The sequence below is a fragment of the Megalobrama amblycephala genome, linkage group LG1 (assembly GCF_018812025.1).
Source record: "Megalobrama amblycephala isolate DHTTF-2021 linkage group LG1, ASM1881202v1, whole genome shotgun sequence".
Taxonomy (NCBI): domain Eukaryota; kingdom Metazoa; phylum Chordata; class Actinopteri; order Cypriniformes; family Xenocyprididae; genus Megalobrama; species Megalobrama amblycephala.
In genome coordinates this window covers 33642377-34110881 of record NC_063044.1, presented here as the reverse complement: position 1 = coordinate 34110881, position 468505 = coordinate 33642377, and the positions used below count along the sequence as shown (strand labels likewise).

At 37.5% G+C, this 468505-nt stretch overlaps 11 protein-coding genes, 1 long non-coding RNA gene and 1 other non-coding gene across 28 annotated transcripts; 5 read left to right on the top strand and 8 right to left on the bottom strand.

The window, feature by feature from the left end:
- The first annotated feature begins 7067 nt into the window (after positions 1-7067).
- On the top strand, positions 7068-209005 carry prkcab (protein kinase C, alpha, b). Of its 3 annotated transcripts, XM_048190634.1 has the most exons (18): positions 7071-7317; positions 8270-8301; positions 80224-80306; positions 143150-143261; positions 144341-144469; positions 163668-163824; positions 163907-164041; positions 166516-166609; positions 168854-168883; positions 174040-174180; positions 176010-176183; positions 180404-180495; positions 182103-182165; positions 185981-186119; positions 192667-192747; positions 197589-197696; positions 198439-198579; positions 204793-209005. In XM_048190634.1, exons 1-18 carry the CDS (start codon positions 7154-7156, stop codon positions 204958-204960), a joined length of 2043 nt encoding a protein of 680 aa, XP_048046591.1. In that variant the 5' UTR covers positions 7071-7153; the 3' UTR covers positions 204961-209005. The 3 variants fall into 3 exon arrangements, 2 of the variants coding, with proteins under 2 accessions (XP_048046591.1, XP_048046598.1); XR_007184891.1 differs by lacking the exon at positions 204793-209005 and having other exon boundaries at positions 7068-7317; positions 197549-197696; positions 198439-198479; XM_048190641.1 differs by lacking the exon at positions 168854-168883.
- A 4105-nt stretch (positions 209006-213110) lies between these two features.
- On the top strand, positions 213111-235206 carry cacng5b (calcium channel, voltage-dependent, gamma subunit 5b). 2 transcript variants are annotated; one of them, XM_048190623.1, is made up of 7 exons: positions 213111-213263; positions 216505-216551; positions 217010-217253; positions 225057-225143; positions 230539-230679; positions 230752-230897; positions 234097-235206. In XM_048190623.1, the coding sequence occupies exons 3-7, from the start codon at positions 217058-217060 to the stop codon at positions 234352-234354; spliced, it is 828 nt and encodes a 275-aa protein (XP_048046580.1). In that variant the 5' UTR covers positions 213111-213263; positions 216505-216551; positions 217010-217057; the 3' UTR covers positions 234355-235206. The 2 variants fall into 2 exon arrangements, with proteins under 2 accessions (XP_048046580.1, XP_048046581.1); XM_048190624.1 differs by having other exon boundaries at positions 216941-217253.
- Positions 235207-237232: 2026 nt separating this feature from the next.
- Positions 237233-285834, bottom strand: cyth3b (cytohesin 3b). 2 transcript variants are annotated; one of them, XM_048190617.1, is made up of 13 exons: positions 285506-285834; positions 256021-256103; positions 255400-255464; positions 253538-253604; positions 253205-253323; positions 252770-252850; positions 251178-251290; positions 248798-248946; positions 248388-248499; positions 241620-241696; positions 241424-241495; positions 241191-241345; positions 237233-238416 (listed from the first exon to the last, which is right to left on the bottom strand). In XM_048190617.1, the coding sequence occupies exons 1-13, from the start codon at positions 285522-285524 to the stop codon at positions 238344-238346; spliced, it is 1185 nt and encodes a 394-aa protein (XP_048046574.1). In that variant the 5' UTR covers positions 285525-285834; the 3' UTR covers positions 237233-238343. The 2 variants fall into 2 exon arrangements, with proteins under 2 accessions (XP_048046574.1, XP_048046567.1); XM_048190610.1 differs by lacking the exon at positions 285506-285834 and adding an exon at positions 263244-264864.
- A 13865-nt stretch (positions 285835-299699) lies between these two features.
- Positions 299700-303484, bottom strand: LOC125268411 (small integral membrane protein 10-like protein 2A). Its single transcript, XM_048190597.1, has 2 exons — positions 303139-303484; positions 299700-300421 (listed from the first exon to the last, which is right to left on the bottom strand). The coding sequence occupies exons 1-2, from the start codon at positions 303304-303306 to the stop codon at positions 300401-300403; spliced, it is 189 nt and encodes a 62-aa protein (XP_048046554.1). The 5' UTR covers positions 303307-303484; the 3' UTR covers positions 299700-300400.
- Positions 303485-304018: 534 nt separating this feature from the next.
- rac1b (Rac family small GTPase 1b) lies at positions 304019-314952 on the top strand. The gene is made up of 6 exons (XM_048190584.1): positions 304019-304286; positions 305584-305655; positions 308886-309003; positions 309955-310017; positions 310198-310357; positions 313275-314952. The coding sequence occupies exons 1-6, from the start codon at positions 304252-304254 to the stop codon at positions 313403-313405; spliced, it is 579 nt and encodes a 192-aa protein (XP_048046541.1). The 5' UTR covers positions 304019-304251; the 3' UTR covers positions 313406-314952.
- A 1664-nt stretch (positions 314953-316616) lies between these two features.
- On the bottom strand, positions 316617-320188 carry stk19 (serine/threonine kinase 19). 4 transcript variants are annotated; one of them, XM_048190574.1, is made up of 6 exons: positions 319853-320188; positions 317797-317939; positions 317293-317528; positions 317117-317214; positions 316888-317035; positions 316617-316802 (listed from the first exon to the last, which is right to left on the bottom strand). In XM_048190574.1, the coding sequence occupies exons 1-6, from the start codon at positions 319938-319940 to the stop codon at positions 316748-316750; spliced, it is 768 nt and encodes a 255-aa protein (XP_048046531.1). In that variant the 5' UTR covers positions 319941-320188; the 3' UTR covers positions 316617-316747. The 4 variants fall into 4 exon arrangements, with proteins under 4 accessions (XP_048046531.1, XP_048046514.1, XP_048046521.1 ...); XM_048190557.1 differs by having other exon boundaries at positions 317794-317939; positions 319853-320187; XM_048190564.1 differs by having other exon boundaries at positions 317797-317942; positions 319853-320170.
- Positions 320189-321681: 1493 nt separating this feature from the next.
- On the top strand, positions 321682-321847 carry LOC125250614. Its single transcript, XR_007180818.1, has one exon. It is a non-coding gene; the product is annotated as a U1 spliceosomal RNA (small nuclear RNA).
- A 2983-nt stretch (positions 321848-324830) lies between these two features.
- Positions 324831-333137, bottom strand: LOC125266356. Its single transcript, XM_048186958.1, has 4 exons — positions 328116-333137; positions 327953-328043; positions 326188-327766; positions 324831-324986 (listed from the first exon to the last, which is right to left on the bottom strand). The coding sequence occupies exons 3-4, from the start codon at positions 327493-327495 to the stop codon at positions 324831-324833; spliced, it is 1464 nt and encodes a 487-aa protein (XP_048042915.1). The 5' UTR covers positions 327496-327766; positions 327953-328043; positions 328116-333137.
- Positions 333138-341501: 8364 nt separating this feature from the next.
- On the bottom strand, positions 341502-357095 carry LOC125268380 (zinc-alpha-2-glycoprotein-like). Its single transcript, XM_048190540.1, has 7 exons — positions 356936-357095; positions 356321-356593; positions 355945-356220; positions 348704-348991; positions 347432-347554; positions 347053-347130; positions 341502-343047 (listed from the first exon to the last, which is right to left on the bottom strand). Exons 1-7 carry the CDS (start codon positions 357015-357017, stop codon positions 343028-343030), a joined length of 1140 nt encoding a protein of 379 aa, XP_048046497.1. The 5' UTR covers positions 357018-357095; the 3' UTR covers positions 341502-343027.
- Positions 357096-363362: 6267 nt separating this feature from the next.
- LOC125268358 (zinc-alpha-2-glycoprotein-like) lies at positions 363363-394725 on the bottom strand. Of its 5 annotated transcripts, none has more exons than XM_048190499.1 (9): positions 394556-394725; positions 393734-394009; positions 393344-393634; positions 392980-393258; positions 386914-387036; positions 381494-381568; positions 377430-377474; positions 374511-374564; positions 363363-363657 (listed from the first exon to the last, which is right to left on the bottom strand). In XM_048190499.1, exons 1-8 carry the CDS (start codon positions 394635-394637, stop codon positions 374545-374547), a joined length of 1191 nt encoding a protein of 396 aa, XP_048046456.1. In that variant the 5' UTR covers positions 394638-394725; the 3' UTR covers positions 363363-363657; positions 374511-374544. The 5 variants fall into 5 exon arrangements, with proteins under 5 accessions (XP_048046456.1, XP_048046477.1, XP_048046448.1 ...); XM_048190491.1 differs by lacking the exon at positions 363363-363657 and adding an exon at positions 373776-374425; XM_048190520.1 differs by lacking the exon at positions 377430-377474 and having other exon boundaries at positions 394556-394724.
- Positions 394726-415480: 20755 nt separating this feature from the next.
- On the bottom strand, positions 415481-418620 carry LOC125268354. The gene is made up of 2 exons (XR_007184870.1): positions 416153-418620; positions 415481-415790 (listed from the first exon to the last, which is right to left on the bottom strand). It is a non-coding gene; the product is annotated as an uncharacterized LOC125268354 (long non-coding RNA).
- Positions 418621-419262: 642 nt separating this feature from the next.
- On the bottom strand, positions 419263-441018 carry LOC125268338 (zinc-alpha-2-glycoprotein-like). 4 transcript variants are annotated; one of them, XM_048190456.1, is made up of 10 exons: positions 440872-441018; positions 426882-427154; positions 424805-425101; positions 424441-424719; positions 423381-423503; positions 422982-423053; positions 422339-422407; positions 420735-420767; positions 419644-419697; positions 419263-419558 (listed from the first exon to the last, which is right to left on the bottom strand). In XM_048190456.1, the coding sequence occupies exons 1-9, from the start codon at positions 440951-440953 to the stop codon at positions 419678-419680; spliced, it is 1248 nt and encodes a 415-aa protein (XP_048046413.1). In that variant the 5' UTR covers positions 440954-441018; the 3' UTR covers positions 419263-419558; positions 419644-419677. The 4 variants fall into 4 exon arrangements, with proteins under 4 accessions (XP_048046413.1, XP_048046423.1, XP_048046429.1 ...); XM_048190466.1 differs by lacking the exon at positions 440872-441018 and adding an exon at positions 432837-433013; XM_048190472.1 differs by lacking the exon at positions 440872-441018 and adding an exon at positions 431320-431515.
- A 17143-nt stretch (positions 441019-458161) lies between these two features.
- Positions 458162-466789, top strand: LOC125268330. 2 transcript variants are annotated; one of them, XM_048190433.1, is made up of 14 exons: positions 458162-459364; positions 460399-460479; positions 460606-460998; positions 461262-461363; positions 461511-461743; positions 461867-462045; positions 462419-462512; positions 462620-462964; positions 463060-463177; positions 463272-463363; positions 463482-463596; positions 464316-464585; positions 464748-464924; positions 465524-466789. In XM_048190433.1, the coding sequence occupies exons 1-14, from the start codon at positions 459115-459117 to the stop codon at positions 465727-465729; spliced, it is 2655 nt and encodes an 884-aa protein (XP_048046390.1). In that variant the 5' UTR covers positions 458162-459114; the 3' UTR covers positions 465730-466789. The 2 variants fall into 2 exon arrangements, with proteins under 2 accessions (XP_048046390.1, XP_048046381.1); XM_048190424.1 differs by having other exon boundaries at positions 458163-459364; positions 464313-464585; positions 465524-466788.
- Positions 466790-468505: the final 1716 nt, after the last annotated feature.

The window sequence follows — 468505 nt, the reverse complement described above, 5'->3', positions numbered from 1 at the left end:
AGAAACAAATAAAAACTATAATATATACTAAACCACATTCTTAACTGCATAAAAAACTCTGAGCTTGTGAGCTTGCAGTTGAAGCTATCTATCAATCAGTCTATCAATCTATCTACCTATCTGTCTGTCTATCTATCTATCTATCTATCTATCTATCTATCTATCTATCTATCTATCTATCCATCTGTCTGTCTGTCTGTCTGTCTATCTGTCTATCTGTCTGTCTATCTATCTATCTATCTATCTATCTATCTATCTATCTGTCTGTCTGTCTGTCTGTCTATCTGTCTGTCTGTCTGTCTGTCTGTCTATCTATCTATCTATCTATTTGTCTGTTTGTCTATCTATCTGAATATCTATCTGTCTATCTATCTGTCTATCTATCTATCTATCTGCCTATCTATCTATCTATCTATCTATCTATCAAATTCAAATTCAAAATTGCTTTATTGGCATGACTGTAAATCATACAATATTGCCAAAGCATTAAACATTTACATTTGCACAGCAGTTAATGCAGTTCTCAAAACAATTAGTACAAATTGCAAAACCTAGTTGATAACCTGCAAAAGCGTGTCACTTGCTCAAAATGGATAGGTCATTCCTCAAAAGCAAGTATTTGTGTCAATGAAAGTGTCAGTGTCATCAAGATGAAAAGTCCCGACACCATTGTTTATGAACAAGATAGTCAAATGGCTTTGTCATGTTTTCATTATGACAGTTTACTCTGTCAATGTTTTCCAATGCAAAAAAGTCAGATCTTGGTGACACTACCTGAAAATGCTCAAGACAGCACTATATACTATTTGCACAGCCATTTGAAAAATACAGTAAAGTTACACATTACTGTATTTAGTGAGGTAACTGAGTACAAGACACTGAATATGTATGTTTCACATTTTATATGCTCTTTTCAATTCTACTGTATAACACTATCAAATATTATAACATAACTTAAACTTAAATTAACAGTGTAACACATTAGAACATGTCAGAACATTTGGTACTACAGTGTTTAAACAAATATATACACACACACACATACTGGTCACAATGGTGGACGGTAGGGAAACACAGATCAGGTCAGACACACACATTACACACATTCACCTGCTGTCTCTCAGGCTGTGGCACGTCCACACGTATCTCGCAGCTAGTGCTGCTGCCGGTCCCTCTCCTAATATTAACTTTATTTGCTTTACTTCAGTCATGGCTGTAAAGTTCTTTATTGAGTTACTGGATTTTGTGAAGTAGAGATCTCTAATTGATATGTATTTTTGACAGTGAAGGAGGTGCATCTCTGTCTCGATCTCTCCTGTCCTACAGTGAACACACACCCTTTGTTCTCTGGGTAACCAGCTCTTTCTGTGTCTGCCGGTCTCGATGGCTAGACTGCTCACTGAGCCTGTACTTGGTCAGGATCCATCTCTGTTTTGTGTCTTTGACACTTTCCTCATCCCAATGTTCCACATATGTGTTTTTAGATTGTTTGAAAATTTGGCTTATTTTGATGTTCGGATGAGAAGCAGTGCTGGTCTGAGACTGGTTAGTGTTAGTAGAGTTAGTCAGGTTAGTAAGTCTCAGAATCAGCTGACTGAGGGGACTCTTTTCGGGGTTCAGTTCTTGGGTTTGTAATGCTTTAAAATGTAGCGATTCTGTGGGACTTGATTTTAGATGCATCCAGAATTTGAGAGATCTTTTTTGCATATTAATAATTAATGGGAATCGGCCTAATTCTGCCCTACATGCATTATTGGGTGTTCTTCTTTGTAGTTTTAGGATCATTTTGCAGAATTCTGTGTGTAGGGCTTCTGTTGGATGCCTGTCCCATCTAGTGTAGCTCTGATGAGTGGACCCCAAACCTCACTTCCATACCGCGCAATGGGCAGAATCACACTATCGAAGATTTTACACCAGATTGGAATTGGTAAATCAATGTTTTGGAATCTTTTCTTGATGGCATATAGAGCTCTTCACGCTTTATCTTTGAGAGCATTCACTGCCATACTGAAACTCCCCGATGCAGTGATGATCAGACCGAGGTAAGTATGCATCGTGTGTTCTAGGGCGGTGCTGCCTAAACTGAACTGGTATTTGTGTTCCTGACATCTGGGCTTTTTCTGGAAGACCATAACGTTGGTCTTCTTGAGGTCCAGGTTCTGCTGTAGTCCCTGTGCAGTGGGTGACAGCAGCACCAGATCATCTGCATACAGCAAGAGCTTGATGTTCTTGTCTTGTAGAGTGAGTTCGGGAGCTGTAGAACATTCCAACTGCACCGCTAGTTGATTACAGCTTTTTACAATCGTTAGGACACATTTCTCAATACTTAGGCTACTTTTTCAAAACTCTTCACACAGTTCTCCTAACCAACTTTCATATTGGCACAGCAGTTAACTTCACATTCAAAATGCACTAAATCTACCAAAACACTTCATTCATGTCTCAAATCAACTCATTCTTCCAGAACACTAGCAAAGGTTTTCACCCAGCAAACACACTTTGTCAGTCATAAAATACTGACCTAAAAACACTAACATCAGGTACTGTATCATTATACAATGTTTTCTTTTGTAAAATTTCTTAACAAAATAAGAATAACACTGTCTATTGTTTATAATTCACTGCAGTTTGTTACATGAACCTTGTTTACATAACAGCACAAAATTATTCCGAGGTTTTCCTTGAATGGATGATACAGTATTTCACAATTGCTAAAACACATTTCTTGAAACCATCACTCATTTTCTCAAAACATTACAGTTTTTTACGATTGCTTACACACTAAAATTAAAAGTAGTACACTATTAGCAAAGCCCATATTTGCACAACTATAAGCACATTGTCAACCTCACTGGAAAAATAGGTATTTTAAAAATATCATCATATCAAAAACATCTGCACGGTTTCAGTAACTGCTTACAGTACTGTATTCTATGCACTATCAGCACTTCTGTTACCTTTTCCTGTGAAATTACTGTACTATTGTATACTGTTTTTGTTTTTTTCTACATAGGATTGAGGGTCGGGAACGACAAGGGGGAAGGCCTCCTATGTTCACAGAACAGCAAGAGAGGGAGATAGTAAACATGGTTTTGGCCAACAATGCTATAACACTCAATCAGCTCCAAGTTAACATTGTCAATAACCACGCCACTTTCAACGATATCCATCAGGTCTCAACATCAACACTGGCACGCATCCTAAAAAAAAAACATATTCAAATGAAGCAAATTTATCGAGTGCCTTTCAAGCGCAATTCCGAAAGGGTGAAACGACTGCGGCATGATTATGCAGAGGTATGTATTCACTTTAGCAGTGTGATCTTGCATACTGTCTCATAATCTTTTACTGTACTGTAATATGTATACTAGATCTACACTGAACTACACAATTTTGCCTGACACTGTTCTTCAGAGAGTTTTACGAATGGATGGAGAGGAGATCCAGCATGAGTTCATTTACGTAGATGAGGCTGGGCTCAACCTGACGAGAACACGAAGGAGTGGAAGAAACATCATTGGCCACAGGGCAATAGTCAATGTCCCAGGGCAACATGGGGGTAATATAACACTCTGTGCAGCCATTACACAGAATGGGGTCCTCCACCGCCATGCCCATATGGGCCCTTACAACACAGCACTCATACTTACATTCTTGGACCAATTGCACAACATAACAGCAGCAAATCAAATCGATCATATGCAATACATTGTTGTCTGGGACAATGTGTCTTTCCACCGCTCTGCTCTGGTTCAGAACTGGTTTCAGCGACATCCACATTTCACCGTCCTATATCTTCCACCATACTCTCCATTCCTCAACCCTATAGAAGAGTTTTTCTCTGCATGGCGGTGGAAGGTATATAATCTCCGTCTCCAGGCTGAGGTACCCCTCATCCAAGCCATGGAGGAGGCCTGTGACCAGATGGAGGTAGCAGCAATGCAAGGATGGATTCAAGACATTTCTTTCCAAGGTGTCTTGCTAATGACAACATTGCCTGCGATGTTGATGAAATTCTCTGGCCAGATCCAGCTAGGCGAAGAGACAATGTCTATTTTTTTTTTTTTTTTTTACAGTAAACTTACAGTACAATATGTAAAGTGACATTTTGTTACAGTATTACAGTATTTCACAATTGCTAAAACACATTTCTTGAAACCATCACTCATTTTCTCAAAACATTAAACACAAATCCAATCTTCAAACTAATTTCACAAAACCTTGAGCTTTCAGCTTCATACACACATTAAACAATATATAAACACTACAGTTCATTCATTAGACACTACATTAAAAAATGGAAAACACAACATCCAGAACATGAGGTTACAGGAAAAAAAGTATATTGTAATACAGTAAACACATTTTGCCATTACATAAAATGTATAGAAATCACAAGTAATGTGAATTTAAAGTATACTGTATGTACTGCAAGTACAGTATTATATTCAATATTATATAGTATTGAATGTCTGTATATACAGTACTTACATACTGCAAACATACAGCAGTCTAAATGCAAATGACTAAAAGGTCAAAGAAAACTCTAAATGAAAAGCATGATACAGTACACACACACACACACACACAAAAAACAAAGTTCAGAGTCAGTGAGAGATTCATTCTGCTTCAGCATCACGTCTTCATGTTGGGTCCGGCCTAAATCAAGTCAAGTCACCTTTATTTCAATTGCAATTTATAATACACAGATACTAGTCTAGTATAGTATAGTATATTATAGTCTAGTATAGTATAGTATAGTATAGTATAGTATAGTCTAGTCTAGTCTAGTCTAGTCTAGTCTAGTTTAGTCAAAGCAGCTTTACAGTGATAACAGGTACATGATGATCAGTAATGCAAAGAGGGTTCATTTTGGCTGTGAACCCTTTTAAAAGAAAATAGTGTCATTGTTCAGCTTAAGTCAGTTCAGTGTTGATTCACTTACATTGTAAAGATCATCAATTATTATGTAAATTACTGTAATTATTTTCCTCTATAAAGCAGTTCTGCAGAAAACAGTGATGTCATCATCTAGGCTAGCTTAGTTCAGTTCTCATCCTATAATGTCAGTACTGTCAGATCAATAATATTGTTGAATATTATTGAATATTGTTGAGGACATTTTCCACATCACAGGCAATGTCGTCTCTTGCCAGGCAAAGGGAAAAACCTGTGCCGGATCCAGCCTTGACAGCCTTGTCTCCACACCCCTTGCTCTTTCTCCTCATCCTCCTCTTACACATACTCTTCCTCCTCTACTTTTCAGATTGTTTCCATCTATTGTTGGTATCATCATTCAGCACCTGTGTCACCTGTGCACTCTGAACTGACCTATATTTTATACAGTTGATTTGATCACATCATTAGAAATAAGTGTGAATAATTTTGAGTCATTGTGTTTAAAGGATGACAACTGTGTTGTAGTTGTGTTTAACTTTTGCCACATGTATTTACCATTTTGCAACACAGTGCAAAATGTGTTTTAGTAAGTAAGAATGTGTTTAGAGTTTTGCAAAAAGAGTGGATGAGATTAGCAAACAGTGTCTTAACTACCTGAACTTGTTTAAGGTTTTGCCTACAAAGTGACTGATTCGACAAATGGGTTTAGGCCACTGAGCATTGGGTTCAGAGAATGGGGTTTAGTGTTTTAGCAATTGTGAAATACTGTAATGAAATTGAAAAACAATTGTGTAGGTGTTCAGTTTCATCTAATTGCTTTGATAGTATTTGATTTTTTTTAGATTCAGCATATATTTCATTACAGTATTACTGTAGAAATGTAGCAAATTGCTGTCTTATTCAGTTTTGTATTATGTTATTGTTTTGAACAGTTTTGAAAACAGTATGTAAGCATGTGCAAATTGGCCTGTACCTACAAAGAGTTTTGGCAGTTTTTGTGTCTGAGTGAGAAAAGAGTTCATGAAATTTGAGAGATGTAGTCATTGAATGCATTTTGTGCCAAAGCAATGATAATTGATCCTCAGTTTAGCCCACATAGACTTCTGTTGTGCTCACTGTGTGAAGAGTTCTGCTAAAGTGACCTAAGTATTGAGAAATGTGTCCTAGTGTCTGTAAAAAACTGTAACTGCAAAAGCCTGGAACCTGCTCAGAATCCTTAGTTCATCTCTCAAAAGCAAGTATTTATTTCAGTGAATATATTAGTGCCATCAGAATGACAAGTCCTTGTGTCATTGTCAAAATGCTTAGCCATGTTGTCAATATAACGGTTATGAATATTTCAGATGTAAACTATGGCTGCGGTTTTTATGACAGTGAACAAATTACTGTAAAATGTACTTAAATGAAACATATATATATATATATATATATATATATATATATATATATATATATATATATATATATATATATATATATATATTCTTATCTTTTTCATTTAAGGACATTTTATATATATATAGGCTACATATATATATACATACACATATATATACATACATATATATATATAATTTATATTAATTCATCCTGGAGCCTTGGTTGAAATTGCAATTTTCTCATGATTTACAAACAGTTGGAAACATTTGGGATATTGTATGTACTCAAGTGAACAAAATATATAACACTGGCCTAGTGGTTTTTGGATATTTTACTGCAAAATTCTTACATATTGCACCTTTAATGACTTGTGTGATGAACTAATGACTAGATGTTTTGAGGGGTAAGATTATTCAACAGAGAACCATATAATACATTTTGAGCAACATGACATTAGCAATTAATAATGTAGGAAATATCAGACAATTGTAGGCTACATAATTTAGCACTGCTTTTATGATGTTGACAAGAGACTGGATGATGTGGAAGTTGAACAAGTAGGCTACCTAGTTCTGAGAATTTCAGTTCTGGTCTGAGAAATGTGCCAAAGCGACTGAGAAAAACTGTAATGAACGTCGTCACGCAGCTCTCGACTTCGTAGCGTCGCGTTTTGAAACGTACAGAGATGGCGTGTTCTTGTTTTCTTCCACGCGATGGCGCTGCACACCCTTGTATTGAGTGACAGGCATAACGGAGAATGCTGACGTCAGTGTAAGTGAGAGAGGCGCGCTTGTAACAGGAGAGACGCCGCTGAACGCGTACAGTAGACGCGTCGCGCAGTGGAGGAGACACACACCTGAGGAATAGCGGCGCGATGGCTGATCATCTGATACAGATCAATGACTCCACCATAGTCAATCGATTCGCGCGGAAAGGAGCTCTGCGACAGAAGAACGTGCACGAAGTTAAAAACCACAAATTTATCGCTCGATTCTTCAAGCAGCCCACATTCTGCAGCCACTGCACCGACTTTATCTGGTAACAGACTCATGCAGTTCACATCAAACTTTCAGAAATTGCACTTTTGAATGTATGGCTTGACAGCTGTCAATGATTTCTTACTTTTATTTTGGCTTTCTTAATAATACATTAGAAACTGTTTTTACTTTGATAGGAAATTGAGGTGCATACATAAATAAATTAGCATAATAATGTGTTTGCATGTCTGAGCTTGAACTCTGAAAAAAAAAATGGTTATATATATATTTAACATTATTTACTGTTTAAATTCATTACATTTGCTAAATTAGCAATAGGATTTGTTTGCATGTGGCAAAAACTGCTTAAAGTGACCTAAATATTAAAAACAAAAGGAGATATTTTGTAGTTCCACTGCATAAAGTCATTTTATTTGATTTGTTTTGTATAATTTTATAGTTTTAGGTATTTCAACAGACTTACGTGTGTTGTTATAATCATACTTTGGCAATAATAATAATATTAAATAATAAATTAATCATTTATATGTGTATTATTATATGTGCAGATGATAATTAGTCTTTGGCTGAATCCGGTATAATGCATTGAATGGCAACATATTGGTCCCTTTTCAAATAAATAAAACTAAACCAAACATGTTTCATTTAGACTAAAGACAAATAATGGTTAGAGATAATGATAATGAGCTATTAATGTGCAATCAGAAAACCATCAGCTGATGTCATCATCAAACTGGATTTGCTGAACAGATGTTTCAATCATTTTAATATCTAAATCCTGCTTTAATACTATTCAACCTTTCATAATCATTAAGGTTAAAGTGTTTACTTCACACATTTCATCTCTAAAAAATCTGAAAAATTCTATCTTTAATAAGGATTGTAAGAATACAAATTTCAGGTTGTTTTAAAACAGTGAAAGTTATCAAGTTATGTGTTGCGACTAACACAATTTTTTTTCTGTCTTTCTCTTATCAAATGCAACTCTACAGGGGATTTGGAAAACAAGGCTTCCAGTGCCAAGGTACTGTATGTGTGTGTGTCTGTCTGCTAAACCTTAGTGAGGAGTAATACCACTAATTTTTGACCTTGTGGGGACATTTTTTTGTTCCCCAAGTGCAGAAAGTTTTCTGTGATGGATAGGGTTAGAGGAGAGAATATACAGTTTAAAGATCATTATGTCTATGGAAAGTCCTCATAATGATAGGAATTCCAGTGTGTGTGTGCTGTAGTGAGAGGATGTGGTTCAGTGTGACTGAATCTGTGCTCTGATGAATGTGTTCAGGGTTTACTACTCTAATACATACAGTGCCTCATGGGATATGAGGATGTTCAGTTTATGTCATCATTGTGTCATTAAAGGAACACATCACACCTCGATAATGTGGAAAGTGCTGGCCTTGCCAGGGTTCTGGTGCTTTTGTAAGGGTCTTGGGCAAATCTGTTTAAATCTTCGCTCCGCCATGTTAACGTTGGCTTTTGATAAATGGCAGGTCCCAAATCAGAAAGGGTTTTAATGAACACTTTGCAGCTGACTAAATATTCAGTGACATTCTGGAGAATTCTGCGCTTCCAACTTTGTGGCAACATGTTGAGGAGGGCCCTCTTTGTTTCTGCTCCGAAATTACTGTAAAGAACTTGACTGGCCTGCACAAAGCCCAGACCTAAACATCTTTGGGATGAATTGGAACAGGAAGCCAGACCCAAGTGCTTAACCTCACTGTTGGTCAGGCTATATGGTTGTTGTTTGCAGGCTGGTTCTTTAAAGGATCAGTCCACTTTCAAATTAAATTTTCCTGATAATTTACTGTCATCCAAGATGTTCATGTCTTTCTTTAGTCGAAAAGAAATAAGGTTTTTGATGAAAACATTCCAGGATTATTCTCCTTATAATGGACTTCAATGGCCTCCAAACGGTTTCAGTGCAGCTTCAAAGGGCTTTAAACGATACCAGATGAGGAATAATGGTCTAATCTAGGAAAAAACGGACTTACGGAACTGGCGCCGCGTTCGTTCCATAAGTAGAATAGGACATACAGTGTAAGCTTTTTGAAGAATACGGAAAGCGGAAGCACGTGCAAGGCAATAATTTGTAAAAAAGCATATGCAGTTGTATTTTTTTTTCAAAAATGACCGATCGTTTCGCTAGATAAGACCCTTATTCCTCGTCTGGTAACATTTAAAGCCCTTTGAAGCTGAAATGAGTAAATGATCAGGAAAATTTTATTTAAGTGGACTAATCCTTTAAAGGCCCATTCACACCAAGAATGGTAACTATAACGATATCCATGATGATATTGTTCTAAAAATTATTCTAAATATAAAAGAATAGCAGAGTTAACACCACGACTAAAATGATAACAGCACAGAGGAACAATACAGCTGGAATCACTTTCAGAATGATTTTTTCTAGCTGATGAACGATAAAAACATTGACAGCCAATCAGAATCCATCCTGCTTTAAAGTGCTTGAGCATTTAAAGTGGCAGACGACAAAACTGCAGTGCGTGCTTAGAATAAACAGAACGATATCTGGACACTAATGTAGTTATTGTTATAGTTATCTTTATAGTTATCATTCTTGTTGTAAACGTGCCCTTAACACTGTGCCCCAAAAGCCTACCGGTTCTGTAGGCGACCTGTTCCATTTGCGATTATTCGTTTAAAAGTATTGGTTTGAAATTTTCCCCCTCATTTTCAGAATAAAGAAAACTAATTTAGGTAATGAAATTCGAGGTGCGTTCCAATTTGTATACTTAAGCACTGTTTTACGCATAGTGTATGAGCAGTGTTGGGGAAAATTGCTTTTAAAAGTAACAATATTGCGTTACTGTACACACCTGTACACTAGAGGGCGCAGCTTAAACAAATCTTTCAGCTGTGCTGCCATTCTGGACCGCAGAAGAATAAGATCCAGGTCAAGAAAGTTCAGAACTCTCCCTGCATTCCATTCGGAAGGGCTCATCCCTATGCCCTAATCCCTTCAAAGGGTTTACCCTCCGGAGTGAGAGCTTCGAAGGGATGAAGGGTGTAGGGGTAAAAAAACCCTCTTTTTTTGGGACTTCTGTGTCATCTTAACGAGACAATCAAGAAGGATAGATTGTGCAAGCTGCACCCTTTATTTAATGTTAGTTTATTTATTTATTTATTTTTGGTTTATCGCACCATAGCCTATGTATTTTAAACATTTGAATGGACTGATAAAGGGAGCTGTAAAGTATTTTTGTTGAAGTACAATGTCGTTTTGACCATAATAATGTATCAAATCTAAGTCGTATAAATATTACAGTAGTATAGAAAAATACTATACATACATTTATAGGTAAAATCGAACTCCGAGCCTCCTGTACCTATTCTGTGACGTCAAACAACTTCCCTGTGCAAAGGATCATGGAGGCCCGGAGTGTGCATCAGTTGTACCCTTTGAAATCCTTCATTCCGAAGGGCCATTTAAAGTGGCCAGTTTTGAGCACTTCGGTTTGGAACGACCCTTTAATATGGCGGCCATAATAATTTCACTCCGAAGTGCCCTTCGGAGGGCGATATATCCCTTTTGGAACGCACCGTCTTATTTCAGCGATAGCCAAAAAAAAGAAGAAAAAAAAAGAAACACAATCGGCAGCAGCAAAGACAATGGTTAATAAAGTGAGATTAAATACATAAAGTATAATTGTGTAACATATTTAATTACTGCAGGTTTGCATAATATTGTGAGTTTGCATTTCACTGTTTTTTATTCATTTTGAGGAATAGTGACTCTGTCTTTGTATAAGTGAGATGAGTAAATGCCTGCTCACATTTATTCTAGAAATACAATTCCTATCATGTACACACACAACGCATACAATGCCTCTGCACTTAATCACAATTTCTCTGTTAACAGTCAATGAAAAAATTAAACAGTAAATGGGAAAATTAAGTAACTTGCAAAATGTAACTTTGAAAAAGTAATGCATTACTTTACTTGTTACTTAACTCTCATTAATTGTATCGCATTAATGTGTTACCCCAAACACTGTGGATGATACAAAGTGTATAACTGCAATGTGTCATTTGGGACACAATTTTTTTTTTATATATATATTAAAATTGATTTTAAAATTGATCACCCCTCCAGACCCCACTAAAAAGCTGCAATTACAGATAGTAGGCACTTAGTATAAGAAAAATTGTCTTTTAGACCATTTTTAATGATATTACCAATTAAATGTGTTTTTGCATACAAGAAGTGCAGAAAGTCTGTAGCTTCAGACAGCTGTAGCTTCAAATAAACTGCTTGAAAAATGTATTGGCACAAATCCATTCCAAGTAGGTCAAAAGTAAAAGATGCCAGGTAAGCAGTCTTAATTCTCAAGTTCCCTGAACTATTAGACCGTGTCCTAACCAGGTGTGACGACTCAAGTAATTTGTCTCTGCACACTGAAAGTGAAGTGCTGTGTAATGTGACAGCTAATCAAAACATATTTGATGTTTAATATACAGTTGTGTGCAGTGAAATGGACATCTCATTTGGACCAATGAGATTCATTGTGGGTGGGGCTTATCAGTGCAGTGCTCCAGAAATAGAAGTGGCCGACAAAACGTCTTAGATTAAAACTAACATCACTGACAATTCTGTTAAACTTCTTCAATCCCCAAACACTATTTTAGAAATATTACAGGGGTTACAGTCTTAACTTGCTAGAAAAGATGACTTGTCAGAGCTGTGGTGCAGCAATTACATGGTCAAAAAAAGAAAAAAATCCTCTATATTGGAGATACTGACCAATTATTTTCCCAAAATCCATCCATGTTTGTTTGTTAATTGACAGCATCAGTACTTAAAAGTGTATCTTTTCCTCATGGCTCGTGGGAATCATTGAGCAGAAATACAAAAGTTGGCAGACTCAGATGGTCACAGATGGCAAAGGTATCTCATGTATCATGTTTGTGTATCTTCCTGTCAACTGGACATTAGCCATGGAAGATGGTCAAGTTTTTGAGGATGTGTGTGTGTACATCAGCTAATATATTTCCAAAGCCCTCTGCTGTGTTGGACCAGAGACATACTTTACACTAGTGCACAAGTGTGAATACTTGGTCAACACATTGCAAGCGTGCAGTCATGTTGTACAGCCCAAAATGATGGAATTTGCTGCAGTTTTTTGAACTTGATAATAATTTTGATTGGGCTTGGAATTATGGATCTTGATTAGCTAATATTGCATTCTCCCCTCAAATGATTTTTGTTTGTTTTTTTGTGGAAAAGTTGTAATAAAAAAAACAGGCAGCCACAAATAATGCAGTGATTGGTTGAATTAGCATTCATTTTTGCTATCGCAAGACTGCAAAACCCTGGAGGGTCTGTACATTTTGCTTTAGTGTGGTAATATCAAACTTCAGTACTCTAGGGGGCTCTTGTCACGGATGAATGAAGTAACTCAGTATACTTCATTAATCACAGAGAACAAACACAGCTAACATAACTTTAAGGCGGAACAAAGAACTGAGCAAACTGAAGTCTTAAATACATAGAAACAGGGAAATCAAAATTGACACTGTTCCAGTTATATGTCCACTTGAGCCTGGTACGGCACCGCACAATTACAAAACGTTCTCGGCCCTGAATTCTCATGATGGTTGGCCAGCCTTGCTGAATCGTGCTGGTAGAATGTGTGTAGTGACGTCGGTCACTCAGGATTGGTCCCTTTTTTGTTGCCAGGCTACCAGTTTCTCTGTAGCTGGTCAAGCGTGCTATTTTAGTGATGTAAGCAGAAGTTAATAATAAAATCAAAACACTATGATCATATTCTATAACGAGGTTGCTGTTTACATCTCATATCAACTCTTGCGTTACGACTGACACATTTGTAATACATTCCAAAGAACGGCCGTTATCAGCCCTACAGTGGAAAATAAAACCATATCCGTACCGGCTGGACTGGATTGGATTGGCATGGAATGAAGCGGTTAAGCTATTTGGCCCGATGGTGGAACAATTGGCTAAAGAAACAAGGAACAGGTGTGAGCTAATTAGCAACCATAGTAACAAATGAATGAAGAGAAAACTGACTGTAAAAAAGAAAAAAGAGATATTTAAATTAATGCATGTTATAAAGGCTTTTGCAGAGACCTACAGTACTTCACCCAATTTTGCAAAGCAAATCCCATTTTGTGCATCAGTGTGTCATGAGTGTGTTCCATCACACAATTAAGAATCCACGTATGCACTGCATTCTCTGAAACTGCGGCTATAGTAGACATTAGCAAAAACTTTTGCTTTACCCTTACAGTAATAACACTTATTAAGTATGTGCTATAGCAGGGTTTCCCAAACTGGAATTCGCAACCCTCTGTTAGTTTGTGGGGGAACTGCAAGAGATTCAAGAGTTTATTAAAAATTAAATAATAACATGGAAAATTAGAATAAGTAAATTGGGCTGCATATAATTCAAATAAAAGTAAAATCACTATATGGCTTAAGGTGCGGTCCAAAATTTTGCAACTCGAAAAAGACCTATTGTCTATTGCCAATAGTGTATGAAGCACAGCTCACACAGAACTCATTTTTAATCTAAGCAGCTTTATGTTGATCAGCACAGTAAATTTGTGTGACCAACTTGAACATGAGCAAAATCTGTGGGGGAACATTTCAAATGACAAAAATGTGACTTATATTCTGGAAAATATGATATATGTGTAAAAGTTTATGGTAACACTTTATTTCGATAGTCGACTTTAGACATTCTACCAACTGTGTTGCATGTGTACATACTAGGGCTGGGTCGATATATCGCATGCGATTGTCATGCGCATTTCGTCAGTAAAGCCGGTTCCTGATTGCCGCTAAATCGCCATCACCCGCTTTCAAATGGAGCAGCATTTAATAGACAGAGCCATAGTTCACTGACAAGCCACGCAATATCGCGTTCATAACGCGTGACAATCGCATGCGATATATCGGTCAGCCCTAGTACATACATACATACGTTGCAACTACATGTCAAATAACTCTCTTTAGAGTATTAGTAGACTGTCTGTTTAATGTCTGCTAACACTTTATTTTGATGCTACTCAACAGACATTCTACTGTCTATAAGTAACTTTGTCAACTTATTCTACTAACCTGAACCCTAACCCTAACCTAACAGTCTACTAAAACTCTAATAAGAGTTAGTTGGCATGTAGTTGCAGAGTTATTTATACTTAGTAGAATGTAAGGGTGTAACGGTACACATATTCATACCAAACCGTTTCGGTACAGGGCTTTCGGTATGGTGCACGTACCGAAAGCATTACATTGCAACATTAAGGTCTCCTGTTGGGGAACACTTCGGTTTCCCGGTGAATTACGACAACGGACAAAGACAGGTGGATAAGACGAAAGCAGTACAGGACGAATACAGCGTTGTAGCCTAACCACCAATAATCACTATAAGCTCTGCGTTTTGATGTGTCATCAAAGTGTCATCCTTCATATTCTGTCCACGAAATCATGAAATTCAAACAGAAAATGCAGTTTTGACGCGCTTTAATGTGGCGTGACAGATAACTGTATAGGCGCCAGCACGAGCGAACGCGATCATCTCTTCCTCTTTAATACTAGTTACAGAATAAACATGAATGAACATCTGAAGGTATGTTGAAAGATACAGTACAACTTACTGAAACGGTCTTATGTAATCACTCAATCATTGTTTCAACGGCGGAAAGACATCACAATAAAACAGCTTGTAAACAATCGCATAGCATTTACCTCAGAAAAGCCATTTAGTGTACACAGCTTGTTAGTTTGCTAGAGAAATGAACTCTTTTGCTTAATATATGCACTGTATTAGCCTTTGTATTCATTATATTTTACTTAACCTGTTAGTGATGTCTTGATTATTTAATGTATGTTTAAATAAATCTGTCATGAAAATGACAACCATTGTGTAGAAATGATTACATTTCAACAACGAATTGGAGTAAAACATAATTTTATAGTTAGATTTAAAAGTTAATGCAAAAACTGCCTTATGTGCAGCTTACATGTTTGCATACAATTTGTTATTTGAGTATTGACTATTATTTCTAAAAATAAATAGCGATTGAATTTAGGCTAATAGTGTGGGCTGTTAACCTTTAATATTATAGTAGCATAATGTTCAAATAAGGGCTCTCTACATAGTTTATAGCATTAGCAGAGAATCTTTTTTTTTTAAGAAACTTTTAGTTATCATTTAATTTAATATATTAAAGACAGAGTCACAGTTTGTTCAGTATGATAAACAGTACTTTTCTCCCCACTTGCTGTACCGAACCCGTACCGAACCGTGAGTTTTGTGTACCGTTACACCCCTAGTAGAATGTCTAAAGTGGACCATCAAAATAAAGTGTAACCAAGTTTATTTCTGACCTAACAATGCAACAGAGTTTTCTGAATTGTACATTTGAAACTCACTGTCATGTTAAATCAGTCTGGCATAGCTAGAAGCTCTTGTGTTCTTGTGTAGACTGTTTTGGGTCTGACATATCACATTCATAATGACAGTCAGCCTATAAGCAGTCATCATGGTGAAGGTTATTGAAGAGACTTTGATGGCCCTTGTGTCAGAGCTTTTTTGTGAGGACATTTCTTCCTAATGCAACCCTGTCATAACTGCTTCTTGCTTTCAAGCACATACCACATGGTTCCATAGTCTGGGTCCTTAATTAAGTGTCATTGCGGTCAGCATGTGTTGCTCCAGACGGTTCTAACCTCCATCCATGCACTAACCTGCCTGCCCACATCTAATTCTTCACTGGAGAATGTGTTGCATGCAGAGAAGTGAGGACAGCATGAGAACACTGGCTAACCATGGTCTGAACAGGCTGGCTGTTGGTGAGCTCACAGATGGCTTCACTGATGGACGGTTGGCTGTGGGAGCTGGTTGGTGTACAGTGGAGTGGGAAGCGAACATGAGGGCCAGGCCAGAGAGTGCATGTTCTTTGAAGCATTTGGGAGATGTGTAATGGTGTGTAACAATGAAAAGGCTGTGATGAGAGGCATCAGACCTGCAGTCACCTGCGTTTTCAGCATATTACTCCAAAACTGCAACTGAGAGATGATGAGATACATGAGGTATCCGGAACAAGAAGTTCATATCTTCTTATATATTAAGTTCTTAAATATTATAAGAACATTTTTTTTCTTAAAGGGGTCCTTGATTATGATTTCACTTTTTTTTAAACTTTAGTTAGTGTGTAATTAAAAAGTTACGACGCTCAAAGTTCAATGCAAAGAAAGATATTTTCTTTTACAGAAATCACTTTTTAAAGGTCCCGTTCTTCGTGATCCCATGTTTCAAACTTTAGTTAGTGTGTAATGTTGTTGTTAGAGTATAAATAAATTCTGTAAAATTTTAAAGCTCAAAGTTCAATGCCAAGCGAGATATTTTATTTAACAGAAGTCGCCTACATCGAACGGCCAGTTTGGACTACATCCCTCTACTTCCTTCTTTAATGACGTCACTAAAACAGTTTTTTGACTAACCTCCGCCCACAGGAATACACAAGAGTTGCGTTTGTAGAGTGTGTTTGTCGCCATGTCGTCGAAACGCTGTTATTTTCATCCCGCAGTCCAATCACCGGGTCTGATTCTGGCTCAAATTGATAGGGTAAAATTAAAGACATGTTTACAATAACACTGAGCGTGTGCATCTCCACGTTATGGTAAGAGGCGTGACTTTTCCGGGCACGGTGCGCTCAGAGCTGTCGAATCACAACACAGGAACCGCTGGCACAATCAGAACTCGTTACGTATTTCTGAAGGAGGGACTTCATAGAACAAGGAAGTCATCAGCCCGTTTTTATGACAGTGGAAACAGCGGTATACAGATAAGTAAATTATGTGAAAAATACTGTGTTTTTTTACACGCGAAACATGAACACATGTTATATTGCACACTATAAACACAATCAAAGCTTCAAAAAAACACGAAAAACGGGACCTTTAAGGACTACAACAAATGGCTGGTAGGGACTACAACAAGCTTCTTCCTGGGTTGGTGACATCACTAACCCTAAAATGTACATAAACCCCGCCCCCGAGAAAACACAACAAAGGGGGTGAGGCCATGTTAACATGCTGTTGTTAACAAGTGTTGTTAACATGCCGTCATTTTACTCCGGACTGCTTCACAAACGAGGATTAATTCAACGCTGGATTTGCACAAAAGATTAACATGACGGCACATGCTAGGTGATAAGTTGAATCAACTCCACAGCAACTGCATAAATTTACAGACTAACCATTCAGAAACGTCTTCTTGAGCAACTTCTTCCTGAGTCTCTCCATCAGTGTCTGACTCCGGTTTGAACAATGTAAGGCTGAACACCATTACTGACAATCGTCATTTTGGCTGCCTGAGATTCTCCGGCTTTGTTGTTGTTGAGCAGCCGAAGCACCAACTGTTAAAGCTCCGCCTTCTTCTGAAAAATGGGCCGGGAGTAGCAGCTCATTTGCACTCAAAGGGACACACACAAAAATGACGTGTTTTTGCTTACATCCAAATAGGGATGTAGAATTAGCAAAGAGTCACATCATGCATAATTATTATCTATTGTAAACATTGTTTACATTATTTAAAATTGGTGTCACTTCAGAGAATTGGTGAACATCCATTAATATGTATTATATATAGCTAGTGTTATGTTGTAATGCTTAATTATAACAATTAATTAGAAACCACCCAATAAAGTAATTTAACATCTTAATTTTGATTACTTTAAGAGGTTATTTCACAAGTTCGCCTGCCCATTCAGTCTGAATGGTTAATGGTAAAACAAACTTGGCTTGCTGTCCTCGAAGAAGGCTAGAACCCGAGGCTCGGCTCGAGGTCCGAGTTAAACCCCCCATAACAGTACTGCGCAGAGGGAGAATAAGAGAAATAGAGGAGGAGATGGGGAGGAGGAGGGATGCTGGAAGAATTGTTGCTGGGGCGACGCAGTGACTGCTGCTTATATACGCTCATAATGATGATTGACAGGACTGAATGTTTAGGATCCTCCTGAACCTACGTTTGGAACTACATTTGTGATTGATTTTAAGAATATGAATTCTTCTTAAGTTTTGTCTTAGGAAACAAGTTAAATATTGTGTGGGGGAATACAAAATATTCATACGTATAAGAAAATAAGAAGAAAATAGCAGTCAGGAAGAGTTTTATTCTTAAGAATTATTCCACGTTTGCTTTGAGAAGCATGCAAAACTGCTAAAATGCTTTCTAGAATGAAGAATGAATTACTGTAGAAATTATGTCATCACTGCTGACAAAACCATGCAGCATAAACTGGTTTGCTAGTTTCAGCTGGTTTAAGCTGGTCTAACTGCTTTCCCAGAGTAGCTGGTGTTTGATCTTGATTTAAGGTGGTCTTTCCACCTGACCTGCTAAAAAGTGCCCAAAACCCCTTTTAAGACCAGCAAGGGCCAGCTAAGACCACCAAAATAGTTTAGGCTGGTTAAAGCTGTTTGTTTCTGCAGAAATGACAAACAGACATCAGCTGCTCTACACCCTCACTCTACCTACAATGAGCTCTTGAGAGAGATCTCTACCTAGTGCTCATGGGCAATATGCTGTATCCTGTTACAGATCATTAGGAATATGATGAGAATCCCCGTTTAGCCTCAGTACTCCCTGCAAATAAAAAATGTCAATGATAATTTTCTATGGGCTCTTCTATGTAGAGATTATTTGATTTTGCCCAATTTTCTCTCTCACTCTCTTCCTCTTTCCTCTTTTACTAGCCTCTGTGGAGTCAATTTTAGCTATCATTATAGTATCATTATTTTAATAGTAATATGTCTGTCTAAAGAAAATGTGGGTGCTGCTCTTAACTCGAATTAGATGACTTCACTAGAAAATTGTGCAAACCCATTGCCTTACGGGTGAAACTATACATGTGATGTTGTATTACCAACAGCAGATAAATCAATTTTACATTAGTAGTCTGTCATCAAAATCATTTGTTCATTTATTTTCTAGTCTAAGTTAATGTCACAATTCCCCCTGTTTTGTGTGTTTTGTGTTCAAGGACTCCTGTTTTGCAATTCTGTTTTCTTGCTGGTTCTGGTTTTCCCTTCCCTTGTTTCGTTTCTATTTTCCTTCATTTCCATATTAGTTTCCATAGCGATTGATTACTGTCACCTGTTCCTTGTTAGCCCTTTGTTATGTGTATAAATACCCATGTGTTTCAGTTTCAGTCTTTTGTTGGACGTTGTCTTTACATGTCTTTGAAAAAGCTGTTGCGTTTCTGTTCTCTGTTTAGATTACTGTCATCATCTTCCCTGTTTGGATTATCTTTGTTTGTTTAATAAACTGCTGCAACTAGATCCTCGCCTCTTCTCTTCCTGCTCAACCATAACAGTTAACTATTTTAAGTGAACCATGCAAAAAATACATTAATAAATAACCAATACAGTATGATTGCTACTTTAAATCATTTGTTAATTTAAATGATGCCTTTTCTTGCAATTTAATTATACTATTTTGATTTTGAGATTTTTGTATTAAATACATTCTGTTTAAACAAAATTGCAAAGGAAGAAATGAAACAATACAATTAAAAAATGTATGAGATAAACCCATATCGGTCGACCTCTACATCTAATGACCACATCCTTTGAAAAGGTACAATATGTAACTTTTGGCCCTCTATGGTAGTTAAATACACGTAATGTAAACTTTTCACCATCTAATCAGTCCCATATGGTTAAAATCAAGCCCTGCTTACTTTTCTCATTGAATACACTGTTTCACTCAGAAATACCTCACAGAAGTAGAGTGAGTTGCAAGGAGCTTTTTGAGAAAGAGGCTGTTTTGGAGCACACAACCTTGTCCTTGTTCCCTGTCCAAATTTGGCTCTGTTTTGTCTGGGTTTCTCTTCAAGGGTCAGTGCTAACAGGTCTGTCATCACCACAGCGCTCTAACTGCTCTCTGTTAATAGTGTGAGTCTGCCTACCCTCTTCAGCACTGGCATAGAATATATCAGCTGAATAAGGCAAATGTTCTGCCCGTCTCTTCGGACCTTTGAAGTCAGGTGCCACTTTATCTGGAGAGTCTTGCCATGTCCAGAAATGAAGTGAGAGGCACTGTGACTGAAGGATGAGCTTGAGCGAGCCGCTGGAGTTAGCGAGCCGCTGGCAAGGGGAACGTAAACAGTCTGACAGCTGCGGTTTGAGTTGACAGGCGAGAGCAATGGAAACAGAAGTGGATGTTTTCGTCACAGAGTGAGCAGTAGCAGAACGCGAGCAGTCCTTTAGTGGCCCGCAGTGTGTGCTGACAGGGTAACGGTTGCTGTTTCTAAGGTCTGGAAGATTTCCCTCACTATCTGTTTTAGTTGGCCTTTCGAAGAACTGTTGAAAAAAGGATTAGACCTCAGATAAGAGCACATGTGCCCAAATGTCAGACACATGGAACAACTCGTACCCTCATTCATGTGCCTGAGAGTGACTCACTTCAAATGTTCTACACTGTTATTTTCTTGTTATTTTAGTGTTTGTGAACTTCACCTTTATCATCTACTTTTGTTCCTAGGTAGGGTTAGTAAAGGTAAATCGACCTGCATGTTTTTTACTGCGTTACCCCCAACACAGCTGGAGACTGGAGTAATGATGCTGAAAATTCAGCTTTGCATCACATGAATAAATTACATTTTAAAATATATTTACATAGAAAACAGTTATTTTAAATCGTAATAATATTTCTTTATTTGATCAAATAAATGCTGCCTTGGTGAGCATAAGAGAATTATTTCAAAAACATAAAAAATTGTACTGACCCCTACCTTTTGTATGATAGTGTATCTACATGTACACTGCCCTCCAAAAGTTTGGAAACACCCCTGGCAAAGTGTGGGTTTTGGTCGATATTAGCATAAATCCTTATCATTTTTTGGTGCAAATACATTAAAGTAACTTGACATTATCATTGAAGACCAGCAATAAAAATTTTCATTTTGATTACATAATAATGGCAATATATACATGTCAAAGCCAGACATGCCCCTTTGCCAGCTGTAATGCCTGGTTACTAGTTTAAACTTGGCCCTGGTTTTTAAAAGATTTTTGGGTCAGCACACCTTAATAGCTTCAACAATTGATTGCCAATTAAGTTTAGAATACAATGAACCAATTAGAACCCAGTTTAGGTCAGAAAGCTGCTAATGGTGGATATTTTGATGAATCGAAAATTGAAGTTTTTTTCTATGTATAAATTGTTTATGTAATAAAATATGTTTCCGTAGTTTGTGTTATCCCTTATCAGTGCAAAATTATCACAAATTAAAAAGGATTCATGCCAATATTGTCCAAAACCCCACTTTTCTAGGGCGTTTCCAAACTTTTGGAGGGCAGTGTAATGTTTTATTTTAAAAAGGCAAGAAAATTATGTTTTCCATGAATGAATGAGCAGTGAATTTTGGTGTGCTTCATCGTAACATTATTCAAATTGCACTTTAAACTATACTGCAAATGAAAACACTTGCATCTGAGCTATTTGTTTCATTTGAAGTGACAGAACTGTGTTTTAGTGCAGCTGAGGTGTTTATGTGTCTGGTTGTTCCTGCCGTCTCTCCTCAGCACTATGCTAATGAGTTTCAACTGAACATCTATCTTCAGAGGCCTCTGCCAAATTAAGTGCCCTTGCACTGCTCTGCTACACTTCCTGTTTGCTTTGATGTCTCTCAAAGCTGTACCCTCCATTACCACATCCCTCTGTCAGATATCCCAAATGCTATGTGCCACAGAAGATGAGGCTTGTGGGAAGGATTTTGAAGACATGGCTGACACCTTACAGCGATGTTGGCCTCGTTACGAGAGCAGGCCTAAATTTGTTCTGTTGTTTCATGCACTTGTATAATGACTTGAAGTTGTCATGAGGTTTTCTTTGTAGTGACAGCGAAATATAATTTCCATATGTGTTTCAGACCAGTGACCATATGACACAGAGGAAAATGTTACTGCTCAAAAATTGTCTTTCATAGATTTAGAAACCTAACTGAGGACATCTTAGGGTTACATATATAACCCCAGTTCCCTGAGAAGGGAATGAGATGCCGCGTCAGATGTTGATGCTCTAAGGGAACCTGGGTTACATATGTTACCATAAGACATTCTCTTACAATTAAAAATTACTCAAAATTCTGATGTAGGAAGTTGCCTTGAGTCAAGGTATGTTAGTTTTTAGAGAAAAGCTAACATTAAAAGTCAAGGGTCAAGAGCCCAGCTAAAGCAAACACTGATCACAATAATGGTGACTGTTTTCAAACAACACAGTCTATCATTGTCCCAACACTCCGAAATCTAAGTAGTTTCCACACACTGTAAAAATATTGCCTTGATTTAACTAAAATATAATTGAGGCAAATATTTGCATCAGATTTTTGAGTATTTTTAACTAATTTGTGTTTTTCAACTTGCACCCTTAAGTAATACCAACACAACTTTCTGAGTCAAAAGTAACCCGCATGAATACACATTAGTGTAACATAGTAAATATATTGTCACATATTTTTCATAATATGAAAAGCAGCCATTCCTTATGTATTATTTAATGTATTGTAATATATTAACGCAATATATTATTCTGTATATTTTTCAGTAAATTAAACAATTTAATATGTTGATCATAAATATATGGAAATATATTTTCTTTGCCTAAGGGTGACCAAACTGTGAAAGCCACCAAGCACAAGCACTGAAGAACTCAATGGGCCTTGACCCAGAGTTGGATATAAGCATCAACACACAATTAGGATGCATCCTGTAACACTGTACATAGCCTTGCTCCCTAGAAAAGCTAATGCATAGAGGTGCTAGGGAAAACGCCTTGAAGCTTCAAAGCTCAACTGCAAAATTTACCTCATAAGGGAACTCCTGGCTCTGACCTGTCCGAGTCACCTGCTGCAGGACAGGCAACAGCCAAGGGCCCCTAAGAGTAGAACTATCAAGGGGAGACTACAGACATAGCCTCAGCTAAGTCCAAAGTACTATGTCCAGCGTAATAAGCTGAGCCAGGCAACAGATGAGCTATGGAGTCGCTCGCAGCAACTCTACTCATCATCATACTGGCTCACTAACACCCCAGCCTGAGCCAAAAGCTTTAAAATCCTGTCCACTCATGTCATGGTCATATCAGTAGCCTAATAAATATGCTTATTCTCCATGGGGGCTGACATGTTTAGACCTCTTAACCAGATGAAAACTACTCACTGTATCTCAGGAACCCATTTAATTTGATAGTTCGGCTTGTGAAATAAATGAATAATGTCTAACTGAAAAGTGATGAGTTTGTACAACAGCATTTTCTAAAATTGCATCGGTAACAAATAACTTTTGTCACACTGCATCCACAACACTAGGGGTGCAAGACAACTGCCAGTGTGATCAACCAGTGTGCCATAAAAAAATCAACTAAAATAATAGAAGTTTGTGTAAATAATTGATATCAGCTGTCATTCTCACTGCTGTCTAGATATCGGCTGTCTAGATTTGAGCACAATTTGAGTCACTGTTGAGATCTCTTCACTTCTGGTCTTTTTCTCAGGAGAACTGAGTGTCTTACTGTAGTCTAGGAGAACAGTTGAGATATTAAATTGATATCACATGTAAATTGATAGCACAGCTGATTATCTGTATGTTAATACATCATATTGGCATCTTGATGAATGGTGATAGAGTTTGGCTGTTGTTGTGTTGAGCTCTCCATTGTAGTGTGGGAGGGGAGCACTTCACCTCCTCTTAGAGTACAGCTGAGCTCATTAACCAATCAGCCAGCAGAAGTGAGTGGGCGGCAGGCACGAGCTGTGATGAGAACATGAAACAATAAACACGTTACGCAACGGCCTGTACTCCTTCTCAGAAATCCAACTCTCAAGATCTTTTGCTCTGTTATTACTTATAGTTAATAGTAGCGTTTTCTGTGCTGCTGTTATGTAGAATAATGTTAGTTTAGCACAATGCCTCCTGCTGGGAGAGCACACACTTCACATCGCTTACTGTAAATGACACAAGCTGTACTGTATGTTAAACTGAGCAGCTGCTGCAGTAGCTGATGTGGAAATGAGGCTGCAATTATTTTAGACAATTCAAAATGAGTTTGCTGACAGAACAGTGCTAAAGTGTCATTTTTCTTTCATGCTGTTAATATAATGTTATTTTATATCATCAACTCACTCATGAGACTCCTTGGTAATCCTCTGCAAACTTCGACAGCTGGTAAAGTTCGATTCAGTTCGATTAGAGAACCAGCTCGACTGGTTACTTTCTATGAACCGGTTTCAACCGGCTCAAAAGAACGATTTGTTCAAGAACCGAACATCACTAGTGACTAGAACACACCAGATCCATGTCAGAATACAGGACCTAAAAACAAAGACTGAAGAATTGGACTTACCAGCGGTGCGCATGCTCTGTCTGGAGCAACAGGGAAGAACCCTTGAGGACCATGGGATTTTCTACAACTGGCGTGCCTGACTCCATTTCCTGACCTCTCAATTAAAGGTATTTCACCATGCCAGCCTTAATGAGCAGACCAAGGCATGCTTGCCCATCGATAGTCCTTGGGGGACTATTTTGGACTATGTAAAGTGGGGGCTGGCCACCTATGGATCTTTGTGTCCTGAATCCGCTCCAGAAGGTTCTCCAGAGTCCACTTCAGAAAATTCTCCTGAGTCTGCTCCAGTGTTGGCTCCAGCCTCTGACCAGAGTCCAGCGATGGCTCCAGCCCCCGAGTTCAGACCTGAGTCCAATCCAGAGTCTGCTCCAACCCCAGAATTAAGTACAGAGACTGCAGCCCTGTCTGTAATGGCTTTATCTATTATGTGTGTTTGGGCAGCTGACATGCCTGCTACTTTTGGCTCCAGAGCTCAGCCCTGAATCCACTCCAGTGTCGGCTCCAGCCCCTGAGTCCGTACCAGTGTCCGCTCCACCTCCTAAGTCCGTTCCAGTGTTGGCTCCAGCCCCTCAGTCTGTTCCAGTGTTGGCTCCAGCCCCTGAGTCCGCTCCAGTGTCGGCTCCTCCCCTTAAATCCGTTCCAGTGTCAGCTCCAGCCCCTGAGTCCGCTCCAGTGTTGGCTCCAGCCCCTGAGTCCGCTCCAGTGTCAGCTCCAGCCCCTGAGTTCGCTCCAGTTTCGGCTCCACCCCCTAAGTCCGTTCAAGTGTCGGTTCCAGCCCCTCAGTCTGTTCCACTGTTGGCTCCAGCCCCTGAGTCCGCTCCAGTGTCGGCTCCACCCCCTAAGTACGTTCCAGTATCCATTCTGGTTCACAAACCCATAGCTTCTCCCAAAAAAATGGCAAGGCCAAGAAAGACGATCTTCCCTCGGCCCCTGAATAGCCGGCTCCTCCCTGGGCCCCTGAACTGCCGCCGCTGCCCTGGGCCCCTGAACTACCGGCACTGCCCTGGATTCCTGCACTGCTGGCACCTCCCTGGCTTCCTGTATTGCCGGTACCACTCACAAGGCTCCCTGTCCTGCCTAAGCCACCCTGGCCACCCCCTTCTCCAGCCTATTCTCAGTCTTCTGGGGAGGGTGGTGTACTGTCACTTGTTTATTCTGTTTTAGTGTTCCTGGCCTGTTCCATTTTGTCTTTTGATTCTAGCATGTTAATTAGTTCAGCTCATCTTTTCCCTACCGGTTTGTCTCCTAGGTTACTAATTAATTAGAGTCCTGAGTTCAGGTGTGCCTTGTTAATTAACTCCTAAGTTTTCTGTGTATACAAGCCCTCAGTTTGAGTTTGATCTTGGTCCTGTATTTTCTTTATGTAGTGTGTTCATGCTAGTTTGATTCTCCTGTTATCTCATGCGTTTTGATTCTCCTGTTATCTCAAGCATTTTGATTCTTTTATCTTCTGCGTTTTTGAAAGACTTTGTATCAGCACTATCTTGTTTGTTGTGAACACACCAGATCCATGACAACAAGCTTATCTTAACAATTAAAAATCTATTTCTTGAACCCATATGCAAAATAACAAATTTTTTAAAGAGTTGTACCTTAACAAAGGCTTGTTGCCGAACTGTTGGTTCATTAAACTTTAAAGTGAGTGTTCAGTTATATTCTTTTATATACTATTTCTTGAAGTACCATGTAAATTCCATGGAACATGAATTTTGATATTTTGAGCTTTTTGTCGCTGTTAACCTAAGGTCGTTTTGATCCCTGTGACCTACATTTGTAAACCCAGGTTTAATGTTCTGGTTTGAAAACAAAATTATATTGTGAAAACAAACTTTCTTTAGATACATGGCATTTATTTTGTGTTTAGTTTTAAGGCCTGTTCATATCATTGACAATAACTATAAAGATAATTGTGGCTAAAAAAGTTGGCTATTCAATGAGAATAGGAAAGTCCACACTACAACTATAACAAAAATGACACCAAAGAACGATATCATTGGAATCACTCTCAGAATGTTTTTTTCCAGAAGAAAAAAAAAAAACATTGACAGCCAATCCACCTACTAAAAGTAAATTGTCCATCACAGGCCCAAAAATCCTAATTGTGGATTGGATGTTTTTAAGATCTCTTGTTTTTTTTTTTTTGTTTAAAGGTGCCCTAGATTCAAAAATTGAATTTACGTCGGCATAGTTGAATAACGTAACAGTCGGGGTGTACGCCCCCAATATTTGCATATGCCAGACCATGTTCAATGCATTACATAAGGGCAGTCTGGATCTGTGCACAGCTGAATCATCAGACTAGGTAAGCAAGCAAGGACAATAGCGAAAAATGGCAGATGGAGCAATAATAACTGACATGATCATTGATAACATGATATTTTTAGTGATATTTGTAAATTGTCTTTCTAAATGTTTTGTTAGCATGTTGCTAATGTATTGTTAAATGTGGTTAAAGTTACCATCGTTTATTACTGTATTCATGGAGACAAGAGAGCCGTCGCTTTCATTTTTAAACACTTGCAGTCTGTATAATTCATAAACACAACTTCATTCTTTATAAATCTCTCCAACAGTGTAGCATTAGCCCGTTAGCTACGGAGCACAGCCTCAAACTCATTCATAAACAAATGTAAACATCCAAATAAATACTATACTCACAGGAATCGATGTATGCATGATGAACACTTTGTAAAGATCCATTTTGAGGGTTATATTAGCTGTGTGAACTTTGTGTTTGCTGTTTAAGGCAGTTGAGAGCTTGCGGGGGAGCGGGAGATTTAAAGGGGCCGCACGCTTAATCGGTGCATATGTAATAATGGCTCAAAATAGGCAGTTAAAATCTATGGGGTATTTTGAGCTGAAACTTCACAGACACATTCAGGGGACACCTTAGACTTATATTACATCTTTTGAAAAGGCACCTCTAGGGCACCTTTAAAGCTACAGAATTTGGATTTGGATGTTAGTATCATTATACAGGGAACTAATTCCAAGTGTTTTTAACATCAGATATTTTGGCTCATCTATCTTCTGCTCATTTATAGTTGCCATTCTTTCCTTCTATCTAAGTACTGGTCTGCCTGTCCTCATGTTTGTGTTTTATTTCACATTTGTTTTGGGCAATCTAATCTAATCAAGTGTACAGCACACAATAAATGTATAAAGTGTTTTGTGATTAAATGTGATGAATATCAAACCACGGTTGAAGCTGGTAAAAACATGTGTCCCGGACAACATTGAAGTACCGCCTACTCACCTAAAACACAATTATTGCACCGAAACAAGGGTTTTAGACTTTGCTGATGGTTCTGTGCAGCTTTAACACAAAATAGCTATCAAGTTGAAAATTTTGGAAGAATCACACAAAATCTTTGTTATATGTAGTTATGGCAACACTTTATAATAAGGTCTATTAGTTAATGTCAATTAATGCATTAACTAGCATTAACTAATAATGAGCAATACATTTGTTACAGTATTTAATAAAAATACAACTGTTCATTTTTAGTTCATGTCAGCTCAGGTCTATTGAATAATATGAACAGATTCCCCTTTTATTTTTTTATAATGTATAAGTTAGAAATTAACATTAACTAAGCTGTAAATGATGTATCTTTCATTGTTAGTTCATGTTAATTCATGTAATAAAACATAATTGTAAAGTGTTACTGAAGTTAAATAATGCTTGACTATATACTTGTAATAGTTTTGTCATGCGTTACTGTTGGTTATGTACTGCATACCTGTTTCTCACTTTAATCAACATTTCAAAATTTCTTTGGTTCCAGTTTGATTGACGGCTGTCACACAGGTCTTCAATCAGTCTGAGCCACCCGTTATTTTCCATTTGCATCATTCATCTAAACAGACACATGCTTATTCAAGCTAAGTCCTTCAAAACATCCTCTGAGTGACATCAATGACATTAATTACAGTGAGAGTAATGGCGCGCTCCGTTAGCTCTAATTACGTGTAATGCGACTCATGCCTCTTCCAGAGCATCAACAGCTCGTCACATGAATGAAGCGCTGTGTTGCCAGGGTAACGGCTCATCTGGGCGCGTGAGTCCAAACGATGGTGGCGATGAGGGGAAACGCTGGTATGTCACACCGTTCCCCCGCACAGCCTGGCGTGTCCAGATGCCCTGAGTCACCACATATGACAGCGCGGATTCATTACAATGTTTGCAAGACTCTATTGATTTGTTCCAAGCCTAACATAAATACTAAACATTCACAGTTACAGCCAAACCTCCTAACATACAGTACCTCCGTTCAAACGTTGTTGCGTCAAATTTTTGCCATTACAGTCTTAAAAGAAATTCAGCTAAGCTAGCTGTTAATTTGAACTGAAAGCGATAGATTTAATCAGTTCCAGGACCACCACTCAATTATGTTGAAATTAGTTGGAACATTTTTTTTTTTTTTAAATAATCAACTAATTTGTTTATGCTATAAAGTAAGTTTGTTGGCACAAAATTATTTCATTAGAAGTTGTCATAACACAAAAAATTTATGCAAACTGTCCTGTTATTTGTTTATTTGTGAGCAAAAACAGTTTTTAGAGTATAACTGCTTATAAAATGGTTAGTTCCTGTCCTTGATTCTGATTGGTCAATAGCTTTGTTTTATTCACAATAAAACACGGCTATGACCGCTTCAAACGGTTCTGTGTATCACTACACAACTTAAAGTTCTCAATATATATTGTTCATTGAAGCTTACTGTATTATGTAGAAGAGTTTTGTGAGAAATAGATCGAGTGAGCGAGTTTATTACCTGCAGTCCTATGTTCATAATAAAAAATCTGTTTAAATGTCCGCTGCAATATCTTGTCCTTTTAACAGTTAAGGGGTTTTCCCGTGACTGACAGCGCTAGTCAAAGCATTTGTCAGTTGCGTCTTGTTCCGTGTTCACAACAATTCAGTCTTTTCAATGTAAAAGTCTTCACTACACTCATAAAGACAGTCTTTGTCACCATCTAATGGCATAATAATGTAACTTCTGTTGCTATTCATGGTCAGGGACTATTTTTTCTGTCTGAAGGAAGGCTTTTAACGATTTTAGTGCTTTATCGTGAATAAGTCATGGCTGAAGGAGTTATTCACAATAGAGCACAGCCTCTCGTACCTTTTTGCTTAGTTGTACAATGTTTAGCATTTCAAATGTAACCAACAGTGGTATTTGCATAATGACATTAGTTTTGGTTCATTTCTACAGATCTTTTTTTTTACATCTCTTTGCGCACTGAATTGCATTAGCTCTTTCTTGCATCTGTTTAAATACTGAATTCTGTAATTGCTCAACTGTTTTGCTTCTATTTGCATACTGAATTGCATTTGTGTGCTTACACTCCACTGAACTGCTTGTAATGTAAACATATACTAGATTTGACCATTGCACCACATGTCACTGCTTTTCAGGTGTCTTGTGCATCATTGATGCATTTTAAGATGACGGGACAAGGTAAAAGAACTTCACATGCTGACATGCAGTGAATCACATCAGTTTGAAAACACTAGGCCAATTAGAAGCCAGGGGGCTTCTGAACCCCTCCAAGTTCCAGTAGCTGATGATATTCCTGTATTTATGACTGCTTTAGAGGATTGAGACCCAAACAGATCCAGTGAACAATAACACATTTTTATTTCAATGGCTGAAAGCAATGGCCATCCATCCATCCATCCATCCATTCATTTATTATTATTATTATTATTATCATTTTCAAAAACAGAAGCTTTCAGTTCTGCACTCAGAAATAATTTGTAAAAATTGTACTTTAACAACTTGTCACTGGGACAGTACCCTTAAAAGGACATTTTTGTACCTTTTTACCCCTAAAAGGTGCACATTAGTACCTTAGAGTAGCAATACGTACCATAAGGTACTACTATGAACCTTTTAGGGGTACAACAATGTCCTTTTAAGGGTACTGCCCCAGTGACAAGCTGTTGTACCCCTAAAGGTTTGTTTTAACACATTTTCTTTGACAGTGTGCTGGTCAGCTATTTCTCTTATTTCCAGTTGTTCCTGGAGCAAAAAAGCATGTCTGGAGACGGCAGCTTTCTGCAGTGGACTTTTTTTCTACTATTCCTCAATGCCTTGTGTTTTTAAGAACGTCCGTTGACAGTATTTAGTACACTAGTTTGCTTTTAATGCCACATTCTGTGTGGCACGGCTCGTGTCCAGTGTAGAAGACATCATTCCTTTTTCTTTTGGAAATGCAAAATTAGTTATTTCTTATTTGAATGGGTGCATATGCATTAGTATCCTTCAAATATATTTATTGATCATGTCCAGCCATTTGAAATGTGCACACAATGTTTCCCCTTTAGGAGTTTATTTGAAGAGTTTGACATGGATTGTTTTCAATATAGCTTGCAATGTAATACGTGGGAAAATCACACTGGGACCAACGCTCCATTGCTGGCTGTCCAATTTTTCTCTCATCTATAGAAACTACTTTTTTTGTCAGATATTCATGGAAAAGCATTTTTGAGGCTGTTTGTTGGTAATATTGGGTGTTACACAATTAGATGCTTGGAAAAACTGTAGCTTGTTTTTGAATCTGTTGTAAGGAAATGGTACCTGTATCATCTGAATCAGCTGTTAGTTATGCTTCGCAGAGGTTTACACTGGTGCTAATCATAATATGAGTTTGTCACAGGTTTTGTGACTGTTAGAAATACTATGTTCTCAGCAGTCATTTTTAGGTTGCTGACTGCTTGAGCAAAGGCTTAGCTAATGAGAAGCATCAGAGAGGCGGGGGTAATTAGTGGCTGTTCTGCAGATTCATTTAGGCAGAGCTGTGAGAAATGCACGCACACACACACACACACACACACACACACACACACACACACACACGGCCATGTCAACACAGTCATCTATCAGCTCAGAGCTGGTAATGATGCTGATGTCATGATGTGACCTTTGCTAAAGGCATTACTGTTTGCTAATGAAAATAATAGAGCATAGAACAACATGAACTAGAACTCTGAATCACATTATTCCCATTATTGTTTTTATTATTTTTTTATTATTATTATTATTTTTTTTTTTTTTACATTCCCTTCTTTCTCAGTACTTTCCTCTCTCATACAAAGCTAAAATATATTTGGATGACTTTTTTGCCCAATACATTTTCTTTTGACTTGTGTTATTGTGTTAATTTTATTTATTATTTTTTTTTTATTATTATGAAAAAACAAGAAAATCCCGCACACTATCAACTTGCAAAACAATAAAAAAGGTACGATCGAAACGTTGCTAATAAAGTATTTTTTTTTTTGTTTTGCAAGTTGATAGTGTGCAGGATTTTCTTGTTTTTTCATATTTTGACTATACCAGTCTATTTTCCTACACACCTATCTATTACCTACAGGTGTGCGACGCTAATTGTTCATTATTTTTATTATTATAAAACGCATACCTTGTGTGTTAATCGACCCCAGGACATCATTCACTACCCTCCCCCTCGTTCATTTTACAATGTCAGACATCATCCTTCTTGAGTATTCCTCAATCTATTCATTTTAAACAATATAAATAAACTAAAATAAAATGATAAAATAATGTCTGTTTAGTGTTTACTAATTAATTTTCTATAGGGTCGCTAGTGACCCGAACTATGTAATAGTGTAAGTATATTTTTTCGTCAGCAAAACTTGGTGGCGGATCTGGAGCTTTTATGGTGGATCTGGTGAAGAAGCTGATCAAAATATTGATTTTGAATATGTTGAAAACAATAGTTTTGAGAATATGGTGGAGATGGCGAATATGAACCAGAAGCTGAATGTACTGTGATGTGAGTTCTGAGACAGTGATGAAGGTATAAACATCTGCTCAAATTAAAACATTCCAAGTTCCAATAGGTAATGAAATTTGCTTTTATTTAATTATTTTATGATTGTTATTAAAATATCAAGAGAGTTTTATAATAGTGCGGCAGTTAGAGAGCCATCCGTGTTAGATATAGATGTGGGTCGCTAAAAACGCAAATATGTAATAACAATTGGCGAAACATTCATGCATTTAAGGGTTAAAGTGTTGGTTTGCGCCCATCAAGTTCCAAAGACAAATAATCAATAAATGAAATACAGGTATTTATTTTACAGTATTATCCAACAATAGGCATTGTAATGTGGTTATTTAATATAAACCATTTCTCTGATGAGTTTTCAGCAACAAAATGTTATATTGTGGTAATATATATGCTTTTGACTCTATCACCCACCCCTAGACTTTAGACTTTTTTAGAATACATACGCAGAACAGGTGGAAATGTGCTGGTATAAGTTTGTTCTGCATATGTTTCCTTTTCATGCTCATACTCTCATACTGACCCAAAGTACCTTGACAGGGTGATTAATGAGGCTCTAAAGTAAGATTCACAGGCATCAGCTGTTCTTATTCCACACACACACAAACACACTGGCCTTTTATGCATCAGAAAAAGTTGTACTTTATTTCTGGAACTTCCTGTGAAACCATTAGGCCTATATTTCTGTCAGCACGTTTTTTTTTTCTTTTTTTCTTTTTTTTTTTTTTTGTTTTTTTTCCGGCACATAATAAATGACAGCTTATTCAATTAGCATTTGAATAATGTGTGATTGGACATACAGTCAGCATTTGCATTACTGTGCATAATTTGTCATTTTTATGTATATTTACACTTATATTCAGTTACAGCACTTCTGTACATGTTTGACATATCAGAGCGTTGGTGCACTCTTTTTAATTTTAATTAAGAGATTATAATATCTTAAAACTTTTTATTATGACTCTTTAATTACTTCTTTGCATCATAATCTGAAAGTAGCTTTAAGTGTCATTACTAAACCACTTTATTTAATTAGATTTAAATTTCCATTTGTTCCATGTGCTATTTCCTTGATACATTTTTAGGTTATTGTATATTATTTAAAATTATTTATGTTTAATGTATTATAAGGTTTGTATTTATTTTTTTGTATGCACTTGTACTGATGTTTTACATCCTGATGTTTTATATCCACTGATGTAAAACAAATTGCTCCCAATGATGACAGCAAATGGTAAAAGTCAAATAAACCAATTAGTAGTTAAGAATTTTAAATCAGAAACATCTTTTTATATAGGTTAGTTATAAGTTCATTTGTTCAGTTACAAGTAAACTGACTGCTGTAGCTACAATAACTTGTTGTGTTAGCAAGTCCAAAGAATATCCAAATACTTCAACAAAATATCCTATTAGAGTTGGGCAAAATACTGAAAATCACCTATTACAGCAATATCCATTTGACACCGTATGAAGGCCATGGTCTTTATTATTTGCCATGTTTCATTATGAATGACAATTAGACATGAAAAATTAAATGTCATAAACATTTCAAGTAGTCAAATGTTTATCAAAAATACCCTTATTATATGAATTTTATGTTGAGTGAACAAGCACCCAGACTTGCCACCAGACAATGCATGTTTGAATGCATCACCAGTGAATCCATGTGTACGTGCGTCACCAGTGTGTGTGTGTGTGTGAGAACAGTTATATTGTGTTATAATGCAGTAATCAGACACACCCTGCATCATTGATTCATTTCTGCTGTCGTCATGATCTTTACTCGTCTGTGCAGGAGTGTCTCAGTCATTATCCTACATACATAGACCTACAGTAAACACACATCAGGCTGTCTTACCACCTCTGCTGCCACTCGTCTGGTTTGTTCTCACCTCTCTCTCTCTGCTGGGAGGCAGTTGAACTCTGGCTGGGATCTGGCAGTGTGAACATACTAATTGAAGGCATCTCTGCCCTCCAGCTGTGAGCATCCCTACAGCCTCACTGTGTCCTGTGAAAGCAGACAACGATATAATCAATCTGCTATACATACATGTATCCGCTTCCATTTCCATCCACACAAGTCTTAACCACTGAAAAAAAAAAAAAAACAACAACCCTAAAACAAAACAAGCATCTCTTCTGAATCAGTTTATTAGTTGATACCAATACCAGTGAAATTGTATTAATACTAACCAACTTTGATTCCACAACCAGTGTTGCCAAGTCTGTGGTTTTCCCATGAAATTGAGCTACTTTAACACGGTTGCCCCAAATAACATGATATTTAGCCCCTGGAATGCATTTTTTTTCCTAGGGGAACCCCACCAAAAATGTGGATTTTACCCCCGGAATGCAATTCCCCCCCAAAATACGATTGGGCTAGTTTTGATTAGCAATTGGGTGGGTTTTGTTGTGAAAACCTGGCAACTCTGGGCACAACAGTGCCTAATTGTGCTATTGAAAACTCCTATATTTAAAAGGAAGAGCTAAATATTAAGATATTTTAATGAATTAAAACCATGGACTGTAGCTTTCAAGTTATGTAGACTTAGTTAAGTAAACATTTCTTCAGGTTTAACAAGCAAAACACAACAGAATAAAGAAATATTTCAAGAAATACAGTGCCAGGAACAAGGATACAAATGAAGAACACAGTATTTGTGCAGGATAAAATTCTGCAGAATTTGTGACAGACTTTGCTACCGTATAGAGCCGCGTTTGTGAAATGGCTATCGAACAAGAAAAAACATAGGAAAATAATTTTTATCCACTGGTTGTTAATTGTATTGTAAAATAAGAGCATTGAATACTGGAATGAAGGCAGATCCGAATGCAATTGGCTTAACTGAAGCGAGGCCTTGCGTACATCACAGCAAATCTGATTCAAACGTTCAGAAATTGAAACAAAAGCAAAATTTAAAAAATAGGACATTATTATTGATTTTGAAATCCGTCTTTTCACACTGAGGACAACTGAGGGACTCAAACACAACTATTAAAAAAGGTTCAAACATTCACTGATGCTCCAGAAGGAAACATGATGCATTAATAGACGGGGGGTGAAAACATTTGGAATTTGAAGATCAAGGTAAATTGTATTTGATTTGTCTTCCAGGAAACATGCAAGTATCTTCTGTTACTTCTGAAGGGCAGTACTAAATGAAAAAAATGTATATTTAAACAAAATAAGAAAAATTTGGACATCCTGTTCAAAAGTTTTCACCCCCTGACTTTCAATGCATCGTGTTTTCTTCTGGAGCATCAGTGAATGTTTGAACCTTTTTAAATAGTTGTTTTGAGTCCCTCAATTGTCCTCAGTGTGAAAAGACGGATCTCAAAATCATTCAGTCACTGCTGTAAAGGGTTCAAATATGCAAAAGATGATGGAAAACTGATGAATCTTCAGGAGCTGGAGGATTTTTCTGAAGAACAGAGCACAGTTTAACTGCTCATGACAAACAAGAGACTCATGAAGAACCATCACAAAACAAACAAACAGCCGTAGATCATCCAGGTAACCACACACAGTATTAAGAATCAGTGGTTCACATACTTATGAATGGGGTTATTTTAATAAATTCCGTTTTTTTTTTTTTGTCTTGTGGATTATATGTAAACATCTTTTATGTAAAATATCTTACTAAATAAAAAATAACATGCATTTTGTATTATCTCCTTTATTTTGTTAAAATTATTCACATTTTCACAGATTCTGCAAGTGGTTCACATACTTTTTCTTGCAACCGTACTTGCTGCGATTTTGTTGCTCTTTAAATGAAGACAGAAAAATTGCATGTGTATGTAAAATATGCCATTTCATGACTAGTTTAGATGCATTGTAAATGTTGTGTCCTGCTGAAGGCTGGATAAGTTGTTGTGAGCTGCTCAGAGGAATATTTGATACGGTTTTGACGTTAACCGAGTGACTCTGAGCCCTAAAGCTGTCTTAATGAAGTGTGAACTTGTCAGTGGAACGAAATCCCGGCATGTCTTTATCCAGCTGCAGATCTATCAGATTAGAGCAACGACTGATGTAAAAACTGAACACATGGACTTTAGCAGCTTTCTCACTGATAGATATGATAGCAGGCTCATATCAACACTTCTGGTCTGAAGTACAATCCTCTTTGGACTAGAGAAGTGCATTTTGTTCATATCGACTACTTTACATTTCACTCAATGACTGACTCAGTGAGATGGGGTGGAGTAAGTTCTTTTGTTGTATCCACTTAGAATACCTCTGCAATGAATCACAAACTTAAAATTAGGGACCTTTATAACACAAGTTGCATAAACCAGAGATGAAATCTCAAGTGTGTGACTTGGACTTGAGTCTTACAAATGTACAGCAAATGTAGAACTGAAAAAAATGTACAACTGTAAAATTACAAAACTAATATTTACGTCTTAATCATTTTCAGATGTTAAACCATCAAGCTTTTATTTTAGCGGAAAACCACAAGGAGTCCTTCTCCTTTATTTGCAGCAAGTTTATAAACGCTTCAAATTCCAAACCTGGTGAAAGGGTGGTGTACAATACATTCCCAAATATAAGTGACCCAAACTTAGAGCAAAAGTAGAGACTGAGTTTGTGTGAATTAGCATTTACTGTGAATCAAGCCGCTTTGAGCTGCTGAAACATGATCTGCACGTGTGTAAATGAACACAGTGCTGCGCTTTACTCTGAAACACAGAACATATGTATATATATTTAATAGCACTAATCCGTATCGCGATTTAGATTTTATTCCGATGAATCAATTAGCCCTGTTATTAAGGTATATTCTGGCATGAAGACTATGTGATTTGTAAGGGTTAAAGGGGCTCAATGTAGGAATGACCGTTCAAAGACGCGGGTGGCCAGCTTGAGGACACGCAACAAGAAGGAGCGCAATTGATAATGAAAGCTGAGGAGATTTATACACTGTAAGCTGATGAGTTGATTTATCTGTGTTTTAATATACTGTCATTCATATAGATTTTTAGTTAGATTCAGTGGCTTTTTAGGTCAGATAGAATATGATTCTCTGACTGAGTTTGTTTGCTGGTTTCCATGGCTGCAATACGCGGTGTTTTCCGCCAACTGGCAACCTGTGATGTCGAAATACTACTGGATAACACACGGCACACGGTTTCGCACAGACCAAAACAAAGACAGACATTCCGACACGGAACTCACATTTCAAAGTAGAATATCTGGCTGTAGCAATGTTTTTCTGAGAAACAAGTATGTGAACTTAACATGTTTCCTAAATATCTGCAAACATATTGGGCTATTTTTATGCTTTATTAAAGTAAAAATCTTACATGTAGCCCCTTTAAGATGAAGATATCGTTATGTAGAATGTAGCTGGAAAACAAGTTTTGGTAACAGTGCTGCAGTATTTAGACAAACCCCTGGAGCAGTCATCTAGCAAATATTACTGCAAGTTCATGCAGCATATGTTTTGAAGTCTGACACTTATGTTTTAGCCGTAGTGTTTTTGCACATTTCAGAGTTGTGACACCGTGATTCTGCACTCTGCTGTGTTATATTCTCACATACTGAGAATAATCTCTGGACCAGGGATCTTTTCTTTTCTTTCTGGAAACGAGATCTTTAGATGCTTACACAAGGTGGGGCTTTGCTGCTGTTTATGTGGCTTCACATGTGTCCACCCGCTCTTCCCACAATCCTCCTTTAATTAAATTCACTCTCCCACAGCTCAGATAAACACAGTGTTCTGAGAAAGCTCTGTCCATATGCCTCTTCCTCTGCCATTGCACGCATGCTGAAGAATTCATCAGAGGGAAATGGGCACACTGTGTGCTTCCAGACCAAAGTCTGTTCCAATCTTCATGTTTTGGCTTTCTTTCTTCATTGTCTTCATTAGCTTCCTTTAGATTCTGCCTAATATTCAGTTAATAATCCAGCTCAATCAGATTGTAAACCCTAACGCTCAAAATAATTAATTGGTTTGAGTACACTGTAAACCCGGATAGTACTACTAACTTATAAAGATTGAGTACGCTGCAATTAAAGTCTGTTAAATCATTGATGCAACTGAAAGTGGATTAGTCCACTTTCAAATAAAATTTTCCTGATAATTTACTCACCCCCATTTCATCCAAGATGTTCATGTCTTTCTTTCTTCAGTCGAAAAGAAATTCCAGGAATATTCTCCTTATAGGGGACTTTAATGGCCTCCAAACGGTTGAAGGTCATTTCAGTGCAGCTTCAAAGGGCTTTAAACAATACCAGACGAGGATTAAGGGTCTTATCTAGCGAAGCGATCGGTCATTTTTGAAAAAAATGTAAATGTATATGCTTTATATAAACAAATGATTGCCTTTGTAAGTGCTTCCGCCAAAACCGCATTTCCGTATTCAAAAAGTTTACGCTGTATGTCCTACGCCTTCCCTATTCTACGAACGCAGCGCCAGTTACATTTTTTCTGTAAGTAGAATAGGGAAGGTATAGGACATACAGTGTAAGATGCCGATGTTACCGACATTATCAGAAGAGTCTATTCAACATTAAACTGAGTTGCAGCAAATTTCAAGTTCCCAGCATGCTTTGCGTCACACTCTGTAAGGGGGAATAAATGTTGGAATTGAGTGTTATTTTGTGTGTTTTTGCACAAGATTAATACAGGGGATGTTGTCTTATTGTTTAGTGTTCTGTTATTTTGATATGTAAAGGTGTTTCTGTGATGTTTAAATTTTTAGGGTTACCATCATGGTGAAGAGTAGTGCCTGTGGTTAGTGCGAGAATGGGCTCTGAAATGTCAAGACTACATATAATGTATGTTGTTTGACAGTTCATGTAAGTAAATAATGATAGTTTCTTTGATGGTTACATTAGCGTATGCTAGTGTGATCTTGTGAACTAACACTTATCAGTAAAGATTGTGTTAGTTTATTCTATATTTCAATTAAATTGTAATTACTGAATTTGTGTGGTATAAAATAATTGTTGAGTTGTTTATTTAAATGTTTGAATATTATCAGGTTTTACAACCAGTGCATCAAAATAATTGAAAAATAAGAAAGTACAGTGAACTTAAACATTAAATAAAACTAAAATAAAAAAAATCAGTTTTATTAATTGTTATTTATAATTATTCTTTACTTAAAAGTTTTAAGTTGCTTTACTTACATTTTTTGAGGTAATCGGTGTCTACAATAATTTTGAGTACTCTTAACTTATCGGGTTTTACAGTGTAGGACTACGGAGCCCCGGACATGACATGAAGGAAAAAAATAGTAGGCTAAATCATGCGCACGATTTATAAATCGATGGAATGAAATAGTAAATCATGCGCACGATTTAGTAAATTGAGGGAACGAATTAGTAAATTGTGCGCACAATTTAATTTTTTTTCTTGCATGTCATGTGCGGCGCTCTGTATAGGACAAACTTAAATTAAGCAAATTACTTCAGTCAAATCAACTTTTATGAGTATTTAGCACTTTCTTTTTCTTTCAAGTTCACAGACCTGATATATTTTAAGTAAACAGAACTGTTTCATTGTTTTTAGTTTTATGAACTTATTTCTTTTAATTTAGACAAACTTAAGTTTAACTGAAACTGGGCTGGGATTTCTATTTCCCAGCATGCTTTGGCCATGGCACTTGAAAGGGAGAGTACATGCTAAATTAAGTGTTATATAATGTTTTTTTGTGCAAGATTAATGTTAAGTGGGAGATTTAGTAGTGATTAAAGTTTTGTTATGCTAATGTAGAAGAGTTTCTGTTAATGGAGAGTTACCATCATGGTGACAAGTGGTGCATATGCGACTTGGTTTGAGAGCAGGTATGATAAATGTTTTATATTGCTTTACTCATTCAGTACGTGTTATACCATGCTACTGTTAACCTGTTTTTAGCTTTTTCTGAATTAGCTTGTTATAGCTAGCTAAGTTTACACTAATAAATGTTCATATTGAGGTTACATGATCATTTTAAGTGAAATGTATGAATTAGTGTACTCAAACATTTCAAGTTAAGAACAATGAAAAGTCCAAAATAAAAATCTGCCAGTTCTGCTTACTTAAACTTTGAATTTCTTAACTTAAACATTTTGAGGCAACTAATTGCCTCAATTATTTTTGAGTTTTGCCAACTTATTCGGGTTTACAGTGCTTGTAAACACCTCAATCAAAGCTGAAAACAATTGAACTTCATATAATGATGGCAATCATGAGGAATTTAATTTTGCTTTCAAATCCTTGAACAATTCTTGTTAATTGTTTTGTCCCTCTGGTGTCAGTTAGTCATGAGTTCATGTATTGTTGCATACTTTCAGAGTTGCCTACTATTTCACTCATTGTCTAAAAATGTAGTAAAATATTTTAATCAGGAAGCTAGATTTCATTCCAAACACAACCATGTTAATGTTTAGTCTGTTCTTTTGTGGTTATTTCCTCTGTGTTTATTATGTGAATTGCTTTGCAGCTGGTAATGCATTTCATGTGCTTTGATATTTGGTTGAAGCAAAGTTTGTTTTCCTCCTTGGAGGAATAGAAGTCTATCCATCATCTGTTGAAGGTGTGCCCCAGCATTCCTCGCAGCTAGTTCACACAGGCTGTTCGCCGCTTGGTTAATAGGATAGCACAACAAATGGGCCTCCGCAAATACCAATTAGAGCTCTGGGTGCTGCCGTGAGACCCTGCAATGTGTGGGTGGCACCATATGGACTGCTTCAGCCGCACTCATGATATATTATATTACAGGAGTCTCCTGTAATACTAACAAATGTGTCATGGGGTTTCTCTCTGGTCTGCGGCCAGTTATTATATTAAGCCCATAATTATAATGTTCGGTGTGAAGAGCTAATCTGTAACCAGCCAGTGGAATCATAGGACCCAATTATTAGAGCACAATAACATGGAAAATAATGTGTTGGCAACATTGTACCCAGCTGCAGGTTTAGCACTGATGGAGATAAATGTGGTTTCATTGCAGAGTTCCAGGTTTTGGCAATAGGCAAGAGTGGCTATGTAAATCATGGTGTTACTTGTTGGCATGAAGGTAGTCTCAACCTAATGCCTAAATTTATGTATTTGAATTGGATATAAATTTCCATCAACTTTAATTAAACCGTTTTAGCATGAACAAACTAAATGAAAATGAAAATCTTCTGAGTATTTACTCACCTCAAGGCCATCCAAGATGTGTATGACTTTGTTTCTTCAGTCGAAGAGAAATTAAGGTTTTTAAGAAAAAAATAAACTAAGAAACAAAGAGATCGATAGAACACTACACAGCTATCATAAATTTTATTTAACAATAAACTAAAACAAAAAGCACAGCAAATAACTGGAACGCAGAATAATAACAACCAACTAAACATAAGCTGCGTCTCATTTCAGAGGCTGCGTCCTCCGGTGGTCACATTTGAAGGCTGTATACATCATCAAGGATGTCTTATTTAGGAAAAGTAACCGTAAAAAATATGACTGTTATTCCTTGTGAGGTGTAAAATACTGTAATTTCTTTCTTACGTTGCAATCTAATGGTTACTTTTCTTAAATGAGACCACCTCGATGACATATGCAGCCTTCAAATGCGACTTCCGGAGGATAACAGAAAAATAACAACTTAAACTGACGGCTATATATACACAGATTAACTAAAGAGCTAAACAAGAAGCAGGTGGATGAAATAAATCAAACAATAAGTTGCCATGACAACCAAAGAGAACCTTCTAGAAACCATAGAAACAAAAAGGGAAACACAGGAAACACTGATCTACAAACTTACACCATGTCTACACCAGACCCGAGCGGCGCAACGCGTCAAAAGACAATAGAACCCATTATAATCCATGATATTGTCTACACTGGATGCGGTGCGACAAATTCCCGACAGTAAACAGATTCCCTATTCTATTTCTGACGTTGTGCAAGTGCTTTCCAACGGTCTTCTTGTCGCTTTCTGTTTAGACAGCTTTTAGCTGTTGCGGCGCAATGCGACACGATACAAGTCGTGTCTGGTGTGTTTTCGTGGACTTGTGTGGACATGTGTGTTCAACAAAAATGCACTAGTGTAAACGGAGCCTAAAAGTCCAGAAAAGTGAAACAGAAACCAAAACTTACCTGTTTCATTAATGTTTGACAAATATGCAGCACATTCAATTTGTAACTTAATTCAAATATTTGTAGAGCTTGGTGCCACGGGTTTCACGTGTTCGTCTGGAGCCTTGCAGTTGCCTTGTTTCTTATTTCTCTCCACAGTGAAATCTCATTGGCTCAAAGTTCCACTAGCTGTATACAAATATCAAAAAATTAATTGAACAATATTAAATCAGCTCATCAAATGTGTTCTGACTACTCAAGTCACATCATGCGTCATTTTGAGGACAGAAAATTTGTCTCCTCTTGCCTGGTTATATCCAATTTCAGATTCACACACCCCTAAATGCCATGTACACAAAACAAATGGCAGTTGCTTCATTACAAATTGACCACATGGTCTCTTACAGTGATATTTGTAAGCACTATTGGGTCATTTTGAGATTCTTTGGCCAGTAACTGTGCTTAAAGGATTAATTCACTTTAAAATGAAAATTACCCCAAGCTTACTTTATCTATCTTCCGCCAGACCGCCTTTTGTATTCAACTTATGAAAAAAACTTAACTGACGGCAGTTACACTTTTTCCGTAAGTTGAATAGGGAAGGCGTAGGACGTAGCGGAAGCATTTTGAACAGTAAAGTTTGGGGTAATTTTCATTTTAAAGTGAACTAATCCTTTAATGGACAATTAACAAACAAGGTTATTCTGCTTAACTCAAAAATTTACTGATAGTCGTATCAATGAATATCTTTTTTCTAAATAGTTTGCAAAATAAATATTAGATTATATTTTGTACATTTTGTTATTCTGTATAATTGAATTATGTTATATTATTCATTTCAATATTATATCAAACATTAGCCACCTTGCTCTGTAGCTGTCGGTATTCACATTGGGCAAAAATAAAAATACCATATCACTAGTATCTTTCTGTCCAAGTGGGCAGTTTTTGGATGAAATAAGTGGACGAAGTAGACCAGACATTATGGCAGTAGTCAAAAGTCTGGTTAAATGAGACCAAATTAGTTGTCCCCATTATTATTTCATAAAAGTAACTGTTTTTGAGTGAAAGAGAGAATGAGACAGAGAACATGGGTAGCGAAAGAAAAGGTGTGGGTGGATGTAGAAAATATCAAATAGGAAAATTTGAGACTGCAATTTGCAAGAGAGGAAGAATGGGTGGAAAGAAGACAGACCACACACAGACAAACAATACAGCCAAAAAAAAAAAAAGAAGAAAAGAAAAAAAGACAATGTAAATCACCACAAATGTGTTATTGGCTGTGTAGGATTGCAAATTGTAGCATGCTTAAATGAAAATAAAAAGCAGGAATGTAGAAGAAAAGAAACCAAAATAAAATAATATCAATACAAGCAGAGCGAGAAGTAAATCTGGCAGGCGAAATTAAATGTGCAGCTCTACCTCAAGACACAGATTGTGTAGAACTTGGCATTATTTTGTCATTGTGAGAAGCACTGGGTGTGCCAGAGGAAACATGTCTTATTAGCAGCATTGCTTTGGGCGTTGGGTTCACAGACACCAATTAGCCGGGCCAGAGGTGGGTCCTGCCTGGGGCCAGACACCCACGTACAGCCAAGACTGATCAGCTCTCTGTCACACTGACGTAAGCCCAGTTAGGAATCAGTGGTATGATGAGAATTTTATATCGCATATAGATTAATTACATAGTAATTATGTGTAAATAGATAGAATCTGCAGGGCTTATTCACTCAGAGACATGCAGAACAAGCAGACTTCAGATTCAATAGCAGTCTTTTTGCTAGTCCATATGGCGATTTGATTAAGTGCACAGCCCTACTTTTAATTTATTCTTCCAAAATTTTGCATAAATAAAGTTATACTTTAAATAATATTACATAGTACTTATTTGTGTAATTACACTGTAACAACGTCACCTTAAAGTAAAGTGTAGCCACAATCTCATGTCACTGCGTGGTTTATACTGTCATAACATACAGCCACATGTAACAGCCCCAAGTCATGCTGAAAAATGATTGAACATGGTTAACTTCATCCTTATGAGTCTGCACTTTTTTTATACTTTTGGGGTTTTGTTGGTAGCTCAATGGGAGTTGTTGAGAATGTGTGTTATAAATGTGTGCATTTTTGATTGTGCATCATAGTATCATGCAGCCTTCAGCGACTGCAGATGAGCCTCTTATCTGTCTAACCGCTGTGTCCCGTGCTGACCCCTCACTGAGAGTCATCACAGACAGGACAGTAGAACAAACACAAGCTAATCATTAACAATCTTTTGGTTAAGGAATTTCCTGGATTTTACATCAGCCTATAAGCTGTGTTCACACTAACTGTTTTTTTAAAAAGTTGCCAGCCAGTGCCAGCATTTTTCATTTTCATTTCACAAAACTTTCATAGCCCCCAAAATATTTTGTTGTAGGAATATCTGAACATGCAGTATATCAAAAGAAAGAACAGACACTCTGCTTTTAGACAACAATAACAAAAATTTTATTCTAGCTTCATGTATTCTTTTTTTTTTTTTTTTTTTTATCAAATCGTGAATGTGGGTTTCATGAAAAAAAGCAATATTTTGAACAAAAAGCTGAGAAAATCATACTTGTCTGGATCGGATTCAGAAAGTCAGAAAACACAGATGGAGTAGATCGAGTCCATCAACACCCCCAAACCTTCACAGTCTTTCCTCCTCATGGTTCGACATTTCATTCAGTAACGTTTGGCAGTTTTGATTTATTTGTTGTTGAATGTTTGATTATAGCATTATTTTACATGAGCAATGTTTTTATCACTTGTTTCTCTTTCTTCTTTGTTTGTGTTTTGATTCGAAGATTATGTACAGAAGATACGTAATAGCGCCACCTATAACACTGGAAACATGGATTGCTGGAAAATTCTGTCAGTGGCAGGGAAAGAGTTAAGGCCAATTCATGCTGCGCTGACAGACACCCACCAATGTGGACAATCGCCAGATTATATGCTGTAAAGAAATTGTAATTTTACACTATAATTTTACTGTTTATTTTACAGATTTTTCCTGTATTTTTGAAAGACAGAAAATATTAAGAAAAAAATTACAGAAACAGAATTTGCATTTTACAATGCGACAAAGCATGTTCAGTCGGGTAAAACAAGCTCCGACAGACACTGACAGAAATAATACACTTATCTGACAAAACCCGATGAAGTGTCTGTAAACTGGCCTCTATAGGTAGCTGTTTTGCTGCTCATTTGCAAGTTCTGCTCAACTTTGTGGCATTGTTAATGGTTGCCGGCACTTGTGTCGCCTGAAATCTCTGAGCCCTTCTTAACTCTAAAACAAACATGCGCATAAGCTATTCCCTTATGGAAAAAAAAGTATTGCCTAATTGTATTGAATTGTATTAAAATCTTTAAATATATATATTTTTAAAAAAACTGTACTTGCAGATATTATAATTTAATTAAAAAATACTCAATGAAAGTAGACTGTCATGACTGTTCTTAACACTTAAATACAGTTTTAAAAAGTAATAATTAAAAAAAGTCAACTGTAGTGTTATTTCATACATTTAAAGGTGCCCTAGAATCAAAAATTGAATTTACCTCGGCATAGTTGAATAACAAGAGTTTAGTACATGGAAAAGACATGAGTTTCAAACTCCATTGCTTCCTCCTTCTTATGTAAATCTCATTTGTTTAAAAGACCTCAGAAAAACAGGCGAATCTCAACATAACACCGACTGTTACGTAACAGTCGGGATCATTAATATGTATGCCCCCAATATTTGCATATGCCAGCCCATGTTCAAGGCATTAGACAAGCCAGTATTAACGTCTGGATCCGTGCACAGCTGAATCATCAGACTAGGTAAGCAAGCAAGAACAATAGCGAAAAATGGCAGAAGGAGCAATAATAACTGACATGATCCATGATTACATGATATTTTTAGTGATATTTGTGAATTGTCTTTTAAATGTTTCGTTAGCATGTTGCTAATGTACTGTTAAATGTGGTTAAAGTTACCATCGTTTCTTACTGTATTCACGGAGACAAGAGCCGTCGCTATTTTCATTTTTAAACACGTGCAGTCTGTATAATGCACAAACACAACTTCATTCTTTATAAATCTCTATAACAGTGTGTAATGTTAGCTTTAGCCACGGAGCACCATCAAACTCATTCAGAATCAAATGTAAACATCCAAATAAAAACTATACTCACAAGATCCGACGCATGCATGCAGTATGCATGACGAACATCTTGTAAAGATTCATTTGAGGGTTATATTAGCTGTGTGAACTTTGTAAATGCACTGTATTATAGTCGAGAGCTTGGGGGGGCAGGGAGCGCAATTTAAAGGGGCTGCAGCCTGAATTGGTGCATAGTTAATGATGCCCCAAAATAGGCAGTTAAAAAATTAATTTAAAAAAATCTAGGGGGTATTTTGAGTTGAAACTTCACAGACACATTCAGGGGACACTTTAGACTTATATTACATCTTGTAAACTGGTTCTAGGGCACCTTTAAAGTTAATATATTTTAAATGTGCTAAATTACAACTTCACTACAAATGTGTAATTAAAGCATTTGACATTAAAGGCACAATATGTAAACATTTTTGGATAAAAATATCCAAAAACCACTAGAACAGTGTTATATATTTTATTGACTTGTGCACTTACATTATACCAAATGCTTCCAAGAAAGTTCAAATCCAGAGAAATAAGCAATTTTAACCAGGACTCGGGTAGAAACCATGGAAACACCAAAGATGCTTTAATATATTACAGTGGTGCTCAGAATTATTGGCACCCTTGGTAAATATGATCAAAGATGACTGTAAAAATAAATCTGCATTGTTTATCCTTTTGATCTTTAATTCATAAAATGAGTAAAAATCTAACCTTTCATTGAAGGAAAAGAATTGAAAGTGGGGGGGAAATCACATTACGAAATAAATGTTTTTCTCCAAAACTTGTTGGCCATAATTATTGGCACCCCTAGAATTTTATATGAGTAAAATATCTCTGAAGTATATTCCCATTCATATTTACACTTTTTTAGCACACCAGGGTGATCATAAACATGAAATTGTCCAGCCATGACTTCCTGTTCCACAGGAGTACAAACATGAGGAAACACAAAGGCCAAATTCCCTTAATCATTCATCACAATGAGTAAAACCAAAGAATATAGTTCTGATGTGCAGCAAAAGATTGCTGAGCTTCCCAATGTAGAAAGTAGCTTTAAGAAAATAGCTAAAGCATTGAAAATCCCCATTTTCACCATCAGGGCAATAATTAAGAAGTTTCAATTAACTAAAGATGTTACAATTCTGCCTGGAAGAGGACGTGTGTCTAAATCGTCCTAATGCACGGTGAGGAGGAGAGTTTGAGTGGACAAAGACTCTCCAAGGATCACAGCTGGAGAATTGCAGAGATTAGTTGAGTCTTGAGTCTCAGAAAGCGATAAAAAAAATATCAAACAGCACATCCCCACAAGTTGTTCAGGAGGTTTTCAAGAAAAATCCTCTGCTCTCATCCAGAAACAATCTCCAGCATATTCAGCTGTCAGACACGACTGGAACTTCAAACGGGACCGGCTTCTATGGTCAGATGAAACTAAAAAAAGAGCTTTTTGGCAGCAAACCCACCAGATGGGTTTGGTGCACACATGGATAAAAAGTACCCCATGCCCACGGTTAAATATACTGCTGGATCTTTAATGTTGTGGGCCTATTTTTCTGCTGCAAGTCCTGGACATCTTGTTTAGATACATGGTATCATGGATTCTACCAAATATCAATAGATAAAAAATCAAAACCTGACCGCTTCTGCTAGAAATCCTATAATGAGCCATGGTTGGATCTTCCATCAGGACAATGATCCAAAACAAACATCAAAACCAACACAAAAATGTGTCACTGAGCACAAAATGAAGCTTCTGCCATGGTCTTCCCAGTTCCCTGACCTGAACCCTAAAGAAAATGAGTGGAGTGAACTGAAGAGAAGAAGCACCAACATGGAGCTGGGAATCTGAAGGATCTGGAGAGATTCTGCATGAAGGAATGGTCTCTGATCTCTTGTCAGGTGTTCTCCAAACTCATCAGGCATTATAGAAGAAGACTCAGAGCTGTTATCTTGGCAAAAGCAGGTTGCAAAAACTATTGAATAAAAGGGTGCCAATAATTGTGGCCAACGTGTTTTGGATATAAACATTTATTTCATAATGTGACATTCCCCCCATTTTCAATTCTTTTTCTTCAATGGAAGGTTAGATTTTTGCTAAGTTTATGAATTAAAGCTCAAAAGGATAAACAATGCAGATTTATTCTTACAGCCATCTTTGATCATATTTACCAAGGGTGCCAATAATTCTGAGCACCACTGTATGTGTTTTATTAGACAGGTGAGCAACTGTTTAGATGGATATATTCATCGACAGAAAACTAATCATGTTATATAGCTCAACACAGTAAGTCTTATTGTTTAAATCTTTTTCTTGATTTACAGCGAGTACCATGTTTTACCATGCCTGATATTGATCTAGCTTACTGCAGTGTGCAAAAAGTGTCTCATAGCAGCTTCCAAGTGAACGCAGAGTAGCACAAATGTGTCTAATATGATAAAACAGTGCTGCTTTACCCCACATACACATGACCGGAAGAAGCGGAAGTGGCGACTGCAGCATAATAAAAGTTACGCTGCTCGCAAGACGTGTGTTGCGCTCATCTTTCATTATCAATCACACCAGTGGCCTCGGCACTCGGTCCTGCTCTGCTTCATACTGCAGTAACATTAATAATCTCATCCCGTCCCAATTCTTTTCCACCGGCTGTAGACGTGAAGACAACACATACCATGATTCTGTGAAATCAAGGCATCATCAAGCTACGCCTCTGTTTTGAATGAGCGACCTCTAGCGGTGAAAAATTTACATATTGTAGCTTTAAAGCAGTGGTCTCAAACTGCTGGCCCACAGGCCATTTACAACCCGCCTTCCCCCTCCACCTGGCCCGCAACTGATCTCAAAAATAAAACATAATCCCGTCCGCTAAATTATTATTATTTTATTATTGTTCTCTAGTCGTCTCATACCATATTCCATATGCAAAGGAAAGTCGCCGTTCTAAGGGGCCATTCACAGATATGGCGTCACATAAGCGGCCGCGCCACTTTCTCCATCTTTCCAAAGTGCTTACGCTCCCGTGACTGTGGCGTCTGTGCTTGCTATGGAACCATGAACTGCGCTCTCCACGATAACGAAGTTTCAGCAAAAGAAAAATTGATTTCTAGTCCTTGCATTAGCTCTACTACTATATATATTTAGGGAGAAATAAAATATTAAAATAAAATATTAAATGAGAAATAAAAACCCGCCCTGTACAGCTATGATCAGCTGTTCGGCTGAGCTATCGGTGTTGTTAAGGAAAGGCCGAAGCTTATAGGTTGGTCCTTGTCACATGAAAAGTTGAGATGTTTTCATCTCGCCGCGGCATAGGTGCGCCTGGAAAAACGAGAGCGCCGCACCACATAAACGTCGCGACCGCGCCGCTTCTGTTATGAGCGCGTTTGCCTAAATTACAGTAAAAGCACTCGCGCAAGTCACGAGCGTCGATTTTAAACCACCGAAACACGTCCGATGCGCGTCAAACGGCATCTTGGACAAATGTGGCTCAGCGCTGTGAGCAGAAGCGTTGCTAGGTTTCTGGAAAGAAAAATAATAGTGTACAAATGTATTCAGGGATTGCATTTGTTCAGTGTGGTTCAGTGCAAGATTTTGATGCTCTTTAAGCTAAAATAAAGTAAGGGAAAATATTTGCACTAACTGTTAAAACTATATGTAACAATGATAGAGACACTGCTGTTTACATTTTTTAAGTATGGCAAAAATATTTTAGGCAAGGCAATTTTATTTGTATAGCACATTTCATACACAATGGTAATTCAAAGTGCTTTACATAAAGAAGAACCAAATACATGATAATAAAAATGGAACGCATAAGAAATAGAAATATCAGTAAAAACAGGGAATTCCGCTATCTGGCTGGAAGAGCTAGGAAGTTTCAGGTTAAGAGTTTTTTGTTGTCTGTCAGAGCAGATCTAAACGGATCTATCCATCAGAGCGGATCTAAATTTTAGAAATTAAATTTGAAGTAAATGAAAAAAAAATTTGCGCTTTCTTGTGCTTGAATATTAAAATGGCCCTCCTATGAGGTGTCAATCACAGAAACGGCCCCCAGCCAATTTGAGTTTGAGACCCCTGCTTTAAAGTATATGTAGTTTACTGTAAATGCACTTTATTTCAAAGACAATTCAAGTTATTATGAAATTTCATATAAAGGTGTACTTTAGTCCTACTGAAGTGGGTAAACACACTCTTAAATTCCATTTAATATACATTTTGATTGTAACATTTTTTCATTTAATTGTAAATAATATGCAGTTATGTGTCAGAATACATTACATTAATTTGAAACTTAAATATATTCATAATAAGTACTCTTTTTAAAAGCATGCAAAAGTCTACATCTTTTTCACATGGTTTGTCCTTTTAGGAGACTGATAGATGGTCACTATGAATTTGAATGGAAAAGATTGTAGTCTGTCCCCATTCAGATTGGAAATAAGGAAGCATTTGAATAATTTCCAACATGGCCACCATGCTTTTAAAGGGAGTTTGGTCACTTTGCCTCTTTTCTCCTCTCACTGTCCAATGTCCACCCATCACACTAAGCTAACAGCTGTTTTCTGCCCATAAGAACCAGTTCCAGTCAGTTGAGAGTGTTGGCAGGGCCTTATTGTCACAGATTGTTATTTGCCTGGTCAAAAAAAAGTTGTTATTTTTGTGTAGGAGAGGCGAGAGTGATTGAATGTGTAATGCAGTGTTTCTGTGTAGTACGGCAGGTGTGGGACAGCGTCTCTAATAGCGTGTGTTTAAGGTTAATGTGTCTGGATAACTCAAGCTCTATTATGCTGCGGAGTTCCTCTCAGCGCTCGCACTCATGGGCTCATAGAAAGTGCTAGTTGACCTGTGTGTGCCACATCTCTGATTCACTTAACAAAACAAGCTCAACTATAATGGCCCGTTGAAAAAAACACTGCACATGGCTTATCATTGTCTAGTGGAGTTTAATCACAAGGGAGGCAGTACTCATAGCAATCACGACTGCCATGATGTCACAGTGTGTGCTGAGGTTAAATGTATTCATAAATGTACAGTATGAGGAAAGAAAGTGGTCTAATTACTTATGGTGCTTAAATGTGTTTTTATGACTCTGAACTGCATGGATGATTGACAGACCTAACAAACAGCAGCTTGATCTAATCACTCAGCCAATATACCAATAAATAAATATTTGATATTTGTATTGCATTCAACTTTGGGTCATGGGGATGCTGGAACTTATCCCAGTATTTTGGGTTGTTGACAGGGAAACACCCTAGACACACACACATAAACACATAAACACACTCAACACAGAAAGAACTTGCAAACACCACAGAGAAACACCTTGCGGCTCAGCCAGGACTCGAACCAAGGCAGTAAAACACCAAAAACCTTTATTATTGTTCCTTTATTAATTATCGATTAACAGAGATTTATGTTTGCATGTTTTTTTGCACAATACTATGTTATGATCTCAAAACATAGTGCATGATTTGTAAACTAATTAGTGTTGTCAATCGATTAAAAAATTAATCACAATTATTTTCTGTAAATAGTGATTAAAAACATTTTAACATTTAAGTTTTTAATATTTTGTTTATCATAATAATTTCACAGTTACTCTCCAAATTAATGTTCAAACAACTTAAAGACAGTATAGTTTAAATATTTGTTTAATGGCATCTTTTTATGAACGAAGGCCAGCATTACTAAAACTGGTACTGATGTCTCTATGAAATTGATTTAAAACAAAACAAAAAACAAAACATTAATTACAGACATTCAGCATTACATTGTAACTGAAAGCTACCAATTTCAACATTTATTAGGCTTTAAAAAAATAACTTTTCATTTAAGTGAACTTAAAACAATCTTCACATAAACCCATTATAATAAATGTCATACTTACCTTTGGCATTATTACCTGTCTAACAGGAAATATACAGAAATTGAATAATGTTTTCAAACACTTTACAGTCTTCGCTGTATAAATTATTAATTAAATATAGATTAGTCCTTATTAAAGCTACAATTTTCTCTGTTGCCTTTGTTCTTTGATGAACATTAATAAAAAACATAACAGCAGCTGGTTTATAAGGCTGCTGTGACTTTAAGAGCTGCCGCTGCCGAACATGACACAGATCTGATGCGCATCTCATTTTCTCAATCTTTAAGTTCATTTAAGATGTTATTTATCTCATTTAAAGGTTCTCTAAGCGATCCTGGGTGGAGTAACTTCCTGTTGACGTTCGAAGTGTTGTCAAACAAAACAGAGGCTAGCTATCTTTTAAACATATTTTATTTTCCCCTCAAGTGCTTATATACATGTGCCACAAAGTCAATGCATAAACTCGAAAGCAAGCTTTGTCTCTTTTAAATGAGTCAATGAGATGAAGTAATCTTAGGGTTTGAATGCCCAGTCTTTTGGTGAGTTGAAGTGATGATAAGGATGAAATGAGCTTTAAATCCACAAGGTTATTTGAGTGCGATGCAATGTTTGAAATCCTATAATCCACAATGAGAGAAATAATCACAGTCATCGCCGTTTGTTGAGACGTCCACAGCGCCGTGTGGGTTAAGGCCATGTGCTGTAGCCTTGCTACCAGCTTGAGTTAAACTGGGATTCGTGGTTTCTAATAACCATCAAGTGCTCTCGCAAGGAACACCATGATAAGGCACACGTGACATAAAAAAGTTCTTTCTAGAAAGAAAGCAAATAGCTAACATTAATGACCTTATTTGACAAACACAACATCAGGAATAAAGTCAATCCATACTCACAGTTGAGCAAAAACTCAGAGTTCTCAACAAAGGACTTTAGGTGAGCAAGAAGGTAGCGCGAGTTCAAACCATCGGTGCGTTCCATATGGGATATATCGCCCTCCGAAGGGCACTTCGGAGTGAAAACAATAATGGTCGTTTTTGTTAATTTGGTCGTTCCAAACCGAAGCGCTCAAAACTGGCCACTTCAAAGGGCCCTTCGGAATGAAGGACTTCGAAGGGTACAACTGATGGACACTTCGGGCCCCCATGATCCTTTGCACAGGGAAGTTGTTTGACGTCACAGAATAGGTACAGGAGGTAAGGAGTTTGATTTTACCTATAAATGTATATATAACATTTTTCTACACTACTGCAATATTTATACGACTTTGATTTGGTACATTATTATGGTCAAAATTACATTGTACTTCAACGAAAATACTTTACAACTCCCTTTATCAGTCCATTCAAATGTTTCAAATACATAGACAAAATATTTAACGTAAAGGACCGGCAGTAGTTCATAATGTCACTACAATAAATTAATGCGTATTAATACAAAGAGTAAACCAGGAGAAAAAAAGACAAATGCATTTGTGTGAATAAGAGCGTGAATGTATCATGTAATGCTATCCAAATATGACAGACCAAAACGGATGCTGTGCTAATTTTGACAGCACTGCATTTTGACTTTTGCATCACATATCCAGCTCCATATATAAGTTAGTAAACTTGATCAGTAGCTCACCTGGTACAACACTGCAATTGTGATGTGGAGCGCTTGGGTATGAGTCCTGTGAAAAACAAATTATGAACACTTGTAGAAACAAGCTAAAATGGCATGGTTGAATCAACAAATGCATTTTTATCTCAATCTTTCTTTTTGCTAACACTATCGGTTAGGTCAGGTTTAGTGAAGGTGGTTGGCTATTTTCAAATGCGATAAAGTGTTAAACTTTTAGCACCACTTACTGGACATTTCATTTCTTAAGTGCCATAATACAGACAACAACCAACAAAATAAAATGTTTCCAGATTTATGTATATCTGTTCTGGATAAAATTGACATTGATAGAATAATATTAAGTATATTATATTATAATATACATATATTATGGACATGCTCATATGCTCTTTGAAATGGTTGTCCTGGCTGTTTAACAATAATAGTGGAGACTAATGCACTGTATCGCTGTACTACACTGTTAATGAAGTGGTGGCTGGTTATGAGCAGGTTAATACTCCTTTTACATTTAAATGATGTCCTGCTCTATGTGTTGACGGCCTTTAGTTGGTGAAATCTTGCGGTTTGACCAGGCTCAGGAGAAGCAGCCAGTAGAGGAAGTGGTCTGTGGTGGTTCAGGTGGTTTGTGGTGGTTTGTCTGTAAGTGGGTCAGAAGTAAAGGTGTTAATCCCCTAGTGTGGTAAGATCAGGTTGGAGAAGGAGGAGTCAGTGACAGCACTGTTCATCTTTGTTCCAGACGAACCCTCAGGATTTCCAGCAGGCCTGTGAGCAGAGTTATAGTGATTGTAGTGAATCTCCATGTTTGAGATGAATATTTAGGAAGGCTTTATTGCATGCACCACTTTGTGTTCAGAATTTACAAGCTTACTGAGATATCCTAGTAGCCTTTTGCTTCTTTCCTGTGCAGATTTGTCTTGCATTATGCTTACAAAGAAGTAATATCCACACTGAAAAAATGGGAAAACACATATTGTCTAATTTACTCAATCATATTATCTGCAATCTACATGATAAAATTGTGTTTCTCTTCTAAACTTGGTTTCTTTGCTTTCGATTAACGTAATTCTCTAAAATCTCGACTAGATTAAATTATTTAGGGCGAATGTGAACCAAACAAGTACTCGAAAATGAGTTTTGCTGAAACTGTAGTTCCCAGCATGCTGTTCTTAGGACTTAATGAGGAGAATAAAAATGTTGAAATTAAGTGTTGTTTTATGTGTTTTTGAGCAAGACTAGAAAAGGGGGAGACTTGATAATGTTTAATAGAGTTTAATGTCGGAATTATTAGATCCATTTAAATCACGCTGGGTTACCATTGTGGAGAAGAGTGGAGCATTTGGCTGTGGTCTGATACATTATTTTGAATAGCTAGCTAATACAATCTTGTAATTTAGTCATGAAACACAGTAATATAAGAAATTGAATTGATTAATCCAGTTAGGAAACCATATTAAAATCCTTTTAGGGAATCGTACTAATATAATCTTATAATTCAGTCATCTGACACAAATTAAGATCACTTCGAGACCACTTAATTTGGTTATTTAAAAATGAATTATGTGAAAGAATTATGTTTGTGAGCAAGACTAGAAAAGGGTTTAATTGGGTTTAATTGATTTATGTGGAACTGATGTACACAGGGCTTGACATTAACTTTTTTGCACACCAGCCACTGTGGCTAGTGGTTTTTCCAAAGTGCTAGCCACTCAGCATTTTCACTGGCCACAATTTTGCTGTTGGGAAATTACATTTTATATGATTAAAGTTGACTTTGGCATGCTAAAAATTACTTGATTATGACTCATTTTACTTGATTAGCTAGATTTAAAACACTTTCAAACTTTCAAATGCAGATTGACCACCTAAATCAAGACTAGGCCAACATTGTATATCAGCTGGTATGTATGGGTGGGCAATGAGTGGGTAATATGTCCATAATATGATAAATTTTATAATTTTATACATTATTTTTGTTAAGCTATATAAACAATAACAAAGAAGCAAATCAGCAAATTACAAATACAATAGTAAATTAAATAGCCTAAACTTTTGTTTTCAGATACAGGAGGTTTATTTAACATTTATTAATGACAGACAGGTATTTAATTGGGCTGCTGAATGCATGTATGTAATATGCTGACACAGATCCAGTTTTTACCCACCTGTTTACATCCACTTAAGCCATAACCGACTGTATTCACGCAAGATACTCTACACGATGGGCATTGACATCTGTGTGTGCGTGTATTTGACTATTCAGGCGCAAGGAGAACTGATCGCGCGTTACAGAGAGCGCATCTCTTGTGTGTCAATCAGCGTGATTCCACAATTCCAGCCTTCACTAACTGCAAGTTAATCGATAACGAATTGTGATCGGATTGTAATTTTGTGACACGTCGAGCTTGGTTACCTTTGATTAGGCTGTAGGCTGAAATTATATTCAACCCGCCAAAGTGGCTAGTAGGAGTGGCTGTCTTAGCCGCCAAAGCTGAAATCTACCTGCATTTGGTGGGTTGGCGGGTGTCAATGTCAAGCCCTGGATGTACATGATCAAATCATGTAAATCCAACACACCGTTTTTTTTTTCTTTTTCTTTCAGTGCACTTTATGGCGTTCAGGCTCTGGCACTTAAACTGTGTTTTCACTTGATTCATATATTCATCTTTACCAAATTGCATTTCAACAAACATATTCTGTTAAGTGTTCTTAAAAATCTGTAGATGGAAAATCTTAGTTGATTGCTAGAAGTTGTAATATGCAGTTAGACTGTGCCAACATAGCAATTTGCTATGAGGCCAGATAACTCAATTTTGCTTTTATCAGACCACATCATTTCTTCCAGAAGTTTTCAGGTTTGTCAGATGGCTTTTAGTATACTCCTGGCTTGACTTAATGTTGGCCTTACTTATGGGCGGTGTAATAAACAATGTTTTAATGAGCCAGAATCTGTAGTGAATGCAGATACACACAACTCATTTGTTTTTCTAATGGTTACAGCTCACTTTCGCTGGAAAATGACAACAATGCCAAACATTACTGATTGGTTTGTAGTTATCAACACATTCTTATTGATGCTTCCAAAACTATTTTAACAGTCTTAATAAAACACTCTTATATGCTAGCCAGCTAGATAACATTATCTTGTTGAGAGATTGTCAGAATTTATGACAATGTTTAAATTCACCAGGCATATGAACTGTACTGTCAGATTCTGAGTGGCAGCACAGCACTGACCTAAAAAGGGCAAGTGACAGTTCTGTCGACTGACTCTAAACTCTCTCACACTGGCCCAGGGTCAGCAGGCCATCCCTTTTGCATTGGTCCAATTGGTACTCATACTCTTAAACATGCACATACCAGCATCACGTAGCATTCAATATATCTCAAAGATCATTGGCTAAATGCTACTACAAAATGAGAGACTAGCCACAGAACACAATATCAGGTTTGGTGACACTTAACAATGCAAGTCAAGTGACATTATTTGTGTGGCCTACGTGTAGAACTGCTGTTCACAAAGCAGAGAACAAAACACAAGCCCTCACTGAGTACACTGTGCAAGCACTGGAGCTGATGTTGAGATTCATCAGGCTCAATCTCCTTTTGTAGTGTAGGGATTTTTTTAGAAGTTTAGTGCATTCTTTCGTTTTCCTACAATGGATGTCTGTTGTCATTAAAATTAATGGTCATTTAATTGATTAATCATTGATGTTAAGGCCACAAACACTACAGCATTAATTACATTGTGCACATTGTATTCAGTTAAAAAAACAGAGATGGTAATGCAATTTCTTTCCAGCGAGATTGCTGAAGTCTGGACAGTGGTCTCTTGGTCTTTTTTCCCCCCTGACATCTGTGTTCTTGTTCGTTTTGGACAGCCTGATCCTATCAGTGGCTCGGTCATGTTTTGCTGTTTTTGTTACCCTTGACGTTGTGGAGCTCCAGAGCTCTTGCATTTGCAAGATTGCAAGATTCAGAGCTTTTGCATTTCTGTATAACGTCTCCAGCTTTTGCCTTCCTAACAACTTCCTGTCAAAGTACCACAAGATGATTCTTCATCACACAGGATAGATCGTATCTGTTGTTATTGTTGTAGCAGTGAGGCCTCACATAGTCACTGATATTTATTGTACAGTGGTGAAATTGAGCACAGATGGGTTTTAAATGAACGGGTGTACCTTCTTAATGTAAAAGTGTGATCTCTTGCACAATGGTTGCATTTGAAATAACAGTCCATGTACAGTACAGTTTTGTGGCCATTATACAAAAATATTTGGTCACAGAATTCAGCCAATCAGGGTCAAGTGTTCCAGAGAGCTATAAGCTTTAAAAAGTACTGTATCACTTATGGACATTTAGGAATTTGTGATTATTCTTCTGACAATAGAGGAAATGAAGGGAAGAATAGGAAGGGTTTTTTACTCTTCTAACAGTGGACCGTGGTTAAAATCGTGTCCACCGTACGCTGGTCTCTCTCCTAATAGCATGCTAAGAACAGTAAATGTGGGACCTTGCTGAAGAATGTTGAGTGAACAGATGGTTTTAGATACTTTATAAGCCTTTCTAACCCCTCACACACACGCGCACACACACACACACACACACACACACACACACACACACACACACACACAATGTTTGCCTTCAACTATCTACTAATTTGTCTCCCTTCAGCTCAGCATATGTGGTTATTGTTAGTGATGATGGCTAAGGGATGCATCAATATTACGATTGCTGATAGAGCTATAACTTATACCAATAACCAATAACTGCCAATAGCTTGTCCTGCACCATCTGTGCTACAACTTCACTGTGCTATAACTTAACTTCACTAAGTTATCAGACTTTCTTGAATAAAATTCAAAATTTGGTGAAAAAATCCCACATATTTAAATTAAAGGACAGACCGAAGCCATATCCATAGAATAAAATATCATTGCAGATTTGGGGGTGGGCTATTTTAACTGATGGTCCTGTGCACAACCACTAAAAACACCCTAGCAACCACCCAGAACAGTCTAGGCACTGCATAGCAACACCCTGGCAACCTCCCATAAAACCCAAACAAACACATAGCAACATGCTTAAAACACTTACGCTAAAGAAACTAAAACAGAACATCTTACAAATTCTTTAGCAACTACCCAGAACATCTAGAAACCACCCAGAATACCTTAGAAACTGCATAGGAACACCCTGACAACCACCCAGAAACCCTAAAAAAACACATAACAACATGCTTAAAACACTTATGCTAAAGAAACTAAAACATAATATCTTACAAATTCCCTAGCAACTACCCAGAACATCTAGCAACCACCCAGAATACCTTAGAAACTGCATAGCAACACCCTGGCAACCACCCAGAAAACCCAAACAAACACATAGCAACATGCTTAAAACACTTACGCTAAAGAAACTAAAACATAATATCTTACACATTCCCTAGCAACTACCCAGAACATCTAGCAACCACCCAGAATACCTTAGAAACTGCATAGCAACACCCTGGCAACCACCCAGAAAACCCAAACAAACACATAACAACATGCTTAAAACACTTATGCTAAAGAAACTAAAACATAATATCTTACAAATTCCCTAGCAACTACCCAGAACATCTAGCAACCACCCAGAATACCTTAGAAACTGCATAGCAACACCCTGGCAACCACCCAGAAAACCCAAACAAACACATAGCAACATGCTTAAAACACTTACGCTAAAGAAACTAAAATATAATATGTTACAAATTCCTTAGCAACTACCCAGAACACCTAGCAACCACCCAGAATACCTTAGAAACTGCATAGCAATACCCTAGCAATCACCCAGAAAATCTTAGCAAGCATCAACCACAGAAAAAAAAAAAAACACATAGTAACATGCTTAGAAGACTTACACTAAAGACACTAAAACAGATTATCATTATACATGCTTTAGCAGCCACCCAGAATACCTTAGCAACTACATAACAACGTACTGGTAACCGCCCAGAAAACCTTAGCAAGTAACAACCATAGAAAACCCAAACAAACACATAATAACATGTAAAAACACTTATGCCATAGCAGTAGGTTTATATGGTATATGAAACTGTCATCTCCTGTGGTGAAGTGTGTGCGTATTGCTGTAATCTGACTGTGTGTGTGTGTGTGTGTGTGTGTCTGTTTATGTTAGTGTTCTTTAATAAAGCTTCAGTGTGTATTAAGCATGCCCTCAGCATAAGACTGATCCTCTATCCCAGCAGCCATCATCTGGATATGTTACGAGAGATTTTAGCAGCTAAGCTCAGAGATTGGTACGGGTGGCTCAGACACATAATGATGTAGTGCGCTGTGCCACCTGGTGGGTATTCACTGGGGCAGAGCCATGGAGGAATGGAAGGCGTGGGCATCTTATGTAAGAGGAAGAATACACTCCCTATGAGAAATCCCTTCTGTTACGCCTGTCAACTTTTATACAGTTTTGCTGGCAATTAATTGTCATAAAATACTTGAGATTTCTTTCATGTCATCAATTTATATTGTTGTGTTCGTGTCACGTACAGATGTTTTACGGGGTAGAATAAGATTATAAGTCATATTATAATTAATAAATACCATACACTCTATAGCCAGAGTTATGTGGACTCCCGAACACCACACTAGTCAAGGTCAAGTTCTTCCACTTCAGACTCATATCCTACACTCATAGACTACACGACTCATGCGTCTTATCTTCTTATGGAGATTTTTGGATATACATGAAATAAAGTGAACACAGAGTGCCTTCTATGTATGCACAATTTGCAAACTGCACCAGTGAACTGTCTTCAGTCGCTGTCTGAGATGGACAAGAGTGCTGCATAAAAATTAGCAATTTGTGGAAATTTTATATTTGATTAAATGAAGGGTTCACTGTTACTGGCATCGTATTGGGCCCGAATGTGCTCATGTGCCCGTTCTCAATAAAAAGCTCTGATGTCAAAAAATGATACCACACAGCATGTGTACAGTGTTTCTGTCCACACAAAGGAACACTGAATAAACAACAGAACAAACAGAGAGCAGAATGGAGATGTCAAAGATTAAGGATGTCTGCAAATGTATTGAATTAATAGAATATTAAACACATAAATTCAGTATTCACATCTGTATAACTGCTGTGTGGGAGGTGTTAAAACAAAGCACGCTGATTTAGCACACAACGGCGCAGAAGCACAAGCAAAGCACTTTCTCAAAAAAAAAAAGTCCTTGAAGGTAGCAAAGAAAGTAAAACAATTCACATACTTTCTAATGTTACATGAGAAAGAGAGAGTGCTTCTGCTGCATGCAACTTTATTAACGGTATTAACTTTTTTACCGTTTGCTTACTCAGCATATGCTTCATTTGGATTAAAGCTAAATCTTATAGAAGTTAAACATTAATTGTTGCATGATTACTGTATAACAAGTAGTTCCCTGTACTATTACAGGAAATAACATGTGATTACTGTTCTGGAGAAGCTCTAGACATGCACTTTGCCATTAAACAAAAGATAAAATAAAATGGAATAATGAACAGTGAAAGTAACAGAAACTCATACAATACATTTTAACAGGCATAATTAAGTATCGTCAATACAAATTCAGTGAAAATAGCTATTGGTATCCATATCAACTATACAAATTCAATAAAAAACGGTATTGTATCGGTATCGACAATACAAATTCAATGAAAATAGCTGTTGTTATTGGTATTGACAATACAAATTTAATAAAAAACAGTATTGTATTGGTATCGACAATACAAATTCAATGAAAATAGCTATTGTTATTGGTATTGACAATACAAATTTAATAAAAAACAGTATTGTATTGGTATCGACAATACAAATTCAATGAAAATAGCGATTGGTATCGGTATCGACAATGCAAATTCAATGAAAAATGGTATTGTATTGGTATCGAGAATACAAATTCAATGAAAATAGCTATTGGTATCGACTATATAAATACAATGAAAATAGCTATTGTATCCTTATCGACAACAAATTCAATGAAAATAGCTATTGTTATTGGTACTGACAATACAAATTTAACCCTCTGGAGTCTGAGGCTGATTTGGGGCCTGGAGAAGTTTTGACATGTCCTGACATTTGTGCTTTTTTCAGTTGTTCATAAACATATTAATGGAAAAAGTGTCATTACACTGTATTCAGCACAAAATAGGCTACAATAATATGTGAGGAACATGTATGTACATGTTTGTGTTTTTGAAGGAATAACATTTATGCGTGGTTATTGAAAAAACAAAAAACTTAAGTCACTGAAATAAGGCCAAAAAAAGTATAGTAAATCTGTGTTTACAATACTTTAGGGTATTGGAGGTTGTAAACTAGAGTTTTTGCTTCAAAATTATGTAAAAATTATGCTGCCTACTCCTTCATATAAAACAATACATTGATTTAGTTTTTGTAAGACACTTTTTGCCAAGAAACACAGTATGCGTGGAGGCGTGAATCACCACTGAATAATGGGCCATTCTCACCTGAGAAGACAAAAGAATTGCATAGTAATGAGCTGAAATTACTTGCATATTAATGAGGCATTTCAGTCAGGTAGGCTGTGAAAAAAACCTTCTGTGATGTCTCAAGCTCATCATGATATATGAAACATACAGAAAAATATTATTACAATATAAAGTAATGGTTTTATATTATACTTGAAAATATAATGTATTTCTGTGATATACATCCAGATAAACACTTTTCAAGACAATAAATACACGATTGAGACGATGAATGCATGTATTGCCTCTGAATTTGCGTCTGAATAGCGCTGGCTCCGTGGGCGTGGCCGCATTAGCAGATAATGAGCTGAATCACGGACTTCTGACATGGCTCTCTTTTCATACAGATTACATAAACAGACGGTTTGTTTTCGATTTGACTTACATGATTTAAAACCTGACATCTTAACGTTTTTTTAGACATAAGTGTAATTTTTCTGTGATTAGTATTCACTAAGTTACAGTTCATTTTCTGAGAACTATCAGATTGGACTTCGTTCAGAGGGAGAGGAGAAATCACGCATCATGTTAGTTTTCTTTATTTTACAAAAAGCACAACATTTTGTTTTTACTCTGAGTGTACACAAATAAAAGAAGATATTCTATAGTTTCAATTGATATATTACTTATGTCTCTATGACAAAAAATGACGGAGTATTTTAAGTCTGTTTTGCTGCAATGTGAAAAAAAACCCCTGCAAAACGCGTCGGCGCGTTTTCAGACCTCAGAGTGTTAATAAAAAACAGTATTGTATTGGTATTGACAATACAAATTCAATGAAAATAGCTATTGGTATCGGTATCGACAATGCAAATTCAATGAAAAACGGTATTGTATTGGTATCGACAATACAAATTCAATGAAAAACGGTATTGTATTGGTATCGACAATACAAATTCAATGAAAATAGCTATTGGTATCGGTATCGACTATATAAATTCAATGAAAATAGGTATTGTATCCATATCGACAACAAATTCAATGAAAATAGCTATTGGTATCAGTATCGACTATACAAATTCAATAAAAAACGGTATTGTATCGGTATCGTCAATACAAATTCAATGAAAATAGCTATTGGTATTGGTATCGACTATACAAATTCAATAAAAAATGGTATTGTATCGGTATCGTCAACACAAATTCAATGAAAATAGCTATTGGAATCGGTATCGACTACACAAATTCAATAAAAAACGGTATTGTATCGGTATCGACAATACAAATTAAATGAAAATAGCTATTGTTATCGGTATCGACTTATAAAAATAGATATTGTATCCTTATCAACAACAAATTCAGTGAAAATAGCTATTGGTATCGGTATTAATAAAAAAAAATCAATGAAAATGTAAATTATACAGTAATTGCAATAATCACATAATCGTGATCCGATTATGAAAGTGGCAGGTTATGTAGTATTATGTAGAAGGAAGCAGGTCTGCTTCTGTTTAGGAGTCACATCAGTGTGTGTTTGTGTGTGTGAGGAGACCCTCTAGCTCTGGCTGTGGACAGAAAATAGGTCAGGGAAAGGTTTACTCACAATGCATTAAAATGTTTAATGTTTGTTGCCCACAAGAGAGAGGGAAAGAGCACTCACAGCTGGAAATACAGCCCACCCACTCCATCCTAATGTGACACGACAGAATGAGTCAATTAGAGAGGGAATGACCATACAGATGAGTAATGAAATGAAAAGAGAACACTAGAGGATTTATTCAGTCTAATCTTTTTAAACATTCTGTTGTCACGATTAATGTGTTCATCTGGGACATGCTCTCACCCACATGCATTTCACTTTAAGTTTGCTCTCTATAAAGAGTTTCTCTTTGTATATTCAGATCTGTGATATGCAATGTTTTCTGTGAATTACATAATTAGATGTGGGATTTTCTTGGCCTATTCTCAAGAAAAAAAATACTTTTATGATGTAGGAAAAACTTAGTGAACTTTTAAAGAAATAATTTTCCCACCTCATGCCTACCATCGCTTGATGGTATAAGATAAAAATATCTCAAGTCTATAATGTTAATATGTTTTCCCCCATAACTGTGTTGAACTAGTAAGTATTATAAGGCTAATGTAAGTGTAATAAATAAAGATTGTAGAGAAACTTACCTTTGTTTGAACCATGTGGTCAGAAATGTTTTGAAAAAGTCATCCCTCAAAAATGATGTCTGAAATTTAAAACCAGTAAGAGAATTGTCACAGTGTAACAGGGTTGAAACAGAAAGTCATTCTGCATTTTCACAGACAAACACACAAACACAAAATAAACAAAATTTCAGTAGAATATAACTCATTGAAATTTTGTAATGAACAAAGTCATACAAATCAAGTGCTGTTTTAATGATAAAACAATAATTCAAGTGGAAAATAAAAAATAAAAAAAATTAATGTTTGAATTAATGTGACAAAGTTTCCCAGGGTTTTATCATCATGAAATTTTGTAACTTCTATTCATTGATGCTTTTTATTTGCTTAAAGATTTTCCAAGTAGGAGTCTATAAATTCTGACTTTCAGTTGAATGGGCTGCAGTATTAAATGTAGGTGAGGGAAGCTGGACATAAACGGCAGTAAACGGCAGCATCTTCAACTGTCCCAATGAATCAGAGCCTGGCAGGCAGGTGCGACTGTGATGTTTGTGTGATGATACACGTCTGTGCCTCTGACGTGTCAGATTATCGAACATCCAGATGCAGTGCACATGACGGAAGGACATCACTCCACTCTCATCGATTATCCCGCCCTGTCAACTTCCTGTCACACTCAATCCCACGCCACCACTCATTTCAGCTTACTTCCATCCTCCAACCGCTCTGACCAATCCAAGCACACCTGCGCCGATGGAGGAGGAGATTAAGAAATTACAGTCGATTCCACAGGTTCTCCATTACGACTAGGGCTGCACGATTAATCGCATGCTATTCTCACGCGCATTTCGTCAGTAAAGCCGGTTCCCTGATTACCGCTAAATCGCCATCACCTGTTTTTAAACGGAGCGCCTTTTAATAGACGGAGCCGTAGTTCACGGACAAGCCACGCAATATCGCGTTCATTATCGCAGGCGATTCATCTGCGATATGAACGCGATATTGCGTGGCTTTTCAGTGACCTACGGCTCTGTCTATTAAATGCCGCTTCATTTGAAAGCAGGTGATGGCGATTTAGCGGTAATCAGGGAACCGGCTTTACTGACGAAATGCGCGTGAGAATAGCATGCGATTAATCGTGCAGCCCTAATTACGACACACTGTGGCTGTGCCAACTGGATGTGCCAGTTTTTTAAAGTAAACTTGGGGCAATATGTCTGCTCAGCCACAAGAGTTAAAGCACTACAAGTGATGTCATTCTTGAGTTTGGGACAGTTCGCTCTACAAGGATCTGCGCTGAATGGCTGCTTTCTGAAACTTTGAGCACATTTAGAGTCAGAGAAGACTATCACAAATTATGTTACAAGCATCATGTTTTCAGCTAAAGTGAAATGGTCTGTTGCAGCCCATCACTTGTTCATGAATTCACACTTACAAATAATCAGATAGAGTAAGAGAGTATGCACATTTGGCTTGTTGTCCGGGGGAGGGCTCTGAATTCGTGAAGTGAAGCTAACTTTGGATTCAGACTTACTTTGATGCCTTCCTACCTTGGAATATGTCCTCTGAAGGCAGCATTTTTCAGTTTTCGGATGCAGCCCCTGTATCTCCATATATATATTTTTTTTTTCCCCCATAAATCATTACTATTACACTCTTCACATCTGTCTGTGGGTTTTGCAAATATTTAACCAATTAAAAGTATTAAAAAGAGCTTGTGCCTAAACATCATAACTCCAATAGATCCTCAAACTGTCAATCAAACCTCATAACTCCACCCCGACTCTATCGCGAATGAAGTGCCAAGCACAGTTTGGAGCATCTCAGCTTCTTTGCAATGCAAAGGTAAATGAAGAACTGGTTCTTTGAATAAGTAAAGCATTTTCTTTACTGTACAAACACTATATATAAGGGCTAACGTTTTATGTACTTGAGTCGTTGAGTCATAGCCAATACTGTAAATACTTAAAGAGCCTTTAATAATATGAGATTTTGGCCAAATGACAGAAACACATAGTGCCCACATAGCTATAGTAAACTTCATAACCTGTTAGTTGATGAAAACGTAACATAAGGCACTTATTACCTCAGTTGTGACCATTCTAATGATGGACAAAACACGTATGTTGAAATTCTCCGACATTTGGTCAAAAACCTTACAACTCCATTTGAGCTTGATTTTGGTAAAATGTTAATAATATAATGCCACATCCAAGTGTCTGACCACATATAAAGCCACAATATCAAATTTGACAACACTGTGATAAATAATTAAAAATACTTGGTAACACTTTACAATAAGGTTCAATAGTTAACATTAGTTGACTACATTAGTTAACATGAACTAATAATGAACTGCACCTATACAGCATTTATTAATCTTTTTCAATGTTAATTTCAACATTTACTAATACATTATTAAAATCCTGTTAACATTAGTTAATGCACTGTGAACTAGCATGAACAAACAATGAACAAATGTTTTTTCATTAACTAACGTTAAAAAATATTAACAAATACTGTAACACATGTATTGCATAGTGTTAGTTCATGTTAGTTAATATATTAACTAATGTTTAATTAATGAACCTTATTTTAAAGTGTTACCACTTTTTTTTTTTTAAGTAGAGTTTTTGGAGATACAAGGTTTCTGCCCGACAGCGAAGTTATACTTTCTTTCCTCTTTTTTTTTTTTTTTTTCTCAAAAAAAAAAAAAAAAAAAAAAAAAAAAAAAAAAATATATATATATATATATATATATATATATATATATATATATATATATATATTTTTTTTTTTTTTTTTTTTTTCAGAAGTTAAAAGCAAAAGTTAGGCTATAAATGTAGTTAGGCTACAGCATGGTTGGATGACTTCAACGTCATCACCACTAAGCTTTCGACAACTCTTTCAATCTTTATTTAAAATCTACAATTTGGTTTATTTGCAAGAACATGATTATAAACACAACAAGGCTGTAAAAATGGACTAGTGAGTGGATGAGTTTTTGTGTTTGCCATTTATTAACTAGCTGGCTCTATGGTCAAACAGATTTTTTGATACAAACAAATATTTTATAAACAAACAATCTTTTGATAGTACCACAGAGACACAGTGTTGATACTTTTTTGGGTGAACAATCCAGGAATTGCTTACTTATGGTTGTCTGAGCATATTAAACTGGGGGAAAAAAATCACACAGCAGCTTTAAAGCAAAGTTTCAAGTTAATATTAAGTAGAGTCATTTTGGAGTAGTGCCTTAGAGAACACATTTAGTATAAATGCTTACAAGTGCCTGTCTGTGTGTCGTACTTGCATTTTCCAAAGTTCTTTGAAGTACCATGGATTAAATCAGATGCCATCATGTCATATTACCACTATAGTACTTTTTCTCAAGGGTGAGTTTTGTCGCGTCAAAGAGAGTTTTGTAACTGCAACTAAATAAAGTTAATATCTTGACACCCTGAATGCATCCGTCCGGTGAAGGTGAACTGAATCTCCGAACACAGCTCCCCACCCCGTTCCTCAAAAAACACAGCGGCTAGCAATTTCCCCCCACTGGGATGTGACTCACTTGTTCTGTTCTGGAATTACGGCCCAGAAACAGCACTGCCGTTTACCGTCAAATTACCCTCCGGAGTGTGTCCTCCTCTCTTCTGTAGTGTCAGCACATGGTCATTACATGCCCAGGAGGAGCTGTTCACTCCAGAGCAGCCACATCTATGTTTAGCTCTTCACTGGGTTTCATTCACAGCTCTTCCTGAGCACATGACTCGTCTGTCTTATCCAGGCATGTTTGATCATGATTCAGCACAAAATATGACAGTTGTTGTAAAAGAGATTGTCAGTACATCAAGAAATGAATGAAATGAAAACTTCATCTACACACCCCCATGTCATCCTAAACCAGAACAAAAAAGATCTTTATTAGAATCTTCATGCTACTCTTTTCTGTACAGTGAAAACATACATTGACCAGGGGCTCCAAGAAGCTCCATCCATAAGACATTTGCACCATATTTCAAATCTTCTGATACTCTGTATGAGGAATGACAGAATTTTCACTTTTTCCTGCGCATGCAGCCGTGGTAATGTAAGCAGATAACTTCCACACTGACAATTTTTACTGTAAACATCAAAATCCACTCCAAACTATGATCCAAAATGACACATCTCAGTGATATTGACATGCTTGAAGGAGATACACAGTGATCTGTATGATCTGCTTGGTTGCCTAGGTGACAGAAGGGTACCACTGGGTTGCCTTGAGAAAGGCAGTGGCAAATACACCCACGCATGGAGCAGGACACTCTCTCTCTCACACACACACACACACACACACACACACACACACACACACACACACACACACACACACACACACACACACACACACACACACACACAGAGAGAGAGAGGGAGAGAGAAAGGCCAGCAAGCACTGTGAGTAAATGAATAGAGGCAGAGGGTCCACAGAGACAGGGGAAACTGTCTTTTCTGACATCACACACATCATTTCCTGCTGAGCAGCACACTTCTGTGGGCTTCGTTGCATTGTTCCTGCTGGGGTTATTTGCCACCCTTCAACAGGCTTGTCGTGTTTCCAGTTTGCTTGCCTTGCTGCGAGACAGTTTCAGAGTTTCTGAAATGATTGATGTACTAACCTAGTGAAGCCTGCTGCAGTGAGCAACCTACCTAGACAGAATTTTTAGTCACCATAGACACTTCCAAAGTTAGTCAGCAAAACTGTGCTGCCTTAAAAGTATGCAATCAAGGAATGCAGCTTCACTGTAATGAACAGGGAAATAAAAATTATGAAGCAAGTTCATTTCTCTACACAAGACAATAGTGTCATTGTTCTGCTCAAGTCAGTTCAGTTCACAGGAAATCATGATAAATAATGATATTTCCTGAAAAGTGTCAATAAGGCATATCCAACATGTTCTCCAACCAACACGCCTATATAGGTCATTTGTCACTTCCGTGAAATACGACCCATAGGAGCGTTTACTAAAGTTGCACCCCTATCGACAACAGGACACTTTCATTTTAATTCATGAAATACGACCCATAGGAGCGTTTACTAAAGTTGCGCCCAAATCGACAACAGGACACTTTCATTTTAATGCATTTTTCTCTTTTATCTGCATCATATTTCATATTTCAGCATTGCCATATATAACAATATGCAGTCATGTGATCATACATCATACATGTGTTCATAAAGTGTATATGCATTGTAAATCACTAAAGATAGGTTTAGGGGTGGGGTGGGTGTAGTCGTTAATAAAACAATGAATTTTGCTAAATGGAAATAGGACAAATAGTGTGAAAAGTCCACACATTGCATTTAAATGAACGTGCATTTTGATTGGTAACGACAGTCATACGTCATTTCATTATGACAGACGTAACACAACACTGTCATTCTTTTTACGCCAGCTAGAGGGCGCATGACTTTAAAACGTAACAAGGTGCTTGAAAAAATAAGGTCGTTTTTTTTTGGAGGACAGTCTGGGCATATCTTAGTGTTTTATAACATTAGAACCCTTGTGAAAAGAAGTAATCACAAAAAAATTTCTCCTGGGGATGATGCCTCCAGGCAGCGGTGGAAACATGTCATCATATTCGTTTGGAGTTCTGACTATTTCACCCTGTATTTTTCCGACATGTTGTTTGTACTCATAATGTATGTAGAGTATGTAGCTTTGCAACATATACTACAGAAACATACTACTTTATGCAAACACATGCTTAGCAAACGCATTACAAGTGTACATTTCAATGTTCTTAACAAGCTTTCTTGTGTTATTGTAGAGGTAATAAACCGGCAGTGACATTAACTTCAAATGTCTTTTATAATGTTATCATTCAGGTGTTGTAGTTAGCAGTGTTGACACTCTGTTGACACTAACTTTAAGTAACTTGTTCAACAAAATTATTTCATACTGTTGGTCCACCATGATAGTAGTTCACTAAATACTTTATGCTACGCTATGCTTTAGCACCCCTTGTGGTAATGCTGAGAATATGTTGTGTAGTTGTGTAATGACGATATGAATTGCAGTCTTATATTCTGAGACACAACATTGCTTGAAATAGAGCTTATCTAGAAATGAAACAAATTCATCATTAGCTAGAAATTAAACAAATCATAATGTATTCATGACTGTTCACGTAATGGTGTAAAGCATATTCTTAATCACACTTCACATGAGGAGCACTGTTTGTTTACTTAGGCCTAAAAAATACCTTAAACCAGCCCAACCAGCTTGTTTAACTGTTCTCCCAGGTGGTTTGCTGATTTTAGAGGTGTTTGGGCACATTAGCTGGTCAGACTGGGAGACCCGTTAAACCAGCTAAGACCAGCAAACAATCCTAGATTGTTTAACTTTTTTCCCTTTTGCAGGGCATATACTGTAGAGCTTTTCAGATTGGTCACTTTATAAGGCCGTGTGTGTGTAAGTGTGTACGTTCATGACTGTATCATCTGTATAATACTATCAGTTCTCTCTGATAGCTTTCACTGCTTATTTTAGCTCAGGTGTGGCGTCTCCTTCCGTCTCATGCCAAATAATCAGTCTGTTAAGAACAAAGGAGATCAGCAGCCCGGCGGTAAAAAGTCCACTCGTGTTATAGGTGCGCTGGTAACCTGTCAGTCTGTTGCCATGGCGGTGTAGTTACACGGGGATAGAGTGACTGCGGGATGTGTAAACAACAGAGCGTGTCAGTTTCTCACTGCCAGACTATAACAGGATTGTTCTTCAGCCCCATGAAAGTTTGAGGAGAATTTGACACACAGAAATGGAGTAGGACTCGTGTGCCTGTTGATGTCGGACAGCCTGTGATATGTGTACATGTGTGTTGTATGAGAGAAAGCAGTAACCCTACCCTCTCTCTCTCTCTGTGTGTGTGTGTGTGTGTGTGTGTGTGTGTGTACTCAGTTGAGAGTAGTGTTCTTATCATGTGGCGGTCAAGTGGCCACATAGACAATAAAGTCTAAATTATTGAAAAGAAAACTGCATTACAATTCACTGCTTATTAATATTTAAAAATGTTCACCAAATCAAAGTTGTGGTGCGACGGGACAGGAAATTATATCATAGTGAGAACTTATTTAATTATTTATTTTGAAATGATATTTAAGATGTGTACAGTTACATGCATTCAGGGTGTAAGGGAAATATGCTTTTCCTTTTTGATTGATGGTTATGGATGGTTGATGGTTGGGATTCCCCGTCCTATTTCTGACGTAGTCCAAGTGCTTTCCAACGGTCGTCTTGTCGCGTTCAGTGTAGACAGCTTTTAGCTGTTGTGGCGTGATGCAATAAAAGTTGCATCTGGTGTAGACACAGTGTAAGGCAGGGGTTGGCAATTTTAAAAAAAATTGCCACTAGATGGCGGGCCAGAACATAAAGGATCATATAAGAAATTAATTGAAAAATGCAACTAGAATTGCCTGTAACAGACTATTCCAGTGTCTTTTGTAACTGGTATTGAGCTGTTACTCTGTGTTAAATCCTGTAGGACAGTCATTAACAAAAAGCCACATTTGTGTGGCTGTGTCCGGGTTTTACACTGGTTAAATTAATAAAGCAGAGTAGTGACACGTAACCTGGCAAGTATCTTGCAACACAGACCGCCTTTTTAAAGGATTAGTTCACTTTCAAATAAAATTTTCCTGATAATTTACTCAACCCCATGTCATCCAAGATGTCCATGTCATTCTTTCTTCAGTCGAAAAGAAAATTAAGGTTTTTGATGAAAACATTCCAGGATTATTCTCCTTATAGTGGACTTCAATGGCCTCCAAACGGTTGAAGGTCAAAATTACAGTTTCAGTGCAGCTTTAAATGATACCAGACAAGGAATAAGGGTCTTATCTAGAGAAACCATCGGTCATTATCGAAAAAAAAATGTAAATGTATATAAAATAAATGAATTTCAAATAAAATTTTATTTGAAAGTGAACTAATCCTTTAAAACACATATGTGGGAGATGTGGAATGGATAAAAATAACTTGAATAATGGCATGTTTGAGTCATGCTCTTAACAAACTAGGCTACGTTTTATTTCCTCTTTCCATATTGTGCGATTCGACGCTACAAAAGGTAATAGGACCCTATAATGATATTGTCTACACTGGATGCGGCGTGGCGCGACAACACATTCCTGACAGTAAACAGATTCCCCGTTCTATTTCTGATGTAGTAGGCTACAAGTGCTTTGCAACGGTCAGTTTGTCGCATTCAATGTAGATAGCTTTTAGCTGTTGCGGCGCGTCTGGTGTGAGTTAGCCACGGTGATAATACAGCACCACGAGACGAAGATCTATTTCAGAATCCGGCTGCGGGCACGGGCCAGTTTTGACCCGCGGGCCACCTATTGCCGACCACTGGTGTTCTTAGAATGTTAGTTGGATTTTTACATGAACAACATGAACAATTTAGAGATAATTGTCCACCCTATTTTTGGCCCTCTGATTTAAGTAAAGGTCCATTTTTAGAAAGGTTCTGATTCTGTCCATTTAAAGGTTGTGTCTCCTTTAAAACTTCAGTATAAGTTCCCACTGCTATGATTGGGTAACATGTTTGCATATGAAATCAGCCTTACGTGTGGAATTATTTTGATATATTTTCATAAAGCAAAGGAAGTACTAAATGAGCCATTTTGGCAGTTTGGTTTCAATAAATGTTGCTTTTGGATTAACAATAATTTTTTGAATTCTGAAAATGTGTTCCGTTTATTCCCATTTGACATTCATCAATCCCTTTATGAACAGGTGATTATTAAAATTGTGCTATTCTTTAGTATTTCTTTCTCTTTCTCTCTTATCATTCCTGCCTTTGTACTTTATTGTCATTTTTAGTAACAGATACAACATTAGTAATTTGTGTGTATATGTATATGGATGGACTGTGTAATCCCATTAAAGTAAACTGAGGGTTTTTTACCTGAATGAGATTAACCCTGGCTCATCCAACCATTAAAGCCTCTGACAGACTGAGCTGAGTGAGTGATAGATGGACATTGTTGCAGTGCTCTCTAAGCCGCTTTGTGTAATGGGTTTGTTTATCTGCTGGTTTTTACCTGGTTGAGAGGAGAAAACAAAGCTTGTTTTGATTAATTAGAAGACACCTGATGAAGCACCATCTGCCAAGCTAACTAAAGCCCCTAACTAAAGCTAGTGATAAATCTATCATCCTTGCTGAAAAGACCATGCATTTCCATCTTGAATGGTTCAGTACATGCCCAGCATGGTTTTTCTGGTGTTCATCTTGCTAGCTACACAATTTAAGAAGACTGGTGGGGACAGCAGCAGGAATTAGCTAGATTTTATCATGACGTAATTAACATACCAGTGTGTTTGGACTCTTCCATCCAATACAAACACAGTCTTTAATGATGTTTTATTAAAAAAATTCGGGAGGAGCAGGTTCAGATAATTAACCTAATTAGCACAGGTGAGAGCATTCAGTTAATCAACTCAACCAATGACTAGAGGTATAAATACAGCAGACTTACCTCTATTCATCTGAGAGTTTATCAGCATCCCTCCTCCACTCCATCTCCTCACTTCTAGTTCTATCTATTTTTACCACACCAGGGGGAGTACTCTGGGTTCAGGCCAATATTCTGAGCTCGGAGCCCTCTCCCCGGACAGCACGCCAAATACGCATAACTTTTATTCTATTGAATTATATGTACATGTGAACTCGTGAATTGTCCATTATCACAGCAAGATGGAATCTAGGACAACTTTTCTCCATTGCTCAGCTCCCAGATTGGTGTGGTTATTGTCAATGTAATGTACAGTTATATTCCAGTTTGGTCTGTCCTCTTTGTTGCTACTTGAAATTGCTAACAGAATGCTGAAAATGATTCTCCACATAAATGTTTAATGTAAAATGTATTATCTGCATAAATCCTCCATCCTGCTTGGAGATTTGCTGCAACAGTAAGACAGTGTTGATTTATCACTCACTCACTTCTTATGCCATAGAAAGCTCAAATGTAGGATTTGACATATAGGAATGCAGAAGATGTATGGAAATCAGTTAATTGGATTAACAAAAGTATAACTGGACAACATGAAGTCAAGTCAATTTACTGTATTTGTCTAGTGCTGGAAATCCTCCTGAAATCAATGGAATTGCAGCATTGCTACGGCTTGAACTCTGGTGTGTAGGCGTCTTTACTCCATTATAAGATCAGAGTCTGATTCATATAAAGTACATGTTGTCTTCCCAGCAGAAATGATTTCTTAGTGAAATTGACAACAGCCCATTTTACCTTTCTACATCGGTTGACCTACGAAATTCTACTGTGGGCTGATACACATCAAGCTTGTCCGTGGAAATGATATAGGTATGATTTGGCAGAATTGTTGTATTTCTGTTCACATTGCAACCTGTTGTTCTTGATTCTCATCCAAGGATCACCCTTACGTTTACTGTCATGCCAGGTGTATATCATTCATCTAGTTCACCTCATCCCTTGAGCAATATTGATATCAAAGCTGATATTGATTATCCTTGTTGGCACAGCCACCTTTGCTTGGCCGAGACATTCAGTCTAATAGAGGCAATGTATTGGCATCTCTTGGTGCACCGAGATCACATCTCACGTGTAGGCGGAATAAAATTACACCAAAACCAGACATGTGAAACATATGGGACATTCCCCTGAAAGGAACAAATAGTCTGAAGGAGGACTGTTCCAGAATTGATTGCAACTATTCAAAGTGCAAAGATCAAATCATTTGTCCTCCACCATTTTACATCAACAAAAGATCACCATACTTCTCCAGTACCTGCTTTGTTGGTCTGCTGAAGAGTTAGGCTTTTATTTAGACAAAGGTTTTCACACAGGATTGTCGAGGCATATCATAGCCTAGACAAAGTGCCATCTAACTCTGTCTGGGCTCATTATGTGTGTCATAGCTTCACCTGGTGTCTTGTTTAAGGTTATTCCCATTGAGCAAATCTGTGCAGCTGCCAGCTGGGCCAGGTTCAAGTGTTACAACCTGCATGATATTGCATCCTATGCAGCACATTCATTGTTAGTGACACTCCAGCTGTAGCGAATCTGGCAGAAATTTTGCCTAAGCACCTAAGTAAGAACACTGGATCATAGTGAATGAGACTTTTTGTGCTGCTGATATAATTTATTCAGCAGGTTGGGGCAGACAACCAGACGATTAACCCTCTGCCAGAGGGACGTTTAACAAGACTTCAAGAGCAATTACGAGAGGGTGCTATTTCAGCCATCTCTATCTCATTGCTTTCCATCAGCAGAGTTGTTACCAGAGAATACAAAGTGAGGGGGCATTTTTGGATCGTCCCCCTGTGGTCCCCCTTATTTGAAAGACTGAATTTGATGGTGCTGCTCCAAGAACAGATGTTGTATTTAGTAAATAGACTATTCCTAAGATAATAACCACCAAATAACCAAAAAAATACAGCCACTCTCCCTCTCTCTGGTTTATCAGGCATTGGCTCTGAATTATGCTCAAGTTGCTTTTAAGCTTCCACAGCTTCACTTCTCCACATATTGTACACCCACACACAGATACGGAATGTCGTTATGTGTTCTATAAGAGAGGGACGATTATCATGCAGCTGTGTGTCATCTCCATCCCTCAGTGACACAAATGCAGCTGAAAACGTGCTGTGAAGATGATAGATTCACACCTGCGTATATCTGCTGAGCTCCACATATCTGTACCTGTGACATCTGGTATGCAGGACTAATGAATTCCCCATGTGGTCTTGACAACAAACACACTAGTCTCCTGCTTTTATTTGCCTCATCGTCCCCAAGATGGTATTTAAATGTTACCATGGCCAACGGATGGTTTCCAGCTGGTTTTTGGTACTATGACCTAATATGTTGTGTTTACATGTTGCAGAAGGATAATTGGAAAGCATTTGCATGTGTGTTGAATTGCAACAGCATCTGCAGAGTTAAAACACTTCCATATTGCAGTTTTATTGAATAAACAAGATAATCGTAGTGCCTCTAAATTAAGATCCAATCCTGAGACTTCCTAAAGATGTCTCTGTGATTGCCTTCCTGTGTGTGGACAGTGTCAGTGGAGTGTCAGGAAGAGGAAGCCAACTGTGGTTGTGTTTCGGAGGATGCAAGTTGATGGCAGTAATGAACTCATGGGGAAATGAGAGAAACACACAGCAGGACCCAAACTGTGCTGTCTCAAATAAACACATTTTCTCCATGTAATCGATCAATGTTGTCTCTCCAGTTCCTGCATATCTGACTGTGGGCATTGGGCAATAGATCTGTTCCAAACGCTAGTGATCTGCCTACCTATTCAGCATTTATAGGCATCATAGGCATTCTCCTGGCGTGAAGATTGATTCAGAAGGCAGAAGCAAGATTATCCAGACTAATATTATTCTTTCTATTGGCCTAAAGGCAACCGCAGAACTTATAGATAACTGCATTGCTACGCATGATTTTTCCCACCCAAATCTCACCTTGCATCCAGTTTCATTGGTTAAGGATAGGGTGTAGGGTACGGTTCAGGGTTATTATCTGTTGTAGCATTGTGTAGACAATCAGCACTGTGGTTGACATGAGTAATGAAATCTTTAAAATTGGCTGTGGGCCGGAGTTTGCACTAAACTGGTTTGGGAAAAAAAATCATGCGATTGCTACATGCTAAGAGAAAAACTAATTCCAAGATGGCTGACGAGTTGAGCCAAATGTAAATTACAAAAAAGCAACAAATAAAATAGTCTATTGGAATCTATTGTTAGTTGAGTTCCTCTGCAAAATTTGCATTCATCTTAGACTGCATCATTCACCCACTGTGATGCAAATGTTTTATTAGTTCATCACGATAAGTGATGTGGCATGTTTTCATATCATCCGATCACTCATATTCGTTAATGCATGTCTCATCGTTGTCATCATTCACACAGTCTGTCATGTGTCAGGATGATGTAACTGGATGAGACGCCAGACTCGACACTATAAATCTAAATGACTGTAGCCCAATATAAATTGAAGAGTGGTGTTTGTATGGAGCTGTTGACAGAGGCTTGATGGATTGGAGTCATTCCCAGCTCTTGGCTGTTTGTGGGAGGAATTTGTGCCGATAATGTAGCTGATGCTGGTGACATTTAAACAGATCTCCCCTCTCAGCTGTGTGTAATACAAGAGACCAGCACAAGAGCACCTTCCAGCAACCTGTGAGGACTTTTACTCCATTTACACTGCCTGGCCAAAAAAAAAAAAAAAAAGTCGCTGTTTGGATTTAAAGGGTTAGTTCACCCAAAAATGGAAATTCTGTCATTAATTACTCACCCTCATGTCGTCCCACACCCAAAAGACCTTTGTTCATCTTCGGAACACAAATTAAGATATTTTTGATGAAATCCAATGGCTCAGTGAGGCCTGCATTGAGAGCAAGATAATTAACACTTTCAGATGCCCAGAAAGCTACTAAAGACATATTTAAAACAGTTCATGTGACTACAGTGGTTCAATCTTAATATTATAAACCAAAGAGAATACTTTTTGTGCGCCAAAAATAAACAAACAAAATAACGACTTTTCAACAATATCTATTGATGGCCAATTTCAAAACACTGTTTCATGAAGCTTCAAAGCCTTATGAATCTTTTGTTTCGAATCAGTGGTTCGGAGCACCAAAGTCACGTGATTTCAGTAAACAAGGCTTAGTTACGTCATAAGTGTTTCGAAGTTTCAATGGTTCGCGTGACTTTGGCAGTTTCATACGCGATACGAACCACTGATTCGAAACAAAAGATTCGTAAAGCTTCATGAAGCAGTGTTTTGACATTGCTCATCACTAGATATTGTTGAATGAAGTCGTTATTTTGTTGTTTTTGCTCACAAAAAAAGTATTTTTGTTGCTTTATAATATTAAGGTTGAACCACTGTAGTCACATGAACTGTTTTAAATATGTTTTTAGTACCTTTCTGGGCATCTGAAAGTGTTAATTGTCCTCACTGAGCCATCGGATTTTATCAAAAATATCTTAATTTGTGTTCCAAAGATGAAAAAAGGTCTTACGGGTGTGGAATGTGACAGTGTCAAGATCCATCAAGCTCAAACTGTGAAATAGAAGACCTGACCAAAAATTGATCCACCTCTTGATGGAAAAAACCACTTTGACGTGTCCATTGTGGAAAGCCTCAAACAGTTGCCATGTCATGTCAAAAAAAATGTGCCCAGTGCAGATACGTTGGATTGGTTTATTATAAGCGAGAGTGTTAGGCTACTCAGTTGCTTACTCATGACACATAACAACACCACTAAAAGTATTCCTAATATGTAGACCTTTTATCGAAAGTAGCCCTCTTTTTCCTGTTGAGACATGCCTTTGCAAAATATGCTTTATTTTTGTAATTCTGCTAGGTGCCACTAGTGTTGCAGAAACTACTTTACTACTTTACCTTTAAAGATTGTTTTGATTGTTTCTTTTAAAGAACAAAATCTCAAAAGAGTCAGTCTGACTATTCTGGCTGTGCTTCTGCTGGTTGGAGCAGAAGAATAAACACATCCAAGAACTGTTATCAGAACCAAAACCGATTAAAATCTTTCAGTTCCACTATTTTAGATAATAAAACTGATTGATTGTGAATATGAACCGTTTTTTGGTTCCCCCAGAATCATTGGCACCTGTGTAAATGTAATGCTGCATCAAAGACACCTTAAACTTTGTTGTTGTCAGAGCATGTCTTTTGTTTTGAGCTGTAATAATCATGAGCTATTTATGATAATGTGATACATCACAGTGTATGGAATTCAGTTGTGGCATATAATGCTTTTTTTTGATGCACAGCATTGTAAGTTGGTGCTGGAATAAAACGCTATTGATTAAAAATGGCTCAGGTACAGAAACCTTGGAATTGATTTGCCCAAAGCAGCAGTAGGCAGCATTTTACAGACTGATGGGAAAATGTGCGCTTTGGGAAAGTGTTTGCTCATGGGAGCAGTTCTGCAAATACAATGCAGCATGTGCGTCTCCTTCAGGAGCAATGTTTCATCTGAGAGGGAGTCAGAATCAATATGGCTGTAAATCCATTATTAAAGTGTAAAGGATGTTTTTAAATTTTATGTCTGAATTGTTGATAAGGAGAGAGAGCCGCTGACTGCTGTAGCAATTCACAGATCTATCAGAATAGATATTCCATATAACCATCAATCCATGTAGGGTTGTTGGACATAAAAACATAATGCAACAATTATTTATCTATTAATATTTAAATAAATTAGTATGTTTAATTAATAATGAAACTGGTATCTAGAAAAAAAATTTCAGTAGTATTTATAGGTTTGATGTAAATGTGAAACAAATGTGTTTGTTTTTGATCTAATGTCCCCTTTCTTCTCATTCACAGTGTGCTGTTTTGTGGTCCACAAAAGGTGCCATGAGTTTGTTTCATTCTCCTGTCCAGGGGCTGACAAGGGCCCTGACACAGATGTGAGTAAATGCTTGTATTTCTCTCTCTTCACACACACACACTTGCTCGCACTGCCATCGGCACTGTGTTAAAGAGCTGTGTTTGTTAAGATCCACGTCCATTTAGCATCATAGTCATCATGTAAAGTGTGCTTGCTGTGAAACTATTGTGTTTACTAAGACTTCAGCGTTATGCCTCGCAGATAGAGTCCTCCTCCTCTCTCTCTTCCCCCTGCTCTGTGTGTTTGTGTGTGTGTGTGTGTGTGTGTGCTTCTCATCTTTGCTCTGAGGGGAGGCTCATTATAGTGGTCAGATATGACCTGCTGGCCCTCGCGTGTCCCCTAAGTGCTGCTTACTCAGACATCCAACCACACAAGGCCAGTTATGTGTGTTTTCTTCACTAGATTAGCCTCACATTAGCGTCTAAACCACATTAAGGAGAGGCTTATGAGAGATTTAAATGCTTGTTGTGGTTGTTTTAATGGGTCTAAATTGCTGTAGACTGTAAGTTCAGAATGAGTTTATGCAGTATGTTCATAATGACTTTTACTTACATTAAGAGTACATTTTTATATATCTTGTATATCATTTATTTCTTCAATCATTTTTAAAGTTTCCTTATTTTTCTCTTAGATTGTTGTGTAACTTAAAGGAATAATTTATATTTTCTGATTTTCTTTCTGTGAAACACAAAAGGAGAAATTCAGCAAAATGTTCATGCTGCCCTTTTCCATACAGTGTAAGCAGACTGTTTCAGTAGTTAAAAAAACCCTAAAAAAATACAGCAAAATAATAATAATACACGTATTCTGAGGTCATATGTTGGCTTTGTGTAAGGAACAAACTAAAACATCTTACCCTCTTATACATAGAAAATTGGAAATCACTGTTCAGTTTAATTGTAGAAAAAACAGCAAATACACTGACATTTAATTAACTAATTTTATTAAAGTCAAAAAGATTATAGGTCATCATTTACTCACCCTCAAGTTGTTCCAAACCTGTATAAATTCCTTTGTTCTGTTGAACACAAAAGAAGATATTTTGAAGAAAGTTCGGGAACTGAACAGTTCTGGGGCACCACTGACTTCCATAGTATTTGTTTTCCTACTATAGAAGTCAATGGTGCCCCAAAGCAGCCTGGTTACGAACTTTCTTCAAAAGATCTTCCTTTGTGTTCAACAGAACAAAGAAATGTATACAAGTTTGAAACAATATGAGGGTGAGTAAATGATGACAGAATTTCATTTTTGGGTGAACTATCCCTTTAATTTATGTCACTAAAAGTACATTATATGGGTTAAATTAGGAATATGAAATTCCTAATAGATCTTTAAAATAACAAATTACAGGTTACCACCTTTTTCAGTGTAGATTTGGCACGACATTTATGACATCATTTATGAGTGACCTAACCCTTAACCCTTAAAGACCTAGAGCATTTTTGGGGCTCCTGACTCTTTTCTTTGGTTTTCTTACCCATTCTAGCAGTCAGCATCAAGTGCCATATATCATTTTGAACAGTCTAGCTCATTTAAATTCCCAATTTTACATTTATTTTGTCTTAGAATGGATCAAATTTCCAGAATTTTAAGAAACATGCCAGCAAAAAAATGGCTGCTTTTCACTGTAAACTCACACAAAACCTCCTGAAGGTTGGATTTTTTTCCTTTAAAAAGTTTTATTTGGATGTTTTAGACTTTCAGATGAAATTTTGTCTACATGTAACAATCTCTAAGCAAGTTATAGCCATTTGTAACAATATTACTCTAGATAAAACGACAATATTACTCTTTAGTGAAAATCAGGTATATTTTATTTACTGACAATATGTCAAAAAAAGGGAGTACAATAAATACAAAAATTGTTATACAACACTAAAGCAAAAGTGACTTATTAGAGAAATATATTTTTATTATTGTAGAAATATATTGTAGAACTAGTGGCGCAGAATATGAAAAAACAGCACAAGCGTATTAATTATTTTCGATCCGTGACCACGTTGTTTGATATTCTGATAATTTTGCATTAGTTTTTCAGTTTTGTGCAATATATTTTTACATGTGTTTTCATATTTTTGATTCACGCTTATTATTTTTTGATCCGTGGCCGCAATACTTGTAACGAGAAACTAATCCCATACCATAGAGAGAGTGTGTGTGTGTGTGTTTGTGGTTGTGTGTGAGTCAGAGGGTCAGGGCTGCTGATCTCATAAGCTCTTCTCCTCCTGGTGTGAGCATGTGCTTCGACCGCAGGCTCGTCTCGACCCCAAAGCTGCATCCATCCAGCCCTGCCATCATGGGCTTTCATATGAACATTGCTCATTTCACATCTCTTTTCTCTCTTGCCCTCGTGCTTCATCTTTCTTTAGCTGATGCCCGAACCCTCAAGACACATGGATAAACCATCTTCACTATTATTTAAAGCTGCAGTGTGCAATTTCTGAAGAAAATGTGAGTGAGTTGCGTGTATAGAAACCTGCCGGCTAGGCCAGGGTATTGTGGGTGGTTGCCAGGGTGTTAAGAGTGTTTTTTTATTCCATTGTGTTGAATTTGTAAGCAAGTATATACTAGGTCTTACGTAGGAACTTGGTAGGCATAATAACAATTTTATTTTATTTGGCCATGACCAACTTTCACTTTTCTCTTCTGTCGTCCTTTTTTAATTGAACTTTCACTTTTAAAAGTAAGCACCCCCTATGCAAATTGGTATGCAGTTGCTATGCTGTGGTTGCTAGGTAGATCAAAACATGCCACCCTCATCTCTACACTGTTTTTGTGTAAAATTATATTATGTTCCATGTTCATAATTGCAGTTCTTTCACAGTAAGACTTCTCTTGTATCAAACTGCACTGTCAGACTCTAAAACCATTTTAATCAGTTTTTTACAATTGTACTGTAAACAAAGCTTGGTTTTACTGTGAGTTTACAGTATTGGAAAACACAAAAATGTGCACATGTATTATGAAGGTACCCAGCATGCAATGAGGCATGAACAGATTATGCTGTGGAGTTTTGTTGATGCTTATCTGTGCAGATTAACTTATATTTGGTTCACTTTTAGCAGTTTGTGTTGCTGGTTTATTTTGTAATCTTCAGAGTTTATCATTTTTATTATTTTATTTGTTGAGTGTCACCATTGTTGTGTGTTTTGTATATCGAGTATTGATGTCACATCTTTCAACGATGAATCTCAGCAGTTGCTTCACTATTGTGAAAGATCCATTTACAAGCAGTTATGAATTTGAAATAAGTTATTGGTAAATCTTAAAATAAGCTTATTGTTTTAACAAATGTTTTCATGTCACACTTCTGACTTGGCTAGATCACAGAAATTTGAATATGAATACACAAGGTTTAAGATCACCATTACTATAATTAATTCCCTTACTTGTCCAAAAAAATTAAATACTCATAATTTTCTCCATCATCAAATCTTTCCACCTTGTGTACAGCATACCAATGATTACACTTGTTTTTTGTCTTTGTCGATCTTTCTGTCTTCTTGCTTCAGAACTTTTTCTGCTTTTTAGGCCGTACAAGTACTGATTCTCCCGTTGTCTCAGAGAACACGATATGACCTGGACCATGTAGAATTAAAAATATTTTTTTATAAAGAACTCTCTTCATCTCATACAGTCTTCATCTCATGTGAGTGGACACTTTTTTTCTTAACGTGTAAAAAAAAACAAAAAAAACACTAAAGTACTGAATGCAAGGGATGCACAATAAAACAATTGGATTTTTGCCGATATCTGATATACCAATAATTTTCAACTCATTTTGACCAAGAGCCAATGCAGATAATGATATACAGTTGTGGCCAGAATTATTAGACCCCTTCATAAATATGATCAAAGATGACTCTAAAAATAAATCTGCATTGTTTATCCTTTTGATCTTTAATTTATAAAATTAGCAAAAATCTAACCTTTCATTGAAGGAAAAGAATTGAAAGTGGGGGTGAAATAACATTATGAAATAAATGTTTTTCTCCAAAACACGTTGCCCACAATTATTAGCACCCTTTTATTCAATTCTTTTTGCAACCTCCTTTTGCCAAGATAACAGCTCTGAGTCTTCTTCTATAATGCCTGATGAGTTTGGAGAACACCTGAGAAGAGATCAGAGACCATTCCTCCATACAGAATCTCTCCAGAACCTTCAGATTCCCAGCTCCATGCTGGTGCTTCTTCTCTTCAGTTCACTCCACTCATTTCTTTAGGGTTCAGGTCAGGGAACTGGGAAGACCATGGCAGAAGCTTCATTTTGTGCTCAGTGACCCATTTTTGTGCTGGTTTTGATGTTTGTTTTGGATCATTGTCCTGATGGAAGATCCAACCACAGCCCATTATAAGATTTCTAGCAGAAGTGGTCAGGTTTTGATTTTTTATCTGTTGGTATTTGATAGAATCCATGATACGATATATCTGAACAAGTTGTCCAGGACCTCCAGCACAAAAATAGGCCCACAACATTAAAGATCCAGCAGTATATTTAACCGTGGACATGGGGCACTTTTTATCCCTGTGTGCACCAAAACCATCTGGTGGGTTTGCTGCCAAGAAGCTCTTGTTTTAGTTTCATCTGACCATAGAAGCTTGTTCCATTTGAAGTTCCAGTCGTGTCTGACAACTGAATAATGCTGGAGATTGTTTCTGGATGAGAGCAGAGGATTTTTCTTGAAACCCTCCCGAACAACTTGTGGGGATGTAGGTGCTTTTGATACATTTTTTTTAGGCTTTCTGAGACTCAAGACTCAACTAATCTCTGCAATTCTCCAGCTGTGATCCTTGGAGAGTCTTTGGCCACTCAAACTTTCCTCCTCACCGCACATTAGGACGATTTAGACACACGTCCTCTTTCAGTCAGATTTGTAACATCTTTAGTTGATTGGAACTTCTCAATTATTGACCTGATGGTGGAAATGGGGATTTTCAATGCTTCAGCTATTTTCTTACAGCCACTTTCTATTTTGTGAAGCTCGACAATCATTTGCTACACATCAGAACTATATTCTTTGTTTTTTCTCATTGTGATGAATGATTAAGGGAATTTGGCCTTTGTGTTTCCTCATGTTTATACTCCTGTGGAACAGGAAGTCATGGCTGGCCAATTTCATGTTCATGATCACCCCGGTGAGCTAAAAAAATTTAAATATGAATGGGAATATACTTCAGAGATATTTTACTCATAAAAAATTCTAGGGGTGCTAATAATTGTGGGCAATGTGTTTTGGAGAAAAACATTTATTTCTTAATGTTATTTCCCCCCCACTTTCAATTCTTTTCCTTCAATGAAAGGTTAGATTTTTGCAAATTTTATGAATTAAAGATCAAAAGGATAAACAATGCAGATTTATTTTTAGAGTCATCTTTGATCATATTTATGAAGGGGTCTAATAATTCTGGCCACAACTGTACATATTTTTTTTCCTTTGTTTGGAAACAACACAAAGTCTCTCCTGTGTGGGAATAATAAATGAATTATTTCAGTTAATATTGAGAAAAAAATGTATTTTTTTCATTCTAAGGTCTCCTTACCAAAAGGTTTCTTGTTAGAGAAAAATAAATAAATGAGAATAGCTAAATAAATGTTAGTAAAGTTCTAGAGCGTTAGACCAGGAGGGCCCAATCCTGTTTCTGGAGATCTACCTTCCTGCAAAGTTCAGCTTCAGCCCTAATCAACACACCTGTCCATAATTATCAAGTGATCCTGAAGATCTCAATTAGCTGATTCAGGTGTGTTTGATCAGGGTTGGAGCTGAACTTTGCTGGAAGGTTGATCTCAAGGAACAGGATTGGGCACCCCTGGGTAGAGAGTAGAGAGTAACTGTTGACGTGCATCACACACCGGACATGTCCTTTTGTTCTTGCATTCACAAGTTCAAGGCGGCAATCTAGAACTTTGAATCCAAGGCTCCAGACTAACATTGGAGAACAGAGGCACCGGTGCCACTAAGTTCTACAGATGGTGGCACCAGCACCTGATTTGGTTGCATAGGGGCTGGGGAAATGCACATTTGACAGTAAAGCTTGAGTTGCAGATAAAATGGGCTTTATTAACAACAGTAACATGTAAAAACCACATTTTTATAGGGAATGTTTAAAAATGTATTATTATTTTTGGTCATCACATTAAAAATAACATTTAAATTTGGATAATATTTAGAGCTTTGAAGCGCTGGAAAAAGTGTGAAGCACTTGAAAGTCCTTGAAAATCTCTCAAAAGGCTGTACAACCCCTGAAATAAAAGCATTTGACTGTTTCTGCCACAATACCATGGTTACAGTTAGCATTACTTCATTAAATCCATGGTGAATGTTGGTGATTCGTGGACTGAAAAGCCTTCTATAACTTGTTTGTTCATGGCACAGTGTTTCTCCTGGTTTCCCCGTCAGATCTGTTTGATCTGATATGGTTTATAACAAAGAATTCTGTGCTGAATTTGAATACTTCTCACTAGATCTCGCAGTGATGTTATTAATAATGTGGCGAATTAAAACGCTTTCTCACTGGATCTCCCAGCGCTGTGTGGTAACAGTGTCTTATGATCGAGACTGGCTCGCGAGTAAAGGCCAGAACACACCAAGCCGTCACCGACGAACTAGTGGCAACGAAAGCAGACTGCGGGGTTGGCTCACTTCGGCAGCGTCTGTGTCCAAAGTTGCCCTGACACACCAAACCGACGTTAAACAGCCGACGGCCAAGTAGCACGTCCGTTCTGCGCCTGCGTGAGATGAAATGCCTTACCGTACCAGCAGGCGGCAGTATCTGAACAGCCAATCAGAATGATCAGATGGCCCGACGGACCGACGAGCTCCAACGCCGATTCAACATTTCGAATCGGCCGGAAAAAAGACGACGAGGACCAATTTCAACTGATGGTGCAGAACACACTGAGAAAACTTAGTCGACCGATGAAGAAAAACTGCCCGACGGCCGACTGTCGGCATGGTGTGTTCCTGCCTTAAACCTGTTCTGAGCTCGTGCTGTGCTTTCTGATATTGGTCCGAGCCGATAAACTGTTTTGTTCCTCTTTTGTTTAGTTTGCCGTTTGATTTTATTCATATGCAACAGAAATGACAGCTCTTATCAGTTGGGCAACATGGTGGTCGCACCAGTGGGACCTCTAACAAAATGTAGTCATGCCGGCAAGAAAAAAATCATAAAATGTCTGGGAATGTAATCACCATAGAGGCGAAAGTTGCACACGTGAGTTATTGCAGATGCATAATCAACACATTATCTTGTCAGCAAGGCATACTGGCATAATTTTTTTCATTTTGGGCCATTGCTGATTATTACATTTTAAGCCTTTATCTGCCGATTCTGATGTTGTGCTGATAATATTGTGCATCCCTAAATGTTACCATCCAAAAAAAAAAAAAATACACACTTGACCTTTAAACTATACAGTACTATATCTTGTATGCTGTTCATGCTGTAGGCTAAAAAGATTTATTAAATGTTCTTTAATTTTGTGATTATGTACAGAAGCATCTGTCTGAGGTGGGCTTCAAACAGATCTACAGTGTTGTGCGTCACAATCAGATCAATGTGTTTCTGCATCTGATGTTTTCAGCATTTCATATGCAGCTTTGATTTTTACATGTGGATTAAATTGGAACAAATGATCTGTCAAGTCCCCAGAGATTCTCAGTGTTTTTCTGTCTCCAGAGCCTCTGAACATATTGATATCTTCATTACTGGCCTCCACTGGGGCTGGACATGGAGTATCTTTCAAGCCATTAGTGAGGACTGTTTATAATGAGCACTTTAAACTCTCACTCTTGGTTAAACAGTGTTCTTTTATAGGCTGCTTAAAATAACAAGATGCATCACATGGTACTGTAAATTATCATTCTTAAAGGTGCCCTTGAGTGATTTGAAAAAACATTTTAAATTGTTCCCTGATATCTACATAGAGGGTATGTGGCTTTTTTATGGCCGAAAATTGTCCAGATATGGTTTTACAGCTCCATTTATAACCCCACAAATAGCCCCTAGAATGAAAAGGTCTGTTTTTGCCTTATTTGGAAGGCTCATGAATAGTAATATGGTGCTCCGCTCTGATTGGCTGTTTCACTGTTCGGCTCCTTCCAGTAGCTCACACTGATAGCGAACAAATCTGTACTGTACGGCGTGAACGATGGAGAGTTTTGGTATTCAACCTTATATGTTTGAGCCTGTTTCTGACGAAGATGCAGATGTAGAGGAACAACCAATTTTGTTGCGATTGGCCATAGACGTTTCTGAGTGGTAAGTTAGTCTTTATTTTCAGTATGCACCTGCAAAACGTAACTGTTACGTCAATGGAACTAGCATATAGCGTTAACTTTACACTATAACTCATAACGTCAGTAATTACAACTTTGTTTTTAGCATTGTAAAAAAAAATAATTGTAATAATGTGTCGCTGTATGGTTTTACAATGATAGCTTCTTCACTTTGCAATAACAACTCTAAACAACGAACGAAAATTTGTTTCTAATATATTGACATTACCGATATGATTTTAAATTTGATTTATTTAGCCAACCAAAGTAAAGCATAGAAGACATTCCAAAAAAGCAGTGTCATGTTTACTATTCAGCTGCCGTAGTGTGATTACGATTTAGCTATTAGTAACAAAAACTTACATCGTCTATAAATATCTTTTTCCACAGGTGTACGCATACAAGTCATACAAGTTCTCAAAAATAAAAATATTTGAAAAAAAGTGACTAAATGTCTTGTCAAATGACTATCGTTTCAGTTTGAACGGTGTAGAAAGTTAGCTAGAAGGATCGAGTATCTGTAGCTATCTGTAAGCAAATAAACTAACATAGTTAGCTTCGGTGTAATGTGTTGTTGGTTAAATATAGGTCAAATTATAATTATATCCGACAAAAGAGAATTGGCATATGTATCTACGGTTATGTTATAGATTTATATAACAAAGACAGTAATAAATTTTAACCTCACCGTTAATAGTAGTTACGTAAACTTTGCTATTTGTTACTGTACTAGCATCTTGCATTAGATCTAGACAACACTGGGTACATGGTCGTTAATGTTGTTAGCTCACTAAGAAACTTTACATTTAATCAGAAATAGTTTCTACAGCCAAGATGTGGATAAAAGCACTACTTACTGCTTGCGGGAATATAGTTGGAATTACCCCTTTCTTCAGTGTCAAACGCTGAGCGAAGCCTGCTTGATATTGTCCCAGGTTAGAAAAGCTGTCCGTGGTGAAATGGGCAGAGCAAACTAACAACTTTGAGTTAAATTGTTCCGGTATCCGGTTATAGATAAACATCAGCCATGCCTTTTGACAGTTTTTTTCTGGAGGAAGACTATGAAAAGTTTTCACATCCCCTTCACAGCCTGGAACATAACATTTATTTCCATGATCTGCCATTTTCGCTGTTATCCTCGCTTGGCTTGTTTCTTCACTCTGCTTGCAGAACTTCCGATGATTCCGCTGGGCGGTTCCGCCTGGCCTGGATCATGAGCATATGCAAATATTGGGGGCGGAGTCCCCGACTGTTACGTAACAGTCGGTGTTATGTTGAGATTCGCCTGTTCTCCGGATGTATTTTAAACAAATGAGGTTTATATAAGAAGGAGGAAACAATGGGGTTTGAAACTCAGTGCATGTCTTTTCCATGTACTGAACTCTTGTTATTCAACTATGCTAAGGAAAATTCAATTTTTGATTTGAGGGCACCTTTAATAAAATGATGCTGTCTTTCGCTAAACAAATAATCCTTTAATCTAATTATTACAATCGGAAATACTGCTCTTTTCCCAGCGTGTCATTAACTGTGAAGTTTTGCTCTTTCTCAGCTGTGAGTGTGAAGTCACAGTTATGTGATTTTTCTCCTCACTGAGGGAGAGCGGTCTAACTGACATGACAAAAGAAAGAAGTGATTTCACAAGTACAGTTCCACCTCACTGCTCACATACATATGGAGCTCTGACCTCTCAATTTAAAGAAGATTTTACACAGATCTAAGGCCAGCTCCATTTAGTCAGCTCTCATGTAGTTCACTGAGATCACAGTCTGATGGATCCACTCACATAACTGGAAAGCATTTGCCTCATCTAACAAGCTCAAATCCGACTGGCTGCCTTTATACAACTTATAGGACTATGCATGCACCAGTGTTATAGTAGATGTTTTACCAGTGCCTCGTTGTTCCTTTGGAGGAATCATGCGTAGCAGTATGATATGCAGAAGTGTAATTGTGTGGGTTATGGATGGTCCTCATTAAGGGTGCTGATGATTTGTGGGAGGATAGTGTGTGCTTTTATTTCTCTTGGTCTCGTCGTGTATAAAGCCTGTAGCGTTAACTGCAGTCTAAAGGTCAAACTAATGCATTATCTCAGCTGGCTGAATGAATGCTGACCCCAGTGTGTTGTTCAACATGTAATGAGCCTATCAGACAAATATCAGTGGTCTGAAATCACCAGCCCCTCCACCTCAGTCCAGAGACACCCTGCAGACATGATTGATCAATGTGTCTTCAGTAATAACAGCTTCCCTTGTTCATATAAACACAGTAACGCTACAATTCTCTGCTGATGCTTTCTGAGGAGCTGCAGTAAATTCACATCTCATTACTGTCATCAACAAATTATTACTAGTTATGGGGAAAAATAACACATTAAAATTATTAACGCATTTAATTTCACACAGTTGATTGGTGACGAATATGATGCAGGGCAATAACTCACTGCGTGATGTAAGATATCAGGGCAAAAGTGCCCCTTTATGAGTTTTTGTCTCATATTTATATCATAATATAGTTAAGCAATATAACATGTGTACAGTTTTTGTTCCAAATAGCACAAGCAAATGTGATATTGATTTTATACAACAGATCAATAAAAAAAAGTTAATATTGTGTTGTATTTTAAAGAGGTGGTTCAATGGTTTTTTCTAGACTTGATTGTGTTTTTGGGGCGCAGTTTAACATGTCTTAATGCTTTGTTTTTTTGAAAACAATTTTTCATATATTTTAGCTTTATTCTACACCTCTGTTTCCACTGTCATATGAACGGCTCGTTTGACTTCCTGCTTCTATAAAGCCACTCCCTCCAAATTACGCAATGTGCTCAGATTGGTTAGCGGGCCCAGTCTAATCCAGAGCCATCGTGATTCGCTGAAGCGTCCGGAAACACCATGCCTGTTACCATTTGTTACCGGTTACGTGGGCTTCGGTTATATTGTATGCTCAGACCCAGATGAACAGCAATCGCGGCTTTTAAAGGACGTTTACGAAAGGTATTTCATTTAGTATTTGTGTCAAAGTGTTTAGATGCTGTCACTGCTGTTTGTTAGCTTTCAATATACAGTTTTATCCTGATTAAAGCTAATTTACTGTAGCCGAATACATGACTGAGTAGTCACATTTTTGTAAAGGTAGCATTTAATTTACGGCATGAACAACTGTTTGTTGGTGTTTGTTGGAGAAGTATGCACTATAATACAGCTAACTGGCTAGCGAAGCAAAAACGAGTTGCTCTTTGTATATGTCCTTGATGCAACCAAAAAATAACAACAGGACTATACGTTTAAAAGACATGTACAAACAATAAAACGTACTTACAGTTTGAAGCCAACAAACAGCAGCTTCTGCTTTTAAAGTGGGAACTGCTCCATCTTTCAGTAAAAGCCTTTGTGCAAATCCAGCATTGAACTTGTGTAGATTCCAGTGTAGAAAATATCAAAGATTACAATGGGTTCTATTATCTTTTGACGCACCGCGTCGCTCACGTCCGGTGTACACAACTCTTCCCCTTTCATTATGCTGCGTGTCATGGCCTCGGCCACTTTGTTGCGTGTTCCCGGGTGCATGTTTTGCAGGGTTTATGATGTCACCAACCCGGGAAGAAGCTCGTTGTAGTCCAAACCCGTTGTTTTTGTAGGCAATAAACTGCCATAACTTTAAAAGACAATATCTCCGTTTGCATTGAACTTTCAGCGCTGTAACTTTGCAGATACTGTTTATGCTCAAGCAGCAACATTACACACTAACTAAAGTTAAAAAAGTGAAATCGCATTGAACCACCCCATGGTTAGTCAATATATTAGCTAATGTCTAACTAATGAACCTTATTGTAAAGTGTTACCTGATAAATAATAAGTTAGCATGAGGAAAGTAAGCTGACTATATCTGCTCTCTAATGCATGAAGAGTCTTTGTTTCTGCATCTGCAACTTTATGGACCAAACCAGACTCAATAGAAAACGTGCCTGTGGCGATATTTCTGCAGAATGATATTACGTTGCTTCCTGCACGTCGTGACAATTTCAAAGTGAAATGTGCAGTGAGTAGTGCTAAATGCACATTCAGTTTGGTCCAAAACAGATGAATGTGAATCTGTCAATGTTTTATTAAGCATTTGTTGTCTATATCACGGCAATTCAGAAATGAAATATCTGGTGAGTGGCTTTAAAGGTTAATGCTCTAAAGGTAAACACATTTGAAAATAATGTACCACCTACACTAAACCCAACTGATAGTGTTAACAAAAACAAACTTGAGAAAAAAAAAATGACTCAACCATGCCATTTCATCTCTTTTATGGAGACTCTTCTTTCACAGTTCTCATATCCAGGCTCTCCACATTGCGAAGTGTAGTGTTGTACCAGGTGAGCTACTGAGCAAGTTTACTATGTCAAAAAACACATATATGTATGTATTAGTTCACAAATTATGCACTATGGCATAAGGGGGCAGTTGTGGCCTAATGGTTAGAGTGTCGGACTTAGACTCGAACCTTTGGGTCACAAGTACTGGCAGGAAATGTAGGAGGGGGGAGTGAATGAGCAACGCTCTCTTCCACTCTCAATACCCATAACTGAGGTAACTGAGCAAGGTACCTACCTAACCCCCAGTCACTCCCTGGGAGCTGCAGAAAAAAATAGCTTCTTCACTGCTGTGTGTGCGCATGTGGATGGGTGAAATGCAGAGCACAAATTATAAGTATGGGACACCATAATTGGCCACACGTCACTTCACTTTTTGGTGTCTTTTGAGGTCATAACATAATATTGTGCAATGAACTGTGCAAAAATATATTTTTGCTATTCAATAATCTGCCCCTGTTATCATATCCATTTTTGGATTGGATGATGAAGGAAAACTAATCAACAAGTTACTACTTCTTTACTGTATTATATAAACACTGTTTTGTGTGCAACTCAATGGCTTAGTTGAAAGGTTAGCAACCCATCTGCTGCCTGTATGTAGTGCTGGAGGTTTCGGTCTCAGCATCCACACACTGACAGATGGAGGTCAGGAGCACTGTGATTTCCTCATCTTCAAGGTCGGCGTACACTCTCTGAGTGTTATCTCATAGTCACAGCTCATTGACATCATCAGAAACACATTGACGCACTGATGACCAAATCTACTTACACAAACCCACCAGCTGAGAACAGAGCAAGAGTTGTAGGAAAATGAGTCAAAAAGACCTGTTAATGTTTGACTCATTCAAACTTACAGTATCAGCAACATGAGTTCAGAACATCACTATTGTCAAGGCACATTGCAGATGCACTGTAAACCTATTTATCAACACAATCTTTTGCAACATAAGCGTTATTGAAGCAGCATCAAATACTGTAGTGAACTCCTCAACCATTGCACAGAGTGACATGCACACAAACACTTTCTATTTGGTAAATCTGACTGAATCCAGTTGATTTCAGCAAACGTTTAGCCTATGTTCCGAATATATTACCATTACCTGTTGAATGTATATGTGGTCCTGCTCCTCATTTTCATTTCACTACAAAGTTTGTCTTATGTAAAGTTTTCAATAGCACTCCAATTTTTTTGTTCATTCGCTTACACAACCAAACAGAAAATAATGTGCACTTGTTGATAACAGCAAAATGAATAGCACTGATGCAGCTTTTATTTTACACAGAACCAAATTCTAAACATAACAGTGTTAACACTGCTCTTTTTCTGCCTTGCAGGCACTGCTATTTCCTTTAGGAAATGCAAATCTATCTAGTGTACTGCCTACTGTTCCTGTTTACTGGCGTACATTATGGCAAAAGAAGATAAATAAATGATTCTTCCTGGAATAAAGTAAAGCTTGATTTGATTTGGTGTGCTGCTGTGGACAGGATGTTATAATGAGAGGTTTGGTTTTTTTGTGTTTGTGTTGTATTGTGGGAATAGTGTATTTGGAGGTGTTTTAGAGGGGGAGGTGAAACTCAGAGGAGTTACATAAACAGAAGTGCCACCCTCACACTGCAACGACAATAACAGAGACCCAGAGGATGAACTGTGTGTGTTCAGTGTATGACAGATCCTGCTGTGCTGTACTGTAGTGTGGCTTCATTTACATTACAATTGTCAATGTTACATTACAATTGTCAAGATTTTTTTTTCCTCCCATATGGCACAGATCGGATATGACCCATGAACGTGTTAGCAGGAAAAAAGCACATGGATTCCAGTATTCTCCAATCAGTTTCAGGCCTCATTCATATGTGGAAATAAATCTGATATAAATCAGATGTGCGTGGGTAAGACAAGACCCACCCACATTTTAAGACCAATGATATCGGACCCACTCACTTTTACCATCTCTAATTCACCGCATATGTCTGTTCACTTGAGGAATGCCTTAATAAATTAAATCCTTGTTTTAGCTACAGCATTGACTTCCACACTGTTGCTTCCTCAAATCCATTCCACTTGGCTCATTCAGAGTCCATATAAATTAAACTCCATTCCGTGTTTTCACTACGCGCGCTTACTGCACTCCCATGACACAGCAAGGTAAACAAAGCATTTTAGCATATCTGCTGCTCACATGTCAGTAAACATGCTGGTGAATATTCATCATTTGTTTGCCTGTTTTTTAAAGGCATCATGTAGTCTTTGTTGCAGCATTGAATTATTATTATTATTATTATACAGTTAGACTTACACTATGTTGTTATAATGCTAACAGCTACAGTACATCAATCAACCATTGTTAGCTGCTCTTTGAATCCTGGTCAATGAGAGAAGCTATTTGTTGCACTATTGCTATGTGTTGATATTAAAGCCAAGGTGCTACTATATGGTTATCCTCACTGACTAGCAATATTGAAACCCATTATAGAAATATAGATCCATCTAATACTGTAAATTACCTGTGTGTGTACATTTTTGGGAAACCTTGCCAGGTATGTCATAACCATTTTAGGATATAAGCAGCAAGTCACTGTCTTAATGAGTCAGACAATTAATTTATCTGATTCATTCAAAAGACTGATTCATGTAGGAATGGAGCAAGTGACTAACTTTATGAATGGGTCATTGAATCATTCGCTCAACTGTTTTGTTCAAAACGCAGGTTCATTCTGGAACAAAACACCACTGTGTGTCTGAGACACACAATGGTTCATCTGTGTATTTGTTTGGAACCATTTTTGTTGGCAAAATAAAGCAAAAACTGACAAAATGTGTTTAAAATGTAAGTCACTTAATAATATGAACAATAATAAAAACAATATTGCATTTGCAATCATGTTGATATTCCTGAAAAACTTTTTTTGCCCTGGTAAACTTCTGTTAAACTTCATACTGTGAAAATGAGCAAAGTTGCTGTTTGTAAATTCTATTTATTGTAATTCTCAAAATCTAAACCAGACTTTATTTAAATTTGAGTACTAGATTGTATTAACTCATTCCCTGCCAAAGGCTAGATTTTCTGGCTTTACGTGTTTTGACTGTTATACGGAAGGGGGGCGCTATTACGCATCTTCTGAAGGAGTACTGAATCTCCTGATCAAAACACAGGTGAAGAAGATGCAGAAACAAGTGATAGCATATGTAAAATAACAAGATCATCAACATTAAACAGCAAATAATTCAAAACTGCCTAACGTTACTGAATGAAATGTCGACCCATGAATAAGAAACAAGCTTTGGTGTTGTTGATGTACTCGATCTACTCCATCTGTGTTTTGATCATTGTTCTGAATCTGATACAGATGTAGTCTTTGACAAAAAAGCAGTTTTCTCAGCTTTTTGCTTTTTTTTTTTTTTTTTTTTTTATGAAACTTACATTCAACTGTTGATAAAAAAGAATGCATGAAGCTAGAAGGTTGAGGTTACTGTGATAAAAGATATCAACAATAAAGTGACTGGTAAATAACAATGAAATAAAATAAAGGTAACATTTTATTTTTGTGTGCAAAACTGTTTGCACATGAGTATGTTCTATATTTTCTTATGGTCTTGAGTGGGTCTATCGAGTGGGCTGACTAGAGGAGACACAAACAGCTCACAAACACTGTCCGTTTTTAACACAGAGCTCAGCATGTGTTAAACATAACACTTCTTATGCCTGGATGCCGTAGGAATCTCTGCTCAGTGATCCTGAGATTTGCGAGCTCTCCCAAGGCAGCTGAAAAACACACTTACATCTAGAAGATTCTGATGTGTTCCTTCCTGTTCAGCCACATTTGCTAATAAGTGTGAGCTCAGAAATAATGCACACATTCCCTCAGGGTCACGAGAAGCGATACAGAACATTACTAACAAATCATGGACCAAAGTGTACTGTGGTATTACCATGATTTTATAGACCATAACTTACTTTCTGCTGGAAATGTAATATGAGGTTCATATATACAGTAAAAGTCCTTGAGATGAGTGTGTCCACAGGCATTCGTCAATAACCACAGGGTGATTTAAAATAGAGCACATTTAACAAACCAGACAAAACTATATTCCTCTTTTGAATTATTAATATTATTAGAGCATGTGCTTACAGTACATCATTAGTCAAGCTAAAGAAAGCAACGCTGAGGAAACAGACGGCAGCCGCCCATGGGGCATGTTAAGAACAACCTGCTCGTGGCAGAGGTGGGGCGTGAGCCCAGAGCATCATGGGTGGAGAAGAGCTAAATAAAACCGCTCTAATGCTGTGAGTGTGCTTAATATCTCAGATTTTCTCTCATTATCCTTCATCGCTCCTCTGCGAGTTCATCATCATGACTTTCATACATGATTACAGTGAATAAGTTGAAGCGCCTCATGCAGATTCTCAGGCAATGTTTGTCTCGTCAGTTACTGTAATTATCAAGCTGCGCATTGATTAATCAATTACTCCACTTCTAAACACTGCTGTAGTGTATGAACAGGTTTTGTTGTTGTGGTTCATTTGTTTGTCATATCTTTGTGTTTGTTGGTGTCCCTTGTGAAAGAGAAGTACATTTTATGTATACAATTTATTCTTAGTTTGAATCAAGAACATTCATTTTAAATATATTTTTTCCATAAACCAAATAGTATATTTTAAATGAATTTATTTGATTCAAACTGGGAATAAATTTTATACATAAAGCAAGCAAATAATGTTCCCCATCACTAAAGCACTCCATGACTTCTGTCTAACACGAGCTCTGCTCTCTCGCAAAAATGCTGCCTGTACTGTGAACTAAGTCTCTTATTTACATCGTATCTGTGCTTTATTGTTTATTATGAGAGGATTGAGAGTGCAGAATTCAGTCAGTGAGCACACTGAAGAAATCTCTGGCATTTTCAGCAATGACTAATTTAACGGAGTGCCTATTTACACTAACTCCGCCAACCATTGACTGATTGAGGCTGACAAAATTATCTAAAAAAAAAAAAATCCTGCTGTTTTTATATATGAATGCGAAAGGAGACGACAGAAAATCATACAGAGAGCAGTTTCTGCTCTGACAGCCGCAAGACCGACCGAATGCTGTGAGTGTGTGTTAGAATTCGGGAATGGTGAGAGAACATTGTGCTTGGTACATTTTTTGTCTTCAAACCAAACTTGGGTCTTCAGTCAACAAAGTTTAAATCCCGTCTTGTTTACACATTAGGTCAGTAAACGAAGAGTAGGTGGTCTTTAGTGGCTGTTTGAACACATTTGACCTCATGAGTGTTTACACAACGAAAGCAATCCGGTCAAATGCGTTTTTGACTCCCTCTGGAAGTGGTCAAAAGTGGACAAGCTCAAAATGTTTTAGACCCGATTTACACCTGTGTTTACCGTCGTCTACTTGTGATCTGATCAACCAAAACGCATCTTAATACCAGGTGGAAACAGGGCCTTAGTGCAAATAGCATTTAGCTAACTAGTATTTTAACCAAAGTCCCTTTAAGACAAGTCATTTCACTCTGCGGCCATCTTTGAAACGCCTCTCCGGCATTCAAGTGCAGCTCCTATCTCTTTGAATGGGAAAACATCAAATTCTCCAAAGCTGTTTGCCAAGCTTTCGATTAAATTTCATATTTGAAATCACCAATGAAATCTGACAACACCTGTCTCATAAATTTTGTTTCTAAATGCTCGAATAATGACAAAAAATTGTATTTTTCAGGCTGGATCAAGCTAATGCGCATGGGCAGTCCTAAATGCGCGTCTCTTGTGTCTCATTTCGGAGGCGCGGGTCTGACTGTTTCTATAGGAACCAGAGGTTCTAACGGCTGCTGTAGTAATGCAATGACTTTACTAATCGCCGATTGGCTCTTATTTAGAAGGTAGGACTTATTCCTCCATATTGCGCGTTGCACTTTCTCCCATTCAAAACAGTACGAGTGATGCGTCTTGTGTTATTCTATAGTCTTTGTTTTCACTAGTGCAAAGTCTCTGATTGGCCATTGAATTCATAAACTCAACAGAAATGTGTGTGATGTTTATAATGTTCAATGCTGCAAAAAAATAGTACAAAGAAATCTGGTGCAACATGAGCAGATCTAAATTTAATGCTGCAATTGACACTTTTCATTCATTTTCACATTTTAGTTTAGTTGCAACATCTGTAATAGATTTTGTTTAAATGTGTTGGAGCAAATTTTGCCTCCTTGTCTTGAATTTGGGGGGCTCTTTGTTCATTTTGGTGGTATTTTTGCCCCAACCCCCAATTCTTTTCTGACCCTGGTTTGTACTTTACTTTACACCACAACAGATTGCATGTCCTACTATAATGACAGTTTCATTTTATTTCATTTGCAAAGAACAAGAAAAAAAAGAAAACAAAGAACCAAAAAATACGGATGAGACAGTGCCTAGGGAGATGTATGGTTTGATGTTTTTTTTTTTTTTTTTTTTTTCATATTTTGGCTCCTGTTTCCCATGGTTTGCTCTCCTAACTCTCTTACAATTTCATTAACTGTTTCTCAGACAACTTGCAACATGTCTCAGTGTGCATACCAGAAGAACGACTGTCGTGACTGCGAGTTTGCTTCAGTCTGGGGCTTTTTGTCACCGACTTGCATGAAAGAGCATCAGTGCATCAAGTTGACTGCATATAAATATGACTAAGATATAGAGGATCTCTGCTATACAGAGTCCATTTATAAAGTCAAGGTCAATGACATGTTTTTGACACACAGTTGAAATCAGTTGTATCTCTACTGCACACACTAGCTTGTGATATGACACTACCCACATCAGTTCAATAAACATTCCCATGTCTTGATTCACTTTTTGTAGCACTTAGAGACTGTTAAATTGCAGCTCTCATTAAATGAATGTCCAGAGAGGCTTATTATTTGAATGTGAGATGTGACTTAGAGGACGGTTGAGTCATGAAACTGTTGCAGCACAGGTTTAGCAATGCAGAGTAGAATTTCACTGACATTTAAATGCCACAATCAGCATCTACCTCTGTGTTCTTTTTAAATCACATGAAACAAACTTCATGTGTTATTTTCCAGCTTTTTTGTTGTTGTTAAAGTCCCCATAAGATTTTTTTTAGTTAGTTTTTTTGTTTTTTTTTTGTTTTTTAGTTTATGTCTACAAACCCGATTCCAAAAAAGTAGGGACACTGTACAAATTGTGAATAAAAAAGGAATACAATAATTTACAAATCTCATAAACTTAGATTTTATTCACAATAGAATATAGATAACATATCAAATGTTGAAGGTGAGACATTTTAAAATTTCATGCCAAATATTAGCTCATTTTGGATTTCATGAGAGCTACACATTCCAAAAAAGTTGGGACAGGTAGCAATAAGAGGCCGGAAAAGTTAAATGTACATATAAGGAACAGCTGGAGGACCAATTTGCAACTTATTAGGTCAATTGGCAACATGATTGGGTATAAAAAGAGTCTCTCAGAGTGGCAGTGTCTCTCAGAAGTCAAGATGGGCAGAGGATCATCAATTCCCCCAATACTGCAGCGAAAAATAGTGGAGCAATAACAGAAAGGAGTTTCTCAGAGAAAAATTGCAGAGAGTTTGAAGTTATCATCATCTACAGTGCATAATATCATCCAAAGATTCTGAGAATCTGGAACAATCTCTGTGCGTAAGGGTCAAGGCCGGAAAACCATACTGGATGCCCGTGATCTTCAGGCCCTTAGACGGCACTGCATCACTACTGTATTGGAAATCACAACATGGGCTCAGGAATACTTCCAGAAAACTTGTCGGTGAACACAATCCACCGTGCCATTCGCCATTGCCGCCTAAAACTCTATAGGTCAAAAAAGAAGCCATATATAAACATGATCCAGAAGCGCAGGCGTTTTCTCTGGGCCAAGGCTCATTTAAAATGGACTGTGGCAAAGTGGAAAACTGTTCTGTGGTCAGACGAATCAAAATTTGAAGTTCTTTTTGGAAAACTGGGACGCCATGTCATCCGGACTAAAGAGGACAAGGACAACCCAAGTTGTTATCAGCGCTCAGTTCAGAAGCCTGCATCTCTGATGGTATGGGGTTGCATGAGTGCATGTGTCATGGACAGCTTACACATCTGGAAAGGCACCATCAATGCTGAAAGGTATATCCAAGTTCTAGAACAACATATGCTCCCATCCAGACGTCGTCTCTTTCAGGGAAGACCTTGCATTTTCCAACATGACAATGCCAGACCACATACTGCATCAATTACAACATCATGGCTGCGTAGAAGAAGGATCCGGGTACTGAAATGGCCAGCCTTCAGTCCAGATCTTTCACCCATAGAAAACATTTGGCACATCATAAAGAGGAAGATGCAACAAAGAAGACCTAAGACAGTTGAGCAACTAGAAGCCTGTATTAGACAAGAATGGGACAACATTCCTATTCCTAAACTTGTCTCCTCAGTCCCCAGACATTTGCAGACTGTTATAAAAAGAAGAGGGCATGCCACACAGTGGTAAACATGGCCTTGTCCCACCTTTTTTGAGATGTGGTGATGCCATGAAATTTAAAATCAACTTATTTTTCCCTTAAAATGATACATTTTCTCAGTTTAAACAGTTGACATGTCATCTATGTTGTATTCTGAATAAAATATTGAAATTTGAAACTTCCACATCATTGCATTCTGTTTTTATTCACAATTTGTACAGTGTCCCAACTTTTTTGGAATCGGGTTTGTATTAGCTTTGATATCATAAACATAATTTGCTCTTTCTCCCTTTAAGAACCTTAATTATGAAGTTACATAAGATGTACTTAAGTCCTACTTAAGAGTGATTCTTTTGACAGTTCATCTAACTGCAAATAACCATCTTTTTTTCTATTGATAAGATGGCTATTCAAAAGTAGCTGTGTATTCAAGTTGAGTCAAATCAGGTCAAGTTTTATATTTACCTTGGAAAAAATTGGTTTACAGAGTTTGAAAGGGACATCATGAATAAATGACATTATGACATTAACGCAAAGAGACAAGATAGACACAGTCTCTTGTCTTTCCTCTCCAGATTCAGCATTCTAATTGCTTTGGGAATAAAAGAGTTGCCTGAGTTGCTTCAGTGCTTTAAAACAGCAACCTGAGGGCATTAGTTCAAACATGGTTTAAACAGGATGTGATATAATATAAAGGCTTTTAGTTTTTTAACTTTGATAAATTCTGTCCCAACTTCCTGTTTCAGAAGAAATATGTCAACAAAAGAAAGAAAACTCATTGTCAATCCATGGAGTCTTTAAAACTTGACAGCAGGAAAAGCAGCATTTCTTACAATGCTTGTGTAGACAGGTTCAAGAGCATATGTTACGTAATGTGTTTGTTCATGCGCCACAATTATCTTATTGTTGATAAGCAGAGAGACTCATTAGCTGCTCAACTAGAGGGTTTCAGGAACAGATATGCATTCAGTCCTGCATGATGAAAGCGTATTCTCACAGTGTGGCAGATGCATTCGTCATGGATGATTATTAGAGGCAGATTAGCATTATTCAGTGGGAAGAGTCATTATTATCATTGCTCTATATTGTCAGATGTCTATGGCTATCTAGTCATGCCGTGTATGGTGGAAAGAGAGTAATAATCAAGGAGTGTACTGTCCATTAGCATAGAACATGCTAGACAGTCTGGTCTGGACACAAAATATTTTGAGCCAATCACCTGAGCTGTAAATATCATGTGAGGAAAATATGGAAGTTATGGAAGTTATGACGTCGATGGCAGGGAAGTGTTGTTTCATAAATGATGGAAAATTCCTCCAACTGCAGAGAAAGAGTTAATTGGAACAATTGTTATGCTTGTGATATTTACTATCCTTAAATTAAATAGTATAATATTATCTGTCGGCTTTATGTTGGCCATTGGCCACCTTGCTATATCGGAACCGGCATCAGTCGGCCACTAGAAAAATACAACCCGAATTCCAGACGTTTTTTAAATTTGGAGACTTAATAAAAGACTTTCAAATCACATGAGCCAATATTTTATTCACAATAGAACATACTGTAGATAACATAAATGTTTAAACTGAGAAATTTTACAATTTCATGCACAAAATAAAGCCAATTTCAAATTTGATGCCTGCTACAGGTCTCAAAATAGTTGGGATGGGGCATCTCCTCTTCTTTTCAAAACAGTTTGAAGATGTCTGGGCATCTTCTGAGTTTCTGGAGTTTTGGTGTTGGAATTTGGTCCCATTCTTGCCTGATATAGTTTTCCAGCTGCTGAAGAATTTGTGGTCATCTTTGACATATTTTTCTCTATAAGTGAAAAATCTGGACTGCAGGCAGGCCAATTCAGCACCCAGAATCTTCTACGACAAAGCCATGCTGTTGTAATAGCTGCAGTATGTGGTTTTGCATTGTCCTGCTGAAATACACAAGGCCTTCCCTGAAATAGACGTCATCTGGAGCGGAGCATATGTTGCACTAAAACCTTTATATACCTTTCAGCATTCATAGTGCCTTCCAAAAAATGCAAGCTGCCCATACCGTATACACTTATGCACCCCATACCATCAGAGATGCTGGCTTTTGAACTGAACGCTGATAACACGCTGGAAGGTCTCCCTCCTCTTTAGCCCGGAGGACACGGCGTCCGTGATTTCCAACAAGAATGTCAAATTTGGACTCATCTGACCATAGAACACTTTTCCATTTTAAAACAGTCCATTTTAAATGAGCCTTGGCCAACAGGACACAACGGCGCTTCTGCACATATGGCTTCCTTTTTGCATGATAGAGCTTTATTTGGTATCTGCAGATGGCACGGCGGATTGTGTTTACCAACAGTGGTTTCTGGAAGTATTCCTGGGCCCCTTTAGTAATGTCATTGACACAATCATGCCGATGAGTGATGCAGTCTCGTCTGAGGGCCCGAAGACCACGGGCATCCAATAAAGGTCTTCGGCCTTGTCCCTTACGCACAGAGATTTCTCCAGTTTCTCTGAATCTTTTGATGATGTTATGCACTGTAGATGATAAGATTTGCAAAGCCTTTTGACGTTGAGGAACATTGTTTTTAAAGTATTCCACAATATTTTTATGCACTCTTTCACAGATTGCCCATCTTTACTTCTGAGAGCCTCTGCCTCTCTAAGACATCCCTTTTATAACTAATCATGTTACAGACCTGATATCAATTACTGTATCAACTTATGTTCTCCCAGCTGAATCTTTTCAAAATTTCTTGCTTTTTCAGCCATTTGTTGCCCCTGTGCCAACTTTTTTGAGACCTGTAGCAGGCATCAAATTTAAAAATAGCTCATTTAGTGGATAAAAGTGTAAAATTTCTCCCTTTAAACCTTTATGTTATCTATGTTCTATTGTGAATAAAATATTGGCTCATGTGATTTGAAAGTCTTTTAGTTGTCCCAACGTTTCTGGAATTCGGTTTGTATAAGTCTGCTTCAAACTATTCAATGCAGAAAGGTGCTTTCCCCCATAATGGCAGAGTTACATCATGTATCAGCGGAGGATAACTGGACTTCTTCTCTAATGATAAACAGAATAATGTAAGGAGGAACAGGTAGTGGTTAAACCATGCAGTCTTTGAGTCATTATGAGTGTGTAGGATGTTGGAAACATAATGAAGTACGTAAGGTGTAGGTAGTTGATAGGGTGCGTAGGTTGTAAAATGAACAATATATGTGTGAAGCATGGGCACCTTGTAGTACTTTTAACCACAATTTCGAATAAATATCTTAAAGACAGTTTAATTAGAAGCCAGTGTCTAAGGATGTATACTCGTAAAACACTCATGAGTCATTCATTTCAATCAATCTAACGATTCACTCATTGATTGCTCTGGACTAATTACTTTACCAAAAGTCATTCCTTTCATTATTCCTTACTAAATGAACTGTTACATATACTCAGGGCCCATGAGACTTTGCAGGTAATCACTGATGAATTGGTCATATGAAATACACATTAAAACGTGCACACTTTTATGAGAGGGTCGAGTTTGTTATAATCATGGATTGAATCTTGGCTGGGTATATTCAACATTGAGGAGTCAGAAACACTTAAGGATTGCGCAGCATCTGTGAAGTCATAGGTTGTGTGAATAATAATTCAGTTCAAGTGTCATCTCATGTTCACTTCACTTTTGACAAGCAGTTTTATCACTTCCTGACAAATGTCCAACAATTGTTGTTATGAATCCAGCAGGCAGTATGTTAGTGCTTCACAGTGAGTGACATTTTTAATTAAGATTGATGGAACATGTAAATGATGCCTGTGAAATCTCAGCTGTAATACTAGATTTCAAGCAGCCCAATAAATTTATGACCTCTGACCACTTTGAAGTTCTTTTAAAACAAATTTTTAAAACATGTAACTAAGCAGAGTGTGTCTTTCCTATTTTCTTCTCCTCAGTCAGTTTTTTTTTTTTTTCTTGGCCTACTTGAAAATGACATTTTGAGATGATTAATAAAAATTGAAATGGCATTTTTAATCCTCAGTAGAGGATTTCTGTTCAATAAAAAAGTGTAGAAGATAACTAAAAAAAGAAAATGTAAATTAACAGTTCATGGTTCGCCTGTTTCTAGCTTCTGAGAAATTCAGTTTTAACACCTAAAGATAAAGAGTGTTTTTGCAAATTCTGCAGTTAATGATCTTATTAAAATTGATGTAGTGATATATGATATGTGCAAATGTAATTAACTGTGAATAATTAAATAATTAATCAGTATATCATGTAATTAGTTTAAATACATTTTAACTGATTCCCAGCTCAATCTGCTTTCTTCTAATACTCTTTCTGTCCATCTCTCCTTCATGAAAACCATCCGTTTGTGGTTTGGTGTTTTGATGCATAAAATGTAAAACACTCTGTGGGAGCGATTGTGCTGAAACAGCTGCTGTTTCATTGATTATTTCAAGAAACAGTGAATCTTCTAACTGAACTCTTGATTTGGTTGAAATGCAATCAGCTCTTCTGATGATCACTGGTGCATTCATCAAAGAAACGAGGCTTCAGAATTTTAATGACTTTTCAGCTATGCACACTGGATAACGAAATAGAGTTATGGCACATGCAAAGTGCTGTGTGTGTGTGCTTGTTTTCATGATTTATGAGGACACAAATTTGTATAATCACATGGGTATTACACGAGTATTAGGACGTAAACAAGTTTTATGAGGCCTTTTTATGAGACCTCATATTTAAAATAGCTTTAAAAACATACTAAACAATGTTTTATTAAAAATGTTTCCTGTGATGCAGGTTTAGGGGTAGGGGTAGTGTAGGGGGATAGAATGTACAGTTTGTACAGAATAAAAACCATTACGCATATGGAATGTCCTCACTAAGATAGCAAAACAAACCTGTTTGTGTGTGTGTGTGTGTTTGTGTGTGTGTGTGTGTCATGACAAAAAATTTTAGTTAGAAACGTAATCCATTACAATACACATTTAAGGAAATGTAATCTGACTACTTTTAGATTACTTTTAATTACTTTTTTAGATTACTAACTTGTTCATCACATTCAATTGAATAGGATAAACCTGTACCATATTGATATAAAAATGCAAAGAGAAAGGAAATATGTGCTCCATGTTCTTACTATATCATACTATAAAAGCCTGATGTAACAAATTTGATACTCAACAAAACACATATGCAAACTTTTTTATTAGGGTCAATAACTTTTTTTTTCTGAATATTATTTCATTTGTCAGGCTTTACAGGGTTAAGACACATACAGTATCACTACTCTAAGGTACTAGTACACAACCTTTAGAGGTAGGCCTAAAGCACAAAATTTCAAGGGTACTGCCCCAGTGACAAGCTGTTGTAATGTGTTTGCACATTTTTCTGACATTGTAAACTTCACACACCACAAACATAAAAATAAAACTTAGTGTTTATTTCACAGTCTGATAATCCTCCCCTGCGATCCCTGTCTGGGACATTAGCACCTTGAAGATTGGTTCTTGTTTCTTCCATTACCTTAAAACACCCCCCAAAAAACAACCCCAGAGTGAAAATCGAAAGAGATTGTTTTGCAGTGTGAAGTGGTTTGTAGCTATATTTAGCTAGTAGATGAATGTCTTCCGTGATCTTCTTGCTCAAGGCCTCTTCCTGTTGTGGCCTCTGACTCTCTTTACCTGCAGCCAGAAATAGAAGAGCCCCAGACACCTTCACCTGGATGATCGGACCGTCTGACAGGCGTAGAGACAGCAGGAGACAGGCTCAAAGCTTTGGGGAGCATCAAAGCACACATGGAACACCGACAAGAGCAAACAGACGCACAAACTCTCTTTGTGCACTATTGTCAGTTTATTGGGATGTTTCTCCTCAAATCAATGAGATTTCTTCAGAATATGCACATCATGTGCAGGTGTATGAATTTGGGCCTAGTTATAAGAAATAGAGGATGACTGGTATATTGTTTTTGCTGATTAATCAGCACCAAAAACAGGTTTTGTTATTTTTAGATATCTTCAAAAATGAATGCTGATATATATTTTTTAGTTTCTTCCATGTGCGGAGCTAGAGAGTTCTAGTGACTACAAAATTAAAAACAATTTTTGAATCCTCATGAAGATTTCCTGTGTCCAAATCAGAGCTTGACTTTTTTTAGCTAGAAATTAGGTTAATATATTAAATTTAGTTGAGAACTACATTAAAAGAATAGATTTTAAGACTTATTGAGGTCACTAGTTGAGAACCATTGATCTAATCCATTAATTATATCATATTTATTCTCACTTTTAATGAATAATTTATTTTAGATAATCATCGAGTGTTCTGAACTGAGGAGTGAGCATACATAACCCAAATAGGGTTGGGAATCGTAAGAAATTTTCCGGTTCCGATTCCGATTCCGATTCCGGTTCTGCCTAATGATTCCGGTTCCGGTTCCGGTTCCATTAAAATAATTAAACAACTAATAAAAAATGGTAGCAAGGGAAAAATGCACAATACTCGACTCAAACAGTCCTTTTTGTGTTTATTATTCTTTTAAAATGAATTGAACAGACTGCTAATCTCATATTCGCTAACACTTTACAAGAAGGTTCATTAGTTAACATAAGTTAACTACATTAACATGAACTAATAATGAACTGCATTTCTACAGCATTTATTAATTTTTATTAATGTTAATTTCAACTTTTACTAATACATTATTAAAATCAAGAGTTGAATTAGTTAGCATTAGTTAATGCACTGTGAAGTAACATGAACAAACTATTGTTGTGGGATGTGTCTTCAACGTGTTTAGTTTAGGACAGCTCAGTGTGTTTGTGTGAATGAGAGTGAGTGAGAGCGCGTGTCCAAGGCGCGCCCCTCCCCTCCTGTCTGATCCCCGCGAGCAGCGGAAGAGTGTGTGTGAGAGGGAGACGGTGACCGGTGCAGGTAGTTAGCTGTGTGCAGCGTATTTCAGTGCAGCCAGCAAAATAAAGCACCTAAATTCTTCGGCAAGACGGCCTCCTTGGTTTTTTTTTATGCTACCATCGCACTAAGCAGCGTGAAGTTTAGGGAGTTAACCCCGGGAGGAGAACTTCCGGCCCTGGAGAAGACGGATCTCCCCTGTGTCTCCCAACCACGGTTAGGAAACAGAAACAGGAAAGGCTAACACTATGAATGGCTGTATTTTCATTAACTAACATTAAAGATTAACAAATACATTAACAAATGTATTGCTCATGGTTAGTTCATAAATGAACCTTATTGTAAAGTTTTACACATGTAAGATCCAGACAGGTGAAAACAATATTTTTGTAAGTTGGATTCAGAAAGACTTGTTTCTGAAAGAATGATTCGGTGATTTTTGTTGCCACCTAGTGGCGTAACAATGCAATCAATACAGTCGTCATTTGAATATGCAAATCAAAATATAAAATATACAAAATATGCAATCACCACTTCTGTGGGGTGTAACGGAAAAGTAAGATAACGAGTAGTGTAATGAATTACTGTTGCCAGGAAGTAATAAGTAAATAAATTAATAATATTACTTTTGAAAACAGTAATGAGTAATAAATTACATTTTTTGATTGAAGCCCTGGGTAGGCTATACTTCGTTTTTATGTGCACAGTCTACTTCAATTGACTTGTACACGTACGGGCGTTCAACGCATGTGCAGTGTTGAGTAATCTCTCACCACGAGTTACAACCCATGTAAATATCTTTGTATTCATTCTTACTAGATTCTTTCTTGCATTTGTACAAATGAGGGTACTTTCTAACCTCTTCACACAATCTCTCATCTATATAGGCCTCCATTGTCACTGTAGCTTGCATGCATGCCGGTCTGTTCTGTTTATGCAGGTTGTCTTCAACTACCTTGTGAATCGACGCCCCAGGGCACGGTTGCCACCTTTTGGATAAACTTATTACCGCAAAATTAAATGCGCATGTGCGACCTGCATGTACTCTTCTGATAATGAAATTCACATCTCACGCACTGTACGCTGATCCTCGCGTACTTGTAAAAAGTGAAGTATACTTTGGGCTTAAAGGTGCAGTGTGTAAAGTTTAGCGCCATCTATCAGTGAGGTTGCGAATTGCAATATAGAGAAGCTACAGAGGCCAACACAGGACAAATATGTCATCGTCTGAGACAGCAGAGAGTAGCTAGTCAAGCAAACGCGCTCTGTAGAGCAGTTTGTCCGTTTAGGGCTGCTGTAGAAACATGCCACCGCAAAATGGCGACTTAACGTAATGGTACCTGTGGTGTATGTAGATAGAAATGGCTCATTCTAAGGTAATAAAAACATAACGGTTCATTATGTAAGGTCTTTATACCAACATGTTTTCCAACCAATACACCTATATAGGTCATTTGTCACTTCCCTGAAATACGACCCATAGGAGCGTTTGCTAAAGTTGCACCCCTATCGACAACAGGACACTTCATTTTAATGCACTGTTCCCTTTTATCTGAGTCATATTTCGGGTTTCGCGTAGCTCAATTGGCAGAGCATTGCAATATATAACAATATGCAATCATGTGATCATCAGGGTTTGTGCAGGCAGTGTGCTCATGAAGTGTATATAGACTGTAAATCACTAAGTGTAGGTTTAGGGGTGGGGTGGGTATAGTCGCTAAATGGATATTGGACAAATGGTGTTAAAAGTCCACACATTGCATTTAAATTAACTCACATTTTGATTGGTAATGACAGTCATGCGTCATTTCATGACGACAGACGTAACACGACACTGTCATTATTTTTATGCCAGCTAGAGGGCGCATGACTTTAAAACGTAAATATAGGTCGTAATAAGGTGCTTGAAAAACGACCTTTAGGGTCGTTTTTTTTTTTGGAGGACAGTCTGCTTTTTACATCACAGAAAACATAGTTATGTATATTAAATTGCATTTCTGTCAATAGATCCTTCTAAAATTTACACATTGCACCTTTAAGGAGCCTAACACTGGTAGCCAATCATAGATATGTCTCATGAATGCGAATGTCTTTGCAATATATTTGTCTATAGGCCCATCATTAATAATGACCGGTCCTAAGAGAGATTCTGAAGCAGTCTGATCCACAGGAGTGATGGGGAATCTCTTCTTTTTTTTATTTGCTAAATGTCAAGGCACCCGTGTGTAATGTAGATGGTATAATGCCCATCACCAGGTCATTTATTGTGGCCGGCATTAAAGCTCAATTGATTATAATGGAATCATTCCCAAGAGTCCAGAATATTTTTAGCACAACAAAACCACAGGCTTTTATGTCACATTGTATTGAGCTTGCAGTCTTTCAACCGAGTGGAACAATAATAATAATAATGTCCCCTCTTTCCTAAGTCTGATTTATTTTAGCAAATCAATCCATTCAGATTAATTTAGGTGATCTAGTTCAAACGAAAGATTCAATGATCATCATTAAGTGAAGTTCCTAAACGTAATTTAGGGAGGAGCGAGCCCATCTAATCTTCCAATCAACAGCCAGAGTATATAAGCAGCTGCTTACCTCTCTTCAGTCTCAGCTGTTTCAGCATCCCTCCACCTCCCCAAACTCCACCTTCATTTCAGGTACCTTGCACTATATAATCATATCCTATATTTATTCACTGGGGGGGTGTATCAGAGCTCGAGTTGAAGATGCTTCATCGAGCCCCTCCTCAGTGGACAGCAAGCCAAATTAGCTAACCTAATACCCTAAAGATTATATGGGCAAACGAACTCGTTAAATCATTAATTATATGGAAATAAGTTATTTTTTATTTGTTTTATTACTTGTGTAGTTGTAATTAAGATGTGTTTAAGTCTGAAACGTCACAGTAATTGAAACCCTTATTGATTTTATGCCAGATAAAGACTGCTCAGTTTGACTGTAGTTTAACCACAGAGTAGCTTATCTTCCCCAACACTCTTATCATACGATTATTTGTAATGAGAAGTGTCTGAAGTTAAATGAAAAAAACTGAACACAGATCAATCACATATACCCAGTGTAACTGGTGTTCACAACAAATACTCATAAACACCATGGAAAACACTTGCACAGATCGCCCAAGCGAACTGCACACAAACTGTTCTCGGAATCTTGTTCCGCTGCCTTCTGTGTTTTCAGACTCGTTTTCTTTGCATTTTTGCAGTTTCTGTCCCTCCCCTTGAGAAACACTTAATGGAAATCAAACCGCAGATGCTTAGAAGTGCATTGTTGTATGGAAAAAAAAAAGCACAAGAGAATTGCTCTACAGCAGCATTGTGTAACCACACATCCCAGCCAAAGGAAATGAGAGAGAACATTCTGGTTTTCTTTTCTTACTTTCAAAATGAGCCATCGGTGGCGTATTGATATGTATAGCTCGGGGACGCCCCCACTCCCGATGTACACACTGAGAGTTTCCCTCTGCTGCAAGCGCTTGAGGGAGTCTAGACGTGAAGTTAATCACATCAAACGTGAAGTCGTTCGGCTGGGAGCTCAGAGACCTGAAAGGTTTCCCTCGGCCTGTGATTCAGCCTGGAGTGGGAGTTATAGAGAGTCTGTCTCTATCTGTCTCTCTGCGCTCGGTTATTAAACTGTCATGGATAGTCTACCTGTGCTGTATACAGAGCATTAGTCATTCTATCAGCTGTGGCTTTTGCAACCAAGATAATACACTTAAAGACAACATGGAATCAATATTGGAGTTTTGTGGCTTTTAGGTCATGCAGTTTCTCTTTGCATTCACTTTGTCCTTGTTCTGGTGAAAGTCAGTTGTGAAACACACTTTTCATTCACACTGTTGGTTTCTAGAATCCTGCTTGTTTCAAAGTTTGTTTAATCCAAAACACATGAAATATACAGAAATATAGCTTGAACCAATATAGTTTAGGACAGTTTAGGTTTCTCAACTGGTGGGTCGTGACCCAAAAGTGGGTCACAAGACCATTTTGAGTGGGTTGTGGAGTGTGTAGTCAAAGAAACAACAAAAACAAAAACTTATTTCTAAATGTTTTTCTGATGCAAGACTTTTATTTTGAAAGACATGTTAACTCTTCTGCAAAGATGTTGCTCTTCTGACTGTCAGAATGTTTTTCCATTCCACTGCGCTACTTTTCCATTGTTTTTCTATGTAAACATGCTAGATGGACATATTTGTTCCAGCGTCTCGTGCATGACATGATGTTCACGTAAGTTAAACTTTTAAAAAATCTCTTGACCTTGGTGGGGGTTTTTTTCCCTGTTCTACTGACCTGCATCTCGTGTTGTCCTGATTCAGGCTATGTGTCAGTGTGATTATTATTATAACATTATTTTCATAACTTGTTAGGGCCGGTTCACTATGGAAGCTTGTTTCCGCCACTGCATAAAAAATAAAAAAGGCATAATTGTGATTTTTTTTTTATCTCACAATTCTGACTTTTTTTTCTCAGAATTGCATGATATAAAGTTGTAGTTGCAGTTGTAAGGTCAGAATTGTGTGATATAAAGTGTGAGTTATAATGTCAGAATTGATATAAGCTATAAGATATAAACTCACAATTCTGAGGAAAAAAAACATTATTTTTCCTCAGAATTGGACTTTATAACTCGCAATTCTGACTATTTCTCGTTTTTGTGAGTTTATGGGCCGGATTTACTAAACGGGGCAAAGAGCGCAATCCCACAAATGTGCCGGTGGGAGTGGCAAGTTTTGCGTGCGATCTACTGCTGATGCGCAAATTAAAGAACACAAACGCAGTCAAATCATTTACATAATGACAAACGCAATCTAACAAGAGCAGCGCAAATTAGCGTTGGGACGCAAATAAGCAGAGCTGATGCTCATCAGTTGTGGGTCGACACAGGCGCAACTTGTTACATGTAATCTGACAAACACGTACACATTTAATATCGTCTGCCAAGCCATGTTGCCCTAATATATATATATATATATAACATGGCTCTCTGTTCTCTGCGGTGTCTCCTCCTAGCAGCAACAACTGTCGCAAAGTAGGTTAAGACATGCTTTTTTGGGGGCATTAAATAATGCCGCAAATACCAGTAAATTGACGAGCGCAAATATTAGTAAATCGCAGATTCATTTAAATACTCTCCTCCCATAAATTGTGCGTCTGAAAGGAAACCTCCTACAAATACATATGCAATAAGGTCAGCCGCAAAAACAACTCAGTCCACATCTTTTCAGCGCTAATTTTGCACTGTGTGTCTTTAGTAAATCCCAACAGTAGTTTTTTAACGCCTAAAGAGGGTTTGCGCTGGCTCAAGCGGTTAGTTAATCTGGCCCCTTATCTCGCAATTCTGATTTTATAATCGCAAGTTTATTTCTAGCAATTCTAAAAAAAGAAGTCAGAATTGTGAGTTTATATCTCACAATTCTGACTTTATAACTCGCAATTCTGACTATATCTTGCATGCAATTGTGAGTTTATATCTTTAAATTCTGAGAAAAGAAGTCAGAATTGAGAGTTTATATCTCGCAATTGCAAGAAAAAATGTGGAAACTTTCTGTACTGAATTTTAAATCCCTTTCAAAATGTATTTATTAAAGTGTACACTATTTGTGGAAAGTGCCCAATGCATTGCCCCAAAAACATAATGAAATGGGTGTGTTTTATATTGAATTAGTCTCAAATCCCATCATATCAGATAGCATAACAGGATAAATTTAATTGCTACTTTCCAAGGCAGTGTTCTTAGAAAGTAGTCAACTACTTTACAATCATCTAATAATAGCTGTGTTGTCATCTCCACAGAGAAAAACACATATTTTTCTTCAGCAATCTTTGCAATTAAAACTGTGCCAGCTTAGAAATTTTGAAGATAGCCCATCTACTGGCAAATAGATTAGTTGTACGGTTCTTTGTTGTCTTTTTAATTGCACAGCAGCTCTGTAGTGAACACAGGCATGTGTGTGTATGTATGTTTCCTATAAGCCTGCACACTGTGCACTGTACCTAGGAAAACGGCAATGAATCGCTTCCCAGAGACAGTAAGAGGGGCGTATCCTGAACGTTATAAATAACTCTGGCAGTCATCTGAACATAGCCCAATTAAGTTCTTGGCCACCAACAATTTCCTCTTGCATGTGCACACAGGAAGCTCAGGTCTCTCTTGAGCTTGTCATGGTTATTAATTGGTGGACGGGTTTAGGCTGGCCGATAATGAACGCTTGAGGGAGTTTGAGGGGGAGAGGTATGCCATAAGGGGAATACATGGAATATCATGGGGTTGCCAAATATTATCTTCATCTCTGCACACTCACATAGACTCTTGTTCCCATTTCTGTTGCATATTGCTTCCAGTAGGTTTGTGAGGTTTCCTCTGGAGGCAGAGAATGCTTTGAGAGAGCAGTCAGCCCGTGTTTCCTAAAAGTACGAGTGTAACTTCGCAATTATTACTGTCTGCTGGTGTGTTATTATGTGCTGCTGAGTGCTGGATCCCTCACAGTAAAAAGAAGCGAGTGGGAGGACGTGACTCGTAGGGCTTTAAAGAGCAGTTCTTCTGTGGTCTATTAGCTGTGGACGTGTATCAGAGAGTCATGGCTCTCATTAGATTGGGCAGGGTGATTGATTCAATGCTCATAGATTCACAAATGAATAAAACAAGACAGAGAGCAGAATATGGCACTGCAGTAGAAGACAGATGCCTTGAATAGAGTGACCCATCAGAAGATTGTGTCTTTCATCACAGAAATGTCATCCTGAGACCTAAGTGGATGTGTGTGTGTGCAGTTTCCAGCTGAAATGAACACTAGTGGCAGTAAAACACCTGCAACTTTTATTCCTGTTCAAATTATCGATTAATAAAGATTTTATTTTTATTATTTTTATTTATTTATTTATTTTGCGTGGTTCCTTGCACAGTACTATATTATAACCTCAAAACACTTTTACCATAATGCATGATTTGTAAACTAATATACATTATATTGCCAAAAGTTTTGGGACGCCTGCCTTTATGTGCACATGAACTTTAATGGCATCCCATTCTTAATCTGTAGGGTTTAATATGGAGTTGGCCCACCCTTTGCAGCTATAACAGCCTCAGCTCTACTGGGAAGGCTTTCCACAAGGTTTAGGAGTGTGTTTATGGGAATATTTGACCATTCTTCTAGAAGCGCATTTGTGAGGTTAGGGAGTGATGTTGGCAAGAAGGCCTGGCTCACAGTCTCCGGTCTAATTCATCCTAAAGGTGTTTTATCAGGTTGAGGTCAGGACTCTGTGCAGGCTAGTCAAGTTTCTCCACACCAAACTCGCTCATCCATGTCTTTATGGACCTTGCTTTGTGCACTGGTGCGCAGTCATGTTGGAACATGAAGGGGCCATCCCCAAACTGTTCCCACAAAGTTGGGAGCATGAAATTGTCCAAAATGTCTTGGTATGCTGAAGCATTAAGATTTCCTTTCTCTGGAACTAAAGGGCCTGGAACTAACTAAACCCCACACCATAAATCCTCCCTCCACCAAACTTTACACTTGGCACAAAGCAGTCAGGTAAGTACTGTTCTCCTGGCAACCACCAAACCCAGACTCGTCCATCAGATTGCCAGACAGAGAAGCGTGATTCATCACTCCAGAGAACACGTCTCCACTGCTCTAGAGTCCAGGGGCGGTATGCTTTATACCACTGCATCCGACACTTTGCATTGCACTTGGTGATGTAAGGCTTGGATGCAGCTGCTCGACCATGGAAACCCATTCCATGAAGCTCTCTACACACTGTTCTTGAGCTTATCTGAAAGCCACACAAAGTTTGGAGGTCTGTAGCTATTGACTCTGCAGAAACTTGGTAACTTCTGTGCACTGTGCGCCTCAGCATGCGCTAACTCCACTCTGTGATTTTATGTGGCCTACCACTTCATGGCTGAGTTGCTGTTGTTCCCAATTGCTTCCACTTTGTTATGATACCATTAACAGTTGACCGTAGAATATTTAGTAGTGAGGAAATTTCACAAATGGACTTATTGGACAGGTGGCAACCTATCACGGTACCACGCTTGAATTCACTGAGCTCCTGAGAGTGACCCATTCTTTCACAAATGTTTGTAGAAGCAGTCTGCATGCCTAGGTGCTTGATTTTATACACCTGTGGCCATGGAAGTGATTGGAACACCTGAATTCAATGATTTGGAGGGGTGTCCCAATACTTTTGCCAATATAGTGTATTTTGATGTTTGCATCACATAACCAACTCCATATGTATGGCTTTTCTGATGTAGTAAACTTGCTTGTTAGCTCACCCACGATAAAAGTGCTCAAAGAAGTGAGCTAAAATAACGTGGTTGCTTCAGCAAATGTGTTTTTATCTCATGTTTGTTTTTGTTAAAGTCCTTTTGTGGTCAATAATTTCATCTCTTAAAACTCATCTTTGATCACCAAAATGACATATTTAAATGTTTTTTATCCCTTGAAAAAAAATTCTTAATACCTGAAAATAGCTTGAATGTAACTCTACACCCTTGCCTCATTTAGTATACGGGGATCTACTGTATGAATATGCACATTAGCCCCGCCTCACTCACCCACACCCGCTCAGAGATTCACTCGTTGACGATCAAACATTGACATGATTGATTACAAGGTATTGTAATGGTTTGTGATGTCTGAAACACCAGCTATTTCATACCGCATTTTTGAAACTGTCTTTGGTTCACTGCAGTTTTAAGAAGAAAATACTTAGTGATGGTGTTGACTGTTGATGAAATTGCACATGGTTTGTCTTAAAGCATATTAAAAACACCACATAGACATATAAACAACATTAAAAACTTGATTTTCACCACAGGGGGACTTTAATATTATCGGCAATAGTTAGAGCAGTAAACTTTAACCTCCACTCACCCAAATTTGCTACACCCCACTTCTCTAACTAAATAGTATTTAGTGTACTAAATAGTAAATAGTATTTGGCATTTGGAGTTTGTCTTTTAGCACAAATCCTCACACAGTTAACATTTGAGATTTCCAAGTATATGTGTCAAGATCAACTGATATATTCCTGTTTAATGAAACACCTTTCACATAAAATGAGAGTTAACAGCAAATGCACATTTCATTTAATGCTAATGTCCACTACAGTTTCAAGTACACCTGAAAGTGGACATGATGCGCGTGTCTGGATTCATCCCCTGATGAGCTTTGATAAGTCTATGCTGCAGTTTAATGAATATGTGATAATGTGTTTTTATCTCTCAGCGGGATTGTTTTGAGATGCGCCTCATTTGTCTTTGAGGAAATTTGTGTGCTGCATTTAAATATGCTCAGGACAATGCTTTTCATGAAAAATGACCCAACAGGAGTAATTCAGCAGGGTCAGTTTAATTCAAATGCAGAGTGCTTGTGCTGTGACATTCAGGTTTGCGGTGAGCTGTTTTACGAGAACAAGGGAATATTTTGTCAATAACACATGATCAATTACATCCACGGCTGTCTGCTAATTGATACTTCCTGACATGTCTCATGCAGAATAAAATTAGCATGATTTACCCAACAGCCTGTTTGATTTGCTAATGATTTCTGATTGTGTTTATTGTTGGAGCAAGAACAAAATAAAGCTGGAAACATAAAACAAACAGGCTGATACAATGGTGCATTATGGATAATTATCGATTTTGTATGGCCTATGATGATTTTGACATGCAAACAATGCTTTTCTTGACATGTACAATAATATGTTTGTATTCTAATATGTTGTTTTTGGAAATATGCTATAGTACATACTATGATTTAAAAGAAAACATAATATTTGATAGTACCTTGATATTAACCCCTTAACTGGTATGTTATAACCATGTAATATCATTGTAATAACAATTTTTTGTACCGTTACAGTACAGTACTGTACTTTCCAGCTATCCTAACCCAAACACAAACCATTTGATCAGAGCAGACCAACACCCACAAAGACCTCCAGAGCAAGGTGCAATCCATTCCTCGGATATTCACCATGTCAATGAAATCAGTGCTGTCAACCCAATCACCTGCTCAACCACAGGCGCCGCGAGTCTCATTCAGTGTGTTGTGTGCAGATGACAGATTATGGATCGAGCTATTCAGCCGTCGGCTGTCTAGATCAAATGAGGCGGCACACACGGATTAATTATTCAAATTCCCATTATGATCTTAATGATTTCACAGCACAGCTACAAGCTTAACAGCTCAATGTTTGGGGTGTTATTTCAACTAGGGCTGATGGGTCCGATGGCCCACTAGAGTTTGTCTCTTTCTGTCTCCTGTGTTTCAGATTGTATAAATCCTTTGCAGAAAGGCAGATAAAGTGATGGAAATATGATGGCATTTTGATCCTCTCACTACAGTACTTTAAGATTATATTCTTATAATCTCCACATACATTCAGAGAGATTATATTGAGATTATACTGCATTATTATGAATGTTTGATAACATACATGCACATGGAATGCACAATTTAATCAACATTTCGGCCAATTACACTATATCAATGCTGATCTTATGAACATTTTTATCACATTTCCTCATTTACAGTATATAATAATATCACTGTGAGCTTACATGAGTTTTTTTTCTCACAGATAGAGAGAATGTTTCTTCCTACTTCATCTGTCTTAGAATTAAATGATGTTTTTGGTGTATACATTTTCTTTTAATACAACATTATAAAATATTGCTTTTTGATTTCCCTGCTGTAAAATCCATATAAAACCAGCTTCAGATAGTAGCTGAATTTACATGGTGCTTGACAAGTCAGTGGACTACCAGCTGGTGGAAATGAGCTAAACCTGGTTGATTATCTTTGTCAAACTAGTTAGAGCTGGTGATATTAAAGTTTTTATATTATAGTTACTGTAGTTACTATGGTTCTTATTAATATTAACATTTTTGTGTTTTCTCAGTTAAAATGTTTTGTTGTGTTTTTGTCATATATATATATATATATATATATATATATATATATATATATTTAGTTCCCTTTTGAAGAAATCTAACAGTGCGTCAACTGAAGCTATGGTGATCCGCGGCCACCGTGATTTTGCATGGTGAACATATTTTGTTGATCCTGGAACAATGTTTCTGTCCGAAAATCCTAATCCTATCCCTACCCCTAAACCTAAACCTGCCCATAACTTATCCCTAAAATCAGAGGGAAATGATAGGTGAATAACACTAATGTAGAAGTAACTAACCCTGGATGTAAGCCTAAACTTGACATAAACTGTGAACTTGTCCCTCAATCTGATTGGTTGATTGGAATTTTGTTCCAGGATCAACAAAGAGGTTGATCCAAGAACATGCTGTACTTGGTGAAATCCGTTCACTGGTGATCGTGGAACCAGGTATCTGAGCCACGTGTAACATCATGTCATTCATTGGCCGACGCAGTGAGATGATGTTGCAAGGTGCATAAGTGTATAAGAAGGGCGCCTGAAAACACATAATCAGCTTCTTTTTCATCAGGAAGCTGCTTGTTTGTGTGCTGTGTGAAGATAGCAGTGTATGCAAAAGAAAGGAAGAGGGTAAGCAGAATAATGGTGAGCAGACAGTTTAAACAGTGTGTCCCTCCATGCCCTTGTTTTATAATGCCTGGCGATGGTCACGAGCTGTGTTATCTGTCTGGGAGCGGAGCATGGATGTTCAGTCCTCTAGAGATTTGGATGCAATAATTGTGCTGAATTCTCACTGAGAAAGCTCCACTCCCAGCTGGCTTTCTTCACGATAGTCAAGCCGCTGAGCTCTGCGGCTCTAGCCCCGTGTTGGCCGAGGTAGCAAACACAAAACAAAAGATTGTGGGGGATCTCAGACTAAGTTGGTAGAGGAGCGTGGGGGAGTTCCCCTCACCTCTCCTGCTGTCTCCATTGTCCTTATGCCAGAAGTGGAAGGCTCATCGGTTTCTTCTTCGGAAAACAAGGACTGATAATTCTGACGAAATTAGCGTGCTGTCAGAAGAGACAAATATATCCTTCTCCACACAGCAAAGCGCTGAAGACAATAACCTAGTGGAGCTTATGACTCGTGCCACAGCCCGACTAAGCCTGAACTGGTCTGGCTCGAAACACGAGACTGCAGACGGAAGCTTAGACGATCGATATCTGCGGAGTCATAAGTGTACAGCTCCAGTGAGCCTTCCTTTTCTCCCAGACCTGTACACTGAGGTTTCCAGGTTGGTGGAGACATCTATACTCTGCTCGAGTGGTCCATTCGGCTTTGAGCTACTCGAATGTAGAGGGGCTGGGCGAGCAGGGTTATGGGAGGATGCCTAATGCGGAAAGGAATTTAGTGAATTACCTTTCCTCTGGGACATCTTCATCACTGAAGGCTCCCATTTTGCCCTCTAAACCATGTCAGGCATCATCAAGGTAGGTGGGCAGAGTGTATGAGATGGCTGGTCAAACTGGTGGAGCTTTGCACACTTTGGCAGTACCGCAAGCTTACCAGGCAGACCCTCTCAAAGAGCTGGATCAAGGGGAAGATTAATCCCTGAGGCGGTCTGTGAACCGCGTATGATCTAGCTATGATCTGGCTGGTCTATGGCTGCTATGGTGGCGATGGAAAGGCATCTGTGGCTTAATTTGTCAGGCATCAAGGAGTGTAGTAAAGCTGTCCTCCTGTCTCACCCTCTGGACTGCTGTTGAGACTGAAGTTCAGAGAGGTGAGAACACAGTCAGGCGCCTTTGGGAAATATATCCTCCACCGGGTTCAGTCTCCTCTTTAATCGTCTGTGCACTTACCAGGAACGAGTTCCTGGAGGGAAGAGCAGGATGCCAGTGTGGCTGCCCGAGCTCCCTCTCTGAGGTGTGGGGAACAAATGCACCGTAATAGGAATAAGTCACACACAGATCTGAGGGCTGTGAGTATGGCGAAAAAAAGAGGAGAGTGATTGAGCAGTGCCGTTGCCCAAGCTCTCTCCCCCTATTCCATTCTTTTTTCTTCCTTTCTTCTAGTCCCACCCTTTGAGGAGGGTGTTGGGACACAAAAAGCATAAAACTAGGGGATGGCTGGCATCAGGTTGAGCCTGGCACTTGTGGTTATTATTTTAGGACTGGGGCAGTCTAAACTGAGGTTGGGCCCACTCCTTACCCTAAAAAAATAAAAAAAAGTAAGCTAGCTTGTTTTACTAAGGCATGAATAGCCTGCTGTTCGGTTCCCTGAAAAAAATATTCTTAGAAGTAGAGCTGGACAGAAGGCTGTATAATAGTTGTTATACTCTCTTCTCTGTCACCTTCTCTAGGTCTGGACGTTAAGTAAGGTTATGCTTCTTCTCATTGCCCCAGCCCATGGTTTCTGTTAGATGTGGGCCAACATGTACTTAGCCGAGGCTATGTCAGTTTACTGATAGCTCTGCTCTAAGGGATCTAGACTCTCTTGGACCATGGGTCGGACTAGTTTGAGATTCTCATTTGAGCATAGAAGCTTCAGGGCCTTTCCTAACATCATTATACTAGTTACTGGGAGCAATGTTGCAAGGTGTGTACCGCTCACCCGCTGAGGCCTTTGAGTTTTTACTGCATAGCTTGTCAGATTTGTTCTAACCCATCACCCATCATAGCATCAGTTGACACAGTGTTTAGTTCCCTCAAAATGTTTAGGTTACGAATGTAACCCGGTTCTCTGAGAAGGGAATGAAACGCTGTGTCATGTCACCATGCTTCAGGCACACATCTTCCTTCAGACAATATGAATATGATGTTCTCAGGTGCCCTTTTTATATGCTAGGGCGCACCTTGCAACATCAATGTGCTGCGTCAGTCAGTGAATGGCATGATGTTACATGTGCCTCAGACATCAGGTTCCGCGAGGGCGCGTCCCCACAGCGTCAGTCAAGACAGTGTCTGACCAGGTTACAGTGAACAGTGTTGCATACCTAACTTAGACGTTTTTATCAATTTATCAAATATTTTTATTCATTTTTATTTCAGCTTTAGTTTTGGTTATTTTAGTACGTCAAATTAAACTAAATGAAAATTAGAAATGTTGCCTTGATAACTAGTTGAAATAAAATAAGTTAAAAGTTTTTTATATTTTATTTTCTTTCAAGTATCAGAAGTTTTTATATGGTTTTCATTTATTAGTGAGTAAACTATAAAAACCCTTACACAGTAAAAGCATAGTATTGTCATGGTACCATGTCCATTGCAAGATCATGTTACCTTTTTGAAAACACTACTTTTACCTCACTAATTGATTTTTACCATCTTTCTGAGGCTGCAATCTTACCTTCAGAAACACAATGCTGTCAAGGACATTGAACCAATTAAAGATATTTTCTGAATGTTTTCACACATTCTTTCAGTGCACCATCTGTTAATAATAATAATGAAAATGAATAAATTAATGATTTATTTCAGAACAGATCGGCTTGTAAAGTTTGTAAAATACTATCATGATTGTATACCCGCAACATTTGTACCGTAATCAATCATAGTAGGCTTTTTTGGATGTTTGTGTTCCAGATGGAAATACTATGGGATATCAGCAGGGAGAGAGATCCAGAAAGGCCTCTTAGGGACCGGCAGCTGCTTAGGCAATAAACTTCCTAGAAATGCTATATTGTGTCTGACATGCCTTTTACATACTAAAAAAATTACTGTGAGGTCAATAGGTCAAAACATGAATACATTTATCATATTTAAAAAAAAAAATTTTTGTATTACACTGTCATTTTATTCTTAAGAAAAATTATGATGTTCTTAAGAACATATTTGAGCACTTAGGAACATTGTACAAATGTTTTTCTTAAGAAGACCTTCATAGAACATCTTACCATTGGCTTTGAAAGACTTCTTGGCTATTCAGGCACTCATCAAACATTTCAGTTCCAAAGTGAGTTGCCTACCTAGAAAGCATTTTTAAGCATCATAGTCCTGACTTAAATGCTGTGACTTGAAGCAATATTATGATGCTTTCTCTTTTTGTCCAAATTATAAGGGATGAATGAGGCATATTGAAATGAAATCACAAAATGCTTTGTGAGAAGCTTGAAAAAAAAATAAATAAATAATAATAATAATAATAATATTTTTATTTTATTTTATTTTATTTTATTTTATTTTATTTTATTTTATTTTATTTTATTTTATTTTTTTATTTTATTTTATTTTATTTTATTTTATTTTATTTTATTTTATTTTATTTTATTTTATTTTATTTTATTTTATTTTATTTTATTTTATTTTATTTTATTTTATTTTATTTTATTTTATTTTATTCCTGTAATGCAAAGCTGAATTTTCATCAGCCATTACTCCAGTCTTTTGTGTCACATAATCCTTCAGAAATCATTCTAATATGCTGATTTGATACTCAGTTATTATCAAAGTTGGAAACAGTTGTGTTGCTCAATATTATTTTTTGATACTTTTTTTTTCAGGATTCATTGATGAAAAATAGTCAAAAAGAACAGCATTTATTCAAAATAGAAATATTTTTAAATTTATCAATTTAACGCATCCTTGCTGAAAAAAAGTATTAATTTCTTCCAAAAAAAAAGAAAGAAAGAAAAAAATACTGACCCCAAACTTTTGAACAGTAGTGTATATTGTTACAAAAGATTTCATTTAAATAAATGCTGCTCTTTTTTTAACTTCTTATTCATCGAAGAATCCTGAAAAAAGTATCACGTTATAAAAAAATATTAAGCAGCACAACATTTGTAATAAATCAGCATATTAGAATGGTTTCTGAAGGATCATGTGACACTGAAGACTGGATTTAGTGATGATCAAATAAATCCAGGCTTGATGAGTAGAAGAGAGAGACTACTTTCAAAAACGTTAAAAATAGTAATGTTTCCAAACTTTTGAATGGTAGTGTGTATATATATATAATAGGCAATATATATATATATATATATATATATATATATATATATATATATATACACACTGTATATATTTCATTTAATACCAAAAAGTGTCTATAAAAATAATCTAATACAACACTATACTATACAGTATTTGACTGTTCTAGTGTTTGTGCTTATTGCTGTTATTTTCAGACTCATCTGAAATCAAATATCAGTTTGGCAGTTCACTTGTCCAGCTGGAGTCAAGCACCATTTGTGTGAAGAATTCCCTATGTAGTGTTTCAAATCAACCTCTTGAGAGATTCCATGTGTTTATGATGCTGCATTAATGGATCTGATGTGGGCAGCAAGACAGCTCACTAGCTTCGGGAAACAATATTGCTGTTGAATATCACAGTGTGTCTTCTCATTATATTTCCCGTGAATCCAGTGATACAGCACCAGTGAAGCTGTCTTCAGCTCATCACTATAGCAACATCTCCATTGTCCAAGCCATGTCTGTCCTGCACACTCAGTTATCATGTGTCCTACGCTCCATTCGCTGCAATTCTGGTGTCATTACATGATCCTCACATACACGCATACCTTTATATATATCTCTTTTTCCCCAGTACTGTCACATCTTTTTGTGTCGTGTACTTCCTGAATGCCATCTTGCGTCTATTAGTTTAGCATGAAATCATATGCAAATGTTGACCTCAGGGTGGCATGGGGGATAACAGCTCAAATGATTGTGTCAGTGAGAGATAAGCATCAGCCAGTGATCTTCAGAACAGCTCCAGGCTTCACACGTCCTCATCTCACGCAGGAAACACAGCCATCACATCATCATCCCATCTGCCTTCTGCATTACAGTACAGCAAGCAGTCTACAAACACAATGATAATGCTTGTGATGTGTGATAGAGAGTCATTTGTCATTGATTTACATCTGGATTAATAAGTCTGAGCAACAATGACCACATTTACATGCATCACAAGCCTGTGTTTTATTTGGACATGTGCAGGCATAGTAGCCGATTTTAAAGGGTTTGTTCACCCAAAAATGAAAATTCAGTCATTAATTACTCACCCTCATGTCGTTCCACACCCGTAAGACCTTTGTTCATCTTTGGACCACAAATTGAGATATTTTTGATAAAATCCGATGGCTCAGTGAGGCCTGCATTGACAGCAAGATGATTCAATCTTTCAGATGCCCAGAAAGCTACTAAAGACGTATTTAAAACAGTTCATGTGACTACAGTGGTTCGACCTTAATGTTATGAAGCGACGAGAATACTTTATGTGCACCAAAAAAAATCAAAATAACAACTTTATTCAACAATATCTAGTGATGGGAGATTTCAAAACACTGCTTCATGAAGCTTCGAAGCTTTACGAATCTTTTGTTTCGAATCAGTGGTTTGAAGCGTGTATCAAACTGCCAAAGTCACGCCTCCCAGTGGTGAACCATTGAACTTTCGAAACACTTATGACGTAATAAAGCCTTATTTACTGAAATCACGTGACTTTGGCAGTTTGATACACGCTCCAAACAGCTTTTATGACATATATTTTGTGATGGAACATCCAAAACAATGTTGTTTGTTGGGTTAAATACACTTGGTGTGTGTGTACGTACATATGATGATATTTTTATGGTAACACTTTTGTATGAGGAACAATTCTCACTTTAAACCAGCTTCTTATTAGCTTGCATATTGGCTGTTTATTAGTACTTATAAAGCACATATTAATGCCTTATTCTGCATGACCATATTCCACATCCCTAAATCCTACCCAATACCTAAACTTAAATGCTACAACAACTACTTTACTAACAATTAATAAGCAGAAATTTAAGAGTTTATTGAGGCAAAATTCGTAGTTACTGTAAGAGTGTTACGGTATGGTGGTGTAGAGATGAGGCAGATACGGATTTCCACAGTTATAGACAATACTTTAATCAACACGGGCAAGGAGTAACCAAACATACACTTAACATAAACAGAGAACGGACGAGGAGTGAAGGGAGTGAGTGCAATATATGGGAGTGCAGACAATAGAGTCCAGGTGCAGGTGATGAGTGCTGATGAGGAACTGACGAGGGAAGTGAGTGCAGGTGTGGAGAACAGGAGGAACATGGGAATTGAAGTCCAGGGAAACAAGGGTTCTGTGACATTACCCCCCCCTCCCGGTAGGCGCGTCCTCGCGCCGTAGATGAAACAACCGGGAGGGGGGCGGGCGCCCTGGAGACCTCAAGCTGGTGCAGGGGGAGGAGCAAACTGGAGTGGAGGTCTCCAGGGCAGGTTCAAAAGCCATGGCAGGTCAGGGGCTGAAGGCAGCCATGGCGGGTCAGGGGCTGAAGGCAGCCATGGCGGGTCAGGTGCAGCGGGCAGCCATGGCGGGTCAGGTGCAGCGGGCAGCCATGCAGCGGGCATACATGGCGGGTCAGGTGCAGCGGGCAGCCATGGCGGGTCAGGTGCAGCGGGCAGCCATGGCGGGTCAGGAGCCGAAGCCTTCGAGGCGTTGAGCCCAGGCGTCGCTGAAGGACTGGCGGGTGATGGCGGAACCGAAGGCTCCGCCGACCGAAGCGCAGCCGGGGCTCCAGAAGGCCGCAGTAGAACAAGGATGACAGACAACAAAGTGAACACCGGGGGGAGTGAGGAGGCCAACTGGAACTGAGGGACGGAGGGACGGAGCGGAGATGGAGGAGTGCAGTCCAGAGGGGAAGGCAGGCAGACGAGGGACCAAGGTGTGAGCGGAGGCAGGATGGAGACTGGTGAGACTAGTGGCCTGATGGACAACGGTGGAGCAGAGGGAGGTTGGAGCCGGGGTGACGGTAATCGCCCAGAGGTCCGAGGTGGAGATCTGGGCGAGGGGGCTAGAGGTGAAGGTTCAGTGTATACATAAATGGGAGGAGGCGGGAGAGGGAGGCAGGGAGGGAAAACAGTCTTTACAAAGTTCATAATGAAGGGCTCGGTGGCGGAGACTGGCGCTGCTTGCTCGGCGGCGAAGACTGGTGCTGCTTGCCCGGCGGCGGAGACTGGCGCGGCTTGCTCGGCGGCGGCTGGAGCGGCTTGCTCGGCGGAGATCGGTCGGAACTGCGGCTTGCTCGGCGGAGACTGGAGCGGCTTGCTCGGCGGAGACTGGAGCGGCTTGCTCGGCGGAGACTGGAGCGGCTTGCTCGGCGGAGACTGGAGCGGCTTGCTCGGCGGAGACTGGAGCGGCTTGCTCGGCGGAGACTGGAGCGGCTTGCTCGGCGGAGACTGGAGCGGCTAGCTCGGCGGAGACTGGAGCGCTTGGCTCGGCGGAGACTGGAGAGCTTGGCTGGCGGAGACTAGAGCTTGGCTCGGCGGAGACTGGAGAGCTTGGCTCGGCGGAGACTGGAGAACTTGGCTCGGCGGAGACTGGAGAACTTGGCTCGGCGGAGACTGGAGAACTTGGCTCTGTCCAAAAGTCTATAAGCCAGGCCACCTCACTTGGTGGCTCGCACAGGGTTGGAGCTGCAGGCTCGGAAAGGGCTGGAGCGGGCTCGTTCATCCCCTCAAATACAATTAAAACCCCCACAGGCACTGGAGCTGGCTCTGTGGGGACTGGAGCGGGCTCTGGAGAGACTGGAGCGGGCTCTGGAGAGACTGGAGCGGGCTGGAGAGACTATTGGAGAGACTATTGGAGAGACTGGAGCGGGCTCTGGAGAGACTGGAGCGGGCTCTGGAGAGACTGGAGCGGGCTCTGGAGAGACTGGAGCGGGCTCTGGAGAGACTGGAGCGGGCTCTGGAGAGACTGGAGCGGGCTCTGGAGAGACTGGAGCGGGCTTGGAGATACTGGAGCTTTTTATTGCCCCTTTCCCTATGTATGTCTGTACTTCCTTTTTCTGCACTTCATCAAAACGGAAGTTTCTGTCTCCAAAACAAATTGCTTGTTTGTGTAAACATACTTGGCATTAAAGCTCATTCTGATTCTGATTCTGGATTTGGCATTACAATAGAAATTAGTGCATAATTTCCAGGGAAACAAGGGTAAAAGAGTGAATATGTGTTCTGGAGGACGACACAAATGAAAGCCTAAAATGGGCAACATTATTCCTATAAAGAGAATTCCAAATGACTAACCTGTTTTTGGTTCGTTTAATGTCTTTGGTCCGTATTGCCTTCATAAATCGTCGAACTCAACAGAGTCATTTTCAGAACACCTCTGCTTAATTAACTGTATTTTGTTTGTTTATATGAATACAGGTATATATTTTTTGCAATATATACACTGCCGACCCCCCCCCGAAAAAAGAGTTGCTGTGGATTTTAATAGGCAAATACTTAAGAGTCTATGACTGGATCATTATTGCTGGGATTATTATTTCTATTATTTCTAGCATGTTTTATGTTTGGCAACGGTTCTTTTAACCCTAATTGATGGAGTGTGTAGCTTTTCATTTCTTAAACAACCATGTCGGAAGACCATATTCCAGGATGACAATGTCAAGATTCATCAGGGTTAAAATTGTGAAAGAATGGTTGGAAGGGAACATGAAGAATAATTTTCCTCATTAACCTCAGTTTAAGTATTTGGGATGTGCTGGAGTAGACTTTACAGAGTGCTCACCTCTTGCATTGTCAATACAAGATCTTGACCAAAAATTGATGCACCTCTTGATGGAAATAACATCACAACATTTATTTCCATCAAGAGGTGCATCAATTTTTGGTCAAGATCTTGCATTGTCAATCTTGACCAAAAATTGACTTCAATGAAATTAAGGTCTGGACCAAAAATCGTTGAATTTAATACCCTATGTGAAACACAACCTACTCTCAAAATAACAATAGTGTTTATAAAAGTATATGTGTGTGTGTGTGTGTGTATATATATATATATATATATATATATATATATATATATATATATATATATATATATATATATATATACATGTGGATTATCCTAAGATATACAAACAGCATTTTTTAGAAATGACTGTGAATTCAGAGAGACAGTGAAACAAAACACGCGTCTAGAATAATCCACATCACCTCACGCCGCAGGCAGCAGTACATCCTCAAATAATATCGCACACCATTAGAGAAGCACATTTCAGCCTCATTAAATTCATGCCTCTTTAACCAGATAAAACAGACGCATCTAATATACGCATGTTATTATTTTTGTAACAGGATTCCCTAAAGGTTTTCTAGATCAATTAGTGCTGTGAATGACAAATAAAACAGCTAAGAATATTATAAAATGCCATAATTCAGGAGCTGCTTACTGTTAACTGTGCTTCAATGAATCAAGCTTTGCTTAAAATGCTCATCATGTGATACAGACTGAAAACAATGTTCTTCCACTCATTTGCAGTTAATGAGTCCGCTAATTAATGACATGAAGTGATGCTGTCGATTCATGAGGGAGTGATGTTTTCATATCTTTAATCACATTCATTTGTGAATTCACAAATTCATTAAACCAAACAGATTAGATTCTACAGTTACATTTTAATGAACAATTATGATTTGTTGTTTAAAATGATAAAACTGTCCCCATCCTGAATGCTGATTGGTTCATGAAACAGTAACAGCTGTTGTCCTGTAGCAGATTGTTATTCTTGTTGTATAAATACTATCTTCCAGTGGAAAGATACAGCACATTTGATGAATTTGCTTGATAAAATGTAGCAATATTTTATAAAAGCAATAAGGCACCGGAGGTAGTGCTGTATTGTGAATAATGTCACTACTCATGTGGACATTATTCAGCAATGACTTTTTAGTCGTGACTAGATTTATAGTATAGCACAGTCACTCATACTGTATTGTTTAATTGGTATGAATCATGATTCTTTAACACTGCAACAAAAATCGTCACCAGAAAAACATAATGGGAAAAAAAAAAAACATTATGCCTAAAACAAGGGGGAAAAAGTTTTGGATGGCATGTTCCCATTTGAGGTAAAGACACAATATGTAAATATTCGGCGCTAGAGGGCACTTATTCAAAACAAAGGCATAGCTTGATAATGCCTTGATTTTGTGGAATCATGGGAGGTGTTGTCTTCATGTCCACAGCCGGTGGAAAAGAATCGGGACGGGACTCGGGCAGAAATCATACTCCTGGATGATATCATTAAAATTACTGTAGTATAAAGCAGAGCAGTACCGAGTGGTGTGGGAGCTTGCCTTCTAGTTCCTTGCCTCCCACTATCTTCTTGTGCTGCAAAGTTAGATACATTTTAAAATAGCAAGTTTAACATTAGATGAAGCTGTCAAACTAGGTCAAGACATAGCAAATGTGAATATCTGTCACAGCATTTACAGCTGCATCAGAACACTATAATAAATGTTTAGCATCAATAATACAGACACAAAAAGTCTCCCAGGCTGTTGTCAGGACAGCCCCACTGAAACAAGCAAGCAGCTTAACTGACACTCACTTCCAAATCTAGTATGAGGTATATTATGGGCATTTTCATGCTAGCTTTGACTGGTCACACATCATGGATACTCTGGTTAACATGTATTGATTGTTAGTTTGGTTATTTTTTGGAAGTTGAAGTCATCTATTCCAGAATAATGATCTATTCCAAATAATTTTTGCCTTTAGTGTAAGAGAGTGTTGGCAATCTGTACAGAAATGATCCTTAACTTCAGAGACTGAATCTTCCCCTGATGTAAGTGCCAACATTATTAAAAACATATCTGCCAACAGTCTGTTTCTTCAGTCTGATTGAAGCACACCGTATGTTCTCCTCCGTGTCTCCTCATAGCAGCCAAACCTGATGAGATAACTGATCTGGATTTGAGGAGGTTGTGTTGTGTGTGAAAGGCACAGGTTGCTTATAAGCTGCCCACACAGAATCTGCTGCTGCCGCACAACTCCTAGAAATTGCTGCAGATTTCTGCTAAATTGGAACACCTGTCATTCACAGTTCCCTTGTGTAAAAACTGCTTAAAAGAATGTGATTTGCGTTTCTTGACTGGTGTTGTCTGCTGGTTTTACAGCAGTTTTTGGGCTCTTGTCAGCCACTCAGGCTCAGTTTTTCTACAGTCATTTTTACAAAGCAAAGGCAGCAAAAAGTGGAAAGTATGGTGATGGCACAAATGTATGTACTCTGGGGTTGTGCATTATTGACAAAAAATGACATCTCGATATTTTCTGGGATTTTGTTGATATCAGTAATCAGACAATATTTTGCTGAATGTGTTTTTGTGTATTTTGACTGGCTTAGGCCTGTCATGGACAGCTGATTCTGGAGGATTTTCATTTCAGGGATTATATTTGCCATCTTAAATTGATTTTGAGGGGCATTTTTTACCTTTACTTGGACTTTGTTTGTTTTTTTACTTTTTACAGCAGTGTCATCTTTTATGTCAAATTCTTACAATTAACCCTTAAATGCATGAATGTTTGCCAATCATTATTACATTTATATCTAACACGGATGGCTCTCTAACTACCGACTGAGGAATGCTAAGGAGGTTGATGTTTAACATTTAAAAAATGAACGAGGGGGAGAGTAGTGAATGACGTCCCGTGTCAAAAAAGGCCTGAGGTATGCGTTTAAGTGTTAATCAATAAATTAACTTAAAATAATAATAAATCACTCGGTTGTCAATCAATCAAATCAATCATCAATCATCAATCAAATGAAACAAAGTCAATTTTTGCGCTCCAGAAATGGCATCTAAAGCAGCATTTAGGTGTATTTACACTGCAAGTACAATTGTGTAAATAATAAAATACTATGATAAAATATTGTGAATATTTTGAAACTAAAACCACCAGTAGGTGGTGGCAAGACACTGTAATGGAGTAAGTTATGTTGTTCAAATGGCTGATTCTTTCAGGAACGAAGAATGTGATTGTCATTATGAATGGATCACTGAATCGTTGATTCATTCAAAAACACTGATTCATTAAGTAATGAAACATCACTGTGTGAACAGTTTTGTTGCAACTTTGTTTGGAACTATTTCTGCAGAAATATAGCAAAACAGACAATATTGACAATAAAACACAATATCAATTTCTTGTTTACTGAACTGTTGCATATAGTTAAACGTAATGCATTACAATGTTGCGTTAAGGCCCCTTTACACCAAGAACGATAACTATAACGATAAATATATTTGCGTCCACAACGAACGACAACAGTCTGTTTATTCTAAGCTCACGCACTACGGACCTCGGCGATTAACTTCTGTGTCTGCCATTTTAAATGCACGAGCCCTTAAATTAGAATGGATTCTGATTGGCTGTCAGTGTTTTATCGTTCAGAATCATTCTAAAAAGTGATCCCAGCTATATAGTTTCTCTATTTCGTTATAGTTATAACTGTGGTTTGGACATTGCAATTCTTTTATACCTAGAACGATTTTTAGAACTTTATCGTTATCATTATAGTTCTTGGTCTGAACGGGCCTTTAATCCATAAAAAAAGTAACTATTTGCGTTAATTTTTAATGTAAAGTAATGTTACATTACTTTAGCATTACTTTTGCATTACTTTTTTTCTCACCTGGGCAGGGCTTGCTTGTTTTTTTAATAACAACAACAACAAAAAGTTATATTTTTGGCAAATGTAAAAGCCCTTCCACACCAAAGGTGAAATAAGCCTCAGGCTGAAGGAAATGCAAATTCATGTCTGTACAGTACATTTACATTTATGCATTTGGCAGACACTTTTATCCAAAGCAACTTACATTGCATTATACTATACATTTGTATCTGAGTATGTGCAATCCCTGGGATCGAACCCATGACCTTGGCATTGCTAGTGCCATGCTCTAACCACTGAGCTACAGGAAAGCTACAGTAGAGGGTGCAGCTCAAATAAACCTTTCAGCTGTGCTGCCGTTCTGAATTACAGAAGAATAGGATGCGGGAGAAGAAAGTTCAACACTCATACTTCAGCAAAAATGTAATTTTTGCTTATTAGTATGGTTAAATTGGATCATCGAAGGTCAGCAGCAAAGAAATTGGTTAATAAAGTGAGAATAAATACACGTATATTTTTGTAATTTCAAATATATAATTAATCCAGGTTAATTCATGTTCTGAGTTTGCATTTCACTGATTTTATTCCTCTTGGGAAATACTGAATCTGTTCTTGTGCAAGTGAGATGAGTAAATGCTTATATTTAGTCTTGAACTACAATAACCATCATGTTTACACAGCCCACACTACATCTCTGCTCTTGCTTAACATGGGAACAGGAGAGCTGTCAGTCTATAAATGAGAAAGCAAAGTAATTTGCATTACTTATTTGAAAAAGTAACTTATTTTGTTGTAAATTTAAAAGTAATGCGTTACTTTACTAGTTACTTGAAAAAAGTATTCTGATTACGTAACTCGCGTTAATTGTAATGCGTTACCACCAACACTGGTTGTATAACATCAATATCTTATTTGCAGTCATGCTGATATTCTGTAAAAATAGTGTACTATTGAGACTCTTTAACTATTTCATATATATTACAAAAATATAAGACAACCCTGTTGAAAAAAAACTGCATATGCTGGTTAGGTATGTTTTGAAGCATGGCAGCTGGTTTGAGCTGGTTTATGCTAGTCCTTAGTTGGTCATGAGCTGGTTTAATCTGGTCCTGAGCTGGACATTTTCATTTTTTTTTAACTGGGAAAACCTCATAGAGGGACATTTTTTCCCCCATATCTTGAAATTTAGGGTCATTCTAATTGCAATCTAGCAATCTACATCACACAGTGAAAGTGTGCAACTCTGAAGGCATGTTTTTGTTTGTTTTTTGCAAAATGAGTGACATACTCGATAATGTCAACTTCCACATCATTAAAACAACCATTACAATATTTCCATAGATGGTCATGTACATCAGAATCATCATGGTAGGTTCACGGTATCACTCAGTCAGATGCTTATAATGGGCCACGGCTCATAAGGAAGCGTGAATATTCTCTGAAAATCTCCTGCTGGAGTTTCTGTTACAGCTTTGACTTTCCTCATCTCTCAGGTCATGTTTCAGAGGTGTTTGATGAGGTAGTGAGCCGTCTTGTGTGCTGTTCTGTATCTTTGGCTCTCACACTGAGCTGTGGACACCAGCCATGGAAAAAATGGCAAGCGTGGAAGTGTGGAGCAGCTCTGCCCAAGAATAAAAGGTCATATGCACCGTTGGCTACGTGCACACACACAGGCACCTGCAGTGAGAACACACACACACACACTGACCTGTCCTTCAATTCTCGGTTCATCCCAGGAGGAAAAAGACAGAGGCAGAAGATGAGCTTTTATTTTCATCCGTGACTGATTCACTCGACAGCGGTAAAGCTGATTATATCACAAATGGCATGAACAGAGACAGAACACACAGGCCGAGTGAATGTAGGGAAAATGAGGATAAACATGAGAGGAACAGACCGCAGAGATGAAAGAGAGGTGCAGGCCTCTAATACCCTCGAAGATACAGAGTTCGAAAGTGCACTGGCTGCTTCCTCGTGATGGACTGTCTAATGACATTTTTAACTCGATTGGCTGGATGCATTAAGAAAAGCAATTGGCAGCTGCTTTATTTTGAATGCCGGTTAAAGGCTCCTTAAAAAAGATGTATTCATTTTTTAATTCACTTTGTGCGAAGTCAATTGAAGAGCGCAGTTTTCCTCAATGTGTTGACATATTTCATATTGATGCAAGTTGAGGCAGGACATATTAAAGATATTTAAAATAGCAAATGGTGATTAGTTTCTCTTTCTCTGCCTCTATGTCATGTGACATCATGATTTTACCTGTAAAAAGGGATAGCTGTGCTAACTATGCCATAGCTATGCTGCCTTCTAAGAGTTTTTTTTAAAGGGTTAGTTCACCCAAAAATTAAAAAATAATGTCATTTATTACTCACCCTCATGTCATTCCACACCCATAAGACCTTTGTTCATCTTTGGAATACAAAAAACAAAAAAAGATATTTTTCATAAAATCCGATGGCTCAGTGAGGACTCTATTGCCAGCAAGGTAATTAACACTTTCAGATGCCCAGAACGGCACTAAAAACATATTTAAATAAGTTCATGTGACTACAGTGGTTCAACCTTAATGTTATGAAGCGACCAGAATACTTTTTGTGTGCCCAAAATACAAAATAACAACTTTATTCAACAATATCTAGTGATGAGCGATTTCAAAACACTGCTTCATGAAGCTTCGAAGCTTTACGAATCTTTTGTTTCAAATCAGTGGTTCGAAGCGTGTATCAAACTGCCAAAGTCACATGATTTCAGTAAACGAGGCTTTGTTATGTCATAAGTGTTTCACCACTGGGGGGTGTGACTTTGGCAGTTTGATACACACTCCGAACCACTGATTCGAAACAAATGATTCATTAAGCTTCGAAGCTTCATGGATCAGTTTTGAAATCACCCATCACAAGATATTGTTGATTAAAAACATTATTTTGTCGCTTAATAATATTAAGGTTGAACCACTGTAGTCACATGAACTGTTTTAAATATGTTTTTAGTATCTATCTGGGCATTAAAAGTGTTAATTGTCTTGCTGACGATGCAGGCCTCACTGAGCCATCGGATTTTATCAAATATCTTTATATCTTAATTTGTGGAACGACATGAGGGTGAGTAATTAATGACAGAATTTGTGACTTTTTTGAGTGAACTAACCCTTTAACTGTTTCCAGTGGATTTTCAGTGTAAATCCATGTATGCGGCTAATATTGCCAACAACCCATCCCTACAGCTTTGGCTACTCTTCAACCCTTTACGAAGATGCAAAGAATGTGAGGCCAAAGTTTTTTTTTTTTTTTTTTAACATCAATGTGCAAACATTACTACACATCCCTGTTCTTATTTGGAATGAATCATGCACTTTATTCTAAAAGGATAAAAACCTTTTAAATCTAATTGAAATAAGTTCACTGCCTCTGAAACAACTTTACTTTTCAACTGACATTCCGAATGCTGTTACATGTTAACTTGTTGAAATGTTTGAGCCTAAAAGTGAAATGATAATGAATTTTAAAGTAATGCACTTACGTAGATGCTAACAATGGCGAAAACAAACATGACAAAGAGGTCTGTGGTATCATAGTAGTGTGTCCCAATACCGGTGTACTGTTTTACCATCTGCTCAAATCTATGTCCTTTCCCATGACCAGCAAAGTGAATATGTTTAGTACATAGTGGAAGTATGGAAATTGGGATGCAGCCATCGAGAGTTAATACTGTGCCATAATTCTGTCGCAGCAGCTTGAGACTTGCCAGCAACAGAGAAAAAAATAGCCCAAATGCTATTTAAGATGCCAAGGTAGTAATTACAGTGCTTCAGTGATTCATTCTGTGCCAATCACTGGGTTCCTGGGGTCTGTCCACTGTTTGTTTTCATCACACGCTCCTCCATTGGCCAGCAGGCCGGCGCACAGACTGCATCTGCTTTGCTTTGCTTGCACTCTGGCCTTTTCAATTAGTATTTAGACAGGGTGACAAAAGCTGTCTGGAGGAAATAGCACACTACATGAGGTGGATCTGAACAAAGCTACTAATTTTCTGCCCTACGGAAACAGCAATACCTGGACTGTTAATTATTATACTGCACTTCAGCATTAATTCTAGTGTGTTTGACATAGTACACTTTAAATTTACCAAACCCATTTCATTTAAAGTGAACCAGCTGCAAGTGAACCTGTTGCAATGTAAGTGGACTTAAACGGGAAATTAATCAAACCACAGAAGGACCCAAAATGAACCGTACTCAGACCACCTCCTGAGGTTCATTTGTGGGTCCTTTTAGGAGGCTCTGTGAGATCATTTGGGGTGTTCCTATACGCATGGTATTTTGGCCTAAGTTTGCTTGGAGTTCTCAATCAAACTTGGTGTATATTAAAGGGATAATTCACCCAAAAATTAAAAAGATCCCATAATTTAATCACCCTCAAGGCGCCCTGGGTTTATATGACTATCTTCTTTCAGACGAACACAATCTGAGTTATATTAAATAATATCCTGGCTCTTCCAAGCTTCATAATGGGAGTGAATGGTAACTGATATTTTGAAGCCCAAAAAAGCACATCCACCCATCATAAAAGTAATCCATACGGCTCCAGGGGGTTAAAAAAAGGCCTTCTGAAGCGAAGCAATGCTTTTTTTGTACAAAAATATCCATATTTAAAACTTTATAAACTATAATCACTGGCTTCCGGTAATGGCCGTACGCAAGTCTTGTTCTGTCAGAAGAGTGACCTCTGACCCAACTTATGACATATTGACAATGTCAAGTCAAGTCATCTTCATTTCATTTATATAGTTCATTTATATATTTCACAGTACGTATTGTTTCATAGCAGCTTCACAGTGACAATTAATTGGCAGAGATTGTTTTGGATTTACAACAGCACTAAGAACAAAAAATGTATTATCGCGCTAAAGTTGATTTTTGATTGAATCACTTCCGTTATACCTTCCAAATACCTTTAATGCAATCTTGCCATTCATTTACGTGTTTAGTCTATAGGTTTGCTTGTTTTAGTGTGTATGTGCGCAGAAGCTTGGTCTTTTTTTAAAAAGTCTTATTGCCAAATTACTTGTCTTGAAATGTCAGGGTTGCGTTATCGTCATGTCTAGATGTAGGTCCTTCATCCCATCTGGATACGGCCTAGATCTGGCAGGATGTGGCAAACCTCTGGATAAACAGAGAGAGACTAATATTAGCGTAGACGCCATTCTTCTTCTGATGTAGCGAGTACATCAGGTGTTATGGGAAGTGTTCCTGGTTCCGGCTGACCTAATATATACAGCCTAACAATTTACATGAAGTGAATTATAGAAGTAGATAATGTGTTATGTGTATGCAAGTTTAAACAGATGTTTTTAGTCTAGATTAAAACTGACAGAGTGTGTCTGCTTCCCGAACAGCGATAGGAAGACTGTTCCAAAGTTTAGGTGCTAAATAGGAAAAGGATCTACCGCCTGTGGTTGATTTTGATATTCTAGGTATTATCAACTGTCCAGAATTCTGAGATCGCAATAGACGTGAAGGACTATAATGCATTAAGAGCTCGCTCATGTACTGGGGAGCTAAACCATTTAGTGCTTTGTAAGTAAGTAGTAAGATTTTAAAATCTATACAGTGTTTAATAGGGAGCCAATGCAGTGTTGACAGAACCGGGCTAATATGGTCATACTTCCTGGTTCTAGTAAGAACTCTAGCTGCAGCGTTTTGGACCCGCTGTAGTTTGTTTAATAGGGGAGCAGAACAACCACCCAGTAGAGTAATCTAGCCTTGAGGTCATGAACGCATGAACTAACTGTTCCGCATTTGTCATTGAGAGCATATGTCGTAGTTTAGATATATTTTTAAGATGGAAGAATGCGGTTTTACAGAAACATGGCTTTCAAATGAAAGATTGGTATCAAAGAGCACACCCAGGTTCCTAACTGACGACAAAGACTTAACAGAGCAGCCACCAAGTGTTAGACAGTAATCTAGGTTATTACATGAAGAAGTTTTTGGTCCAAAAATTAGAATCTGTTTTTTTCTGAATTCAGTAGTAAGAAATTACTGGTCATCCAATTTTTTATATCAGCTATCCATTCCGTTAATTTTGTGAATTGGTAAGTTTCGTCAGGGCTCGAAGAAATATATAGCTGAGTATCTTCAGCGTAACAGTGAAAACTAACGCCATGCTTCCTAATGATATCTCCCAAGGGTAGCATGTGGAGAGTGAAAAGCAACGGTCCTAGTACTGAGCCTTGCGGTACTCCATATTGAACTTGTGACCATATGACATCTCTTTGTTTACTACTACAAACTGATAACGGTCAGATAAGTATGATTTGAACCATGCCAATGAAATTCCACTAATGCCAACATAATTTTCAAGTCTGTTCAAAAGAATGCCTTTTCTAGTATTTTTGACAGAAAAGGTAGATTCGAGATCGGCCTGTAATTGACTAATTCTCTAGGATCAAGTTGTGTTTTTTTAATAAGAGGTTTAATAATAGCCAGCTTAGAAGTTTTCGGCACGTATCCTAGTGATAAAGATGAATTAACAATATTAAGAAGCATCTCTTTCAATAGCTTAGTCGGTATAGGGTCTAACATACATGTTGTTGATTTTGATGATTTAACAAGTTTAGACAATTCTTTCTGTCCTAAAGCAACAAATGAATGGAATTTTTCCTCAGGGACACTACAGTGCACTCTCTGATGCAATACTGTAGTAAACAGTTGCATGGTTATAATTTTCTCTCTAATATTGTCAATCTTGCAAGTAAAGAAGTTTTTAAGGCCTTTCTGTACTCAATCATTCTCTCTTTCCGCGAAATGCGAAAAACCTCTAGTTTTGTTTTCTTCCAGCTGCGCTCCATTTTTCTGGCAGCTCTCTTAAGAGCCCGAGTGTGCTCGTTGTTCCACGGCGTTGGATTAGTTTCCTTAATATTTTTTAAGCGCAGAGGAGTAACTGAGTCTAATGTGCTGGAAAAGACAGAGTCAATAGTTTCTGTTGCAACATCGAGGTCTTCTAAGCTGTCTGGTATGCTAAGGCGATAAAACTGATCAGGAAGATTATTTATAAAGCAATCTTTAGTGGTAGAAGTGATGGTTCTACTATATTTATGGCAGGGTGGCAGTTTTGCAGCCTTGGCTAAATGTAGTATACACAAGACTAAATAATGATCTGAGATGTCATCGCTCTGTTGCAGAATTTCAATTGCATCAATATCAATTCCATGTGACAATATTAGATCTAAAGTATGATTACGACAATGAGTGGGTCCTGACACGTGTTGTCTAACTCCAATGGAGTTTAGAATGTTTGTAAATGCCAATCCCAATTCGTCTATATCATTATCTACATGGATATTAAAATCACCAACAACAAGGACTTTAATCATGGGATGATTTTCATTTTGGGGTGAACAATCCCTTTAAGCCTAGTCTTACATAGCCAGGCCTTTGGCTCTTTTACACTTTGCAGGTCATCCTGGCAGGATTTCGACAGAAAGAGACTGTCTGACTGACATGCAAAATTACCACACAGTGTATACTATAAATAATAACACAGTCAACAAACTGTTTGATAGAAGCAAACCCAGCAGTGATCATGGTTACACTTTATTTTAAGGTGATGTTGTTACAGTGTAGTTACACAAATAAGTACTGGGTAATATTAATTAACAGCATGGACTTACTTAAAGTTAAGGTTTGGTTTAGAGTCAAATCATAAATACCAGAAATAAGAGACATGCAGCAAAGGACATGGCAACTACTTAATAATAGTGCAGAACTACTAAATAATAGTGGAGTAGTCTGTACAATCATTTTTGCATGTGTCTGTTTCTGTCTGTCCATGGGTAATAATTCTCCTCCTCGGATAGAGCTCGGAAAACAAAGCAGAAAACTGTTGGACTCAAAGATATCCCATTTATCCCAAGGCAAATAAATACCTCAAAGAAAACTGTGAAATATTTCAAATATTCAATGCCTTTGAAATTGAATGCCATGAACTATTTTTAGTTCTTCCTCAGAAATGCTCATTAGCAACCTGGGAACTTGTAAACATGACTTTGTTTCCCAGTAGACTGATATAAACCTCTGCAGCCTCACTTAAAGCCAATCAGACTGGAGCCTCATTTTTGTGCAACAAACAACATTTTGTCTGGGGTTTTTTTTTTTCTTTCTTTTTTTTCGTGAGCGTACCTACCATGGCTGATTTGTGACGCTTGAACTTTCAAGGGTCAAAGGAAAGCCTTAACCACAGCGTTTTTCATTTTTTATATTTATTGCTGAATTGGATGTGGAATGATCTAGTTCCTGTTATAGAAATGATATATAGAAACTCTTCCTAATAGTCATACTTGACTCAGCATTCCCTTGCAGTTCTGATGTGCAGTTAAACCAGAGGCTGACAGCTCTTTATTAATGTCAGATTAATGGTTCAGTTATGGGAAAACTCGAGACCCCTCAACTACAGTCAAATTCTCATTAATTTCAGAGCACTCAGAGACAGATTAATTGGTTGCCCTATTTGCATGGCCCAGTGAAATAACCCTGCAGACTTATGATTAACTTCCTGCTTCTGGACAGAAACCACAGCAAAGCATTTGACCTGCTGTTGCAGTCAGCCTCTGTTAGGTAACTGTTTTCATTTTTTTTTTTTTTTTTTTGGTTAGCAGTTGACGGTCACCTTGGAATTCTTCTCCCAGTTTCAATGATGCATATGGAACATTTTGATTATTAGTGCTGTTTGCTAAGTCAAGCATCACTATTGCTATTTCTCATACTAATGATTTTAACCTAGCAGGTGATAAAATCAGTGAAAAAGCAAACACCCACAACTGTGTGGTAGCAAGTTTTGTACCATCAAGCAGCACTCTCACTTTCCACAGGAAATATAAAAATCTATTTTTTTTAAATTTACATAATCAAAAACAGGTTTAATGTAGTCAGTCTTTGACTTTCACCATAAAATCTAGTAAACTGTAAAGTGTCCCACCACAGTTTGCTTTGTTTATTCAAAACATGAATATCTTTCAGATGTCATAAGCAGTCATTAGTTTCTTGAAATGGTGTTTTTTAGAAGCATGGAAACTTGTTCAGAGTTGAGGGTAATGCATTACAAGTAACGGCACTTATGTAATCAGATTACTTTTTTCAAGTAGCGAGTAAAGTAATGCATTTTTAAATTTACAACAAAATATCCGAGTTACTTTTTCAAATAAATAACACAGAGGTGTTGTGTGAACATGATGGTTATTGTAGTTCTACAATAACAACAGGCATTTACTCATCTCACAAAAACAGACAATAATTATGTTAATGTACTTTATGTATTTAATCTCTTTAATCTCAATTTATTAACCAATGTCTTTGCTGCTGACCTTCATTTAAAAAACATACAAGCAAGCCCAGGCCAGGTTAGAAAAAGTAACACGAAAGTAATGTAAAGCATTACTTTCCATAAAAAGTAGCTAATTAACGGAATTAGTTTCTTTTTTATGGAGTAACGCACTATTATAATACATTACTTTTAAAAGTAACTTTCCCCAACACTGCCTGTCAATAAATCTTTGTTTCTTGGTGGACTGAAAAGCCACATTGACTCCTGGAAGTTGCTTAAAGTCAGTCAGTCAGATTGGATTTGGCAGTTTCACTCAGACATTGCCATAAAGTGCTGCAGTAATGACGTATTTTTGTAGGTCAACCCGTAAGTCAGCATCACTCTGGTTCCCTTGACAAAAACCAAAATGGATTTTCCATTGGCTTTTGGATTATGAGCACTGTGACCAAACAAGTTTAAGATTCTTACAGTTTTGACTTTTGAGTTGATTAGTTTACTTGTTTGCCGCAATGATGTTTAATGTTCCCTGTATTTAGCCACTTGTTAGGAACCCCCTTTTTTCAAGACAAGCTTTTAAAAAAAATCACAAGTTGATATTACTGATGTACTTTATGTCATAGAATAAAATGTGAACATATCTTGAGTTTGTGTTCGCCACAGAGTCAGACCTTATTTAACCCTTATGTTGCGTTTGCACCTTATGTAGGGGATGTTCTTTTTTTGTGAAAATGTTAGTTAATGTTATCGCATTACTGACTATGCTCACACAGGGTATAACTACTTCCCAAAAAAAGTACAAATATTATCCCCAAAATTTTGGGAAGTAGTTATACCCTGTGTATACAAACACACGTTCATGTACACAAACAAACAAACAAACAAACAATTTTGAGTATTACAAGCCTTCTTTTTTCAAAGACATGAAATTTAACCTCAGATCAATTACGCCTACGATCAATTAGTTCCAAAAAGGAAATAAAAAACTTGTCCTAATCGAAAGAAAACAAGTTGACAAAAAGATTGAATCCAATATTTGGTGATAATATAGCATAACGAGCGAATTACAATATATTTTTAAAAGACTGGTCAAAGGCCTTTTCAACACAGTGTAAGGGTTAAGGCCTTTAACCCCCCCAAAAAGTTTTGGCCTGCGGTTTTGGCTTGCATACATCCCTGCAGCATTTATAGTAGTGCTGTTGTAAATGATTCCTCTCTTTTCCATGTTTGTGCAGGATCCCAGAAGCAAGCACAAGTTTAAGATTCACAGCTACGGCAGTCCCACCTTCTGCGACCATTGCGGATCGCTGCTGTACGGTCTCATCCACCAGGGGATGAAATGTGACAGTGAGTAACAACCTCCCATCATGCCCTGGGTGGCTCATTTGCACTCATGCAAGACCATCTTCTCTTAACCAAATCTAGAAGAAACCTGTAATTTAAAAAAAGAACTGGCCTCAGATCAGTGTGAAAGGGCAGCCCCTGCCCCAGGCCTACAAAATTAATCTGTTTCTGCTTTTCTTGTCCATGATGAAGTCAAATGTGGTTAGATCTGTAGATCTAGAGATGCCTCCTTCATTTCAACCAGAACATTCCAGTTCCTCTCAAGCACTCTGGCTCTCATGGGAATGCTATTACAAATCTTAATATAAACGTATTTAAGTGAGATTTATGTGGGAATAGAAGCATGTTTCTAATGACATTTATGCAATCTGCTCATCCACACCTCTCTGAGACGTCACACCACAGTGAATTTCTGTTTCCACAAATCAACAACAGCTTCAGCATGGGTCACACATACTTTCTCTGCCAAAAAATCTTCACCTTTAAAATGGATGGTGAGAATGCACATATGATATTGCAGGACTGGGCTACTTTTACACTGTTGCCTTAGGTTGATTTTTTTAGTCCACAGGGTGAATTTACCCCCGATTTTACCCCTCGGAACATGATTTTTACCCCAGGAACACACTTTTACCCCCCAAAACATGATTTTTACCCCTCGGAACATGATTTTACCCCTCAGAACATGATTTTTTTACCACTCAGAACACAATTTTTACCCCGGAATACGATTTTACCCCTCAGGAATATGATTTTTAGTGGTGATCCCCCGCCCGGGCGATTGGGGTAGTTTTGGCCGTGATTGGGCAGGTTTTGAATAGCAATTGAGCTGGTTTTGTTATGCAAACCTAAGCAATCCTGATGTACAGCTTCTATGGTAATTTTTATCAAGATAAAAAATTACACATAATTAAATCAATTCTTATTAGATAAAGTTAAGCCTGACATACACTGACTGTCCTGATCTGTTGAATAGATGTCAGACTGTGGCAGTAAAAGAGGTTGTGAACGTTATTTCATGTTGTCTTTAAACTGTTAAATCCTGAAGCAAGTTTACAGGCGTTTCTCTCTCTTATTCTCAGCCTGTGACATGAACGTTCATAAGCAGTGTGTGATGAACGTGCCAAGTCTTTGCGGGACCGACCACACCGAGCGCAGAGGAAGAATCTTCCTCAAGATCGAGGTCAGCGGAGACAGACTCCACGTCACAGGTCAGCACCCCACATGCACTGGGAATATCCTAGAATAGCAATAATTTTTAAAGGATTAGTTCACTTTCAAATTAAAATTTCCTGATAATTTACTCACCCCCATGTCATCCAAGATGTTCATGTTTTTCTTTCTTCAGTCGAAAAGAAATTAAGGTTTTTGATGAAAACATTCCAGGATTTTTTTTTGACTTCAATGGAGCCCAAATGGTTGAAGGTCAAAAATTACAGTTTATAGCGATCCCAGACGAGAAATAAGGGTCTTATCTAGAGAAACCATCGCTCATTTTCTAATTTTTTTTTTACAATTTTATAAGTTTTAACCATAAATGCTCATCTTGAACTAGCTGTCTTCTTCTTCTCTATTAGAATTCCAGCAGTGTAGACACTGCTAAGTGTATTACTGCCCTCCACAGGTCAAAGTTTGAACTAAATTGTCATATACAATATGCTAGTGCAAGTAAATAACAATTAATTCAAAATGTAACCTGTGGAGGGCAGTAATACACTTAGCAGTGTCTACACTGCTGGAATTCAAATAGAGAAGAAGAAGAGAGCTAGTTCAAGATGAGCATTTATTGTTAAAACGTGTAGAAGTTTGTTTTTGTTTTTTCTAGAAAATGAGCAATGGTTTCTGTAGATAAGACCCTTATTCCTCGTCTGGGATTGTGTAGAACGTTTTGAAGCTGAACTGAAACTGTAATTTTGATCTTAACCGTTTGGGCTCCATTGAAGTCAACTATATGGAGAAAAATCCTGGAATGTTTTCATCAAAAACCTTAATTTCTTTTCGACTGAAGAAAGAAGGGCATGAACATCTTGGATGACATGGGGGTGAGTAAATTATCAGGAAATTTTAATTTGAAAGTGAACTAATCCTTTAAGGATTGAAAAACGTCTCGGGTTACGTCTGTAACCCTGGTTCCCTGAATAAGGGAACGAGACGCTGCGTAGTCGCTTTGGGAACGCCTCTGCGTGATTACGTCTTGAAGCACTCGTGAAATCAAACCAATAGTGTAGCGGGACGTCAGAGCGGGTGACGTCACTGACCAGGAAACTATAAAGCACCCCTGAGAACAAAGAACGCCAGCTTCTGATATGGATGAAGCAGACGCTCACAGGCGTGCAGGGAGTATGGCTAAGCTACGCAGCGTCTCGTTCCCTTATTCAGGGAACCAGGGTTACAGACGTAACCCGAGACGTTCCCTTTCATGGGAACATCGACGCTGCGTAGTCGCTTTGGGAACGCTATTCCAACTTGGCCATAAGACCAAATGCCTGTAGTGTTTTTATTTCAGGACGACAGGACTGAGGACCCTGGAGTGGAGCCCACATCAAGGTTATAAAACCTAACAAAAGTAAGCTGAGAAGACCACCCAGCAGCATCACATATGTCTTGGAGGGGAACCCCCGACATCAAAGCCTTTGAGGCAGCCATGCCCCTGGTAGAATGCGCCCGGACAGCTAAAGGAGGGGCCTGTCCGGCCGATTTGTAAGCAAGAGAGATGGCCTCGACCACCCACTTACTCATTCTCTGCTTAGACGCAGGACCTCCCTTATTAGGAGAACCGTAACACACAAACAGTTGTTCAGTCTTTCGCCACAGGGCAGCTCTGTGGACATACGCGTCTAAAGCCCTCACCGGGCAGAGCAGATTCAGTTTCTCCTGATCCGGATTTGTAAAAGGTGGAGGACAGAAGGCCTGCAGCACAATAGGCCCTGGGACATTAGTAGGGACCTTAGGAACATATCCAGGTCTAGGATATAGAAAGGCTTTGACCATACCAGGTGCAAAGTCTAAACATGAAGGAGCAACCGATAGTGCTTGTAAGTCCCCGATTCTTTTGAGGGATGTTATGGCCAGAAGAAATACGGTTTTGAGAGTAAGGATCTTCTCAGATGCTTCCTCTAGAGGTTCAAAGGGAGCCGCAGCTAACCCTTCCAACACAATGGCTAAGTCCCAGGAAGGCATTTTTGTGCGTACAACAGGCCTCAGCCTCTGAGTGCCACGGAGAAAACGTACAACTAAAGGGTTTCTACCAACAGAAAGACCTTCTATTTTTGCGTGATAAGCGGAAATAGCGGCAATATAAACCTTCAATGTAGAAGGAGTTAAACCCTCCGAGAACTTCTCTTAGAGAAATTGCAGTACTTGACTGATAGAAGAGTGGACCGGATCCACCTGAGAGTGGCTACACCAAGTAGCAAACAATTTCCACTTATACGCGTACAGTTTTCTCGTGGTTGGAGCTCTGGAGTGGAGAATGGTCTCTACAACCTCAGTTGAGAGACCAGATTCTACGAGCTCTGCCCCCTCAGGGGCCAGGCCCACAGTTTCCATATTTCTGGGTGCGGGTGAACTATTGCGCCACCCAACTGAGACAAGAGGCCTTGTCTGACAGGAATCTCCATGGGGGAGTCTTCTAAGAGGGATACTAGATCCGTGAACCATACTCGGGCCGGCCAGAACGGGGCTACCAATATTAGACGGACCCCGTCCCGGCGAACCCTCTCCAGAACTCCGGGGAGCAGAGCGATCGGGGGAAATGCATACAGACGCAGCCTTGGCCACGTCTGTACCATAGCATCCAACCCCAGAGGGCTGGATGGGTCAGAGAAAACCACAACGGGCAGTGAGACGTCTCTTTCGAGGCAAATAGGTCGACTTGTGCACGACCGAACTTTTTCCAAATCAGTTCCACCACTTCGGGGTGGAGCCTCCATTCCCCGGGCCTCGGCCCCTGCCTCGACAGGATGTCTGCTCCCACATTTTGACGTCCCGGGATATAAGCTGCTCTCAGCGAGAGAAGCTTGCCATGGGACCACAGGAGGATCTGATGAGCTAACTTGCACAATTGGCGAGACTTCAGACCCCCCTGATGGTTGATATAAGAGACCACCGACATGTTGTCTGACTGAACTAACACGTGATGGCCCCTCAGGTCTGGGAGGAAGTATTTGAGTGCTCGAAATACCGCCATCATCTCCAGCTGATTTATATGCCGAGATCGATGATGGTCCTCCCAAAGACCCTGAGCTGAGCGACCACTCATGATCGCTCCCCACCCCGTGAAAGAAGCATCCGTCGTTAGCATTTTGCGACGACAAGGAGCTCCTAGCACAAGACCTTGGGATAGAAACCAGGGCTTCTTCCACACCGCCAGAGCACGAAGGCATCGCCGCGTGACCTTGATTGTGCGAAAAGGGTTTCCCCTCGGAGAAAACCCCCTGGTTCTGAGCCACCACTGTAGGGGTCTCATGTGCAGCAGGCCAAAAGGTATCACGTTGGACGCCGCTGCCATCAGACCCAACATTCTCTGAATTTCCTTAACAGTGAGTGACTGGCCTAATTTCACCCCTTTCACGGTTGAGAGAATGGAATTCACCCGAGCAGGGGACAAATGTGCCTGCATCGAAGTGGAATCCCAAACTACCCCTAGGTAATTGGTAGTCTGAGCCGGTAAAAGCACACTTTTCTTGGCATTGAGTCTCAACCCTAACTTCTTCATGTGGGACAGAACTACATCTCGATGTTGAACTGCCTGTTGCTCTGATTGAGCTAGAATCAACCAATCGTCGATATAATTCAGTACGCGGATGCCCTGGAGTCTCAGAGGAGCCAGCGCTGCATCCACGCACTTCGTGAAGGTGCGGGGTGAAAGGGATAGGCCAAACGGAAGAACCTTGTATTGGTAAGCTTCGCCCCCGAAAGCAAACCTGAGGAACTTCCAATGTGAAGGATGGATTGATACATGGAAGTACGCGTCTTTCAGATCTATTGTCACAAACCAGTCCTCGGACCTGATCTGTGTAGTGATCTGTTTGAGTGTTAGCATCTTGAACTTGAGCCTTTGCACTGAACGATTTAACATGCGTAAATCTAGAATAGGACGCAACCCTCCATCCTTCTTCGGAACTATGAAGTATCGGCTGTAAAACCCTGACTGTATGCTGGTGGGAGGAACCCTCTCTATAGCCCCCTTTTGCAAAAGTGTCATCACTTCTTGTTCCATAACCAGAGACTGCTGGGGGTCCACTACTGTAGCGAGGACCCCGTTGAACTGGGGCGGGCGAAACCCGAATTGTATTTTGTACCCCCTTTCTATCATTTGCCGCACCCATTGAGAAATATTGGGAAGACTTTTCCATTCTTCTGAATATTCTACTAAGGGGACCAGTCTCTCTGGTGTTTTTTGAGCACTTGGCTCGATGCCCTGAAGCGGCGCGCCGGCAGGGAACAGTCGAATCAGGTGCTGGCCGACCCTCCTCAGAGGATCGGAGGGGGCTGCCGTGCCCCGAGACACACGAGGTGGCGGGGTTGACAGAACGGCCCCCTGAGGGCACCGAAGATGGGTCAACTTTATGGATTTTAATTTTTCTGGACCCACTCCGGTGGGGGCTGCCCTCGGAAGTCCTGGACCCCATGTGTCAGGACTTTTTCGCAGCCTTCCTGGCAATAATAACAGCCCGCAGATCTGTTTTACCCCGGGAAGGCTTCACTTGTGCTGTCTTACCCGGTCCCCAAGATCTTTTCGGGGGAGCACGGGTGGCAACACTTTGTTTTTGCTGCGCTCTATGCGCAGATGAGGAGCTTGTAGATGGCTGAGGCTGCTCCCGCTCAGCAGCCTCAGCAGAGCGGCGAGGGAAGAACTTCTGAAAGGCTGCAGACTGACGTTTTGCCTCCTGGAACCTCTCGACGACCGATACGGAGTCGCCGAAGAGGCCCTGAACAGACACTGGTGCATCAAGAAGGACTGCCTTATCGCGTTCTTTGATATCTGACAAGTTCAGCCATAAATGCCTCTCCGTGGCCACCAGGGCTGCCATAGACCGGCCGATTGCTTTTGCCGTCTCCTTGGTGGCCCGGAGAGTCAGTCGCCTTTCTCAATTCTTGAATGCATTCAAAAGACGCCTCGCCACTCTGATCTATTTCCCCCATCAGGTCAGCTTGGTATGCCTGGAGGATCGACATAGTATGGAGTCATGAAGCCGCCTGACCCGCTGAGGTGTAAGCCCTGCCCACCAACGCTGATGTTGTACGCAGGGGTCTGGTGGGCAAAGTCGGGGATTTTAATGACGATGCTGACTCAGGCGAGAGATAGCTCGCGAGCGTCTCTTCGACCTGAGGCATCGCCGTATAACCGTGTTCTTTCCCTCCCATGATGTTACTATACAGAGATGTCGTTGGGTTATGAACACGGAAATGCGCCGGACTCTGCCACGATCTCGACACCTTGGTGTGGAGATCCGGAAAGAACGGCAATCCCCGGGGTTGAGGTTGTGCTCGGGCAGGGAGAAAGCGCTCATCTAGTTTGCTTTTAACTCGCGCTTCAGGTCTTTCTTCTGGCCATTCAATGTTTAATTTAGCCACTGCCCGAGTCAGCACCTCAAAAAGCTCCTCATATGCTGGAGATGCGGGTGGGCGGAGCCTCATCTCCAGCGCCGGCGCACGCTATATCCATCTCCTCGGAGACAGATAAGCGAAGCTCTGGTGCCTCCACTCTGGGGGAAGAAACTGCTACGCGTGCTTCCGCGGCCAGAGAAGAGGCAGCAGACCTGGCAGGTGAGGGTCGAGATAGGGCAGAACCCGTCTCTAACCCCTCCACCAGATTCATTTGTGAACCCCAGGAACGAAGTCTACGCTGTGCCTCGGCAGCAGCGGGACCCGTGCCCTGGGGAACACTCGCCGCGGCGTCCTCCTTTTTATCAAAGAACGCGCGGCGTGATCGGAGTACACGGAGCGTTAACTTCTCACAATGCACACAGACAGCTCCCTCGAGAGCTGCCTGTGCATGCTCCACTCCCATACAAGCAACGCACATATCGTGTGTATCCCCGCCCGTGATGAAACGAGGGCAGGGAGGAGCACATCTAGTGAACTGTTGTTTGTCTTTTTCCGCCATAATCGTGTCTTTGCAATATGTATGGAACTAATATATATGCTTGGTGACTAAAATACTCTTGTCCTCGGACGAAGAGATATTTTGTTTGCTGTGAGTAATGACAGACAACACCAAATAAGACACACAATACACAGAGCGCTTGCTGAAGACACAGAAGCTGGCGTTCTTTGTTCTCAGGGGTGCTTTATAGTTTCCTGGTCCGTGACGTCACCCGCTCTGACGTCCCGCTACACTATTGGTTTGATTTCACGAGTGCTTCAAGACGTAATCACGCAGAGGCGTTCCCAAAGCGACTACGCAGCGTCGATGTTCCCATGAAAGGGAACATGGTCTTGCATCATCTTGAAAGGTTTTATTTAGTCATATATATAGTCATATAATAAAAGATGATATTAAAATGATTAGTTTTATGATTATTCTTTTGAACTTTTTTGATCTTTTGACCATTTATTTGCTAAAAAAGTATCAATCAGATGACAGAAGGCATGGAGTAGATTGTGTTCATGTTTTTCAGCAACGTTTTGATCATGTTGATCATTTAGAGGCCTTAGACATTTGCATATAAAAAATGATACAGTAAGCTTTATAGCAGGGGTGTCAAGCTCAGCTCCTGGAGCGCCAATGCCCTGCAGAGTTCAGTTCCATCATTAATTAAACACACCTGAACAAGCTAATCAAGGTTCTCCGGATTGCTAGAAACTTCCAGGCAGGTGTTTTGGAGTTGGTTGGAGCTAAACTTGTCAGGATAGTGAGCTGAGTTTGATATCACTGCTGTATAGGGTTAAAGGGTTAGTTCACCCAAAAATGAAAATAATGTCATTAATTACTCACCCTCATGTCGTTCTACAACCATAAGACCTTTGTTCATCTTCGGAACACAAATTAAGATATTTTTGTTGAAATCCGATGGCTCAGTGAGGCCTGCATTGACAGCAATGACAGCTTTATAATATTAATATTGAACCACTGTACTCACATGAACTGATTTAAATATGTTTTTAGTATGTTTTTAATGGATCTTGAGAGAGGAAATGTCATTGCTGGCTATGCAGGCCTCACTGAGCCATTGGATTTCAACAAAAATATCTTAATTTGTGTTCCGAAGATGACCGAAAGTCTTATGGGTGTGGAACAACATAAGGGTGAGTAATAAATGACATTATTTTCATTTCTGGGTGAACTAACCCTTTAAGTAGCATCACAAAATTATATTTATTCGAGTAGTTCTTGTCATTTTAATGTGTCTATATTTCACATAATATGTTGTTATTTTTATCTGTTTGTGTGATCCTTGCAAATTCACATTAGTCTTATTACTTAGATTTCATAATGCGTTGATGCTGTTTTTCCACAAAATGCCAGTTAGCATTAAGCTATCATGGCAGGTCATGTGTTGAGGGTTGAGTGGGTTTAGAGATTGAGCGTGTGTGTGTGTGTGCGTGTGTGTGTGTGTGTGTGTGGAGGGCTCTGGGTCACAGCAGGACACAGGCAGGCAGCAGGTATGAGGGGGCTTAAGTGCCAGATGACTGGACAGATGCCCAGCTGTTGTGATGATGGGGGCTTTATGTGGGGGGAGGGACATATATGCCAGCCTGTGGCCGCTCAGAAACTCTTGCTCCAGTGAACACATTCCTGTGAGCTGGCATCTCTTCCCTGCTGCGTGAATATCATCTCTGCTTATCTCTGCCCTTACACACAGACATGCTGAAGTCAAGCAGGGGCTGCACACTGGTCTGCTGATTATTATACATGTGGAGCATAAGTCATCATGATTCCTGTTTAGGAAATTTTACAGTTATTGATATCAAGAGAAAGAGTCATATTCTTCACTGTTGCATTTTGTTATGATGTTAGTCAAGGTTTCTTTCACCACAATAAAACATAGTTTATTTTTTGTAATTTTTCACCTGCTCTGGCCCTTAAAAGTTAGTTCACCCAAAAAAGAAAATTCAAGTCATCTTTTACTCACCTTCATGTTGTTCCAAAACCATAAAACTTTTCTTCATCTTCAGAACACAAATGAAGATATTTTATTGATACCTGGGAGATTTCTAAAGGTCTAGGTAATCAAAACTTTCAAGCTCCAAAAAGGTCATAAAGGCATCTTCCTACTTTCAATAGAGGGACAGAAATCTCTCAGGTTTTATTAAAAATATCTTCATTTGTGGTCCAAAGATGAACGAAAATCTTATGGGTTTGAAACCAAATAAAGGTGAGTAATTAATGACAGAATTTTATGCTTTTGGTGAAGTATGCCGATTAGACAGTGTAATGTGTATGGTGCAATCCAAACACAAATGACTCAGGAATACTATCAATAGACTTTAATCCACAATTAGAAATGCACAGGAGAATATAAACACAAACCATACTAACAACAATGATAACTGACAGAGGACTGAACTGAACAGGGAATATATATGTACTGAAAACTAAACAAGACACAGGTGCAAATTATAAGTAACCACAGAAACATACAAGGGCATAATCAGAAACCAAGGATGCCGGAGGGAGGATCAAGGTGGAGACGGAGGGAAGAAGGAGCCTGGTGAAGCAGAAGGGGTGTAGGGCTGTGGCGGAAGGGCAGGAAGTCTGTGGCCAAACCAGAGTGACAAGGGACCAAGGCGGAGCCGGAGGGACAAGGGAGCCTGGTGGAGCCAGAGGGCTGATGGACCATGGTGAGAATGCACAGAGCTGGGGCGGAGCAGACAGGCTGACACCAGAGGAGATGGTGGATCCAGGGGACTGGACGGAGCCAGCGGAGAGGACGGGAACAATGAAAGGACTCTGAACTTAAGTGAAACATCTAAACAACAAAAGAGTGAGTTTGAGGGTGGGATCTGGACCACAGATCTATCAGGCAATGGTCCTCTCCGGGATGGACTGGGCAGCATATGCGAGCTCCAGGAAGGTCCTTGTGGCAGGCTTTGGCTCCGGGACAGACATGGTGGTCGGCTTTGGCTCTGGGACGGATGTGTTGGCTGACTCTGGTTTCATAGCAGTAGTGGGCTCTAGTGCTGGATCCATGGCATGCGTGGGTCTGACGGGATCCTCTTCCTCTGCCTCGCAGATGGTGAAGTGGGATCCACAGTTCAGGAGCACCCACTCCATACACTGGGCAAATGACCCTTGAGGACCATCTCTGGGCAGGCGTGCCTTGGACCGCTCATTAAGGCTGGTATTGTAGAACACACAGAGTAAGCGATCACTGAGAACTAAATGAGACACAGGTGCAAATTCTAAGTAATCACAGAAACAAACAAGGACATACAATCAAAAACCAAGGAAACCAAAACTAAACAGAGTAGGGAAACAGGAACTAGCTACAATGGAACAGAATGTCAAAATAAGAGACAACAGAACATAACCATGACATATAGACTAATTCAGTTTAACTGTAGGAAAAACAGATGTACACAAATTTGTACTCAAATATGCTGAAATTTAAGTAACTTAATTTTCCACATTATTATTTAACGGTGCAATCCGTAAGTTTTGCCTCTTTGTCATCATCTGCAATTGCAGTTATTTGCAGAATTTTCATCTTTACATGGGTTGTGCTTCGGCACGGCTCCTCAGTGCGGATGAATCTAATTTTTGCTGTCAGTCACCACTCCAGTGTGGATACTGTACTTTACTGATTTTAGTCTTAAAAAGTATGACCAAAATAAGAATTTTCATCGGAGAAGTCTGGAGAAGTCATTTGCCCGTAGTTGTGAGGAATATGATTGCATTCTTCATAGGGTTTGTGAGTTCACTGCTCCGGTGAACTTGTTTCAATTTGTCCAGCCAAGAACACAGCAGCCTCCATGTGCTCATGTACTGCACACAACAAATACACACAGAACAAACAAACGAACAACCCTCAGGCAGGCTGGATTTCCTCTTTTTCCTCAGACTCTAAGATGCGTTTACAGGATGCTTTTGGTGCAGAGTCCACTGGATTTCACAGTTTTGTCCACATGGTTGGTGGGAAAGTAGTTTTATGATCTCGGGTGTGCACAAGTGAACCAATCCATCATCCCCATTTGCACTGTAGTCATTAAGACATTAGTCATCATCTCATTGGTCATGCTTTTCAGTGCTGAATATTAGCCTGCTGGTTGAATGTTGATCATCATTTGAACAGGTTTTTAATAGCGACACACTCTTATTATTAGATATTAAGAATACCAAATTTATCAAATGGATTTTTTTGTTGTTGTTGTTGTTGTTGTTGTTGTTGTTGTTGTTGTTGTTGTTGTTGTTGTTGTTGTTGTTGTTGTTGTGTTGTGATGAACAGCAAGACTATTCTGGTACTAGCACTAAACCAGTCTGGAGCAGCATGGGAATTCATGTTGATTTTGTCAGCAGGTCATTCTCCTCTTGCTTGTGATGTGGAGCACCAGATACCTGCTGTAAATCAGAGGTATCAGTGTCCCAGGGCGTCTGGCACAGAGGAGAATTTCCCATGGGACTGACAACTTCCTGCCTGTATAGTGTCTCAAACTCTCGATCAATACAGCAGGACTAACACAAAGTGTCGTCTGTGAAGGTGTCTTACCAGTGTCATACTGGTGATCGTTTTACTGTTCTTTTACTGTAGATACTGCGTTTCACTGGAAAGCGACTGGTGAATGTTTTTTTTTTCTGCTGCCAGCAAAGAAAGCTGACTGACCAATGGTATATGATCTGCTGCTCTTACATATAAATTTAAATATATGGGAACTTTTAAGTTGTTTTCCAGACCTAGAAAAGTTGTGGAAAATAATAAACATTTTCTGTAGAGAACATACACTGTTTAAAAGTTTGAGGTCAGTGGGATTTTTTTATTTAATACTTTTATTTAGCAAGGACACATTAATGGATAAATAAGACATTTATAATGTTACAAAGCATTTCTATTTTCTATTTGTTCTTTCTATTCATTGAAGAATCCTGAAATGTATCACGGTTTCCACAAAAATATGAAGGAGCACAACTGTTTTCAACATTCAACATTCAGCTTTGTCATCACAGGAATAAATTACATTTTAAATTGTATTGAAATAGAAAACAGATATTTTAAATAATATTTCACAATAAGAGACTTCTTTCAAAAACATTAAAAAATCTTACTGACACACAGTATGTCTAAATGAATTATTAGCAAATCATCTAAATTATTTGGAAAGGTCATATAAAAGTCATGGAAATTCATTGACCGAAAAGTGTGTGGACCCTAAATTCAGAAAAATTACATATTTAAAGGGACAGTTCACCCATAAATGAAAATGATCCCATAATTTACTCACCCTCAAACCATATGCCTATCTTCTATCAGCAATTTTGAAGCTTGCATCCATTTGCATCTCTTTTGAAAATGCATCCATCCCTAATAAAAGTAATCCATACTGCTCCGGGGGTTTAATAAAGGCCTTCTGAAGTGAAAGGATGGGTTTTTGTAAGAAAAATATCCATATTTAAAACTAAAATAACTAGCTTCCGCCAGATTACTGTACACATACTGTGCAAGTCAACTTGCGTCAAATAAGTAATCCCCTAAAACGATGTATCATTTTAGACTTCTAATTTGTGGTGTTTTGTTTTGCTCTATCCTCTGCACTTCTGTGTTCGTTGTCGCATCATTGGGTCATAGGTCACTTTTTCTTGGCAAATTGATGCATACGGTAGCAATTTATTATAGTTAATAAAGTTTTAAAGGTCCCGTTCTTCGTGATCCCATGTTTCAAACTTTAGTTAGTGTGTAATGTTGTTGTTAGAGTATAAATAAAATCTGTAAAATTTTAAAGCTCAAAGTTCAATGCCAAGCGAGATATTTTATTTAACAGAAGTCGCCTACATCGAACGGCCAGTTTGGACTACATCCCTCTACTTCCTTCTTTAATGACGTCACTAAAACAGTTTTTTGACTAACCTCCGCCCACAGGAATACACAAGAGTTGCGTTTGTAGAGTGTGTTTGTCGCCATGTCGTCGAAACGCTGTTATTTTCATCCCGCAGTCCAATCACCGGGTCTGATTCCGGCTCAAATTGATAGGGTAAAATTAAAGACATGTTTACAATAACACTGAGCGCCTGCATCTCCACGTTATGGTAAGAGGCGTGACCTTTCCGGGCAAGGAGCACTAAGCTGCTGTCGAATCACAACACAGGAACCGCTGGCACAATCAGAACTCGTTACGTATTTCTGAAGGAGGGACTTCATAGAACAAGGAAGTCATCAGCCTGTTTTTATGACAGTGGAAACAACGATATACAGATAAGTAAATTATGTGAAAAATACTGTGTTTTTTTACACGCAAAACATGAACACATATTATATTGCACACTATAAACACAATCAAAGCTTCAAAAAAACACACAAAAAACGGGACCTTTAAATATGGATATTTTTCTTACAAAAACCCATCGCTTCGCTTCAGAAGGCCAAAAGAAAGTGAACTAATTAAAAGAAAGTGAACTAACAAAAAGAAATTAAGGTTTTTGATGAAAACATTCCAGGATTTTTCTCCTTATAATGGACTTCAATGGCGTCCAAACGGTTGAAGGTCAAAATTACAGTTTCAGTGCAGCTTCAAAGGGCTTTAAACGATACCAGACGAGGAATAAGGGTCTTATCTAGCAAAACGAGTGGCCATTTTTAAAAAAAAAAATGTAAATGCTTTATATAAACAAATGATCGCCTTCCAAGTGGTTTCGCCAAAACCGCACTTTCGTATTCTTTAAAAGCTTACGCTGCATGTCCTACGCCTTCCCTATTCTACTTACGTAACGAACGCAGCACCAGTTCTGTTTTTTCCGTAAGTAGAATAGGGAAGGTGTAGGACATACAGAGTAAGCTTTTTGAAGAATACGGAAATGCAGTTTTGACGTAAGCACGTGTTTGTAAAGCATATACAGTTGTATTTTTTTCGAAAATGACTGATTGTTTCGCTAGATAAGACCCTTATTCCTCGTCTGGTATTGTTTAAAGCCCTTTGAAGCTGCACTGAAACTGTAATTTTGACCTTCAACCTTTTGGAGGCCATTGAAGTCCACTATAAGGAGAATAATCCTGGAATCTTTTCATCAAAAACCTTAATTTCTTTTTGACTGAAGAAAGAAAGACATCTTGGATGACATGGGGGTGAGTAAATTATCAGGAAAATTTGTTTTGAAAGTGAACTAATCCTTTAAAGGAGTCATGAAACCCCCGGTTTTACCCTGGTTGTTCACACCTCAAAGCTCAAAAAAGTCTGATAAAATGGGCGTGTATAAAGCACAGACATACAACACACTCATTATACAGAATAATGAATATTAATATATGAGCACAGAGAAAATGACAACAAACTCCTAAGCACAAGGGAGAAATGCAAACGGATATTTAATAGGGCTAATAATAGGCTACTTTGATTACGTTTACGAGCACTGCAGTCTCAAAATCAGTCTTTTGTCTATTAGAATAATCGTGTCGTCGCGTTCAGATAGGCTAGACCACTGTATCAGTGTCCAGTTTGCACATATAATTAATTTGAAGAAGACTTGCTGAAATATGTGTGCATAACTACACCGTGCTGGTTAAAGTTTGGTGCAGGAGAATGTGTGAAATAAAAACTTTAAACATAATAATACCGCAATTATAATCTTATGCATACTACAGCACGGTGATTGGATTAAATGAGCTTTATGTCATGAATATATATGTCGAGAATCGCTCGAAACGGTCTACGTCAGCATATTCGACCATGCCCATACTTAGGCCGAAAGTACACGATTACGTCAGATTTTGTGACGTTGCTCAGACTCAGCTTTTCAAACCGGAAGACAGAAATCGCTCTGAAAAATGCAAAAATAACTATTTTTCACTTATGAATAACATTAATGAGTACCTTTAGTGTTTTCAATGATTTGCAGCCTATACATATCTGTTTACATCTCAAAAAAAGTGTTTTGGGGTTTTATGACCCTTTAACCCACTGAAGCCATATGGGTTATTTTTATGATGGATGGATGCATTTTTTGGCCTTCAAAAGAAAACATAAGAAGTCATATACACCTAGGATGGCTTGAGGGTGAGTAAATTATGGGATAATTTTCATTTTTGTGTTAACTAACCAGTTGAACTCTTTCTACTACAGTGGATGATTAACTCTGCTCTCTTTTGAAAGTGCATATATAATAAACATTTTTAAAGGTTCCTTCTTGGTTTCATTTCATAATTAAGCAAATTTTCTGAGAAACTTATAACTGATAAATAGGAGTATGGCAGGCGTGCACAATCAGCAACACTTATTGTACAGGAGTGTATTTCTCATATTAGCCACTTTTTATTTTACTTTGCTTCTGGTCTGAATCTCTGTTTCAAAGTTGGCTGTTTCCATATGAGACCTGGAAACACTGCTTCTGAGTGCTCTCTGTAGGCCTGAACTTCTGGAGTCTGTTTGTCTTCTTTGAGGGTTTTGTTATATAACCCCCCCCCCCCAGGCGTTGGCTCAGCTAAACGCTTTGGTGGTCCCTATCAGCACTTCCCTCATGAATCCCATTTGTAACGGAGGGCTCAAGTGTTGTTGTAAGTCCTACTGTGGGTCCTGCCTGAGGTGCGGCTCAGTCTCATCAGCGTCTGTCTCTCTGGATTCTGAAAACTGTATAACAGTTAAGAGTCGTCACTGCCCAAAGTCCACACGGAGGATGGAAATGTCTTGGTTATTATTTAAAGCGATGACTGTGGGTGATATTTGGCTGCCAGTTGGGATTCGCTTCATACTTTTGTGTGGTTTTAAATGTGACTCATTTTGTTCTCGCTCCCAGGCATTAGATCAAACTGGAGGATAAAGTTATGGGTATTGTTGGCTCTGTGGGCATTAAAAGTGTCTTCAGTGTCATGTCTTGTACATGTGTTATAGGTGTAATTTAATGTATATGACTGACCACGGAAATCACCCATACTGAAGCTTTCTGAGGAATTTTCTTCCATGTTAAGGATCTAGTACAGACTCCCGGTGGACACAGTAGATGAATGTGATTGAGTGTTTTGATTGAGATTTAATGCTGTTATTATATGTGAGTTTGTTTATTCTGGGCTGAAGTCAGACGGAGGAATCTTGGCTGACCCTTCGTGTTTTGTGGATAAACAATGGGAAGAACCAAGCTCATTTGACTGCATTATCAGATTACCCAGCATGCAGCGCACTGGACATTTGGCAGTTATATAACAGCACATCTGAATTTCTCAGGCTATTTGTGCGATTTGAACATCCATGGAAAACCACATGTAAAAATAGCCTTTGAAGATTACATCAGGAATTCATGCTGCCATCCATCAAGATCAGTAAGATATGATTTACTGAAGTTTATGATGACATAATGTGGGCAATGTGGTAAAACATTGATAGTAATGTAATAGTAACATAGTAATCAGAAAATCTCTGAAAGTTTTATCAGCTTTCATCCAAACGTTCTTAATGAGCTAATGCAAAATACCAATCTGGCCTTCATCAGACCTCAATTATACTCACTAGATAAATGACTGTAAGAGGAAAGAGTCAAATGACCTTATCACTAAGGTTGTGCAAAATGTGCCGCCACAAGTTAGGGTGTAGTTGTAGATTTGAAACATTCTTAATTTTGATGAACTGGTATTCATTTTTCAGTAATTTAGTCTATACTGTTTTCTGTTGATGCGTGAACAAATCTTCACTGAACATTGTTTGTAGCGTACCTCCCATCCAGTAATTGCAATAAGCTTTGCGCTTACTTTTCAGATGAAACCAAATCCCAGCTTTCAAATTTTGTCCATTTTATCAAGAAATTCAAACAATAAATGCAATTTTGTCACTCTTTAATGTGGCATGACAGTTTGCAGTAGCTCCTCAGTTCAAGCAGCACACGAACCAGTCATCTCCAGCTCTTTACTAGTTATAGCACTAAATAAACATGAATTGAATGAACATCAGAAGGTATGTAGAAAAATACAGAATGACATACTGAAATGTATCATGTCTTGTGTAATCGATCAATCAGTGTTTCAACCACGTAAAGACATCAATAAAACAGCTTGTAAAGAATATCATGTAATGTTACAGCTCCGGAAAGCCATTTAGTGCATAACACATTAGATAACTAACTCAGTAACACTTTATAATAAGATAACAATTGTTAATGCAACATTAACTAACATTAACATTATTATGTCTTTTTGAAAGTAACATGATTAATCAATGCTTTAGAAGTATTTTTCATTGTTAGTTCATGTTAACTAATGTACTTAACTAATGTTAACAAATGGAACCTTATTGTAAACTGTACCTAATATATATCCAAACAAATAGATTCATGAAATCTGTCAATACCCAATCCTAGTGGTTGCTAAAGCGCTATGAGTGTTTGTGTGTCACTACAGTATGTATGCAATTTCCGTGGTTGCTATAACATTGTCAGATGTTTGCAAGATGGACGTTTTCTTGTCTGTCAGATGAAAATTGTAAGTAATTGTAAATTTGCTTGGTAAAGTGACAGCACACCTCTCCTCGACAAGCCACAGGATTTGAAGAATCATTTATGTCAAACAGAGTGAGATTACATACTGAAGGGTTTGTTCAAATCATTAACCCTAACTTTACGGTATAAAACACAGTTTAATACATTAAATGCAGTTGTTTTATATGATTAATTAATTGTTTTCATAATCAGGCTGTGTCATTACATGTACATCATGTTCTTTTTTTCTGGATAACTTTTGGTATAAATATAATTTCCAGAAGACTATGTTTAAAGTCACATGAACATATTCAGATGGAATCATAAGCAATGGATCTTATTCCATGTAAAAAAAAAAAATTCCCTAAGAAGAGCAAGAGAAAGTGAACGGATGAGCGTGGCGCTCCTCATAGATGTTGTATCTAAGCAACAGCCGCTGAAAAAGCCTTGATTTTTGTTGACGTCTCTTTGTCAGCTACCAAGTGTAGGCGAAGTGAAGAGTCAAATTAATGGCCACTATCAATTTCACTGTCAGACCTGTGTGAGTTTTCTTTGCATTGTAGCTTCTTAAGAGTTTCAAGCGATGATTTGAACACACTCAGATTTGAAAAAAAAGTCAGCTCTGTTTAAGTTGCTTGCCTGTTTCTGTGAGAAAGACTGAAAGAGGCATGTCTCCCCCTTTTGGCTGTTAATATCAGTGCAGTGTGTCCGTTTTTAAAGAGGTTTGTAATTTTTGTGTTATATTTTTACTTATTTTTGACAGTGTGATTTGAAGCCAGTGAATCATTTAGCAGAAAATTTGCTAATATATTTATAAAAACTTGCTTAAAATATTCACTTCAATAAAATGTGTGAAAACTAGCCCCCGCTTTCCTTTGACTGTTTTAGTTGGTGACTGTAATCTCTTAAATAATTCAAATGCAATATGTGTTTAGAATGATCCCTTTCTATAATTTGTCTGTGTCATGCACAAAGGATCCCTGCTGCTGTTTGACTGTATTAAATGCAGTGTTGTCTGTGGTGCTGCGGCCAAACATGACATGACATCAAAAGAACCCTGCAGTTCCTAGTGCTGCTGGATGTGTGTGTGTGTGTGTGTGTGTACCTGGTAAACCCTACGTTATGAGGACAAAATATTCCCACAAGGATGTCAATTTTTAAAATCTTTGACCTTTTTGGTCCCCGTGCAGAAGTGCAGAAAGTTGGTGATGTGTATGTTTAGGGGTAGGGGAGAGAATATACAGTTTGTACAGTATTAAACTTATTATATGGACAGTTCTCATAACACATAAAAATATGTCCAGCTGTGGATATATTTGGATATATCCAAAATATATCCAGGAATATCCAGCTGTTCTTGTGTCTATGTTCCTCAAAACCTGCATTCACTGTCCCAAAATTTAACTGAAGGCTGACATTTACTTTATCACAGTCTATACACACACACACAAAAACACACACACATTATTAAAGGATTAGTTCACTTTCAAATAGAATTTTCCTAATAATTTACTCAGCCCCATGTCATCCAAGATGTTCATGCCTTTCTTTCGTCAGTCGAAAAGAAATGAAGGTTTTTGATGAAAACATTCCAGGATTATTCTCCTTATAGTGGACTTCAATAGACCCCGAACGGTTGAAAGTCAAAATTACAGTTTCAGTGCAGCTTCAAAGGGCTTTAAACGATACCAGACTTGGAAAAAGGGTCTTATCTAGCAAAACGATCGGTCATTTTAGAAAAAAATGTAAATGTATATGCTTTATATAAAGAAATGATTGCCTTCCAAGTGCTTCCGCCAGAACTGCACTTTCGTATTCTTCAAAACGCTTACGCTGCATATATCCTACACCTTCCCTATTCTACTTACGGAAAAAATAAACTGGCACTGCGTTCGGTCCATAATTAAATATTCTACTCGTATTAAATGTACCATTGTTCTTCTATAGTATCATGCTTCTTCTATAGTATCATGGGCTCTTTAATTGCTTTGAAAATTACTTTGCATTTTTGTCTGTTTTCTGAGACTTTGACTTCCTATTTTTATTTCCATTTATTAGGGAGTGGAAATGGCTAATAAGTCAATAAGTGCTCCTCTGTTGCCCTCTACTGGTTGTAGTGGTAATTTCGTGTCTTTTATTAAAATAAAAGTTGTAGGAACCCTGAGATGAGTAATGTAAAAACATTATATTATTTCCGCCACAATACCATGGTTACAGTTAGCATTGCTACATTAAATCCATGGTAAATATTGGTGATTTGTGGATTGAAAAGCCTTCTATAACTTGAATGCTTCTCACTAGATTTCACTGCGATGCTATTAATAATGCGGCAAATTCAAACACTTCCTTAGTGGATCTCCCAGCGCTGTGAAACATTGCATGATCGAGATCGGCCTGGGAGTGAACCTGTTCAGAGCTTGCACTGCGCTTTCTGATATTGATGTTGAGCTGATAAACAATCAAACAAGTAGCGCGGTTTCATTCCAGTTTCTTTTCATTTGCCAGTTGATGTTTCTCATATGCAACAGAGATGGCAGCTCAATGTGGTGGTGGCACCAGTGCAACCTCTAACCGTGGGCCCCACTGCACCGCCCTAAGGATGGCTCTGGTTGCACCTAAATGTCAACTAACTCCTACTGAAGTATTAGTAGAGTTTTTTTTTTTTTTTTATAACATACACTGTTTACACAGTATTTGTTTTTATTATTATTATTTTTATTTATTTTTTTATGAAAATGGTGCATAGTTTCAATAATAACTAATAATTTTATTTTTAATATTCCATGTCAACACTTTGACTTTTTTTTTTGTTGTTGCAAGAAATCAATTCAAACTTTGATTTCTTTCTTATTAATCAGTTGGTGAGGCCAGAAATCTGATTCCCATGGACCCCAATGGGCTCTCAGACCCATATGTGAAGCTCAAACTCATCCCAGACCCCAAGAATGAGACCAAACAGAAGACCCGGACCATCCGCTCCTCGCTCAACCCCACCTGGAATGAGTCCTTCATGTTGTGAGTCTGTCAGCAGTAAACACACACACACACACACTCTGTAGATGTGTTTTCTCAGGTTAATATGTGTGTGTTTGTGCAGTAAGTTAAAGGCGTCGGATAAAGAGCGGCGTCTGTCCGTGGAGGTGTGGGATTGGGACAGGACCACCCGTAATGACTTTATGGGCTCCATGTCCTTTGGTGTGTCTGAACTTATCAAAGCTCCTGTATGCGGCTGGTGAGTTAAATACACTGACACCATAAACACAACAAACTAAACATGTTACTATTATACTTGAATTAGGTCTATTTTTCTTACCCTACTAACAGATCATTGCTGCTTGTTTTAAGCATAAACTTGCTTAATTCTGATAATTTCTTCATAAAACAAGACTTAATATCTTTAGGCATTTTACTTAAGAATGTTTGGATATTTGTAATGGAAAAACGCAAAGAAATCCTGAGTAAGAAAATAATTTTTTGCAGTGTGTAGTGCCACTGAGAAACCCTTCACAACAGACGAGTGTATGTGAGAAAAACTTCACAGGGACCAAACACACACACACACTGTCATGGACAGACAGAGACCAGATCTGCTGCCTCAGCTTTATGATGTCATGTTTATGACAACAGGAAGTTCGGTCTCTGTTACTAAAGTCATAAAACAACAGATGACAATGTACAGTGATTTGGTCATTCATTCAGGGGCAGCAGTCAAGCATTTTAATGCATATTGGTTTGGTTTATTCCTTACAGAGTTGTTTTTACAGCCATGCTGTAAATAAAGGTATATATCTTCTGTAAAGGGATTTTTTCTTCAAGTTTTTTTTCTCCATTTCTGTCACCTGATTGAGTTCTTGATACTGTTGCCTTTGACTTGCTCAGTCGGGCTTTAAACGGCTCTTAATATTCAATAATATTATCGATCTGACATTTGGATGAAAACCAAACTTGAACTGAATTGAGCTGGACATTACTTTTCTGCAGAGCTGCTTTACAGCTGATTCGAATTGTGTAAAATCAACACTGTTTTTGAACTGAATTGAATCAACACTGGTCTTTTTAGAGCAGAATTTGAATTGGACTCATATTTGATGAAGTTTACACAACTGATTCTGTTATTTCCCTGTTTATCACTGTGAAGCTGCTTTGAAACAATTTGTATGCTATAAAGCGCAATATAAAATAAACGTGACTTGACTAAAAAAGTGCCATGGTAATTCCACGGTATGCTACTACTATACCATACTTTTTTAGATTGTACCATGGTAATACAGTCATGTAGAAAAGAAAGGACAACCTATTGAATACAATAGTTTTACATATCAGGACATAATAAAAAATGTTCTGGTCCTTGGCAGGTCTTAAAATTATGTAAATACAACCTCAATGAACAACAGCACATGACATATTACACCGTGTCATGGTTTATTTAACAAAAACCTAAGCCAAAAATGGAGAAGCCATGTGTGAAAAACTAAGTACACCTTTACTGCTTCCATGGGAATTAAGAGGGTAAGTAGCAGTCAGGCATTGCTAATCAAATGCCCTTGATTAATCGATCATCAGCAAATGTGATCACCTCTATAAAAGTTTTGGCAGTTTTCTGGTCTGGAGACTTCAGTCATGTGTTAACACAATGCCAAGGAGGAAAGACGTCATCAGCAATGATCTTAGAGAAGCAATTGTTGCTGCCATCAATCTGAGAATGGTTATACTGCCATTTCAAGTCCATCATTCTAAAATGAGGAAGATTATTCACAAATGGAAAACATTCAAGACAGTGGCCAGTCCCAAGACACCCAAGAGCTACACCTCGGACTCTACATGCCTCAGTTAACATGTTAAATGTTAAAGTTACATGACAATACAATTAGAAAAAGACGGGTCAAGTATGGCATGTTTGGAAGGGTTGCCAGGAGGAAGCTTCTTCTCTCTAAAAAAGAACATGGCAGCATGGCTTAGGTTTGCAAAGTTGCATCTGAACAAACCACAAGACTTCTGGAATAAAGTCCTTTGGACAGACAAGACCAAACTGGAGATGTTCAACCATAATGTACAGCACCACGTTTGGCGAAAACCAAAAAACCCAGCATATCAGCACAAACACCTCATACCAACTGATTTGGGCTTGTTTTGCAGCCACAGCACCTGGGCACCTCACAGTCATTGAGTCGACCATGAACTCCTCTGTATTCTAGAGTCAAATGTGAGGCCATTCGTCCGACAGCTCAAGCTTGGTTGAAATTGGGTCATGCAACAGGACAATGATCCCAAGCACTCCAGCAAATCTATTACAGAATGGGTGAAAAAGAAAAGAATGGAGGTGTTGCAATGGCCCAGTCAAAGTCCAGACCTCAACCAGCTGTGGCGAGAGCTGTGAACTGGAGCAACATTGTAAAAATGAGCAGGCCAAAATTCCTCCAGAACAATGTGAGAAACTGATAAAGTCACTGCTAAAGTTGGCTCTACAATATTGAATCATAGTATGTACTTAGTTTGTCACCCATGGCTTCTCATTTTTGGTTTTATTTGATCTGAGGTTGTATTTATCTAATTTTAAGACCTGCTAAAGACCAGATGATTTTATTATGCCCTGATACTTAAAACCAGAGAATTAAAAAGGATGTTGTTTCTTTTTCACATGACTGTACAGTATATGGGTATTTTTTGATGTTCCATATGTATGTGACAGTCTCTGGTGTCTGACAGGTATAAGATGTTAAACCAGGAGGAGGGTGAGTACTACAACGTGCCCATCCCAGAGGAGAACGACATTAACCTGGAGCTGCGGCACAAGTTTGAGGTGAGCGTGAGTGTTTCTCTTCAAACACACTCATTCAGGACCCTGCACAGTTTAAGAGTCCTGCACAGCTGTTATTCTCAAGTCAAGTGATTAAATCACACTCTACTCTGTAGTGAATGATAAAGCCAAATAACAACAGTGCTGCATCACAGTTTGAATACGGTTTAGACTAGATCGTGATTCTCAAAGACCAAAGCCACTGTCAGGGTCACCATAGCAACCATTTCCATGGTGATTGGTGTGTTGGTGGGATGCTGAGGGACACGACGGGCACTGAGATCCCATCGTCAAGTGTTTACTAATTATGCAACGAGTGTTTGGCTTTATAATGCCGTAACTGTTTGTTTTTGTGTGTCTGTGTCTCTCTTACTGGAAACTTTTTGTTTCATTTTTCACCTGGAACAGTCTTTGTGTGTCTTCACTTCTCTCTCTGGGTATCAGGGGTAACAGCCCCACTGCAAGTGCACTACTGTTACCTTGGAAACCAGGCCTGGCATGTGAAGTCGTCATGGTTTTGACAGTGTTGATGAATCACGATTCTCTCAGTTTTCTATCTCAAGACAGGCCACAGAATGTACTTAGATACAGTGTCCCCAAAAAGTATTCGGAAACTTCAGCCACACCAAAGTCCCTTTTGGGGGAAACCAAATCAAATTCTCCAAACCTGTTCACTAAACTTACAATTAAATTTCATAATTGAAATCACCAATGAAATCTGACAACAAACATCTTATATATATTTGTTTCTAAATGCTCAAATCATGACAAAAAAACACAGCCAATGCACTAGGGTTATGTGGTATACCAGTCCTGAGAAAATATCAGTATATTTATTTATTTAAAATGGTACTATATCATGATTTTGCTCATTCAGTACTTGACATGGTGCTGTTCCGAAATTCACCGCTATGTGGCATTGTGCTACCTAAACTGACGCGAAACCGACTGTCAAATGTGAAAGTCTAAAGCTTTATTTTTATATGCACACTGTAAAAAATGTATGTGATTTTAACAGTAAAATATTGTAAAAACGCTTCAGAAAAAAAATTGTAAATAGGTTAACAGTAAGTTCCCGTACTATATACAGGGAAAAACTGTAACTCTTACCAGAAATTTTATGTAATTTTCACAGTAAAATGCTACAATTTTTAGAAGTAAAAAAAAACAAATCAATGTATAATTTACAGTCAAAAACTGTAAACTGATATTCTGTGTGATACACCACATTTGAAAGTATTTTGTTTAAATAATCATGTTTCTTAATAGTTTTTGTTGTCAGTTATGTACATTAGGGTTTTATGTTACATCTTCTATTGTTTAATGAATGTTTATTGCATTATGCAAGTGTTGTGGGTTACCATGATGGTGTTTTGCGTTTGCGTGAATGACTCTTTGCACCTTCTTTATATACTTCAGCTCGTGGAAAAGCTACTTGTGGTGAACTCTGATTCATTTACAAGCTGCTATTCCATGAACTACATGAAATAATTCACTTAATAACATAAAATATATAACTCTAACCTGGTTTATAACCTGAATATAACCATTCAGGTACAATGCGGTAATCGGCCAAACAAACTGACTAAAACATATTGCATCTTACAGAAGAATATAAACATCAAAACTATCAGGGCTAAAACTATCATTAAGTTTCTTTCTTTCTTTCTTTCTTTCTTTCTTTGGACTACCTATGCAAAAACTTTATTCACAGCAAACTTGCAATGGATCTACAGCAAACAAAATAGTTGAAATGATTTGCAGTGAGGCTTTACACTTTATATATGCAAGACTAAATGAAAAAAAGTGAAGTGACAAGCATCCAAGTACCCATCTTTGAACTGTCTCCTTTTGCTGATGCATTATGGGAAAACAAATATGTATTTCACAGAATCTGTTTTGACAAAGCAAGGACTATAGGTATTGCTGTAGTAGGCCCTAGATTTGAAATGCGAATAAAAAATCGTCCATCCTTTTGTTTCAAATACTGCTTTAGCAACAGTGAGCAGAAATCATGAAAAAATATCAAACAAATTCTTTCTGCATGCCGTCTTCTGCCATTTTGTTAATGCTTGTGTCATTTGTCTGAGAGTAAGGGATTTGTTTGGTTTGACTGATCCTCTCTCCCTGTTTAGTGACGTTTGTCTCCTGCCTTTCCTCGTCTACAGCAGTCTGAAGAGAAAAGAGCTGCTCTGTCTTTCAGTCCTCAGTTAGCCGACTAACATCCCAGTTTCTTCCCTCTTATAGGCCTGTCAGTTCAATATCCACCTGCTGAAGGTAGCCTCCTCTCTCTCTGGCCTGCTTGCCTCTCATCTGTCTCTATCTGTTCGTCATAGAATATTACAATTCACTCTCTGATTATTTGTGTGGCTCAGGCTGCAACAAAGTAATCAGATTTACTAACAAAGATGCAATCCAACTTCTTTCAGGTTTCTATTTACTTTCATTTACTCTTGCTTTCTTACTTTGTTCAAATGAACATCCCCTGATATCTGACCTCTAATCAGCCCCACTGATTTCAAAACTGTGATAGAATGGTAATGATCAGCAGTTTTTTCATTAATTTTATTATGTAAGCTCTACTATGACCTATTATATACCCATTATATGGCATTGTATAACAGTGATGAATGCCAATTGGATGATATATTCTATTTAACAAGTTATTTTACATTATATTACACATGAAATTGATCAAATATTAGTTAGATCTATCAAATAATCATGCTCCCTTCACACTCAGACACACACTCATTATTTATTCCATTTATCAATCCATCAGCACTGCAGTTGTTAGTAAATAGGCAGAGCACAGGAGCTAAAGGAAAGGCACTGATCTTTTGGCTTTTTGTGATCTGCATTGGCCTTCTATAGATTATAGAAGGTTTCCTGAGCATGTTTCATGTGCATCCTGAACGAATGTCACACTAGATCACGCCACAGAATAATGCTGCTCCAGTCACTCTCTGAAATAGTCTGTTAACACTGTTCTTGTTTCACTGCACTGCTGACGTCCTGAAGTGCACTAGTGTTTGGGTTTGCATGCAGGGGTAGAGCTCACTTACATGAGATCTCCAGTAGGGGGCAGCACATGATAACTCTTCTGTGTTTGAATGTTTAATATTTCCCAAAGAGAAACATGCTAATGAAATGTCAATGTTCAATCCTTAAATGTATGCATGTGAGAATATATTCGTAATAATACATTATTGCTTCATTGTCTGGACATTATTTGTTATATGTATGGTCAAGGAATACTGAAAGTACATTATATGTGTACAAAATATGGTCCCACTTTATATTAGGTGTCTTTGACTATTGTGTGTTTAACTTAAAAATGTATTACAATGTATGTTTTGTGTAGATACATGTTATTACATTTTTTCTACATACTATTGAAAATAGTACAATACGCATACCATTATAATTTACATATACTATTATAATAGTATAATAGAGACACAGGAAACACAAGAAAGAGTGGTGTGGCTAAATGGTAACTCTTCCTCTGTGAACATGGGATATTTTTACATGGGATGTGTTTATTGATTCCTACCCAAGCCAGTCTTCACCTTAACCTTTGTAGCCACAAATATGAATGCTGAGATAATGTAGTTTTATACTGTAGATCAATATATACGTACAACAGAAGTACATTGTATCTCTTTGCTTTAATGAAAGTACATTGAAGTGACAAATATGTACTTTATGCATAATTTAATGTTATTACTATAGTAAGTACATGTATGATGTATAACAGAAACACTAAAAAAGTGGTACCCTTTATTTTAAGGTGTCCATGTTACAATGTATTTACACAGTAAGTACTGAGTAATATTACTTAACGTATAGGTTAGGGTTGGTTTGGTTTAGGGTTTGGTTTAGGTTCAGTTTAGTTGCTTGTAATTATATAGTAAAATGTATTTCTATATTAAGTACACTCAAATAACCATTTAGGCATAAATGTAAGATTATTTATTTGAATATAAAATTTTCATCCATTTGGATTACACTGTTTTAACATAAACAAACTAATACATATAATGTGATACATTACTATCAGTTATACATGCAATCCAACGTTGAATTTAGTCATGTTTTATATGTGAGCCTGGTAAATCAACCACACGATGGCTCTCTTCATAAGTTTATCACCAACAGCTGTATATTTAACAGACGGTTTTGCAAATGAGGAATACAACATAAAAGACTGATGCTAAGGAGTCAGTGACATGAGAATAGCAACATATGCTGCCTTCACATGCTCTCGGAATGATCGTAAATACGAGTTTCCTAGGTAAAAATTACACATGAACACCCTTCCATTTCGAAACTTGAATACAATGAGCTCGTAATTCAGAAGTGGGAATTCTCAAATTTCTGATAGCACGTGAAGGCAGCAATACTTCGAGCCTGCATTCAAATATTGGAGTGTGATGATAATACCTGCTCATAAAGAGTTGAAAACAGCATTCCACCTCTTTGTGTTGGTACCAGAACCAAACTGTTCTGTGCAAGTATCTTTGCCTTGAATGTGATGCAAGCAGACGCTGACAACAGCTACAGTATATCCGTTAGGGATGTTTAATTGAAAAACAGAGTGAGAAACTCAGAAAAAAATCATACGTCACAGCACTGATTCATTTATTAATGCAGCTGCAAATTAGTCACAATCTTGTGTATCATCTCATAATTGTGCAGGAAATTAACCATGCTGCACACCTGCATATTACATGTTAGTTATTTCATTAGGATGGACATTAAGATGACACTTCACTAACTATCCTGGGAAATCATTAACAACGTGAAAGGATTTATGACCGCAGCTTCAAATTAAATTGGCACCTGAAACCTTTGATTATTCTCATTATTCTTATGATTATGGAATTTCTCCGTCATGGTCTCAGTCAGAGGACACACAGGTCTGAATGAGGGTGGTGGTGTTCCTCTTACCTCAGACACATTAGCTACATTTCCATTATGAAAAGGTGATATTTAAAGTCAATCTCATTAGGATTTTAAACATTCTGTGATGACACATTGAGTGTTTTAGTGTTAAAGGGTTAGTTCAGCCAAAAATTAAAATTCAGTCATTAATTACTGACCCTCATTTCATTCCACGTAAGACCTTTGTTCATCTTCGGAATACAAATTATGATATTTTTGATAAAATCTGTTGGCTCAGTGAGGCCTGCATTGCCAGCAAGATAATTAACACTTTCAAATGCCTAGAAAGCTACTAAAGACCTATTTAAAACAGTTCATGTGACTACAGTGGTTCTACCTTAAAATTATGAAGTGACGAGAATACTTTTTGTGCGCCAAAAAACAAAATAACGACTTTATTCAACAATATCTAGTGATGGGAGATTTCAAAACACTGCTTCATGAAGCTTCGAAGCTTTACAAATCTTTTGTTTCTAATCAGTGGTTCGGGCTGTGAAAGTCACGTGATTTCAGTAAACGAGGCTTTGTTATGTCACAAGTGTTTCGAAATTTTAATGGTTTACCACTGGGGGGGGCGTGACTTTGGCAGTTTGACTCATGTTCTGAACCACTGATTCGAAACAAAAGATTTGTAAAGCTTCATGAAGCAGTGTTTTGAAATTGCCCATCACGTTATTTTGTTTTTTGGCGCACAAAAAGTATTCTCGTCGCGTCATAACATTAAGGTTGAACCACTGTAGTCACATGAACTGTTTTAAATACGTCTTTAGTAGTTTTCTGGGCATCTGAAAGTGGTAATTATCTTGCTGTGAATGCAGGCCTCACTGAGCCATCGGATTTTATCAAAAATATCTTAGTTTGTGTTCCAAAGATGAACGAACATCTTACGGGTGTGGAACGACATGAGGGTGAGTAATGAATGACATAATCTTCATTTGTGGGTGAACTAACCCTTTAATAAATGTCATTGTGCCAATTCAAGCTAAAAGTATACAAAAAAAAAGAATAGACAAAAAAAAAGATACAAAAAAAACATTTCTCAAACTTTTTTGAGAAAAAAAAAATAGAAAAATACCTATAATGACAGAAAAAAAGTGTCAACTGTTTTCTGTTAAAGTCATTGTTTAGACATATGTTAATGAGGAACACAAAAGGCACCCGTTTTGTAGACTGACCCTTGCACACTGGGAATAGTGTGGTGTAGTCTAACACAACTGACCATAGTGGAGAGCTATAATTAGCAGATAGGGGAAAAAATGTGCATTAGTGCTCTAGATGCTGTCTGTGGGTTTTTACACCTAAAAACCCACAGTTATAGTAGAAAGCAAAAGAAAGTGCAGTGTAGAGTGAGAGTGTGTGAAAAACGCTGGAGGTATAATTGCAGGTTTTGAAGGAGGGTGACGGCCCCTTGTTATCACTGTCGACTGTTGAGCCATGAAGAGTCTCACTCGGCTCCAATAGATACGGATGCCACATACAGAGCAACATCACGCTTCAGTGAAAGCATCCATACTGTTCACTTCATGCTTACAGTTAACAGACCTTCTCAAACATCTGACAGTCAACACAGGAGACTTGCCATGATGAAAAGGCTATAGGAAAATGTGTACATGTTTCGACCTCTCATTGAGCAGACTTTTTCATTATTTAAAAGATGGCCCTTTGAGTCAGGTTAATTTAGCATGCTAAAGGGGTGTTCAAACTGACAGCGATTTGGAGCGATCAGTCTCATAAATTTCATTGAGCCATTTGAGGTGTCAGGAATGACAGCAACTATAGGCAGAGCAACAAAATGGAGCAGAGGTTAACTATAGGGCAGCCAAGTCTGTTTGAAATCAAGCATGTAAATACAGTGAATTGGATTTTTGAACAACTGGGCCTGCTGTTCTAGAAAAATATGTTGTTACAAAAGTATGTTAAAGATGTTTTTCCTCTACATCCTTGTAGCACACCATCACAATTAAAATCAATGGATTAAACCCTAGTGAACAGGCTATGTGGTCTGATGTGTGGAAGCTCATGTGATTCGCCACCTGATCCAGTTGGACACAGCAATCAACTAGCAATGCCATTGCAACTACCAGGGACTGGGTGACCTTTTGAATCACAGTTAGTGTGAATGGCCTTTAATTCAACCAAGATACAATCAGGCAAGCTCAAGTTCACCATGATACACTTTACAATACACAGAACCATTTTTGAAAAGGGTATGGATCACAGACTGGATATTTCCAGTAGTTGTGATTTGTCAGATTGGCTGTACAGCTCAGGCCTGAAGATCTCCACAGCGTGTTCCTGTCTCTCCCCAGCAGCTTTGGATGTCTCTCAAGCCCAGCACACTTTATTCTGCATGTCCTGTCATTTTCACAGGCCTGACCATGTTACAGCACGTGTCTGAGAAGTGCCATATTGTCTAGTTGAGCACGCAACAGAATTGTCAGTGCCAGACGTGTTTGGTTTCTGATCACTCTCCATCACTCTTGTAGAAAGCCAAGTTTGGTCCTGGGAAGAAAGTCATCACTCCCACTGATCACCGACGCTTCAGTTTTCCATCCGGAAACATGGACAGAGTTCGACTCAATGACTTTCATTTCCTGGCTCTTCTTGGCAAAGGCAGTTTTGGGAAGGTCAGTCACATCCCAAATGTTCCTGACATGTACAAGCACTCATTATTAACCCAAAACACAGAACAGTTTTTATGGAACTGCCACTGAAAAAGGTAATTGCGACTTTTTATCTCACAATTCTGACTTTTTTTCTCGCAATTGAGTTTACATCTCGCAATTTGGACTTTTTTTCTCAGAATTGCAAGATATAAAGTCGCAATTATGAGTTATAAAGTCAGAAATAAGATATAAAGTCAGAATTGAGAGATAAAGTCGCAATTGCGTGTTATAAAGTCAGAATTGCAAGATATAAAGTTGCAATTTTGAGTTTTAAAGTCAGAATTGCAAGGTATAAAGTCGCAGTTGAGAGTTACAAAGTCAGAATTGCAAGATATAAAGTTGCTTTTCCGAGTTATAAAGTCAGAAATAAGATATAAAGTCAGAATTGAGATATAAAGTCGCAGTTGCGTTTTATAAAGTCAGAATTGCGAGATATAAAGTCGCAATTTTGAGTTTTAAAGTTAAAAAAGCAAGATATAAAGTCGCAATTGCGAGTTATAAAGTCAGAAATAAGATATAAAGTCAGAATTGAGAGATAAAGTCACAATTGCGTGTTATAAAGTCAGAATTGTGAGATATAAAGTTTCGATTCTGAATTTTAAAGTCAGAATTGCAAGATAAAAAGTTGCTTTTCCGAGTTATAAAGTCAGAAATAAGATATAAAGTCAGAATTGAGATATAAAGTCGCAATTGTGTTTTGTAAAGTCAGAATTGCGAGATATAAAGTCGCAATTTTGAGTTTTAAAGTTAAAAAAGCAAGATATAAAGTCGCAATTGCGAGTTATAAAGTCAGAAATAAGATATAAAGTCAGAATTGAGAGATAAAGTTGCAATTGCATGTTATAAAGTCAGAATTGCGAGAAATAAAGTTGCAATTTTGAGTTTTAAAGTCAGAATTGCGAGATATAAAGTCGCAATTGAGAGTTACAAAGTTACAAAGTTGCTTTTCCGAGTTATAAAGTCAGAAATAAGATATAAAGTCAGATTTGAGATATAAAGTCGCAATTGCGTTTTATAAAGTCAGAATTGCGAGATATAAAGTCGCAATTTTGAGTTTTAAAGTTAAAAAAGCAAGATATAAAGTTGCAATTGAGAGTTACAAAGTCAGAATTGAGAGATAAAGTCGCAATTGCGTTTTATAAAGTCAGAATTGCGAGATATAAAGTAAAGTAGTTTTTAGAACAAGAATGCTTAGTAAGAAAGTCCGACATTTTTTGCATTCCGCTCTGTCTAGCGCACGGTTGATCATACAAACCATTTAAAGTACACTCCACTGAGAGAGTGATCACATGGACTGTCCATGAACCAGAGCAGAACACGAAAAAGTGTACTTTTGACTTTGTGGGTGCTGACATGAGTTATGCCCCTTAATTTTTGTGGTTAGAATATCCATCTGTCAGAAAGTGTAACATAACTCTCCTAACAAACAAATATACATGTGTGAATGTCTTTCAAAGATAAACCTAGCAAAATCCAGCTACTACTTCTTCCTCAGAAAGACTTTGTTTCTCAGTATTAGTGTAGAAATGCATAAAGCACAGAAGTCACATTCAAACCAAAGCAGATTTCTGTTGGTCAGTGTGGTGAATTCATGTGACCAACTTGAAAATAAGTAAAATCTGTTTGGGGGACTTTTTTACCCTCATGCGAAACTCCCTAAGATGCGGATTCAAATTGGAAAGACAGAATTTCGCTTGCAAAATAGCAACAGTAAATATGACCAAGAGGCATATGCCAAATGACTGAATAACTAACAAAGTTTCCACTCAACGTGTGTGTTTTCAACAAAGGTGATGTTAGCCGAGATGAAGTCCACTGAGGAGCTGTATGCCATTAAAATCCTGAAGAAGGATGTGGTGATCCAGGATGATGATGTTGAGTGCACAATGGTGGAGAAGAGAGTGCTGGCCCAGAGAGAAAAGCCACCTTTCCTCACCCAGCTGCACTCCTGCTTCCAGACTGTGGTGAGAAATGCATCTCTTTATATCTACTGTGTGTCTTTTGTGGCATCTCTGTATTTGTATTAGCTCTTTCAATACTAGAAGGCAGAAGACACAAAAATCTAAATTAATCTTCTTATCCTCTTTCTGAAAATCTATGACTTTCTGTCTTCTGTTCTGTTATTTTGTAAAATCCTGCACATCTTTTCCATGCAACGACAATTCATAGTGACCAAATATATCGAACTGTCTAAATTAGATTTTTTTTAAATTATATTTGTTTTTATTCAAACTGATTTAATAGTAATCAAAAATATATATTTTCCCAAAAACAAAAACATTCATTTAAAGTAAAAAGATTATTTATTATAAAGAACATATATATCTGTTATATATCAGTCACAGTTATGTAGTGTTTAGTTTTCTTTGTCTCTGTTTTGCCTTAGTTCTAGTCTATCATTAGTTGTCATGATTCCTAATTAGTCCACACCTGTTCCCTGTTCTGTTAATCATCATCCTTTATGTATGTAAGCCTTCACTCTTCATCAGTTCTTGGTCTTGTGTTAACGTTTGGATTGTAATGGATTGTGTTGTATTCTTGCTCTCTGTGTTTATTTAATATCGTTTCTTCGTTCATTCTGGGTCACACGTCTCTCGTCATTTGGATTATACAAGCAACCCCTGACAATACTATACAAATAATCAATATATTTTCCAAAATGTTACATAATAGGTCAATATAATCATTTTACAACTTAATTTCACCATAAAAAAACTTAATTTATCTTTAATATGAACGAGGAATTAGATTAAACGAAAAATATTTTGTAAGTCAATGTTTAATTTAGTTTACTTACTATAAATACAGTTTTAAAAGACTTTGATGTTTATTGTGATATTGTTATCCTTTAAAATATGCATCTACTTAAAAAACATGAGAAAATTAATAAAATCCACAATAGTCAGTAAGACCCAATTTACACTAGTGCGATTTCGTTTTTTAAACAGCTTTTTTTCAAATGAAAACGTTCCTCGTCTAAACTGGCTTTTCCACAGCGTTTCGGAAGCGATCTTCGTCTACACTACATGACCGAAAACACGTCACATGACCGTTCATGCACACTGGGCATGCGCGTACAAGTGTACACAGTTGCCTCTTGTGCATATATTAAAAATGCAGAGTTTATCTGCACAATGGCTGCTAAAAATTACAACATATCCAGCAAAGATTGCAGTTCAGTTTCTATGTTATTGTTTACACGGTCGTCAAGGATACATCGAGCGAACATGGGCAGCCATGCCTTCGTTTTCAAAAGTCTCCGTTTTGGTCCGTTTACACTAAAACGCAACCCCGGCATTTTCAAACTAAAACGGGGTCTGCAGTGTTTTCGAAAGTCTCAATTTTTCAAGGTCGAAAACCATGGAGTAGTGTAAACGACAGGCGTAACCGAAGCAAAAGTTGTGCGTTTTAAAACGAAAACGCACAAGTGTAAGCGGGGCCTAGAGCTACCTAATATGTGTTCTGCAAATTAACACTCTGTTGTCAAGAAAAAATACGATTTAAACAAAATTGTTTCTTTTAATTTTTTTTCTGTGGGAAGTGTTTGCTTTTAGTCGAACTGAACAAAACCAGTTTTAACTTGAGACCATGATTTTCAGTTAGACCAGTTTAAACATGCAATTTAAATAAATGGCACACTCTTTTCAGTTTTTTTTTTTTTTTTTTTTTTTTTGAGTGTATTTTTTCATATCATGTGACCAAACATACCTGACTTGAGACTAGATATTTTGGTGCCATATTTAATTTCAGGACTGTTTTCAGTCAACAACTGTAATTTCACTCTTCCTCACACAAAGCTATCATATGGCTTCAGAAGACTTGAAATAAGACAAGTTCTGTGATTCTTTTATACTGCTTTTACTGGAGCTGAACAGTGAACTGTCATTGTATCAAAAAGAGTTGCATCTTCAAATTCTCTGTCTATGTTTCAAAGAAAAATGTATGTAAACAGCTGATATGAACAGTTTGGGGGTTTTGCATGCATCAGACTCAGACAGGGGAAGCTCCTCCAGGAGTCACAGCAGGCCGTTCTCAGTATGGGCATCCTGCTGATGAATAATGCAACAGATCCCAGCATGCCCTCACTAAATATTCATGAGCTGCATGCTGACAGCAAACCAGCCATCATGTCCATTCACATTTCACTCTAAACACTGTAACTCCCCGTGGGATGGTCACAATGCTCCTACAACACAACTGGTGTCAGAGTGAGGTGACGCCGCTCTGCTGAAATCTCCGCAGTGCTGCTCACCAATGTATGTTGAGTTGTGGATATTGTGGTAGTGTCCTTACCAGACTTCTAAACTAACCACCCCACACCCATAAACCAATGCACTTACATACACATACTCAAAAAATAAGTAGTCTATTACCCTGTGTGGGTGACAATTTAGAATACTGTCCCGTCATTAATGAATAACTACACATGAATAAATGAGTAACACAATGGGGTGTAACGGTACATACATTCATCCTGAACCATGTAGTATGGACATCACAGTCAATTCACACTCTAATCCAGAAGGGGGCGCACGCGGTAATGCAACGCTGTTTGCTAACCACCACAACAAGGTTTATTGAGGCAAAAGTCAAAGTTAATAGTAGGGCTAGGTAAAAAATTGATTTCTCGATTTTAATCGATTCTAATTTTTACGAACCGATATCGATTCTTAAATCCCAAGAATCGCAATAATCTTTGTGCTTTTACTTTTGATATGAAGCAAAGTCTCAGATTTCAAATGACGTCCATCTTATTATGACATTCAAAAAATAAATACCGTTTTGGCGCTGTTTAATGTGGCGTGACAGATCGCTTTAGCGCCTCAGTTAAAGAGAAGCGGCAGCACGGAGCGCATGTGAACATCCTCTCCTCCTCTTTATTAGCAGTTACAGCGTGAAATAAACATGACTAAAGATCTGAACGTATGTTAAAATATACAGTACAACTTACCGAAATCTCGTGTAATAGCTCAATCAGTGTTTCAACCTCGGAAAGACGTCAATAAAACAGCTTGTAAACAATGTCACGTAATGTCACATTTACCTCAGAAAAACATATTCAGTGACCATAAACTCATTAGTCAGCTAGAAAAGTGAACTCTAGAAAGCAGCATTCTGATAAATATAGCTATGCACCGTTACATATTCATTATAATTTTTAATGTTCTTCAATATTTAATGCATGTTTGAATAAATCAGTTATGACAGCCGCAATTTAAATGTTTATATTTCAAAAAAACGAATTGGAGTAGAAATATGATTATGTAATTCTAAACTTTATTTATAATAAAAACATCATTGATATATAAATAAGTTAATTTAACCTTCAATATTATTATAGTAGTACCAACTGGACCCTAAACTAAAGTGTGTCCATTTTTCCTACTGTACCAAAATCATACTGAACCATGACCCCAAAACTGAGGTATGTACCAAACCGTGACTTCTGTGTACTGTTACACCCCTACAGTAATAGCACTCCATTGAATGAGCTAGTTCGCTATTAGCTAATCAATAACTTCTATTTTTTTCATACCTCACAGAGGACTACCAATAACAACCATATACAGGAGGTTCATAATTAATAATAAAGGTTCATAAATGCATAATGTATTATAAATTTTACAGTAAAGATCATGGTAACCCAAATCTAAATATATCGGCATACAATGCAGATCTTTACTGACTGGTTTGTTGTTTTCAACACGTTCTTACTGATGCTTCCAAAAGTATCAAAACTTCTGTTAGAAAAGTGATATCTTAGTGACAAATAAGCAGAATTTGCAACAAAAATGTAGAATACGTAACATAAAACCAGTTTGCAAGACATGAAATGGACGTAACAAATGTGAGAATGTCAGTGGCAAAGCATCACTGGCCCAAACTATCTCAGGCCATCCGTTCTGTTGAGCCCTGAGAAGCATAACACATATTCAAGAAATGCTTTAGTCATGTCATTTGAGTTAATGTGTTAGTCGATATGCCATCTGTCCTGCTTTCTAATCTGAGAAGGAAAAAGGAAGGTCAAAGCAGAATCTTATGGTGTGGTCACTAACGTGTCTGTTATATATCAATCAGTCAATAACATCCTGTCTGATCTGAGGTCAGTATACATGGATTGATTCAGTACTAAATCAATTAATTTTCTGCAGCTGTACTATTTATATTATTTGTCTTTTGTCAGGATCGTCTGTACTTTGTAATGGAGTACATTAACGGTGGAGATCTGATGTATCACATCCAGCAAGTGGGCAAGTTTAAGGAGCCACAAGCCGTGTAAGACATGTACATGTATCAATACACATGAGTACAGAATAATGATAAGCTCATTAGTCAAGCCAAACATGCTGTTTTTGATGTGATTGAACATGCTGGTTTGTCCAAACAGTGTTTGTGTGGCAAACACTGCATACTGCATACTAAGTAGTACCTATAATATAATGTACTGCTAAATTAAATCATGTGAAGCAGTATGCAGCTGTAAACATTTCAAAAAGTAGTATGCTACATTGTTGCATGACCAGGTACACATGTATAATTCAGCAGGTAGCGTCCACTTATCCTATAAATTAGTATAGTTATTTTGCAATTGTAATTAAATTTTATGTGAAAATCACTTAAAGTGCCCCTATTATGCTATTTTAAAGGTTCTGAATTTTGTTTTGGAGGTCTCCTACTAAAAGTTTACATTTTTACAGTGAACTTTTGCACTGCAAACTTAAAGAAATTCACCTCACTTTCATAAAGTTATTCCAACTAAATTTTATTAGTTCAGATAGCTAAATTTGACAAGCTGAATACTTAATATTCTAACTTAACTGAGTCAATGTAAAAAGATAACTCAAAAAGTTGAAGGTGCAATGTGTAAATTTTAGGAGGATCTATTGACAGAAATGCAATATAATATACATAACTATGTTTTCAGTGGTGTATGTTAAAATATACAGTACAACCTTTCATAATGAACCGTTGTTTTTATTACCTTATAATGAGCCATTTCTATCTACATACACCGTGGGTCCCCTTACATGGAAGTCGCCATTTTGCACCGGCATGTTTCTACAGCAGCCCTAAACGGACAACCTGCTCTACAGAGCGCGTTTGCTTGACTGGCTACTCTCTGCTGTCTCAGACGACAAACATTTTTGTCCTGTGTTGGCCACTGTAGCTTCTCTATATTGCAATTCGCAACCTCACCACTATATGCCACTAAAATTTACACACTGCACCTTAAAGCAAATTAAACATTTTTTACAGATGTATTGATTTGTGTTAGATTCAGTACAACAAATATGATTTGTGTTAGATTCAGTACAACAAATATTCTATGTGAATACATAATTTAAACAACATATTTTTGTCATATTACAGTAATGAGAATGCTATTTTTTCTTTTTTTCATTTTAGGAGAATGCAAAACAAGAATTTGTATGGAAATGTGCTTAAAAATGTCACAATGCGAAAACATACAGTATAAAAGACCGTCAGCATGTTCAGCATTTTTTTACACCATGCTCAGAAAGTTCTCAACACAAAGAAACATTTGCTCAGTCAACACTCAATTTTCACTCATGAATAAAACTGCAAACATATAATGAGGAAACATATGATGCCTGTGTTCATAAGAGAGCTGCTCCTGTTCATATTGTTATTCTAATATATGTCTGCACGAGCAAAACAATGTCTGCGCTCACAACATTTTTTCGCCTGGTCAACAGAGGCGAGACAAATTCAGCTGGAACAATCAACGCTTGAACAAAGACACATTTGTTTCCTTTGCTTCTTGTAAGGACTGATACCAGACTGAGAATTACACAAAAAAAGTCCTTTACATCTTTTTGAATGTGTGATGCTGACTAATCTACACTGTGGTGTGTTGACAGATTCTATGCAGCAGAGATTGCTGTCGGACTGTTCTTTCTTCATAGGAAGGGAATTATTTACAGGTGAGTGGATTACAGTATCTGTACTTTTGTCATTAAGTATTACATAGCCATTGCCCTACATCGAATATGAGGAGCACAGAAGATCTTGCACAGTAGATGAAGTCACACAATGTCAGTGTGTCAGCATCAGTGGAAAATACACTTGATTGGAGCAGATGTGACTCTCCACATGATTAAATTAGATTGGCTGAGAACGGAGCCAATAACAGCTGAGATGGTGTCAAGACAGTGCTATTAAAATTCCATTTTCAGCTGTTACAGCAGGGACAAGAGAAAGAGAAAAAAAGCTGTTACAGAGAAAGACCCTCAGTTCATTTGCCATATAACTGCGGTAAATTCAAGACAAAGATGCACTGTTTAGCATTAACTGAATATTTAAAGACACCCATGAAATCACAGTTGAATTTTTTTTTTGTTTTGTTTGCTTGTGCAACTTCCTCAGCTTTTTGTTCAAAATGTTGCTTACCCACGTTCAAGTGTTGATAAAAAAGAATGCATGACTCTAGAATGAAACTGTTCTTTCTTTTGGTATTTTGCATGTTCAGATATTCATACAACAAAATAGTCTGGTGGCCAATAATTTTTTGTTTGTGAAAATTATCAAAAACGCAGGCGATGAACGCAGGCATTTTTAAAAATGCATGGAGAAAATTAACTGAAAGATTGATGACTTGCATTTATGAGCGTGTATTTTGTCTAATCAAAGAATTATGGCAGCAAAAAGCTGTAATTCAAACTGTGATATAGTGGTGCAGGTGTGACGTCAGAACCCCAGAGGCTAATTCACCGCTGGTTCCTTTGAGATTTTCCAATGGGGTTATAATGGGGTTTTTCGATTTATGTGTTAAATAATGCCTGTGGAAAAAAACATAACTAGATGATACTTTTTGACTTTTAGTTCTACAACATTAATTACACATACTCATAGTGAAAATGCAATTTTTTAAGCAGTTATGCTTCTTTTTAAAAAACGTAAATTTTTAATAAGTAACTACATAAGACAGTTTGGGGTGTGAGAGGGTGCAGTTTACGTTGTTGAACAGAATGTCAAAGTATCATGAAGTTTACAGCAGGAGTTATTTTACTTATAAATTGAAAACCCCTTTTATAAAACCCCTGAGGAAAATCTCGAAGGAACCAGCGGCGATTTAGACTTCTGGGTTCTGACGTCATACCTGCACCACTCTGTTCACTTATGTTGGACGTCTATAGGGCAAGACATCTAGAGGGTTTCAAATCAGTAATATGTTTTCTCATAAAAATGTTGTGTTGTGCTTAAAGGGATAGTTCACCCAGAAATTAAAATGATCCGATGATTAACTCACCCTCAAGCCATCCTAAGTGTATATGACTATCTTCTTTCAGATGAACACAATCGGAGATATATTTAAAAATATCTTGGCTCTTCCAAGATTTATAATGATAGTGAATGGGGGGCACAATTTTGAAGGCCAAACAAATGCGTCCATCCATCATAAAAGTAATCTCCAGGGGGTTTATAAAGGCCTTCTGAAGCGAAGCAAAGGGTTTTTGTAAGAAAAATATCCATATGTAAACTTTATTAATTATAATAACTAGCTTCCGGAAATGGCCGTACGCATCGATTTGTGGAGGAAGAGTGAACTCTAACCTGACGCATGACAATTTGACGAACGTGGAAGTACAGAGGAGAGAGCAAAACAAAACACCGGTCACAAATTGTAAGTCTAAAAGGAGAATTTTTAAAGAGAAATGTTGGAGGATTTCGATATAAGAGAAGAGGAGCTTCAGTTTGTTGTACAATTTGTTTGAACTGCGAGAGGTGTAAAAGTTCAAATTCATCTGCATTTCTCAATTTCATTCATAGCCAAAAAAGACATGAAAAAGACATGGAAAATGGGCCTGGGTTTAGTGGATGATTTCTGCCATCTACTGGAAAGCAAACACTTAAAAAAAAAATTAAAATAAACGAATTTTTAACTACAGCCACTAGATGGCTAGAGAATTAATCAATGGTTCACATTATAAAATCATTATTATAACAATAAAAATGACTCTATATCAAATTTTATAATTTTTAGTACTATTATTTGAAGAGTTTGGTTCCAAAACGCGATAAACGGCATTTTCAAAAAAAATTTAGTTTCCGCCAAAATCAGTATTGTATCTGGTCAGTATTGAAAAGTCATTTATTAATTTTGCGCAAAATGCGATATCCGTCGTGTTATTCTGTCATGTTTTCTCCCTTTCTTCCCAAAACGCGACAAACGCCAGTCTCCTTTTTCTGCAGAACGCGATATATCTGCTCTCAACCAATCACAGAGCACCATTCCACGCACTGTAAACATTAAAGGCTTTTTTAAAAGCCGTTTTTAATACCAATTTACTCAGCAAATGTGTTTATTTAACCATGCGGTGGCGCCAGATACTCTTTAATCGGTAATGACAAATAATTCATAACATTAACAAGATGACCATTTTGGGAGCGACGGCTGAATGTATTTTTAGTAAAATGCCTGAATATAAGATAAATATTGACAAAGTTTAGACTCTGTCATATATGTGAATCAACTTACTTTGTTGTGTATTTTCAATTTGAAAAATAACTTGATGGATTAATTTCATTTTGAAAAAAAAGTGTCATGGATTTATTGTATTTTGGGAAAAAATGATATGTTTTTATAATAAACTTTTTAAAATCAAAATGTAGATTTGAATTTTTAATGTTTTTATATCCAAAAGATGCTATGTGAAAGTGAAAATAGGGGTTTTCATCTTGCCACTTTCTTGGTAAAGAATAATCAAAATGGAGTTATTGCGTTTTGGAACCAAACTCTTCATTTATTTATTTATTTATTTTATGGGGGCAGTAGTGAACAGTACGGTCGTGAATTAAAGTGGCATGAAACTCCAGGGCTGAGAATGAGTCCCAATCCGGTTACTCCTTTGACGCAAGTCAACTTGTGCAGTATGCATACGGTCGTCCGCCGGTAGCTAGTTATTTGAATTTATAAAGTTTTAAATATGGATATTTTTCTTACAAAAACCCATCGCTTAGCCTTTATTAACCCCCTGGAGCCGTATGGATTACTTTTATTATGGATGGATGCATTTTTTTTTGCTTCAAAATCTTGCCCCCCCATTCACAACCATTATAAAGCTTCGAATGGCAAGGATATTTTAAATATATCTCCAATTGTGTTCGTCTGAAAGAAGATAGTCATATACACCTAGGATGGCTTGAGGGTGAGTAAATCATGGGATCATTTTCATTTTTGGGTGAACTATCACTTTAAGTTGTTTTAAACTGTCAGCTCACCCCGTTATTTGCCATAGCTAAACATATCCACATTCTAGAGGAATGCTAGCTGTAAATTATGAAATTTATAGACATCGTGTGGAGAACACACTTGTGTGCAAATAGTAACTCAAGTGTCATTGAAAACACATATTACTTGGAGTAAACAACATTACTCAGGGTTTAGCAGGTCCGAAACGCCCATGAAGTGCAGTATAAATACTCGTGTCCAGAGAATGAGTCACTCTGTAAGGAAGGCTGTTTATCTGCAGAGCTGTCTGCATTCAGCTCCTCGCTCGCCGTTCCCCGTCCCTGCAGGGCTGCAGCGTTCAGCTCGCATTAATCATGCTCTTTGATGATGAAGGCTGAGCATGGCGGAGGTCGCCCTGTCCTCCTCGCTCACTGCCCGCTCGCACCCACAGCTAAAGACCACACTATTAACTGTCAGCTGTCTGCCGAGGCAAGGCACAGCGTTTGCCGTGAACATCAGTTATCTGAGGTTAATTTCATACACCTGGTTTGTGTATTTTGTCCTTAGAGATCTGAAGTTGGATAATGTGATGTTGGACTCCGAGGGCCATATCAAGATTGCAGACTTCGGCATGTGTAAGGAAAACATGTTTGAGGGCATGACGACACGCACCTTCTGTGGAACGCCGGATTACATCGCCCCGGAGGTGAGAGATGCATTAAAAAAAAGGTGGTTTATCTTGGCCGTTCATCAATAAAATGAAAGTCAATGAGGAGTAAAGCTGTCAAACTCCAGCTCAAGAGTGAGTGATAGTAGAGTTTTCCAGTCTTTTAATGGGTCTGGGATGAGAGTTGCTGAAAACAAGTGACCCGGACAGGAAGGAGTTGTGATGCTTCTGTCATATTCACTGCATGTAGGACACGACCTCAGGCCTGAAACTCCTCATCCCTGCTGACCTCTCAACCAGACTCACAACCTCATAAACACACAACTCGTACAACATTAGGCAACCCAGGCTCGTAGGAAAATCTGCCTGTGGTGACATTTCTGTAAAATGATATTATGTTGCTTCTTAAATGTGATTGTGATTGGCTCTAAAAATACATTCAGTTTTATCTGAAACAAATGAACATGAATCTGGTCAAATTTTATTTTGTTGGTTGTTGTACGTAATGCAGCGGTTCAGAAATTAATGAGTGGTGCTAAAAGGTTAATGTTCTCTCACATTCTAACATAATGTACCACATACACTAAACCTGACCCTAACAGTAATCGATGGTGTTAACAAAAGCAAACTTGAGATGAAAAAACAGTTTTCGGCTAGTGTTTCACAAAAATCATACATTATGGTAAAAGTGTTTTGAGGTTATGATATAGTATTGACTATGTTTTTATTAATCAATAATCTGCCCCAGTAATGATAATTTGTTTGAAAAAGAATAAAAGTGAAGAATGCAGTGAATTGTATGTAAAGGTTGGTTTTTGGAGAAATGTAAGTTAGAGGCTTGTTTTTCCAATGATCCTTTTTACATTAGGGGAATCGTCATAAACCCAGACACAAATCATATCACAACTCATTTTAAAACACACGCCTATTATTGGCATAATTATTGAGAGGTGATTGCAAAAACAGCCCATTGTCATTAAAAATAATGCCCAATTTTTTTACCTAAAAAAGCTTTTTAAAAAGAAGCAGTATTTAAATAATATATCATGCAAGGTTTTAAAACCAAAATGCTTGGTTAAATAAATATTTAAATTAATTAAATGTTTATATAAGCATGTGGAATATAATGCAGATTTAATTTATTCAAAGCTGCAGTCCGTAAGTTTTGCCTCTTTGTCGCCATCTCTGTTTGAAACCTGCAATTGCAGTTATTTGCGCAATTATCATCTTTATCTTACCTTTGTGAATCGGGCTAAGGTATAAGGAAATAGTTTTGAACACTGGCTGGTTATGTACTTGCTCAAAAATTAATTTTGGATCATTTTTAGAGAAAAAAAATCAGCTTTAATAACAATAAAATACTTCATGAAACTAATTTCACTAGTTATTATTAATATAATTATTTAAGTTGTGCCAAATGGGTAGTTCTGTCTCAAAATTCACACCATTCATTCATGTTAAGCCCAGTCTGAGAAGCCCAGACTTCACCATTTTAATTTGTTTAATTTTATTTAGTAACTATTTAGTCTATATTAATATAATTAATTTATAATAAATAGTAATTCATCAATTAAAGACATTTTTAACATTTTTTTTTTTTTTTCATATTTAAACTAATGTAATAACTGAAACAAATCCTTTGATTATTTAGGTAAATCTTGCATCTTTTGTTGCTAAGTGTTTTTGGACAGTTTTCATTGCTAAATGTAAATGTGGGGGATTTTCATGGCCACACCATTCACTAATAGCCACATTTTAATTTGCTCTCTTTTGCAAAGTCCCAGTGATATTGACCTGTAGATTAGCTCTGTGACATTTCCTCTGTGGCAGCTTGACATCTTGTGACATCTTGACGTGTGTTTGTGAGTGTGTGTGTGTGTGTGTGTGTGTGTGTGTGTGTGTGTGTGTGTGGGTGTGTGTGGGTGTGTGGTTCAGAGAGCAGTGTGGGTAGCAGGAACATCATGCTCTCTTCCAGCGTTATGACACAAAGGAGATGCACAGTGTGAAAAGCATATTGTAGGTGGGAAGAGAGAAAGCAAACATAAACATGATGTATTTCTGGAAGGTTCCTTATAGCTCAATGATAGCTTTTAAAATGGATGATATTGGATGTTTTTTATGTGTGTGAAGGATTTGAGCAAACTTTCATCTCTTTATACTGCATATACTGCAGATTTCTTACGGTTCTTTGCGTTCTTTCATGTGTCATCCTGATGCCTTCAGCTCATGTGTCATGAAAGCTCCCAGCTTCATCTAATTCCTCACTTATTGATTTCCGTCTGATCAGTGACCCTGATAATAATCTAAACTGAAGAAAAACATTCAATACACACACATCATGGCACTGCACATGTGCATTAGGTATTTTTGAATCTGACTGAGTCATATTCAAGGGCTTGAAATGGGTAAAGTTTTCTCATTAAACTGATTATTTAGGTTCTACACCAACCCTTTTTAATCAGACTGAAATTTCATTTGTATTGAGCTTTCAACCGTATTCGCTATCGAGCTCAGTCTGACTGATTGAGGTGTTTACATGATGCTTTTCGGTCAAATTGAGCCATCAGTCCTAGTGAACTATTCCCTTTAACTCACACATTGATGCTTAGAGGAAAAGCGCTATAGATTGAGCACAGTCATATAGATGTAGAATAATGCAGGTTTGCAGAGGGAACACACACACTGCTGAAAATGCTGCCCTCCCACCAGCGTGTCGTCACGGCCTACAGCGTATTGTGAATGTAAAGAAGGTCAGTGTGACTGGACCATCTCAGCATCTCCATTAGAAACTAAAGCACGTCTGTGTCCTGACAGACTCGTTTATTCATCCTGAAGCAGCCCACCTCTTCATCTGTCCGCAGCCAATCACATGGCAGCCTTTATGTTACTGCAGATGGGATTGTATTTTTGGAAACACAATGACGTTTTTATTTTTGTACATACAGATGATTGGTCTGAGCAGCAGATGTTTGGTTCTTCAGACTTCAAAAGTGGCTGTTGCTTTTTCCTTTAAAAAAAAGTGTTATGGTACCATACACACTATTAAAAATAAAGGTTCTTTATTAGCTTATGTTCCATGAAGAACCTTTATCATCCATGGAACCTTTCCATTTCACAAAAGGTTCTTTACATTGCAAAAAAAAGTGGCTCTATTAAGTACTGTTGACTGAAAAGTTTTTTGTTGAACCAAAAATGGTTCTTCTATGTCACTTCTATGTTCTATGTACTTCAAGGAGTACAAAACCTATGATAGTTTCTATTCTTTGCACTCATTGTGTTGTGTTTGCTTTCAAATTTTGTCTTTATCAGACATCCTGTCTGTAGAAAAATGGTAATGAAGAAACAATCAGATATATTGACCTTCCTGTTCCAAAAACAATTGTAACCCCATGAATAGATCAATGGAAACAGGAGCTAGAGAAGACTTAATCAACAGCTCCGCTCAGCTGCATGCTTCCTGCTATTTTATTGACAGTGGATGGTGGAGAGATGGTGTGGAAAAAGAGGGGAAAATGACATGACACTGATCTAAAGTCGATTACATGACAACCACAGCTCAGTATGTTGGAACATGTGACAATTTGTCATAGTGGTGTTGCATAACAAATAATAAAACAACTACTATTTTTAAACTAAATAGACGTCTCCATAAATTGGACAGGACAGATGTGCACAAAAATGAGGAAACCAAACGGAAAAATACCTGAACACATAATGGAAATGGGTCTTGTTTACTCTAGTTACAATCCTAAATCCACCTATTCTTCTTATTTAAAGGATAAGTTCACTTTCAAATGAAAATTTCCTGATAATTTACTCACCCCCATGTCATCCAAGATGTTCATGTCTTTCTTTCTTCAGTCGAAAAGAAATTAAGAAATTAATTTTCTCCATATAGTGGACTTCAATGGAACCTAAACGGTTGAAGGTCAACATTACAGTTTACAGCTATCCCAGATGAGAAATAAGGGTCTTATCTAGAGAAACCATCGTTCATTTTCTAAAAATTTTTATATGTTTTAACCATAAATGCTCATCTTGAACTAGCTCTCTTCTTCTTCTCTATTTGAATTCCAGCAGTGTAGACACTGCTAAGTGTATTACTGCCCTCCACAGGTCAAAGTTTGAACTGAATTGTCATATACAATATGCCAGTGCAAGTATATAACAATTAGTTCAAACTTTAACCAGAGAGCTAGTTCAAGATGAGCATTTATTGTTAAAACTTTTTTTTAGAAAATGAGCGATGGTTTCTCTAGATAAGACCCTTATTCCTTGTCTGGGATCGTGTAGAACGTTTTGAAGCTGCACTGAAACTGTAATTTTGACCTTCAACCATTTAGAGGCCACTGAAGTCCTCTATATAAGAAGAATAATCCTGGAATGTTTTCATCAAAAACCTTAATTTCTTTTCGACTGAAGAAAGAAAGGCATGAACATCTTGGATGACATGGGGGTGAGTAAATTATCAGGAAATTTTCATTTGAAAGTGAACTAATCCTTTAACCCCTCCAGTGCTGTTTGGTCATTTTTGGCTGAAACATTTTTTTTTTTTTTTTTTTTTTTTTTTTTTTTTACTTCATCAGAATGGTACGAACCTTGATAAAGGTTTTGGCACTTGCTGTGTGAACACACACATAAAAAAAAAAAATCCTGGACATTATTCGAAAAGGTTAAATGTTCCTGAAAAAGTAGTCACACTTGTATTGTTGACCGCATTGAAACAAATTTCATCTATTGGAAACGTTTGGTACTTTGCCCAAACAAATTCTTACCGAAAGCTCATTTTTTGAGATATCAACCTCAAATTTGTAACACAGCTTATTTAGATTTATGGCTTTGATTTTTGCACAATTTTAGAGTAAAATTGTGCATATTTCATAAGAATAAATGTAAAATTTTATAACTTATTTCAAGATCATTAAACTTTTCACTTCAGCAATAATATGCCAAGTGTCATTAAAAGAGACTAAACTAAAGTCTCTGCTTCAAAGCATTCAAGATTTATGACAGTTTAAGAAAAAATGGAAATTTCATTTTCAGATCCATGCTCAAAAAGTGAATACATGGATTATAACTACTCCATAAATATAATTTAGCAAAATAAAATCCCTTAAAAATGTAAAATATAGTACAATCATTTCATTGAAATAATAATAATAAAAAAAGTATTTTTTGACCAACACGCGCCAGAGGGTCAGAGTGATATATTGACTTTGTTTTCATGCAGACCAGATTTATTTAGATAGATGCCCTTGGAGAAACACTGTGCAAGGCCATTTTTTACTATTAAGTATTATTATACAGAGCCTGAATGAAATTCAATGGCCTTATAGGAAACAAATCTTGAGCTCATGTAGCAACGTGAAACATTTCTCAAGACGTCAGTTTTATTAGTATGACTGTATTATGTATTCATCTGTTTATCTGTGTGTGTTGTGTATGAGGCCTTTTAAGGTCAGGCTTTTGATGTGGATGCTGGTAGACAGTGTGCACTATGTCTATGAGTGTATGACCTTACCGTGAATGAAGTGTATTAGACACTCAAGAGCTTCCTGTTCCTCACCAAAACAACCAGATGATGATTATTTTATGATGTTTTATTTTTGAACTAAAGCCTGTATGAGCAACCGTGTAGCAGCGGTTTTTTGCCTTCCAAAACTCTTTGTAAAACTCTTTGTAAAATCTTGTTTATCTACCTCAGGGGGTCAGACTAAATATGGTATGATCTTTTTATTTTGTTCTTAGCAGTAAATAAAACAAAAAAATGAAGTGTTTTATATGCACATTATATTTAATATGGACCAAATATTTGTAGTTTTGTTAAACCTATAATTCCATTAAGTTAAAGAAAAATTATAATATATTCTTAGACATTTTTTCTCATAATAATTTTAGTAACAGGGAAGAATAATTGTGCTTGGCATATACAATGCATTATATTAGAAAATATAATGAGAATATTTTCTTATCTTCTCATCATGCTGTAGAAAATGTCCAGATATTTTTGCTTTGTGTGTCAATTTAAAAAAAAAAAAAAAAAAAATTCAAACTTTTTTTTTTTTTTTTAATTCAGTTTAGCCTATATGAGGGCTAAAGGGGTGTCTACAGATAAACTAGCTGCTTTTCATGCTATACTAATTTTATGTAGTTCTCTCTAAGAATATGGCCTGAGTGATGTTATTGCTTTAAAAAAAGTAATAGGGCACCAATTTGTTCTCTATTTGTGGAAAGTGACACAACTACGCAGTAATTTCTAAAGCACACATGAAGAGGAATAGTGTGACATGAAACAGTCTCTATGCTTAACAAAGCCCTCATTAACTTCCCCTATGATTATACACACTCATTAGTGTGTATGTGCTGAATATGTGGGTGTAAATGGACTGGTGAGGGGGAAAAGGCAATTATTACATTCAGCAAATGGCAAAAAAAAATAAAAATAGCAGAGCGAGCCCCTTGAGCAGTAATAAAATGTGCATTGTGCTCTTGACAAATTGAATAGAGTTTCCTAAGAGCCCATGAGAGTTGAATGAATGACTGGACAGAAAAATGATGCACATGTTCATTTCCTCTTCCTCCATAGATAATCGCCTATCAGCCGTACGGGAAATCAGTGGACTGGTGGGCGTACGGCGTGCTCCTCTACGAGATGCTGGCTGGGCAGGTAGGTGGACGTGCACAGAAAGTTTTTGCAAATCATTTAGTATTCTCTGTAGTACTAAAATGAGTCAGACAGTGAGGTTTTTCAGAGCTGCTTTGAATACCTATGATTGCAGTCCTGCTGTGATCAGCCAACGCCACAGAAAATAACATGCAGCACAACATGCTGTCTCTGAGCAACAGAGAAAGTTTAGTTTGCACAAAGTGCTTCTAATGGAACAAGAATTATATTTTCATGGTACATTTATGTCCTGCTGAATTTTGCAACTTTGTTTTTTAGCTTCTGTGTTCAATACATATTAACCCTTAAATGCATTACTCGGGTCTTTATCGACCCGGGATGTCTTTCACTACCTTCCTCTTCATTATTTTTTTAAAGTTAGACATCAACCTTCTTAGTATTCCTCAATTAATTTATTATAAATTATACAACTAGAAACAATATAAAATTATAAAATAATGTCTGTTTTTGAATAATTTTTTAGTAAAAAGTGTATTGGGTCTCTAAGTATATTTTTTTCTGCGCAACAGTAATTGAATCTCTGATGACCCTATAAGTGCAATTCACCTTTATTCCTCAAGGTGGCGATGTCTGATAAACAATGATGATGTGATGTTTCACTCATATTTACCCAAAAGTATAAAACAAAAGAATACACAAGTATCATCAGCAAAACTTGAAATGGCTCAGAGATTTACTGCAGAGCAAGTACTGAATGCAGTCAAATATTAGTGTCATTGTCACTTGATGGTGGATCTGGTGAAGAAGCTGTCAGTGTAACAGATGTAGGCTCGTAAGAGCTGTGTGTGTAAACCTCACATCAGCAGACCCAGGTTCAATTCCCACTTAGAGTGGGCAGTTTGAACAGGAGGGGTTACATTGGTGCCATGACCCGGATGGGAGTGGGGTTTAGGGGGATGAGTGTAACAGCTGTGCGTGTAAACCTCACTTCTCTGAACTCAAGAGGCGTTCTAGTGACTGAGGCTAGAGACTGCAGTCTTTAGCCTCCTTGTTAGAGCGCCCGACTCCCATGCCAGCAGACCCGGGTTCAAGTCCTGCTTAGGGCGGGCAGTTCAAACAGGAGGGGTTACATCGGCGATCAAAATGTTGATTTTGAAGACAGTGAGAATGTTTTGAGAATATGATTTTGATGTTTTAAGAATATGTTTGAGATGGCGAATATGAGGCAGATGCTAAATGCACTGGGAAAATGACCTCTGATAATGACAGTGATGATGGTAAAAAGCATCTGCTCAAATTGAACCTTTACAAGTTCCAATAGGTAACAAAGTATGCTTTATTTAATTATTTTATAGTTGTTATTTAAATATCAAGAGAGTTTTACACTATTACGGCAGTTAGAGATCCATCCGTGTTAAGATATAGATCCGGGTTGCTAAAGACCCAAATATGTATTAATGATTGGCGGAAACATTCATGCAGTTAAGGGTTAAATTTAGTGGGCAGTATTTGTGACATGCTGTTAGTTATTTTCAAATATCTCTGTAAAAACAAAAAGTACATTTACAGCTGTGTACTCTGAGTGTATGTTCTCTTTGTTTGTCTATGGACTTTTGTCATACTTCATGTTTTCCATCCCATGTGCCTTTTTGTAGTCAGTTTGTAGTTTCTCCCTTGATTGTGTCTTGTTAACTTTTTACCTTAAGCTTGTTACCCCTTGTGTGTGTATAGCCCTTGTGTTTGTCAGTTATTGTTTGTAATGGTTCCAGTTCTTCTCGTGCTTCTGTTTCTTTGTTTCTTGTGTTTTTGGTTATTTGTTTATTTTGTTACCTTATTAAAAACCCTGCACTTAGATCCTCGTCTCTGCCTGTTTTCTCCTGCCACTGCTTGTTCCAGAAAGTCTGAGGCAAAATGGTGCATAATAAAAAATAGAAGGTACACTGTTTTAAAAGCATCTTAAAATAAATAAATTTGTATATTTAAATTTATACCTACCCGAGTATAAAAAGAATAAAAGGTAATGGCCAAATATACAATGGCAATTTTAGTTTCATTAAATAGATATTTTTAAGCTGCTAATCTCACTCCTACCTCTAAACCAAACCCTAACATTATAAAAAAATATATACACATATGCAAAAAAATGTGTAAGAATAAAGTTGCTCATACGTAAATAATTTTGGTTTAAGACGCTGTCATAGATCAATATTGTACGTTTCAGTGTCTATGCAAACATAAGTAAATGTGTGTGAGGTAGAACCCACTTTACGTAAAATACATACAAATTCTCATAAGATCATGCTGTATTTCACAGAACGTAGCGTTGGTACTATAGAAAAACAACAAAAACATGTTTGTAATGGCAGCATTGGTTTCATACATTTGCATGCATGCACTTCACTCTGCATCGGACATGATGAATAAACAGCTTTATTCATCTCTTCTGGAATATTCTCTGTTCATTTCAGTGAGATTCATTTATACAGACTGCTTCCCAGGCCTCAGTGTGAAACGCACTTCCTGTGTCATCTATACTTTCTGCCAGAATGGTTACCAAGGTTACGTCGTTTACATCTCAGCTTCCTCTCACTGACTCCCGGGTCTAATTACCCAACAGAAGAATCTTGTTTTACAGTTGGTGTGTTTTACTTTAGACGGTTTTGTCTTAGACACCCCCATCCTGCTTATGTAATATCATCCCACTGCTATGAGGATACAAAAAAAAAAAAAAGACTGTAAAAGGACTCAGGAATCATGACATAAATGTGCATTGGCCCTCTTCAGAAACTATTGTATTGAGTTCTGTGGGTGTCTGCTAATGACCCATCAGCATGAGGAGGTTGCAGCTGTCAACACTTCCGGAGATGGAGACTTACGGAGACTTGAGACGGACTAATATTCAGCTGTAAAAAATGGGAGACAAAGAGACTTTGAGCTCAAGCTGTATCACAGAATCAATCTCATAAAAAAAAAACAAAAAAAACAATTGGGTCTGTTGACAATATTAGACTGTTGCCATGTTTAAAGGGGACCTATTATCCAAAATTCACTTTTACGTGGTGTTGGCAGAGTGTACCACCCTATAATTAAAAACCTACACCTACTCCTTTTTTTAAAATGACCATACAGTCTCAAACAACAAGCTGTTTTCATTTTCTGGGCAATATGATGTCACTTTGTACAGGTACCGCCCATGACTGCTGACGGACTCTGTCGTATTAGCATAGTTTCCACCCTGAGCGAGTTGTATACTGTTCGCCATTGTCTCGACGGCGGAGCAGCAGTAGCAACGAATGTCTTGTAAGCGATTGAGGTGTTTTGTTGTTGGATGTCAGGGTGAACATAACTGTCTTCATTAAAGGTGCAATGTGTAGGATTTCTGTCCGCTAGAGGCCTATTCAAAACAAAGGCGTAGCTTGATGACGCCAAGTTTGAGCGCAGAATCTTGGGACATGTGGTCTTCACCTCAATGGATGGTGCAAAAGAATAGGGAATGGCATGCAATTCATTTTAAAACGTATTGTATGATGGAGAAAATGATGTATTACTGTTACTAAAAATAAAGCTGCATCTGATTATGCTATGTTAGCTACTTCACAAAAAGACATGGTAAAGCATGGTACTCGCAAAAAATCAAGAAAATTAGATTTAAACAATAAGACTAAACGTGTTGAGTTATATAACAATGATTCATTTTCTGTCTATAAATATATCAAACAGATGTTCCCTTGTCTATTAAAATGTGTAATATATTAAAGCGTCTTTGGTGTTTCCATGGTTTCTACAAAATAAAACCGGAAACTGAGGGTAACGCGGGTATGACGCAATTGTCAGGCGACTCCTCACACATCCCAGTGCCTTGGTTAAAATTGCAATTTTCTCACGATTTACAAATAGTTGGAAAATAGTTGGGATATTGTAAGTACTCAAGTGAACAAAATATATAACACTGGCCTAGTGTTTTTTGGCTACTTACTGCAAAAATCTTACATATTGCACCTTTAACTCCCAACATCTGAGCCGCTGAAGACACTGAAGTGGATTAGTTTTGTTTTTGAAGGAAATGCACCACAGATCTAATATACACATGCGATTTCTATCCCTGTTGTTTACGTTCACAGACATAACCGACTGTGTGTGTTTTTTACATAACCTTGTGTGTATTTGACAGTTTAAACACAATAAGATGTGAAAGAGAACTTAGTGTAACACTCACGGGATGCGCCGTCAGACAGCCAGCTTTCTGTACGCGTGCTTCGGATGTGTTCGCTTAGAAAACCATATATCAGAAGTTTAAACTGTTTAAACGCATGCAAATAATTAACTTTCATGATGACGAAGAACTGCAATGTGAGCGTGACCGTGATAGATATGAAAATCATAACCAAACAGATGTGTTCGTTTTTGGCAGAGTACTCGAGTATTCGAGGCAGGAGCTGTACAGGCTCTGCCCCCTTCTGGAAAGGGGTCGGGAAGCAGCAGCTCATTTGCATTTAAAGATACATGCACAAAAGCGGCATGTTTTTGCATGCACTCAAAATTGCTATTTACAACATGACATAAATGATCTGTGGGGTATTTTGAGCTGAAACTTCACTGAAACATTCTGGGGACTCCTGAGACTTATATTACATCTTGAAAAAAGGGGTATAATAGCTCCCCTTCAAAGACAGCAATGTTAGTTAAGACTAAGAAAAAGATTTTGAAATTGAATTTAAGCAGGTTGATGCATTTATTTTGATTTCTCAAGATAACTGTTTACCAAAATTTAGAATAAAACTTGAAAACTTTCAAGACCCTGTTTGCACTTGTTTATTATTTGATTGATATGTTTTTATCCTAGAACATACATGGAAATGTAATCACGCTGCATTTTCTAACAGCCTCCATTTGATGGCGAGGACGAGGACGAGCTGTTTCAGTCCATAATGGAGCACAATGTGTCCTACCCTAAATCCCTGTCGAAAGAGGCCGTGTCCATCTGTAAAGGGGTGAGTCCTGAAACTTCAGCGCCAGCTCCTTTATTCATCCACATTTTTGTATGCCGTTGCTCACTGAATGAGAAAAGAACAATGCAGAGGCTATGATGAAATTACATATTCAGCTTGGATTAATAACTTGCGTACTTTATTATTGCTGTCAGCTCAAGTCATGGAAATATCACCTGCTATAATAGCTGAGTGGAAGATAATAATATTTCATTTTATTTGTCTTTCCACCATTCTGTTTGATTATGTTCCCCTATGAGGCCAGTAAAAATTAATATGATTCATGGTGGTGATATAAAAGTCAGTAAAGGCAGTGATGAAACTTTATGATAATGGCCCTTAACATCATGATTATGTGTATCATTAGTTAATGTAGAATAGTTTCATATATCGTTAAACTTTATATGATATGTATTTATATTCAATCATTTGGTCACGGTGTACTTATAAAAAAGTGATAATAAAGCTCTAATGTTAGATAGTTAGGAACATTAGCCAAAATGGAAAACGTTTGTATTGTACTAGTATATTTTATAGAGGTCTGCTACCCAACCTGAGCCCAGAGGGACCTGCTTCAGGTTTCTATATAATGACAAATAAATTATATAATATAAATGTTTTATACTTTAAATTTAGCCTTCCTATTTTTCTTTCATTATTGAGTCTGAGGTAGATGGTCTCAGGTTTAATAATTTCTGTCTTCTCGTCTCCACACACACACACACACACACACACACACACACAGCTGATGACGAAGCATCCATCTAAGCGTCTTGGTTGCGGTCCGGAGGGTGAGAGGGATATAAAGGAGCAAGCTTTCTTCCGCAGAATTGACTGGGAACGGCTGGCCAACAGAGAGATCCAGCCTCCTTTCAAACCCAAAGTGGTGAGTGTGAATATGATGTGTGTGCATGTCTGTCGCCTTTGCCAACACTTTTGGTGTTGGATGACAACTCACTTTCTCAGGTCAAAGTAGACTCCACTGGATATGGTTCGGTTACTTGCACAACTCCTGTTCTTTGATAATAGTATGATGTGTCATAGTCTTAGCCTTACATGATCCTCTCCATAAGATGGCTACAGCTGGTGAATCCACCAATGGCTAGCTTACTTCCTAGTGTCATGCCCTCTGGTTTTATCAGTCAGTAGTGCATTTCCCAAAAGCATCGTCAACCAACTATGCTCGAAGTTTCTGTTGTTACCAACATAGTTCAATGATTTGGAGTTTCCTGAAACCATAGTTCCATCGAACATTCTCAAACAGCATCGCAAAATTGTGCCTGACAGTCACTCCGACTCTAAATAATTCAACATCTAAGAGTATATGATCATATGATGCAAGTTTTTGACAGTTAGTCTAACAGTACACTGAACTGAGAACAGTCTTTCGGACATGTCCGACATGCTGTGAACTGTCTGCCAAGTTTCTAATGTCTTTTGCTGAAAAGCATAACGTATAACAGATAAAACATATTGGAAATATTATAACAGTGATCCGATGGAAGTAGTTCTCAACAGCAGTACTGATAGCAGTTCTCTCTCCTGTCAAGAGTCGGTTAATGGGTTAGTTCACCCAAAAATGAAAATTCTGTCATTAATTATTCAGCCTCATGTCGTTCCACACCTGTAAGACCTTTGTTCATCTTCGGAACCAAATTAAGATATTTTTGATGAAATCCAATGGCTCGGTGAGGCCTTTATTGAGAGCATTCACCGTCTCCTCTCAAGATCCAGAAAGCTACTAAAAAGCTACTGTTTTACATATTTAAAACAGTTCATGTGACTACAGTGGTTCAACCTTAATATTATGAAGCGACAAGAATACTTTTTGTGTGCCAAAATATGCCAAAATAACGACTTTATTCAACAATATCTAGTGATGGGCGATTTCAAAACACTGCTTCATGAAGCTTTACAAATCTTTTGTTTCGAATCAGTGGTTCAGAGCGCCAAAGTCACGTGATTTCAGCAGTTTGGCAGTTTGATACGCAAACTGAACCGCTGATTCGAAACAAAAGCAGTGTTTTGAAATTGGCCATCAAAAGATATTGTTGAAAAGTCATTATTTTGTTTTTTTTGGCACATAAAAAGTATTCTCGTCACTTTATAATATTAAGGTTGAACCACTGTAGTCACGTGAACTGTTTTAAATATGTCTTTAGTACCTTTCTGGATCTTGAGAGGAGACAGTGGCTTTGCTCTCAATAGAGGCCTCACTGAGCCATCGTATTTCATCAAAAATATCTTAATTTGTGTTCCGAAGATGAACGAAGGTCTTACAGGTGAAGAACAACATGAGGGTGAGTAATAAATGACATTATTTTCATATTTGGGTGAACTAACCCTTAAATGGTCACAACTATGGAGTCAAATTAATGCCTTAAAGTTTTGCACAAAAATAAAGTTTTGCAAAACAAAAAAAAGAATTGAGCAATAAAAAAATGTTTTGCAAACAAAAATAAAGAATTGCAAAGGAAAAATAAAGTATTGAGCAGAAAAAAGTAAGTTTTGCAAACAAAAATAATAAATTGCAAAATAAAATAACGTAGTGCAAAAATATAAATATAATCAATTACAAAAATCAATGACAGCTGTAATCCTATTTTATCTTTGCCACATATTTTTCATGCTCAAACCTACTAAATCATTTGCAACGCTCATTTTATTCTGCGTTTCAGTCAAGTGTGCACTCACGATACCGGTTTTCTTTTGCGCTGCACTTTTCTGTGCGGATCTCTTTATGGCACTGGTTTGACGTGGGGGTGGAGTCAAGAAACGGGGGCACGCCCCGCGAAACACGTCATCGGCAGGAGACGCAGATCGCAACAGAACAGATCAAGCATAGAGACAGAGCGCATTTATTAAACAATCCAACTGTCTACAGGCTGCCTTCTTGTCTTTTCTGACTCATTACAAAAAACAGAACAATGCCTAAAAGGTGCTGTGTGTCAAGGTGTACAGCTAACAAGCTAAAAAACCCAGAAATAAGTTTTTATAAGCTGTCGACCCCCAAAAACGAATGTTTAAGGACACAAAAGTGGATACAGGCAGTGAGACAGAGAGCAACGGGTCATATTACTATAAGAAATGCATTGGAGGGGGTCGTAATCGGCGACAACATATGCTAAACAAACCAACAAAAACAAACCATTCATTATTTTTAACCATGTCAAAGAATTATTTCACCTGTCGCCGATTACGTTCCCCTCCAATGCATTTCGCGGGGGTGTGCCCCCGTTTCTTGACTCCACCCCCACGTCAAACCAGTGCCATAAAGAGAACCGCACAGAAAAGTGCAGCGCAAAAGAAAACCGGTATCGTGAGCGCACGCTTGACTGGAACGCAGAATAAAATGAGCGTTGCAAATGATTTAGTAGGTTTGAGCATGAAAAATATGTGGCAAAGATAAAATAGGATTACAGCTGTCATTGATTTTTGTAATTGATTATATTTTTATTTTTGCACTACTTTATTTTATTTTGCAATTTATTATTTTTGTTTGCAAAACTTATTTTTTTTCCGCTCAATACTTTATTTTTCCTTTGCAATTCTTTATTTTTGTTTGCAAAACATTTTTTTATTGCTCAATTCTTTTTTGTGTTTTGCAAAACTTTATTTTTGTGCAAAACTTTAAGGCATTAATTTGACTCCATACACAACAGTTCTCGAGTCACCAGTACACTGATAGCAGTTCTCTCTCCAGTCAATGGTATTTTTTAACCAGTTCATTGAAACAAACCATCAGAAAGAACCAGCTTGCGGAAAAAAATTGGATTTCCTAGCACTTTGTGACAGAGTTTCATTTTCAGGGTTTCATTACTAACTGAAGATAGTGCTAGCTGGCTAGATAGCTATCAGCCTGTTAGTGAGCAATAGTACACATTAGCATGTTAAATGCTAACTGTGGTCCTTAAAGGATTAGTTCACTTTCAAATTAAAATTTCCTGATAATTTACTCACCCCCATGTCATCCAAGATGTCCATGTCCTTCTTTCTTCAGTCGAAAAGAAATTAAGGTTTTTGATGAAAACATTCCAGGATTATTCTCTTTATAATGGACTTCAGTTCAGTGCAGCTTCAAAGGGCTTTAAACGATACCAGACGAGGAATAAGGGTCTTATCTAGAGAAACCATCACTCATTTTCTAAAAAAAACTAAAAAATTATATACGTTTTAACCAGTAATGCTCGTCTTGAACTAGCTCTCTTCTTCTTCTTCTCTATTAGAATTCCAGCAGTGTAGACACTGCTGAGTGTGTTACTGCCCTCCACAGGTCGAAGTTTGAACTAATTGTTATATACTTGCGCTAGCAAATTGAATATGACAATTTAGTTCAAACTTTGACCCGTTAAGGGCAGTAATACACTTTGCAGTGTCTACACTGTTGGAATTCAAATAGAGAAAAAGAGGAGAGCTAGTTCAAGATGAGCATTTATGGTTAAAACGTCTAAAAAAAATTTTTTTTTAGAAAATGAGTGATGGTTTCTCTAGATAAGACACTTATTTCTCGTCTGGGATCGTGTAGAATGCTTTGAAGCTGCACTGAAATGCACTGGTTCATTTTGACCTTCAACTGTTTGGGATCCATTGAAGTCCTCTATATGGAGAAAAATCCTGGAATGTTTTCATCAAAAACCTTAATTTCTTTTTGACTGAAGAAAGAAAGACATGGACATCTTGGATGACATGGGGTTGAGTAAATTATCAGGAAATTTTCATTTGAAAGTGAACTAATCCTTTAAGTAATTCAGCAAAATTCTTTTTTTTTTTTTTTTTTTGTTGGTGGTGGCTCGGATTCTTAAATCATTCTGTAAATGTACCCATTCTCAGGTCTGGTGATCTATCAGATCATTGAGATGAATGAAAAATTTTCTTTCCTTCACTTGTTCAGTGCCTGACAGGATGCTGAACATTGGCAGAGGGAGGCTTTGATGAACTGCCTAATGAAGTAATGGGGGGGTTGAGAGCTCACACTGTTACAGCTCAATGTACTGTTTATAGCCTTGACCAGCCAATGAGGACATTGACACAAGATCAGTCTGTCCTCAAAGTAAATGTGTCCCGTTTTAGTTTACAGTGCAGTGAGACTTGATCTTATCTATCAGTATTTATTAAATGGTGCAAAATTGGCTCTATATGAAATGTGGATGGAGATTTCAGTGATGTCAGCTGAAAAGGGAAAGTCATTTCAGAGCAGGTGGACCAACATTTTTTTTTTATAATGTGCACTGATGACACATGCATAATAAGATCAGGAATGTGTATTATAAAAGTATACAGGGTCTTTTTTACTTTGTTCATTTTAGGTGTAGTAAGAGAAATCAGGAGATAATGAGCTCTTCCTGAAGCCTTGTTCATACTTTCGCTTGGCTTGGCCTGACTGCGCGCACACTTCCCCAGACAGATGAGGCATTAATACTTGACACGCTCGCCGTTGTAGTATTCTTTGATTAAACATTAGGCGTCTCAGAGTAAATGTCCTCTAAACCATCAGGAAACAGTGGTGAGAAGTAGTAAGGTTCTCAGAACTTGTACCTTGGCAGAAGGGACTGTCAACAGTAGTGCTGCAAACTCCAAAGTAATAAAACAGTGTTGCTGTCTTGTGTGTCTATTTTTTGTGCTTTAAAAGTGTGCTTTTCTATTGGTGTAAATGTCATTTTATTAAAAGTATAGTTCCGGCCCTTATTTCTGATTGGTTGATCCGCGTTCGAAGCCATTGTAAAATTCCCCAAAACATACAGCTGGCCGCATTACATTAGTATCACTGTGCCATTGAATGTGTAAGTTGCTGTGTATGTTTTAGCAACAACTCTTAGCAATGTAAACATATGTTTGTTCTCTATTGATTGTGTTCATTGAAGCTTACTGCATTATGTAGAAGAGTGTTGTGAGAGAGATATCGAGTGAATTACCTGCATTCAAATTTAGCATTTTCCTACAGGTCAGTCTTATGTTCATAATAAAAAATCAGTTTGAATGTCCGCTGCGATCTTGTCCTTTTAACAGTTAAGGGGTTTTCCCATGACTGACAGCGCCAGTCAAAGAATTTGTCATTTGCGTCTTGTTCCGTGAGACTTGCTCATAAAGACAATCTTTGCTGCCATCTAATGGCATAATACATGTAACTTCTGTTGCTGTTCATGGTCAGGGACTATTTTTTTCCAGTGGAAGGAAGCCTTTTAATGATTTTACTTCATGATAGTTGCATTGATACATATTTTTTAGCTTTAATATTTGTATTGTGTGGTAACCGTTTTATAAAAGCAATAAGCCCCGTGAAGCCATGGTTTACAGTGAATTTATAACAGCTAACAATGCCCCTCAGCTGTTATAAATTAACTGTAAACCACTGCTTCTTGGGGCTTACTGCTTTAATAACAACATTTGTAATGAAACAAAACTAGTTTTTCTATTTACTCTTGGTAAATAAAAGGTACCAAAATGCTCATAGAACAATCCCTGATCCTCCTCTGGAGAGGTTGGGTTGTGGTGATTCTGGTGCACTCTGACCAATAATAGGACGCATTTTGGTACATTTTGAAATGTTTCCTAGTGAAAGCAAATCAAACTAAGAAAAAAATGCAACACTGTAACAATTTAAGTCCCTGTTTCGGATTAAACCAAACAATTTACAGATCAGAAAACGGCCTTAGTCAGCTTGGCTTAATAGAGGAGTTCACATGATAAAAGCCTGGACTATTTTAAGAGTCTTTTCATGTTTTTGCATCAAAACAACCCACCCTGTGCGTTGATCTTCACTCACTGTATGGGTGTTGAAGTTTTTTTATAGGTATAACCTGATTAATCTCAACCTGTGGCCACCCATGTGTGTTTGCAGACCCTGGGGTTAAAAGAGCCCCCTCAAAGGACCGCATTGGTACGCCACAGGCACTAGTGCTGGACTGCAGCCATTTCAATCTTTAACACAGCCCTGAATATTCCCCTTCAATCACTTTTATAATATCCTCAATTTACTGGACATATGAGTGTACATGACGTCTGTGAAGTCCTAAGTGAATGAGTTTTCTCTCAGAACACTGCAGCTTTTCAACTGAATCTAAAAATATCCCACATCATTCTTCTCCCCTTCCTTTCACAGTGCGGCAAAGCAGCAGAGAACTTCGACAAATTCTTCACCCGCACACAGCCCATGCTGACCCCTCCAGACCAACTGGTCATCGCCAACATCGACCAGAGCGAATTTGCTGGATTCTCTTTCATAAACCCAGAGTTCATTCACCCATCGTCGCTTCACAGCGTGGTATGAGACGGCCCGATGAAGAAGAGGCTCAAACTAACAACCACATCCATGTTATTTATGAACTCACCAAATCTTTGTAGACAGTTGAATACCCTTTATCTGAACATATCTGAACTGAGGGGGGGCTGGAGAAGCGGTTTTGATGGCTGAATGGAGATGTATCATAAAAGCATGTGTCCACATTCAGACTTTGAGGGCAATATCTAATGGAGATGATGTACGATCTGTTCCAAAGCCTGGTGAGCATTTATAGGCACCAGACACTCTTAAAAGTAATTGTCCTCTATTGGCATTGATGGTTCTATGAAGAATCTTTAACATCCATGGAACCATTTCCATTACATAAAAGGCTCTTTAGATTTTTAAAAGAAAAAAGTTCTTATAAGAACCCAAAAATCTTCTGTGGCCTCACTTAAAAAAGTTCTATGGAACTTTTATTTTTAAGAGTGCAGACTTGTTCCCAACAAATTGTTATTTTATGAGGTTCCATCTCAGCTAGGATGCTGCTTGTGTAGGCAGTAGACAGAACGATAATGCTTGTCTAGGCTTTTAAACAGAACGATAATGTTTGTCCTCATACTGTAGTAATGACAGTTTATCTAATACTTGTATGCAGCTAGAAGTCATGTGCAGGCCTGGTATATTTTACAAAACCTACAGATATTTTTGATGGTGGAGATGGTGAACGATCCCCTTTTCCAGTCCTCAGATTATTGTGTGTGAAGCATGCTGACATGAAACAGGTTTTTGTGTCCTATTCCTTAATGTCCTCTACTGCCATTTCTAATGTTCTTGAATTATATATTTGTAAATCTAAATCTTGTTATAGGAGTGCCAAAATATAACTGCATCAAAAGGTTTTTATATCCAGCTCTATATATGCATATTGATTTCCTACTAGATGGTGGTGTCCCTTATCTTGGGCTGAAACTTGAACCCTTATCTCTCCTCGAGTTTTAGCATGACAACTTCCAATCCCGTCACTGCCTGCTCGTCTGGTTCCTGCATAGTCAACATATACAGAACTTTTTCTCTCGCTCTAAATGAGCGATTCCTCATTGGTAATACGCAGGACTCTGCAGATTCACAGAGAATTGGAACATCTGTCCTGCACGTCCCTCACCACTTGCATGTTCATTTTTATTAAATGCTTCATTTAGCACATTTAACGATGTTTACTGTAAGCCCATACCGCAGTTTTTCCCTCACAGTCACAGCAAACAAGTCTGCAGATTCTTCCTGGGCCTGATAATGGGTAACCAATGCAACATATCGAGTCATGTGTAATGTTAGAAATGTAAATGGTATTTGGTTTAAATCTTGCATATTATGTTAAAGAAACCTAGCACTGCTACAACATAAAGAACATGTAACAAGACCAAATAAATGCTTATTGTAGGGCGCTGGGTCTCCAAAACCTGTCAAAACCAAATTCAGGACATATTTCACCCAAGAAATTCTTTGCCAGTTTTTAGAACCATTAAGATTTTTTTGCATTGTGACATTTTCAGCACTCACTGTTAAAGGGGCTATATGTAAGAATTTTCATGTACTAATCACTGATTTTTATGTGAAGTACTCGGGAAAATCCAAAGGATATGATGTTTACACTCTCAAGAGCCTCACTTCCTTTCACTGACACATGAAATGAATGCTTATACAATGTTCAGGATAAAGCCGAAAGAGCAATCCTGCAAAGAAAAGGGATTAATTCAAACTATAGCCAGATCTATATAGTCTTATAGTCTCGGATATACTTTAATCAAACTATCATTAGAGTAATTTTAATGACCTCATCTGTCGACATGATGTCGGTGAACTGCAGAGCTGGTGCAAACATATACACATCATCGCTATGATCAGATGCTTTCTGAACTGCTGCCTTCTCATGCTGACATTGTTGTGTGTTTATTTTGTTATTGAGAGGAAAGCGTGCAGCACATATTTACATATTCATCTAAACGTCGCTCTCAGCAGCGTGGATGGCGTCTGGATTTTTCTTAACAGTATATCACTGCAAAGGTATTTCTAACTTCTTTTTACTTCTTAGCAAAGAACAAAAAGAACTTTGCCATGAGTATATCGGGGCCTTGAATCAAGGTCAGTCTCTTGTATGTTACGTGTGCACAAGTGCGAGTAAGTTGCTGGATGTAGTTCACTTAACGGCCACCGGTGTCACTAATAACAAGAGTTTCTGAATTCTACATGTAGCCCCTTTAAGCTTATTTCCCCTAAATGCAAATTCTCCTTACTGTAATGTGGCAAAATGCAAAATAAAGATTTTTACTGTAAAGTTTACTGTACATTGTTAGGTTCAAATCATGGTAATTTTTGTTGTTTGTGCTGCTTTTCACTGTAATACTTCATGACAATAATGAGAATCTGATGAAAATCATCACTGAGAATAACTACAGAAAAAGGTTTAAAATTAATGTTAATGTTGATTTGAGGAGAAAATGTGCATAACTGTCCTAACATTTATGCCACGATGCAAAAATTCCTAATGGTCTTTAAATACAGTATTTCTTTCCATTTAAATCATTATAATCTGTGACCCCATAATGCCCAACACGATTTTGTGACATGTTTGAGGGGGATGGGAGGTCAGTTATGTATAACCTCTAATATAACCCTTTTTCTGGTAGTGTTTATGTCCTTTGGTGATGAATACTCGTTGTGTTAAACTACATGTTCTGAAGTTGTTATCAAAGAGAGCTTTCCAGTATACTGTATATCCAATATTTTCTATCTTTTTAGGTCTTAGTTTATGATCATCATGCATTTTTGCTCTGTGAGTACTTTTACGTAGAGCGCTATGTTTACTGTTACACTAAAGATACACTATATACCAAGATTTTTGTAAATACAGAGAAGGCATACATTATCCTGCAGATTTTATACTAAGAACTGAATGTGCTTTTACTAACTTAGATGGTTTCTATGTTTAGATGATCCAAAAAAGACTAGTTTGGCTAATACTGAGATATATGTAACCTTTGTTATATGTAATTCTGCTATGTTTTCTATGCTGATAGTATAAGTGAAGGAGCTGTATGTAGACTGACTGGGCTATGTGGATGTACTCAGTGCTCCTACATACAGTGTGTGTGTTTGTACTGCAGCTGCTGTGTGCATGTGGGGTGTCGGCAAATCAGCGCATGCAAAACGTGTTGCATGATTCCAGGAATCCGGAGTCCTTTAGCATGGAATGATTGTCACACCGAGTACGATTCCTGTCCCACCTTAACTATCTTCCATTGTGTTGTTGCTTTTTAGTTTCTGTTTAGTTTCAGTCAGCGGATGAAGAACTAGACTTCCAACCACTGCTGAGCAAATTCTGTCTGACTTACCTATACGACAACAGGGAAAGTATGGACATTCAATTTTAGCACACTCCAGACATCATTTAATGGATTCTCCTTGTAATCAGTACCTCAGAAATGCTGTATTTACACATTAGATGGCTCGGTTTGGGCTCTAGTCTTGTGCCAAGCCCTCGGTGTAACACTGTTGAATTTCTCCACTGATTCCTCTCTGATATTTTTGAATTTTATTAGACCTTATGTTTGATGTGCAAGCCCCTGTGTATGGAAGAAGAAAAAAAACAGGATTAAGTAGATATTCCATGTGTTTATTTCTTCATCCCATGAAGTAAATGGATTCATGTCGGTACGAGTGGAAATAGAGCCGGTCCTCTTATGAAGCGATGCAGAAAGTATTAAAGCGGTTGTCTTGCAGGATGCAGGTTAACACAAGTGTCTCACATTGAGAGTATTTGAGAATGTAAAGTTCACGTGTTTTGGTTGTGGTTTCTGCATGTGAGGTGGCATTCCAGCATTCACTTGACATATTAAGTATCTTATATGAACATTCCACCCAGCCGTTTCTTAATATAGATTCTATCAGGAATTATAAATATTATTATTATTAAATTATGAATTCCAGGACAGTGTTTTAGTTTGAAAAAGACCTTTCATTCTTCTTTGTTTTTCTTTGTCCCTCTGTTCTTTGTGAAGGATAATGTGTATAAATAAATGTATGACAAAATGGATAATGTCCATGTTCTGTTTCTTCAACATCCCGAAGGTAATGGGGTTTAAAGTGCCCCTATTGTGCTTTTTCTGATATTACCTTTCATGCATTATGTAATACAGCTGTTTGTGAATGTAAAAGGTCTGCAAAGTTTTAAAGATCAAAGTGAAGATAAATAAAGTTATTGTCACCTAACAGAAAGAAGCAATTCTGAACTGCCTGAAACAAGTCGACAGTAATTCCAGTCTTCTACATGAACCTACGTAGGTTTGTAACATATTTTGCATAATCTCATTCTATATTTTTCATTGGCTGCCCGTGAACAATGTCTACTTTGACCTTCAAACACTGTAGTTGTAGCTGAGACTGGAGGAGACTGGTTCATGTTGTCGACATGTCGAGAATACATTGTTTTCGGCACTGTAAATCCACTTCCTGCATGAACTTCCAAAGGATGAGATTGATACGGTAAAACCGACACTGTCGTTACTATTCGTTTCACTGTGTATCAAGTGCTGAGGAACATACGGAGCTGAAATTCAGATATGGTAATGGCTGTATGGTTTCCAACATGCTGTAAGTGGTAGACCAATCACAACAAACTGGGCCATCTGACCAATCAGAGAAGGAGGGGTTTAGAGAGACTGAATCCGTTTTATAACTGTTTTTGACACTGTCTGACACTGTGATGCTGCAAATGAAACATTAAAGTGTTTTTTTGACCTTGGATGCATGTAAATCTGTTGCAGGAGACCTTCAAAACAAGATTAGGAGCCTTTAAAATAGCATAATAGGAGCACTTTAAGACATATTGAGCACATTCTTCAATCTGTGCCAGCACTCATCAACAAATATAGTAAATGTGGTTCATAAGTTCATCGTTTTTCAGCAGGCTATGGTTTATTAAGCTAAACCACATTTAGCCTTCATTCATCCACACACTTCCCACAGTACTGACTCAAGCAGGGATCATGGGAAAAGTATGTAAAGATTCTGATGCCTCCTAATTATTCTGGTTCCTTAAGGGTTCCATTAACGATTACTTAAGTGCTTTTAAAGAATAAATATATGGAAAAAAAAAATGAAATGCAGTTCTACTCCCAAATGATAGGATGAGGTGAATGAATACATTTAAAGAGGATCTATAATGCCCCTTTTACAAGATGTAATATAAGTCTCAGGTGTCCCCAGAATGTCAGAATCATTTATTATAGCTTATCAAATTTGCCCCTGGGTGTGAGCAAAAACACGCTGTTTTTATGTGTGTCCCTTTAAATGCAAATGAGCTGCTGCTCCCGGACGCTTTCCAGAAGAGGGCAGAGCTTTTACAGCTTGTGCTTCGGCTGCTCAACAACAACAAAGCTGAAGAATCTCATGCAGCCAAAATGAAGATTGTCAGTAACGGTGTTCAGCCTTACATTGTTCAAACTGGAGTCGAACACTGATGGAGAGACTCAGGAAGAAGTTCCTCAAGAAGATGTTTCTGAATGGTTGGAGGATAAATTTATGTAGTTGCTGTGAAGTTGATTCAACTCATCGACTAGCATGTGCCGTCATGTTAATCTTTTGTGCAAATCCAGCGTTGAATTGATCCTCGTTTGTGAAGCCGTCCGGAGTAAAATGACGGCATGTTAACAAAACTCTACTACAACAACTCTTCCTCTTCTCTAAAGCAGCCCAACATGGCCTCACCCTCTTTATTGCGTATTCTCGGGGGCAGGGTTTATGTAAATTTTAGGATTAGTGATGTCACTAACCTGGGAAGAAGCTTGTTGTAGTCCCTACCAGCCATTTGTTGTAGTCCTTAAACAGAGAATTCTTTAAAAGAAAATATCTCCTTTTGCATTGAACTTTGAGCATTGTAACTTTGCTGACGTTTTATGCTCTTACAGCAACATTACACACTAACTAAAGTTAAAAAAGTTAAATCATAATCAACCACCCCTTTAAAACAAATATAGCTGCAAGCAGCAATGCGGGCCAAGCCCCAAAGGCACCGCATGCAGAGCAAGCACAATAAATACAGCATGTACAACAAGCAGAACAATCACAGCAAGCATATCACTCTGAACAGTCAAAGGCTCTACAATGTGAATCTCAGGAGCACAAAAAACTATTAAGATTTTGTATATAAATGCACCGCATGTTATAATTATTAAGTTCAAATTGGATAATTCTCAGAAAGAAACAACATCTTCTTGCCACAGTACCTCAGGAACAGACACTATGCAATAAAACAATCAGTCTACAAACCTGGAGCAGAGATCATGAAGCAAGGGTACAGTCAGAGAAATTACATTTCATCTCCAGTCTCATGACTGAAGTTCTGAACAATTTAAAATTTACTGTGATAAATGATGTGGTCAAAATGGAACCTCTTCCCAGAAGTACCTTTGCAACTCAGTACATTCTTAGATTTCTCTGGAAGAACACAGCTACACTTTTTCCAGGGTATCTGACCACATATGGTGATGCTTTTTTGCTGCTTGGACCATATTTGGGATTCTTGTCCATAACACAAATGATTTTGTAATTTAAAAGGGTACCTTCTGAGTTCCATGGAAAAACTCTGTCCACTCTTTTTGGGAGGCTCCATTTTTGTTTTCCTTGTGACTATGTAGAGTTTGCATTAAAGGTGCAATATGTAGCTAATATTTATGTCCACTAGAGGTCGCTAGAGGCCTATTCAAAACAAAGGCGTAGCTTGATGACGCCTCGTTTGAGCGCGGAATCTTGGGACATGTGGTCTTCACATCAACGGCCGGTGGAAAAGAATTGGGATAGGACTTCGGGAAGAAATCATGTTCATGGATGCGATTATTAACGTTACTGTAGTATGAAGCAGAGCAGGACCGAGTGTTGTGGGAGCTGAACGAGGCCACTGGAGCGATTGCGCAACACACGCCTCATGAGCAGCAGGACTTTTATTATGCCACAGTTGCCGGCGCCGCTTCCGCTATTCCGGTCATGAGTATGATGTAACACAGATCTGTTTATCATATTAGATACATTTGAGAGTGTTGAAAATGTTATAACGTTACTCTGTGCGTTCGCTCTGCAGCTGCTGGGAGACACTTGTTGCACACTGCAGTAAGATAAATCGATTTTAGAATATCATGTTAAATGCTGGATGGCTTGTGTTGATAAATGACAAGCAATTAATTTTAAAACGTATTGTATGATAGAGAAAATGCTGTATTACTGTTATTAGAAATAAAGCTGCATCTGATTATGCTATGTTAGCTACTTGACAAAATAGTGTTTTTCTCATGGTAAAGCATGGTACTCGCAAAAAATCAAGAAAATTAGATTTAAACAATAAGACTAAACATGTTGAGCTATATAACAATAATTAGTTTTCTGTCTATAAATATATAAAAACTGTTCCTTTAAAAAAATGTAATATATTAAAGCGTCTTTGGTGTTTCCATGGTTTCTTCAAAATAAAACCGGAAACCGAGGGTAACGCGGGTATGACACAATTGCCTTGGTTAAAATTGCAATTTTCTCACGATTTACTAATAGTTACAACATTTGGGATGTTGTAAGTACTCAAGTGAACAAAATATATAACACTGACCTAGTGGTTTTTGGATATTTTACTGCAAAAGTCTTACATATTGCACCTTTAATTTCATAGATATAGATACTTATTTATTTTTACCATAATGATTTTCTACATCCACTAAATGGCAACAACTCACCACAAAAGTGCTCAAAGTGCTTAATATACTTCTCTGATTTGTTGATGGGTCTTTGGCACACTTTTGGCATTTGAACATTCATGTCAGCCTCCTTCTACCAACTGCCAATTAAAGTTTGGTTAAAATGATGTTTCTTGTTTATTTAAATTTGTATTATCTGAAAGAAAATCAATCAATTAAAATGTACACTAAACGTAACTATCCATATAAACGTAAACATTAAAAATGATCAATACTGGCACTATTTCATCAAATCTTCGGTTTACCTTAAAAGGAGCACATGGATTTGAGCGGCGACTTCATGAAAAAACTTTTTGAGCGATGACTCGATGACAAATTGCTGAACTATGAATCATTTAATTTGAGCGAACTGTTTGAACGAACAGATTCATTAAAACGATTCAGCTAACATCCAGGCAGCGACGCACGTACGCCCTCACACAGACTCGCAGTCAGAACACGCGCGCTCGCCTCGCTCGTGCTCATTCTCGTGCTCAGACTGCGCTGCGCGGACCTGCTTCACTCTATAGCTGGATTACACTCATATTTACTCTCATCAGTAGCAGCCTTCAGGTAATTTATCATCCTTTCATTGCGGATGAAGGAATATGCAGCTGCTGTCGTCATTTATATACATGCCAACACAGATGTATGCGTCTTAAATGTACTGAAGATTTCATATGTTGAAGTGGGATTTAAACTTGAGGCTAGTGTGTTTTTTTGTGCTTTGAATATGGTGACATGTTGATATTGAGTAAATGTTAAAAGTGTTTACAATTGCTTAATTGGTTGCTCAGTCCTCGCGTCATTTTGCTGCAACACCTGCACAAAGTAAAGAGAAAAATGTTTTAAAGTGAAAATGTAAATATATTTTAAAGGTATATAAGCTGTCTAAAACCTAGTGAGCTGCTGTTGATTTGGAATTCTCCTGCTCGCGCTCATAATGTGCCGCGCGACCTTGCAAAAATGCACAATGATAACTATAGATTCAGTCATCATGTTATACAGTTATTTTTGTTATTGTAATAAAATTGTGGCAGTTGGTTTTATCCACCACTGTCATAAAAATAAACAAAATGTACAGAAAGATTGTGACGTTTTCTGACACTGTACTGTATACACTGCTGATTTTACTGTGCTAATAATAGCTGTAGGAACTTTGGAATGTTGGTAGAAAATAATTAATATTTGGTTCTTCACTATAAAACAATGTGTGTCGGTCATAAAAAATATGATCCCCAAAAATTCTAGCTTTTGAGACACTTCCATGTTCTTTAAAATTCAAGTCCCTTCTCTTTGCGCTTTATACATTATAGATTGTATTGTAGCTTTACAGTAATAGACAGTAAAACAACAGTATTAATGTTGCCAAATTATTCAATTATGAAACAAATTTAATTTCCACTGTAAAGCAGCTCTACAGAGCCCATTAATTTATTAAATTCGATGTTGATTCAATTTCTCAGTAACAATTTTGATGTTGCAAAGCTCATCAGTTATGAAACAAACTCATATCTACAGCTCTAAGACAACAGTGCCATTATTCAGCTCAAAAAGTGAGAGAGACAGTCATTTTTATAAGCATTTAAAGGGATAGTTTACCCAAAAATGTCATCATTTACTCACCCTCAAGTTGTTCTAAACCTGTATGAGTTTCATTATTCTGTTGAACACAAAAGAAGATATTTTGAAGAATGCCGTTAATAGGGTTGCCAACTTCTGGACAGGAAAATAAGGGACAATTGTGGTTCTTTGTTGCAAAATAAGGGACAGAATAAGGGACACTCAATATATTTGTACTGTACCTCACAGTTTATGTCATTTCAGTATTATTCAGTTATGTATGTATATAAAAGATGTATAAAAGGTTCTCAGACATAAACATTCCGTGTCAAAATCAACCAAATTTCAGAAACTTTCCCTTCCTGAGGAAGAAGAAAGCCAAAATAATGAATGTAATGGATGTATATTTACTGGGTAATCCAATATTTTACAATTTTATACAATTTTCACCTGAGATTTGGAGTCAGATTACAGGGAGGTAAAATGACTTTAGAACAACATCAATATTTTATTTTTACACAGAGATTGGTTGGCCTGTTAGTTAAATCTGTTGACTTTAGCAATCTTTATTGCATTATAAACCAACAGTTCAAAAATGGCAAAAAGCAATTTCTTGTGGTTTTTTTTGCCCAAAGTTTGCATTTCTGTAACACATATTACAGATATCCTTTTAGATTCTAATTCTTAACAAACTTTTCTTTTCTTAATTTTTAAGGCCCAAAATGGTTCATTTCCAGAGATAGGGATCTCAATGCGCCTCCATGAGTAAACTGGTACACATTTTCAATGGTCGCACATTTTTCTGAAGAACAAATAATGTTGAAACTAGAAATGTATCTCGTTTTTTCTGTCAACTCAATTGAACATTCCTGTCTGAGTGCCATAAATAGTATTTTTCCAAAGTTTGTGTGCCTGTAATTCTAAAAGTATAAAAGATATCTCAATATCAGTCTATATTTTCATTCTTAATAAACTTTTCTGTTGTAATCTTCATTTTAAAGGCCATATAATATGGTTCAATCCCATAGAATCCCATGTTCAAATTGTTGAATTTGACCCATTTTCTATATATATATATATATATATATATATATATATATATATATATATATAGCTACAACAACAGATATTAAACATCAACCTCTATTCTAAACCATAAACTTAAAAAAAAAAAAAAAAAAAAAGGAAGATAGGCCTACATTGATGGCATAAAATTTAAAAGCATAATAACTGAACATCTTTGAAATTTCAGCCAATAAAGCATTTTTTAAACAATGGCACTTAAAAGTTTTAACTAAATGCTGTTGCAACCATGTATGAATAAATGAAAATGTATATTTTTTTTTATTAAAGAGAAATAGAGAACTTAGAGAATTAGCCTATGGGCTGCTCTTTATTATTTTGTGTTTCAATAATGAGGTCCAAGAATAGCCTACGCTACAAATTAGGCTACTTAAATGAGCGTAACATGTTTTTTTTCTATTTAACAACATTAGCAATAGTGAAAGATGACTTCCCTTTTTGATCACGTCTTATTCTCAATTTAGAGCATATGCCTGAGAATATGGGACAAACTGCGTTCCGTATGCCTTTCATACAGAATGATTCATTGATGCCTCAAATACGGGATGATTCCATATTATACGGAACGGTTGGCAACCCTAGCTGTTAACCAGACAATTTCTGGTCCCTATTGACTTCCATAGTATTTTTTCCCCCCATACTATTCCCATCAACTGTCTGATCACCCATATTCTTCAATATCTTCTTTTGTGTTCAACAGAAGAAAGAAACTTAAGGGTGAGTAAATGATGGCAGGATTTTCATTTTTGGGTGAACTGTCCCTTTAAGCGAAGGGTTTTACTTGTCATAGAAGACCAGGGGTGTCCAAACTCAGTCCTGAAGGACAGCTGTCCTGCAGAGTTTAGCTCCAACCAGCTCCAAAACACCTGCCTGGAAGTTTCTATATAGATCTTGAATAGCTGGATCAGGTGTGTTTAATTGGGGTTGGAGCTAAACTCTGCAGGACAGCGGCCCTCCAGGACACCCTTTCTGTAAACTCATATGCGGATTGTGTGGAAATCAGTTTTTTTTTTCAGTCTGCATGATTGTGGAGCTGCTTGTGACTAAATTTGTTTAAAATCCACACAGTCTCTGTACAGTACTGTAAATGTACATGTGTTATTAAATGCTGTGTTTAGGAGAGAAGAGAGGAGCTGCTGCTAATGAATGTGTCTCCCTTTTTAAACAGGTCCATCATCACAGCAGCCATGGGCACTCTGGCATTCTGAGTGACAGGTACTGCATTTTATATGAGAGCTTCATATATGACAGATACTGGCATGATGACTGATGTAAATATCACCTTAATATCAGTTCTGCAATGCTACAAGCCAAGTCGCCTGATCAAAACTTCTGAACCCTTGAGTTTCATTTTGCATTGTGCATCAACTGTTAGACAGTGACAGCTGCAGCTGCTCAAATCTCTCATATACAGATGTGAAAATGCCCTGTGAATGATGAGTGTGAACAGTTTTATGTCTCCTTGTGTAGAATTTTAATGAATGAACTTCTTGTGTTGTGGATATTCAATCTGCATCTGTGTGCTCCTGAAAATACTTGTTTTCATGAGGATTCTCATCTCTTTTTGAAAGGCGCTTCATTATTCATTATGTCACATTTCCTAGAGATGGAAGTTGACGCCCTCCTGATTTCCAGTCAGCAAGCAGTGAATTGACTGACTGCATTTCCCTCAGATTCAGTGTGTAGCGCGGGCGCCCCCTGAAGGCTGAAGGCTGCGTGGCATGAGCGTGTGCGGGAGGAAGGCTCTGACTCTGCTCAGCAGCGTGTTTGCGGTATGCAGTCTGGGGCTGCTTGGGATCGCCGTCAGCACTGACTACTGGCTCTACCTGGAGGAGGGCGTCATCCTGCCTCTGAACCAGAGCACTGACATACGCATGTCAATCCACTCCGGGCTCTGGAGAGTCTGTTTTCTGGCAGGTGAGTTACATAGATGATTCGACTTTTGGGAGACTTTCTGTTCCTCAGTTACATACATTTACAATTATTCATTTAGCAAAATCTAAATGAGTGATGCTGATTTTTTTTTTAAGTAATCCACATCTCACTACCGCAAAGAATATTTAAAGGATTAGTTCACTTTTAAATAAAATTGTCCTGATAATTTACTCACCCCCATGTCATCGAAGATGTTCATGTCCTTCTGTCTTCAGTCGAAAAGAAATTAAGGTTTTTGATGAAAACATTCCAGGATTATTCTCCTTATAGTGGACTTCAATGGCCTCCAGACGGTTGAAGGTCAAAATTACAGTTTCAGTGCAGCTTCAAAGGGCTTTAAACGAGACCAGACGAGGAATAAGGGTCATATCTAGCGAAAAGATCTGTCATTTTTGAAAAAAATACAACTGTGCATGCTTTATTAACACAAATTATCGCCTTGCACATGCTTCCGCTTTTTGTATTCTTCAAAAAGCTTACGCTGTATGTCCTACACTTTCCCTGTTCTATTTATGGAAAAAAATGGAACTTGCGCCGCGTTCGAGACGTTTCTCTAGATAAGACCCTTATTCCTTGTCTGGGATCGTGTAGAACCCTTTGAAGCTGCACTGAAACTGTCATTTTGACCTTCAACCGTTTGGGCTCCATTGAAGTCCACTATAAGGAGAATAATCCTGGAATGTTTTCATCAAAAACCTTAATTTCTTTTCGACTGACGAAAGAAAGACATGAACATCTTGGATGACATGGGGGTGAGTAAATTATCAGGAAAATTTTATTTAAAAGTGGACTAATCCTTTAATGTATTAACAAAAAAAAGATTAACAAAAATATCCAGCACATAGGTACAAATTATGGCTTAAAACATAAGGCTAAAACTCTTTAAAAAATAGTATATAAAGTAGAATTAATAGTAGTATTAAAAATACCATATACAGAGGTCAAAATATTTAATTAATTTGTATTTTTATTATATTTAATAATTATTTAATTTAATATCTGTTTTTTTTTTAAACTATGATTTGTGTGATTTTGTTATTTTAAGCTACTTTTTAAGCCATGGAATTGGATAAAAAGTAATAAAAATTACACTTAAATTAATTCCTCATTCTAATAAAAAAAAATATATTCTTATATTTATTTATGAATTTATTCTTAAGAATCTAGATGTTTCTGTTGACTGGAGATGGTTTTGTGGATGTTCCCTGGTGTTTAACTTCACACAGCTTGTCACGGCACCATTCGCTGTGGATGTTTCCTCCCTGATGGTGGGAATTGATATCACTGTGTGAATAAGACAGAAACTCCCAGTGTTGATATAAGAAAGTGAGCTATTTACACCACAGTCAGGGACGGCTTAATGCACAGGCCTACCAGGCACATGCCCAGGGAACTAGGGCCTCAGACAAGCCCCCCAACCTCCACCATCTCTACCCCCACTGCACCGCAAAACTCATACTCAACGAGAAATTGGAGTGACACTGCTAAACTCATACTCAATCAACAAGAAATCAGAGCGCCACATCCCTAAACTCATACTCAATGAGAAATTGAAGCAACACCACTGAACTCATACTCAATTAACAAGAAATCAGAGCGCCACGTCCTCATACTTAAAGAGAAATTGGAGCGCCGTGCCACACCACTTAACTCATACTCAACGAGAAATCAGCGCCACACTGCTTAACTTACATTAAATGAGAAATTGGAGAGCCACACCACACCACTTAACTCATACTCAACGAGAAATCTGAGCGCCAAACCGCACTACTAAACTCATAGTCAACGAGAAATTGGAGAGCCACACCGCACCACTTAACTCATACTCAACGAGAAATTGGAGCGATGCACTGCTAATCTCATATTCAACACGAAATGGAGCACTGCATCACACAACTTAACTTATACTCAATGAGAAATCAGAGCTCCACTCTGCTAAACTCAAATTAAACAAGAAATCGGAGAGCCACACCGCACTATTAAACTCATACTCAACAAGAAATTGAAGCGAGACTGCTAACCTCATACTCAACAAGAAAATGGAGTGCCACACCGCTAAACTCACTTGATGACGGCAAGTTTGAGCGCGGAATCTTGGGACATGTGGTTTTCACCACAACGGCTGGTGGAAAAGAATCGGGATAGGACTCGGGAAGAAATCATGTTCATGGATGCGATTATTAACGTTACTGCAGTATGAAGCAGAGCAGGACTGAGTGTTGTGGGAGCTGAACGAGGCCGCTGGAGCAGAGGGACTTTTATTATGACACAGTCTCCGGCGTCGCTTCCACTTTTCCGGTCAAGCGTATAAGGTAACACAGCTCTGTTTATCATATTAGATACATTTTTAGAGTGTTTAAAATGTTATAACATTAGTCTGAGCGTTCGCTCGGCGACTGCTGTGAGACACTTGTTGCACACAGTAAGATATCATATTAAATGCTGGATGGCTCGAGTTGATAAATGGCATGCAATTCATTTTAAACATAGGCCTATTGTATGATGGAGAAAATGCTGTATTACTGTTACTAAAAAAATTAAAAATTGTGTTTTTCTCTGAGGTATGGTAAAGCATGGTACTCGCAAAAAATCAAGAAAATTTGATTTAAACAATAAGACTAAACGTGTTGAGCTATATAACAATAATTAGTTTTCTGTCTATAAATATATCAAAACAGATGTTCCCTTGTCTATTAAAACATGTAATATATTAAAGCGTCTTTGGTGTTTCCATGGTTTCTACAAAATAAAACTGGAAACCGAGGGTAATCCGGGTATGACGCAATTGACAGGCGACTCCTTACACGTCCCAGAGCCTTGGTAAATTTGCAATTTACCAAAATCTCGATTTACAAATAGTTGCAAACGTTTGGGATATTGTAAGTACTCAAGTGAACAAAATATATAACACTGGCCTAGTGGTTTTTGGATATTTTACTGTAAAATTCTTACATATTGCACCTTTAATTATAAATTAGAGCACCACATTGCACTACTGAAATCATACTCAACAAGAAATCCGAACGTCACGCCGCACTATTAAACATACTCGACGGGAAATTGGAGCAACACCGCTAAACTCATACTCAACGAGAAAATGGAAAGCCACACCGCACCAATAAACTCATACTCAATGCGAAATCGGAGAAACGTACTGCTAAACTCATACTCAATGAGAAATTGGAGCACCACACCGCTCTACTAAACTCATGATGTTTCATTAAAAAAGTTCAGGAGGAGATCATTCAAATGATCTATGCAATGAACGTCATCAGCAATCAGCACATCTATCCTATCAGCATATATACACAGTCAACTCACCTACATTCCTCAACAGTTTTTCAGCATCCCTCCACCACCCCAACTCCTTAATCTTGGCTCCTACCACAGCCAAGAATACTGGGGGAGTACTCTGGGTTTGGGCCAAATACCGAGCTGGGAGCCCTTTCCTCAGACAGCACGCCAAATATGCATACCATTTAATCTATCTGACTTATTTGTAAGTGCGAACTCGTGAAATACTCAATGAAAAATCGGAGCACCATGTCCATCCTTTAATGACCAAAGTGGAACCATATTCTGATGGTTCTTCCACAATGTCACAAAGCTCAAATCATCTCAAACTGGTTTCTTGAACATGAAAATGAGTTCACTAAACCAAACTGAGCTCCACAGTCACCAGATCTCAATCCAATAGAGCAACTTTGGGATGTGCTGGAATGGGAGATTCACATCATGGATGTGAAGCTGACAAATCTGCAGCAACTGCGTGATGTTTTCACATTACACTGGTACTAGCAAGGTGTACCTAATAAAGTGGCCAGTGAGTGTATGTTTGTACAAATGAACAATTGATCTCAAACATGCTAACCTGTACAGAGATTAGGCTAAATATGCACCCCTTTTTCTGCACCCCATTCCTGCAGTTTTTAATTTTATCCTCCTGAGATGGAAAAAAACATTTTTCATTTATGAAAAATAAAAATAAAATAAGATAAAATGTTATAATTAAATATTTGAATCCCTATTTTTCACCCTGTTTCCCTGTTAGAGTCAGTGTTCTAAGTAATAGCCAGTCATCTGAGTTCATTCCAATGGACTTCACACATTCAAAGGGGTTTTATTGGTTTTATGCCATTATTTTTGACTGGCCAGGCATTCTGGACTGATTACAAAAGTTGCAGTTCTATCTGTGTGTCCTCCTTTGGCATCGCTATGGCAGTTGTTGTCCGTGAGCATCATTTTCTGAATGTGTTTAATGATGGGATGTGTCCTGCTGTATTGATGAGGTTTATCCATGTGTGTTTGTTATCGTTTAGATGACACATTGAGCTCACACTCTAAATTGGCAAACAACGGCCTGCTGTGGCACAAACACACACATTAGTCTCAGTAAAGGAATGCACTGTGTGTGTGAAGATGTGGGCGAGCGATTGGACTGAGTTTGATCCAAACCCACGCTGTTTATAGCTGGTTAAATTGAGCGTGACTGTGAACAGATGTGAGCAGTCGTTTGAGGCTCTACAGGATCGGGCTGGTGGGATCACGATCAGCCGTGTGATTCAAACACCCGAAGCTTTCAGAAGTCCAGAAGTCTCACGTTATTTCTGTGCTTTAAAGTGAGAGGTTTGCATTGCTTTGGGTGTTACAGTGTTGAGAGTGTAAATGGGATATGATATCATGATCCTGTAGGTCTGACCACATGATGAAAGTGTCAGTGACTTTCTGCACTAAAACTACATTCTCCAGAAGGAAAGAGAAATCACAGATGACGGCCATTAAAAGCCCTTCTTCTGTGGAACATAAAAGAAGATATTAGGGACTTTAAGCAACAGCTGCTGATGGAATGGAAACAGTGTTCTGCTGTTCAAATGCACGACTTTAAAGGCAAAATATGTACGATTTTTAGATTAAAATATCCAAAAACCACTAGAACAATGTTATATATTTTGTTGACGTATACTTGCATTATCCCAAATGTTTCCAAAAATGTTTAAATCCAGAGAAATAAGCAATTTTAACCAGGACATGGACCGTCTTGTTGCGTCGCCTGTCACTGATATTATATCCAGAAACACCAAAAACACTTTACACCTCTGCAAAACGCATATTATTAAATATTTGAGTAAATGTAATTAGTTACTGTACTTAAGTATCTTTTTGGCTACTTTGTAGTTGTACTGAGTATCAAAGATATTAGCAACTTTTACTCTCTACTTGACTACATTTTTGAACAAGTAAATGTACTTTTTACTCAAATACATTTGTGATGAGTAATGTAATTACTCATTACATTTTGCATGGCACCTAACTTTTTCTGCAGCAGTTTGGTTCTGCTATAAAGAAGCGATATCGCCATCTAAGGGCATTGAATGTACTATATCTTGTGCGTTTTTCCTTTACTCACCCAAACTTGTCAACAAGGGTACTTTACATGAATGCCTTAGCAGGTAGTTGCTGATCCCAGGTGTTTGATTTTTGAGATGAGGAAATGACTGCAGTTGGTGATGAGGCCCAAACCAGCACATCCAGTGCAAGTAGACTTCGACTATTTAATTTTACTTAACATTGTTTTATTTATCTGCTATATTAGCAAGACCTTTTTGAAGGATATTGGTTTACTTATGGCCTTTTTGTGCACTTGAGCTTAACTGAGACTTGAGAGTTTGTAGACGATTAAAAGGTTGTTGTGTCGACCTTGACCTAGCAATATTGAGGTGTTCCGTTTTATTTTGATTTTAGAAAATAAACTTGATTTCTCATCTTACAAATCAATTGTTTCTTATTTTCACTGGCATGTCTCTCAGGACTAGTGCATCTTTGAACCTACATTCGAGTAAAATACTTAAGTACTGTTAAAATCAGATACTTTAAGTCGTATTGGAATTGTCATTTTCAATGTAAGGTATCTGTACTTTTACTCAAATATGGTTTTCAGGTACTCTTTACACCTCTGGCGTTTTGTTAGGAAAGCAACTGTTTGGATACTTTATCAGCAGAAAACGAATCATTGTTATAATGCTCAACAAGGTTAGTCTTATTGTTTGAATCTCTAGTTTTCTTGATTTACCACGAGTACCATGTTTTTTACCATGCCTCAGAGACAACACTATTTTGTCAAGTTGCTAACATAGCATAATCAGAGAGAGATTTTTCCATCATACAATATATCTTTATATTAATTGCATGTCATTTAGCAACACAAGTCATCCTGTTTTTATTAATGATATTTTAATATCGATCTAGAATACTGCAAAGTGCAGCTAGTCTTTTATACAAGCAAACGCACAGAGTAACGTTATAACATACTTTCAACATGCTCAAATATATTTAGCATGATTGTTTTAACAATTTCTTTAAAATTGTGTTACCCCACATATGCAACGAAAAGAGCAGCAATGGCCGACTGCAACATAAGCATAATAAAAGTCCCCTGGACTCCCGCTGCTCTCGACCCACCCTGCTTCATACCACAGTAATGTTAATAAAACTTTAATACATTAGCTCACCCATGAACATGATTTCTGCCAGAGTCCGTCAGATTGCTTTCCATCGTCTGTGGAGGTGAAGACAACAACTCCCATGATTCCACGCTCATTAACGGCATCATCAAGTTACATCTTTGTTTTGAAGAAGTGACCTCTAGTGGAAAAAATTACATATTGTGCCTTTAACTGCTACTTTGTGACGTTCTGTTGTATTGACGTTCTGCTTTAGCCGTCTCCTACGGTAGATTAGCAGATTTATCTTCAATGCACGACAGATTAGATATGTAAATGTTATGTTTCATGGTAATGTGGCATTTTAATTGTATCTGTATATTATTTAATGCCAAAAGCAACCCTTCACTTAGATTTTTTTTAAGTGACATTCTTTTGTACTTTGTCAAATGATTAAATGATCCATTATGCCATCCTCTTGCTTAGTCATTTTTGCATTCTTTTGCTATGTTCTATTTAGTATGAATGTAATCCAGACGTACTACATTTGCCATGTTGTCATTATCATGTGGCCTACAGCATCAGTTTCACCTCCATTCACAAATCCTCTCATGTGGCCTCATGGGATAGTAAAGTGTTCATCATATGCACACTTCACAATCTCACCGGAAGTAGTAGGTCATCCTGGTACTTTTTGCCTACTCTTTTATGAGTACTGTGAATTCAGACACATGCCTATAGTAGGGAAGTATGTGATTTTTTTTAATGCAGCTAATATCTTTGAAAGTCATACAGGTTTGGATGACACAAGGGTAGAATTTTCATTTTTGGTGCACTGTCCCTTTAAGAATGTTATAATAACACTTAAACGCCCCTCCACAACTGACTATAAGCTCAGTCAGATTTGCCTCCATCCAATCAACAACCGAAGTCCCCGTCCTACATTTCTTTCCATTTTCAATAATCTGTTTCACTTGCATGTACGTCATAATACAGAACAAATGATCTGTCGCTACAAATGTCGGTAGAAATTATCTGTCAGTAGATAGCCATGTGGGCAGTGCTCTGAAAACACAGTTACACCTCAGCCAGAGTTTTCAATCCAGGTTTGTGGTTGTGTCTGATCTTGCCCCCTCTTTTTCCCTCTTCTGTTCTTGTCTAATGTATAAAAAAAATAAAATAAATTAAAAATAGAAAGTCTGAAATCATGAGATTCATCACAGTTATTGTATTTTATTCACAACCAGTGTTTGAAACACTGGTGTGTACTATGAAATGAAAAGCCAATGCTCACCATGTCTGCTAAACGTCCCGGAGCAATAACAGTGTCCTCTGTGTGTCTCAGGTGAGGAGAGGGGCCGCTGCTTCACTATCGAGTATGTGATGCCCATGAGCGTTCAGCTGACCAGTGAGTCGACGGTCAGCGTTCTGAGTAAGTCATCAAACCTTCATGACAAATCATTGTGTTATCAATCTGTTCAAAATCTAGCTTAGTTACTTACTAATGTCTACAGCAGTGATTCTGGTTTTAGTCCCAGATTTGACAAGACTTTTCTTTCTAAATGACTATTAAAATTTGGTAACACTTTATGGCACGGTTTCACAGACAGGGTTTAGATTAAGTCAGGATTAGGCCTTCGTTCAATTAGGGCATTTAAGTAGCTTTTATAAATGTGCCTTCGAGAAAAAAACATTACTGATGTGCATCTTGAGACAAAACAATGGCACTGACATATTGTAAGATATGCCAATGCAAGTTAATTAAAACATCTCAAACATGGATTTTAGTCTGGGACTAGGCTTAAACCTTGTCTGGGAAACCGGGGGTGTAAGTGTAAGTTTATATATTGTAGTCTCTAATATGTTAATATAGGCCATATACTGTACAAATAGTGAGCTCTTCAATCATTGTCACTGTAATTAGCCAAATTGTTATTGTTTAATTAGCTCATATGTAAAGAGTTAGATCATGCTTTTAATGCTTTGTTAAAAACGTATTAACCCTAAATAGTTCTCACTTTAGATTAGGTCATCGAATTGCTTTATAAGCAACATTTATTGGACATAAAATGTATACAAATACATAGGGTTAGTTCTATCAGAAAGACTCGGGAGGCAAGATAACATGACAATGAAATTTATTAACAACCAGTAAGCTACAGAATAAGATAAAGTTCTTTGGCGTAGGCCCCCGTCTGTAGCACACATCCAAAGGGTTGTAGGCTCAGCATATCCTGCCTGGAATTAAGGCAGGGGCGTAGCCGACCCCCACGGGGTTATGGACAGGGACCATCCTGGTGGTGGTGGGGAGGATGGAGGTGGAGATTGGCGTCAGCATCTGCAAACTCAGATAAGTGCAAGTACAGATGCTTTATACCCAAGTGTTCAATAATGATTGGTTAGATCTGATCTAATGGATGACGTAACATCAGAGTTTTCCCGGCAGAACTTACACTAGAGCTTTCATTTCACCCAAAAATGAAAATTCTGTCATCATTTACTTCCCTCAAGTTGTTCCAAACCTGTATACATTTCTTTGTTCTGCTGTATACAAAGGAAGATGTTTGGAAGAATGTTTGCAACCAAGCAGATTTTGCCCCCCATTGACTACCATAGTATTTTTCCCTACTATGGTAGTCATTGGGGGGGCTAGATCTGCTTGGTTACAAACATTCTTCCAAATACATTACAGTTAATGTTATAGTTGTTATAGTAAAGTATAGTGTTTGTTCATGTTAGTTTACAGTGCATTAACACACCTTTTTTTGATTTTAATAATGTATTAGTAAATGTTGAAATTAACATTAACTAAGATTAATAAATGCTTTAGAAATATTTTTCATTGTTAGTTCGTGTTAACTAATGTAGTTAATTAATGTTAATTAATAGAACTTTTTTGTAAAGTGTTACCTAAAATTCATTGTTTTCTTGCTCTTGGGAGTCAAGGTCACTTCATGTGTTTTACTGATCAGTTAGCCATCTGATTTATCAAAACGATTCCATTTACACTTGGCCACATAAATGTGTCTCCGTAAAACGGATATAAATCCGATATTCAATTTCTGCGCTATATGCAGGTTTATGCAGATTATATGCAGTTCACGTCACCGAAAGCAACAAATATGAGCTGCATTTTATTGATCATCAGCTAATTTCAAAATCAAAGACCGCAATAGGAGAGAGCGTGCCCCTGGCACTGGTAAGATCATTACTTTTAATGAAGATGATTGTGTTTTGAGTGTCTGTTACTTACTGTCAGTTTCAATCACAGCAGTTTGCTAAAGAGATACTCAACTGCTCATCTGTGAAGCTGCATGCTCTAGTAGCGCTATCATTTCTGGCTATAACATGATATTTAGGCTATAACACGTCCTCACACATTTATTTTTTAGTATTTTTGGGAGGAGTAAAATTTACATATGTGGTTTCAGCAACCAGTTTTGACTACGTCCCAGACCACCTCCTGAAGTGGTTTGAGCGATCGGATTTATATCCGTCTCGAATGCATTTTGTAGGGCATTTACATCTGGTCTTTTCACAATCGGATAGCTATCCAATCAGAGAAAACGCATGAAGTGACCAGGTGTTAACAGGCCTAAGTGTAAATTGTAAAAGAATAGTTTTCATTGTAGTGTGTTAATTACATGGTATTTAGCGTTAATTAGATGCAAATAGTAGCAGATACTGTTTGCACCTGTGTGTATTGTTATATAAAACAGTAATTATGGCAGCATATGATCATATTTATTAAAGTCATAAATGGTATCTCAATGCTGTTGAGACCTTTCTTGTCCTTATGCCTAAAGCCCATCTCCCATATCAGCCTGCAGTAAATGTCCGGGAAGCATGGGGACAATATTATATTTACATTTATGCATTTAGCAGATGCTTAAATCAACACATACACACACAAAAAAAGACAAAATATTAAAAATATATCCAAAGCAACCGAGGAACACAAGCAATATGAGTCACAGTCATATTGCTTGCAAATGAGCTGATATGTGATGGGAATAGGGAGAAGAATGGGATCTGGAAAAGGAAGGATCAAACTTGGGTTGGTCATGTCAAAAGCTAAGTATACTTCAGTTTTTACACGTACGTGTAAATTTTCATCATTCTACGGTAACTGTCCAACTACTAGGTTATGTGCAATTATATGGCTAGTTTTGTTATTTGCAAGTTATAGCATTGCTTTTTCACTGCTGCCAGAACAGAACACCCTCCAACAAGTCAGTGTTTCTCTGAATTATCTTTAGAATCAACACACAAAAGGACAATACATTAAAAAAACATAAAAATAAAGAGAAAAAGAGGAAGGAAATCACAGTCATCACCAGATGTTCATAAAACATACAATTCTTATAACCAAAATGTATACCAAAATCCATTCGGACCAGTAATCCACAAATGTATCTTTCTGAAAGTTTGGTAAAATGGTAAAAATATTTTTTAAAACTTCAGTCCAACCAGTTGAGTATATTCAAATCCACAGCATTCAAATCCACTTGCATATGCTGCTTATACACTCCCATGAAGTACAATGCAGGATGGCTGGTTATTAGCTGTCAGTTTTGACAGCTGTTTTAGAGGCGCTGAGTTTATTTCAGTGTGGAGGTAATTATCCCGCTGAGGGTCTGAGCTGATGGACAGTAAGACAGCGCTGAGAGATCCTTCAGTGAGCTGCTATACAAGCGGCGTCATCTCTGTCATGCATGAGAGGCATCATTAGCAGAAATAGCGCTCCTCTCATGACTTAACTGACATTCACACTTGACTCCAGTAGCTAGCATGTTGCTAAGCTATTGTGCAATAGCATTTGAATTAAGTGAAACTGCTGTTGTGCTGCATTTTTGTGGCTGCAATAGCAATAACATAGTGCAGCATGACCAATGCAGACCGACTGATGAACGAATGACTCTTAAAGGGATAGTTCACCTAAACATGAAAATTATTCCATGATTTACTTACCCTCAAGCCATATTTGGTGTATATGACTATCTTCTTTCAGACAAACACAATACTTTAAAAAATATCTTTGCTCTTTCAAGCTTTATAATGGGAGTGAATATTAACCAAGATTTTGAAGCCCAAAAATGTGCATCCATCATAAAAGTTATCTATACGACTCTAGGGGGGCCTTCTGAAGTGAAGCGATGGGTAAGAAAAATATTCATATTTAAAACTTTATAAACTAAAATAACTAGCTTCTGGCAGACAGCCTAAGCAAATCGACTTACGGCGAAAGAGTAACTTCTGACGACATGTATGATGTAGGATGTAGGAGTATTGTAAGCTTAGATGCCTCTCGTGTTTCAAACAAACTGTTCAACAAACTCAAGCTCCTCTTCTCCTATATTAAAATCCTCTGACATTTCTTTTTAAAAATTCTCGTTTTAGACTTCTAATTCATGACCAGTGTTTTGTTTGCTCTGTGCTTCTGTGTTCGTCAATGCATCATGCATCAGGTCAGAGTTCACTCTTCCGCTGGAATCGACTCGCGTATGGCGATTGCTGGAAGCCAGTTATTATAGTTAATAAAGTTATAAATATGGATATTTTTCTCACAAAAACGCATCACTTCACTTCAAAAGGCCTTTATTTAACCCCCTGGAGCCGTATGGATTATTTTTATGATGGATGGATGCATTTTTTGGGCTTCAAAATATCGAGCCCCATTCACTACCATTATAAAGCTTGGAAGAGCCAGGATATTTTTAAATATAACTCAGATTGTGTTTGTCTGAAAGAAGATAGTCATATACACCTAGGATGGCTTGAGGGTGAGTAAATCATGGGATCATTTTCATTTTTGGGTGAACTGTCCCTTTAACAAAGATAACTATAATGATAACCAAAAATACATTAGCACATGCACAACAACATTGTTTATTCTAAGCATGTTCTTCAGTTATGAAACGCTAATAGGAAAGATTTTGATTGGCTGACAATGTGCCGCTCCACCTCAGCAGCTTCAATAACAGAAATAGCGCTCCTCTCATGACTCAACTAATGTTCACAGTTGATTCCAGTAGTTAGCATGTTGCTAAGCTAATGCCTGCCACACCACTCATATTGTGCATAAGCATTTGAATTAAATGAAAGTGCTGTTTCCTGCATTGCTATTTAGCTGCATTTTTGTGGCTGCGCACAAAAACATACAGCACAACCATAGACTGACTGAAGAACCATAACTAAAACAATAGAAAAGACAACTATATTAGCGCACAACACCACCAGACAACATCATGTTTATTCTAAGCACACGCTTCAGTTATGTTCTGTGAACATATGCTGCATTCACGCCATGTTGTTATTATCACAATTTCGAGATGACAACATCTTGAAATTATTACTCGGAGCTGTTTACGTCCTTGAATTCGGAATTATGCATTTCTATGGCAACACTATCAACACCAAAATTAATCTGCAGTGGTCAGGTGGTACAAATGGGAGCTCTCAGAATACTCCCTGTTTACAGGTTGTAATTACGACTTCTACAAGGACGTGAACACTTTTTACAAGTCGGAATCTCGCAATTATGATTACGACATGGTGTAAACGAACCTATGCACACTAATAGGAAGGACTTTGATTGGCTGTCAGTGTTTTTATCATTCATTGGCTGAAAGAAATGCTCTGAATGTGATTTCAACAATATCTTTCCTCTCTGTCATTATCATTACAGCTGTCTTAGAGCTGCGATCATTTTTAAATTTTAAGGTTATAGTTGTTGTTGTTGGTGTGAACGGGCCTTTAGTCACAATCTCGCACCGTTGAACTCACTATCACTACTATTTTTTTCCTGTGATACTGTTTCTCTTCAGAGATGATCCGTTCAGCCACTCCGTTCCCACTGGTCAGTTTGTTCTTCATGTTCATCGGTTTTGTGCTCAACAATATCGGGCACATTCGGCCCCACCGCACCATACTGGCGTTTGTCTCTGGAATCTTCTTCATCCTGTCAGGTACTCTTCCTCTTCCTCCTCTGACATTCTGACGCATCTCATCTGTCAGGCTGATGTTTGTCCGTCACACAGGTCTGTCTCTGGTGGTGGGTTTGGTTCTCTACATATCCAGCATAAATGATGAGATGTTCAGCAGGACCAAGAGTAATGAGGCATATTTCAGCTATAAGTACGGCTGGTCGTTTGCGTTCGCTGCCATCTCCTTCCTGCTCACTGAGGTGAGAACACCACCATTTACTGTCATTCTCCTCTCGCTTCTCTCCATTATTAGGGCTATTATTCACACTGAAGTGAACTCCCTCACACTTCTTCTTCTTTTTCTTCTCTGCAGTTAATTCAGCCCGGATGTGTTATGTGCTTTTTTTCATCCTATCTCAGTCTTTCTTTAAAGAAATGTAAGATTAAATGAATGTCAAAAGGTTCAGCTCTATCATCCAGATTTGTGAAATGCTGATGATTACCACATACTATAATTTGATCTTCTTGATGTTCAATGCTCACTACCTCACTGCTCTTTTTGCTGCTGCAGTGGATACAGTATGTACTGAGCACAGTATGCTTAAAATATCCAGATGCATTTTATGTAGTTCCAAACGTGTGTTCAGGAGGATCCTAAACATTCAGTCCTGTCAATCATCATTATGAGCGTATATAAGCAGCAGTCACTGCGTCGTCCCAGCGACAATGCTTCCAGCATCCCTCCTCCTCCCCATCTCCTCCTCTATTTCTCTTATTCTCCCTCTGCGCAGTACTGTTATTGAGGGGTTTAACTTGGAGCTCGAGCCGAGTCTCGGGTTCGAGCTTCCTTCGAGGACAGCAAGCCAAGTTTGTTTTACCATTAACCATTCAGACTGAATGGGCAGGCGAACTTGTGAACAGTGAACTGTGTAGGTAATTTATTAATATTTTAACAAAAATATTAACAATTTTGAACATGTATTTCTCATGACAGGCTCTTAAACGTCTCGGTCTTTCTTAACTCATCATTTCACTTGTGAAAAAGAAGTGCAAAAAGAAAAGTTCTCTAGTATATTGTACTGAATGTGCACTTGTAGACTAGTCTTAAAAGTAAAAAAAACAAAACAAAAAAAAAACACTGTACCTCCAGCTGTACCTGTAATATTAATGGAGTAAAAGGTCACTTAAGTTTACTTAAAGAGAGTCCCTTTCAAGGAAATTATGTTCACTCGGTGGCCATATTTGCATATTTGCATTTATATTAATGGAGTAAAAGGTCACTTAAGTTCACTTAAAGAGAGTCCCTTTCAAGGAAATTATGTTCACTCGGTGGCCATATTTGCACCAACTCTTAATGTCAAATTAAAAGTTTTACTTGAAAGTACATTTTTAAAACCATTATATTTTAATAATGTTTTGATATTTTTTCATGCTTTAAGAAGTACACTTTTTTAAAATGTACATAAAGGCAAATTTATCATTAGAAATTTATAATTACAAATATATGACAGAAGTTTCAACAGAAATGACATTAAATTTTAGTTTTCCATAAAGGTTTGATCAGTACGTTCAGCAGTACACTTTAACCACATTTCAAAGACAATTGAAGTATTAATCAAATTACATAGAAGATGTGCTTTAGTTCTACTTAAGTGGGTCAAAAATGCACTCTTAGAACTCGTTTTTCCATTCCAATGCACTACTTTTGCATAGTTTTTCTATGTAAACGTGCTAGACGGACATGTGGTCGCATCTTGCGTCTTTTGTAGCTTCTCACGCATGACATGGCGTTCCAAAAACGTGGCGCTCAAGTTAAAATAAGTTCAACTTTTAAAAAACGCATCTCGAGACCTTGCGTTTTTTCCCCATTCCACTGTCCGCGTTCTGTGTGAACGAGCCCTTAAGTTCAACTAATAGCATTAATATAAATTAAACTATAATACATTTTAATTTAATTGAAAATAACATGCAAAAAGTGTCTGAAAACTCTACATTCAACACTTAAATATATATTTTAAAGTATATTTTTCCATGATAAATACTCTTTTTAAAAGAATGCCAAAGTGTACTTCAGTGGTTAATCGGACTGATGACATTTTTTTCCACAAAAACTGGATGAAAATGCAAAATAACCATTTTATTTTCAAGATATTAGGTGTGTTCGACTGCGCAGACATCAAAGTATATCGAGAGCGATTAGAGAGCAGACGGCCCCGTATGTAAACTCCCTCGCGGTACTTTGATGTAATTGGATACACCTAATAATTAGACGCCACATGCTGATTTAAACATGCAATTTGATGTGACAAACTAAATGAGGTCATGTGACAAGAGTGCAGCATATAGACCTTATTTTCCAGAGAAACAAGCGCGCCGCCATCTTTATAAAATTGTCTTTGAACTTCCGCTTTGCGGTAGCTCTGTACATTTCTATGGCATCGTTGTCAAAGAATAATTAGTTGGTTAAGTGGATTTACTTGTTGTAGAGTTAATGAAAGTTATCATGAGCATTGTTATATTTAAAGCAGATGTCTTAACAAATGTCAGTAGACCCGGAGGATTTTAAAACGAGCAGTTCATTCATAAATGTAAGATCGCTGTGGAAATACAAACCGGAAGTCAAAAGACAACGAGCGCAACGCAGAAAAGGGGCGGGGCTACATAAGGTCAATACTCTGTTCATGCCATTTTGTATTTATCATAATTACTAGATGACAACTTGTACAGTTTCACTTATTGTTTTAACTTATTGCTAGCCCTGTTGAAAAAAACAGCATATGCTGGTTAGGTATGCTTTGAAGCATGGCAGTTGGTTTGAGCTGGTTTATGCTGGTCCCTAGTTGGTCTTGAGCTGGTTTAAGATGGTCCAGTTCTGGTCCTAAGCAACTAGCTCCAGCTCGTGACCAGCTCAGGACCAGCATAAACCAGCTCAAACCAGCTGCCATGCTTCAAAACATGCATATGCTTGTTTTTTCAACAGCAAGTAGCAAGCTAGTGTTCCATTCTGAACATCTTGGTTGATAGAGCTAAACATATATTTCACATGCAACATTCTTTTAACATTTAAATCTTCCATTAAACTACAAAGTCAAGGCTTTTTACATCAGCATTGTGCTTTTTGTTGTAAAATGCCAGTTTTACCCCAGACTCTTGGTTGTTCTTTTGTTTGCTTTCACTAGTATTTTCACTGTTTTCAGTGCACACTTCTGGTGCTTTCTTGCTCTTCTGTGAGTGATTTTCATGGACTTGGCACCCCACGGTCAAATATTTTTTTAACTACTTTTATTGCATTTTAGTCTCTCGCTCTCTCCCCCAATCTGTGTTTTGGTGTACAACTTTTCTAAATATAATTTTACCTTTTTACCTAAATCATTAGTCATAATCAAACACCATTCTCTAAATGTGTTCTGTTATTGCTTGGTGTTTCTTTGAGAAAATGTTTTTTTCCTCTCTGTTCAGAGTGCAGGTGTGATGTCCGTCTACCTGTTCATGAAGCGTTACACAGCGGAGGAAATCTACCAGCCACACCCCAGCTTCTACCGGCCCCGCCTGAGCAACTGCTCCGATTACTCGGGACAGTTCCTTCACCCCGACGCTTGGACGCGGGGACGCAGCCCGTCAGACATCTCCAGCGACGCCTCGCTCCAGATGAACGCTAGCTACCCCGCGCTCCTCAAGTGCCCCGACTACGACCAAGTGTCCTCCTCTCCCTGCTGAAGGACAAGAAGTGATGCACACATATCCGTGTGTCTTTGCCTTATGAGAGGGAACAGACTGATAGAATGTGTGATGGTAATGTTCTCGTTCTGTAGTGAGTCTGAACTTGAAGCGCTTTGTTCCAGCAGGTGGCAGTGTAGTATTCTTCTCTGGAGTGATTCACACACTGATTCTGGTTATAATCATTGAAGTTTAATGTCCAACTGGGTGTCTGTCCATGTATATATTTATGGTGCTTATACAAATATGAATTGTAGCCATTATGGATCACTAGCCTTCTACTAGATTTCAAGAATAGTCCAACATTTATTTGTAATGTGTATATATACTATGTATGTAATGCAATATATCTATTCATATCAAACTGTATACTTATAAAGCTTATTTTAACAAAACTGTTAGTAAATAAGTGCAGAAACTGTCTGTATATCTATAGAAGAAAAAACAAATATAGATGAACACAAATACTGATATGTATGAACTGTCAATTTTGAAATATTTGTGATGAGATGTAATAATATATAGTTGTCCACAGCTTCAAATTCACAAATTCATTTCCTTTCTGCTATGAATACAAAATGGACCTAAATAATGGAACAAATCTTTGTAAATATTATTTCTTTTCTCCACAACATATTTGATTAATCCATGTTTCATAAAAACAATGTGGTTTAACACCAAAAACAATATACAGATATTACAAATGTTGATTTTCTCAATTTTGTAAGCATGAGATGTTTTTGTGAATGTTTTTCATAGCTCTGATGATACTTTCTACATTAGTATTTTGTAAGTGTCAGGATGTTCAACATCCTGCTGCATTTCATTGGATAAAATCTGTACCTGCATAAACCTTTCCTTGCTTTTCTTCATTCATGTTTATTAATTTTTCAGTCACCCCACTTTGTCTAGATTTCAACTAATCTTGACTCCTCAAAACCAATGTCATGACCTGCATCTTATCCATATAATTATATATTTGTCAGTATATAGGTAGACTGTCAATCTGTGCACTGGTGGCAAGGATTTTTCATTTTTCAGTTAGTGACAGTAGGTGGTAAGAGTTTGCTTTGAGTTATCATTCAAAAAATTTTGTGGCTGCGTGCGAAAGCTTACAAATGCTGCTTTTAGAGTATGCAGAGTTGCTGCATCAAGTTACATCTGAATCCAGCGTTAGCTTCATTCCTGTCTCATTAGATACCTTCATCTGATCGATTTTTGAAGGCAGCATAGATGTATCCTTCCCTGCCTTTGATATCCCACAATCCTGTGCGTTCCATTCTGTGACCGTTGAGCTAGAAAAATAAAGATGGCATCTGAAAGTTGTGGTTGGTGGTCAGTTTGTGTGTAAATGTACATTTTTGACCACTGTTTTCCACTTCTTGTGTCATTTCTAGCAGAAGTTACTGTTGAAGTGATTTAATATTGGCTTAGTTGTCACGCCGGTGCCGCACACACCAGGGTTGGAAGTTAATGCGAGCTTGGAAAATTAATAAAAATGTCCCCAGAAATTCAAGATATATAGGGCAAAAATGTCCCTGTAAAAGTTAATGTTTTTAATATTTATAACAGGATATAAAGCCATGGTCACACTAGACTTATTATTATTATGAATTAAAGTAATACATTCAGAATGTAAAAATATAGAACCTACTCGACTTTACTGCAAAAATATCATTCTTTTAATTCAGCCGAGGGGTCATGCCGTGACGAATCGAACTTCAACTGGTCGCGCATCTTCACAGGTCAGAGTTAACCAAACTTGAAATTTGGAGCAAACTTTTTTCGCACAAGCTTGCGTTTCCGGTCTGACACATTTTTGCATGAAAAAAGCATGATTGCAAATGTGATAGCCTATTGTTTTTATACCACAGTTCAACAAAGTAGTAGTTACTATTAGGTGACTTTCCATTTTAGACTTAAGAACATTGTTGCTCTATTTCGCCAATGAAAATAGTTTCAAACAAATCCACAATAGAGCCATTGCGTGTCTCCAAGCAACAGAGTGATGTTTCGTTATGAAACTGTGTTTCTGTCTAATGAATGACTCAGTGACTCAGTGATCTCAATGATTTGCTTTGTCCCTGAATGTATTGGCTCTTTTGAATGAATCGCTTGACAATGATTGAATGACTCACTCATTAAAGGGATAGTTCACCCAAAAATTATTCCATGATTTACTCACCCTCAAGCCATCCTAGGTGTATATGAATTTCTTCTTTCAGAGAAACACAATCTGAGTTACATTTAAAATATCCTATTGAATGGCGCTCACGATTTTGAAGCCCAAAAAGCGCATCCATCCATCATAAAAATAATCCATACGACTCCAGGGGGTTAATAAAGGCCTTCTGAGGCGAAGCTATGCATTTTTGTAAGAATATATCCAATTTTAAATCTTTATAAACTAAAAAAGTAGCTTCTGGCAGACGGCCTACGCAAACCGACTTCTCAACCAAGTTGTTTTGCTTCAGAAGGCCTTTATTAACCCCCTGGAGTCATGTGGATTACTTTTATGATGGATGGATGCACTTTTTTGGACTTATATGGCCCCAGTCACCACCATTATAAAGCAAGGATATATAAGAGCAATGATATTTTTTAATTTCATTTTTGGGTGAACTATCCCTTTTCCGCCACCTACACTTTGAAACAAGCCTCTGAATTGCAAAGGCCACCTCTGCTCTTGTGATATTGCTTAAAAATACTGATATTGCTTAGAAAAAAACTAAAATTGTTTGATATAGAATGTGATTTAGGGCAAAAAAATAGGTTAAATTTCAAAAAACTCATTAGAGTAGGTCACTAGAGTTTGTTCAGTGTTGTATCAAATCGCTCTGTGTCATGTGTGTGGAAAAAAAATAATAACTCCTGAAAGTTTTAGCTTTATGAATGTTTTATGTATTCATAGTTCATGTACAGTTTGACCAATAGCTTATACAGACATATAAAAATTAATCTGGAGCCCCAAAGGGCATTAGATAGTATTCACCCTTGGACAGGGCTTTTATTTTACAACCACATATAAATTGCTACTGGATTTTTTTTTTTTTTCTTTAAAAAAAACCCAAACAAACTTCATTTTCCAGAATTACAAGGTGATTTTTTTCCCTGACAGAAGTACATTAGTTTAAGGCTGCTGAGCAAAGAGCCCTAACAATAAAGAGCCAGTAGATTTATATGCTACAGATTGTACTTACACAAAAAAAGAAGACAAATGTATACAGTATTTACACATAACTTAGATCTATAGTTTACCAATTATGAGTAGAATAAAATCATTTCACAAAGAAAATAAATATAAAAGGAGATATTCAACTATACTTGTAAAGAGAACACAAAAGCAAGCAAATTCATTCGTATTACATCAAAACATCATACGTGACAGTAGATAGTGTCCATCTAAGAGCAGAACGGAAAGGTTCATGGACTGGTACCAGAAACTGATGCTGAATTCTAGTATACTACGTTTCCTATTCCTGCCATTGGTGAAAATAGTAAGAGTAGTATACTAGTATGGAGCTCCGAGTTTAGCTTAAATCTATGTTATATATTTGCTCTAACAACATGAAATCAGTCCAGCTGACTCCAGACCACCACCTAGTGTTGGCATTGGATCATTAACGTCTATTTGAGCTTCTATTGCGGTCACATGCACACAGAAGTCTTCTAGCACCATAAGAGATCACACCGCCAGGTCACTGGCCATATCTTTAAAAAAAAAAAATGGCTTTTCTATCTGACATACTGTAGTGAGAGTTCATAAACGACTTCCTCTGGGCTCTCGAGCGAGCCGCCCAGGTATACATACCAACATCCATGCAAATACAAACAGATCAGGACAGCTGTGTTTTTATATGAGAAAGAAAGGAACTATAAACATTAAATTCTTCAGCTGCTGGGCCTCTTTAACCCATCAAGCACGCTCTTGCACAAAGACTGTCCCAGAAGGCAGTGTGTGTTGCTGTGAACAGGCTTTGATGGGGATTTCACTTCTTGTTGGCGATGCGTCTCTTCCTGGTGGCCAGCATGTCGTAGAAAGGGTCCCGGCTGATGCTCGCTCTGAAGGAACCAATTAAAGGAGATGTGAGGAGAGGCAGAGAGACTTCAGCATCTTTGATATGGAAATTCAGCATATATATACATACACACCCCTGTCTTAACTGCATCATAGAAAATAGTTTGTTCAGTGACCTAGTTTGGTTTCCATGGTTTCTGAGGACAGACCCCACCCCTGTTTAACCCCACCCCCCCATGGATGTTCTGCGTTTGAGTGGCGTTTGTGTCTTGTCCAGTGTAAGGTGACTGCTAAGATTAAAGGCTGGTTTTATATAGATCAGGGACTGATATCTAACGCTCTACTAAGCGCTCTATGAAGAGTCATGAATGCTCTGCTGCTGTTGCCACACTTTTCACGCTAGAAATCTTGTTAGCGCGGCGCATAGTGTGAAACTCATCCTCCACTGCAGGAAGTGCTTCTTTCATTGTGAGGTGACTACATCTATGTGCCAAAACCTAATGAGTTACCTATGTAGACAGCATTTTAAGGCCTCACAAGTGAGCTCCAGACAATTTTAAGGCAATTTTAAATGGTTACGCTGCTTTATGAGAAACATTGTTTCAAAATTTGAGCGTGTAATTCATGGATTAGGTAATCCCATAATGCACTCCGATAAGGTAAGTGAAAACAAAAGTTCAAACTGTGATGCAGTGCAGAGTGAGTGCTCTTTGTATCTTTATTATTGCTGGGAAATGTGTTTAATTTGCACACTATTAACTATGTTGGAATAGAATACTACCCTGCTTCTCTCTTAGTATTTCTTACATTTTGATTGGACTGTCATCCATAAAATTAAAAGGGATAGTTCACTCAAAAATTCTCAAAAAAATTATTCCATGATTTACTCACCCTCAAGCTATCCTAGGAGTATATGACTATCTTCTTTCAGACAAACACAATCAGAGTTATATTTAAAAACATCCTGGCTCTTTTAAGCTTTATACTGGTAGTGAATGGGGCTCCTGATTTTGAAGCCCAAAAAAGCGCATCCATCCATCAAAAAAATAATCCATACGATTCCAGGGGGTTAATAAAGGCCTTCTGAAGTGATGGGTTTTTGTAAGAATAATATCCATATTTATAACTTTAGAAACTTGAATCACTATCTTCCGGTAACAGCTGTACGTGAATAGTTCCAGCGGAAGAGTGACCTCTGACCTGGCGCATAACATATTGACGAACGTGGAAACGCAGAGGATAGAGCACAACAAAAAAAACGGTCCCGAATTAAGTCTAAAATGAGAATTTGTTCAACAACAGAAATGTCGGAGGATTTCGATATAAGAGAAGAGGAGCTTGACTTTGTTGCCCAGCCATATTTGTTTGAACCGCAAGATGCGTCTAAGCTTACGGTACTCCTACGTCAGGTCAGAGGTCACTTTTCCGCCGGATCTCAACTTGTGTACAGCCGTTACTGGAAGCCAGTTATTATAGTTTATAAAGTTATAAATATGGATATTTTTCTTAGAAAAACCCATCCGCTTCACTTCAAAGATTCATACCGCTCCGAAGCTTCATGAAGCAGTGTTTTGAAATCGGCCATCATTTTATAAGTTGTTATTTTGTTTTTTTAGGCACACCAAAAGTATTCTCGTCGCTTTATAATATTAATATTGAACCACTGTACTCACATGAACTGATTTAAATATGTTTTTAGTACATTTATGGATCTTGAGAGAGGAAGTGTCATTGCTGGCTATGGAGGCCTCACTGAGCCATCGGATTTCAACAAAAATATCTTAATTTACGTTCCTGAAGATGAATGAAGGCCTTACGGGTGTGGAATGGCATGAGGGTGAGTAATAAATGACATTATTTTCATTTTTGGGTGAACTAACACTTTAAGAATGATTTAAAAATGTGTTCAAATAAACAGAGAGTACTACATTCTGAGCTCTGTCAGCTCACGTTCTGCACAGCCATATACATCAGCTACACTGCCACAACTTATTTCTACTGAATGAGTTAATACCCATGAGAAGACTGTGTTTTTGTTTCCAAAGCGTGACTGAATGGTTCAAACTCCTGAGCGTATAAAGCGTGATTACAGATAAGCAGATAAGGATAGTGGGTCATAACTGTGCCGACTAGGCAAAATGTGCTTGTGATAAAGCCTCTCATCCTCCAGCATGTCTTTGAGAGATGAGGGACGCTAGTGTTAGGACTGGATTAGCGAAGAGACGAGGACCGCAACAGGTCAGTTGGTCCCGTGGAGTTGATGGCTTGTGTGTGTGTGTGTGGGGGGGGGGTTAAGCTCTGACTAATCTCCACTGACGCCCATGAAAACACAGGGCCGTGGACGAGGGGCTGTGTGATGAGACCGCTGAACACCATCATGACTATAGAGCTGTTAAAATCCACTGCTGTCCCAATCTGGACCAAACCACAGCTCTGGACACAAAACACGTCAATAACATGTCTGGGCCCGGGACATTGTGACGTTATTTTTATGAAAATAAAGTAATCCCCCCCTTCTCATTAATTTAATGCAAAAATAAATAAATAAATAATCACATTCTCATTATTGTAATGCATAAATAAATAAATAAATAATCACATTCTCATTACAGTAAAGCAAAAATTGTGGTATATCATGTTACCACATTTTTCACTGCCTTCATTTTATGCTTGTTGTTGTTGACAATGTGGCAGCTCATCAGAGTTAACATCATCACTGTATGCTGCATTTCTTCAGTAATGGGTGACAGCTAGTGACGAGAGCACTGAACAAGACTATTTAACCATTAGAATATGTTCAATAGGCAGAAAATCCTACTTAATGGATTTGATCCATTCCTCCTTCTCCTCTGGTGTGGGTGCTGATATCCTGTAGACGACGTGGTTTCCCTCCACCACCCTGCCATCTGCCTCTGTCTTGCACGCTTTGATCACCTGTCCTTTATGGTTGGGATTGTACAGCTCAAAGCAGTTCTACATGAGGAGAGACAACATACTATAAGACATGAGGTTTTCATGAGCTCTAACGTTCAAGCTTGTTTGGGCACTCACAGGTTTCCTGGGTTCCTCCACCTCTCGAATGCTGAGGTTCTCCAGAGGAATAATTCCACGTGGTTCTTTGTCCTGTAGGCAGGAGAAACACATCAAGATGCATTTGGGACCCCTCAAACCCTCAGACAGGACATGGTGTAGCACAAGTCCAGAAATTACTCAGCAATACAATAATGACGAAAACTAATCTACTTACTGTTGTGTACTCAAAATAGTACAAGCAGTTGTCGGTCAGAATAAACCATCTCCTCTTCCAAGTTTTTACTCGTCCACCTGCAAAGAAAATCAAACAGAACTGATGAATTGTAGGAGAACCATCAAGCAGAAACTAAAACAAGGTCAATGACCCAATTTCTGACTAGAGCCAATGCAACAGTAACACAGCTCCAGTTTCTCATTTCAGGAATATCATCAACAATATCTTCTGGTGTACACTCAAATGATATGGGCTGCGTTTCCCAAAAGCATCGTGAGCTAAGTTGATTGTAGAGACCATTGATGGCGATGGTTCTACGATCTACTTACGATGCTTTTGGGAAAGGCAGCCCTGGCCAAGTTCTCCATTAGTTCTCCATAATCACAGTGAAAGACATCATCTTAAAGGTTTTTTCAATGTTATAATATCTTCTCATGCCCATTTTAATGTACAGAGACAACTCTCTGTAAACATCAATTGGTTGACTTCCTGAAGAGTCTGAGATTGTGGCCCTGTCCTAAATACCATTGTGGTTATCATTCTAGTGGCATAATGTAACATAGACAAGTCATCTCCAGTGCAGGCTCAGCAAAAGGACACAATGAAGTCATGAAGAGACTCTGGAACATTCTTCTGATTCATAACAAATGGGACATTCTAGTGGACTTCACAGAGACATGATGCAACTGAAGGCCACAAGACCAGAAGTCCAGCATTTGAGACAGACAGGGACTTTTAGGACAATGCTCCGTTTCTTTGTTGGAGTGGGTCTTCTGGCAAAACCAGTGATGTAAATTTGGGCAGGACGTCTTAAAAGTTTGGACACTTGTTTGGAAACAGTGATTATTTCTGCAATTCCATTTGGATCTTTCCATAATAAGTACTCTTTTTAAAAGTATACAAAAGTGTACTTCTTTTTCACAAGAGCGGTGCACAACTCCAACTCGATTTCAACTCCTGACCACAGCAAGCAAAAACAGAAATGTCCGGGAGCAATGCTGCAGCGATGAGAGAAGTTATTTGAGACAGATGTCAAAGAGAGCTTGGATCACAGTGCTAGCCTTATTTGGTTTATTCCTCACAAACAGTCACACAACAGTCTTTTAAAAGAAGACAGACCTTACAAGAGTGGTCTCGATTGCGTTTTAAAATCAAATGGAATCTCATGGCAAACATACTATGATGCTGTAGAAAATGGTGCAAAACTAAAGCGTCTCTCTCTCACACACCCACACACTGCATGTTCTCATATACGTTAAAGCCTCTGACTCATTTGCAATCTTTCCCCTGCTGTATTCCAGCGTGAGCAGCACTCTTCTGTTCTGTTTTTGGCTGTAATAACGTGGTGTATCCAGCACAACGCTGCCGCAGGCTTATCTACCCCCTCTCCTGACTCCAACATCGTCCCACAGATGCTGAACGCACATCCTCTGGAAAAGAGAGAGATTAAAGTCATGCTTTCTGCAGTACCCTACTTGCAATTCTATTCCCATGTTCTACTTTCACCGTCTCTGATGTTCATCTATGACGCCACCTCAGTCAAAAGATGGCAGCAAGAGACACATTCAATGCAGCTCATAGCATTGAATGCAACTCACAGATGGGAAATAAGGGTCATCATAGGGTGAGAGATCAGTATGATGACACAACCCCAATGACACATGCAGGGTTCTCTTAGTTCCTGACCTAGAGAGCAAAGATCAGGGTACCGTCATTTGGACAGTACATGGAGTTATTGTTAATTATATTGCCCTGTGTATTTAAGCCCTCTGTTTCTTCAGTTCAGTGTTAATAATAATAATACGCATTTTTTACATTTATATAGCATTTTTCTCTGCACTCAAAGTTCTTTACATATGGAAGGGGGAATCTCCTCAACCAACACCAATGTGCAGCATCCACCTGGATGAAACAACGGCAGCCATAGTGCGCGAGAACGCACACCACACACCAGCTTATTGGTGGAGAGGAGACGGAGTGATGAAGCCAATCAGTAGATACGGAGGCCATGATGATGGGCAGAGCACAATGGGCAAATTTGGCCAGGATGCTGGGGTTACACCCTACACCCTACTCTTATACCCACTGTAAGAGCTTTGGTTTGGAGTGGCTGAAATGCATCTTTACGCACAACTGCCAGCCTGCATGGAGAGCTTCTTGAGACTTCAGAGACACCAGCAGCTTCAAATACCTGTTTGCTGCTCAACACTGGCTTTTTTATAGCTGACCTTTTAATACAATTAATTTTTTGACAGGAACTTTCATTAATAAGCCTTTATCTGACCGAGTTCTGCTGTGCTCTAAATCACTGACAAATCTTATGATAATTCGATAATCTCCATTCAGTTTTCACACAATATTAGTTGTTTTCATGCCTTTTGCACAACATTGCACCATTTCATGCTTTTCATCTTCAGAAAGATCTTTCTTCCGCCTCATATTGCATGAGAACTGTGACTTGCTTAATAATGTGGAACAACCTCTAAGTAGGGTTTCCATAGACCTGGCAAATTATTTTGTCTGAGATTGACACCAGTTATCTAAAAAGATATGGATAAATAAACAAACAAACATGTTCTTAGAAAACAAAAATCTGAATGTTTATTCTATTGAAATCTCTGATATGTCACTTGCATAATAATTTGGAACGTGGTGTATTGGAAGGACATCCTGGGATTTTTAATGACTACAGAGAGTCAGGACCTCGATTTAACATCTCATCCGAAGGACGTTAATGTTGTTGGTGTTTGTGTAGTGTTCCCATCTTCAAACACTGTAGCTGTAGCTGAGACTGGAAAATGTGTTTTGTGTTGTCGACATGTCGAGAAGAAGCTGTTTTCTGCACTGCCAATTCACTTCCACAGGACTCGGGTTTGCACTGATACAGAAAAACTGACGCCATTGACGCTTGACGGTTCTTTGTCCCTGCTCTTTCTGTTCAGGGAAACCACATGGTTCAAAAAGAAGTAATTTTCATTATACTTATGCTGATACTGGCCTCAACAAACTTTGTTATGGTAAAATATCAACAGGTTATAACAGATTTTGTCCAGTGAACACTAAATTTTTTTCTCCATTTTAACACCTGTTTGCCACCTGATGTCACCTGTTGGACTTTGGGTTCCTTGCCACTGTCGCCTTTGGCTTGCTTAGTTGGGGACACTTGACATTTGATATTCAACAGTGTTTTGATCTGCCTGCAATGACACTATTGTATGCGAACTGAATTGAGCTGGATGATGACATCACTGTTTACTCCAGTGCTGATATAGATAAATTAACTAAATTAATAACTATTGATTCTTACATCGGAATGAATCAATACTGAATTTACTTAAGATGGATACTGATACCATTTTCTTTAAGAGCTGCTGTGCAGCCAAATTTATCTGCAAACCAGTTATCACTGTAAAGCTGCTTTGACACAATCTGCATTGTAAAAAGCGCTATATTAATAAAGGTGACTTGACTAATGTTTTTGGTGATTTCGGTCCTGATACTTTTAACCTAATGTGGGAAAATTATTATTTTTACAGCATTAAACCTTTTAAATGAAATGAAATTGAACAAACAAACTAATAAATAAATAAGGTTAAATGTTTCTCAAGCAAATGTATTCATAATAATTGTTCTAAAAATAAGTGCATGTTTGTTTTGTAATCTGATTTAGTCCTTTCATTGCTGGAGTCCTGGAGTACAAACATTTTCCAGTGTACATTTCCATGAACCCAACAGGGATATTTTTAGTGAGAAAAACCATAATTATTTGAGTGGAAAAAGCTCCCCACCGCTTACTGCTAAAGGGGAACACATAAAGATTGTGTGGTTATAATGTGTACCGTTATTATTAGAAAGTATATAGGTCTACGGGGACATTACATAGAAAACAAGGAATTTGTGTGTCCAGAGCCAGACAATACAGCGGAGGTGTGACCATAAACCTGACCATGTGCACTAAACTGACCTCTGACCCCAGCAGCAGCCAGTTAGAGCACAGAAACTCAACTATATACATATGCCTACAGACAGGAAGAAGGAAGGCCTTGAATGACAGTCAGGAGAGGATAAAATGAAGGTTACAGGAGATGGAAAGAGGCGGCAGAGGTTGAGATGAGGGAATGATGGGATACATCTGTCCTGGTTACATACCTCCTTTAGAGACAGCCAGACAGTCACAGTTCAGAAAATGAGGGCAAGGGTCAAAGGGCAGAGTGTGTAAGGAAAACAAGGAATGCTCAACATCAATACATGAGAGACAAAAGCACCACCACAACACAGAAATGACACAGATAATGTCAGGAGATGGGAGACGGGACATTAGAAAGACACCTTTGACGCTTGACAAACAAATAAAAGAGGCACATACATATGAAACACAGCAACTACAAAGCAGTCTCTGTATAGACATCCCTGCAGGGCTTCATTTGTGGATCCAGATCCGGCACTTCCGGAATTTTGCTCCCTTGCATAGCGAGACATTTGACTATAGGCATAAAGTCTGGTCCGCATGGCAGCTTATTCAATAACTACACATTAGAAGACAGGAAGAAACCATCTGAATGAGAAGTCAAGTGACCTAGTTTTGTTTTTACATGCTATAGGTTTATCTGAAACAGATTAAACCACAGTGATAAAATGGTATGGAAAAAGGTGTTTTAAAATAATGATGCATCCATGTCTATAAATGGTTTTTAAGAAAAATTGCAGAATGTTTGTAGTCTTTCTGCCTGTTCAAAAGTACAGAAACAAAGCTAAACACAGTTCTGCTAGTTTGCGATGGACTAATTGCGAAATAGCACTCAAACAAAAGCTCTAAACTCTTCTCAAATCTTATAAAAATCAGTAACCTGGCAAAAATGGCAAAATACAGTAATTATTCTTTTGGTCACACTATAGATTAGGGTACAATTCTCATTATTTACTAACTATTAACTATGACTTTTGCTTTTTTCAATAAACTCCTAATTACTGCTTATTAACCTATTAAGTTAGTAATGTAGTTGTTAAGTTTAGGTATTGGGTGGGATTTTGGGATGTATAATATCGTCATGCGAAATAAGGTCAAGCATTAATATGTGCTTTATAAGAAATAATAAACAGCCAATATCCTAGTAATATGCATGCTAATAAGCAACTAGTTAAAGGGTTAGTGAAGCTTCGGAGCGTTATGAATCAGCGTGTCGAATCATGATTCGGATTGCGCGTCAAACCGCCAAACTGCTGAAATCACATGACTTTGGCGCCCCGAACCGCTGATTCGACACAAAAGATTCATAACGCTCCGAAGCTTCATGAAGCAGTGTTTTGAAATCGGCCATCACTATACAAGTCATTATTTTGTTTTTTTGGTGCACCAAAAATATTCTCGTCGCTTTATAATATTAATATTGAACCACTGTACTCACATGAACTAATTTAAATATGTTTTTAGTACCTTAATGGATCTTGAGAGAGGAAATGTCATTGCTGGCTATGCAGGCCTCGCTGAGCCATCGGATTTCAACAAAAATATCTTAATTTGTGTTTTGAAGATTAACGAAGGTCTTACGGGTGTGGAACGACATGATGGTGAGTAATAAATGACAGAATTTTTATTTTTGGGTGAACTAACCCTTTAATAGTGAGAATTGGACCCTAAACCAAAGTGTTAGCATTTTTCCTCTCAGAAACACTCGCTGTACCACTTGCTGTTTAAACACAATTCTAAACCCAGACGGACTGAAAAAAGCTTAATGTCATCCAATCAGATTAGCGCTCGCCAGATTCTTTTTACATCAGATTACCAAGTAAAATATCTTGTGAACAGTGTTTCAGTAGTTTACATGCTGCTTGCTTAAAATTACAACTGGCTGTAACACACTTAAAAAAAAAAAAAAAAAAAAAATTCTGAATCTAGTTGCTTACATATGAGATTGTTTGTTTCTGTGTCTTCTTTGTCTGTGTTTTGAAGAGTTTCCCTCCAAACTGTCCAGATCCATCAGGAGCCTCACAATTTACAAATTAAAGTATCACAACTGTTAGAGCCATAACAACAAGAATTGTATAATATTTCTCCTTATATTAACTCTTGACCCATATGAGCAATAGGACTGTGAAGGTTTGGGAGTGTTGATCTACTCCATCTGTGTTTTGATCGTCGTTCTGAATCCTGTCCAGATGTAGCCTTTGAGAAAAATACGATTTTCTCAGCTTTTTGCCCAAAATGTTCCTTTTTTATGAAACTTATCCACAGTCAAGTGTTGATAAAAAAAGAATGGATGAAGCTAGAACAAAATGTTTTGTTTTAAAGCAGAGGGTCTGTTCTTTCTTTTGATATATTGCATGTTCAGATATTCATACAACAAAATATTCTGGGGGCCATGAAATTTTGCAACACCCTTCTGGAAATTGCGAAGAACGGAAAATGGCTCAGATCACCATTACATCAACCCTGTCGGTGAGAGCTGACATAGTAACAGACTTCATGTACTGGCAGAAAGTACTGTACACTGCATTCTGCTTGATACTTCTGCTTTTATCTCATACTTCAATGTGTTTCCCTACTAAACTGCACGCTTTTCATTAGTGACTCTATATGCCAGGCGCTCTGTCCCTAAGAGACGACACACGTCTGCTGAAGGAATCCCTCGCAGTGCTGTGAAAAACCCATTAGGATGTTAATGAGTGTTCACAGCTTTCACTGACACCACCTACAGGCTCTAACAGACCGCGCTCGATCTCAACGCAGTGAACACACAGGACATATCGGAGCAAGAGTCTGGTTCTGACCTAACTTCAGCAGCCAGCCCTCTCTATCCGGGTTGAAGAACGTGTGTGTGAGGTCGTTGCCGTCATCCTCTGGGATTTTGAAGGGCTCGCTCTTGATGCTCTCATACAGGTTCTGTGGGGTGAAGAGACATTACTGCTGTTAATGTATGCAGATGAGTACATTTACATGCCTGCCTCTGTAAATTATTTAAAACTAACCTATAGCTGCTACTGCATTAATCATGATTGGCTCAGAGATTTAAAGTCAGTCATATGGAAAGTGAGACAGGAAGAGGAGAGCAAATAAAGTTCTTGCAGTCCTTGTTAAGGTTGTCTATAGAACCTTAGAGGATTCTGTCAGGCGCTTCATACTGTATATAGAAGCTTTCCCATCATGTGATCATTTTATGGATTTAGTTTTAATTAATTACCCTGAGCAGCTCCTCTGGCAGGTCTCCTCCCTCATTAATGCCTCTGTTCATGGAGATGAAACGCTCTACGGCCGGTTTGTCCCTGACGTTGGGATTGTGAAGGCTGGTGTTCAGCATGATGATGGCGAAGGACAGGACATAGCATGTGTCTGCAGAGACAAAAACAGACACATAATTCAATAGCCACACACACTGCATAAGCACATTTAAAAGTGTTGTAAGCATTGTCTGGAATACCAAACAGTGACTGACAGATATAGCACTGGAAAAGATATTGTCTCTGCTGCAGTTCTTCACTCTGATCAGCAGTAATAATTGAGGTCTAATATTAAAATAATAGGCTAATAATAATAATACAGCTACTGTAAATACACAACTATAATATTAAAAACAGTACCCGTCAAAGGTTTGGAATAATAATGTTTTTTTTTTATTTTTAGTGTTTTTGAGAGAAATCTTTTATGCTTACTAAGGCTGCATTTATTTGATCAAAAATACAATATATATATTGTGAAATATTATTTCAAGCTAAAATAACTGTATTTTCTTATATAAATTTTAAAATGTAATTTATTCCTGTCATCAAAGCTGTATTTTCAGCATCATTACTCCAGTCTTCAGTCACATGATCCTTCAGAAATCATTCTAATATGATGATTTGCAGCTCAAGAAACATTTCTGATTATTATCAGTTTTTAACAGTTTATGCAGCTCAATATTTTTGTGGAAACTGTGATAAATGTTATTTTTCAGGATTCTTTGATGAATAGAAGGTTCAAAAGAACAACATTTATTTGAAATAGACATATTTTGCAACATTATAAATATCTTTACTGTCACTTTTGATCAATTTAATGTATTTTTACTGAATAGAAGTATCAATTTCTTCTTTTTTCTCTCTGGTTCTTAGCGTGTATCAAACAGCCAAAGTCACGCCCCACAGTGGTGAACCAATGAAATTTCAAAACACTTATAATGTAATGAAGCCTCGTTTACTGAAATCACGTGACTTTGGCACTCTGAATCACTGATTCGAAACAAAAGATTCGTAAAGCTTCAAAGCTTCATGAAACAGTGTTTTGAAATCGCCCATCACTAGATATTGTTGAATAAAGTCATTATTTAGTTTTTTTGGTGCACAAAAAGTATTTTTGTCACTTCATAACATTAAGGTTGAACCACTGTAGTCACATGAACTGTTTTAAATATGTCTTTAGTAGCTTTCTGGGCATCTGAAAGTGATAATTACCTTGCTTTCAGTACAGGCCTCACTGAGACATCGGATTTTATCAAAAATATCTTAATTTGTGTTTTAAAGATGAACGAAGGTCTTACGGGTGTGGAACGACATGAGGGTGAGTAATTAATGATTACTCAATTTCTTTTTTGGGTGAACTTACCCTTGTCACAGAGAAAATTTCCATAAACAAACCTTTAAATAGAGAAAAAGTCCTTCAAAAAAATTAGTCTCTATCTTCTTTCACCCTAATATTCTGAGTATTTTTAAAGTCAGTCCAACAGAACAGTTAGTATTACTTCAGAGCCGAAAGCCTGAAATGAGCGTGGGTGAGAAACAGGAGGAAAAGTGTTTCACTACCAGACAGAGTTGTTTTCTTACGGCTTCACTACAGCAGTCACTGTTTACTCTCTAAACACATCATGACATGAGCTCTTAACTCCAACAAGTGTCTGTTAAGATCCAGCGTTAACCTCAGAAGACGACAGGGCGTTTAACCCGTGAGCTCAGCGGGGAGCAATAAGACCATTCATTTCATTACCATATACAATTATAGAAATGCTCTATTATTCTATCAGCTGTGATCAGATAGCATGTTTTTTTCTGCAGCCTTGACATTTATAGGATAAACACAGGGAAAACACAAAGAGTTTGTATTAAATAATGTGGCATCATGTACCGAAATGATGGTGCCATTAAACCAGATGTGTTATTATTCAATCAGGTAGCTAGTTAAGTTTAACTTAAGCAAGATTTTCTTGGGCTGGAACTAACGATTATAGAAACAGTTAATCAAACAGATCTATTTAGGTACACATCATTTTAACAAGAAATTATGCTTCTAATCATAGCTCGAAAACTGTAGTTCCAACCACATAAGTTTGCGACACTGTTCGTGAATGTTCGTTGCATCTATGGTTTCAGGAAACGCCAAAACGTTCAAATATATTGGTGACAATGGAACTTGCGACCATAGTTGGCTAACGATGCATTTGGGAAACATACCCCTGAAAGAGAAGACTTTATGCTAAATCCCTTGCAGCAATGCTGAGAATTTTTTTGACCAACATCTCTATGAGAAGGGGCAGGACAGAAGCAAGGTTTGTATTAGTATGGACACTGGCCGTTTTGCACATGTCTGACCTGTAGACTGAAAGACTCCAGGGTTGCACTGGCAGTACCGGGACGCAAACGCCTCCATCATTCTGTCAATCTTCTGTGCCTCGCCGGGAAGCCTGAAACTCCAGAGAAACTGCCTGTGTGGAGACAGCAAATCCATCACAAAATCAGTCATGTGTCAATCTCAACAAGTCCAGGTCAGAATTACCCAAAAGCAAACTGTTTATTACTGTATTTTAATGAAATTTCTTTAAAAAAAAATCTGAATTGTGGTACCATAAATAGACTACTAACATTATAATAGTTAGTAATAATAGTTTTGTCTTAAGAACGATATTATAATGATTGTTCCCTGAGTTCTCTTTCTGCTTCCTTTGTTCCCCATTTTCCCGCTTCTTTTCCGATTCCTAGGTTACTGATTATGCCCTTGTTTGTTGCCATGGTTACTGGTTGCTTTGTGCACCTGTTTCTTGTTCAGTTTGTTTTCTCCTGTGTATTTAAGCCCTCAGTTTAGGGGACGTTCACACAAACACCGTTTTCAACTAAAAACAGAAAACTTTTTATGCGTTTTAGCCGTTCATTTACACAACGGTGTTATGGGGTCCTTGAAACATAAACTTTCAAAATGAAAGTTTTTGAAAACAATACTGTTATTGTGTAAACTACAAAAATGTGAATTTGTGAAAACGGTGACGTCATACGTATTATGTGTTCAGTCTATAGGTGTGTAGTGTTTCTTTACAAAGTGACATCGCCATCTACTGGCCTGGCATGAATAATACAGCGTTTTTAGTCGTTTTTGCAAATCCGTGTGAACGGGGATCGTTTTGACAACATTGTCGTCTGTATGTATAAATATTTATATTCCGTACAATTGAATTAATTGTATTATATTACAGTAATAGGAATTTTGCCATTACATACGAGATTAATTTGAAGAGAAAATGTGCGTAACTGTCATGAAAATAATTTCACAATGCAAATATATATATATATATATATATATATATATATACACATACATATATATATATATATATATATATATATATATATATATACATATATATATATATATATATATATATATATATATATATATATATATATATATATACACACACAACAAGGTTGACAAGTTTAAAGTGATTCACCTTCATAATATAAAGAGGGAATATTCATGCAAAACAGAAACCAGTTCATTCTTATATTTTTGGATTAACTCTAAACAGCCCTTTACACCAAGAACGATAACTATAAAGATTATTATATATTAGCATCCACAACAGCGTTTATGCCATCTATAAATGCTCAAGCTCTTTAAAGTCTGGTGGAAAGGCAGTCATTGTTTTTATCATTCATCAGATGGAACAAAATCATTCTGAAAGTGATTCCAATGATATTGTTCATCTGTGCCATTTTCATGATAGTTGTGGTGTGGACTCGGCTCTTTCCTTTACATTTAGAATGATTTTTAGGACTATATATTTATGGTTATCTTTATAGTTATCGTCCTTGGTGTGAACGGACCTAAATCCAAAAATCTTCTGTATTCAACTGGTCCAAAAATGTGCCATTCCTGCAGTTCTTGGGGAAGAATGAGAAGCTTTTCCCACCTCAGAGCCTGAACGAGGTTGAGGTCAGCAAATTCATGGAGCTCTACAAAAGCCTGGAGCACTTTGATGTTGAATTCATCCCTACGAGAAAACAACAACCACACACAGAAGAAATGGTTAGTTTCTGCAAAGAAAGATCGATTGCTTGTCTTTAAAAAAGTAGATTTTTAAGATCTTTCGTGGGCTGCGTTGACTGTTTGTATCTATAGCTATGCTTCATGAAATCCTGTTGTTTTGACAAGCCGCATCCCACGAGGTGGTCCGTTTCCTTCGAGGCACACATGTTGCGTTTCACTGCTGCTGTTTTGCTCACTAGACCCAGACAATCAATTTCCGGAGGATTTTTGTGATGAATCAGGCACACATCTCACAGTGCGACGGACATTCACTGAATAAACCAGGGTAAGAAACTAAAGGAATGAAGCAAAGGTTTACCGTTCCCCCAAGTAATCCCCAATGACAGTTTTGTTCAAGCCTTCTCCTTTATAGAGGAACTGAGCGATGTCTTCAGGCGTCTGCTGCAGGAGGTCGTTCTCCAGTAGAAACTGGATCCCCTGTAAAAAATTAGATTTTTAAAAAAAGCATTTTAGGATTGACCCTATGGATGTCAGGAAAAGTATGTGAAAATTTCACTATGTCAGTAAAAATGTCACAATGTTTATCGCTCAGTACAAATACTGTAAAGAAAAGGGTAAAGGCTTTAAAAGTATTAGTCTGTGAAGATTCTCAAGTATCTGTGTCATCGTAGAAAAGACAAAATACACTTACTTTTTTGGGGTCCATGTTGAATTTCTTTCTTCCCATTGCAATTTGTTTGTTTCTCTGTGTTGTTTTGCTGCAAATGAAGTAAATATGTCTTAACAAATATCCTCTAATAAGACTGAAGGCAGACAAAGAACCTCTTGTACAATGAGCCAAACAACACTTTCATAACTATCAAACAATCCTGCTTACAGGCCCAAGTTCTGCTGATTTAAGAGTCTTATCAAAATCATTTCACTGACAACAACTGTCCCATAAATATTCTCTCTTATGCTCAAATAGCGTTAAAATTTTTTATTTTTCCAGCTGGACCTTTCTAATTGCAACTGGAGCTTCTAACGACAGCTGCAGTGACGCAATGACTTTACCAATCAGTGATTGGCTCTTTTATTTAGAAGGCGGGACTTATTCCACCATATTGCACGTTGCACTTTCTCCCATTCATAGTAATATGTTTGGACTTTTAGTTTGTATTTCATTGTTCCCTGTGTTCTCTTTATGCTTCCTTTGTTCCCCATTTTCCCGCTTCTTTTCCATTTTTATGTTACTGATTATGCCCTTGTTTGTTGCCATGGTTACTGGCTGCTTTGTGCAACTGTTTCTTGTTCAGTTTGTTTTCTCCTGCGTATTTAAGCCCTCAGTTTAGGGGCCATTTTCAACAAAAAACAAAAAACTTTGTATGCGTTTTGGCCATTCATTGACACAACGGCTGCGTTGTGGGGGCCTGAAAATGCAAACTTGCAAAATACAAGTTTTTGAAAACAATACCGTTACAGTGTAAACTACAAAAAAGTGAATTTAAAGCGGTGATGTTATGCAAATATTATGTATTATGTGTTCAGTCTATAGGCGCGTAGTGTTTCTTTACAAAGTGACATTGCCATCTACTGGCCTGGCATGAATAATACAGCGTTTTTAGTCACAGCAGATCCATGTGAATAGGGATCGTTTTGACAACATTGTCGTATGTACATGAAAAACGCAAAGAAAAAACACTTTCATTTTTAGTACATCGTTGTCGTGTAAACATACCCTTAGTTCTTCTCACTGTCTGGTATTGTCTTAGCTTTAGAGAAGCTGTTATGTTGATTCCTGTTTTCTGGTTTGCTTTCCTAGCATTAGTTTTTGTAAATAAACTGAAACTGCAGTAATTGAGATCTTCTACTCCTCTTCCCTTGCCTGCCTCATGACAGATCTTTAGAAGAAAGATAAGAATGTCCTTAAGAAGTATTTCTGGGAATACAAACTATTCTTAATTTAAAAGAAAAGAAAAGAAAAGAAAAGAAAAGAAAAGAAAAGAAAAGAAGGAAATTGTAGTTAAGAAGAACTTTATTTTTATTTTATATTTTGTAAATCCATCCCCTAGTGAATATACACCTTCCTAATAGTATCTAAGTTTCTGAACACCCAATAAGCCTCAGTGACATAAATATGGATGTGTGTTGAAATGTATTCATCTGCCTAAAAAATAACTGCAGCTCATTCTCAATAAAATTGTCCTTTTGAACTGGGAAGGAAGTTTTGAGTTCTGTTACATTATGTTTTCATCACTTTTATCTCAGAAAATCGAGAAAAAAACTCTAAACACTTATTGAATGTTGGATATTCAACATACATTTCCTCACATTGAGTCAATCTATATTCCTGTAAACACAATAAAAGACATAAGCGTGCACAGCACACCTCTCCTCCTCTCAGGTGTGTGACCTGTCAATCAGACAACACAGTCTGAATAGAGTGCTTAATGAATGTTTAGAAGAGGACAGATCAGTGAGGACACTCGGACAAAAGAGAGACAGGTGCAAATCTGCATGAGCTTCAGTTGAGCTGTAATGAAAAGGAAACATTTCCCATCTCTCATAACTCACCTCTCGCCCACACACGTGAGCTGCTCGATTTCTGTCATCACTTCTGCGATCTCAAACTTCAAGCGCTGTAAAACAGAGGCTCACATCAAACAGAAGACTACATGATATCAAATACTAGAGCCCAAGGTCATGGCATTGATTCTTTGGAAATGCCATGAAAATGTATACCTTGAATTTAATGTTACGATGAAAGTGTCTGCCAAATGCCTATTACAATGATTAAAAGCTTTTTAACCAACAGAGAAACAAGGTACTCATTCAATGAAGAAAAATAGGTTAAATTCTGAATGCAATACCAGCATATTATAGAGTAATTATGTGAAGCAATAAATAATACATTTTCTTTAATAATTATTTTATGTGATACCTAACAACTTCAACTACATTCTACTTTCTACAAGGTTTCATATTGGCATCAAATGGTTTCATTAATGGAAACTTTCCATTCCAGAAAAGGCTCTTTATAGGGGAAAAAGGTTCTTTGGATTATTTAAATCTGTTCTTTTAAGAACTGATCACTGAAAAGTTTCTTTAGAGAACCAATAAATGCTCTTCTATGGCATCACTGTGAAAACCCCCTTTTTGGAACCTTTGGACCTTTCTTTTCGACCACATTCTTACCTCAATATCATCAAGCAGTTCTTTTTTCCTGCGCCGTATGTTGGACAGCTCGTCTCGCTCCTCTAAGGACAGGTCTTCAGGTACTGTAACCAAACACACACAAGGGTAGGACACCTGTAAGCATGTTTATATGAGCACTGGTCATCTTAACATTGAAGAGCAGAAGAGCATAGCAAGACATTCAAATCAGCAATAATGTGGGTCAAACGTTTCCCTCAGCTTTAAAACTCCACTCATGCTGTCTCTAGACTCTGTGTGGATTACTGAGAAGTTGGTTGTTCTATTTTCTTTCTTTTTTTTAATCACACAATGACAATGAAAAACAAAACTTTTAAAATATAATGATTATCTCTCAAAAAGTGAAAGACAAATGTAGTTCTCTCTGAGTGTTTGGCATGGTAATGGGTATGACAATATTGTATGTTTGGTCTTGGCGAAATAGATCTGCTACGCTGCTGCTGCTTTTATTGACACACTGCTGTGAGCAAGTAAGACATGCTGCTGCTGTACAATATAGCATACATGAATTACCCGTATAGCAGATCTATACAGGTGGAGCTGGGGAAGGTGGAGGGTTTCTGAAGCGCTCTGCAATGCTAAGGCAATGCTACCAAAGTATTTTGAAGGTTGAGCACGCAAGCTCATTGGCTAGTGATACAGCAGGAACCAATCAGCTGTGCCCTATAGATAACGATGTGATTACGAGCAGGTTCAGTTAAAGGCAGGAACACACCAAGCCGACGCAGACGAACTAGTGGCGACGAAAGCAGACTGCGGGGTTGGCTCACGTCGGCAGCGCCCTGGTCCAAAGTTGCCTTGACACACTAAACCAACACTAGACAGCCGACGGCCAAGTAGCACGTCCGTTCTGCGCCTGCATAAGATGAAATGCCTTTCTGTACCAGCAGGTGGCAGTAGCTGAACAGCCAATCAGAATGATCAGATGAATGAATCGGCCGAAAAAAAGCAGATGAGGACCAACTTCAGCCGAAGGTATGGAACACACTGAGAAAACTTAGTCGGCCGACGAACAAAAACTGCCTGACGGCCAACCGTCGGCATGGTGTGTTCCTGCCTTAAAGGACCTATTAGGACCTCTTAAAGGACCCTTAAAGGACCTCTTATCTAGTGTTTGGATGCTGGTGTTGGGGAATGCAATCATGTGAAATGCTTTTGGAGGGAATTAAACCAAATCATTCTGATGATAGACTTTGACTTAGGTGTTTCAGAACCACCAAACCAACATTTGAGATGCTGTGATGTGATTGGTCCACTGGTTAGTCCAGTTATCCAATCACAGCCTCTGTTGAGGCAAAGTCACATAGGTTTTTTTAAACACATCAAAGGATTTTCCATCATAGTTTATGTGTCTTTTTATCAGATAAACATTATAATTGTTCAATCGTTAAAAAAATATGTTCTATATACTACGTGCATGCATGTAGTATGAACGCAATCCAGATGGATTACATGCACCATGTTGGCATTGTCATGTCACTAAAGCGCCAGTTGCCTCAATTCCCTGCTTCCAACATGGCCTCATGGGATAGAAAGAGTCCACTGGATGCGTACCTCAGAATCTCAGCATAAGTAGTAGATCACCTGAGTACTTCTCGCCTACTGTTTTATGAAACTGTGAATTCAGACCTACTAATTATTTCACATACTGACTTTCACCTTCTATACAGTAGAGAAGGCATATGTGAAAGTGGGTTTGTTTCCAAACGGACTGATAAAGCTGTGCACCCAGACTCCAGGAAATTGTACAGCACTAGCCAATCAGATTAGAGCTTTCAATTTTAGCAACACCTTGCCATTTAAGTGTTCAAAATACATCAGATGGCACATGGACAGTCTGTGTTGTGCAAATGCGCATCTGGTTAAATGAACATCATGTTTTCAAAGTCTCTGATAACTTCAGTATTTTTCTGTAATTAGCAGCAGACCGACCGTGTCTCCCTTTCAAATGCTTTCATGGGGAATTGGATACTATAAATAAACCACAACAAACAAGTAAACGTGTCTTTCATATGGAGCTGTGTTCATTGTTAATCTCGTCAACAAAATTACTGATGAATACAGTATGTTGAAAAAAGGCTTTTTTTGTCATTGATAATGAAGACAAGATGAAAAGAAATGTAAATCATCATGATGATTTTAATTGAACACACTGTGGATGGAAATAAAATATTAACAATGCAGAAGACAAATGTAGAAAGAATTTATTCAAATAATCATAGCTGTTGAGCTGCAAGAACGAAACCGCTTTATTTAGCAGGTTAGCAAGTAGCTCACTCAAAAACAAAACTTGTACTGAACTGAGCTGAATAATGACTCTATTGTCTTCTGTAGAGCTGCTTTATAGCTGAATCAAATTTGTTTCATAATTGACAAATTTTGCTAAATCGACACTGTTACTGAACTGAATTGAATCAACACTGAACTGACTCAAGCTGAATAACGACACTACTGTTATTAATGTGAACTAAGTTACATGACAGTCAATATTGTGCAATACTGCATTTTGTAGTACTGTGCACTACATGTGTAACACAGGTTACTTCAGAAAGACGAAAGGGTAGGATCCAGTTGCAACAAAAAGATGTTTATTAACAAAAATAACAAAAGTAAATCCAGGCACAGGGAGATGTATTGGCAAAAAAAGAGTAAATCCAAACAGAGAGCAAGGCATGCAAAACAGAAGTGAAAACACCTCATGCGTAACATCCACTACAGACAAGACCAGACAGTGAAACAATGGAAACAATGGGGTATAAATACACAGGATACTAACAATAAACAGGTGTGGGTAATGAATTGCTATGAAAACTAACAAGGGTAACTTTGGAAACTAAGTAAACAAAACAGGAATAGAAAATACACTTCAAGATAAGAGTCCTTAAAGACAAAATAGGGGAAACGAGACTAGAATTGTTATTGTAACAACATGTAATGTAATATCTTGTAAAGTCTCTGAAACATTGACAATTAATAACCGAATCCACAAAAGATTCACAACAGAGTAACATATTAAAAAAGCAGCTTTTGCACACTCATTATAAGATACTATTTCAGGATCTCAGGTTTTCAGTTTACGTCCTTATATTGATCTTTCATATATTATATTTATTTTTTAATAAATGTGGATGCATTTTTAAAATCTTCTGGTTAAACTTTGATCTATTACAGTTTGACACATTTTTTATTTTGTACATTATCATCAACTAAAATATTAATTTTGTCTACCAAAATTGTATGGCCTTTCCAATCCATGTTCAACAAAAAGAGGAGCTTGCACACTTAACGTCCCCCTGTAGCCAATAATTTTATCCCTTAGAACTCAACCTTGATCACCAAAATGACAAATTTAAACATTTTCACTCTGAAAAAAATGTATTCATGCCTTAAAATAGCTTGAATGTAACTTATATGAATACTTGAATATACAAATTAGCCCGTCTCCACTCACTCGCACAAGCTCAGAGATCCACTCGGTCAACTTACTGAGGTAAACCAAAGTCCCTTTCTATATCTATAGTCTTTGGGTAAACACTGCACAATGGCAAGTGGAAACTGGTTTAATTCAGCCATATATGTTTGAACCAGAAACTGATTCAGAAGAAGAAGAGTGAATTATACAGGCTCGTCTACAAGTCGATGTAACAGAATGGTAATGCGTTTTACAACATTGGACACATAACGGTAATTAATATGATTAGCCTTTTGCTTGACTATGTTGTCAAACACCTGATAATGCGTTGCTAATGTTACACAAACCATGTTCCCGTTCGTCTGCTTTCTAAAATCAGCATCCTTAGAAACGCTTTGAACTTAGAAAGTCAGCGAAAGGCATCATCACAACATCGTAATATGCATCATATACATAATTCACCCGCTATAGGCTATTGCTAAATGTACACGATTTTTCATATCAACAGAAAAATATACCGGGCTAACCTGGTTTCTCTTGAGACTCTCCTGCTTCAGAGCAGTCATAGTTAATGATATGCTAAAGCCCACCGGCACACTGACATGATTGGTTACAAGGTAGTTTGTGATGTCACAAACACCAGTGATTTCAAACCAAGTTTTTGAAGCTGTCTTTAGATCACTGCAGTTTTAAGGAGAAAACACTCAGCATTGATGTTGACTGATGAATTTGCACATGGTTTGTCTTAAAGCATATTAAAACACCAGATATAAACAACCACATATAAAACAAAACACCACATATAAACAACATTAAAAACTAGATTTTCACCACAGGGAGAATTTAATAGTAGAATATTTCTTACAAAAAATACTTTTTTCAGAGGTCAAATGCAAAGACATTCACATCGATTCACATCATCATCAGTGTCGTAACGTTTACATTCCAATCCATATAAAATTAACTAAAATTAATGAATATGACAACATAGTCTCAAATAAATTGAAAGGACGTAATTTCATCAAAAACTGTGTGAAAGGCTCCTCAGGTTGTGCGTGAAGATGGCTGAGATCGAATCAGCAGCCAGAGGAAGTAGGTCACTCCTGTATTTCTGCTGGAGCAGATTGTAGCTCTCCTCCGCTCTCTCTGCCAGCTTCCTGGATCCATTGCTTGGGAAGAGAAATCCCATCTGCATCACTCCACTAAGCTGCTTTGAATTTCATCTCCCATTTTCACTTCATACTCTGTTGTCAATTGCTAAAACCCTTTATAGGCCAAAAAAAAAAAAGATACTGAGCATTATTTCCTAATGCTTTCTGATGGCCTGGGACGTCTATAAAGGGGTGACTGCGAACTTGAAACAAGGGTTCAAGGCAACAATGAATGTTTTCCATAAAGACAAAAATGATGACACTAACCACGTCCTGGCTGCACACAATGGTTTCTGGGTTCTTTTTGACACAGAGCATAAAGCGGCATTTATCGAGCGATCCCCCACAGGCAAACCTACGTCTACAGCACAGAAATCCTGCATCATCTGAGAGGATTCCCATGGAGGAATAAAAGAGGCAAATGTCTTGGATTGTTGAGCTATTGGGCTCAGTGACAAACCCACACTGTGTGTTAGTGAGTGCATACGCAGGAAGCACATGGTCATTTGATATCACTGCGGCTCTAATGCATTAAACATGACCTATGACCTAACAAGGGGAGGGGAAAAGGAAACGTGCTTTTTTCATTGTGATTTTGGCGTGTGAAGCATGTGAGTTCCATCATATATGTCAGTTCAACCAGACAGAGAATCACTGAAACCTGCGCTTTTTAGTGGTGTTTACTAAGGCCAGCATCGCTGTAACCATTGCTTATGTTTAGAAGTAGTTATTTAAATGAATTCCTAACCCTAAGTATTAAATGAAACTTGACCCACACTGTTTGTGCTACAGAATAACAATGTTTTGCCTGGTAGACACCCTAACAACCACCTAGCAACTTTAGAGTGCAACAGCTGGGATCCAGAAGTAAAAACTCCATTCATTTTCTCCATAGGGAAATTGATTTTTAACGATAACTTATAAACCTTTAAAGACAGTTTTACTGTAAGCTACGAGGTTGTTAATCCATGGTATTTGCTTCTGTTGAAGCCATTAGCCCACATTATTTCAGCTTATTTTTAAAATAATCGTGTTTGACAGTGGAATTCCTAGTGAAAAACTACATTACCCAGAAAATTACACCAATCAGAGAGTTGAAAATAGCAAAAAAAAAAGGCCAAAGTAATATGTAATATGTATAAACTATAAAATATGTATAAACTTTATACATATAATCAACATTTGTAAATGAGTAGTTTTATATTCCTCCATCGTTTTTAATTCGATTATGCTGTTCGCAATGCTTCATGGGATTGTAGTTCTTTCTCTCACTAAAGCTGTTGAGTACACTGTCTTTTACCTTTGTATTTTTGTCTTATTTTCAAAAACTTTTTTGCTTCAAATCAAAGATATGATATGATTCACCTCGTAGCTGGCTTGGTTCATGTCAACTCTTTAACGAAGACTATTTCAAAATCCTTATGGGATTTTGGAATTTAAATTTAAAAAACAACACTGCTGAAAAAGGGGAAGTGTTTCACTCTATAGCTGAAAGAGTAATCGGAATTAATTGTAATTTTCCAGTACAGCTTAGTGCGATTATCAAATTGCAAATGTTGTGATTTAATTAAATAAATATATGTGCTGCATGTTTCAGAGGAAAGCGCGGCACTGTGTTAATTTAAAGTTCATAACTGTTTACGGTGTCTCACAGTGGTTCAGTTCACAGCAAAAATTAAAAATTAAGAAACTAACATAATATAAATTACAACAAGACAGTGTGACTATAAGGCATGGAGTTATTATAAACATTAACATAATGAATTTCTGTAAAGCTGCTTTGAAACAATGTGCACTGTGAAAAGTGCTATACAAATAAATTTGACTTGAATTGAGTATTGTGATTTTAGTTGCACTGTAAAATACAATTTTTATTATATTGTTTTTATTAAATATGTGAGCTGGTCTCTACAAACAGCACAGCAACTGCAGTGGATACAAGACATGAATTTCCACATACATACAAGCCTCATTCCCATCCTCCATTTAATTCCCTGTGTCTCTTGAACAACACCACTAACAAGGGATCAAAAGGTGAAACAATTCAGCAGCCCACAGATTAATCTACACCTCACTCAAGAATTCCCATCACTCAGTCTTGTGACTGCTAAGGCTGCTTAAAGCCTGAAATCCAAGCACAAAAACATGTTCTACAGTGTGTCCTTGATGCATTAGCCAATTACATGCAAAATTCACATCACAGTGTTTACAATTTTCAGGGGAATCGACCTACAAATGGGTTACTTACAGTTGTCTCTAATTGGATAAGAAAAAGAATTTTACCATCTAACAAAAGCCGTAAAAGAGAAATGCTGAGATCAGAGGCTCTATGGGCCTTTGTGGAGACTGGGATTTAATAAAGAAAAGTCTTGGAAAGACATCCTGATATTGTCCAGGACTGCCTCGGGACAATGGAGAGGATGTCTCTGCCCATCTGCCGTGCCGATTAGAAAACTTGCAGCATGTAACAACAGCAACCACACAAACACAGAGCTGCCTTATCATGGTGTAACCCACTTACACTACACATTTCCACACTGTGGCCCCACTTCCAAACAAAAGAGTCATGTGTCCATGAGTCATGAGTCCAGTATCACTGTAACTACATAGCACAACGCTTTCACAGTATATGCAGTACGTACCATCACTCTCGTCCCATATCTGCTGTTCTTTATGTGACATGGTAGACGTTCCACAAAGCGAACCACATTGAAGAATGATTTCCCCAAGGAAACTGATGTCAGTTTCAACAGGTCAGATAGACTGTGTTTATTCCACAAGCGCTGCTCTCAAAACACAGTGGACACATAGTTTGCATACTTACACCAACCAACTGTTCAGGTAAAACCAGTTTGACCACCTCTGCCGTGAAATTACATCAGCCTGAATTCTGTTATCATGAGTGTTCAGGCCTGTGTTTGGTTTGATGGTAAAAGTGAAGTGTGGAATTGAGTTTGTGTAAAAGGAGACAGTACAGGGTTACACAATGTCCTAAACAGATACGATGCAATTAGACTTCAGCAACGAGAAATTTGTCTGTCCACAGCAGTCGAGACATAACTACGAGATGAGACCAATAAATCAAAGATCACAGCCAATCAGAAGAACAGGTGGGCGGGGTCTCTCTGCAAACATACTGCACTCGGGAAGGACCTGGCTGCAGCCTGCAGTTGTCTTTCATAGACATACATGATTGGAAATGTGTTTGGAGTTGTCTTCACTATAATGCACAGACAACACAGCATTAGCCTACATCCCGCAATGGCAAGAGAAATTAATTATGAAATGCTTGTTCGTGGTGGACGGTGTACACAAACCGTGTCCTGTACCTAATTACACTCATAAAATATTACTCCAGTAAAAGAGAAGTTTCTAATGTGACACAAATAAGATGGATTAGAACTCAGATCGACAATATTATGAATTATTAGTAGCACACTTGATTTGAGAAGGTCATATTACTTCCGGATCTTGGCATTTGAGCGGGACAAGACCAAATCAAGTGTTTATTGTTCACATGACTTTTAATTGCTGCAAGTTTAATCATCTTGATCAGTCGAACTCACAAATGAACCATTCAATGTTATTTGTGAACCGGCTGATCAAAGTTGAGTAAAATTGGATATACATAGAGTAGTCGTAGGTTGGCCTGGCATGAGGTTATGTAGTTAAATTGAGGATTATGAAACCTGTAAGGTTTTGTTCAATTTGTAACCATTTTGATGTACAGAGGCAAGCTTAATTACTATTTGGTTACGTGTATCACTACATTACAAACACAGAACACTACATACAGCAAAACCATCTTATCAAACACCTTAGCAACTGTAAAGCAACACACTCTAGCAACCATCCACAACATTGTTTCAATGATTACATACTATGTCTGTGTTAATTGTGATAATATGACCTCATTGTCTTATTTACTCATAGTGACACAGCTGTTTGCTATGGATATCATTCATATAACTTGGCATAATGAGATTGTTTATACTCAGCTGGGAGTGGCAGCAGAGTCTGTTTAGGTGATGTTTCAATGATGACTCACAATCTTTATTTATGGCCACACATGTAGGACAAGTTGAGTTTGTTTCCAAATCTGCACCATGAACTTGCCAGACTTGGGTTATGTTAACATGACAACAAGTACTAAAAACTGAATGTTTTTCTTTTGTGTTTTTGGTGTATAGATGTCAAAACGATCCCCGTTCACACGGATCCACAAAATGAGCTGTATTATTCATGCCAGGCCAGTAGTTGGCGATGTCATTTTGTAAAGAAAAACTATGCGATTATAGACTGAACATGTAATATTCTTGTGCATGACATCACTGTTTTCACAAATTCATGTTTTTGTAGTTTCCATAGAGACGATTAAGATATCATTTTTAAAAACTTTCAAAATGCCGTTGACTAAAAATGCTGTATTATTCATGCCAGGCCAGTAGTTGGCGATGTCATTTTGTAAAGAAACACTACACGCCTAAACTGAGACTGAAAAAGACTGAACTCGTAATATGCATGTGCATGACGTACACGGTACGTTACACAGAGACAATAATGGTATAATTTTCAAAAACTTGCCTTTGATACCTGTTTTCAAAAGTTTGCATTTCAGGCAACCAAAATGCCGTTGTTGTGTAAATGAACGGCCAAAACGCATAAAAAGTTTTCTATTTTTAGTTGAAAATGGTCTCCATAACTAGGCTCAGTCTCCCTGAGGTTAGTGTCTTAATCAAAAAGATAATGTTTCTTGCTCAAGGGCTATTCCCTTCTTGGGATCAAACCAGGAACCAACCGTTTACAAGCCCAAAAGCCTTATCCACTAAATCTGCAACATCTGATGAAAAGATCTGGAGTGTTGTTCATTCTGCTGATGATACTCAAGCCTCTGTTATTGCCATATGTGAGTCTGCACAGATCATTAGTCTGGGAAAGTCATCTGACACAAAGAAAACATGTTATTGTGTTTCGTTGTTGTTCCGAAGGAAACATTTCAGATATATCATAAGACAGAAGATATAGATATGTGATTCATATTCTGACAGCTGCATTAACAAAATACAAATTACTTTGATATGTTAACATACCTGCAAGTATCATTCCGACTAAATCTAAAATGTTTTCGGTAACACTTTATTTTAGGGTCTTTTAGCTAGTTACTTATTAGCATGAATATTACTAGAATATTGGCTATTTATTAGTACTTATTAAGCACATATAAATGCCTTATTCCGCACGATCATATTCTACATTTATCCTACCCAATACCTAAACTTAACAACTACCTTACTAACTATTAATAAGCAGTAAATTAGGAGTTTATTGAGGGAAAATTCATAGTTAATGGTTTATATGTGTTCCCTATACTAAAGTGTTACCATGTTTTCTTGTTAATCCTTATTCAGTGTAAGTCTATTGAATTTCATCCACAAGGCAAAAATGTTAAGTCTACTAACTTGAAAAAACGTTTTTACCCGCATTGTGGTGCCAAACTTGTACAGTGTGAAACAATGCGGTGTTAGAATGTTACAGCTAGACACTAAGCAACAGACAACCAATCGAGTTCTCTGGTATTGGGTTGTTTCAACTAAAAATTTGGGTCAGATATGGACAAACCCAAATGTTGGGTTAAAAATTTCATTTAAAAATGTAATCTAAATGGCTGGGTTTGTCCATATTTGACCCAAATTTGGGTTATAACAACCCAACACAATTTTTAGAGAGTAACTACTAATAGCAATGGTGATAGCAATGCTTGACTTAGCAATTAACTACTTAACTACTTCAATTCAGATTTGACCCTTTCCTGCCACTTTCTTGATTTTACAATCTGCCTATACTAATCTATTCTGTGTTAATATTTCATGAAGTTGTCGTTTTTTTTCCACAGTATTGCACCACATGAAACAGCAGCAATCCTCAGTGCATATCCACCTGCTTCACATATTTAAGAATGAAACCAAAACAAAGGCACAAAATTGATTTAATTCACCCACGTAACTCAATAAGAAGAAACCTTGCACCCTCACAATGCCTTATTCATAGCCTGCGTTTCACGCTGACATCTTGAGTCCATTTCCAAAAAGATTTTAAAGAGAAAGCTTCCTTTTCCTTTGGCAGATGAGAAAATATCCTGACGCCCCTATATTTAGCTCATCCTGTGTCATGCTCCCATTCACAAATTAGATTAGTATTTTTGGCAGAGGCTCTGTGCTGTTTCTCATGTAATTAGTGGTTTGCCTGCATCTGATTTCTTGTTTCTGGGTTAATAATGTGACTAAAGTTCAGTACAGCTGCATTAAACCATCAGCACTGACTTCACATCAGCCTGTATCTGCATCCTGATGGTATCTATCACAACTTGCAAAAGGACAATATACCTGGAAGTATGCCACGAGATTAACAGATGTTTCACTGTGAAACCGGGGAAGTAAGATGGACTGGATGACAAACTATTACCTAACATTGTGTTGATGTAACTAAATTAACATTGGTCTTTCCACTCACAGGTCTTCTGATGCATACTGAACATGCTGGCTGAAAATAACCTAATGACAGATAAATGACTGACAGCCCAAACAGCCAATCAAATCGCTGTTACTATCTGCCATTTTGTCCTTCAAGCTTTAAAGCTTACTGAACTGTCAGACACATACCTCCTTTTTTGTCAAATTCCTTTAACTGTTAAAAAAAAGCATTTTTATGGTAAATGTAATTCAGATAACTATCCAGATTGGCTAGTTAATAGAGTACATTAGAGCTTGTCCAATTTATCAGCAGTGCTGGTTTCGGAAGTATTTTTTCCATTCATTTCTCCCATACACAGCAAAATCACCAGAGTTAAATCAACTCTGCTCGGAGCACATATGGTCCCTCTCTAAATAGTGTTAAAGTAACACTGAAGCAGAGTTAATGTTAATGAGATAATTAAGCAAATAATTAAGTGATGATTGAGCGTTTACTGATGAACACCTGCTGTTAACAAGGATCATTGAAGAAAAGAGAAACAAGAACATATATATATATATATATAACATATTATAATGTCTTTTATCTTCAGTTGATTTAATCTATCTCTCAAGATCTCAGCAGAGGAGGATTGTCTTTTCTTCAGTGATTCTGCTTGTTAACATCACTTAATTAATCGCTTAATTATCTCATTAATTATCGCTTAATTATCTCATTAACTTTAACTCTGCTTCAGTGTTACTTTAAAGGTGCCCTAGAATTGAAAATTTAATTTACCTTGACATAGTTGAATAACAAGAGTTCAGTACATGGAAATAACATACAGTCTCAAACACCATTGTTTCCTCCTTCTTGTGTAAATCTCATTTGTTTAAAAGACCTCCGAAAAACAGGCGAATCTCAACATAACACCGACTGTTACGTAACAGTCAGGATCATTAATACTGTATGTACGCCCCCAATATTTGCATATGCCAGCCCATGTTCAAGGTATTACACAAGGGCAGGTAGTATTAACATCTGGATCTGTGCACAGCTGAATCATCAGACTAGGTAAGCAAGCAAGGACAATAGCAAAAAATGGCAGATGGAGCAATAATAACTGACATGATCCATGATATTTTTAGTGATATTTGTAAACTGTCTTTCTAAATGTTTCGTTAACATGTTGCTAATGTACTGTTAAATGTGGTTAAAGTTACCATTGTTTCTTACTGTATTCACGGAGACAAGAGCCGTCACTATTTTCATTTTTTAAACACTTGCAGTCTGTATAATGCATAAACACAACTTCATTCTTTATAAATCTCTCCAACAGTGTGTAATGTTAGCTTTAGCCACGGAGCACCATCAAACTCATTCAGAATCAAATGCAAACATCCAAATAAATACCATACTTACGCGATTAGACATGTTGCATAACAAACACTTTGTAAAGATCCATTTTGAGGGTTATATTAGCTGTGTGAACTTTGTTTATGCTGTTTAAGGCAGTCGCGAGCTCGGGGGCGGGGAGCATGAGAATTTAAAGGGGCCGCAGCCTGAATTGGTGCATATTTAATGATGCCCCAAAATAGGCAGTTGAAAAATGAATTAAAAAAAAATATATGGGGTATTTTGAGCTGAAACTTAACAGACACATTCAGGGGACACCTTAGACTTATATTACATCTTTTGAAAACACGTTCTATGGCACCTTTAACACTATTTAGAGAGGGGCCATATGTACTCCGAGCAGAGTTAATTTAACTTTGGTGATTTTGCTGTGTAGGGGTTTTCATTAAAGCATAACTTATAAGCCATGAACCAAGCCAACCAGCTACAAAGTGGATTATAACATTACAAACTTTGATTTGAAGCAAAAAAGTATTTGAAATCGCACAAAGATACAAAGGTACAAGACTGTAACGGCTTCAGTGAGGGAAAGAAACTACAATCCCATGAAGCATTGCGAACAGCATAATCAAATTAAAAATGGAGAAATATAAATAAAATGTTGATTATATAAAATAAAGCTAACAAGATCTTTTTGTGTGTTTTGCTTGTGGCAAAATATGGTGGAATTTTGTCGTGCTGGACTCGTCGTTCATGTCATATGCTTCTGGCTTCTGGTCCAAACTTTATTTTAAGAAAAATTTTTGCATCTGTATTTGCATCTGTAAAGCCTCCATTACACATTTTTGTGTGTGTTAATGTCAGTGTTTATGACACGTCAACTGTCCGACTTCTTGACAATTTCACTATTTTCTCATCTTCTACCATTATATTTAGTGCTTCAACATAACATAACCTGATACAAGAGTGTGTGCTTTTTGATTCTTGTGATCAAAGTCATGTTAAAGTACCAGACTGCAGATCTGGAAGTCAGTTTTATTAGTGGTAAGATACTGAAATATCTATCAATTTATTCCATATTGTTTTAAAGTTTGTATCTGATTTCAGATTTAGTCCACTTACAAACTAGAGTTTACGTTACATCAGTATACTGTGAATGTGCTGATTTCTAAGGGCATTATATGTTGCAATGAGAAAGTAGATGAAAAGCACAAAGGTATGCAGTTTAAGCAAATGTTGTTTTTTCCAGACATCCCATCTGGTTGTGCTTTCAGATATCTAATTCACTGTGTTCCCATTACCTGCCACTAAACCTCACAAATAAAAAAACTGAACTGTGGTTGGATGCGTTGCATCTCAAACAGTCTATTCCTCTCTTCTTCTTCCTGGCCAGAATAACCTACTATGAGGACCAGACAGTCAAATGTCTGGCTACACAAGACTAAGGTCAAAGGAACCTCAGTTCTACCAGTCTAGACACCATCTAACCTCATATTTTAATCAGTTTAATAGAGTGTCTCTGAATGATGATAACATTTCTGCGTGACAGGATCATCAGGATTTCATCACTCATCCACTTCTAGTAATGGAATGAATCCAATCAAAAATAAAATCTCCTTATCAATCAAGGCAGATCGGAGGTGCAGCTCTCCATTAGCATGGGGCATCAGTGCCTCCCATAAGATGGGACAGCGAGAGCTCCTTTCTGAAAGCCCTGAGGCCTGCTGCAATGACTCAGACAGGAAATGAGTTTAAAGCTCGATTCCAGCCGTCTGATAGAGAGCCATGAATGAGACAAACTGGGCTGCCGGACACCTAACAGGCCTGTTTATATTGGCCCCGTCTGTCCAGACACAACATCTGGATGTGAGAAAGGGGGTGAATTACTGCACATACTCTGTTATGTGAGAGGGGACAGCAAAGACAAAATCACTCTGTTGCGCTATTATGGCTGAAACGTAGGCGACGAAGGCTGAACGTCCGGTCCTGGCTGTTCTTTATTGCTTCACAAGACATTCTTCAGTCACTCTGACTCAAGTGTTTTATTCATTCCTTGTGAACTGAATTTTTATCAGCCTTTGGGACTTTTGGGGTTTAATTATAAACTATGGAGGGGCCGTTGTTAGTTTAAGTCCAGCTGTGGAGATGGAGAGGAAGAGAACTGGTCCAATGAGTAGGTGTTTAAATGAAGACACATTTTAATAATCTGTGAGACGTGTTACAAATGGAAGCTCTGGGACAACAGCTGCTGTTTGGGTCCCAATGACTCATCTAATTAACGTTACATGTTTTAAAAAATGTAATCTAATCATTACTTTACTAAGATTTATTTGATTAAGGTTCTACTTTTCATCGGCATATAATGCCCTCATTAATGAGAATTACAGTTTAAACGGTTCATGACATGGATTTTTTTCATTATTTTAATGTTTCTCTCACATCCGGAATAGGCAAATGTCAGCTGTATAACTATTCGTCAATGTCTTGCTCTGGAGGCAGTCATATGATAATGTATTTTCCTGTGTGACATCTTAGATCCCGCAATATAAAAATGAGCTGCTTTGTTATAAATTTTTTGTTTATAATAAGGAAGAAGTTTTAAGCTATGAAACATGGATGTTTCAATGGTACAAATGCCTCTTATATGTCAAAAGATCAAGGCAAATATTAGGTTATAGAATAAAAAAACAAACGTGGTAATATATTTGTAGCCTAACCACTTTTAACCAGCATCAAGCTCTGTATTTTGTTACTTTCAATAAGAAACAAAGTGTCATCTTTCAAATTCTGTCCATTTTATTATGAAATTCGAACAATACATGCCATTTTGACGCTTTTGGATGTGGCGTAACAGATCCTCAGTTCAGTTTGCCTCAGTTCAAGCTCCAGCGCGGAGCACGAGTGAACGTGATCATCCTTCCTCTTCACTACTAGTTACAGAATGAACATGAATGAACATCTGAAAGTATGTTGAAATATACAGTACAACTTACTGAAATATATCATATCTCGTTTAATCGCTCAATCAGTGTTTCAACTGCAGAAAGACGAGAAAGACGTCAATAAAAAAACTTGTAAACAATGTCACGTAGTATAACTTTTTTTTGCCATTCAGAGAAGTGATGGAGAAACCATCGCTCATTTTCTAAAAAAAAATAAATAAAATAAATAAATTTATATACGTTTTAACCAGAAATGCTCATCTTGAACTAGCTCTCTTCTTCTTCTCTATTTGAATTCCAGTAGTGTAGACACTGCTAAGTGTATTACTGCCCTCCACAGGTCAAAGTTTGAATTAACTGTTATATACTTGCTCTAGAATATTGTATATGACAATTTAGTTCAAACTTTGACCTGTGGAGGGCAGTCATACACTTAGCAGCGTCTACACTGCTGGAATTCAAATAGAGAAGAAGAAGACAGCTAGTTCAAGATGAGCATTTCTGGTTAAAACGTATATAATTTTTTTTTTTTTTTTTTTTTTTTTAATGAACGATGGTTTCTCTAGATAAGACCCTTATTCCTCGTCTGGGATCATGTAGAACGTTTTGATGCAGCACTGAAACTGTAATTTTGACCTTCAACCATTTGGGGTCCATTGAAGTCCACAAGGAGAATAATCCTGGAATGTTTTCATCAAAAACCTTAATTTCTTTTCGACTGAAGAAAGAAAGACATGAACCTCTTGAATGACATGGGGGTGAGTAAATTATCGTGAAATTTTAATTTGAAAGTGAACTATTCCTTTAAGAAAGACCTTGTGAAGGGCTGGTTCAGTCCTACCATATTACTTTGTGCTTGTGGTGGGAAAATATTTATCAATATATGATCTAATTGCATTAGTGTCAGCAACTGTGGAGCGTGTGACGAAACAGTCTTTATCATATCCCACAAAGCAAACTCAGGGTAACGTTGGGAAAACACAACCACACATAACGTTGACGACACGGAACAAAAAAATGAATGAACTGAGGGCTGATACACACACAGAGATGATTAACGCAACAAGGAACACCTGCATAACTCAATCAGCGATCATTGTGACAAACTAGCAAAGGAAACACTGGCAAACAGGAACTGAACACAAAACCAAAACTGACTAGAAAAATGGCACAGTTTCTCACAGTGACCTATTGGATTCTACTCTTGTGTTCATGTGTCTAAATCCTCATTTCATAAAAACACCTCAGAAGAAATGTGAAATCATTTCGCTATTTAGAAGAGGTTGTGAAATAAAGGGGAATTTGCTTCAAATGTCAACAGAAATGCAATCTTTGAAGTCAAAAACCAATGATGAGTAATCATTAAGCAGATTTAAAAAATAAAAAAGTCATCATACAAACTGATACAAAAAAGTGTTTTTGTAATTAGCTCTGGAATAAATAGCTCAGCAGTAGCACAGCAAACTATTCACATCAAACCTAGTAATTAGTGATTTCCACCCACAGCTGATTGCTGATAGTAATGAAGTATTGAATGAAGGGTCAGTGATGAGGTGTTGGCGGTGACATAACACGGGTGAAGCCCTCGATTGCGGCTGTGCGCTGACTCACGCTTGAAGAGCCTCTTACTCACACTAGAGCAGCTGTCAGGAGTATGGGCTGTGACCCATTTAACCCGCTACACTTTACAAAAGATGTCAAACCTGTGTTTGCCACGTGTCCACTGCCAATTATGCACAGAAATGCTAGTTTGGGCTTGTTGAACTCCTTCAGTCTAGATCAGTCATTTCCTGACCAGACACATTCCAGCATCAGGTACTTTGTCTGCTGGACTGAACGTGAAATTTCTGTAAAATGTGCCAATACACACAGCTAAACGGAACATATCTGACATTTCTGTGTAGCCGATCTTTGGAGATTTCACTCTGGACACACATAGCCATTCCGATCTTGCCGAAATACGAATCAAATGACAAAAAAAGCACCTTTAAATGACTCACTCTTACGCTGTGTTCCAGCATGAAGAACAGCAACAACCCCAAAGTTAAAGTCACTACAAAATCAAAATGGACAATTCTTAATGTTTTATGGAATATTGCAGTGTTGTTTTAAATTCATGTGCCTCGTAATCTTTAATCAAAATAACTTCCCCTCCCTCTTGCAGTGGCATCTCTTCTGTGATGATGAGGGCGGGGCAACCCGCCAATCACATGAGATACACCAATAGCAAACCACAACCATCCAATCAATTCTCCACGGACAAAATTAAGCCCTGCCCTACATTTGTTCTTGTTTCAGAAGCAGTTTAGCTCTGATATATAGGTCCCAATAGTGAAGAAAAGATGAGCACAACTTCTGTTTTGTGGCGACTTTAAGAAAACCCTTGGTGATCATTTGTTTAGAGTTATATAACTAAAGGTTTTCGGTTTAAGGCATTTGTAGCAGCCAGGACCAGACCTCTAGTGAGCTGTTAACTGAAGAATTGCTGCAACTGGATCACTACAGTCAATGTGTTGAACTCATTTTGAGTTTCATTTGTGAAAGACAATCCATTCACTGCTTCTCCAGTTCAGTTCACTGGAGGGGAAGATTATCAGCGGCATCGTATATTTGCATCCTCAGACACATGTGTGGCTTCAGAGAACGTGGATATAGCAAACAACTAACACAGACTAGTTTATGATGTCTTCTTTCTTTAGGTGCGTCCCAATTCGCGTACTTACGCACTATTCTATGACGTTTTTAAGTATAAATAGTGCGAGTAGTGCGTTCACACAGAAAATTCCAAAAAGAAAAAGTACACTTTAAATACCCGGATGATGCACTAAATTAACGGAAAAAACGAAGTTTGGAATGTTGGACACTTCATGCACTCAACTGTCGCAGCTTTAGTTACGTAGCGGAGGGGGAGAGGGTATCAAACTCCATTGTTAAATGACAAAATAACCTTATACAATTCATGCACTACATGGATGAGTACATGGTGCATAAGTACATAGTGTATATGCTTAGTGTATAGTGCGTCATTTGGGACGCAACTATTGTCATTTTTGGAGTTCAAAAGCCGTGGTCACTATGAACTCTTGGTGTGGAAGCACATGATTTAAAAAAAAAAAAAAAAAAAACTCCTTTTGTTTTCCATGCATGCAGCATGCAAGTTTAAACGACATGAGGGTGAGAAAATAATGACAGAATTTTCATTTTTGGTCTTTTGGGGGGGGGGTTTTATTATTATTTTACTATTAAATTATGTGCTGGTGTAACCTAATATATTTAGGTTGATTCAGAAATGTTTAAATAAAATAATTTTATTAAGATGTTACCACATTTAAGTTTTATAGTATGTGCACTTACAATGTACTTACCCTGTGCTTAATTTGTAAACTATTAATTGCACAACACCTGATCCAAAACAACAATTAAAAGGTTCTGTGACCGACACCAACTTCAGTTTTCCTGGAACATACAATGACGTCACTAAACGATGATGGCACAATTATAAGAGCATCATTCAAGTTTCTGCACTGGCTTAACTACAGCCAAGTGTATTATTCTTCTGTCACATGTATAGCTACATACTTGAGAGAGACCAAACATTATTCAGTTGATCAGTGATATTCTCTCTCTCACCTTTGATGCCGTTGCCTCTTCATTACATTGATTTCTGACTGATCTAACTCCCGCTGCTCGATCGTGTCTCCAGCTATCCTGATTAGTATTAGCAGAATTGTCCATTACTACATTTTCATCTTCTCAGGATCTCTTTTGATCAGAAACATCATCAGCTTTACTCGCAGATATGAAAAATTTAAATATGCTTGACTGTCTCTTTTGCCGATATTCATTTATTTTTATTAGAATAATTTGTCAGGTATATGTAATATCCCGCTGTTGACTGGGTGCAAAAACAATACCAACTAATGAGAGCGATTTTCAACTTAAAAAAGCTGATTGGTCAAAAATAAAGGCCTATATGTTGAGGGTCAATAGCAAAGCATAACCTGCAGATGTATTTGGAGGTTATGCTTTGCTTTTCAATTAGAATTACTTCATTTTCTACTATAATGGTTTCTACTCACCAGTGTGTTCATGTTTTTACTCACAGACGTCTGACCTCGACAGACTGAGTAGAAGAAATGAACCGGAGAAGATTTCCACCTCAAAGAAGGCAGGGCCTGAGAGATACAGCCATATTTTTTATTTTTTTTTTGGGGGGGGGGGGGTAATTTTGGCTCAAATTAAGTATTGTACTTACCCAAGAAAATACTGAGTGCAGTTAGAAGTTAGATTCTAAGCAAGGTACAGTCGTTTTTTCCCCAATTTTTTGTAATTACTACAATAACTACAGAGTCTGTACATGCGGAACAGGACTGTAAAATAAAGTACTACCAGCTGGGCAATGATCACTACCTCTAACCTACTTTCCATCTGGGTCTATACATGACCTATACATATATATGAATTGAAAATCCTGTGCTTTTAACAGACACAACAACATGCAAAGCACACACACAAACTCACACTCACATCTGGCAGAACATGTAGAGCTGATTGTCAAATGTCTGTAAAGCCGCTGACGAAGGTTTGTTCTGTTGATTTACCTCATCAAACCATCAATGTACTATAAAGAGACCCATATAGGCCAAACGTGACTAACCACGCACACACACACACACCTCTGTGGACCTGCGTGTCAAACTGTATGAATTTTGAATGATGCAGCATCTTAAAAGTGCATCGCTGACAGAAATCCCACATAAAAGCAGGAAAGCAGCACATGGATGCATAGTTATTTGCAAAGGAAATGCTCCACACACAAAGAATTCTGTTGTTTAATTAACTATTGACAAACAATAATCATTAACCAGAACAATTTGCATACAGAATGTAACTGAATTACACACAGACAGTACATTCACACATGACCTGCAGTTCTAGCTAACTAGATGTTTTTATTTTCTGAAGACAGTGGTGTTGCCCCAGAAAAGTCAATGTGTTCTGGGGGGTTAATACACTGCAAATTCCCCAGAGTTAAATCAACACTGCTCAGATTACATATGGTCCCTCTCTATATAGTGTTAAAGTAACACTGAAGCAGAGTGAAAGTTATGAAAAACAGTGTCAGAGTCATTTTCAATTAGAATTACAACTTCATTTTCGACTATAAGCCGACTACCCAGTGTGTTCATGAATTTGCTTGTGGACGTCTGACCTCGACAGACTGAACAGAAGAAATGAACCGGAGAAGATTTCCACCTCAAAGAAGGCGGAGCCTCAGAGCCACACCCCCACCTATTACATCATCTCCATTGACCAATAGTAGCTCAAAGGTGTTAACCAGCCAGAGCAAACTTTTCCGGAAAGTTTGCTTTGGCAAGCTGTTTCGAACTCCCGAAATGAACATGAAGCGAACTTTGCTGTGGCCTGATTTTGTTAGAAAATATGTCACACCATTTCATTCTTCGATTTTGTTTAAAGGATATTGCGGCCTTAAGCCCACCCCCAAGACATTCTGATCAATAGATATGGTCAAGGTCCCTCCTTTAGTGTAAGTCTATGGTCTTTTTCGGCATACACAAACAGTACATTTGATTATTTAAAAACGTATCAATGCACGTCTCATTTTTGAGGTATCATTCATGCCTGTTGCACAAGTTAAAGGGATAGTTCACCCAAAAATGAAAATTCTGTCATCTTTTACTCACCCTCAAGTTGTTCCAAACCTGTATACATTTCTTTGTTCTGCTGAACACAATAATAGTGATGCTTGTTAAGCCAGAACTGCTAAATTCTGAGGAAATTCTTTGAAAGGGTTGTGTCATGCATGACAATCAAATTATAAAATTACAACTCTCTGTTCAATAACCTCTTTCTGAGGACACAAGGCCACGCTAGAGGAAGGAGAGAATGAGACCTGTTGTCCAAGACCACTGGATACACCTTTTCCTGATCCTTCAACGGCTTAAACAATCCATGATCCCTTACATAATCTATTCTCCTTCACCTCTACTGCTCGCATCCCACTCCATCAGTGAAAAATAGTGCTGTTCAAAAGCATGGCTCTCTTTCCAAGGAATGCAATCAGCCACATGCTCCAACACTCCAGAGACTCGTCTGCAGTCTGCTTTCCTTTAAGAGGGGGTGAAAGAGTCTTCAGTTTTCCCTGCGCCAACCTAAATTCCTCAAACTGCCGTATTGTTTGTACAAATGTGTTTCTAATTTTTGTATGCTTAAATTTTTAACCCTGTACTATGTGCTAATGTTAGAGTGAGAGGAATTAGCCAGCTATTTTTACAATGTGGACCATTTAATGAACAGTGAAGTCCCAATAAAAATGGGTAAGTCATTTTAAATGGTGACGAAAACAACATTAGTTCAGAGGGCATAAAATTGGTTTTGTGCACAGGCCCCATTTATAACAATGAATACTGCATTAGAAAACAGTATCTGCTGATGTCAAAGCTGAGGGTTTTAGTAACATGCATTAATCTCACCTTGAAACCTAAGCTTTGCTCCTGAGATTCCAGACTGCATTTTAAGGCGTCATAGGGATGCTGCCTTCAAAGATATGGCCAAATATTTATCGCTTGCATCCTTCACAAAGAAGCCAATGCTTTGTGACTAGCTCAGCAGAATTAATCATGCAAAATGGCAAAATGTGTCAAAAGGATTGTTAATATAGGTGGTTAACTTAGCATACAATGTGTTCATGATTTTTCGTCATTTGACATATACATTTCAGGCTAAAAAGTACATATATTTATATACAGGACAGTATCTTAGGTCCTAAAACTGATCAGCATTTTTAATCACTGTTTTCCTTCAATTGGTCATTTTTTAATGGTTCTCTACATTGACGAATCAGTTTTATGAAGTACTGCTATTCCATATGATGAATTAATTTGAGGCCATGAAAACTGCATATTAATAGAAGAATTTGGAAAAAGGTTTTAAAAAGTTTTAGATAAATTCGCCTATAGTATTTTCACAGATTGCTTGAATAAAGTAGTGATGGGCACTTTCGAAACACTGCTTCATGAAGCAAACTTTTGGTTCAAAATGGTTTTTCGGAGCTTGTATCAAACTGCCAAAGTCACGTGATTTCAGTAAACGAGGCTTCTTTATGTCATAACTGTTTTGAAACATTTAGAAATTACAATGATACACTGCTGGGGGGCGATGATCTCTGTGAACCCATGGATCATGCGGATTCACTGAGATCCCCCCCCCCCCCCCCTTTTAATAAAACATTTGCAATGGGTTTGTAAAAGCTGTTTTATGCATGTTTGGCCTGAGCTTTGGCTGACTTACACTGTTTTGACCAGCAGGGGTCACCAGCGTTTGACGTTTCGAACGCTTCGAATCAATGAATCATTTTGCGAAGCAATTGGTTTAATTGATTCAAAGCTTCAAAAAGCTTTGTTCTCCCATCCCCATCCCTTCTAAAGATCCAAGGACGATGCGTGACACAGAAAGAACAATAATATAACTTTAATAGACACTGAGAACAAGAATTCTACACAAGGGAATGTAACATTAACACAAGACTAAGAACCAAGGAAGACTAAAGGATTAAATACACAGAGTAAGGTAATCAACAGAACAGGAAACAGGTGTGGACAAATTAGAAACCATGACAACGGACCAATAACTAGAACTCAGGCAAAACAGACAATGAAAACAATGGGGTTGTTTACACAACACCATTTTCAACAAAAAATAGAAAGGTTTTTATGCGTTTTGGCTGTTCATTTACATGACAGCTGCGTTTTTTGTGGCCTGAAAACACAAGTTTTTGAAAACGGGTTTCAAAGTGTAAGGTTTTGAAATGGTCTCCGTGTAAACAACAAAAACGCAAATCTGTGAAAATGATGACGTCATGCACATGCGCATTACATGTTCAGTCTATAGTGTTTTATCGCCATCTAATGGCCTGCCAGCAGAATACAGCGTTTTTAGTCATTTTCACAGATTCGTATGAATGGGGATCATTTTGACAATGGTGTCGTCTGTACGTGGAAATGTCAAAGGAAAAACATCATTGTAGTGTAAACGTACTCTAACTAAAAAAGAAACAGAGCATAACTGATTTTTTTAAATTGACTATTTTGATCAATATGTGCTATGAATTTTTATATTTCAATAGAGTACTTCCTCAAAAGCTTAGTGACATGCTAATGTCAAACTTGAGATCAATAGTGAATTGAATTTCTTGTGTTTCCTGTAATGGCACTTATAGCACACTTCAAAACAATCCCTTATGAGGGTCGTCAGGATGCTGCCATAAAGTATCTACCTATATAGACAAAACAGCTCACTAGTGTTCTTCTGTCACAACTCACAACTTCTGTCAGTCTCTTGGACAATCGCACCTAAAACAGATCCGAGTTCAAAACAAGTCCATGTTCAGAGTCAACAGTGAATCACTATAGACTGATGCTTCGCTTGTGGTTTCCCTGCTGACGTCATGAAATCACATCATGCCTAGAGAAACACCCCATTGCCCTGCAGCACAAAGACTCGCTGTTCGCCTCAATCCTGCCATAGTTCTACTATGACTGTGTCACTTCAAATGCAATATTATGACATTAGCTGGCATAAGCACTACATTTTGATGCAAGGCTTAAATCTCTCTGGCATAAAGGCAACTTCAAACGCATCAAGGTCACAAATAGGAATGGTTCAGGGATCCCTCTCAACAGACAAGAATGTGAATGCATAAGAAAGCTCAATAACCACATCTACATCAGAAACAAAAAACTGACAGCCTGACAGCTTTCTTTGTATTTGCCAAGTTGTTCTTTGTGGTTTCTAGGGTGTTGCTAGAGTGCTTTTGGTTGCTACCATTATTAAGGATTCTTAAAAATTTTAGCGTGAAGGTGAATGTTGACTGATTGGTTGCTTACTAGACCAAATCAAAAGAGTCCACACCCAAGTACGTATTTTTGATATTCTCATCTTTAGATATGACTGTAGATGAGCCAAACAAACATCACTATTAAGATCCTTCATGGCACTTTTTTTATGACTATGGTACACTTTGGTGTCCCATTATATTAAATATTTTAAAGCCTTACAGGCACAAAACCAGTAAGAATCATTAGATATATAAACCACCGAATAGCATAATATTAACACCCAAGAAGTAAAATCATTTGAATAGAAAATTAAATCAATGGCATTTATTTGAAAGAGAAATCTTTTGTAACATTATAAATGTCTTTACTTAAATGTCTTTTTTGATCAATTCAATGCATCCTTGCTGAAAAAAGGTATTAATTAATTTTTCTTTCTTTCTTTTTTAGTCTTACTCACCTCAAAATATTTGAATGATACTGTATCACAGTTTCCACAAATATACTTTTTAACTGATAATAATCAGTTTTGTTTGTTTACTAAAATTAAATTTATATTATTTTTTTATATAAATCAGTGTAAACCCGAATAAGTTGGCAAAACTCAAAAAGAAATTGAGGTAATCAGTTACATCAATTTTTTTTAAGTTAAAGGGTTAGTTCACCCAAAAATAAAAATAATGTAATTTATTACTCACCCTCATGTCGTTCCACAACCGTAAGACCTTCATTCATCTTCAGAACACAAATTAAGATATATTTGTTCAAATCCGATGGCTCAGTGAGGCCTTCATAGCCAGCAATGACATTTCCTCTCTCAAGATCCATTAATGAAACATATTTAAATCATATTTAAATCAATAAAACATATTTAAATCAGTTCATGTGAGTACAGAGGTTCAATATTAATATTATAAAGCGACAAGAATATTTTTGGTGCGCCAAAATAACGAGTTATAGTGATGGCCAATTTCAAAACACTGTTTCATGAAGCTTTGGAGGGTTATAAATCTTTTGTGTCGAATCAGCAGTTCAGAGTGCCAAAGTCACGTGATTTCAGCATGATTTGGATCAAATAATGAATCAAATGAAAACTCACATTTAAATTAAAATGATCATGTACTCTCAACTTAAATAGTTTAGTAGTGGAAACTTGGTTATTTTTAACTAGCTATAATTCAATAAATGCTAACTTGCTATTTGGTAACAGAGTGATTGGATACCTGTAGCATTAGCATAGCATAGCAATTGCTGAATGAGTTCAGCAATATAGACCTTTTAACATATATCTGTTCTCAAAGTAAGCTCATGCTCCACTTGTCACCGTGATGGTAACACCCCAAAAACCCAACATAACAGAAACTCTTCTAAATTAGCATAGCTAAATATTAAACACTAATAAATCTCCCACTTAACATTAACACTTAATTTTAGCATTTACTCTCCCTTTCGAGTGCCATGGCAAAGTGTGCTAGAAATCCCAGCCCAGTTTCAGTTAAACTTAAGTTTGATTAAGTTTAAGTTCATAAAACTGAAAACAATGAAACACAGAAGATTACATAAAATGTGTCAGTTTCATTAACTCAAAAGAAAATGGAAGTGCTAAAATACTCATAAAAGTTAATTTGATTGAACAAATTAATTTAAGTTTGCCCTACTCAAACCAATTAATTATTTTTAGCATTAGGGTTTACAGTAAAAAAAAGTCTGAGGGTTAACCAGATTTAATGTGTTACAAAACCCTGTATTTTGTTTGTTTTTTATGTACTTTCAACAGTCGTATTTTATAGTAGAGTCCATAAGGCGATGTGTTGCCGAATTCACTGGCGGCCCAGAGTGAGATCTCCCACAGTGGAGCACAGCTTTGATTACTGTTCCCCAGCAGGGACCCCAGCAGTAGCAGAGGAGCTGAGAGTCTCAGACTGAACCACCAAACCACTGTCAAACACACTCTTATCAAGCCCTCAGCTTCAACCCACAGCATTGTGGGGCAGCAAAACAGATTACACAGAGCACATATGCCTTGAATATGCTCATTAGTTGTTGTTGTTTTCCAGTGAGAACCATCTCTTGAAATATTACAACACATGTGCTCATATCCATGGATGATGGGGGAACTGTGCAAAGAACCAAACACTCCTCAAAATCATGTAGTTAGTTTAGGAGAAGTTTGCTGTTACTCTTTTAGGCTTTTCTGATCCCATGATCCAAGCAATATCTAGAGACCAGAATATTACAGAGATGGGCTGTTTTATCTTTGGTCAGCAATCAACCGTCCAGAACACCTTAAGGCTGGAATACACTACATGGCTTTTACAATCTGAACAGATTTTAACACACTAGGCAGAATACACTTGCTGACTTTGTAAATAGTTACAGAAGAAAAACTGGTCATGATACACTAAACAACTGAGGATCACACACTACCAGACTTTCAAGCCATTATGAACACAACAAACTCACACAGAAACGTGCCTTGTTGCTAGGAGACGTGTGACAAATGAAAACAATATTGAACAATACTGTTCTAAAATCAGCTCAAAATATCAAACATGTTTGAAATCCTCTGACTAGATGAAATCCTATCATACACTACACAGGTTTCTGTGAAATCTGTCAACTTGAATCTGCAGACTGGCTCTGACTTTCGGCAACTAGAGTCAACCTGTCCAGACTAGTCATGTAGTGTATTCCAGCCTTTACCAACCAACCAACCAACCAACCAACCAACCAACCACATGATCCTACTTCGATTAATGTACTAAAATCAGTCAGAAGACCTAAGCAACCAAATATCAACCATTCACAAACCTCAAGCAACCACACAACATCCTGCCACCGCCGCCAACATCCTATGATGATGAGTTTTGTCACGGGAAAACATCATTAGTATTTTCTTTAGAGAATGTACAATTTAATTTAGTCCATTTTGACATCAGAAAACCTCAATTCCTAATCCTTAAATTTCCTAATCCTTTAAATTTCTTTTTTTTTTTTCTGCTGTCAAAACGATTAATCGCGAATAATCGTATCTAATAAAAATGTGTAAATATATGTCTGTGTATATATATATACACACACAAACTTTTATGTTAGATGCGATTAATCAATTTGACGGCACTAATATATAGGTCAGAACTTGCCGTGCATATTTTTGTGTTCAGGTGCATTATTTTCTTTTAAAATAATTTTATAAATTCATGACTTATATCACTTTATTCTAGTGCTAGGACAATAGATGCATTGCAATTCGTGGATCGTTTATGATATTTTCCAATTGCATTGCAAATCTGCAAATTCTGAGCTTAGTTTTGAACAGCAGATGGTGCTCTAGGATATTTTTAACTGCATGCTCAAAAGGTTACGAAAAAGACTGCTCGTGTGATCAGCTGAGTCTGAGAATGTATTTGCACCTCGGAATGCTTTAAAGGTGCCCTAGAATCAAAAATTGAGTTTACCTTGGCATAGTTAAATAACAAGAGTTCAGTACATGGAAATGACATACAGTGAGTCTGAAACTCCATTGCTTCCTCCTTCTTGTGTAAATCTCATTTGTTTAAAAGACCTCCGAAAAACAGGCGAATCTCAACATAACACAGACGGTGACGTAACAGTCGGGATCATTAATATGTACGCCCCCAATATTTGCATATGCCAGCCCATGTTCAAGGCATTAGACAAGGGCAGGCAGTATTAACGTCTGGAGCAGCACAGCTGAATCATCAGACTTTATGCAGGTAAGCAAGCAAGAACAATAGCGAAAAATGGCAGATGGAGCAATAATAACTGACATGATCCATGATAACATGATATTTTTAGTGATATTTGTAAACTGTCTTTCTAAATGTTTCGTTAGCATGTTGCTAATGTACTGTTAAATGTGGTTAAAGTTACCATCGTATATTACTGTATTCACGGAGACGAGCCATCCAGCGCTATTTTCATTTTTAAACACTTGCAGTCAGTATAATTCATAAACACATGACGAACATCTTGTAAAGATCCATTTGAGGGTTATATTAGCTGTGTGAACTTTGTTTATGCACTGTTTTATAGTCGAGAGCTCGGGGGGGGGGGGGGGGGGCAGGGAGCACGAGATTTAAAGGGCAGCAGCCTGAATCTGGGCATAGTTAATGATGCCCCAAAATAGGCAGTTAAAAAAATTAATTAAAAAAAATCTATGGGGTATTTTGAGCTGAAACTTCACAGACACATTCAGGGGACACTTTAAACTTATATTACATCTTGTGAAAGAACGTTCTAGGGCACCTTTAATGATGCGAGATTAATGAAAATGCGTAGTGCCATCTGCTGTTGAAAACTCAGAATCGATTCAAGAGAGAATCGCGATGCATTCGGAAAATCTCTGAATTGAGATTCGGCGTCGGCTTGGTGAGTTCTGGCCTTTAAACCCCCAAAATGTCAGGTGGTGCAACTGTCTGAACAAATCAACAGACTAAGAAAACTATTTAAAATGGTGTCTTAATAATAAAAAACTAAAAACTAAATACTATGGCATCATTTTAGGTTTGAAATCTTTGAAATGTTATTTAACAACTGAAACTTATATATATATATATATATATATATATATATATATATATTGTTTATATAATATATATATATATATAGTAATAATATATAATATATATATATATATATATATATATATATATATATATATATATATATATATATTGCTTTATTTTGCTCTGTATAGCTGGATTAAGATGAAAGTGTGAGAGATGTGCGTCCTACTCAGAAAGCTGCAGCATGGGGAATATGGTGTTGACTAAATTAAATCAATACGCATATCAGCTCACAGTCTCTCTGGACAAACACTGGCAAGCTGACATGTAGGTCATCCCATGCAGTCTGATCTTTGCACCTTGACTGGGAAAAAAGAGCATTATTTAATGCTGATCCAGTGTCAAAACTGCAGTTCACTTCAGTGTTTTCAAAACATCCTATTTTACTGTACAGTTTAATGTCTATTACAAATAAGTTATAACTCTCCAGTTATCTGAAAGAGACACACTTTGATAGGCCTTAAAATAAAAACGACTTTACCTTAAAGATGGCATTGTGCAGACCCATTAAGAGTGATTTTTGGATGTTCATTAGACACAAACTGAATCTTAATGGATTTTAGATTTGCTTAAGTAAATGCACATAAATAATAAACACATTGCTCTTCGTTCTTAATGATATGACACATCTGTGTCTACTGCCATATTAAACCCATAATATGATCGTGTGTGTACACATATATACACACATTTGTAAACCTTATGGTCCTACCTTGATTATCTTCGTCCATATCTGCAGATAAATGCCAAATATTGAAATGGTGTGATGGGAACGCGCTCCAGACACAGATGTATTCTTTATAATGAAGGGTTTATCTGCTGCATTTACAAACAGGTCCTGTTTTGTGCGGAATATACGGCATTAACTGATATTCTGTCTCAGCCCTCGTTTAAATCCGCAACCCGGTGTATTTATGAACTGAGGAAGGGTGTACAGCGCTCCTCGGTTTCTTCACTGGCGTGGATCAATAACATCCAGCGGAATAAGCGCTCCAGACACACGGGCATCTGTGTTTCGCAGCGACCGCCACACGTCATCACACTCGCTCCGCCCTTCACACGCGAAATTACCAATCCTACTACGACGAGGGCTTGACGTATGAATATTACTCAGGTAATGCTGACGTTGCTTAGTAACCATTCTGAAGCCGGGCTTTAATATTCATGAGCTCTCAAAAGTCAATTTCAATTTCAAAGTACTATACACTGGCATGAGTGTTTTGCATACAATATTGAAGCAGTGACAGAAAAAAGATGGTGCTGCCAGTACTTGTAATAAAAAACAAAAACAAAAAAAAAACCAATATATAATGAAACTTAATAATACATAAAAAGAACCGAGTAAAGTTTTGACTTTCACAATTCTTCACCTAACAAACGCTTTCCTTTTAGCCAATCAGCACAAACATCACATTATTAATATTCATAAGCCAAGCCTTCACTTTAGTAGGAATGGCTGTTACTTCATTTATGACCAAACCGGAAAACTGGTCTTATTGCATCCGCTTGTCAGAATTTACGGCATATCTACGGACTTTTAAGGTAATCAGTGAATCTACCTAGTTCACACTGTTATAGGTGTTTTATTCTATTAAATATCTATACGTTAGTGTGAAGAAGAAAAATGAAAAAAGCTTTTAAATATCAATCTGCATATGTGTGGGAGGTCAAATATGCTCATCTTTGCTCGCTCTTTTAAGTTATCGTGAATAAAACAGCTAATTTTTTTCATAAAGAACAAACAAAAGACCTAAACCGGAAGTGATTTAATCTGTTTTACAGAAAATGGAAGTTAGATTGTGCATAACCCCTAGCCCTAATACTGAGACAAAAAAAAGAAAAAAAGAAAAGATTTTAGATTGTATGGATTATAAATTTTATGGGCTAATGCAAGTATACATGTGGTAATATATATGTATTCTGAAGAAAACCAAATAAGTGGGCCCTTTAAAAGTGTACACTATCAAAAAAAATAATAAAAACTTTAAATTAATAATCATTATGTCACATTAATAAACACATTAAAATATATATTACAGACACACTTCTGAGTAGTAGAAGAAGGTTTTTAAATGTGTCTAAATTTTAAATCAATTAGATAATTTTGTCAGCTTTTGCAAATACAGTATCATACCAATGACCTCAAAGCTAACAAAGGTGGACAAACGCTGCATCCAAAATCGAACACTTCTCTACTATATAGTACGCAAAAAACAGTATGTGAACAGAGTAGTATGTCCGAATTCATAGGCCCTGTCCCAAATGGCACACTTCATGTGCACTTTTGGTCTTGTGGACTTATAATGGCCGCTACGTGCGTGTGTCCGCTAAGTCCACAAGACCGCATTTAAAGGAACACTCCACTTTTTTTGAAAATAAGCTCATTTTCCAACTCCTCTAGAGTTAAACAGTTGAGTTTTACCGTTTTTGAATCCATTCAGCCGATCTCCGGGTCTGGCAGTACTAAGACCGATGGAAAATGAAAAGTTGCGATTTTCTAGGCCGATATGGCTAGGAACTATACTCTCATTCCGGCGTTATAATACACGATGTAACTACAGAAGAGTCAAGTGTTAAATAGGAAAAATATCGAAACTCTTCGGTCTTTTTTTGGAGCGAGATGCTAATCAGATTCAATGAACTATGCTAAGCTATGCTAAAAGTGCTACCGCCAGACCCGAAGATCAGCTGAATGGATTCGAAAATGGTAAAACTCAACTGTTTAACTCTAGGGGAGTTGAAAAATGAGCCTATTTTCAAAAAAAGTGGAGTTGCTATAAGGGACTACTTCCTTTGGCGGAGACTTTAGACGTCATCATGACAAACAGGACATTTGGACTGCATTTCTCATGAAAAAGTGGATAAGTATTCATACACAGCACAGATCATAATCAGCGACATTGTTTTTAAATAAAGTCGTTTTTTAAATAAAGTTTGAGGAAGTTTGGTGGTGGTGACGTTGATCTGCGACCATGGTGTGCAGTAGTGCGTTTATAGCCTACTGTTAGCTTTTTATATCTAACGACTTTATTTAAGCTTGTATAAATGTTGTGTTAACTTGTAAAGATTATCTTGATAGACAAAACGTGTAAGTATCATAACCCTTTGTTAAACACAGAGCTTATTTTTTGCGATTTTCCAAAAGTCTATGGGAAAAATGCATAGGCTTTCGATCAAGGGAACCCGTGCGCCTCTAAATTCTGGGTTGGCCTACAAAAACACGTCAGCCCTGAGGTACTCTATTGCGTCACCGCAGCAGCCGTTAGAAGCTTCTGAGATGCACATGACTGCACATGCGCATTTGGCTGGTCCAGAGCTGAGATTAGAAACAAAACTGATGAGATAGTTTTTGTCAGATTTCATTGATGATTTCAATTATGAAATTTAATCATAAATTTGGTAAAAAAGCTTTGGAGAATTTGAATGTTTCCCCATTCAAAGAAATATGAGCTGTACTTGCATGATGGAAATAGCTGCCCAAGAGGCATTTTCAAAGATGGCTGCTGAGTGAACTTGACTTGCCTTAAAGGGACTTTGACTAAAAGACAATGCATTTCAGTGCAGCTCTTTTATACAGAACCAAAACTGACTTACAGCACACAAGCGTGAAGTGAATGTGATTGGGGAAACCTTCATCAATACAGCTGAGAGGAGAACGACATTCCCTTACAGTAGGGGAGAATAAAACTCAGGCACAGGATAATATCTCACGTAAAGGGTGATGAAAAATGTCTAAAGGCATGGACGTTCACAACACTACGCCCGTATGTTTCTCCGACACATGGATTCAATTACGACATGCCGGCCTCTCAGACGAAACGAGCTGCTCTCTTTATACACATTACCAAACTCCTCAAGAATGAAGTTAGCTGTTTATTTCTCTGTCTCGTGGCATTTTCTTCTTTAATAGCCACAGTTCAAAATGCTGATATACACATCGACATGAAGTAGACGTGATGAGAAAAAGAACGGGAGCTCCATTTCACAGATTATTTTAATCTTCAACGATAGTCAGTCATAGATCAATATTTATTTTCCTGAAACAACTCTTACATCCCTGTATTCACTATGAAGTCTAGACTGACTTCAAAGTCCATCCAGATGTTACATTTTTAACAAAATCATTGCTGCCGGTTCCTTCTTCCAAAAAAACTAAGCTGTTTCAGGCTCTTCCAGTCTCAAGAGTGTGAAAAAATGTGTGTTGGTGGACGGAGTGGGAGTTATAATGAATGTGTGTGTGCGAGTACCTGGTGAACCCTACGCTATGGGGACCAAATGTCCCACAAGGATAGTAATACCAGTAATTTTTGACCTTATGGGGACATTTTTTGGTCCCCATGATGAAAACACCTTATAAATCTTACTAAGTCATGTTTTTTGAAAATGGCAAAATCCAGAAAGTTTTCTGTGATGGATAGGTTTAGGGTTAGTGGAGAGAATATATAGTTTGTATAGTATAAAAATCATTATGTCTATGAAAGTCCCCATAAAACATGGAAACCCAATGTGTGTGTGTGTGTGTGTGTGTGTGTGTGTGTGTGTGTGTGTGTGTGTGTGTGTGTGTGTGTGTGTGTGTGAGTGTGAGGACTTGAGGGAGCCTCAGGTTTTGGGGGAGTATTTCCTGTTCTGGGAGCAGATGTCTAACGCAGTCCAGGAAACACTCTGTTTTCCCAGTTTTCCTTGGGTGGGACACACACTAGAGCGAGACTATTTCAACCAGAGTCAAGCACAAGCTCTGTTTTGAATATATCAAAGCTGCAGACTGAAAATAGGTCATATGCATAATCTTTGCTGCACAAATATGGTCAAAAACACACATCCTGAACAACTGTCTGTTGAGAGGGTTTTGGTGAAGTGATGCGTGACTGATCGCAGCACACTAATTGCATTAGCTGCAATCTGCACGAGTTGCTCAACGCATGTGTCTCTCTTTTGGGTCGAGTTTCTCAGCGGAAGTCGCATGTGCAGGGCTGTCATTTTGGTCAAAACATTTAACTGTCATGTTTAAAGACACGATTTGTTCCACCATCATTACGGTTAGCGTTGGCATATAAGCATGCATTAAGCGTGTGACGTGCTGAGCGTTTCCCAGCGTGCTCTGCACCAGAGGCGGTCGCCCTCAGGTGGAATATGTCTGGTAGAATATGGCTCCAGTCAGGGGAGATAACGGCACACTGACCGACTTCATATGGCCTGATTGAGCAGTCAGACAAATACATTTTCATCTGCTCCAGTGTCTTCAGTCAGGTCACCCCTCACCCCAACACCTCATTTCCCAAAACACCCCATCCATGTTCAGTCTGTGCATTGCTCGTTCCCTTAGGGTGGCTACACGCTTGAAGATTTTAAGCCAAATTTGCACCCTCGAACGATCGGGGGGGTCGTGGCCCAATTTAAGGCTTGTCACAAATGATTTTGTGTCCAAAAAAATACTCTATTGTGTGGTTCAAGGTTGGACATGTTGTGTGTTCAGAGATGCTCTTCTGCAGACCTCGGTTGAAACAAGCGGTTATTTGAATTACTGTTGCCTTTCTATCAGCTGAGCCAGTCTGGCCATTCTCCTCTGACCTCTGGCATCAACAAGGCATTTTCACCAACAGAAACTGCCACTCACTGGATATTTTCTCTTTACGGACCATTCTCTGTAAACCCTAGAGATGGTTGTGTGTGAAAATCCCAGTAGATCAGCAGTTTCTGAAATACTCAGACCAGCCAGTCTGTCACCAACAACCATGCCACGTTCAAAGTCACTTAAATCACCTTTCTTCCCCATTCTGATGGTCAGTTTGAACTTCAGCAGATCATTTTGAGTTGCTGCCATATGATTGGCTGATTAAATATGTGCGTTATCGTTCCCATTATAATGCATCAACTAACATTAAAGCTGCAGTAGGTAACTTTTGTAAAAATGTATTTTTTACATATTTGTTAAACCTGTCATTATGTCCAGTAAAATATGAGACAGATAATCTGTGAAAAAAATCAAGATCCTCTGGCTCCTCCCAGTGGTCCTATTGCCATTTGCAGAAATACACCGCTCCCGGTAAGAACCAACCAATCAGAGTCAGGAGGAGTGTCTTAGCAGTGTCAATCAAGCTCGTGTGCGCGCTGATCACACTCTTATCATGCACAGCCATAGTGCACAGCGTGTACAGGCATTCAAATTCAAAATTACCAGTGTGCAGCAGCTTTGCTTATGACGGACAAACAATCCAGTTTCGTACGTATAATACCCCATAAAGTGCGTATCATATGCACGCGAAAAACTCATTTTGGCGTATATATTCTACGAGATTACAAACTCGTAGCCTACTATTGATACGCATTTTCGTGTGATCGGGCTCTATTATGGCATGATATGCAGTTTTAAGATTTCTTCAGGCGCGAATGTGCTGGTTTAAAGCTCAAATTTGTGGTTAATTGAGAAAGATAGCGCCTTTCTCAAAATTTGATCTGATGTTGTCGGAGTTTTGAGATCCAGGCGATCACCGGACTCTCAGCGCTCATGTGCCCAGCCGAGAGCAGCCTTACCTCGGCTAATCCTTCTGACGTTTGCCGCTGGCTCCGTTTTGGCTGAGGGCAACGTGACGTTTCATAAATTTATATATGGCTATTTAACTTTTGTATCATACTAAAGCGCTGATTTTGTACGCTTGACTGAATTGTTTGCTTTATTTCTTATTGTATATTTTTATACCTTTTATAATGGCTATTACTGAACATTAAAACTGACATTTAACAAAAAGAGAAGGTTGTGTTTTATGTTAAAGCCTATTTCATTTCATTACAGTGAAGATAATCAGAGTATGCACAAATAGTATTACATTTAATATGTTTGAAATGTAAACGAAAAGAGGCAGGGTTGTTTAATATTTCGTTTTGTTATAAATATAAGCAGACATTGCAGATAATTAATCACATTGCCTGAGGCTATTAATATGTTTTTTTTTTTTTTCTTTAAATAAAACGAAAAGAGGCTTATAATGGACTTCAATGGCCTCCAGACGGCTGAAGGTCAAAATGACAGTTTCAGAGACGAGACTGCAGCTTCAAAGGGCTTTAAACGATACCAGATGAAGAATAAGGGTCTTATCTAGAGAAACGATCAGTCATTTTTGAAAAAAATACAACTGTATATGCATTATAAACACAAATGATCGCCTTGCACATTCTTCCGCCAAAACCACACTTTCGTATTCTTCAAAAAGCTTATGTTGAGAGATATCTCTGGGAGCCGCTATGTATTGAGATCCTACGCGCTTATGTTTACCTTCCCTATTGTAAATATGGAGCGGCGGCGTATCCAACTGTTACAAAGCAAAACGACAGTGAAAAAAGCGGTGGCACTTTCCTAATCATCCTAACACTCTGATGGCACAGGCTACTTTTCGCTGCATTCGTTCCATAAGTAAAATAGGCGTAGGACATACAGCGTATGTTTCGTCTGTAGTGAATGTGCTTTTTGATCGGTCCTGCTTGCTTAGCCTGCGCGTTCAATATGGGGGAGGAGCGGAAGTGTGGCAGCAGAGAGCAAGGGGGAGTTTTGGCGTTCAAATTCTCAGAAGCACGTTTTCTAAAAACTCCCTACTGTAACTAACAATAAGGCGATTTTTAATCTTTATAATGTTTGTTTACATAAATTAAAATTTTTAATAAAATATTTTCAATCATTAAATGTTGAAAATAACATATACACTTTCAAATAAAATTTTCCTGTTTACATTTTTTTTCTAAAATGATTTTGATGAAAACAGATTATTCTCCTTATAATGTTTCCCTAGATAAGACCCTTATTGAAGAATAAGGGTCATCGAGAAACGATCTCATTTTTGGTATCTTTATAAACACAAATGTTTAATTCTTCCGCCAAAACCACACTTTCGCCCTTTGATGTCCTACACCTTCCCTATTCTAGCTGCACTGATTCGTTCCAACTGTCATTTTGAAGAATACGGAAGTGTGGTTTTGGCGGAAGCACGTGTAAGGCGATTGTTTGTTTACATAAAGCATATACCTTTACATTTTTTTTCTAAAATGGAGGCCATTGAAGTCCACTATAACCTTCAACCATCTGGAGAATAATAAGGAGAATAATCCTGGAATGTTTTCATCAAAAACCTTAATTTCTTTTCAACTGAAGAAAGAAAGACATGAACATCTTGGATGACATGGGGGTGAGTAAATTATCAGGGAAATTTTATTTGGAAGTGAACTAATCCCTTAAAGATTAAGAAATGCTTTTAGAAGTAATGTTAATTGTTAGTTCATGTTAACTAATATAGTTAACTAATGCTAACAAAAGGAACCTTATTATGAAGTGTTACCAATATTTTAAAATGTAATTTATTCCTGTGATCAAAGCTGAATTTTCAGCATCATTTGATTCCAGTCTTCAGTGTCACATGATTCTTCAGAAATCATTCTAATATGATGATTGGCTGCTGAAGAAACATTTCTGATTTTTATCAATGCTGAAAACAGCCTTTTTTGTGGAAACCATAAGGTTTTTTTTTTCAGGATTCTTTGATGAATAAAAAGTTTAAAAGAACAGCATAAAAACTTTATACATTTCTTTTAAAAAAACGTACTGACCCCAAACTTTTGAATGTTAACAGAGACACCGTTAATTGTAAACAGTTCAAAATAAATCTTTCCAAGCACACAGAGCACACAAATGTAACCCACTGCTCAGAGATCTCAGACTGATTCTCTAGAGGAGACGCGGCAGGGGAAGAGCCTGCATCCTGTGGATTTATAGTTGGAGGTTGGGAAAGGGGCACCAGGGGGTCAGAGAAATGGGACATCCTGCGTAGATTATGTTGATGGTCATACTGTCATATTCCCTATAGCTACTACAAACTACAAACTTATTAAGAGTCTGTGGACACATGATTGGAAAGGTCAGTGTTTGTGAGAGAGATTGTGTGGGATTTTATGCAGTGTTTGGATTGTTCTTGTTCTTTTATTTGTCAGATATATTACTTGACATTGTTGGGGAGAAACCTCATATCTCCATATTTATTCATTTTATTAGGCCTATTATTTATTTATTTTATTTATTTTTATAAATTTATTACTATTATTGGTCACCCTTTATGTCTGTCTGTGAGTTTTGCAAATGTTTAACCAATGAAAAGGATTAAAAAGAGCTTGTTACTATACCTCGTAACTCCATTGGCTCCTCAAACTGTCAGTCAAATCTCATAACTCCACCCCATTGTTTAACTCAGGCTGAACAGATTCTGACATTTTCAGTGAGTCTGTGTGAGGTAATCAGAGCTGCTAACAAGAGCTCTTGAAACTCCGCCCTCTTCTTGGGAGCAGAAGCTCATTTGCATTTAAAGGGACACACACAAAAATGGAGCGTTTTTGCTCACCCTCAAAAAGTCACAAATTTAAAGGCCCACTGAAGTGTCTTGGAACGCGCGAGCATTATTCAATGTGTTGACGTAATTTCAACTGAAACAGGAAGACAGGGCAATATACCGAACAGCCCCGCCCCTTTTTTAAAATAGCCAATAGCGTTTAGTTTATACCACAGCTAGGCCAGAGCAGTTAAACTCAGTAAAACCTTTTAATATCCAACCGTTTATCCTCCTAATCTCCTCTATATCACTTTTAAATAGAATGTGCAGAATTTAAATGGGTACAATTCCTTTTGTGGTCTGAGCCGACTCGCGGATATGATCCGCTCTGTGCTCTCGTGTCTCTGGACCGGAGCAGACTGTGCTCGCGCTGCGGCGGTTCACGTTATACTAACGTGAAAACGGACTTCATTCACATCAATGGACAGCATATTTACACTGTCTGAATCGTTGCCTATTAGAGAACGATTATAGTATATAGTATATATAGTATATATAGTGCACTATGTGCCATTCACCATGTAGAAACTAGTAACAAATGACCGATTTCAACCGCAGCTTCAGTGTCTGTTGATAGTGTAGGAGGGACAGGACTTCAGATTCTAGAGAGCATTTGATTGGACAGATTTGATGAGAAGCTGAAGTGTGATGTCATGAAAATCCATGATCCATATTAACGGAAGTGAGAGACTGTAAGTTTTGAATGCTTATATCTCCTAAATGTGAATTTTGTCATTGTTTTGGAACACACCAGCTTATTCATAACATTAAAGGATTAGTTCACTTTTAAATAAAATGTTCCTGATAATTTACTCACCCCCATGTCATCCAAGATGTTCATGTCTTTCTTTCTTCAGTTGAAAAGAAATTAAGGATTTTGATGAAAACATTCCAGGATTTTTCTCCTTATAGTGGACTTCAATGGCCTCCAAATGGATGTAGGTCAAAATGACAGTTTCAGTGCAGCTTCAAAGGGCTTTAAACGATACCAGACGAGGAATAAGGGTCTTATCTAGCAAAACGATCAGTCATTTTCGAAAAAAATACAACTGCATATTCTTTATAAACACAAATGATCGCTATACGTGCTTCCGCCAAAACTGCACTTTCGTATTCTTCAAAAATCTTACTCTGTATGTCCTACACCTTCCCTATTCAACAGAACTGGCGCTGCGTTCGTTCCGTAAGTAGAATAGGGAAGGCGTAGGACATGCAGCGCAAACTTTTTGAAGAATACAGAAGTGCGGTTTTGGCGGAAGCATGTGCAAAGCGATCGTTTGTTTATATAAAGCATATACATTTACATTTTTTTCAAAAATGACTGATCGTTTCTAGATAAGACCCTTATTTCTCGTCTGGTATCGTTTAAAGTCCTTTGAAGCTGCACTGAAACTGTAATTTTGACCTTCAACCGTCTGGAGGCCATTAAAGTCCTGGAATGTTTTCATCAAAAACCTTAATTTCTTTTCGACTGAAGAAAGAAAGACATGAACATCTTGGATGAACATTTTTTTTTTTTGAAAGTGAACTACTCCTTTAAGGCTAACATATTCATACTAAAAGCTAAAAAACGTATATTTTGATTTCAGGGGGACTTTAACATGCTGTAAAAAATGATCTGTTGGGTATTTTGAGCTGAAACTTCACATACGCACTCTGGGGACACCAGAGACTTATTTTACATCTTGTAAAAATGGCATTATACCAGCCCTTTAATAATATAATGACACATGCAAGTATATGATCATACATACAGCCACAATATCATAACACAGTGTTTAATTATTTTTTAAAAACACAGTTTTTTAATTTTTTTGTTTTCGATTTTCTGAAAAGTAGCAGTTTTGGTCAAAAATGTCTTTTGCCTATATGTCATAATATGATCCGGCCCTGCACGCAAAGACAAAACACTATCAGGGTATCACACAAGACATTAATAATAATGCAATAAACAGTAACTTAAAGGCAGGGTAGGCAAAAAAATGTATAAAAAACTTTTTTTCAAAATTTGTTTAAACTTTATTTATATATCAATACATAATTAAAATGTAAGTACTCTGAAAAAGAAAGTATAAAAATCGAGTGTCTGTAGACCTCTCACGACTGTTTTAAAGACAGCTCATTATTTCCATTCACTCCACCCCCTCCCTTCTGGGCTCCTTCCAAAGCCACGCCCCAAAACGCATGAACGTGTGACTCCGACCACTGAGCTGGAAGACGCATTATTTACCTGAGACGAGCGGAGAGGAAGGAGCACGGCATGTAGTGACATCATGTCAGAATCACATGTAATAAAAATAACTTTATAATTATGAAGATAAACAAACAAGATGTATTTTAGTACTCACTATCAAGCTAGCATATTGATATTGGTAAAGTTTAAAATATATATTTTTTGATTCGCTAACGAGCTATCTATAAGGCAAAGCTAAAAACAGGTTGCATGATACACGTTTTTCCATTACCATCATTTACACTGTGATGAAGATGAATTTCGTGTAAGATTCATAACATATACGTTGTTCTACAGATCAACAGAGTAACATACACTCAAATATCAACTCACAACTGCATTGCAGACACAAAATAATAACACACACATACAACAAAGTGTGTACGACACACACAGATACAAGATAAAGACATCAGTAAACATAGGTAGAGAATATAAAAACAAAACAAAGGCGAAAAAAAAACGTGCAGGTAAACTTACAGGTGAACATGGTAAAAGAGTTAGACAGAGGGTAAAATTATGCACAATTCAACACTATAGCTATCATTATTTATCGTCTCTACTACGGCTCGCTAAGTAATGTTATGTTAGCTATATTACGCAGCTACGTGTGCTAATGACACATGCTTCATGAAAAAATAAACAAAAAAATATGTATGATCAAAATACAAAAAGAAAGATTTACCTGTCCAGCAGAAATAAAGCCATCAAGGAGTCACTTTTCAGCCCCTTGAGTTCCCTCAGTTCTCGCCATCGCTGGAAAGCCACGCCGATATTAACTCGCGTTTTATTTCTTTGTTTATCCAAAGACTTTTTGTTCATTGCCTTTTCTTGTACTGTTACTGTCTTCCTTTTTTTGCCTGGTTTGCCTTCACTAACTGCATAGGCCGATACTGTGAATTTAGCTTGCTGTTTCTCTGCCATTGTTTTGGTATTCCTAGGATCCATGCCTCTTGGATTCCCCAAATCAAACGTGCGCGCGCAAGTGGGCAGGTCATGTGTGGCAAAAGGGTGGTTGCCATGGTTGCGAGAGAGTGACAGCCGCCTAAGCCAATCCTATGTTTCGTCCCGGATGGAAATAATGAGCTGTGTTTAATACAGATTAAACGGTCTAGAGTCACTCGATTTTTATACTCTTTTTATCAGAGTTCTTACATTTTAATTATGCATGTATATATATAGAAAGTTTAAACAAATTTGGAACAAAATTTCTTACCTACCCTGCCTTTAATAACAGAACATGTAACACAAAACACTGTAGCATAGATTTCTGATTAAAAAAACCTGGAAAATAAAACTATTTCAAATATAATCAAACGTGGGACAAACAGGGACTTCTCAAAAATGTTCTTTTACTGTTTTCTACTGTAAAGTCATAGTTTTTACTTCCAAAAATCAAAAAAGCAGAGTGAGTTATTTTAAAATTGTAGAGTGAGTTAAGGTTTAATACTATGGTTTGTTTTACAGAAATGTTGTTTCAGCACCAACAGAAATGCTTATCCTGCTTATCCTACCATCTTATGCATTGCAAATGGAAGAATTCACTAACTGCAAATCTTAGCAATCAAAACCATCAAAACCAAAAATGAAAAAGTCATATTTGCCTCTGGTGCAATTAATGTGTCGTGCGTAAAACATCAAAGCTTCAAACAGGCGAATTACTAAGCATCACTCGCTCCATTTAGACATTTCCTGTAGGCGGTCTCATATTTTAACATAAAGGTCAATCATTACACATCCATACACAGCAATATGGATATGTGTATGTAGCCCTTGTGTACCTGCATGCTACTAAGCTTGATCTGGTTAAAAATATCTGTTTATTTCATATGCAAAATATGCAAAAATCCAATGCATTTGATGATTTGTCCTCTCTGATTTAAACCGTTCATTTTAGTTAACCCCATTAAAACATTTAATTGAGCAAATTCTCATCTGTAAATCCTCTTTTTTCCAAGTGTGCAGGGAAAATCCTCTATGTGTGGAGAGGGTTGACATGCAAAGAATTAGGCAGTTGCCTTGGCAACAGCATTTTACACTATAGCCTGCTATCAAACGAAGGCTGCTGAACTTACAGCATGAGGTCTGTGGACACCCTTACAATAACCTCTTGTTTTCTGAGTAACACAACAGAGATAAGAAAGACTAGAGCAGAGCTGGACCTAGATACACTTGATACATTGAAAACAACAGTCTAGCAAATACTAAAATAAAAGTTTCTCCACTGACGTCCGTTTTGAATTCTGATAAGTTTTTTTTTTTTTTTTACAAGCAACATAAATGGTATAGTATATAATTATACTATACCATTATAACTTTATTATATTACTCTCTGAAAGTGTACAATATCTAGATTGAATTCTTTATCTCGTATAAGAGGACATGATTATAAACACGGCTCTTAATTTCTTTATGTGAAACTTTTTTATGGCGAACCAAGATGTTTTACAGTCTGATGTCACTGGATGAACTCTTTATTCTAGTATTTATTCAGAAAAACATCTTTGTACTTGAACCCTGTGACCAAAATACACTGATCTGAGACAATCTCTACTGTAACATCAAGAACTTTTATAAAGGTGCAGTCAAAAATTACTATGTAAAGAAAAAAAGATGTGTCTTTCCATCATCGTTCCAAAGGATAAATGAGATATTATTGCCCGATCCTTCAATTTAAAATAAATTATCTGCTATTATGCTAACACTTCCAACAAGTTAGTGGAATATTTCCTCAAATTCTTTATTTCGTTCACTATTTTTTTATTATCCATAACCAGATGTTTTTAAACTCACCTTTTTAACTGAAACAGAATCAAATATTTTATTAAACTAATAATAAAAAATGTCAGATTCCTGAAAAAATATGAGAAATGTTTTGGTTTAATCTACTTTCCTCTACTCAATTAGTGTTTTATATTGTATTTAATTATGAGTTTATTATTTTTAAATTAATATATTTTTTTAAATCATGTAATTAAGTTTTTTTATTTATTCAATAATTTGTTTTGTGTAAGCATGTGGTTTGTTTGTGTGTGTTTTTCCACTTTGTTTGTTGCATGTTTTGTGGAGATACTTATTAATGTTTATACCATTTGTTTCTTCAATAAGAAGAATCACTTTCACACAGTAAATATTGAAATGGTTCAAAAAAAGATGAATGAAATAGTGCCCTCATGTGTCTAAGAACTAAACTACAGTTTTTCCCTCATGATGACCTTCTCTGAAAGCCTTTTTTCTGGATGCAATAACATTTTTTCACGTATTTAATAAAGTAAAAAGAAACATCCCAGTCGCAGGGCAAGGCAAAATACCTCTTCATAATTTATTGTCAAAGTTTAAATCACTTACATTCACAATCCTCCCAAAATGCACTTGCCAAATAATGCACATATTTAATAATAACAAAAACACAAACAAATAAATCCATCTATATGTACAAATCCCTGTAGTTTGTGTAACAGTAGCTGCTGTGTTAGTGAGTAAATGGTGGAGGTGTGCGATGCAGTCCGTCACACTGTGAGCTGTCATGCGACTAAACAAAACCAATAAATTAATCGAAAGTTCTCTTCATATGCAAAAATGATTATGTGCGGAGAAAACACATTGTAACACTGCTGTGCTCAAGTTTTTAATCATGCACTCTCTCCGTGTTCGAAGCACGGTGGAGCTCAGCAACTCTTTGCCGTTTTAGTCTCATGGTTAAATCACTGTCCGCGCTTGTCCAGTGGCTGAGCGTGAGGTATTTACCTGTCTAAAATAAAGTAACATGAAACCGTGAGAGATGCATCATCATACATTACTATCCATCTCCTCCAATGAAGTCAATGTCCATATTGTATAAATAATTCCTGCTGGTATTCCAGTCAGCATGCTTTGGTCTGTATGTCTTCCAGTTATAGATAATTCATGAGCTGCACTGATGAAGTCTGTGGTAATGATAGAGTTGAGTGCCATTACTGGGCTTGTGTCCAGAAGCTGAAGTTTTGAAGAAGAAGTTATTCCGTGTCAGTCAGTGTATCTCAATGTGAACCTGAAAGAGGGACAAAGATGCGATTAGAACTGAAGACTGAGAACTGCTCAGAAATATGTAGGAAAAAGTTAGTTCCAGTTACAGGACATAAAAACAATGACTAAAATGATCCCCTAAACTGAACCTATCTTACTTTTTAAAAATGATGACCAAATAATAGTCATAAAAACATCTGAATCACTAGTGATGACAGACAGACACATTAAAGGATGGATGGACGCAGACAGACAAATAGATAGATTTTACAACTGTTAATTTGAATTTTAAGTTTAAGTTATGTTAGAATATATGAGATAGTGTTATAATATTTGATATTATTTTCTTCAATTATACAGATGTTTTTTCTTTTGTGTTCTATGTATGCTTTGGCAATATTGTATGATTTACAGTCATGCCAATAAAGCAATTTTGAATTTGAATTTGATGGATTAACGGATGGATGTAGACAGACAGATAGATAGACAGACCGCTAGATAGATAGATAGATACATTAACAGACAGATGGACGTACACAGATAGACAGACAGACATATCGATAGATAGATAGACACACACATTAACAGACGGATGGACGTAGACAGATAGATAGACATATCGATAGATAGACAGACAGACAGATAGACACATTAACAGACGGATGGACGTAGACAGATAGATAGACAGATAGATCGATATATAGACAGACACATTAACAGACAGATGGACATAGACAGATAGATAGATAGATAGATAGATAGATAGATAGATAGATAGATAGATAGACAGACAGAAAGACAGTCAGATAGACATATCGAAAAATAGACAGACAGACAGATAGACAGATAGATAAACATGGATAGACAGACAGACACATTAACAGACGGATGGACGTAGACAGATAGATAGACAGATAGATCGATATATAGACAGACACATTAACAGACAGATGGACGTAGACAGATAGATAGATAGATAGATAGATAGATAGATAGATAGATAGACAGAAAGAGTCAGATAGATATATCGAAAGATAGACAGACAGACATTAACAGACGGATGGACGTAGACAGACAGACAGACAGACAGATAGACAGATCGATAGATAGACAGAAAGACAGTCAGATAGACATATCGAAAGATAGACAGACAGACAGATAGACAGATAGATAAACATGGATAGACAGACAGACACATTAACAAATGGATGGACACAGACAGACAGATAGACGGATAGACAGATAGACAAACAGACAGACAGTCAGATAGACATCGAAAGATAGACAGACAGACATTAACAGACGGATGGACGTAGACAGACAGACAGACAGACAGATAGACAGATCGATAGATAGACAGAAAGACAGTCAGATAGACATATCGAAAGATAGACAGACAGACAGATAGACAGATAGATAAACATGGATAGACAGACAGACACATTAACAGACGGATGGACGTAGACAGATAGATAGACAGATAGATCGATATATAGACAGACACATTAACAGACAGATGGACGTAGACAGATAGACAGATAGATAGATAGATAGATAGATAGATAGATAGACAGAAAGACAGTCAGATAGACATATCGAAAGATAGACAGACAGACATTAACAGACGGATGGACGTAGACAGACAGACAGATAGACAGATCGATAGATAGACAGAAAGACAGTCAGATAGACATATCGAAAGATAGACAGACAGACAGATAGACAGATAGATAAACATGGATAGACAGACAGACACATTAACAAATGGATGGACACAGACAGACAGATAGACGGATGGACAGATAGACAAACAGACAGACAGTCAGATAGACATCGAAAGATAGACAGACAGACATTAACAGATGGATGGACGTAGACAGACAGACAGACAGATAGACAGATTGATCGATAGATAGATAGACAGACACATTAACAGACAGATAGACAAACAAATGGACAGACAGACAGTCAGATAGACATATCGAAAGATAGACAGACAGACAGATAGATAAACATGGATAGACAGACAGACACATTAACAGATGGATGGACACAGACAGACAGACTTGGGTAAAGTTGGTTTTATATTCGCACATTCAGACTTCTGATAAATTCAGACTTTCCAATAAATGTGCAATAAATTAATGTTTGCGAATTTTAAGCAGCGACATGATATTGACAACCAACGATTGTCAACTTACAACATTTTTCACAGTCGATCAAAATAGGCAAGTATTGTTTTAATGGATGTCTGAAATTGCAAATATAAAACCAACTTTACCCAAGTGACAGACAGATAGATAGATAAACAGACAGATAGATAGACAAACAGACAGACATACAGATAGATAGACAAACAAACAGACAGACACATTAACAGATGGATGGACGTAGATAGATAGATAGATAGATAGATAGATAGATAGATAGATAGATAGATAAACATGGATAGACAGACAGACATATTAACAGACGGATGGACGTAGACAGACAGACAGACAGATAGACAGATAGATAGATAGATAGATAGATAAACATGGATAGACAGACAGACATATTAACAGACGGATGGACATAGATAGATAGATAAATAGATAGATAGATAGATAGATAAGCATGGATAGACAGACAGACATATTAACAGACGGATGGACGTAGACAGACAGATAGATAGACAGACACACAGACAGATAGATAGATTGATAGATAAACATATGGATGGATAGACAGACAGACTCGCACCTGTAGTCGCACGTTGAACATCATGGAGGCGATGACATAGAGGTAGGGGAATCTGACTCTGAGTCTCCAGGCGAGATCAAAGAAGATGAGCAGAGTCCTGCTGAGCCCTTTAGAGAACACACCGTACGAGCCCGACACACGCAGCACTAAATGCGACAGTCCCGCCATAAGAGGACGCTTCACTGACTCTCACAGATGACACATGATGAGCGGATCCGACACGCTAACAGTCATCTCACATCAGATGAAATCATCCTACAGCCTGTTATCATTCGACTCTGACTAGGAAAGATGGACTCGCGACCGGATGTTGTCAACTTCTACTTCCTGTAAACGTCAGTTTAAACGTAGTTTTATTCCCTGGCTAACATTAATGTTAAATTTAATAAATTAAGTCACCTAGCTCAAAATAATAAATGAATTAAGATATATAAAATACATATACCATTCGTTTTGTTTTCTTTGACAAATACAAAATTTAGTCTTTATATTTTGAAACACAAGGTGTATTGTTTCTCTGTTCTTTTAAATTAATTTATAAATATTACCCTTGCAATTCTTATATTGTAAACAGATTTAATTGTGACGTTGATATATTTTGTACATTTTGTGGTTTACATACAGAACATGCTTTCATTGAGCTGTCCTCACTCAGCTTGTTTTTGGTCAGATTTCTGTTCAGGATCACATAATTTCCAGCTTTCAGCTGTGTTTTGATTTTTGTCCCACTTATGACATGTCCTATCATGGTGAATATTATTCAAATAATCTGCTACTTCTATTATTAGCTAAATTTAGAATACATACATGTAAATATGGGAGGAAAGAAAGAAAGAAAGATGTGCGTTAAACTGGGGGGCTTTTATTCTGGAGGGAACGAGCGGAAGTGCGCTTGTAAATCGGTAGGAGTCGCTTCCTGTCTTGGGTGGTGGCTTCAAACTTTCTTACTCGACTTCATTCCTGTGTGTGGGAATGAGAGGAGGGAAAAATCTTAATTTACAAAAGCGTCGTAATCTACAGCTATAACAAGTGTTGTGTGAACAGCGTCGTTTGTTTGACTGGTCTTGCGTAAGTAATTTCGCGCGGAGGGAGAGTAAATATCGAGTTGAAGTCATGCAGGCCATCAAGTGTGTGGTCGTCGGGGACGGGTGAGTAACTTTACTGTCTCTGTGCTGACATGCTGTCAAGCTCAAGACGACTTGGCTCACTTTCTTACCCTGTCTGTGTCTCAAAGCCCGCTGAACTGCCACCTTACACACTGTTTTTGGGATCACAGACTTATATTAACTCCCCAGTTTGACGTCACGCGCGGTGTGCGAGAGTGCAAGTGACGTCAAAACTGGGTTCTTCTAACGGCCAAAATACTCCTGTTGTGTTAAAGAGACTTTATAATATCTGCGGCTTAGTAGGTGCAGTTATTACTGACCCTCAAACAGACAACTAAAAGCGATAGTTCACCCCAAAATGACAATTCCTTCGTCATTTACTCACGCTCATGAGACTTTCATTTATCTTCGGAACATAAAATGAAGGTATTATTAATGAAATCTGAGCGATTTTTGTCCCTCCATAGACAGCTACGCACCTGACTCTTTGAAGCTTCAAAAAGTTTATAAAGAGATCTTAAAACTAATCCATATGAATTGAGAGGTTTATTCCACATTTCCTCAAGAGACTCGACCGCTTTACATGATGATCAGATTTAATTTAGGCTTTTATTTTATTCAAAACTTAGCGTTTAAATATCATTTTACTAAGACATTGGCAGATATAGAGTGACGACTTTATGCTATACAGCCATAAAGATCTCATTGATTTACATTACAAGCAATCAGAATTTCATCTTGCTTTTGGCATTTTAAATATCAGTTTCTGCTCCAAATTACATGATTTTGCTCAGTTTGGGCCTCTGAATATATTTTTTTCCTCGAATATATGAGCTCCACATTTTCACTGCATCTTTTAAAGCCCAGTGCATCAAATATAATTCAAAACAAAGGCAATTATGCTTTATATTTTCTTTTATATTCTTTATAAAGGTTCCGTAAACTGTTCCAATTTAAAAACATTGATTATTTCAGGCTGTACATGTTTAAAACATTTAATTACAATATTTTTTTGTTATAGTTAAAATGTCAACAGACTAATTTTATTAGTTTATTTTAGGGAAAGCAAATGAAGCCATTATGTGTGGATGGAATTTGTTTCAGTTATTTAAAGTGTACAGCTTTTTAAAAAACATTTTAAAAAGTTTGCAAAACTGCTTTCAGTTTTAAGAGGAAGTGAATGGCACAAAATGAAATTTAAGCTTTACAGTCATAGTCATACGAGAACTCCTTTGACCGAATGACTCCACAGACGAGTTTTTCAACTGGTTACTGATACTATCCTGCATCGTGAGTGTTTACCATCACCATGACGTGTTGATCTTCTTCTTCATTCCAGAGCTGTGGGTAAAACATGCCTTCTGATCAGCTACACCACCAATGCCTTTCCTGGAGAATACATCCCCACTGTGTGAGTGTGTCCTTACTCAAGTATCATTCATTCACACACACACACACACACACACACACACACACACACACACACACACACACACATACATTGTCCATTTCAGAATAAAAAAACAAGGCAGTCACTGCAACAATATTCCAGTATTAATCTAAATATCCATATTATTTTAATCTTCAGTCAATACTGGAATAGACAGCTAAAAGATTTAGCTACATTGTAACCTGTCCTCCTTTTTTTTAATTTTTATTTATTTATTTTTTTATTCCTTCTTATCTCCATCTTTGTGTCTCCAGTTCCTTGTTCAGCCATGCAATGTTTTTGTTTTGTTTTTGTTTTTGACTGGAGATTCCTGAACTTCTAACGTCTAGTCAATGTGCATGATTTTGGATAACCTGAGAATCCCTTTTTTTTTTTTTTTTTTTTTTTTTTTTATATAAATAAAGATCACGATTCTCCCATGATCCTGAATAGACAACTAAACAAAATTACATGTAATTCACTAGAGGTCGTGACCAAATTTCAATTGCTGCAGTCTATTTAAAAATTTTTTTATAATTCTAATTATTTAAAAAAGTCAGTTTGAATGAATGATTCATTACTGGATGACTCTGAGTTTTTGAATTAATCTTTTGAATGAATAATTCAATGACAAGTCAAGTATTTCTGATTGCTACCATAGACAGGTGTACACATACTTAATACAACAGTATGCACTACGTATGTCTATAAACGTTTATCCACTACATCTGTTAAAATTAGTTATCATACCAGAAATATTGATTTTATGTGGTTGAAAAGACTGTTTATGAAGCTGTTTCGCACCTATTCATGACAACGATTCTCTCTGGCTCAGCGGCAGCCCAAACGCAGATCTGAATATTCCCTGTGATCGAACTTGTCAAAGGTTTAATTGTGCGGCTCTAAAACATACTAAAATGTCCACCATAAAATTAACACTAAAGTTCTCTATGGTAGCTTTTTTTTCCCTCTATGCACCTGACTTAAATGAACCTAGGGCGTCTCCAGTCAACGCTTACAAATTTATCTTCTAGCACAGGGGTCTCCAAACTCGGTCCTGGAGGGCCACTGTCCTGCAGAGTTTAGCTCCAACCCCAATTAAACACACCTGATCCAGCTAATTGAGGTCTACTAGGTATACTAGAAACTTCCAGGCAGGTGTGTTGAGGCAAGTTGGAGCTAAACTCTGCAGGACAATGGCCTTCCAGGACCGAGTTTGGAGATCCCTGTTCTAGCACGTTTCCTTATCGACATCTTGCTGAGTCGGGCGACATCTCACCCCTTATGAACACTATCACTTGGGATTAACATCTAACCTGCTGCACAGCAGTAACCAGACAGACAATGCCTTTGAATGTGCTTTAGAGTGCTTTCACACTAGCGCTTTTGATGTGCATCCGAGTTTGATTGACGAGTTTGATTTGTTTGGATGATGTTTACCATCCTAGGTGTACAGTATGACTTTCTTCTTTCTGATGAACACAATCTGAGAAATATTAACAAATATCCTGACGCATCCAAGCTTTATAATGGCAGTGAATGGGATCAACGAGTATGAGCTGAAGAAAGTGTCTACATCTACATCTATCCATCATAAACGTGTACTCCACACGGCTCCAGAGGGGTTTAATAAAGGCCTTTTGAAGTGAATTGATGCTTTTGTATAAAAAAAAAAATCCATATTTAACAAGTTATGAAGTAAACTATCTAGCTTCTGCCAGACCACCTTCCGTATTCATTTACGAAGAAAGTGTAAACTGGGGTCACGTCAGTTGAGCTTTTTCCATAAGTTGAATAGGGAAGGTGTAGGATGTAGCGTAAGCTTTTTGAAACACAAGAGTTTTACACTTTATTCTTTTTTTACACAAATGCATCGCTTCTCTTCAGAAGGCATTTATTAACTTCCCTGGAGTGAGAAGTACGTTTGTGATGGATGGAGGCACTTTCTTCAGCTTATACTTGTTGATCCTGCTCACTGCCATTATAAATCTCAGATGAATCAGGATATTTATTAATATTTCTCAGATTGTGTTCATTAGAAACGAGAAGGATGATTTAAGGGTGAGTAAAGCTTGGGGTTATTTTAATTTGAAAGTGAATTAATCCTTTAATGACGTATGATATGATAAATGTGTGTTTGTGTGTGTTTAACTCACTTTCCTGATAAGTGTGACTGACGCACTGCAAGCAGAGAGCTGCATTTCTGCTCGCCTTCAGCATTCTTTAGAGCATTTACAGTACATTCACAGCAGATAGACGCAAGTGCAGTTGGAAACAAGCTTTGGAAACAAAACCAACAGTTCAAAACGAAAAAAAATTGTGACAGGTGAGCAATGCTATGCACTTTGCCGTCGCCTTCTGCGCCATCGTTACCAAGCAATGGGTAAACAGCTGCTGCTTTGACAACGCAAACGCACTGTGGTACGGACCCAAATATAATGTGAACACAGTCCAGCGGGGCAGTTCAGACCAGGCAGTCGTACCAAGTGTGAAAGGACCCTTAATCATGACCGGGAGGACCTCATATCAATCACAGAGAATCCCAACAGCGAGAAGAGTACAAAAGTTTATATAGAATAAGTACATGACAAAGGTGACATGACTCATTAGTCATTACATAATTTTTCTCTAAAATGATTCTACGTATGTGTAAATTTAGCAACCACCTCCTCTCTGTTACTGGCAAAGCGATTGTTTTTTTTTAAATTATTTCAGCTTCTTACTCAAGTCATAGGGGTATTGTATTTAGCCATGACTATATGCTTCCGTTATTTCAACACACTAACTTTGGATAAAGTGTCGGTACATTTTGTTCTCAAAAGCATACAAATGTTACGCCTGTAAGGAAAGGAAATGTTAGTAAGTAGGCTATTCTAACAGGCGTTGGTATGAAAGAGAGAGACCACAGAGACATGGAAAATGGTTTTCCATCGGCAACAGGAAATATCCAGTGTAGCAGGCAATATACTGTCATATTTATAAAACAGCTGTGGTTTGACCATTCAAAATCATGTATTCCAGGGAGATGTGTATTTTAATGTGAACAAGTAAAGGTTAAAAATTCCTCTGGACTGAATTTTATAAAGCTGAAACTGCCTCTTGTCTTGTTCAGGTTCTGCATTTGTTTACAGTCAGCATTTCACATTCAGTTTAACCTGGTGATCACTGATACAATTCTAATATTCAGAATTGCATTTCCTTTCATTTGACAGATTTGATAATTATTCTGCAAATGTGATGGTGGATGGGAAACCAGTGAATCTGGGTCTCTGGGATACAGCAGGACAGGAGGATTATGACAGGCTTCGTCCCCTGTCGTACCCTCAAACGGTAAGATCACACAACTGCAGAATGAATCAATCAATCAAGAGATTTGTTTTTTTTTTTTTTTTTTTTTAGTGCCAACCAATTTGTTTCTTTACCAACTTTTCTTTTTAACTAAACGTATAAAAGAGCTTGCTGTATACCCAAAATTGAAAAGAGACAAATGTGCCTTTGCACTGACACTGTCCCTTGCATAAAAGTGGACTTAAAGAGGTCATATTCTGCTTTTTTCCATGTTCATCTTTCTTTTTTGTGTAATGTTGCTGTTAAAGCATGAAAAAAAAAAAGTCCCTCCAGCAGGAGTTATTCTTTGTATCAGTGTCACTGTTTCTGAACTTCCTGAAACACCTCCACTGTAGTCTTGAGTTTTCTTCCGGGAACAAACACGTCACAATATTCCTCATTTTAATAATTCCCGCACAAGGCATATGCAAAATTAAGGGGTAGGACCTGGTTGAGTTGGTTAGTAGTGTGTTAGTAGTATCAAGATTTTGAAAAAGGGCATAAAAGGTCCTCTTTAAATTTTTTTTTTTTTGTCCACTTAAGTTACAGTCTCTGTTATCTTTCCATTTTTACTGTTGTCTTAAAATTATGGCATTTAATAAATGACTAAATGGCAGCTAATATCGTTTTGTATTGACTGTTTTGAGACTGCTGGAGTGAAGAAAGTCCTCCACAAAGGTTGCTCTGTGAACAGTGTCCGTCAGTCATGCATGAATTGTCTCCTGTCTGTTCTTTTTATATTATCATGCGTGCAAATTGTGACTTCTAAGCAACAGCTTTTCCTGTCAAGTGTCAGTCTGACAGGTCTTGCACATTTCTGGCAGATGAGTTAAACTACCATAAAAAGCACTTGCATATGAATGGTGTTAATTTCACACTGACTGATGCTCTTTAAATAGTGGGAACACATCTGTATATCTCAATTGGTACATCACAAATGCTTTTTTCCCATAGGATGTGTTCCTCATCTGCTTTTCCCTTGTGAGTCCTGCCTCTTTTGAGAATGTCCGTGCAAAGGTAAGCACTTTATTCCCCGAAGTACAAGGTAGAACCAACCTAGCAGATATTATTTGAGCTTTACTTCTTAGAATAATAATGTCATGTTCAGCCCAGTGCATGCAGGACTGAAACTGCATGTCCATTTCTGACCTGTGCTGGATGTTGTTGTGATCAATGGGAAATGTCTTGTGTGTTCAGTGGTATCCAGAAGTGAGACACCACTGTCCAAACACTCCCATCATCCTGGTGGGAACCAAGCTTGATCTGAGAGATGATAAGGACACCATTGAGAAACTGAAGGAGAAGAAGCTGACTCCCATCACCTACCCTCAGGGCCTGGCCATGGCCAAAGAGATCGGTAGGTGCTTAAATGCCTCATGAAAACGGGTCCATGTCACAGTTCAGTAAAGGACATTAATAAATAATCTCACCTTAAAGGTGCTGTATGTAATATTTTGACTGTACTAAAGCATAAAAATACCATAACATTTTTGCAGATATTTAGGAAACATGCTAAGCTCACATACTTGTTTCCGAAAAACAATTCTACAGCCAGTTATTTTACTTTGAACTGTGTGTTCCGTGTCGGACTCTCTGTTTCTCTTTTGGTGTGTGTGATTCCGCCCACTGACAATTTACCCAATAGCATTTCAACACCCTGGGTTGCCAGTTGGCGGAAAACGTGGCATATTGCAGCCTCAGAAGCAAGCAATCAAACTAGGTCAGTGATCGCAGAATCTACCCGACCTAAAAAGCCTCGGAATCCATCTAAAAATCTCTATGAATGGTAGGGTAGTAACGGTACATGTATTCATCCCCAACCGTTCGGTATGGACGTCACAATTCGCTTCATGCAGTCAGACGACGAATAAGTCACAGGTGGGCCACACTCCAATCCAGAAGAGGATGCACAGTAACGTAATGCTGTTTGCTAGCTGCCACAACAGGAAAAAGCGCAGGAGAAGATAAGACGATCTAGGCATAGATATGTTTACGTGAAATCACTCAACCAGTGTTTCAACTGCGGAAAGACGTCAATAAAACAGCTTGAGAATAATATCTTGTGTAGCATTACAGTTACCTCAGGCAAGTCATTTAGTGTTCACAGCATGTTAGTTCACTAGAGAAATGAACCCTAGAGGGAGCATTTCACTAAATATATGCACTATATTAGCTTATACATATATTTATTATATTTACTTTACCTGTTAGTAATGTCTTAATTTAATGTTTAAATAAATTTATCATGAAAACAAGTTATGACAGCAACTGTGTAAATGACCATATCTAAAAATAAATTGGAGTAATAGTAATGTTTGTAATAGTAATAGTAACTGGAGTAATAATTATGTTTAGAAGTTAATGCAAAACCTGCATTATGTGCAATTTAGATGTTTTTTTTAAGTGCTATATCTAAAAAAAATAAATAGCTACTGAATTTAATAGTTTGGGCTCTGTTGTTAATTGTAACCTTTAATATTATAGTAATGTGTATATACTGTATGTATGAGATTTTTTTTTTTATCCTTAAGAAAATGTTAATTTATAATTTAATTTATTTAAAAAGAGAGACACCCCAGAGACCAGTTCAATTTAAAAAGAAAAAAGCAATTTTATGTTTAGTTTTTTTTTTTTTTTTTTTTATGTACTGAACCATGACTTAAATACCGAGGTGCGTACCGAACAGCCATGTTTGTGTACTGTTACACATCACCTTCCACTGTCAACTGCGCTCGCTCTCTGTCAACTGTTGTGTGTCCTCAATCTAGGAGTCGAGTCTGAGGAGGAGGGGCGGGGGAAACTACTCTCTCCAATAGTTTGATTTAGGACTGCAGTATCAATTTCAACCACTAGCTGTCAACATTACAAATTGCACCTGTAAATTAGCATTTTAATGCACTTTCTTTTCTTTATCCATTCACAAATCAAGTTCAAAATGCCATTTGAGTTGTTGTTGTTTCAATTTTCAAAGTAATAAAATTGTAATTGATTCTATTATGTAGTCTTCCACACATTTGACCCCAACATAGAAAATTATAATAAAAATTTCTTTAAAAAATTATATAAAATTGTGTATTGCATAACAGAAATGAAGCAAAATTTTAGTAACCATTTCCATCCACCTATTATGCGCATTTTAGGTTATCACATAACAAAAATGCTGGATGGAAACGCCAAGATGCACATAAATTCTAAAAATGTGCATTAAAAAAACTTTCAGTTGAGAGATTTTTTTTTTTTTTTTTTTTAATCTGATTAGAAGACATACGCATAAACTATGATAGAAACACATTTACTGAATAAATCCCTTGATGTGCAACAATAAACTTTCTGCCTCAACAGTGGATGTGATTGGATAACTGGACTAACCAGCAGACCAGTCACATAACAGCATCTCAAATGTTTGTTTGGTTATTCTGAAATGCCTGAGCCAAAATCATCAGAATAATTTGGTTTAATTCCCTCATCAAACACCAGCATAACATGATGTTTTGTCTGCGCTCAGAGACACGCTCTGGAAAATAGAGCCACAGTTTCTTCCCCAATTGCTGCAACTTACATTTTTATACTGATATTTATTTTGCACCAATTTTCAGTGTCAATTTCAAGTGTCAATTTTGTTCTCTTAAACACATTGGATGGAAACACTGATGTATTCACAAATGTTTTATGCAATATTTAAATTTTGTGCACAAGTTAAATACACAACTTTGGATGGAAACATAGCTAATGTGACATTTATTATTTTCATTAAGACACTTAAAATAGCCAGATGTTTTACTTTGGTTACTCTAATTATCACTAATGGTGATTCTCATTAGATTTTTCTAACTGTTATAGACTTTAGTCTGGTTAGACACCATATTGAATTTCACGTGGATGTGAGACTTAGTCTTTAAAAGGGCATGCACTGTATAACAATATAATATTTGTCAAAACTCACAACTTTCTTATAGATTTTTGGAAAGATGTTTCATCAGCTGAACAATTGTCATTGAGCACACTGTATTTCTGTCCCTCACAGCCTTGTTTTCATTTCTGTCAAATTAAATGAGGCACTACCCCGATTAAGGCCTATACAGTAATTCTTTGCTCACTGCTGCAACTATGTTTTTACATATTATTGCTTTTTATAGGTGTTACATTATGAGTGCACAGCATTGTACAGGCTAGTTTTCTTTCACTTTCTGATTGGAAATCACACACATTAAGCTGAAAATGTCATATCTTTCAAAAAGGTTTGGGCTAATCGAGCGCTTGTCTGTGTTTCTCAGGGGCTGTGAAGTATCTGGAGTGCTCGGCGCTCACACAGCGCGGCCTGAAGACGGTGTTCGACGAGGCCATCCGGGCTGTACTCTGCCCTCCTCCTGTCAAGAAGAGGGGGAGGAAATGCTCCTTGCTCTAGAGCCATCCAGAAAGATTGCTGCGATCCAAACTGTATTTCTAAGGGGAGAAGTTAGAAATGAGACCATGCTTTCATTTCTCACTTCCTCCATTGTAATTACCAGTACAACTTTATACCTTCACAAAACTTTTATCAATAGATGTAGAGAAATATTTATCCCTGACTCGTGTCCCTTAGACAAACACATGCTATTGGACGACCTGCGGCCTTTGACTAATGGATATTAACTTTTAGACGGTTAATGGTATCCTGAAGTTGAGAACCCATAAAGTTTGTTTACAGTCTTTTTTTTTGAAAGAAATGAAGATCTTGCCAAATAGCACTACATTAGGATGGGGCGGCACGGCATACACCACGTTTGTTGCATTTTACCCCTTAAAGGGCCGCACCCGTTTGGCAAACCAGAGCTAACCGTTGGCTACTGTGAAGCCAGGGAGATTGGAGTTATTGGTGAAGTCCGCTTATCTCACGCTTGTTTCTCAAACATGAGGATCAGTTAATGGAAGGACGAGGCGTCCCAACAGATTTTTTTTATATTTCTTCATTATGGGGTTATATGCACACTATTTGCCATTTGGGAGGGATACTGTAATAATTTAAGGCCACTTCTGAATTTTAGAAAATATGTTTTGCATAAAGGAAATTAAGCCTGTTTGTAGGACCATTTTCATCACGATTAAATCTCCCTAACTACAAGATAATTTTAAAGCCAGTTTTACTTAAAGTACAACAGATATTACTAGTGGTTCATAAATAATTTTAAATAATATATTTTTCTACTAAAGTAATGAGTGAGCATTTTATACAAAGACTTTGATTGGGGAAAATGGGCTTAATTGTAACTACAATATCACAATGGGAAAAAAAATGTACAATGATCCTAAAAACAGGCTTCATTTTAATAACCCAAAGTATAATTTTCATATTTTCTTTCTTTTGGGGTGAAACATGGCCAGGGAATTTCACTGGAGGTCTGAAATATCTAATAAATCATGCAGGACATTTAGTGTCAATCTAAATATAGCGTTATATGGACATCTTGATGCTCTTTGGGCGTTTATAATTCACCCTCTACAGCCATATATCTATTTTTTTTTTTTTGTTAAATTTTTAGAAACTTCCTTTTCGACACTTTTTATATTTGCTAATGTTACATAAAGCAACAGACTACTGTCAGATCATACACTACAGGAAGTAGTTCATGTGAAGTCCGTCTTCTCTTGATACGGTTTATTCCCATTATAGTTGATTATATTTTTAACACTTTACTTCTTACTGTACTAATAACATGTAACTGTCGAACTGTTTGTCTTCAGAACACTTGTCTTATTGATTTGAACAGCACATTGTGGTATTTGAACGGTTCTGCACACCTACTTGAATGGTCCTGTGGCACAAGTACAGAGTGTGCGTTATTTGCGATCACCCTATCGAGCGATTTCTATCTGCACAGTTATAGCCAGATTGTAACCCTGTTTTTAGGGGTATTGATGATGTCACTTGTTTTACAGAGATAATAAAATGCAATAAATTTAGATCAAACCCTAGAAAGTTGTTTTGTTTTAATTGTAGGTTGGATATTAAAAGGTTTTATGGTTAACATGCACAACCTGTTTTAGGTGAGTAATGGGACACGTGTGAATGATGCCACATTCTATTTTTAAAACGGTTTGATTTTTATATATTTTTATTAGATGGTAATGTTGGTGCAGGACCCCCAGAAGTACACAAAATGTTTTTGAGCCAATCACCTGTAGCTACCCTAAATGCCAAGTAACTGACGGCACCACAAGAACACACAGGCTGCGTCTGAAATAAATCCCATACTCTCGAGTTAGTACTTGTTGTTAGCAGTTGCCAAGTACTTATACAAAAGGTATGTTCTATATAGTATGAATGTAATCCGGACAATAGACTGTAAAAAAAAAAGATGGATGACACACCTTCACTCTCTTCCACAGCGGAAAAGAAAAGCCTCTGTGGTGAGGACCCCAAGTGAACCCAATGGTTCAACGGACTATTAATGGATAGGATTTTTAGCGCCAGATTATAATTCCTGAAAATCACATTATCAAAATCACATTATTTATTTAGTTTAAGCAATAAGGTGAGAGAGGCTGTGTGCTGTATCGTGAATAAGTCACTAGCCTCGAGTACCTTATGCTTTTATAAAACGGTTATCTCACAATACAAATATTAAAGCCAAAAATCTGTATCAATGCAACTTTCATGAAGCAAACTTTCACTAAAAACCTTCCTTCCGCCGGAAAAACAATTGTCCCAGACCGTGAACAGCAAGAGAAGTTACATTATTACGCCATTAGATGGTGGTCTTTATGAGTGTGTCAGTCAGAAGTCAGTCAGACTTTTGCGTTGAAAAGACCGAATTGTTGTGAAGACGCAAATAACAAATGCTTTGACTAGCGACTGTCAGTCACGGGAAAACCCCTTAACTGTTAAAAGGACAAGATAACACATCGGACAATTTAAACTGAAGGAAAATGCTAAATCTGAATGCAGGTAATAAACTCGCTCACTTTATCTCATTCTCACAAAACTCTTCTACATAATACAGTAAGCTTCAATGAACAATATCAATTGAGAACATGTTTAAGTGGCTAAGGGTGTTGAGTAGTGATACACAGAATTAAGGACAGGAACTAACATGGTTCATATACTAGTATATAATTGAAGCTATAGGTTGTGAAATCGAGCATTTCTCATCCTTACTGTTTTTTTTTTTTGTTTGTTTTTTAATTAGCTTATGTACTAACATAGCATATCTACCAAATTAGCCTGATAGCTTATATTACATTAGGTATGATTTTTTGCTTCCAATATAGTTCCCAATTACATGTTTCAAATCAATGATGTTTGTGTGTACTTGGCATAACAATTTATTAAAAATGTATAATAGTAATATTATACACTATACCATGTTGCTATTATTGTGTAAAATTAATATTACATTTCTTTTACATAACATAGTATGTTGCAACAATCCTTATTAAAAAATAACATTTTTTAGGCATGGTTGTGTTTCCAGTTTGCTTTTATGAGTACTATGAATTCACACATACTTCTTTTGTCACATACCGTTTTTTGCCTACTATATAGTAGGGAAGTGTGCGATTTTGGACGGAGCCACAGTCTCACTAGTGACTGTCCTGTGCTGTGATGCCAAAGACAGAGAAAAAAAATCCATTTGACATTGATTTCAACCTTTTATTAAATATACTGTGCACCATTAATTCTGCTCTTTGTAACCAAAATAATATGGCAATAAATACATTATACAGTTTATTCAGTTCTGTACAATCCAAGGCAAGTTGAGTGAAGCTGTTAGTTGATGTTTCCGTCTACGTATCGTAATAATGTCCCCGATGTTGTCTGTATGCTACAAACAGACACAAAACAATAATCTTTTAGACATCAGACATCAGATTACAACTCAAATCTACTGATTTATACAGCGGTCTTACCATTCTACCAACTCTGCTCCAACTATATCATGAATGTGATACTTCATCTGGAATTTAACCTGTGAAGTTGTGCGGCGTTCCTCGAGTTCAGTCTTCAGGATTTCACCATATTTGGATTTCTTCACCATGCCAAGAACAGCTTTGCGCCCTGTTATAAAACTGTGATCAGATATAATCTAGTAGCAGTTGTTAAAGCACCGAACGCAAGTCTTATGGTAATCACACCTACCCTTAATGAAGTACTTAATGAATTTGCCAGAGTTTGGGATTGAAAGCCACCAGCTGCCCGCATCCCTCACAGTGAGGACGCCTGATTTCACCAGCTGCCTGCAAGCCGGAAAACATCTTTAGATAAAGTGCCTGAGACAATGAACAACACAACGGCATTTGTGTCCTTGCCCTTACGTGATCTCAGAGTCCGTAAAGAGGAACTCTTTCAGCATCTTTTCTTTGTTGAAGCTCAAATCGGAGCATCCGGGAATTAGTTTAGCCAGGAATTTCTCCACAGTTCCCAGCGTTTCTTGACCGGCTTCCCCCTGCAGGACCTTGGCTCTGTAGTCTTCAGCGAACACCAAAGCGAAGGCTTCAGAGTCAAAGCCCAGCTGGAACATCAACAGCTCGCCATTCGCCCTCAACTCACTCTGAGCAGGAAAAAATGAAACGCAGAGACATAAACACAGTTAAAAACTGAGCAGCTAGCAGTTAGCCAAGGGATAATCGGTCTTACATTTCAGATTCAGATTTTCAGAACTGTTTAAGTAACTTAGTTATGACCAGTCTTTAAAGAAAATAGATTAGACTAGTCTAAGCAGTTTATGCAACTGGCCACAGAAGTTATGAATGTGCTAAAGTTATTAAATCACGTTTCCGACACTTTTTACAGAAGGTAGCACAAGCTGATCTTACCACCTGCTTGTCCACTGAGGTTTTGTCGCTGTGTAAACTGTACAGCTGGTGTTTTAAGGCCACTGGAGGGAGACTGTCGTTGAAGAGCTTGCGTGAGAACAGTGTCATGAGGTGCTGCAAGCTGGAGCGGATATCAGCTGCTCCATCTGCTGAACAAACATCACACTGCATCTTTATGTCCCAGCTTGGATGAGATTCACCCATTTGTGTATGGAGCTCATTTAACTCTGGTGTAGTGACAAATTGGGTCCCCCCGCCCTAGTGGTTCACATTTTTACTTGCCAAAATTTTGAGACGGTCCTCACTGCAAAACATGAGATCTAGGGGGCGGGGTTGGATCTAGATCCGACTCCTCCCACTTTACATATCCCGCCTAAACCTATCCATCTCCTTTGGATCTTGTGTTCTGCAGTGAGGGGCTACTGGAAATTTTCATTGGCCCCACAATAAAAAAAGGAAAGTAAAAGAAAAGCAAATGGGCCTATAAAATAAGTCTAGTTATTGTTTTTGACACATGTAACCAGAATAAATAAGGTTATGACACCAAAAGCTACTAGAATAACTAGATAATCAAATTACAAGTTGGCCTAATAGCATAAATAAATACAACAGAATAAACATAATTAAAAATAAACTGTGCTTTTCAGGTTTTTATGTAGGCTTAAACAGGAGATTTTCAGGTACAGAAATTATAATCTAATGTATAACTATAGATTAAACTTTATTAAAGTTAATCAGTTAAGAAAAGTTACAGATGCATAAATAATGTTTTGAAATGCTGAAAATATAAAACATCAAATACAGTTATTTGAAATTATTTATAAAATCAAAAGATACTTTAAATGTGAAATTAAACCCACCACCAGTAGGTGGCAACAAGTCCCTGTTAATGAGTGAATCACTGAGATTCAACCGATTCATTCAAACAGCTGATTCATTGAGGAAGTCTTGCTCAGAGACGCAAAACAATTCTGTGGACTTTGTTTGGAACTATTTTAGTTGGCGAAATAGAGTGAAACAAGCGATTTGATAAAATCTAAGTCACTTAATATAAACTGCTTTACGTTGTAAAAAATCAATATCACATTTGTAATCATGCTTATTTCTGGATAAAATGGCGCTCTTCGTGTAGGCTAATTAATTATATAAATATAAAAGACTTACCGGGGCATTTTTTGCCCCTTATCTTGAATTCTGAGGTCATTCTAAATGCATTTTAATCACGCAGTGAAGCTCTAAATATGCACGCACACCAGTGTTGCCAAGTCCGCGGTCTTCCTGCGGAATTGGGCTACTTTTACACTGTTGTCGCAGGTTGTTTTTCATGTCCACGTGTTGAATCGACACCAAATAACATTATATTTAGCCCCTGGAATGCGAATTTTACCAGGGGAGCCCCACCAAGAATATGTATTTTCCCCCCCAGAACGTAGACTGGGCTAATTGTGGGCTAGTTTTCAGGAGCAACTGGGCAGGTTTTGTTGTGAAAACCTGGCAACCCTAAGTCTAACCTACTAGACTGTGTTACATAGTGTATGCGCACACTCAGTGTGTGTGTTTTTGTTTGGTTTTTGTAAAGTGATCCATACTTGTTAATGTCAGATAGTTAAATCAACAATTAATATCATAGACGATAACGCACACCCTTTCCGTCAACTGTCCTGAGCGTTGTTCACACTGGCCCCTGCTATTGTGATGTAAATCTGAGTGAAACGGCTTTACTCGAACAAGAACAAATGTAGGGCGGGGCTTGATTTTGTCCGTGGGGAATTGATTGGATGGTTGTGGTTTGCTATTGGTCGATGTCATGTGAGTGACAGGTTACCTATCACACTCAATTTTTCACAATAACAGTTTGAGATTAAACAATGGCGGAGTGATACAGTGTACATAATCATTGAGTAATAACGTGAAACTGATTGTATTAATTCATATATCTGGAACCAAACAGAAGTATTATTTTAAAGAGGACAGATATTAACTGAAACATTACTCTCTTTAATGTTAAGAGTGTATTTGGTCTGCATTAGGGTAAATGACAGATCCTCGCGAGTCTTACCGTGAGTGTCTCCGGGAACAGCGTCAGCTGCGCATCTGCGTCTCTTCAAGCAGAAGGTGTCTGCGATCAGCGCTCGTTTTCTGCTCATTTCTGACCGCTGGTTACACAGAGCATGAATCAGATCTCCTCATATAGCTGGTGTGCTAACTGAGAATATCGCAACACTGTTTATATTTATGACATTTCCCTGCTGTAGTGACACAGATCGAAACACAGGTTTCTTTTCAAAAAAGTTCAACTATTGTAACTCTTGAGTTTACATTATCGTTCCACAGACAGTTCATCAAACACAACAGCTGACTGTTACTCTTCTTCTTCGTTGATCTTAGGATGGATGAATCGAGCGCGCCTGCTGCCCTCTGGTGGACTGTGTATGATTGATTGTTTCAAGTGTGAAACATGCTGTATCAGAGGACATTTCCTAGACATCTTATAAAAAGACTCTGTTTTGGTAACTCTGTGTTTATATTGTTATTAATTGGTTGTTTCCATTGCCTGGCGTTCAGACAGAACAGGGGAAATAGACAGATCATGATGAGGCTTAGAATCAATCTGAACAGCTGCTGTTGTGGCTGGTTTTATAGAAAAGTGTTGCTGCATAACTGTCATTTCAACGAGCTGAGAGAAACTTTTTGGCGTCTGAATGATCTGTACACATATTATGCGATGATGACTCTCGTTGCTTATTTGCGCCTTGTTTTAATTTCCCTGAAGTGATGTGGGCATTGATGATTGGTAATGGGCGATTTAAAAGGAAAAAAAAGTAATGGGCTATTTCGAAACACTGCTTCATGAAGCTTCGAAACCTTTACGGATCTTTTGTTTCGATTCAGTGGTTCGGAGCGTGTTTCAAACTCGCCAAAGTCACGTGATTTCATGGTTCACCACTAGGGGGCGATCTCTGTGACCCCATGAATCATCGAATTCACTGAGATCGGCGAATCATTGAACAAGTGTCTGTCTATTACCTGAGCGTTAAGTGTCTAAAAGTGTCTATTACTTTTTCTCTAGTGAGTTTTACACATTTGTAGACGTCTCAATGAGATATTTATAATTAAAAGGAATAATAGTAGTTAATAGTCTCTGTTTAGCGGACCCATCCATAGAATAAACAAAACCAGACCTGAAAATTGATAAAATAATACATATTATACAGACACTTAATATTTAATGGTATTAGATGATTAGTTTATTACATTTGATAGATTATACTTTCAATAAAACATTTGCAATGGGTTTGTAAAAGCTGTTTCATGCATGTTTAGCATGAGTTTTTGCTGCATTTACATGTTTTGACCAGCAGGGGTCACCAGCGCTTGACGTTTCAAACGCTTCGAAACAGTGAATCATTTTGTGAAGAAATTGGTTCAATTGATTCGGAGCTTTGAAAAGCTTCGTTTCTCCCATTACTAGCGTTGATACATGGCTTACGGGATCGTTTCTTTTTAATAATAAAAACGACGAAAAACAAAATCTTTCAAACATTTTACCCAAATAAGAGAATTGTCTAACCTTTTCTTTCGACTTGGGTTTTAATAATCGTATTATTGAGTTCTTAAATTATGATTTTGAACATCTGTTCTTTCATTGGTTGGTGGACGCTTGTGTTGCATCACGGGAAACTGTCCGCTACAAAATAAAACGACACATTTGTTTGATATTATGGTTGTTAAAAGCTCGAGTGGCAGCGGAACTTTAAAAGAAACAAGTGTAAACAGGAATCTTATTAGTCTAGGTGTCGTTGCCTCATACGGAGTCTGACGTTGAGCGCACCGTCACCGAGACTCGTGTTTACTGAAGTGACCCCCCTTATAGTCTCTACACAATTCATACTTACCTGGCAGGGGAGACACCATGATCATGAAGGTGGTTCACCCAAGGCGAGGCTCGGCCATTGCACTATCGGCTGTTGCTGACCTTTGCGAATTCCCCAAATGTGGGAATCTCGACTGCATAATTTATGGTAGTGGGGGACTGCGTTCGCGCTCTCCCCTAAATTTGTTGTTAATAACAGAATATATAAACATATACGTCTTGTTCACTGGAGATGTAGTTCACGTTTATGTTACGATTTGTATTTTCTAGAGAGGCTGGGATAGGTGTTGTGTAATATTCGGTTGCTGTGAAAACCTGTTCCAGTGGATGGAGTATACGCGAATATTCCGATTTCTCATGTTGTGGGCGTGGCCTTGAGACAACGCGCAGACGAAAGGAACTGAAAATATTAGTGCTCAAATCGAACTCGTTTAATGGATTATTTCGAAACGGTAATGAAGATTCATTGTTAAACATTAACTGCAACAGTTGACATTTTCAAAACTATGAATATATTGTGTAATATGCTAAATCGTCTTCTGTTTTGCCTGATTGATTACAGACATTCCAAAACCATCAGCGAATAACCCAAGCTAGTCTAAGGCTAGTACTATTACTATTTGATGTCTTTTCTATTTCATTTGTGAGGTTTTCGATTTAATTTGAATATTTTGGTTAGTAGCCTGTACTACCTTTTTGCCATTCGGTGACAGCAGAGTGTTAATAACAATGCCTGAAATAAACATCTGTGCCCTAATAAAATGTATAGGCCTATAAGTTAGCCTGGTGTGAGTATTTGTGTAGTTCATTTATTTTATAGCCAGTGTTTCCCAGCATCCACAGCTAGTGGCGCCCCCAGAAAATTTTAATAGGGGTGGCCAGACGAGGCCACAGCAATTCTTGGGGTGGCAAAAAAAAAAAAAAAAAAAAAAAAAAAAAAAAAAAATATATATATATATATATATATATATGTGTGTGTGTATATACATATACATACATGCAAAATCAATTGGTAGTTATTAATAGAATAATGAGGACACAAACCTTTACATTCAGTCGCGTTCGGTCACATTTATTTGCATACACATACCTACACCGGTTTAGTCCAAAAGTGTGCACATTTGTAGAAATACACATTTACCTCAGATTGCATTATGGTTTCATAATTACCGAGGTCATAAAATATAGTTTGCTAGGGGGTTGGGGGGCATGCTCCCCCGAGAAAATTTAGATTTATCTGGTGTACATATGTGCATTTTTAAGACGTTTTAAGGCCAACAAATTGGATAACAATAGCTTTAAAACCATGTCAACAAATACATGCATTCACAGTTTTGAGGCAGCTTTAATCGCATGTGTGGTAATTTCATGACTTAACTTACAACGTATTCTTTTGGGCTTTATTTAAGCTATAATAAAGTAATTATGCAGCGCGCGCCGGCACATTTGCGCATGCAATCCTTGATTGAGTGCGCGCCGCGAGCACAGAATAACGGCTGATGGGACCTGTTCATTTTTCTGAATTTTACTGACATAGTCTGACAATATCTCATCTGACCGCAGTTCACTGTTGTTCAACTGAAGCTCCCTCGTCGTCACTTGTAGCCTATCTTTTCCAATTTTCATTGATTCAACTTATTCGTTCAAAAAGCTGATTCATTCAGTAAACAGTGCTATTTGTTGCTCAGGGACGCAATACAATGCTCTGGATTTGATCTGAACTATATTCGTTGGCGAAATTGTGCAGAAACAGGCAATGATGTCTAAAATGTAAACATGAATAAAATTTATATAACATTTGTTATGCTGATATCTGGAGAAAAACGGCACTCTTCATGTGATATTTATTAACACAGTGAAAGCGTGCACTCTAAATGCGCACCGACACCTACAAGACAACATCACATACACGGATGTCAGATCGATTGTGCATCGTTAAAACAACAATTATGATAAAATCGTAGACTAAATATATCGCACACCCCTACCCTACCCTCTTCACAGTATAAATAACATTTGAAATTCAGGTCTGTAGACATTACTATTTAGACTCTTGGTGGCAGTAAAACAGCTACTCTGGTGGCGTCAGTCAGTCTATCTTTTTTGGTGGCATTTTATTTTCTTTCACTTCATGAACTTGTGAATTTACATTATGCATTTAAATTAATAGTACCCAATGCAAAATTATACTGGGGTGGCCACAGGGGTGGCCAGAGTTTATGCAGGGGTGGCCTTGGCGCCCCTGTCCACAGCCATGTCAGTAAGGCCCAAACTTCCTTTATCAACACCAAACTTACTGGATATTATGTAAAATTGTAATTAAAGTAACACAATTGCACATTTACTTGTATCTGTCACATTTTTTTTTTAAAGCAACATCAAAATCTTTCCACACCTATTTGGGAATCACTAGTCTCCAAGTACTAATCGATTATAATAGATTAAAGGTATAGTCCATCCAAAAATGAAAATCTTATCATTTACTCACCAGTTCAAAACCAGTATATTTTCTTTTCTCTTGTGAAGAAGATATTCTGAAGAACATTGGGAACCAGTAGAACTAGTTTTGGTGCCCATTGATTTCTATTGTATGAAAAATACACTGATACGTTTTTCAAAATATGTGCGAAAAAATTAGTCATACAACTTTGAAATAAGATGAGGGCATCAGAATTTTTATTTTTAATGAACTATCCTTTTAACATGAACCCTCAAAAGAGCACATCCTGTTTTCATTAACAAAAACAGGTTTTATTTAGTTAAGAGTAAAATACAGTTTAGAGAAATAACTACTACTAATAAATATTACATTACTAAATATTTCTTACACACACACACACACACACACACACACACATATATTTATATAAAGCATACATCATGTCTATTCTTTGACCATACCTTGCATTGAAAAACAACCTACTTTCATGTCATGTGTTGTAAGTGAAATCATCCAAAATTTAATAAATAATACTATCTTTAATGAACAAAGGGATATCTAATCATGTTCATTGTGCAAATTTGGTATATTTACTGTCTTTGACACAGTAAATATGCCAGTCAGTCAGTCAGTCAGTGTAATTGTTTGATAAAGTGAAGTACTTAAGAAGTTGTATGAATGTGCGTAGGGTGTGCTGTTGTGTGTGGTGTTACTGGTGTTACTTCAGTACAGTCTGATTGCCCGTGGAAAGAACTTGTCTTGCAGTCTGCTGCAGTAATGTCTGCCTGATGGTAACGGTGAGAGCAGCACACGGCTCGAGTGGCTGGAGTCTCTGAAGATCCTCTGTGCTTTCTTCACACACCACCTGGTGTAGATGTCCTGGAGGGAGGGAAGCACACCTCCAACAGTGTTCTGTGTTGTTCAAACCACTCTCTGCAGAGATTTGCAGGTGAGGGCGGTGCTGTTGTTTTCAGTACCACCCAGGTGAAAAAAATTACACTTCCATAATGTACTAAACACTGCTTCATTAAGCTTTGAAGCGTTATGAATCTTTTGAGTCGAATCATGATTCGGATCACGTGTCAAACCGCCAAACTGCTGAAATCATGTGACTTTGGCACTCCGAACCGCTGATTCGACACGCTGATTCATAATGCTCCGAAGCTTCATGAAGCAGTGTTTTCAAATCGGCCATCACTATATAAATCGTTATTTTGTTTTTTTGGAACACCAAAAATGTTCTCGACGCTTTGTAATATTAATATTTAACCACTGTACTCACATGAACTGATTTAAATATGTTTTTAGTACATTTATGGATCTTGAGAGAGGAAATGTCATTGCTGGCTATGGAGGCCTCACTGAGCCGTCAGATTTCAACAAAAATATCTTAATTTGTGTTCCGAAGATTAACGGGTATGGGTGTGGAACGACATGAGGGTGAGTAATAAATGACATTATTTTCATTTTCTAACCCTTTAAGGTAAGGGCTCCTGCTGTGTTTCTGTCCAATGGAAATCATATGTATGTTAATCTTTGCCTAAACACTTAACTAAACCAGGGATTTTCAAACCTGTCCTGGAGGACCCAAAGCCCTGCTCATTTTGTATGTTGCCCTTATTTGACACACCCACTTCAGGTCTTGCAGTCTCTACTAATGAGCTCATGAGTTGAATCAGGTGTGTTAGATGAGGGACACAAAATGTGCAGGGCTGGGGCAGAGATTGTATATAATAGGGAGATAAGAGAGTCTGTATCTTTTACCATTAGAGAAAGCGTAACGGCTAACTTAATAATGTGTGGCACCTCTCAGCCTATTGTGTAATGGCAGTGACATCAGTCGCAACATTCCCTAGTCTGCCTTCTCTTAAAAAAATACATTTTTATCAAGCTAAAATCTATATGTAGTTCCCAACGAAAGTATTGTTTAGTGTAAAACATGCTGAAGATTAGCAAACAGGCTGTCGATTAATTAAATGATTAGCTATTTTCCCACAAAAGCTGTTTAATCAGCATAGTGAAGCCTCTCATCCATTGACATCCATTCAAAAAACAGCCTCTGGTCTCCTTCCCTGCATACTGCCGGAGGCGGAGCGTTAGCATTAGCCATTACGCTTTTTTGGCTAAAGGTTGCAGGCTTGCCTTCCAGTGGCTTTGTCTTGGGGTCCTCCAGCCACATCTGCTCCAGCCACATCAGCACCAGCCACATCTGCTCCAGCCACATCTGCTCCAGCCACATCTGCTCCAGCCACATCTGCTCCAGCCACATCAGCACCAGCCACATCTGCTCCAGCCACATCTGCTCCAGCCACATCAGCACCAGCCACATCTTCTCCAGCCACATCAGCACCAGCCACATCTGCTCCAGCCACATCTGCTCCAGCCACATCTGCTCCAGCCACATCTGCTCCAGCCACATCAGCACCAGCCACATCTTCTCCAGCCACATCAGCACCAGCCACATCTGCTCCAGCCACATCTGCTCCAGCCACATCTGCTCCAGCCACATCTGCTCCAGCCACATCAGCACCAGCCACATCTTCTCCAGCCACATCAGCACCAGCCACATCTGCTCCAGCCACATCTGCTCCAGCCACATCTGCTCCAGCCACATCAGCACCAGCCACATCTGCTCCAGCCACATCTGCTCCAGCCACATCAGCACCAGCCACATCTGCTCCAGCCACATCTGCTCCAGCCACATCTGCTCCAGCCACATCAGCACCAGCCACATCTTCTCCAGCCACATCAGCACCAGCCACATCTGCTCCAGCCACATCTGCTCCAGCCACATCTGCTCCAGCCACATCTGCTCCAGCCACATCTGCTCCAGCCACATCAGCACCAGCCACATCTGCTCCAGCCACATCTGCTCCAGCCACATCTGCTCCAGCCACATCAGCACCAGCCACATCTGCTCCAGCCACATCTGCTCCAGCCACATCAGCACCAGCCACATCTGCTCCAGCCACATCTGCTCCAGCCACATCTGCTCCAGCCACATCTTCTCCAGCCACATCTGCTCCAGCCACATCAGCACCAGCCACATCTGCTCCAGCCACATCTGCTCCAGCCACATCAGCACCAGCCACATCTGCACCAGCCACATCTGCTCCAGCCACATCTGCTCCAGCCACATCTGCTCCAGCCACATCTGCTCCAGCCACATCTGCACCAGCCACATCAGCACCAGCCACATCTGCTCCAGCCACATCTGCACCAGCCACATCTGCACCAGCCACATCTTCTCCAGCCACATCTGCTCCAGCCACATCAGCACCAGCCACATCTGCTCCAGCCACATCTGCTCCAGCCACATCAGCACCAGCCACATCTGCACCAGCCACATCTGCTCCAGCCACATCAGATGTCCTCTGATGTTCGACATCAGGAGCTGATGCAAGAACCTTAAAATGATAAGTGTATTAGTAAAAAAAAAAATTAATTTACCTAAGCATACTTTTTTGCGGCCTCCCTATTTACGCTGCCCCACCAGGAACCAGGGGGGATGTAACAGGTAATTGTAATGTATAAACTATGGACTTACAGCTGACAGTGGAGTAGTAACATCTGTGTGTGTCTTCTGTAGAGGAGCTGGATGGCCCTTTTTTTCTTGAGACTTTTTTTACTTTTCTTTTTACCCCCTGCATCCCCTGCTGCTAAACGAGGACAAAGACACAGGTATGCAAAAGTCAATGTCAAAGCAGCAAGACAACACTTTCATCCTGAAGTGAACTTCAGCAATAATCAGCACACATTGTCTTTATGTTGTCTTATTAGATACAGATTATGCAATAATACAATTTCAGGCTATGATAACATTAATATTCAAGACATTACTAAACTGATATCATCCGTCCAACCAGCATCATCTTTGGGTCCTGATGAGCTGGAGCTGGCAGCCGCTGAGGGAGGGGCCCTGCCCTGTGGGGGGTTCTGTGAAGTACAGGTACATTTCAGCCTTGGAGTTTGTATTAACTGTTGCACCGTGATTTTTACTAGGGGCACCTTAAATCTCTTTGTCAAGAATGTATCGCCTGAAGCGCTTCAGTGACTTTGTGGTGATGTCCTCCTCCACGGTGATGTCCACTGCTGCGCAGAGCATGACGCCTCCTGAGACATTTTTCGTTCGTGGTTCGTCCCTGCTTGTGGGTCAGCCTGAAGGACCTTGTGCAGGCTGTACCACTGCCACATCTCCAAGAAGGTGAAGGACCTGCCCATAAATGGCCCTGTCCACATTGATCTCGAGGTGGCAGGAGACCTGTGGAAGCAGCTGCACATACCGCAGCAGGAGGTCCTTCACCCAGTCAACTTGGCTTCCTTTTTTGTTGGCATGGTGGCTTTCCTTGATGTGGAGACCAAGGAGACTAAAATATCACATAAGATAATTAGTTTATGAAAAAACAAATTATGAAAATTTTGATTCTGTGTATTGCAACATACTTACTACTTAATGTAGCCAATATCGTTCTCCACCAGCCATTTAAAACTTTGGCCGTTGTATTTGCCAAATGTTATACATAGCTGGCCAAGGTACTGCACCTCTGATGGTGTCGAGGTAATAGCCTGACATCTCTTTTTGGCTGAAGACAGAAATTGTAATGCCTTTAATGACAAGCACAAAAAAGTCTATGCTGCTGTGTAAACATAGGGTGTAAACACATCAACAGCCCTAGTGCCAAGATGTTCCTCACACAGACCTTCCTCACAAGCCGTCCTTATATCCAGGACCGTGTTCTTCTCATAGCAGATGTTACGAGAAGCCAGTGACTTGGCTTCCTTGGCGTCTTAAGAAGGGATTGTTGCCTATTTTAAAAAAAATCTAAGCCTAAAATTGAAAAGAACTTTGATCTGGAGTAAGGGTGCATTACTGACAGGCCTCCCTAATGAAAATTAACCAGGGTTTTATTATAGTAAAAGTGTAGTAACCATGTTTTATTGTAGTAAAAGTGTAGTAAACATGTTTTATTGTAGTAAAAGTGTAGCAACCATACTTAATTTGCTGTTACCATGGTTTAACTATATTATATAAAACTATATTTTAATTAAAACATATTTAATTATATTTTTCATTATTATTTGTAGAAAGTATGGTCAGTATGGCTAATTTTAATAAGGCCCTTCAATGAATGCAACGGTCACAATAGTAGCCAGACAATAGTAGTCAGACAATTTACGGAATAAAATCAACAAAAATACAAGTATTTATATACTTTATAACTTTGTGTGAATATTGTAATACATCAGTCTTACCACAAATGCTGAACGATAGATCGTCAAAGATGCAGTATATTTTTGGCAGTATATTTGCATATATTTGCGTGGGAAAGTATATACGTGCGTGAATATAGTAGATATAAATCATTGTGAAAGTATTGCTTATATTACGGTATGCACCTCGCAAAGTGGTGACTGTAGACTTTTATGCCATCTGATTGGCTGTAGACTACCAATCAAAAGCCCGGCCTCGACTGTAGACTACCAATCAGAGGCCGGAGAAGCTTGGCGGTCTAATTGAGTCAATTTGGCCTTCTGATTGGGGACTCTGACTGTCGACTACCAATCCAATTGCAGATCGCGACCGTAGACTATCAATCACAGGCCTCAGATGCTGCAAGCACTAACTCCAAAAGGTGATTGACATCTATCAGTGATGAGCACAAGCATCTTATGACACTTAAAAGTAGGATCGTGATTGTTTATTGCAGCGTCTTACGATCGTTGAGAGTTTAGATTCAGTGCAAAAGTGAGAAAAAGGTAAGTCAACATCTGTTAATTGTCCGCAGCATCACATCTGGCTAGAAAATTGATGGCACAGTTACAGTACATACAGTACACTTACGTTCGCCGTTTAAGGTGACTAAGTTAACATTACATTTATGAAATTAAATGAAAACGTGAAACCTTCGAAATGCTATAGTATCACATTGTGCGTTACTACTCTAAGTAATCGTGATAGTACTAATATCCCAGATGAAAAAATACTGTAGTAATTTATAGTACATACTATAGTGTTTTTGAACCATACTATAGTAAAGTACTTGAATTAATTTGTTGTGGTATATAGTTGCTGTGGTAGGCCTAATATAACAACTATAGTAATATAAACAAATTACAGTTTACTGTAGAAAAAAAATAAAGTATAGGCTATGTGGCCTGTGTGAAAGCGAATCTTTCTCACCTGTCGTCTTGCATCCAAGGAGCAGGCGAAGCGATTATGTGACATGGATGAATGACAAATAAAAAGTATGATATGCCTGATAGTACTAAAAAGAGTTGATAAAAGTGCTGTATAGGCTACACAAACTCAATTCGGCTCTGACACACTGACTGACTGGCTGCGGATTCTGTGCATGTGTTTGCCGCCTGTCAACGCTCGCGCGTGCATATTTCTAGGCTTATTGCCCTTGAACAGTCAAATACACACATAATTATGCCTAAATGTCCATCTTGGCACGTATGTCTTGAGTGAACAAGTTTGGGACATGTGTCAGTGTTGGATCCGCTCATTACAGTAGGTCTTAAAGTGAATATATACCTGCTCCTGTCTGTGTCGTTAATATTAATCAAACAACAACAACAACAGATGGTCAAGCATTGGTTCAGTTCTCTCTGCACATCCAAGCACTTGAAGGACTACTTCAATCTATGGGCCGTGATGGTCTTTCTGAGCTCACCTGTGGCTCTCATGTTGAGAGACTTTTGGGAAAGCTACCTAGTGAGCAGTTTTGTGAATTCAAGAGGTCTATGAAAAGAGTAAATCAGGGTCCATTCTCTTACAATCTTTTAGACTGGCTTCAAATTGAGTCTCTCTGTCAGCTAAAGAGATTTTGGCTGCCTCCAGCTGATAGACAGAGGCAGGCATCTCATTTGGTTAAAGCTACAACAGTTCTTCATGGTGTAAAAAAAATTCTCATAAAGGAGACTTTCCTAAAGCGGAAGTTAAGCTCTCTGCAGGTGGTAGAATGGCCACTCAGTTGTTCCACTCAATGTCTTCCTGTTTGTGCTTGTTGTAGTTCCACTGAGAATCACATCAGTACATGTGGTGATTTCCTAAACCTCACTGAAAATCAACAAATTGAAATTTGAAATTTGAATTTGGATTGCAACTCCCCTGTAAACCCTTGTAATCTCTGCAATGGCAAACAAGTCATGCCTTTACTGCTGACCATCTTGCTTTGTCTGAGCATTCTCATCCTGTGACATTTCTTCAGTGTCGTTACACCTATTTGTAAAGACTGCCCATTCAGCAGCTTGACAATGTGACTCCATTGGTGCTAATCGGTGCAGAATATACTCATCTGATAACTCCTATCCAACCTGTGAAGTCTGGCCCTCATGCATCTATAAGAACCCGACTTGGCTGGACTCTTCAGGGGCCTGCCAGAGATATCCTAAATCCACCTGTCACTTGTTCTAATTACACTTCTTACAGTTCTTTGCCAGATGATATTTACAAGAATTTGTAAATATAGTTGTGGAGAAGTTGTGGCAACATGATGTTGTAACCCCAAGGAGTGATAAACTAGTTGTCCATTCCAAGCAAGAAAGTAACCAGAGTTACTATGGGTGGAATTGACAGGTATGCTACACCTCTGATTTGTGCAAGTGTTTGGGCACCCATGAAAGCCCCAATAAAGTCAGCTATGTCTAGGCTCTGTAACTGAAATGTGCCTCTTGAAAGAACCACAGCAGGCTCAGACATATAATGATAAATCCAGAACTTGTTGAAAGCTGGCTATATTAAATGACTGTCCTCTGTACTTATCAGCTAAGAGTCTCATTGAAAATCTCCGCATAGTATTGGCTTCGGGAGGTTTTGAAATTCATCAGTGGGCCAGTAATGATCCTGATGTCATCCAATATTTGCCTTCAGAAGCCAGATCAGAACAAACAGAACTTACAAGTTTGCTCATGACCCTTCTGCTGACCCTTCAAAGGCCACCTTGGGTCTCCAGTGGAACTGTCTTTTTGATGTTTTGGGCTACAAACACAGAGCCATTAAGTCAACTGTGCCTACCATGCGTTACATATATAAAATACTTGCAAGTCATTATGATCATTTGCGCTACATCCTTCCTTTTACTACTAGAGCTAAGGTTATTGTTCGGCATTTGTGGGACAAAACACGTGATTGGGATGACACCAACTTACCTAATGAGCTCTTGAAGTCCTGGCGATAATGGGAAACCAAACTTCAAATGTTGCCCATTGTAATGTTTTCTCGATGCTATACCCCTCACTATAGAGAGACTGCTGCTGTTAGAGAGATTCACATATTTTGTGACTCATCAGAACAGTCTTATGGTGCAGTAGCTTATCTACATACAGAATTTAGTACAGGCAAGTTGCATGTCTCCTTTCTTCTGGCTAAATCTCGTGTCACCCCAAAGAAGCAACTGTCGATTCCTCAACTTGAGTTATGTGCAGCATTAGTAGGTGCCAAATTGTCTGCTGTTCTTCATGTAGAACTTACCATTCCTGTGCAACACAATATTTTATGGAAGCCTATCAAACCCTGATACCTGAGTTGCAGACAGTGTTTGCAAAACAGCAAATCTCCTTCAAATGTATTCCCCCTTCTGCACTTCATTTTGGAGCATCATGGGAATGGGAGGTCTGATCCGTTAAGGTGGCTTTAGAGAAAGCTTTGGGAACTCAATCGTTTCTGAGGAAGTGCTGCGGAATGTTCTAATTGAGATTGAAGGAATGCTTAATTCAAGACCTTCAGGTTATGTTTCTTCAGATGTGGCAGACCTTGATCCAATTACCCCTAATCTCTTGTTGATGGGCAGGCGTAATGCTGGCCAATTGGAAAAATCACTGCAATTCATCCTAGTAAGGACAGTTGAGTTAGGACTGCTGAGGTTCAAGTGAAAGGCAAAAGGCACATTAGACTGGTAGCACGTCTTGTTCCTATAACTGTTTATGTTGATTCCTGTTAAGAATTTATTTTGTGTATTGATGATTTCATTTTGCAAATTTGTTATAATAAATTTGTTTCTTTTGGGTTTTATATATTGTATTTTTGATTATTAATTTTAGTGTGGCTTATTTTGATTTAAGTGTTTGTATTTCTGTTCTTGTTTGGAGACCACACACACATACATAACAGGTGCTGGTCATATAATTAGAATATCATCAAAAAGTTGATTTATTTCACTAATTCAATTCAAAAAGTGAAACTTGTATATTATATTCATTCATTACACACAGACTGATATATTTCAAATGTTTATTTCTTTTAATTTTGATGATTATAACTGCCAACTAAGGAAAATCCCAAATTCAGTATTCAGAAAATTAGAATATTGTGAAATAGTTCAATATTGAAGACACCTGGTGCCACACTCTAATCAGCTAATTAACTCAAAACACCTGCAAAGGCCTTTAAATGGTCTCTCAGTCTAGTTCTGTAGGCTACACAATCATGGGGAAGACTGCTGAATTGACAGCTGTCCAAAAGACGACCATTGACACCTTGCACAAGGAGGGCAAGACACAAAAGGTCATTGTAAAAGAGGCTGGCTGTTCACAGAGCTCTGTGTCCAAGCACATTAATAGACAGGCGAAGGGAAGGAAAAGATGTGGTAGAAAAAAGTGTACAAGCAATAGGGATAACCGCACCCTGGAGAGGATTGTGAAACAAAATCCATTCAAAAATGTGGGGGAGATTCACAAAGAGTGGACTGCAGCTGGAGTCAGTGCTTCAAGAACCACTACACACAGACGTATACAAGACATGTGTAACCCAGGTTACTAGTGGCTAGTAGTGGTTTGTGACTGAGAAAGAAAATATTATAATAACAATAATAAATGGTTGAAATGAATCAACTCTATATAAAACAATATATTGAACTAAGTATAAAGAGGCTGAAACCATAAATGATGATGTAATTAACTTTACTAATTACATAAAATTGTGTACATAAAATATATATATGAATAAAATATTGAAGGTTTCAAAGTTCTCCAATAGTATTCTCATATTATGGAGTAGCCAATGAGATCGCGCCTGACGTCACTAAATCTCCGCCATCGCGCGATAATTATATCCTGCTCATTCGAGATCTTTCTCTTTCCTCTCCAACCTCTGATGCAAACAGACGTTTCTCGCTATCCCGGGAGATTCAGTGCTTTGAAGTCGAAGAAAAGTAATGTAAGGATGATTTATACGTCTCTAAATTTTGTATGTGATTATGTAGAGATTAGTGTGAAACGGGCAGAGGTGTGGCATTTGCTTGTATCTCCGTTTCATTCCAATGAATGTTAATGACGTGTTTTAGCATTAGCTTAAGCTAATATGACGTGGTGTACATGTATATTTTTAACAAAAAGGTTCAGAGAGAAGCAGATTGTGTGAAGAGTGACATTTTGGAACGCGTATGCTCTGGAAATTTCCTGTTTCGCCGATGTACATGTGATGAATGAGTTCCTTGGTGAGTTTAGGCCTTTCTTTATTTTCAATTCAGTACATTACAAAGTTACATTGAGTGTTTCATCAAATGATTGTTATTGGTGTAATATTGATGGCGAATATAGCCTTAAGTGTAAATGTTAAGCAGAAAAGACGCTGTATATATGAAATGTTAAGGTGCAGTTTGTGTGTTAACTGAAACGCAAGTGCACAAGGGTTAAACGAAGGCCCTTAATGGTAAGAGAAATAATTGCACAAAGAGAAATTGTTATACAAATTGATGTAACAAGATACAAGGATATTATTTGATGTTTTATTTGAAATTGAGTTAGAACTAAGTAATGTATGCTTTATAGCATCAGTTATTAATTGTTCTTTTGGCCTTGTGTGTTCAAGGCCAGGTTTTTTTTTTCCTTCCTGTGATATCTGTTTGAGTTTTGTGGAGCCAGCCGATGAATGTTGCCTGATCTGGATGTGGGTTGATCAGGGCGTGAATCCTTCTCATTCGTGAATCGTCTCAACTCCTTCCTGCACTTTCTATATGCACCTTGGTGGAGTTGGACTGGCGGGCCACCTGTAGAGTGAATCCTTAACTTCTTGTGAACTTAACCGTGTGGTTGTCGAACGGTAGGACGGAAATTACACAACAGCTTGTTTTTTTATTCGTCCTAATCCTGGATCAACTGCACAGACTGAATTACACCACATTTAAGGAACTTTTCTTCCGGGAACTGAATTGAATTCATGGACTGATTTTTATTTTATATTTTTATTTTTCCATTTTGAGTTTTTTTTTATTCATAGTGAATGAACCCTGTGGTTACTGGTTATACAGTTCAATAACTGAAATTTTATGTTAAACTGATTGGATGTTAATGTTCAAAGAGTGAAAACTAAATGGGGTTAAATTCAAGAACCAGTAATTCAGACAGAAAGGACAGTGAAGTTCATTTTATTTAGTTTTAATTTATACACAGACAGATTGCATTTGGCTTGATTGAATTCTGGGCTAAAAATTAATTTCATAAAGTGAAACAACCATCAAATTCCTGGAAGAGAAAGGAAAGAGTACAAATTAGTAACGTGAATATTCTTACATCACTGCAATTAAATGAAATCAACTGTTTCTTATGTTCAATACAGTTAAATCTTGCTCTTACCACAAAACTTGATTGTCCGAATTTGTTCACTCTTGTTGTACCATCTCTCTCTGTGGTCAAACCTAGTCTTCTGAGTACATTGGTCCAGTTGTAGAGTTAACAAAATTTACACCTCAGGTGTGGGTTACACATGGGTTTCAGCTGTCGCATTCTTTGTGTCAAGCCACTCTTGAACAACAGACAGCGTCAGCGTGCTGCTGAGTGGTCCGAAGTTATGTTCTCTGATGATAGTAAATTTCCTTTGAAAATGAGGATCCCAGAGTCTGGAGGAAGAGAGGAGAGGCACACAATCCACATTGCTCCAGTGTAAAGTTTCCACAGTCAGTGATGGTTTGGGGTGCCATGTCATCTGCTGGTGTTGGTCCACTGTGTTTTCTGAGGTCCAAGGTCAACGCAGCCGTATACCAGGAGGTTTTAGAGCACTTCATGCTTCCTGCTGCTGACCAACTTTATGGAGATGCAGATTTCATTTTCCAACAGGACTTGGCACCTGCACACAGTGCCAAAGCTACCAGTACCTGGTTTAAGGACCATGGTATCCCTGTTCTTAATTGGCCAGCAAACTCGCCTGACCTTAACCCCATAGAAAATCTTTGGGGTATTGTGGAGAGGAAGATGTGATATGCCAGACCCAACAATGCAGAAGAGCTGAAGGCCACTATCAGAGCAACCTGGGCTCTCATAACACCTGAGCAGTGCCACAGACTGATCGACTCCATGCCACGCCGCATTGCTGCAGTAATTCAGGCAAAAGGAGCCCCAACTAAGTATTGAGTGCTGTACATGCTCATACTTTTCATGTTCATACTTTTCAGTTGGCCAAGATTTCTAAAAATCCTTTCTTGATACTGAATTTGGGATTTTCCTGAGTTGTCAGTTATAATCATCAAAATTAAAAGAAATAAACATTTGAAATATATCAGTCTGTGTGTAATGAATGAATATAATATACAAGTTTCACTTTTTGAATGGAATTAGTGAAATAAATCAACTTTTTGATGATATTCTAATTATATGACCAGCACCTGTACTCCTACTCCTGTTCATATGATGTGCTCCCTGCTCATCTTTGTTCTGTCTGCTCCAATGGATCAATAAAAGTGGTCATATGGAACTGTACTGAACTCTGTGTTCTTGTTGACATCCCTGTTGGACTCAAGCCACCTATCCCTTAAAGCCTAAACTCCTTTACAATAATTACAAACATGATTATACCATCTCAAATCCTAAACTAAATAAAATGTAAACATTTACTTCATGTGTTCTACTGAAGTGTGTATTCCCTCTGGGTTGCCCTGTGCAGAGACCTGCTTTGATGGAAAGGTGTGTGTCATGCCAAATTTGTATACGTTAAAGGCAAGCTCACACTGCTGGACTGCAAGATCTGAATCGCTGTGGTGCTCACACTAAACAACAAGGTTTCTTGTCATTTGTCGTCTTGTCAAAAAAATTTGTAATGTCTGGATGTGCTCAAATTGATCGAGTCAGCTATAAGCCTCAGAGAAGCTTTTGACGTTTGACCTCTTCATGTAAATCACAGACCCGGCCCCAGTGAGTCTGGACCAAATTGCCCCATTGTCATTTTTGTAGCCACTAACGCACTGAATCTCTGTCTCGCATACATCCGTAACTCAACACCAAAAATCCATGCAAGTATCGTTCTTATCGATCTTTAGATGAGTTAAGTTTATATGCCCCTATTTAAGGTGATGCAATTCTTTGCTGGCTATCAAGGTTAATTGTTTGTAAGTTTTGCCATTCTTTTATCTTCTCTCTCTTTTTTTCTTTACCTTTGTTATCCTGTATATATGTATTCTTTGCTTAGATTTAGTTGTATGTATTCGTACCCTCATGTATTAAAATCCATTATATTCACGCTTGTCTCTTGCTTGTCTCTGTGCGGCCCATGGACCAGGTCACTTTAACGTTTTGATTTTATGCTGAAACTAAAACTGATTCTGCAAACTGATAGGAGACCATATACACTGAACAAAATTATAAACGCAACACTTTTGTTTTTGCCCCCATTTTTCATGAGCTGAACTCAAAGATCTAAGACTTTTTCTATGTACACAAAAGGCCTATTTCTCTCAAATTTTGTTAACAGATCTGTCTAAATATGTGTTAGTGAGCACTTCTCCTTTGCCAAGATAATCCATCCACCTCACAGGTGTGTCATATCAAGATGTTGATTAGACAGCATGATTATTGCACAGGTGTGCCTTAGGCTGGCCACAATAAAAGGCCACTATAAAATATGCAGTTTTACTGTATTGGGGGGGTCTGAAAACCAGTCATTATCTGGTGTGACCACCATTTGCCACACGCAAATGCTGCCGTAACGCCAATCCAGATCCCAGATCCAATCACCCAAATATGCTCAATGGGTGACATGTCCGGTGAGTATGCTGGCCATGCAAGAACTGGGATGTTTTCAGCTTCCAGGAATTGTGTATAGATCCTTGCAACATGGGGCCGTGCATCATCATGCTGCAACATGAGATGATGGTCGTGGATGAATGGCATAACAATGGGCCTCAGGATCTCATCACGGTATCTCTGTGCATTCAAAATGCCATCAATAAAATGCACCTGTGTTCGTTGTCCATAACATATGCCTGCCCATACCATAGCCCCACCGCCACCATGGGGCACTCAATCCACAATGCTGACATCAGCAAACCGCTCACCCACACGATGACATACACGCTGTCTGCAATCTGCCCTGTACAGTGAAAACTGGGATTCATCCGTGAAGAGAACACCTCTACAAAGGGCCATTGAATGTATGATGCCGAACTGCAGTCAGGTCGAGACCCCAATGAGGACACGAGCATACAAATGAGCTTCTCTGAGATGGTTTCTGACAGTTTGTGCAGAAATTCTTTGGTTATGCAAACTGATCTGTGGTTGTGAGGCCAGTTGGATGTACTGCCAAATTCTCTGAAGCGCCTTTGGAGATGGCTTATGGTTGAGAAATGAACATTCAATTCACGGGCAACAGCTCTGGTGGACATTCCTGCAGTCAGCATGCCAATTGCACACTCCCTCAAAACTTGCGACATCTGTGGCAATGAGCTGTGTGATAAAACGGCACATTTTAGAGTGGCCTTTCATTGTGGCCAGTCTAAGGCACACCTGTGCAATATTCATGCTGTCTAATCAGCATCTTGATATGCCACACTTGTGAGGTGGATGGATTATCTCGGCTAAGGAGAAGTGCTCACTAAAACAGATTTAGACAGATTTTTTTAAGGTTCCTAATATTGTTTTGGGAGTCTCCTGGAACAGGTTGACATTCAGGCAAGGTCAAAAAACACTTTAGTTTTTTCATAATATACATTTAATTTCACCTTAGTTCTCAATGATTGATAAAAAATGATTTGTTAGAAGCAGTTTGAAGAATCAGTCTCTCTAAACCCCTCCTTTCCGTGAGCCTACACTGCTCTGATTGGTTTGATGGCCCAGTCCTTTGTGATTTGTCTACTGCACACACCATGTGCCGGAAACAAAATGGCCATTCCCATTACTGAATGACTGCTATCAATTCGCAAGACATTGTATACAATGTATGGAGAGAAAAGATGGCATTTATTTTACTGTATCAATTCGAGCCCGAGTCCGTCTATGAAACGTCTGAAGTAGTTGATCAACCAAAGCTGATTCGCAATCATGACTGGAGTAGGACATTTCTCTGTGGTAAGTGGCACCTTAGTTTGTGTTATTTATAAGACGTGATAGCGTCACCGTTGAAAATCTCTAAACATTACATAAACATTTAGGCCAGATGTGTACATGTGACTTTTTTGCCATAACTATTAACAAAGTCAAAAATACCTATCATTGTTTGGCATTACAATGGGTGTTTACTGTTCACATAGAGAATACTTAAACTAGTTAGTGCGGACTAGTAAAAAAACTGTTTTACAGTTATGTAAGCAAACCGGCCCACAAAACTCTCACGTTAGCCAAGCACAAACATGAATAGCTGATAATGCATTACATTTTGTAAACAAAAGTCATGCTCCATCCTTGATCATTACTCCAAGTAATAAGACAGACAAGCTGCATTAATCAACACATTTTTAGAAAGTATTGGACCCACATCTGAATAGCAGAATGCGAGTTAGCTGGTTAGCAGGAGATATACAGACTAGGGTGTACGTTACAAAACATAACATTCAAAACTATGGATTTTGAACGATCGCTAGAAAATATCAACATCAATTATTAATCATACTTACAGGTTGAGATTCAGAGGAGCAAGCTGGTCCAAATAAACTGGACAATGGACATTGATCCATATTTTTTAGACCAAGCATTTTGTGAATCCTGCGTCAAACTCCTTGAGGTTTGAGAAGCAGTCATCAGTAAAATGACGGGAACACAACAAAAGATTGTAGGCTACTGCTGTGGTATTGAGGAAAAAATGAATTTTCCCTGGTGTCTGCACACACAGTAAGTGGGCTGGCAATATGCTAATGTTTCGTTGTGACGTCACAATGAAGCGGCTTCAGATTCGTTTTACAAATTACTTGTTTAACTGACTCAGAATCGACTCTTATTTTTGAAAGACAGTAACTATCTATGGTGCACTTTCAGATTTAAAACTTTGCGGGATGTTTTCAATCTGTCTGCAACCTCAAAATCATGTATTAAGATAAATCATTATCAAGATTGCCTTAAGAGTCACTCAAGTGTTCATGATGGATTATAATAAGCTTGTTCGAGATGCATGAGTGCTGCGCAGACCGATTGGTGTATGACATCAAAGTACAGCAAGAGCGACTCAAAAGAGTCCTATGCTCCCCAATCGCTCTCGTTGTACTTTGACGATGACAACGCAGCCCTGAAGTATCAGCAGAGATTGAGTCAACTAGATCATCCACTGTGAAGGCCTCATCAACACGACAGCCACGACACAGCTCCTCAACAAACTGTCCATACCAACGTGATGAATACGATCCTCAACTGGAATAAATACTTTGATTGTTGCGATCCCATCGGACTTATGATAGCTACCTGAATCATAACAAAGCACTGTTCGCCAGAGGAGAACTGACCCCCCGACTAAGCCTGGTTTCTCCCAAGGTTTTTTTCTCTCCATTTTTACACCTATTTGCCACCTGATGTCACCTGTTGGAGTTTGGGTTTTGTTGCCACTGTCGCCTTTCTTTGGCTTGCTTAGTTGGGGATACTTGATATTCAACAGTGCTTTGATCTGCCTGCATTGACACCATTTTCTTTAAGAGCTGCTGTGCAGCCAAAATTATATACCAATTATCACTGTAAAGCTGCTTTGACACAATCTGCATTGTAAAAAGCACTATATAAATAAAGGTGACTTGACTTGACTTGTAGTCTCAATGAATAAGGCCCAGGTGAACCACTGGCAGTTGGAGTGTGTGAATCCTCTTGTGTTTCTGCTAATTTGCCTAACTTAAAATATTTTTTTTTTAATCTCTGTCTGTGCAAGATGTACATTTTTGGCAAGCACCTAAGACTAAAGCTTAAATCTCTGGACAGTTAGATGCTTATCAAGGGTGAAACAGGTGACAAATGTGTGAACTTGGGTGGTATGGGGATATGCTCCACACAGAGAAAAAATGTTTAATATCAGTTTTATATAATATTATAGAAACAACACTTGAACAAACGGAGAACTGAGCTCAAAATACTAGAAACTGTTAGAATGATTTTTAAAATATTGCTTTTTTAATATGGCCTTGTTTTATAAATTCATTTGTTACCTACAAATTGTTTAATTCTTTAAATTCAATCATCCGTCATTTAGTCAGTTGTGCTCAACTCAATACATGACATGATCAATTGTGCTTTATTGCATCATGAATAAATAAAACTACAAATACAGAAGGAAAAATAAAGCTATAGTCAACCAATTCAAATCTTCCAATAAACAATTGTTAGGCAACCAAAGTGGTTTATTAGAATAACACTGTAACATCATTTTTCAAAACATAAGCACAACACACTTATTTTGACAAATTCATACTTTGACCTAAATCAGCATGAAGCTCAAACATTTCAAATTTCATTATGACAGGAATAAAAGACAATGATAGATTCATGGCCTAAAGTTATATTCCTCTTTCCAGAAGTCTTACTTTGTCTTTTCCTTTTTGTAAAGCACACTTTCTATATTTTTTATATAATATATATAATTATATATATATAATAATTTATATATATATATATATATATATAATTATTATATATATATATATATATATTTGTCATTTCCTGATACACTGGCACTAAATATCATCACTAAGAAAAATGGAAGCTGTTGCATTAGAAGCCACTGTATATAATAATTTTCATATATAATAAATTATTTGCAACTCAGAGCATGCAGCTGAAATACAATATACACTGATACTGCGGATACACTGATATTGCATTCAGATGCCTGGTTTTTGTGAACGCTTCTGGGAGGTTAATTAAACCAAACCACTTTAACGATAGACTTTGCTCAGGCATTTCAGATGCTGTGCAACGAGATCGTTGGTTGATCCAGTTGCCATCCCATTGCAAAGTCACATGTCTTTTTTGATGCGCATCAAGCGTTTCCATCACAGTTTGTGTATGTTTTCGTATAACATAAAAAATTTTATCCCATTTGAAGGCATACGTTTTTATGCACATTTTTTGAATTTATGTGCAATCTTTGCATTTCCATTCAGCGTTATCCTTATGCAATACTCCAAAATGCAAATAAAAATAGGTGGATGGAAAGATATTAGAGTCAATCTTTCAATCGATTTGTTCAAAAAGCTCATTCATCTATGAACTAAGCAAATGATGGTCTTTTATGAATGGGTCATTGAATCACTTCCTCAAATGATTTGTTAAAAATTATAGATTCATTCTGAAACACCACTGTGTTGAGAAGAAACGTTCTGCTCCAGTTTTGTTTGGAACTATTTTTGTTGGTCAAACAATATTTCTTCCAAAATGTAAGTGACTTGTATTAACTTATTTAGTGAACTTGCAGAAAATCAAAATCACATTTGCCTGCACCTCGTGTTCACAACACTAGTTTGTGCTGCGCGAGAAGTGAATGAATCTCTGATTGTGTAATTCACGGTGCATCATGTCAGCGTCTCATTATGACATCCTATATCGCTCAGAACTGAATAAAACTAGGGGGACTAGTTTTCCAGGACAACCAGACTTTTCCAGGATGTGTGGGAACTCTGCAGAAAAATGAGCATAGATGTGAGATCCTTATCCTCAGGTAATTTTCTGTTTTCTGTGGCACAAAAAGAAATTGTTCTGACACACATACGGCATGTTACTACTACTTTGGACAGCGTCTTCCATTAGACAGCTCCGTTGGCTCCTGTAATAAGAGGGAAATTGTTACCTATGAAAAAAATTTGCTTGCAATTCATGACATTTTGAGCAAATCTTGATGTAGGCCAAACTATAAAGATAAGAGTGTAGTTTCAAACTACTAATAGATTTGACTATATTTTATTAATATTTTACAATTAACCTTAAAAATAAATATACATTATAATCAATCACATTTACATACTTAATGACTCAAAATTTGTATAGTCGTTGTACTAAGCATCTTTTTTGAGCATCTCTGTTAAAACTCATTAAACTAGAGCAAGAAAAGATTGTTTTCTACAACACATTTGTGCAGGGTTGCCACAAATGAACCACTGCTGTGGCATCAGAATGTAATAATTGCATATCATTATTATTATACAGTATGTAAAGTAATTATATTATTAATGTAATAAAATGTTCATAATGTAATTCTCAAAACAAAATCTTATATTATTTTGTATTATATTTTTTAATCAATGATTAGTGAAATAATGTTTATAATAATACTTTTCTGTCAACATAATGACGTTGTGAGCACATTTTTTTTTTTTTTTTTTTTTTTTTTGATGACATTAAGGACATTCTTGTGTGCATACAGGTTGGTCCAGAAGAATTTGAACAATGACACAATTTTTTTTTTTTTTTTTTTTTCTCTGTTGCATTTGAAAAGTAATTTAAGCACTCTTTCTCTCCACAGTGCATATATATTGATTGGAGTTGGAGCTAAACTCTACAGGATAGTTCTCTAGGAGTTGGCTATCCCCGTCTTAAATGGTTCACGCTAAAAGGGTGCTCCAATCAGGATTTTGAGCCGATCACAGGAAGCAGTATCTGCCGTTACGATCACCAATACCAATCTTTTTGAAATTTTCTTTTTATCATGTAGAATTATTTAAAGGGATGGTCCAATCAGGATTTTTACAGACATTTGTTCAGGGCCTGAATTTCATTTTTGAAAATGGGGGGAATCCCCCAGGTAGATAGGAAGGTCTAAAACTAATATTGAGGTAAGAAATACTAAAGAAATGTAATAAGAAATCAAATGTAAAATAATACTGGATGCTCTTCCCTGAATAAATTAAATAGAGATTAATCCTTACATTTAAAGGATTAGTTCACTTCAGAATTAAAATTTCCTGATAATTTTCCAGATAAACCAAGATGTTAATTTCTTTTTGACTGAAGAAAGAAAGACAAAGGTTTTTGAGGAAAACATTCTGGGATTTTTCTCCATATAGTGGACTTCAACGGCTACCAACCGGGTGAAGGTCCAAATTGCAGTTTCAATGCAGCTTCAAAGGGCTCTACATGATCCCAGCCGAGGAATACGAGTGTTATCTAGCCAAACGATCGGTCATTTTGTACAATATAAAATAAATTAAAAAATTCTACACTTTTTAACCACAAATGCTCATCTTGCACTGCTCTGTGATGCACCACGCATTACGTAATCAAGCTGGGAAATTCACACATAGGCTGAAGTACCGAGCAAGTGTTTACAAAACAAATGTGCAAAGATTAAGTCAAACGGCCCTTACAAAAAAAGGTAAAACAACGATAGCAGACGATTTTGAAGTTGGAGGAGAAAATCCGCCCTATCACGGTAACATTATGTGATTATGTAATATGTGGTGCATCGCAGAGCAGTGCAAGATGAGCATTTGTGGTTAAAAAAAAGTGTATATATATATATATATATATATATATATATATATATATATATATATATATATATATATATATATATATTTTTTTTTTTTTTTTTTTTTTTAAGAAAATAACCAATTTTATTTGAAAATGGACTAATCCTTCAAATAATATTAATAATAATAATAATAAATACAGGACAATTTAAATCTAGAGCATTTAATAGTTAAAAACTAAATAAAAAATGCATCTATGTTTGTTATGGCTTGAAAAGAAAAGAATACTATATTGTTTTAGTACAGAAACTATTACAATATGACAATGTTTTTGGTGAGTTCATATTGTATTAAATATCTCACAATTAAAAAATCCTTACAGTGTTTTCCACAGGATTTTGTGAGACTGTGGTGGGTGGACATCGGTTCCTCTAGGGGGGGTCCGGGGGGCATGCAAAATTTTGTACACTTCAAATTTAAATGAATAAATCTGGTGCATTCTGAGAGCAAAATTAATTGACTAGATCAATGAAGAAATTTGTTCTCTTGTAAACAATTTGTGCTTTAGTAATTTATTTACTGGTGATGACACCTTTGCACAGTAATTTTATAAATCCAAATGTTAATAAAAAGTTTAAAATTACTATTTGTATTCTTATGAAATGAAAAAAAAAAAGATTTATATTAGATTTATATGTAAATAATTATATGTATTTATATTAATGTAAGATTAAAAGACGCTTATTTTAAATGTATTGTGCAGCTTTTTAATGGGGCAAAAAGATATGATAGATACAACAGAACAAAATAGGCTATTAATAATCTTTCAGTGTGCAAAACCATTATAATATGAAACGCTCCAAAACAGCAGCAAAAAAATGCTTATGGGTGCCCGGATGCGCTCTGACTCCACATTGCTTCAAGCACATCATTGTGCTTGAAGCAATGTGGAGTCAGAGCGCGCAGTTGCGCTGCGCATTGAAAAGTTCACGGTACAAAGAGAGTCCCTGTGTATATCTGCATCTAACAGTTTATTAAACATATGTTTCTTCTCATTTTTAAACTCCAGTTATTGCGCGTGACGCAAATTCATAGTCCTTGTGTTGTGTGATCTAACAGACATCCTGTAGCCAATATGATGACATCGTTCAGAAACAACAATAAACTCCAGAAAGATAAAGTCATTTTATGCAAATCCACAGCCCTTTATCTACATATCAAGTATTAAAATGGGAATATATCATATTGGAGAGTTTTACCGTGCTGGCTGTCGTTACCGAACACGACGCGCTGTTTGAGTGCTGAACAGAGAATGATTGACAGCTGTGGCAGAGGGAAGACGAGTTTCTGACCGTGAACTTAACGATGTACTCCTTCACATGAGGCTATGGAATAGCTTAAGATTAATTTGAATATAGTGCACGAAAACTTAATTGGTGCTAGTCTACTTATTTTACTATATGACTCCCACTTTTGCCATATAAAAGAGCGCAATTATCAGACGGTTATTTAAATATCGCGACAAACCTGATTTCTGTTTCATTTTGAGACTGTGGCGGGACAAATTAGAATGTGGCGGGCCGCCACAGTCTAGTCAATGTATGGGAAACACTGCCTTTAATTTGAGCTTCATTAACTAAAAATTATTATATTACAAAACTAAAATGATTACATTACAAACATTTTATTATATTAAGAATGTAATCAGTAACATCACGTGAGCGTATCTGCGATAGAGACAATACTCCAAAATCTCTACCGGTTAATCTACTGGTATATCCCACACCCCTTTGAGGTACTAGAGCACATTTGCACATAAACACTGATCAAAAGCCGCACTTTCGTTCTCTTGACAAACTAAAAAACATTGAATGAAATGGAATGAAAGATTGATTTTACTGCATCTTGGCTTGCTTATTTTGCACAAGAGCATGATCTATTTAAGTCCATATATCATACTAAAAAGAATCTATGCTTCTACCATGGGTTGAGAGCTGTAGTTCCAACCACACATCTTTGTGATGCTGTTTGCAAATGTTTGTTGGAACTATGGTTTTGGGAAACACCAAATCGCTGCATTACGTTATCTTGCGACCATAATTGGCTTTTGGGAACCGCACCCCTGAATGTTAATCATTATCATGTAATCACTATGTATTTTAAGCAGCAATCTATCCCATTTGTGTCAGAGTATTTGGCCACTGTGCAGCCCATCAAAACCATTAGAGAATCCAGCAGTAGGACCATCCACTACAGGACCTCTAGTGATAAAACTGTTGTACTAAATGTGTGAACACCCCATAATACTTATCTAAAGGGAAATCTAGATTCACTCCACTCCAGTCCTATCTGAAGCAGCTTACCTGGGAGAAGCTTTTGGTTTGTTTCATTAGCATTTTCATTTTGTGGTACTTCCTTTGTTTGTTTCTGTTGTCTGAAAACTATAGAGGATTACAAATAAAGATGAAAAATACAGTTACAATCTACATGAATTGCTGTCAGAGGCAGAGATAAACAAGTGAAGTCCAGACCACAAAAAATAAAATATATTAAAAAGGTATAGTTTTTAAGAGGTTCATTGTTTGCAGCTTAACCACATTCATATACATTTCAATGGACAATTTAAAAAATTTGAATTTGTCTCTCTCTGAAGCAGTTCTATCAATGTTGACAATTAAAGCAACTTTATTTAAGAATTAAAAAGATTGCGCTCAGAATCTGTATTTTTGTTGTAATACTCACCAATTCTTTTAGTCTTAAAAAGGTAAACGCAGATCCCAAGAACAACAGCTGCTACAGCTCCAGCTCCAATCGCAATTCCAATAACCATAAAAGAGCCTTCATTACAGTCTTTGCATTTTCCATCTGCAAAAAAACAAAACAAAAAAAAAATACATTTGACAATGGCATGTAATGTATAAATGTCTACTATATTTAGAAAACTGAAATTCAATTCTATTGTTAAGCCTTTAGCAATGTCATTTTAGTCATTTTAAGGGGTCATAAAACACTAAACCTCATTTTCTGAGATTTTAACAAGTGTGTTACATCCGTTAATTTTAATTGTAATCGTAAGCTGTTTGTTTCAAATGCATGAAACTTTTATAATTAGTTTTGTCCTAATTCCTATAATTGAAAAAGATGAACACGTGAGCTTTTATTTTGATGTAAACTGCAGTCAAGCTTTTATTTTAAGTTTACATACACATCTCATTACAAATCTAGTGAAATGCTGTAACTGTCAACTATGCAAATTTGAAAATATGAATAACTAGTGCCTGCAACATTTCCAAATTCACGCTTAATTCAGCACATGCAGAGATGGAGTTCACTGCATTCATTCACTGTGAACTGAGATGCAAAGCTGATCATGTGCTGATCGCATGAGCAAAGTTATCACTTCTCTTTGCGCAGTGCAAACAGACAGTCTTTAGCTATTTGGTAAGGACACAAAACCTTATCATGCTTTCGCGTTTAGTTTGTTTGACAGAAATGGCACAAAACATGACATTGAAGATCTTTTATGTTATTATGAGAAGTTTAAATATATTTTCAGGCCACCACAGTCTAGTTCAGAGCACTGAAATGTATTTCTGGTCAATGTTGATACCATGGCGCGCCACCCCAAATAAATCAATGAATGAGAAACACTGGTGTCAGTGTCACAGGTTGTGACTTTTGTCACATTATGGTGTACTGATGACTCATCAGTATCTCATAATTATTCATGAGATAGTGCGTGCTATCCTATGAGAGACACGTTCATGGACCGCAAGTGTTTTCGCTTTGTGAGAGTTTCTGCTTGGCCCAATTTCTCCTCCATAGACCCATAGCAGGTGTCATGATAATCACAAACACAGAGATCTACCTATAATCTCACCAAGCTAGCTGCTCTCTAAAAAAAAACTTACAAATCATGCTTTTAAGTTGTTTCAAGTAGGCATTGCCACCCTTGATTCCTCAGAGGAAACACCCCTGCTTTAATGATTGAATAAATGCTTTCGCTTTGCCTACCCCATTTCTTGATAATTGGTCCTCCTTTGAGAGTACTGTGGGACACAAAACAGTCATATTCAGCTTTTTCATCCTCCTCGATGTCCACACTTTTCCTCAGCTGGAAGGTTCCATCATTGTTTGGTCTGACTCCTGTGGATTCAACCTCATTATCAGGCAGGGATGTGCGATATTTCCTTATCGTCAACATGACGTCTTTGGGGTAGAAGCCAGTGGCCAGACAGCTGAGTTTCAGCTTACTTTTGTCACTGGTAGACTTTTTTGCAGACACATAAACATCTGGAGGAGCTGAGGACACAGTAATCAGTTTATCAATTACTTCCATCTGACAACTGCAGATAATCAACAAATGGGTCAATGAGGTGACGCCTTAATTTTCTGTCTGGTTGCATTTTTTTTCTGTTAAAATTTGGTTTAAATGCATAAAAAGATACCATATATATGTAGTACCTCTCCCGTGTATTGCACTTTGTAATTTTTTGTTATTTAAAGTGTCAAAATATCAATGTCAAAATGTGGTGCGACCATCCGGCCATAACTTCTGTTTTGGAAATGTCTTTGAAATTACTCTAAATTTACTCTAAGTCATTTTCAAATTTACTCCAATTCATTTTCTATTTGCACTATTTGGCACTATGATTTCCAACGTGTTTTGTAATCCTGTACAAAATTGCAAAGCATTCGTATTTATATTTCCATCATAATATACAAACAAACTTTGTCCGATGATGTCCATTTTATGAAATATCATGTGGTGCAACCACCAATAAATGACCACTTTGGGACTTTCATGTTGAAATCCATTAAAAGACAGGACGTTGCATCATATACCAATATGCGAAGGACCCATGAAAACAGCAAGCAGGTTTGCCTTAAATTTGGAAAAAAATAACCTTTTTAACAGCTGGTATGTAGTTACCTCATTTGGATATCATATGGTATGACCTCAAAAAAACAATGAATATTAAGTTATTTCCGCAAATATATACTTTTATTACAAATTTCATAGTGACCTTTTATGGGAAGCTAGCTTGTTTTGTTTAGGTGGCCAATTCTGTGCCTGTAAATTTTGACTGAATTTGAAACTATCATATGGTGCGGCCACTGCAGAGTGTTTTCCATGATAGATATATGTCCTAGATTGGCAGTTTTTGTGCTTTTATATTCAATTGATGATTTATATACATAAAGTACTTTATTATAGTATGATTTGGAATACAATTTTATGCAATTTGGGTAATTTTCTGAAAATATTTCAGTTTATGTTTGTATTGTACAAAATTGTTTAGAGCATTTAATTTCAGTTTGGTAATTATGCATTTATTAGCCATTTATTGTTTATTTTATTAACTATTTCAATCTATTTTACCAGATGCCACTGCCAAGCAAAAAATACTGGCCATAAAACCGCTGGCATGTTAATTCTGACCCTGCAGCAGGAATGGAGTTACACCTTGCTAGGAGAAGAGTGAAATGTTATTACAATTTAAAATATTTGTTTTCCATGTGAATAAATAGTAAACTGAAATTTATTCCTGTGATCAAATCTGAATTTTCAGCATCATTACTCCAGTCTTCAGTGGAGTACATAAGCAGTTCATCACAACAAAAACTATAGAATAAAACTTAAAGGGACTTCGGCACTGACACGGCTTCAACACGGCATTAATCTGAAGGAATGCACCGTGTTTGGGTCCGTTTACATGTTGCATCTAAAAACGCGTGGAAAGCGCGCCCGCGTCTCCTCCTTTCCAAAGCACTTTCGCTCCCATGGCATCTGTCCTTGCTATGCAACTATGAACTCTCTGCAAGAGGACAAGGAAATATCAGCAAAGGATTAATTGATTTCTAGCCCTTGCATTAGCTTTACTAGATATATCTGTGGAGATGAGAAATAAAACCCGGCTGAGCTTTTGATGTTGTTACGGAAAGGCCGAAGCTGATCGGTTGGTTCTTGTCACATGACCTGCGGTGCGTTTGAGGCATTCTGAAGAGCATATAGGCGCACCTGGAAACATTTGATATAACGAACATGAGAATTAACGATCATGCGTGACGCGCTATGTGAACTCTACCCAGCCGCGAGTCCTAAAGCACCAGATACAGCTAATATCAGCAATAGCAGCGTCTCACACTCAGTTACAAAAATAAAAACAGTTACAGCCTACTGGTTATAGCCTAAATGTGGCAAGAATAAAAGGTAAAAACATTATTCTTTAAGTATTTGCTCTTTTTTTTCTCTCCATAAAAAAATATTGGAATCAATAAGAACCAGTTTCGATAAGCAGAATCGGAATTGTTAAAATTAAAACGATACCCAACCGTATATGCTGCTCAAGAAGCATTTCTGATTATCAATGTTCATATTTTTTGTTTAAACTGTGATATATTTTATTTGTCAGGATTATTTGATGAATAGAAAGTTCAAAAGAACAGCATTTATATGAAACAGAATGTAAAATTTTGTAAAATTATAAATGAGCCATTCTACAAAATGGGTGCCATTTGGTTCAGCAACGTTTGATCAGATGCATAAGGCACAAAAAATGTCCCAAAGTGTGTTTCCAAAGCTTCAAGTTATTAATTCAAGTGCTCTTTCTAACATGATATATGATCAAATTTATTTTTTTTTTTTGATGATTAGCATACTATTTTAAATCATTTTTCATTATTTCTGTTGTGAACAACAGTCAAGATGGCATTCCAGGGACCAGTTTACGACAGCGCCCCTCTCTAACTGCTGGTGTTTAAGAAAATGTGCCACACAGTGATTGAATCTTTGGTGAATGAACATAAACAAATGTTCAGCAACATCAGATAAGATGTTAGGACAACTACCAGACACCTCTTCCAGAGCAGGAAGAGGGACCTTCTGCACCCACCAAAACCAAGGAGAGGACTTCTCATTGGACGACACATTGACTCTAACCACCAAACTCATTCCTAAGGTTTAGGCAAGGACTGCCATAAAAATTCCTTCAGGACCTCCTGGATGGAGCAGCAGTGACTGAAATAAAGAGAGGCCACAGAGATCTACCTAAATCCATTCATACCTATGTTTGGAGGCCTTAATTTGATCTAAACTGCATCACATCCACTCCATCTTCATGCAAAGCACAGTTTATGTTAATGGTTACTGACTGTTAAAACAGCAGGTCATGGGACAGACCTGGTAACAGATAAACAAATGCATGGATGATGATTTAACCATTTCATATCTTGTTCGGTGTCTATCTGTTCCCTAGTCCCCCAGTCCTTTTAACACTGTACTTTATGCAATGCAAATGAGTTCCACTCTAGGGTGGGCAACACCGGGGCTGCTTCAGATAACAGTGGCCAGTCACGCTCCAGGATCGGCAAGGCACCCAATTTCAATCTCCTCCTCATCAGAAAGGGATAAATATGTCCCCCGGGTAGACACACCCTTGTTCTGCGTTTCCAGCTCGACGGGGAAGGAGACATTAACAGACACTCCATGTCCTGAGTTTCTGACCTGATGAGGAAAGAGACTACAAGACGGTTAAGGTGAAGCTTTCGCGAGCAAAACCTTTTACATTGCTTCCAGCTGCACTCTAGCTGCAAAAAGGGCCCCAGCATTGAGGGACTTCATCTGACCCTTATGGCTCCAACAGCAGCGCAGCCCAGTCCACAAAGGACCTCTGCATCGGCAGACATTGCCTGCACCACACGGCTCCTCAGTGACGCAGCCAGTCTGCAAAGGAACCTGTGAAGATTCATCTGACCCAGCTGCCCAGTCCATCCTAAAGGACCCACAAGTTCAGCATCCTCCAGCCCAGCGTGGCACGACTATTGGATCGCGACTCCGCGCCCTCCCACTGCATGCAGCCTGTATCCTCAGTGGAAGCTGTCTCTGCTACCGGACTGATCACCCGACTGTGTGGAACATAAATATAAACTTAACAAACCTCTTTTCTAGAGACCTTGGCATTAGTTTATACATGCAAGCATATGTTTTTCTAACCTGTTTAGATAACAGTTACTTGAGGTCAGCTTGTTACAAATAATAGGGATATTATTTGTTGAATGATAAATAAGCAATTATTTATCACCATTTTACCAGAGCCATTAGGTGGCTTCCATAAGAAGCATTCCCATACGATTCTCTTCCATTCTACATTCAGTTCAACAGCATTGCATTTATCCATTCTGTGTTTACTTCATTTCTTAGTTTCTTTGATTTAATTCAGTATTCTCCTTTGATTATTATTTTACTATCTTTTAGAAGTGCATACTCATTGTTTCATTATTAATCGTTGTGGTATTTACTCTTGCATGTCTATTGTTAATAAATTTCATTGATTTTATAATAACTGTGTCTTCCTTGTGTTGATGATCAAAGACTCTAATAGTTGGCCAGACTCTCACAAATCCTTCAGATAAATCAGTTGACCAACCCCCTCTAGTTTATATAAATTCTGAATTATTGAACAGCTCTTTTGGAGTGTTCTTAAATTGTTAAGATAGTATTCTTAACTGGTGCCCCGTATTACAAAAGGAGGAAGGGGTCATCTGATACACTTATAACCACACCTTAAGTGACACGTGATCAAAAAGCACTACGACACCGGTGAGTGGAGTAAAAATCATTACATTTCATAGCCAATTGGTCTGGGTGAACCAACATGACATTTGCATCTAAAATATCACCAAATAAATTATATATTTTTTTCAAACATACTATTTTCAGGTTTATATTTGTTTCCCTGTTTACATCAGATATATTTATTCACAATAAACCTTATTTTTTTTGGTAAATATTTTTTGATATTTAGATTTGTGCGCATCCATCAAGTTTGACTTACCACCCCGTCACACTAACTTGTTTTATCTATAAATAATGCACTGTTCCTTTAAATGACATTACAAAGCCGAAGTAACATCATTTGAGCCTTATACCCGCCAAGAACAAAAGCAGACAACAATGTATTTTTTTTTTTTTTTTTTTTTCATTGTTTATTTGTTGCTTTTTCATGTTAGGCAGGGCCCGTCAAGCTCAAACAAACCAACCCGTCACACAAAATAGATAGGGAAAATGTTTTTTTTTTATTAATTTTTTTAGTTTATTAATACAAAGAAAATTATATTTCAGATTGAATGTATGTATGCTAGGTGAGAAACTTGACCACATTTTGGGATGAAATTTACCAAAATAAAATATGACATAAATTAATGTTGAATTATGTTCTTGTTGTGTGGACTAATCAGATAAATGTAACTTTATTTGTATTTTTTAAGTGAATTCATTTTTTCAGTACAAACAATGAGGCTATTGAAACGTCAAATTCATATTTCAAGATTTAAAAATCTAAGAATAAATAATAATAAAAAAAGATTAAATTACAGACTTTCTATTGAAAAAAAGGAACATTTTACTATTAGGAAAACATTAGATTTTAAAAATCTATTTCTTGTTTTACTACTCTTTCAAGTTGTAGGTTTGTTTAAAAAAAAAGTTTGTTCTTAATGAAAATTTTGAAAATGCAAAGTGGAAATGGCACCCGTTTCGTAGAATGACTCATATGTCTTTACTGTCACTTTTGATCAATTTAAGCCTGTGTCCTTGATGAATTAAAGTATTAATTAATTTCAACTTAAATGAAAGTCAACTTAAATTAAATGGTGCATTTATGTTTGCAATGTGATTTTTTTAATATAAAAAAAATTGCGTTCATGAAAATTCTGTGAAATTTTAATAAATTATGGTTTACATTTAATCATATATATATATATATATATATATATATATATATATATATATATATATATATATATATATATATATATATATATATATATATATATATATACACACAATAACTGTGTTAAATTAAAAATAAAATATCTAATTTCTGTGGCTGAATCACTGTTACAGTATGCTTAAGCGAATGGTATTTTTAAAACATTTTTATTAGTTAAGCGATTTACAGGGAAAAAAAAGTGTTAACTACATGAACAAAAATATAAGGTCACTCTTTACAGAATCTCAAACGAACTGCAAATACTTTGTTTCTATAACAATTTAATTACTGAGAACTTGTATAAAAAATACAAGTTAAGCATGTTAAGGAAATGAATGAATTTTAAGATAAATCACAGTCGCACCATATGACATTTTTAAAGACTATGGCCAATTCATCTAGATAAAAAAACAAACAAACAAAAAAAAACACTAAAATCACTTAATTCATTCAATTCAATCTCATTTGTTTAAAAGACCTCTGAAGAACAGACGAATCTCAACATAACACAGACTGTTACGTAACAGTCAGGATCATTAATATGTACGCCCCCAATATTTGCATATGCCAGCTCATGTTCAAGGCATTACACAAGGGCAGCCAGTATTAACGTCTGGATCTGTGCTCAGCACAGCTGATAGACAGGGATGATAGACAAGTCATCAGACTTTATGCAGGTAAGCAAGCAAGAACAATAGCGAAAAATGGCAGATGGGGCAATAATAACTAACATGATTCATGATAACATGATATTTTTAAATTGTCTTTCTAAATGTTTCGTTAGCATGTTGCTAATGTATTGTTAAATGTGGTTAAAGTTACCATCGTTTATTACTGTATTCACGGAGACAAGAGCTGTCGTTATTTTCATTATTAAACACTTGCAGTCTGTATAATTCATAAACACAACTTCATTCTTTATAAATCTCTCCAATAGTGTGTTAGCTTTAGCCACGGAGCACCATCAAACTCATTCAGAATCAAATGTAAACATCCAAATAAATACTGTACTCACATGATCCGATGTATATATGCAGTATGCATGACGAACATTTTGTAAAGATCCATTTGAGGGTTATATTAGCTGAGTGAACTTTGTTTATACACTGTATTATAGTTGTGAGCTTGGGGGTGGGGAGCGCGAAGATTTAAAGGGGCCGCGCGCTAAATCGGTGCATAGTTAATGATGCCCCAAAATAGGCAGTTAAAAAAAATTAATAAAAAAAATATCTATGGGGTATTTTGAGCTGAAACTAAACAGACACATTCAGGGGACACCTTAGACTTATGTTACATCTTGTGAAAGAACGTTCTAGGGCACCTTTAATATGAATTAATGTGTACACTACATTAATTAATTTAATGTACACACTTAATGTTTGAATAATTGCAATATATTATTATTTATTGCATTTTAAAATTGGCCTGTCGAAAATCCTTATACGTCACTGACCCAAATACAAATACTGTACTTTTACTCACAGCCATTTCTGAGTTCCTCGTCTCCATATTCTCTGAATTTGTTGAGCCAGTCCACACACTCTTTCTCCAGGTAGCCCTTGGTGTACTGGTTTAGGATGGGCACATCATCCCATTTCCTCTTGGTTGGAAGAGCCTCTTTAACAGGGGCAACCCACTGAGAATCCTTATCATTAAAAGACAGAAAGTTCTCGCCATCATAGCTGTACTCATCAATGCCTCTGGAAAACTCATTTCCATCAACTTCACAACCATGTCTCCACTGAAGCACATGAACATCTGAAAAGGACAAAAAAACAAAATGTTTGTGAGATGATAATAACAATAGAATAAGATAATTATATGAATATGCATTTTAAAATGTATCAATGTTCCTCACCTGAATCATTGTCTTTCATACGGCCCATCAGAATGTTGACGTTCACATTAAACCACTGTTCTTTGCTCTTTCTGGACTGGGTGCCTTTTTCCCAGTAATCCTCCTGCATTTTCTCTTTCATCCAGTGCTGTGTGGGAATCTTTCTCTTTTCCTTGCTATTATAATAGTCAATCTGTCTGTCATCTAGCAGACCCATAGCAGTGAATTCATGGATGCCCGGCAGATCAAGAGGTTTGGACAAGGCCGTGTAAATGTAATACAGGGAGTGTTTTTCTGCAATACAAAAAAAATACAATAGCATATGTATAAAATAAGTGTATTTGATAAAAGGGGTAGCTACATTTCTGAAGGAGTATGAAGTGGGTGAGGCACAAGCAGAACAAACATTTCTCAACAAATTTCAGTTACAGAAAGAACTAAACAGACTAAATCTATTGTTATATAAAAACAGAGGAACATTTTTAGTGAAAATCCCCAAAAAGCAATCCTAACGGGATCTGAAATATATTTACTATTTTAAGGTTATTCTATCAGAATATACATACAGTAGGATTGTTTCTTTTGATAATTTGAAGCGGCTATCTTGGTGACATTACACCAATATTATTTATTTACCTGCTTGAAGTGAAGGAGAAGTCCCGCAGAGGAACAAAAAACAAAGCAGAGCAAAACTCTTTGTCGCGACACCCGAGCCCATGATTAAAAATCTCTTGATTAGTCTTTCTAATTCTGCTGATGTTTACAGACGTCTCACAACACAGTCTGACTGCAGAAAATGGCGGATGAATTTAAACCAATAAGAAAATCTAAAACGACAGTTTCATCCGTATCTGGGCAGACTATGTTAAATCAACAACACAACCTTTAAAGGTGCACAGCCTAGACTGATTTATTACCTTTAAAAATAGGCTACAACAACGGGATAGACATTTAAATGTTCAATAAAACATTATTAATGATATTTACAATAAGCAGCATTCCAGCCTAAAAGTTCGCTGCTTGCCTGTTACACTTAGCAAACTGCACGGACAACAAGTAACTAAATTTTTATTAAGACTATTACAGGAAGGTTGACATAGTATTTTTTAATTTTTTTATATTTTTTACAGCACAAAACATTACAATAATACTGAACATAAACAACTTATAGAGCTCTGACCTGTACCACCTAACTGCTGCAGATTCAGTTAGGCATTAGACAGACTGAAGCTTGGCGCTGATGTGACCATCATCGTGACAATAGGCAATCACATTACTTTCCGGTGTTGCATAAATGTAATTGGCTAGTGTCTGCGCTAGATTATTTGCATAAGGTGATCTGACTGGCTGACGTTTGCGTTGGCGCTTGAAAAGTTCTGAAATTTTTTAACTTCTGCCACGAGCAACATGAATGAAGTTGGATTATTCAGAGTCACAGAGACGACTCTGGCACTGGAGACACTGCATAAAGCACAGGGCTAATATGAATTGGTTTGGGGATACCAGCAGTACATATTGACACCACAGCGGTGGATCCTCCACACTGGATGCCAACCTCTGACGCTTGAGGATGGTTTCCCCTGATAGAACAGAGCAGGGTTCTGGAAAGCCAACTGCCATGAGACATGACTCAGGGATGATAGACAAGACATGGAGAGGATCTGGAAGGTCTTCCAAGACGAGACAAGGATCTCGAGGATCTGTTGAGACGAGACGAGGATCTCGTAGATCTGTTGAAACGAAACAAGGCTCTGGAAGATCTGATGGGATGAGATGAGGCTCTGGAAGATTTGATGAGATGAGACGAGGCTCTGGAAGATCTGATGAAATGTAATGAGACTCTAGCATGGCTGCTGAAATGTGACAAGGCTCTAGGATATGTGCTGAGATGTAATGAGGCTCTGGAATGGTCTTAAATGCAGAAACGGAATCTGATTCGGCCACCAAAATGTGATTAGGAACTGTCGAGAGAGTTACTGGATTTGGTAGTACAGAGAGTTTTGGGGTTGCAATAACTAGACTGGAGGGCATGGAAAACTGCAATGGTACAAGCTCGGCTGCTGACGGAGCTTCCTCTACAGTAAACGGTGAACCACACAGTATTAACGCATAGTCCATAAAGTCTCTCAGAGAGGAACTGAATGTTCCTTCAGGGAACTAGGATCTTAATGGCTCATTGAGTCCCAAATGAAAAATGTCCTTTAAAAACACCTCATCACAAGGAACCAGAAAAGATAACTTACTGAATTGGTGTATATACTCCTCAATTGATAGCTGTCCCTCATGCAGAGCTAGTAGCTGGTTGACCGGATCCATAGTTGCACTGGGAACGCTCAACAAGCCGCTGGATCTTGGTGTTGGCTGAGTATTCTGTAATGTTTGGAATTAAGACAACAGGGTGGTAGATCCAAATGCAAGCTTTTATTAAAATGAGCCTAGTCATACAGGCAGAGGTCAAACACCAGCAAACAGATATAAGAGGGCAAGGCAAAAGAGTAATCCAAAACACAGGCAATGGTCAAGGTAGGCAGCAACTGATCAAACAAGAAAAACAGTCTAGGGTCAAAAAAGGCAAGGCAAGGGCAAGGGCAAGGGCACACAGAGACAAGGTGGGATACAGGGCTAAACAATACTCAGCAATGTGTTTGTGTTTGGGTGCAGCTTGTAAAGTGTCACTGATGGGAAACAGGTGTGAGTGTGTGATTGGTTCCTAGATGGGGAATTGTGGGAAAGGTAGTCCAGAGTGATGTGTGACTGTGTGTGCCATGAAAAGGTGACAATGGTGAACTGGTGACCTCTGGTGTTAGTAGAAGGAAACAACAGGCGCAGGATACGTGACAGTTTTACACAAAACAATACTTTCTTTGGGAGCTATATGTAGATTTTAACTTTATAAAAATGCACTTTTTCAAGAGAAGGCAGATGAGGGAACGTTGCAACTGATGTCACTGTTGACATGATAGGTTGAGAGGTGCTGCACGTGATTAAGTTAGCCGTTAAGCTTTCTCCAATGGTAAGAGATACAGACCCTCTTATCTCCCTATAATAGTACGATGTAGTAAATTCACTCAAAAGGGAAATATTCATAATTATTCATAACTCATTATGATTATTAATTATGATTAATTATGAATATGTAAATCAGTTAATCAGATTAACTGGATGTAGCTACATTAAGATTAATATTACAATCAATTAACCTGTTCGTCCAGTGAACACTCAGTGTTGATTGTTTATTAATTCTAAGAAATGTTCCTTTCCAGGTTATGGAAAAACAACATTCTTATTGTACCGTACTACTCAGAGCACGTAGTCAGGATTTAAATCACTTAAGAGGCAATTTATTAGCAGACGGAGTCAGAACCAAAAATGTATTGTGCACAATCTTTATTAACTAACTCACAAACACATAACTAAACTAACAAACACATAACATACACACAGGTCACACACATACGTAGGTAAGAATGAGCAATGATAGAGTTGAACCGGAAGTGGAACCGGAAATGGAGCTATAGGAAAAATTCAAAGTCAAAATCTGGAAAAGAATCATCAGTTTCCTCAGTAATAAAACCCCTTTGCTGACAAAGGTAAGTTCTACAAATCAATACTAAATTGCTGTTTAGTGTTCAAATGTATGATATTTGCAAGATGCCTTTAGGCTGAGGAGCATCGGGTCTGCAGGCTGAGGAGAAATCTTGATGATTCGGTTCAAAGTTGTTGCCAGTATCTTCTGCGTTGGATGAAGTACTATGAAACAATTTAAGCTGTTAATCTGACTCTTAGTGAGGAACAAAGTTCTTTCTCTCTGTCATAGATGAGCACATGGCTGGGTTGTAGGCTTGTAGGCCTTGGCCTGAAGAGGCCTGCAGCAACAAGGGGGTCCCTTCAGTCATCCAAGAGGCAAGAAAATGAGAGAGGGAGGGGTGTTGGGAACTGGCTTTTAACCTCTGGTCAAAGTCACACCTCTTAGGGTTGACCGGACCAATGCAGATGTTGTATTTCTGGGCGCCAACACGCCTCCTGTCAGGGCTTTTACGACCGAGCAAGATTAACTGGCTGAGTTTTTGAAGAAGAACTATTAAAGATTCTTGTAATACTGATGTGTTACACAGGTATGGACATAACGCATACACAAGCATTTAAATCTTCTCGATACGAACCCATAGACACTAAACATGGCATAATTGAAGTTACCTTAAATGTATCATAAGACATGTGAATATAATGAGTGCAATACTACAACAGTAATAATGAATACCATTTCCTGGGGATATGCATGTTCATTTATAGAACATTCTGTCTATAAATTAATGCAGGAAAGTCTGTGTTCTGGGGGGAAAATGCAGGGAAGATGCAGGTTTCCTGTGTTTCTTTGTCTCTGCTTCTCCACGTGCAACACACACACATACTTTAGAGCAATAAAACTAAGGCTGGTCTTCTCGGGGGATGGGGACAGACCCCAGAGTGAGCTTTAAACAATTATTGGTTAACTATAACAAATAATTGTGTCTGATTTGTCTCAGTTGTTACAAGGATCTCTGGATCACTTCCGGCATCAGAGCACGTTTTCAGACCTCATACACCGGATGCTCAAGGCAGTTGGACATAGTGATGCATTATTGCCGCACTAATGTTATTTTAACCATTTATGTTAATGTTTGTACACCTAAATGGTATTATAAATGGTGTAGGTTAAGTAGCTTTAACTTTTAAAACTTTTATGATTTATTTAGGCTTTAATTGTTTAATGTACACTATAGTAATAAACTGGTTTTCTATTTATTTTGTTTATTGTACACTGTATATACTAATATTTAATATTGGTTTTCCACGTATTGTATTGTTTATTGTAATATATTGGTTTTCTATGTATTGTATTGTTTATTATACACTGTATATACTAATATTATAATAATGTATTGTTTTTCTACATATTGTTCTGTGCTGTTTTTCAGTGCACCCCAATTTTCCACATTAATAAAGTAAATCAGTTTACTATGGATTTTATTCATTATTTAATGTACTATCATCACATAATGTACTCGTTCCTTTACAATGACAATGAAATGATTTGACCTCATTGAGGGACAATGTAATGTTATAATTATTATTATCTTATAATTATTCAAAAGTTGCCCTTTTCAAGATATACACATGTAACTTTTAAGTTTAAAGATCACTTTATTAAGTTACATAGTCAAGTCAAGTCAAGTCAAGTCACCTTTATTTATATAGCGCTTTTTACAATGCAGATTGTGTCAAAGCAGCTTTACATTGATAACTGGTACATAATTTGGCTGCACAGCAGCTCTTAAATAATAGTGTCAATGCAGGCAGATCAGAAGCACTGTTGAATAAATGTCAAGAATACTATTGAATATAGAATAAACATTAAATAAGAATATGAATACAATAAACAAATGTCAATAAAAGCAATGTAAACCTTTTAAATAAATATTGTAAAGTAGGGATGAAACGATTACCGGTTTGCCTTGTTGAAAAAAACAGCATATGCTGGTTAAGGTCCCAGGACCAGCATGGACCAGCATAGGACCAGCTTAGCACCAGCATAGGACCAGCATTAGGCGTTTAAGAATCTGGTATCATCACATTTTTAAAATTTCAGTACCTTACTACTTTAAAACTTAACTACTTTACTACAGGAGAGGATTTGTGAATGGCAGTGAAGCGACACAACTGACGCTGTAGGTCATGTTACTTGTGTGGAGGTCATGTAAAGGCCCCGATATACTTCAAACAAAATCGAAGAACGAACTGATGTGACTACATTTCGAACAAAATCAGGCCAAAACAAAGTTCATTTTGTGTTCTTTTTGCAGAGCTCGTGTTTATTTTGTTACTGAGAAGAAAGTGTGCAGAAAGTGAAAGTGTACAGCATATTTACATATTCATGTAACCGTCGCTCTCAGTGGGCAGCGTCAGATGTTCGATTACAGCAGAGCACTCCCATAGACTTCCATAGGAACTTTGGAATGCAGAAGTAATGCGTGTCGTGGAGCAGCCGATAGTCCCAAACATTGATAGTTCCAGCACTGAACCCCATTCATTTTCAGTGTTTCTGAAGTTCGCTCGCTGGTAAGTTGATGAAATTTCTGCATTTTTGACATTTGAACGCATTAGCCGACCTCTCATGAATCTAGTCAATGGTTGTATTTTATGTAACCAGCTTTAGTTAATGTTTATTGGAAAATGACGTTAGTTAGACTCTAATTGCAGCTATCTTAAAGGAACTTATTTTTTTGAAAATAGGCTCATTTTCCAACTCCCCTAGAGTTAAAAAGTTGAGTCTTACCATTTTGAATCCATTGAGCCGATCTCTGGGTCTGGAGGTACCAATTTTAGCATAGCTTAGCATAGATCATTGAATCTGATGAGACCAATAGCATCTTGCTCAAAAATGTCCATAGAGTTTTGATATTTTTCCTATGTAAAACTTGACTCTTCTGTAGTTACATTGTGTACTAAGACTGACGGAAAATTAAAAATTGCGATTTTCTAGGCCGATATGGCTAGGAACTATACTCTCATTCCGGCGTAATAATCAAGGAACTTTGCTGCTGTACAATGGGTGCAGCAGGCGCAATGATATTACGCAGCGCCTCTCACAAATGTTTTTTCTGCTGTTTATCATATTAATCGATTAGATCGATTTTAGGATATCATATTAAATGCTGGATGGCTTGTGTTGATAAATGGCATGCAATTCATTTTAAAATGTATTGTATGATGGAGAAAATTCTGCTCCAAAAAATAAAGCTGCATCTGATTGTGCTATGTTGGCTACTTGACAAAATAGTGTTTTTCTCTGAGGCATGGTGGACCATGTGTTGAGTTATATAACAGCAATTAGTTTTCTGTCTAAAAATATCTCAAAACAGTTGTTCCTTTGTCTATTAAAAATAAAAATATATGTAAAATATTAAAGCGTCTTTGGTGTTTCTACAAAATAAAACCGGAAACCGAGGGTAACGCGGGTATGACACAATTGACAGGTGACTCCTCACACGTGTTACGTTACAAAGGAGGTCAGAGACACAGGTAAAGTTTACGATGTTTATTGAGACAACCAGAGCAGTGAACAGGTGAGTATTTCAGATGAAGTTTCCAGACAGAGTATATATCAAGACAGTGGTACTTGACTTGATCTTCACACCAGGTTCGATGAAGGCGGAGAGACGTGGAACAGAGGAGGTTACCAGACAGAGGATATATCAAGACAGGATTACTGAACTTGATCTTCACACCAGATTCACCGATGACCAGGAGACTTGGAACAGAGACTGCACAGAGACACTCACGGAGGACTGGAGAAGACAGAGGATCTAGGAGATACACTGGAGACAGGTAAGGAGTCCGTAAGGTAAGCATTCAGGTTAGGATGCATTAACGAGACCAGACAATGACTGAGTGACTGTGAGTGTCTTTATTGGTGCTGTTGATTGGACTGGTGATGAGTGTCAGGTGCGTGTGATCAGTACTCTGGTGAGGGAGTGCGACATGATTGGCTGGGTGCAGAGCCTGGGCACGTTCAAGCTCAAACCGGTGCGCAACGTTTTGCTACATTTTCCGGGTTGAACGACATGTTTCCTGGAAACGGTCTGCAACGGTGTACAACGGGTTTGAGATATGTTTTCTCTTGTTTGGTGGGTGTGTCAGAAATGTCAGCCCAATCAGTGGCAAGATGTATATAAACCGCGCAGTATTAAAGAGACAGCTTGCACAATGGGTATTAATGTAACATAAAAATACTATGCTTATATATTTTGCTATTGTATTGTGATGTGACACTTTAATAAACTTTTCTATAATCAGAGGAGAATAGTTGGTAAATATTACAATATCATATATATAGCACAACAACAGTGATCAGGAATATTGATAAGCCTAATACAAACAATAAAAATAATATAGATCAACACAGTCACGGAGGTAAGAAGTGGATTATCCTTCACCTGAAATGTTTGTCTTTTCATCATGAAGTGCAAGTCAAATGTTGTATAACAATAATAGAAGTTTCCACAAATCCCTTCACTCGATTTGGATGTTCTCTTTTATTCTGGACGACAAGGGCAGTGACTGTAACATCGAGCATATTTTGTAGTATTAAACACTTATTTATACCAACTTCATCAGGCTCTGAAAATTATTTAAAAAGAACACAAAGAATGTCCTTCTCAGCTGCCATAGTTGCAACTCTTGCGTCATCAGAACAGGGTGTTCAACGCACCACCGTTTCCGTTTAAAAAACGTTTTGCAACGTTTTGTCGGGGCTGAACGCAGCCCTGGTGTGTCTGTGACAACACGTCCCGGAGCCTTGGTTAAAATTGCAATTTTCTCATGATTTACAAATAGTTGCAAACATTTGGGATATTGTAAGTACTCAAGTGAACAAAATATATAACACTGATCTAGTGGTTTTTGGATATTTTACTGCAAAATCCTTACATATTGCACCTTTAAGGGAATAGATTTTTCACTAAAGGGTTATATTACAACTGTGAACTGTGGCATGTTGTAGCTATAGTTTATAACTGTGTTGCTATTTTTTTTTTTATAACAAATGCTATAAAAAAAAAAAAAAAATGATCTTACCTGTAATTATATCCTTATTGTAACAAATACTATAGTTAACAATTACAAGAACTATGTTACTTTTAAGGCTGAGTACAAGTTAGAAAGAGCTTTAAAATATGGACCTTCTTTAATTTTTGACTAAACAATTGGTTTTGTTTAAGAATGTATGAATATCAATATTTGATAAATATTTTGAATATTTACATTTGCATAATAAATCATCTTCTAGTGCTATGGGAGGTCTCTGACTAAATACTGATACCTAGTGGTCAAAAGCAATAGCAAACGTAATAGGTCATTATTATTAAATTGCGGACAAAGATTTTGGATAGCTAGGTTGACTTGTTTGTTTGGTGCAGAATGGGTACGGTAAGGTAGGGCTGGGCGATATATCGCATGCGATTCTCACGCGCATTTCGTCAGTAAAGCCGGTTCCCTGATTACCGCTAAATCGCCATCACCTGCTTTCAAATGGAGCGCCATTTAACAGACAGAGCCGTAGTTCACTGATAAGCCACGCAATATCACGTTCATATCGCAGATGAATCGCCTTCGATAATGAACGCGATATTTGCGTGGCTTATCAGTGAACTACGGCTCTGTCTGTTAAATGGCGCTTCATTTGAAAGCAGGTGATGGCGATTTAGCGGTAATCAGGGAACCGGCTTTACTGACGAAATGCGCGTGAGAATCGCATGCGATATATCGCCCAGCCCTACGGTAAGGGCCCCAACCTCATATTCTTTCATAGGTCCCAAAATTGCTAGTGGTGCAGAGACTGCTGTTTGATCACGCCGGCGCTTCACGCACACACTACAAAGCACTGAAAACGTGACATCACAGCTTGTTCATTATCAAAATAATACAGTCAAACAAACATATATGGCGTAATTTCTACAACCTTCTTACTGTAATTCATAACTGCACATTTCTAATGAACAATGCATTAAGGTGACTGTCTTATTAAAAACTGTGTATATTTTATGTAAATATAACATGGTAATACTACAAATACTACAAGTGGTTCTGTGCCAACTCCACATCTCTTCATTTGGAGTCACATCTTAGAGTCAACCTTAGGACACACGTTTGAGCTCCACCACCTCCAAGAGAGCTGCCTTTTTTTTGACATATTTCACTGGATCCATCGTTTTGATGCAGCTGCTCACACTGACATCCCTTCTGAGTATGCTGTGTTCCAGTCTGCCATAGCACTTTTCAAAGTTAACTTTTAAAAGAAATGTTCCTAATTGAAGTTCACAATATGTTCACTTGTGTGCATCCACTACTGTGGTATAACATGTTCATAACTGCTGCACAATGTTTTGTCCAATCCTTTTGAGGTAGACATATTTTTCACATATTTTTGTACTTTTTGTGTCCCTGGGTAGGTTGCTTGTAAAGTGTACACAATGGGCAAGTGATTTACACGTGATAACTTGTCTCGAACATGAGAAAGATTGTTTTCTTTCATACAGTGTTGCTCTGGACCAGACAGAAGGGGTTTCAGTTTGACTAGTGATCCAAACACTCATTGAGTGATTACACATCATGAACAAAGACATGGTCTGTGGTCGAGTCGTGTCTCCTCCTGTTAGGAAAAACTCCCCATCGCAGTCAGCGATTGACAAATTCACATTCAAGTAGCTTTATTGGCATGGTAAAATGGCTTTTCATTGCAGCGCTCTGATCCAGTGGTGTTGAGCATTATCAAATTTACAAGCAACAATGGGCTAATCAAGCAGTGATAGCCAATGGATGGGCCTGGAGGACATAAGCCCACCCATGATGAAAAGGCTCCACCCAGTTATTATATTATACAGTTATTATTAAAGTATTGTTGTTTCATTTATTTTAATATAATTACAAACATGATTATACCATCTTAAATCCTAAACTAAATAAAATGTGTTTTTGGATGATGCTTGATGAGTTTGATTGACATCTGTTTGGTAATTAGCGGTTATCCTGTCTCAGCCGGAGAGTACCCCTCCTTCAGCAGTGGTGTAAAGCGGTGTTCTGAAATGAGGAGGAAACAATGTCCTCACAGTTTTTTAATTTTTTTATAAATCAAATGTAAATTCAAGCCCGTTACTCTTAACGTTGTCGCATCAAAGTGCTGCGAGTGTGATTCAAAAGCATAAGGAGTCCTGTGCTCTCCAATCGCTCTCGCTGTACTTTGATACAGACAACAAGCCTATTGACTTATTTCTGTTGTCTGCAAGCTGATGTGATTTGTGTCAATTTTCTTGTACACTGTGTGCAGAATTATTAGGCAAGTTGATTTTCTGATCATATTTTTTTTCTAAGCACATTTTACCAATTCCAATCCACATCAATCTTAATAACTACTATTAATATTGTTTTTAATCATTTATAAGTGATATATAATTGTTCATGAAGGCTGGAAATGAAAAATGCCTTACATTCAGGTGTGCAGAATTATTAGGCAGGTTTGCTTTTACAGGCAAAATGAGCCAAAAAAGAGATTTAACTCAGACTGAAAAGTCAAAAATTATTAAATACTCACGAGAAGGACGCAATACTAATGCAATACTAGAAATTGCAAAGTTAAAGCATGACCAAGGGAAAGCAAAATGCTCATGGGGTCAGCGGGGTCATACAGGTGGAAAAGAAAAGACACATGTTAACTGCAAAAGAGTTAAGAATTAAGGTGAAGAATTAAGTGTGAAACCATCAGGAACCCTTTAGTCTCCACCGCCACCATTTTCCAGAACTGCAACCTACCTGGAGTCTCCAGAAGTGCAAGGTGCCAGGATCTCAGAGACTTAGGTTAGCTAAATAATCCTAAAAAATGACCCACACTTAATAAGAATCACAAGCTGAAGTGTTGTGAAATACATGAAGACTGGGTTTTTATAGGCTTTATAGACAGACAGCTTGAGAGTGACTCCTGAAGGACCAGCACCACATCCTCTTGTACCACTGTTTGAAGAATTTATCTTCCAGAATCTGGCAGTAAAGTGTGGGAGATCACTTTTAGTCCCTCTCTAATCCTGAAATATCCGTCTTGCAGAGATGGACTAAAAATGATCTTCCAAAACTTACTACCAGATTCTGGAAGATAAATTCTTCAAACAGTGGTAAAAGAGGATGTGGTGCTGGTCCTTCAGGAGTCACTCTCAATCTGTCTGTCTATAAGGCCTATAAAAACCCAGTCTTCATGTATTTTATAACACTTCCGCTTGTGATTCTTATTAAAAGCGGGTCATTTTTTAGGATTCTTTAGCTAACCTAACTAAGTCTCTGAGACACCTTGCACTTCTGGAGACTCCAGGTAGGCTGCAGTTCTGGAAAATGGTGGCGCTGGAGACTAAAGGGTTCCTGATGGTTTCACACTTAATTCTTCACCTTAATTCTTAACTCTTTTGCAGTTAACATGTGTCTTTTCTTTTCCACCTGTTTTTGTATGACCCCGCTGACCCAATGAGCATTTTGCTGTCCATTGGTCATGCTTTAACTTTGCAATTTCTAGTATTGCATTAGTATTGCGTCCTTCTCATGAGTATTTAATAATTTTTGACTTTTCAGTCTGAGTTAAAGCTCTTTTTTGGCTCATTTTGCCTGTAAAAGCAAACCTGCCTAATAATTCTGCACACCTGAATATAAAGCGTTTTTCATTTCCAGCCTTCATGAACAATTATATATCACTTATAAATGATTAAAAACATTATTAATAGTAGTTATTAAGATTGATGTGGATTGAAATTGGTAAAATGTGCTTGGAAAAAAAATATGATCAGAAAGTCAGCTTGCCTAATAATTCTGCACACAGTGTAGTCTCAGTGAATAAGGCCCAGGTGAACCACTGGCAGTTGGAGTGTGTGAATCCTCTTGTGTTTGTACTAACTTGTCTAACTTGACTTAAGCATCTAATTGCCCAGAGATGTAAGCTTATCAGGGGTGAAACAGGTGACAAATGTGTGAACTTGTGTTAAAAAAATGTTTATTATCATAATATTATACAGAAAAAAACACTTGAACAAACTGAAAACTGATCTCAAAATACTAGAAACTGTTACAATGATTTTTGAAACATCTATTAAAATATTACTTTTTAATATGGCCTTGTTTTATAAATTAATTTGTTACATATGTAACCCCTCTCCCAGGTCCTACTTGCCCCGCTCTGCGCAGCCCTCAAACCTAGGTCTCCGGCATGGGAGTCGGACGCTGTAACAAGAAGTCTAAAGGCTGCAACCCCTAGTGTCAGTCGCTAGAGCATCTCTTGAGATCAGATGAGGTTTACTCACACAGCGACTACTAGCTGGACTCTGTTACGCCTACAAATTGTTAAATTTCAATACATGACATGATCAATTGTGCTTTATTGCATACTGAATAAAAAGCTACAAATACAGAAGGAAAAATAAAGCTTTTCTATAATCAAAAAAATCAAATAGAATTAGATATCAGGGGTACCAGAATAACACTGTAACATCACTTTTCATCAGGGTTAACTTCGTTGACGAATAATTTGTCATATTTTTCGTCAACGACATTTTTTCACAAACGAAAATGAGACGATGACAAAATAAAAATGTGTTTTGAATGACTAAAACTATATCTAAAATCTACTCTAATTTTCATCAACTAATAAAAATGAAACGAAAATGATAGAGAGGGATTGAGGGATTGATTTGGGATAAAAAAAAAAATTTAAGAAAAAAAAAAAAACGATGCTTCAATGCATCGTGATTCTCTTTTTAATGATTCTGGATCGATTCTGAGAATTTCAGAATTGATTCTGAGCTCATTTTTAACCGCAGTAACGAGATGACGCGTTTCGTGTGCTTACAGCAGGGGCGTAGCACCAAATTTTGGGCCCTGGGTACAAACCATCTTGCTGGGCCCCCGTACCAAATACCATAGTGATACCAATGGGTGGGGTATTGCATTTTTATCATAATAACACTTAAAGGTGCCCAAGAATGCTTTTTTACAAGATGTAATATAAGTCTAAGGTGTCTCCTGAATGTGTCTGTTAAGTTTCAGCTCAAAATACCCCATAGATTTTTTTAAATTAATTTTTTTAACTGCCTATTTTGGGGCATCATTAACTATACACTGATTTTTTCAGCGCGCCGCCCCTTTAAATCGCGTGCTCCCTGCCACACGAGCTCTCCACTATATTACAGCACATTTACAAAGTTCACACAGCTAATATAACCCTCAAATGGATCTTTACCATATGTTCATCATGCATGCTGTGTGCATACATCGAATCATGTGAGTAAAGTATTTATTTTGATGTTTACATTTGATTCTCTGAGTTTGAGGCTATGCTTTGTGGCTAACGGCTAATGCTACACTGTTGGAGAGATTTATAAAGAATGAAGTTGTGTTTATGCATTATACAGACTGCAAGTGTTGAATAATGAAAATAGCGACGGCTCTTGTCTCCGTGAATTCAGTAAGAAACGATGGTAACTTTAACCACATTTAACAGTACATTAGCAACATGCTAACGAAACATTTAGAAAGACAATTTACAAATATCACTAAAAATATCATCCTATCATGGATCATGTCAGTTGTTATTGCTCTATCTGCCATTTTTCGCTGTTGTTCTTGCTTGCTTACCTTGTCTGTGCACAGATCCAGACGTCAATACTGCCTTTCCTTGTCTAACGCTCGAACATGGGCTGGCATATATGGAAATATTGGGGGCGTACATATTAATGATCCCGACTGTTACGTAACAGTCGGTGTTATGTTGAGATCCGTGTGTTTTCCGGAAGTCTTTTAAACAAATGAGATTTACATAAGAAAGAGGAAGCAATGGGGTTTGAAACTCAATGTATGTCTTTTCCATGTAGGCTACTGAACTCTTGTTATTCAACTATGCCAAGGTAAATTCAATTTTTGATTCTAGGGCACCTTTAAAATGTAAACAAAATAAGCCACACTCTGATTAATATATTTTTTGTCTGAAACTGAAATATATGGCTTTAAATGGTTGCTAAAATATCCTTTATTGTCACAATACCTTTTTTAAAGTGTAGGCTAAGTACAAGTTAATTGCTGATTATTTGTCTGTTTAAAATAAATGCAGACTATAGAATCACAGGGTACACTAACCGCCAAACTAAACATTCAGTCTTTGAATTACGTTTTAAAATAAGTCATTTTCAATCATGAAGATGTGCATTAAACTGAGAACAATCCTGTACTTAATGTAAGAGCGTGCGCGAGCTAATTTGCATAACAATGCAGTAAAATAGGCGCTAACGATCTGTGTTTTCGCGGGTGTTAGATTTTGACAATGGAGGGAAATATGCAGTGTTTTCATGTAAACTTCTGACTCTGGGGAGAACTGCAGCAGAAGAGGAGACAAGCTGCTCAGCTGCCTGGAGTGGCAGTGTGTTGAGCTCCCAGCTCCGCCTCCGTCTGCTTCTCACTCCGTTATTTACTCAGAAATATTGTTTGCTCGCCATGTAGGGTGTGATACTATAAAGTATTGGTATATTATTCAAATAGAGTACGAACATAAATGTATGCTATTCTACCTGGAGTAGATATTTATGTTAAAACAATGTCAATGCTCGATGATGCATTTGGAGCTCACCTTTCTTTTCAAAAAACTGAGTGAGCAACTGCTTGCCCTCATTTGCCTTTCTCTCTTTAATCTTCTTTTCTTTTCGTTTTTGAGCCCCTGATTTTCCTTTCTTAAGGAAAGACATGACTCTTCCCCTGTCTTCCTAGTTCATATCACGGCTAACTCCAGCTCCTGTCTCATTAACTGATTCACCGCAGGTCCGCAGCAGAAGCACCTGACCTGCGGGTCGTACCATTTACATTGATTCGAGAGGGGTGGTGGGGCCCTGCACAGCATGAAAATGACTTTTGTTATACCAAACCAGTGCCTAACTACAAGTTTAGTTTTGCACAAGAACTTTTTTATTTGTACATAAATGCTATACAAATGTTAGTGTATGTAAATTCATGTATAGAAAACTGACTTCTAAGGGCCCCCCCCCTGCCTCGGGCCCTGGGTACTCGGTACCCTTTACCCCCCCAGTCCGACGCCCCTGGCTTACAGTGCATGTCTACCGGTGTGAGAACAACCGTATAGTGCTTGTTTCCATTTCCTCTCATACACACACCACTTGAACCTTCTATGAAATAATCTTTCATACAGTTTGGAAAAGCTAGAGCGAATTACATGCATGCACATTGCGCGGATATTCGCGAGTTTCATCATTGCACAGGATTTGCGCTGTGAGAGAAACAGGCTTGCAGCTTGCATTTTCGCTCGCCGATTGGCCTCTTTTCCTTACAAATGCTCTACAAAGGCATCGTTTATGTTGTTTAGAGTGCTGTGGGCTTATATTTTATAAAAATGAACCCCACTGACAGAAGGCTGCTTTCAATTTCCACGTGCGCTTTGTGAAGTGCGCTCGCGAAGTGGCTGTGCGTGACTCCATTTAAGTGTTTAAATGTAGCCTACTTGCATCTCAAAATGCTTTTATGACACAAAATTAATATAAACACAGTCAGTTAGATGTCTTAAAGTATTAAACAGACAGGACAAAAACATCTTATAAATCAAAAGAGATCTATGCATTATTGTGAATGCAACTTATTCTTCCACTGTCATATGATGACATCAGTAGTAATCAAACAACCGAAAAGCTGAGAAAGAGAAAAATCCCTCACAGCTTTTGAATGGAAAATGTCTCTTAAATACTGAAAGAACTCTTTGCGAAGTTAGAATTATCAATATTTTAACACTTCAAGGTTATTCTGTAAACACTATAGGTGCGTCCCAATTTGAGTACTTATGCACTATTCTATGACGTTTTTAAGTAGGCCTACAAATAGTGCGAGTAGTGCGTTCACACTGAAAATTCCAAAAAGAAAAAGTACACTTTAAATACCCGGATGATGCACTAAATTAACGGAAAAAACGAAGTGTGGAATGTTGGACACTTCATGCACTCAACTGTCGCAGCTTTAATTACATAGTGGAGGGGGAGAAGGTATCAAACTCCGATGTTAAATGACAAAATTAACCTTATACAATTCACGCACTACATGGATGAGTACATAGTGCTTAAGTACATAGTGTATAAGTGCATAGTGTATAGAGCGTCCTTTGGGACGCAACTTATTTCTGATTACGATTCTGGAGCCGTCTTTCCACTGCACATGACATTCGCATTCGATTGTCGCATTCCGCCCCCTAGCGGAACTTTGAAATTGGTCGTGAAGCAACCGTTACCTCAGCTTAATTCACCATGGAAAACTGAACGATTTTAAAAGATTCCCATCCCTAATATCCAGTCAGGACTGCTGTCCTGTGTGGAAGATGCGCACATTTGAAGTGTTGTGCTGATCTAACTGCGTGAAAACGTGGCACTGTTGCGCGCTCTACAGACTCACCCTGCAGGACTTCAGACTGCTTCGTAATTAATGAATAACGCACATATATGCCAAGCTATTGCTTATGCTAATATTGATGAATAATGACAATATAGTTTACTACACAACGTTTTTTATGGTAATATGTTTTAGACGGTTGTAAGAATGCATATTTTATCTCTCATGAATACCCTGCTACTAATAGGCTACAGTGCAGACTGCAGACATTTCAGAATAAGAGTCACGATGTATTTCGGGATGGTTTATAATTATTATTTTTTTTACTGGTCATTATTGTTATTATGTTTAGCTACACAATAAACTGTATTTAATTTATTTTCTATTTAATTCATAAAAAACTACTGTATCTTCTGTCACAGAAGAAAAACTAAGAGCATTATTTGACACATCTTCAATATATTTTACAAGTAGGCCTATGGGTTATTATAGTTAACTAAACCTAAAACCATAAAAAACTACTAAAAAAAATAAAAAAAATTACTTGAAATAAACATTAACTGAAATAAAAAATAAAAATGTAAACTTATTTTCTTTCATCTAGTTTCCAAGCTTTAGCATAACCTGTCCTGATGTATTAAACTAACAAAAATTTAAATAATAATAATAATAATAATAATAAAAACTATATAGACATTTAAAAGCAAAAAAAAAAAAAAAGATATAAAAAATTACTAAAACTTTTAACTAAAATCTTATGATATTTAGTCGACTTAAACTACACTAAAACTAAAAACAATTTCCGTTGACTAAATTATGACTAAAACTAAATGGCATTTTAGTCAAAAGAAATTTGCTGTCAAAATTAACACTGATTTTCAAAACATAAGCACAACACTTGTTTTGACAAATTTATACTTTGACATAAAAGAGCATGAAGCTCAAACCCTAGAGCAATTGCTAGCGATAGGTTCAGTTCATGTAAAGGGAAATGTTTGGACTGATGAAATGTATACCTTGAATGCAATGTAAGTTGCATTAGATATAATCATTTGCCAAATGCAACAATGTAATAAAACTCCTTCAATATCTATTGAAAACTAAGCACATAGTTAATCTAATTACAAAAAAAAAAACCAGAAGTGAGCATAGATGATCCTTATCCTCGGGTATTTTTCCTGTTTTCTGTGACACAAAAAGAAACTGTAATAAATATCACAAAAAAGTCACTATAAGATTAAAAACGTGGGCATAATTCTGGCATACATACAGCATGTTATTTCTGCTTTGGACAGCGTCTTCCATTAGACAGCTCCATTGGCTCCTGTAATAAGAGGGAAACTGTTACCTATGAGAACAATTTGCTTGCAATTCATGACAACATTTTGAGCACATCTTGATGAAGGCCAAAATATAAAAGATAAGAGTGTAGTCTCAAACTACTTATAGGTTTGGAACTGTATATTTTATTAATATTTTACAATTAACCTTAAATATAAATATACTGTATAATCAATGACATTTACATACTTTATGACTCAAAATTCGTAGTCATTGTACTAAGCATTTTTTTGAGCATCTCTGTTAAATCTCATCAAACTACAACAAGAAAACATTGTTTTCTGCAACACATTAGTGCAGTGTTGCCACAAATGAACCACTGCTGTGGCATCAAAATGTAATAATTGCATGTAATTATTATATAGTATGTAATGTAATTATATTAATGTAATAAAATGCTCAAAGTTTCTCAAAACAAATTATTATTATTATATTTTGTAATCATGGACAAGTGAAATAATGTTTACAATAATAAATTTCTGTCAACATAATGAAGTTGTGAGCACAAAACATTTTTTTAAAATGACATTAAAAGGAATGTTGTCTTATGGTCATACAGGTAGGTCCAGAAGTATCTGAACAGTGATACAATTTTCATAATTTATTTCTCTGTTGTATTTGAAAATCAATTTAAGCACTCTTTCTCTGCACATATATTGATTGGAGTTGGAGCTAAACTCAGGATATCACTCTAGGAGGTGGGTTGGCTACCCCCTTCTTAAATGGTTCATGCTAAGGGTGCTCCCATCAGGATTTTGAGCCGATCACCGATTGTTGATTACAGGAAGCATATGATCACCGATACCAATCTTTTTGGAACCTTCTTTTTATGATGAAGAATTATTTATAGGGATGCTCCAAGCAGTTTGTTTTACAGACATTCATTCAGGGCCTGAATTTCATTTTTGAAAATGGGGTGAATCCCCCAATTAGGTGACTCTTGTGTGGGGATTTTATTTATTTTTGGGGGGTCATGCAGTGCATTTTTGTTTTTACAGTGGGGCAATTGTTAGCACAATAGCTTTCACATGGCATAAGCCTGATTTCAAACTCTGAATTGAATAAACATTGCTTTAAGGTATTTTATTATTATTTTATTTTATTTTTTAGGTAGGAAGGTCTAACAGTAATATTGAAGTAAGAAATACTAAATAAAATGTATTAAGCAATCAAATGTAAAATAATACTGGATGCTCTTCACTGAATAAATTAAATACAGATTAATCCTTACAATTAAAGGATTAGTTCACTTCAGAATTAAGATTTCCTGATAATTTACTCAACCCCATGTTATCCAAGATGTTTATGTCTTTCTTTCTTCAGTCAAAAAGAAATGAAGGTTTTTTAAGGAAACCATTCCTGGATTTTTCTCCATATGGTGGACTTCAACAGATACCAAGGGTTTGAAGTTTCAAATGTCAGTTACAGTGCAGCTTCAAAGGGCTCTACATGATCCCAGCCGAGGAATAAGGGTCTTATCTAGTGAAACAATCTATCATTTTGTAAAAAATAAAATTAATAAAAAAAATGTACCTTTTAACCACAAATGTTTATCTTGCACTGCTCTGTGATGCACCACACATTACATAATCACGTTGGAAAGGTCACGTGTAGGCGAAAGTACCAAGCAAGTGTTTACAAAGCGAACGTGCAAAGACTAAGTCAAACGGCCTTTACAAAAAAAGGGTAAAACAATGATAGCGGACGATTTTGAAGTTGGAGGAGAAAATGAGATGCAGTTTTTGACCCTATCGCAGTACTTCTGCCTACGTCACAACGTGACGCGAAGCTGCAATGAAATTGCAATTAATTTTGGACCTTCAACCCATTGGTGGCCGTTAAAGTCCAGTCTATGGAGAAAAATCCTGGAATGTTTTCCTCAAAAACCATAATTTCTTTTCAACTGAAGAAAGAAAGACATGAACATCTTGGATGACATGTGGGTGAGTAAATTATGGCAGACGCGCATCATCTGACATTAAAAGGAATGTTGTCTTATGTGTATACAGGTAGATTATGAGATCGGCCTTTATAGACCACCGATCAAACTTCCCAAAGTGATTATTGGGCGATTCACGTAATATTTTTTGTTACAAACGCATCAATGTTTGTTATGCTTTTAAAAGAAAACTATTGTTTTGTTATAGAAACTATTACAACATGACAATATGAGTTCATAATGAAATAAATTTCCCACAATTTAAAAATCTTCATTAATTTAAGCTCCAAACCTAAAATTAATACACTACAAATATTTTATTATATTAAGAATGTAATACTTATTAAATTACGTGCCATTATTACACGTGGCTGTGTTTTTACATTATGAATTTCTACACAACACTTAAAGCACATTACTTTAGAAAACATCAGCAGATTTTTCTGCTGTACCTGCACTGATAATGTCATGATCACCGTCTGTTCCTGTCAGTTCCCGGACTACATCTCCCATCATCCTCTCTGCCACTCACCTGCACACACTTAACACTAATCACTAATCACCACACCCAGCTGCAGCTCATTACCAGGACTATAAAAGACTCTTACACACATCACCTCACTGCTAGGTCTTGTTTTCCCTGTGTGACATTTCCAAGCGTTATTATTCTGTTTCCCTGTCTGTTCCGGTTCCGGTTCCTGTTGCTGATCCCTGTCTGGTTCTACAGTTCTGTGATTGTTAGCTGCCTGCCTTTTGACCACTGCCTGTTCTCTGACTACGATTCTGCCTGTCTCTGATGTTCCTGTTCGCCCCGTTTGACCATGCCTGTACGACCACGCTCAACATTTAATAAAGCTTTGCATGTGGATCTTACTCTGAGTCCCGTCTACGTTACAGATAACTGCTTACCTCCATTGGATGCTTTTTGTTCATGTCCATTGCTGTAGTTTGTTGCTGGGAAATCCAAAGAGGAACACAAAAAAAGATAAACACAGAGAGCTTATGAATTAAGCTACAGATATTCCTACAGTCTATGTACATCTACTGACAACCGTTTTTATATATTTATCTATTAAAATGAGTTACTGAAAACACTGCTTACATTTATATTTTATACTGAGATAAATCCGGGGTGGAAATGCTTTTTCTTAGGGTGTCAGTTGCCACCCCATGCCACTCTGGTAGATCTGCCCCTGATTACTGATTATGTTCTTCATCTGTGTCTTGATTGGTTGCTCGTTTGCTCTGGTATATATTGCCCTGTGTTTCTGTCTTGACTTGCTGGTTGATTAGCATTAATAATGACAGCAGGTATATTTGGATGCTGTCCCTTTAAGACTGACTGCACCGATCCATTATACTCAAGACTTGTCTTTCTCAACTGTACCTTCACTTAAGACATAAATGGCTCTTGTTTACTTAAAAATACATGATCACTTTGACACATAGGTATGTGTCAAAACCACTTGTTTTTAAACCGCAATGCTTAAAAACATGCAAACACTAAGGTTTCGTGGCCGCGCAGCACAGTAACGTGAGCGTAACCGCGATAGAGGCGTATAATGACTGAGATAAATCAGACACAATTATTTGTATATTTAACAAATAATTGTTTAAAACTCACTTTGGGGTCTGTCCCCTATCCCCCGAGAAGACCAGTCTGTACAGGGGGCCTCAGTTACAAGTTTTATTGCGCCGAAGTATGTGGGTTGCCACATGGATGAGCAGAGACAAAGAGACACATAGTCCTCAAAACAGACTTTCCTGCTGTAATTTATAGATTAACCGATCTATAAACGAAGATGCATCCCATGACATTATTATAAATGTCTATCAAACTGTTGTGTGCATGATATCTGTTTTATGCATATTTTATGATAAGAACCAATGGTTAATGTAAATTAACCTATGCCAAGTTTGGTGTCTACAAGTTTGTATTTTGAAGATTTAAATGATTGTTATATGATATATTGATACCTGTGCAACATATCAGTATTACAAGAATCTTTAATAGTTTCTTCAAAACGACTCAGCCAGTTTAACCATGCTCACAGACAAGAGCCATAAATTCCCCCCAAAAAGGAAGTTCCCGCTACAGACATTCCACTTTGCTCATTGGTCAGGTCCACCCGAAGAGGTGTGGCTCCTCCCAGACCTTTAGAGGAGACGCACAACTCCGCCTCTCTCTCTTGCTTCTTTTGGATGGACTGACTGAAGACTGAAGAGGCCTTGTGCTGCAGGCCTCTTCAGGCCAAGGCCTATGGGCCTGCAACCCCAGCAATGTGCTCCTCTAGAAGAGTGAAAGAACTCTTTCCTACCACAAAATTCAAACTAACCATGCAAGTTTGTTATCGCTTCTTCATTCAACGCAGAAGACATCGATTGCAACTTCAGTACCATCAGACTGAATTCTCAGGACTTCCTACAGCAGCAATATATCCAGACCCTCTTCAAAAAGGCAGAGGCCTAATGCAAGTATCGTACCATATATTAAATTGCTGCTAGTTAGTTAAAAATGTGAGCCTCCTTTGTTACAAGGGAGTTTTTATGATGAATACTGATGATTCTTTCCCTGGTTTTTGGTTTCTTCATAGCTCTTACTGTTTCCCACTTCCAGTTTCACTCTATCATTTATCATTTATATGTTAGTTAGCTATGTGTTAGGGATGTGACGGTGAGAACATTTTCCCACCGGTTAATCAACATGTGACAACACCGGTAATACCGGTGTCACCGGGGGACCTCTACCTCTTTCTTTTTTTTTTTTTTTTTTTACCGTTTATGGGGCTGTTCACATATCGCGTCTAAAAATGTGTCGAAAGCGCGGACACGTCGCTTTCTCCTTGTTTCCAAAGCACTTGCACTCTTGTGGCATCTGTCATTCCTATGCAACCATGAACTGCGCTCTCCGCAACGAGGAACTTTTTTGTCATGAAAAATAAAAACCCACCCTGTACAGCTATGATCAGCTGTTCGGCTGAGCTTTTGATGTTTTGTTACGGAAAGGCCGATTGTCACTTTCAAATTAACGGCAATTGCTTGAATGGTGGGTTTACTCTTACTGAAAAACACTCGACAAAACGGACATTTTGGCATAATTTTTGTGTGTGTTATGGTTCGTTAAGGGCAGAAGAGAACTCGATAACGGCGGGTGCGTGTTGTGTGTGTCACATAGGCAGGACATTCACAGACAGCGCGTTCTCTATTGCCTTGTCGTGTTTGAATGGTTTAAAAGCATTAGCATGAATAAGAGCTTGATCATATAACGCAGAATGCGAAATCAAGTGACTTTGGCGCCCCGAGTCACTAATTCAATTCATAAAGCTCCGAAGCAGTGTTTTGAAATCACCCATCACTATATTGTTGAAAAAGTCATTATTTTGTTTTTTTGGCGCACAAAAAGTATTCTCATCGCTTTATAATATTAACATAGAGCCACTGTACTCACATGAACTGATTTAAATATGTTTTTAGTACCTTTATGAATCTTGAGAGAGGAAGAGTCATTGCTGGCGATGCAGGCCTCACGGAGCCATTGGATTTCAACAAAAATATCTTAATTTGTGTTCCGAAGATGAACGAAGGTCTTACGGGTGTGGAACGACATGAGGGTGAGTAATAAATTACATTATTTTCATTTTTGGGTGAACTAACCCTTTAATGAATTATTTAAAAAAATGATTTGAATGAATAATTCAACGACTCACTTATAAGTACTTCATTATTTCATTACTGGAATCTGTGTTTTTTTATTAATCTCTTGAATGAACGATTCAATGCAGAATACATTTTAAAACAGTCTCTTGTCACCACTTAGTGGCATAACAATGTAACTGATACAATCGTTACTTTATTTTGATCACTAACGTAGACATAAGTCTTTATATATCTGAACTATACACTTTTTTCCCAGTTCTGCTATGATAATATGAATATTTGTAACACAGAAATAACAACTGTGTAGTTGACAAGACTGTTCGCAAAGCCGTTTCATATCTATACATCACAACTGCTCTCTCTGGGTCAGCAGAGCACAAACGCAGATTTGAACGTTCCGATGTGATTTTGTCAAAAGTTTAATCGTTTGAGCAAAAGTTCAGGCGAAACATTGTCATTTAGGAATGAGAACGCGTGGACTCAGGGTTATCGAGCCATTTTTCAATAAACATTAATTTACCCATTTTAGACAAGCTAGAAGGTTAACTGTTATTTGACCTGTATTCTGCTACCTCAGTTCTACCCCAGTAACTATAGAAGGAAATACTGGAGAATTTTTTTGGCAGTGATGTGACCAAAAATATTTAAGACCCATCAAATCAAAATTTAAGACAATTTAATACTTTTTAAGGCCTTTTATTAGGTAAACTTTATTTAAAATGTTTTAAGAGTTTTTAAGGACCTGCGGTAAGGGTTGGACGATATGGCAAAAATATATCACGATTTTTTTCAGAAAAATCACGATTCACGATTTTATCACAATTCTTCATTTTGGTTTTAAAGGCAAGATCTATTTAAGTCCGCATGTCATACTAAAAATAATCTATGCTTCTACCACGGTTTTGAGAGCTGTAATTCCAACCACACAACTTTGCGATGCTGTTTGTGAATGTTCGTTGGAACTATGGTTTTGGGAACCACCAAATAGCTGGATTATCTTATTTTGCAACCATAATTGACTAACAATGCTTTTGGGAACCACACACCAGAATGTTAATCATTAGTAGCATATGTAGCATACATTCCCTGTCAAAATATAATCACTATGTATTTTAAGCAGCAATCTATCCCATTTGTGTCAGAGAATTTGGCCAATGTGCAGCCCATCAAAACCATTAGAGAATCCAGCAGTAGGACCATCCACTACAGGACCTCAAGAGATAAAATTGTTGTACTGTATGTGTGAACATCCCATAACACTTATCTAAAGGGAAATCTAGATTCACTCCACTGGAGTCCTATCTGAAGCAGCTTACCTGGGAGAAGGTTTTGGTATGTTCCATTAGCACCATTTGCAACTCCATTTGTATTACTCTGTTGTGTCAGGGTACCTACAGATATAAAAAGGTGAAATTTTAGACTTTTTAAGACCTTTTTAATACCACTGTATATGAAATTTAAGACCAAACCTGTGATACACATTATATATATCTTAGAGCTGCACGATTCTGGATGAATTAAAAAAAATTTTGGTTTCAAACAGAGATCACAATTTTCCCACAGTCCTGAACAGACTACTAAACAAAATAACATGCAATTTACAAAATGACAAAATGACAAAAGTTCTGACAAAATGTTAATTGCTGCAGTCTATTTAAAATGTTTAATGAATTTTAATGAATGATTCAATGCAAAATACATTTTTAAACTGTCTCTTGTCGCCACCTAGTGGCATAACGATGTAACTGATACAATCGTTACTTTCAAAACGTGATTCACTCTATTTTGATAACATAGTCGTAAGTGTTTATATATCCGAACTATACACTTTCCCCCAGTTCTGCTATGATAATATGAATATTTGTAACACAGAAATAAATGTGTGGTTGACAAGACTGTGAAGCTGTTTCATATCTATACGTCACAACTGCTCTCTCTGGGTCAGCAGAGCACAAACGCAGATTTGAACGTTCCGATGTGATTTTGTCAAAAGTTTAATAGACAGGCGAATCGTTGTCATTTAGGAATGAGATGGACTCAGCGTTATCGAGCCATTGCGATGTCAAAAATATCATACGATTTTATAAAAGTAAAAACTAGACTTAACTGTATAAATAATACATTGATTCTTAATAAAGCTAATGTATTAAAGTTCTCAGTCAAAAGCAGTGGGTGATTTTCTCTTTGTGTTTTGTTTTATTAGGGATAGTTAGCCCCCCAAAAATGTCATAATTTACTCTCTCAAGTTGTTTTAAACCCTAATGAGTTTCTTTCTTCTGTTGAAAATAAAAGTTATTTTGAAGAATGTGGGTAACCAGACTGGTCCACAGTAACTTCTAAGTCAATGGGGACCAGCAACTGTTTACCCACATTTTTTTTTTGTTCTGCACAAGAACAAGAAGTTTGAAACAACATTACAGTGAGTAAATAACAAAGTCCCTTTAAGACAAGTCATTTCACTCGGCGGCCATCTTTGAAACGCATCTCGGGCATCCTGGGCATCATGCAATCTCTTTGAATGGGGAAACATCAAATTCTCCAAAACTGTTCGCAAACCTTACGATTAAATTTCATATTTGAAATCACCAATGAAATCTAACAACAACCGGCTCATAAATTTAGTTTCTAAACGCTCGAATCATGACAAAAAAACTGTATTTTTCAGGCTGGATCAAGCTAATGCGCATGCACAGACCTAAATGCGCGTCTCTTCGGAGGCGCGCTTCTGACTGTTTCTATAGAAACCGGTGATTCTAACGGCTGCTGCAGTGATGCGATGACTTTACCAGTCGGCGATTGGCTCTTATTTAGAAGGCGGGACTTATTCCGCCATATTGCACGTTACACTTTCTCCCATTCAAAACAATACGAGTGACACATCTTGTGTTATTCTATAGTCTTTGGTAAATAATGACAGAATTTTTTTATTTTTGGGTGAACTATCCCTTTAAGGACAAGTGACAGCATGGTTAATAATATTAGGCTGCTCCGTCACTTTAAAGACCTGCCCGTATCTCTCATATACAGCTACACATCCAATTTTCTCTCAAATGTTTAGTTTTCCCTTTAGACATAACCAACTGTATCTATGTAAATGCTGTGTGTATTTGACAGTATTAGAGCAATCAGACTCCAAAGATAACTTAATAATCAGGCGCTGTTTGCTAAAGAGGATCTTTTTGTCGACTGAGAAACCAAAGACTGCGTTAAAGGTGCTAAAGAGGATCTTTTCATCGACTGAGAAACCAAAGACTGTTACTGAGTTTTTGAAATGAGCGCATGCGTAAGAATAACCCCCCTCCTTCACAGCTCATTTCGAGGGAACGCCTCCCAAAACTCGTGCACGAGTATTGGAACACGAGTGTTTACCACCGGCTTTCGCTGTGTCGTGTTAGTGGATTCATTATGTCGGACTCACCACAGGTAACTCATAATCTGCAGTTGTTACTCCTGTCTCCTGGCAAAAACATTGCACGCGGCGCCTGTAGAGTGTGGAAAGTTACTGGAGCGCGCAGCCGCGCACGTCTCTCACAAGGAACGTCATGGCAGTGATTGACAAGCCAGAGGGCCAATCGTTTATGCGATGATCGCGTAAACGTTTGGCTGATGTTTTTAAGGCCCTACCTCGTGCGCAGATGATGTATATTAATATTATTACTTTCAGTGCACCTAATAAATAGTATTTTATCAGTTAGTAAAGACAGTTTCAAGTAATATTGCAAAAATGTATAAAACAAAACACCTCTTTAGCACCTTTAAAATGTGATGTGAATGTAGGCTATGTCACGTTGTACAGTAGCTATGTTGAGACCGCACACCCGCGACCACCCTGTGTGTGACATCTAGAGAGGATTACAAATAGGCTAAAGATGAAAAATACAGTTCCCTTTCGATACTTCACTCGTACTGCGTATGGGGAAAGGACTCCTTTTTCCCCGCTGCTGAAGCCTTTTTCAATAGCGCAGTGTAACTGCACGGCCATTGGTTCAAACTTGAAAACTTTTTGAAGTTCGGTGGAGCTGCACTTAAAAGAGCAAATTTCGCCGCCGTTTTCACGGCGTTCTCTTGCTCTGCGGATCTCGTTTCTCCCCCGACTTGGGCGAGAAACATGTTTATATACTCTATTTAATGGTACTTATTCTGCCGTTGCACTGAGTTTCTCTACGCATTGCTTGCTGGTGCTGCCTCGCAAGCCGCATTCATTGAGAAGTATAACATCGCTTATGTTATACATTTTCAGTTGATACAGCGTTTTTCTGCCGAGTATGTTGAATTTCTCAGCGCGTTGCTTGCCGGTTCCACCCTGCAAGCCGCATTCTTTGAGAAATATAATATGACACTCTCCCCCGTCTCGGGTGAGAGATCTATGTTATTTATACTCAGAAGATATTGCGTATTCAAATCTCTCTGTGTGTCGCTTGCTGGCCCCGCCCTTGCAAGCCACATTCATGAGGACGTATGCGCTCACTGAAAGCGAGCTCAATGCTCACTCGTGCTCGGTGGAACTAACATATGCTCATTATGCTGGACCTCTGTTCATGTCACTTGCTGGCTCTGCCCCGCAAGCCATGTTCATTGAGGAAGAGTGGTTTCACTTCCGACACCGCTCGGCTGAATATACCTTGATGCTCTCCCCTGACTCAGGTGGGACTCATATGCTTCTTAGCAAAAATATACATCATATCTGTTGCTGAGTTTCTCAGCGTGTCGCTTGGCTGTTTCACCCCGCAAACCACATTCAATGAGAATGAGCGTCCTCACTGAGCCCTTAAGCTGCTCAGCCCCCAAGCTGCGTTCGTTGAGGACACACGCTCTCTATGAGAATAGTGCTCAATCAGTGCTCATTTTTGCTCAGTTGAACATGATACCATCTCTCAGGCGAGAGCCCCGTCCACGAGACGCCTCTATGCCCAGAAATGGTCGGTCTTTGACTGGTGCTCAGCACGCAACGAAGACCCTGTGGAGTGCGACGTATACCCAATACTGTCATTCCTCCAGGGGCATTTAGATAAGGATCTCACAGCTTCAATGTTTAAGGTGTATGTTGCAGCCATCGCAGTATTCTACGCTCCCGTCGCTGACCAGTCGGTGGGTCGAAACGGCCTTATGGTGCGTTTCCTGAGAGGCTCTAGGCGATTAAATCCCCTAGTTCCCCTGCGGTGTCCAAGACAAGTTAAGTCGTTCCCTGCCGTGGCACGGCATGGTTGAATTCATTCCCCATATGCAGTACGAAGTAACGAAAGGGAACATACTCGGTTATGAATGTAATCTCGGTTCCCTGAGATACGGAACGAGTACTGCGTTATATGCCGTGCCATGAGGCTGTGGCTTCAGTGTCGTCGCTTCAGTCGGATGACCTGAAATCCTATGGCGAAATGCCCGCTTATATAGCCATTCGCCCCGCCCATTCTGGTGGGCTTTGGTGCGCTGCATCGCCATAAGCTCACGCAACTCCGCTGTGCCATCATTGGTTCAAAAAGTTCTCAAGTTTGAACCAAAGGCTTTGCAGTTACACTGCGCTATTGAAAAAGGCTTCAGCAGCGGGGAAAAAGGAGACCTTTCCCCATACGCAATACTTGTTCCATATCTCAGGGAACTGAGGTTACTTTAGTAACCGAGTACGTTACAGCCTATATGAATTGCTGTCAGAGGCAGAGATAATCGAAGTCAGGACTAGGGATGTGCAACATTCAGCAATATGACAGCAACAATCAATCAAATAAACAATGATCAATTTTTTTTCTCCTGATTGGTTATATCAGCATTTAGGGCGGTGCCCTGAGCTCTGATTGCTTAGCTTTCCACAGCATGTGTCAAAAGATGTGAGAAGAGAGAGAATGGCCTCGAAGACACGTAGTGATATTTTGCTTCACTTTGAAAAGATAGATGAAAATACAGTTCAATGCAAGCTGTGCAGCGCCAAGCTTTTATCTTGTGATGAAAATATCCTTTCAATTCTATTCATAATTAATTTAGCAATAATCACCAGTTATTTTCATACTGTAAAATACATTTTGGTTTATAAGAAAGTGCAAATTGAATCCAAAACATTGCTGAAACATTAGAATAAATATAAAATTACATTAGTGACGCTTCTTTAAAGAGCAATCAGAGTTATACTTTCGGTCAAACTCATGTTTGCATTTGCAAAACTTTTGCAGATGAAAGTTGTAATAGCTACATCTGATTAATAGGCCAGGATTTGTTGGGATATGAACAATTATTAACATGCTGAATGTGCTGCATATCAGTGTTTCATGCTCAAATGCAATGCCCGACATTAACTATTTGAGTTATTTGAGACGGCCATATTGCTTTTAGATGTTTCTTTAAAAAAAAATAAAAAATACTGATGTTATAATAATGCCATGCTCCGCCCCCCCGCACACACCCCACCCACAGTACTTGAGTACTCGTTTTTGAAACCTATCGATGATCGAATAAATGCACATCCCTAGTCTACACCGCATAAAAATAGTTATTAAAAAGTATAGTTTTTAAGAGGCTCCTTGTTTGCAGCTTAACCAAATTAATATAAATTTCAATGGACAATTTCAAGATTTTGGACATACTGCTAACCCCAAAGTGAAACAATAGTTTTTTTTTTTTCCTCTCACTCTGTCTCTCTCTCTGATGCAGTTCAATCAAAGTTGACAGTTGAAGCAATGTTGCAACTAACCTTTATTTAAGAATTAAAAAGACTGTGCCCAGAATCTGTATTTGTCGTAATACTCACCATGTCTTTTAGTCTTATAAAGGTAAATGCAGACCACTACAAGTATTACAGCTCCAAGTACAACTCCAATCACAATTTTATTAACCATAAAATAGCCTTCATGGCAGTCTTGGCATTTTCCATCTGCAAAAAAACAAAACAAAAAAAACGTTAAAAAAAATTCTGTCATTTATTACTCACCCTCATGTCATTCCACATTCGTAAGACCTTCATTTATCTTTGGAACACACATTTAATTCTTTTTGATGACATATATGTGTTGTGTTCAGACTCGCACGTCAACTCACCGCACATAAGTTCACGAGAGCATCACAACGTGATTAAATCTTCTCCATTAAATCTTCGTCCTCAGTTAGGAACCTGGGTGTGCTCTTTGATACCAATCTTTCATTTGAAAGTCATGTTTCTAGTATCTGTAAAACCGCCTTCTTCCATCTAAAAAATATATCTAAATTATGACATATGCTCTCAATGACAAATGCGGAACAGTTGGTTCATGCATTCATGACCTCAAGACTAGATTACTGTAACGCTCTACTGGGTGGTTGTTCTGCTCGGCTTTTAAACAGACTACAGTTGGTCCAAAATGCGGCAGCTAGAGTTCTTACTAGAACCAGAAAGTATGACCATATTAGCCCAGTTCTGTCAACATTACATTGGCTCCCTATTAAACATTGTATAGATTTTAAAATCTTGCTACTTACTTATAAAGCTCTAAATGGTTTAGCTTCCCAATATCTAAGCGAGCTCTTGGTGCATTATAGTCCTTCACGTCTATTGCGATCTCAGAATTCAGGCCAGCTGATAATACCCAGAATATCAAAATCAACTGAAGGCGGCAGATCCTTTTCCTATTTAGCACCTAAACTCTGGAACAATCTTCCTAGCATTGTTCGGGAAGCAGACACACTCTGTCAGTTTAAATCTAGACTAAAAACACATCTCTTTGCTCTTGCATACACATAACACATTATCAATACATTGACATTTTTCAAATCCGTTAAAGGATTGTTACGCTGCAATAATTAGGTCGGCCGGAACCGAGAACATTTCCTATAACACTAGATATACCTGTACATCAGAATAAGAATGGCATCTACACTAATATCTGTCTCTCTGCTTATCCTGAGGTTTGCCGGGTGCTGGATCCAGGCCGTATCCAGATCAGATGGAGAACCTGTGTCTGGACCTGACTACAACATAGCCCAGGAGACAATGGGCCTACAGATCCAGTTCTGGCTGCATCTATAATTCAGATTTTTAATCTCCGTATCCGCTTACATATATTTATATATAATCTATTTTTAATCTCTATAATAAAAATGTATAATTCAGATTTTGATCTCCATATCCATTTACATATATTATATATATCTTCCAAGGGGTTTTTTCCCTCCTAGGACTTTTTTCCCAGTGTTAACACGCTGGGTTTTTCTCCTAGGGGGTTTTTTCCACCCCTGGGAGTCAGCCGACATTGGCTTAATGTAGCACCATCTTGTATATGTTACATATTACCACGCTTGCTTGTACAGCTTATTTATAACCACTTCTCTTTTTTCTGTGCTTCTAACATGTAAAGCTGCTTTGAAACAATTACCAATTGTAAAAAGCGCTATATAAATAAATTTGACTTGACTTGACTTGACAACGCATATGTTTTGTGTTTATATGAGAGCTGGCATTGTTGCGTGAACATGCTTTGGATAATACAGTTTTGTAAATAATGTGGTCAGTACTGTGTTTTTTTTTTTTTTTTTTTGTAAAGCACTCATGTCTCTTCTTAAAATTGAGTTTAAGCCACTGGAGTCACATGAAGTACTTTAATGGACCTTGTAGTGGTAGATCAAAAATAAACATCTTAATTCGTGTTCCAAAGATGAACAAATGTCTTATGGATGTGGAACAACACGTTGGGGAGTAATAAATGACATGATTTTCATTTTTGGGTGAACTAACCCTTTAAGAGCTCTAACCCATATTCAGTGTGCAAATTGAACAAAGAAAAAAGTCTGTGCGTTGACTTGTACCTGAACTTTAAAGGGGTACAAGTCAATGCACAGAATATCACTCTTTTAGTTGTGATATAGTGTCTCAGTTTACTTAGTTAGTAATAGTTATAATTATTCATATGACAGTAATAATCACATTGTAAAACAAATGCACTGAAAAATACATTTTGTTCTAATTCCTATAATTTAAAAAGATGAACGTGAGCTTTTATTTTGATGTAAACTGCAGTCGAGCTTTTATTTTCACTTTACAAATGCATCTCATTACAAATCTAGTGAAAATGCTGACTGTAATCGTCAACTATGCAAATGTGAAAATAATGTGTAACCACTGCCCACTAGATTTCCAAAAACATGTTAAACTCAGCACATGCAGAGATGGAGTTCATTGCATTCATTCACTGTGAACTGAGACGCGAAGCTGATCACGTGAGCAAAGTTCTCATTTCTCTTTGCGCAGTGCACACAGACAATCTTTAGCGATTTGGTAAGGACACAAAACCTTATCCCGCTTTACAAATCGAATCAGTGGTTTGGACCACCAAAGTCATGTGATTTCAGCAGTTTAGCAGTTTGATACGCGATCCATATCACTAATTTGAAACAAAAGATTCAGAAGCTTCACGAAGCAGTGTTTTGAAATCATCCATCAGATATTAGGGCTGGGTATTGACACAATTTTCACAGTTCGATTCTATTTCTATTCACATGCTTGCGATTCAATTCGATTGCGATTTCAATTCGATTCAATTATTTTGGATGCAATATATCAGTTACAGTACATGGCAAATTTTCTAGAGGAAAAAAATCTCAACTAATGCTCTAAACTACACATGACAGTTAGTTGGTACTATATTACTGTAATATTTAAGGTTTAACTAATTGAAGGTTAACTTATTTTAATACAAACACTTAAATTACACTCAATTTTTTTTATAATGAATAAAGTTTAAAATTCATAATCATATTTTTACTCCAGTAATTTTTTTTTTTTTTTTTTTTAAATATAAACATTTAAATCGTGTCTGTCAAACTGATTTATTCAAACATGCATTAAATATTGAAGAGCACAATGAATAAGCCTATGTAACGGTGCATAGCTATATTTATCAGAATGCTGACTTTCTAGACTCTTTTCTAGCTGACTGAGTATATGGTCACTGAATGTTTTTCTGAGGTAAATGTGACGTTACGTGACATTGTTTACAAGCTGTTTTATTGACGTCTTTCCGAGGTTGAAACACTGATTGAGCTATTACATGAGACATAAATACGGATTTCAGTAAGTTGTACTGTATATTTTAACATGCCTTCAGATGTTTAGTCGTGTTTATTTCGCGCTGTAACTGGCATTAAAGCAGAGGAGAGGATGTTCACAAGCGCTCGTGCTGCCGATTCTCTTTAACTGAGGCACTACAGCGATCTGTCATGTCACATTAAACACCGCCAAAATGGTATTTATTCTTTGAATCTCATAATAAGATGGACATCATTTGAAATCTGAGACTTTGCTTCATATCAAAAGTAACAAAGTAAAGATTATTGCAATTTATTGGATGGGAGGCGCTACATATTCTGCTCATTCATCAACTGAAAACAGGGGTACTCAACAGGCGGCCCGTCAGCATTAAATTTGTGGCCCGCATCATGCTACATATAAATGTATTTTTATTATAATTTGCGTCCAAAAATAGCGTAAATATTACTTCGTTTTTTTACACGTACACTAGGGTAGGCGTACAGTGCGCGTGACGCTGTAATCATCAGCAGAGAACGCATATAGTGTACGCGCGCAGCACAGTTTTTCTAACCGCAAAGAACAATATAAACTGAAGGCACTTTGCACGGGCGCATTGAATAGTTTTTGCACTAATTTAGTATGTCCACAAGGTGTCAGCACTGAAACGGGCTGTTGTTTCAGTCTGAAAAGAAACGGATAAGACAGAACAAGAGTAACAGCAAACACAATAGCCGACCGAGAGCGCTCGTTTGAGGGGATTAAAAGATACCAGCAACTCTAATTTTAAACAAGTACAAAGACATTGTATTGTAACTATTTGAGCGAAAAAGACTAGACAAGCATGAATCTCTCTAGTGCGCATGTGTCGAGCACTTGTGTTCGTGAGCGCCATCAAAGGCTCGAGGCTGTGCGCGCAAGTAAAAAACAAAGTAACCTTATTTTTCCATGATGAAATGCAGTTGACATTCCTCAAACTTTGCAGTGTGTAAATTGCCGAGCGTCATGAAAAACAAACCTTTTATTCTTAATGTCAATGTGTTATAAACAGAAAGCAACCAGCGCTCCCATTACAGATCTGTCATCACATCGAGCTCACGGAGAATATCTTATCATGTTTACAACGTTGGTTATAGTTTGATAATTCATGAGATTGTGATTGAACATTAAAAAAAAAGAAAAAAAAAAAAAGATGTTTGGATTCTGACCAAATTAAAAGGTAGGTAATAATAATACAAATAATAAAACGTTTATTCTCTGAGTATAAATAGGTGCTATAAAATGTGTTAAAAAGGCGCAATGGAGTATAAAAAGACTATAAAAAAGTGCAATGTTTTCGTGTTATGGACAAACTCTCATCAGCCAGTGAACAACAGCCATACCTTAAATTTCTTGTGAAAACAATGCAGACATTTTAATGAATAAGGATTTCTTTTCATCAGTTCTTGTTTTTCTTTATGCATTTGTACATTAAGAATACAGCAAGACAGGCTATTAATCATTTTTTTAAATGCCATTTATCATGTTAAGTGACACTTTAAAAAGGACACCATACTATTAAGGCTTAGCTAGATAATAAACTGCACTTTTAGTAAATAAACAGTAAAACTACAAATATTGTCTTAAGTAGGCCTAAATAAATGTCTTACGATCCAAGTTATAATTTGTGGCCCTTCGCGTTTCATTTGGTTAAAATGCGGCCCTCTTGGCCTCTGAACTTGAGTACCCCTGGACTAGACTATTCTTGGGATTTAAGAATCAAAATCGGTTCGTAAAAATGAGAATCGATTAAAATCGAGAGTTTAATTTCTTATGCACTCTTGCATTTATGAATTATACAGACTACAAGTATTTTCAGGTTAAAAATGAAAACAACAACATCATGGCTCTGGTCTCCGTGAATACAGTAAGAAACAATTATAATTTTAACCACATTTAACAGTACATTAGCAACATGCTAACAAAACATTTAGAAAGACTATTTACAAATATCACTAAATATATCATGATATCATGGATTATGTCAGTTACTTCATCTGCCATTTTTACTATTATCCTTGCTTGCTTGCTTCACAATACCTGCAGAACTTCTGATGATTCGGCTGTGTGAACATGGTATGCTCATATACGCAAATTTGGGGGGCGTAAATAATAATGATCCTGACTGTTACATCACAGTCGGTGTTATGTTGAGATTCACCTGTTTTTCACGCACAAGATTTACATAAGAAGGAGGAAACAGTGGTGTTTGAGACTCACTGTATGCAATTTCCATGTACAGAACTCTTATTATTCCACTATGCCATGGTAAATTCAATTTTAAATTCTATGGCACTTTTAAATATATTTTCAGGCCACCAGAGTTTAGTTAATGGGGAGCACTGAAATGTATTTGTGGTCAATGCTGATACCATGGCGTGCCACCACAAATAAATCAATGTATGGTAAACACTGGTGTCACTGTCACAGGTTGTGACTTTTGTCACATTATGGTGTATTGATGACTCATCAGTATCTCATAATTATTCTTGAGATAGTGTGTGCTATCCTATGACTATGACCGCAAATGTTTGTTTTTCGCTTTGTGAGAGGTTCTGTTTGGCCTAATTTCTCTTCCATAGACCTGTAGCTCTCAGTAAACACTGCAGGTGTCAAGATAATCACAAACGCAGAGATCTATAATCTCACCAAACTAATTATTCTCTAAAAAAAACTTACAGATCATGCTTTAAGTTGTTTAAAGTAGTCATTGCCACCCTTCATTCCTCAGAGGAAACACCCCTGCTTTAATGATTGAATAAATACTTTTGCTTTGCCTACCCCATTTCTCGATGATTGGTTGTTTGAGAGTACTGTGGGACACAAAACAGTCATATTCAGCTTTTTCATCCTCCTTGATGTCCACACTTTTCCTCAGCTGGAAGGTTCCATCATGGTTTGGTCTGACTCCTGTGGATTCAACCTCATTATCAGACAGGGATGTGCGATATTTCCTTATCGTCAACATGACGTCTTTGGGGTAGAAGCCAGTGGCCAGACAGCTGAGTTTCAGCTTGTCACTGGTAGACTTTTTTGCAGACACATATACCTTTGGAGGAGCTGAGGACACAGAAATCATTTATCAATCAGTTCCATCTGACAGCTGCAGATAATCAACAAATACAAATATTGTACTTTTACTCACAGCCATTTCTGAGTTCCTCGTCTCCATATTCTCTGAATTTGTTGAGCCAGTCCACACACTCTTTCTCCAGGTAGCCCTTGGTGTACTGGTTTAGGATGGGCACATCATCCCATTTCCTCTTGGTTGGAAGAGCCTCTTTAACGGGGGCAATCCACTGAGACTCCTTATCATCAAAAGACAGAAAGTTCTTGCCATCATAGCTGTACTCATCAATGCCTCTGGAAAAATTTAATTTATTTCCCCCATTTCCCTCAATTTCACAACCATGTCTCCACTGAAGTACATGAACATCTGAAAAGGACAGAACACAAAATGTTTGTGAGATGGTTAACAATATAATATGATAATTATTATATGTATATGCATTTTAAAAGTATCAGTCTTCCTCACCTGAATCATTTTTTTGTCTCATACGGTCCATCAGAATGTGGACATTCACATTAAACCACTGTTCTTTGCTCTTTCTGGACTGGGTGCCTTTTTCCCAGTAATCCTCCTGCATTTTCTCTTTCATCCAGTTCTGTGTGGGAATCTTTCTCTTTTCCTTGCTATTATAATAGTCAATCTGTCTGTCATCTAGCAGACCCATAGCAGTGAATTCATAGATGCCCGGCAGATCAAGAGGTTTGGACAAGGCCGTGTAAATGTAAAACAGGGAGTGTTTTTCTGCAATACAAAATAATACAATAGACTATGTATAAAATAAGTGTATGTGATAAAAGGGGTAGTGCAGATCAAATATGGGGTGGGTGAGGTTAAAACATTTCTCAATACATTTCAGTTACAGAAAGAACTATAAACAGACTAAATCTAATGTTATATAAAAATAGAGGAATATATTTAGTGAAAATCCCCAAAAAACGGGATCTGATATTGATTTACTACTTTCAAGGTACTCTGACAGAATATATATCCAGTAGGATTGTTTTCTAATCTTGGTAAAGTTATATCAATCTTATGAACAGTAGGCCACTGCCATGCTGATCAATGTCAGATTTGTGTATAGTAACGTTAAGCTTTTTATTTAACAAAACCCATAGGCTATATATTTAGTTATATAAGTATATAGATACACTTATAAATTTCATTTCATTTTCAACCATGTAGCATAAGCAAATTTTAATTCTGTCTTTTCAAGGCCGTTTTACACCAGGAAGCGTAAAATGTCACTTTCACTTCCTCTAACAAATGCAGCAAAATGTAATAATTTACCTGCTTGAAGTGAAGGAGAAGTCCCGCAGAGGAACAAAAAACAAAGCAGAGCAAAACTCTTGGTTGCGACACCCGAACCCATGATTAAAAATCTCTTGATTAGTCTTTCTAATTCTGCTGATGTTTACTGACGTCTGAACTCAAGCACTTTCAAAGACATGTGGCTGCAGAAAATGGTGGCCGTCAGGGGTGGATCTAGAAAATTTTATATAGGGTGTCAAAGGGGTGACATGAGGTCTATGAGGGGTGGCAACACGAAAGCAAGCACCCATGCTTCCATAGTTTTTGGAGATTTATGGCCAGACATACTCAATTGTGTTCATAAATATTGTATTACCAGAAAGTATTCATCTATACTGTTTAAAATTAAAAATAAATAACAAGATTTCAAAATCCACCAGGGCACCAAGTCAAGACACTATATGAAAAAAATCAACAGATTCTAAATAAGGCTGAGGAGGTGAGCAGTTTTATTCATATTACACAGGCTACTTCGATGGTATAAATCACATAGTGCAAGTTAAAAAGCAACGAAAACTTTCCACAGTTTTGCAAACAATTTTTGAGTTTCTGTTATTAACAGAGGTGGGAATGTTTGTGTGTTTACCAGAACACCCCATCAACCACATACTTTAGCAATACCCCAGCAACTGCATAGCAAGAGCCTAGCAACCACCCAGAATCTCCTAGCAACCACCTAGTAACACTTTAGCAAACACCCAGAACATCAAAATATTCTGGCCTAACACACCAAACTATTTACTTTTTTAAACAAGACTTTAAGTTGGCTTTATGACAATTAGCCAGCATAAATTTGTCTTTCAAACTTTTCAATCTAGTTATTGTTTTTCTTGATTGCTAACACACAATTCATGAAACAATTCAACATTTTCTCACAATTATAAACAATCTCAAATTACACCGACTTGCACAAACCTCAAACTTCCAGGTCAACATAAAATGTTCTAGTCAAAAACCTATTCTTTTCTGACCAAATCAAACTTTGACATCAGATGACACACAAAACCAAATACACAGACTACTGCACTGCCCAGTGAACACTAGTGAGATCATATAACACTGTAACAAAACCTTATCTTATTGTGATTCAGGAATTATTTGAAATGTAAATAACGGCATCAATATTGCTGTATCAATATGAGCCCGAATCAGACCCAGATAGCAGTAATGATGAAGAGGGTCAAGCAGAACGGTTTTTAATGGATGTTTATGAATGTCAAATATTTTTGTTTGTATTTGTGTCAAAGTGTTTAGATATATTCTGTCACTTGTAAATGTTACTGCTGCCCCATGGTGTTCTGATTAAAGCTTTACTGTGGCTGAATACATGACTGAGTAGTAGCATTTTTGTAAAGGTATCGTTTAATTTATAGCGTGAATGAGCATGCGAGAAAACACAACATAAAAGCCGTAATGAAACAATGCTGTACACTGATAACAGAAATGCCAACAGAAGTTCACTGGTGTGATTACATAGAAGTTTGTTGGTGTTTGTTGGCGTTTGTTGGAGAAGTATGATCAGTTTAATAATTAATTTAATAATTCATAATATATTGACAGCCCAAAGTGCAAATAAGGGCCATTAAAGTAGCATTCATGGGAAAAGTGTATTACAGTAGGTTCATTGAAGTGCATTAGGAATACAAAAATGTAATAAAACTTCTGATCAGGTACGTGAATTTTTTTCACAATTTCAAACAATGTTGTTTTCTTTATTTGTCTTAATTACAAATATTTACTTATGTAACTACTTTCTATATGTATGTGTAGGCTATATCTGTTTGCAACCATGCAAAATTGTGAAAAGTGCTATTGAATTAAATTAAACATTAGCCTACCTGATATTCAAAGTGTGAGAAAATGTTTTAAAAAATGTAAAGGTCATAATTATAAACTTAAAATTAAAAACTCATAAACAAGTAAAACTCAAATACTGTTCATTGAATTGGACATTTAATCATAACATATATATTCAACAAAAATAAATAACTGAAGTACTTAAGATGTAACAAGTGAAATCATTTTATTTACAAATTTCTCATGGTTACGTCTGAGCTGTCTGCAAAATTTGGGTTTGAAAATTCTGCCCTTACAGCCAATTAGCAGAAACAAACTTGATGTTTGAGTTCATACCTCATGTTTGCTGTGGTTTGCACAAAAAGAAAGTCTCATCTAAGAAATTATATAGCATCATCTAAAAATAATTTGATCATTCTTGGAATTGAAATACATGGTGAGACTTCTAGACTCTAAATGTTTCCTTCTGACAAATGTGCCAAAATCTGCAACACAGATTCCCAATAGTGTGCTCCAGCGAGTTCAGTTGTTTAGCAGAAGTACAGCAAATCCAATTGTTGGTGAGTGTGATGGCATTGGCTTTATGGCATGTTCAAAACATATCAATCATTGTGGTTCAACCAATAGTAGGACGTTGGGGCAGGCCAATGGGGGTCAAGGTTTAGCTTCAACATTGACAGTGTTTTCATGTCATGTCAGAAAGAATGTATTTAAAATGCACATGAACAACACCAGCACAACTCATAATTATGAGTTTAGGTAACTCTGGTAATTTCCTTAAGAGTTTCCGAGGTAAGTATGTGACGGTGAGAAAACATGTCAGAGGCAATTGGATGCAGAGTCTGCCCTAGTGAAAAAACCCTACCAAAATGTGTTTAAAACAGACCTGCATTCATTTCATACTAACTAAAAACCCATTAATACAGTAGTCAGCATTTGAAGTGAATCAAGAAGGTTTTAGGACAACTTTGATGAAGGGTTTTGAGCCACTTCAAATGTTGACTATTTTCACACATACTGACATATATATTGTAATTAAACTTTATTTGCAGTTCTTCTTTATTGCACAATGCATATTTCTAAAGCCTAAAATGTTATTAATATTATTAAGCCTAAAATGTGTTTAATATCACTATTAGTAAGGATAGTATGATCACTGTATAATTTGAATGCAAGATATATAAACTTATTCTAAAGTATACTTGCAGTAGTTCCACTTTATCAAATATACTTAAGTATATTACTATACTTCAGTATAGTTGGACTTAACACAAAAATACTTGTTCCAGTTTAGCACACTTTAAGTATACCAATTTAGTATACTAAATATACAATTGCAGGGTATTTATATTAAGTACATGCAAATGTAAATGAAATTGTAGTACACTTAGCATAAAATAAATGTATCACAAATAGGGGCTTCAAAGTAGTGGTACTGTACTGTAGGCATTTTTTTACTCATTAATCTTTAATGATTTTGTTTATAAAGTGAATGTTAGATAAACATTTACTGGAGTTTTTTTTTTTTTTTTGGACAAAGCACTCTAAGCAAAGCCTGTATAGTGCCATCACCAAAACCTGGGCTTCTCAGCACATTGAGAAAATACAATTCACTCAGTTTTGAAAAAAAATTCTGAAAAATTTTACCATGCTAAGTTGTTAGAGAATGCATAATATCAAGGAATAACATGCTTATTTCACTTTGTATGACAACTGGTAGGTTAAAATAATGCAACATCTAAGCAGACTCACACACAGCATCCAGTGTCCTGGCACATAAGATGGAATGACCACAGCATCCTTGCTGCTAATTTCAGGCTTTATGTATAGTGAAAATATATTACACAAATAAGTGACAATGTATGCAACATACTGAAAGACAATATGTGAAAGACATTGAAATTCCAGACCTGCTTAAAAAAACATACAAGCTGTCCAGGGGATGTGCATAAATAGGATGTCACAATGACATGACTGTTAACTGGATAGATGTCCACATTCTGGAAACAAAAAGGGAAAATGTTTTGAGTATTTCTTCAAAATGCCTTTATTTCTGCTCTTTAGACTTTGAGGTTAAACCTGTGAGAGTGTAATCTGTTGCAGAACACAGAAGCAGGAATTCAGCACCTGTGGGGAGGAGGTGAAATCAATTAAATAGGACTTTCATGGTTTTAATATTGTTTATTGTTTAATATATTTTATGCCAGTGTTTTTTACACTTCCTTTTAACCTCAGAAAGTTCTGTCAGAGTTGTAAAGTCTTTCTGGTTTATTACTGTAGAGCCCACATATGCCAGTTCATCATCCTTACTTACTGAAAGAGCTTGAGTCACCTGTCATGAGATTAGAAATGTTCAGTTATTGACAAGCCACATGTTCCTAGTCCTAATCTATCCATCTTTCTAATAGACCTGGCATTGCACACAATGAATATCGCTGGCTCTGTGAAAAATTACTTGTGTTCCTCTATTGTAAGTTGCTTAGGATAAGAGTGTTTGCAGCTTGGGCAGCAAGCTGGTTAGCCTACGATATGTCTCTTCTCTGTTTCCGTGTTGTGTTAATTTTTCAGTAATTACTAATTAATGTTAGCACACTTCAATATTTTAGTAGTTTTCTGACCCGGTGGACGCCGTTTCTGTACGGCGTGGGAGCTGCACACGAACTACTGGTCCTGTGCTGCCCATCGTCCGTTTCCAGTTTCTGCTACAAGTATACTGTTTGGATAAAGTTGCAATAAAATGCTGGCTGATAACATCGGCTCTTTGTTTACATGCTAATTCAACGTCACTTTTTAGCTGACTCAGTGGATAGCAAATTCGGACTGGATTCTTTATGATACGGACTTGGAGCTGTTTTTTGATGGACTGCTCTTCTAAATCGGTGGTTTGCAAACACGGACTGGATTCCAACATGCCACGGTTTCAGAGCTGCTTTTTACCAGATTGCGTATTGACTTTTAAAGGGAGATTCTTTTTGATTTTTGCTGCACTATGTTTGTTTTATTTGTGCTGTTCTGTTGAAGTTCTCAATAACTGTCAAGCCCCTGTTACAGCTCTGTCTATTCCATTCACATCAGGCAGAAGTACATGCTCAACCAGCTGCCTCTCCAGCCAGGCCCGGTGCCACAAGGGGGCAAAAGGGGGCATTGCCCCCTCAGATCTGATTTGTGCCCCCTCAGTTTAAATTTTTCCCCCATTCACTCCCAATTTCTCTCCAGCTGGTTGGGAAGGCACACTCAGCGGTGGGTGTGACGGCGTGCTGTTCACAGGACTGTGCTGCACTCATCCTTGTGTGCTTTGGTTGGTGAGGTGTACTGAAGGAGAAAGCACGGGCGATCAGCGTCTTTTTCAAGATGTCTTTTCGTCCATGTGTTTCTGGATGCGGTCGTTTCCTGACCTCCTCTGATGGCCACTATCACTGTCTCACATATCTGGGTAGACTGCACGCTGAGTCAGCGCTCATGGATGGTACATGCCCTCACTGTGAGGGCATGTCCATGTTGGTGTTGAGATCGCGACTCTCCTTCTTTAACACAGAAGTGAGAGTCCCCTCTGTTACTACCCCAGCACCGGCGGCTGTAGCGGTTTGATGATTGGTTTCTGGGTTTGGGGCGTGGCTCCCAGCCACGTCCCGCCCCAGTGCCATTCTTCCCGGAGGTTTATGAGGAGCTCCAGAAGACGTGGATGGCACCTCACACTGCCAGACAATGGTCTTCTGCCTCCTCCACTCTCACTACCTTCGATGGCGGGGCCGCCAAGGGCTACATGGATATTCCTCAGGTGGAACGTGCGATTGCGGTGCACTTGTGCCCACAGTCTGCGGCCACCTGGCGGAACCGTCCGCGTCTCCCGTCCAAGGCGGGTAAGATTACGGCTGCTCTCGCTGCCAAGGCTTACTCTGCCGCTGGACAGGCGGCTTCTGCCCTGCACGCCATGGCCATCTTTCAGGTCCATCAGGCGAAAGCTCTCAATGAGCTGCACGAAGGTAGTTCTGAGCCAGGGCTTTTGCAAGAGCTGCACACAGCGACCGACCTCGCCTTCCGGGCGACGAAGGTCACGGCGCGTGCCCTGGGTCAGACGATGTCCACCCTGGTGGTTCAGGAATGGCATCTTTGGTTGGACACACCCAGTCCACCAAGACCCCTTCCAAGAAGAAGAAGGCTAAGCAGTGGCCCTGAGACGGGAGACCCAGAAGTTTTGGAAGCTGCTCTACAGGAGACGGTGACCGCACCCTCTCCCGGGGGAGAATCCTGTGTTTTGTTTTCTTTCTGTTCCGCCGCTGGCCACTGGCCCCAGGGCCAGGGTACCCACATTGTCAATAAAGGAGCAATTTCCAAAACCTCTGGGTCATATAAGAAGGTCTGTGTTGAGGGTGAGCGAAGCTCTGCTCCCTCACTCTCAGCCATTCCTCCCCTCGCCACCCTGCCCACTCGGAGCCACGTAGGTGGACCCCACTCACAGCCTCAACTTCGGGACGCACTGCCTCCCGAGTTGGGCCACACTGCTCCATGCTGCCCCCCGTAGGTACTTCTGCTGTCCGGATGGTTCCACTCGTACGGTGCTTGGGGGCGTGGCTATGCCTTCCCAACCCATCCCGTTGGCTCATTCGGACAGTCAGACTCGGCTACGCGATTCAGTTCACCAGGCGTCCCCCCAGGTTCAGCGGCGTTCTGTTCACTTCGGTGACAGGTTCCAACGTCCCTGTCCTTTTGGCGAAGGACGCAATAGAGCCTGTTCCTCCAGCCGAGATGAAGTCTTGGTTTTACAGCCCTTACTTCATAGTACCCAAGAAAGGTGGGGGGTTACGGCCAATCTTGGATTTGCGCGTCTTGAATCGGGACCTTTACAAGCTCCCGTTCAAGATCGTCACGTGCGTCCGCGCCCAGGATTGGTTTGCAGCGATCGACCTGAAGGACGTGTACTTTCATGTCTCGATCCTTCCTCGACACAGACCGTTTCTGCGGTTTGTGTTTGAGGGGCGAGCATATCAGTACAAGGTCCTACCCCTCAGGGTGTTTCTGTCTCCTCGTGTCTTTACCAAAGTCGCAGAGGGGGCCCTTGCCCCGCTCAGGGAAGTGGGCGTTCGCATCCTCAACTACCTTGACGACTGGCTCATTCTGGCCCAGTCCCGAGAGCAGTTGTGCGAACACAGGAACCTGGTGCTCAGTCACCTCAGCCAGTTGGGGCTTCGGGTCAACTGGGAAAAGAGCAAGCTCTGCCCCATGCAGAGCATCTCTTTTCTCGGTGTGGAGCTGGACTTGGTCAACATGACAGCACGTCTCACCAACGAGCGTGCACAGTCGGTGCTGAACTACAAGAACTCGCCCGCCATCTCCTCTTGTGGAGTCAGCGCCAACTCAGGTCGCTGCGCACCTCCTACATCCCAGGCGAGCTCAATCGTGCGCTCTCACGACAGCTCACACTCCCAGGGGAATGGAGACTCCACCCCCAGGTGGTCCAGCTGATCTGGGGCCGATTCGGGAGGCACAGGTGGACCTGTTTGCCTCTCAGGAATCCGCCCACTGCCAGCTGTTTTATACCCTGACCGAGGGGACCCTCGGCACGGATGCACTGGCACACAGCTGGCCCCGGGGCCTACGCAAATATGTGTTTTGCCCAGTGAGCCTTCTCGCACAGACATTGTGCAAGGTCAGGGAGGACGAGGAGCAGGTCTTGCTAGTTGCGCTGTACTGGCCCAACCGGACCTGGTTCCCAGAACTCATGCTCCTCGCGACAGCCCATCTCTGGCGCATCCCCCTGAGGAAGGACCTCCTTTCTCAGGGGCAGGGCACCATATGGCACCTGCATCCTGATCTGTGGAACCTCCACGTGTGGTTCCTGGACGGGACGCGGCAGACTTAAGTGGCCTACCGTCCGCGGTAGTTGACACCATCACTTCAGCTAGAGCCCCCTCTACGAGGGGTGCTTATGCCATGAAGTGGAGTCTGTTCACTGAGTGGTGTTCTTCCCACCAGGAAGACCCCCGGAAATGCCCGGTCAGTGCTGTGCTTTCCTTCCTTCAAGAGGGTTTGGAATGGAGGCTGTCCCCTTCCACCCTGAAGGTCTATGTGGCCGCCATCGCAGCGCATCATGATGTGCTCGATGGCAAGTCACTAGGAAAGCACGACCTGATCATCAAGGCTCCTCAGTGGCACCAGGAGGTTAAATCCCCCTAGGCCACACCTCATTCCCTCTTGGGACCTCTCTGTTGTGCTGTGTCCCGTTCGTGCCCTGCGCGTTTACGTGGACCGCACACAGAGCTTCAGAAGATCTGAGCAGCTCTTTGTCTGTTTTGGAGGTCAGCAGAAGGGAAAGGCTGTCTCCAAACAGAGGTTGGCCCACTGGATAGTGGATGCCATCGCCTTGGCGTACCAACCCGAGGGGGTACGGCTCGCCTTGCGAGCTCACTCCACTCAGGGTGTTGCTTCTTCCTGGGCGTTGGTGCATGGCGCCTCTGTTGCAGACATATGCAGAGCTGCATCCTGTGGCGGCCAGATGCGGCGGAGGCGTCCGGCGATTGGTCTGCCCTTGTACTGGGCTAGATGCCCATATGCTGTGATTCCCCGCGGGTAATCCCATATGTGTTTGTCCACGGTACGGTTTCCCTGATGGTAAACCCGTGTCTTTCCCTGGGCGGCTTCGCTTTGCCCTGTCTCTGATTGCTAGTATGTTCCTCCCGGAAGGTAGGACCTACATCAGAGATCTTCCATATGCGTTACTGTCCTCAGGCCAGTCCATATGTGTTTTCCACACATTACCTCCCCTCGGGCAGGATGTGGTCTCCGTAGCTTTCCCCTCCTCGGGGAACGCTTTCCTGGCGTTTTGGTCATGGCTGAAAAACGTGGGAATTGAGTCCCGAAGCACTCTTTCCCGTGGGTAAGGAACAGCAGCTTCGACCTCTCCACTGTAATGCCCTGTCCTCTCCATCCCACTGAGGCCCTGGAGGGTTACGAGTTTGGGCCGCACTTGCATTGGGCACGCTACGGCTTGCCAGCATCTGCCTCCCTAACACTCGTAACGTGGTTCAGTTGCTATGGCACTTTCCACTGGAGACCCCATTACGTCAGTATCGACGTAACGTCAAACGTGACTGACTGAATGGGAACGTCTAGGTTACTATTGTAACCCTCGTTCCCTGAAGGAGGGAACGGAGACGTTACGTCCCCTTGCCATAGCCCTGAGTCACCGCTGAGCGGCCAGATATCTGTCTCGGCTCCTCAGCAAAAATATGAATGAAGGTGAGTATGCCGGCCCTACCCGGATGCCGGGGGTGTGGTCCCGCATGTAAATCTCACTGGCCAATTCCCATTGGCTTGTTTTGTATCCTTGGAGGTGATTGGGCTCCCAGGCGTATCGACGTAACGTCTCCGTTCCCTCCTTCAGGGAACGGGGGTTACAATAGTAACCTAGACATTTCACGGCTAAAGCAACACAGATATGCTTGTATCAAAGAGTGTTAAAAAGGCCACTATATTCACAAGAATAATATGCCTTCTGATTTAAATCTCTCTCTCTGTTTGCCGAGAATGATTGACACACAGCATCCAGCACAGCAGCCAATCAGCGCTCACAGATCGATGTGCAACCGATCATCCCGCCCATAGCGCTTAGTGCAACGTTTTTTTTTTTTAATTGCTTTATTCAGAAACAAAAACAAATAAAACAATATACATTACAAAACAAAGATAACAATAGTACAAAGTATATTAAATAAAATAAAAAATAAAGACAGATAATACAAGGATGAATAACTATATACACAGGGGTATTGAAATCAAATGCATATCTCTAATAACAAAATAAATACAATGATTCTTAAAAGGATAAAATTTCAAGGCCTTACAACAGTCTATAGTCTTTTTTGCTTTGGTGTTCCTTACACCCTCCAATGGTTTAAGATAATGACAAAGCTCAAATTTAAACTGTATTAAACTAGGCGTATTTTTTGCCCATCGACATTTATGAATAAGATATTTCCCTAAAATAATAAACAAATTAAGAACAAAACTAATTTTCTTTTCTAAAGGCTTGTCATAAAAAATAAAATATTTTTGTCCTCCAGATTAATGTCAGTTCCAGAGATCTTCTCACAAAAGACCTAAAAATCACACCAGAACAATTTAGTGCAAATACACTAAAAAAAAAAAGATGATAAATAGTCTCATCATACAAATTACAAAACAGACATTTCAAATCAATATCTTTCTTAAATCTTTTAATAACCTGATTAACTGGGTAAATACAATGAATAATTTTAAATGAAACCTCATGAATCTTATTGGTGACACAGTATCTCCTGGAAACTAAAAAAAACCTTCTCCCACTGAATGTTCCGGAATCGTGAATTCCAAAAGCTTTTAGCTGGGGGTATCTTAAGTGAATGACAAATCTGTCTAAGGAAATTATAATTGCATTTTTTATCAACAATACTTATACCATCTAACCTTAAATTAAAATCAATAGTTGCATCCAAATCAACAACATTAGCACCTCGCAACAACTGAAGGAGACCAGAAGGTATAGCATCAAAAACAACTGCATAATCCTTCACAGATATAGGAAGTTTGAATTTATCTAGAAACAACTGTGTCACCAATAAAATGTTGTTTCTAAACCAATATTCAAAAAAAAGTGTTTTATTCTTATATTTAATATCCTTATTATTCTATATCAAATATCTGTGGGGAAAGAAATTGTGTTTATATGACAATAACCAGGATAACAGAGCTTAGGTAGACAGCTTAATGGGGATTTTATTAATATAAAAGTTATAATTGAGGAGAAATTTAATACCGCCAATTTTGTTAAAAACTAAATTTGGGATATAATACCACAATTTGTTATTAGATTTAATACAATTCTGAATACATTTCATTTTAAAGATAGTATTAGAAACTTCAAAGTCAATAGCATTTAAACCACCTTGATGAAATAAATTTCCTAGTATACCTCTATTTAAGTAAAGTGGCCTATTCTTCCAAATAAAATTATACATTTTCTTATGTGTAATAATTGACTTTGGAGCATCTAAAACCATTGCTGTATAGGCTAGTCTTGACAATCCTTCAGCTTTTCGGCAATATTCTACCAAAGATAGATCTCTAATTAACCAAGCATTACATTTCTTCTGTACTTTATCAATTAATGGAATATAATTTAAATCAATTCTTTCCATCTGATTTTTACATATTTTGATCCCCAGATAAGAGACTTGGTTTTTAACTGGTATACCACACAATTCCACCACATCATCAGGTATGTCTTTCAAAGGGAACAATTCACATTTATTAATATTTATAATTAAGCCAGAGACTGATGAAAACATATCTAAACACTTAAGTGCTGCATCTATTTCTCTGTCACTTCTCAAAAATATGGTTGTGTCATCTGCTAGCTGTGAACATTTTATTTCTTTGTCAAATAAACAAATACCCTGAAATGTCATGAATACCCCTCACATTGAACGAGTATAAACATAATGACATTGAAAAACAAGCAGTGAAGAAAAAACATCAAACGCCATAGAACAACGCAACTATACAAAGAGTCAATTGATATTCCCGAGTGTATATTTAAAGAAATCTATCAAAAGAAATGTGAGACGTAATAAATGTAATTTACCAAATCCAAAGGCTTGCTTTGTTGCACTCAAACACTCAAACTTCTTTTCCATCGATTATTGCTTTAGCTCCCACATAAAAGGCTCTTTTTCCTTCCTTACGTGCTGCGTCGATTTGGGGCCACAGTTTGTTACGAGCCTCCTTATCTTTTGTCATCAGGTCTTCCCTAAACCGCAGCTTCCTAACGTGCAAATATTCCGACCCTCTAACATTCTTCCAGATGAGATCTCTTGTTGACCTGGCTACGAACCTGATGATAACTGGTCGAATCTTCTCCGCGCTCTTTCTGCCAACCCTGTAGTTAACATTAATGTGATGTTGACAGGTCTCCTCATTTTCTAGGATGACAGAGCGGCAGATTTCAACCACCCGGGCTTTAACATCCTCACTTTCCTGTTCAGCCAGTCCATACAGCCTCAAATTCCTATGTCCTACAGTTCCGTTATCCGTTTCTGATTATCTTACCCCATCGTTTTCATTTTGAGAAGTCTGCCTTTACATCCTTCAATTCTTGAAAAAGAAATTCTGTAGCCTCTTTCAAAGAATTAACACACTCTGTTTTGTTTTATTTCTTGGTTAAGAGCAGCTGTATTCTGACTCATTTTCTCCACTAATACCTTGACGATATTATCTTGTACCTCCACTAGTGTGGGTTCAGGCCAACTTCTCTTAGAATCCGGAGTAGAAGGCTCAGATTCGGGCAGGGGTATGAGATTATCACTTTTCCGTGCATACGAGTGCATGTCCGGCTGGTCGGTAGAATCCTTTATGCGCCCAGACGCAGCTTTATCTTTACTCTTTGCAGGCCTTTTCTCCGCCATTGTGAGTGAATTTCTCAAATACTGAAGAATTTGAAGAAAACTCGAAGCGTAAGACTGTTTTTCTTGCTATGTCTCTTAAATTAACTCTGCACACAATGAACGATGAACGTTGTAGTTGTTAAATGGCGTAAGAAGAGAGTTTCTAAGCACAGAAAACGCGTGTGTCTCAGTTGCCATCTTGGCCACTGCGTTTAGTGCAAAGTTGAAAGTGAGTCCGGCAGAGCGCTGACGCAGATGCTGAACTTTTCTGTTATATATCTTATATAGTTTTATTCATTGTTCGGGTGTTGTGCGTCTGTTCAAAGTAAGTGTATCTTTGTAGGATGCTTGTGTGTTTTGCAATTCTATTTGCTGTTATAAAGTGCGTCACTTATTATGGCTAGCGATAAGAGATTATTGTGTCTTTAGCACGATGTTACACTGTATATATGTTACCTTTATTCATACTTGCTTATACTGAAGGTGTGTTTGTATATTTCGTTTGTATTTCGGTGCAGTTTAATTGTCTAAGTGCTCGTTTTCGAGGGATAAGTTGTAAACAACTTAGAACATGTCCAGAGCTAGCACCGCTATATAGAACAAATTTAGCTGTTTTATTGTTTAACTTAATGTGTATGACATACCTAATTTGTTTTCTTGCAACTATTACTACTTTTAATTCTGTATTTTACTAAATATACATTGTGTATTTCTGTTTAGAACAGTCACTGTTAATACTATGTATATTTATTTTTACTCTATATTTTCTGTTTTATAGAAAACCCACACACACATACTGAATACACCCAAATAAGACAACTCTTCAACTTTCTACTAATAACTGAGTTGTTGTGGTGACAAATAAACGGGTTACTCCTATTTTTCAACCATCTTTGCCTAAGTCTCTTACAGCAATATACTCCAATGAGAATGTGCTACCAACAGCTAACTCATTTTTTCAAAGAGAATAGCAAATGTAGGCTAATAATGCTTCACGCTAGATTGTGACTGGAAGTACATTGTTTGGAGCTTTTTATAACTTAGTGGGTTGCAAGCAAGAAAAGTAACACACATTTATCAAAAACGTTACACAAATAGGCAACAATTCACTTACATGCATATGCAGGCAATCTCTTAGTAGCAGACAGTGCTTGTGCTTAATCTCCGCATCAAATCTTGGGGTTGATGGGAAAAAATTGCATTTGGGAATCACCCACTCAATTTTAGGAAATCAGATAAAGAGGTGGAAAAACACCTATTTCAGTTTGAAGATGCCCCAAGATTGGGAAATGCCTCTTTTTGTTCCACACAAACCTCACAATTCTGTCCAGAAGGCAAGGCCAGATGATTTTAGTTTGAGTCAGAGGGATTCAATCCAGTAGGCATACAGCTCTGTCAGCTGGTGGCTAAATACACCTGTGATAAGTTTTCAGATTAAAAGATTTAGGAAGTTAATTTATGACAAGAAGAATCAAGCAAGTTGTTTCAATCACAAACCGCATTAACATATCATTAACTCAATGTTTTCAAATTATTACCATTTCAACAACATGACGATTTTCACGATGAAAAAAAAATGTAAACAGAATGTTAGGACTTGTCAGGCTCTTCCATCAATAACCCCTCATTGCTGGATGACACTCACTTATTAGAGGTGATCAAATCTGAGTCCACAGCTTCCACAGTTTCATCCACACAATTATCAAAGACGTCCTCATCCACAGCCCTGAGTCATGTTTTTTCTGTTACAGCCGTCTCTGAGAGACTCCAGTGAGTAATATTTACATACTCAAATGTATTAAACATAAATTATTATAGTTGGAGTTAAAGTATATAATATTATGTAACTGTTTTTTGTTTTGACATGTTTCAGGTCGAGTTGCAGGGTTGGGTGCGACTGTGGGAAAATCCCAAAGGCTTCCCATCAGCTGACCTCTCCTGTGTGCAGGATGCAGAGCGAGGACTCCTGAGCCCCATTCAGGTGTACCGTGACAACACTGATGTAGTGAAGAGGCAGCGAGTGATAAAATCACACCATATGTGGTTTTACCCTCCAGGCTACATTAGTGGTACTGTGCCAACTCCACATCTCTTCATTTGGAGTCACATCTTTGTGTGGCGGCCCGTTGGGTTATGGAAATACTCACTGAAGTGTCTTTGAGATGAAGAATGGTCAAGGAAAGGCTGTGTACCAAGCCACTGAACACTGGTGTAAACCTAACATGCTTTGAATTAGTTATTAGCCACTGTCAGCATAGTAATTATCACACTTTACAGGCATGGTGTGGACAAAAATGTGGTGCAGACTGAAGGGAACACCATGGTGAAGGTGTTCAGGAGAATCACTTTGAGGAGAATATCCAGAGTAAAGACCTGTACAACACTTCTCCTGACTATTATGAAACTTGGGGGGATTGTGTTGGCCTTAGGACACACGTTTGAGGCTCCACCTCCTCCAAGAGAGTTGCCTTTTCTGACATATTTCACTGGATCCATCGTTTTGATGCAGATGTTCACAGTGACATCCGTTCTGTTCCAGTCTGCCATAGCACTATTCAATATTAACTTTTAAACAATGTTCCTAACTGAAGTTCACAATAGCAAGCCATAAGTTCACTTGTTTGCATCCACTACTGTGGTATAAAAAGTAACAATGTATTGTCCAATCCTTTTGAGGTAGACATAAAAACTCTTCTTTTTGTACTTTTGCTTGCAATGTTTACAAAATGGGCAAGTGTTTTACACGTGATAACTTGTCTCGAACATGAGAAAGATTATGCGTTTTCTTTCATACAGTGTTGCTCTGGATCAGACAGAAGGAGTTTCAGTTTGGCTAGTGAGACAAACACTCATTGAATGGTTACACACCATGAACAGAATCATGGTCTGTGGTCGTGTCGTGTCTCCTCCTGTTTGGAGAAACTCACAATCAGTGGCTGCGTCCGAAACCGCCTACTTCTCTACTATTTAGTAGGGGAAAAGCAGTAGGCGAGCGAATAAGTATGTCAGTAGCAAAAAGAGTAGGCGAAAATTACCTAGGTGACGTAATAATTCTCGCGAGATTCGGCCATGCGCCTACTTAAAGTGCGTCCGAAACCGGCGAGCGAATAAGTATGCCAGAAACCAAAGTAATCATAAATAAGTAGTCGAGAAGTTCCCGGATGGCCTACTACTTCCGCCCAGATTCTGCAGTGTTCCTCGATGGATACTTTTCTATCCCAGGAGGCCACGGCCGAGGATACGTCATATCAAACACGGAGGAGAAAAGCGACGCGGATGCTGTCAAATGTGAGTATTGAAAACCAAAAACACGGTTCTTGTGTTAAAGACTGATGCAAAAACTTGAGAAAATGAGATCCAGGCAGTAAATAAAGTTGATGAAAAATTATTTATTCATTACAATTAAATTTAGCCTCACACGCAAACTTTAATCGATAATGAAAATACTTAATAACACTAAAAGGTAAAATAACCATCATAAAGTATTAGCATAAGGCTTGTTCGAGATGCATCGGCGCTGCGCAGACCGATCGGCGAATGACATCAAAGTACCGCGAGAGCGATTCAAAAGCATAAGGAGTCGTCTGGTCTCCATTCGCTCTCGCGGTACTTTGATGTCATTCGCCGATCGGTCTGCGCAGCGCCGATGCATCTCGAACAAGCCTATAGACTGTAAAAAAATATGGACGTAGCGTCCATGACGTCACCCATAGAGTTCTGAACAGCAGTTTTGAAGCGAAAATGAGGCCGCGGCCATCTTAGCTGCGCGTCACCGCACGTCACTCCCGGATAACTGAAAATGGGCAAAGAGGCGGGGAGGTGGTTTGAGCTGATATGACTGGTTGCTGAAACCACGCCCGCCTAGCTAGACGTGACCATGTTAGCAAGCAAAGGAGCTATCTATCTTAGATACGATCTAAAATATTAATGAAGAGAAGTTTTATCATCAGAACGTTCTAAAGGTTTACTGTCAATCTACTGTGTTTTTTTAAGATATAGATCCTCCAACACCAGTAGTGTTGGTTGTGCAAATAACAACATGGAAAATCAAATGGGACTTCATACCTTTATAATGAAATAGAGATCGCGAGATGAATCCAATCTGTGGCACTTGGGTAAAATATGAGTGTCCATTGCAAAACAAAAAAACGTCACATTTCTTCTGAATGATCTGCTCTCTGTCATCGTTCTTCAAGAAAGGATGCAATCTGAGCAGCCTTTATGTTGTAAAACTGTATACGATCGTATCTAACAAACAAATGAGCCTGTGTCCAAAGTATATATTTTTTTCAAAATAGTGCAGCAGTTTTAGTTATAATATCCAAGCAGTGCTGTCGGATTTTGATATCCTCCTGGTATTGTCATTGTAGTAAATCTCACAACCAAAACTTTCAGCCAATGCCACAATCCAACAACGTGTTCTGTTTCTTCCCCATGCATGCACATCTACACAGACACACATCAGTCTCGAATATTATGCAGCAAGCCATATTTTATAATTGTATAAAATAATCGAGCACAAATCAGGGCCGGGTCTAGGGGGGGGCTAGGGGGGGCAAAGCCCCCCCAGATTTCTCTTGTGCCCCTCCAACATCCCCAAGATACTCTTTTTTTTGTGATAGCACACAAAATGTAAAAAATATATCAACACTAAATTAGTTACACATGCAAATTACTAGAAACATTGTGCTGTTGTATTTTTCCTTTTACAGTTCTCCCTCACAGGCATGCTCAGCACTTCAGGTGCTCACACCATGCCAGAATTGCCAGAATTACAAGATTTCAACTTGTAAAAAGCATTCATGTCCTTATCCACATCCTTTTTCTAAGCAGTTTTCCAAGACTTTTGCACACCTTATCGGATCACTTCTCAAGACGGACCATTGACAATCACATGAGCAGATGACAAACAGCTCCTTCATAAATGCGCTCTAGTCTATATTTAAACATGCACACACCATTAATATATTGCTACACGATCATGGAACACTTGAGAATTTAGCTTGGAATTTTAAAATTGTGATTTCCAAGTCATGAAAAATCTCGAAAATGAATAAATTAAAAAAATTAAATAAAAAATAGATGTAACTATTCTAGTAATATAAAATAGTTTTGCTCACTTATGTTCAGCTCTGAAATATTCTATCAGCATATTGCGCTATTTGTTGAATAGTAGCCTATTATTTGATGTCAAAAGTTACATGCTCCTTTCAGAATCTGAGCACAACTCTATAGAAATTAACCAAAAATATAAGGGGGAAAAAACACGAAAAAGGAAAGAATCATGTAACCAGGTCTTCTAATGGTTTAAATTTCTTCAATGAACCAAGTTGTCTTCTTCCACTTTTAAATTTTACCATTCTTAAAGATTTAGAGTAAATCCAAAATTCTTTCTGAAAAACAGAAAACAATAGCTTTGTTTTAAGTAACTTACAGTAAATGAATATAACATGAATATAACATTTTCCCAAAATGAAAATATTGTTCAGTAGAAATTGAATGTGTACATCTTCCATTATTATGCCAAAAGTTATGTCATTTTTAGAAAAGGAATTGTAATTTTAAGCCATTCGTATATGTTAGACCAAAAGTCTCACAGAATCACAAAAAAAAAAAAAAAAAAAAATCACAGAAAGTACTTTTGTGATCAATATTAAATTTGAAAAAACCTGAAAAACGGAGGAAACTGTTTAGTAGTTAAAAGGGGGTGCGTTGGGCGAGGGGATTAGGGAGATCATAAACCTATGATTCATATGTCATATTATGCTGCCCCACCAATTTTTCAAAATGCCCCCCCAGTCACGCAATCCTAGAACCGGGCCTGGCACAAATACGGCTGAGATGCCAAATTCAGCGGCAGCTGAGGTAACATGACGGCTCACAGACAGCAGCGCAACCTACCTGTCACTCAAGTGACCACGCCCTTAATTATGCAGAACTTTAAGGCTTAATATAATTTAAACGGATAAGTTATAAAAAAATTCACCCCCCTCAGAGTTGTCATGAAGGGCAAAAATAGCAGTATAGACCAAAACCACAATTTAAACCAACTTGTAAACATGTTTTTTTCTGCTATAAACTTGGCCAATTTAACATGGGACTCTATGAGATTCTGCTCTCTTTTGGAGCCTGTCCCTAGCGGCCAGTCAATGAATCGCAGTTTAAGTTACTTCCGTATTGGCTTCACGAGAGAAAGGGGGAGGTTGCCGCTTGAGTATTAGTCAATAGTTAATAGTAAAATTTAGAGTATTGTAAAATTTAGAGTATTGTATAATCCAGAGTATTGTATAATCCAGAGTATTGTATCCAATAGATGAAGATCAAAAAGAGCAATACTTATGACATTTGCAGATAAGAGACAAGAAGTAGGAGCAAAGGAGAGCAAAGGAGGAAAAAGCTGAATTATCAATGAGCCGGTCAGCTTAATGCCATTAGCATATAGGGAAATTTACATCCCACACAAACTGATGTTTTTGTTAAAAGAAAAGGTTAAATGGTTTTAACCATTTGTCATAGACAAAAAATAGTCTTGTGTCCAGTGTCAAAAATAGATATAAGAGTTGTTTTGACCCCCTTTGGGGAATTTTGCAAATCTTACCCTTTTAAATGTCATCAGGAAAAATAACAGACATATTTTGATCAGATTCAAAAATGAGCAATAATTCTGAAAAACACCACTTCTGCCGTATTTGGCAGGCATCCAATGTCTAACCACAAACGTGTCAGCGTGACCTGTCACACTAGAACACTTGAAGAACAATTGAACATAACAAGCATACTCTCTTAAATATAAAATAAAAATAACCATAAGTGTACAATAACAAGTAAATACTTGAAAATATGATGCGAATTAATATGTAAAGTAGAAGTACATAAATATATGAAAGCAAAAGTAAAACTGATAAATCATAAGCCATAAATGATTAAAAATAAATATTAATAAAAATGCATGAATATGAATATTGACCATTTCGGATCCATCAAGTCACATTTGTTGAACTACTGTAGAGTAAACTGCTGAATGTGTAAAGATGCTAGACAGTATAGTTGTGATTTTACTGTAAAAACATGTTTTATTTTGTATAGATAACAGGGAGCTCTAGTAAACACACATAACTTAATTCTCCGAAGAGGATACATCTTAAAGATGCTTACTAAATGTTTATTTAAAATCTGACAGGAAAATATTAAGAATATATAAAGTATTATGACTTATGCATGATGGATTATGTTCCATGAGTGGTGTGTGTATGTGCTATTATGTAGAATTCACTGTTGTCAACACTGTTTACATTACATGAATGCAAGTAATGTAAATAAACAAATGTACACTTAACTAGACAGACATAAGTTATCTATTTTATTTGTCCGTTAGTACTTTTAATAAAACAAGGAACATTTGTGTTGGATAAAAAGTGAGTTAAAACAAATCTTCAACTACCTCAAAATTTAAGGATTTGTAGATTTGAGCACATAAATCTCAGAGGAAACTTGAATCTTGTCTGATGTTACAGGGACAGAAATGAATACAAAGTCTATTTAAATCTTAAGTTGTAGTTTATTTTAATTATTGTAATTTCAAACAGAGTTATTACAGTACTTTTCTGATTCTTGATGTCTGTGCATTTGTTGCAGAGCTTTGTGTTGGAGCAGGACCTACAAGGAAAGATGACAGTGACATTTATGAAAAAAAGAAAAAAAAAGGAAAACCTGAAACAAAAATATAAAGTAAGATCATTTTGATACTTCTAATACAGAAATCAGATGACATTGTGCTGCTAAAATGACTGCTTTTGTATTATGTTTGTAGGATGTGAAATGTCCTCAGACTGGTGTGAGCACTGAGGATGGAGAGACACAGCAGATCCTGGGAATGGTTCAGTGTCATGGATGAGACTCTCCATCACTCCTCCTGCCCTTACTGCCTCATCTGACCTGATGTTGATGTGATTTCTTCATCCTCAGTGAGCCCAGAGCCAGCGAGAGCATCTAGACAAAGACCAAACGGTGAGGATGTGATTTTGGTCAAGTTTGTTCTGCTGGTTTCAGTTCATACACTGAAGCTTCAAAAGCATCATCAAATAATGTCATGAAGCTTCTGGAAGTCAGGCTCCATTGACTGATATTGTAGAAACTAGCTGGACAAACTTGATCAAAATCAACTTTTGTGTTCAGAAAAAAAAAAAAAAAAAAACAAAATGAACACAGGGATTGAACAGCGTGAAGCCAAGTGAATAATGACTGAATTTATTTGTTTGGGTGAACTAACCCTTTATGCCCCCAAATAGAAATATGTATGAAATGTATGTATTAATTTATATTATAGTAGTACCTTGAAAAAGTAAACTTTAAGAAATAAACAGCTTGAATTAGCGTTTGTGCTCGAAACACTAACAAAAAAGGATTTAAAAAAAAAAAATCGAATTTACATTTGGCAGATGCTGTTATCCAAAGTGACTAACAGTGCTCTTATTAGAGGGATGATCCCGTTGGAGCAACCTGGAGTAAAGTGTCTGGATCAAGCACACACTGGTGGAGAGACTAGAGATCAAACCAGCAACCTTCTGCTGACCAGCTCAGTGGTTTAGGCCACCACACCACAAAAGTAATGAAGCTACAAAAGAAATCATCATTTAATTGTAAAAATATGAAATTAAGTATGGCAAGAAACTGAATGCTGACATGAATGAAGTGTAAAAAGTTTTAATCTGTTTATTCAGTCATGCTGATGGAGAGCACATGAATGACACATGAAATGACTGCTTTTGTATTACTGCAAACACAGCAGAGCCAGATTGCCCCACACATCTTCTCCCACTCTTGCTTCAAGCTTGTGGGGTTCAGAGGATCATCATCATGGTCTTCCTCATCCTCTGGATCAACGATGTCCCCATTGAGAAGAGCAGCAGTGAGGGACATGATGGATGAAGGTGTTCATCAGCTGCTTAATCAGAATAAAGCTGCAGAATTGGCACAGCTGTGTTGAGATGGAAGCAGGACTGTAAATATATGATTGTTAGATCAATACATTTGAATAAAGTTTGTTTCGTGTGTTGTTGACTTGTACATGCATTTATTTATTTATTGTCATTATTACTTTTATTAATTCTTTACTTATTAATTATGCTATTATCAGTAAATGTATATATTTTCTTACTTCATGCTTTCATTGACTGTAAATGGAGATGTATTCACATCAGCTGTATTTGTCTAGTGTGTGTTCATGCACAGCTGTCATATAACAAAACATTACATTTTGCTTGTTTTACTAAAGAAGTAATATGAAAAGTAATATAATTAAGTTTTGGTTTATGGTTAATGTGCTAGCAAAGCAATTCATTCTGAGGTACATTTTACTTACATTTTTTGAGTATAAAATCAACAGTCTTCTCCAAAGGAGAGATCTTCGAGCAGCTGCTGATGTCTTCTTTGGCTTCAGACATCGCTAACACTGAGGGAAACCGCACTAGGTAGGGTTGTGGAGTTACTGGTGCTGTGAGGTGTTAGTGCACCTGTAACTCATCTTTATTTTATTGCAGGACCTATAATAACATACAAGATCAGGGAAAATACCAGTTGTATCTTTAACAATGAACAATAATAATGAAAAAAAAAAAAAACATAAAAATGTGTTTGTATACATCATCGTTTGAAATTATATACACACATAAAGCATGATGACAAGGTTAAATATTTTGAATACATCATAATGCATGAAAGTATTTATTTTATTTATTATTTGTAAGCCTGAGGGATGAAACTAGAGCTAATTCAACAAGAAAAAGGGGAAAAGTTTTGATTTATGCTTGTGGATGGACATTTTTGCATATAAAATAAAGAAATTAATAACATATTCACACGAATTTGGGTATTTGTAACAAAAAATAAACTCACATTATAAAAATATAAGAACTTTAACCCAAAATATATTAGTTGTAGCCTACTACAATTACAAAATTACTGGCAGCTGTTTCTTCAACAAAACCACAAAATAAGCAGTTTAATCAATATCAAGATATTAACAGATATAAGAATTAAAACTGTCACTTATCTTTTAAGTTGTTGCACTTGTGATAACATCGTAGGTCACATGATAACGTCAACATGGCGGATTATTTTCGGATCTCGCATACTCAACGAGATTTGGCTGTCAAGTACCTACTCTTTTGGCGCTCGTTAAGTAAGTACTTATTGAAATTAAGTACCTACTCATTGAGTAGGCGGTTTCGGACGCAGCCCGTGATTAACAAATACAGATTCAAGTAGCTTTATTGTCATGGTAAAATGGCTTTACATTGGCAATGACAGTGCTCTGATCCAGTGGTGTTGAGCATTATCAAATTTACAAGCAACAATGGGAAGCTAATCAAGCAGTGATAGCCAACGGATGGGCCTAGAGGACATAGGCCCACCCACTATGATGAAAAGGCCCCACCCAGTTATTATATTATACAGTTATTATTAAAGTATTGTTGTTTCTTTGATTTTAATATAATTGCAAACATGATTATACCATCTTAAATCCATAACTAAATAAAATGTGTTTTTGGATGATGCTTGATTGATTGACATCTGTTTGGTAATTAGCAGTTATCCTGTCTCAGCCATTTCATGCCTGTGAGTTTGTGTTCACCCATCCCATTGTACTTGGAAGTTATGTGTTAGCCAGCAGCAATGTTTAAACAAAACCTTTTAAAAAACTCACACTGACCCGGGAGAGTACCCCTCCTTCAGCAGTGGTGTAAAGCGGTGTTCTGAAATGAGGAGGAAAAAATATCCTCAGTTTTTTTAAATTTTTTTATAAATCAAATGTACATTCAAGCCTGTTACGCTTAACGTTGTCACATCAAAGTACCGCAAGAGCGATTCAAAAGCATAGAGTCCTGTGCTCTCCAATCGCTCTCAGTGTACTTTGATACAGACAACAAGCCTATTGACTTATTTGTGTCAATTTTCTTGTAGTCTCAATGAATAAGGCCCAGGTGAACCACTGGCAGTTAGAGTGTGTGAATCCTCTTGTGTTTGTACTAACTTGGAAGAAAATTATCTGTGCAAGATGTTCTAGCAAAGCACTTAAGACTTAAGCTAACCCTTCTGGACAGTTAGATGCTTATCAGGGGTGAAACAGGTGACAAAATGTGGGAACTTGGGTTAAAAAAAGTTTAATATCAGTTTTATATATAATATACAGGAAAAAACATTTGAACAAACAGAAAACTGAGCTCAAACCCCCCCCCAGAAACTGTTAGAAAGATTTTTGAAACATCTTTTAAAACATTGCTTTTTCATATGGCTTAATAAAAACAAGGCTATGAATAAAAAGCTACAATTAGAGGAGGAAAAATAAAACTTTTCTATAATCAACAAATTCAAATCTGCACCAAACGATTATTAGACACCCACAGTGGTAAATCAAGATAACAATTTAACATCACTTTTCAAAGCATACACACACTTATTTTGACAAATTCATATTTCAGAATTCATTCATCCTAAAACAGCATGTAGCTTAAACCCGAGAGTAGTGGTGTCAAACTCATTTTAGGTTGAGGGCCGGATTGGAAAAAAATAACCATATGCGGGCTGAATTAATAATAATAATAATAATAATAAAAAGTGCGCTGATAGTTGCATTAATATTAACCACATAAAAAAACAAATTAAGTTGAAGAAAACTAGTACACTGCTTCTTAAAACTGCATGTTTTTTACAGTGAAAAACAGTTAAAATAATGCTTTTTTAAATATTTTTTTTATTAGTGATGCACATATTTTGATTTTTCTTGGCCAATTCCAATTTTAAAAAAAGCTAATTTATTTGTTGGTTATTTGTTCAAAAAATATGTGTAGCTTTTTGATATTAGAGGCAAACACTGCATTTTTATCTCAATCCCAACAAAGATGTTATGAACATGAGCATGTTTATAATTTAAATTATTGTATAATTTTAAGATTAACAGCAAAAACGGCATGGTCTGACTTCAGCTTTGTGAAATTATGCTACATAAGACACCTGCACAAAATAAAATCAGCAGAAAGGACTGAATGAAAATGCAAATTCTCTCTCTGACAGTAGGTGGCGCTTAAGGAACAGCAGCGATTTCCATGGTTACAGCTATACACAAAGCAGTGCTGCGTTTATGAATAGGCAACTTTATACAGAGGTAAGAGGAAAAAGCTATTAAAACATTTCTAAAGACAGTTCCCTTCAGATATACATTCATATCAACCCCAATTTAATATTTATATTATTCTTCCCATATTTCGCGAACAGTGAGCTTGTGCATGGTGCAGTATTTTCTCGGCGTCTTTTCTCCTTGTGTCCGTGTTCAGCGCGTGCCTGTGTTAACGACCTTTTCACAGACTTCGTAAATTTTCCACATAAATAAAATTTTGGGAAATTATTACAAAGCACTTTGTTTGTAAACCCGGAATAAAGATTGACTAAAATAAACATAAAAAAACAGTGGACTAGTGCATCTCTCTTTTTTTTAATATTGTAGTTCAAATCATTGGACACCTTTGTGGGCCGTATGTTTGACACCCCCGCTCTAGAGCAATTGCTAGCGATAGGTTCATTTCATGGATGTACTGATGAAACGTATGCCTTGAATGCAATGTAATTCACATTAAATGTAATCAAACAATGCATCAATGTAATAAAACCCCTTCCATATCAGCTAAATTGATCTCATACTCTGGAAAAGTTGATTTGATTACAAAAATAGAAGTGAGCATAGATGTGAGATCCTTATCCTCAGGTAATTTCTGTGGCACAAAAAGAAACAGTAATAAATATCACAAAAAAGTCACTATACGATTAAAAATTTGAGCGTAATTTTGGCATTCGTACATCATGTTATTTCTGCTTTGGACAGCATCTTCCATTAGACAGCTCCATTGGCTCCTGTAATAAGAGGGAAATTGTTACCTATGAGAAAAATTTGCTTGCAATTCATGACAACATTTTGAGCACATCTTGATGAAGGCCAAAATATAAAATGAGAGTGTAGTCTCAAACTACTTATAGGTTTGTGACTGTATATTTTATTAATATTTTACAATTAACCTTTAATATAAATATTCAGTATAATCAATCAGATTTACATACTTTATGACTCCAAATCCAGTCATTGTATTAAGCATCTTTTTTTGAGTATCTCTGTTGAATCTCATCAAACTACAGCAAGAAAACATTGTTTTCTGCAACACATTTGTGCAGTGTTGCCACAAATGAACCACTGCTGTGGCATCAGAATGTAATAATTGCATGTAATTATTATTATACAGTATTTATGTAATTATAATAATGTAATAAAATGCTCATAATGTAATTTTCTCAAAACAAAATCTTATATTATTTTTATTTTATTTTGTAATCATATTTTACAATAATATTTTTGTTTATTTTATTTTTTACAAAATGGCCGATGGTTTCTCTAGATAAGACCCTTATTCCTCATCCGGGATCGTGTAGAGTAATTTGAAGCTGCACTGAAACTTTCAGTTTGGACCTTCAACCCACTGGTAGCCACTGAAGTCCACTATATTAAGAAAAATCCTGGAATGTTTTCCTCAAAAACCTTAATTTCTTTTTGACTAAAGAAAGAAAGTATTATATAATAATATATACCTTTATATACCAAAAAAATTATACTATTGTTTTGGCATAGAAACTATTACAATATGACAATATGATTTTTGGTGAGTTTATAATGTAATAAATTTCCCACAATTTAAAAATCCTTATTAATTTAAGCTCCAGTAACTAAAAATTATTCCATTACAAATATTTTATTATATTAAGAATGAAATATTTATTACATTATGTGCCATTATTACATGTTGCTGTGTTATTACATTAGTTGCTACACAAAACAAAGCACATTACTTTAGAAAACATTAGCAGATTTTTCTGCTGTACCTGCACTGTTAACTGCTTACCTCCATTGGGAACATGTCCATTGCTGTTATTTCCTATTGGGAAATCCAAAGTGGAACACAAAAAAGATATAAACACAGAGAGATAATTAATTAAGCTCCATTTATTCCTTCAGTCTACATACATCTACTAACAACATATAGTTTATATATTTAGCTACTAAAATGAGTTGCAGAAAACACTGCTTACATTTATATTTTATACTGAGATACTTATACTACACTTAAGACATAAATGGCTCTTGTTTACTTAAAATTACATGTTCACTTTGACACATAGGTATGTGTATTTAACTGTTCAAGCCCAATTAGGCAGCAAAAAGCACTCAGTTTCACCCTCATGCGTTCTATGAGCACAGTCATGTCGCGCGTCTCTCAGACAGCGCTGGGAATTAATCTCTCAGAGTGCGCACATATGCTGAAATGAGTTGTCTTTCACTGTTAATTGTGCTTCAATGGTTTAAAACTACTTGTTTTTAAACCACAATGCTTAAAAACAGATGCAAACATTAAGCTTTCGTGGCCACGAAGCATAGCAACGCCCTGTGAGCATAACCGCGATAGAGACAATAGTCCAAAATCTACCGGTAAACAAATTTCTACCAGTTAATCGTGTCTTTCGGTAAATTGCCCGCCCCTACGAGGTACTAGAGCACATTTGCTCATAAACACTGTTCAAAGTAGCACTTTCATTATCTTGATAAGCTAAAAGACAGAATGAAATTCGTATATATAAATGGAATGAAAGACTGATTGTACTGCATCTTGGCTTGCTTATTTTGCACAAGAACATGATCTATTTAAAGGGGCTCTATGTAGGAATGACACCCAGTGGTCGAAATAGGTACTGCAGTCCAAATTCAAAATATTGTTTGCCCTGCCCCCTCCTTCAAAGAAGAGGGTGGCCAGCTTGACACAAGAGGGAACGCAATTGACAATGAAAGCTGAGGAGACTTACACACTGTAAGCTGATGAGTTGATTTATCTGTCTTTTAATATGCTGTTGTTCATAGAGATTTTTAGATGGATGCAGAGGCTTTTTAGGTAGAATCAGGTAGAATCTACTATTCTCTGACTCAGTTTGTTTGCTGGTTTCCATGGTTGCAATACGCGGTGTTTTCCGCCAACTGGCAACCTGTGATGTCGAAACACTATTGGATAAACTGGCAGCACACGGTTTCGCACAGACCAGAACAAAGACAGACATTCCGACACGGAACGCACATTTCAAAGTAGAATATCTGGCTGTAGCATTGTTTTTCTGAGAAACAAGTGGGTGAACTTAGCATGTTTCCTAAATATCTGCAAACATATTGGGGACTTTTATGCTTTATTAAAGTAAAAATCTTACATAGAGCCCCTTTAAGTCCACGTCATACTAAAAAGAATCTATGCTTCTACCACGGGTTGAGAGCTGTAATTCCAACCACACATCTTTGCGATGCTGTTTGCGAATGTTCGTTGAAACTATGGTTTTGGGAAACACCAAATCCTTGCACTATGTTATCTTGCAACCATAATTGGCAAACAATGCTTTTGGAAACCACACCCCAGAATGTTAATCATTAGTAGCAGAAAACACTGGAGTCCTATCTGAAGCAGTTTACCTTGGAGAAGGCTTTGGTTTGCTCCATTAGCATGTGGTACTCCATTTGTTTGACTCTGTTGTGTGCAAACTAGAGAGGATTACAAATAAAGATGAAAAATACAGAGGTAAACAAGTTAAGCCTGGATCGCATAATTAAAAGACATAGTTCATATAAACTATAAAGTATAGTTTTTAAAAGAGGTTCGCTGTTTGCAGCTTAACCACATTAATATAAAATTTCAATGGACAATTTCAAGGTTTTGGACATACTGCTCACCCCAAAGTAAAAAAACAATAGTTTTTTCTCTCTCGCTTTCTCTGAAGCAGTTCTGTCAATGTTGACAGTTAAAGCAAATTTATTTAAAAATTAAAAAGATTGTGCCCAGAATCTGTATTTGTGTCATAATACTCACTGAGTCTGTTAAACATTCCCTGTCAAAATATAATCACTATGTATTTCAAGCAGCAATCTATCCCATTTGTGTCAGATAATTTGGCCAATTTGCAGCCCATCAAAAACATCAGGGAATCCAGTAGTAGGACCATCCACTACAGGACCTCTAGTGATAAAATTGTTGTACTGTATGTATGAACACCCTATAATACTTATCTAAAGGGAAATGTAGATTTACTCCACTGGAGTCCTATCTGAAGCAGCTTACCTGGGAGAAGGTTTTGGTTTGTTCCATTAGCACCATTTGCAACTCCATTTGTTTGACTCCGTTGTAGGAAAACTAGAGAGGATTACAAATAAAGATGAAAAATACAGTTACAATCTACATGAATTGCTGTCAAAGATAAAGAATTCAAGTATGGATCGCATAATTAAAAGGTACAGTTTTTAAAAGAGGTTCATTGTTTGCAGCTTAACCACATTAATATAAAATTTCAATGGATAATTTCAAGATTTTGGACATACTGCTCACTCACAAGTGAAACAATAGTTTATTTTTCTCTCTCTCTTTCGCTGAAGCAGTTCTCTCAATGTTGACAGTTAAAGCAACTTTTTTTAAGAATTAAAAAGATATACCCAGAATCTGCATTTGTGTCGTAATACTCACCCATTTTTTTAGTCTTAAAAAGGTAAACGCAGATCCCTAGAACAAGAAGTCCTACAACTACAGCTCCAATCGCAATTCCCATAACCATAAAAGAGCCTTCATTACAGTCTTTGCATTTTCCATCTGCAAAAAAATAAATAAACAAAAAACACACATTGGACAATGGCATGTAATGTATAAATGTCTACTATATTTAGAAAACTGAAATTCAATTCTATTGTTAAGCCTTTAACAATGTCATTTTAGAGTCATTTTAAAGGGTCATAAAACACTAAACGACATTTTCTGAGATTTTAACGAGTGTTTTGTATCCTTTAATTTTAATTGTCAGAGTAAACGGTTTAATTTTAAGCTGTTTGGCACTTTGCAAATATGCAAATGTGAAAATGCGTAACTAGCACCTGCTACGTTTCCAAATGCATGCTAAACTCAGCACAGGCAAAGATGGAGTTCACTGCATTCATTCACTGTGAACTGAGATGTGAAGCTGATCACGTGAGCAAAGTGCTCACTTCTCTTTGCGCAATGCAAACAGACAGTCTTTAGCGATTTGGTAATTACACAAAGCCTTATTGTGCTTTCGCTTTTAGTTTGTTTGACAGAAATGGCACAAAACACGACATTAAAGACCTTTTATGTTATTATGGGAAGTTTAGCCTAAAAATATTTTCAGGCCACCACAGTCTAGTTAATGGAGAGCACTGAAATGTTTCTAGTCAAAGTTGATTTTGTGTCGAAATAATTACTCTTAAGATAGTGTGTGCTATCCTATGAGAGACACGTTCATGGACCGCAGAGGTTTGTTTTCGCTTTCTGAGAGTTTCTGCTTGGCATAATTTCTCCTCCATAGACCCCTTGCTCTCAGTAAACTCTGCAGGTGTCATGATAATCACAAACACAGAGATCTACCTATAATCTCACCAAGCTAACTGCTCTCTAAAAAAAAAAAAAACTTACAGATCATGCTTTTAAGTTGTTTCAAGTAGGCATTGCCACCCTTGATTCCTCAGAAGAAACACCCCTGCTATAATGATTGAATAAATACTTTTGCTTTGCCTACCCCATTTCTCGATGATTGGTTGTTTGAGAGTACTGTGGGACACAAAACAGTCATATTCAGCTTTTTCATCCTCCTTGATGTTTACACTTTTCCTCAGCTGGAAGGTTCCATCATGGTTTGGTCTGACTCCTGTGGATTCAACCTCATCTTCAAGCAGGGATGTTCGATATTTCCTTATCGTCAACATGACGTCTTTGGGGTAGAAGCCAGTGGCCAGACAGCTGAGTTTCAGCTTGTCACTGGTAGACTTTTTTGCAGACACATATACCTTTGGAGGAGCTGAGGACACAGAAATCATTTATCAATCAGATCCATCTGACAGCTGCAGATAATCAACAAATACAAATACTGTACTTTTACTCACAGCCATTTCTGAGTTCCTCGTCTCCATATTCTCTGAATTTGTTGAGCCAGTCCACACACTCTTTCTCCAGGTAGCCCTTGGTGTACTGGTTTAGAATGGGCACATCATCCCATTTCCTCTTGGTTGGAAGAGCCTCATCAACAGGGGCAATCCACCGAGACTCCTTATCATCAAAAGACAGAAAGTCATTGCCATCATAGCTGTACTCATCAATGCCTCTGGAAAACTTCCAAAGCGGTTCATTTCCCCCATTTCCCTCAACTTCACAACCATGTCTCCACTGAAGTACATGAACATCTGAAAAGGACAGAAAACAAAATGTTTGTGAGATGATAATAACAATATAATATAATAATTATATGTACAGTCAAACCAATAATTATTCAGACATTAGATATATATATTTTTTAATACTTTACTAGTGGGTGCAGGACACTATAGTTCATGTATGTAAGTGAGGATAGCAAAATAAAGTAAACTGTTACATATTATACCCCAAAATTCTTCATACAGTGGACTACCAGTAAAATTTATAAAAAATTTGGAACTAGGGGTGGGCGATATGGCAAAAATATCATATCACGATTTTTTTCAGGAAAATCATGATTCACGATTTTTATCACGATTCTTCATGTTGTTTTTACTATTTTGCAAGTGACTGAGCATTACAGCCAAACTAATTTCCCTATTTTAAAAACAAAGCCTTGCAAATTAACAAAATGTAAAATAAAATTAAAAATTTAGGCCAAAGTGGCGAAGATAAAAATCTTTGTCATTATTTTTTATCTGCTATTAATTTTATCTTTGTTATTAAAAACGGAAGAAAAACATAGACTAAACATTATACAAATGAAATTAATAAAATGATGACTACAGTAGGTATATTTAACAATAACATTCAAGTAAAAAATTAAATGAACAAATATAAAAATATAACACTAGACTTCACTGTATAAATTATACATTGATTCTTAATAAAGCTAATGTATTAAAGTTCTCTGTCAAGAGCAGTGGGTGATTTTCTCTTTAGGGATAATTAGGGATAAACACCCCCTAAAATCTGCCATAATATACTCTGTCAATTTGTTTTAAACTCTAATGAGTTTCTTCTGTTGAAAATAAAGTTATTTTGAAGAATGTAACCAGACAGGTGCTAGAGATCAGCAACTGTTTGGTTAACCCACAATTTCCAAAATATTTTATTTTGTGTTCTGCACAAGAAAGAAATTAATACAGTTTTGAAACAACATTACAGTGAGTAAATAATGACAAAAAGTTAAATTTTTGGGTGAACTATCCCTTTAAGGACAAGCGGCAGCATGGTTAATATCAGGCTGCTCTGTCACTTTAAAGACCTGCGCGTATATCTAATATACTGCCACGCATCCAATTTTCTCTCAATTGTTTACTTTCCCTTTAGACATAACCAACTGTGTTTATGTAAACTTTGTGCGTATTTGACAGTATTAGAGCAATCGGACTCTAAAGATATCTTAGTAATCAGGCGCTGTTTGACAGGCTTTTAGTGCCTGTGCGCTTTGGGTGAACGCGCTCTGAAAAACGCATATCCGAACAGTGCATCAGCACGCGAAAGAAAAGTTTAACCGGCAAGTCACATGAAATAATGAACTTTTGTGGATTGAAGTGTCCCACGAATATTACTCTACCGCTGCGTTAAAATGTGATGTGAATGTACATCTCGTTGAACAGAGGCGAAGACGGAGACGCTGGAACTGCAACTGATATTAGAAAGCACTGTAGCACGATACAACGATATTTCGGCAGAAGCAGATCGTGGAGACATTTTAATCGTCCAAGATCAAAAATCGTTATGTCGCACACCCCTATTTGGAACCAAAAATTATTCAGACACTTTGACCTGACCATGTTTTGCTTGAGTGTTATCTGACATAATTAAGATTATTTTTTCTGACACAGTTTAACTCTGAGATATTGTCATAATTTATGTCCATTTTTTTTAAATATAGTGAATAAACTGTATTAATGAATGAAATGTTCAAGGTGTTTGAATAAATTTTGATTTGACTGTGTATGTATTTTAAAATGTATCACTCACCTGAATCATTGTCTTTCATACGGCCCATCAGAATGTTGACGTTCACATTAAACCACTGTTCTTTGCTCTTTCTGGACTGGGTGCCTTTTTCCCAGTAATCCTCCTGCATTTTCTCTTTCATCCAGTGCTGTGTGGGAATCTTTCTCTTTTCCTTGCTATTATAATAGTCAATCTGTCTGTCATCTAGCAGACCCATAGCAGTGAATTCATAGATGCCCGGCAGCTCGACAGGTTTGGACAAGGCCGTGTAAATGTAATACAGGGAGTGTTTTTCTGCAATACAAAATAATACAATAAGCTATGCATAAAATAAGTGTATTTGATAAAAGGGATAGCTATGTTTTTGAGGGAGAGGGAGAGGGCAGATCAAATATGAGGTGGGTGAGAGATTAACATTAACATTTCTCAATACATTTCGGTTACAGAAAGAACTAAACAGACTAAATCTAATGTTATATAAAAACAGACCTATAATTCGCTGCGGAACATTTTAGTGAAAATCCCCCAAAAGCAATCCTAACGGGATCTAATATAGATGTACTATTTTCGGGTTATTATGTCAAAATATATTAGTAGGATTGTATTCTTTTGATAATTTGAAGCGGATAATCTTGGTGATGTTATATCAATATTATGATCAGTAACTTAGGCCGCCGCCATGTTCGTCATCGACGTTAAGCTTTTTTATTTAACAAAACCCATAGGCTATATATTTAGTTATATAAGTATATAGATACACTTTTAAATTTCATTTCATTTTCAACTTTAGCGCACTGAAATTTTAATTCTGTCGTTTTAAGGCCGTTGGTTTTACACCAGGAAGCGTGAAATGTTACTTTCACTTTCTTTCTCTAACAAACGCAGCAAAATGTAATAATTTACCTGCTTGAAGTGAAGGAGAAGTCCCGCAGAGAAACAAAAAACAAAACAGAGCAAAACTCTTGGTCGCGACACCCGAACCCATGATTAAAAATCTCTTGATTAGTCTTTCTAATTCTGCTGATGTTTACTGACGTCTGAACTCACGAACTTCCAACAACACAATCTGACTGCAGAAAATGGCGGATGAATTTTTTAACCAATAGAAAATCTAGAACGACAATTTCATCTGTATCTGGGCAGATGTAGTCAATGTTACTAAATCAACAACACAGCCATTAAAGGTGCACAGCCTACAGTGAATTATTACCTTTAACCCTAAAACTGGCGACGTATCCTGTCGGATACAAACATTTGAGAGGCTGTGGGAAGAGTCAGGGAATGTTTAGGTCTCATTTCTTGGTTTCATGTTGAAAGGGTGTTTGATGTGAATATTTAGATATGGTGACTTTGTTCCCACGTTCTTTGTTTAGCTCATGGGCAGCATTTAAAAACAACATGACCAACTGTACTGGGAAATCTACTCACCTTCTGATAAAAGTTGATATATTTCACATATTTACAATATTTGGCGGGGACTTACATGTTTAAAAAGTTTATTGTTGAGTGTTAGCTTATTACATTAATGTTGAAATTTTATGAATTTAATTTTTACATTTTCATAATCTGCCTGTAAATGTTTGTATCCCCCAGGATACATCGTCAGTTTAGGGGTATAAATCAGCTGAAAACAGAATGCTTGTTTGGCAATGCGTGTTACATATTAACCAATTTTTTTAAAACATTTATTCTCTCATAACTTAAAGCAAACATTCTTTGTAAAATTCTGTTGAACAATAAGTATAATGCCTATTTATGAATATATTAGCCTACTGTATAAGATTTAATATGCATATTTCTAGGGCCTGTAATTTATCAGTATGGCCAAAACTTTGCAGAAAATCCTGGTGTACACAATCTACTTCATGCCTTCTGTCCTCTGATTAATAATCATACTTTTTTTATCAAGTAAGGTCGTTTTTACTCATAAATCTTTAATGGTTTTTTTAAAAAGTAAATGTAAGATAAATATTTAATGAACTGAAGCAACTTGGCTTTACTTGATTATTCATGCCTCATTTTTTAAATGTTAAAATTAAAAAAATATTTTTACATTGTTTTCATGTTAATGTAAATATCAAATAACACAACAGGCTTTTGGGGAACATTTATTTGTCCATTTCTCAATTATCATTGATTTGCATATATCTATCCTGGTGTAAGGGGATAGATGCAGTTTGTACAGTATAAAAATCATTATGTCTATGGAGAGTCCCCACAAAGATTGTGTGAGAAATGATACTAAAAAAAAAAAATACATGCAAACTTGTAAATATATATGCTTTTTTTTTTTTTTTTTTGAGCATCATATTTATACATCAGGCTTTTATAGCTCAAATATGCAATTTTTTGCAAATCAATGATAATTGTGAGAAGGACGAATAAATGTTCCCCAAAAGGCCATTGTGTCATATTTGACTTTTACACATTAACATGAAAAAAATGTAAAAAGTAGTTTTAATTTTTTACACTAAAAAATGGTGTATGAATATGAATAATCAAGTTGCTTCAGTCCAGTAAATGTTTATCTTACACTTACTTTATAAAAATCATTAAAAATTTATGAGCAAAAAAGACTTTACTTGATTAAAATATTTATGAATTATCAAGTCAGAGGACAGAGGGAATGAAGTAGATTGTGTACAACAGATTTTTTTTCATATTGATAATTTATAGGCCCTAGAATTTTGCCTATTAAATATGATACAGTAGACTAATATATTCATAAATAGACATTATACTTATTGTTTAACAGAATTTTACAAAGAAAGTTTAGTTTAGGTTATGAGAGAATAAATGTTTTAAAAATTTAGCTTGCCAATTGGCATTGCCAAATTGCCATTCTTTTTTCAATTAATTTATACACTCAAAGGGGTGACATATCCAGGAGATACAAACATTAATAAAAAAATAAAAGTCATGTAAAAAAAAAAAAAAATAATAAAATAAAAAAAATATGACATTTTATTATTTATGTCCTAATTTGATGGAAAATAGCAATTAATTAATTTTCTGATTTCTCTTTCTTGCCCTTTTAATGGCTAGTATGAAATTTGTGCAGAATCAACTTATGAGTTTGCCTTATAGATGTATTGATAAATATTGTTTATCACTTATTGTTTATCAGAATGTGTTAGAAAGGATGTTTATTGTATGTTATTAGAGAATAAAATGTTTTAAAATAGTTTAAAATGTTGTAAAAGGCATTGCCAAACAAGAATTCAGTTTTCAATTAATTTATACCCCCAAAGTGGAAACTTATCCTGTGGGATACAAACATTAAAATCAAAACTGAAAGTTATTTTTTGAAAAAAAAAAGAAAAAAAGAAGAAGAAAAAAAAGTCCTAAAAAGATGGAAAATAGCATTACATTTTCTGTTGTCTCTTTATGGTATTGCCAATGCCATTTTAGGGTTAAAAACAGTTAGAAAGAGTTAAATGTTAAATAAAACATTATTAATGATATTTACAATAAGCAGCATTCCAGTTAGCTGCTTGCCTATTACACTTAGCAAACTGTATGGACAACAGTAACTGTAGGCTAATACTTTTTTGTATTAAAGGTAGGCAACAATACAACTGAAACTATTTTATAAGCTAGAATAAATGGATTCATATGGAATAATGGTATTCATGTGGGATGCATTTATTCTAACTTATAAAGACATCCTCTGATCCGTTTGATACCATGAAAAGTGATTCTAATTGTCATTGTATTATGTGAAATAGCAATATAAAATAATGAGCAGAAAGGAATAAACTAATGTAAAAACAAACAAACAAAAAAAACCTGAAAAAATATTTTACAGAATAAGACATTCAAGAGTATTATATAGTTTTAAATGGCAACTAAATGAACATTTTATACCTTACACCTAAACTTTTACAGGTTCACTTGCTGTAAAGAAGCTCTAAAAAGAAAATAGTGTTCAGCTGAGCTCAGTTTATCAATACTTTTCAAAATACTTTTGATCTTTATGTAAAATAAAAATAAACAATAACTATTTATTATTAACCAATTAATAAAGATACAAATATCAGTAGCTATAATTCGAGGAGGAACATTTTAGTGAAAATCCCCAAAAAGCAATCCTAACGGGATCTGATATATATTTACTACTTCCGGGTTATTCTGTCAGAATATATATACAGTAGGGTTGTTTCTTTTGATAATTTGAAGCGGCTAATCTTTGTGACGTTATATCAATATTATGATCAGTAAGGCCGCCATGTTGATCGACGTCAAATTTGTGGATAGTAACGTTAAGCTTTTTTTATTTGACAAAACCCATAGGTTATATATTTAGTTATATAAGTATATAGTTACACTTTAAAATTTCATTAATTATAGCGTAATCAAATTTCAATTCTGCCGTTTCAAAGCCGCTTTACACCAGGAAGCGTAAAATGTTACTTTCGATTTCTTCCTCTAACAAACGCAGCAAAATGTAATAATTTACCTGCTTGAAGTGAAGAAGTCCCGCAGAGGAACAAAAAACAAAGCAGAGCAAAACTCTTGGTCGCGACACCCGAACCCATGATTAAAAATCTCTTGATTAGTCTTTCTAATTCTGCTGATGTTTACTGACGTCTGAACTCACGAACTTCCAACAACACAATCTGACTGCAGAAAATGGCGGATGGATTTTTTAACCAGTAAGAAAATCTAGAACGACAATTTCATCTGTATCTGGGCAGATGTAGTCAAGCAGTGTTACTAAATCAACAACATAACCCTTAAATGTGTAGCCTACAGCCTAGGTTGATTTATTAAATCACAACATCGGGACAGACAGTTAAATGTTCAATAAAACATTACATTTATTAATGATATTTACACTAAGCACTCCAGCCTAAAAGCTCGCTGCTTGCCTGTTACACTTAGCAAACTGTTTGGACAACAGTAGCTGTAGGCTAATACTTTTTTGTCTTATAAAGGTAGGCAACAATACAACTGAAACCGTTTTATAAACTAGAATAAATGGATTCATGTGGATTAATGGTATTCATGTGGGATGCATTTATTCTAACTTATAAAGACATCCTCTGATCCGTTTGATACAATGAAAAGTGATTGTAATGGTCCCTGCATTGTATTATGTGAAATATATAAAATAAGGAATAAACTAATGTAAAACAAACAAACAAACAAACAAACAAAAAAAAAACAATTAGTCTAACATTAAAAATATGTTACAGAATAAGACGTTCAAGAGTATTATAGTTTTATAAAATATTTAAGATAGAAATAATAATAATATTGTCCCTTTAAAGGGCAATTAAACTAACATTTTACACCTAAACTTGTACAGGGATAAACAGGAAAATAATGATTCAATGATGTATGAGTTCACTTGCTGTAAAGCAGCTCTAAAAAGAAAACAGTGTTCAGAGGTCAGTTTATCAATACTTTTCAAAACGTCTATAAATACTTTTGATCTTTATGTAAAATAAAAAATAAAAAATAAACTATTTATTAATAACCAATTAATAAAGATACAAATATCAGAAAAGTAGTACTGAAGGTGTACTCTCCAAAACAGAATCTATTATATAAAAACAGACCTATAATTCTAGGAGGAACATTTTAGTGAAAATCCCCAAAAAAGCAATCCTAACGGGATCTGATATAGATTTACTACTTTCGGGTTATTCTGTCAGAATATATATACAGTAGGATTATTTCTTTTGATAATTTGAAGCGGCTAATCTTTGTGACGTCATATCGATATTATCAGTAGGCCGCCATGTTGATCGACGACAAATTTGTGGATAGTAACGTTAAGCATTTTTATTTGACAAAACCCATCGGCTATATATTTAGTTATATAAGTATATAGATACACTTTAAAATTTCATTAATTATAGCGTAATCAAATTTCAATTCTGCCGTTTCAAAGCCGCTTTACACCAGGAAGCGTAAAATGTTACTTTCACTTTCTTCCTCTAACAAACGCAGCAAAATGTAATAATTTACCTGCTTGAAGTGAAGAAGTCCCGCAGAGGAACAAAAAACAAAACAGAGCAAAACTCTTGGTCGCGACACCCGAACCCATGATTAAAAATCTCTTGATTAGTCTTTCTAATTCTGCTGATGTTTACTGACGTCTGAACTCACGAACTTCCAACAACACAATCTGACTGCAGAAAATGGCGGATGAATTTTTTAACCAATAAGAAAATCTAGGACGACAATTTCATCTGTATCTGGGCAGATGTAGTCAATGTTACTAAATCAACAACACAGCCATTAAAGGTGCACAGCCTATAGATTGATTTGTTAACCTAGGCATTTGTGGGGAGAGTCAGGGAATGTTTAGGTTTCATTTCTTGGTTTCATGTTGAAAGGGTGTTTGATGTGAATATTTAGATATGGTGACTTTGTTCCCATGTTCTTTGTTTAGCTCATGGGCAGCATTTAAAAACAACATGACCAACTGTACTGGGAAATCTACACACCTTCTGATAAAAGTTGATATATTTCACATATTTACAATATTTGGCGGGGACTTACATGTTTAAAAAGTTTATTGTTGAGTGTTAGCTTATTACATTAATGTTGAAATTTTATGAATTTAATTTTTACATTTTCATAATCTGCCTGTAAATGTTTGTATCCCCCAGGATACATCGTCAGTTTAGGGGTATAAATCAGCTGAAAACAGAATGCTTGTTTGGCAATGCGTGTTACATATTAACCAATTTTTTTAAAACATTTATTCTCTCATAACTTAAAGCAAACATTCTTTGTAAAATTCTGTTGAACAATAAGTATAATGCCTATTTATGAATATATTAGCCTACTGTATAAGATTTAATATGCATATTTCTAGGGCCTGTAATTTATCAGTATGGCCAAAACTTTGCAGAAAATCCTGGTGTACACAATCTACTTCATGCCTTCTGTCCTCTGATTAATAATCATACTTTTTTTATCAAGTAAGGTCGTTTTTACTTATAAATCTTTAATGATTTTTTAAAAAAAGTAAATGTAAGATAAATATTTACTGAACCGAAGCAACTTGGCTTTACGTAATTATTAATGCCTCATTTTTTAAATGTTAAAAATAAAAAAATATATTTTTAACATTGTTTTTATATTAATGTAAATATCAAATATGACACAACAGGCTTTTGGGGAACATTTATTTGTCCATTTCTGAATTATCAATTATGCATCTATCTATGTATCTATCTATGTATCTATGTATGTATCTATCTGTCTATCTATCTATCTATCTATCTATCATACAAACTTGTAAATATTTGCTTTTTTTGAGCATCATATTTATACATCAGGCTTTTATACCTCATATATGCAATTTTTGGCAAATCAATGATAATTGTAAGAAGAATGAGTAAATTTTCCCCAAAAGGCCATTGTGTCATATTTGACTTTTACATTACCATGAAAACAATGTAAAAAGTAGTTTTAATTTTTTACATTAAAAAATGGTGTATGAATATGAATAATCAAGTTGCTTCAGTCCAGTAAATGTTTATCTTACATTTACTTTATAAAAAGTCATTAAAAATTCATGAGCAAAAAAGACTTGATAAAAAAAAGTATGAACTATCAATCAGAGGACAAAAGGAACGAAGTAGATTGTGTACAACAGATTTTTTTTCAGCAAAGTTCTGGTCATATTGATAATTTGCCCTAGAAATTTGCGTATTAAATATGATACAATGGACTAGGCTAATATATTCATAAATAGATGTTATTATTGTTCAAACAGAATTTTACAAAGAATGTTTAGTTTAGGCATTGTTGGCATTGCCAAACAAGCATTCTTTTTTCAATTAATTTATACACTCAAAGGGGCGACGTATCCAGGAGATACAAACATTAAAATAAAAAATAAAATTCATGTTTAAAAGAAAAATAATTTAAAAAATAATAAATTTTATTGTTTATGTTAGTTATTAGATGGAAAATAGCAATAAATTAATTTTCTGATGTCTATTTATGTTCTTGCCATTTTTAGGGCTAGTATGAAATTTAACTGTGCTGAACTAACTTATTATGAGTTTGCATTATAAATGTATTCATAAATATTGTTTATCACTTATTGTTTATCAGAATGTGTTAGAAAGGATGTTTATTGTTGTTAGAGAATAAAATGTTTTAAAATAGCTTAAAATGTTGTAAAAGGCATTGCCAAACAAGAATTCAGTTTTCAATTAATTTATACCCCCAAAGTGGCAATGGGTTAAAAACACAACAACGGGACAGAGTAAAATGATCAATACAACATTATTAATGATACTTACAATAAGTACCATTCCAGTTCGCTGCTTGCCTGTTACACTTAGCAAACTGTATGGACAACAGTAACTGTAGGCTAATACTTTTTTGTCTTAAAGGTAGGCAACAATACAACTGAAACTATTTTATAAGCTAGAATAAATGGAATCATGTGGAATAATGGTAGTCATGTGGGATGCATTTATTCTAACTTATAAAGACATCCTCTGATCCGTTTGATACCATGAAAAGTGATTGTAATAGTTACTGTATTGTATTATGTGAAATAACAATATAAAATAATGAGCAGAAAGGAATAAACTAAATGTAAAAACAAACATTGAAAAAATATTTTACAGAATAAGACATTCAAGAGTATTAGGATAGTTTTATAGAATATTCAAGCAATAATAGTAATATTTGCTGTAAAGCAGCACTAAAAAAATAGTGTTTAGCTAAGATCAGTTTATCAATACTTATTTTTCAATACTTAAGTATTTATTCAAAATACTTTTGATCTTTATGTAAAAAAAACAAAAAAAAAAACTATTTATTAATAACCAATTAATAAAGATACATATATCAGTAGGAATTCGAGGAACATTTTAGTCGAAATCCCCAAAAAGCAATCCTAACGGAATCTACAGTAATATAGATGTACTACTTTCAGGTTATTCTGTCAGAATATATTTCCAGTAGGATTTTATTCTTTTGATAATTTGAAGCGGCTAATCTTTGTGACGTTATATCAATATTATGATCAGTAAGGCCGCCATGTTGATCGACGTCAAATTTGTGGATAGTAACGTAAGGCTTTTTTTATTTGACAAAACCAATAGGTTATATATTTAGTTATATAAATACATATAAATATATAAGTATATAAATACACTTTTAAATTTAATTTCATTTTCAACTTAAGCGTAATCAAATTTGAATTCTGCCGTTTCAAGGCCGTTTTACACCAGGAAGCGTAAAATGTTACTTTCACTTTTGATAGATTTTATGTTGGTCTCAGCATTGAAAGTATGTGGACTGAGGCTCCTTTTTTTTCCTCTGTCAAAGCTGTATACTATGTTTTAACATATGGTTTTCTATGTACCAGAACCATTTCCATATAAGGCTCTACTATGAGTGAATGTGAGACAGGGAATGGTCTCTGCTTTCTTTATTACCAGAATAGGAGAAGGTCCTTGGGATTTTAAGGGACCTCATGGGTACCTGACCAGTAGATGACCATATTTAGACTTGTTTTTCTATATGTATCACATTCCTATACCATAAGCTATATGATGTATTCTCTTTCTCATTGGCTGAAACTATACTACACCCCTTGTACTCTTTCTATATATTCTCTCTTTTCTTATCAATAAAATGAGACTATATTCTCCCTCAGCGCTGAGTGATTGCTCATTCAATTGCCAAATAAGAGGTCTGGGATGAGGCACGAATTAGGAGCAAAAACCTAACAATTTGGGGGCTCGTCCGGGATTTCTCCAGACAGGTAAGAAATAAAATGCTTAAGTGCATCTTACTGTCTGTTGAGAAATTGATCCTTGTATTTTTGTGCCGCACTTTTTTCATATTTGTTAAATGTGGATATCCTCGTATTTTGATAAATGCGGGAAGAGTGAAAGAGGATTGATCACCCTTTCATTTTTTGGTGTTATCCTCACAGATTTTATGCGTGGGAAGGGAATAGATGAGTTTGAGTTGAAGATTTTCTCTCTCTTAGTCCATTTCATGGTGATATCCTCAGGTTCTTGTTGGCAGTTGAATGAATAATTTGTATTTTGTTTGACCATTCTCTGAAAATTGTAAGGCTTTTCTTTAAGCAAAGGAGAGATCTTTGTTGGCTGTTTTAAATGGGTGAAACGATTAGTCGACCGTTGATGGGGGAAACCCTGAGGGATTTCATGAATCGCAATAATAAAGCGTTTTTTACAGAACCCTATCTCTCTAATCTCGCGGGATGGTCAGAAGGGAAAATACAATTAGATCCGTTTCCCCGCGATGGTTCTTTTAAAGATGAAGATATGCGTGCTGCAAAAGATATGATCTTTGGTTCTTGGGGTGACCCAGGATGGCCAATTGATTATATGAAAGATGCGTATAAAGTTTGGATGAAGATGAAAACTTATTGGGATAAGGGTCCAGAGTTGAAAAAACAAGACAGCTCTCTCTCTCAGTCTCAGTTGAAACCTGATACGTCCCTTCCTCCATATGAATGCGTTGTTTCTGCTGAAATTCCAAAGCCCTTGACCAATCGATTGTATCCGCAGTTGCCGTCCACAACTGAAGTTTTTCCGTTTGTACAGCTTCCAGATGGTTACAAAATTACTCCTCTGAGTGTTACGGAGGCAGTGACTATTTGCAAAGATCTGCCTGATCCGGCTAGGTCACCACATCAATTTGTGGCAGTGCTGCAACGGTTAACTGCCTACAGTCAATTGACGGGACGAGATTATCGTTTTATTTTGACTAAAACACTGCCTGCGGAAATCACAGAGGAGGAAATGATTGAAGAAGTTGATTACTTAAACCCCATGTACGATACATCACCTGTTCGTCGTGTTGTATCTCAGAAAGCTGGAGATTCGAAGCCCCTTGATTTGTCTAAACCTTCACGAGTGCTTCTAATTACTGACTCTGACGACGAGGACGAAGCAGGTGATTGGATTTAGGCCAGCTCAGGTAAACTTAAAGATTTTTTCAAGCAATTGACTGCTTTTTTGTTAAAAGTGTCTTCTGCTAAACAAGACATCTCGCATGCAGCCAATACCAAACAGAGAACTGGTGAAAGCCCTGTTGCATTCTTTAACAGATTTAAACATGCATGGGTTGAGGAATCTGCGATTCCTATTGAACAAAATTGTCCATTGTTCTTAAATACGTTCCTAAATAATATGAACAAAGTCACACAATTGTTAGCCAAAGAGCTTAATATTACCTGGAGATTACATATACCGTTTCATGCTCCATCTAGTGGACAAGTTGAGAACATGAATAGGGTTATCAAAGATCGTCTTAATAAAGCATGTCTTGATACAGGCAGAAATTGGGTTGATCTGCTGCCTGCCGTATTGACAGAAATTAGAATGTCACCATCAGCAACAACAAAGATGTCTCCGTTTGAAATCCTTATGGGTAGACCTTTCCCGACCCCATGGGTCAGAGGTCGCGCTGGCAATTTTTCCACAGGTGACACGGAGGTGATCATCACGGATTATGTGGATTCCCTAATTAAAACTTTGAATAGCATCAATGGTGATGTGTCTCTCTCTCTCCCTCTTCCTGCAGAAAAACCCACTCATCCTTTCGTTCCAGGACAACAGGTGCTGATAAAGTGTCTGAAGCCCACAAAACTGGGTGAGCGGAAATATCTGGGGCCCGCCACGGTGATTGCTGTGACGAGAACAGGAGTGCTGACTGACTTCCAGCCGCAGTGGATCCATGCCAGTCGACTGAAAGCAGCTCCATCCCAGGGGAACGTTCTGGTCAATGAGGAGAAGGAAGCCAATGAGCCAAGGAAAGATCCGAAGGAAGGTGAACCAAGACGTTCAACGAGGAGAAGAAGAAAGAGATTGCTAGAGATCTAAAACCAGCAATAATTAGCATCAAAGCTCTCTAGCCATGATTGCTAAATTGATATTTTACCTGGTTGTGCTGACAAATGTGTTTATTCACATACAAGCTGCTGTTAGCACTGGTAATGAAACTTGGGTACATTATGAAGAAGAACCACATGCCTTCGCAGCTAACGTGGTGGAGATTAGCCAACTACACTGCTAAATCTGAAGGAAAAACAGGTGACTGTTATGTTTGCACCAAAATGCCACATAGTGCTTCTGGACCACATGTAGAGGTTAAATCACCAAGAACAGAAGAATTAGAATGCCCTATTTTTGTTAGCATTACTGGAATGATGGCTCCAAATAAAAGTGCAATATGGAGTTGTGGAAAAAGTAGAATAATGATGCTTGCAACACAAGTACATGCTAAAGTGACAACAATTGGCTCTATTCCAGACTCACTGTTATGTATGGAAAGAGAAACTGGAACAGTGAGACTGGGGGTAATTCCTAAAAGTAAATGTAATCGAACATACCATCATTGTGAGATAGAAAATATGTCTTGTTGTATGAGTTGTATTTTGCATTATCCAAAAGCTAATATGACTGAGTGTTCTAAAAGAACACCACATCCTATATCTACTATGATTGCTTATGGATGGGCTAATCCTTTTATTCAAGATGTGTGTTCTAAATATTGTGCACTTGTGCCAGGTCAAAATTGCTACAGATATGCTCCTTCTTCACGGGGAACTAGAGCTGTCAAAGATTGGTTTTGGCTGTGTGGACATAGAGTCTACACTACTCTTCCAGAAAATTGGAGTGGAAGATGTGCTCTAGTAACTTTGGAAGAATATTCCATGGTTATTAGACCACACAAACCTCACGTTATGACAAAACAAAAACAGAAAAAGAAACGCTCCCTCTCTGGTCGCAGTTCAACTAGTAGTTTGAGTAGAGATAATCCAGTACCAATGCAACATCGACTCTGGACTGGTACTGAAAGATTCTTTGAAGCAGTGTTTCCAGGAATAGGTGTCTCTAGTCTTCAAATTGAAGTTGAGGTTACAAGATATGAGCTAATTTCATTTATCAATACTACAAGAGACACACTGGCTGGTGTTCAACAGGAACTCCGAGGGCTCCGTTTAACTGCCCTGCAAAACAGGCTAGTTTTAGATCAATTAACCGCGGCAGGAGGAGGAGTTTGTGTTATTGTTGGTACCTCTTGTTGTACTTATATCCCTGAAAATGATGCAGATGGTCATTTAATTTCAGAGGGTTTAAAAAATATGACTAGAATTGCTCAAGAATTACAAGAACGAGAAGTTACTGATAATCAAAGTGGGTTCTTAGCATGGCTCACAGGATGGCAACAAATGCTTGTATCTGCTTTGATTCCTATAGGTGTGATCCTATTAATTATGGCATTTATTATCTGTTGTATTATTCCATTTATTAGAGCTTTGATTAATCGTGCCATGAACAACTTTGTATCCTCTCAATATGCTTTGATGAATAGACCTGTTAAATGTTAATAATTTTGAAGGAAAATGAAGGAAATGTTTGCTGAAGAATGTTATGATTTTGAAAGTAAAGAAAGTGATTATATTTGGATATGAGAAAAGTAATGCTGAGACTTGGGTGTGGCAATTTTATTGCCAAAAGGGGCAATTGATAGATTTTATGTTGGTCTCAGCATTGAAAGTATGTGGACTGAGGCTCCTTTTTTTTCCTCTGTCAAAGCTGTATACTATGTTTTAACATATGGTTTTCTATGTACCAGAACCATTTCCATATAAGGCTCTACTATGAGTGAATGTGAGACAGGGAATGGTCTCTGCTTTCTTTATTACCAGAATAGGAGAAGGTCCTTGGGATTTTAAGGGACCTCATGGGTACCTGACCAGTAGATGACCATATTTAGACTTGTTTTTCTATATGTATCACATTCCTATACCATAAGCTATATGATGTATTCTCTTTCTCATTGGCTGAAACTATACTACACCCCTTGTACTCTTTCTATATATTCTCTCTTTTCTTATCAATAAAATGAGACTATATTCTCCCTCAGCGCTGAGTGATTGCTCATTCAATTGCCAAATAAGAGGTCTGGGATGAGGCACGAATTAGGAGCAAAAACCTAACAACTTTCTTTCTCTAACAAAGGCAGCAAAATAATCATTTACCTGCTTGAAGTGAAGGAAAAGTCCCGCAGAGGAACAAAAAACAAAGCAGAGCAAAACTCTTGGTCGCGACACCCGAACCCATGATTAAAAATCTCTTGATTAGTCTTTCTAATTCTGCTGATGTTTACTGACGTCTGAACTCAAGCACTTCCAACAACACAATCTGACTGCAGAAAATGGCGGATGATTTTTTTAACCAATAAGAAAATCTAGAACAGTTTCATCCGTATCTGGGCCGATGTAGTCAATGTTAAATGAACAACACAACTCTTAAAGGTGCACAGCCTAGATTGATTTATTACCGTTAAAATAGGCTACAACAACGGAACATACAGTTAAATGTTCAATAAAACATTATTATTTATATTTATAATAAGCAGCATTCAAGTCTAAAGGTTCGCTGCTTGCTTGTTACATTTATAAAACTGCATGGACAACAGGTAATTACATTTTAAGACCATTACAGGAAAGTTGACAGTAAATTTGTTTGGGGTTTGTTTATGGGTTTAAGTTTTAAAATGTTTGGCTAACCATTCAGAACCCCTATCCACTAGACTAGCAACACTGCAGGAACCACTGGAAATGCTGTTATTGGAAAATTGCTTATTGGAGATCAACTTCACTGTATGTGTCAATTAGTGCAGTTTTATACTGTTCTAAAAATGTTAAATATTATGTTAGAAATGTTAATTGTTTACAAATAAAACATGCATGTACCATGTTAGCATGTACCTATTTATCAGTGTATTCAGCTAGTTCTCAAAGCAAACAACTTCAAAACCCGTTTGAAAGGTATAGCTACAATTAAATAGCAGGCATAAGTAGGTCTAATTGTCAGAAACAAAACCATGCACTTGAGTGGCTGTATACAATCAATGAACCCCTGTATCAGGAAGATTTTTTTTTAAACGGTCAGTTCTCACAGTGGAAACAGTTGTAATAGCCTACTGTAATCCTTTTATTTTTGTCTTATAAAAGGTAGGCATTACAACTGAAACTGTTTTATAAGCTATAATACATGGATTCATGTGGAATAATGGTATTCATGGGATCCATTTATTCTAACTTATAAAGACATCCTCTGATCCGTTTGATACATGAACAGTGATTGTAATGGTCAATGCATTGTATTATGTGAAATATGTAAAATAAGGAATAAAAAAACAATTACATTAAAAAATTTTACAGAATAAGACATTCAAGAGTATTATAGTTTTATAGAATATTCAAGATAGTAATAATAATAACATTGTCCCTTTAAAGTGCAATTAAACTAACATTTTACACCTCAACTTGTACAGGGATAAACAGGAAAATAATGATTCAATGATGCCAACAGAGTTCACTTGCTGTAAAGCAGCTCTAAAAAGAAAATAGTGTTCAGCTGAGGTCAGTTTATCAATACTTTCAATAAAAACGTCTATAAGTACTCTTGATCTTTATGTACAATTTAAAAAACGATTTATTATTAACCATTTAATAAAGACACAAATATCAGTATGAAAATACTGAATGTGTGCTCCCCAAAACAAAACTTGTGCTATATAAAAAATAATATTTGAAGTGTTTTACATTTGGTTTTTGCATAGATTAAGGATTATTGAGTCTGTATAAAAGTGTTCTTATGTTTTGTACTGTATAAAGAATAATATTCTGAGTGTTTTACAGGTGGTTTGGGGCTCCTTCTAGGTCAAATGATCATTGAGTTTAAGCATATCTGGGTATGTCACATAGCCTGCTTTCTGGAATACCCCCCTGGGTAATTGTGTGCTAACAGAGCTGAAGCTGACCTGAGTGAACAGTATTGAATATGCTTTGAATCACCACATGGTGTAGGCAATTAGAAATTAAAGGTTTTGTGTGTAGAGTTTTGCAGTGACAGTTCAACAAATCTGACTGTGTCAAAACAGGGGAACAGGGTTTATAGTTTAGGGAAATGGGTGTGCTTTTTGATAAATGGCGTTATGGTTTTGAAATTTTAGTTCAAAGGCCTGGTTATTAGGGGAAGGTGTGGGGAGGGTTTTTATTCTCCCAATAAGGCAGCATCCATTTAATAATTTTAATAAATATAATCATTTACACTCTATTATTGTATCCTGTTAATGTACAAAATACTGACGTACAAATCTGCCAATATAAAGTATAGATAGCATCTAATTACTATTATCTTATTGCAAAGAACCAGCAGTTATGTCATTCTCTTGGGATTATTTAAAATGCTGATAAGTGTATACATTATTTTTTCCCCAACAACATGAATACAACTCTGAACTGTAAACTCAGTTTTCTTAGTTGCTTGAAATGTTATTTCAGTCTGTAATTGTCTTGCAATGAATATTTTTCTTGTAATGACTATATTTTGTTACAGCTCTACATTTACATAATACCTTTTTAACGTTTTTCTATGAATTGTACAGTGTTTTATAATGCATCCCAGCTACATAGATTAATAGAGTATTAATAGAGTATTAATAGATTTATCTTTGCTATTGACGTCTGTGGCGACCAGGGCGGGCGAGAGCCGTGAGGGAACGGCGCGAGGCCGGTGGCGCGAGTGTTAATGAGCTTCACCTGGGAGGCGCACCGGCCTTGAGTCCCTCACGGAGGAGCTCCGGGAGCATAAAAGGAGGAGCGACTACAGTGAAGGACGAGAGAGGACCAGGCCTGGACTTTATTTTATGTTTTATTATGTTTGTGTGGCCGGCAGACGTCCGTGAGGGTCTGCCGGCATTACTTTCGTTTTGTATTTGTTTATTTATATATTAAAGTTTTGTTTGAACGTTCGCCGGTTCCCGCCTCCTTCTTCCCGTATTTACGAACTACGTTACATTGGTGCCGAAACCCGGGAGGAAGGAGGGACATGCTGTCGAGGAGCCCTCGCTGCTGAGGGGGATCGCGGTGCTGCGGAGTTCGGGCAGCGCGGGAGTGAAGACCGCGAGAGGCTGCCCGAGGCGGTGGTGCTGGAGCCTTGTGAAAGGTGGGACGGAGACCCGGATGCCGTGCTCCTGGGACGAGGTGGGATGGCTGCCGTCCTGGACCTGGAGGGAGCGGAGGAGTCGCCGCCGTTCGCCGTGGGCCGGAGCCTGCTGCCGTCCGCCATAAAGGGGAGGAGCAGGGAACGGGGGACTCACTGCCGGCTGCCCTCAGTCCGGAGGAGCCATCGCCGGCCGCCAGGAGGCGGTCGAGGATCGGGCCGTCCACCGTGCGTCCAGTGCCACCGCATGGCACCGCGAGGAAGAGCCTCCCGGCTGGCTGAGGACCGAGCGGCAGTGTGTCTGGGAACCGGACCAAGAATTTTTTTTTCTCTCTTTTTCCTCTCTCCCCTCTCTCGTTCTGTCGCTCCCCTTGCTTCCGTCTCCTTTCTCTCGTCTCGTCTGTCCTTACCCCCAGGTGCTGCGGCCGCCGAGACAGGCCCGGGGGGGAGTAGAGCGCAGTCTCGGGAGTACCCCCCGGCCTGCGAGGGGCGATGGGGGTATGTGGCGACCAGGGCGGGCGAGAGCCGTGAGGGAACGGCGCGAGGCCGGTGGCGCGAGTGTTAATGAGCTTCACCTGGGAGGCGCACCGGCCTTGAGTCCCTCACGGAGGAGCTCCGGGAGCATAAAAGGAGGAGCGACTACAGTGAAGGACGAGAGAGGACCAGGCCTGGACTTTATTTTATGTTTTATTATGTTTGTGTGGCCGGCAGACGTCCGTGAGGGTCTGCCGGCATTACTTTCGTTTTGTATTTGTTTATTTATATATTAAAGTTTTGTTTGAACGTTCGCCGGTTCCCGCCTCCTTCTTCCCGTATTTACGAACTACGTTACAATGTCCTTCATTATTTAAGATAAATTCATTGTAGATGCATGACAGAAATAAAGTCAAACTGGTTAGTAACTGGTTAGCTGGTAATGCTTTTTATGGAGTTGTTTAATCAGATCTTGAGAGATTTCATGTCTTTTATCTTCATGTGATTTCATCTAAGGCAGTGGCTGGAAGTCAGTTGTAGTTCTTGTTTTTCTTCTCGACTCTTTTTTCCATTCTTTTTGTTTCACTTTCCTTCAGTGATTCTGCTTTTTAACAGCAGGTGTTAACACTCATTATGATCAGTAACACTCATTATTAACACTCAATCATCGCTCAATCACATAATTGTCTCATTAACTTAAACACTGTTTCAGTGTTTTTTGTAACACTCTGTAGTGTGGATTATATAAAAATTACACATATACATATATACACACACACACACACACACACACACACACACATACATACATACATACATACACACACTATATATATATATATTTCATTAGCTCATCAGGGCTAACCCATGTGGGACCTCCATGGAAACTGAGTACAAAACTGGCTGGGCCTCAGTTAGACAGCCCAGGTCTAACTCAGTTTGGGCTCCACTATGGCTGTGTTGGTGCGTAGCATTTGACCATTTTAACTTGCTGAATCAAGGCAGCCTCAACGGGATCGTTCCTCTTTGAGCGGCAACAGTGTGTTCTGTACAGCTGATGAAACCTCTTTGGTTGTTTTTCGTGTTCCTCTACAGTAGGGCTGCACAATTTATCGCACAATACGAAAAGAAAAATTTGAAATTGCGCTTAAACACTATTCTTTGTACGATCATGAAATCGCAAAGGTTGCTTTTTTTTTTTTTGTGCGCAGCTTGTTAATGAAGTATGGCTCCAAATGCTAATCCATCTGAAAACACTGCGAGTTTGAGTCACTTATAATGTACATTTGAAAAAGCAACAACCGTTTATTAACATCTTGTCCAACAAAAGACAACATTTAATAACATGTTTTTAATCCAAACTCACTTCATAACGGCAGTTGAGTGTCCTTCTGTGAGATGATGTGGCTTCTTACACAGAATAAGGCAGTTGTGTGTTAAGTTAAAATGTTTATGTCAAGTTAAAATGTTTACATTTGCATGAACTGGCTGCATTTCAACATCAATCAGGCTAAAAAGGAAGAAAATCATTCAGGTAAAAAGAAAAAGACTCACAAAGGCTGGAGGGTGAGCAGTCATGGTCTCATCAGTAGTAAGGGAGCCCCATCATGATCTGCCTCTGAGTCACTCTGGTACACCTCATCATCCTCATCTGGATCAGGCCGGCTGGGCTGAACCACTTCCTACTTGGAGAGGAGTGCTTTGAGAGGTCACTGAGGGAGAAGCACAGACATGTCTAAAGTCCCCCCGACCCCACTCCAATACAGCATTGAGTGTTGACTTTTAGTAATTTCGTTGTGCTTTTTTGATTGTATTAGTTTTTTTTTTTTTTTTGCCAATTAGGTTTAATTCAATTCTAAATTTCAGTTCTAGTTTAAGTTTAGTTTTTATTTATTTCCAGCTAATAATTTTAGTTGTTCAACTTATTTAAGCTATTTCAATTTATTTTTTCAGTCTATTTGGGATGCTCAACGTTAACCGACAGTATGAAGTTAGACCAATTAATTGCCTACAAGTTAAACAGTTTAAAAAAAAATTTAAGTAATTTTTTAAAGTATAATAATCATTCAATATATTTTAAAACATTTGCTGGTTAAAGTATAGGCTATAATCTGTAGTTTTGGGGAAAAAATATAAGGACAGTTTTTATTATTACATCCAGAAATAATGTAAAATACTGTTTACAAACCTAAACACAGATAAACATAACTAAAAGCTATTTTAGTTTCCCTTACTCCACAACAAATACTTTAAATTAACTGGTATTCAGAACAGTAGAAGAATGAAAAAACAAGTAGGCCTATTATCATCAAGTCAAAACTAAATCATTTAAAATGAAACTGAAACAGAAATAGGCGTTGGGCTCCCATAGCCTACCTCTCTCATTCGGCATGAATCCAAATGTTTTATTATTCACAAAGTATTTGGATGCTAAACTATTATTCATTATGTAAACTAAGTGGTGTACTTCACTTGTGTTCCAATATTCACGCAAAAAAATGTCATCCTTCACATCAACAAAAATGTGCTTGTGGTCACGCTGAATGGCACACATTGTACTATGCTGGACTATTTAAATTGAGCAGTTTAACTTTTATATGTTTGTTTGACTATTTTATTTTGATAATGAACAGGCTGTGATGTCAAGTTAGCAATGCTAGAGCAGAACGTGCAGATCGCCGCACACACACACACACACACACACACACACACACACACACACACACTATATTGCCTAAAGTTTTGGGATGCCTGCCTTTATGTGCACATGAACTTTAATGACATCCCATTCTTAATCCGTAGGGTTTATTATGGAGTTGGCCCACCATTTGCAGCTATAACAGCTTAAACTTTTCTGGGAAGGCTTTCCACAAGGTTTAGGAGTGCGTTTATGGGAATTTTTGACCATTCTTCTAAAGCGCATTTGTGAGGTCAGGCACTGATGTTGGCGAGAAGGCCTGGCTCACAGTCTCCGCTCTAATTCATCCCAAAGTTGTTCTATCGCGTTGAGGTCAGGACTTTATGCAGGCCAATCAAGTTCCTCCACACCAAACTTGCTCATCCATGTCTTTATGGGCTGTGCTTTGTGCACTGGTGCGCAGTCATGTTGGAACAGGAAGGGGCCATCCCCAAACTGTTCCCACAAAGTTGGGAGCATGAAATTGTCCAAAATGTCTTGGTATGCTGAAGCATTAAGAGTTCCTTTCACTGGAACTAAGGGGCCAAGCCCAACCCCTGAACCCCCACACCATAATCCTCCCTCCACCAAACTTTACACTTGGCACAATGCAGTCAGGCAAGTACCGTTCTCCTGGCAACCGCCAAACCCAGACTCTTCCATCAGATTGCCAGACAGAGAAGCGTGATTCATCACTCCAGAGAACACGTCCACTTTGTTATGATACCTCTAACAGTTGACAGGGGAATATTTAGTAGTGAGGAAATTTCATGAATGGACTTATTGGACAGGTGACAACCTATCAAGGTACCATGCTTGAATTCACTGAGCTCCTGAGAGTGACCATTCTTTCACAAATGTTTGTAGAAGCAGTCTGCATGCTTGATTGTAAGTTAGGCGGTGAATGTAACAGAATTTATATCGACCAAAATCTTGACAGCATGCAGATTACAGTTATAAAAATATTGTGTGCTCTTCATATAAGTTATGAGAATTACACATTATAATAACTTTAATAACATTAAACAAACATATAATGCTTTAAAACAAGCTACCATCAACAATTTATGAAAGCCATGAGTTGATTAAAGTCATTTCATATCATCATATTTAAATGTTCATAAGAGTGTTATAAATGTGTTTGTTCATAAGTGAGGAATGCTATTGTTTAATGCAGTATGTCAGGTTAATTAAGCTTTTATTTAGGGGTAAATATTATGAGTCAGAGTAAGACATATCAAATGTCCCTGGACAACATCAAATGCCAATAGGCTATATACTGTATGTAGTGTAACTGCAGTGATCAGTTCATCAAGGTAAGCTGATCAAGTGTACAAATAATAGATATTGACCTACCTTGGAATCACTTGTGTTTTCATCACGTTCTTGTCGCTCTTACAGTTTTTTTTTACAGACGCTAAGACACATTTCTTAAAGGATTAGTTCACTTTTAAATAAACTTTTGCTGATAATTTACTCACCCCCATGTCATCCAAGATGTCCATGTCCTTCTTTCTTCAGTCGAAAAGAAATTAAGGTTTTTGATGAAAACATTCCAGGATTTTTCTCCTTATAATGGGCTTCAATGGGCACCAGATGGTTCAAGGTCCAAATGACAGTTTCAATGCAGCTTCAAAGGGCTTTAAACGATACCAGACGATGAATAAGGGTCTTATCTAGTGAAACGATCGGTCATTTAAAAAAAATAATAAAAAAAGTTTACGTTTTATAAGCACAAATGCTCGCCTTGCTCTGTTCTGGGATGCGCGTTCAGGACGTCACATAATACGCAATTACGTTAAAAAGGTCACGCTTGACATAGGCGGAAGTACAGAGTCGGTGTTTACAACTTGAACGTGCAAATACTAACCCTGCGTCTCAATCAGCTCCCTAGTTCCCTAGGTCGTGAATCAGTATATCATGAAAGTGAATGTGGCTGATTCCCTGATCAGTGCCGTGACTACTGAACTAGGGAGCTGATTGAGACACACGGTAAGTCAAACGCCGTTTACAAAAAAAGGTAAAACAACTAATGGTTCTTCCATCCTGTGTTGTCAGTGCCATCAGACTGTCATACCCTTCTCCATCAGAACAAAAACACCTCTAAAGGGGGTCGCACACCGGATGCGCAAGCTCAATTTTGACTCGACTCCTGATAGAAGAGCTTCACAATGGGAGTGTTTTACATCAACAGGGAAACGTTACATATGCTTTAATATTTCGCACTGAGGTTAGTGTACATGGAAAATGGCCGCACAACAGAGCAAAATGAAAGAAAAGGCTATGTTTATTATACATTTTTAGACTTTATTCAAGCTGTTAAACAAAGTGTAAAACTAATGTATCTTGCAGCACAGGGTGAAGTCAGTATGTACATTAACGACGATTTGAGAGAAATATAATATACATTTAATGTAAAACAATGTATATGGCGCTCTGTGGCGCGGCAGGATTTTGAGTCGTAGCTGGGCGCCGCGGACAGGCGCCGAATGTCGCCGCCGGTGTGTACACTCATAGAAAACAATGCGTTCGCATTTTAAAGACGTGGAGCGGTGCTGAGCTTCGCGTCCGGTGTGCGACGCTGTTGCTTAGTAACGGTGGAAATCCATTTTATCCGGTAATGCAGCGAGATGAAAACAGGGACTCACCGACTGATTCTAATGGCGGGATCGAAATGGTCCAGTCGTGGCAGCATTGAGATTCTTCCTCTGTTGGCAATGGTTGGCATTTGCCACATGTGCACCACCACGTCACCACGTCTGCCCGATGCTGGAGAGGTGTGTGTCGCCGCAGCAGTCTCTTCCATCTGCCTAATTTCTTCCTCTGTGTATTCCGGTTCAAAAAGGTAGGGCAGGGTGAAAAACTCATCTTCTCCTCGTCCAACATTGTTGTTTTACCTTTTTTTTTGTAAACGGCGTTTGACTATAGTATATAGTATATAGTATTTGCACGTTCAAGTTGTAAACACTGACTTGGTACTTCCGCCTATGTCAAGCGTGACCTTTTCAACGTAATTGTGTATTACGTGACCTCACGAATGCGCATCCCAGAACAGAGCAAGGCGAGCGTTTGTGCTTATAAAACTTTTTTTTTAAATGACCGATCGTTTCGCTAGATAAGACCCTTATTCATCGTCTGGTATCGTTTAAAGCCCTTTGAAGCTGCACTGAAACTGTCATTTGGACCTTGAACCGTCTGGTGCCCATTGAAGCCCATTATAAGGAGAAAAATTCTGGAATGTTTTCATCAAAAACCTTAATTTCTTTTCAACTGAAGAAAGAAGGACATGGACATCTTGGATGACATGGGGGTGAGTAAATTATCAGCAAAAGTTTATTTAAAAGTGAACTAATCCTTTAATACTTAGGTCACTTTTGCAGAACTCTTCACACAGTGAGCACAACAGAAGTCTATGGGGGCTAAACTGAGGATAAATTATCATTGCTTTGGCACAAAATGCATTCAATGACTACATCTCTCAAATTTCATGAATTCTTTTCTCAATCAGACACAACAACTGCCAAAACTCTTTGTACGTACAGGCCAATTTGCACATGCTTACATACTGTTTTCAAAACTTAAACTTATGTTCAAAACAATAACATAATACAAAACTGAATAAGGCAGCAATTTGCCACATTTCTACAGTAATATTGTAATGAAATATATGCTGAATCTAAAAAATCAAATACTATCAAAGCAATTAGATGAAACTGAACACCTACATAAGCATTAGTTTTTCAATTTCATTATCATCCATTCAAAGAGGAAAACTTCGGAATAATTTTGTACTGTTATGTAAACAAGGTTCATGTAACAAACTGCAGTGAATTATAAACAATAGACAGTGTTATTCTTGTTCTGTTAAGAAATTTTACAAAAGAAAACATTGTATAATGATACCTGATGTTAGTGTTTTTAGGTCAGTATTTTATGACTGACAAAGTGTGTTTGCTGAGTGAAAACCTTTGCTAGTGCTCTGGAAGAATGAGTTGATTTGAGACATGAATGAAGTGTTTTGGTAGATTTAGTGCATTTTGAATGTGAAATTAACTGCTGTGCCAAGATGAAAGTTGATTAGGAGAACTTTGTGAAGAGTTTTGAAAAATTGGCCTAAGTATTGAGAAATGTGTCCTAACGATTGTAAAAAAAACTGTAAATGCAGATCGTATGACCTCCATATTCAATAAAAACTTTGTGTTCGCTATCGACGTGTCGAAAAACTAATATTTGCAGCGTCTCTCTTCTCTGGGAGAGTCAACGGCTCTGTTCTCTGGTAGTGTTGCGATGTGATTGGCAGTCTACGGTCTTTTTTTATTGAACAAATTTCACATAAGGCAGTCTACGGTCGGAGCCTATAGAGCAGGGATGGGCAACTCCGGTCGTGGAGGGCCAGTGTCCTGCAGAGTTTATCTCCATCCCTGATAAAAACTCACTTGCCTATAGCTTTCTACTAATTCTGAAGACCTTGATTAGCTGGTTCAGGTGTGTTTGATTAGGGTTGGAGCTAAACTCTGCTGGGCAGTGGCCCTCCAGGACTGAAGTTGCCCATCCCTGCTATAGAGGGTATGCACGTGACGTCACCGTCGACTTTAAGCCTCGTTTACACTGCACGCGTGTGCGGCTCCGGCAAGGTTTTGTTCAGTGCCCAAGGAAGTCGACCGGAAGTTGAAGTCGGCCGCGTGCCGCCATCTTGTAGCAGAACTTCACTTGCGTTAGCCATCCCATTGACTCCCATTCATTTTGGCGTCACTTTGACAGCAAATAACTTTACATCTGAGGCGTTTTAAAGACTCAATTTGTCCATTATTTATTTCTAAAGATACACGAAAATGTATAAAGGGCTCCATTACCTTCTATGTTACATTATGGCCCTGTAGAAACAGTTTTTGTAAAAATAGGCTAACGATTGCGTCATAACCACTCGACTCTCTGTCGCACAGTAGAGAAATTACCGTACAGACAGGAGGAGAAGCTCGCAGGCAATAGTATGCATTAACTTAATATGGCGTACTGGCGTTACATTTTAAAATACTATACAAAATAATTAATCAGAATACTTCTGCTCACTCACGCCAAAGAACTCCCCGCTCAAGCTCGCCGTCTCTGCAAGATTAACGATGGCAGTTTGCACGCACAGCTACTAGAAGATTTACATCTGTCAGACAGGTTGCTGACGTCATCAAGCTTAGTTTGAGTCTGTGCGTCAGAAACGGAAGTGCTAAAAATCGCTAAAAATGGGCTTCACTTGTCTCAATTGAGTTCCAATGGGGTCGCTGTGTCCATTTCTTTTACTGTCTATGGTTTTGTTCCGTCCTCTCAGCGGTGTCAACTCCACCAGAAGCGTTTCAGAAGCGAAGCGGCTGGATTCACGAGACCATGAGATTTGCCTGTCCAACGTTGTTTTCGTTGATTTTTTTCATGTTTTTAATGGCGAAATGGTTATATTTTGCCCGGTTTAATTGTGTTTTATGCCATATTTTATTTTGCTGTAGGCATACAGATGAAGTTAATACACTTAAAATTCCAGTTATGGACAACAAAAACGGTCCGTGTACAACATACAATCAGGGTATCTTCCGTTCATTCATGTTTTGATTTGATATTGAAATCAGAAAAATGAGAAAACCACACTTTTTTTCGTTTTTCATTTTTAAAATGAAAACGAAAAAACAAAAAACTGGCTTGATTTTTCTTTTTTGGTTCTGGGGTTGGAAACAAATAAGCAGTTTGAAAATTCGATCTCTACATGTGGGCGGGAATGAAATGCCTCTTTCCACTGATTGGTCAACCAGACTTCAAACCATGTCGTCATCAGTTGTTCATCGGTTCTGCTCAACAGAATAAAAGTCCCTCGCTCTACAGCTGTACGGATTCTTAACGCGTTTATTCTACATTTAATATCTTTCTCATCAAATACCCAGACTATTGAATGGCTTGACACAAATTGTTCGAGTCGGGGCTTAATTCTGTGTAGACATTAATTCATCATGAGAAATATTAGTTTATCTCATAAATATTAATTTACTTTGCAGCCTCACACAACTACCCCCAGCCTACAACTTTGAAACATTGAGTGTAAAAATGTCTTTTGTTTTAGACAACATGGGATGGATATGAAATGATAGATAGAATAGGCATACTATTCATAGCCTATTTTGTTTCTATTTTTTTTTCATAGAGAAGTGTAGGACATGTCAAATGTCAAATATTCAGTTATCCTTGTGTATCATATATATATATATATATATATATATATATATATATATATATATATATATATATATATATATATATATATATATAGGCAACATGCTATTTTTTCCTTTTCTTAAAGTTATAACTTTTAAGGCAATATTTTAGATTATAGAGATCCAATTGATATATTCTTGAATGAATCAGCGTTTTGAACGAATCGCTTAAATAAATGACTCAATCATTAACACAATGACTTGCTGACACCTACTGGCGACATTAATTTCATAATCCAATTATCGTTTCATTTTGTCATTTAAAATTTTCTGTATTCAAAATGATGTGTAAAACATTAATATCATTACATTATGCAACTTTAATTCCTACACATATACTGCCCTCTCTGAGCAATCTAACAACTCATAAATCTAAAAGCAACTGCAGGTGGTGCTTCTTTGACACCTCAGCAAGCCTGGTTGATACTGATTTAATTGGTAACAACCTATAGCGTCATATTATTCTAATTTAATTGACTAAATTTAATAACTTAACATAAAAGAAAGCATACATATTTAATAAGATTAGGAAAAAAAAAAAATCCCAAAATCCCCTGAAAATCAATTAAATCAATTACAGTTAATTTCTGACACAGACAGATGACAATAAATAGGCTATAAAAAATACTCTTTATCTCATTATTGTTAGTGTTATTTCAGGGTTTTGATATATAGCCTAATATTGATAAAGTATAATTGATATCTTCTTAAGAGAGCACTATAATGGTTATTTTTTAACACTGTTTTAACATTTTTCCCTTTATTTATTTTACTTTTTTTAAATGTGTGATAGCCTATTTCAAATTGGCATAAACGAGTTCACCTCCGTCATCAAATCATCCAATTCGCATTTTAAGTCCATATAGCACCGCTTTGATGAACTAATAACATGTAATACATTTTCATATCTGTCATATTTCAAATTCATCCCATGTCCAAAACTCAGGGTGTTGTCTAAAACATAAGTTATGACTGCTGCATAATTACATCGGCTACTGATTTGCACTTTTTTATTCAATGTATGCCTATACATTCGCTGCCCAGTGCGTTGAGCAGCTTTTCTAGATTTTTATAGTTGGTCACTTCAATAAAACAGGCAGTGTGCTAAAGTTGTAGAATGGGGGTAATTGTGTGCAGCAGCAAAGTAAATTAATATTTCAATAGAACGAGATTAAATGTAGAGTAAACGCGTTAAGAATCCGTACAGCTGTAGAGCGAGGGACTTTTATTCTGTTGAGCAGAACCGATGAACAACTGATGACGACATGGTTTGACGTCTGGTTGACCAGTCAGCGGAAAGAGGCGTTTCATTCCCGCCCACATGTAGAGATCGAATTTTCAAACTGCTTATTTGTTTCCAACCCCAGAACGAAAAAAGAAAAATCAAGCCAATTTTTTGTTTTTTCGTTTTCATTTTAAAAATGAAAAACGAAAAAATGTGCAGTTTTCTAATTTTTCTGATTTCAATATCAAATCAAAACATGAATGAACGGAAGAGGTATGGGTATCGTTCTTTCATTTGTTTTTGGTTTCACACAGGAAAACGAAAAAAACGAGAAAACAACTCCTTTTTTCGCTTTTTCGTTTTTTTAGAAAAACGAAAAAATTAAATTATGACTTGATTTTTGGTTTTCCCGTTCTTGCACGGAAATCAGAAAAACCACTTGATATTCCGATTGGGTCCTGTGGGTGGTGCTAAATCTGATTGGTCATTGTTTTTCAAAATAAGAGTTTTCCCAACACTGTATTTTTTAGCCTCTAAAATTAAGTCTATATGCATGCTATTTGTCACCCAATTATTTGGCTTCACTGACTGAAAAAATCTATTGAAATAGCCTAAATGTAAACATGTTCACGCATTGACAGTTGTCATACAAATTTAAGTAATACATTTATTCTTTGTTTTAGATGTTTTTATTAACTTAAATTCTTATGAATAATATATTTTTTATAATGTCTATTTGTTATTTAAGGCCTGTATGCACATATCGGATTTAGGGGGCAGGACTTAGGGGGCTGGGGGCTTGAGTTTATGTTTGGGCCCTACTTATGCTACAAACATCATAGATGTATGATGTATGGAGTAGCACAAATTACACAAAAATTTAAATATGCTTTGAGGTTCCTAGAACAAGTAATATGCAACATGCCTTTAGTCAAAGTAGCGGTAGCTAATAGGCCTATTACATCGTCATTATAATACAATATAATGCAGGATGTGCTCACTTGGTTGAGAAAAGATCAAAACCAAGAGAAAGAGAAAACTGTATTTTTAAATCCATTGTTATAGCTATCTGTCCTCTTATGTCAGATTCTTAAATTTAGTCAACAAATTCACGGTTGTTGTAGGCCTATTTTTAAAACGCAAAGTTGAACACCATTTTAAATTGAACTAGGCTACCGAATGCTGCGCAAAAAAATAAATAGCCTGTGACGATTTTTCAGATTTTTATGGCTTTTTGCCCCTTTATTAAACATTTAAAATATTCACAAATTATTATGGAAAAATTTAAGCTTTTACTGGTGTTCTAAGGCCAAATTATAACCTGGAAATGATATTTTTCCTGCAGTGCTGTATGAGAGGAGCCATAGGCTATATGTCTCTGGAACCACAGCCTACAGAAAGGGGATTTATAGGCTAATGATAATAAATGTGTCTGAAAAAATAACGAGGCATTTTAATTTAATTGTTTATTAATAAACTATTGTTTTCTAAATCAGGGTCGGCTAAAAACATATCTCCATCTCCGCTGTTAAGCGGATGCGCCTTTAGAGAAAAATACGGATTACATAAGGTATTAGATTTCGATTCGAATTTGTTCGTTTTAAAGTGGACATTTCAAGCTTTAGCCTACATAGGCTGTTTTGTTTCAGTTCTCGCGCTTCAGTTCACGGAGATCATGAAACCGCGCCTGATTGTTATTTTATTTTATAAAAGCACAACGTTTTCTTGTTGAGTTTACACAAATAAAAGTAGTTGCAAATAATGTATTATTTTCTTTATGACCAGAAATGATAGAGTAGCCTATTTAAAGTTTTTTCCACTGTTGATAGGAAAATGCAAGTGTTCGCGTCCGCGCCTCCCTGCCATGCAGTTCGAAATCCACACTCCACACAAACCCTTGGATATGCGTCAAAATCTTATGTTTATTTGTAATAATCTTAGCCCTGTATTATTATTTTCTAACCTGTATTTTGAATGACATTTGAGGAATTGCTTTGTTCCTTTTTTGGATAAAAGCGTCTTCTAATATGTAGCCCAATAAATGTTGATGATGATAATTATTATTATTATATTCGTATACGGACCCCAAACACACCGCGTCTTCTAAGTCAGGTGACTGTAAATGCGCAAAAACTTTCCATTGCAGTTTTGCGAAATATTCCTTTTTCGAATTGCCTAAAAAACACCTAATGCGAAAACTTTTTTTGCGATAATGTTCAGAGAACATCAATTCACCGGGGCCTCCCCATTTGAATAAAAGACATGATATTAATAATTATAATAATAATAATAATAATAACAATAATAAGGAGAAGAAGAAGAAGAAGAAGAAAAACAATGACACTGTTAAAAATAAATAGTTGCAACCATAAAGGATTTGAAAAAGTTTATTTTGAAGTCCTAATACGATCTCTCTCATTTTAATAAAAATCAATAATATGATTGATGGTTAATTTGTAGGCTACGTCACATTGCTTTACAGAGAATGATCATTTTCTATAAATTTGTTCACTAAATTATGTGCTCTCGAGAGTTTTCAGCGCTCTCTCCACTGCCATCACAATAGGAATAGGCATACACCAAAATGAAAACAAAAAACAAAAAAAAACATTTAGGCCTAACGAGTTCATTTATTTATTTAGCTATAACACGAGCCTGTGATATGCGAGTTATCGCACCAGCAAGAGTGCTGTTTTTAGGAACATCTGCACAATCAACACGTTCTCACTCCCAACTCGTCACATATGGACGCTTGGTCAGGACCCCTTGGCGTCACATATTAACGCACTGGGTACCCCCTTGGCGTCATTTTTCAACGAGCAGGGCAGTCCGATAGACTTCAATGGAACTCTGAACCGGAGCCTGCGGCGTTGAAATTTGACGTCTTGGGTAAACACACCGCAGCCCGTTGTCTGCTGTGGATGGATCGAGACTACAATAAATAAGAATAGATAGGAATAGGCTGCAATAAATGATCTATGCCGAGTGTGGTCAAATGGCGGCCCCCATATCATCTTTATCTGGCCACCCAACTGGTTTTTAATGTTAAGAAATCCCTCGCAGTCTGATATTAAAGTGCCCTCTGAGAAAAAGGGGGAGCGTTCACAGAAAATGAACAACGGTGAGTTTAACAACGGTCATCGTGTGTGCGACAGCATTCAGCGGTGAGTTTAACAACGCCCCACTGCAGCTAAAGCATCATTCAGAGGTGAGTTTAACCAAAACAACGCTCAACTGCAGGTAGAACAGCATTCAGAGGTGAGTTTAACAACGCTCCACGGTGCGTGTAGTAAGAAGTTTAAGCGTTTTCTGGTCACAGGGTAAGTGACTAATTAGGGTGCATGCTGGATAATGTATTTTTATAGGACTCTGGTATTGATAAATAAATATGTATATATGCTTGTGTTCGATTAATCAATGTCTTGTTTGTTTGTTTATTTATTTATTTATTAAAAATCCTCAAAATTAATAACGCTGACGTCATTGTATGGCGCGATCGCGATCCCAAGGTCCATTGCGATTTTCCACTTGGTAAGTAGAAAAGTTAATTAATAGAGATCGAGACTATTCTTAAATTCACACACTAAAAACTGTAGAATCAGGTCAAGTTGTGTTTAGAACTTTTAGAAGTGTAAGGCAGCAATTTATTAGGACGGTTAATGATAGAAAACTTTTTTATATATATAAATTACTTGCTGCACCAAATGTGCAGTAGGCTAGCAAAGTTAGCTAATTAAATTCAAGTTAATTTTTTTCGCATACAATCATGAAGGTGCAATCATGGGGAATACATGATTTTCAGTACTGATGTGTTTCCAGTTACCTATTTTACATACTCAGACTGCCACTTTAGCCAACATTATATAAATGGTCCGGTAAAAAACAGGGTTGCCAGATTAGTTTGTTTTCCAGCCCAGTAATTGTTTAAAATCCACAAATAATCTGACAATAAACGCCTAAATATTATCTATAATAAACAGTAGAAACAAATTCATAACAACAACATTATTGTGTCTCAGCACAATTTCTCACTATGAAATAAAACCATGTGTATAATTAATGTAGTAATAAATTATGTTGTCATAAGTTATTAATTGATTAATGTACTTTTTACAGTGAGTTCTGCTGTGGTTTTGTTTGGAACTAATTTTGTTGGCGAAATAGAGAAAAACTTACATTATTAACAATTTTTGTGTAAAATGTATTTAACAGTATTAACTTTTTGCTTATTCAACTGTATAAAATCAATTTTACATACACTCAAGCCCAATCTGGCAACACAGGTGAAGAGAATACTGATGTAAAATGTTCAATTCTGTTTTTTTGTTTGTCTCTTTGTTTTTTCTTTTTCATCATTAGTCCCTCAAATTTGCCAGCAAAAATTATCTTTATTCTAACACTCCACCACATACACACACACACACACACACACACACACACACACACACAAATAAATAACAAAGGCACTTTTAAGAGCCACGTCCATCTTGTTAACCTGTACCCATCACCTGTACTCTCTTCAGCTCTCTCTCTCTGTCTCTCCTCTCTGTCTCTCTTTGTCCCCCCCCCCCCCCCTCCCTGTTTTATTTGTCCATCTCTTTGTTGTGAGTCTTTCTGTCTGTTTGTTTTTCTGCCCATCACTATGTCCATGAGTGATTCAGAAATCCAAGAAAATCTAATGGTCTTGGATAACTTGGTTGATCATCAAGAACTGAAGTATGAGCTCCAAAGTCTTGATGACTTTCTTGGTGAGCTGCAAGAAGAGGAGGCGGCAGCAGCACCAGCAAAGATGCCTGAGCCAAGGCAACCAAGGGTGCACTGGAGAAAAAGAGACGTGCATGGAAATATTGTCTATGCAAGGCCAAGATCAAGCAGGCATCAGTCAAAAAAGGGTCAGTATTGTTTTTCATTAAAGATATTTTGAGAAATCACATTGTTTAGGCACTTAATATTGTAATAAAGGAATTAAGGAAATGAAGGAATACATGTTTAGTTGATATGTCAGGGAAACAATCAAACCAGAACCAGTCATTTGATTTTTGACATAAAAAGTAGATTTATTAAAGATGTCACTAGTCTTAAGTGAAAGTGAAAAATTAAGTGAAAGAGGCACATTAATGTTACTATTAAATATTTTTGTAAAGCAGTATGAACTACAAAATTAGCACATAAAAAAATGTTTATTTGTGGGCTGTTATGACATTTTAGGAAATCTTGTCAATATTATGGTTATGCAGTAAAATGTGCCTGCCTGGTTACCATCATAGTAAATCGATTGCAAGGTGTTGGTCTTGGGAAGGCTGTGTTTGAAACGACGCGTTCTTCTGAGTGTGTTGTCAATGGCCAGCCAGCTTGTTTTATTTTAATCTGCTTCTATATAAGCATTCCTATATGCTGTTATCATCTATAAGACACCTTATAGGCAGCTAAACGAGAGTAATTGGACTGCCCACATTAGGGTTTGGGAAATAAAAAAACTCTCCAGCTGTATGTTAAAGGGATAGTTCACCCAGAATTAAAAATTTTGTCGTCATTTATTCACCCTCAAATTGTTCCAAACCTGTATTCATTTATTTGTTCTGCTGAACACAATGGAAGATATTTTGATGAATATGGGTAACCAAACAGTTGTGGGACACCGCTGACTTCCTTAGTATGGAGAAATAAATACTATGGAAGTGAGTGGGGTCCACCAACTGTTTGGTTACAAACATTCTTCAAAATATCTTCCTTTGTGTTCAGCAGACCAAAGGAATTAATACAGGTTTGGAACTCTTTAAGGGTGAGTAAATGATGACAGAATTTAAATTTTTGGGTGAACTATCCCTTTAAACAGTGTTCTTGTGCCATTTCAGGCTGGTAATTTCAGTTGTAAATTTGAATGAGATATGTAAATGTTGACTTGTGTTGTTTTAATCCTCTACAGCTGATCACATTCAGAACATTGATCCTCCCTTCAATGCTCCTGACACTAACTGTGAGGTGGCCTTTGCTCCAGAGACTGTTGGTTTGTACTTCATTGTACACCATTTTCATTGTTTCCATTTATATCTGACAGTGGGTTAGAATGTAAATAAATGTTTGTATTTTAAAATTTGCTATTGTTTCTAAAAACTCCATACTATTTTAACAGAGTGTTTTCTACAAGATCTCCAGCACTCACTGAGCGATTCCTCAGGTGATGAGGCATCACCTCTTGGAACCCCAAGAGATCCTCTTCTGGCATCCTCGAACTGGAGCATACGTCAGAGTCTCTTTTCAGAGAGGTGGAGGGCAGAGAGACCCCGTCTGGTAAACACGGCTGCAGCAAAAGAAAGTGTGGCAACACACATCTGCCAACAGTGTAGGAGCAGTCCAGCAGTTATCCGGTGTTGTGACTGTCGACCACGCCCCTTCTTCTGTGCTGAATGTGACATCAGCATGCACACCAGACATGTCCTCCACAATAGAGATGCCATGACTGCTGGATTCTTCCAGCCATTGCCTCCAACAACTGTTGTGGTGGATAAGGCTCTTTCCCAATGTGGTAAGTTTTGGCTTGTGTTTGTACAACGTATCCCATTTTCAGAATAGTTAAGCTCATAATTTTATTATTTAAATGATCCCTTTTTTCTCTTTTTGTTTGATCTTGAATTTATAGATATAGATACTCCATGTCAGTCGGCTTTTTGAGCATATCTTGTGTTCTTTTTCAGCAATGTGCTTCAATGACATTGATCCATTACAATCTTATATTACTCAGTCAATACAAATTATGTTAATTCACATGTACTGTATGATCTTTTTCAGTGCGGCTTGTACCTGTGGAAATGCCTGAAAAAATCTGTGGTTGTTCACCAGAGTCATTGAGGGTCAGTCCAGGAAAGACTGTTGCTGTGGTCACAATGAATGGTAAGAATGTAAAGAACTTTATTTTGTCCTGTTTGAGAAGCATCTTATGAAGTATACAAAGTAATGTATAAATTGTAATAAGAACCCAAACCCTGATTGACCCAGCAAAGGATTGCATTACAGTGGATGTGTTTTTGATTTTTCCAGGACGATATGATCTAAGCATGCCCGAGTTATTTTGTGAGGCATGCCAAGCCACTTGGACTGCTGCAGTGGCCGACCTAAACGGCAGTGACTACTGGCCGGCAACCCTTCAGTTTGCCACAATGTATACTACCGATATATTTTTCTCATTTGAGGAAATGAAGATGGTGGCACCAGGACTGTCCTGCCAAGCATTTTTAAGAATGCTGGATCAGCGAACTGTTCGCTTTGGTCGTGTGAGTATTGAATTTATTAATCCTGCAGTATTGTTAATGTATTTGAATTGTGGGCTGAAAACCTGTTTGATGCTAATGTATTTGTTGTATATTATTAGCTGTTGGTTTCTTTATTTTTAATAGACTGGCAAGATCTCTGCAGACAGTTTTCAGAAGAGTTTTTTTGAGTGGGAGGCTGTACGATTTGAGGTGGACAGTATATGCAAGGAAGAGCCCTTCATCTGCCCTGCATGCACCCCAAATATGCTCGCCGTTTCCGTAGATGGAAACCGCAAGCACTACCGTTTTAAGAATGCTGCTAGGTACTTCAAACTGTGTGTCACAGTGTTCTTACATATTACTAAGAAAACATGTCTCTTTATTATGCACAAAGTAATCTTAAATTATAAGTTATAGAGTTGTCAAAAGTACTGACGTATAAAAATTATTAAAAATTATAAAAATGTGACTAATGCTTTTAGCGCTGATCATTAAAGCCATTCTCAGACATATCCAATGAGTGTGTGAACACAATGGCCAATCAGAGGTGTTTACAAATCCGCTCAACAGTGCTCAAAGCATTACATTTTTTAAATTTTAGACTGGTACTGAAGTTGGTACTTATGACAACTCTAAGAAGTTATCATAAATTGTTCTGTACCTTTGTTGTTGTTTTTTTGTTTGTTTGTTTTTTAGATCTGAGGAACAGGCCATCTTTGAAGGCATCTTTATAGCCAAGGATGAAGATGTTACGAGATTTGTGGACCACATTCACAGCACAACCAAACATGTAAAAGTGTATATGATGATAAATAAAACTACAATACTACAGTAACCTCTTACTGAAGAGTTTGTTTAGAAGAGTCTTGTTTTCATTGACCATTATCCATATTGTAGGTCGGTGGGAGAGGTGTTTGTGGAGGCGAGTGGTCAGCAGCCAGAGAGACCTCCCAAAGATCTGCCAGCAAGGTAGACGAAGAGGGATTGGAGCTTGCGGTTTGTCGACACGGAGTGCTGCTCTGTGCTTTAAATATGTACAGGGGTGAAATTTTTGCCTATCCCCTGTACCTTCAAGAAAAGCTGGCCAGTAGGCAAGTCACTTTTTTTTGTATGGATGTGACCTGCAAATATTGGCCCTACCTGCAAAGAGTTGCAAAAAGCTGCCCAGAGCTCCAGCACCTCCTGAACATGAGGCCATTCCTTTCGGTATTTCATGCCAAAGCACATGATTTTAAATGCGAGGTAAGAAAATGTTACTATGTGACAGAATCCACATTATCTTAAACCGAACATCTGCAAACATCTGGTTCTTTGTTTATTTATGTTTTCTTACTCAGGTGAAATGGAGTGGGGCGTATCAGGATGGGGCTGGACTAACACTAGGGGAGGAGGTGGAACAGTGCAATGCCTTCCTCTCTAGGATTGCAGTGACGACAAAACATATGTCAAAAGCAGGTAAGATGACCACATACTGCTCTAGTTACATAATCACATAATCACATCATATTTTATACATTATATGGTAACATCATATTTTCTGTGTTTGCAGGACGCACAGACATGCTGACTCTCATGGCCATGCGCTGGAATCAGCAAAAGTTCAGAAATTTGGCAGTTTCACTGTCTCGCCGATATCAGAAGGTAATGACATCAGTAGAATTTGTTTTAGATGGTCAGTATTGTGTGTTTGCAGTGTATGAAGCTGTGCATTGAACATTTGGTTCTTGTTTCTTGGTTCTGTGATTGCTTGTCATTGTAGACCAGAAAAGCTCTGCAAAGCCAGTTACGAAACCTAGAGTCCATGAAAGCCCAATTGGCAGTGACAGAGAGCCAATTGGAAGACTGGGTCAGTGATGTAAAGGAGTGGGCAGATGGTGAGGAAATGATTACTGTTAAACCTCAAGCTCAGAATACTCAAAACATTTAAGTAAACTCATTTTTAAAGTTCAGAATCACCGACATCCATTCGCTCCCACAGTTCTCAGCCTCACCCCACTCATCATAGTGTTAATTACAAACAGCTCATTTACATAAATATCACATTCAGATCTTGGTTAAATGTTTGATAGCAAATAACACATGCTAATATAACTATCAAAGAGACTGTCATTATATGTATATAATCAAACAACATACAGTACATGTGGTTTAAAATGTTTAGCAGCCAATCCTCAACCAAAACACATGCTCTACTCTTCAACACAGTGGTATAACCCTACAAAACTAACATAACAGAACCTCCTGTAAATCCCAACATCAAACAATATTAAAGAATAACCTATGATAATCTGCAAAAACACACAAAATAACACTTAATTTTAACATTTATTTATACTGTCTGACACAAAGCATGCTGGGAATTAGAAATCTGCTGCAATTAAACTAAATCATATTATGTTATGCTTACTAAAATGAAATTTTGAGTTCACAAAACTTTTTTCCTATTAAATACATAGAACTTCCATTATTATTTGAGTGAAACAAACTCATTTCATTTAATTAATTTCACTGTTTGGTTTTACAGTGCACAAATAATTGTAATTGTTACTTTTATTTTAATTTAAACTGCAAACTACCTATTTCTTCTCAGCAGCAACAGTAACAACCACAAATGATGCTGATGGCTTGGCCAGCAGAATTGAGGTCCTGGTAGCGAGTATCAAGAGACGTTCCCAGCGTCTCTATAAAGATACCGATGGGAACAAAGGTCGTGCCAGAATCCGCCGCAAGATCAGGGAGGAGAAGGGGATCCTGACATCTGTTGTGGAGAAATACAACAGAATGGTTCCGAGCACAGAAAGTCTTTGCATGGAAACCATTCTGTCTGGTGAAACAGCTTGGCCATGGCAGCTACCACACAATGGTGTGTACACTAGTCTGTTGACTGCTTCTGACAAATCTGATACATACATTATGACACATAACCCTCAATGCTTCAAATGTCATTCTGTGACTTTTTCTGTGATTCTTTAAAGGTTGATGTTTGATACAAATGACTTAAGTCTTTCTCATAAATGCATTCCAGACTCTGTCGATCTAAGGACAAAAAGAAGAGCGTTTGACATCATCATGTCAGTAAGAAGACTTGAGGAAGAGCTGAAGATTCTTGTGGCAGAGATGGACCACCACTGGAAATCTCTTTCAACTCGTGCTGATAACCTCAGAGAGCTGTCCCGCATGTTTGCCAGTGAGACAATGAGAAGTATGTATTTGTAAGAAATGGCATAAACATTAGGGTTGCTCTGACCTTAGATTTCCCTGCGCTCCATCACAACTATGGGAATATTTTTATTATACAGTTAGTAAGAGTGATCTGTTAACTAAAATCTACTAAAGTACATATTCCCATAACTACATATAGGACATGTCCTCTCTAATCATTGAAGTAAGTAGCCTAGTAATGAAAACATTTTATTTAACGATAAGTGGCTTTTAGCTCTATAAGTCGTTACACTTGGCCTGAATCTCACTCCAACTGGTAGCTGAAAGTAGAGAATGTTGCTTTCTTGTCCTTGATGCCCTCGCAATGCTCAAACTTTGAATTTTCTTCATGACATTTACTATCTTAGTGAACATGAGGACCAGCCGTGTAATCCATAATATCTGTTCGTGACTGTCTGATTGTTACAAAGTCCTGTGGCTTTGTTTGGTTGTGTTGTATGCAGGAAAAAACTATGGTTATTCTGACTGACTAACATTTCGTTGACTGTTTGGGGGCAGCCCTAATAAATATACACAACAATGATGTCTGTTTATAAAGTTTCTAAGGCATGCTTAATGTTATTTTGTTCCTCTTTTAAGATTCACCATGTGGCCTAAGTGAAGAGGGTTTGAAAGGTCTGCAGAGCATCATCCTCAGAAAGCAACATAAAGTCAGAGAAATGAAGGTGCAAGCAAGAGACTGTTACCTGCAAGTTTTGTCTGGAGAAGGCAACATCAACTTTTTGTACAGTGCTTCAGCTGATGAGTACGACAGTGACTGTGAAATGTCTGATGACGGACTGTAATCCACAAGACTGTGACACCTTTCATCGTTCTGGACAATGACCTTAATATTGACCTTAATATTGAATATAATGACCTGGATATTAAGAATGTAATAAAATCTGCTTTTCATCACCTTTATAAATGGAACCAAAAGTGTTGCCTCTTCTTTCACATACATAGAAATGTGTGCTTGCATGCCTATAGAACCAGTCTGTGGTGGAAATTAAGTGCATTAATTAAAGAGATTTGAGGTATGAGTTGTTTCTTCTCATCCAACTTTTTACTTATACATTTTACTTATAAATTCTGAAAGAAAAAAAAATGCATTTGACAGCACATGGAGAGCTTATAAAATGACATTTTGTTGCAAAAGAAACTTCTCAACAGTACAATTAGTTGATTGGCAGAAAATTAATTTTAATAATTTTCATGCAAAAACATTTAATGGTTCCAGCATGTATTTTTTATTTGAGGTTTGAACTGTTCACAGCTTTTATCAATGTATCTTTTTGGGTTGTGTGTAATTGTGTCTGATTTTCTCATTTTCATACTTTATCACAAACCAAACTCTTCATTTGTCGAGAAATAAATAGCAGATTAATTTATTATGAAAATAATCTTTAGTCTAGGTTGTGTACAAAATAATTAATAATCTTGCATGAGTAATAATAATTTAAGGTTATATGATTCACAGGGGAAAATGAAATGTTAGAACTTCAGCTCGTGGCTGTGAAAGTGTAGTTTACTTTAACGGTAAGGTGTTACATAACAACTGAAACCTTTTTAGAGACATAAAAAGCAAAATATGAGGAAGAAAACCATTATGATAAGGAGGAATCATTATTTCCCAGTATAATATTACATCCGCTTATGTGTCATCTAATAAAAGTATTGGAGTCAACTGATTTGATTCTGTGGTGCTCAAAACATTTCACCACTTGTGTAGCTTCATCAGCTGTGACCTGATAAACAGCATGATGATAGCAATTTTGAAGTCCCTTTTTATTTCTATTGAATCCAGTTTGTCTTTATGCTATTTTATAGTCTACAATAAAATGTTTTACATGGTGTATTGTATAATAAATTGTTAATTGTTTTGAAAATAAAAATGCACTATACCATCATATGAGTTTGTTTAATTTCATGATGTTGTAAAAAATAATAAAAAAAACTTTGTAATTACTTTGTAATTACTTAACATGCTTTTGTAATTGTAACATGTAATTACTCAACCAACTTTTCATTTGGTTCATTTCGATGGTGCAAATTGAACAAAGAACTGCAAAGCGTGGTGTTCTGAAATGAGGCGCATTTTTTTTTTTTTAATGAATCAATGTAAATGCATGTGCATTACTCTTAACGTTGACACATCTTCCTTGTTAAATGAACATTACTATATAGTACATCAAAAAAGAAACCAAATAGGCCTACAATTCTATTTTGTAATTTTACATTAACAATGTATTGTTCTATTTATCAAAACCAAGTCAATCTCATCAAGTTAGTGTTTTAAGCATTTCTACATTCATTCCAAACTAATAACTAAAGGCAATAATAATTTAAACAATATATTTTGTGTATTGATGTTTTTCTTTTTAATTGTCAACCTAGGATATTTTGGATCATCAGTCATGCTCCTTAAAGGATTAGTCCACTTTTAAATAAACTTTTCCTGATAATTTACTCACCCCCATGTCATCCAAGATGTCCATGTCTTTCTTTCTTCAGTCGAAAAGAAATTAAAGTTTTTGATGAAAACATTCCAGGATTTTTCTCCTTATAGTAGACTTGAATGGGCACCAAACGATTGAAGGTCCAAATTAGTTTCACTGCAGCTTCAAATTGTTCAACACGATCCCAGATGAGAAATAAGGGTCTTATCTAGTGAAACCAGTGCTCATTTTCTGAAAAAAAATTGAAAATTATATAAGTTTTAACCTTAAATGCTCATCTTGAACTATCTCTCTTCTTCTCCTCTATTAGAATTCCAGCAGTGTAGACGCTGCTAAGCGTAATACTGCCCTCCACAGGCCAAAGTTTTAACTAATTTTTATATGCAATATGCTAGTTGTATATAACAATTAGTTCAAACTTTGGCCTGTGGAGGGCAGTATTATGCTTAGCAGCGTCTATACTGCTGGAATTCAAATAGAGAAGAAGAAGAAGAAGAGAGCTAGTTCAAGATGAGCATTTCTGGTTAAAACTTATATAATTTTCAATTTTTTTCAGAAAATGAGCGATGGTTTCACTAGATAAGACCCTTATTTCTCATCTGGGATCGTGTAGAACAATTTGAAGCTGCAGTGAAACTAATTATGACCTTCAACCCTTTGGTGCCCATTCAAGTCTACTATAAGGAGAAAAATCCTGGAAAGTTATCATCAAAAACCTTAATTTCTTTTCGACTGAAGAAAGAAAGACATGGACATCTTGGATGACATGGGGGTGAGTAAATTATATAATTAATAATCCTTTAACACAGTCTGTCACAGACACGAATTGTATTTTTAATTTCACCAAGCTGATTGCACTAAAAACCCCACAGTCATCATGATTTCTGTACATTTCAAGTTTGATTTTAAAATGACAAAGCAGTGATATCTAACTGGGTGATCTGTTTACTTTTCAATTAGTCTTCCGATTGACGCCATTATTTGTTTATTCAAACTGACGCGCGGAACGAGAGGCGGTTTTTATCGCACAAACCAATCATAACCAATTACATCCAATCATAGCGCGATGGAGACATTACCTCCTCTCACGTGACTTTCCCCCATTCATTCTCAATTACCCCCC

What these genes read in the sequence shown, in the direction of transcription:
- prkcab (XM_048190634.1), top strand. Translation starts at nt 7,154, where the DNA reads ATGGCTGATCATCTGATACAGATCAATGACTCCACCATAGTCAATCGA. An exon ending in CACTGCACCGACTTTATCTG is followed by an intron (nt 7,318 to 8,269) that starts GTAACAGACTCA and finishes GCAACTCTACAG; the next exon opens with GGGATTTGGAAAACAAGGCT. An exon ending in AGGAAGGGAATTATTTACAG is followed by an intron (nt 182,166 to 185,980) that starts GTGAGTGGATTA and finishes TTTTGTCCTTAG; the next exon opens with AGATCTGAAGTTGGATAATG.
- cacng5b (XM_048190623.1), top strand. Translation starts at nt 217,058, where the DNA reads ATGAGCGTGTGCGGGAGGAAGGCTCTGACTCTGCTCAGCAGCGTGTTT. An exon ending in GAGAGTCTGTTTTCTGGCAG is followed by an intron (nt 217,254 to 225,056) that starts GTGAGTTACATA and finishes TGTGTGTCTCAG; the next exon opens with GTGAGGAGAGGGGCCGCTGC. An exon ending in GTCGACGGTCAGCGTTCTGA is followed by an intron (nt 225,144 to 230,538) that starts GTAAGTCATCAA and finishes GTTTCTCTTCAG; the next exon opens with AGATGATCCGTTCAGCCACT.
- cyth3b (XM_048190610.1), bottom strand. Translation starts at nt 263,283, where the DNA reads ATGTCACATAAAGAACAGCAGATATGGGACGAGAGTGATG. An exon ending in GATATGGGACGAGAGTGATG is followed by an intron (nt 256,104 to 263,243) that starts GTACGTACTGCA and finishes GTTTGGTTACAG; the next exon opens with TACCTGAAGACCTGTCCTTA. An exon ending in ACTATTTTGAGTACACAACA is followed by an intron (nt 241,496 to 241,619) that starts GTAAGTAGATTA and finishes TCCTGCCTACAG; the next exon opens with GACAAAGAACCACGTGGAAT.
- LOC125268411 (XM_048190597.1), bottom strand. Translation starts at nt 303,306, where the DNA reads ATGGCGGGACTGTCGCATTTAGTGCTGCGTGTGTCGGGCTCGTACGGT. An exon ending in TGTTCAACGTGCGACTACAG is followed by an intron (nt 300,422 to 303,138) that starts GTGCGAGTCTGT and finishes TCCCTCTTTCAG; the next exon opens with GTTCACATTGAGATACACTG.
- rac1b (XM_048190584.1), top strand. Translation starts at nt 304,252, where the DNA reads ATGCAGGCCATCAAGTGTGTGGTCGTCGGGGACGG. An exon ending in TGTGTGGTCGTCGGGGACGG is followed by an intron (nt 304,287 to 305,583) that starts GTGAGTAACTTT and finishes TCTTCATTCCAG; the next exon opens with AGCTGTGGGTAAAACATGCC. An exon ending in GGAGAATACATCCCCACTGT is followed by an intron (nt 305,656 to 308,885) that starts GTGAGTGTGTCC and finishes TTCATTTGACAG; the next exon opens with ATTTGATAATTATTCTGCAA.
- stk19 (XM_048190549.1), bottom strand. Translation starts at nt 319,940, where the DNA reads ATGAGCAGAAAACGAGCGCTGATCGCAGACACCTTCTGCTTGAAGAGA. An exon ending in TGTTCCCGGAGACACTCACG is followed by an intron (nt 317,943 to 319,852) that starts GTAAGACTCGCG and finishes ATGTTTGTTCAG; the next exon opens with CAGATGGAGCAGCTGATATC. An exon ending in CCTCAGTGGACAAGCAGGTG is followed by an intron (nt 317,529 to 317,793) that starts GTAAGATCAGCT and finishes TTTCCTGCTCAG; the next exon opens with AGTGAGTTGAGGGCGAATGG.
- LOC125266356 (XM_048186958.1), bottom strand. Translation starts at nt 327,495, where the DNA reads ATGTCGAACATCAGAGGACATCTGATGTGGCTGGAGCAGATGTGGCTG. An exon ending in CTAACGCTCCGCCTCCGGCA is followed by an intron (nt 324,987 to 326,187) that starts GTATGCAGGGAA and finishes CCCTCCCTCCAG; the next exon opens with GACATCTACACCAGGTGGTG.
- LOC125268380 (XM_048190540.1), bottom strand. Translation starts at nt 357,017, where the DNA reads ATGGGCTCGGGTGTCGCGACAAAGAGTTTTGCTCTGCTTTGTTTTTTG. An exon ending in TATGAAAGACAATGATTCAG is followed by an intron (nt 356,221 to 356,320) that starts GTGAGGAACATT and finishes TGTCCTTTTCAG; the next exon opens with ATGTTCATGTGCTTCAGTGG. An exon ending in ACCAATTATCAAGAAATGGG is followed by an intron (nt 347,555 to 348,703) that starts GTAGGCAAAGCG and finishes GTTTTTTTGCAG; the next exon opens with ATGGAAAATGCAAAGACTGT.
- LOC125268358 (XM_048190499.1), bottom strand. Translation starts at nt 394,637, where the DNA reads ATGGGTTCGGGTGTCGCAACCAAGAGTTTTGCTCTGCTTTGTTTTTTG. An exon ending in CGAGGAACTCAGAAATGGCT is followed by an intron (nt 393,259 to 393,343) that starts GTGAGTAAAAGT and finishes CTGTGTCCTCAG; the next exon opens with CTCCTCCAAAGGTATATGTG. An exon ending in ACAAAAAGCATCCAATGGAG is followed by an intron (nt 374,565 to 377,429) that starts GTAAGCAGTTAT and finishes CTCTTATTACAG; the next exon opens with GAGCCAATGGAGCTGTCTAA.
- LOC125268338 (XM_048190456.1), bottom strand. Translation starts at nt 440,953, where the DNA reads ATGGGTTCGGGTGTCGCGACCAAGAGTTTTGCTCTGCTTTGTTTTTTG. An exon ending in AAACCAAAACCTTCTCCCAG is followed by an intron (nt 422,408 to 422,981) that starts GTAAGCTGCTTC and finishes AATCCTCTCTAG; the next exon opens with TTTGCACACAACAGAGTCAA. An exon ending in TGGACATGTTCCCAATGGAG is followed by an intron (nt 419,698 to 420,734) that starts GTAAGCAGTTAA and finishes CTCTTATTACAG; the next exon opens with GAGCCAATGGAGCTGTCTAA.
- LOC125268330 (XM_048190424.1), top strand. Translation starts at nt 459,115, where the DNA reads ATGTCCATGAGTGATTCAGAAATCCAAGAAAATCTAATGGTCTTGGAT. An exon ending in CGTTTTAAGAATGCTGCTAG is followed by an intron (nt 462,046 to 462,418) that starts GTACTTCAAACT and finishes TTTGTTTTTTAG; the next exon opens with ATCTGAGGAACAGGCCATCT. An exon ending in TGTAAAGGAGTGGGCAGATG is followed by an intron (nt 463,597 to 464,312) that starts GTGAGGAAATGA and finishes ATTTCTTCTCAG; the next exon opens with CAGCAACAGTAACAACCACA.